This window comes from Schistocerca nitens, chromosome 7, assembly GCF_023898315.1.
Source record: "Schistocerca nitens isolate TAMUIC-IGC-003100 chromosome 7, iqSchNite1.1, whole genome shotgun sequence".
In the NCBI taxonomy this organism is placed as follows: domain Eukaryota; kingdom Metazoa; phylum Arthropoda; class Insecta; order Orthoptera; family Acrididae; genus Schistocerca; species Schistocerca nitens.
The window spans coordinates 465,303,901-465,880,616 of NC_064620.1; the positions used below are offsets into that span (position 1 = coordinate 465,303,901).

Genomic DNA, 576,716 nt, shown 5'->3' on the forward strand with positions numbered 1-576,716 from the left:
AATAAGCAGCACGCCACGTGGCACTTACATATTTTAAACGACACTAAAAGTTCTGAACTTCAGCCGGCCGGTGTGGCTGAGCGGTTCTAGGCGCTTCAGTCTGGAACGGCGGGGCCGCTACGGTCGCAGGTTCCAATCCTGCCTCGGGCATGGATGTGTGTGATGTTCTTAGGTTAGTTAGGTATAAGTAGTTCTAAGTTCTAGGGGACTGATGACCTCAGATGTTAAGTCCCATAGTGCTCAGAGCCATTGTTTTGTTTCTGAACTTCACCCCGTACATTAACTGGAATTCTCTTCCACATTTTACGACACTTAAACATTTTAGCACCGAACCATCGCATTAATAATAATTTTCAACGGAGCAAATATCAACACGTCTGGTCACGATGAGATTCACGATGAGATCCACCCCCGCTCTGCTCCTCTCTCCACATAAAAGAAGTTTCTAGTTCCCGAAACACGCACGAATATGCTAATTTCTTATTGGCAGACAGACATCACACACAATCGAAAAGCAGCATCAAGCCCGCCAAATCCCGCGCATATATACAGGGTGTATCAAAAAGGATGGCGCAAATTTACACGTTCGAAGTACACGAATATAGAAGCACAAATGTTCCAGTAAACACGGGTCCGCAAATGAGCCGCTTGCGAGATAATCACGACTGTATGGTTCCACGCCGTCACTGACGGCATTGTTTGTAACATCGTCCAGTTTCCTCCTTGCGCACTTGAGGCCGTTCTATGTTCGTTTTTACACAACGGAACATTGCCGAGAGGTGGAGTTGGAATCACACCATGCACCCAGAACGTACAGGACGAATACAGTACACAGTCTCAAAGGGTATCAGTCGCGTCTGAGGAGTGCCACGTGTGCTGTGTTGTAGTTACAATGGAACCGTACAGTAACAAAGAGTATGCGGATATGCAATTCATGCACGGTAGGGCTAATGGCAATGCACGGGAGGCTGCACGCTTGTACCAAGGAACATATCCTGATCGAAGACACCCCGACAGTCTTACATTTAGAAGGGTCCATCAGCGCCTGAAAGAACTCGGTGGTTTTGTACATGGCAAAGCAGGAGGTAGGCTGGCTCGCATTGCGCCTGAGGTTGAGGATATGGTGTTGGAAGCAATACAGCGCTCTCCAGGAACCTCGACGAGAAGAATTGCCACACAAGTGACTGTACTATGCCACAGCAGTGTTTGGAGGATTTTACTTTCCAAATTACTGTACCCTTACCACCTCCAACGAGTTCGATGTCTCAATCACGCGGACTTTGTTCCTAGAGTTGTGTTTTGTCAGTGACTGCAACAGCAGGCTGTAGTCGACCCTCGTTTCGCACGTAACATTTTATTTACAGACGCAGGATTCACACGTGATGGTGGTTTAACTATCATAATATACATTTGTGGTGTGAAATAAAGCCACATGCTGTTCATGAGTCACCACATCAGCAACGTTTCTCACTGAATGTGTGGTTAGGGGTACTAGATGATCAACTCATTGGACCACACATTCTTCCACCACAACTTAATGGATGGAGGTACCTTAGCTTTCTGCGCCGTCATCTTCCAGGATTGTTTTACAATGTTCCCCTTCAGCAACGTCAGAGTATGTGGTACATGCATGATGGAGCTCCGGCTCATTTTGCTGGTGGTGTGAGACGCCATCTAACGTGGAGATACGGCCAAATATTCGAGACGAACCTGTATCTTAGCCTCCAACATCACCTGATCGAAAGCCTTTGGATTTTTGTGTCTGGGGTCACCTCTGAATCAAAGTGTACAGCACACCCGTTAACAAGGCTGAAGAACTGGAGCAGAGAGTTGTACATGCTTGCCAAAAAGTCCGGAGTGATCCAGGGGTTGTCGAAAGGATTCGAAATTCGTTGCAGAGACGAACACAGTATTGCACCCAAATGCAAGGAAAACATTTCGAACAACTCCTTTAACAGGCACCCCACACGTGAAGTGTGAACTAATTGCGATGTACAGCCCAATAGTAAAATCTAAATTTCAAATTATTGTGTACTAACTAGGACGATGTTTTCAATGACGTCAGTGGTGGCTTGGAACCAGTCGTGATTATCTCGCAAGCGGCTCTTTGGCGGACCCGTGTTTACCGGGGCATTTGTGCTTCTATTATCGTGTACTTTTAGCCGTGTAAGTTTGCGCCATCCTTTTTGACACACCAAGTATATAGAGAACCGATCAAAATTCGTCACTGAATCAGAGCAGTACATTAACATGTATACATTTTGAAAACCCACAAATATAAAACTAATTCCCCCTTAACGAAACAACTTTACAATCTCATTTCCCCAGTACCATATACCGACGAAATAGTTTATAATAAATTCCCCGGTATGAATGACTAACACACACGTCATTCTCGAACACTCCTCACGTGACCTGTGACCTTCAACGTATAGTATAAAAACTTTACATAAAACAGTATTTCTCATTCACACCTTCTTTCACTCTCACAATCAAACACAATAACAGTATTAATTAATAAACAATTATAAAAATTAAACAAACAAATTCGGAAGTAAAATTAACAGTATTTTGACTGCATCTACAACAGTGTCTGTGAGCTAAATGACCTCTATCATACAGCATAGAAACTACATTCACTCGAGCCGTCTGGCGCCACCCTGCCGGCCGGTGTGGCCCAGCAGTTCTAGGCGCTTCAGTCCGGAACCGCGGGACTGCTACGGTCGCAGGTTCGAATCCTGCCTCGGGCATGGATGTGTGTGATGTCCTTAGGTTAGTTAGGTTTGAGTAGTTCTACGTTCTAGGGGACTGATGACCTCAGATGTTAAGTCCCCTAGTGCTCAGAGCCATTTTATTCTGGCGCCACCTGTCTTGCGCCTGACTCACACTGCACACATGTTCAGAGACCTCGAATTTAAATAAAGACGATGTAGCGGCGCTAAGCGTCACATCCTGTTTAGTTATGAAAAAGTTTGAAATTAATTTTTTTTAGTAATTAAACTCATACGTCTGGCCTATTGTAAAATTAAGGTGTAGTAAATTACTTTTCTATTACTTTAGACTTGTTAGTTCTAAAGCTAACATAGCCTCTGATTTTACAAAATTGTATTACTTTCTGTTACAGCATAAAGTCAAGTGCCAGCACGCCAGTCGGGAACGATAGAGCAGAGAAGACTGTGAAACGACGTCGGCCAAGTGCACACTGACAGACCTCCCTCCAAGACAACGCGAGAGCAGCGGCCTCTATGCGAAGAGAATATAAGCGCCACGCCCAGCTCGTCGCGGCCAAGTTGAATAGCAACATCAAGATCAGACACTTGCATACAAGCGACTCTGGAATTGCATACAAGGTGGTCTATTGATAGTGACCGGACCAAATATATCACGAAATAAACATCAAAAAAGAAAAAACTACAAAGAACGAAACTCGTCTAGCTTGAAGGGGGAAACCAGATGGCGCTATGGTTGGCCCGTTAGATGGCGCTGCCATAGGTCAAACGGATATCAACTGCGTTTGTTTAAATAGGAACACCCATTATTTATTACATATTCGTGTAGTACGTAAAGAAATATGAATGTTTTAGTTGGACCACTTTTTTCGCTTTGTGACAGATGACGATGTAATAGTCACAAACGTATAAGTACGTGGTATCTCGTAACATTCCGCCAGTGCGGACGGTATTTGCTTCGTGATACAGTAGCCGTGTTAAAATGGACCGTTTACCAATTGCGGAAAAGGTCGATATCGTGTTGATGTATGGCAATTGTGATCAAAATGCCCAAGGGGTGTGTGCTATGTATGCTGCTCGGTATCCTGGACGACATCATCCAAGTGTCCGGACCGTTCGCCGGATACTTATGTTATTTAAGGAAACAGGAAGCGTTCGGCCACATGTGAAACGTCAACCACGACCTGCAACAAATGATGATGCCCAAGTAGGCGTTTCAGCTGCTGTCGTGGCAAATCCACGCATCAGTGGCAGACAAATTGCGCGGGAATCGGGAATATGAAAAACGTCGGTGTTGAGAATGCTAAATCAACATCGATTGCACCCGTACCATATTTCTATGCACTAGGAATTGCATGGCGACGACTTTGAACGTCGTGTACAGTTCTGCACTGGGCACAAGAGAAAGTACGGGTCGATGACAGATTTTTTGCACGCGTTCTATTTAGAGACGAAGCGTCATTCACCAACAGCGGTAACGTAAACCGGCATAATATTCACTCTTGGGCAACGGAAAATCCACGATGGCTGCGACAAGTGGAACATCAGCGACATTGGCGGGTTAATGTATGGTGCGGCTTTATGGGAGGAAGGATAATTGGCCCCCATTTTATCGATGGCCATCTAAATGGTGCAATGTATGCTGATTTCCTACGTAATGTTCTACCGATGTTACTACAAGATGTTTCACTGCATGACAGAATGGCGATGTACTTCCAACATGATTGATGTCTGGCACATAGCTCGCGTGAGGTTGAAGCGATATTGAATAACATATTTCATGACAGGTGGATTGGTCGTCGAAGCACCTGGTATGCTGCCCGCACGTTCACCGGATCTTACGTCCCCGGATTTCTTTCTGTGGGGAAAGTTGAAGGATATTTGCTATCGTGATTCACCGACAATGCCTGACAACATGTGTCAGCGCATTGTCAATTCATATGCGAACTTTACGGAAGGCAAACTACTCGCTGTTGAGAGGAATGTCGTTACACGTATTGCCAAACGCATTGAGGTTGACGGACATCATTTTGAGCATTTATTGCATTAATGTAGTATTTACAGGTAATCTCGCTGTAACAGCATTTTTTGTGACAATTGCAGCCGCATCTATCATAAAGCGAAAAATACTACACGAATATGTAATAAAAAAGGGGGTTCCTATTTTTAAATAACGCAGTTGATATCCGTTTCACCTATGGCAGCACCGTCTAACTGACCAACCATAGCGCCATCTGGTTTTCCCCTTCAAGGTAGACAAGTTTCGTTCTTTGTAGTTTTTTCGTTTGACGCTTATTTCGTGAGGTATTTGGCCCGGTCACGATCAATGGACCACCCTGTATACTGAAGAAAATTGTTTATTTCGTAGTTCGCACCTTGTTTGCGACACTGTTTTATCGTTAAAGTTAAGTATTGTCATTGTTCATTTTGTAATAGAAAACCATAAGATTTGCTTGAATTGTTTTCTAGCGATGTGAGAAAGCAGGTTTCCTACGCACACCATCTTTGACGACTACGCAGGATGCAACGTTTGGCGATGAGAAGTTGGATGGATCCCATAGCAACAACCTGTTAACGCTTGAGTGCTACCACAGCGTCTCTGTTTCTTGTCGTGGGTTTTTGTGTTTTGCTGGCGCCTTAATTCTATATTTTCTTTGCTTTTCAGGGGTGTGTTTACTTGCTTTAATATTGTCTCTTATAGTGTTTTTGCTAATCACTGTTTTCAGGTGGGTGTTGCAGAAATTTTCTTTCCTTGTATGCCTCTTTTTATTGCTTGCTTTACCTGTTTATTGAATTTGCCTATTCCAATATGAACAGCCCAACTCTCCCACCACCTGCTCAGGCACCTCAGCTACAAGTGATGGATGCAGCATAGGTAACATAGTTGTTTTGTTTCACACCCAGCAAATTGCGTTTCTGCTAAACACAGTACAGCAGCTCCTGACGAACCACGCCACAAGTACAGAACAACAAGCAACACCAGTTGCTCCGGGTACCTTACCGACTTTTCGCCAGTTTAACAAAAAAAAAAAAAAAAAAAAAAAAAGAAGACGAAGAGTGGCTCGAGTGGTTGCAACAATTTGAAGCCCACATAATTGCTCACAACGTACCAGGTGCTGTGAAACTACATTACTTTTGGTCAACGGTAGGACGTGCAGTTTTTCGCCTCATTCAGAAATTGTTCTCTAACGCGACTTCGAGTGAACTCAGGTTGTAGATTCACTAACTATTGTGGTCAAAATGTGAATGTGGTGGCAGCTAGGTATCAATTCTTTAATTGCAAGCAACTGTCAAAACAAACTTATTGCGAGTGGGTAACAGATTTGCAGGGTACGATGAGGAAATGCAAATTCAAATGTGCCTGTGGTGCTTTATATTTAGATATAATGTTGCATGATGCGATCACATACAACGTAACTGATGTCAAACTTGGAGAACAGTTTTTGAAGCAGTAAGATTCAGGTGCTGTGTCAGCTGATAAATTTAAGTAGCCAACAATTTGTCAGATTGAATCGTCCCCTGCTTATGACTGGCCCAGTCGGCAATGACAACATGCACATGCCACGCCGTGTAAACCGTTCTCCACACCGCGTAAACAGCTCTCTAACCAGGCAGATGGAATTAAGTCATGCTCCCAGTTCTATTTACGACAAAAGTGCCAAGACTAGTCATCCAGACAAGCACAGTGTTACGCTTGTGGCAGGAATGGTCAGGTACAATCTGTATGTTTGCGGCAGATTAAACATAAGAATTCTGCCCACTCACAAAAATCTAGTCAGAAGGCCCATGTAATCAATCCATTGTATTCAAAGTCTGATGCAGGTATTAACAAAACTAGCAAGCAAACAGTTTCTCCAGTGCTACTCCAGCCCAACAATTTTTTTGTTCATTTGCATCTTAGTAGAAAATGTGTGAAGTTTCAGTTGGACATGAGTGCCTCTGTTACATTGCTGAATCGTAACACATATGAACTGTTAGGCTCCCCATGCCTGTCTAAAAGTAGCATGCACCAGTGCGCCCATACAAGCTAGTAAATGGGCAAGTCCATTGGTTTTGCTCCCCAAACCTTCAGGTCGCATTTGCCTCTGTGTTCAGTTTAAGTCTACAGAAAACCCACAAACTGTGATTGATTCTTATCCATTGCCACAGGCAGAGGATCTCATGGACAGATTGGGCGCTGGTCGCTAAGTTTCGAAAATTGATTTGCGCGACGCATATCTTCAAATACCACTAGATGAAGAATCTCAAAAAGTATGTGTTGTGAACACTATCCAGAGGGGTGTCAAAGTGGTTAGCACATTGGACTCGTATTCGGGAGGACGGTTCAAACTTGCGTTCGCCCTTCCTGATTTAGGTTTTCTGTGATTTCCCTAAATAGTTTCAGGCAAATGCCGGGATGGTTCCTTTGAAAGGGCATCCCCGAATTCCTTCTCCATCCTTCCCTAATCCGAGTTTTTGCTCCGTCTCTAATGACCTGGTTGTCGACGAGACGTTAAACACTAATCTCCTCCTTGTGAACACTCATTTGGGCTTGTTTAAATATTTGCGTTTACCTTTTGGCAGTGTTTCCGCACCCGCCATTTCTCAATGGTACTTGGAACAGCTGACTTCTCAAGTACCAAACTGTTCAAACTACATGTGTGAACGATATTGTAGTAGCAGGTTGTACACCTGAAGAACACGTACAAATTTGCTTGCTTTGTTTCGTGTGTTATCTCATGCAGGACTAAAGTGTAGACTGGACAAGTGAAATTTTTTAAAACCTGAATTGCAGTATCTTGGCCATGTCATAAACAGTCAACGTGTACATCCTCTTCAGTCACTTTTGTCAGCCATATGTGATCTTCCAGTTCCTCCCAATGTCACGGAATTAGTCAGTCTTACGGAAAATGAACTATTATATTCGGTTCTTACCGAATGAAGCACAAATCGCTTACTAAAGTTTAGAACTTAGTATGCTGGTCACCCGATATTACTACCTTTGCGTCCATTGCGACAACACGGTTGTGTTGCGCAACGCAAGCACGTGGCTTCTGGAGCACGTCGCCGTAAACAGAGCTACGAAGGCGCCTCTCTCCGGGGACAACAGGTCGTGGCCGCACTGGAGTGCACTTCTCCGCTAGTAACAGTTTTTATGCTTCCTCCGTTACAAAGCACGAAAATTAAAATATTTGCAATTATAGGCCAACACATACACAGGACGAGCGTAAAATTTAGTTCTAAAGAAATTCTCTCACAGGACGTGAAGACGTTAATGGGTGAGGAAGTGGTGACGTCGAAGCGTGAAATTCCACGTTCCGTTACATTGCGTAGCGTGAGAGGCAAAATCTGCTTCGTGAAGGGAAATGTGGCCACCGAGATACAGCGTCGGTTTTACGTTACAAGCTGAACTCAGAAGCTGCCATATTGTATTATTTCGTATGAGCTCTGAATTTGGTGCTTTTTGTACTACAGGGTATATGGCGTGAATATAACCTGTCCCAAAGCACCAGCACAGCGCGAATCTATGTGGTTACGATTTGCTATAATGGAATGACAGGAACCACATACCTGTAGTTACAGTCTTCTCGTATTCGCCGCTTTTTGTATTCTAACTCGCATGCTATGAAAGTATGCCACTTCAGAGTAATGGGGCATTCATGATTTATCAAAATAACGTCGTTCTTGGTACAATTCGTTGTAGTTAATTGTGAAATAACGATATCTGAGGCTACAACCTTCAGACTTTTGTAAAATTTGTATCCACTTAATTGAGCCACTGTTGTTATGTTCAAACGGTATTGTAATCGATAGTGACATGAACTGTGGAGGGAAATGTAACAGGTTCGTGTCTGGCTATTATTTAATTTTTTTCATATAATATTTTATAAAGGATTCCGAGACTTATTAATTTCATAGAAGTATGATCTACAATACTCGATGTTATTTAGTATAAATAATATATTAGCCGCCCTTCTTGTTACATAGATCAATAAGTGGAACGTTTCCCCAATGGCCACCAGAAATTTCAATGTGGCTGGCAGTGAACGTCAGAAAGTAAACATAAGCTACAAACTGGAAGTGTGTATGTTGTCAGTAAATATCATTCTCAATAATGGTGAGTAGCTTCGTCTCCCATTGGAATGAAATTGGGAAACAAATGTCTACTTTGAAACCTATTTACCTAAGTACGTTACTTCAGAGTGATAGTCGTCAATACAAAATCGAGAACATGGAGGTGATGAATGTAGAAACCGATATTAGACAATATAGTTCAACTGCATTCAATTTATAACCGGAAATGTGATGGAGAGTCAATTGTTAACAAATGATCTCATGTCGTTGTGCAGCATGTCTACAGGGTGAGCGAGAAGTCCCCGTATCTCTGCAGCCCACGTTTAGTATCAGATGGTATGCATATTGGTAAGTGACTGCTAATCAGTTGTTGGATTAGATCGCTGGAATTCACGTTTATTTCTTTTCGGAGTCTCAGTCGAGTTTTAATTTGCCGTTTTTGGCAGATGTGAACTGTCATAGATACACTATTGAGAAACGCTTAGTGACAATACGTGTGGGGTGACAACACACTGGGCAAAAAACGAAACAGATTATGGGAGCATTCCAGGAAAGATTTAATAAGCCTCCACCGCGAAAGACAGCATTTCTCGGTTGGGAAACACGTGCTTTTGCTTTTGGCTGTGTTGAAGACAGGTCGCGGAATGGAAGCAAGAAGAGACAAGAAGAACCATGCGCCGAAATCTCTCCTTCCGATGAACAATCCCATATGAAGTCGACGTTTAAACGTGGGTGGGAACTCTACATACCGACGACAACAATGCGAGATCACTTGAAAAAAAACTTTTTCTACTGACGTTCGTAAACGAGTTATCGGATATAGACCGGAGTGAGCATATAGCCCCAGTTGCAGTGAGCAGTGCCTAGGTTATATTTTCAGACGAATGTGCCACTTATCGCAGCTCACGCGCAAGAAATATTGTCTTTTGGGCCAAAGAGAATCTTCATTACATAGTCGAGTTAGACACGAATCCGCCTCACGTAATGATAGACAGTGATGATCACACAACATCTGCTTGGACAGTGCTTTTTGAAACGATTGTGAATGACGCAGATTATTTACACATGGTACAAACGTGGTTAATACATCAGCTTGAAGAAGGGGGCCTCGCGGGACACACGTGGTTGCAGCAAAATGGAGCGCCTCCTTATTACGCTCTTGCAGTTCCCGAGTCCCTAAATAAGACTTTCCTGGTCGGTGGATAGGTCGTGGTTCGTGGTTTATCAGCAACACCATCTCCCTTGAAATGGCCATTAGTAAGTCCTGGCCACCGAGAAGTCCTGGCCTCACCAGATATGACAAACTCGATATGGGGGTCGTTAAGGCGCATGTATCATCAAGGCGTTACGCTACAAATGAAGAACTACGCAATACTGCTGGGGATGCATTTCGTACTGTAACACCGTACCTGCTAGGAAATATGTCAAGAATAACAAGGAGGCATGATGGAGAACACAGTGATTTATGAGAATGCAGGCTTTCTCAGCGAATCTCGATGATAAAATCTTCTAGGGTTGACAGCCGAGTCAATATGTTGTTTTCCAGCGACGTTTCAGCAAGTTTCTTACTTGCCATCTTCAGGCGAAGATGGCAAGTAAGAAACTTGCTGAAACGTTGCTGGAAAACAATACATTGACTTAGCTGTCAACCCGAGAAGAGTTTATCAACGTAGTGATGTATTGGACTCTTAATATGTGAGTACCTGGGCTAAAACAAATGAAATCGCTTGATATTCGATACTAGGGGTACTGGGATTTATCGCCTGTCCCGTTCCCCTACCACCAATTCGCTCCTCACGTCATCGTCGAGCTCAGAATCTTCGCGATTTTCTCCGTCCTTCTTTGACTATCGCTAAACAGTCAACGCAACTATTTCACCCGCCTCCACTTTCGTAAACTGCATGATGTGTGATTAGCACACCAAATGAAGCTAAGTGTCGCTTGTGTGCGCTGCGGTTCCAAATCACGTCGAGGAACACGTTCCGTGAGGAGTGCCACGCAGTTTCAGGGCTTGTAGCAGCCACGAGGGATACCATGTTTGGCATACTTCGCAGTTAGAACCTTGGCTCTTGTGAGACAGCTTAAGCAATTATGCTCGATACAGCTATGAAGTTTGTTGCAAATGCTAGTTTAACTAACGGTGTTTCTACGGATACACTTTTACATGTGCTCTGAGAACATCTATTTAGGAGTGCTGCTACCACAATGGCGTATGCGTAGGAGCAATGTCTTTTGTGGTTTCATGGAACACGGTTGCCTGTTACAGTTCATTCCCAAATGCCTATGTTCGATACCCACCAGATGTGAAGAGCAGCAACGGATGGTATGAAAAGTTTAAAGAGGCTCAAGGCAAGAAACGGCAGAACTGGAGTGAGGACACTATTGATGCCGTGCGTACAGCATTGCAACACAGCACACGGAAATCGACGTGTCGTGTTTCCAGAGAAACCAGCATACCTCAGATGAGAGTGGTGAAGATTTCACGCAAACGGCTGCAGTTTCATGCACACAAAATGCAACTTCTTCAAGCTTTGCAGCCAGACGATACGTCCAGACCTGCCGGGTCTGCTAGGAACGTGACAGAACGAATCGGTGTAGACAGCGGCTACCTTAATAAAGTTTGTTTTGCGATGAACTGATTTCACATATCTCCAGGGATGTAAACAGGCATAATACCCGGATCAAGCAGTCGGAGAACGCACATATCGTGGTACAGCGGATAAAGAGCAGCCTGAAAGTGAATGTATGGTCTAGCTTATTGCAAAACGCAATTATTAGACCGTTCTTTTTCATTGAGCTTACCATTACGGCAGCAGTATTCATGGCTGTGTTGAAACTCCACGCTGTGCCTCAGTTATAAGAATTTCACCCATGTTTAGTGCTTCATCAAGATGGGTCATCTCCGCACTTGGGGTTACTTGTTCCCCAATACACGGATGAAATCTCTTCCGACGTATAGGTCGCAAGACCACCACGTTTATTAGACAAAGACCTTCTTGACCATTTTTGTGGGTTTACTTTGCGTATAATGTGTTCAGTTCACCAGCTCCAGATGTGCAAACTCTTACGGCAAAAATACGAGATGTTGCAGGACTGATGACGGAAGTGATGTTGGTAAAGACGTAGAGAGGAATTGAGCGTCGCCTACAAGTTTTACAGGTAACAAACGGAGCACACGTGGAAATATATCAATAAAAACTTTATGATTTAAGCACCATTTGCAACAAACCGCATAACTCTATGTAGCACAGTTACTTATAAACATTTTTTTTTTTATTCAGGTAAGGGCATTACGTTCATCATGTACTATTAAGGAATTAAAGTACGAATGATACTTAAAAGAGGACTCCAGCGTTTTCTGTAGTCCTTTAAGTGTGTAATTTTCATCGTAATGGTTTATTGCAGCCCTGCTAATAAAACGCTCTATTTAATGTCGTTTCGCAAACTATAAAACGCGGAGTACTGTCGAGAACAACGGAGGACATTGAAACACTGGACCACTCAAAGTCCGGAAACGAGTAAGTGTATGAAGGTGTGCGTGCTAATTCTAGAAACGCAGTCGCAGTACGGAAGCTAGAAATGTCTCTCATGCATAACATCCAAACAGTTCTGCATACAAACCAATGTCGATGCAATGATGTTGTCCATAAGCGAATGACTGTTAAGTACGTTTTTATGGACGGTACAGTCTACTGATCCACCGCCGCATTGCCAACTTATTTCATGCAGTGGTCATGATAGTTGCTTAGCGTCACCGCTTTCCTTGTGGTTTCATTGGCAGAATTAGGGGCCACGTAAATAATGTGTGACCGCTCCTCGTTATCACCGGACGACGGAGATACCTAACTCTATTGTGCTGGACGTGAAATCCAGATCACATTACATATTTAGTAAAGTTAGAATCCCCTATCTCTTTTGATACGCAGTAACTATATGTTGGTTGGAATTTGCCGTGAAAATATGAGATGGGCAAGGGTATTCCAATGCTGCTACGTTGTACAAAGATACGGAGAGCCGAATAAAAATGGAATAAACAGAATACTGGTGTTTTGAATGATTTTAAATATGTTGTTGTTGTGGTCTTCAGTCCTGAGACTGGTTTGATGCAGCTCTCCATGCTACTCTATCCTGTGCAAGCTTCTTCATCTCCCAGTACCTACTGCAACCTACATCCTTCTGAATCTGCTTAGTGTATGCATCTCTTGGTCTCCCCCTACGATTTTTACCCTCCACGCTGCCCTCCAATACTAAATTGGTGATCCCTTGATGCCTCAGAACATGTCCTACCAACCGATCCCTTCTTCTGGTCAAGTTGTGCCACAAACTCCTCTTCTCCCCAATCCTATTCAGTACCTCCTCATTAGTTATGTGATCTACCCACCTAATCTTCAGCATTCTTCTGTAGCACCACATTTCGAAAGCTTCTATTCTCTTCTTGTCCAAACTATTTATCGTCCATGTTTCACTTCCATACATGGCTACACTCCATACAAATACTTTCAGAAAAGACTTCCTGACACTTAAATCTATACTCGATGTTAACAAATTTCTCTTCTTCAGAAACGCTTTCCTTGCCATTGCCAGTCTACATTTTATATCCTCTCTACTTCGACCATCATCAGTTATTTTGCTCCCCAAATAGCAAAACTCCTTTACTACTTTAAGTGTCTCATTTCCTAATCTAATACCCTCAACATCACCCGACTTAATTCGACTACATTCCATTATCCTCGTTTTGCTTTTGTTGATGTTCATCTTATATCCTCCCTTCAAGACACCATCCATTCCATTCAACTGCTCTTCCAAGTCCTTTGCTGTCTCTGACAGAATTACAATGTCATCGGCGAACCTCAAAGTTTTTATTTCTTCTCCATGGATTTTAATACCTACTCCGAATTTTTCTTTTGTTTCCTTTACTGCTTGCTCAATATACAGATTGAATAACATCGGGGAGAGGCTACAACCCTGTCTTACTCCCTTCCCAACCACTGCTTCCCTTTCATGTCCCTTGACTCTTATAACTGCCATCTGGTTTCTGTACAAATTGTAAATAGCCTTTCGCTCCCTGTATTTTACCCCTGCCACCTTTAGAATTTGAAAGAGAGTATTCCAGTCAACATTGTCAAAAGCTTTCTCTAAGTCTACAAATGCTAGAAACGTAGGTTTGCCTTTCCTTAATCTTTCTTCTAAGATAAGTCGTAAGGTCAGTATTGCCTCACGTGTCCCAGTATTTCTACGGAATCCAAACTGATCTTCCCCGAGGTCGGCTTCTACTAGTTTTTCCATTCGTCTGTAAAGAATTCGTGTTAGTATTTTGCAGCTGTGGCTTATTAAACTGATTGTTCGGTAATTTTCACATCTGTCAACACCTGCTTTCTTTGGGATTGGAATTATTATATTCTTCTTGAAGTCTGAGGGTATTTCGCCTGTTTCATACATCTTGCTCACCAGATGGTAGAGTTTTGTCAGGACTGGCTCTCCCAAGGCCGTCAGTAGTTCCAATGGAATGTTGTCTACTCCGGGGGCCTTGTTTCGACTCAGGTCTTTCAGTGCTCTGTCAAACTCTTCACGCAATATCGTATCTCCCATTTCATCTTCATCTACATCCTCTTCCATTTCCATAATATTGTCCTCAAGCACATCGCCCTTGTATAGACCCTCTATATACTCCTTCCACCTTTCTGCTTTCCCTTCTTTGCTTAGAACTGGGTTTCCATCTGAGCTCTTGATGTTCATACAAGTGGTTCTCTTATCTCCAAAGGTCTCTTTAATTTTCCTGTAGGCAGTATCTATCTTACCCCTAGTAAGATAAGCCTCTACATCCTTACATTTGTCCTCTAGCCATCCCTGCTTAGCCATTTTGCACTTCCTGTCGATCTCATTTTTGAGACGTTTGTATTCCTTTTTGCCTGCTTCATTTACTGCATTTTTATATTTTCTCCTTTCATCAATTAAATTCAATATTTCTTCTGTTACCCAAGGATTTCTACTAGCCCTCGTCTTTTTACCTACTTGATACTCTGCTGCCTTCACTACTTCATCCCTCAAAGCTACCCATTCTTCTTCTACTGTATTTCTTTCCCCCATTCCTGTCAATTGTTCCCTTATGCTCTCCCTGAAACTCTGTACAACCTCTGGTTCTTTCAGTTTATCCAGGTCCCATCTCCTTAAATTCCCACCTTTTTGCAGTTTCTTCAGTTTTAATCTACAGGTCATAACCAATAGATTGTGGTCAGAGTCCACATCTGCCCCTGGAAATGTCTTACAATTTAAAACCTGGTTCCTAAATCTCTGTCTTACCATTATATAATCAATCTGATACCTTTTAGTATCTCCAGGGTTCTTCCATGTATACAACCTTCTATCATGATTCTTAAACCAAGTGTTAGCTATGATTAAATTGTGCTCTGTGCAAAATTCTACCAGGCGGCTTCCTCTTTCATTTCTTAGCCCCAATCCATATTCACCTACTATGTTTCCTTCTCTCCCTTTTCCTACACTGGAATTCCAGTCACCCATAACTATTAAATTTTCATCTCCCTTCACAATCTGAATAATTTCTTTTATTTCATCATACATTTCTTCAATTTCTTCGTCATCTGCAGAGGTAGTTGGCATATAAACTTGTACTACTGTAGTAGGTGTGGGCTTCGTATCTATCTTGGCCACAATAATGCGTTCACTAAGCTGTTTGTAGTAGCTTACCCGCGTTCCTATTTTCCTATTCATTATTAAACCTACTCCTGCATTACCCCTATTTGACTTTGTGTTTATAACCCTGTAGTCACCTGACCAGAAGTCTTGTTCCTCCTGCCACCGAACTTCACTAATTCCCACTATATCTAACTTTAACCTATCCATTTCCCTTTTCAAATTTTCTAACCTACCTGCCCGATTAAGGGACCTGACATTCCACGCTCCGATCCGTAGAACGCCAGTTTTCTTTCTCCTGATAACGACATCCTCTTGAGTAGTCCCCGCCCGGAGATCCGAATGGGGGACTATTTTACCTCCGGAATATTTTACCCAAGAGGACGCCATCATCATTTAATCATACAGTAAAGCTGCATGCCCTCGGGAAAAATTACGGCCGTAGTTTCCCCTTGCTTTCAGCCGTTCGCAGTACCAGCACAGCAAGGCCGTTTTGGTTATTGTTACAAGGCCAGATCAGTCAATCATCCAGACTGTTGCCCTTGCAGCTACTGAAAAGGCTGCTGCCCCTCTTCAGGAACCACACGTTTGTCTGGCCTCTCAACAGATACCCCTCCGTTATGGTTGTACCTACGGTACGGCTATCTGTATCGATGAGGCACGCAAGCCTCCCCACCAACGGCAAGGTCCATGGTTCATGGGGGGGATTTTAAATATGTTGAATATAAAAGGTCGCAAACCGTGCGGACACACACTGTTTTGAGACAATTAGATAACAATGAATATTTTTTCCACCTCTAATGTAAGGAACGTAACGTGAACTACGATAAGCAATGCGCAAATAATATTTGTTCAGTGTGGCAATAGTGAAACTGAGAATTCATATCAAAGTTGACCTTTAAAAATAGCTGGATACTAAAAATTTTCATCAACTAACCTGGAAGATAATGTTTACAATCGGAAGAGAAAGTAAAAGAAAATGAGATGGAAGATAAAATACTGGGGAAGGAATTTGACAAATCTCTGAAAGATCTAAGTCAAAACAGGTCCATGGGATTAGACAATATTTCCTCAGAATTACTGAGATCCTTGGGATAGCCAACCACGGCAGAATTATTCCAGTTTTTATGCAGGAATTGTCAGACATACGAAAAATCACAAACTTCGAGAAGTATGTAATAAATAAGACGGTAATAATTCAGGTTCCAAAGAACGTGGATGCTGACAGATGTAAATATTACCGAACTATCAGTTTAACAAGTACTTCTTGCAAAACGCCGACAACAATTATTTACAGAAGAACCGAAAAAATGCCAGAAGTCGATCTCGGGGAAGATCATTTTGGGTCCCAGATAAATGTAGGAACACTAGCCAATAATGAGCCTACGCCTTCTCTTAGAAGACAGGCCAAAGGAAGGTAAACCTACGTTTACTGCATTTGTAGATCCAGAGATAGCTTTTGACACTACGTTCACTTGTATACATACTCTGAAATTCTAAAGGTAACAGGGTTATATACAGGGAGTGAAAAGTTATTTGCAAATTGTACCCAAAATATACTGCAGTTAGAAGAGTCAATGGGCATGAAAGGGTAGCAGTACCTGAGGAAATAGTGAGACAGTGTGTAAGCTGCGCGTCAAATGACACTTTCAGTTTCTCAATAGTTTCGCCTTCAACAGCTCGCAAATTAGGTTTTGCAAACATTTTCTCAAAAACCTTCTGTAACCAATGCAGAATAGGTTCTTTGATTTGTGTCTCTTTGAGACAGTGCGGAGGAAACATGTTGACTCTGGTGACTTGTGCACGCTTCCTGGAGTCGCAGATGGGATAGACTCAGCACTGACCGTTAGGGACAACTCGACCCAAAACAATAATAGCCAATAGCGGGCTTGTGGAATATCGTCTCAGTTATGTGACTGGATTTGCGATTTTCTGTCAGAGAGGTCACAGTTCGTAGTAACTGACGGAAAGTCATCGAGTAAAACAGAAGTGACTTCAGGCGTTCCCCAAGGTAGTGTTATAGGCCCTTTGCTGTTCCTTATCTATATAAACGATTTGGGAGACAATCTGAGCAGCCGTCATAGGTTGTTTGCAGATGACGCTGTCGTTTATCGACTAATAAAGTCATCAGAAGATGAAAACAAACTGCAAAACGATTTAGAAAAAATATCTGAATGGTGCGAAAAGTGTCAGTTGACCCTAAACAACGAAAAGTGTGAGGTCATCCACATGAGTGCTAAAAGGAACTCGTCAAACTTCGATTACACGATAAATCAGTCTAATTCAAAAGCCGTAAATTCAACTAAATACCTAGGTATTACAATTACGAACAACTTAAATTAGAAAGAACACATAGAAAATGTTGTGGGGATGGTTAACCAAAGGCCTGGTTTTATTGGCAGGACACCTAGAAAATGTAACAGACCTACTAACGAGACTGCCTACACTACGCTTGTCCGTCCTCTTTTAGAATACTGCTGCGCGGTGTGGGATCCTTACCAGGTAGGACTGACAGATTACATCGAAAAAATTCAAAGAAAGGCAGCACGTTTTGTATTATTGCGAAATATGGGAGAGAGTGTCACAGAAATGATACAGGATTTGGGCTGGACTTTTCGCTGCCACGGAATCTTCTCACGAAATTCCAATCACCAACTTTCTCCTCCGAATGCGAAAATATTTTATTGACACCGGCCTACATAGGACGGAACGATCACCACTATAAAATGAGGGAAATCAGAGCTCGTACGGAAAAATATAGGTGTTCATTAAACGAGATTGGAATAACAGAGAATTGTGAAGGTGGTTCGATGAACCCTCTGCCAGGCACTTAAATGTGATTTGCGGAGTATCCATGTAGATGTAGATGTAGAATAGTATTTCACAGCATTCGGGTCCGGTCACTTGACGCAACTCGCTTGCTACTTTGGAGACTCCGCACTGGATTTCAGCAGCGGTACAGAGCCTTTAGGAGATCCTAAGACAGCAGATCAGGCAACGTTTGTACGTGCATGACGTGATCCTATGGTTAGCGGACGAGTGGCTACGGCGTTGGAGGAAGCAAGTTCGCGTCCTGCTATATGCATTTTTTTTCCTTTTTCGCGTCTGTAAGAAACTCTTGTCCTTTCGTATTCATAAAACAGAAGTATGCTCTGCAATATACGATGTTATCTGTATATAAGAACGTGGTCTTTCAAGAACGAGTTTCTTAGATTTTGTGACTTCAGTCTGATTAGAAAGCGAAAGATGAAACTCCTGCAAGTCAAACGAAAAGCAATGATATCTGTATTCTAGCTTTTATAGCTCGTTACGAACTTTTCTTTGAGTCATCAATCTTCTGACTGGTTTGTGTGGCCCGCCACGAATTCCTCTCCTGTGCCAACCTCTTCATCTCAGAGTAGCACTTGCAACGTGCATCTTCAATTATTTGCTGGATCTATTCCAATCTCTGTCGTCCACTACAATTTTTTCTCTCTACAGCTCCCTCTAGTACCATGGAACTCGTTCCCTGAAGTCTTAAGAGATGTCCTACCATCCTGTCTCTTCTCCTTGTCGGTGTTTACCACACGTTCCTTTCCTCACCGACTCTGCGCAAAACCTCTTCATTCCTTACCTTATCAGTTCACCTAATTTTCAACATTCGTCTGTAGCGCCGCATCTCAAATACTTCGATTCTCTTCTGTTTCGGTTTTCCCACAGTCCATATTTCACAACCATACAATGCTGTGCTGCAAATGAACATTCTCAGAAATTTTTTCCTCAAATTAAGACCCGTATTTGATACTGGTAGACCTCTCTTGGCCAGAATTGCCCTTTTTCCCAGTGATAGCCTGCTTTAGATGTCGTCCTTACTCCATTCGTCACTAGTTATTTTGCTGCCTAGGTAGTAGAGCTTGTAAGTAGGCTGTTTAGGTTTTTATGTTGGTAACGCCATGTAGCGCTCTATATGAAAATCACTGACTGTGCTGTGTGCAGTCTGTGGCCGGTTTGCATTGTTGGAATTTGCTATTGCAGTGTTGGGCAGTTGGCTGTTAACAGCGCGTAGCGTTGAACAGTTGGGGGTCAACCGCCAGCAGTGGTGGATGTGGGGAGAGAGATGGCGGAGTTTTGAGAGCGGATGATCTGGACGTGTGTCCATCAGAGACAATAAATTTGTAAGACTGGATGTCATGAACTGATATATATATATATATATATATATATATATATATAATGACTTTTGAACACTATTAAGGTAAATACATTTTTTGTTCTCTATCAAAATCTTTCATTTGCTAATTAAGTATGCATATCAGTAGTTAGTGCCTTCAGTAGTTAGAATCTTTTATTTAGCTGGCAGTATTGGCGCTCGCTGTATTGCAGTAGTTGAAGTAACGGAGATTTTTGTGAGGTAAGTGATTCATGAAAGGTATAGGTTAATGTTAGTCAGGGCCATTTTTTTGTAGAGATTATTGAAAGTCAGATTGCGCTAAAAATATTGTGGGTCAATTTAGTGATGATCGGAATAAGTAAAGAGAGAAATGTCTGAGTACGTTCAGTTTTGCTCAGCTGTTTGAAAATCAAATAACGTAAGATGTTTATCAGGACAGTAATTCAATAATTTTTCTAAGGGGACGTTTCAAGCTCAACTTCTTCTACTTCGTGACCATCACTCCAGACCGAGCGAGGTGGCGCAGTGGTTAGCACACTGGACTCGCATTCGGGAGGACGACGGTTTAATCCCGTCTCCGGCCATCCTGATTTAGGTTTTCCGTGATTTCCCTAAATCGCTTCAGGCAAATGTCGGGATGGTTCCTTTGAAAGGGGACGGCCGATTTCCTTCCCCATCCTTCCCTCACCCGAGCTTGCGCTCCGTCTCTAATGACCTCGTTGTCGACGGGACGTTAAACACTAATTTCCTCCTCCTCCTCCATCACTCCAGATGTTAAGTTTCTCGGTGTTCTCATTTCTCCTGCTTCTCATTACTTTCGTCTTTCTTAGATTTACTCCTTTGCTCATTACTTTCGTCTTTCTTAGATTTACTCCTTTGCTCATTAAAGTGTTCATTACATTCAGTAGATCTTGTAATTATTCTTCACTTTCACTCCGGATAGCAGTGTCATCATTGAATCGTATCGTTGGTGGTATACACGTTGAATTTTAATCCCACTCCTGAACCTTTCTTTTGTTTCCATCATTGCTTTTTCAATGTAGAGATTGAACAGTACGGGTGAAATACTACATCCCTGTCTTACACCCTTTTAAGTCTGAGTACTTCGTTCTTGGCCATCCACTATTATTATTATCTCTTGGTTTTTATACATATTGTGTATTACCCGTCTCTCCCTATAGCTTACCCCTGTTTTTCTCAGAATTTCGAACATCTTGCACCATTTTTCATTGTCGGGCGCTTTCTCCATGTCAGCGATGCCCATGAATGTCTCTTGATTTTACTTTTGTCTAGCTTCTATTATCAACCACGTCAGAATTGCTTCTCTGGAGCCTTTGCGTTTCCCAAAGCAAAACTGATCATCGTCTAACACATCCTCGATGTTCTTTTCCAATCTTCTGTTTATTATTCTAGTTAGCAACTCGAATGCTTGAGCTATTAAGCTGACTGTGCGATAATTCTCGCACTTGTCAGCTCTTGCTTGGGTGGATGACATTTTTTCCGAAAGTCTGATGGATTGTCATCAGACTCATACATTCTACATATCAACCTGAATAGTCCTTTTGTTGCCACTTCCCCAATGATTTTAGAAATTTTGATGCAATGTTAACTACCCCTTCTGCCTTATTTGGCATTAAGTCCTCCAAAGCTCTTCTGAATTCTGGTTCTAACACTGTATCCCCTTCTCTTCTAAATCGACTCCTGTTTCTTCTTCTATCACATTAGACAAATATTCCTGCTCATTGATACCTTCAATGTACTCTTTCTACCTATCCGCTCTCTCCTCTGTATTTAACAGAGGAGTTCCCGTTGCGCCCGTAATGTTACTGCTCTTGCTTTTAATTTCCTCGAAGGTTGTTTTGACTTTCCTATATGCTTGTCAATCATTTCTTTTTCTCTTGCTTCACATTTTTCATGCAGCCATTTCATGTTACCTTCTTTCCACTTCCTATTTATTTCATTTCTCAGTGATCCGTATTTTTGTATTCCTAAATTTCCTTGAACATTTCTGTACTTCTTTCATCTATCAGCTGTAGTATTTCTTCTGTTACCCATTATTTCTTTGCAATTACCTTCTTTGTACCTATGTTTTTCTTTCCAACTTTTGTGACTGCCGCTACGATCGCAGGTTCGAATCCTGACTCAGGCATGGATGTGTGTGTTGTCCTTAGGTTAGTTAGGTTTAAGTAGTTCTAAGTTCTAGGGGACTTATGACCTCAGCAGTTGAGTCCCATAGTGCTCAGAGCCATTTGAGTCATGTTTTTGTGACTGCCCTTTTTAGAGATGTTCAATCCCCTTCAACTGTACTGTGTACTGAGCTACTCCTTATTTCTGTGTCTATAGCCTTAAAGAACCTCAAGCTAATCCTGTCATGCCTTAATGCTTTTGTATTCCAGTACTTTGTGTACTGATTCTTTCTGACTAATCTCTTAAACTTCAGCATACTCTTCATCACTACTACATTGTGACCTGACTCTATATCTGTCCCTGGGTATGCCTTGCCATCCAGTATCTGATTTCGGAACCTCTCTTTATCCGTGATGTAATGTGACTAAAAACCTTCCTTATCACTCGACCTTCTAAAGCATATTTCCTCCTCGTGTGATTCTTGAACAGATTATTCGCTATTACTAGCTGAAATTTGTTACAGAACTCAGTTGGCCTTTCTCCTCTCTCATTCCTCGTCCACAGCCCATATTCTTCTGTAACCACTTTTTCTACTCCTTCCCCTACATCTGCTTTCCAGTCCACCATGATTATTAAATTTTAATCTCAATTTACACACTGTATTACCCTTTCAGTATCTTCGTATAAGTAGGGGGACAACGCCATTGTTTAGTGCGGTTTGCTTACATTCAGAGACAAATATGCATTCAGCAGCAAATTTATTCAAAATGGTTCAAATGGCTTTAAGCACTATGGGACTTAACATCTGAGGCGGCCGAGGTGGCCGAGCGGTTCTAGGCGCTACAGTCAGGAACCGCGGGACCGCTACGTTCGCAGGTTCGAATCCTGCCTCGGGCATGGGTGTGTGTGATGTCCTTAGGTTAGTTAGGTTTAAGTAGTTCTAAGTTCTAGGGGACTGATGACCTAAGAAGTTAAGTCCGATAGTGCTCAGAGTCATTTGAACTTAACATCTGATGTCATCAGTCCCCTAGACTTAGAACTACTTAAACCTAACTAACCTAAGGACATCACACACATCCATGCCCGAGGCAGGATTCTAACTTGCGACTGTAGCAGCAGCGCCGTTTCGGACTGAAGCACCTAGAATCTCTCGGCCAGACCGGCCTGTGGTAAATTTATTGTTCTCTTTTTTGGGTGACATGTCCTTAACCTATTGTTCTGCTAAGAGGGTTATGACACCCTGGGGACAATCCATCCTGTTGCTTGGCAGTTCCTTAACCTGCTGTTCCCTCAGCCACCCCCACTCTCTCCTCCTCCTCCTCCTCCTCCTCCCCCTCCCCGTCCTCTCCCCCGACCCTCTGGGAAAGGTCGTCGCTGATAACAGCACACTTTTGATATTGGTTTGATTGACTAATTAATTAAATCGATCAATTAACTACCCCCCCTTTGAAAATTCCCCTGCCGTCCCCCATCCCCCTAGAAAATGGCGGGAAAAGGACTTAGTTAATTCACCATTTGCAATGTGTGTAATATTGTTTAAAAAATCTGGACAATTTGTGGAATACTATTTGAATTAACAATTTATTGGAAGCAAGCCGGCCGAAGTGGCCGTGCGGTTAAAGGCGCTGCAGTCTGGAACCGCAAGACCGCTGCGGTCGCAGGTTCGAATCCTGCCTCGGGCATGGATGTTTGTGATGTCCTTAGGTTAGTTAGGTTTAACTAGTTCTAAGTTCTAGGGGACTAATGACCTCAGCAGTTGAGTCCCATAGTGCTCAGAGCCATTTTTATTGGAAGCAAGACTGTATGAAAATATTTTATTTATTTTATTTAAATAATTTGGTGGGATATCGATTGCAGTGCATGGAATATTGTTTAAACAATTTAGACAATGTGTGGAATATTGTTCCGGAGTTATTAAATCTGGAATGGGGTTTCACATCTTGAAGCTGTCACAAATGTTTCTTCAGAAGACATGCCACAGGGAATGTTAATTAAATCGTTAATACAGTGTTTAAGCAGTTTGCTTCACACAATTTAAAACTACTCAAAAGTAAGAAAAGATAAAATTTGCACAATAGTTTGCATGCATAAACAACAGTGTTATGTTTTTGACAAGAAATTTTATTAAATAATCCAAACCTAGTATTATTTGAGTCACGATTCGAAGAGGTGATGTACGAAATGATAGTTGGAGTTTCAAATTTCGATGTGAATTTATACCATCACAGTTATAGAGTTCCCAACCACTAATGGCCTGCTAAGTGCATTTTCTTCTTTAAACCGCTACAGAATTCCTAAGTTGTACAGTTCTCTCCGCTACACCACGACGAAGAAAGAGGTAGGAAGGGTTCTACACTTGAGGGGATAGTAACAACAGCAACAACAATAACAAATACCTATGCAAGACAGTCCACCGCAAAGTACTGAGAAGCAATAAACACGACACACACTTAAACTGCAATCGAATCCGTAATAATAAGTTGTCATGGTTAGATGTCATAGATCGGTATCAGTCGGGAATTCGATGTCGCGATTGAGGTTTTGAGGCACTATAGAATCCCTAAATTGGTTCTTTCTGTTACATTTGGAAGAAGGAAACCTCTACTGCATGGTAGGGTAGCAATAACAGCAAACACCAATGCAACACACAGAGTCCACTAAGATGTATTGAGAAGCGCTAAACACGACACACTTAAACCATGATCCAGTCTGTAGCAGTAGTTGCCATGGCTAGATGTCTGACATCATTGAAATACTCCCACAACCGTACACTCACAGTACATCTGTCCCCTCGTACTCCGCCAGCACCGACGCTCAGAATTCGGCGAAAACTACAGCCGCGGCTGTATCCAACGTTGTAGACGCTCATGTATGCCAGAGTGCACCACACCCGGCCATGGAGGGCATCCAGGGATGATTGGAGTGGTAGGGCGGATGTTAGGAATTCGTATGTTACCAATACGTACAGTGCAAACATCCATTTTGAATCTTCTCTCACGCAACATACACACATCCGCTTCTGTCTCACTCACCCAGCACACTGGTCACTTCACCAGTCCTCGCTGCCGTGGACAAGACCAGGCAGGTCGGAGCATTCTTTGTACCCAGCCCAGACTGAGATAACGCCGGCCGGAGTGGCCGAGCGGTTAAAGGCCCTACAGTCTGGAACCGCACGACCGCTACGGTCGCAGGTTCGAATCCTGCCTCGGGAATGAATGTGTGTGATGTCCTTAGGTTAGTTAGGTTTAAGTAGTTCTAAGTTCTAGGGGACTGATGACCACAGCAGTTAAGTCCCATAGTGCTCAGAGCCATTTTTTTGACTGAGCTAACCATTTACTGCTGGTTGCCAACTCCTTGTGATCGCCGCTGCAGCTAGCCATGGCGCACTGAGAAACAAGTAGCTGCAGCTTGGACGTATACTGTAGTTCTAAATAGTTCCACCCCGACATAGACCCACCAATTTAAAAAAAAATCTACTTTATCCAACCCGAGGCAGCGATGTTGTTGACCATACACCTCACGCAGAGTACATTCCTCCAGTTTATACAAGCTATTTTCGAAGATAGAGGAAATCAGACAATACACGCGTTTTCACATCGCTAAAATATCGTTACTTGTTGTGAAAATCCTGTACGGGACTATGCCGTAAGCTACATTCCCTCTACGTATTCTTTCAGGTAGAAAAATATCTTTTCTTATGTGTCATGTGCTGTTCACAGGACTAGAACATTAAACTAATTTTGGGCTCATGATGGAGTGCTAAGATCTACCACTGTCACAGGATGCCTCCTTACTTTCGGACTCTCTTAACTTAGGAGCCGGTGACTATGGCTGAGCAGTTCTAGGTGCTTCATTCCGAAACCGCGCTGCTGCTACAGTCTGTGATGTCCTTAGGATAGTTAGGTTTAAGTAGTCTAGGGGACTGATGATCTCAGATATTAAGTTCCATAGTGCGTAGAGCCATTTCCTACGGTAACAGCAATGAGAAGTTGTAAATATAAGGTTCATGTTATTTATCACTTTATAAATTTGTTAATACATCTGATTTTATTACGTAGGTCGTCTCTTCCTATGTAGGTGAGAGATTCAAATATCGCTAAAAGATATCACTGCAACGAAAAAAACGCCAAGTCAAGAATCATATCCGTGGTGACCTAGCCATCGACTCCACCTGCCAGGTGGCATGTCACTATTATAAAATCATAGGCTAATCAATTAAATTGATCATGAGAGTCGTTTTGCATGGTGAGTATTTTTATTTTTTCAGTATATGGATTAAACTCACCAGGTAGCTCAAATGGGAGTCTTTGGTGAGAAGATCCTTTTATTTTCGAGGAACACTATTGAGAACTGACGTTTGAAGCTGCCCACGAAGGACTGTAACTCCGGCAACATACATTCCGCATAAGGTCCGCACTATTAAAAACATGATCACAGTGACTATGTTACTGTCACGCTGCATGAAAAGGGGTCTTGGTTCTACAGGGACACACAAAAGTCGCTGACAGAATTACGCTTTCTTGTAGAAATGCTCTCAGCAATTTGGAATCAAATCTATCCAGTCAAACCTATACTTCCGTTGTATCCTATGGAGAGGTCTTTCAATGAATCATGTTCATGCCACTCTCATTTCTTGAAATAGGTCACCTTTTTCGAACGTATCTTCTACAGCAAAACTCTGTGGCTTCAACAGTCCCTCTTCATCTTCTAACTGTTCCTCAGTCTCTGCTCTGCTCTCTCTGTCTTGTCTTTGTCCATGTGATCATCTCAGTTTAAGTCGGAACTGAACAGGAGTTGGAGAGCGCTATGTCTACCACCTGCTGTACCCTGTGGACAAACAGGTTGAGCTGAGTTAATGTCACCGGACCATCTTTTCTGACCACTCTGTTCAAATGGGGATATTTGTAGTAGCTCTGCCAACAGCGTACGATGTGTAAGGCCAGTACCAAAACGAACCACCATCCTGCTACACAAGGTAGTATAAAATACAGTACAGGAGCTGAAAGATAGATGAGGATTTTCCTACTGCAGTCCTGTGCTTCTCCAAACTACATGTAGATACCACAGTCCAAAGGAGATCTGCATCCCTCAGGGTGCTTTCACATCTGTCACCCAAACATTCTCTGTACCATCCAATAGACGAAAACTACGAATTATAAAAGCTCTGCTAACTTTAGCCAACATAGAACTTGACAGGATTTTACCGCATCTCTATCTTCCAGTACACTGAAAACAAATACTATGTGCTGACTTGAGCATATGTGGTGATCCTGTTAAATACATAGGTATTGATACATTGGAGCAGGTGGCCAGTGATCGAAGGTACTTGGACAGACCAGTGTAAAGTTTCATCCCCTGTACTATAGGAGGGCCATGTCCCACAGACTATCAGTTGCAAGAGAGGGCCCCTGTTTTGTTTTCTGATACATTGTTTTTTTCTGCTGTAACATGTCCAAGCAGTGTATTACTACAGCTTTGTACACCACCATACATTCTGCTTTTTCCACGCCGACTTTGAGGTCTGTGTCAGGTTCTAAACTGATGTTAACATGTTTCGATCCATTGGCTCTCACAGAAAACTATCACTTGATGTAAATCATTTTGCTGCTGCTCCCACAACACACACTGGATGACTGAAATAAGAGAGTCACAACGTAAGGAAACTCAAACCGTTTTGTAGCATCGTGGAGCATTTCCAAACAGCTGTCTGAAGCTGATTGATGACCTCTACCATTAAACTCATCTTTCACAGTGACAGGGTAGCAGATGGCTCAATATTCCATTTCGATTGATTCCTTATATTGCAGTCCTGTACGTAATCACTGTTTCGGTGCTGGCCATTCCCAGAACGTGTTGTTCCCACGAAGACTCTCCATCTCAAACAAGTGGTGTCAGTCAACCATGACTTGGTCTTCAACAGTTAACTAGTGGATACATGTGATGGAAAAGACAATGTCAATGTTCTGTAATAAGTACCACAGTTGATAGTGTGATCAATGTTAGCAATTTTCCGTTTTTCTGTAATTTCAATGCTGACCAATGATACAGCAGTATGATTCCCAATTTCTATATCATCACTAAACCACCCCTCCACTATTTTGTGAGTAGCATCGCGAATGCAGATAGATGACTGTACAGGACATCCATTCAGTGTTAATTCGTAAACTTATAAACCAAAGTATACCAGACAGCAATCTACGTATTTCTACCACTTTAATCATAGGCCACAATTTAAGATTATGATTGCCCATCTTTCCCTACATGTACAGCAGTGAGAGCAATCTCACATTCATAGGAGGATGTTAGAGATTGAGAGATCTCCTCGCACTATCTTTGACCAATACTCCCTGCAATACTGTCACCGATTTAATTTGTAGCTCACCAGCAACAGACCGCTACATTCCACATCTCAAGGAACAGAGTGAACTGAGCCCGAAACGGCTGTTTATTGGACACTGTTCCACTGAAATCTTACTCATGGCACCCATCCAACTGCACAAGGTCTCTCCAGATGAGAAAGTTAGCCCCCTTTATCGGTCTATAGTAGATATGAGAGTGTTGTGGTATACAAAAGATAGTTATGAAGAAGTGGATGCTGCAGATGGACATACTTTGAAGCATTTACCTAAATCAGCTGTGGTATCAATTCAAAAGTATTGTACTAGAGTCTGAGGTCAGTAGCGAAAAGGTATTGGTAAGAGAAGAATGGTCGTGGAACATAAACACGTGTATTCGTAAGATTGCAAGATTGTGCACTGCTAGAGTGCTGCACCTTCCGACCTATGTGGAACGTAATGCTGTATACAGGGTGGTCCATTGATAGTGACCGGGCCAAATATCTCACGAAATAAGCATCAAACGAAAAAACTACACAGAAGGAAACTCGTCTAGCTTCAAAGGGGAAACCAGATGGCGCTATGGTTGGCCCGCTAGATGGCGTTGCCATAGGTCAAACGGATATCAACTGCGTTTTTTTAAAATAGGAACCCACATTTTTTATTACATATTCGTGTAGTACGTAAATAAATATGAATGTTTTAGTTGGACCACTTTTTTCGCTTTCTGATAGATGGCACTGTAATTGTCACAAACGTGGTATCACGTAACATACCGCCTGTGCGGGCGCGGTATTTGCTACGTGATAAATTACCCGTGTTAAAATGGACCGTTTACCAATTGCGGAAAAGGTCGATATCGTATTGATGTATGGCTATTGTGATCAAATTGCCCAACGGGCGTATGCTATGTATGCTGCTCGGCATCATGGACGACATCATCCAAGTGTCCGGACCGTTCGCCGGATAGTTACGTTGTTTAAGGAAACAAGAAGTGTTCAGCCACATGTGAAACGTCAACCACGAACTGCAACAAATGATGATGCCCAAGTAGGTGTTTTAGCTGCTGTCGCGGCTAATCCGCACATCAGTAGCAGACAAATTGCGCGAAAATCGGGAATCTTAAAAACGTCGGTAATGAGAATGCTACATCAACATCGATTGCACCCGTACCATATTTCTATGCACCAGGAATTGCAAGGCGACAACTTTGAACGTCGTGTACAGTTCTGCCACTGGGCACAAGAGAAATTATGGGACGATGACAGATTTTTTGCACGCGTTCTTTTTAGCGACGAAGCGTCATTCACCAACAGCGGTAACGCAAACCGTCATAATATGCACAATTGGGCAACGGAAAATGCACGAAGGCTGCGACAAGTGGAACATCAGCGACCTTTGCGGGTTAATTTATGGTTCGGCATTATGGGAGGAAGGATAATTGGCCCCCATTTTATCTATAGCAATCTAAATGGTGCAATATACGCTGATTCCCTACGTAATGTTCTGCCGATGTTACTACAAGATGTTTCACTGCATGACAGAATGGCGATGTACTTCCAACATGTTTGATGTCCGGCACATAGCTCGCGTGCGGTTGAAGCGGTGTTGAATGGCATTTTTCATGACAGGTGGATTGGTCGTCGAAGCACCATAACATCGCCCGCACATTCACCAGATTTGACGTCCCCGGATTTCTTTCTGTGGGGAGCGTTGAAGTATATTTGCTATCGTGATCCTCCGACAACGCCTGACAGCATGCGTCAGCGCATTGTCAATGCATGTGCGAACATTACGGAAGGCGAACTACTCGCTGTTGAGAGGAATGTCGTTACACGTATTACCAAATGCATTGAGGTTGACAGACATAATTTTGAGCATTTATTGCATTAATGTGGTATTTACAGGTAATCACGCTGTAACAGCGTGCGTTCTCAGAAATGATAAGTTCACAAAAGTACATGTATCACATTGGAACAACCGAAATAAAATGTTCAAACGTACCTACGTTCGGTATTTCAATTTAAAATACCTACCTGTTACCAACAGTTCGTCTAAAATTGTGAGCCACATGTTTGTGACTATTACAGCGCCATCTATCACAAAGCGAAAAAAGTGGTCCAACTAAAACATTCATATTTCTTTACGTACTACACGAATATGTAATAAAAAAATGTGGGTTCCTATTTTTTTTAAAAAAAACGCAGTTGATATCCGTTTGACCTATGGCAGCGTCATCTAGCGGGCCAACCATAGCGCCATCTGGTTTCCCCCTTGAAGCTAGACGACTTTCGTTCTTTGTAGTTTTTTCGTTTGACGCTTATTTCGTGAGATATTTGGCCCGGCCACGATCAATGGACCACCCTATTTTTTTTTTTTTTATTATGAATTTGGCCAGCTATGGACCGCATACAACTTAAGACTTATGGTGTTTCTTTTTCTTCCGTTCTTCCCAGTGCTTCTTCATTTTCTCGCCAACTGCTCGTCTCTCCTCATCTGTCCACACTCTCTTGGGTCGAGGTTTTGGCGCATCTTCTTCATAGTTTGCGTTTTCTATAAGTAGCCTAAAGTTATTCCTGTCACGTATTATTTCTTCTGTAACACCTATTTTGTTGGCGTCTTTCTTTACTGCTTCTATCCATCCTACAGTGTTTTTCAGCTTACTAACGTAATTAAAAATTTTCTTTGTAATCCGTGTTTCTTCCATTCTTTTTAAATGTCCATAAAATTTTAGTCGTCTCTTCCTCATTGTATCTGTGATCTTTCCTCTATTTCTGTATAGGTCTTCATTTCTCCTTTTAATCCACCTGTTTTCCTTGTTTTTCTCAGGACCTAGAATTTTTCTTAATATTTTTCTCTCTCTTTTTTCTAGTTCTCTTAATTCGCCTTTCTTATTCAATGTTAGGCACTCTGATCCATATGTTGCTTATGTCCTAATAACTGAATTATAATGTTTAATCTTTGCTTGTATGGATATTGATTTCTTATTGTAGTAGTTTTGAGTTAATTTATATGCAAATTCCAACTTTTTTATTCTTTCTTTATTTGTTGTGTTATCCAGTCCATTTGCTTGGATCCACTCCCCCAGGTATTTGAATCTATCAACTCTTTTAATTTTTCCATACTTTGTTTTCATAAACTTTTCTGTATTATGTTTGTGTTCTATATACTCGGTTTTTTCGTAGGATATTTTTAGCCCAGTCTTTTCAGCAATCTCGTGTAACATATCAAGCATAACTGTTGCGTCTGTTCGGTTTTCAGTTATCAATGCCGTATCATCCGCAAAGGCTAAACATTTTACTTCAAATTTGTTCTTTCCTTGGCCCATGCTTATACCCTTTGTGCCTCTGTTTTTTAATGTGTTTTCCCATGTTTTTACTACTTTATCTAAAACCATGTTAAAGAGAATTGGGGACAGTCCGTCACCTTGTCGAACTCCTGTTTTGATTTTGAATGGTTCAGAAATTTCGCCTTGAAACTTAATTCTTGATGTTGTATCTGTGAGCGTTTGTTCAACAAGTCTTCTAGTGTTTTCATCTATCCCTGATTCATAAAGTATCTGGAATAATGTTTGTCTGTCAACTGAGTCGTAGGCCTTCTTGAAGTCTACGACAGTAACTACTGTATTTTTATTTTGTATAGCTCTCACTCTCAAAATTGTTTTTAAATTAAGAATCTGTTCTGCACATGATCTACCTTTTCTAAATCCTGCTTGATAATCCCCTATATTAGGTCCTGCTTGTTCCTCTATTCTATTTAAAAGTGCTTTAGAAAGTATTTTGTATGTCACTGGTAACAAGAATATGCCCCTGTAGTTGTTGGTGTCTGTTTTGTCTCCTTTTTTATGGAGAGGGCGGATCAATGCTTGTTTCCAGTCACTGGGTATGACTCCTTTTGTCCAAATGTCTTTAATTACTTTGTGAATTTTCTGACATGCGGATAAGCCCCCTAGTTTTCACATTTCTGCCACTATCCCATCCTCACCTGGTGCTTTGTTATTCTTCAGTGCTTTGATAATATTTTCTATTTCTTCTACTGTAGGTGGTTCCGACGGTGGATTTTCATGTTGTGGTTTTTGAAATTGTAACCTGTCATTAGGCTCCTCACAATTTAATAGATTTTCAAAGTATTCAGCTAAGATTTGGCAGTTCTCTTTATTGCTTAAAACCCTATATATAATATGAACCTTACATTTATGTCTGCACTGGACGTATTGATAACATCCGAATTCCTAACATCCGCCCTACTACTCCAGTCATCCCCAGATGCACTCCACGGCCAGGGGTGGTGAATTCTGGCATACACACGCGGCTATGGCTGCAGCTCCGGCCGCGGTGTTAGTTTTCACCAATCTCTGAACGTCGACACTGACAGTGTACGAGAGGACGGACGCGCTGTATGTGGCCGTTTGGGATGTGAGTTCGCGGGATCTGCGAGTATTTCAGCGGCATCCGACATCTACCTGTGGCAACTACTGCTATAGGCTGGGTCGTGGTTTAAGTATGTCGAGTTTAATGCTTCTCAATACATCGCAGTGGACTCTGTCTTGGTGTCTCCTTCCGAATGTAGCAGAGACAACCAGTTTAGTTCTGTAGTGCCTTAAAAACCTAGTCATGACGCCAAATTCTCTATTGATAGCAATCTCTGTCATCTAGCGATGACAATTTATTACTACAGGCTGGATCGTGGTTTAGTGTGTCGTGTTTACTGTTTCCCAATACATCACAGTGAGCTCTGTCTTGCGTGGCTATTTGTTGTTGTTGTCGCTACTATCCACTTAAGCGGTAGAAATTTCCTGCCTCCTTCTCCGTTCTGGTGTAACAGAGACAACCAGTCAACTTGGGAATTCTATAGCGCTTTAAAAAAATATATTTAGCAGATCTGTAGCGGTTGGGAACTCTGTAGCCATGAAGGTATAAATTCACCTCGAAATGTGAAATCCCAATTATCATTTCATGCATCACTGCTTCCAGTTGTGACGTCAGTTATAATAGATTTGAATTATTTAATGAAATTTCTCATAAAAAACATAATACTGTTGTTTATGCACGAAAACTACTTTTCAGAGTCGATCTTTTTTTGTTTCGAATAGTTTTAAGCTGTGCCAAGCAAATTGTTTAAATGCTATATTACCGATTTTTTAATATTTTCTGTGGGACATCTCCTGAAGCAACATTTGTGACATCTTCAAGACATGATACTCCGTCCCAGATTTAATAAGTCTTGAAGCAGTTCGTGAAATGCAGCACAAGAAAGTGCACCAGGTAGGCTGGGGCAGCTTAGAGCCCTTGGCGAAATGAAATATCCCATGCTAGATACTATGTCATCTGCAAAGTAGACTACAGCCCTCTCTCTTTTTTTAGCACAGCGATCTTTTTCTTAAAGTCAGCCTGCTAGTGGCTTTGTCACATCGTCAATTTGTGAGTGTGAAATAGCCACCACATCCGTCTTATATACCCTACATGACGATCATATGACCGGAAAATAATTATTTATTTCTGGATCGATTCCCAGTCAGTCATTTGCTTTGGAAGGAAGACATCTCTCGCCTACACTGGTATCCGACAGGTTGGTTCATGCACACAAACTACTTGAGATGGCGGTGGACGCCGACAGGAAGTGTGTTTTTGTTCGGGGAGGGCTCAGCTCGTTGCTACTTGTAGCGGCCGGAAGGGCACCGGTGGTTCCAAAGCCCTGGCGCATATGCCGGAGCGCGCCGCTGCGTCTCATGCTCTCGCCGGTATGGAGCGGCCCGGCAGCCGACGCGAGTCCTGGAGTGCGCTGCCGCGGCAGCCTTCACGGGTGGCCTGATGCGAGAAAGCTTTTCAGATATGTTTAAGCGATCTGTAACAGTGTAACTGTTTCCTTATGCGGTCGAAATGAAAACTACGCCGCTGCTATTTCAGACGATTTCCTGACAAATTCTTTAAATAAACAATATTCCATACACTGCCTCATCTTCCATAAATTGTTTAAATAAACAGTATTACACACATTGTCCAAGCTGTTTAAACAATATTTCATGCACTGCAATCGACTTCCCACCAAACCCTTTAAATAATTAAATAAATAAAAAATAAGTAAACTTTTTTCATAGTCTTATATCCCATGAATTGTTTAAATAAACAATATTTCACACATTGTCCAAATTGTTTACACGATATTCCATACACTGCAATCGATTTCGCTCCAAACTGAGTGTTTTTCCCACCAATTTCCTGGTGGGGGAGGGGAGAGGGAGTGCTGGGGGGTTTCCCATGGGGGGGATTAATTAATTGATCGATTTAATTAGTTAGTCAATTAAATTGATGTAATAAATGTGCTTGTATCAGCGAGGGGAATTCCCAAAAGGTTGGGGGAGGGGGAAGGGGATGGGTGGGGGAATAATAGGTTAAGGACCTGTCAATCAAAAGGATGGACTATTTCCAGGGGTCATAACCCTCTTGGCAGAACAATAGGTTAAGGACCTATCAATCAAAAGAGAACAATAAGTTTGCCTGTGAATGCACACTTGCCCCTTGATTGTAGGCAACCTGCACAAACAAACTGTCCTGATGTCCCTTTACTCATATACTTTCTCTCTCTCTTCATCTTCAGCTTGCGTCATCTGCATGTATGCTTAAACTATTGTTGTTGGTGTTGATCTGCTGTCGATTCTGATAAGAACAACCCTATCACTGAACTATTCACAGTAACACACTCTCTACCCTGTCTTCCTATTCATAAACAATCCTATTCCTATTATACTGTGTAAGGCTCTACCCTGTACTCATCTGACCAGAAATACTTGTCTTCTTTCCATTTCAATTCACTAACAGCTGAATTTACGAGTCCTGTATTGCTTATTCCGAGTACGTCATAATTTCTAGGGGTTTGGGTAGGCAGGATCCTAAGGAGACAGCTAAAATTGTTGGGAGTGATACATGCAGCAATCATTTCTAGCCTTGCATGTCAAAAATACTTTGCTGTTCAGCAATGACATTTGTATTGTTGCTTTGCACAGACATTAAACTGCGATCGAATCGTTAACATCACTTCCGTGAATTCGACGGTCAAGACAAAAGTCGCACAACACAGCGAGTGATAATGAACTTTTTACAACATAGTCAATGGACATTGATGTTATGGTGTCTGACTGTGATTTGTATCATAGTTTCCACGCTTCACGTTTTACGTCTCGCTAAATGATCATTTAAAGGCAAAATGTACTCTTAATTGTAGCGAGTAACACTAGTTGCCAAGATCACTGTTCCATATAAATTTGGTGAATCCTTACAAAAAGCTAATGTTGAGAAGCAGAAGCCAGTACTACGAACACACGCATATTAAAAATATGGACCAAGTTTTACTTCCTCCCTTTTATCACAAAAACAACTGCAGTGACAAAATGTACTATTCCATGTATCATTTTCTGACAAATTGTTCCTGTATTGTTTCACGTGTAAATATTCAGCTTTCGTTATGTTTGCCACAGCGCCCACAGAACTCCAAAGATGAAAATGTTAGAGGCAGACCACCCATTACCTTTTCCGAAACGAAGCAATCTTATTGGCACTCGATACCCTGAAATATTATTCACGTTATTCACGTTTCGTGCCGAGCTGTCCCTAATGGGAAGTGTCGCAACTCTCTGCCAGCAGCACCAGTCGGTGGTGTTGGTGAGAACGTTCAATTTATTCGGAATGGTTGCTAATTGGGGAGATGTTGCAGTCAATTTAAGTGCTACTTGTATCGCACTATGATTTTTCGTTAACTCCTTGTAGTGAACTTCTAATGATTTGGGGAAGCGAGCCATTCGTTAGGCGTGAGGTGTTACAAAAGTTCAGAGATTTTATGTGTCCCGTGAGCTTGTAGCCGGTTGTAGGACAGTGCTCTGTTTATTCGTTCGAAGCATTTTGCATTCAGTTTTATCCTTCTATCCTATAAGTTGATCACTCTATGTTTTGTTGCTTGCTATGCATTTAGATTTGAATTTGTATAATTACTGAAATTCTCGAATGATGTTCGTTATGCATGTTGAAAGCTAAGTGGCTCATGTTCTTACTACTAAAGATGAACTCAATATAAATAATTTAATTACCTCTGTTGTTATTCATTTCAACTTTTATAAATCATTTAAACGAATATTTTGGTATATTTACGATGCAGTTTTTCCTGAAGCCATCCAGTAAATACATGCTGCAAGGCTCCACCTTTTTTTAATTAATTTTTGCGAACAGTGAGGATGATGAAGCAATTTCGGATTTATCACGGGGGACAGTAAATAATACCGCGTTCTCGAAACGCAAATTTTCGGGTGTGTTGGTAAATTTTGTAGCCGGTTGCCGAATGCAGAATTGCGATGGCATATTTTCTATGATGGGGTTCCTGTTGCACGAAATAACTCTCACAGTACATTGCACTGACGTGACCTGAATGCCATAATAGTTCTTGTTTATTCACCAAGTTTTTATTCAAATAATTAGAGGAGTGATTACCATCTGGGACCAGGATCCCCATGTCACAGAGTCTCAACTACAAGCTGGCCACTTTCACACTCTGTACGACCTGATGCGTGCTTTTTCATAGTAGATGACGTCAAAAAAAAAAAAAAAAAGGACACACCAGTGTTTCATCCGTTGAGCGATTTTGTAAGTGTGAGCTACTGATTTAATTTCTTACATATTTTTAATGTCAGACTGTGTTAGAAAACCTTTTATTCGGTCATGAAAATGTATATGACAAGACATAGTTTCACTAAAAGAGGGTTTCGAGGTACTACTTGCATTCGTAGATTAATCTGCTGAAACATACAAGACCTGTAGCGTCTCCCGGAAATTATTCAATCTGTACATAGATCAGGAAGAGAAGGAATCGAAGGAGAAATTTGGACAGAGACTTGCTGTTCAGACTGCAGAAATAGAAAGTTTTTGGTTTGCCGATGACGCGACAGAAACGGCAAAGAATTGCAGTTGCAGTCGAACGGAATCAAGAGTGTCTTAAAAAGAAGTTGAACATTAAAGAAGGGTAATGAAATGTATTAGTTTTTATTAAATCAAGTTATGCTGATAAAATTAGATTAGAAAATGAGACACTAACAGTAGCCGATGACATCTGTTATTTGGGCAGCAAAATTACCGTCGAGTCCAAACTAGAGAGGATATAGAACGCAGACAATACCAAGAAAACGTTGCAGAAAAAGAAAATTTGTTAATATCGAATACAAATTTAAGTGTTCGGAAGTCATTTCTGACGGTGTTTGTCTGAATATTAGGTCTATACAGAAGTGCAACATGGAGAATTACCAGTTCAGCAAGAAAAGAATAAAGGTTTCGAAATATGGTGCTATAGAGGAATGTTGAAAAGTAGATGGGTGGATCCAATAACTAAAGAGGAGGTACTGATTCGAACTGAGGAAAAAGTAGACTGTAGCATAACTTGGCTGAAAGAAGGGATCAGTTAATAGCACACATCCAGAGGCATCAAAGAATCGCCAATTTGGTAATCAAAGGATGCACAGGGCTAGAAACTGTAGAGGGAGACAAAAATTTGAATATAATAAGGAGTTTCAAATAAATTCAAGATACAGTAGTTACGCAAATATGAAGAACCTTGCACAGTCTAGTGTGGAGAACTGCATCAAACTAAGCAACAGACTGAAGGCCACAACAGAGACAACAACTGCAGTGAAGACAATTAAATTTTGGAAATATTTGGCTAGACTGGCTACGACTAAGTTACCTCACTGTATCGTGTAGTTTATTATGTATGTCATTTTCGATTATTCAGAACCACACAGACCATCGTTAACTTATCTACAAAGATTTTAGTACTATTTTCTCACAGCAAAGAACTGTGCATACTGAACTTTGAAGTCAAATTTAATAGGTTGAATTACCTTCCCGCCAGATAACAGTTCTGCAGATAGATCTTTTTAATTTTTTTATTTTATCGCTGCTACTTCACAACACTATCGCTTAAACGCTCCCGTATAAAAATAATACATAAATAGTGAGCCTCAGCATAAAAAATACAAGCTTTAGCATATTGTTATTATATTGCTATCAATTTAAGTAAGACATAAAAATAGAACATTAATCCCCAGAAACCATAAAGTATAGATCAGATTGCAGGTAGTTAAGAAATTGTTAATCCTGTGGCTATACTTCATCACAGAAATGAAATAGGTATGATTCATCCACAGGCAGAAAACCTGTCAAGAAGCGATGATTATTATAAGCCATACAATGTACAAAAAAATGGTTCAAATGGCTCTGAGCACTATGGGACTCAACATCTTAGGTCATAAGTCCCCCAGAACTTAGAACTACTTAAACCTAACTAACCTAAGGACATCACACACACCCATGCCCGAGGCAGGATTCGAACCTGCGACCGTAGCAGTCCCGCGGTTCCGGACCGCAGCGCCAGAACCGCTAGACCACCGCGGCCGGCTACAATGTACATAAGATGTATAATCAGAATATGTAGTTCATAGCAGAGCTTATAGACATGTGTTTGAAACAACTACAAAAATAATTAACTGTCTTATAACCAATCGTAACATCCAGAAAGGACAACATGGAAAACGGTTAACTAAAAAAAAGCGTTGTGTTGTGGAAGAAACACCATAGTGATTTGTATATTCAGCTTGTCTAACAAATTCTAGATTACAAAATTATTTATTTCCGATGGCCAGTTTCAGCCAGTATAGACAGCAGTATTACAGCTAGGCTGGTTCTGATACAGTCAACATTGCTGCCAGATTTCCCACTCCCCTAGGACATCATCGATATGTCATGCATGCCAGATTTCTGCCACTAGCCGCCCAACCCTCCTCTGATATAGGCCTCTATATAACATGGCAGGAAATTCAAAAAGCGTCAGTAATTTCAAAATAGTCATGATTTTCCCCCACTCCTATGAAGTCATTGTGCAGTTAGGGCAGTTATCCTAAATGTAAAATGGTGCATGAAACTAATTTTAAGCCTAAACTTCCCTCTCTATCAAGAACAAAATAGTATTTGCTAAGAACTCTCCAAGCCTATCATGAATCTAATTTGTTATTCTGTATTTCACTCATATGGCAACAGCGCCAAACTATATTGAACACATATCAACCTATATGCTGATATCTACTGCCATCTGGGTCTCATAGATGAACAGAGTTAGCTGATCATCTTGGATATTAATACACAATTTCTGCTGTATTTAATCCTTTAATTTTAGACCACTGCTAGTATCGTGGCACCAGGAGAAACATCTTCAGGTAAACATCGGCATAACAATAAACCAAGAAGTAATAACAACCCTAAGAACTCAACTGATATAACTGTTCTAAAATCATTTGAAATTCTTAAAAACTTTTATAAACTTTTACAAAACAATATTAAAATATTTGTACCCTCATAACTGAATCATTAAAGCTAAGAATCTCAGAACTTGGTATCCAGATTCATTGTTGGTCAAAATAAAACTCTGCTAAGAGGTGGTACATCACTCAATAAAACAGTCAGATACATGGATTCAAATCCACTACGATGGGTGAAGTCTAAACAGATTATGCCATAGTGATACGGAAAAAAGTCATCAGGGTAACGAGACTTGTTTTCAATTCGAACCTACCACAAAACGACGAAGTGCAGAATAGGTTTCCTGTGGTTCGTCAAGACTGAAGAAGGTGCGAACGTGGCGCACTTGTTGAACAAGATCCCAAAGAAGGGCTTTTCTGACACTTTCATATCGGTGTACGAACGTTCTGTGCGTTGTACTCAACTTGTTTACAAAACTTGAAGCTCTAAAATCATCATTGAAACTTTCTCTATTTTTTATTAATTCAGTCTCGAAACTTTATGGACTGCCCGACTTACAAGAAAATATGGGTTCTTTCTCATGTTGCCCAAAGAGCTTCCGCAGCTCGGTGCGGATACATCTATGGCACCAACGGTCATAGAGAAACCTCGCACCCGTGCAACTGTGTTTTCTGGGACCAGGCGATGAAAGGTGACAAAATCAAAATGAACTGAAAAATCTCTCAACACACTGACATGGACACTTTCAAATTAATCACTTTCCTTCGGCAATTGGAACAAAATAGTCTGGGTCTAGCTTCCAAAACTGTTTGGGGCGTACGATTTACATCTCAGAAAAATGACTGTTCATCTTTAATTGGCAAACAATCGTGTCTGGGAGTCGTCATTAAGAACTACAAGGTATTCGTGTGAAAGAGTGCGCGGTCTGGAAGAGCAATGACGTGTTGTTCCAGATTCCGTGAAACAGCGAAATTTAAGCACTTCGTCGGAAGCAATTAACGGAAGACATGCGCAAGACAACGGCAAGAGCTTGTTAACTAGTGCAGAATTTTTCATGATGTACCGAAAATTGTGCAGCGGAAGGCAGCTAGTTAGGTGCCGGTTTTGGCGATATGCCTCAACCCCCGCCGGCAGGCGGCTGGTTAACGCGCTCAGCTGTGCCATCAGTTGACGGTAATGAGTTCAATGGCCGCTTTCTGAAACATGCCTGGGGCCGCTATGTCTGAAGACTCTCGAAATGATGTCAGAATAGCGTGATGCAAAGCAGATATGTCGGTATGAATATCCGAGTCTCGAAGACATTTACCTTACTCTGTCAGGTAACGAACTAAACAAATCCTCATATAAACTAAACGCTGATACCTTTTCCTTAAGAATAATCTCCAATGTCCCCGACATTGATACGAGAGAGCTTCTTTACTTTATATACATTTCCTCTATTATGTCGGATGGTTTCATATTTTTGGGCTACTCCGCTCTTTCCCAAAGAAAATGCTTCGACCAGGAAAAGGAGGCTCAGAGCGTTTTGCAGTGTCAGTTCGAGAACTTGAAGGTCCTTGCTTAAGCGCTTTGGAATTATGTAAGCTCTTTTATTGCTGCCTACGTTACAACGATCTTTAAAGTGCACTTCAAAAAAACTGGACTATGTAAAATTTGAGATAAGAGCCACTTTTTCCCAATCTGACTGACAATGAGTATTTATTACCACCTGCTGATCCATGTACCATATTCTGTATCGATGTTGACTGTCAATAACACTAGTTTAGTTTTGTTTTTAGGGAAACAACGAGCATTCTGTTCAGATGTCTTTTCTCTGTAAGTCAGTACAACGAATTTCTTTCTTTGAGTTTCATATTGTTGATCTCTACTATTCGTCCACTTCTTAATTTTCTCCTTTGTTTTAATACATCGTGTCTATGATTGTACCCCTCCAGATTTTATCTGTATATCACAGACCGGAATGCGAGGAATGCACTGACCTCTGGTTAATTAAGTGCTTTTCCTGCCTGCTCGTACTTGTATAATAGAAGCTTGATATAACAGTTGTTTCATACTGACTGTGTAATACAGTATACACTTGTGATCGGTTTGCCACTTACGGATCGCGACTGTAGGCTGGCAGCATCTAACTCGTTTCTACTGAGAGGTGTGCCTAGGTTACATGAGCCTCTAGTTACGTAGTTATTTACTTTCACCTCCACATTGTTGCGGAGCTAAGGCCGGTATTACAATATCCTTGTCCAATATCTTTGTCAAAGATATTTGATAGTGTAATAGGGATCTTTGACAAATGTCGTCCAATATTTGATCAAATCTAGTCCGAGACCGTATATTTGATCAAAGAAATCGCTTGTCTTCTGTTCACTGCAATGCGATATGTTACCACGCGGAGCGCTAGCATCGCTGCAGCGTTCTGTCGTCTGTAGTGTTTTTATAACCATTGCCGGTAAATACAATTGGTGTGTGCCGACACCTACAGAATTAATAGAGATGTCTGAAGCTTATGAGGCGCTTTACAACGTGAGGCACCCTGAATACAAAAATAGATTAAGAAGATTGGAGACCAGACCTAACCTAACCTAACCTAACATAACATAACCCTCCCCTGTAGCAAGGAATCGGAGTGTTATAGTGAGCCTGTCTTCTGAAGATGTAGCAGTTCTTAAGTGAAAATTGTGCTTTGTGATATGAGGATACACTTCATTGAGCACATACAGAAATGTATGCTCATCCATTCTTAAGTAATTGATGTACGACTTGACGTCTTCCACTGTAAGCTCACGTAATAAGTTTTGTTGAATGCTTTTATCGTGTCGTCGTAAAACCCACGGCTTCACCCAGATTAGATTAGTTTTTCGTTCCATAGATCCGTGCTGAGGAGATCCTCGTGGATGTGGAACATGTCGATTTTTTTTAAGCTGAAATAAAAATACTAATAGTATGAATAAATACAATACATCATTTGTTTCTATTAAAAATTTCGCCAATGGAGTAGAAGGAGTTGGCCAGTAGCAAGTCTTTCAGGCTCCTTTTAAACTGATCTTTATTTCTAACTAAATTTTTTATGTTTCCTGGCAAATTATTGAAGATGAGTGTTCCTGAGTAGTGGACCCCTTTTTGAACTAAAGAAAGTGCTTTTAAGTCCTTGTGCAGATCATTTTTGTTCCTGGTATTGTATGTATGAACTGAGTTGTTTGTTGGAAAAAGAGATATATTATTTACGACAAATTTTATTAAGAAGTAAATATACTGAGAGGCAGTAGTTAGTATATCCAGTTCTTTGAAGAGGTTTCTGCAGGAGGTCCGTGAATTTACTCCACAAATAATACGTATTACACGCTTTTGGACCTTGAAAACTTTTGTTTGACTTCAAGATTTACCCCAAAATATTATCCCATATGACATTATGGAATGAAAGTATGCAAGCTTTTTCATTTTTATGTTGCCTATGTCTGCTAACACTCGAATTGCAAATACAGATTTGTTAAGGCGTTTCTGCAGTTCTGTGGTGTGCTCCTCCCAACTGAATTTATTATCAAGTTGTAATCCCAGGACTTTTAAGACTGTCAACCTCGTATGTATGGTTCCATTTCTTTCCCCCCACTTCTTTTCCGCATGTGCACACAATGCAATTGGAGTACGTAGAACTGCTGCGGTTAATAACAAGTTGTTGTCAGCCATCTTGAACTTTGACGAAAAATTTGATGACAGTGTAATACCCCTTGTAGCGCTACGTCAAAGATCTTTGTCAAATATATTGGACGGAATATTGGATCACATCTTTGATCAAACCTTTGACAAAGAAATTTGATAGTGTAATACCGGCCTAACTGTAACCTACAGTTCCAACAATCAGACCAAACATATGTTTGTGTGCACGGCTCCTAGCCTGTTCAGTTTTACTTTGACGAGTTCCCTATGTAACGTATTAGAATGGGTGTCATTGTGAACAGAAGTTATTTCGATTTTGTAATTTAATTTCCTAGTTATTGGATATAAGTACCACCTGTTATGCAAACCAATGTTTTTTGCACATAGATCCAAACGTGTCCTAGCAACGTTGCTTCATAGACAAGTGTATTTTCTATATTCAGTTCCTAATTTTTTAACATCATTGGGTGTGTAGGATCCAATAGTGTTACCCGATTATCAGCTTTGGCTCATATGTTACCACGAAACCCAATAAATTAAAAACCAGCAACACATGTAACGCCTCTAAAGCGGAATAAAGCCGGTGACTAGCCTTCACATACAGTCCACAAGCCACAGCAAGCAATGGTACACTCCCCTGTCTGACGAAAACAGCATTCGGTCACAGAGATTGGTAAGAACGCGGCCCAACAAGCGCACTTCCACTTGAGTAACATCCCAGCTGATCTAAGAAGGACACGTCATCTTGGAAGGTTAGAATATCAAGTCACATATGACTCATTAGAAGTGGTGAATTAATTCAGGTGAATAAGGGTGTCCCGCGTCCGGCCATCCTGATTTAGGTTTTCCGTGATTTCCCTAAATCGCTCCAGGCAAATGCCGGGATGGTTCCTTCGAAAGGGCACGGCCGATTTCTCTCCCCGGCCTTCCCTAATCCAATGAGATCGATGACCTCGCAGTTTGGTCTATTCCCTCAAACAACCCAACCCAACCCATTAAGAGTGCTGGAAAGAATCAGGCGGGGCGTGTTCAGTGAAAGATCCCTTGCGTACGCCTCGAGTGGTTTAGACCACATAAAACTTCATACAACATAGCCAACTAGGATCTGATTTCCAAACAACAGAATGCTAAACCATAGTCTTAAGGTTGTTGACGCATTAGTGACCACTTGTAGACGTGTTGCCTGTTGGCTACTATCTCACGTTCTTCGGCCGACATTTAACTATTTGCCCAATGTTTCGCCGGCACGAATGGCTGGAATTACCAAAAGTTCACCCTCCGTTGCTGGTGGCGGCCTAGAGTCGAGTTCGCGGCCGGAAATTATATGCACCGTTCTCGCCAACGTCCGGGGGCTTTCTCCTTCTCATCACCGCCGTGGTTCGCACCTGATTCGTGTTCTGTAGAGACCGACCGTTGCGCATAGCAAGGGAGAACCACAGTGGTAATGATCGCGGAAACGCCATCAGGTGTTAGCGCCACGGAAACACTTACTCTTATTTGTCTTCGTCCCTTACTCTACCATCTGAACAGAATAGCAGAAATACTCGTTCTCAACAAAGTAAATTTTTCTCGGTACCAGAACATAGTATTGCCATGTTCTTTGTATCAATAGCCCAATTTTGGAGCCATCTTCCTCAAAATATCGGAGAAATCAAACTCCTTCCAAACTTTAAAAGATAGTTAATGGTCCACTATCTACCACAATAGTCATTTTCTCCTACATTGTGTGCAGCTCGTTCTCGTAAGTTCCCCTCCAACAGAACTTTACTCTACCCCTTTTTGGCAGAGTTCTCTTTCTGTTTATATCCTGTTGTTTCCTAACAGTCACTGCCACTGTTACTTCAGTCTTCTCCTTTTTCTTAATCCATTCTGCTTCTGCTAATACTAAATATGGCTTCAAACGTACTAAGCTAATTTGTATCACAAATGGCCCTTCATTGTTATAATTATTTTTATTATTATAATTAGTGTAAGTTATTATTATTATTATTATTATTCTTTCTTTCTTTTCTCAGACGTTATGTCTGGTCAAAAATGGAAAGTGACGCGGACCTTGATCAAGCGTGATTTCCTTTTAACTGTACGGTATATGTTATATTGCATTTAGGAACTTTCGGGTGATTGAACATGTATCAATAATTAGGGATTTCTGTAGTTGTAGCTGTATTGCATTGATGTATGGGTGGATATTGTGTGGTATGACTCCTGTAGTTTATAGTATAATTGGTATAAAGTCAACTTTATCCTGATGCCACATGTCCTTGACTTCCTCAGCCAGTTGGATGTATTTTTCAATTTTTTCTCCTGTTTTCTTTTGTATATTTGTTGTATTGTGTATGGATATTTCGATTAGTTGTGTTAATTTCTTCTTTTTATTGGTGAGTATGATGTCAGGTTTGTTATGTGGTGTTGTTTTATCTGTTATAATGGTTCTGTTCCAATGTAATTTGTATTCATCATTCTCCAGTACATTTTGTGGTGCATACTTGTATGTGGGAACGTGTTGTTTTATAAGTTTATGTTGTAAGGCAAGCTGTTGATGTATTATTTTGGCTACATTGTCATGTCTTCTGGGGTATTCTGTATTTGCTAGTATTGTACATCCGCTTGTGATGTGATCTACTGTTTCTATTTCTTGTTTGCAAAGTCTGCATTCATCTGTTGTGGTATTGGGATCTCTAATAATATGCTTGCTATAATATCTGGTGTTTATTGTTTGATCCTGTATTGCAATCATGAATCTTTCCGTCTCACTGTATATATTGCCTTTTCTTAGCCATGTGTTGGATGCATCTTGATCGATGTGTGGCTGTGTTAGATGATGCAGGTGCTTGCCATGTAGTGTTTTCTTTTTACAATTTACTATCTTCATATCTGTTGATGTTATGTGATCTAGAGGGTTGTAGAAGTGGTTATCAAATTGCAGTGGTGTAGCCAATGTATTTATATGAGTGATTGCTTTGTGTATTTTGTTAGTTTCAGCTCGTTCTATAAAGAATTTTCTTAAATTGTCTACCTGTCCATAATGTATGTTCTTTATGTCGATAAATCCCCTTCCTCCTTCCTTTCAGCTTAATGTGAATCTTTCTGTTGCTGAATGTATGTGATGTATTCTATATTTGTGGCATTGTGATCGTGTAAGTGTATTGAGTGCTTCTAGGACTGTGTTACTCCATTTCACTACTCCAAATGAGTAGGTCAATATTGGTATAGCATAAGTATTTATAGCTTTTGTCTTGTTTCTTGCTGTCAATCCTGTTTTCAGTATTTTTGTTAGTCTTTGTCTATATTTTTCTTTTAGTTATTCTTTAATATTTGTATTATCTATTCCTATTTTTTGTCTGTATCCTAGATATTTATAGGCATCTGTTTTTTTCATCGCTTCTATGCAGTCGCTATGGTTATCCAATATGTAATCTTCTTGTTTAGTGTGTTCTCCATTGACTATGCTATTTTTCTTACATTTGTCTGTTCCAAAAGCCATATTTATATCATTGCTGAATACTTCTGTTATCTTTAGTAATTGGTTGAGTTGTTGAGTTGTACTTCCAGTAGTTTTAGATCATCCATGTATAGCAAATGTGTGATTTTGTGTTGGTATGTTCCAGTAATATTGTATCCATAATTTGTATTATTTAGCATGTTGGATAGTGGGTTCAGAGCAAGGCAGAACCAGAAAGGACTTAATGAGTCTCCTTGGTATATTCCACGCTTAATCTGTATTGGCTGTGATGTGATATTATTTGAATTTGTTTGGATATTAAGTGTGGTTTTCCAATTTTTCATTACTATGTTTAGGAACTGTATCAATTTAGGATCTACTTTGTATATTTCCAATATTTGTAGTAACCATGAGTGGGGTACACTATCAAAAGCTTTTTGGTAATCAATGTATGTGTAGTGTAGCGGCCTTTGTTTAGTTTTAGCCTGATATGTCACCTCTGCATCTATTATCAGTTGCTCTTTACATCCTCGTGCTCCTTTGCAACAGCCTTTTTATTCTTCATTTATAATTTTATTCTGTGTCGTATGTGTCATTAATTTCTGTGTAATGACTGAAGTTAATATTTTGTATATTGTTGGTAGGCATGTTATGGGGCGATATTTAGCTGGGTTTGCTGTGTCTGCTTGATCTTTAGGTTTCAGATAAGTTATTCCATGTGTAAGTGTATCAGGGAATGTGTATGGGTCTGCAATATAACTGTTAAATAATTTAGTTAGATGTGAATGTGTTGAGGTGAATTTCTTTAGCCAGAAATTAGCTATTTTATCTTTTACAGGGGCTTTCCAATTGTGAGTAGAATTAATTGCTTGGGTGACTTCATGTTGCAAAATTATCACTTCAGGCATTTGTGGTATCATCTTGTACGTATCTGTTTCTGCTTGTATCCACCGTGCATGCCTGTTATGTTGTACCGGGTTTGACCATATGTTGCTCCAGAAGTGTTCCATGTCTGTTATGTTTGGTGGATTGTCTATTTTAATGTGTGTGTTATCTGTTGTCTGGTAAAATTTCTTTTGGTTTGTGTTGAATGTTTGGTTTTGTTTCCTTCTATTTTCACTTTTTTTGTATCTTCTAAGTTGTTTGGCCAATGTTTGTTATTTCTGCTTCTTTTCTTCTAATTGCTCTATCACTTCTTGTTGTGAGATTTTACCTAACTTTTTTCGTTTTTTTTCTGACATTTCATTTCTTATAAATTGTGTTAGCTGTCCGAAATCTTTTCTCAGTTTTTCTATTCTGATCTGTAGCCTGTGTTGCCATGCTGCTTTTGTGGGTTTCTTCTGTGTGTTGGTTGGTTCTGATCTCTGCCTAGTGTGTATATTTTGTGTAGTGAGTGCTCCTATATAAACCAGTAGTTGTAACTCTTCCATAGTTGTGTTTTCATTTATTTTGTTGTGTATGATTGTGTTGATAGTTTTTATTGTTGTTTCGACTTGTGGGTTATTTGGCGGTCTATGCAAGAATGGTCTAAAGTCTGTATTTGTGTCTTTGTATTCTATATATGTCAGCTGAAATTTTTCTTCTATATCTAAAATGTGTGTCACTTCGTGTTCTATTTGTGCTTGTTCTGGTGGCTGTCTTAAGATTTCGTTTTCCTCTGACTGTTTAATTGATGCGTATTGTTCTTTGTTTGTTTGCTCTGGGATGTTTGAGTCCATTACTGTATTTTCTTCTTCTTCTGATTGCACATTATTTTGTTCCAGTATTTGTTGAACTTGTTGTTTGATGTTTTCTAATTCTGACTGGGGTATCCTGTTATTTTTGATTACTACACGGATCTGATCAGCTAGTCGTTGTTCTGTTAAAAATTTTAATTCTGGGTATCTGGTGATAAATGTTGTGTATACTTGTGATCTGTATCCAGTTGTGTTGGTTCCTAGATTTGTTGCTTGGTAATAACAGACCATGAGGTGTCGATTAACTTCATCTGACCATCTCATCCTCTGTCTTTGTTTTCCTTCTAGGGTGGTTGCAGGAAGCATATCCTGCAAAACACCTCTATTTGGATTTGAATCATTTTCCAGTTCGCTAGCAGTGTCGTTACCATTGTGGGCGGGCATAGGGTTCAAGCGTCTTCCCCGACCATGACGGCGCTTGTCCGAGGCTTCTTTAGTTCTGTCCTGAACCAACTAATCGCACTAAAAGGGGGGTTAGCCGTATTAGTGGTTTGTTCTTTTCGTCGCCTTTTACGACTGGCAGAACATACCGGAGGCCTATTCTTTTCCCGGGCCTATTATTATTATTATTATTATTATTATTATTATTATTATTATTATTATTATTTCTTTACTTTCTCAGACGTTAAGTCTGGTTGAGAATGGAAAGTGACGCGGACCTTGATCAAGCGTCACTTCCTATTAACTGTACGGTATGTGTTATATTGCATTTAGGAACTTTCAGGTAATTGAACATGTATCAATAATTACGGATTTCTGTAGTTGTATATATGTGTTTGGATGTAGCTGTATTGCATTGATGTACTGGTGGATATTGTGTGGTATGACTCCTGTAGTTGATACTATAATTGGTATGATGTCAACTTTATCCTGATGCCACATGTCTTTGACTTCCTCAGCCAGTTGGATGTATTTTTCAATTTTTTCTCCTGTTTTCTTTTGTATATTTGTTGTATTGGGTATGGATATTTCGATTAGTTGTGTTAATTTCTTCTTTTTATTGGTGAGTATGATGTCAGGTTTGTTATGTGGCGTTGTTTTATCTGTTATAATGGTTCTGTTCCAGTATAATTTGTATTCATCATTCTCCAGTACATTTTGTGGTGCATACTTGTATGTAGGAACTTGTTGTTTTAAAAGTTTATGTTGTAAGGCAAGCTGTTGATGTATTATTTTTGCGACATTGTCATGTCTTCTGGGGTATTCTGTATTTGCTAGTATTGTACATCCGCTTGTGATGTGATCTACTGTTTCTATTTGTTGTTTACAAAGTCTGCATTTATCTGTTGTGGTATTGGGATCTTTAATAATATGCTTGCTGTAATACCTGGTGTTTATTGTTTGATCCTGTATTGCAATCATGAATCCTTCTGTCTCACTGTATATATTGCCTTTTCTTAGCCATGTGTTGGATGCGTCTTGATCGATGTGTGGCTGTGTTAGATGATACGGGTGCTTGCCATGAAGTTATTATTATTATTATTATTATTATTATTATTATTATTATTATTATTATTATCCTTATTGTTATTATTTTATTATTATCAACAACATTATTGGGAAGATTGGTAATATATTTTTTATGTGCTGCTCCTGGTCAAATGTAAGAGAGACGGTAATATGGTAAGGCGCAATAAGCAATAAATAATAAACATAATTTCTGGCCGCGGGCTTGGCTCCAATCCGCTACCAACAATGGAGAGAACCTTTGATAGCACCGGCCGTTCGGCTGACGGAACGTCACGAAAATCGTTAAACAAACGTCGACAGAAGAACTTGAGACAGAAGACGATAGCCAACAGTCATGGTCTTAAAACACTGTTCTAGAAACAAGAACTCCCATGTACATTAAATGTTTACCGAACGTTCTGATAAAGAATTCGAAGTGATTAGCTGCATTGTAGTTAGCAAATTCGTCGTTTCAATCTAAACACCTGTACCGCTTCCATTTATTCAGTGCGTCTGTCTACGCATTTGTTTGTTTCATATTGAAGACCCCTTCTCCTGTATGTCTAAAACATAAAACGCAGTAAATTCAAACTAATGAAAATTCTCTACATAACAGTGTTTTTATTAAAATTGTTAACTTCAGTAACACACTAACGATGATATTAATACGTCTATAAAGCACAATCGTACGACAAGTAAATATAATATTCCATAGTTAATTAGAAAGAATATGAAATGGAAACAAGAGGTAAAAGAAGAAACGAAAATGAAACTAGGGGAGAGCGGGGTAGAAGTTGCCGCGGTAAGTTGTTCCGAATGAAATAACTCCGTGAGGGAAAGAGATATGAATATGAAGTAAACACGTCGTGAGACGAAATGCCACAGCGCACCGACGTCAGCCATCGTAAACAGGCTAGTGGTCCCGGGAACATCGAAACGACAGCACGTGCGTCGCTGGTTCACGTAAGTAAATATTTTCGTATTTGGTACTTTTGATCTATCTCACGAATTTTGACGAGTACTATTTAGTGTTTCAATGTTTTATTGCCGGCCGGAGTGGCCGAGCGGTTAAAGGCGCTACAGTCTGGAACCGCACGACCGCTACGGTCGCAGGTTCGAATCCTGCCTCGGGCATGGATGTGTGTGATGTCCTTAGGTTAGTTAGGTTTAAGTAGTTCTAAGTTCTAGGGGACTTATGACCACAGCAGTTGAGTCCCATAGTGCTCAGAGCCAATGTTTTATTTTAAGAATTTATCTACTGTTTTGGTACACAATGCGTAAATTACCGATGTTTCGTAACGTAAACAATATCTTGCTTTTATTTCAGAATGTGTGATTGGGGCTACATGTTCCGTTTTTCGGGGGCATGTTGTGATCTCGAAACAACTTTCCCCAGTTCATTTGCACCACCAATGGAATATAAATATAGTTATATTTTTCTTTTGTGGTATAGGGACGTATACCGGAAAACAACACGAGGTTCTGTGTCACAGGAGTTGATGCAAAAAGCAGCAGATGCAGTTCTCAGCGATGGCAGGAAAATAAAACCTGTTGCCATAGAATTAGATATTTGTCATATGAGTTCATAAAGATTTGTCAGAAAGCTAAGATCTGGGGTTGAAAATATCGCGATTGGTTATAAAATGTGATATTGGTCTTTACTGAAGAACAGGAAGATAAGTTAGCAGAATATCTGTTGGAATGTGCTTCAATTTTCTTTGGTCTTCTGCAAGAAGAAGTGAAAAGTTAGCGTACGGATGTGCACTGAAATTCGATGCTCTCAATATTCCACCATCGTGGCACGAAAATAAAAAGCTGGTCCAGACTGGCTGACTGGTTTTTGAAAAAGACATCCTCACCTGTCGATAAGAACACCGGGTCAACGAGTGCCAGCAGGGCGACATCACTTAACAAACACAATGTTACGGAATTTTTTACAAAGCTGAACACAGAAATACAAATTTCCACCTTCAAGAATACATAATTTAGATTAAACAGGCGTTACCACAGTGCTAACGCCAAGGAAAATTATTGCCAAGAAGGGAATGAAGCCATAGCATCTGCTGAACGAGGGACATTGGTTACAGTGGAACTGGTAGTAAATGCATTAGGTCATGCAGTTCCTCCCATATTTATTTTCCCAAGGCTTAAATACAAGGATTAGTTCATAAAAGGCTCACCACCGGAATCTATCGGCGCAGGAAACAGTTCTGGATGGTTGACAGCTACCGAGTTGAAGAAATATATGGATCATTTTATCAAACATACTAAACCATCACCTGCAGATCCGATTTTGTTGTTGCTCGATAATCACCAATCTCATACTGATATCAGTGTGGTGGAAAAGCGAAATATTACTCTATTACAATGCTGTCGTTCCCGACTCACTGTACACACCGCCTACAGGAATTGGATGTTGGACTAAATGCACCTTTCAAAAGCTATTGTGCAAAGGTTCAGGAAAATTGGCTACGCAATAATCCTGGCAAGACAATGTCGATATATGAGACCCCAGAAATTTTTAGATACGCTACCTCGTGCAGTGACCTCCATAAACGTAATGAGCGCTTTCAGAAAACCTGGCATTTGGCCTTGTGACCTCAACGCTTTTACAGGAAACGACTATGCTGCAGATGTTAAACAGATCGCCTTTCAGCTTTAGTAAACGCATCAAACGCGGTTTTAGGCATTTCACATGACATCATCACCAATAGGTCGGAAGCAGCATCGGAGACTGTTACTACTAATAGCACAGACGCTAATACATCTGCAATTGTAAACATTAGTACAGATACAAGACAAACCATTAATGCGCCAGGGCCATCAAGGTTGTTAATCTGCCTGCATCTTCTGGTGTCATAGAAGAACAACTCGGAGATCAAGTCCCTTTCTCTTTCGAAGCAGTACGTCTTTTTCCGAAAACACCCCTAAGGATTGGGACAAACAAGAAACTTATTAGAAAATCCGCTGTTTTAACAGATACTCCAGTAAAATAAACCTTGGCAGAAGTGCAAAACAAGAACAGGAAACTGAACATCAACAATGAAAAAGTGAGAAAAAATAAAGGAAATGGGAAAGATAAAACAACACAAGGAAAAGGGAAAGGCAAAGGGAAGGGGAAGTCTCTTAAACGACAAGTTTTACAAACTAGTAGTGAAAGGTCTGAAAGTGACGAGGACAAAAAATGGTTCAAATGGCTCTGAGCACTATGGGACTTAACATCTGAGGTCATCAGTCCCCTAAAACTTAGAACTACTTAAACCTAACTAACCTAACGACAGCACACACATCCATGCCCGAGGCAGGATTCGAACCTGCGACCGTAGCGGTCGCGTGGTTCGAAACTGAAGCGCCTAGAACCGCTCGGCCACACTGGCCGGCTGAAGAGGACAAAAATGTTCAAATGTGTGTGAAATCTTATGGGACTTAACTGCTAAGGTCATCAGTCCCTAAGCTTACACACTACTTAACATAAATTATCCTAAGGACAAACACACACACCCATGCCCGAGGGAGGACTCGAACCTCCGCCGGGACCAGCCGCACAGTCCATGACGGCAGCGCCCTGACCTGAAGAGGACAGTTTAGAGTATTATTGTCTAGTGTGCTGTGACAATTACTCTAATTCACGTTCTGGGGAACAATGGGTTCAATGTCAAGAATGTAAGAACTGGGTCCATTTCAGATGTAGCCTGAATCAAGCCTTATTAACCTACCAATGTCCGAACTGTGATTGCGATATATCTTCTGATGATTCATTAATTATAAGTATATATGACTGAAGACTGAATTATCAAGGCTGAGTAGTTACAAGCTATTTAATAAGCTGTTAATTACTAAAAGGTTGATAATTGTTTAATTACAAATTATAGTTACTTGTTATATGACATACAAATGTTTAGCTGGTGATTCGTACGACATTGTTGATTATTACTTGAATAAACAGACATGGTTTCATCATTTTTGTTTTTTATTTTACAAATAAAAGCTTTAACAAATACGGTAACAACTTACCCCGGCTTCTTAACAATTTGCCCCAAGTCGGGGTAGGTTGTTAATTTGCGACTTTAGACATTGAAACATTATTGCTTAAAAATCTCACAACAAATGACCCAAATAACTGTCTTAATATCAATGTTACATATACAAGTTAATTTTGATTGCATCGCATGAATACAAAAATCGTGTATTCTTAACGAATTTTGAGGTTAACTAAAAATCGGAACTTGTGGCCCCGCTCTCCCCTTCCGCATTGTAGACATTATTCGAGTGCATACAATCAGGCTTCAGGATTATCCATGGACATTTCAGCAATTTATTAAAAAAATTGAAACCCGAAGTGTTTTGTCATAAATTCAAAGGATAAAAATTTCTGGTTGTGAAGATGCAAATGATGAAAATGTGTCGCAGGTATAATGAACAAGGTATGTTCGGTAGAGGAAGAGAGTGAAGACGGACACCGATACACTAAACTGCGTTATCTGTTATTACAGAGAAAATTCCTTTGATTATGGTAATATTATGACTCTCCAGCAAAAGAAATCGTAATCATCAAAAATTGAACGATGCAAAGAAACTGGAGAAACTGGATGATTATCTCCCGAAAGTTAACTGAAAGCGAGTGACAAGTACATCGTCTTTTTCGTGTATTTTTGTTAAGAAGGTGCCAGTAATGAAAACGGTTTTCAGATAAATACCACGTTTAATGAACACAGTAATTATATACCATTTTCTCGTAAAAACGTGGTTTTTTGGGTTATCTTCGTCTATATACGTAGTATCGGATACTCAGGGACCCGAATAATCAGGAGACTGTTGTTTTAAGTTATCACTAACGTGTATTTCTTTCTACGGTTTGTAGCTAGCTCGGGCTTCCGGTCTTGCGTGCACCGAGTGGGAGAAAAACCTACACTCACAATCGTTTATGCATTTTGCTTTGTGTCCAAAAAGCTGTCTGCTACGAACCTCATAAGAGAGAGAATTTCGCACCGGTATCAGCTACTCCCTCTGCTACCTCAGTTGCATACGTACCGACGAAAAAATTACTGGCCTTACGTCCACATATCACTCGCGTTGTCATCGCGATATCTATGCCAGATGTAGCGCTTTTGCACAGTTATCTCAGAATATCGGGTTCCTAAATTTACACAGGGCCGACAGCTAGGATTTTCACCGGCATCGTACCATCTTAGGAATCCGTTTGTGAATTCCTACGACGTTTACTTCCTTTTACTTACGAGGGTCTTTAATGTGGGACCGGAACAATATTCTACTGTAAGTCGCACTGGAGTCACGCTTATAGTTTTCTTAGTGTATACACTACACTATACATTCGCAGACTTTATATCTGCGTCTGCACGATGCGGATCATGGCTCTGAGCACTATGGGACTTAACATCCATGGTCATCAGTCCCCTAGAACTTAGAACTACTTAAACCTAACTAACCTAAGGACATCACACACTTCCATGCCCGAGAAAGGATTCGAACCTGCGACCGTAGCGGTCACGCGGTTCCAGACTGAAGCGCCTAGAACCGCACGGCCACAACGGCCGGCCGCTGCGGATCATTAGGAAGTCCACGGCAGAGGGTAATTTTTACTAAACGGCATTGGGGCTATTAATATTCCATTGACCGATGTTGCATGTATAGAACTGCTGCTTATGCGCCTCTGTGCAAGCTTTTACGTGCTTAATTTTATCCGCACAAAATATTTATCTGGAGGCCTGACGAAGCCTCACAGTTTCTGTCCAGAAAGACGGTTCTTGAATATTTATGAGGATTTTATAGGGAGACGTATATGGTATTCAAGTAGTCAAGTGTGTAATATTACCCTTCCACACGTCACCATTAAAGTTTTCATTGTTTGCACAGATTTTGAAAACTTCGAGAAGAGTAAGATTACGAAATAAGAACTTTTTTAACTTATCTTGATTATCTTGGTGTTGCTGTTGTTGCTGCTGGCTCGAAATCTTGTTATGTCTAGGAGTACATTCTTGCTGCTGAAAATTTTGATTTATCGATGCGGGTTCTTGTTGCACTAAATAACTGATGAAGATTTGCCTATTACTATAAATATATTTTTATTTTATCCCATTCTTCTATGCCACACTGACTTCACAATCTCTATTTTTGTCACACCACAAATTACTTTATTAGTGACACGCTCAAGTAGACGTCTGATTCCATCAGAGACATACCCACTGCTACTTACATTCTGCGTTACTCACAATTTCCAAAACGTTTAAGAAGCAAAAGAGTTTACAAACTTTTCCGATAGGAGAAGAATCTTTACCAAATTATATCATTATTTCATAAATTAACCTAGATACAAGTTTAATAATTATCGTTTGATTGCGCAATTAATAATATGAATTTTAAGTATGCCAGAAGTTTCGTGAGTTCAATTCTTCTTAAAAGAAGAGTAATTTTAACGGTTATCACAGATCGATTGTAACACATTAATTTCTTTTTACATTAATTTCTTTTTTTTATACATTTTAGCCTGTAATATAATACATCGTATACAAAATCATATGAATTCTATTAGTAAAACAGCTGAGGTAATTTTAACCGATGCAAGAACCGATAGTGTATATAGTATCGGTTATTTCTCTATAAAAAAATGTAATGTTATAAGTGTTTTACATGCAGTCTCATTCATAAAAAAATCATACTATCCCAGTATCCGGCCAGTGAACTGCAGCCTGGAACTTTCTTTACGTAAGAAGTGAGCCTATATGGCTCTCCCATTCTCTCTACACATTGCAACTCACAAATAAATTGCCTTACAAAAAGTGAAGCACCCAGAAGAGGGGAAGGAGACGCAAAGAAATCTCAGGGGTTTTGAAGGACTGTGATGTTATTTCGTTGATTACAAAATTAAGTTGTATTTACAAAGAACTTGGCAGTATGAGCTCACATATTAGCATGATGTTACACCCTCTCTGTCCTGGATTCATCCACTAATCCGACTGGCAACGGTGTCCATAGTTCCCGGCCACAGCACCACAACACCTTTGTGTTGTGGAGTTAGCTGCAGCCTACATTTGTGACAGTAACTGGCTGTCTCTGACCAGTGGTGCGGAATGACTGAAAATGCAGCAGGGAGATCGTTATTTGTTCTTGGATAGCAGGTGCAGAATGGGTGAAGGGATTACAACGTGCTTGGTGCACATACGGCGACCCTCCGTTGTGGTGGTAAGACGTGGTCCACTGGAACGTGGGCGAAGAGCATGCCTGCCCTGACGCTCCCATGCAGTCCAGTGTCGGACCCCTGTCACATAACTATGCCCCACAAATATGGCTATTGCACGATTCGACCAGCCGGCCAAATGGAGACCCACAATGGGGCCCTTTCAAACTTTGCCACATGCTGATAAATGCTGTCTCGTAAGGGTACACAGCATCTTCGTGATCACTCAACATCTGATGTTCTTGCACCCCTTATAGACGGTAACAGGCCTGGTAAAGACACTAACACGAATAACACTGACGGACTCTAGCGACCGTTCTACTTATCACAGAGAATTACAACTCTAATCATTTACATGTCCGCTAATGGCGTGTACGTGTATGGAGCTACATTGGCATCCGACTATGTCTTCCAGCTGCTTTACTTCTTTTGTCAGGCAGTGTACTCGTACGACATAACTGACTCAAGTTCTCTAGTTGTGACTCATTACTCCAGTAGACAAAAATAAATTCTTTGTAGAAAAACGGAGATACTGCGCGTTTTTGTGCATTGCGGTTCTATTCATCTCCTGTTTCCTCAGATAACCAGTCAAATGAGTGAAATCTGCATACCGTCTGTATGACTTCGTCCAACCCATGAAGCACTGTATACATTCTACGACAAAAAAGGAAAAACAATAGGAAGAGGCACCACGAAGGAATTAGCCGAAGGTGACGGATATCGGTAGATATGACGTACATGTACAGACAAGGAAATGATTACAAGATGTTTTTTGATCACAATATCAATTTCTTAGACGATGACTGGTTTAAGTCCGTAATGACCATCCTCAGATCTACAATATACAAATATGCCGTGTGTCTTTCAACATAATACAGCAATACGTATCACAATATACTGCCATACAACCAGGGAAATATACAGATAAAATACGGTAAAACTTACCTGTTTTACATATTGTACTACAGTGATAAGGCCATAATGGCATCGTAAAAAGATATAAATACAATCAGCACAGCGTCGTCATGTAGATCTAAAATAAGGTGTAGAATAGGCCACATCGTCCACACAGTCATTATTGCAACTGACTACTGAAGTACAGTAGCTACCAGTAATCTGTTTGCCTATATCCTCCCTCGATTTCGCTACTGTGGGCTTAGATGTAGTCAACATTTAAGTAAAAACATAATCTGATAAAAACACATTAGGTAAAATACATGTAGCAGACTTTTAAATATTGATAACTATCATGGAAACCAATTGTAATACATTAAAAGACGAATGCAGTTACAGATACAAAAATTGTTAAAAGGAAATATACGAAGAGAATAGGTCCGACAGCCAGCCGTTGTGGCCGAGCGGTTCTAGGCGCTTCAGTCTGGAACCGCGCAACGGCTACTGTCGCAGGTTCGAATCTTGCCTCGGGCATGGACGTGTGTGATGTCCTTAGGTTAGTTAGGTTTAAGTAGTTCTAAGTACTAGGGAACTGATGACCTCAGATGTTAAGTCCCATAGTGCTTAGAACCATTTGAATAGGTCCGACCCTTTTATGGTGAATTTACGGTCAACAATTAATATATGTACTACACTGCCTGCAGCAAACTATAAATTGCCTATGAAAGATAAAATGTCTATACGACAGCTGAAAAAAGACAGGTCAATGATCAGCGCCCTCTGTTGGTTCGGCCACCAGGATGTTATGTAGGCGCGCACCGATCGTAAGAACTTAACCACTAGAGGGCTTTACATACATCGTGATATGTCTCCCACAGAAAACGTTTAAACAAAATATTAACAGTCAATAAATAAACTTATATAGTCTGGCCATACATTCCATGAGTAGGTAGGACATAATCATTTACAGGATTAGAGCGACTAATGTATGAAAGTAAGACAAATGCCTACTGTTTTCGACATAAATCATCAAGTAAGGCGAGGTATAAATACGCAAGGCATTCTTTGGTTATCGTAGTACTTTATCAAACAACTATGTTGCAGTTGGTGAATGATTACCAGTTCTGAGAAATTGGATGATTTATTCAGGAGAAAGATCGCACATTGAGCAAGTCAATAACGTGTTGCTCCAACTTTCTCAACTGGGGCGAGATCCGGCGACCTTGCTGGCCAAGGTAAACTTTGGCAAGCATAAAGACAAGCCGTGTGAGGGCGGGCATTATCGAGCTGAAAGGTAAGCCCAGGTTGGCTCACTTTGAAAGACAACAAAACTTCGTGGTACTTCGCTCTTTTCTCTTTTTTATGTCTATTTGAATGTTATTTTATTTATGCCGGACCTTGTGAACTCGGCGGCCGTTTACCAACAACTTCTCTAGCGTTCAGTCAGTTCTATATTTATGTACATCTAAATCTACATCTACATCTACATGGATACTCTGCAAATCACATTCAAGTGCCTGGCAGAGGGTTCATCGAACCACCTTCACAATTCTCTATTATTCCAATCTCATATAGCGCGCGGAAAGAATGACACCTATATTTTTTCGTACGAGTTCTGATTTCCCTTATTGTCCGTTCCTCCCTATGTAGGTCGGTGTCAACAAAATATTTTCGCATTCGGCGGAGAAAGTTGGTGATTGGAATTTCGTGAGAAGATTCCGTCATAACGAAAAACGCCTTTCTTTAAATGATGTCCAGCACAAATCCTGTATCATTTCTGTGACACCCTCTCCCATATTTTGCGATAATACAAAACGTGCTACCTTTCCTTGAACTTTTTCGATGTACTCCGTCAGTCCTATCTGGTAAGGATCCCACACCGCGCAGCAGTATCCTAAAAGAGGACAGTGAAGCGTAGTGTAGGCAGTCTCCTTAGTGAGTCTGTTACGTTTCCTAAGTTTCCTACCAACAAAACGCAGACTTTGGTTAGCCATCCCCACAACATTTTCTATGTGTTCCTTCCAATTTAAGTTATTCGTAATTGTAATACCTAGGTATTTAGTTGAATTTACTGCTTTTAGGTTAGACTTATTTATCGTGTAGCCGAAGTTTAACGAGTTCCTTTTAGCACTCATGTGGATGACCTCACACTTTTCGTTATTTAAGGTCAACTGCCACTTTTCGCATCATTCGGATATTTTTTATAAATCGTTTTGCAGTTTGTTTTCATCTTCTGATGATTATATTAGTCGATAAACGACAGCGTCATCTACAAACAACCGAAGACGGCTGCTCAGATTGTCTCCCAAATCGTTTATATAGATAAGGAACAGTGAAGGCCCTACCTTGAGGAACACCAGAAATCACTTCTGTTTTACTCGATGACTTTCCGTCAATTACTATGAACTGTGACCTATCTGACAGAAAATCACAAATCCAGTCACATAACTGAGACGATATTCCATAAGCACGCAATTTTACTACGAGCCGCTTGTGTGGTACAGTGTCAAAATATGCGCTATTTAGCTGTTGCATAGTGAGGCAAACACTTTTGAATACCGGGAGAAGTTTACGATTCACCTTTGGTAGTTACCACGTATGATCTGCGCTTTGAGTATTAAGTTTGGCTGACGGACATGTTTCTACTAAACATGTTTTCCGTTCCCTAGAGCATTTGGTGTCTCACAGTTCTCTTGGTAGCCGTAATAGCTATGGATGTGTCCCAGATGTATTTCAATGGCATTGTTTCTTATGAGTGACAAAGAGATGGCGACCTCGATAAGAAGTCCAGCACTATGGCACGGTGAGTCATTAACGGCCTTCGCTCTCCTCTCCTACACGATACTGGAATGCGTGGAGAAAGCTGCGGGCACGCTGTTTCATCTTTAGGCGGCGCGTGGCGCACCATTGTCAGGGAACTGAGAAGAGAAGCTGGTGTGCTGACGAGCTCGATAGGAGGAGGATACTAGCAATGAAAATATTCTTTTGTACGGTAGGTACTTTCTGTCTGTCATTGTTCAAGTAGGAAATATATGCTTATAATATATCTCAAACGGAACGAAGCAGCTATTTAAGTGAAGGTGTGCATTTCAAGCAGACGATATCAGTAACAGGGTAGAATGCGCATAATTAAAGGAACTATTGTTAAATGTCTTCGAAAAGATGTAATAAGACATAAAGAAAATTTTGTTAGAGAAACAAATGAAAACAATGAAAGTTTAAACAAAACAGAAACGTCGTAATACGTCTGAACAGGTAATATGAAAGAGAAATAATTTTTGCAATTATTCTGTATGTGATGAAAATTTCAGCCCATTGAAACGTCGATGTGAATCTTCGTCCAAGCATTGGGAGGGGTATCGGATGAAATTATTTAGACATGCTTCTGCAACCAGCAAAAGATCTTGCACGTACGAAGAAAGCAAGAAAGAAAATTACAAATACTACGAGATAGGTATTGAAGAGAATGTAGCAGTATCGAGTAAACGATAACAATAATGTCGTTCTTTGAGTAATAATAGGAATATCACAGAATACGCTACATTCAACAAAATTATTAATGAATGTCTTTGGCAGAATGTGAGGTGACACATGACAATGTCATAAGAGAAACAATCGACAATAACTGTATAAAGAGGACAAAACAAGCCTCTAACTAGTCGATACCTTATTTCTATTCTCAAAACTAAAGACAGTGAGAAAACACACAAACACACAAACACACACACACACACATATATATATATATATATATATATATATATATATATATATATATATATATATATATATAGAAGAAGGGAAGAAAATAAAATGCGAGAGAGGTGATGATCTTTCTATAGGAATGACTGAAGCTGCGGAAAAAGGAAATTTTACAGAACGTCTACAGAGGAATACAACAATCAAAGCTAGAAAAATGCTACAACTTCTCTACTTCCCAAGAAATTAGACAGTCAGTACATCCAACAAATCATACAATTATGAGTATTCTCTCCGTATTTTGCAATAAAGGCAGTAAAATTTTCACAATTCGGTTAGAGAAGCATTAGAATGTAAAACGAGAAAGATAGAAGCTGGCTTTAAAAACGACATAGCAAAATGGAAAGGCGTGAAAGAAACTACAGAACGGAACAATGCGGATGAATTTCCACTTTGATATTTGTAGATTCTGAGAAGGCTTTTGACTTAGTTCCCTCAAAATCAATCTTAACAATCCTAACTGTAAGTTCCATTAGATGTCATCAAGGCAGTAAGAAATTCAAACTAAAATGAGGAGTGAGGAAGTTTAAACGGGACAATGAAAGAGGACACGTGTTAACGTTGCGTATCAGAAACAACTTCGTTTAGATTATGGAATTGTACTGCTTCTCGCTATTGTAGGTAAGCTTTATCAATGAATGGAAGATATTAATAGAGAATTCTTGAAAGTAGACATGAAAATAATTTAAAATCAACATATCAAAAAAGTAGTGTTAATTAACACCGATGTCATAGAACAAGTTGACGAGTTTCTGTATTTAGCGCAGCTGGAAACAACGGTTGGGTGAACAGTAAAGAAACATGTAGAAATGGTCTGGTAAACTGAATTTCTGGTAAGCTGAATAGCGTTTTCAAAGCTAATCTTCCAGTTTGTCTTATAAGGAAAGTGTGTATTGCCGATTTTTTTATTTTTATGTGATCCGTACTTTCAATGGGCAAACCATTCAAAAAAGTTAAGGCAGCTCGTCGTGCAATGGAGACGTATGTTGGAAATCAATGGATGGGACAGAAAAACAACAAGCGTTTCAAACATAAATTGAGCCCCAAATCCAAAGACAATATTCCGTGCATTGTTCAGGGATATTTTCTGATTATTTTGGCATACATGACCAGTGGCGTAGTGGCTCTTTACACTGTAGTATTGTAATTACAATTTAATTGACACACAGTCAACATGGCTTTAAAAAACATCGTTCCTGTGAAACACAACTAGCTCTTTATTCACATGAAGTGTTGAGTGCTACTGACAAGGGATTTCAGAGCGATTCCGTATTTTTGGATTTCCGGAAGGCTTTTAACACTGTACTACACAAATGGCTTTAGTGAAATTGCGTGCTTACGGAATATCCTTTCAGTTATGTGACTGGATTTGTAATTTCCTGTCAGAGAGATCACAGTTCGTAGTAATTGACGGAAAGTCATCGAGTAAAACAGAAGTGATATCTGGCGTTCCACAAGGTAGTGTTATAGGCCCTTCGCTGTTCCTTATCTATTTCTCAAAATTTAGAAAACACAGTTTATTCAATTCTGTACAGTAAATGGCATAACACCATTGATAAATGTAGACCATGAACAGAAGTCAGTTGCTAAAATGGTTCAAATGGCTCTGAGCACTATGGGACTTAACATCTATGATCATCAGTCCCCTAGAACTTAGAACTACTTAAACCTAACTAAACTAAGGATATCACACAACACCCAGTCATCACGAGGCAGAGAAAATCCCTGACCCCACCGGGAATCGAACCCGGGAACCCGGGCGCGGGAAGCGAGAACGCTACCGCACGACCACGAGCTGCGGATTCTGTTGCTAAAGTAGAATACTCAAAATTTCTGGGTAAGGTAATCACAAATTCCTCGAAGTTTGAGTGTCATCGAGTAACTGCAGCAACGTAGGATAAGTAGCAATCCGTTGTTCACGTTCAGCTTTGGTGGAGAGTTGAAAAATTTAGGAATACAATGCTTCGTTCGAAAGCTCAAGAACTACATTGTAAAGAAACGAGGAGAGGCCGTAGTCGTGGGTGTCCTCGCTATGGTGAATCTTAATAGCGATTCTGATGCCTGAGATATATGTGAAAGAAGCTGTAAAAATTTAGTCTGCCAGCCACGCAGAGAATGCGGGTTAACGATTTAGGTCGTTATGATGGGCTTGAAAATTGTCTTCAGTCCTGAGACTGGTTTGATGCAGCTCTCCATGCTACTCTATCCTGTGCAAGCTTCTTCATCTCCCAGTACTTACTGCAACCTAAATCCTTCTGAAACTGCTTAGTGTATTCATCTCTTGGTCTCCCTCTACGATTTTTACCCTCCACGCTGCCCTCCAATGCTAAATTTGTGATCCCTTGATGCCTCAGAACATGTCCGACCAACCGGTCCCTTCTTCTTGTCAAGTTGTGCCACAAACTCCTCTTCTCCCCAATTCTATTCAATACCTCCTCATTTGTTATGTGATCTACCCATCTAATCTTCAGCATTCTTCTGTAGCACCACATTTCGAAAGCTTCTATTCTCTTCTTGTCCAAACCATTTATCGTCCATGTTTCACTTCCATACATGGCTATACTCCATACCAATACTTTCAGAAACGACTTCCTGACACTTAAATCTATACTCGATGTTAACAAATTTCTCTTCTTCAGAAACGCTTTCCTTGCCATTGCCAGTCCACATTTTGCATCCTCTCTACTTCGACCATCATCAGTTATTTTGCTCCCCAAATAGAAAAACTCCTTTACTACTTTAAGTGTCTCATTTCCTAATCTAATTCCCTCAGCGTCACCCGACTTAATTTGACTACATTCCATTATCCTCGTTTTGCTTTTGTTGATGTTCATCTTATATCCTCCTTTCAAGACACTGTCCATTCCGTTCAACTGCTCTTCCAAGTCCTTTGCTGTCTCTGACAGAATTACAATTGAAAAACTATTTGAAAATTCGCCCTGAAAATCCAAATAAGTTTAGGAATTTTCTCGTGATGATTTAGGGCACGATGCGAAATTCTTAGCGATCATTTTACAATGTAAATAAAATAAGCCTCATTTGTTTGCTGACATCTTATGGCCAGATGAAGCTTTTCCTATGTGAGACTTTTGTTAACAAAGATAACTGCGTTATCAGTGTTAACGAAAGTGACGGTTCTGTACTATGTGAGGTAACTTCGTATTACCAGTGTTCAGTGGGACAATACTACAGATCTCATATGTATACAAGATAATCACCACATTTCGCTATTAATTCGCATCTATTTTGACATCAGCTTTCGAGGGCCGTAGCACAATCATTGTGCACAAGAGAATGACCACCAAGAAGCACAGATATTACACCTCTCATGCTCTCGTTGTTCTTGAGGACAGAATCGTCGATTTTTAAACCAGAGTTCAAAAGGATTGACTAGTGTTTGCAGCATCACTGGATTACGTGTATGGAATACAGCGTACTAGTGGTAGATTGTATTTGGATACATAGTAAGATCCTTAGACATTATACACAGCTAAATTAAGGCTGTTTTTCGATTACAGGATTACAGTAAATCAGCTGTAGCAACCCGGCTGCACAAAATAGTACGCAAAATAGAAGATGCAATTAATAGGAGATACATTGACCATTCTTCATACACCTTAAAAGACAAGGAACTAAACATCCTACGACGCTACAAATCTACGGAATACAAAAGCTGCAGCCAAATGTGACTCTGAATGAAAAGGCAATGAGACACTAAGACAGAAAGTAACTTCAGCAAGACTTGCCTCTTCTCTCAAACTATCTCACAAGCACTTGAAACAACTTGATTTTGTTACAGATCCTCATCTTGAAAACAAAACAACAAATACTTTTAAAAACAAATAAAAAATCCAGTTTAATTCATATAATGAATTTCTATTTTTAAAAGTCTGTTATTGATATATCTGTAAAATTCAGCATACTTTCTGATTCACGCATGAATACAGTAAAATGTTTAAACAAAATGTCCGCTGATGTACGCTGCAATTGTGGAATAATCTCTGTATTTCAGAGATGCGTACAACTCCGAACATTACCGCAAGTAATTCCTGTAAATCTTTGGGACAGTTTGTGAACAGCGAGTGTGTTAAGTTCATATGCAAATGTCTCGAAGACTAAAAGCAGCTCTGATGTTCAGGCCTGTTGGCAAGTTACATCGGTTCTGAAAGTGTTTCCGCGCCTCTCTGGGAGCGCCTGTCAGTGTTACTGAATCAGAGTCCCTTGTTCTTACTTAACTAAATCATGATAAACTGTGCTGTTCTTCGTTGTATCTTCTCTCTCTATTAATCATAGCTGGTAAAGCCTTCAGATCCTTTACCGGTCGAGCGGAAGTTTTGGAAGCTTCCCTCTTCATAAGTGGACTACATTTTCACGGGGCACTATCGATGAATCTAAGTCTGATATTTGATTTTGCTACGATTAATTTTATGTGATCGTTCCACTTTAAATCGCTCAGTACAGGTTCTAGCAGGTATTTAAGGGATATGATGGACTTCGGTGACTGTTCAGCAGCATGTAAACACAAAATTACGGGTCTTTCGGCATATATATCCGTAATACGTTACATTTGTTTGTCATGTGGGTCAGCTACCAATCCTTACGCTAACCATCGATTCTCGGCAGGTTCTGGATTTCTCTACAATCTTCTTAGCCCTCTGTATACAACAGCAATGATGGTTGCGGCATATTCTAGTTTGTCATTTGGATACGCTTTAAGACAAAAAAACGAAGAAGTGGGTTGTTTTGGCGGAAAGAGACCAAACAGAGAAGTCATCGGTCTCATCGGATTAGGGAATGATGGGGAAGGAAGTCGGCCGTGCCCTGTCAAAGGAACCATCCCGGCATTTGCCTGAAGCGATTTAGGGAAATCACGGAAAACCTAAATCAGAATGGCCGGACGCGAGATTGAACCGTCGTCCTCCCGAATGCGAGTTCAGTGTCTAGCCACTGCACCACCTCGCTCGGTCACCAGGAAGGAATTGTCCGGAGTGACAGAAATCGATAGATGCGAAGTACAAGTACAGCAGGCAAATTATTGCAATTTCAGAAAAAATGATCGGTTTGTTCAAGAGAAAGAGCTTCACATATTGAGCATTGGCGGACCCCTCGCCCTTATGCAAGCAGTTATGAGGCGATAGCATTTATTGATAGATTTGTTAGATGTCTCCTGAGGTATTTCGTGCCAAAATTTGTCGAATGGGCGTGTTATATCGTCAAAATCACGAGTTGGTTGGAGAACCTGCCCGTAAAACTCTTGACGTTCTGAATTGGGAAGAGACGCGCCGACCTTTCTGGCCTTGGTATGGTGTGCCAAACACGAAGACAAGCGGTAGAAACTTTCGCAGCGTGCTGGAGGGTGTCATATTGCTGAAATGCAAGCCTGGGATGGGTCGTCATGAAGGTCAACAAAACAGCGCGTAAAAATCATCAAGATGCCACAGCTATAAGCGTGCCGCAGATGACTGCGTAAGGCTTTTGACACTGTACCACACAAACGGCTCGTAGTGAAATTGCGTGCTTATGGAATATCGTCTCAGTTATATGATTCGATTTGTGATTTCCTGTCAGAGAAGTCACAGTTCGCAGTAATTGACGGAAAGTCATCGAGTAAAACAGAAGTGATTTCTGGCGTTCCTCAAGGTAGTTTTATAGGCCCTTTGCTGTTCCTTATCTATATAAACCATTTGGGAGACAATCTGAGCAGCCGTCTTCGGTTGTTTGCGGATGACGCTGTCGTTTATAGACTAATAAAGTCAGCAGAAGATCAAAGTACATTGCGAAACGATTTAGGAAAGATATCTGAATGGTGCGAAAAGCGGCAGTTGCCCCTAAATAACGAAAAGTGTGAGGTCATCCACATGAGTCCTAAAAGGAACTCGTTAAAATTCGTTTACACGATAAATCAGTCTAATCTAAAAGCAGTAAATTCAACTAAATACCTAGGTATTACGATTACGAACAACTTAAATTGAAAGGAATACATAGAAAATGTTGTGGGGAAGGCTAACCAAAGACTGCGATTTATTGGCAGGACACTTAGAAAATGTAACAGATCTACTAAGGAGACTGCCTACACTACGCTTGTCGTCCTCTTTTAGAATACTGCTGAGCGTTGTGGGATCCTTACCAGATAGGACTGACGGAGTACATCGAAAAAGTTCAAAGAAAGGTAGCACGTTTTGTATTATCGCGAAATATAGGAGAGAGTGTCACAGAAATGATACAGGATTTGGGCTGGACATCATTAAAATAAAGGCGATTTTCGTTGCGACGGAATCTTCTCACGAAATTCCAATAGCTAACTTTCTCCTCCGAATGCGAAAATATTTTGTTGACACCGACCTACATAGGGAGGAATGAACACCACGATAAAATAAGGGAAATCAGAGCTCGTATGGAAAGATATAGGTGTTCATTCTTTCCACGCGCTATACAAGATTGGAATAATAGAGAATTGTGAAGGTGGTTCGATGAACCCTCTGCCAGGCACTTAAATGTGATTTGCAGAATATCCACGTAGATGTAGATGTAGATGTAGACTATCAAAGTATTCCTTGTATGAAAAGAAATGGCACTTGTAGGTCCGTAATGTGGGCGATAATCAGGTTGATATCGTACCGCTGTCCAGTGCATCTCCAGACACTTCTTCACCGGTCATCTGGGCTCAGTTGGAAGAGAAACTCATCACTGAAGACTACACCAGTCACAGACATTCCAGGCCTAAGACGTGTCCGGGGACGCCCCAGACTACCTCCATACGACAGCCAGGAGTGACGGTCTCGGGTGACATTTCATTTCGTCTCAGGATCACCTCGGTTGTCACCTACGACACCCCTACAGCAGGGCCGCAAGTCGACGATGTTTTACGCCCCTGTTTATTGCCCTTCATGGCAAGTAATCCTGGGCTTATGTTTCAACAAGATAATGGCCGCTCGCACATAGCAAGAATTTCCACATCTTGTGTTCATGGTTCCGAAACCATGCCCCGGCCAGTAAGGTCTCCAGTTCTGTCGCAAATTGAGAGCGTAACGGGCAGGGTCCTCGAAACATATCGGGATTTTGACGATCAAACGCGCCAATTGTATAGAATTTGGCACGATATCCCTCATTGCTATCTCCAGTAAAAGTGAACAAGAATTACAGGATGTGTTGAATGGAATGAGCAATATAATGAGTACAAATATGGATTGAGAGTGAATCGAAGAAAGATGAAAGTAATAGGAAGGTGCAGAAAAGACAACAGCGAGAAACTTAATATGGTAATTGGAAATCAAGAAATAGATGACGTTAAGGAATTACGTTACTTAGGCAGCAAAACAACCCATGACGGAGGGAGCAAGGAGAACATAAAAATCAATCTAGCATTGGCAGAAAGGGCAGGAGGAGTCGACTAGTATCAAACATGGACGTTAATTTGAGGAAGAAATTTCTGAGAATGTACGTTTGGTTCAAATGGTTCAGATGGCTCTGAGCACTATGGGACTTAACATCTGAGGTCATCAGTCCCCTAGAACTTAGAACTACTTAAACCTATCTAACCTAAGGACATTACACACAGCCATGCCCGAGGCAGGATTCGAACCTGCAACCGTAGCGGTCGCGAAGTTCCGGACTGAAGCGCCTAGAACCTCTCGGTCACAGCGGCCGGCCGTACGTTTGAGGCCCAACATTGTATGTCAGTGAAACATAGTCTGTGGGAAATCCGGAACAGAAGATAATGGAAGCATCTGAGATGCAGTACTACAGAAGAATGTTGAAAATTAAGTGGACTGATAACGTAAGGAATAATGAGGTTCTCCATGGAATTGGCGAGAAAAGGAATATATGGAACCACTGGCAAAAAGAAAGGACAGGATGATAGGACATCTGTCAAGACATCAGGGAATAACTTTCACGGTACTATAGGGAGCCGAAGAGGGTAAAAGCTGTAGAGGAAGACAGAGATTGGAGTACATCCTACAAATAACTGAGGACGTAAGTTTCAATCGCTAGTCTAAGACGAAAAGGTTGGCACGGGAGAGAAATTCGTGGTGGGCCACACTAACTTAGAAGTCTCAAAAAAACTTCTCAGGAGAACATTCAATAACCCTGTCAATTAACGGCAAATCAAGTAAGTGCTTGCATAACAGCCACAGGTGGACTAACGCGTTATTGACTTCCTCAATTTGTGGATCTCTGTCTCTTGAACAAATCGTCCATTTTTTCTGAAATTGTAATAATTCGTCTGTATATACATGGACATCACATCTACCGATTTTCGCCCCATTCGGATTATTCATTTGTGCCGCGTCGGTCTTTCTTGTGTGTGTTGTGAACATCCATGCATCTATAACACTCTCTAAGGTAACATCCAAGCTACTTTTACGTCTGAATGTCTCTCTACGTTAAGAATGACAGGTTGTATTGTGTTGTCTTGGAACTCCTCAAACCGATCACATTGTTGGTCTGATATTCCGTACGCTCGTATTTTGATCATTAGCCAACAGTGAAGATCTGTGTCGAACACCTTCCAGAATTCAAGGAATGTACAACCGCTATCTGTTGTCTTCTGGCTCTCCTGTACTAACAGACCGACCTGTGTTTCCCTGGATATTTGCGGAATCCACGCCGAGTCCTATAGAAGAGATTTTCGAACCAAAAAAATGTCATAATATAAGAGCACAAATCTTTTTTTCAAAATTTTGCAATAGATTGAATCCAGTTTATATATGTTTATAGTTGTGTACCTCTGTTCTACGACCTTTTAGGAAACGAAAATAAAATGACTTTCTTCCTCCAACAATCTACAATAGACTACAGTTAGAGGAGCGTACTCTGTAGAATCCTGGAAGTAATGTTTTACAGGTTCACATTGCCCGTCAGTATACCATGAACTACTTGAATAATGAAGTGAAGTAGCTGGAGAAAGTTTGAAACGAGGCAAGGAATTAAAACGAAAGACAAAGGACAATTACTGACAAACGGAAAGAGACAGCACATTAATGGAATACAAAGAGAATGGTTGTGGCCGAAGTGAAGATTAGGAGAAGGCGTTTGTTTTGTCGAAGCCGTACATCGTACTACGTAATTAGCACATCTGAATAAGAACAAAACTGTGGAAATGCTTTATTTATACGATTGCTTTTCTTCTAGGTTACCTATGATGTAAGATGATGATTTAACAATTACAGAATATAATAGAAAACTAAAAAAATCAGAAAAAAACAATAGATTCTAAAACTGCTAAGTTATATTTCATAAACATAACTTTACGGGTTTGCATCCTTTAAGCCGATTTACTTGAGTGATCTATATTTAATTCACTCCACAAAAAAGTTGTTCACTTGCCACTGAGCCCGACGGAGGAGGCAGATGTGAGATGGAACATTGTGTTTACTGATCACCACTACAAACGATCCTTAGACACGAGGATAAGTTTTCATCTGTTGTACTCTTTGAATAAGTTATTTTAAAAACGTATTTATTGTAAGGATCCTTAGCTCTATAATTATCATTATCAACGCCATCACAGCTAACCAAAATATTTGGTAACCAACACTGGACATTGCTTTTATCTATTTTGTCATAGTTTCAGCGCCAGGCAGTAGATGTCACGAATATAGCATGCTCTGTTTTCGGGCAGGGGTGTCAAAAACCTTTCGTTTGACTAACACACTGATACAATCCAACACGTTGACTGAATCTGTCGTTTAAAGGTTTGACTGGAAATCTAACCTTTTCACTGTGAGTTTAAGAAAGTAGTATTTCACTAAACTTTCCCACAGTGATCACATCCGAGGCAATTTGTTAACAGCGGCATTCTTTTCAGGTCGGCCAAGACGTCCCGGGCCAATGTCTGCTGACTGCTTGATCTATACTGCTAGTGGTTTTTGGTTCTGAAGTTTAGATTTTGAACCTCGCTGGGTAAAACTTGCAATTCAAAACTAACGAGGCGGACCCAGTGTCGAATGTGCAGTTTCAGTCGAGTGTTCCATCATTTTGGAGCAGAAGGTAAATATCCGCTGTATTACCTTCTATCGTGAACTCGTGGTGAATTCGTAGTGGTTACGAAGTATGGGTACAGTTGATTCGTTTTTGGTGAACATTACAGTCTCGATAAATTGTAAAAAAGTCATCGTTTCCACCAGGACATTTGCTTAAAATAAGTTCATTGTTTATCTCTAATGGCCATTTTCAAGCTTTAGCTTAATAGAATGGATGTCGAAAACATGTGTTTCTCGGTGGAACTGAATGTTACGTTTTATCGAAAAGATACTGAGGCTGTAAATACGTCTTTTTTCGCGGCCGTGACATCTTATAAAAATAAAAAATGAAATGCTAAAATGTTGAAATAACCAACGTTTCCTTTTTTTAAAATAAGATGTCACGGAAACACCCCCAAAACTATTTGAAACAGATAGTGAGATTACTTACAAACGTATGGAGACACACCCGACTAGCTATTTTTGATAGTTATTATTGTTATTCACGAAGTCTTGACCTCATTTGATGGATTTATTACAGCTGAACTGTTTCGAATGTAGTGAGTCACCAACAGAACTAAAAGATCCAAAACAAACGACAAAAATTTAAAATTACTATTACACACAAACAGTTATAAAAATATTAGAAAGTGCACGATAGCAGCTGTGACAAATATAATCCACTAGAACACAGCATCTCTGATTGTATCCAAACTCTTTGGGAGGTAATAAAGTCGCAAGCAAACAACGTAAATGATGGTTTTGCGTATGGACCAAACAAACTCACAATTATACGACGAGACTTTTCAGGGTGAACAAGGATTGCCATTGTGCAGTACTAAAGTGATATCCGCCCGAAAGAACTCCGCTGATGCAACCATGCGATGTCCAGGTTTGTCGTCAGCTGAAGAATTCGATCAAAATGCTTCGTAACTGCTCTTATCTCGTCGAGAGAGAAAAATAAATCACGTTACGAGAATACTGCCAAAAATACGCTCCATTGTACATCACCAGTTGTCCTCGCCAATATTTGGCGAAATGATGCGTTATGTTACTGAAACACTGCGATGAGAGAGGTCCTTTTATGTATGTCAACATACATAGTACAGAAACTCTCAAACAACTATATACTTTATAAAAAAAATGCAGCGTTTGTATTGCGTGCAAGATGAGAAAATTACTGCTTTCCATGTTTTTTACGATGGATACTACACCAGTATGTGCAAATCATCAACTTCAAAATAATAAAAGTGTCTAGTCTTATGTATGAAGTTCTCGTGTATTTCTTAGAATTCCTTTCTAAAAACTTATTTACAATTCCAAAATATCCTTAGCGTTTTCTTTCATGAAAATATTAATAAATACAATGCATTGAGCAGTATTTTGGTTATTTGTAGTGTAAGTAACGAAAAAATATAAAATAAAATAAAGATTCCAAAAAAAATGTGTGTGAAATCGTATGGGACTTAACTGCCAGGCCATCAGTCCCTAAGCTTACACACTACTTAACCTAAAGTATCCTAAGGAGAAACACACACACACCCATGCCCGAGGGAGGACTCCAACCTCCGCCGGGACCAGCCGCACAGTCCGTGACTGCGGCGCCTAGACCGCTCGGCTAATACCGCGCGGCTACAGATTCAACATACAGACTCGAACCCACGACTTTCGGATTACCATTCTTACTCTTTCCGCTGCAGCAGCCTCTGCCTGGATACCACAATCTTATAAATTACCCATTCTTCCCTTGACTCCCACCAAAAGTGCTATTTTTCCTATAGGCCTGTCCTGTGGAGCACCAACTTTTGTCACTTTCATTTCTGGCCAGCTGCTGCTTATAGCATAAATTAAGACGAAATTGGCGACGCTGGGTCCACTTGTTATCTGGTGCAATTTCGTATTACTTGGTCTCACTATGTACCTGATAAAATTATTCATCTATTTCTTTCTACGAGGAACGTTCAGTAAGTAACACTTTTTTTTATGAAAGCAGGCTAGTTTTGTTTAGGATTCCAATATACTATATTATTCCTCACTCAATTGGCAACAGATCCACTTTTTCAACATAATCTCCGTTCAACCGGACGGTGTGACGCCACTTAACGGGGAGGGCCTGTTTGCCCGCACGGTACCACTCTACTGGTCGGCGTCAGCGTCAACGTCTTGCTGCACCAATAACCTCCCCATCATCGCCGTGCTGCTTGCCGCAAAGTGAATCCTACAATGGGGCAAACAGAAGGAAGGGAGATGGAGCGAGAGTCAGATGGATGAGGAAAAACAATCCAGTTAAGTCTAGTTAGGTCCTCTGGAGAGCGCAGACTTGTGTGAGGCCTTAGTTGTCGTGGAGAAGTTCGTTTGCATCCGTCCATCATCTCGAACGAGTGTGTCCGCAAATTCTAACATTGCACGAGTCACAAATATATGTGGTCGGCCGGCACGCCAGAGATCGGAGAGATTTGCGCGATCTTGTTAAGAAGATTACTGACATCTCGCCCAACGGCTCACCGTGCTGTTGTTCACCGCCAGATCTCCATACATTCTGGAAGCACCTTTGAATATCTGCCATTCTCTGGTTTTCCGCCAAACAACGTCAATGACAGCTCTCTGCTTGGAACGCACCCCCGTTATAGATGTCATTTTGAAGACTACCTCTTGCGTCACCACGTACCAAAATTTCATGAAACTATAGAGTCTGAAACGGGAATATGTCGCACAACAGAATCCGCATTTTTTACACCGAAATTAGCAGATAAAAGAGTGATGCATTACTTATTGAACGTTCGTCGTATTTTGATGTCTTATTATACCAGGTAATCAAAAAGTGAGTATATAGTTGAAAACTGAATAAATCGTGGAATAATGTAGATAGAGAGGTACAAATTGACACACATGCTTGGAATGACATGGGGTTTTATTAGAACCAAAAAAATACAAAAGTTCAAAAAATGTACGACAGATGGTGCTTCATCTGATCAGAACAGCAATAATTAGCATAACAAAGTAAGACAAAGCAAAAATAATATTCTTTACACGAAATACTCAATATGTACACATTCATTCCTCATCAGTAGCTGTAGTCGAGGAATAATGTTGTGAACAGCACTGTGAAGCATGTCCGGAGTTATGGTGAGGCACTGGCGTCGGATGTTGTCTTTCAGCATCCCTACAGATGTCGGTCGATCACGATACACTTGCGACTTCAGGTAACCCCAAAGCCAATAATCGCACGAACTGAGGTCTGGGGACCTGGGAGGCCGAGCATGACGAAAGTGGCGGCTGAGCACACGATCATCACCAAACGACGCGCGCAAGAGATATTTCACGCGTCTAGCAATATGGGGTGGAGCGCCATCCTGCATAAACATCGTACGTTCCACCAGGTGTTTATCAGCCAGGCTGGGGATGATGCTATTCTGTAACATATCGGCGTACCTCTCACCCGTCACGGTAGCAGTTACAAAACCAAAATCACGCATTTCCTCGAAGAAAAAAGGCCCGATAACGGTAGGTGTGGTAAATCCAACCCATACCGTGACTTTCTCGTCGTGAAATTGAGTTTCCACGACAGTTCTAGGATTTTCGGTAGCCAAAATTCTGCGTTGACAGACCCTCGGAGCGTGAAATGAGCTTCTTCGGTCCACAACACGTTACTCAAGCAATCGTCATCTTCGGCCATCTTTTGAAACGGCCACACCTCAAATGCCCTCCGCTTCACTAAATCGCCAGGTAACAGTTCACGATGCCGATGGATTTTGTACGGATAGCATCGGAGGGTACGCCTCAGTGCCAACCAAACAGTCGTGTATGGAATGCCGGTGCGACGTGCGACTACACGAGCGCTTACTTCCCGGTGCATAGACGAACCCGCTACAGTCTCATTTCCTCCTGAACTGTCTCAGCAGCATTACGCATTGTGCTCGGTCGGCCACTACGGGGTCTATCGTCTACACAACCCGTGGCTTCGGCTTCGAAATCATTCTCGCCACAGCTGCATTTGTCAACGGACCTTTACCCGTTCGAATTCCCTTCCTATGGCGATAGGATCGCAACGCTGAACTAGCACATTCCCCATTATGATAATACAGCTTCACTAAAAGCGCCTTTTCAGGTAAGGCCAACATGCTGCGACTACTGGCGCATCTGATTCTCTCTCTCATTACCGCTCCTTTTATGCACGATCGTCATGCGCAGTCACTGACGTTTTGCTGTCCAGCGCCATCTGTCGGACATTTTGTGAACTTTTTTTTTTTTTTTTTTTTTTGTTCTGATAAAATCCCATGTCATTCCAAGCACGTGTGTCAATTTTTACCCCTCTATTTACATTATTCCGTGGTTTATTAACTTTTTAGATTTATACTGACTGTTTGATCACCCGGTATTTGTGGATGCATTTGAAAATCAGTTCAAGCTTGGAGCTCGCCAATAGGGCTAAGCAAACTTCTAAACTAATGAAACAGCCCGGAGGATATGTTCTTTGGATAACGAACGGAAGTAGATGCAGAAAATTTGGCACAGAGGGTAAGTTTGAGCTGAGAAACAAGGATGAGAGGCGAAAGGAACAATTATGGTTCAAGAGGAGTGGGCGCAGGCGAGGAATAGCAGGCGGAGGAGGAAGAGGAGGAGGGCCGCGGACGAGGTGCAGATGCGCGTCAGTAGCGCGGCTTGTTTACGCGGGCGCGGCGCGGGCGGGAGCGGCAAGTGCAGCAGGCCCCTCCGCCGCCACCTGTTCGCGGCCGTGGTGGGGGCCGCGCCTCCACCCCGTGGTGGGGGGCCGGGCGCGCTCAGTGCGAGTAGGACGCTCGCGCGCGCCGGGCGACCCGCAGGCAACAGAGCGCGCGTGGCCGCAGCCGCAGCAGCAGTCGCAGCACGAGCGCCCGCACACCCCGCAAGCTGGCCGGCCTGCAGCACAGCGCCGCCATGGCGCCCTGGGCCGGCGCCGCCCCCGCCGCCTGGGGGTGGCCGGCGCCGCCCCCGCAGCCTCCCGCACCGCCGCCGCCGCCCGTGTCGGCGGCCGACCAGCCGCTCGACTTCTCGCTCGCCAAGTTCCATCACAACAACAACAACGACTCACCTCCCGCCGCCCACGCCGCCCTCCTGGGCCGCCGGCCGCACGCCGTCACGCCCCCTCGCGCGCTACCCGACGCCGCCTCCGACGCTGCCGAAGACGACGCTACCCACCGCGACTCGTCGGACAACTCCTCCGACAACTCGGACGTCGCCCCCGCGTCTCCGCCTCCAGGTGAGAGACGCTGCCCCCGGCATGCCCGTGTGGATTTGGCCAGCGTGGCCCTCCAGTTCTCACCCACCTTTAGTACGTGTGCGAACCGAAGTGTTCGGGAACATCAGTGAAATTTCCCTCCTCCCAATGCTCTTCGTGAATGTTTCGTGTCGACAATAATACGAATTTGGGTGCTTAACATCTCGTTCTTAACCAATGCAGGATGGCAGCCTGCTTGAGTATTTACACTACCTTCATAGTTCTTAAAGTGGTCAACGACTATTAGATTCACTCAAACAGTACTGTGCCTTGCAGTGCATGTTCCTTACAAGACTTTAATTCGGGGCTGCAGTATTTTATTTGAAAGTCGGAAGGCAGAGTTTTGCAGATTTTTGGTAGTGTACGATGCCTTTCTTACAATGTCTGGCACTAGAAAGTTTTATCACTGTTTACGTGATTTTCTGCGCCTCGTAAACAAAGTTATGACGTGTATCGTGTCTCCTCAGTAAGCGAGGGTGCTCGGTAACTATTCGAGACAAAGAGGGTACACACCTTAAAATTCCTTCAATGCGAATGACAGGCGGTCTTCCCTTCTAAGCATCATTTCGAGCAGTGACGTTCATAATGGCGCTGACTGTAATCCAGTCATCGCTTGTGTAATCAAGTCAAAAATTTCACTCACTCATGGTCATTGCACCAAGAATAAAGTTTGAATATTCTCCACAGCCCACCTGTCAGTAGCATCCACTTCACGGCTGCACGTGCTGTTTACGAGTTGTCGCACGAAGCCCGATTTATCTACTACGTTGGTCGTGTAACTCGTAAACTGTACACCTTCTCGCATCATCTCCTCTGATACGGTCGATCCACTTTCGTTAAATATCAGAGAAAAGTGGCGTGATGTGTTCTGCATACAAGAGAATCCTAAATCTGAGTAAGAAAGAGAACACAGCTGCTAGCCTTTCGTACAAGGTCCGTGGTGTAATCTGTTGTGGAAATATAATGCTTATTTATTGGCAAATACCATTTTGCCCAATAAATATATCAATTCTGTTTCGAGTTATTACGTTTTATACTAACGTATGTTTCATCCGGACATCCTGTAGCACCACTCGGCTGACAATAGTAATTCAATACGAACTGAGCTATAGCATGTTGACAGTGTTCCTTGTAGGTCCTTAGCGTACTTTTTGAAGAAACTTGACCAATCAGGAGAGTCAGATTTGGATTCTCTGATGGGCATTGAATTTGTAAGCAGTTTAACATTAAACAAAGCTTGTATGGAATAGCTGCCTCAATCGTAACCGAAAACAATAGTTTCCAGTTATTCACGAAAATGTCAACACGTGCCCGTGATGCTGATGTACACATTAGAGGCGTTCTTGCAACAGCTTCCGACTGTCTTATGACTGATCTTTCGTAGTAAGACTTCTCTTGTGCATGTTATTTTTACCGGATAAGTAGTTTCGGGGTCACAGCACATGTACCATATCATTTCAGTTTGTCATGATTCTTTTGCTTGTGTTCTCCTCTAACGAATCGTTCCGTTCCCACATGGGAAAACTAACAGCAACGCAAAGTTGTCACACTTTACGTGCAAAGAATTTTGATCAAGGAAACATATTCCTATGGGCAGGTAAAGTGTTAATACGAAGCAAACATCTGTCGCAGACTCTCGCAGACTTCCGGGAGTGCAGTGGTCGGTATTGTTTGGCGCAGCTTTTCCGTCAGACCCAAGAAGCTAATCGCTGTTTGCACTGAAGAACCACTCCGTAATTTAACCCTCCCTCCCGCCCAAACACTTCTGCAAAAACAAATGAATGAATTTGAATAAAACGCAGTAAAAGCGGAAACGTAAATACTTTCCCTTCACTGTAACATTTTCAGTATAATCATGTTGTTAAGAGACGTTGTACGAGTTTTCTTCACATTTTATTGTCGACAGGAAGTTTGTAAGTTCATAATCTTCATCATTACACACTTATTCTTCAACCATTTTGTGTAACATTGGTTAAATTTCGTTTGACTTTAACCACTTGTTATTGTTCTCATATGGGACCTGCACTCCCACAGGACCTAAACCAAAAAGCATTTTGAATTTTCTATTAGTCATTGTCTTCACGGTTTAGATAAATTTAAATCGTAAAAAGTTACAAATTAATGGTATTTCGCATGTAGCGTACTGTTCAGCAGGAGAGAGCTGTAAAACATGTACCTCGTATTTTTTCTGACACGCTAATTGATCTATGGCAATAATCAAAATGGAAATAGTAAACTTGGGAAGACGTAGTCATGTGTGTTGTACAATAACCTGTCAGCAACGTGTAATAATATTATAAGCGTAATATTTTCAACAACAGACGTGAATAACGTATTTTGTACGAAATACTTTAGTTTCAACTCAGTCCGCCAACAAGATGTCCACAAGTTCCTTTTCTCTAATAACAATTACCCAGCTGAGATACGCAATACATTATTAGAAAATATTGACGCCATTTATCTGAACTGTTCTTCAGCAAAGCTAGTATGTCCACATTGCATACGTATTTATTTGACACTGCAAATTTGTTTTGTCCGGAGAGCCACTTTCTCATTAGTTAAACGGTACTTTAGGTTGTCGCATATCTATTTTACCCCAATGCAACTGCTGTTTGGTAAAAAATACACGTTTCTTCGGGCTATTGCCATCCCTGAAAGATATTTAATTTCCCATGTCATATATTGTGTATTTACGACAGTCATCAATGTAATAATGTATTAAAAAATGTTTAGACTACGCAAACGTTTAAAGTGTTCATTGGTTCATAATTTTTTCCTTCTTTGAGAGCTATAAAGTTTGCCATTTACACAATAACAATGGAAACCAAGCCCATTCTCTGTGCACCAAACAGTAGTTCTACCACGTATTTACTGCGACGGCTGTTTAGGCGTGGTTAGCATCCCTCCCAATTGTAAGTACATATTCATATACATGACGGAGTGTTTCGTCCTTCTAACTGAGAAAACTAAAGAAAAGAGAGACGGCTATATGTAAACCGAGAATGCATGCGCCTATTTCCCCTAATACTACAGTTGTGAAATTATTTATGCGAATAAGTTGCAATGTGAGAGTCCGACATACCCCAACACACAGAAATGAATCGATTATGGACGGTGAGAACAACGTTTTGTGTCATGTCGTAAAAATTATTCTTAATATAAAAAAGTTAGAAAATAATATTGAATATTCCTTCATCCAGTTCTGCACCAGGTCTACGCGTTACTTATCAATTATCACATCACTGAAAAAAAGGCAATACTAATTCACAGAGTAAAATACTTTTATTTATGCATTACACCATGCAGATGCTTCGTAGCTTAACACCCCTTTTTTTGTAAACAACTAAAATTTTTAGTAAAATCTTAGTGTGCGCAATAAATCCAGTAACTCTGCAAACTGTTGACTAATTTCCATTGCCAAAACGGACGCTGTCCAATGGACAGGCAATAGCTGCTACCGTATAAGCACACATCTCAGAGCGTTGTTGTTAGTGGTAACTACGTCCTCTTTATCGCCTTAACAAACTAAACTTATAAGAATGAGGCGTCAAAAATACAGATATACATAAAGTTAAACGCACTAACCACAGTCCTCAGAGCGGTTTGGTTAGTTGTACGTTTACTACTCTCATCTACAACATTTTGCGGAATCAGCATACCATAGCATGAATTAAATATTAAACAGCGTTTTTGAAAGCGGGTCAGCCGTGACGTGGTTTACATAGAAAAGCGTTTCGTCATTCAGTGATAATCTCTACAGAATACTGGCATGAGTCACAAGCGAATGAGAGCGCCACACATCGAGACGGAATTTGTTGTGAAATGTTACTCGCCATTCGTTATATCTACTTACATTAATCTCTCGGAATCTGTATAAACGTTATATATTTATTCTGAATTTATGCATAAACATTATGGACAATCTAGTAGAAGCGTAACAGATATCAGTCAGTCATAGTGTTACAAGCTGCTTCCCACAGGTGACATGAGGTACTAGACTGTCGTATTTGCAAGCGAGTCACCATTTTATTAATATCAAAAATAAAGCGGATGCAGCCAACGTGTAAATGATTTTTGTTTGACAGTGAGTCCAGAAACTCCCGATAGCCCCGCAATTTATCACAAAGTTAGTCGTGTTACACCGAACAGAAAAGTGTTCATCAGCTCATGAGTTGTCTCGCATAGAAAATTTAATACGAAAAATGATATAAAAACATGTTTTGTCATATGTACATAAAATCGGTGGATACGTCGGAAGAAGTACACGCAGAGCACAATAAATAAAATAGTTAGGCAGCTGCTCCACTGTGCGAAACGAAGATTATGCTTGCCTGTGTTGACGAGTACTTGTCTCGCTAGGGGCAGCCTACAAAGCTCCAAAAATATTTCCTAAAACCTCGTTAGACAGCCATTCTGTCTTACCAAGACCAAATTAATACTAATATTAGAGTATGTATTGTAGAACATAATATTCAACTTTTATACTGAAGGATGCGCTGTATTTCTTCGCAGAAACGATTCTTGCTCGCCGGCCGCGGTGGCCATGCGGTTCTAGGCGCTGCAGTCCGGAACCGCGGGACTGCTACGGTCGCAGATTCGAATCCTGTCTCGGGCATGGATATGTGTGATGTCCTTAGGTTAGTGAGGTTTAAGTAGTTCTAAGTTCTAGGGTACTGATGACCTCAGATGTTAAGTCCCATAGTGCTCAGAGCCATTTGTGATTCTCGCTCGACAAGACAGTTAAGTCTACCGCTAAGTTTGCTGTTGCAAGAAGAGATTTATATTAAAATTTCCTGTTCTGATAATTCGGCTGACGGTAAACATGTGAATAACATTGTCTGAACAACACAGTTCAGTGAAGAGCTCTATTTAATTATTGTTAATAGCGCGATCAGACGCCGATCGTGTTATTGGGACGAAGAGGAGGGAGTTCGGTGTACTTGTAACGTGGCTCCCACGGTGCCTTATCTCGGTCGGAACGGCGACACTTGTGCGTATTACTCGTTTATCAATTTCCGCTCTATCTGGAACGGCTTACGTTTCGCTCGATGGTTAAAATTAGAGGGAACACGACTTCGCGCGCTCGACAGTCCGTTTCGCAATTAGCCGTGGGGAAAGGTGTGCTGTTACGCAAAATGTCGCAGAGCCATATTCCTCTTACAGTTAGCTCTTCTTCTATCGGGAAACAAAACAGCGTCGTCCAGTAAACTTGCGGTGGTGTTTCTCGTTGTTGTTACAATGTGTCACCCGGAATGGCTTTTCGTAGCTATATTCGAATTTAATAACGCGAGAGTCGGTCTGCAAACATCGTCGCGCGTTACTACCACGTTTCAAAGTGGGACCACAGATTCGTGGTACAGATTGTTGTGTAGGAGCTATTACAGAGAACTGTGCACACCCCCCTTCCCGCTTAAGAGAGTCAGTTGATCCAGAGAACTATTAGAGAGAACTTCCGCCTTACGCAAATCACAGTCCTTCCCCCATACGTGTTCCAGCACTGTAACTGTTATTTTCAGTGGCCGATAGTTCGAAATTGCAACGTGTGTTGGTGAAATAAAACTGAACTAACTGTGTTATGTATAAGACAGAAAATTTCCCAAATTTTTCCGTACGAAACACGGAAATTAGCTTAAATATCTAAAAGATGGTAATTACTTCGTTCTTTGTTGAGCTGTATTCGGGACATGCTATAGTCGAGTATGCACAAAATAGAGCTCATAAATTTCAAGAGCTGTTTCCTTGAGTGTTTAGAACAATATGCTGGACACTAGTCATTGTAGTCATTGGCTACAGCTTAATTCGTCTGCTTTGTTGTGGTGAGTTCTGGACTTACAACACACTTGCACCACAGGTTAGGGACTGTATACAAGTTATCTTCTGTTTCCCGTTGACTGGGGTTACTACCAGATTACTGCTACAATGAGTCTAGGCAAGTTAAAATGCCTCTTAACCCTAAGTTACTAAACGCTCGTAAAATTTAAGACTTCTGTTGGCACGAATTCGCTGTTCTCGCCAACCTGGTGTTGCCAATACAAATCGTAAAACCGGTCTTTTTGTACTTATTTTGTATGTGACATACCAATGGAGAACTTGTATTGTAATTAAGTAGCGCATGAACTTTACTTCCTTCGAATTGAATATGTACTAAAATTTACGATGGTCTAGTACCAATGTAACATTTTCCCGCCTTTAACGTTCTAAATAAATAAATCATTCAGGTAAGTTATCTGTGGACTCGCTTAAACGACCACATGTGATCAAGCTATGTTCTTTCTTGTAATGGCATTTATTGACACTTAAGATCAATGTGCATGTCTAACGAGCTCCTCTATTGAGCTTACACAATAGCGACTGAAAGTTAATAAACCAATGTTTTACTAAATCTGTGAACTAAATTGTCGGGTAATTTTCAGGCCATAAGTATCACTCTCAAGACTGTCGTACTCCTTACCCTAGACAAGGATGATAAGGTTGGTTGGTTGGTTTGGGAAAGGAGACCAGACAGCGAGGTCATCGGTCTCATCGGATTAGGGAAGGATGGGGAAGGAAGTCGGCCGTGCCCTTTCAAAGGAACCATCCCGGCATTTGCCTGGAGTGATTTAGGGAAATCACGGAAAACCTAAATCAGGATGGCCGGACGCGGGATTGAACCGTCGTCCTCCCGAATGCGAGTCCAGTGTCTAACCACTGCGCCACCTCGCTCGGTAGGATGATAAGGGAGACTACGTTTTGACAGCTGTAATACCGCTATAATGATTTTCACGGGAAGTAAATATCCCTTCAGTAACCCAAATTAAAAAAAAAAAGTTGTTATAGGCAACATTGTTTAACGTTGTTTTTTTTTCTGTAACATCAAAGTTTTTCTTTCAGTCATCTGAAAACGATAACCGGTGTCGCCACAATTTCTGACGCTGTGGTCAGTCTGACCACAAGTAACTCCGTTCCTCTTCTTGTACTCTCTGCGGTCGAACCTATTTGATTCGGTATAATGCGTCTCTAACGTTCCTCAGAACAATTCTGTAAGTTTGTCAGAAAATCATCTGTGGCTATTTTTACCATTGTAGTAATTATATTGAAGGCACCGTAGCCAGAAATAAGCAATCTATTAATATCATAAGTTTAGCGCTTCGAAGGTTCGAATAATTTTTTTTCATTGATTTACAAATTAATTTTGTAACTTAATATTGATTCATTATACTCTCCTCACCATTCACATCTGCTGAGGGACTGTAATTTGTGTGATTCTTCTTAAGGATTGTAATGAATTTCAAAAGATGTCAGAATTTTACCAGATCGGACCCCCACCCCCTTCCTCCCTCTCTTCTACGTACCTGCGCTATTCAGCCGTTGATAGTGTCATCGATATTGTATTTATTTATTTATGACTTGAATTCAAAGGCTAGTTTTCCAGCGACATGTTGTAAGACCGTCACTCAGTTGTCGCCGTTTAACAGTTTATGGAAACGGGTCACGCTTGAAATCAGTCGTGGATACGTTCTAATCCGTGACAGGTAGGCGTGGACCGGCATGCACCTTGCGGTCGCTCCCGGAGAGACGTTCCATTTGAAGGCGGAAGATAGCGACTCGGGAAGCAGCTTATCAGCCCCACCTCGCGTGTCGAGTCGCTTCTCGGAACGATAAAAAACAAAAAAAAAGACGAAGCTCGGGCAAGGGCGCGCCACGAACGTTCCACACCTCTTGCAGGATATTTTTGGGGAAAATGTACGTAGGCCTACGTGTTCATCCGCACGTGGCGTGTCGTTTTCTAGTTGTCTGCGAGAGATCTTTTCTCAACATAAATCCGTCATTTTAAATTCCACTCGTGGAAACGACAAACCCTAGAGCTGTAGTTTGATCTCTGCTCTTACATACAGACAAGCCGCACAGGTATGAATGACAGCTGTTTTTCCATATTTCCATTGATGCAAGTCACATAGCCTCAGTCATTGGTAAAGCTGTTGGAAAACTTAATTTCATCGGTGAGATACTGGGAAAATCAAGGCAGACCACAAAGGTGACTCCTTACAGAGTCCCCGTGCTTCCAATCTAGAATACTGCCCGAGCGTACGGCACCGGTATGAAATAGAACTAACAGTGAATACTGAACGTATTCAAAGAAGAGCAGTACGCGTGGTTACAGGTTGTTTTGACCAACGGGGTAGCATTATCATACTAAATCCTGCATGTAATTGATAAGGAAACCTGCGCGACAACATCTCTGTCAGTCTGCCACTATGAAGCCATACATGGAGCCACTTGCGTAAATGAAGGTTTTTCTGTCTCTCCCAAAAATTCCAGAGTTTTAAAGGTACCCTTACGTAATAAAATGTGTAATTTCATTATTGTCATAGTTGCCCTATAGTTTTAGTAGATTTAGATTTATCAGTAGTGCACCATCTCTAATCTTGAGCAAAATTGTTTCCATCTATTAAGGGCAGTAGTAAAAACAAATACAACGTATGTAAATAAGAGCTACGATTTTAAGGTTCGTTGAGTTACCGGGCACGTATTTCTTGATTGAGGAAGTGGAATACATATTAAGCCACAGCAGCCCTAGAACGCATATGTTGACCTGGCTCTTTACACGGAGATAGGTGACATTTTCAATGGACTACTGTGTTTGAACGAATCGTAGTTGTGTTGAAAACTTGGAATTTTTATGGTCGTTCCCAGTCACTGGCAACGAAAATGACGGTGAACAGCCGTTATTGTAGTCCTTAATATATTATTCTAGTCCTTAAAATTTTTTAGCTCATTTGCTTTCATGACTTTATTGTTTTATGGTTCACCACCACATATTTTTCTCACAGTAATGCCACACACGAAACATTACCCAAGAGAATGACTATTCATACAGTCCGCCTTATGTGTAGCAATAAAACGTTTGAACACCTCTTGGGCTCAAATGAACCTTTAAAATCATAAGTGCCGAAACTCCGTTAGACACCTGTGAATTAGGTACGTAGTCCCATGTATGCACGCCAGCGTGAAAATACAGATCACTAATATTACGTTCAGTTGTAAAGGTACGAACCACGGCGACGAAGTAACTGCACACCGTTCATTCAGTTTTCTACTTAAGTTACAGTTGACAGTTTCATAATTAGATTTCATTATGAGCAACAGAAAAACAGTGACTCCCATAACAAAGCCAGCAGGGAACATCGGGCTCAACACAGTTTGTTGTGGTGTGAATTTTAGAAATCTGTGAATAGTATAGTGAGAGATCCAACACTCTGAATAACGTGAATAATGGTGAAAGGCAGGTTGTTAATGAACCACCTTCAAGTTAGCGGGATTAGGGAAGTCGCTGCATTATTGGTCTACACCATTTGAAAATTTTACATCCATGTAGAGGACAGTGGTACTACTCAAACTCTTATGAGACCCACAACTCAGTGCTGAAGTGATACCGCTCTAATTGCCTAGCATATAACCGATCTAATTGAAGCCTGTTTTCGCACTCGGACTATACAAGAACGTTTTTATACAAGAAAACTTTGAACATATTACAGATAAAATGACCATAAGTGTGTTACGCCGGTCTTTGTAGTATCAAACTGCGGTCTGAAACAACGCAAAACCTTTGGGAGTAGCCTTGCAGACTTAAAGTTATCGACTAAATAGATCTAAATAAATAAACAACCACCGCATGGAACTCTGTTTGTTTTATTACCGACCACAAGTATCAGTTTTCCAATCCCAGTGTTGACAAATTGCATTCTGCGGCGCCAGATCTGGAGGTAGTCTATAGCGCAGATTCAAAACGGTAGTCATGATAAAAAGTTGTGATGCAGACGATGTTTGTTTATTTGTTATACGAAAGGAAATCACAGCTCCTAGTACAGGGTGCCAGTTATAAATGGAACTTTTTTTTAGGTACATGAGCTGAGCTTAATGCTTTTTTTTAATAATGTGACGCCTTTAAAACAAAAATTATATCCCAGTCATAGCAAAACACTTTATATATTGACTGTTTTGGTTCAGATTTCGGCAGATTAGCGCTTCTGAACTGCTACGAATGTAACTTCAAGAAAATGTGGAAATAATATGAATTTGTTAGCAGTCAAATAATTTAAGTAGGAATAGTTGACACTAATAGCATACCACAACTGTGCTAAAAAAAACTAGCACTTCGAGACTGGCCAAGGAGCAGAGCAGTTGTATGTCGTCTTTTATCGTACTTTATTCGTAGAAAAATGTTGAACTTGTACCTTTTAGGTAATAGCTCAACAGTAGATGTGGCACACAATTCGACCGAGTTAAATATTTATGCTGGGTGAAGAAACGATAATACGAAGTTGAAATGGAGATTATTCTGGTGATTCTGTAGTTTTATGAGCTACGGCATAAAAATGGTTCAAATGGCTCTGAGCACTATGGGACTCAACTGCTGTGGTCATCAGTCCCCTAGAACTTAGAACTACTTAAACCTAACTAACCTAAGGACATCACACACATCCATGCCCGAGGCAGGATTCGAACCTGCGACCGTAGCAGTCGGACTGCGCGCCTAGAACCGCGAGACCACCGCGGCCGGCAGCTACGGCATAAAAATACCAATATCATTTCCCATTCTCTACGCGAGTTTTGCCTCTGCTGAGATGGCGAAATGCTGAGAAATCGCCTGTGCTAATAATTACTAGCTCACAATTACCTTAATGATAATGGCGTAGAAGCTTGAGAATATTGTGATACTGACTTGAGACACCTGCATCTACAGCTACACACACACTGCGCAAGCCACAGTATACTGTTTGGCAGAGGGTACCCTGTACCACTACTCGTCATTTCGTTTCATGTTCCACCAGCAAATAGGACGAGGGGAAAACAACTATCTATATGCTTCCTAACAAGCCGTAATATCTCTACTCGTGTCTTTATGATCCTTACGGAAATGTATGTTGGCGGCAGTAGAATCTTTCTGCAATCAGCCTTAAATGCCGGTTCTCTAAATTATGTCATTAGCGCTTCTCAAAGAAGAAAGTCGCCTTTATTCTAAATATTTATATTTAGAGTACTGTTGTAACTTACCAGTAACAAATCGGGACAAATCTATCAGTCTGCCTCTTAATTAGTTCGATACCTTCCTTCGATCAGACGTAGTGCGGATGCCAACCACTCGAACAGTACTCAACAGTCGGTCGCACTGGACTCCTGTATGTGCTCTCCTTTACAGGTGAACCACACTTTTCTAAAATTCTCCCTATAAACCGAAGTCGACCATTCTCCTTCCCTACTACAGCCCACACTCGCTCATTTTATTTCATAGCGCCTCGCAACGTTACGCCTAGATATTTAATGGACGTGTCTATGTCAGGCAGAACGCTGCTGATACAGTATTCGAACGTTAGGGTTTGTTTTTCCTACTCATTGTCATTAACTTAGGTTTTTCTACATTTAGAGGCAGTTACCATTCATTACACAAACCAGAAATTTTTTCAGTCATTTTGTATCCTCCAGCAGTCACGCACACCCAAAACGCCAGATGGCAGATCGGTACCAAAATGTTGGATGCCGATGCAGTATCAACCAAAACTCCGATTTAGTTCGTACTGTGTGCTGTCGTTCAGCAGAACGGGCGTAAACGTTAATTAAAAGTAACACCAGAGCTAAGGTGCACAAGAAAAGCATTAACTGTGAGTAACTAACACATATAGCTTCCTTGGGGAAGTTGGTAGAGCGTTAGATCGTCGTATCCTGGGACCTGGGATCATACCCCAATGATGATGATTACTTTTTATTGTATAATGCGTGAAAGCGTTATATGGGACTATTTTCCGGAAGTGTGATTCAACTGTTTCTTTATTCTACTGCTCCGAGGGGTTACGTTTATTCTGTGAAACTGCAAATGCACTAGCTGCTTCATCACGAGTGATGCCTTTTCTGTTGCACATGTGCTACAGAACACCACACATATCTATACAAATGTACTCTGTAGATTTGCTACTTTCTATTAACCAAGTGAAACCAGACTGCCAAAAGAACACTGCTAAAAATTCCGAAAAATGTCAGGAAAATGTTCTCCCGTATAACAGTTTCACGTGTAGACAGTTAAAACAAATTGTCATCATTCCGGTTTGAACACGGGACCTTTAGTACGACGACCTCCCGCTCTCCGAAATTACCCACGAGAGGTAAAGAACATCGTCACTTACAGATACGCCTTTCATGTGCTCCGCAGTTCTGGTGTTACTTTTAATTACCGTTTACGCATGTTCTGCTGAACGACAGCACATCTTTTGAGAATGGTACTGAAACGTGTTTTGGTAATAGTTAACCGAGTTCTTTGTCAGTCCATTACTTTTCATTTTAATGTGTAGTAAACCGAGTTCTTTGTCAGTCCATTAGTTTTCATTTTAATGTGTGGCTGGTGTTTTATTCCTCCCTCCCCCCCCCCCCCCGAATTGTTGATTGACTGAGTAGGAAGTGAAATATGTTTTAATAAACTAACGTAACCATTTCGCGTCGCTAAAGGAGTGTTTTGGTGCCGATCCTATTGAAAAGAGGCCTCCCCAATTCCCGGTTGCGCGACGCCCCTCGTTTTGGAGAGGAATCTGGCTTTTGTGGCGCCTTCCCATTTCCAGCGCTTTTCAGTTAATGTCGGGGGAAAGCCGGGGGAGCGTCGGCGTCGCCACGGCAAGGCGGCCAGGGGCGGCCGCATTGGTGGCCAGATTAAAAGAGCGACCAGCGCCGGGGCGATCCAGCGTCCAGCGTGCCCTATCTCTCTGCGCCCCACAGGCACGACCAGTTAAGCAACGAACAGGAGTCGATAGCAAAATCCACTTCCTGGCTGTGCTTAGCAGACAGTAATTAGCCATTTTTCCAAGATGCGAATTAAAAAAAAAAAAAAAAACACTCCGTCCTCAGTCCACGAGTGGCCTACCGGGACCATCCGACCGCCGTGTCATCCTCAGCGGAGGATGCGGATGGGAGGGGCGTGCAGTCAGCGTATCGCTCTCCCGGTCGTTATGATGGTATTCTTGACCGAAGCCGCTACTAGTCGGTCGAGAAGCTCCTCAATTGACATCACGAGGCTGAGTGCACCCCGGAAAATGCAACAGTGCAAGGCGGCCTGGATGGACACCCATCCAAATGCCGACCACGCCCGACAGCGCTTAACCTCGGTGATCTTACGGGAACAGGTGTAACCACTGCAGCAAGGACGTTGCCAAGATGGGAATAAGCTGAAGGATAAATTAGGTTCGTGCATAAGTTCATAGCCTTTTTTATTTTGTATGTTGGTATTACAGCTGCTATGGATTTATTTATCGACTGTTATTTTCTTTTCGTTTCTAGTTCATTGTAGCTGTCTGAGTAAATTTCGTGATTTGGAGACAGTGAGTAGAGCTATGACCTCTCGAAATTGGAGTGCCAAATGGAGAAATCGAGAACGTTTCCGTCATGTTTGCCTATTTGAATTCAATAAAGTGGTGACAGCAGCGGAGACAGCCAGAAACGTTTGCGCTGTGTACGGGGCAAGGTTTTTCTAGTTTTAAGTAGGATTGTTTTGACATTAGTGACTCTCCACTTTCAGGAGGACCGTCGGTGTTTGATGAAGATCGGTTAAACGCATTAACCCACAGTGATACATGTCAGTGTACCCCAGAAGTAGCAAATGTGATGAACTGTGTCCATTCAAGCATCGTGCGATATTTGCATGCAGTGTGGAAGCGCTCAAAAATCGGGTATATGGGTACCACATGCTCTAAGACAAAATCACAAAAATTAGTGGGTCGCCATATGTGCATCTCTGCTTGCTCGTCATCAATTGGCCCCTGTACGACACCTACCATTCATATCCTGTGGAGACGAGAAATGGTGTCTTTATGCTAACATGTTGTTGTTGTTGTTGTTGTTGTTGTTGTCTTCAGTCCTGAGACGGGTTTGATGCAGTTCTCCATGCTACTCTATCCTGTGCAAGCTTCTTCATCTCCCAGTTCCTACTGCAACCTACATCCTTCTGAATCTGCTTAATGTATTCATATCTTGGTCTTCCTCTACGATTTTTACCCTCCATGCTGGCCTCCAATGCTAAATTGGTGATCCCTTGATGCCTCAGAACATATCCTACCAACCGGTCCCTTCTTCTTGTCAAGTTGTGCCACAAACTCCTCTTCTCCCCAATTCTATTCAATACCTCCTCATTAGTTACGTGATCTACCCATCTAATCTTCAGCATTCTTCTGTAACACCACATTTCGAAAGCTTCTATTCTCTTCTTGTCTAAACTATTTATCGTCCACGTTTCACTTCCATACAAGGCTACATTCCATGCAAATACTTTCAGAAACGACTTCCTGACACTTAAATCTATACTCGATGTTAACAAATTTCTCTTCTTCAGAACTGCTTTCCTTGCCTTTGCCAGTGTACATTTTATATCCTCTCTACTTCGACCATCATCAGTTATTTTGCTCCCCAAATAGCGAAACTCATTTACTACTTTAAGCGTGTCATTTCGTAATCTAATTCCCGCAACATCACACGATTTAATTCGATTACATTCCATTATCTTCGTTTTGCTTATGTAGATGCTAACATAAGGAAAAGAAAGGAATGGTTGCACCCAAACAAAGCAGTAACTCTCCGTAGAAAGCCATGCACACACCCACAAAAGATAATGTTATGCATCTGGTGGAACTGCAACGGTGCGATATACTAAGAATTGCTTCCCCGGGGTATAATTATCACTGCCGACATTTATTGTCAACAAGTGAGACATCTTGCAGACTCAATCAAAGAATAACGACCTGGAAGACTGCGTAAAGAGATGCTACTCCACGATAACGTTCGCCCGTATTCTGCTAGACTGACCAAAAGTACTATTCTGCGGTTGGACCGGGAAGTCATTCCCCACCCACCTTATTCGCCTGATTTTGCGCTCTCAGATTTTCATCTTTTTCGCTCTTAATCAATAAGTTACACCAGCGTTGGCAGGCTGTTGTAAATGGTGAAGGAGAATACATTACTTAAGGCTGAAGTCTCTGTAATGTGTACCTGTTCTGTTTATCAAACGCTACAAACCTATGCACTAACGACATCTTCAACTTTTCTTGTCGTGTCTTCCTCAGTTGCGTGTAATATTACGGTCCATAAGTAAAAAATACAATTGAGACTCTATAAGAGAAGAAGAACAACACCAAAAACGCAACAAGAGCGTAATATGGAAGAAATTGTCCACGGAACCTGCCACTGATGATGCCTTGCAGAAAATAAAGGCGAAACGCGTATGGCACTAAAATTGTGTTTTATTCAGTTACTGTCAGACGGTCCATAAGTAAAAATTATCTGTATATCGTAACTATGCACTAACGCATTATAAACTAAACAATGGCAAGAAAAGCTTTCCTGAGAAAGAGAAATATTAATATTTTGGTTGCGACTGACGGTGACCGTTATGAAAACCAACTGAAAATACAAATTGCTGTATTTATTATATTATACATGCCACTACGCGTTGGTGTCCTGTGTACTGAAATTTGCTCACATAAAAGACCGACGGAATGTACTCTAAATCTTCCTGTCTGAAATGCGTAGCTTGCCCGGTAGATAGCGCAGCCAGTGGCTCTTACATGGTCTTTTACTTTTTAAAAACACCTCATGAAGTGGTGTTCGAGCAAGAATAGTAATGCCAGAATTCTTACAATCGGGAACGATGATAATTTTCCTTTTGATTTCCGTGTGGTTTGGCCCGTTGATTTTATAACGTGCTCTTCGTTGCCTGCTGTTCTGGCACTTCGTAGCTCACGCCCTATATTGTCCAGATAACCTAACTCTTAGAAATATATATTCGAAGTCGGATTCTCTTCCTCTGGGTCCGTCTCCTTCGCCTGATTAATGTACGGTACTTCTAAGCGAGTGTCATACGGAGTTTCTCACTAACGCACTTTTGAACCAGGCACTTTTCAACGTTTGGTGTTTCGCATTCCTCGGATATCCGTTGCTTCCTTTTTTGAACAGCGCTAAATCACAGTCCTGTCTGCTTTGATTCTCCTTAAGATATACGAGTAACCTTTACGATGGCTCACTGGGGATGGTCGTTGAACGTTCTGTATTGAACCAAGAGGCATACACATATAAAAAAAATCACGAATTGAGCGATACGAATGTTACAGACTCGTACCTAAGTGGCTATCCACTTCGGTGGACGAGGAAGTCAGCAGTGCAGGTAGATCGTGGATCATGCGGAGCGTTTCTGGTCAACGAGGATTCACAGGATATCGGCAAGACGTGTCTTGGTGAGCAGGTAGCTTCCAGGAATACTGGGCACAAATTTCACAGATTATAGTGCGGGCACAAATTTTACTTTGTGCAGTTTTCAACTAGCCTTACGCATTTCGGAGGACTATACCTCCACCATCGGGAGTGTTTACGTCAGTTAATATCGAATGGATTTATTGTATGTCCGAGTTTTGGGTGGCCTGTGGCAATGACCGGTAGCAAACGGAAAAAAGCAAACTATTTTTGTAAAGACGTAAAGTTACGTAGATGTTTATCTGACATAGATCAACAGTAATATAAATGTGATACGTCTCAGTGGTCACAAGCAAAACGAAAACACGCAGGATCCTACGTGGCTGAAACGTGATCAATCTCTCTCTCTCTCTCTCTCTCTCTCTCTCTCTCTCTCTCTCTCTCTCTTCAGTTTTATAACGTTTCGTGTAATATGGTCGAGGACTGGGGACATTCGGCTGTCGGCTTCCCGACGGATTCACCCTAGTGCATAACCCTTAGTCATTTGAGGTGAACCTGTCTCAACATGTATGTTTCTACTTGCTGGTAGATACCAACCCAAGTGCCGGCCAAAGTGGCCGAGCGGTTCTAGTCGCTTCAGTCTGGAACTGCGCGACCGCTACGGTCTCAGGTTCGAATCCTGCCTCGGGCATGGATGTTTGTAATGTCCTTAGGTTAGTTAGGTTTAAGTAGTTCTAGGTTCTAGGGGACTGATGACCTCAGAAGTTAAGTCCCATAGTCCTCAGAGCCATTTGAACCATTTTTGAACCAGCCCAAGTCTTCTAACAGCCGCTTCTTGTCACGGTTCCAGTGAGATAGTGCGGTGGTTGATATACTTTGTCTAGGAGAATAGCAATTCAGATCCCCGCCTGCTATCCGTGCCTTACTTAAATGGTTTAAGGAAAGTGGCGCAGTGGTTCAGATTTCCTAAGCCAGCAAGAGGCTATGCCCCGTCTCTAACGACCTCGTCACCGGGACAAGACGTTAAACCTTAGTATTCCTGTCTAGATAGTTTCACATTGTTTACTTTCATAGACAATGTGTGCGTTTCCACGAATAGGAATTCATCGGCCATGCGTTTTTTCTCTGGCAACAGAACACAACAAACTGCCACATTTCAAATTCCATAAATTGCTGCGTAGTACAAAAGAACGAGTTAGTTTTTTGTCTGTAATGGCTGCAATGTTTCATCAGGTAGGAGTACGGAAGATAAGATGCAGTGTCCCGTACCCTTTACGACATATCCAGTATTTATATTCTCGTCGGAGAATGTCTAATACAATAGCTTTCTCTGTAGTGGCGGCTCGTAAAAAGCTATTTTCCGTTTCGCAGTTGATAATATGAACTATCTTGAAAATGTCCATTAGCTGCACTGAATTATTTGTACCATTAGAGTCCTCCGTGAAGATGTTAGTGTTGCGAGGTGATCAGCAGTGACGACGGGGACAAAGCGGATAGCTTCTGGAGAGGACCGGTACAGTGCTAACGCGGTCGCACAACTGACAGGAAAAGTATTAACTGTCGCACATATTGACTAGAGGGCTGCGTAATTAGCATTTTTTCCGTGTTTGTATCCCTACAAACTTTCTACGACCGTCTATATATGCACTTGATGGGTTCAATTCTTCAGTTTAGCATCGTGAAATTAGATCTCATTCAGAAAAGATGCTCCTAAAAACTAGTGCTAAAAAGCTGAGCAAATGCGAGTAGCCGAGATAAATCCAAAGTTTAGTCAGTAGTAATTGCTTTAGCAATACATTTCCACTAAGTAGCTGACAGTATTTCAATACCCTCGCTCGTCTAGAGTCTTTAAAGTTCCTACCCACTTAACTCTGTGTAAGATGTACATGTTATTAAATGTGAACTACAAGGTTTCTGATATTATTTTGTTCAGTGCGACTGTATGAAGACACACGAAGTGGAAGAAAAACGAAAAAAAGGAAGCAAGTCGCTGTATATTCGCAGTAATGAAGAACTCAAGATACCCCCATCAAAAGTGTAATTCAGTGCCGTCAGAAGTCCCTAATGAAACTCCGGCAGAAACCAAACGAATAATTTGAATATGTACAGCCCGGCATTCGCCCGAGATGCGTTAGCTTTTCCTTCAGTCCTGCATGGTTTTCGATGGAGTACGTACATTCTCTTAACACGTGCGAGGAAGGAATACAGTAAATTCTGCTTGTATCGCAGCTTCTGACGAAAAGGAGAAACGGGAGATGTAAGCAGCCGTGCGCTCAGATACGTATGAATGACCATTTAATGTTAAATGGTTATATTTTGCCCTTACACTGAAAATAAAGAAGCATGGACGCGGAAATCATTATCAATCGAACTAAGATACGCGAACATTGTTACTTTCAAGTATTTAGGAATAGAGAGGAAATTTGACATATTTTAGGCGTTCTCTGTCCCGCAAGGAACACCAGTATTTTTAAAATAGTACAAGACAGGACGAGAACACAATTACCAGGAGATAAAGAACGTTATATGGAGTCAGTTAGTATTCAAAGATATGTCTTAAACGCTCGAAAACACAGTGTCATCACACGAAGAATTAGATTTATAAATCTAATTGCGTTGCCATTGTTTTTACTCTAATTTGGACTATAAATTTTCTGCTGTTGAGCATAGTGACATTTAAATGTCTAAGAATGTAAGCATAACTTCTTTGTTTACACGAATGAATATGCAGTTTCACTATTGCCTTCATAAACTTGCTTAGTTGCAGTTGCCAGGACTGTTCCATCATCATTTAATTAGGTGTGCATAAATAGCGCTATTAAAGGAGTTGAAATTAAAATTATCTTACACGTGGTAAAGAGTGCTGCATAAGACATCGTAATGGTTTGCAGCAATAACAGCTAATTATTCACAAATTAAATCTGTGCATTTCCGTTTGGCATTCCAGTACACCGAACAACAGATAATTGGTATTTAACATTCAGTGGAAGTGGTTCATTTTTGGAACGCCCCAACATTTTTTTGTTGTCTCTCGTTGTCTCCTAGAGAGTATAAATTTGTTCCGAGCAACAAAAAATTGAACATTACGTTATTGCTGACTTAAAACGCATGCTCCGTACTGATTCATCGTGAGAACGAATAAATATGTCTTTGCATGCAAATAGACTAGCGTTAACGAGATTCTTAGCATTGCTATTAACAGTCCAAATAAAGGTAATGCATTTAAATTAACGTGTCTCCGGATACAAATTTACCCCTTTTGTTCGGTCATACCTCTTCAAATCAGATCCTTTTTCTCGAATCTTTTACACATAATGTAAGAAATAATGCCCTTGAATATTGTAATTTTATCTTGAGTAAACACAAAGAAGTCTTCCGTTTCCTTTTCTATCTTTGGATCGGTTGTAAAGAATGACCGGCTTTGTGACTAGGCACTTCGTCGTAGCTAAGTTACAACAGACTCGGAGGTCGTGGCTTCTTGTCTCGCTTGGAGCGTAGGTGAAGGTTTTGAATGTCGTGGTCCTGTTTGTAAATAGCAACGGATAAGATAAACGAAAATATGTTATTTTTGATTTGTCATTATAGTTTTTAGGTGCTATTGAAATTATACTATTAGATAACAAAATTAAATACTACTGATGAGCATTTCGACTTTTGTGGAATTTGAAACTTAGAATAATTTAGATGTGCCTGAAGCTTTGAATGTTTTGCGATTTTGCTGATACATACATTAAAAGACGCCATGAAATGAATATTTGGATCTCGTATCTTCAAGCGTTGTTGAATCCTCTTGAGTCAAAGGAAACAGTATCACTGTTTTTCTGACAAAGTAGTTAGAGAGTTAAAATGTTATGCACGTGTACAAAATACACAAAATTTTAATTAATTTGAAAAAAAGCTAGCAAGAGAGGTGTGCGAAGTGAATTTTTATGTCTTTATGATCAATGGTCTCACAAGTGACACTGACCGGAATTCGGGACAAAACGCAGGCTATCTTTAGGTGTTTTCCTTATTACGTGTAATGAATGATACAATATTGAATGTAAGAATGTCGCGGTGTATGTTACTGGATTAAAGAAATCACTTCTTTTACTACAATTATTCGTGTTATTCGATATTTACATCTCTAATACCATTCCGTAATGACCATGGAGATTCTAGTTGAGAATTCTGTCCCCTAACGCTGCAGTTATTCAGTCGCAAATAGGACAGGTAGCTCCTAATTGCTGTCTGCCTTTATGACAATTAAATAGCCTTTCTCGTTTGCATAAATGTGGCACATATATCAACGGTAATAGAATACTCAAATTACTATTTTATTATAATACTATATATAAGCCCCTTCACCGTACTCTTCAGACGTTCCTACTGTATCTACTCCAATGGTGTTTGCTGATCTGTTTTCGCTCGTGTCCCTATGTCTTCATTGGGAATAATGTCATTTGGTACAATAGATACCGGTCACATATTGGCCCTCTCCCACTTGTGACAACGCCGCTATTGTGACTCGTTCGGCTCCCACATTTCTCGGTGCTTCATCGCCTTCCGTCGATGGAATAAAAGTCACTTGAAACTCTTTGTGAGTTCCAAGCTCGGTTCAGATTAATTTCGTCGTCTATTATTTTCTTGCTTTAGCGTTTGGATTTTCGTAGAGCGGCTTAGTATTTGGCCACACGCAGATCCGAAAACATAGTTGACCGACTACATATTTATGAAAGCTTCACATAATTTAATTTGGATTTCAACAGCCGGCCTCGGTTATAGGCGCTTCAGTACGGAACTGCGTGACTGCTACGGTCGCAGGTTCGAATCCTGCCTCGGGCGTGGATGTGTGTGATGTCCTTAGGTTAGTTAGGTTTAAGTAGTTCTAAGTCTAGGGGACTTATGACCTCAGATGTTAAGTCCCGTAGTGTTTAGAGCCATTTTGTCACGTTCACAGATTCGTTGGAATCGAAACTGCAACCAAGAAAAGTCTGCCCTTGATGCCTGGCAAAAACAACTAGGAAATTCGTGAAATCTCTTGTAAACAAAAAACGAAAATTCATCTGCAGACCAAAAAACCCTATAAACCATTATATATATATATATATATATATATATATATATATATATATATATATATATATATATATATATATTAGTGGATTAATCTGCATTCGACCTGTCAAAGCCTTTGGTGATCATGTTTTGATGAGTATAGCCGGTGGAATTACGCACAGCAGAATAGCGACGTCAGCGAAACGCCGCCGCAGAGACAGCGCAGATGTGTCGGGTCGCGGCCCATCGTGTGTGTACACCTGGCGTCTTCGATCACACCCCTTCGCTCGCGAGAAAAGCGTTGGGATTGCATAAGATTACACTTAGAAATATTCAGCCGCCGTCAAACATTTAGCATTCCCTTATTTTTCTTTTTCCTTGTTCAGATAGGTGTTAATAATTGTATTTGTTGAAATAGTAATTTGAAAAACAAAAATACTCTTAAGCAGATCTCATTTCAGTTAGCATGATTTATAGTTTCCGTAATTCCTTTGAGTCACTTGCATGTTTGAGCGGGAATGAATTTCAGTCCTACTTCAAAGCAAGCTCAACTCAGTGCCTTTCACAAAACGGTAATGGACCATGTATGTTCCATTCACACGTATCCCCTCTTCTTTTTCCCTGTTTAATAATCTCAAACATTCTCTGAGAGGGTTCAGAGTTCTCTTGTCGGTTTTTATTCTCCTTTCCCCCCTTTTATTTAGAGCCAGAAATTCTCACAATCTTGACGAAGTCTAATGACAGATGAATGATAAAGTCTAGTGAAAACTGAATCGTTAGACTATGTAGTCTGCACCAAAACAGCATAGGCTGGAACACTACCTTGTGTCTCTGTGGCCGTTCATAATAAGTTTGTTGAAACTGAGCCAAATGTTTTCTCTAAAATCTATGAAACGTTGGAAAAGCGTTTTTCCATACTCATTATCCAAATTTGCTAGTTTAAAGATTTATTACAAATGATCCCTTGTGCTGTTTAACTTATAAAGCCAGTTTGTTTCTCAAGTTGATTAAAATGAAATGTTATTTCTGACAATGGCGTACCGAAAATATGTACTTAGTGGTAGTGGTCGTGGGGGCAGCGCGAGAGGCCCTAGTTCATACCTAGTTAGGAATGACGGAGTGTTGTTTGGAAACAAATTTGTTCCACTCACTCACAGTCTGTGGTGTTGACAACCTTAATATCCACTTTGCTCTTCGCCACGAAGTTTCTGTTTAGAACATGTGCATCTACACTCCGCAAGCTACCTTGCGTCGTGTGGTTAAAAAATGGCTCTGAGGACTATGGGACTTAACTGCTGTGGTCATGTGTCCCCTAGAACGTAGAACTACTTAAACATAACTAACCTAAGGACATCACACACACCCATGCCCGAGGCAGGATTCGAACCTGCGACCGTAGCGGTCACGCGGTTCCAGACTGTAGCGCCTAGAACCGCACGGCCACTCCGGCCGGCCGTCGTGTGGTGGAGGGTTCTTTGTGTACCACTCTCGGTTCCCCTTTCCTGTACCAGTCGCAAATGGTTCGCAGGAAGAACGATTGCTGGTAATCCTCGATGTTGTGAAGGTTCGAATCTCCATAATTTTATTGTTATGGTGTTTTCGCAAGATACACGTAGGAGGAAGCAATATATTTGTTGACTCTGCAAGGAACGTACGCTCTTGGAAATTTTACAGAAACCATACCGTGATGCAGAACGTCTCTCTTGCAGCGTCTGCCAGTGGAATTGGTTGATCATCGTGATGATTTCGTGCTTATTAAAGATCTCTGTAACGAAATGGTATCCCGGTTTCCTTGGCGGGGCAGGTTTGGTTTCCCAGAGTACTCGCTGTGTGCTTACAGCGATACACACTCTATGAATACTTCTGCTGATGAAGAATCAGCCAGCAGCCTGATGAGCAGTTCCTAGAGCGATGACTATTACATCACAATACTTTCGCATCGTCTGAAGGTTGCTACGATACTGTAGGTTTTGTGTAGTGCCTTTTGGTGACTGCAAATTATAGATTTTTTTCGGTGCTTCGAGGGTACTTTCATAAAAAGAAAGGCAACTTTAACCAACTGAATACAAGGATCCGCTACGACAAAACGCCTAGAAAATATCTTGAATAACAGCTTAAATTTTGTAGGTGGAGTTCGTGTTAACCTTCCATAATAATGTCGTCGTCGAGGTGATGTTAGTCACACTTCTTTCCGTCCTTTGGATGAGAGCTTTTAAGTCCAATGATCGAGAGGGCTATCGCACGTGCACCGAGCGAGGCAGCGCAGTGGTCAGCACACTGGACTCGCATTCGGGAGGACAACGGTTCAAATCCGCATCTGGTCATCCCGATTTAGGTTTTCCGTAATTTCTCTAAATTGCTTCAGGCAAATGCCGTGATGGTTCCTTTTAAAGAGAACGGCCGACTTCCTCCTCCATTCCGATGGGACCGATGCCATCGCTGGTTGGTCCCCTCAGCCAAAGCAATCAACCACCCAACTATAGAATGTTGGTTTGGGTTGGATTGTTTTGGGGGAAGAGACCAAACAGCGAGGTCATCGGTCTCATCGGGTTAGGTAAGGACGGGGAAGGAAGTCGGCCGTGCCCTTTGAAAGGAACTATCCCGGTATTTGCCTGGAGTGATTTTTAGGGAAATCACGGAAAACCTAAATCAGGATGGCCGGACGCGGGATTGAACCGTCGTCCTCCCGAATGCGAGTCCAGTGTGCTGACCACTGCGCCACCTCGCTCGGTTATAGAATGTACTGACACTAGTTTATATACCGAGCGAGGTGGCGCAGTGGTTAGGCACTGGACTCGCATTCGGGAGGACGACGGTTCAATCCCGCGTCCGGCCATCCTGATTTAGGTTTTCCGTGATTTCCCTAAATCACTCCAGGCAAATGCCGGGATGGTTCCTCTGAAAGGGCACGGCCGACTTCCTTCCCCATCCTTCCCTAATCCGATGAGACCGATGACCACGCTGTCTGGTCTCCTTCCCCAAACCAACCAACCACTAGTTTATAGAATAAAAATCCCCTTCGGTTCCCACTAACTTCCTTAATTTATTCCATAACCGGTTTTGAAAGTTAAAGCTTCATCTTCAGGTGCCACCAATTACAGGAACATAAATGTCTGGTGGTGGAGCCAGGCAGTCATGTGGGATCGCACCCAGGTCAAACAAACGCATTGGAGGGCAGGACCATCAATCACAGCGCCTGCTGTGGCGCTGGGTTTAACAAACTGCCTACGCTCATCAACAATACAAACGCGTCATGGACTCAGCACTGTCACCCATACGACACGGGTTTATTAGGGACAACACTTGACACTTCGTGAAGGGACACAGACAACTTTTCCAACATTGGGCGGGTCAACAGTTCATATATCAGCAGTGTCAGTATTTCTGTGTCTGGTCGTCAACTGAAAACTGAAAGATTGGGCTTAGAAATTGCGAAATGCCAGCAGTGGTTGTAAAAAAAATCAAGAAACTGGTGAAAACGCGAGATGCTTGAGTAGGTGCCATACGATTCGCTTTGCTGTCTCCAGCACCAGCTCGTCACTGGCTGAGAATTTACCTGTGCTGCTTCCCTTGGCGCCGCTACCGTACAGTGCGACCTCGCAGTAAATCAGCCCAGGTATGGCGACTATACCTCACCGGTAGGTGACTGGCCTGGCCTTTCCGTCATTAGAGCGACACGCTCACCGCCTGGAATGCGGCAACGGCGTTCCTGCACGGCGCCCCTTATCTTTCAAAGGGTCGCCAACCGCCGCCTCACACCGTAAACACTCGGCCCGCTGTACGACTGTGTCGTAGTATCTCTTTCCGCCGAACACTGCCATAGGCGAATTCTTGCCTTCTGAGGCTTATCATACATCGGATCAATTGAATCCACCGATACAGTTTTTAACTTTTGAAATAGTGATGTGGCTTCAGACGTCAAACTATTCCAGAGACAGTGTTTACTTTTTTTTAATGTAAGTGGTATTGTCAGTCTGATCTGTACGGTAGGGTGAACTCTAGGTTAAGTTGAAAGGCGACAGCTTGGTTGTGAGTTTGTGAGGCCAAAGAACGTGAATGCGAAGTCTTAGTTTTGGTGACATACAGATCTGTGGAGTGGCCCAAGATCTAAGGGGATTCGACGAATCCGTGCCAGTTAGGGTAGTCATGTAGTTATAGATTTGATTGTGTTTTGGCGAAGCTAGCGAATGTAACTTTCTTTTTTTTTCAGTCCTCAATTATTTGCTTTGTTCCTCTATTGTTTTTACGCTCTACATCTCCCTCTAGTACCGTGGAAGTTTTTTCCCTGATGTTCTGTCCCTTCTTTTTGTCAGTGTGTGCCACATACTCCTTCCCTCCCGATTCTGCGGAGAGGCTCCTCATTCCTTACCTTACCTCAGAATGTATCCCTGTAAATCCATCCTTTCTTGAAGTAAAATTGTGCCATAACTTTCATTTCTCTCCCCATTAGTTGCTCTCCTCATCTAACCCACCATATTATCTAGCACCATATTTCAGAAAATTCTATTCTCTTCTTGTCTGAAGTGCGTGTCGCACAGGTTTCGCTTTCGTAAGGGCTACAGCTTAACGAAGAGCTTCAGAAAGAAATTTCTAATACTTAAATTTATATTACATCTTAAAAGAAATCCCTCTTATTCAGAAGCGCTTTTCTTAATACAGCCATGAAGAAACTACTTTGCCATCTGGTGTGCAAGATGTACAAGACAGGCGAAATACCCTCAGACTTCATGAAGAATTTAAGACTTCAAGAAGCATGTGATAGTACGAATTTCAAAGAAAACAGATATCTACAGGTGTGAATACAACCGAACTATAACTCTGATAAATCATAGTTGCAACATACAGGCAAGGATTCTTTGCTGCGGAAGAATGAGAAGTTGGTAGAAGCCGATGTCGAGGAACACCACTTTAGGAGGTACTTGCGAAACATTACCAAACTTACAATGAAGTAAGAAGACAGGATAAATTCTCTAATCTGTCTAACCGATTAAGGGATCTGACAATCGACATTCCGAAACGGAGAATGCCAATTTTATTTTTCCTGATAACGACATCCTCGTAAGTAGTCCCAGCTCAGAGATCCAAATGGCGACGTTATATCTCCGAGATGTTTTACCCAAGAGTATATATCATTTAATCATACAGCAGAACTGCATGCCTTCGGGAAAAATAACTGCTTTAGTTTCTCCTTGCTTTCAATCGTTCGTAGTACCAGAAAAGTAAAGCCACTTTGCCAACGTTACCACGTCAGTCAGTCGTCCAGACTGTTTTCTCTGGAACTACTGAAAACGTTACTGCCCCTCTTCAGGATTCACTTGTTTCTCTGTCCCCTCCACTGACACCCTACCGGTACGGTTATATATATATATATATATATATATATATATATATATATATATATATATATATATATATATATGAGGCATTTAGTCCATTCCACCGTGGCAAGGTCAGTGGTGTGTCCATTATTTTTAGAGAATGATAAATGTTCTATTGCCATTCTCGAAATAATATCTGTGCAGTGAGTCTAGTTTGCTTTTGTTCTCGGTCATCGCTGCTTAAAACCCTATACAATTCCAATTTCTCTTCATTCCGCGTCTTTTATACCCTTGACTCCCAATGTCACTGTTTTCGTTTTCAATATATTTATTTTCATTCCATTATCTTTTCCAGTAGTTGCCCTTAACATTTCTTGGACACTGCAAACGGTAACAGACACAGGACTACACACCAGAGATGTACCATACGGTTAGGATACACAGTAACTTCCCTCATCACGATGTCCAGAGTCAGCAGTGACAAATACACATCGCTAGCTGTGGGCCTGTTCGCTGATACACAACATTACGCCTTTCATCTCCCCAGTTGAGACTTTCGCTTGACCACTGGACGAAAGTTCACGAAGGAGCGAGGAGATTCCTGCAGAGAAGCTCCATTACTTGTTGCCAAGTCCCCAATGATTCAGTCCAGATTCTTCCAAACGACGTAATAGATATGTAACCCACATTCCATTAGTTTCTCAGCAGCATCTTCCCATGCCTCTAGGAATGTAGCAACAAGCTTGTATGGTCCATCTACCTTCTATTCTATTGTCTCCATGCCCCGCTCACCGCCATTTCATTTTCATTGAGGTGGTTCTAATTACGTTTTCCTCTCCAGTCGTCCCCTTATCAATTTGTTTGCTTTTCTAGGTCTGCTAGTAATTTTTAAGTTATCTCTCCATTGCTCACTGAACAGCTCTGTCCTTTTTTTTAAAAAAATAGTTTTCTGATTTAGAGTTCACATTTTACTGCCACAAGTTAATATAAACTGCCGCAAAAAAAAAAAAAAAAATGCATCGCCTTCAAGGGCTTAGTTATTTTATTGACAAATGAGGTGATAGGTAGTTCTCCATTGTAGGGGTGTGTGTTAAATTCAGACCAATGAAACACACATTTCACAGTAAATGGAGGGTGCCCAAGGAATCGCATCAGTTGTTGTTGTTGTTGTGGTCTTCAGTCTTGAGACTGGTTTGATGCAGCTCTCCATGCTACTCTATCCTGTGCAAGCTTCTTCATCTCCCAGTACCTACTGCAACCTACATCCTTCTGAATCTGCTTAGTGTATTCATCTCTTGGTCTCCCTCTGCGATTTTTACCCTCCACGCTGCCCTCCAATGCTAAATTTGTGATCCCTTGATGTCTCAAAACATGTCCTACCAACCCATCCCTTCTTCTAGTCAAGTTGTTCCACAAACTTCTCTTCTCCCCAATCCTATTCAACACCTCCTCATTAGTTACGTGATCTACCCACCTTATCTTCAGCATTCTTCTGTAGCATCACATTTCGAAAGCTTCTATTCTCTTCTTGTCCAAACTAGTTATTGTCCATGTTTCACTTCCATACATGGCTACACGCCATACAAATACTGTCATAAACGACTTCCTGACACTTAAATCTATACTCGATGTTAACAAATTTCTCTTCTTCAGAAACGATTTCCTTGCCATTGCCAGTCTACATTTTATATCCTCTCTACTTCGACCATCATCAGTTATTTTACTCCCTAAATAGCAAAACTCCTTTACTACTTTAAGTGTCTCATTTCATAATCTAATTCCCTCAGCATCACCCGATTTAATTTGACTACATTCCATTATCCTCGTTTTGCTTTTGTTGATGTTCATCTTATATCCTCCTTTCAAGACACTGTCCATTCCGTTCAACTGCTCTTCCAAGTCCTTTGCTGTCTCTGACAGAATTACAATGTCATCGGCGAACCTCAAAGTTTTTACTTCTTCTCCATGAATTTTAATACCTACTCCGAATTTTCCTTTTGTTTCCTTTACTGCTTGCTCAATATACAGATTGAATGACATCGGGGAGAGGCTACAACCCTGTATCACTCCTTTCCCAACCACTGCTTCCCTTTCATGCCCCTCGACTCTTATAACTGCCATCTGGTTTCTGTACAAATTGTAAATAGCCTTTCGCTCCCTGTATTTTACCCCTGCCACCTTTAGCATCAGTAGACAGCGTAAATCCCTCCCTCCTCCTCTTTTCTGTCTAGCTCTGAAGGCAACACAGTTCGCATGGAAATGATCATAAAGGTGCTGAATGGCATTCTGTGATAAACTGACCCAAGCACCGTGCACCTTGTGTTGCGATACGGAATGGTTCTTGCAGGTTCTGGAGAAAGAGTAAGTTTCCGCCTAATCAAGTGCCATACGTGTTCAGCTGGCGAGAGATCTGGTGATCTTGTTGGCCAGGACAATTGTACATCGTGAATAGCACGTTGCGCCATTGCAGACATATGTGGAGGTCTATTATACTGCTCAAAAAGCGCACCACTTTCCTATCGAAGAAATACCAGTAGCACAGTCTTTCCAATGTAGCGGACACTGGCTAGTTTACTCCGTGGGATACTAGATGTCACCACGAATTGTAACGGATGGCCGACCCTCTCTCCAGTTCCCAGAAGATGAAGCCTGGGGGTGAGATCTGTGTGCCGTGAGCAAATGCATTCTGGAAAATGCATCTCACCAGGTGTACGGTTTACACGTGTGCATCCACCATTCGTACACAGTCAGAACCTGCTCTTATCACTGAAGACAACTCACCAATCAACTCCTTCACGACAGAAAAGTAACCGTGCTTGACTGTGTCGTGGTTTCGATGGTGACCTAGCTAGAGGCACACGTGAATTACGAAGGGAGCTGAGTTTAACGGAAATCTAAGAGATCAGTTCGATGCCAAGAGAACGCTATATTGAACGTATGTAGACAGAACAACGTCCCCTTCCACAGAAGTTCGGCTTTACTCTCCGAGAGAAATATCGTTCGTTAACGATCGCTGAATCTGCAGCTGCTGAAATCGCTACGCCATTTGAGGGGTTAAAGCGTAGTTCAGCATAGCCGCCCGAGATTCGTTGGAATGTCTTTCGTCAAACGGAAGTGTTAGTGTCTTTGGTAAACAAAAGACGGTTGCTGCAGACTGTCAGTAAGCCGTGTAGTCAGCCGCTTTCCCGTAATGTATTTTTGTACTGATTTGTTGAACATTACGTTGTCCAGTATTAAGGAAGAAATTCATGTCATGTTCTCAACTACAGTTAAATTTAAGAGCAAAATTTTACTTTGGAATGAGGTAAGTTCGTACTCTATAACATCTTTACTTGTGAGAGTACTAACGGGCTTAAAAAGTAAGAGCTATACCATTTGAAAATAATTCATTACATTGCAGCAGTTGTGAACGATTTACACTCATCATTTTCGGGTCTAGTGAAGCAGGGGATACAACCCGTCGGCTTTGAACAATGACGTCATTCCTTAGTCATAGATAGTAATGTCTTCACTTCGAGGCATAGATAATAAAGCAGTTCTGTGTTCTAATAAGCGCTATCATTAAAATAATTGAATGTGAATCTAAAAGCGATCGTTTATCTATATTTCACTATTTTACCATATTTCACTTTCTTATTCCACCAATATGCTTCAGTAGCTGATGTTTTTTGGCTTATTAAAAAAAAAAATCTCACGAGATGGAATAAACTGATCCTAAGATACAGATGCTTCAGTAGCTGATAAGTGTTTTTTGGCTTTAAAAAAAAAATCTCACGAGATAGAATAAACTGATCCTACTTCATTAAGCAATCAATTGCTGGTATGTTTTAGTTTAGTTTTTTTATTGATTGCTTAATGAAGTAGGATCAGTTTATTCTATCCCGTGAGATTTTTTTTTTAAAAGCCGAAAAACACTTATCAGCTACTGAAGGGAGCTACAACACTAAGAAGAATCGCTTCTCGGCTTTTGACAAGATCAATGTTTATCTCTCTCGTATTCCTTTGTTTCCCAACATTTCCTCAGCTCTTTCATCTTTGTAATACATGCTCTCTGGCGACTTGTGACGTCATTGTTCAAAGCCGACGGGTTGTATCCCCTGCTACACTAGACCCTCATTTTCTTATGTGGGACGTGTAATTAGTGTATGAATTAACGTTTACCAATATACATGACTACCGAGTTCATTTGTTTCACAATAACTAAGAATTTTTATATTCATCTCAAGAAAGGACTGTATTAAGATTTAATGTTCTTATGTTCATGAGATAGTACTGTATGTAGTCTGTTAAAAGAATTAAATAGCAAAAACTATTTATGTTGATCACATTATATTAGAAATATATTGGTATGCAACAACTTCTCAATACAAGCTACAGTAGACACATTACAATTTTGAAAATTTATAACAGATCGTGTTCTTCAGATATATTCACAGGGAAATTTTAACATATAACATGCTCAGCGAATTCGTTATTAGCATATATAAGAGTGATGAAAAAGACTGAAGCTGATGAACATTACAGATTAAATATTCTTCTTTGTTCAACTTCTTTTTGGGCACTAACGTCGTTATCAGAAATTTTTTCTCTGTGTGTCAACTACAAAATAAGTTATTTACCTTCTACCGGCCAAAACAATTGTTTTTAATAATATTGTATACGCAGACTGCAACGAAATAATCATTAGAACTGTGTGAATCAGTTAGCACGGCTTGTGATATAAATTTTTTCCCAGTTATGTTTACATGAACGCCGGAGGACGGGGGAATTCATATGGTTCAGGTTTCTTTGCTAGCGAACTAATCACATTCTTGTAAAGTTTGTTAAAACGGGAAAAGAAAAGAACCACGCTGTGACAGCTAAAGTGAAGAGCCCTGTCTCCCTAATCGTGAAAGAGATAACGTCCTCACATCCTCTTGTGACGGGACTAGCTTATGGATCGTTCGACTGCGTTAGGTAACCTCTGTTGTGTGTCGAGATCCCTCCTCTGCGATTAGTTGGTGTTCGTTACCCTCGAGAACTGAAGCAACGGGCTGAATGATGCAAAACATTGCGACAAGTGCTTCTGTAATCTTAATAAATTTCTTTATTTTCGGAAGTATCTTTTCGTCAGTACAACGTGAGTTTCTTGATGATTATTTGATGCAGAGAGGGCCGCAGGCAGTAGGAAATTAACTGAATGTCAGGGCGTTAGTCAATCTTGGCACACTTCTTTTGAGCTCGCAGACAAAAGTTAAAATTTGCGGAAGCCTGAGCTGTCGCAACTTTTGTTATCTTTTGTCATCATCACACATCCACAGTGCGGATGAAATTAAGTATGAAAGACAGTCAACAAGATGTTCATGTAAAACACTGTAACGAGCAGCAATGCAGTCGTTTTTAAAAGTAAATCCCTGTGTTAAATAGCTAGCGTTTATATGAGGGTGATAAAATATGTAGTAGTAGTGTGTTGTCCGAAGAGACGTATGTGAATAAGACATATGCGATAGTGTCTGGTTGATGAGTTACATACCTTTGGCTGGAATACTGGTTTCATGAGAAGACTGTGCAGTTGATATCTTTCGATGAACAGTTACTAAGTGCAATCAGTAATTGTACATTCCGAATGGAGGTCAAGAATCAGTTCGACTATGAAAGTTATTAAACAGTTATTACTCGTTCGAGTTCAAATGACAGAGTCTTGCTCATTTTAGCTCACGTGAATTTTAATGACTTCATCACAATAATTCTTTTTATTACTTTCGTATGACGTTCAACCAAACTTCTCCCGACGTGTGGTACTGTTGAAGTGTTCAGTCCGAAGACTGATTCGACGTGCTGTTGTGCATACCACAAATTAGTATAAAATCGGAATAACAATAAGTGAAACTTACTACAATTAATAGCAGGAAATTACTCACCAATAACATGTTAACGTGAATCGTCAGTGCTAATTGAGGTGACATGAAGGTGAGCTGCAAAGCTGCTGTCAAGTGGGTTGTTGTTCATAAACCGACTTGTCTTGTGGCCAACAGTTGACTGAATAATGAAATTCAAAGAAGTTTGAACAACGATGTCATTCATACATTGCTATGAGATGATAACTATGTGATTTTACTTAAACAGTAAAACATGCAAATCGCAAAAACAAACAAGTAAGAGCGAAACAATCGCACAGTGGCGTGATTACACAGTGCTACCGTCTGACGGTCAGCAGCTTTTCTATCCTGATTTATTCATCGCTGCTCAACAACAATAAGTTTTATAACTGCTCATTTCACTTCTTAGTTGTTCCTCAGAGGTATGCTAAGTTGGGTTGTGTTCCACAGATACAGATAAGGTTGACCGAACCATATCATATCCAAGTAATAAAATACATGCCTATCAAGACAGAATACATTTCCGCCCATCTAATATTGTCAACGACCATGTTAAAGATTTAGTATCTAAGATTTTTGTTACACATTTCTGAGTCATGCACTTCAGTTTTGTTACGTAGTTACAAAGTTGTCGAAGACATGTTGATTTTGTAGATAAGACCAACGTGAATTTTTGTGTGTTTTCTTACGTTTTTCAAGTGACTGGAGCTTCTGGAATGTAATGACCTATTTATATAAAACTATTTTTGCGTAATTAATTAAAATAGGACAAGGCTGAGGTAATGAATCCTTCCAGTGCCTAAAGATTTTTGTTCATTTTTACTTAATAAAATGAAATATTCGTATGGCAATGATGGCCGGGAGTGCACACTTGGGGAATTCGGCCGCCGAGTTGCAAGTCTGTCAGTTGACGCCACCAATGGGCGACTTGCCTGTCGATGATGATGAAATGATGATGACAACGCAACACCCGGTCCCCTAGCGGAGAAAATCTCCGACCCGGACGGGAATCAAACCGGGACCGGTGCATGGCAGTGAGACGCTCTGACCACTCAGCCATGGGGGCGGACATTTTTATGTAAAGCAGTGCAAACGTTCCATCATCCGTTTTCAAACTAATAAAAGAAGAAAAAGCAGATTCCGTACAGGACTTCACAGTTCTCGTGTAATCCCCGCGTGCGTATGTGCCATCCGGTGACAAAATAACGTACTAGAAGGATAGGCTCTAATGTAAAGGAGTGAAGCCTGCCGATATGAGTAGTCATAAACTCTACCTCCAAGACCAGTCTGCGTGTCTGGACAAACACCACACAGCTTATTGAGGGTGGCTAACCAAATTTCAGTAGTAACTTTATGTAGTGTATTCTTTCAGTAGTAGTGAAATTAATATAGCAGATGTTTGTGGAAATAATGTAGCTTCTATGGCTGCGTAGCGTTAGACCATATTCGTTGCCATCGCGCTGTCTGTGCTTTGATACGGAAGAGCGAGGTAAGCGTGCCGCACAGCCGATGAGCGGAGTTCCCGATCTATTCAGGGAAAGAGCCCAAGCAATTAGGGACGCTTCGACTGTAGTGTCCGGCCAGCCGAATTCCTTCGGTCGCTCCCTTTCACTCGTCGGCAACCTTTCAGGCTAATGCATTCGCCGCGGACGGCCTGTTCACAGGGATGCCGGTGTCGGTGCGTCTCGCTGCGACACTGGAGACGCCCGACGAAACGCGCCGCTGTCGCATGGGAATATTACAGCGTCAGTCACTCTCCATGTAGCGCTAGAATCAATAGCCGCTTGATTTCTGCATCTTTATTTGAACGAAGTTCCTGGTTAAATAATAATAATTATTTATCAGTTTACATTAGTGGTAGGGGGGCGAACTGTAATAATTACTCGAGAGAAGTTGAACTTCTTAGACAGGGCTAAGAATAGCGGTGCCCTGGCTGCAATGAAGTGAAGTGCACAGTAGTGTATGGCACAAGAGAATTTGGCGAATTAGACTGTTAATGTGGTTATAACACTGACTTGCCGATTCATCGTTCACCTCGTCCCTCACTTATCCCTCACTTACCTGGCAACGTTTTAAAAAGAGTGCTTGTCGAGCTGCTGCAGAAGATATTAATGACCTCTTATCGAGATGTGAAGACGATAATCATGCTTACCGATGCCCGTAATCGACAATAAAAATTGCCTACAACTGATCTTGGCAAGTTAGTTCATCTCCTCTTAAGTAACTAATACCATTATTACTATCGTTATTATTATTATTCGGTTTTCAAAAGTTCTGGTTCACACACTTTATTTTATTACGAATTTGCACTAAGTGTTTCGGTTATTGAGACTGCTTCTTGACGTTTCAAATTTTTAGCTAAAAAATGTGAAGCTAAGACGCACGAGAATGGAGTCTGACTTTGGAAATGGTCTGCGCATTTCTTTGCGACAGAATGTGGCCTTTGAAGCGGGACACAAATTATTTTTAATATTTAGGATAAAACTGCAAACCTCACAAGTTTCATTTCCAGTGGGATAATTAATACAAATTTTAAAGCTTTGTTTGTACATTTTGTCAAATTACTGTGTGAATATACACGGTAAAACAGAGTGATACACGATTATCCTTGGCCGGCCGCTGTGGCCGCGTGGTTCTAGACGCTTCAGTCTGAAACCACGCGACCGCTACGGCCGCAGGTTCGATTCCTGCCTCGGGCATGGATGTGTGTGATGCCCTTTGGTTAGTTAGGTTTAAGTAGTTCTAAGTTCTAGGGGAGTGATGACCTCAGATATTAAGTCCCATAGTGCTCAGAGTCATCTGAACCATTTGATTATTCTTGTCTTCAGCGGCAGCTACCACTGAAAGGCGAGGCAAGAATTGCCCTCCAGACAATGGACACTTAAAACAGAACCTCTGTCCTGAACGGTTCCTTGACCGTATTTCTTTTGCGATAAAAGTTAGCAACAACTGCAGTTCTATATGTCCCGTTCGAGGATTGTAGGTGTTAATTACACGAAACTCAAAGTTACTGTATCAAAAGTAGTAGTAGTAGTAGTAGTAGTAGTAGTAGTAGTAGTAGTAGTAGTCCTGTTTCTGCAATTATCTGTTCAAATGGCTCTGAGCACTATAGGACTTAACTTATGAGGTCATCAGTCCCCTAGAACTTAGAACAACTTAAACCTAACTAACCTAAGGACATCACACACATCCATGCCCGAGGCAGGATTCGAACCTGCGACAGTAGCGGTCGCGTTGTTCCAGACCGTGGCACCTAGAACAGCTCGGCCACCTTGGCCGGTCTAATTACCTGTACTCGTGTAAATACTCTGCATACTAAATGATTGCTAATTGTATGTGACAATATAGACTGAATCGCCAAAGAAACTGGTATAGGCATGCTTATTCAAATACAGACATATGTATAAACAGGCAAAAGACTGCACTGCGGTCGGTAGCGCCTATATAAGGCAACAAGTGCCTGGCGCAATTGTTTGATCGGTTACTGCTGCTAAAATGGCAAACCTATCAAGATTTAAGTGAGCTTGAACGTGGTGCTATAGTCGGCGCATGAACGATGGGACACGGCATGTCCGAGGTAGCGATGAAGTGGGGATTTTCCCGTAAGACCATTTTACGAGTGTACCGTGAATATCAGGAATCCTGTAAAACATCAAATCTCCGAGATCGCTGAGGCCGGAAAAAGATCCTGCAAGAACGGAACCAACGACGACTGAACAGAATCTTTCAACGTGACGGAAGTGCAACACTTCCGCAAATTACTGCAGATTTCAGTGCTGAGCCATCAACAAGTGTCGGCGTTCGAACCATTCAAAGAAGCATAATCGGTATGGGCTTTCGAGGCCGAAGGCCCAATCGTGTGCCCTTGACGACTGCACGATACAAAGCTCTATACCTCGCCTGGGCCCGTCAATACCGACATTGGGCTGTTGATGACTGGAAACATATTGCCTGGTCGGACGAGTCTCGCTCCAAATTGTATCGAGTGGATCGACATGTACGAGTATGGAGACAACCTCATGAATCCATGTACCCTGCATTTCAGCAGGGGACTGTTCAAGCTGGTGGAGGCTCTGTAATGGTGTGGATCCAGTGCAGTTGGGGTGATATGGGACATCTGATACGTCTGAATACGACTCTGACAGGTGACACGTAGGTAAGCATCCTATCTGATCGCCTGCATTCATTCATATCCATTGTGCATTCCGACGGAATTGGTCAATTCCAGCAGTTCCGACGGACTTGGTCAATTCCAGCAGGAGATGCGACACCCCACACATCCAGAATTGTTAGAGAGTGGCTCCAGGAACACACTTATGAGTTTAAACACTTCCAGTGGCCACCAAACTCTCCAGATATTATTGAGCATATCAGAGATGCTTTGCAACGTGTTGTTGAGAAGATATCTCCACCCCCTCGTACTCTTAAAGAATAATTGACAGCCCTGTAGGATTAATGAGTCAATTTCCTCCAGCTCTACATCAGACATTAGGCGAGTCCATGCCACATCGTGTTGCGGCACTTCTGCTTGCTCGCGGGGGCCCTACACGAAATTAGGTGGGTGTACCGTTTCTTTGGCTGTTCAGTGTATGATTACCTCCAGTTGGATCTAGATATGAACCCAAAACTAAGATTTTATATCGATGCTTCTCAATATTTTGACGACAACTAATAAATAACTACTGAATCAGATTGTGTACTGCGCGTATTCCGCAATAACAACTTGAGGAATGAAAACAGAAATTGAGCATCATAAAGATATGCGTCATGATTTGTTAAACTAATGATAATTTACTCTGTGATGACGAACGGTCTACGTGATATTTAGAATACAGTACTGAGTAATTTTCTGAAATAAATAGCATTCTCTAAATGTTGAATATGAAATGTGAGCCAAGTGTTGCAATCTCTTGTAATCGCCCACGTCTTTGCTAGTAGCCAGCTTCCGGCAGTATCTACCGAACCATTCGTACAACAATATGTGAACTGCGTACCGGACCAATACGCCAGTTGGCTCAGAAGTTAAGACGCGGACTACGTTTCACACAGAGTGCGGTTCAGACTTCAGATAAGGCATCTATACTTCGGTTACTCACGGTTTCCCTATGTTACTTAGGTAGCTGTCGGAATGCTGTGTTCATGAAAAGACCTACTGCCAGTTTGCAGTTTTCTGCCTCCCCCCCCCCCCCCCCCCCCCCGTCCTTCTTCGGCCAGGGCATGTGATGCGACTCTAAGCATCTCGTCGCCGACAGGACTTCCTTTCACAATAGCAGGACGCGCCACACCAGACATTTGTTGCTGCTACGGTTGCTGTTCTTACATTTATGTTTGTTTGTATATGTCGTACTCTCATCGGCCCTAGAGGAGTGAAGTTTCTGCAGATGCCCGATGGAGCTCTTTATTAAATGTGAGGGACGAGACTGAGACATCCTGGCCCAGTGTCCATTAAACGAATAAGCACATGCTTATTACTGGCGCTGACGTTATCATGTAATTAACTATAGAAGGTCCCATGTCCCATTATCGAGTTTTAAAAGATGCAGCAGTTACTGTTAATAAAATCTTCTGGACTGAACAGCCACTCGGAGACACCAGAATATTCCTGGAGAAGGTCTCGGCAGAGAAGTTGAAACCTCGACTTTGGAGAAGAATTTCAACAGGAATATCTCACAGTCAAATCACACAATAGTTCTTACCCTCAATGACTACCGTCATTTAAGCCTGCGGGAGTATACAAGCAGTAATCTATTACTATAAAACATTGACCTAAAATTGATCAAGAAATTCCTGAGACTATAAGTTAGGAGCCCTGTTTCGAAACGTCTGCAAGGTAATTGGAGGGAGGTGCGGGGAAAGCGCACTAAAAACTGAAAAAAAAGTTACTAGAGGAATGGCTGGGTTGTTGTTGATGATGATTGGTTTGTGGGGCACTCAACTGCGTGGTCATAAGCTCTCGTACAAAGTCCCAATTTTTATACACTCCAATTTTTTACACAACACAATCTAGCTACTGTCACGAATGATGATGATGATGAAATGATGAGGACAACAAAAACACCCAGTCCCCGGGCGGAGAAAATCCCCAACCCGGGCGGGAATCTAACCCGACACCGGTTGGGTTGATGAGAATATATTATAAGGTATGTTCGCATGTTTAGCAGTGGGAAGATTGTAGAACATTTGGCATACTAATTATGCTGCGATGTGGTAATGGTACAAGATAGTCTGTCGGTCACCTGAACAGCGAGCTCGCCTGTCCCCACCCTCTTTGGTCGGCTGCGCCACAAGGAGCACCTGCAGGTTATTTCCCCTCGGTATGCCGACCTTTCCACCACGCGCCTTTCAAAATCTGAGGCGAGACAAATGATGTTTATGTTCCATTTAATGCGTTAACGCTATACGGAAGACAGAATGGCATTACAAAAGAAATGATACAGAAACGAAACTGATGAAATTTAAAATGAGATTTATGTACATTCACTATCTGATGATGTATCTTGCCACCTATTAGTGGAGTCTAATGTGGAGTAGCATGAACTCTGGTGGGGACACTTTTGAGGTGTCTGAATAATTGTTGAAGAAAGGCAGCACTTTCTCCCTCAAGAGCCGAAACCAGAGAAGGTAATAGTGTTGGACGCTGGGGTCTTCAACGAAGTCAACTTTGTAACTCATACTAAAGGTGTTCCATTGGCTTCAGGTCGGGACTCTGCGCAGGCCATTCCATTTTAGCAATTGTGTCGTCCACAAGCCATTGCCTCCAAGATGCTGCTTTATAAGAGGGTGCACTGTCATGATGATTCAATCATCGTCTCCTAACTGTAGCGTTTTCTCAAGCACTATAAGAGGACCGCACCCTAACCACGAGAAACACTTGCATATATACTCTTTACTTCACTGTATACAAATTCTGAGAAGTTTAAGAAATTGCAATTATTTACAACAGTTACTAATTTTTAAATGGGGCGATTTCTGACAATAAAATCCTAAGAGTACAGTAAACGAGAATGTTGGTGGTGTTTGTTCCTGGAACCTATGCAAGTAGTTTACGAGTTATCGTATTGTGAACTTTATAAACACCGACAGCTGTTTGTTCCATCCTATTGCTCAGATGCCAGGCGACGCAGTCATGTTTGTTTACATTGTGTTTCATGTACACTGCGATTGCATTGCGACGGTCCTGTGAGTTGTGTGATAGTGAACGCCGTAGGACGCGCTTGGAAGATGGTATTTCCCAATGCGGAAAAAGCGGACATACTCATGCACGAATGTAGGAAGAATTCCGTTCGTTCGTGTAACATGACCCAGTGCGACAGACCCCTGCAAACAGTTACATACGATTGGTAGTGTAACGCCTAGAATACATAACAGAAGGAAACGCATGACTGGATAGGTGGGTGAAATTAATATTCTAGCTGCTGTACCAATAGGTCCGCAAAGTAGTTACCGTGAATTCACAGGAGGAAACCGCATGAATCAGGCAGGCGTACTTCGCGTTCTCCATCGTCATAAGTTCCACTACTACACATCTCTCTCCATCAAATGTTGCGTGGAAATGATTTTGCGAATTGTATGAACTTTTGCACTGGGGCGTTAAGGCTTGACGCTAGGGACGTGTCATGTATCGTGTTTACAGATGAGGCAACATTTACCTATCACGGCCAAGTAAATTTCAGACACATGCACTACTGGTCTGCTGACAAGCCCCGTTGGCTTCGTCAGGTGAAACGTCAGCGTCCATGGAGTTTAAATGAATGGCATGGAATTGTGCACCCCTGATTTTCGTAGGGGGAACACTGAATTAGCACAAACATCTCAAACTCCCTAAAGGACTGTCTTCCGCAGATGTCAGAAGACGTTCCCCTTCAGACTACGCCGGCCTGTGTGGCCGAGCGGTTCTAGGCGCTTCAGTCTGGAACCGCGCGACCGCTACGGTCGCAGGTTCGAATCCTGCCTCGGGCATGGATGTGTGTGATGTCCTTAGGTTAGTTAGGTTTAAGTAGTTCTAAGTTCTAGGGGACTGATGATGACCTCCGATGTTAAGTCCCGTAGTGCTCAGAGCCATTAGAACCTTCAGACTACGAGGAACCTGTGGTGTCAACATGATGGCTGCCCGGCCTATAGTGCACGAATTACGACTACGTGTCTTCGGGGATTGCTTCCAAGTCGATGTATTGGACAAAGAGAACCTGTACCTTGCCCGGCCCGTTATCCAGATCTGACACAATTGGATTTGTTTTCTATGGAGGAAACTGAAAGACACTCTCTACAAGGACATATCAACAACACCAGCAGATATGAAACGTATTACTGCTGCCTGCGCTACAGTTTCCTTTGAAATGCTAGGACTTGTGCAGCAATTGTTGCATGGTAGACTGCAAGCTTGTACTGATACTGGTACTGCTCATTTTGAGCAAAATACATTGATTCTTTACATGTCAGACCCCAAAGAGGCACTGTATTCATTCACCTTTGTCTTTCGTTTGTCCTACGCAATGTCACATTTAAAAGCACTGTACCTCCGGAGACGTATTAATATGTGTGTTGGGCTGCACGTACGCATCGTATGTCTGATTTATATTCATTTGTGCTACTACATGGAACAAACAGTTGTCGGTGTTCAATGGTAGAACTACGATATCTCGTAAGCTACTTGCACTGCAACAAACACCACTGAAATTGTAATTTACTCTACTTTGACTGAGGTACTGTCAATAGCCATTGTCAGTTTTAACATTTTTTTGGTAGGGAACCAGTAACGGATGAAGCAATATTTATTAATCATGGCCAAGTAACTCTAAAAAAACTACATAATTACTGAAAAAGTTTACACAATCGTAAGTGAACGCTTTAAGAAACAGGAATTTTTTCATTGAAATATTTGTGGTTCAAATGGCTCTGAGCGCTATGGGACTCAACATCTGGGGTCATAAGTCCCCTAGAACTTAGAACTACTTAAACCTAACTAACCTAAGGACATCACACACATCCATGCCCGAGGCAGGATTCGAACCTGCGACCGTAGCAGTCGCGCGGTTCCTGACTGAGCGCCTAGGACCGCTAGACCAGAAATATTTGTGCCTTTCGTAAATAAATACACGTTCGAAACTAATACCACTCTACGTATGAGCTGAAAAGGCAAGCTCCGGCGTATCATCGTAGTCTGTGAAAATCGCATATGAATGGAGCTTTCCATTCCCGAAGTATTTGCGGCGCAAGTTTTAGATGATACACTCAGTATTTTGTTAAATGTAAAATTCGTTTGTCACTGGAAAATATCACGGGATATATTTCGTTAGGATTTTCAACAGTGTTGGCACAGTCATTGATAACATTTTTAGATTTGTTTGGTCTAATTTGTTAAAGATAAGAGTCGGTTGTCACTTGAAAATGTGACGAGATGCTGCGAAAAGTAAGAATTCTCACATCTGTCGTTTTCACGTGAATTATAGAATCAGTATACGGATTTCCATGCTGTTTCAGCACTGAACAATGTAGCTGTTGTGGAAGGGTTTCAAGCTATGTCTCTTTGAATCGAATGAGTAGTGATCAATATTTAGATACAGTGGCAGAATTTGTACAGAAACATTGTTTCCCAAAGCAGCTTGGATTTCTTTGTCGAAGATCGAAACGACTCCCTTTGTCCATGAGCAGCAAGGCTTTTATATGAGCGAACAACGTCGTACCAGGGGACTTTAAAAAGTTACACATTGTTATTGCAAGCTAAATAAGTTTTATTGAACACCGCACTACAGTTCAAGGTGACACAGATACGTGACACTATTCTTCAACACCGTCACCAAGTATCCGCAAACAATGGTCGAAACGTTGTACCAATCCTTCGATTTCTCGACTACAGGAACCCGTGCCTTGTTCACGCAGCCATTCGAGAGCCACTGTGTGAACTTCTGCACCTTTGGAAAATATCTCCTCTTTCTCCCAGATGTCCCTTCAGCCTGTCGAAAAGATGGAAATCACGTAGGTAAAATCTGGACGTTCCGATCAGCGTTGCCCACGATCGTGCAGCTTTGGTCAGATAGTTGGCACCATTTCACTGCCACTGCACGCGACATTGCATTTGTTTCATATAGCGCCAGAATTTGTCGTCGTACCTTTGTCCAATTTAGACGTTTTGCCTAAAAGAATCGTATATCCTGTGTACCTCAACTTTGGAGTACGTTTCCAGCTGACGACCCACTTCGCTCTCACCCTGTGATGCACATATTGTCCGTACAGCAGCAGAAATGCGTCTGCAGGAAACCTGGAACACGTGCCCTCTTATGACAATGCGCAAGCCGTGTTGCTCTGTAGTCTTAGAGTGGGACAACATGTGGAGCTTTCTGTTCTGAAGTCTTTATGTGCCATTAAAACATTAACATGCTAACTGAGGCTGATACACACGGCACTATGCTCCTGAGCAAGTGCTAGGTGTGCCTGTATGAAAATTGCAGCGATCTTCAGGGAGATGCCGTTGTCCCCACACCGGAGGGTCGTGAGGGCGAGAGGGGGTTGGGGGGGGGGGGCACTTCTCCGTTTATTCAGGACGGTTTTCTCCAAAGTTGTGAAATCCTTGTTCTTCATTAGGCCATCCCTCATTGTCTAGTACCTCTGTGTCGCCTTTGAACTGATAAAATGCAAAATAGACAACACCCGCGCCAGCGTTACCTAGGCTCACGTTTCCCAGCATTCCAAGAGCTGTCTACCACGCAAACTGGCGCAATGGCCACGAGCGGATCGCACAAACAATTACAAGTTATCACCACAAACATCCTCTCCATATAATTAAATTATGCCGTACACACACGCAACATCCGTGTTTTTCCCGCGTACCCGCTTTCGCCGACTCATTAAAATAATTATTACAGATGTATCGCAACGGGGCAACCGTGCATTTCCGCCGCGCAGCCGGCACACACAGAGAGAGAAGGGCAGGGAGTCAGTGACTGCCGGGTCGTGTTATGTGTAGCGAGCGCAGACGGCCGAGACGACGAGCACGACCGCAGGCAGCTGTAGGTGTGAGCGCCGTCACGAACGCCGTGTTCTGTTCCGCGGCAACGGCCCCCTTCCGGCCCCCACCGCAGGTCACTACATGCGGCCGCTGGTCTCGTCCAGGTACACCACGTCCATCTCCCTACCTTACACCGCACATTTCTCCTTACACAGTCTTTACACTTCGTGAAGATTCGCGGGAAACGAAATCTTAATTGTTTCCTCCTGTCATGGCTGAAGCGACTCAATTGTTTTTGGAGATCTGGTTTCAAATACTTGTCCGTCCATCCTGATCTAGATTAGTTATGGTTACCCCAAACAATTTGAGACGTATACTGCGATGATTCCTTAAACAAGTGGACAACCGATTTCCTATCCCATTCTTATCTTGGCCGGCCGAAGTGGCCGTGCGGTTAAAGGCGCTGCAGCCTGGAACCGCAAGACCGCTACGGTCGCAGGTTCGAATCCTGCCTCGGGCATGGATGTTTGTGATGTCCTTAGGTTAGTTAGGTTTAACTAGTTCTAAGTTCTAGGGGACTAATGACCTCAGCAGTTGAGTCCCATAGTGCTCAGAGCCATTTTTTTGAACCATTCTTATCCAACCAGATCTTGTGCAACGACTCCATTGAGTTCAGCCTCTGTGGGACGCTCTTCACTCTTCCTCTTCTGACCCCTGGACTCTCTTCTACTGTAGTCTTTTCTGTGCTCGTCTGTCGTCTCCTCTGTACTCTGTCGTTTCCTCGGTACGCTTCTCTTCTATCCTCCTCCCACTTCTGCCTACTCCTGTCCTCATCACCCCTCTGTCCTCTTCGCCCCTCTGTCCTCTTCGCCCCTCTGTCCTCTTCGCCCCTCTGTCGTCTTCGCCCCTCTGTCGTCTTCGCCCCTCTGTCGTCTTCGCCCCTCTGTCGTCTTCGCCCCTCTGTCGTCTTCGCCCCTCTGTCGTCTTCGCCCCTCTGTCCTCTTCGCCCCTCTGTCGTCTTCGCCCCTCTGTCCTCTTCGCCCCTCTGTCCTCTTCGCCCCTCTGTCCTCTTCGCCCCTCTGTCCTCTTCGCCCCTCTGTCCTCTTCGCCCCTCTGTCCTCTTCGCCCCTCTGTCCTCTTCGCCCCTCTGTCCTCTTCGCTCTTCTGCTCTAGTCATTCATCTGTCCTCTTCTCTCTTGTCACCTTATCTCTCTCTCTCTCTCTCTCTCTCTGTGTGTGTGTGTGTGTGTGTGTGTGTGTGTGTGTGTGTGTGTGTTCTTACCTGTTTCTTCTTCTGTCTAAATGTAGCTCCATCTTGGTCTCAGGAGCGTGGGGCAGCAACTAGTCGCTGAAACGTATTAATAATGTACCAACGGCCGTTATTTTGATATCGTTTTAGTACGCAACCCGTTTCGACATTCCAATCACGTCATTTTCAGGCCTGTCGCCTGAATGACACCACTTTTGACAGTCGCTGTCACATGTGTGAAGTTCATATACCTACGGAACAAGTTATGAATATTGGTGCATTGGCTTATACATACTTGAGTGATACTTGATCTCGTTCGTGCTATAGGCCTGCAGATGATGTGATTGATACATCGTAAATGGTTGCCTAATAAAACAATATCAAAATAACGGCTGTTGGTACAGAATTATTACACACATCTCTCTCTCTCTCTCTCTCTCTCTCTCTCTCTCTCTCTCCCTCTCCCTCTTTCTTTTTCTCTTTCTCTTTCATTTTTCTCTTTCCACTTTCCTTTCTTCTGTCTTCGCTCCAGACTTCTCTTTTCTCCCAAAACATCCTTTTTTATCGTAGGCCACCTGATCACTAGTTCTCGTCACGAGAAAGTCTCTTTACATTTGGTATGCGACTTCACTGCAGAAATGTACTTCGCATCTGATGAACTGTTGCACCATTTATGTATTTAAATGTGTAATAGCAGGTGAAGGGGCTCAGTGTTTATGGGACTGTACGCCTTATCTAGTCTGAGGATCTTCCAACCAGAACAACGGATGACGCCAAATGAAAGGTGCACTACGTTGTGCAACGTATATTTTCCACCAGCCATTTCCATTTCCTGCTGAAGACAGGCTATATGTCACCTTACCCAATTGACCGTACCAACATTGAAAAAAATATACATATTTTGAATAGGTAACCTCTGAGAAACGAACAGGCCCGCTATCCAGAGATGTCGGTTTTACTTCAGAAACGAGCTAGATGACTCAATATGTTTGATAGTGATCTGATACTCCGTTGGATTCGAAAGGAAATCCCCGTACAGCCATACAAATTCATACTCCCTCTCGTTTCGTAAAGGATTTCAAGTGAATGGTGGCATACTTGCTTCATGTCGACATGTCCGACTAATTCCTCTTCTTCCAGAGAGCTAGATTTGTAGCTTTTATGTAACTTGAGGTAGTCCAGCATTGTGTTACTAGATTGAAACAATAGGACACTATTTAGATGGAGCCTGTGGTGAGTGCATGCGAGAGCCTTGATGCTCAGCAAGATTCGCCCTGTCTTTGCTCATTTACTGCTGACCATTTTGTTACATCTAATCATGTTGTCCCAAATGTTTTGAGAAACGCCATGTTTTAAAAGAGAAGATTCGAAATAATTCCTCGGTAAATATTTCGTGATATGTTATACGACATGTCAATACCTCTGGCCCCACCCCCCTCCCTCCCCGGAGCCCCATTCTCTTCCAAAACAAAATAACTTACACAGCGTTAATGATTGTGTCATTTGCCAAGTAAGGTCCACGTATTTATGCGACATTTAAATCCTTTTTCTGATTTATGTTGTATTTCGCAGTTCACGTTTTGGAATATCATTGTAGCATATTTGCGATCTTTCGGTATAAGTAATGTTCCCGAAGGTTGCGGTAAATACAAGATGCTTTCCGGCTTTATCGGCAAAGGCTCATTTGGTGTTTGCAGCCAGTAATGCAACGAACACAGAGCTCCACGCAGAGTGAAGTGGTTGACCCAGGGCGTGGTCGAGCGGCGACCCTGAGCGGACGAGCCAAGCCCGAAAGAGGCGCCAGGCGCCAGCAGACGCGCGCCGCCTGTCGATGAGCCAGCTGCACCCGTGTGTTAAACATCTCCAACCGACCGCTGGTACCTGCGATGCACGTTCTGCTGTCGTCATGTAGCTTGTCCCGATCTCTTTCACTCCTTCCAACTGTAACTGTCTTAATTACATCCACGAAATACCGGGTGGTTATAATAAAAGTGCAACTACTCGCGGGGGTCAAGTGTAGGCTGCAGCGCAACTTGGTAGATATGCTAATGCGTTAATGCCGGAAAAAATAGTTCTAATTTTGGCCACCAGGTGCACGCTCTGGCGCTGAAAACTGTACGAATCCACGATGTCATTTTACAATCCTCGAAGTCAGTGAACAATATGGCTATCGTGCGCTGTCAGTGAAATTGATTTATGTGAACGGCAGCAATTGCAGTGTTGCGTCGAAAGAGTATCGCCGACTGGAAGATCTGAAGAGATACCCAATGACAATTTGTTTAAAGATGATGATGAATTTCGAAAACATTGAGGAACTTTGTTGTGGCACCTGGAAGAGGAAGGCGCCCTGTCCAGGTGGACGTTATTGACGAATTCGCTGAAGCCGTAACTGGCCACGGGTAGTGCTAGTGCTCCCGCAGAAACATTTCTGTTCGTCTTTCTCTCGTTCACAGCGCCGAATTGGCACCTGATCGCCAAAATTGGAACTAATTTTTTTTGCAGCGAAAATCAGTTCCTCGTTAACAAATTAGCTTATCTACCAACTTTCGCTGCCAGACAATACTTATAACCCAAACAGGACCACAGTATGTAGCTGCGCTTCAGTTGTAACCATCAAATTCCTCCAGGCTCAATAGGTTACCATAGTCTCATTCATACACAGAATTTTCTGTAACACAGACTCACTGTACTTAAAGGAAATCAGGGAAACGACTGACATCTGCTGTAATGTGTATTTGCTCATGAAAAACCAGCTGCCGTCAAATGTCTGGCTCCAGCTCACGGACAGATATTACTTCAGGTTTGGGGATGATTCCTTGGCGTAAGTTATGTATTTTTTAGGATACCATTACTTTTCTGTCAGCGGTTATGGTCCCGTTGGACACTGATAAATATTTCATGGAGTGCCAGTACATAAATCAAGTTCCGTCTTGTTTGAAAAAAAATCTTTGGTTTCGTGCCAGTTTTGTGCCACATGAACTATTTTGCCGTTTAGAAGCAATCCAAAAGGTTCTGTCTCAGCTTCATGATGCACTCTCGAGTGTATGATATCCACGTGCTTGCCATTAAGAAGCCCTCCTCCTTCCTCTACCTTCTCTTGCTCCCTCACCCTCCTCTTCCCATTCATCATGTTTCCCCTTCCTCATCTTCTTTCCGCTTAATCCTGTTCCTCCTTGCACTTCCTCCCTCTCATTCCTCGTCCCTTTTCTTCCGCACATCCTTCGTTCTCCTCCTCCTCCTCCTCCTCCTCCTCCACCACCACCACCTTTCATTCTCTTCTCCTTTTTCTTCCTTTTCTTCTTTCTCTTCCTCCTCCTCATACGTTTTCCTTCTCATCTGTCCCATTTTCTATGTTTTCATGCTCTTATCCTCGACCTTCCTCCCTCTTTCCTCCTTGTCCTCTACCTTCTTCTCACCTTTTGCCTTCTTTGCTACTGTCATCATCATCTTCATCTTATGCTGCTGCCGCTACCCACCACCACCACCACCATTATCGACATAGCTTGGTGCTCCTTGAATTTTGTGGCTGCAACATGTATAAAGAGTTGCTTTAGTGGAATTACTGTTTTTACATACGCCATATTTTTTGCCTTATTTACGGACACACTGTCCTTCCCCCTTATGGTTCTCGTAACTGATAGACGCAAGGTTAGTCTTTATGTTGTGTTTAAAGGGAATTGTTTACTTTATCACTGTCGTCCGCAAAAGTATTAACCATTGAATTTTACATTCCTGTTTCTGCTATACTCCCAAAAAAGATGGGTGTAGCTCACAGAGACAGGAAAATGGACAGGTTCGTAGAATCGCGCAGAATTATTAATTATCGTCTCACATGGCAAAAAAGGAGAGCTTTATCACACACCAGAAGACACTGTGGCGAAACCATTTACATTTATGTTTGAAGTGATGACAGATAACGGCTTTTCCTTCTGAGATTTCCTTATACCTGTACTGAGAATTAACAGTTAAGATTATCATTGCAGTAACTCAACTCTAATAGAAATGCACAGGATAACATTTTCAGACTAAGCGGAATATAGTGCCAACCACGGAGAGACAGATCTGGTTTACACTACGTAACAGTTATAGTGTTCCATAGATTCTTATCTTTGTCTTGCATGGTTTATGCTAAAGGACAACTAAACGAAATTTCTGACAAGCAGTAAGATCAGCCCAGTGTCGTACTTTACATTGAGGGAAACAGATAGAGCTACTCATGTACTGCGATAAATCAAAAATAGAATATTGATTGTAACTTTTAAAATCCACGTTTTGCAAACAAATATATGTTGGAAATATTGAGAGACTTGACCCCGAGTACATTTTAAATGACATAGTGTCTGTACCGATATTAATGTCACTTTACCTGGTAAATTACTTTTTAACTACTTTTAACTAACACATTTAATACCCGTTGCAGCAGGCTACAGATATGTAACCGTGGTTATTATAACAAGGAATGCAAGTTAATCTCAGTATAGCGCTAGGCAGTGACAGGGGGACATTCTACATGTGATTCCATCATTGTCAAATCAGGAAGCGAACGACAAGGAGAGAAGCTTTTATATTTTCTACGAGAATGAACCGGCAGCGGCTCTAGTGGGAGAAAGATGGATTGTACAGTTTGAGCTCGTTGTCAGTTTTGCTGACATTAGACTACGACATTTTACATCCGGTTTGGGAACACACATCTAACGCGCAAATCAACACTCTCACAGCTCATAAAAATGTGACGATGAGTAAATTTCCGTCGAAGGCTGGAAGGACACACCCCGCGTTTAGTTGCTCCATATGAAATCCATGTGTAGCATCGTAGACGTATGGGGCTTTTAAAGGGACGAAACCAGTTGGAATAAGGAAAATCGGAAGAGGAATCAAGGACATAAACGCTACTTGTTTTACGATCACAAACCTGCTACGCCAAAGCGGTGGCGTGTAGAAAGCTAGGAGGGAAACACACTGCCCTTCTGCGAATAGCTTTCTTCTTGACGCGCCTGCCAATGATGTTGCAACACGCCGTGAAGCCATGATTGCGTGAGTAACTATTGGGCAGCTATCTAGATTACCAGAAAGTCAGCAGTAAGTGTGATATTTAATCGTGATTTGTGATTTCTGAACAGTTTCTCGGAACTAGATGGTACCTATTCGGCCTCCCATATACCAATACTGAGGACCTGATAAGACAGTAGAAGTTCAGCCCAACTCTTGTTATTAGAGAGGCCATAGCCAGTCGTGGTACCACGTTGGCTTCCTCGCTTCGTGAATTCTAGCCGGCAGTGCTGGGTTTCTCCAATAATTTTTCCTCGTTTTTCTGTCAGGATCATAGAATTCTTCTGAATGTATTTCTCTTCCACTTGTTTCGCTGCTTGTCAGAACACGTGTGTATATTCTTCTTGTAGCATGGTTCATATGTCACCATTCATTTACAATCAATCTTCTATCAAGCTCAGTTATGTTTTTTTTTTTTTTCAACTTGTTCCTATTAACTTCGAAACGTTTGGCCGTATTTTGCTTTACCGGTAAGTGAAGCAAACTTCCTGATTTTCTCCTGCTGGTTTATGTACCTGTTAAAAGAACAACGTACAGTATGGCTGCTTCTGCGCGTAACTGAGCGCTAACTGTGACTTATAACCAAAATGGTACTTAATTTGCAGCACATTTTCTCATAACTTTATTTTCATTATAATTTCTTGCCTAGTTCTCTTTCCATAGATTGTTATTAAGAGTACGTGTTGAAAAGTAATGCCTCTGAATTTTTTGTGAAAACTCTTGTTTTTTTTTTAAATAAAACTAACGTTAATAACATCCTACATCGTTATTATTCATGTCTACATATTTGCTGTCCCCTACCGCTAGAGGGTCCGAATTATACCGTGTAACAAGGTGGTTTTGTAACGTAATTATGTCGGAGCTTGAGAAACATCATGCTGTAATGAAGTTCCGAATTCCAACAGTTCGTTCACACACTGAACATTCTGTCCTTCAGTATGACAATGGCAGACCATACACGAGTGCTGCGACATTAGCAACAATCCGACGCCTTGATTTGACTGTCATCAATCATCCTCCACACCGTCCCGATTTGACCCTGTCAGATTTTCATTTGTTTCCGAAACTTGAAGAAAATCTTTGAGGACTTCTCTTTGATAAGAAGCGGTGCATGCAGAAGTAAGGTTGTGGCACCATCATCAGGGTCAAAAATTCTACAGTGAGGGTGCCAAGAAACTGTTCTCTCATTGGTAGAAGTGTGTTCGTCGCCTGGGTGACTACTCTGAGTAACAAAATGTGTAGAGTTGAAGAAAAAAGATGTAGCGTGTATTAATAACTTTTCCTTAATTTCGAAAACCTTAAGAGCTTTCACACAAAAAATTAGTTTTCAGCACGCACTCGTAGTATTGTATCTTGCGACACAGAGCGAACATATGAGCAAAGCAAACGATAATTAAAAGTTGTACTCAAAATATGTTTGAGCCACCTGCGCCAGTGTCGTCAACTAAGACAGTATGAGAGCAGTGGAAAGTCGCTGTTTGGGTAGCAGATGCCAGAGGAATCTCGTGATACAAAAATAGAAAGCTGTTTTGAACTACATTGATGAGGTATCGCCACGTGGACAAATGATTCATTCTCATTGCCGGATGTTACGATACACATCTGTTGCGCAAATAATTGTGAAAGTACGGCGCCAGTAGTGAGAACCACTAGTGACGATTCGTTAAAATCTTTACTCTCATCGAATTCCTCAGTGCGCCCTTGTGAAATGCCTCGAGATTTAGCCGAGACAGAAATATAAGACACGATGACAGATACTGTGGCGTCGTGGACAAATCAGAGGCAGTGTGTTGCATCACCGAACATAATTTCATTGATTACAGAACACGTCTAAATGTATCTGACAGAAACGTCGGGAGAATGGGGAAGGGTTAGCAGTATTGCTTAATTATAAGGTTGCCGCATTAAGTTCGAAGCGTTTCTGTTTTCCATTTTCGTATTCGGGTTGCTATGGTTTATTTATCGACTGTCATTTTCCATTTGCAGCTCACTGCTGCTATTTGAGTCTACATATTGTCATTCTGTCATTTGGAGCCCGTGGGTGGAGCCGTGGGCGTTAGAAAAAGGAGTGCCAATTGGAGAAATCGGAACATATCCTGTAAATTCTTCTGTTTGATTTCATTAGAGGGGTTACAGCAGCGGATGCCGCCAGAAACATTTTCGCCATGAATGGGGATAATGCCGCTGGACAGAACACGGTAAGAAAATGGTTTTCTTTTTTTTAAGGAGAATCGTTTTGACATTAGTGACTTTCCACGTACAGGAAGACCTTCGTGGGTTGATGAACATCGTTTAAATGCATTAATCAACAATGATCGACGTCAGTGTACTTAAGAACCGGAAAATGTGATGAACTATGATCATCCCATTATCGTGCAACATTTGAATCCAATCGGGAAAGTTCAAAAATGCTCTAAGGCAAAATCACAAAAACGTCTGCTTGCTCGTCATCAATTGGCTCGTGAACCACCCCTATCATTCCTATTCTTTATTGTTAGTAGCCACGATAAATGGTGTCGTTTTGCTGTCATAAGGAAAAGAATAGAATCGTTGAGACCAAACAAAGTAACAGCTCCCTGTACAAAGACCTGCACGCATCCGCAAAAGTTAATGTTATGCACCTGGTGGAACAGCGCAGGTGTGGCGTACTATGAATTGATTCCCCGTGGTGTAACCATCACTACTAACATTTCTGTCAATAACTGAAACGGCCGGCCGCTGTGACCCAGCGATTCTAGGCACTTCAGTCCGAAACCGCGCTGCTGCTACGGTCGCAGGTTCGAATCCTGCCTCGGGTATGGATGTGTGTCATGTCCGTAGGTTAGTTAGGTTTAAGTAGTTCTAAGTCTAGGGGACTGATGACCTCAGATGTTAAGTCCCATAGTGCTTAGAGCCATTTGAACCGTTTTGAATAACTGAAACGCCTTGCACACGCAGTCCAAGAACGACGAATAGGAATACTGAAGTGAAGTGATGCTTCTCATTCCGCCTTCTCCTAGACTGACAAACAACGCTGTACAGGGGTTGGGTTGGGAAGTCATTCGGCGCCCACCTTGTTCACCTGATTTTGCGCCAACAGATTTTTCACCTTTTCCGCTCTTTGTCGAATAACCTTAAATGAACTTCCTTTCCGGATGAAAATGCGCACCGAACAAGGCTCGACTAGTTCTTCCTCTCAAAACAGCGTGATTTCTGCAGTCACGGAATCGAAAAGTTACTCCAGCGCTGTCATACTGTTGTAAATTGTGAAACATAATGTATTATCCATGACTAAAGCCTCTTTTATGTGTAGGCGTATGTAGTGTGTTTAAATTTATGGAAAAAACGCGACGAACTTATCCATCAACCCAATATTTTGAAGAAGATCAGGTAATGCAACACGGAACATTGTTATATAGACTTATATAAAGTTTATTAAACTGCTTTTATTCTTCTTCCTCTCATTTTACCCTAGCTACATTAATCATATTTAGATTAGACCTGTGCTTTAGACGTTCTTCAATGCTTGCCTGCGACATACCGTTCCTGCACAAGCTCACCAGCATCCTCCTGTGTGATGCTGTTCAACCAGCCCAATCTCGTCACCCTTTTGCCGTTCTTAGAGGTAGTGCCGAGCTTGGTGGCGTAATGGTTACAATACTGGATTCGTATTCGGGAGGGCGCCGGTTCTGATCTCCGTGCTACGATTCAGATTACGATTTTTTGTGACTTTCCTAAATTGCTTCAGACGGGCTCGGCCGATTTCTTTCCCTAATTGGAGGTTGTGCTCCGTCTCTAACGGCCTCACAGTCGACGGGGCTATAAATTTCATATCAGCGCACACTCCGCTGTAGAGTGAAAATATCATTCTGCAAACACTCCCTAGGCTGTGGCTAAACCATGTCTCCGCAATACCCATTCCTTCAAGAGTGCTAGTCCTGCAAGTCTCGTAGAAGAGCTTCTGTGAAGTTTGGAGTATGGGAGATGACGTACTGGCGGATGTAAAGCTGCGAGGACAGGTAGTGAGTTGTGTTGGGTAGCTCAGTCGGTAGAGCACTTGCCCGCGAAAGGCAAATGTGTCCCGAGTTCGAGTCTCGGTTCGGCACACAGTTTTAATCTGCCAGCAAGCTTCACAATCTAGAGCTCTTTTTGTTCGCTGTTCCGCTACAGTGGCTACTGAGTTTTTGGAGGGGGTGGGGGGGGGGGGGCAAGGACGGCCAGAAATCTGCTGGCATGGGGCTGTCCCTCAAAGTTGTGACTGACACCACAGCCTTTGCCACATAAAGATAGTTTTGCATCACTTGTTCTGGTGTAGTAATCGAGTGATACGCGCATCCATACGCTGTGAGGCAGCCATGCTGTTTTTAAAATATACTGGTTACATCTATAGAGAACCGTTTCCGCAGTGCCCGCATCTCGTGGTCGTGCGGTAGCGTTCTCGCTTGCCACGCCCGGGTTCCCGGGTTCGATTCCCGGCGGGGTCAGGGATTTTCTCTGCCTCGTGATGGCTGGGTGTTGTGTGCTGTCCTTAGGTTAGTTAGGTTTAATTAGTTCTAAGTTCTAGGGGACTGATGACCATAGATGTTAAGTCCCATAGTGCTCAGAGCCGTTTCCGCAGTGAAAATGCGTCAACAACAGTGCTATATTAAGCAGTGCAATAGTGTGATGCTAAACAAGAGCTCCGCCAGTGTACCAACGATGCAGATGATATTCTGGGACGTCAAAATCATAAGTGAATAACCGATATATAAAAAAGTGTATTACACGACTACCATACCGTAACGAAAGATGTATCCCGCACATGCTGCGGTGTCTGTCACAATAACGAAGCACAGCTCCATACAGCAGAAGACAAAACTGGACATCAATTTCTGGTCACCCGTCCCTCCAACACCACAACAGCGGTTATAAGCAGTTCTATGTTAATATAGTCTAACATATTTTATCTTTAAGTAACATCTGTATGCTTGAACGCCTGGCGATATGTGTTAAATTAAACACAGAACAACAGAAAATTGCAAATAATTTATTAATAAAAACTTTAACTAACCTAACCAACTTTGACCAAACTGACCAACTTGGACTAATCAACCAAGTGTGACCAATCTAAAGAAACATGACCAATGTAAGTAACTTTAAGCAGCCTAATTAAATTTCTCCTAGCATCATACATAACGCAGTAAATTTAACCAGCTCCATCTTACTAATACGCTGTTTTTCTAAAATAAGCATTTGTCATCAGGAAATTTTCCACGACCCATTCTTAGGGAATTCTCCTTTTGATTAAGACTCCCACCTACCAGCCTATCCCGTGTGTTACTTTCCATACCACCATGACGATTCCCACATAACCCTGCCATGGAGCTCCGTCTTTATTGCATTGCTGATTGCATTGATACTAGGAACTGTTAGATGCTAACGGCGAACCCTCATCTCCATCCAGTAGACAAATGCCAGGTAATACCGGCGATGTGTTGCCTGGGGCCGTTTTGGATCGACTCGCACGCCTGGTACTGTAATATATGAAATCAATCGCTGATGTGTTGAAGCGAAGCACCCACTGAAAATGACTCCACTTGAAGCTATTAAGAGCGCTAGCTGCGTCGTACGGCTGTCGCGACCTGCAGTGTAGCAGACGGAACGTGGAGCTGAAACTCAATGTTGCAGCCACTGCACACTACGTGCGTATGGGCGCCTACTCAGTATTCGCTGCGTCCACGGTTCGAGTCGGGCAATCTGCCACCGTGGACGACTATCTTTACGATCGATCTGCATCTGCCACGGGACAGTCCGGTCCCTGCTGAGATAGCGATCCTGGCGTCCGCCTTGAAACCCACTCTCCGCTCTTAATCCCACCAGACGATTTGCTCAGAAAAATCTTTACCGTCTCGATTAGCGACAGGAAACAATCTCGGATGCCAATGGACTTACATGTGCTTCCTCTCTCTCTCTCTCTCTCTCTCTCTCTCTCTCTCTCTCTCTCTCTCTCTCTCTCTCTTATTATTTACCAATCTTTTCATTTCTGTATACCTACTAAACTTACACTTGTCGATAATGTTTAATATGATCTAAACTCATGATCGTCCCAGTAACTTGACCCTTCTAGTGCTTCTTCCAGTGCTAACTTTTCCTCGATGTCGTTGTAGGTATCACACTAAACTGCCCATTTTTATGGTGTGGGTTTTCGGAGACTTGTTTACTTACCTGTTTTTTCTCGTATACCTGGAGTCATACTATCTCGCTTCCATGCACATAAAAGTAGCAGTCATAAAAAGAAATGTAGTAATATCTGCTAGAAAATCGAAGGAGGTTTTCCTGAAGTCAACTGAGGCCTTCTCAGCATCACCACATAAAAACATCTTACAAACGTCGCAAACTAGAGTCCAGCCTCACGAAATATGGATGGTACGTAAAGAGGACTTCCTCACGACCACCTGCTACTGAAGCTGTTTAATACGTGCTAAACCACTGGTGTCGGAAGCAGCAAAATTAACCCCACATAGATGAGGTTTCTGCAGTCGGGGTTTCGTGAATGTGACCCTGAACAGACTTCAGTTTTGTTTGTACAGTCTTGCTTATGGCCAGCCTCGTGTTACATGGAAGACTTACAGAAAGTTGCCACAGTTGCTATTGAGGATGCCAAATTCTGTTTGCAGTTTTCTTAAGAAAATTTTGATATTGCGTTCCGAGTTGACATTTATATTGCTGTGTTTTTAGTCGTCTACTTCTGACACGTTTCTTGAAATATTCATGGGGAAGCACGGGCCTGCGACACTGTCGCTTACTTTCAGTGAGGGCGGACAAGCTCCTCGTGGAGAGACGGCGTGAGATTACGTAGACTGAACGGGGCATGATAGTTGGTGTCTGATTCGTGAGACACGTTGACTCCGAAGTTGTGTGGACCAGTAGTGATCGACGATTCACGTTGTCAAATGCCTCGCAGGCTTTCCAATCCACAGAGCAGTGAAACCTTCCAAGCACAGCTACTTCTTGAGCCTGCCAGCAAACACTAGCGAGAATTCTCCGAGGCAATCTGCAAGTCACACAGCTTAACGTGACAACAGAATGTACTGCTGGAGCCGCAAAACCGCTCCCCGACAGAGCAGAGGTAAGGTCGTTAGCTTCTGTGTAACATAGAGCCAGGCGATCTTCCAGAGCCCCCTGTTAAGGCCTCAGCGCGTAACTATTAACGTAAATTTACTGACGTGCATCCTAAGAGTCCTGAGTTCGTCGCTCGGCGGTGTTTTTGCGTGCATCCTCTACATTCTGCAGTACAGAACGCAAGCGAGTGCCGATCTTGCCTCACCACAAAAACATCCCCTCTTGCAGTGACGTGTACTGTCTGAGCTGTCACCATCTGCAACAGCGAGATAAATAGCCAGTTAAAAAGATTCGTGATCTTGATGCGGCTAATTTACTAGAACCGTAGGTCCCACAGCAGATTCAGTTGCTGCCTCAGAAGAAACATTCTCTTAAGTATCATGCGCAAGAGTTCAGGTATGGTCTTAATCTGATCACGTGTAACTCTTTTCATTCTCTGTAACTCCATTCCGCTTTAAGATACACTTTTCTGAAGTTAATTGCTTTTAATTTTAAGCTGATCTACTGAAAATGCTCTATAAGCTTGACCGTGGTCTTTTCTAGTAATAAATACTGAATAAATTTCTTCCTGTATCACAAGCTACGGAGTTATCGAATACGTATATTGTAGCTCTGACATTCGAATAGTTTGGTGAATTAACAAGCCCTGCATACACTGCTGTAATAGGGATAGTTTCGAACTGTAACATATCAACAGGTTAACCACAGCTCGACACAGTTAAAACTAAAAATAACTTTTTAATTTTTTTACTTCTTGTTTGCGCGTCATCGTACTAGCATGTGCTAGCAACGTGTGGAATCTACGACTGGAGGAGACTACAGAAGAGTGGGCAGAAGGCGACAAAAAAGGAAGAAATGGACAGTCAGTGGCACTGAAATGGCAGGGAAAGGACTCCAATTGCAATTCTGGGAACTTAGATGCTCATATAAAGGTACAATCGGCGAACACCGTCCAGAAACAGCATCTTCATGAAGTAGTACAACTGATCACAATTCTAAAACTGAGGCTTACGTTAGTTACTGAAATTACTCTGTAGCTCATGTTACACACTAGACAAAATTACTAAAATGACAGAGATGGGGAAAAAACTGGGAGACCGTCATGCAATTTTGGGGGAATATTGGAACTTCCCGGCAGATTAAAACTGTGTGCTAGACCGAGACTCGAACTCGGGACCTTTGCCTTTCGCGGGCAAGTGTTCACCATCTGAGCTACCCAAGCACGACTCATGACCCGTCCTTACAGCTTCAATCCTGCCAGTACCTCGTCTCCTACAGGTCCCGAGTTCGAGTCTCGGTTCGGCACACAGTTTTAATCTGCCAGGACGTTTCATATCAGCGCACACTCCGCTGCAGAGTGAAACTCTCATTCTGCGGGAATATTATTTGAGCAAGTGTACTGACGATTTATAGTGTCGTAAGATTGTCTGGGGTACAGAAACCAAGGTGATGACGGTGCTTGTTATTCGTGGTGGAAATCTATCTTGTGCTGTGGGATTAGTCTAAGATTGGAGGACACTCAGATGAAGAACGTAGAACCAATGAGACTTAATAGCCGCGTCAGAATTGACTAAGCCATTGGGAGGCCAGAATTCGAAATAGTTGTTTACTTAAATGCAAATATGACCAGTATTGGTGTGGCTGGAATCTTCAGAGCACCATCAAGAATCTGTTAACAAGGCGTAAATGTGCGAGCTCGTGACATGTCGATCAAAGATTGTTGAAAGGGACTAATGGGATGAGACTGATTTTCAGCTCCTTTGTTTTCAACAACATACTTTACGCACGAAATATGCTTAAAGATGTGATTCTTGAGTTTCTCCCCGCGTATTTGATAATCAAAATATCCACGGGTGTACTGCCGGTCTACAGTGTCCAACGGGCACAATATTACGGCGATCATACATGTCGCCATCATCAGGTGAACTGACGGACTGAGCTCCTGTGTGCCGGTACGGAGATCCGTACGCTATGGCTGCTCAGGGGGAACTGGGTTCGGTCGCGGCAAGAGGATTCTGGTACAGACGTCGAGATACTCGGACAGCGTTGTTAGAGAGGCCATCGAAATTCGCACCAATGACGACCTCATAAACCGTGACTGTGGCTATAATCGTAGCTAGGCTTGGGAACCAGCGATTGGGTTAATCAAGAGTAAATATAGCAAACGTATAGTTGTGACGACCACGGCGGACAGAGCCACCACACCGACGTCATCTCAGACGCCGTCGCAATCTGTTCCACCGCGCGACCGTGGAGCGGGGCGCGGACGGCGGAGTGAGCGCGCCGCGGGCGGAGGGTATTTAAATCGGCCGCCGCCGTGACCGAACCCAGTTCCCCCTGAGCAGCCATAGCGTACGGATCTCCGTACCGGCACACAGGAGCTCAGTCCGTCAGTTCACCTGATGATGGCGACATGTATGATCGCCGAAATATTGTGCCCGTTGGACACTGTAGACCGGCAGTACACCCGTGGATATTTTGATTATGCTTAAAGATATTTATCCGCCAAAATGAGAAGAAGGACTGTAGTGGTGCGAAGAAGGAAGGAAGCAATTTTGGGGTTATAGTGATATTTACGGGTGAGACCAATGTCAATTTTGATAGTTCCCGTACCCAGCAACAGATGGTAACACTTATTTCTAATTTTTTACATTTGAGGGTTAGTTCGTCTTCAGCGCATGTCTTCTATTGCCATGGCCCCAGTCATCCTGAATAGTGGAAACAGTTTGTAGCTACTGATGAGGGTACTCCTGAATTTGCGTGTGCATTTTTTTACCATTGGCAAATCAATGTTTTTGGTATCTTACAGAAGTAAAATCAGTTTAATCGGCATAGCTTTGCAGTGATCTCGAGTAATCAGTGACTTCTCTTAGTTACATTACGAGACGTGACAGGAACTTAGAAGTTCCGTCTGCGTCCGCTGTTTTTGTAGCCTTCAAGCAAGTTCCACGTGTCGAGAAGACTGCGGGGATTTCAATCCGGGCCGCCCGAGGAAGAAAAGACAGGCGAGGCGAGACCAGACGGCCCCTCTCCCCAGGCCGCCGCGCCATCGGTCGCCCAATTTCCGCGGTCGGCCCTTGGGGGCGAGCAGAAGAATTAATCTTGTTTACACCAGGCCGCTCTTCACTGTAGCGCGGGGAGAAGTTTTAGAAGTAATCTAGAGCTCATCTCGGCCCGGCGATTAAATCTATTAGGTAGGAGAGGCGGAGAGGGAAATAATAGCGGGAAGTGCTAGTGAGCGCTATGGTAAGGCGAGAGGCCTCGATTAATGTCGAGGGGCAGGCAGCGGGAGACGCTAAGGCGGCGCAAAAAAGGAAGGAACGGGCCTCGCCGGCTATCCGTGGCCGGCCGAAACAAGTCTCTTGCGACTAGCCATCCCTGATATCCTCACTGCCATGTCGGCCCGCCATGAATAGTTGTGCCTGGGTACGGCCGACTCACTAAGAAACTGGATCAGCTGTAGTACCAACAAAAAAATGGTTCAAATGGCTCTGAACACTATGGGACTCAACATCTTAGGTCATAAGTCCCCTAGAATTTAGAACTACTTAAACCTAACTAACCTAAGGACATCACACACACCCATGCCCGAGGCAGGATTCGAACCTGCGACCATAGCAGTCCCGCGGTTTCGGACTGCAGCGCCAGAACCGCTAGACCACCGCGGCCGGCTAGTACCAACAATCGGGACATAGTGAAGCCTCCTTTCGGGAACTACCTCTGTCAGAATTTCAACTGACAGTATTTGAGACTTTGGCTATATGGATTCTCTTACCCTATTGTGTGATAGTGCCCCGTAGAAAGACCAGAGAAGTTTCGAAAGTGAGTAAAAGTTTAGAAAGAAAAGATAAAAGCTTTAAGGTTTGCTGATCACAAAGTAATTTTGTCAGATAGTACATGAACTACATGAAATAAAATCGTCATACGATCTGAACGGTTTGCGTTAGAACGTTCAAGCAGCACCGTTGGCCACGGGGCATGATGAGAATTAGTACCTTGTGAATACGGTTTGGTTTAGCGACGAAGCCCACTTTCATGTGGATGGGTTCTTCAAGAAGGAAAATGGGGGAATTTGGGGGACTGAGAATTCGCATTTCGCGGTCGAGAAGACTCTTCATCCTCAGCGGGTGACTGTGCGATATACAGTGTCCAGTCACGGAATAGTCGATGCTATATTGCTTCAAAACATGGTTCAAATCGCTCTGAGCACTATGCGACTTAACTTCTGAGGTCATCAGTCGCCTAGAACTTAGAACTAATTAAACCTAACTAACCTAAGGACATCACACACATCAATGCCCGAGGCAGGATTCGAACCTGCGACCGTAGCGGTCGCTCAGTTCCAGACTGTAGCGCCTAGAACCGCACGGCCACCCCGGCCGGCGCTATATTGCTTGATGGCACAGTAACTACCAAACGGTACGTGAAAGTTCTGGAAGATGATTTCATCCCCATTATCGAGCGTGACCGTTATTTCGACAAGATGTGGCTCAAGCAAGACGGAGCTCCACCCCATCGAAGCAGGAGAGTGTTTGATGTCCTGGAGGAGCACTTTGAGGATGGCGTTCTGGCTCTGGGGGTACTCAGAGGCCAGTGGCATGGGCCTCGATTGGCCGCCATATTCTCCAGATCTGAACACATGCCACTCCTTTTTGTGGGGCTATATTAAAGACAAGATGTACAGCAGTAACCCCAAAACCATTGCTGAGCAGAAAACAGCCATTCATAAGGTCATCGACAGCGTCGATATTCCGACACGTCACCGGGTCATGCAGAATTTCGCTATTCGTCTGAGCCATATAATCGCCAATGATGGCGGACATATCGAACATGTCATAACCTAAATCCGAATATTTGTAGTGATGTTTACATGTTGAATAAAGTGTGTGCAAGCCTTATTTTGTAACTAATTTACGTCTTTTTCACATAGTTCAATAATTGTCAATCTGTAAGATTACTTGAATGCAATTGACAGTGAGTTGAAAAGCGATGAACGTCAAAAAAAAGTAAAACAAGAGTAATGGAATGCAGTCGAATTAAACCATGCGATGCTGACGAAATTAGGCTAGAAAATAATACAAGGAGTAGCTGAGTTTCGCTATTTGCGCAGTACAATATCTGATTATGTTAGAAGTAGAAAAGATAAAAAATGAAGACTGGCAACAACGAAAGAGGGAAGCATTTTAACGTATCAGGTAAATCCAAGTGTTAAGAAGTATTTTTGAAAATATTTGTCTCGAGTGTTGCCTTGTATGTCAGTGAAACATTAATGATAAAGAATAGAGACAGATGGTAGACAATCTGGTAGCTACCGCCGACTGTTGTGCGATACAGCTTTCCTGGTGGGCGGCAGGCGGTAGGGATTTTAAAAGCATTTCGATTAGGTTTCCATAAAACTTTGACAAAGTGTTCGGTAAGTAATTGTTATTATATGCTTTAATTACATATAAATCTGCTTTGTAAATTTTATGAAATAAAGTTACTTCCCTACTTTATAAATTACCATTGCTCTGGAACTGATGGGCACTTAGAATACTTCACTACAGAGATACAAAAGTGGGCGGTAGGTTAAAAAGGCTGATTACTCCTGGTATAGACTAAGGGACAGAAGGTTTTGTGAAGAGAAAAGAAATTCTTGGCACAGCCTTACTTAAAGGGGGGAGGGGGGGGGGGGGGATAGGTTGTCAGAATACATCCTTAACGCATCAAAGGATACTCTGTTCAGTTATGGAGGGAAGTATGTGTAGTTATGTTGGTTATGGGTGTGGTTGGGGAGGGGGGGGGAGGAGGGGCGAGGTGGTAAAGGCTATACTACAGTGAATAGGTTCAAGTTGATGTAGTCGTAGTACATACGACTAGATGACTTGTTGTTGTTGTATGCACAAACCTCTCTGGTGAATGAGCCCGTTTATAAGTGAAAACCGATCGCATTCCCTACAGTGCCATAGCACGCAGACAGATAAACGCGACAGTGGACTTCATAATATTTCTATCTAATTTCTCTACAAAATTTTGATCATGAAATAATTGTGTGAACGCCCTGCTGCAATGAGTACAAGAAGTGTCTGCTGCATTTTACGCGACATATAAGGGAAGTCAAAACAAAATGAGACAGATGGAAAGAGAGTGCTTCTTATTTCAAAAGTAATCGCAATAACTACTAATAAATTCATCCCACTGTGGAGCAAGGCGATCAACGCCCTCTTGAAAAATGTTTGTGGTTTCCTACAGAACCACGATTGTAGCCACGCGTGGACCTCTTCACCTGAAGCGAATCGACGGCTACGAAAATCGTTCTTCAGGGCTGCAAAAATATGGAAATCGCATGAGGAGAGATGGTGACTGTATGGAGGATGTTTAAGAGCCTCCGAGCCAACTTCTGCAGCGTAGCTGAAACAACCTTGGCAACATGTGGGCAGCCATTATTCTGCAACAGAGTGATGCCATACGTCTACATTCCAGGACCTTTGGTCTACGCTGGAGAAGTTTTGCTGGGGAGCCGTTACGTGTTCTCCATACAGTCCCGCTCTCTCCCTGCGTGATATCCATATTTCTGGAGCCCTGAAGAAAGATATTCGTGGCCGTCGATTTCCTTCGGACGAAGAGGCGCACACCTGACTACAGTCACGGTTCCGTAGGCTGCCGCAAAGTTCTCCACGAAGGCATTGACCGTCTCGTCACACAGTGGTATAAATTTATTAACATTTATGCCGACTAATATTGAAATAATAAACAGTTTACTTACTTTTTCCATTTGTCTCGTTTCCATTTGACTGCCCGTTATAGAACTGTTCTTGCTGTAAACTTAAGCAAAGGTTTCAGAAAAATTTAATTAAAATTTTAACGTGATATTGAACGTTATCATATTGTAGCGTGACACTTCAGTTTTGAACCTAAAATCACTGACGTGAACGCAATTTTCTTCGTAAAAACATGTCCCTAACGCGAAATGGTTTCTCCACGTAACATGAAGGTACATCCAGCTGAATGCTGTGCCTTAATCTAGAATTCTTAGCGGATGCACAGCGGAAACAGACTGTGTGGGATGCAGCTAAGAAGGAGGTTTGCCTCGCCACGTGAGCGGCACAGAAAACATCAGAAATGTTTCTCTCAGAGGGAGTGCGGGAGAATAAATGGAGTGTTAACGGGCACAGTGTGCTTTTGTGGAGAAGTGAGTGCAGTGTTTTACCCGTTTCTTGCCGCTTGGGAAACAGAGTGTCGCTGCCCTCGCTAACTAATGAAGCGCACGCCGACTGAGAACCCGATAGCTCCGTGGAAAAGCAGCGCACTTCTCATTAAAGGATTCCTCTATTGCAAGTACACGGTAAACGTACTTAGGCACACAGTTTAAGCTCGGCACTGTGCACTTCTTTTGTAGTTTATTTGTCTATTTCACTATGCTTTGCACCGAAGTGGTCAACGGATTGGAATCGTGTTCGGAAGGCAAGGAATTTAAATTGCCGTCCAGCCATCCTCGAATGCTGGAATGTTTCCTTCAACTAGGGCACGGCCACTTCGTTTCTCCGTCTTTACGCATAGGTAGCCCTTCATCTCTAATGTCTTACATGTTGACGAATAATCAAACTCTAAACTTCGTTTCTTCATTTTGTCCTTATTTGTAGTCACTTAAACCTCTTTGCTGCTGCGTTTCTCCTGTGTTTTACTTACACCACATTTATTCAGGCTGGAGAAAAACGCACGTTTGGAGCAGGTTCACTTTCGAAACTGTGCTCTAACAAGGTGTTCCATAATTCCCGTTAGGGAGTTCTATGGGTTGTATAGGAGACTTAGTAGATGAATTTTTGATAAAGGACGCATGTCCGGAATCGTACTGCTAGGATGTAAAATCACTTTCAAACCTCCCGCTTCACGGTACGCACATAGCGTAGACAATGAGCTCCAACCTGTGTGCTGTATAGGAGCCTACGGCATGGGCGGAGTTTGCAGTATTCGTCGTCCGGATTCCTGCTTGGTGACGGAGGACATACTCTTCAAAGTCGAGAGAGCGGCGTGTCCACGGACATCTACAACTACATCTACATTTATACTCCGCAAGCCACCCAACGGTGTGTGGCGGAGGGCACTTTACGTGCCACTGTCATTACCTCCCTTTCCTGTTCCAGTCGCGTATGGTTCGCGGGAAGAACGACTGTCTGAAAGCCTCCGTGCGCGCTCTAATCTCTCTAATTTTACATTCATGATCTCGTGATAAGTAGCGGGAAGCAATATATTCGATACCTCATCCAGAAACGCACCCTCTCGAAACCTGGCGAGCAAGCTACACCGCGATGTAGAGCGCGTCTCTTGCAGAGTCTGCCACTTGAGTTTATTAAACATCTCCGTAACGCTATCACGGTTACCAAATAACCCTGTGACGAAACGCGCCGCTCTTCTTTGGATCTTCTCTATCTCCTCCGTCAACCCGATCTGGTACGGATCCCACACTGATGAGCAATGCTCATGTATAGGTCGAACGAGTGTTTTGTAAGCCACCTCCTTTGTTGATGGACTACATTTTCTAAGGACTCTCCCAATGAATCTCAACCTGGTACCCGCCTTACCAACAATTAATTTTATATGATCATTCCACTTCAAATCGTTCCGTATGCATACTCCCAGATATTTTACAGAATTAACTGCTACCAGTGTTTGTTCCGCTATCATATAATCATACAATAAAGGATCCCCCTAGTCAACCCTTCTAGTTGCGAGAACGCCACTATCTCGCGGCCTGTGTTGTAGACGGGCGAGAATGGTACGCGACGTCGTAATTGCAACACGGATTGACGACGGCGTCCACTCCTCAAAGAGGTGCATACCGTGAAGCGGGACATTTGCAGGTGACCCGATCTTCAAACTTCTCTTTTAGCCTAAAAAATGTTCATAGAAATATGTACCCAGTATTTTATGTAGAAAAATAGCAGAATTAACAGTATTATCCAATGTCGAACGTATTCCACATTTCTTTCTACGACCTGTTTACATAACTTAAGCGTTCAAGTTAGGCGTTAACGAAACAGAAACGTGAGTCAAATCGGGATTGATCCTGTTGGTCACATGAGGGAACACTCATCTGCTACACCGTGAGACACATGCACAACCAAGTGAGCATCTGTTTCGCCGTCTCTGTCTCGGGTACACATCACACAAATACGAGTATAAATAGAATCAATCTTCCGCGATTCTAGACAGCACACAGGAAATTAATTCCTTAGGGTAGCTGATTATTGTGATGATAAGATGGACACCCAGCAGTAGAGTTAAAATAAAAAAATCATCCACTCACATCGACTACAGTTCGTCTTAAGCTCCTGCTTTACATGGCGAATGAGGGAACGTTGCTGTTACAGTATTGCATTCATATTCAGAAGAAGACCTAGTCTCATTAAGATTTCTCTAAGCTTTCCCGACAAGGCTTCAGGCGAAAACCGATTTACTGTACCTGTCAGACTACGAATCCAAAGGCTCGCGATTCAGTCTTAGAATTATTTGTCACTTGTCTCTTCTTTCCCCTATAGAAATACTTAATAACACTACACATTACAAATTAAAGACACCCGCCGCGTTTTTCTGTCTGTATGTGAAGGCTTACCTCAGTAACTATCGCAAGATTTTTATATGGTTTCCTCTAGCAGATAGACTGATTCACGAGGAAGGTTTCTGTACATAATTTGCAGCGGAAAAATGCTTCTCTCAGAGCAAGAAAAGTGCCAATATGTTCCTGGTTATTTAAAAGACTGTCTGAATACTGGGATACCAGCTGTCTCATTCCACCTTACACAACACCTTTAAAAATTTCCTCACAAATTTTAGCGTGCGAACATATTCGCTTTTTTTCTTTTTAGCATGCAACTCACCTCATACTCCCACAAGCTCCCCTAAATGTAATTCACTCACACCTACTAGTCCATCGCTGTAAGTCGCCCATACCCATCAAATCCCCGTTGCCCCTTCTCACTTACTCATTCAACCCAACTCTTTGTCATTATCTGTTTGGGTGTCTCTGTCATTGTGTCCTGTGCCATATCCACTTTGTTTAATCCTATTACTGCAGTTTCCTATCCCTGTCAAAATCTCTCTCTCTCTCTCTCTTTCTCTCTCTCTTACTGCTAACATCTCAGTCCTTCGTTTGTGCTGCTGCTGTGTCTTTTCACTCTCGCTATCTCTCTCTCTCTTCCTTGTTGTTGTGATCTTCAGTCCTGAGACTGGTTTGATGCAGCTCTCCATGCTACTCTATCCTGTGCAAGCTTCTTCATCTCCCAGTACCTACTGCAACCTACATCCTTCTGAATCTGCTTAGTGTATTGATCTCTTAGTCTCCCTCTACGATTTTTACCCTCCACGCGGCCCTCCAATACTAAATTGGTGATCCCTTGATGCCTCAGAATGTGTCCTACCAAGCGATCCCTTTTCCTAGTCAAGTTGTGCCACAAACTTCCGCTTCTCCCCAATCCTATTCAATACCTCCTCATTAATTACGTGATCTACCCACCTTATCTTCAGCATTCTTTTGTAGCACCACATTTCGAAAGCTTCTATTCTCTTCTTGTCCAAACTGGTTATCGTCCATGTTTCACTTCCATACATGGCTACACTCCATACAAATACTTTCAGAAACGACTTCCTGACGCTTAAATCTATACTAGATGTTAACAAATTTCTCTTCTTCAGAAACGATTTCCTTGCCATTGCCAGTCTACATTTTATATCCTCTCTACTTCGACCATCAACAGTTATTTTACTCCCTAAATAGCAAAACTCCTTTACTACTTTAAGTGTCTCATTTCCTAATCTAATCCCCTCAGCATCACCCGATTTAATTTGACTACATTCCATTATCCTCGTTTTGCTTTTGTTGATGTTCATCTTATATCCTTCTTTCAAGACACTGTCCATTCCGTTCAACAGCTCTTCCAAGTCCTTTGCTGTCTCTGACAGAATTACAATGTCATCGGCAAACCTCAAAGTTTTTACTACTTCTCCATGAATTTTAATACCTACTCCGAATTTTTCTTTTGTTTCCTTTACTGCTTGCTCAATATACAGATTGAATAACATCGGGGAGAGGCTACAACCCTGTCTCACTCCTTTCCCAACCACTGCTTCCCTTTCATGCCCCTCGACTCATATAACTGCCATCTGCTTTCTGTACAAATTGTAAATAGCCTTTCGCTCCTTGTATTTTACCCCTCCCACCTTCAGAATTTGAAAGAGAGTATTCCAGTTAACGTTGTCAAAAGCTTTCTCTAAGTCTACAAATGCTAGAAACGTAGATTTGCCTTTTCTTAATCTTTCTTCTAAGATAAGTCGTAAGGTTAGTATTGCATCACGTGTTCCAACATTTCTACGGAATCCAAACTGATCTTCCCCGAGGGCCGCTTCTACCAGTTTTTCCATTCGTCTGTAAAAAATTCGCGTTAGTATTTTGCAGCTGTGACTTATTAAACTGATAGCTCGGTAATTTTCACATCTGTCAACACCTGCTTTCTTTGGGATTGGAATTATTATATTCTTCTTGAAGTCTGTGGGTATTTCGCCTGTCTCATACATCTTGCTCACCAGATGGTAGAGTTTTGTCATGACTGGCTCTCCCAAGGCCATCAGTAGTTCTAATGGAATGTTGTCTACTCCCGGGGCCTTGTTTCAACTCAGGTCTTTCAGTGCTCTGTCAAACTCTTCACGCAGTATCTTATCTCCCATTTCATCTTCGTCTACATCCTCTTCCATTTCCATAATATTGTCCTCAAGTACATCGCCCTTGTATAAACGCTCTATATACTCCTTCCACCTTTCTGCTTTCCCTTCTTTGCTTAGAACTGGGTTGCCATCTGAGCTCTTGATATTCATACAAGTGGTTCTCTTCTCCCCAAAGGTCTCTTTAATTTTCCTGTAGGCAGTATCTATCTTACCCCTAGTGAGACAAGCCTCTACATCCTTACATTTGTCCTCTAGCCATCCCTGCTTAGCCATTTTGCACTTCCTGTCGATCTCATTTTTGAGGCGTTTGTATTCCTTTTTGCCTGCTTCTTTTACTGCATTTTTATATTTTCTCCTTTCATCAGTTAAATTCAATATTTCTTCTGTTACCCAAGGATTTCTATTAGCCCTCGTCTTTTTACTTACTTGATCCTCTGCTGCCTTCACTACTTCATCCCTCAGAGCTACCCATTCTTCTTCTACTGTATTTCTTTCCCCCATTCCTGTCAGTTGTTCCCTTATGCTCTCCCTGAAACTCTCTACAACCTCTGGTTCTTTCTGTTTATCCAAGTCCCATCTCCTTAAATTCCCACCTTTTTGCAGTTTCTTCAGTTTCAATCTGCAGTTCATAACCAATAGATTGTGGTCAGAATCCACATCTGCACCTGGAAATGTCTTACAATTTAAAACCTGGTTCCTAAATCTCTGTCTTACCATTATATAATCTATCTGATACCTTTTAGTATCTCCAGGATTCTTCCAGGTATAAAACCTTCTTTTATGATTCTTGAACCAAGTGTTAGCTATGATTAAGTTATGCTCTGTGCAAAATTCTACAAGGCGGCTTCCTCTTTCATTTCTTCCCCCCAATCCATATTCACCTACTATGTTTCCTTCTCTCCCTTTTCCTACTGACGAATTCCAGTCACCCATGACTATTAAATTTTCGTCTCCCTTCACTACCTGAATAATTTCTTTTATCTCGTCATACATTTCATCAATTTCTTCATCATCTGCAGAGCTAGTTGGCATATAAACTTGTACTACTGTTGTAGGCATGGGCTTTGTGTCTATCTTGGCCACAATAATGCGTTCACTATGCTGTTTGTAGTAGCTAAACCGCACTCCTATTTTTTTATTCATTATTAAACCTACTCCTGCATTACCCCTATTTGATTTTGTATTTATAACCCGGTAATCACTTGACCAAAAGCCTTGTTCCTCCTGCCACCGAACTTCACTAATTCCCACTATATCTAACTTTAACCTATCCATTTCCCTTTTTAAATTTTCTAACCTACCTGTCCGATTAAGGGATCTGACATTCCACGCTCCGATCCGTAGAATGCCAGTTTTCTTTCTCCTGATAACGACGTCCTCTTGAGTAGTCCCCGTCCGGAGATCCGAATGGGGGACTATTTTACCTCCGGAATATTTTACCCAAGAGGACGCCATCATCATTTAATCATACAGTAAAGCTGCATGTCCTCGGGAAAAATTACGGCTGTAGTTTCCCCTTGCTTTCAGCCGTTCGTAGTACCAGCACAGCAAGGCCGTTTTGGTTAATGTTACAAGGCCAGATCAGTCAATCATCCAGCCTGTTGCCCCTGCAACTACCGAAAAGGCTGCTGCCCCTCTTCAGGAACCACATGTTTGTCTGGCCTCTCAACAGATACCCCTCCGTTGTGGTTGCACCTACGGTACGGCCATCTGTATCGCTGAGGCACGCAAGCCTCCCCACCAACGGCAAGGTCCATGGTTGTTATTGTCTCTCAATATTACAGGCTCTCACCCACTACTTCTTTCTCTTTATCCTCCCGCCTGGCACTGTCCCTCCCACTCTTTTCCAAGCACTGTTCTGTCACTGTCAAGTGTGTTCCACTGCCACTGTGTCTTTCTCTTTCTCTCACACTCTATTGTCTCCTTCGCTCTTTCAATACCACAATTATTGTCTACTATCTTCCAGTATTTATTAGTGTTCCATCTCTTTGCCACTACCAATGTCTTCTCTCTCAGCATTAAAAAATGCGAATGTGTCCGCTTGCCAAAACCTTTGGGAAATGTACTGAGGAAGGTAGGATGGGACAGCATGTCACCTTTTTTGAGCTGCGATAGGAGCATTTTTCCGCCGGTTCCCTTCTTTTCCTTGCTACAGCAGGGCATGTCACTCATGAAAAGAACTTTATGGAGCAGTAAAATTTTGATAGATTACTTACGTGAAATTGAAATAACAGACACTAATTTTACACCTCCGACCTGGTTTTATGTGCACAAAAATTTTGCATGTGCTTCGGTACTAGATTCAAATGGTTCAAATGGCTCTGAGCACTACGGGACTTAACATCTATGGTCATCTGTCCCCTAGAACTTAGAACTACTTAAACCTAACTAACCTAAGGACATCACACACATCCATGTCCGAGGCAGGATTCGAACCTGCGACTGTAGCGGTCGCGCGGTTCCGGACTGAGCGCCTAGAACCGCGAGACCACCACGGCCGGCTTTCAGTACTAGAGCACTTGCTATGTGACTTTAGAAACAACATTTTCGCCTCACACCGTATATTAGGGCGTATTTTGTATGTAGGGTAACTTTGATCCTCTGCATCTCAGAAAGGGTAAATATGTCAAGAAAATTTTCAAGGTTGTTCGAAATTAATTCAAATGTATGTGAAATCCTAAGGAACCAAACTCCTGAGGTCATCGGTCCCTAGATTTACACATGACTTAAACTAACTTATGCTATGAACAACACACACACTCACACACCCATGCCCGAGGGAGGACCTGAACCACCGGCGGGAGAGGCCGCGCAATCCGTGACATAGCGCCTCAAACCACGCGGCCACTCCGCTTGGCAAAGTTGTTGGAGATTGGGATCTTAGGAATATATCGTAAAAATTTCAGCCATTTGCTGTGCTTATCCGTCTTGGATTCCCCGACAGCACTTTGGTCACCTGGTGACGGCAAAAGTATAGTAAAAAAACCATTTTTATGGTGTTTTCCGAGGAACTACCCATGAGCTACTGGTGCGTCCATAAGTCGCATCGAGGCCGCAGTAGACCACATCAAATGAGAAAAATAATCAACCTTTTTCTCCATTTTACCCTGTACTGTAGGGTAGTGACACTAAGACGATGCTTCTATTGGGTATAAAAATGGTCCCTAGACTAAGAGCTATCCAGAACACCTGATCCTACATTTTTATCGTCAATAGAACCCGAAGCATGAAGAACAGAAAAGCAAGTATTTAAATACGGCGTTTAGGCCGAAAAAGTCGTCCGGCCGTAGACACGTACTGCTAGTCGTGTGCAGTTGTGGCCGGGTGGGGGGGGGGGGGGGGGGGGAGGGGGTCGCTAGAATTTGATAATTGCAAAACTCTACCATGGTTCGGAGTACACTCTAAACTGCAGGGCCTCAGTCATTGGTAATGTTAGTTCAGAGTAGCATGCCTAATAATGCAATGCTGTCTTCAAATCAACTTCGGATTGAGAACAGCTTTCCCCGAAACTCTTTCAACCTAGCTAGCTAGTTTTGAGACTCTGAGTACCTCGACGTGGATGTGCCGTTGGAGTATACGCTTTCTTCAGTCGAAAGCTCCGCGAACGCCTCAGCTAATGTTTCCGGCGTTAGTAGCGGAAAGCCACCGCTGTGTAACTGTGCCGCATTAGCGCGCAGCGGCGGAGTGCATGAATGAAGCTGGCGGGCGCCGCGTGTTCTCCCACGGCGCGCGGAGGCAGGTCAGTGGCTGCGGTCTGTCCGCATGCACCGCCGCCAATTACGCCAGCCGAGCCCCAGGGGACGGTGCTCTGCAGCCCACAGCCTCAGCAGGCTGGCAACCCACGTGACACGCGCTCGCCGCGGCACGCCCTCGGCTGACCTGACACATGTTCTTGTCGTTAATGTTGGGAACCCTGCACCGCGCGCTGTCGCTTTACAGCAGAGTAACGGACTACATCGGCTGGAGGTAGAAGGGGGTGGGAGAGCCAGCAATAATCGTGGCTGTCGGTAGGAAAATTCCGAAGATAGCATGGGTAAAAGACAGGGAGTGAAAGATTACCTACAACTTGTACAGAAACCAGACTGTAGATATAGGGGGCGAGTCACGTAAAACTGACACCCTTTTATTTCCTGAACGGTTCCAGGCATCGAAACGAAGTTTTCAGCAATTTACAGTATGGTGGAGGGCTAACGCTCTGAACACTGGTATCAACCGAGAACAAGCATTATTAATTTTTTTTTTTTTTACTGAAACTGCGTCCTTTTCATAACTGCATTTAATAGCTCTAGGAAAGACAATTACAGTGATATCGGGCTTGATAGTTCTGACGTTGAAACCTTTCGCAGAAGATGCCAAGAAATGCATTAAAATTGGAACATAATGCCGCTATTGCGTTGTAAACGCCTCCAAGCTGATCTCTCATGCCAGGCTCCGTTGTTACATGCAGCAATACAGCTATTAAAATGAAACCTCATTTCCTAGACGACATAGATGCAGTGTCAACTGTTATTTTTATACATGAAACCATGGAATACGCTAGCTTCGGGAGCATTAGTTGGTGCTTAGTAAAACTATTTCAAATGTGCGTGGAGACAACTAGAATTTCGTCAGGCAGTTTTCCATTGCCGTTGCGATAGTGTTTGTTTGTCATTCGCCGTATAAAAGTAGCGCGTCTACCTTATCCTCATTAGAGTATATGCGTGCGTGTAAGAAATGCGGAATCAGAAATAAACCTGCCGGTAGACAACAAAGTTCCTGCTTGTTCTGCAGTGTCGAGAAGTAAATAGTCGAAAGGCTTGATACAGCGATGTAGCCTGTCATGACTTTGACTCTTTCTGGCAGATTAAAACTGTGTGCCAGACCGAGACTCGATCTCGGGACCTATGCCTTTCGCAGGCAAGTGCTCTACCATCTGAGCTATCCAAGCACGAATCACTCCTCTCCTGCCGGCCTGGGTGGACGAGCGGTTCTAGGCGCTACAGTCTGGAACCGCGCGATCGCTACTGTCGCAGGTTCGAATCCTGCCTCGGGCATAGATGTTTTTGATGTCCTTAGATTAGTTAGGTTTAAGTAGTTCTAAGTTCTAGGGGACTGATGATCTCAGAAGTTAAGTCCCATAGTGCTCAGATCCAAAACTAAAAAAACTCCTCTCCTCACAGATTTACTTCCGCCAGCGTATGAACGGGTCCTGAGTCGTGCTTGGATAGCTCAGATGCTAGAGCGCTTGCCCGCGAAAGGCAACGGTCCCGAGTTCGAATCTCGGTGCGGCACACAGTTTTAATTTGCCAGGAAGATTCATATCATCGCACAATCCGCTGCAGAGTGAAAAACTCATTCTGGCGTGACTGTGTTTACAACTCGAGCCGATTTTGGCCGATTTGCACTTCAACTTTTGAATACTTCTCGGATTCTTTTGCGAAGAATTCCAGTCTCAAAATTAACAAGTATTATATCTTTGTACTCGTCTTTTCAAGCGCTTTCGGATGCCGTTGAAAATAGTATAACATTCTGTTTAAAAAAGAATGATACTTGATCCAGTAACACGATGGAGACAAGAGGTAAGATTCCATATTAGGTGCCCAAGTAAGTGACCCTTAGTGTAGGATCATTTGCCGAAAACTTCATTTCGATATCTGGAACAGTTCCCAGAATTACGTATCACGTGACTTACCATGTAGAAGTCAAAGAAAATGTAAGAGAAGTAGTAGTTGAAAAAGGTGTGACAGAGTTGCGGTCTATACGCCATATTACTCAATTTGTACATTGAGCAAGAGCTAAAGGAAACCAAGGAGAAATTTAGAATGAGAATTAACGATCAAGGAGAGAAAATAAAAGCTCTCCTGTTCGCCGAAGACATTATAATCCTGGCAGAGACAGCAAAGAACCTCGAAGTTCAATTGAATGGAATGGATATTGTCTTAAAATTAGGTGCCACATGAATATAAACTAAAGTAAAACAAGGGTAAAAGAATGTACTGAAATTAACTCAGGCGATACTGAAGGAATTACATTAGGCAATGAAACACTGTTAGCGGTAGATGAGTATTCCTGTTCGGACAGCAAAATCAGTGATAATCACTACAGTAAAAGAGGATAGAATATTCATACTCGTAATAGCAGCAAAATCATTTCTGAAAAAGGTACGTTTGTTAATATCGAATATAAATGTAAATTCTAGGAAGTCATCTCTCAAGGAATTTGAAGTGTAGGCTAGTACGGAACTGAAACGCGGACAATAAACAGATGAGAACAGAACCTTTTGAAATGCGGTGCTACAGAAAATGCTAAAGATCAGATGGGTAGACTGAATAACAAAGGAGGAGAGATACTGAATCTAACTGATAAAAGAAGTTAAAGTACTCGAACTACATTTTGATGGTAGTGGGTACTCAGTACTAGTGGTATGTTGTTGTATATACGAAGACAGTAACTTGTTCTCGAAAGAACAGTTACTGTTGATGACCGTGCAGCTTTTCCCTGGAATAAATTATGACTAACTGACAACCTCAGCTGCCGACAGGTGTTGTTGATATACCTCGATGTGGACAGCTGAAAATTTGTGCCCCGACCGGGACTCGAACCCGGGATCTCCTGCTTACATGGCAGACGCTCTATCCATCTGAGCCACCGAGGACACACATGAATAGCGCGACTGCAGGGACTTATCCCTTGCACGCTTCCCGTGAGACTCACATTCCCAACTGTCCACAATTCTACATATGTATTGTACCTTATAGACATTTTGCCCACCCACCCATTACTCGCGCACGCTTTGGCGATTCCCGTAAGAGTTTGGGCAACCTGTGCGCATTCGCACAGACGAAGGTCAATGGCTAGGTAGCCTTTAACTATATATACGAAGACAGTAACTTGTTCTCGAAAGAACAAGAGTAAGAGTTTGGGCAACCTGTCGGCAGCTGAGGTTGTCAGTTAGTCATCATGTATGTTGTTGTGGTGGTCTTAGTTTGACGCAGTCTTCCTGTGGAAGCCTCTTCATCTCTGTGTAGTTTCTGAAACCCACAGCCATTTTAACCTGCATATTGTTGTCAGTCTTTGGTATTCCTGTAGTACATTTATCTCTTCCGTCCCCCTACTCTCCGACACACACACACACACACACACACACACACACACACACACACACACACACAAAACCTACCTCCGGTCATTACCAAAACGGTTATTTATTTGATGTGTCCTATGAATCGATACTGTCTTTCAGTCAAGTTCAGCCACATATTTCTTTGTTCCTCACTTCGATTCAGTACCTCACCAACGGCTACCGATCAACCCATACAATCTTGAGCATTCTATCGTAGCACTAAATTTGAAAAACATCTATTCTTGTTTTATCTTAACTGTTTGTAGTCCACGTTTCACTGCAATAAACTCCAGGCAAGTACTTCAGGAGAACGTCCCGATATTTAAATTTATATTACATCTTATTCCCAGTACGTGTTTCATATTGTCCCTACTTCTGCCTTCGCCAGTTATTTTGCTGCACAAATAGAAAAACTCAGCTACTATATTAGTGTCTTATAAAATATATTTTTATGCTAACCAAAACTGCAGAATTAAACGAACATCACGAGCTCTCAATTCAACCACCCAAGACTCTGTCTTTAGATCCTCTCATCTTCATTTTACCGAAAACAGTTTAAAGCAGGAAATGTAGCCCTTCTTTCGAAAGAAACTACATGCATGCCGTCCAACAGGTATTTACCACTGTCGTCTAAACAAAGACTCTTCCACAATGGACAGATAAGATCGAGTAAATGAGAGAATGACTTATCAGTGTCCCACTTTCACGTCCAAACAAACTGGAATCTTTCCATACAGCAGCAACCGAAATACTTACACAAAATGTGAAGGCAGTGAGAACAGTTTGAAGACGAGTACATGATCCTTGTCTATGTATAAGTGACGCATTCAGTGATTCGGTCAAGTACGCAGAAAGTATGGATCCATAATTCCTCAAACGTGCCGTGAATCCGGAAAGGATAACAGTTACGTGCAGCGCACTGTCGTAAATTTAAGGTCGTAATTTAATATGTCTAACCAGATGATGTGGTTTCTATGCTACGAAACCTGTATTTAAAGGAATTACAAGAGCAGCCATGCGGTTGTTATTCAAGCTGTGATCACAATTGTTTCAGTGTGATGACTTTCCTTACTGATTCTCCACATTTTGGCTGTCGGGTAACTACATATGCCACACGACATAAGTCTCCTCTTTTTCAACAGTTCAAAGAATCTGTCTAGTCACTCTTCTTTCAAAGATGCCCACTTTCCCTCTTACATTTTTCTGGCTGTCCATCACATAGTGTGCAGCTGAATATTTCACTCTGTTAAAGATATTAAGCCACGTGCGCCAGGCAGAAACGCACTCTTCTGCTTGTAGATTTTCCCATACATCGAATTCTACATCGTCGTTAGCTCTGAACTGAGCTCCCATGTAGTTGAACCTCTTGAGTGATTTGAAGCTTCCACTAATCAGCAGACAATAAGTTTTAATTTTGTTGGCCTGTATATCTTACACGATTACCTTCTGCCATCACTGTCAGCTCAGCCTTTTGTTATCTCAGAAAAAACACTATCTTCAACGATTGCTAAGTTCTGATGCATGTTTCGCTTATCCGTCTCCACTATCTGAACTGTTTACCCTATCGCTGGAGTCCAGTATTCTCGCTTCTGGTTTGCTTGTACAGTCTATGTATATATGTTTTATATTGATAATTCATTTTATCTCCAACAAAGAAAAAAAAATGTAAATCGATCGGCACACATGGCAGCAGGCTAGAGCTGGAACAGAGATTAATATCGTAGACTGAGTAATGTGACGTGTTTGAAATAGGACCCATGCTACATGTCGATAGCAGGCTAGAGAGGGTTCTGCTGTCGTGCTGTCATGGGCATTTACCTTATTCCCCTATAACACCGTGGTTATCTGCATGCCCGGCAAAAGAAGGTACTAAACTGCAATCCCCAAAACTATACGGTACCAGAGATGGTTCAAATGGCTCTAAGCACTATGGGAATTAACTTCTGAGGTCATCAGTCCCCTAGAACTGAGAACTACTTATACCTAACTAAGCCAAGGATATCACACACATCCATTCGAGAGGCAGGATTCGAACCTGCGACCGTAGCGGTACCAGAGATCTTTCCGAATATGATGTTTATATGCAGACTAAAAAGGCGAATGGAAATTTGTACCAAGGCTAGGACTCTAACCCGGCAGATACTGCAGCAGTTAGCGCATCTGCCTAGAGAGCAGGGGATCCAGGTTCGAATCCCGGCCTTGGTACAAATTTTCATTTGTCGCTTCAGTCTGCATGTACGAAAGTCCCCGAAGTTTCGTCGAGTCCAATTGGGATTCAGCCCAGCCGATTGTGGTTCTCTTGAATACTAGCCCACCGGACCACCACAAGTTGTAAGCGACTGTTATTCGATATGTTACTCCATTATGTAACGCTTTGGACTAGTCCTGCCACTATGAATCGCATTGCTTTTCCCCAGACAAAAGCGAAAATGGACTGCTAAAATGTACTAGAAAGGATTGTCTAACGAAAGTGGCCATAATGGGGTAAAGGATGTAACGACGGAAATTCTGAGAATACAAGAAGATCTGCAGCGGATAGGCACTTGGTGCAGGGAGTGGCAACTGACCCTTAACATAGACAAATGTAATGAATTGCGAATACATAGAAAGAAGGATCCGTTATTGTATGATTATATGATAGCGGAACAAACACTGGTAGCAGTTACTTCTGTAAAATATCTGGGACTATGCATACGGAACGATTTGAAGTGGAATGATCATACAAAATTAGTTGTTGGTACGTCGGGTGACAGGTTGAGATTCGTCGGGAGAGTCCTTAGAAAATGTAGTCCATTAACAAAGGAAGTGGCTTACAAAACACTCGTTCGGCCTATACTTGAGTGTTGCTCATCAGTGTGGGATCCGTACCAGGTCGGGTTGACAGAGGAGATAGAGAATATCCAAAGAAGAGCGGCGTGTTTCGTCGCAGGGTTATTTGGTAAGCGCTACGGAGATGTTTAGCAAACTCAAGTGACAGGCTCTTCAAGAGAGGCGCTCTGCATCGCGGTATAGCTTGCTGTCCAGGTTTCGAGAGGGTGCGTTTCTGGATGAGGTATCGAATATATTACTTCCCCCTACTTATACCTCCCGAGGAGATCACGAATGTAAAATTAGAGAGATTCGAGCGCGCACGGAGGCTTTCCGGCAGTCGCTCTTCCCGCGAACCATACGCGAGTGGAACAGTAAAGGGAGGTAATGACAGTGGCACGTAAAGTGCCCTCCGCCACACACCGTTGGGTGGCTTGCGGAGTATAAATGTATATGTAGATGAAGACAAGCCTGGCTCGCGAAGAATGTCACCGCCGTCTTTATAAGTTTTTTGGTACCCTACCTTGTTTACAACTACCACGCGTTTACAGATGAAACGAAGTCCGGCTTTACAAAGAAAAGACTGCTACTCAAAAAATTAGGGCTGTAGGCAGAACAGGCTCTATACAGGAAGCGAGCCGGGAGGTCATCGGCAGGCACTGCCCCACTCCATTTGCCTGTCGGCTTTTGAAATCCCGCGGGGGAGAACGCAAGCGGATAGGGAGAAGGGATGATCTCATAATCATAACATCACATCGCCCTCGCAAAGACGACAGTGTGCTGTGCACGAGGGCGTTTATCAAGGATCAGGAAGCTCTCCCCTCGACATCGCAGGCACCAGGGGTAGCAGCTATTTAAACTCCGCTTCGTCAAGATGAGCTAGTTTATAATCAAGTACTTCATAACTTCCAACAGCTTCTCATTTACCAGTGCTCCGTGTAAATATAGGGAGTTCTGTTCATGAAAATTTGCATAATTCCTGAGTACAGGGTGTTACAAAAAGGTACGGCCAAACTTTCAGAAAACATTCCTCACACACAAAGAAAGAAAATATGTTATGTGGGCATGTGTCCGGAAACGCTTACTTTCCATGTTAGAGCGCATTTTATTACTTCTCTTCAAATCACATTAATCATGGAATGGAAACACACAGCAACAGAACATACCAGCGTGACTTCAAACACTTTGTTACAGGAAATGTTCAAAATGTCCTCCGTTAGCGAGCATACATGCATCCACCCTCCGTCGCATGGAATCCCTGATGCGCTGATGCAGCCCTGGAGAACGGCGTATTTTATCACAGCCGTCCACAATACGAGCACGAAGAGTCTCTACATTTGGTACCGGGGTTACGTAGACAAGAGCTTTCAAATGCCCCCATAAATGAAAGTCAAGAGGGTTGAGATCAGGAGAGCGTGGAGGCCATGGAATTGGTCCGTTTCTACCAATCCATCGGTCACCGAATCTGTTGTTGAGAAGCGTACGAACACTTCAACTGAAATGTGCAGGAGCTCCATCGTGCATGAACCACATGTTGTGCAGTACTTGTAAAGGCACATGTTCTAGCAGCACAGGTAGAGTATCCCGTATGAAATCATGTTAACGTGCTCCATTGAGCGTAGGTGGAAGAACATGGGGCCCAATCAAGACATCACCAACAATGCCTGGCCAAACGTTCACAGAAAATCTGTGTTGATGACGTGATTGCACAATTGCGTGCGGATTCTCGTCAGCCCACACATGTTGATTGTGAAAATTTACAATTTGATCACGTTGGAATGAAGCCTCATCCGTAAAGAGAACATTTGCACTGAAATGAGGATTGACACATTGTTGGATGAACCATTCGCAGAAGTGTACCCGTGGAGGCCAATCAGCTGCTGATAGTGCCTGCACACGCTGTTCATGGTACGGAAACAACTGGTTCTCCCGTAGCATTCTCCATACAGTGACGTGGTCAACGTTACCTTGTACAGCAGCAACTTCTCTGACGCTGACGTTAGGGTTATCGTCAACTGCACGAAGAATTGCCTCGTCCATTGCAGGTGTCCTCGTCGTTCTAGGTCTTCCCAGTCGCGAGTCATAGGCTGGAACGTTCCGTACTCCCTAAGACGCCGATCAATTTCTTCGTACGTCTTCCTGTCGGGACACCTTCGTTCTGTAAATCTGTCTCGATACAAACGTACCGCGCCACGGCTATTGCCCCGTGCTAATCCATACATCAAATGGGCATCTGCCAACTCCGCATTTGTAAACATTGCACTGACTGCAAAACTACGTTCGTGATGAACACTAACCTGTAGATGCTACGTACTGATATGCTTGATGCTAGTACTGTAGAGCAATGAGTCGCATGTCAACACAAGCACCGAAGTCAACATTACCTTCCTTCAATTGGGCCAACTGGCGGTGAATCTAGAAGGTACAGTACATACTGACGAAACTAAAATGAGCTCTAACATGGAAATTAAGCGTTTCCGGACAAATGTCCACATAACATCTTTTCTTTATTTGGTTGTGAGGAATGTTTCCTGAAAGTTTGGCCGTACCTTTTTGTAACACCTTGTATATCTCCGTATAAGTGTTCTCTGTTTTCCTTGTAAGCTCGACGTTGCAAGAATACGTTTCCGTGTACGATTAATTTGGAGCTATATTATCTCCTCAGATAGCACGTGCACTGATATGCCGTCTGTGCACACGTCGTTTTCTCGGATATTACTTTCTCCGAGCTGAGTGATAAGTCGCCTCAGTCTTGCCTCTTAGCAGTGAGTAGCGTCACTAGATCAGTGCTGATTTCGCATTATACATAGATAACGTCATTAGACCTTATTATCTCTTTCCAGTTACGCTAATTTCAAAATTATACTTCCACTGAACGTAGCTAGCTAGATCTGCTAGAAGTGGACTCTGCAAGACTACCCGGCAACGAAATGTGGTCGTCTTATCCTGGAAGATCGTAGTTTGAATTTTAGATCTGCCACTGTGATTCACCTTTCGTATGCTACCCCTACATTATTCACCGCAGGGATTTCCTCCTTTTATCTTTGACTGGATAGATACGTACTGCTATCTACAAGACACGACTTGATCGGTCTGTGAGAAACCATATTATTCTCGTCGGGTCTGCAGCCAGATCATACAAATCATCTAGAAACGATACTTCAGCGACACATCTCGCGCCCATCTTCAGGCGAGAACACTGTTTGCTAATCTCGCCGGAAGTGATTCTTACCGTAAACGATGGCCCTTTTATACTCCGCACGAGCGGCAGAAATTGTCGGTGCTGCCCCCTACGCAAAGTGAAGATACTACGCCCCATTAGTGAAAACTAGCAGAAACGATTAATTACTATCGAGTGTCTGGGTCAATACACTACGTCCACCAAGTCAAAGACAGCTGCTTTTTAATATAAGATAAAACTGGATCCATATTTTATTTATGTATTTGTTTATAGTATTATCTGCCGGTCTAATTTCGACTGATTCCATTAATACTTAGCCATAATAGCGAGACCAGGGGAAACTAAATGTGTCTCATCATACTCCATTCTTTTTCTCTTTCAGAGAGTGCTCTGCCATTGAAGATTTCTTAGGTTGTGGTAATCATGTGTGGCTATATACGGTCAACAGAACTGTTGCGAACTGTGCGCATTGTATAGCTAAAATGCATTTTCTCAGATTGAGATTTTCACTCTGCAGCGAGGTGTGCACTGATTTGAAACTTCCTGGCAGATTAAAACTGTCTGCTGGACCGAGACTCGAACTCGGGACCTTTGCCTTTCGCGGGCAAGTGCACTACCATCTGAGCTACCCAAGCACCACCAACGCCCCGTCCTCACAGCTTCACTTCTACCAGTACCTCGTCTCCTACCTTCCGAACTTTACAGAAGCTCTCCTGCGCAGGAGAAACTTGACAATCTGGTAGAAGACGAACAAGATTAGGAAAGGTAACGCTTCCAGAGAGGACGTTCTGACGTTGCACCTGTTAATGGAAGCAAGGCTTAAGAGAAATCGAAATATGTTCCTAGAATTTGTGGACCTGGAAATGACGTTCGAAAATGTAGAATGGTGGAATATGTTCGAACTTCTCAGGGAACAGGTGCAAGCCTTAGGGAAAGACGGGTAATACACAACATGTTTAAAAATCAAGAGAACAGTAAGAATGAAAGTCAAAGAACGAAGTGATCGGATGTAAGATAGGGATATAGTCTTTCTCCACAGCTGATCAATCTGTTCGTTGAAGAAGCAACGACATAAAAAGGGAGAGGTTCAGGAATGGGATTAAAATTCAGGGTGATAAGATTCGCTAATGACATTGATATCCTCGGTGAAACCGAAGAAGAATTACGGGAGCTGTTGAATGGAATGAACAGTCTAACAAGCACAGTATATAGATTGAGAATAAACTGCAACAAGAGAAAAGTAATGATGAGTACGAAAACTTGAGGTTAGTAACAGAGTTAAAATCAAACTTGGTGATCAACATGCACGCGATAAACTTAACATCAAAATAACTTATTACTAAGAACACGAAATTAAGGTATTCTGCTACCTTGGAAGCAAAATAACCGTTGGCGGACGATGGAAGGACATGAAAAGCAGGTTATCAAGGGCAAAGAGAACATTCCTGGCCGAAAGAAGTCTGCTAGAATCTAATATCGGCTTTAATTTTTGGAATAAATGTGTGAGAATGTATGTTCAGAGCACATGTTGTATGGAAGGGAATCACGGACGGCGGCAAAACTGGAAAAGAAGAGTATCGAAGCATTTGAGATGTGGTGTCGTAGAAGGATGTCGAAAATTAGGACTGATAAGAAATGGGAATGTTCTCCACAGAACAGTGAAGAAAAGAACATATGGAAACCAACGGCGAGAAGACGGGAGAACATGAAAGGACATGCGTTAAGACATCAGGGCATAATTTCCACGTTACTGGAGGGAGCTGCAGAGGGCAGGTAGCGTAGCGGAAGACAAAGATTGGAATATATACAAAAAATAAATAAGGACGTTATGGGCAAATGCTACTCTGGGATGAACAGGGCGGGTCAGGAGAGGAATTCGTGACCTGCTGCTTCAAGTCAGAAGACGGTGACCCCAAAAAAAGTTCATAATGTTATGACTGCATGATGTACGAGTTCGCCGCCGTAGCATTCCGCCATTGGTAGGGATTTTTCCTTGGTAGGAGGATGGGAACTGCATACACTTACCTCGTGGTGCTACTTGAGGAGTTACCTGATTGAGTAGTATTGGCACCAGATATGCTAATCCTACCACACCAGGGAGAGCAGCGTGCTGACCCTATACCTCTCTGCCGCATCTCGATGACGCAATTGGTTGAGGATGACATGGCGGTCACTCGGTCCGACTGGCCCGTCTCTGGCCAGAATGGCGGTGCTACGGTGTACCAGTGTATCTACCCGCTCACTCAGCGAAGTGGCACTGGGACACCAGTCTCGCATTCGCGAGGACGATGGTTCAAATTCTCGTGCAGCCATTCTGATGTAGTTTTTCCGTGATTTCCCTGAATCGAATGGTGGGATGGTTCCTTTGAAAGAGCTCTGTTGAATTCCTACTTTGATTTCCTTCTCCGTGCTCCCCTAATCCGAATTTGTACTCCGTCATCGATGACCACGTCGTCGACGATTCGTTGAATCGTAATCTTCCTTCCAGGAAGTCCGCCTCTGTTAACTCTGTGGTCAGCGTGCGTGGCTGCTACTCGGAAGACCTGGGTTTGATTCCCGATACTGCCAGGACTTTTTCCTTGTTGAGACAACTGGAACGGGGTTTGCTTGCAGCCCCTCGATGCAAGTTCAGGAGCTACTTGAATGGACTGATGACCATAGATGTTAAGTCTCATAGTGCTCAGAGAATGAGAAGTAGCGGGGTGCTCACCCCGCGTCCCTTCATACCGCATCGAATGACTCCATCGGCATAGGATGACACGGCCATCAGTCTGTCCCTCGGAGCTTTGCTTTTCCTTCCAGAAGATATTCTGCAGATAAATACCGATGTGATTCCCCAACCAGTTCCTATAGCAGTAGAAATCGGTATGGAGACAGTATTCCTAAGACAGTAATAGTACAATGTCTGTACGTTGCTGTATCAACTTTATTACCATAGTAGTAGAGACATATAAGACGTAAAGAATCATAACAGAATTACATAGTTTGTTTCACAACACGAGTAACAAAATTACGAGTTTGCATTGCTTGGGTGGAAATTGGTATAAAGACACTATTGTCCTGCTGTGTTATTGCATTAGTAGTACTTTTTCCAACCTACATTATTCCTAATTACCTCAAAAATTCTATTTGGCATTGATTTTTTAGGGTTTGTACTTCTAGCAGTGAAACTGTCGCCCACTGTTCTCGTATCACACTTTTCAGTTCACGTACGGCCTCAAATTTCCTTCAATTGCGACAAACACGCCTTGCAAGTATTCCCCAAATGTCTTGGACGAGGTTCACGTTTGGGCTACGTGGCGGCCATGGGAAGACATCAATATCTTTATCTTCAAACCTCTTGTTAGTTGCAGCAGAAACATGCACAAACACATTATCTTGTTGAAACATTAGAGTTTCTTTCCCTAGGTGCCCCTATATTCTAATCAGTTCTGTCTCTTGAATTTCAGCACACGTGTTAGAGTACATTGTAGTGAAACTTCCTGGCAGATTAAAACTGTGTGCCGGACCGAGACTCGATTTCGAGACCTTTGCCTTTCGCGGGCAAGTGCTCTACCAACTGAGCCACCCGATCACGACTCACGACCCGTCCTCACAGCTTTAATTCCACCCGTACCTCGTCTCCTCATTCTGGATACATTGTAGTGGTCAGTCAAGCAATAAGTGATTCACCTTTAGCGCAGAAGGCTGACCAAGTCATAACACTACCAAAATTTCTGCTCATTCTTACCTGCTGTTTTGTTCTCAGGTCTTGCCAATAATATTGAAATCCATCCGGCCCATCTGAATTAAGATTCTCAACTCTGAAAATCACTTTATGCCATTCTGAAGTCCATGTCATATGTTTTTAGACGAAATCCAATCCTGTTTACGTTTGGGTGTTGGAACAAGTTTCTGCAGTCGTTTCTTGAATGCAAGATGTTTGTCAATTGACAGAATTTGACGTACACTTCTGGTAGTTGCTGATACGTGTAAAAGAGCAATAAGTTGAGAAGAATAACTGTTTCTCGTCCTTGCTTCGCGTAAAAGAAACCGTTTGGATGTCTCAAATACTTTTTCGCTTAGCTCATATTTTACGTTCTGCCCTTATCGTGCGCCCAGTGTAGCGAAATTATCAATCATTGTACGTGAGCAGCTCAACTTATTGGCGATTTGACGATTAGAGAGGCCTATTTCCACGTACGCACCGATTTTTTTTTTAACCAAATGTGTGTGAACTGTCACTAATGGTGTGTTTCATATCTGCAGTATACACACTTACGGACGCATTAATACCACAAAGACCCGACTTCCTTTATGCTAAGTTCCACCCTCTACCACCTGACTCGTTGATGTCTTGTTACGTACTGTACTACTAACAACAGACGCGATACCATTTCACTCTATTTGTCAGTATACAGGATCTCATACTATTTCATTTACAGCAAAAACCATTCGAGCCGATAATGTTAATTTTCCTAATAGTATTCACGTCTTTATACTGATTTCCACTACTGTACACAGAAAAACTTCATTGACATCGACGCAATCTTTGTGTGTGATTTACTCGTCGGTACGTTGTCAGAACAGGCGCTCGCTCTATGGGAGGCGCGGTGGTTCGTTGACAGAGGCTAGGCAGACACGAGCGTCGCTAATGAGGCGACTGTTGGAGACGTTCGCTGCAGCAGGGAGTCGGCCGTGTGACAGTTGGCAGGCTCCGCTCCTCGCCGTGTGAGGTGAGGTGAGGTGAGGTAAGGTCAGCGGCCGTGGCGGGATGCGGGACACGCGGGCCGCGGTCGCAGTCGCTGCCGCAGCTGAGCCCCGGCGCTGGCGGAGGCGGCGGGCGGTCTCCCGCGCGGCCACGCCCACCCCCCACCCTCACCGCCCGCACGTGACAGCCACGCTGTGTCGCCGGTTGCCTGGCGCCGCCGCGCTCCACTCCGCACGGCCTATTGCCACTGCCTTCCCGTGTGTTCCGCATGTCCTGTCGACGTCTACATATATACTCCGCCAACCACCATACGGTGCACGTCGGAGGGTACCCTCAACCACTACTAGCATTCCCTTTCTACTCCATTCGCAAGTCATATGTTAGATGACGATCAGTTAGACTTTACGGAAGGTGAAGGCACCAGAGAGACATTTCTGACGTTATGGAAGCAAGACTGAACAAAACTCAAGCACATTCATAGATTTGACGACCTGAAAAAAGCGTTCGATAATTCTGAGGGAAATAAGGGTAAGCTATAGGAAAAGGCGGGTAATACACAATACGTTCAAAAGCCAAGAGGGAACAATAAGAATGGAAGACCAAGAACGAAGTGCTCGGATTAAAAACGATGTAAAACAGCTATGGCCATTAAAATTGCTACACCACGAAGATGACGTGCTACATACGCGAAAATTAACCGACAGGAAGAAGATGCTGTGATATGCAAATGATTAGCTTTCCAGAGCTTTCACACAAGGTCGGCGCCGGTGGCGGCACCTACAACGTGCTGACATGAGGAAAGTTTCCAACCGATTTCTCATACACAACAGCAGTTGACCGCCATTGCCTGGTGAAACGTTGTTCTGATGCCTCGTGTAGGGAGGAGAAATGCGTACCATCACGTTTCCGACTTTCATAAAGGTCGGATGGTAGTCTATCGCGATTGCGGTTTATCGTATCGAGACATTGCTGCTCGCGTTGGTCGATATCCAATGACTGTTAGCAGAATATGGAATCGGTGAGTTCAGCAGGGTAATACGGAACGCCGTGCTGGATCCCAACGGCCTCGTATCACTAGCAGTCGAGTTGATTGGCATCTTATCCGCATCGCAGTAACGGATCGTGCAGCCACGTCTCGATCCCTGACTCAACAGATGGGGACGTTTGCAAGACAACAACCATCTGCACGATGACGTTTGCAGCAGCATGGACTATCAGCTGGGAGACCATGGCTGCGGTTACCCTTGACGCTGCATCACAGACGGGAGCGCCTGCGATAGTGTACTCAACGACGAACCTAGGTGCACGAATGGCAAAACGTCATTTTTTCGGATGAATCCAGGTTCTGTTTACAGCATCATGATGGTCGCATCCGTGTTTGGTGACATCGCGGTGAACGCACATTGGAAGCGTGTATTCGTCATCGCCATACTGGCGCATCACCCGGCGTGATGATATGGGGTGCCATTGGTTATACGTCTCGGTCACATCTTGTTCGCGTTGACGGCACTTTGAACAGTGGACGTTACATTTCAGGTGTGTTACAACCCGTGGTTCTACCCTTCATTCGATCTCTGCGAAACCCTACATTTCAGCAGGATAATGCACGACCGCATGTTGCAGGTCCTCTATATGCCTTTCTGGACACAGAAAATACTCTACTGCTGCCCTGGCCAGCACATTATCCAGATATCTCACCAATTGAAAACGTCTGGTCAATGGTGGCCGAGCAACTGGCTCGTCACAATATGACAGTCACTACTCTTGATGAACTGTGGTATCGTGTTGAAGCTGCTTGGGCAGCTGTACCTGTACACGCCATCCAAGCTCTGTTTGACTCAATGCCCAGGCGTATCAAGGCCGTTATTACGGCCAGAGGTGGTTGTTCTGGGTACTGCTTTCTCAGGATTTATGCACCCAAATTGCGTGAAAATGTAATCACATGTCAGTTCTAGTATAATATATTAGTCCAATGAATACCCGTTTATCATCTGCATTTCATCTTGTTGTAGCAATTATAATGGCCAGTAGTGTACTGTTTCACTCATACACCGAAGGAGCAATGACAGTAATAAGAGAAAGGTTCAAGAGTGGGACTAAAATTCAAGGTGAAAGGATATCAATGATACGATGCACTGATAGTATTGCTATCCTCAGTGAAGTGAAGAAGAATTACAGGATGTGTTGAATGGAATGAACAGCCTAATGAGTACAGAATATGGACTGACAGTAAGTCGAAGAAAGACGAATGTAACGAGAAGCAGCACAAATGAAAAGAGTGAGAAACTCAACAACAGAATTGGTGATCACGAAGTAGTTGATGTTAAGGAATTCTGCTACGAATGCAGCAAAATAACCCATGACGGACAGAGCAAAGACAAAAAAATCAAACTAGTACTGGCAAAAAGGGCATTCCTGGCCAAGAGAAGCCTACTAGTATCAAACATAGACCTTAATTTGAGGAAGAAATTTCTGAGAATGTACGTTTGGAGCACAGTATTGTACTGCAGTGAAACATGGACTGAATAGAATCGATGCATTTGATATGTGGTGCGGCAGAAATAAATTAGCTCGACTGATGAGGTAAGAAATTAGGTGGTTCTCCGCAGAAACGGCGAGGAAAGGAACGTATGGTAAATAATGACAAGAAGAAGGGACAGGACGATATTACATCTGTTAAGACATCACGGAATAATTTCCATGGTATTAGACGGAGCTGTAGAGGGTAAAAGCTGTAAAGGAAGACAGAGATTGGAATACATCCGCCAAATAATTGAGGTGGTAGGTGTAGGGCAGTCAGCAGATACTCGCAGTCTAGAGCACACCCTGCTGGTCAGGTCTTTTATCTATACAGAGAACAAAGGCAGACCTGTTGCACTTTCCTGCGGCACTCCTGGCCACAGCCTTGTCTCTGATGAACAGGCGCCGTCCATAATAGCGTATACTCCCGTCCATGACATCCGTCTAAGCAAACTCGTTGTTGTCAGGACTGTAATTCATATTATTTGACATCCGAGTCTTAAGCTCAGAACTTGTGACTTTTTCATGAAACAGTACTATCTGCAGGAGGTCGTCATATCGCTTCGCTTCCTAAGGCGATAGGACATCGCTTTAAAGACTCCCACGAAAATCTTGTAAAAGTCTGATATTCGCCTGTGTTGTAAGTTTTCACGGTGTCTCTAAGGACGTCAGAAATGTGTTCTGAATTTAATTAGGGCCCACTTACGTTAATTTTTATTTTTAGCCCGATGAAATTTTCCCGCCTGGTAAATTGTTTTAACATCATTAGTAGACATTAAGTAGTGGGCTGCCTGTGACTGTAACTTCTAGATTAGAGGTATATTTATTAATAAAATTCCGTCTTCACCCACAGTACTTTTAGTTTCTAATTCTTGTCTAAAGCATTTTGGAGCGTTACATCTGCTTCAGTCTTTCATTTAACAGAAACAGAATGACACAGTTCTTAGATTCAGCGAGAAAACTATGACAGATGGGTGTAATGAGAGAAATGCTAGAGAAATTAGATAAATTTAGTATTGTAGTATATTACCCTCGTTTGAACACACAACATTCGTCTTCTGCATTGTTGAAAAAGATCCACATTTGCACATACATTGTAAAAGAACTACTTGACTCAAATAAAGCATACCTATGTAACATTTCCTTTCACATGGATTGACGAAATGAAATAAATAAATTATTTACGTGAAAGACAGTTAACTATCTTCAGTTTACATTCTTAAATACTCAACACGAGATCTGACATGCTTAAGAACATACAGGGTGACTCAAAATACTCGTTGCAATTTACTGCTTCTATTATTGTAATTCATACCTGTTGATGATTGAAACAAAATTTCATATTGGGAAGGGTGGGGGTTGAGAAAGACCGAGATCAGTATAGCTGGGATGAGGTGGAGATGACTGAAACAGGTATCAGGAAATTGTTTTCATTGGTTCTTGTGAGGCTCTTATATTAAAAGGCAGACATTACTGAATACAATTGCAATCTGTTGTATTCTGTTCATTCAGAAGATCATAGGGTTGGATAATGTTTTGTCCGCGTATTTCTAGTGCCTCTGGTATACTGAGCTTCGCGACTGAGAGTTGACTATGGCAGATTGTGAGATCTTTATTGTTGCCGGAAGGCTGTGTTCAATATCATGAAGTTGAGTTGCCATTGGCTGAATACTGAGTACTATTAATAAATACATCCCTAACATAATTTCAGATCTATCATATATCTCCAAAAAGCTTTAACTCACTAAAATATGGTTTTGTTTTCTGGAATTGCTCTCTAATGGGCTTTCCATGGTTTCGTATCGCATTGCCTTTGCTAAGTATAAGCTTCCGGAAAGCCTTTTTCTCATTTGTCAATATTTAACACGTACCTGATATAAAGTTTTAAGGTGCCGTCGCCTACAAAATTCTTAAATTCAAGTATGCTCTTTATATTTATAATTCCTAGAAGTTATGCTCAGCGTTAAATGCCACACTTTGGATCTAACAGCCTCGCGTTGGATCCTCGATCAGCTCTGGGATTTTTATATACCCCTTATCACTTCTTTCGTCTGTGGCACTGTTTGTCAATGAGAAGAATGCAGAGTTAAATCGTATATGGGAGACAAGGTTAAACTGCAGATCCGCAAACAACTGGTTGTTGGAAGATCAGAGGAAGGCAGTGGTGTACCAACTCCAATAACGTCATGCCTTTTAAAGCACTGTGGTGTTCAAACCAACCATCGAGTTGATAAGAGCTTTACCTCTATATCTCTAGAAATTTGAAATATCTGTTCCTGATATTAGTTATTGTGGGAAATGTTTTTTTTTATTAGATAAGCGGAATTTTTTCGCCTGAAAAAGTTTTCCTTCAAGACGAAAGTAGCTTTCTCATGATGTGTTACTGCCTGCCAAGAAATGGTTCAAATGGCCCTGAGCACTATGGGACTTAATATCTGAGGTCATCAGTCCCTTAGAATTTAGAACTACTTAAACGTAACTAACCTATCGCACACATCCATGCCCGAGGCAGGATTCGAACCTGCGACCGTAGCGGTTTCGCGGTTCCAGACTGAAACGCCTAAAACCGCTCGGCCACATCGGCCGGCGCCTGCCAAGAAACATAGCCTGTTTATAGAAAGGCAGTGCTGGAGATACACTCATATGGTGAAAGGTGGGAGTACGTAATGTACCCAGGAAGTTGTCGAACCTGATAGTTTTGGTGAAACAAGTGTTACGGTATGAGGAGCATAATGTCGCATGGGCGTACTGATCTCCAAAATCTTTGAAAACCGTCAACGTTACTGTAGTCCTCCAGCGCGTCTTTTCAGGGGTCCATTCGTCCCTAACCCCATTTTTATGGATGACAATGCGTGATCGCGGACAGCACACGTGGAACAGCTCCTAGAACGCGAAGATATTCGGCGAATAGATTGGCCTGCCCCCCCCCCCCCCCCCCCCCCCCCCACAAATCCCCGACCCGCTCAAAACCTATCGAGCACGTCTGTAATACGTTGGGGAGCCGTGTTGCAGCATGTCAGCATGCACCAGTGACCACCCAACTGTTGTGGGAGAATGGAACGACCTACCATAACAGTTCCTTAGCAGCCTTGTGGCCTGCATGGGAGCACTTTGCAGAACATACATTGCCATCCGTAGTGATAATACACCTTAGAACAATGTCCCGCATTTTGTGATGTCCAGGGGACTATTACGAGTCGCATTGACTGTAGTGTAATTATTGTCTTTGAATAAGACATTTCTGTTCTATTCACTGCGTACTTCTGTCAATTACCTTCCGTACTATACTGTAGCAGTTCTTTCTATGTATTGGTCCAAGTTTCAGGTGTCTGTCACTTGGCAGAGACACAGCATACGAAATATACTTTCGTGCTCATTGGTTTGCAAACCAAGTGCTTGAAAACTGGCCTCTCAATGCTTTGGCCACCGGAAACGGCAACGCAGAGTGTGCCTACAATGCCAGTACATGTCCAGCCCGCTCACTGTGAAACTACATCTAATTCAAACAGGACATACGGGCGCATGAATTAGCAGAGGAAAACGATTGTAAGTGTAAACACGTGTAACAAGCAGAAAACCGATCAAAATCATGCTTACATAATATGTCTGCGATTTATTCGAACACTACACTGCTACTACATTGTAATAATAGTATGATCAGTTGAGAGTGGTATGCGCTTGTCTCTTTTTTTTGTATCCTGCCCATTCATCTATACAGGGTGTTAAAAAAGGTACGGCCAGACTTTCAGGAAACATTCCTCACACACAAAGAAAGAAAATATGTTATGTGGACATGTGTCCGGAAACGCTTACTTTCCATGTTAGAGCTCATTTTATTACTTCTCTTCAAATCACATTAATCATGGAATGGAAACACACAGCAACAGAACGTACCGGCGTGATTTCAAAAACTTTGTTACAGGAAATGTTCAAAATGTCCTCCGTTAGCGAGGATACAAGCATCCACCCTCCGTCGCATGGAATCCCTGATGCGCTGATGCAGCCCTGGAGAATGGCGTATTGTATCACAGCCGTCCACAATACGAGCACGAAGAGTCTCTATATTTGGTACCGGGGTTGCGTAGACAAGAGCTTTCAAATGCCGCCATAAATGAAAGTCAAGAGGGTTGAGGTCAAGAGAGCGTGGCGGCCATGGAATTGGTCCGCCTCTGCCAATCCATCGGTCACCGAATCTGTTGTTGAGAAGCGTACGAACACTTCGACTGAAATGTGCAGGAGCTCCATCGTGCATGAACCACATGTTGTGTTGTACTTGTAAAGGCACATGTTCTAGCAGCACAGGTAGAGTATCCCGTATGAAATCATGATAACGTGCTCCATTGATCGTAGGTGGAAGAACATGGGGCCCAATCAAGACATCACCAACAATGCCTGCCCAAACGTTCACAGAAAATCTGTGTTGATGACGTGATTGCACAATTGCGTGCGGATTCTCGTCAGCCCACACATGTTGATTGTGAAAATTTAGAATTTGATCACGTTGGAACGAAGCCATACTGACGAAACTAAAATGAGCTCTAACATGGAAATTAAGCGTTTCCGGACACATATCCACAACATCTTTTCTTTAATTGGTTGTGAGGAATGTTTCCTGAAAGTTTGGCCGTACCTTTTTGTAACACCCTGTATAGGGTGCCTAGGAAGCTGTTTTCTCAGATCTCTAGACAACAATTCAAGCAAATAGTATTAATGGAGTTTATTACAATAACTTAAATTGACAATACTTCGCGTATTCAGGAAAGTGTGTCGCAATCAAATGGCGACATGCCATTAATCAATGTTCTTCGGTATATACTATTTCAGTGCAAGCAAAAACATACAGTTGAGTTCAAAAATCACTGCTGCGGCGTTTGTATGACGGCTCTTCTTCCACTCCGGCCGCTGCCAGGCGGCGGGGCGCTAGTATTCTCTTCGTGCCGAGGCCGCTCCTGTCTTGGTGTCGTGCTAGTCACTGTACGTCGTCTCTCAGCCCTCTCTGCTCTTCAGTTCTTCGCAGTCCTGCGGGCGCTTGTCGTTGCGCCGGAACAGTCTCCATCAGCGTATGACACGGCTTAACTATATTTTAAGCAAATACATACGGAACTATCTGAAACCAAAGTGCTAGGAATAATTGAAGTACTAAACAGAAGTTCGTAATTTTATTTGTCTATCTATTTATTTATTTTTTATCAGATCCTGTCTCCCACACGACGCCCCCCCCCCCCCCCCCCATTCAAATCTGCTACGTGAGTAGGCCGCATGATACTTCCACATCCTTTTACAAGATACGTGCAGGAGGACGTAAAACATTGGTAGACTCTTCTTGAAACGTAGGCTCTCTGAATTTTAACAAAGAAGCTCACAGTGATCCAGAACGTCTCTGTTGTAGCGTCTGCCACCTCCCCGACAATTTTCTCTCTTCCTAACCGGTCTAAACGAAACACAGCGGTCTTATTGCAATCTTCCCTTCATCCTCAATCTGTCCTAAACGGTAAGTGTACCAGACATAGAAACAATACTGAAGTATCACGCACTTCGGCGTGTCTAAAATCTGCGTTTCGTACCCCTTGATGGCGTCGTCAGTTGAACTAGGGTCCCAGCTGAACTGCCGAAATGTCGTGTTTGGAGAAGTTGAGGGAGAATCGAATGCGGCCTAGTCACCCAGAGGATGTCACCTACAATAACAAGAGCAACGACAGTCGGCACACTAATACAAATATCGACGATGCTGTTTCGTTCATTGACCTTACAGTTCGTTTTATGTTGTCTCCATTCCTGTCGCTTGGCAGCTATCCTCTACATTTCAACTAAATTACTATATTCTACAACATTGTTATGTTCACACCTGCCACTCAGACTCTTTCTTTGTACTACGCCTTCACATACAGTTTCACTGCCTGACAAAAAGAAAAAAAAGGAAATAAAATAAGAAGCATCTAGAAGACATGGTCGGTAGTCACTGTAACTTCGCCCACATTCAACCCATCGGCGGATATGTAAATGATCAGAACTTTAATACTCTCTGACAGGCACAAAGGCCACGTGAGAGCATCATCAGTGTTCGTATGTAATGTTGTTGCAAGGCTTCGTAATATATAAAAGGGTCGTGAACAGTGGCAGATGTGTGGTAACGTCTCTGAAGGATACGAGTGCGGTAGCGTTATCAACCGGACTGAGCTTGAAAGGGGTCTCATTATGGGTCTCCATTCGGCCTTCTGGTCGAGTCGTGCAATATCCAGTTTTGTTGGGCATTCGGGTATGGCAGTGACCCGATGGTGGACTGCATCGGAACGAGTGGGCAGGCTTACTCGATGTCGAGATTGCTGTCTACCACGTCTGACCGCCAAAATGGACGATCGCCTAATATTGCGGAGCAAGCACGTTCCAACCCCTTCACAACTGCTCCTGCCAGCCGACAACAGGTAATGACTCCGTTCAATATCCTATGATGTCCCGCACCGCACTAGGTGGTGACAGTCCTAGATGTAGGCTGCCGTTAGCAACACAACACAAACTGCTGCGTTTGGAGTGGGAAGCACAGAATACTGATCAGTGGCGTCGCATTATGTTCAGCAATGAATCGCGCTTCTGCACTGACCCGCATGACCATCGTCGAGCAGTACGGTGGTGTCTTGGAGAGAAGTTCAATTCTTCCCATGTTTTCCACAGGCACAGTGTGTTACTTCTGGAGCCTTGGCGTGGGGAGGCATCGGGTATGAATTCAGGTCACAGCTGTTATTATTGATTGGGGAACTCTGACGGCACATCGGGGCATCACGGACAGCTTGCGTCCCCATGTGTTACCTCTCATGTGACAATACACTTTCCAATTTTACAAAACGACAATGCTCGTACCTTCATGGCACGTTTCTCTATGAAATGTCTGCATGAAGTTAAGGTACTCCCACGTCCAGCAAGGTCTCCGCACCTCTCCCCGATAGAACATGTTTGGAATCAGCTCGATCATCATCTTAGCGGCAGTATCCAGTATATCAAGGAACATTTATGGCAGTTGTGGTCCAGCTTGCCACTGGAGAGGATACAACGCCTTTACGACGCCATTCCCTACCGAATCAGCGCGCGCATTCAGACCAGAGGGGGTGCAACGACGTACTGATAACTGGGCATATATTGTCAAATTATTTGTAAATTTGTCTCAGTTTTGTAATTACCGAAATAACATCACATATTCCCTCAGCCCGTAAAGTTTCATTTCATTTCTTCCCTCTTCCCCACCACCACCACCACCACCACCACCTTCTGCGCGCATCGCTTTTTTGTGAGTCAGTGGAGACACACAACTCTGCTGAAAGGCAGTTGCAGTCTATCGTCAAGTTGTATCTGATGATTTTGATAGTATGGCCACTTTTAGTTTGGTACTTATGTATGGTATGGTGTATTTTTAATTCCTAATGTTTCGTCCTCTGCTAAGGAAGATATCGCTAGAGGCAAGAAATTTTGGCTGTTGCTTCTACCTGTATCAATAAGATACTGAAACACCTTGTGTCCAGTAGTCCGTGATCACACCGGCGTCGGGGGATCCAAGCTAGTCAGTTGGGTGGTAACATCACCGTACAGTTCTAACCGCGCAGGGTAGCGGCGTGGTCTTAGGCGCCTTGCCACGGTTCGCGCGCCTACCCCCTCCCCCCTCTCGCCTCCCCCGCCCCCCACCACCCAGCCCCGACATCCGAGTCCTCCCTCGGGCATGGATCTGTGTGATGTCCTTAGCGTAATTTAGTTTAAGTTAGATTAAGTGGTGTGTAATCCTAGGGACTGATGACCTCAGCAGTTTGTTGCCATAGTAACTTACCACTGTGCAGTTCTACGGGACTGCAAGTTAGACTTAAGTCAGGCAGCATAACAGCTTACTCTGAGGCTGTGAACTTACATATCTATCCACTCTGCAGACCTATGTAATTATGAAGTGCAAAAAGTATAAAAAAATGGTATGGAGGCTAACATCCAACCGGTGAAAATGGGTAATGTTGTTGATATACAGACATGAACGTCTAGAACATATGTCTAACAACATTTGGTTTCCTGTTCTGTCTTCTATTAAGATGCTGTCCAGGAACTGTATACCCATGTACTGAACAGCTAAGAGATAACTCAATTTGTACTAATGCATGTCATTTACAATGCTGCTTTTGGGAAGCCACAGACTTTGGCTGATGGTAACCACTATTTTAAATATGCTAAAAATGAGTACATCCAAGGTAACTGACTGTTTTCTGAACCCTAATGTACCCAACTGTGGCTTTAAACTAACTGCCTGCTTTCGCTATGTTTCACTGTCATATCGTTCTCACTGCATCTGTTTCTCAGAAAGCAGGTCACAGTTGCACCTCGCAGACAGTAAGACCGCTCTGGTTATCGAGGGTAATTTTGATGTACCTTTTGACTCAATCTTACTTTCCTGATGCCATCTGCAGGTACTGCAACGCGCGACAGATATCGGAGTAGAGCAATACGTTGAACGAACTTGTGACCCACTTCTGTGGGCTTTATCACAAACAATGAGTAATGCTATTCTGAGTAGTCGGCTTAATCTGTAGCGCTTAAGAGTCTTGTCGACACCGAAAAATCAATAATATCGCCATGGAAATGTGATAAGATAATTACGAGCTTGTTATTAATTTCAGCGTTTTACATATTGTTACAACATATTCTACATGCGCACTATTGCACGATACTCACACATGAACAACAAATTAAGTCAATACTGATTTGTTTCTCAGTTCCGCGCTCACTGCGCAGTTGGTGGTGATAAATTATAGAGTTGTTTATCAGAGCGTCTGGCGCGCCTGAACGAAGACCACGAACAAACACTACGTTAATCTATTCTCTGAGAAATTATGTACGATTTGTCGTTCCTGCAGCACTCAGTTTCGCCCACCATTCTAGTGCCTGAATACGTATCGGACTGTCTTATTTAAGACCAGTCGCAGAAATTCGCTGATGTTCAGTTGTGATTTGACATGGCATATGTTCCTCAAACCACTCTTAAACAGAGTTATAATTGTGAAACAGGTCATTAGTCTTAGGAAACATATACAGGGTGTCCCAGCTATCTTGTCCACCCAAAATATCTCTGGAGCAATAACAGCTATTGGAAAACGACTTTCACCGGTATCAATGTAGGGCTGGGGCCCATGAATGTACATATTTGGAAACATTCTAAAACGAAAGCATATGTGTTTTTTAACACACACTTATGTTTTTTTTTAAATGGACCTCCTGTATTTTTTCTTCAGCAATTCATAGCATGACAAAGCACATACACAATGGCGTTGATTGCATCGCAATATTCCCATTACATCCCGAGATATTGAGACGCGAAGTTGACGCTTGAAACACCCGACATGCGCTGCTAGCGCACGTCCTGAGGCTCAGGCGTGAACCCCATGCCGCCCGTAATCGCGATGTGATTGACATGCGTAATCACACTTCCATACTTATCAAGAGGTCCGAAACGAATAATACGGTCTGCTGCCATCCTGCTGCGATTAGGGCAGCATGGGGTTCACGCCTGAGCCTCAGGACGTGCGCTAGCAGCATATGTCGGGTGTTTCAAGCGTCAACTTCGCGTCTCAATATCTCGGGATGTAATGGGAATGTTGCGATGCAATCAACGCCATTGTATATGTGCTTTGTCATGCTATGGATTGCTGAAGAAAAAATATAGGAGTTCCATTTAAAAAAACATAAGTTTGTGTTAAAAAACACATATGCTTTCGTTTTAGAATGTTTCCAAATATGTACATTCATGGGCCCCAGCCCTACATCGATACCGGTGAAAGTCGTTTTCCAATAGCTGTTATTGTTCCAGAGATATTTTGGGTGGACAAGATAGCTGGGACACCCTGTATACCACATGATGTAAAGGTAATCAGTTAATTAAAAGTAAAGCGTCGTCTTTCTTTGTAACTGTGTCATTGTACATACGCTTCTGTGTTAAGTCAACCGCGCCATAAACGAAACGTTTAAATTTGTATGTGAAGGTGCTGTTCTCCAAGAATTCTTTTTCTGGAAGCACTAACAAAGTCACTTTCGTGCTAGACTGAAAATTTTATGTTTTGCAAAGGAAACATACAGTCCTTTATTTATGGCGCTAGATGAACTGCTTCCTAATATCGCTGCAATACCGTAGCAATTCGGATCCATGAAGAGGCCAGGAGGGGTTCAAATATTACGGAATAAGACATGGATTTTTTGGGCATTGTTCCATCGCCTTGACTCTATTCTACCCTATCTTAACAGACCTGGTAAGAGCATGAGGGCCAAGTGGGGACTTACATGTTAATGTGCAGTGCAAACGATGGTGCGATTTCTAATTTTTTACATGTGTACGTAACCACGCTAAACCATATTTGTTTCAAAGAACTTTGTCTTTCTCTTTCCAGGTACGTGTTTTAGCTCCCAGTATGCGCAGAGTGTTTCCATTACGGTCATCATACGGTCACTCCGTCCACAGTTCCTGGAAGGAAACAGGACGTGACCAGCGGCATGGCAGAGTCGACACACAGTAAGAAGCCTATTACGTCCGTCCGTTCTAATTTACAACTAGCGTCCTGCTTTCCCTCATAACTATTTTATGAATAGTATCATACAAAAGAGGAAGGTGTAAATTCTTGTGGCAAAATACTCTATTCCGTGCCACTCGAAAAATCCAGCGATTATTTGCATGCCCCCATTTCAGGTAGTAATATTTGTGTAGCATTTTCTTTATGAAGACGGGCCGTTCTTTCGATTTAGTGGATGTTAGATTTGAATGTTCACGCAGCCTATACTGTTTTAATGACTGCAATACCCCATACGACAATATTTCTTTGTTATTTTACCCATGTTGAATCTTGTGAAATCCGTGCTGGTAATGATAGTTGGTGAATAACGCAACCACACTCAAGTGCTTTATTTTAATGCCATAACCGGTTTGGCGCTACCGTGCACATCTGCAGATAGTTAAAATTTCCAGTTACATTGATGTTTTGATTAGCACCATGTCGTCTGTTTCTGTACTGCACAAGAATATTTGAATAGCGGCTCTCAATATTCAAACATTCTTGCTGTGGCTGGTTACGTTTTCTTTCTTTCACCAGCAATCCTATAAGTTCGTAGTTATAGTAGCCTTCCGCCTTACAGAGCTCAGTCGCGTCCGACATAGTTCCAGAATTGTGTTGTCAGGAATAATTAAACGTCAACTTGTATTCAGCCTACAGCTTATAAGATACCACGAAATACAGCAATTCTGTGGATTTATCGAAACAAAAAAAAAAAAGGAGGGGGGCGTTACTATGAGCGGGACCAATAAGATTTTTCTCCTCGAGTCACCAAGAATACCTACGAAAATCAATATTACGGGACTTTTCTTGCGCTTGGCCCGAAGGTCATATAGTCAGTTTTTGGTGTACTAGAAATTTTTCGTTCCATAGCTCGTGGTCTAGTGGCTAGCATTGCTACCGCTGAATCATGGAGTCCCGGGTTTGATTCCCGACCGGGTTGGGGTTTGCTCTGCCCGGGGACTGGGTGTTTGTGTTGTCATCATTCGTGAACGTGGCTAGGTTGGACTGTGTTCAGATTGGGAATCTGTGCGGGCGCTGATGTCCGCGCAGTTGACCGTCCCACAAAGTAAACATCATCTTCTAGAAATGTTACATTTATTTAAAAATATTATTTTTTTTTAAATTGTGTGTCTTACTGATGAACAATTATCATGTTATGGGGACGTATGGATAACTGGTATAACAAACATGTTTTATGCTGTGCACGAAGCGTGCATATGAATAGAACGTCACATGTATCTGCTATTGCTATATCACGCCCGCAGTAAGGACTGGTTGGTGTTACGAGACTTTGACTTGAATGTTCACATAATTATGGGGTGTACTACCAAATTATCTACAAGTTCTGCAAAACAAACATGATATGAGTACACTTCCACTACTCCAGTTGTGGACGAAAAAAATGGATAATACTAACAAGTTTAAGTATCTCATGTCAACAATTCTCCTGAATTCGTATTTTAGAGATTTACGTGGTGTTTACCCTATATACGTTCATGTATGTTCGTATGTATTTATGTATGCACGAACAGAGAAAGCTGTCTCAGATTTGACCCTTGAAACACTTCCACTCACACTTAATTGTATTTTGTCGCCCTCATTCCTTTGGGTGTCTCGTACAGATTGCTTTGCAGTTTCTATGTAACACTCGAACTAATAGGACTGCCCTGTCGTAAAGTGTGTCAAATAAGGTCACTCTTTAGTTTCAAACGGGAACTGATATAGAGATGATACAACAGTAGTAACAAAATTTTAATAGGACAGTACTGTTTATCAACAGAAGTATCGCTTATAAGTGAGAGAAACGGAAGAACTCACTTGTGGAATATAAATTTTCCATAGTGCCTCCAACAAACCAAGGAGATCTAAGTTCAGCCGGCCGCGGTGGTCTAGCGGTTCAGGCGCTCAGTCCGGAACCACGCGACTACTACGGTCGCAGGTTCGAATCCTGCCTCGGGCATGGATGTGTGTGATGTCCTTAGGTTAGTTAGGTTTAAGTAGTTCTAAGTTCTAGGGGACTGATGACCACAGATGTTAAGTCCCATAGTGCTCAGAGCCATTTGATTTAGATCTAAGTTAAACATACGCACTCAGTTCCCAGAAATGAGCAGTATGCCAGCCTTGCAAGGAATGACACTTGAAATGAACTGCTATTAGTTATTTCGCCTTGATGCTCTTCCTCTTTACTTGACTAGTGGCGTCAACTATCGTCTGTGATGATAACGTGACTGACTATTATTTTGGCGATTACTTTCCGTATCACTTTTTCCATTATAGTATCCAAATACAATGCGAAATGTACTTTCTCTCCAGTTCAGTCATTCCGAGAAGTAAATAATGGGTGGAAATCAAAAGCTACAATGTCCGAAAGATGACTGTAAATCAACGCCTTTGTGAGAAGTTTCTTGGTCCGCCGACTACACCCACTTATTGCTGAGGCGGAGATAAGGGGAATAACTCTTTGTCGATAGGGAGCCGCCTTCCCGGAATGCTTGTTTAAATATTGCGACAGGTGCGGCACGACTTTCCCGTTTTATTACCGGAACGAAACGGCCTGGTGCGCAACACAACGTTATCGGCTACGCAAATAATAGATTAAGGCTCACCTTTGCGTCCCATGCGGAAAAATACTCGCGACTTAAGTACGCTCATCGGACAACCTAGAAATGGGAATCAAGAGCGGAGAGTATTTTCTTGCTGTCTGGCAAGTGTTTTTCAAGTCGGAGCCACAAAATTTCCACGTAATAACAGCGTGATGACGTTCGTTATGTAACCGACTCTATTCAGATCGCTATAGCTCTCGTAAGCACACGATTCTATCCCGACGAATTACATTATGAGGTGACTAGTGTGGGTCTCCTATCTGTGGTCAACCTGGCAGGGCAGTAGGACGGATATGAAAAACGCAATTTCGAAAAGGTCGAGGAAGAGTCCATTACACCCACAAACCGATTTCCGTGTCTTATCTTACTTGTAGGAGAGTGCTTACTTGGGCTGACGGATTCTCTGCACTTTGGAGAACGTCAAATGAGTGCGTCTTTCGATTCACATTTTAACTCCTTGTTTGTATCAGTTCACACTATTACAGATTTGCGAGTAAATTGAGAAGAGTGCTTACAGAGTCTTACATGCGGCTAAGTAGTTTCGGTTCATGTTCCGTAGCGAACGCTGACAGGAATACCACAGCAGGACGAGCAGTCATCCAGGACAGAGTCGTGTAGTGGTGAAATGCACAGATTACACTTATTGAGGTATGTTTCGTACCAAATTTAAAAGTTATCTATGGCTAAAAATATTTTCTGGATAAAAGTATTTGTAATAGAAACTTGTCATTGTATTCTTTGTTTTCTTTAAATACTATTTCGTCATCTTTCTATCAGTTGAGGTATTTAGCGTACTGGTAATAATTATTTTTTAATTTCTATAATAAAAATTTAATAGTACTTTTAAGCTTGACTTTGCTACACTCCTAGAATATGGCTTACTGGCCTTTTAGCGGGGAGTGACCAAGAGAAAATAACAGGTCTGCTGTTATTTGTGGAGCTCGTATACTGGTGGTGACAGATGTCTGGGGCAAGCTGCGGAGACTGAGTGCTGAGCAGATAAAACTTGAGGAGTTCGTGAGAGCCACGGCAGTAGTGGTGAGGGGGAAGGGGCGACAAGTTTTCCAATTTGGTATTTAGCCTGGCTTTTAGTCGCTTGGCCAGGACGGTGGTCAAACCTGTTAAACACTAATTTGTACTCATGAGAAGGTAATAGGAACACCAAAGCGAAGTTCTTCTTACAAAAAGGTTCAAATGGCTCTGAGCACTATGGGACTTAACATCTGAGGCCATCAGTTCCCTAGAACTTAGAACTACCTAAACCTAAGTAACCTAAGGACATCACACACATCCATGCCCGAAGCAGGATTCGAACCTGCGACCGAAGCAGTAGCGGGGTCCCGGACTGAAGCGCCTAGAACCGCTCGGCCACCACGGCCGGCTCTTCTTCTTACATATTCCTGATGTGAGTCTAGGGGCGATCTTGTAGAACTGGCTAAATGATAACAGTCCTGTCATTCTTTTGTTTCCTTTTTTTAGTTAGTGAAACGTTGGATTTATCGTCATTATCAAGTGATTCATTACTATAACATAGTAATTTGTCTCATTACACGTCGCAGACTACATCACATCTTGCATATGAAGAAAACTGAGAATCTGTTAGGTGGCGATCAGTTTGGCTTCAAACATTTTAACATAGACTAATTGCTAATTACTGTACTATTGTAGTGAATCACAAGATGATGGCGATAAATCTGAATTTGTCACTGCTGATAGCCTACAAAAGGAAATACAAGGGATAAAACGGATTTCGACTTAGGGTATGTAATTAATAGGCATGCTAACATGTTTTTTAAATCACAATTTCGGATTTTTGTTTCTTTGCCGGCGAAAGTAATTGAAGCATCCACAATGAATTTTGACTCCGTAGCGGGGTTTGGGCTGACCTGAAACATCTTGGCAAATTAAAAAAGTGTGTCAGACCGGAACTCGAACCCGACGTCATTGCTTTTCGCAGGGAAGTGCTGTACCGACCGAGTTAGCCAAGTACAACTAACGACCCGCCTTCACACCCTTACTTCCGCCAGTAACTCATTTCCCACTTCCAAATTTCACAGAAGTATACGTTGCGAGAACTCCAAGGAAAAAAAATATAGTGGTGACATGGTTTAGCCACAGCCTAGGGAGTTGTTTTCTGAATGAATTTTCACTCTGCAGCCTGGATGGCTTAGTTTTAGTCGGTAGAGCACTACCCCGCGAAAGGCAAAGGTCAGAGTTAGGACTCTCGCTCCGGCACACAGTTTCAATCTACGAGCAAGTTTCAGTTCAGCAAACATTCCGCTGCAGAGCGAAAATTCATCCTGTAAACAATCCCCCGGGGTGTGGCTAAGCCATGTCTCCGCAATATGAAATCTCCCAGAAGTGCTGCCCCTGCAAGGAGGTCTTCAGTGAAGTTCGTTAGGGAGGAGATGAGGCAGTGGCGGAAGTTTTGAGGCCGGGTTGAGAGTTGGCGGACGGCAGAAGGGGGCCGGGGGAGATAGAGAGAGAGAGAGAGAGATTGGACGTACAGTTAAATATAAGTATAAATAATCATAGCTCTATCTATCCATAAAACAGAAGCATTCACGAACTACCCTGTTCCTGCTGTCCCGTCTCTCCGCGTTCTGCTCAGAATTCCTCCTCTTTCGCTTAACAAAAAAAAAAAAAAGAAAGCATTTTTGTTATCATCATAGCTTTTCCCTGAAGTTATATGGCCTGACTGCGAAATTAGAAATGAAATAAGGATAGGTCTTGAGGAAAATTCTAACCCTGATCAAATAAAATTGTGACTTCCATAGAGAAAACAACCATGAACGCTATACACACGTAGAAAAGACCGAAAACCCTATTCGTAGTAGATTTGTTCTTCCGTTACTTTCTCAACAAACGTGCGGTTCATCGAGGTAGAAAAATATGTGCAGGAAATAGGGATAACATTGGAGGATATCCGTGAACGCACTCCGCTAGTGAATAAACTCGAATAATACCCACACATTGACGAATAGCCAAAACGAAGAACTGTCAGAACATGGCAAATGCGTGAAGAAGAACACTTTGCCAGTTTTCTCGTTTTTCGTTTCTCTCACGTCGTCTCCATCTCCCATCTTCTCTCAAGCCTATTGCCGCCAGTGCCCCCAATTTAAAACTAATTTTGTTATTCTCCTTTTCACGAAATGGACTCGCATTCGGAAGGCCGACTATCCAGGTCCCCGTCTGACCACCAAGATTGGGGTTTCGCGTGATTTCCCTAACTCGCTCCACGCAGATGCTTGGATGGTCCCTTTGAAAAAGGCAGGGCCTATTTCTTACCCATCCGTTCCTAAGCCGAGTATGTGCTCAATCTCTGATCACCTCGTCGTCGACGGAACGTTAAACTCTAACCTTCCTTTCTACCTTCATTGACGAACATTCTTTACTATCGCGACTATTGCCTTCCGCCATTTACTCGTACATTGCATCTATTTATAAGTGTTGCGTCCCACATCAGATGTAAGTCTTGTATAACATCTGCGCATAATGTCAAATATGCAGAATGCCTGATTAGATTAAGAGACGGCCGAGTGGAGTTAATCTAGCCGGGATAAATACTTACGTAAAAATAAGTTAAATGGTCATCATGTCGCCACAATTTTCTCCGAGAAACCGCATCGCATTTGTGAAGTGACATGTTCCACATTATACTGAGATCTCGGAAATGCCGTCCCTGGAACATGCACGTCACTACCCTCACTCCAGAGGTGGCAGAAGAAAAGTGCCCTGAAACTGAGAGGACAGAAACTGAAACTGGCTTAAATTGTGAACCAATCAATCAGTTGCTTTAATAGTAGGGACCCACTGTGTAATATCCGCCGTGTGCTCGCACCACTAAGCGAGTCTGCTCCTCTGCTCGCGTGAGAAGAAGAGTGTTGGTCCCCCCTCCCCCTCCCCCACACTCTCTGCTTCCCTATCCTAATTGCTTCCGCCCCCGGAATGCGAGGTTAGCCAGCCAACCTCGTGTCATCCTCTCGTGACCCACGACGCCGTCTCCAAGGGGAATCTCAGGCCCCCTTTAAAGCTGTTCCCCACTCCGGAACTGACACCATCGAGGAACGTGGACACGAAAGTCAGCTGGTAACAATGTAAGTCTTGTCATTTTTCGTGGGGTTTACAGACTTGACTTTCTTCAAAAGGGATTCGCTCCAGTGTACTGCAGAAGCCACATACTGATTTCCTTGTGTATTGGGCGCCTTTAACTTTTCTTTAAGGTGTGGTGCGGCGATCTTTTGGTTTGTCGTCAATAGCGCTTATTCATGCACAGTGCGTTACATTTATTTACGTCCAGAGTTAACTGCCAGCTCCTGCAGCGCATGTCTTATTGCATTTCGCTACGGTCCTCCGGCGTTGCAACCATCCCACAGACACCGGCGATATATGCGGACAAGCTTACGAGCTTTTGTCTGTCTCTAATGACCTCTTCGTCGACGGGTCGTTAACCACTTATCTCCCTCCTTACTGAACAGATTACTCCTTACAATAATGTAAAACAGCAACAAGCAACTGTTAATAATAGTATTTAGCTAATTCTGAAGAACCAATAATGTCGTTATCAATTCGAATCGACAGGTTCACAGTGAGACGGTTCTTGTCGTTTCAAATTAATTTAGCTTGTACTGTAATTTTAAATGTGAACACTTACCGAGAGCGTATCTCTTGCCTTTCGGCTCGGATCGGCTAGAGGTTTAGTTTAAAAGACCCGCTGGCTCGTTCTGTCGCGCGCAGGATAAGCAGCCAATGCCCTCTTACTTAGGGAAGTGGACGTGTGGAGCATGGAGGCGGAAGGTTGTGGGTATGGTTCGGTGGGCTGTGCTGTGCACGACGTCGACTTAGTTGTATTGGCTTTTCAGTTCCTGAATGGGAACTCTTTGACAGTTGTCTTGAGTGGCTTTGGACTTGTGTTCAAATGTTAAAGCGGCTTTAGGTGTTGCAAGGGTCATCTGGGCACTTGTTGGATTCGTTTGGGTGGTTGCAGTTGTCATTAAATTGTCGTGTAGTATTACGTGCTGCCAGATATGCTGGGCAGCCTTTGTGTTCGTTAGCCCTATAGCAATTTGTTGTTTAAATTTACCAGCTGGGCAGCTGTTGAGTTCATTTGAGTTGTTATAGTTGCTGATTGAAATAACTTTTGGTTTAAGTGCTACATAGATACCCATGCAGCTGTTGGCATGGATGATGTTGAGATTTTGCTTGTTATGCATTAATGTGGATTTAATTGCTGCGCAGCTCAGACTAGCAGCTTTTGAGTTGATTAGCGAGGCTGCAAGCTGACGCTGGTGGTTCTCACGGCAATTCTGAATCGAAGGGAGCTATTTACCACTTCTGTTAAGTCCGCAGCAGCAGGCGTTGGACTCCCCGGAGATTATACTTCAGCGATTACGAAATTGTCCGTCATTAGCGGATTGAAATTCGTTTGCGTAGGAAGGTGTGGATGATAACAGTTTTATAAAGCTGTGAAACAATTATATCCTTCTGCTTTGCATATCTGCAATTAGTGCGTGCGCTATTGGACCAAGTGGGTTGCGGTTCTGTCCACGCATTTGATTATTGAAATAAGTGGTTGTTAAGGCAGTGTAATTGGGGTAATTCCCCAGCCCTCCACTCAAGAATTGTTCGGGGGATCGCGCTAATAAACATGATTATTAACAGTTGCCACTTTGTCGTAACAATTAACGTGTTTTTTCACACGTGCACTGCCTCGGCGCTTTAGTTTTCGATAAAATAGCAGTGTTATCATATATCTTCCCTTTTCCTTAGAGGTGTACTTCCCGCTCCTTCCTGCATACCTTCTCCACACTTCTCTCTCTCTCTCTCTCTCTCTCTCTCTCTCTCTCTCTCTCTCTCTTAGTGCTTCGCCTTATACATTCGCTATTTTAACTCTCTGTTGTTCGCATACTCATCATCTATACGGTGACAGTAGTATCAATGTGCTAACTATTAACAAATATACTCCGTGAATTGTGGGTTAGGCAGACTGGGGAATATGACTTAGTCATTTCATCAAGAAATTTCTTCGGATCATAACAAGGTGGTGGTGGTAAGTTCCTATGGGACCAAACTGTCAAGGTTATCGATCCTAGGCTTACACACTACTTAATCTAACTTACGCTAAGGACAACACGCACACCCATGCCCGAGGGAGGACTCGAACCTCCGACGGGGAAGTCGCGCGAACCGTGGCAAGGCGCCCAAGACCGCACGGCTACCCCACACGACTGGATCAAGACACGGAGGCTTAGCGACAATCTTTCTTCTTGCGAACCATGCGTAACTGAAACCGGAAAACGCGGAAGTGACAGTGGTAGAAAAGTTACGCTCCGCTACACACCTTGTGGTGGCTAGGGGAGTATAGATGCAGGTGTATCTGTAGATACCCTTTTATTCTTTAAAAAATGGTTTATTTAATAACCAAAAATTTTAGTACTGCTGCTACGGCTAACTGCTATTTCGGGTTTTTTACGCGGCTATTAGTAAAAAATAAAAGAACGCCTAATACAAACGTGACAAAAGAAATACAGAAAATGCCGGTTATTCAGAAGTAAGATGCTGGTATCGGCCTTAAGTGACCGGTTTCTCCCATCCCTACTTTGCCCGCCCGGCATCAGATGCCAGTGAACTTTCACCTTCCGTTGTCCCCGCAGGGGGCCGATTGAATGGGATTCCACTTGTCACCCCTATCGAGACTCTGCCGGCGGGTCGACACGAGCGCAACCCTTTCCCGCAGGTAGGCGCGTGGCCGGGGGGAGCCACCTGTTAGGACTCACTCACACGCGCACGCACGTGCGTATCTTGTTAAGTCGCGGCGTGCGGCGGGGTGCTAGGGGGCCCGGGCGGCGTGGCGCAATTAAAAAGTCGCGACTGAGGCGCTCTTAATTGAGCGGCGCTGGCCGCGAAATTAGCCGCGGCGCGTCGGCGTCGCTGAGCGCCGTCGTGGGAGGCCGGCGCGTTCCTAACGAGCGGCGTGCATTGCGGCGGCGGCGGCGGCGGCGGCGGCGGCGGCAGCGGCGGCCACCCGCCGCGGTCTTCCAGCCCGGCGCCCGCCGCTCGGCGCCTAATGGCTTCCTCTTCCGCCCACTCGCGCTTCCAGCGTAAACACTCGCCGCAGCAGGCGTTTGCGCCCTTCCGGCTGCACTGCAGCGCCACAGCGACTGCTTCGCTACTGGAGATCTATTCAATCAAGACGTCAGTGGAATTGAACAGCAAACGCTGTCACAGTAGGGATGGGAAAAACTGAACCTGTTACATCTACATCCATACTCCGCAAGCCACCTGACGGTGTGTGGCGGAGGGTATCCTGAGTACCTCTATCGGTTCTCCCTTCTATTCCAGTCTCGTATTCTTCGTGGAAAGAAGGATTGTCGGTATGCCTCTGTGTGGGCTCTAATCTCTCTGATTTTATCCTCATGGTCTCTTCGCGAGATATACGTAGGAGGGAGCAATATACTGCTTAACTCCTCGGTGAAGGTATTTTCTCGAAACTTCAACAAAAGCCCGTACCTAGCTACTGAGCGTCTCTCCTGCAGAGTCTTCCACTGGAGTTTATCTATCATCTCCGTAACGCTTTCGCGATTACTAAATGATCCTGTAACGAAGCGCGCTGCTCTCTTGGATCTTCTCTATCTCTTCTATCAACCCTATCTGGTACGGATCCCACACTGCTGAGCAGTATTAAAGCAGTGGGCGAACAAGCGTACTGTAACCTACTTCCTTTGTTTTCGGATTGCATTTCCTTAGGATTCTTCCAATGAATCTCAGTCTGGCATCTGCTTTACCGACGATCAACTTTATATGATCATTCCATTTTAAATCACTCCTAATGCGTACTCCCAGATAATTGATGGAATTAACTGATTCCAGTTGCTGACCTGCTATATTGTAGCTAAATGATATGGGATCTTTCTTTCTATGTATTCGCAGCACATTACACTTGTCTACGTTGAGATTCAATTGCCATTCCCTGCACCATGCGTCAATTCGCTGCAGATCCTCCTGCATTTCAGTACAATTTTCCATTGTTACAACCTCTCGATGTACCACAGCATCATCCGCAAAAAGCCTCAGTGAACTTCCGATGTCATCCACAAGGTCGTTTATATATATTGTGAATAGCAACGGTCCTACGACACTCCCCTGCTGCACACCTGAAATCACTCTTACTTCGGAAGATTCTCTCCATTGAGAATGACTTGCTGCGTTATGTAATCTAGGAACTCTTCAATCCAATCACACAATTGGTCTGATAGTCCATATGTTCTTACTTTGTTCATAAAACGACTGTGGGGAACTGTATCAAACGCCTTGCGAAAGTAAAGAAACACGGCATCTACCTGGGAACCCGTGTCTATGGCCCTCTGAGTCTCGTGGACGAATAGCGCCGGCTGGGTTTCACACGATCGTCTTTTTCGAATCCCATGCTGATTCCTACAGAATAAATTTCTAGTTTCCAGAAAAGTCATTACAACCGATACCAGTACTTTAGTTCTGAATAACCGGTACTTTTCGGTATCTTTTTGGTCTCAGTTACACTGAAGCACCAAAGAAACTGGTATAGCACTTTTTAGCACTCCGTCGTCAGGCCACGAGTGGCCTACCGGAACATCCGACCGCCGTGTCATCCTCAGTTGAGGATGCGGATAGAGGGGGCTTGGGGTCAGCAGACCGCTCTCCCGTTCGTTATGATGGTATTCTTGAACGAAGCCGCTACTGTTCGGTCGAGTAGCTCCTCAGTTGGCATCACGAGGCTGACTGCACCCCGAAAAATGGCAACAGCGCATGGCGGCCTTGATGGTCACCCATCCAAGTGCGCACAACGCCCGACAGCGCTTAACTTCGGTGATCTCACGGGAACCGGTGTATCCACTGCGGCAAGGACGTTGCCAGAGAAACTGGTATAGGCATGCGTATTCAAATACAGTGATATGTATACAGGCATAATGCGGCACTGCGGTCGCAACATCTATGTAAGACAACAAGTGTCTAACGCTGTTGTCAGTCGGTTACTGCTGCGACTATGGCAGGTTATCAAGATTTAAGTGAGTTTGAACGTGGAGTTATAGACTGCGCACGAGCGATGGGACGCAGCATCTCCGAGGTAGCGATGAAGTGGTGATTTTCCCTTACGACCATTTCACGAGTGTACCGTGAATATTAGGAATCCGTTAAAATGTCAAATCTCCGACATCGCTGCGGCCGGAAAAAGATCCCGCTGTAGATTTCAATGCTGGGCCATCAACAAGTGTCAGCGTGCGAACCGTTCAACGCAACATCATCAATATGGGCTTTGGGAGCCGTAGGCCCACTCGTGTACCCTTGATGACGGCCCGACGCAAAGCTTTACGCCTCGCCTGGCCCGTCAACACCGACACTGGACTATTAATGACTGGAAACATGTTGCTTGGTCGAACGAGTCTCGTTCCAAATTTTACCACTGGATGGACTTGTACGGTTATGGAAGCAACCTCATGAATGCATGGACCCTGCATGTCACTAGGGGAGTATTTAAGTTGGTGAAGTCTGTGTAATAGTGTAACCCGCCAGGTTAGCCGAGCGCGCTAACACGCTGCTTCCTGGACTCGGGTAGGCGCGCCGGCCCCGGATCGAATCCACCCGGCTGATTAACGACGAGGGCCGGTGTGCCGACCATCCTGGATGTGGTTTTTAGGCGGTTTTAGACATACCCCTAGGTGAGCACTAGGCTGGTCCCTATGTCCCGCCTCAGTTACACGGCAGACATCTGAACAGTTTCGCACTATTCCATGGATTACACTAGTCGCAGATAGGTGGGGTGCACTAATTCCTTCCCGGGGGGTACGGGGTAGCGGCAGGAAGGGCATCCAACCACCCCTTCAACTAACATTGCCACATCCGATTAACCATGCCGACCCTGCGTATCCGCGGGAAAAACGGCTCAAGCAAAAGAAGAAAAAAAGGAAGTCTCTGTAATAGTGTGGAGCGTTTACCGTTGCATTGATGTGGGACCTGAAACGTGTAGATACGACTCCGACCGGTGACACATACGTAAGCATCTTGTTTAATCACCTGCATCCATTCATAATCATTGTGCATTCCGACGGAGTTGGGCAATTCCAACAGGATAATGCGACATCCCACACGTTCATAATTGCTACAGAGTGCCTCCAGGAACACTCTTCTGATTTTAAACACTTCCGCTGGCCACCTAACTTCCCAGACGTCAACATCGTTGAGCATATCTGGGATGCCTTGCAACGTGCTGTTGAAGAGATCTCCACCTCCTCGTACTGTTGCGGATTTATGGACAGCCCTGCAGGAATCGGGGTGTCACTTCCCTCCAGCACTATTTCAGACATTAGTCGAGTCCATGCCACGTCGTGTTGCGGCACTCCTGCACGTTATTAGGCAGGTGTACCAGTTTCTCTGGCTTTTGAGTGCATAACAGGTTTCTTTATTTTTCACTAATAACCGAGTTAAAAGAAACAGACTGTCAATTATCCACAGCAGCAGTGCTAATTTTTTTCGTTTTTAAATTCACATTTTTAAAAGATGGAATAATTTTTTTTCATAAAATTTGCGTTGTTTTTGAATATTGCGTTATTATAGAAAATGCGAAAAGTGATCAGTACTATTTCATTAACAATGCCGACAGAAACGAGCTACAAACACATGGCATGAGACTTGGTACACCACTCCTGAGACAATAACGTTCCTGTTGCCGTGTATGTGCTGTGTGCAAGACTGGCCTCCACCAAGTCTGTGTCGTCGGACATTAGTTCTATTGCACTAACCGTAGTCTTGGAAATATCTCTACGAAGTCACGTAGCAATGAAGTACAATGCTTCATTTGCTTTATAAGATTAAAGATCTGTCTGCCACTCTTGTGGTATAGTAAAAGGGGAAGGAAATTATGGTAACAGTAATAAATTAAAAGCTTAACAATAATTCATTTATAGTATACAATAAAATTAGAAACTAGCTGATCTGCTGGCTGTATCTACATAATACACTTTTATCTGCTTTTAGCACCTGAAAACGAACAAATTAACACGAAAAACAGAGTTCTTGTACCTTAGTTTTCATCCTTTAGCACTCGCTACTCGCAATGCCCAAATAGAGATATGATCCCCGATTACAACATGATTTTCGAACAGAGTTTCATAAAATTAGAACCAATACGAGAATACCTCTTTTTTGTTAGTATTCAACCACTTGATACTTTTCAAGAAATGCAGCTACTGGGGAACAGATTAAGTTTCCTTTTATTTGTTTATTTACTTTAATATTTTGATTTTATATATCTCGAAACTGAGAGACTCTACGGTTTCCTAACTTCAGTACAGGAAACAACAATTTTCGACTTGTTTCATTCTCGACATACACGTAAGAACGACCGTTATGAAGTTCGCTGTGGCTGATAATAAAGTTTATCACTACCGGTGCCTTAAGACCAGAGATAATATTGCTATTTTTTTCATGGATATCTCATAACCTCATTTTCACCGATCAATACGGCGCTAAGGGAGGTAGTGTTGTGTTGACGTTCCGCCTAGAGTGACGTCATCCACCGTTTTATTCTAGTGAGGCGTAGAGTGAACGGACTTGACACTGCACTGCAGTGGCACAGTGGAGCCGGAAGGTCGCAAACGCGAAGGGGTAGAAGAGGTAGGGATGGCTGTTACCGCTTAAACAATATATATATATATGGAGCAGGTGTTGGCGCTACGGCATGGGGGTGTTTTTCTTGCGTAGGGTGTGGTCCGCATATTGCTTGCTAGCAAACACTAAATACAGAAGGACATGAAAATATTTTACAGCAATGTGTAGTGCGTACTGTTGAAGGACAGTTCGGAGACGATGACTGACTCTTATCAGCTTGACAGAGCACCCTGTATTATAGCAACATTTGTGGTTTATGGACAATAACATTCCTGAACCTAGGTGTTAATAATCGCTTCAGCTGTATTTTGGTCCTTTATTACTGTACCACTACCGGTTTCGTGGCGTTAAAGCCACATCGTCAGGTGACATTCCTGAAACGGACTGGCCTAGACAATGTGCCAAACTGAACCCAATGGAACACCTTTGGTTTGAGCCAGAATGGCGACTTCTCTCCAGACCCCATCGCGCAACATGTTTACCTTCTTCAGCTTTTGCTGTCGACAGACATTCACACACCTTACCGAAAATGTCGTGAGTAAAGTTCATGTCGGCACAACGGCGAAAGGTGGACACATCTCATATTAACGTCCGCTAATAGGTGTCCGGACACCTTTGGTCAAGCAGCGTACAACCAACACATCACACAGTAGATTCATAGATGTCAAAAACTGAGGCTGTGTACCTTCCCAATTGTTTACTTTCTAAGTACCAAATAAAGTCATAGAACAATTGTATTCCTCGTCTTCAACAGAACTGTTAAAAAAAGTTATGTAATGTAAGTTGCCTCATCAATTTATGTTCTTATTAATATGCGTGTAGGTTTGTTTCTCTGTTCAGGTATTGTAATCCTGAACCATTTTCAGTTCGAAGTATTTGTCCTTTCTCAACGGAAAAACGATATGTTATGGAACTTTTGCAGCGTGTCAAGAAATAATAATAAAATAAAGGCCACGCGGGTAGCCGCGCGGTCTAACTCGTCTTGCTACCCCCTTCGGAGGTTCGATTTCTCCCTCAGGCATAGGTTTGTGTGTGTGTGTGTGTGTGTGTGTGTGTGTGTGTTGTTCTTAGTGTAACTTAGTTTAAGTAATTTTTAAGTCTAGGGGCCGATGACCTTAGAAGTTTGGTCGCATAGAAACTTATCACAAATTTCGAAAAATAAAATAAAGAACCAAAAGCATGAAATCTACTACTGTGACATTCGTGGCCGTTGCTAAGACATGTTAATTTCCCACATCACCACACGCTTGCCCTCCACCCTCCCACGTGCGAAACCCCTGCCCACCCACTCCCCTCGCTCACCGCGTGAACGTTGCAACTTTCTTACCTCTGTCAACGTCACAACTTCCTTCCCGAGATATCTTACGTTGGCGTATCCCATTCCGTTGACGGGCTATGTGAATTCCACTATTTAAAATTCATTTTAGAATGTTGAGTCGATCTTAAGGAAATATAGAGCTGTAGCATACATTGTTACATGATAAAAGCAAGAGAATGAACGTTATACCAGGTGAATTAAAACCGCTATTTTGAAATGGCCTCAGCTACTTAACATTAAAGGAGGTTAGTATACATCGTGTGTAAAAAACGCTCGATCTTTAGTATCGATGCACACGATTGTCCCGACATATTGTTACAACTTTGATATATTCGATGTACCAATAGTTTTTATTGGAATTTTCTTTCTTATTTGTTTTGCTGCGACCATCCCAAACTAACCAGCTCCGTGTAGTGGCGCTATTGCGTCATTCAGAACCGACCGACCGCCGTGTCATCCTTTGCTAATGGCGTCATTCAGATGCGGGTAGAGAGGCAAGGGCTCAGCACGCGGCTCAGCCAGCCGTCGTCAGCTTTCCACGCCTTGGAGCCGAGACTTCTCACTCGTCTAGCAACTAGCACCTCAGTTGGAATTGCGAGGCTGAGTGCATCTCGTCCCAGTCCTTTTACCAAGGAAACATCCCTAGAAGTATAAGGAAGTGAACCCGAGTCCTCCGCATAGTAGTCCGTCAAGCCTATCCCTTACTTACAGAGGTTACAGAAACGTAACTTTCCCCCCGTCGTAGGTTCGAATCCTCCCTCGGCGGGCATGTGTGTGTGTGTGTGTGTGTGTGTGTGTGTGTGTGTGTGTGTGTGTGTGTGTGTATATGTCGTCCCCAGCGTAAGTTAGTTTAAGTTAGATTAAGTAGTTTATAAGCTTAGGGACCGATTGCTTCAGCAGTTTGGTTCCATAAGACCTTACCACAAATTTCCAAACATAAATTACGACGTCTAAATTGGAAGAGTAATAAATCTGAATGAAGTTTCTCTGGTGAATTTTCAAACTCCTGCAGGAAGAATAAACGAAAATCTCTTGGAAGTTTGGAACGGTAATAAAATACAATTCCAAAAATCGTACAAAATCGCTTTTAAGTATTTGACAATGGTCGGACGTCTGTTCCATCTTAGAGACTATTTTCGGAGATTTTCACAGACGATGCAAGTTTTGAATCAACAATGAAATCGATTGAAGGGCAAACGACTGGGTAAATTTTTGTTTTGCAAACCATAGAAAAGAAATATTGGAGTCTTTAATAAACAGTAAATTTTTTATAATTTTCTTCCCAGTTTCTAGCAATGGGTTTTGGACATCACGAATGTATCTATTTTGTTTTTATTCCGGACATATCAAATCAATGCTCGTATTCAGTTGTAAAAAATTAGTAGATGTTTTGGAAATATCTACGTATTTTTTGATGTATCGTCATAACACCGAAAAAACATCAACGTATTTTTTTAAATGTCTTTCAAGGAAGATGATGACAAAATGTTACACAACAGTATCCTATGAACACAATTCCTATGTCAGAATTGCAATCAGTCAACGTATATAAATACCTTGGTGTGTACGAATCAATGGATTATGAAATGGAACGATCACATAAGGTACATCGTGCTTAAAACTGGTGACAAATTTTGGTTCATTTGTAGCACTCGAGGAAAATCAGTCTTTTGAACAATGAAAAAATACGCTTGAAGTTTTCTGGGGCTATACATACTACGATAATGAATAGCTCAGTGGGTTTTGGTGAGGAATGGACATATCTCCTATTGAATGGAACGAACAGTCTAATGGGTACGCAATGTGGATCGAGAGTAAACTGAAGAAAGACGAAAGTAACGAGAAGAACCGGAATTGAGAACAGCGGGAAACTTAACATTAGGATTGGTGATCACGTAGTAGACGAAGGTTAGGGATTCTGCTAGCTAGGCAGCAAAATAATCCCTAACTAACGGAGCAAGGAGTATATAAAAAGCAAATTAGCAGTGGCAAAAAGGGAATTCCTGGCCAAGAGAAATCTGATAGTATCAAACAGAGGCCTTAATTTGAGGAACAAATTTCTGGTAATGTACGTTTGTAGCATAGCGTTGTATGATAGTGAAACACGGACTGCGGGAAAACCTGAACGGAAGAGAATCGAAGCATTTGAAATGTGGTGCTGCAGAAGAATTTTGAAGTTTAGGTGAACTAATAAGGTAAGGAATCAGGAGGTTATCCGCAGAATCGGACTAACGAGAGGGAGGGAGAGGATGTTAGGACACCAGAGGTTTATGGGACTCATACGAAGAAGATCAGTGCGAAAAAGCCCAAGTTTGTTTGATGGAAATAGTGAAAAGGTGAAATAGAAAATACATTTAAGCTTTCTTGCGAAAGCCTACTCCAAAGATTCAAGAACTAGTATTAAGATAGGAATTTTGGAATATACTATAACTCCGGATGTATCACTCCAAGAGGGACCACGAAGACAATATTATTTTCAGCATGCGCTCGGGGATTTAAACTCCTTCTCCCCGCGCACTATGCGCCATTGCGAAGGGAAGAGACTCAGATATGTGGCACAATGGGATGTCAGCAGTTTGCGATTTGTTTCGGGATAGATCGTCAAACAATCAGGATTAATATTCAATTGCAAACTCACCCTTCAGCATCAGATCATAGTTGCAAATTTCTTGTTGGTTCAACGATTAGGACCCACAGTCAGACACCATTTTACAAAGAGCCTCCCACTTTACAGAGCAAGAAGCTACGCGTCATACATGGTACCGAGAAGCACTCCCTTAATAATGACATAAAAGGTAATAGTAATTTGAACACTTTTCACCAGAAATCAAAAATTAGGCCCAACAAACTTAAGCAGAGTTAACCTTGAAGCTTCATAGGAGGACACCGAACCTGTAGTTCACAGAATACTTACACCGTTATGTCACATTCTTGCCCGCAAATTTGATCCAAGCAATCTCCACAATTGGTTTTTAAAGTAGATGAATTCTGATACATTCACTTGGGACTATTGGTATGTCACATGTCTCGGAGATTTTGCACTGTTATCATCGAGACAAATTGTTTCCCGTCTTATCTTCACAGTCAAGGGAGGCTACACACGGGAAAGTATTAATGAATTTTGATGTATGTCTCTTGTGTGAAACGATGGACTGGAATCGTACGAGGACGTCCAATTTCCGTTGACATTTCTCTAGTTGGCAATTCTGCAAGTACCTAATTGCTACGAAGGTTGGCAGCAAAGACTCTGAGAGAAGCAACTTAATTTTTGAAAGTTACTCTTACAATGTATTAGAACGTTCATTGTCTTGTAATGACTGTACAACTTAAGGGTAGTGTGTGTTTAATCAAATGAAACATACGGTTTGTATAAATTACTAAGTGATATTTGGATTTTACAATTATTGATAGTTAGCACAAATGACAGTCGAAATTCATTTAAAAATTTACACTTCAGACGTTACAGACCTAGTTCTCTTAATGGTAGTGCTTGGGGGGCGGAAGGGGGGGGGGGAGATGTTGATTAGTATTCTGAGAAATATGCAGCAAACATTCCATTCCACAATGGGTACCTGATCCCATCGTACGATAAACAAGTGACGTCATCTTGAAGGCATTCGTGACACCGCCCTTTGCCCGGTGAGCTGTCTGAAAAGAAAAGGGCACTGGGAATGCCACAGACTGATGGAGTGACGTAAATGGAAGCCCCGCTGGACTCTGCATCCTACACTGCAAACCGCGTGTCTCACACAACGACTTTCAAACAATGGATTTTGATGCTGTCTGCGAGAAATGACGAGCAAGAAATTGAATGGAATTCAATGTCTAATGTTTGAGTCGCATTATCATCTGCTAAATGATTTACGTGTTTGCTGAAAAAGTGTTCACACCGTCAATAGTAATCTCAAAACTAGCATTTGACAGGAGCGTGTGGAGAGAATCCTTAAGATACGTGATGATGATCTGAAAATCGAACCCAGTTTTTGAATAAATGAGTATTTATTAGCTTCACTTATCGATTAAACTACGATGTTTTTTTTAAAATACTTGCGAGCTGGGAGCGCAAGTTTTAAGCGGTGATTAGACCTAGTGTAAGTGTTGATCATTACTTCCGAACAACACGTATAGAAACGTGGTATTTAAAAGAGAAATGAATGTGCGGTGTGGTAGTTAGGTCTTCACTACTTCTGAGAGTGTTTTTTAGACATTGACATACACTTACTGAAAGGACACAATATCGTTTGTTCTTATATGAAGACCCAACATTTACCTGGAACATCGGCTACAAGCAGGACAATGAATGCGTGTTATATTAAGAAATAAATCAAATCACCCAAGGAATGGCAATGCTTTCCACGGTGATGAAATCCAAGTTAGTAAAGCGTTAAGTTCTACTTTCATTCATCCATTTTCTGTGCAGTAGAAGAAATACTTTTTGTACCACATTAGCGCGTCCTTCCCGATTTACGAACAAATCTTGAGAAGAATGACGTATAAAGTCTCCCTATGAGTAGTAACTAGACTGATATTATTATTTGGGGGATAACCTCAACTGTATTTTAGGTTGTTTTCGAAGTTCGTTTTGATAACTGCTGGGCTGTACCCAAACTTCGCCTTCATAAAATACAATGAACATAAGATCAAAACACGTTAACATAGGAGAGAAAGTTCGCACGATTCTAGGATAGAGGCCGCACCCAACTTCCCTCCTTTAGGGCAACTGACGATCGTATCGATGGGAAGGGCGTCCAACCGTGAAAGTTAAAATAAAATAAATTTCCCAACTTATGAAAACAGCGGATTCCGTACGAAGGCATAAACCCTGGGAAAGAGAGAGAATGTCATCTCGTATTCATGTGTTACATAGTGTGGTGCCTCGTAAGTACACGCTTCAGGTGTTCAAATTTTACACACTCAGATAAATATGACAGTGTGAAAATAATAGCATCTGCTGTATAACAGTTATGGTTATCAACATATTTATACAACTTAAGCTGCTGCCAGTAGGAATAATAATAATCATAATAATAATAATAATTCCCGTGGAGGCCCGGGAAAAGAATAGGCCTCCGGTATGTTCTGCCAGTCGTAAAAGGCGACGAAAAGAACAAACCACTAATACGGCTAACCCCCCTTTTAGTGTGATTAGTTGGTTCAGGACAGAACTAAAGAAGCCTCGGACAAGCGCCGTCATGGTCGGGGACGACGCTTGAACCCTATGCCAGCCCACAATGGTAACGACACTGCTAGCCAACTGGAAAATGATTCAAATCCTAATAGAGGTGTTTTGCAGGATATGCTTCCTGCAACCACCCTAGAAGGAAAACAAAGACAGAGGATGAGATGGTCAGATGAAGTTAATCGACACCTCATGTTCTGTTATTACCAAGCAACAAACCTAGGAACCAACACAACTGGATACAGATCACAAGTATACACAACATTTATTACCAGATACCCAGAAGTAAAATTTTTAACAGAACAACGACTAGCTGATCAGATCCGTGTAATAATCAAAAATAACAGGATACCCCAGTCAGAATTAGAAAACATCAAACAACAAGTACAACAAATACTGGAACAACATAATGTGCAATCAGAAGAAGAAGAAAATACAGTAATGGACTCAAACATCCCAGAGCAAACAAACAAAGAACAACACACATCAATTAAACAATCAGAGGAAAACGAAATCTTAAGACAGCCACCAGAAAAGCACAAATAGAACACGAAGTGACACACATGTTAGATATAGAAGAAAAATTTCAGCTGACATATATAGAATACAAAGACACAAATACAGATATTAGACCATTCTTGCATAGACCGCCAAATAACCCACAAGTCGAAACAACAATAAAAACTATCAACACAATCATACACAACAAAATAAATGAAAACACAACTATGCAAGAGTTACAACTACTGGTTTATGTAGGAGCACTCACTACACTAAATATACACACTAGGCAGAGATCAGAACCAACCAACACACAGAAAAAACCCACAAAACCAGCATGGCAACACAGGCTACAGATCAGAATAGAAAAACTGAGAAAAGACATCGGACAGCTAACACAATTTATAAGAAATGAAATGTCAGAAAAGAAACGAAAAAGGTTAGGTAAAATCTCACAACAAGAAGTGATAGAGCAATTAGATGAAAAGAAGCAGAAATTACAAGCATTGGCCAAACGACTTAGAAGATACAAAAAAAAGTGAAAATAGAAGGAAACAAAATCAAACATTCAACACAAACCAAAAGAAATTTTACCAGACAATAGATAACACACACATTAAAATAGACAATCCACCAAACATAACAGACATGGAACACTTCTGGAGCAACATATGGTCAAACCCGGTACAACATAACGGACATGCACGGTGGATACAAGCAGAAACAGATACATACAAGATGATACCACAAATGCCTGAAGTGATAATTTTGCAACATGAAGTCACCCAAGCAATTAATTCTACTCACAACTGGAAAGCCCCTGGAAAAGATAAAATAGCAAATTTCTGGCTAAAGAAATTCACCTCAACACATTCACATCTAACTAAATTATTTAACAGTTACATTGCAGACCCATACACATTCCCTGATACACTTACACATGGAATAACTTATCTGAAACCTAAAGATCAAGCAGACACAGCAAACCCAGCTAAATATCGCCCCATAACATGCCTACCAACAATATACAAAATATTAACTTCAGTCATTACACAGAAATTAATGACACATACAACACAGAAGAAAATTATACATGAAGAACAAATAGGCTGTTGCAAAGGAGCACGAGGATGTAAAGAGCAACTGATAATAGATGCAGAGGTGACATATCAAGCTAAAACTAAACAAAGGTCACTACATTACGCATACATTGATTACCAAAAAGCTTTTGATAGTGTACCCCACTCATGGTTACTACAAATATTGGAAATATACAAAGTAGATCCTAAATTGATACAGTTCCTAAACATAGTAATGAAAAATTGGAAAACCACACTTAATATCCAAACATATTCAAATAATATCACATCACAGCCAATACAGATTAAGCGTGGAATATACGAAGGAGACTCATTAAGTCCTTTCTGGTTCTGCCTTGCTCTGAACCCACTATCCAACATGCTAAATAATACAAATTATGGATACAATATTACTGGAACATACCCACACAAAGTCACACATCTGCTATACATGGATGATCTAAAACTACTGGCAGCAACAAATCAACAACTCAACCAATTACTAAAGATAACAGAAGTATTCAGCAATGATATAAATATGGCTTTTGGAACAGACAAATGTAAGAAAAATAGCATAGTCAAGGGAAAACACACTAAACAAGAAGATTACATATTGGATAACCACAGCGAGTGCATAGAAGCGATGGAAAAAACAGATGCCTATAAATATCTAGGATACAGACAAAAAATAGGAATAGATAATACAAATATTAAAGAAGAACTAAAAGAAAAATATAGACAAAGACTAACAAAAATACTGAAAACAGAATTGACAGCAAGAAACAAGACAAAAGCTATAAATACTTATGCTATACCAATATTGACCTACTCATTTGGAGTAGTGAAATGGAGTAACACAGACCTAGAAGCACTCAATACACTTACACGATCACAATACCACAAATATAGAATACATCACATACATTCAGAAACAGAAAGATTCACATTAAGCAGAAAGGAAGGGGATTTATCGGCATAAACAACCTACATTATGGACAGGTAGACAATTTAAGAAAATTCTTTCTAGAACGAGCAGAAACTAGCAAAATACACAAAGCAATCACTCATATAAATACATCGGCTACACCACTGCAATTTCATAACCACTTCTACAACCTTTTAGATCACATAACATCAACAGATACGAAGAAAGTAAATTGGAAAAAGAAAACACTACATGGCAAGCACCCGTATCATCAAACACAGCCACACATCGATCAAGACGCATCCAACACATGGCTAAGAAAAGGCAATATATACAGTGAGACGGAAGGATTCATGATTGCAGTACAGGATCAAACAATAAACACCAGATAGTACAGCAAGCATATTATTAAAGATCCCGATACCACAACAGATAAATGCAGACTTTGCAAACAACAAATAGAAACAGTAGATCACATCACAAGTGGATGTACAATATTAGCAAATACAGAATACCACAGAAGACATGACAATGTAGCAAAAATAATACATCAACAGCTTGCCTTACAACATAAATTTATAAAACAACACATTCCCACATACAAGTATGCACCACAAAATGTACTGGAGAACGATGAATATAAATTATACTGGAACAGAACCATTATAACAGATAAAACAACACCACGTAACAAACCTGACATCATACTCACCAATAAAAAGAAGAAATTAACACAACTAATCGAAATATCCATACCCAATACAACAAATACACAAAAGAAAACAGGAGAAAAAATTGAAAAATACATCCAACTGGCTGAGGAAGTCAAGGACATGTGGCATCAGGATAAAGTTGACATTATACCAATTATACTATCAACTACAGGAGTCGTACCACACAATATCCACCAGTACATGAATGCAATACAGCTACATCCAAACTTATATATACAACTACAGAAATCTGTAATTATTTATACATGTTCAATTACCCGAAAGTTCCTAAATGCAATATAACATATACCGTGCAGTTAAAAGGAAGTCACGCTTGATCAAGATCCGCGTCACTTTCCATTTTTGACCAGACATAGCGTCTGAGAAAAGAAAGAAATAATAATAATAATAGCCTTCATAGCTAGTCAATAAGAAGAAAGACTGTTTTGTGGAATTTTGTTATTTTGTACTTAATTAAGGACAGTTTATGGCAGAACGAAATGTCCAGATATGTGTGAATTTCTAAGGGACCAAACTGCTTAGCTCATCGGTCCCTAGACTTACAAACTATTTAATCTAACTTAAACTAACTTATGCTAAGAACAACACACACACCCATGCCTGAGGGAGGACTCGAACCTCCGGCGGGAGGGGCCGCGCAGTCCGTGACATGAGTAGAACGAAATAATGTTTAACCTTTAACTGCTCTCCATTTCGCATTTTTGTGTAAGTGGGAGTTTTCGTGCTTCCTTATTTTGTCAGGCAAATGCACCTGATCCTTAATACATATATTAGTTAACAAATAAACTTTCGGGCTGAAAATCAGACATTATTTCGTCTAGTACCGTGCACGTTGTTTATCAGATCAGCATGTATTTGATCTGTAAGGCAATTGCGTCACACCAGTTGCGCATGCGCAAAAGCTCCTTAAAAATGCACAAGTGAAGGTGTTCAAATAGCTCAAATGGCTCTGAGCACTATGGGACATAACATCTGAGGTCACCAGTCCCCTAGAACATAGAGCTACTTATACCTAACTAACCTAAGGACATCACACACAGCTATGCCCGAGGCAGGATTCGAACCTGCGACCGTAGCATTCTAGATTGAAGCGCCTAGAACCGCTCGGCCACAACGGCCGGCAACTGAAGGTGTGCTCGCGACCCTGCTGCCATGTTTCAGCGAGTAGCACATTGCGGTAGATTTAGTGCCGTGTATTTCAGATTACCCTGTCTACATTACGTTTAACAGCATTCAAAGAAAAATAAACAACAAATCCGCAGGGTGTCAAAAGTTAGGTTGTGCACGTGCTCTTGTGCTCTTACACAACAGCCGCCACAGTTTATATGTTTACCACAACCTAGAAATATTACTAAACAAAGTACTTTGCTCTCCTATGGGGTAACCCGCAGAATGTTCGTATGTTCCTCTCTTGGAGCGGTATTTTTAAATGTACTAAGTCGAATTTAGGCAGATAAATATCGCGTTGGCAGTTAAAATTTTTAAGTATTTGTGTGGATCAAATCTGTGAGCAGATTGTCTGCAAACATCTAAATTTGTCACATCGAACAAATACGTGACTCGGCACGAGACCTACTCTCGATCATTGTTGTAGAGAGATGGAGCGTATTTTGTGACTGAATAAATATAAGAGAGAAAGGATTAGTAGAATAAGTTAGGTAAAGCAAAACCATTTTCTTGGCACACCGTTAACTGCTTCTCGAAAGATGGGATGAATTTCGAAAACAGACGAAAAAGATCGATTAATAAAAGAAGGGAACAAGTAATCCCATTTGATGAAACCTGAAATCTCTCTAGATGCTAAGAAATGTAAAGAATATAACGCATCGCGGGAATGAAGCGCCGGACAGCGGCGGACCAGCTACCATAAAAGGGAATTCCCCGGCGATCAGGGGTTCTTACTGCGCCACCAATGCAATTGGCGGCACTGCCTGCCGGAGTGGAGAAGTGCTTTTAATTGCGACGCATCGCTTTTGCGGTCTAGTTGAACTTAAATTTATTGGATTAATTAAAGCGTCTTGAAGCAGTCACGGGCTGTCCGTTCCCATCCCGCAAGAACAATTACATATTTTATACGTTCGTTACCACCGGCTCCTAACAGCTCCTGTGTACGGCTCTTACGACGCAATAAATTAAATTAATTAAGTTGCCCTAACTGCTTGCAGTGGGAGTGGGGGAGAGCGGAACTGGGGTGAGGTCTTATCTCCGCTCCCCGCTGCCATTCGGCCATCCCGCTCTATTTTAATTATCGGAAGCTTTAGCAGGAGGGGGCTCCACGTTGTCCTTTTGTCCATTTGCGACTATTTCTTGTCTGCCCGTTTCATTAGACTCTTAAGCAGTGGGAATTGATCGTCTGTATCGCGACCGGTCTGGACAACCTTACGTCACGTACAATAACAATAGTGCAGGCCTTACCGAAAACTCTATTACTCCAAGAAGGAGGGCGCTATCCATTAACAAACGGATGAATGTGAGCACAACCACAAGTGTACCCAACTGGCTGCCCTTACACGTTTCGCCCCAGCATCAATAAGATGTGGGATTGACGTCGCAGATAAATCGCGTAATGTCGGAAGCTCATCATGGGAACCGTCACAAGAAATAGCGAGAAACAAGTGTTCGGAAAAAAAAAATCTGTTTCGACAGCAAGGGTTGCCGCTTTTACTCTCCCATTAGTGCTCCAGCAACCACATTAATGTGGTCATAAACAGAACCTGGCTCCATCATCCGCATTTCCAGCAGTGGTTTTTATTCGTAGCTGCTAACTCTTTGATGTCAATAAACTCGTTAATAACGGAACTGCCAAGAACTTTTATTATCTACTGCCATCGCTTAGTTGTCATCATCCTCACTCCTTTCGTACGTTAGTATTTGAGTGACTCTCTCTCTCTCTCTCTCTCTCTCTCTCTCTCTCTCTCTCTCTCTTCCCCTTTTTTTCTCTATTCCTATCTTCTTACCTCTCCCAATCCGTCCGAAGATGTATCACTCACATAAGTAAAATAACGGCACTGATCAACTGATTAGGTTCTCAAGTACCGCAGATTTTACAGCGACAGTAACTACGATTTTGTTTTCTCCCGTTACGCTCGAATACCATCTTCCCATCTATTGTGTATTTTCCAAAACTCTTCTTCGACCCGTACCCTTGTTTTGGAGTTAGTCTGGGAGGTCTCGAACGGAGATGTAGTTTCTTCTTCCTTCTGGCGCGGTGGTGAGACTGGACTAGCACTCCATCCGGCCATCCAGATTTAGAACTCCAACCGGCCATCCACATCTAGATTTTCCGTGGTGTTGGTAGATCTCATCCTAAGAAATATGTAGAATACAATGCATCGCGGGAGTGAAGCGCTTGAAAAGCACACGACCGATTTCCTTCCGCCGAGTTCCTTCCCCAATCTTCTCCATCCAAACCGGCGCTCCGCCTCCAATATCTTTGTCGTCCACGACACTAAACACTAAACTTCCTCCTCTTCTTTCCTTGCACGCCTCTGAAAACTGATTATCTCTGCTAATCAACGCTTCCCTTCTTTCCAACTTCCACTGACGGTCTCCCGCCTTTCTACCCATACGTGGGAGAAATGAAACAGCAGTGAACAGCGTAGCACCACTCTGTGGAATGTTTCCAGAAAGAATCATTTACTTTGCTATAGTTTCATCACTGTCGTCCACACCGCTTTCATCTTATAAGCTTTACAACATATCTTTTGTTCGTAAGTGAATTTCGATTGTACGTCCAGTTCGTTTCGTAACTGGCGACTCTCGCTCTCTCTCTCTCTCTCTCTCTCTCTCTCTCTCTCTCTCTCGTGCAATACATTACATTTTAGAGCCCATTCATTACCTGCGTGTTACTCGGTTGAAACCATGGGCTGAGAATTATTATCGACCTTCAGCTGCCAGGAAAATGGCAGGCAAACATATAGATACGAAATCGGCCAGGGATTTGTTACAGCAGTAGTAAAATTTCAGACATGAATATTAATGTCGTGTGACTAGGGCCTCCCGCCGGGTAGACCGTTCGCCACTTCGGCGACTTGCGCGTCGGTGGGGATGAAATGATGATGATTAGGACACTTTTTTTTCACTAGCTGCTTATATTTTATGACGCACCGTCTAATTTCTTGTGGTGGGTCGTTTGTTGACACTTAGCCGCTGTGACTGGGTCCAGGGTCCGGAGTGACTGAAAGTAACACCACACCGGCTCCCGTCCCCACTCACACCGTTGCCCGTGTCCCGCCACGTGGAGGCGGGCTCTATTTGTTTGCATCCATTTTATATCTTCTTGTTTTGTTCAGCATCAGAAAAACTTATAACTAATGCAAAATCAAGTGAGATAGTAATAAACAGAACGAAATTAAATATTTAGAAAGAAGGAAGGAAGGAGTTGATTAGGGCAACACAACACCCAGTTTCTGAGTGGAGCAAATCTCCAACCCAGCCGGGAATCGAACCCGGGCCCTTAGGATTGACATTCTGTCGCCCTGACCACTCAGCTACCGGCGGCGGACGACATGAAGTTTAATAAACATTGGTACTCATTTTGAGAATGTGACGTGGGGATGAGACGTCGAGATTGGAATTCGAAAATTTGAAACACAGGACTCGTCGAGAACGGTACGTAATTTCTCTCGGTGAGGTTCGTAATTCTACTCATTTATACTTCGAGCAGCGGTAAGGCAACGATTTTCCCGGTGCGATCTACAAATTATTGCGCGCTGGCGTCCGGTATGCTTCCTTACCTCGCGAGCTGATGTTCCCCGCTAGATATTTAAGGCGCTTTATAGCCACAGTGCACGCACCGCTGCGAAAATATGTGGCGGCTAGTGCACGGCGCGGCAACGAACTCATAACGCCGGCCAGCTGGCTCGGCCGCGCTCGCACTATCTGATTTGCCTCCGCGGCCGCCCGCTGCCCGGAGCATTGCTGCCGGCTGCCGGCGGTGCGGGCCGCGCCGAGGTGAGGCGAAGCGCAATTATAACCCCGCGGCAGGCCGAGGTCCCGCCCACTGCAGCCGCCAGCTGCGCGCTCCGGGCTACACCGGTGGCTCCTCCACGGATCACCACACCGGCCGCCGGGTCACACTTTCCTCTCGCGTACGCTTCCGTCCTACTCTATGTACGGGGCATAGCGTCTACAGTGAGGTGACGAAAGTCACTGGATACCTCCTAATATAGTGTTGCACCTCCTCTTGCCCTGCATAGTGCAGAAACTCGACGTGACATGGGCCCAACAAGTCGCCGAAAGCCCCTGAAGAAATACGAGGTTTGTCCGGAAAATACGTATAAAAGTTGAAGGTGGGAGTGTACGGCAGATTGTTGACAGTTACCCTTTTTCACCTGCCGTCGGCATGAAGCTCTCTCTGATTGAGGAACAGCGCGTCAACATCAAGTTTCTTGGAAAGCTAGACAAGAATGGCCGTGAGATTTTTGAGTGTTTGAAACAGGTTTACGGAGACAATTCTCTGAAGGAACCAACCGTGAACGAGTGGTTAAAAAGGTTCCTGGATGGCCGAGAAGAGGTGAACGAAGACCCTCGCCCAGGACGCCCGTCGACATCGAGTTCCGATGCAAATGTTGAACGAATTCGGGCTTGTGTTATTAAAGACCGTAGATTGACAGTCAGAATGATTGTTGACGAGCTGTCAATCCCCAAAACAATCGTTCACCAAATCCTGCGCATTCGGGAGGACGACGGTTCAATCCCGCGTCCGGCCATCCTGATTTAGGTTTTCCGTGATTTCCCTAAATCGCTCCAGGCAAATGCCGGGATGGTTCCTTTGAAAGGGCACGGCCGACATCCTTCCCCGTCCTTCCCTAATCCTATGAGACCAATGACCTCGCCGTCTGGTCTCCTCCCCCAAACAACCCAACCCAACCACATCCTGACACAAAAACTTGAAATGAAGAAATTGTGAGCGAAAATCGTACCGAAGCTCTTGACGGCAGAACAGAAAGCAAAGAGGGTTGAGTGCTGTGAGGATTGGTTGGAAGCAGAGGAACGAGGGGACTTTCTCAACCGAGTCATCACTGGAGACGAGTCCTGGTTTTACGAATTCGATGTGGAGCTCAAATCTCAAAGCAAGGAATGGAAACTAGCAGGAGAACCGAGAGCAAAAAAGTCGCGAAAATCAAGGTCCAATGTGAAGACAATGTTGATTGTTTTCTTTGATTCTAGGGGCATTGTTCACAAGGAATTTGTCCCTCCCGGCCAGAGAGTGAACGGAAATTTTTACGTTGAAGTTCTGACACGTCTCAGAGCTCTTGTGGCCCGAGTTCGACCGGAGTTGGCAAAAGGGGGCAGGTGGATCCTTCATCACGACAATGCGCCCGCTCACACGTCGCTCGTTGTGCGCCAGTTTTTGGCCCGAAGCTCAATCACCGTGACAGACCACCTGCCTTATTCAACCGATTTAGTCCCCTGTGACTTCTTCATGTTCCCGAAATGCAAAATGGTGCTTTGGGGGCGGCACTTGGGAGATGTGGAAGCCATCAAGGCAGAAACGACACGGCAACTGAACAACATCACAACTGAAGACTTTCAGCAATGTTATCAACAGTGGAAACGGCGTTGTCAGAAGTGTATCGCGTCTCAGGGCAAGTACTTTGAAGGAGACCATATTACAATACCTGGATAATTGTAAAATAAAGTTATTATTCAACTTTCATGCGTATTTTCCGGACAATACTCTTATTGAGCCATTCTGCCTATACAGCCGTCGATAATCGCGAAAGTGTGCCAGTGTAGGATTTTGTACACTAACTGACGTTACAGACGAATGGAAAAACTGGTAGAAGCCGACTTCGGGGAAGATCAGTTTGGATTCCTTAGAAATGTTGGAACATGTGATGCAATACTGACCCTACGACTTATCTTAGGAAGTAGATTAAGGAAAGGAAAACCTACGTTTCTAGCATTTGTAGACTTAGAGAAAGCTTTTGACAATGTTGACTGGAATACTCTATTTGAAATTCTGAAGGTGGCAGTACTAAAATACAGGGAGCGAAAGGCTATTTACAATTTGTATAGAAACCAGATGACAGTTATAAGAGTCGAGGGGCGCGAAAGAGAAGCAGTGTTTGGGAAGGGAGTGAGACAGGGTTGTAGCCTATCCCTGGTGTTATTTGATCTGTATATTGAGCAAGCAGTCAAGGAAACAAAACAAAAATTCGGAGAAGGAATTAAAATTCATGGAGAAGAAATAAAAACTTTGATGTTCGCCGATGACACTGTAATTCTGTTAGAGACAGCAAATCATCTGGAAGAGCAGTTGAACGGAATGGACAGTGTCTTGAAAAGAGGATATTAGATGAGCGTCAACAAAAGCAAAACGAGGATAATGGAATGTAGTCGATTTAAATCAGCTGATGCTAAGGGAATTATATTAGGAAATGAGACACTTAAAGCAGTAAAGGAGGTTTGCTATTTGGGGATCAGCCGGCCGGAATGGCCGTGCGGTTCTAGGCGCTACAGCCTTGAGCCGAGCGACCGCTACAGCCGCAGGTTCGAATCCTACCTCGGGCATGGATTTGTGTGATGTCCTTAGGTTAGTTAGGTTTAATTAGTTATAAGGTCTAGGCGACTGATGATCTCAGAAGTTAAGTCGCATAGTGCTCCGAGCCAGCCATTTGGGGATCAAAATAACTGATGATGGTCGAAGTAGAGAGGATATAAAATGTAGACTGGCAATGTCAAGGAAAGTGTTTCTGAAGAAGAGGAATTTGTTAACATCGAGTATAGATTTAAGTGTTAGGAAGTCGTTTCTGAAAGTATTTGTATGGAGTGTGGCCATGTATGGCAGTGAAACATGGGCGATAAATAGTTTGGACAAGAAGAGAATAGAAGCTTTCGAAATGTGGTGCTACAGAAGAATGCTGAAGATTAGATGGGTAGATCACATAACTAATGAGGAGCTATTGAACAGAATTAGGGAGAAGAGAAATTTGTGACACACCTTGACTAGAAGAAGGGATCGGTTGGTAGGACATGTTCTGAGGCATCAAGGGATCACCAATTTAGTATTGGATGACAGCGTGGAGGGTAAAAATCGTAGAGGGAGACCAAGAGATGAATACACTAAGCAGATTCAGAAGGATGTAGGTTGCAGTAGGTACTGGGAGATGAAGCAGCTTGCACAGGATAGAGAAGCATGGGGAGCTGCATCAACCCAGTCTCTGGACTGAAGACAACAACAACAACAACAACAACAACAACTGACCTCTCGTTTATGTCCCATAGCTTTTCGATGGGATTCATGTCAGAGAGTCTGGATGGCCAGATCATTCGCTCAAACTCTTTAGAATGTTTTTCATACAAATTGCGAACAATTTTGGCCGGGTGACATCGAGTTGGGGAGATGAACTCCTTGAATGGATGCAAATGGTCTCCAAGTAGCCGAACGTAACCATTTCCAGTCAATGATTTGTTCGGTTCCACCACGCGACCCAGTCTCTTCCGTGTAAACACAACCCACACCGTTATGGAGCCACCACCATCTTGCACAGTGCGTTGTTGACAATTTGGATCCATGGCTTCGTGGGTCTGCTCTTAACACCTGAGCCGGCCGAAGTGGCCGTGCGGTTAAAGGCGCTGCAGTCTGGAACCGCAAGACCGCTGCGGTCGCAGGTTCGAATCCTGCCTCGGGCATGGATGTTTGTGATGTCCTTAGGTTAGTTAGGTTTCACTAGTTCTAAGTTCTAGGGGACTAATGACCTCAGCAGTTGAGTCCCATAGTGCTCAGAGCCATTTGAACCATTTTTTTCTTAACACCTGAAATCCGGACCCGCCTGACCAGGCCAAGACATCCCAGTCGTCTAGGACCCAACCGAGTGGACACGAGCCCAGGAGAGACGCTGCAGGCGATGTCTTGCTGTTAGCAAATGCACTCGCTTCGATCGTCTGTTACTCTAGCCCATTAACGCCAAATTTCACCGTATTGTCCTAACGGATACGTTCGTCGAACGTCCGACGTTGATTTCTACCGTTTTTCACGCAGTGTTGCTTACCTGTTAGCACTGAAACTCTAAGTAAATGCCGCTGCTCTCGGTAGTTAAGTGAAGACGCCGGCCACTGCGTTGTCCGTGCTGAGAGGTACTGCCTTAAATTTGGTATTCTCGGCACATTCTTACTACTTGGATCTGGGAATACCGAATTTCCTAACTATTTCGAAAATGAGCTCAGAAAACCAAACTTAAATTGAACATATGGATTGAAGGCACGTGCGGAAGAACGGGTGAACCCTCAAATGTAAAAAGTTTAGAGATAAGTGTTACCATCTATTGCTGGGTACGAGAACTATCAAAATTGACAATGGTCTCACTCCTGTGGGGTAACCATGGAAACGCCGAGGAAGCGAACAAAAGTGTTGTTGGTGCAGAAAGTGATTGGTTTCTGCCTTCTTTCATGTTTTCTTATTCTCGTTTCAGTTGGAAACTCAACGACCAGCGAATCAGAAAATTGCAGTTACCAGACAGTTTTTGGGATTTACTGGACCATCGTGTTCAATACGTGATGAAGAGAACTAATTCATAAGTCTGTGCGGAATGCTATCATATACCGGGCGAGACATACTAAACCGAATCCTCTATCAATATCACCCAAAAAAAAGCTTCGTAAACTGTTCGATGCGCTTATATGATAACACACGTTTTAATTGCTTTGGGGTACACCTGAATGTAACTCTACTTTAAAAAATTTGATATTAACACATTGCTTACATCACTGCGTTAATTTCTCGACATGTGGTCTCGATGCCATAGTTAAAGCTCCACCGTCTTAAACTAATTGTGGCGTTTAACAGTCTAGCTGCAACATTTGTCTACCTGACATATATTGGGGCAGGATCAGTCTTCTTTTTAAGAGTATAGGTTAGTAATGAAATTAGACGGAAAAATCTGTTCAACTAATTTTTGTAGCGCTATAAGACCTCTCTGCTTCTTTCCTAGCGGTGGATAACGGCTCAGTTTAGCGTTACAAGATACAGAGGGCTGTCTACAATTCAAAAGTTTGCGCTTGTGAAGTGTTAATTTCTTGCTGATCATTTACGCCTGCGAACATTGTAATACGGCTGTGGGAATACCTATGTCATTACAGAAATGTCACCTACATCTGCATCTACACGGATACTCTGCAAATCATATTTTAGTGCCTGGCAGAGGGTTCATCGAATCACCTTCACAATAATTCTCTATTATTCCAATCTCGTACAGCGCGGGGAAGAAACGAACACCTATATCTTTCTGTTAGAGCTCTGATTTCCCTTATTTTATTACGATGATCGTTTCTAAGTAGATCGGCGTCAATAAAATATTTTCGCATCCGCAGAATGAAGTTTGTGATTTACATTTCGTGAGAGGGTTCCGCCTCAACGAAAGACGCCTTTGTTGTAATGATTTCCACCCCAAACCCTGTATCATTTCAGTGGCACTCTCTCCCCTATTTCGCGATAACACAAAACATGCTGCCCTTGTTTGAACTTTCTGGATGTACTCCGTCAGTCCTATCTGGTAAGAATTCCACACCGCACAGCAGTATTCTAAAAAGAGGACGGACAATCGTAGTGTAGGCAGTCTCTTTAGTAGATCTGTTATATTTTCTAAGTGTCCTGCTAAGAAAATGCAGTCTTTGGTTAGCGCTCACCACATCATTTTCTGTGTGTTCCTTTCCAGTTTAGTTTGTTCGTAATTGTAATTCTTAGGTATTTAATTGAATTTTCGGTGTTTAGATTTGACTGATTTATCGTGTAATCGAAGTTCCACGGATTTCTTTTAGCACTCATGTGGATGACCTCACACTTTTCTTTATTTAGGCTCAATTGCCAATTTTTGCACCACACCGATATATTTTCTAAATCGTTTTGCGATTAGTTTCGGTCTTCTGATGACTTGATTTGTCGATAAACGACAAAATCATATGCAAACAACTTAAGATGGCTGCTCAGATTGTCTCCTAAATCATTTGTACAGATAAGGAACAGCTAAGGGCCTATAACACTACCTTGGAGAACGGCAGAAATCACTTCTGTTTTACTCGACGACTTTCCGTCAGTTACTACGAACTGTGACCACTCTGACAAGAAATCCGCGTCCAGTCACGTAACTGAGACGATATTCCATAAGCACGCAATTTCACTACAGGCCGCTTGTTCGACACGGTGCCAAAAGTCTTCTGGAAATCTAGAAATAAGAAATCAGTTTGAAATCCCTTGTTAACAGCACTCAACGCTTCTTGTGAGTAAAGAGCTAGTTGTGTTTCACAAGAACGATGTTTTCTAAATCCGTGTTGACTGTGTGTCAATAAATCGTTGTCTTTGAGATAATGCATACTGTTCGAATACAATATATGTTCCAAAATCCTGCTGCTTACCGACGTTAATGATATGGGTCTGTAATTTAGTGGATTACTCCTACTACCTTTCTTGAATATTGGTGTGACCTCTGCAACTTTCCAGTCTTTGGGTATGGATCTTTCGTCGAGCGAACGGTTGTATATGATGGTAAGTATGGAGCTATTGTATCAGCGTGCTCTGAAAGGAACCTAATTTGTATACAGTCTGAATCGGAAGACTTGGTTTTGTTAAGCTATTTAAGTGGCTTCACTACTCCGAGGATATCTAATTCTACGTTACTCATGTTTGCAGCTGTTCTTGATCCGAATTGTGGAGATTTACTTCGTCTTCTTTGGTGAACGAATTTCGGGAAGCTGTGTTTCGCAGCACTGTCCTCGGTAGTATTTCCATTGCAATCGCACAGAGAAGGCATTGATTGTGTCTTGCCGCTAGCGTACTTCACATACCTGATGTGTAAGATGCCATCTTATATACATGTTACTTTTGATGGACCTTAAAAGCTTTAATGTTGCTGCCTATATTCATTCCTGGAGTGATCATAATTGTTTCCAAAATTTCTTAATTATATTGAAAAAATTCGTTTTTTTAACTTTCTCATTCATAGTCTTTATCTACCATCCATTAGCATCACACACACATGATAGTATATTGGTACTCCATACAACTCTTGCGTTCGTAACTTTTTCCTCGAAACTTTCGCGCTATGAAGAGTTCACCACCTTTACCCTATTCAAATTACGTGTGTTCTTCTTACGAATTACACATTTTCTGATTGCATTTGACGTTGTATGCTTTGCTTATATATTTCGCCTGAAGAACATATACCGTTACGCCAGCTCAGCCACTTCTCCTGAGCTGACCTAGAAGAGAATCCGAGACAGATGTGTTTGTTCATCTCACAAAAGCAGCCGCTTTCATCAGGTTCTATGTTGGTCCCTAATGACCATCGCTTCCTCCAAGAGAAAGGACTACATACAGCTGACTCAGACATACAGTGGTCCGAACAAAGCAGCTTTCTCCTCTCAGCCGATTGTGCAAACAAACTGAACTTTGCGCGGAAAAATCATGTACAGACAGGTATTAGGTGTAAATAATTCCCGCAATATAGATACGAATATCACTAAATTAAAGCAACCTTTACCCTTCCTCGGTTACTCGTATTTCTCTCTGTAGAAGCGCATTCTACGATTGAGTATCGTTTCTTTGAAGTTCTAATAAGAAATAAACAAATGAGAGAACCTGTGCAATCAGACGAAACACCTGCCGTATTATCTGTGTTGCAAGGGGACGTGAAAGTAAATGGACGATAGCGGAACTAATCAAAATCGAGGATAGGAAGATTGTTTATTCAAGCAACATAAATATAATAGTCAAAAAGTTTCAAATTACTCGTCAAAGAGTAGTATGAGGTGCTATAAAAAAATTATTTTTGTAAGAGAATGGTTCTGATAACACCTCTACGATATTTTGTTCCCCTGGTTTGGTAATAACAGCTTATACCCGACACAAGCGTACTAGTGAAAAAATCATGCAGAAACTGGTGAACATGGTTATTAACATGCGAGGTCGTGACATCGCACAAGACGTGATGGATATGATTTTGCGACATCATGAACGACCATAACATACATTTTTAACAGTTTTGGGACTAGATTGCGTTACATGTCATCAAACTTGTTGGGAAGAATTGCGAGCACCGGACATAAAGCGGAAGCACTAGCGCTTGGAAGTAAGCGAGGAATTTCAACAACTATTTGAGCAGAATCGACTTTCTTTGAAAACGTCACTACGAAGAAAATTAGATTTGCGGTTACGATCTTTAACATAAATAACGATCGTCCCAGTGTCAGAGTGCTTGCGAAGCAGATTACCCTGTTTCATTGATAGGATAGGTATTTTAATATGTGACTTCTCCTGCCCACTAAGATAATAGATATTGATGTAGAGAACATTTGATCGCCAACTGTCATTTTCTAAGGAGTTCGAGAATAGGTTTTAGCAGTAAACATCAGATAATTGGCACTTGAGTGCAATAGATTAGAATATTCAATTGCGTACTGTGTAAATCATGAAAAACATTTTGACCAAAGACCAAATAAATTCTGTTTGTCACACGCCGTATTTTCCAGACATGTTTCGTGACATTCATTATCTCTTCCCAAAGATGGAAATTAAATTGACTGAAGCAGCTGAGAAAATTAAAGGGAAACGCTGGTAGTGCTCAACGCTGCAACGAGGGAATGCTTTCAGTGTCATTTAAAAAGTAAAGGCGTTAATTTTAAGGTGACAATGGAGAGTAGGATCAGTTCGCAGCGGCAAGGCAATACAGGGATACTTTGGCATAAACGAGGCAATTGACAACAAGACGCCGATATTCTCACAGTGGCTTCGTAATCTAGGTCTTCTTCCTGCATTCATTGCTTGTTCGCTGATACTATGCATAGACAGAGAGAGACACAAGAAAACAACGTTGTTATAACTGCTATGAACAGAAGACGTTTTTTAGAGAACTTAATCCATGTACATAACTTTCAGAGAAAAATCCTTCGATGGCTCTTTCTTAAACGCTTCCGGAATTTCTTCTTACTGGTAGAAACGCAGGAATGAAGGAGGCACGAACGGGATTCTGCTACCAAACTTGGGAAATAACTCCAGTTAGTATTCAACATGTGGTGGACGGAGGAAAGACCTCCATGAGAACTGCAAACTGGAGGGTCCTTTCTCCTTAGAAAGTAATCATTTCGTTAGGAAAGAATGACGGAGGGTTAGTATATAACGTTCCGTCGATGACAAGGTGATCAGAGACGGAGAAAAGCTTAGACTGGGCAAGGATAGGAAGTTACATCGTTTCTGTGGAATGAAGACCAATGTAGATATTTTATAGCGCTTTTGTTTATTGCTTACTAACGGTCATATGTTTTTTTTTTTTTTCATTTATACTGGGTGCCCATACCTCCCTGACTTACAAATGCAATTAAAAAGAAAAACTACGAGACATAGAAACTTGCGGTTTGCGGCATCATGTAATGTAGCTCAAACAGTTTTCTTCAAAAAAATTGTACATTTCCTCATGTGCTCCTTTCGGAACCAGTAAAATGTCTAAACACTGTCTCATCGCCAGTGCTAACACGGATTTCTGAGGTGACAGAGGCTATTGCAGCCACAGTTCTGCCACAGAGGTCTCCTAGATCACCTACAGACGAGGAAAACGTAACGTCTTTCACATAACCAGAGAGGAGGAAATGCAGAGGGGTTATGTCCGAAGATCATGGTGGCCACTTGGCTGGTCCACCATGTTCTCTCCAGTGCTGTGGAATTGTTCGATTCAGGAATTTAAGAGCATGAAAATTCCAGTACAGTGCTGCACCACCCCTCTGAAAGACCACACCTGCCTGAAGGGGGAAGAACCTGCGGGATAGAAAATTACTCCACATGTTCACATAAACAGTTCTTATCATTGTTTGTTCGATGAAGAGAAAAGGTCCAACTACGCTGTCTTTCATCAGCACACACATCACTTACGTCTTTTCGCTGTCTCTGACACGGTTTCGCCAACAATGCCGGTTTCCCGAACTCCAGATGTGAATTTGTGCCGATTGACATTTCCACATATGTTGAGGGTTGCTTCATCAGAGAAAAAGACGTTTCCTAGATAGTTGGGGTTTTGCCCGTTCTGGTCTAGCATCTGAATAGCAAATTCGTGGCGAAGCTATAAGTGGTTTCACATTAGTGCTTGTACAATTGGAACTTTGTAAGCGAACAACCGAAGTCTTTTGTGCAGCACATTGTAAACTGTTGAGCGTGGGATATGTCGATTTCTGCTGTGATATAAGAGTGCCGCGGATGACAACCAAAGGAATCCTACTATGAAAAGAAATGGGACACCACAGCATCACCGCTGGCTGTCGGGCCGTGTGGCGCGTGACAGTGAAAGTGAAGTTGAAATCCCACCACTGTCCAGTGCGAGTCCGGATACGTCTTCAAAAAAAAGTTCAAATGTGTGTGAAATCTTATGGACTTAACTGCTAAGATTATCAGTCCCTAAGCTTACACACTACTTGGCCTATATTATCCTAAGGACAAACACACACACCCATGCCCGAGGGAGGACTCGAACCTCCGCCGGGACCAGCCGCACAGTCCATGACTGCAGCGGCCAGACCGCTCGGCTAATCCCGCGCGGCCAGATACGTCTTCACTGGTCATTGGGGCTCAGTTCGAAGCGGAATTCATCACTGAAGACAATTCTGCTCCATTTAGTAAAGTTCCAGGCTGAAGACGCCCTGGACAGCGATGGGATTCCAACCTGACTGTCGTCCGGCATACGACAACCTGCAGTGATGGTCTATGGTGCCATTTCTTTTCTTAGCAGGACCTCTTTGGTTGTTATTTGTGGCATCCTTACAGCACTGCAGCACGTCGACGACATTCTACGCCCTTTTCATGGCAAGCCATCCTGAGCTTACATTTCAGCAAGATAATGCCCGGCCGCACAAGGCGAGAGTTTCTAGTGCTTGCCAGGCACTACCTTGGCCAACAAGGAGCCGGATCTGTCCCCAGTTAAGAACGTTTGGAACATTATGGACAGGACCCTCCAACCATCTCGGGGTTTTGACGACCTAACTCGCCAATTGGACAGAATGTGGGACGATATCTCTCAGGAGGACATCCCACAACTCTGTCGGTCTATATTAAGCTGAGTAACTGCTTGAACAGGGGCCAGAGATGGACCACTGCATTACCGACTTGCTCAGTTTGTGAAGCTCGTTTCTTCGAACAAATTCTCCAATTTTTCTGAAATTATAATCATTTGTTTGTCTGTGCATGTACATCATATCCACCGATTTCCGTCCAGTTCGGATAATTCCCTCGTCGTACGTCCTCTTTCTTCTTATTTTTTTGTCCTAGTGTGTATGCCTCATTGTTTCGTTTTTTAACTGCATTTGTAAATCAGAGAGGTTTTATGTGGGCACCCTGTATAACAATCATCACTCAGGTGCGACTACTTCACCAGATTATGAGAAAAGCTTTCTCGAATCAAATCTTGGAAGTCCTGACTGATGACGGAGCTTTCGCTCCAAACTTTGTATGTGAACCAATGAACCAAAACCCTAAAATACCGAAATATAGTCAATGGACTATACAGAGGGGTCCAAAAAAATGTATCCACTGTTTAAAAGTCCATAACTGGAAAACTAATTGACGGAGTTGTCTCATTTTTGGTGAAAGTGTAGCTTAAGGTCCAACTTAAAGATATCACTGTAGGTATTCGAAATGGTCACCATTAACATCCACAAACAAACGATGCCGCCGAACTGCAGCTCACACCACTGACTGCAACGTGCTCATTTGGATATTTGCACATGAATGTACGACGGATTCTCGAAGTTCAACTTATGTGCTTGGCTTTTGTCGATAAACGACATCCTTTAGTGTTCCCCACAGGTAAAAGTCGAGAGGAGTTAGGTCTGGGGAACGTGGTGGATACTCCACAGCACCTCTACGGCCTATCCTTCTTCCACCGGTACAGTTACCGGTGAGTTGTACCTTCAGAAGCTTCAGACATCCATTTTACCTGCCATCCGAGACTTGTATGGAGACGGAAGAGTTTACTTTCAACAAGATGGTGGCCCAGACCACTACCAAAATCGTGTTAGGACGTATCTCGACGAAAATCTACCAGGAAGATGGATAGGCCGTAGAGGTGCTGTGGAGTATCCACCACATTCCCCAGACCTAACTCCTCTGGACTTTTACCTGTTGGGAATACTAAAGGACGTCGTTAATCGACAAAAGCCACGCACATTGGATGAACTTCGAGAATCCATCGTACATCCATGTGCAAATATCCAACTGATGACGTTGCAGTCAGTAGTTCGCGCTGCAGTTCGGCGGCATCGTTTGTGTGTGGATGTTAATGGTGACCATTTCGAACACTTACAGTGATATCTTTAAGTTGGATATTAAGCTACACTTTCACCAAAAATGGGACAACTCCATCAATTAGTTTGCAAGTTATGGACTTTTAAACAGTGGATACATTTTTTTGGACCCCTCTGTATATAATGTAAGGAAAGCAATGAAAATCTAATTCGATGTAGCCGTACAGGGTTATGAACTACCGTCCTACTACTAAGGTGTCCAGTGTTTTACCAGTGCGCCGTCTCGTTCGATGCCGGACGTGGAGGAACTGGAATGAATGAGGCGTACACGCGGCAGCTTTAGCCGTACGGATTCCCCAGGCCGAGGAGCTCCGCGCGTTATCCACCGGACGCTGCGGCCACGTCCTGCGCGATACGGATCAGCACACGCGGTCTGCACGTGGCTCGGGAAGGTGTGGCTGCGGCTGTGGCGCCGCGATCCCCGCCAGGTGTCCTTGGCGGTTTCCTTGGTACCGCAGCCCGCGATGCTATCGGGGACCGCTTCAAAGGATGCCGCTCTTCCCCGCTATTCCCTCCTGCCTTGCATATGAACTGTGCGACTCACCGACGGAAAAGACTGTTTTCACGTAGTTTGTAACTCCGAGAAAATGCACGCCCTTACGTGGAATTGGGTCGAGTGTGAGCCGCTCAGTCTGAAATCGTAGCGTAATGTAGTTCAGCCTTGTCGTTCATAAAAGCTTTACTTAAAAGCAGTATGGGTTGAGTTGGAAAACTCTTCCAGGAAACTGTGGTCGGTAATACGCAACAGTAATAAAACTGATATTAGGCATTTTAAAAGGAAAATAAACACTTTTTGTCCTGCTTTTTATTCCTTTCGTAAGATGTATGGGCTTTTGTTGATGCAGGAAGTGGAGAACAGCCAATCCTTCACACCGTTGGTCTTAAATCACTAACAAAGCATTCCGTGATGCACAACACTTACAGCGTTTGCCACCGTCGCTTGTTAAATTTCTCCTTACTACTTTCGGGCTTACTAAACCATCTTGTGGATAGTCATTTCGTTGGAAATTCTTTCAGATGTTCAGATGTGTGTGAAATCTTTTGGGACTTAACTGCTAAGGTCATCAGTCCCTAAGCTTACCCATTACTTAACCTAAATTAACCTAAGGACAAACACACACACTCATGCCCGAGGGAGGACTCGAACCTCCTTGGGATCAGCCGCACAGTCCATGACTGCAGCGCCCTAAACCGCTCGGCTAATCCCGCGCGGCTGGAAATTGTTTGTCTGCTCTACAGGGTGTCCCACATAAAATAGGTACGCCTCACGTGCCGATTAATCATCTGTAGTTGAATTGCTTCTGAAGTGGCACACTGTATCGAAAGTTGGCTACTCTGCATTTTATCGGAAAGTTCAGTGCATCTGTGTGTTCGTGTGTGTCATTTGTTTTGAGAAGCTCGTAATGTTGATTTGTTACACAAATTGGGCACTTTGCATTACAACAGCGAATTTATATTGTGGTGTGTTACATAAAGACAGGCTCCATCAAGAAATGTAAGGCAGTGTTTCAAGTGAAGTAACCTGGTAGAAAACTCCCCACGACCACCACCATTAAATATCTGTACAAGAAATGCGGGGTTGTAGGATCCGTTCAGGAAGCGCAGAGGAAGATGCAAAAGATAGCGAGCACCTCTGACACTATAGACAGAATTCTCATTTGTATGAATATTACGATAAGTCCAAGCAACTCCCAGAGTTTCAGATGCTAGACGCAGGGAACCCACATATTCTGCATGAAGAACCTCTTCACCCAGGTGCTTGGTATGCGTTGTTCGGCATGTGCATTATTGGCCCCATATTTTTCAATTGAACGTGAACAGAGCCAGATAGATAGAGATTTTTTTACTCTTTTTATGCACAGTTAACAGATGCAGAGAAGTATGCAGTATTCCAAAAAGAGGGAGCACAGGCTCACACATCCAACCATAGTATGGCTACACCACCAAATTGTTCCCTAAAGACAGACTTGCCACTAGACGCCTCTGGCTTACTAAAAAACAGAGTGTATGCTGACAGTCCTCGCCAAATTGACGATCTTAATCGTAACTTTACCATAGAAATTAACAACTTCACGCCAGCTGAAGTAAGCATGTCGCTGATAACGTCATCATACGAAGTCAGCGAGGCCTGGATGCCCGTTTCCACCAGTTCCAGTGTCTCTCATAAACAGGCAACTACATTTTTTTTAACGTTACTATTATCTATTCTTTTTTAGATAGTTGCTTTTAGATAGTTGGTTGAATCTCTGGGGTGAGGCGTACCGGTTTTATGTGGGGCACCCTGTATTAATCCAACTTACTAAGCAGTACTGACAAGCCGTACTTCAGAATCGGTTGAGCAGTTGTCATGTAAGCCACTTGTTTCGCATATAGATTATACTTCCCTAAGATTCTTTCAATGAATATCAGCCTGGCACCTGCTTTCTATGGTAGTTTTTTTTAAGTGGCCATTCCACTTTAGGCAGCTCTGGATGGTTACTACGCCGGCCAGAGTGGCCGAGCGGTTCTAGGCGCTACAGTCTGGAACCGCGCGGCCGCCACGGTCGGAGGTTCGGATCCTGCCTCGAGAATGTATGTGTGTGATGTCCTTAGGTTAGTTAGGTTTAAATAATTCTAAGTCTAGGGGACTGATGACCTCAGATGTTAAGTCCCATAGGGCTAAGAGCCATTTTTTGAACCTTAAGAACGGAAGTCTCTAAGCGGGGAAAGTCATTTTAGAAGCGAATCAAGAACTTAAATTTCGCTGAGCCTATCTTTCATAAGGAGCAAATAAGTGGATTAGAAGTGTTTGACACTGTGCCCCACTGCAGAGTCTTGACGAAGGTCCGAGCATACGGATTATGTTCCCCGCTATATGAGTGACTTGGAGACGTTTTAAATAATAGACCCTAGCACGTCGTCGCCGACGGCGTGTGATCATCAGAGCCAAGGGTATCGACAGGAGTACCTGATCTGCTGGACAGGGCGAACAGCAATTTAAGACTTTTTACTGGCGATACTGTGGTGTACGGGAAGGTATCGTCGTTGAGTGACTGTAGGAGGATACAAGAATACTTAGACAAAATTTCACAGCAGCTTACTCTAAATGTAGAAAAATGTAAGTTAATAGGGATAAGTAGGAAAAACAATGCTGTAACGTTGGAATACAGCGTTAGTAGTATGCTGTTTGACGTAGTCACGTGGAGGGAATATCTAGGTGTAACGATGCAAAGCGGTATGAAATGGAACGAGCACGTCAGGCTGATAGTGGTGAAGGCAAATGCTCATTTTATGGAGAGAATTTTGGAAAAGTGTAGCTCATCTATAAAGCAGACGGCGTATAGAACCCCGTTCTTAAGTACTGTTAGACTGTTTGGGATCCCCACCAGGTCGAATTAAAGGAAGACATCGAGGTAATTCAGAGGCGTGCTGCTAGGTTTGTTACCGTTAGATTGGATCGGCATGCAAATATTACGGAGGGAAGACCGCGCACTTTTCGCCAGACACTATTGCGCAGATTTAGAGAACCGACATTTGAGGCAGGCTACAGATCGATTCTACGGCTGCCAACATAAATTTCGCGTAAGGACCACGAAGGCAGAAGATGGGAGCAATTAGGTTCGTAGGAGGCTTACAGAAATCTCTTGCGAGTAGAACAGAAAAGAAAATGACTGGTAATGATACGTCGTACCCTCCGGAATACACCGTACCGTGGGCTGCGGAATATGTATGACGATGTAGATGGCTAACACACAAGGAATAGGCACGGTCGGGAGTGCCTACGCCTCTCAGGGCCATAATCAATACAAAACGATGAAACTTCCTGGCACATCAAAACCGTGTGCCGGACCGAGACTCGAACTCGAAACCTTTGCCTTTCGCCGGCAAGTGCTCTACCAACTGAGCTACCTAAGCACGACTCATGCCCCGTCCTCACTGCTTTAATTCCTCCAGTACCTCGTCTCCTACCTTCCAAACTTCGCAGAATCTCTCGTGTGAACCTTGCAGAACTAGAACTCCTCGAAGAAAGGATATTGCGGAGACATGGCTTAGCCACAGCCTGGGGGATGTTTCCAGAATGAGATATTTCCACTCTGCAGCGGAGTGTGCGCTGATATGAAACTTCCTGGCAGATTCAATCTGGAATACAAAAAGGATGCCTGAGTTTGCGGGAAATCGTCAGATAGCATTTTGTTTCTCACAGATGTTGTTCTTCATGACACGTTCCATCCCCGCTACAGGTCTAACGCGAAGACCGCCGTGTATACTGTAACAGCTCTACCACATTCTCTTTGGGTAATCGTGGAATTAGCTGTAGATAGGTTTATTTTGTTCTGTTAAAAGCGATGTGTTGAGTCCTATCTGCGAAGTAGGTCTGCAACCGGTCACAAATCTTGCCCGATGCTCAGTAAACTCGTAAACTTGGTTGGTCATAGAACGAAATTTTCACTCTGCAGCGGAGTGTGCGCTGATATGAAACTTACTGGCAGATTAAAAGTGTGCCGGACCGAGACTCGAACTCGGGACCTTTGCCTTTCGCGGGCAAGTGCTCTACCAACTGAGCTACCCAAGCACGACTCACGCCCCGTCCTCACAACTTTACTTCTGCCAGTACCTTGTCTCCTACCTTCCAAGTTTTGAGGACGGGGCGTGAGTCGTGCTTGGGTAGCTCAGTTGGTAGAGCACTTGCCCGCGAAAGGCAAAGGTCCCGAGTTCGAGTCTCGGTCCGGCACACACTTTCGTTGGTCATATTGTTCGTATACCAGAAAGCCTAAAAATGTCTGCACCACACCTGTAAGAAGATACGGCAGATGAACTATGTCTGGAAAGATCCACAGCAAATGCGTGCTGGGTGGATGGCAGCAAAGAGCAATGAGTAGACAAAGGAAATGCGTGATCTATTGTGCCCCATCGCGGCAACTTATGAAGTAGCTCTTTATTCCTTTGCCAACTTTGCTGCAGTTATTGTTTTTTAATTTGAACACTATCGACCTCAAAGTAACACGGCTCCACACTTAGGCGCAAGAATGCGGAAACCGGTGTACTTGAGTTTGCAGATACTTCTAATCCGTCCCTGTAGTCTAAAATTACTCTTGCGCCTCAAATTCTATCCTTTCTTCCACTGAGGATATGCTGTGTGGTTTCCCCGGTGTTGATCGGGCAGCATGAGCTCCTTGTGGAAGCCACTGTTAGATGAGGTATGATTCGGTGCGTGCGCCTCGACCGGGAATATCAGATTCCTCGGCGTGTGCTTCCGACGCCGGACCGGTTCCCAGTGAGTGATCGCCGGGCCAGCTGGCCGCTTGTTTTTGCCACCGGCAGAGGCGTGATCGCCCGGACCGCAACGCCCCGTGTGGACTCATGTCTGCGCGTGACCCCGGCCAGCACCTCGCGCTGCACCGAGACTTCCAGAGGGCCGGCCATACCGCGATGGCTGTCCCTTCCTGCCACGGTTACCACTGCGCCGTCATCTCCGTTTCCGTTCCGCTGCCCTGCAGAGACGAGTGTCTGGCACCAGAAATGAAGCAGTCGCGAAAAGACGTACCCGAATTTCATCGACAAAATTTCGGAGGTTGATCAGGGATAATTTATAAGTACACTGCTGGCCACCGTAAATGCAACACCAAGAAAGACAAGAGTTAGCACAACAAAATTTATTTTGTAGATAACATGTTGACCAAGTATCAAATGATTACGTTTACAGACGTCTGTGACATGTGGTTCCTGCTAGAATCAGTAGCCAGAGTAGCCGCCATTGTTGGAGATCACCGCTGCCACACGTCTCGGCATTGAGTCAAAGAGACGTTGGATGTGTTCCTGGGGTACAGCAGCCCAAGCAGCTTCCACACGTTGCCAAAGATCATCTGGTGTGGCAGCTGGGGATGTAATCTGGGTCACTCGTTGAGCAACCATGGACCACATGTTTTCTATCGGTGAAAGATCCGGAGAGCGAGCCGGCCAGGGAAGCAATTCAATCTGGTTATTGACGAAGAACCTTTGGACAATGCGTGCCACGTGTGGTCGCGCATTATCCTGTTGAAATATGGCTGTGGCCGAGCCCTGAAGGTAAGGAAGGACAACTGGCTCCAGCACCTCGGATATGTAGCGCCTGCTATTTAAAGTACCGGCAATGCGTACTAGAGTCGTGCGAGAGTAATATCCAATACCGCCCCATACCATAATACCCGGTGCAAGACCAGTGTGGCGGTGCATAATGCAGCTGTCCAGCATCCTCTCTCCACGGTGTCTCCACACTCGAATCCGACCATCGTGGTGCTGCAGACAGAAGCGTGCCTCGTCAGTAAAGACAACGTCATTCCATTCTGCTGTCCACATCCGTCTGTCATCACACCATTGGCGACGGAGACGTCTGTGGTTCTGCGTCAATGGTAGACGAAGCAATGGACGTCTTGCGGACAGACCACTCTGCTGTAAACGGCGTCGAATGGTACGCGCAGACACTGGATGATGCGTTACAGACGCAATGTGCTGTGCTATGGTTCGGGATGTCACTGAGCGATCCGTCACTGCCATGCGCACAATTTGCCTATCAGCACATGCAGTGGTGCACCGAGGTGAATGCGATCGTCCACGTCGGTCCGCCGTACCCTCCTGCATCCAACGGTCACATATCCGCATTACAGTTGTTCGGTTTCGTCCAACACGACTAGCGATTTCTCTGTATGATAATCCACAATCTCGGTAAGCCACTATCCTTCCTCTGTCGAACTTGGATACTTGATCAAAAGATGTTCGCTGTTGTCTACTAGGCATAACTGATCGTCTTGTGAAACAACCACAAGGTAAACACACGTGCCGAACGTACACTCGTCGAAATCGCCAAGCCTTAAATGGCGCTATGAGGTGGCGCCACAGGCGCGCGTGATGTGCGTCTGCGCTGAAATTCTAATCAGTTGCATATCTCATCGCTGCAAACTCATGGTGTAAATTTCACTTGATTCGGATGCTTCCTTCAGGGTGTTGCATTTACGGTGGCCAGCAGTGTATATACCAGAGGAAAAATGCTCCTATCGGAGTACAGAAAATGCGAATATGTTCCTGTTTATTTAACAGCAATACTGGAAAGTGGGGTACCAACAGCCTTACTGTCCCTTCCTCAGCACCCTTAACAATTTTGCAAAAATATTTGCATGCGAACATATTCGCGCTTGCAGCTAACCTCTCACTGCCACTAACTGCCGTAACTGTAACTCGCTCACATCCACTAGGCCATCACTGCAAGTCGCTCATGGCTATCCACTCCCAAATGCCCACTCTCATTCACTCATTCGACCCAACTCATAGTCATCATCTCTTTGTGCCTCTCCAATTAATTCTGTCTCCTGTCTCACAGTCACTGTCGCCTTCTTTATGTTCTGGTACTACTGTCTCCTCTCACTTTCACTGTCTCCCTCTCAGTCGTTGTCATTGTCACAGACTCTCTCACAATCACTGGCTCACAACTATTTCCAATTTCTCCTTCTCCTTTTTCATTTCCCCGTCCCATCCTCTGGCGTTATCTTCTTCACTGTTTTCTGAGCACTGTTCTGTCACCGTCAACTGTGTTCACTGCCATTGTTTTCTTCGCTCGTCCTACATCACAAGAAATGTCTACTTTCTTCCAGTATTTATTACTTTTCCATCTCTTCCCCACTGCCAATATCTCCTTCTCTCTCAGCACAAAAAGTTTGACTATGTTATCATACCAGAATTTTTGGGAAAACTTTTAATGGTACTGAGGAAGGTAGAATGAGGCAGTTGGTACTCTACTTTTCAGTCGAAGCCATTTAATAAACAGGACCGTATTAACCTTTCCTGTGCTTCGATAGGAGCATTTTTACGCTAATTCCCCTGTTCTCTCTGCTAGCAGCAGGGCATGTCATTCATATAAAACTAACTTTAGGGTCTAGTAAAATTTTAATAGTTTATTTATGTGGCTCTAACCACTACTGGACTTAACATCTGAGGTCATCAGTCCCCTCGACTTAGAACTACTTAAACCTAACTAACTTAAGGACATCACACACATCCATGCCCGAGTCAGGATTCGAACCTGCGACCGAAGCAGCAGCACGGTTCCGGACTGAAGCGCCTAGAAGCGCTCCGCCACAGCGGTCGGCGTATTTATGTGAAATTGAAATATCGCAAAACAGTTTTACACTTCAGACAGGATTTTACGTGCACAAAAATTTTGCATGTGATTCAGTATTACAAGATGGGGTTCCCCGGTGATAAGAGAGACACTTTACAGCAAAACTTCTCCGTGCGACGTCACTCTATAAACTACTCGTACGTTTTCCCCTAACACCGCATTTTACATGCCTATTTGACTTGTACCTCGGAAACGGTAAAAATAGCTAGAAACTTTTCAAGGTTGTTAGAGACCGTAACTCAGGAATATATAGTAAAAATTACGGCAATTTGCTCTGCATAGCCGTCTCGGAATGCGCAACTGGGGTTTGGTCGCTGCTGGCGAAGAAAAAGACGGTGAAAAAGGCATTTTTTGTTGGGGTCTTCAGGAACTGCCCATGATTTCACGCAATTGCATAATTAATTAATTGATTCATTATTCACGGGTATATAGCGTCACCAAACCGTAATCAATCAGTTCATTTAATAATTTTAAGCGTATTTTAATTATTCAAGCAGTGAAACTGTAAACTCTGTATCCTGGAAACAGATAAAGATATAAAGAAAATTTTCAAGATAGTTAACGATCGGGATCTACGAATATGTCGTAAAAATTTCGGTCATTTGCTGTTCATTGGCGTCTTAGTATCCTGTACTGGGTTTTGGTCCGCTGGTGGCAGCGAAAATATAGTTTAAAAAAATTGTTTGGGAGGGGGACTACTAATAGTGCTACTGCCAAGTTGTGCTGCATATTACCGACCCCAGTAAATTGATACAGTGGTTTTCAATAAGAAAATCCTAACAATGATTGTGTCTAACAGGAGAAAGATATTTTAGAAGGTGATCAGAAACTTTAATTTTGCTGGGCTTTACCCCCTTTGATACGGATCAGATGGCTGCGTTATAGGTAACACACAAGGCAGAGGCAAGTCGCTCATTGCCTATACCTGCTGCACCCCGGGAGCATAACCAGTGCAAAAGGGTGCCTACTGTCGCTTAGAAGCGATAGCGAACATTTTACCTCTAACAAAAGTTGTTTTCCATGACGTGATCTGTCAGACGTTTGACGCAAATAGTCTGGAATACCGTGCAGATTCTGCTCAAGCTTCGTTGCTCTCTGGAGATTTGTCGGCTGTTTATTGCTTTTCTCACCAGATACCACCTCATCGGTAGAGGACTGGCTTGTAGCTCCCATCATGGCCCCAAGATGTCACTCTATATGCCAGTTAAATACGGAATAGATTACAATACGTACATATATCTCACACTGATCGTTACTATAACTAAAAGTTAAATACACAAAGCTTTCGCGTGAATCAGTATATCTATTATCGAAAATGGTGTCAGAAGCTCTGCAGCAGCTCCTTAGATTAGTTTTCACAAGCAGACAGAAAAACGCCGTGAGGGACTTCAAGTGCCATGTTGCGACATGCATTGTCTCCATGCATCCACCATGGTGTTTCGCTCTCCGCGGCGATAGGAAATCGCTTTAAAGGCTCTATCTACTACACAAACAACATTAAAAAAACATGAAATTTCCTTTTGGTGTTGATCTCCAGAGCGTCTCTAAGCATGTCAAAAACCTGTTCTTAAATTTATTTAGGTTCAAAGTTAATGCCTTTTTGAAGCGGATCACATTTTCCCTTCCGGTAAAGAGCCTCAAATTTAAATTGTAATATCCTGAAAACCAATGAACTCTCTATAATACTTCTTCTGTTACTGATTACGAAAAAATGGTGGACTGTGCGAAAACCGGAACAGAAGAGAACAGAAAGCGTGTGAGATGTAGTGCCACACAGGAATGTTGAAAATTAGGTGGACTAATAAGATAATAATGAGGTTTTACGCAGATTAGATTAGATTAGATTTACTTTCATTCCAATTTATCCGTAGTGAGGAGGTCCTCCAGGATGTAGAACATGTCAGAAAAAACAACAGTACATGACAAATATTTACAACTAAAACAAATGAGCTAATAACCATTCCACAGGTCGCAAGTGGAATGAAAGAGTCATTTTACAAATACTAATGCACTGAATTTAAAATAAAAAAGTTTCTTTATTTATTTATAAAGTAATAAACGTGTAATACAACTACTACAATGCTTATTTACAATGAATACATTACTGCACGCGCGCGCGCGCACATTTACAATGAACACATTACTGCACTGAAATTGTGCAGAAGCTATATTGTACTATTACATACACAAATCACTTGGTTTTACTGAGAAATTCATAAATGGAATAGAAGGAGTTGGCCACCAATAAATCCTTTAGGCTTCTCTTAAACTGAATTTCATCGGTTGTTAATCGGCGAGAAATGGAATATATGGAAAACACTGACAAGAACTGACAGCATGATAGGACACTTGTTACGATACCAGAGAATGACTTCCACGGTACTAGAGGGAGATGTAGAGGGTAAAATCTATAGATGAAGACAGAGATTAGGACGTTGTTGTTGTTGTGGTCTTCAGTCCTGAGACAGGTTTGATGCAGTTCTGCATGCTACTCTATCCTGTGCAAGCTTCTTCATCTCCCAGTACCTACTGCAACCTACACCCTTCTGAATCTGCTTGGTGTATTCATCTCTTGGTCTCTCTCTACGATTTTTACCCTCTACGCTGCCCTCCAATACTAAATTGGTGATCCCTTGATGCCTCAGAATTTGCCCTACCAACCGACCCCTTCTTCTAGTCAAGTTGTGCCACAAACTCCTCTTCTCTCCAATTCTATTCAATACCTCCTCATTAGTTATGTGATCTACCCATGTAATCTTCAGCATTCTTCTGTAGCACCACATTTCGAAAGCTTCTATTCTCTTCTTGTCCAAACTATTTATCGTCCATGTTTCACTTCCATACATGGCTACACTCCATACAAATACTTTCAGAAACGACTTCCTGACACTTAAATGTATACTCGATGTTAACAAATTTCTCTTCAGAAACGCTTTCTTTGCCATTGCCAGTCTACATTTTATATCTTCTCTACTTCGACCATCATCAGTTATTTTGTTCCCCAAATAGCAAAATTCCTTTACTACTTTAAGTGTCTCATTTCCTAATCTAATTCCCACAGCATCACCCGACTTAATTCGACTACATTCAATCATCCTCGTTTCGCTTTTGTTGATGTTCATCTTATACCCTCCTTTCAAGACTCTGTCCATTCCGTTCAACTGCTCTTGCAAGTCCTTTGCTGTCTCTGACAGAATTACAATGTCATCGGCGAACCTCAAAGTTTTTATTTCTCCTCCATGGATTTTAATACCTACTCCGAATTTTTCATTTGTTTCCTTCACTGCTTGCTCAATATAGAGGTTGAATAACATCGGAGAGAGGCTACAACCCTATCTCACTCCCTTCCCAACCACTGCTTCCCTTTGATGTCCCTCAACTCTTATAACTGCCATCTGGTTTCTGTACAAATTGTAAATAGCCTTTCGCTCCCTGTGTTTTACCCCTGCCACCTTCAGAATTTGAAAGAGAGTATTCTAGTCAACATTGTCAAAAGCTTTCTCTAAGCCTACAAATGCTAGAAACGTAGGTTTGCCTTTCCTCAATCTAGTTTCTAAGATAATTCGTAGGGTCAGTATTGCCTCACGTGTTCCAACATTTCCACGGACTCCAATCTGATCTTCCCCGAGGTCGGCTGCTACTAGTTTTTCCATTCGTCTGTAAAGAATTCGCGTTAGTATTTTGCAGCTGTGACTTATCAAACTGATAGTTCGGCAATTTTCACATCTGTCAGGGGATGATAAAGACTGAAAAAAAAAATGTATCTGCTCACTGAGAACAGGGAGGCATAATGCTTCGCGGAGCGGAAGTGGCCGCTCAGTTGGATCTGACAATACCAATACATCTCCCGTGGTGCACTGGCGGCAGTAGCAGTCAGAGACAACTAGTTTCAGTCGGACTACTGACTGGGCCCACCGCATCAGCAGTTGACTGGCGAGCACGAGCGCTCGCCAATCGCCGAGAGCGCCGGTCTCGGCTCGAGTGCTGCACAGAGTACGCCACCGGCAGCGCCGCGGCTCGGTACAGTTGCCAGAGGCCACCAACAAACCAGCAGCAACCTTGGCCGCCGCCGCTGCCGCCCGCCCGCTGGAGGGTAAACGCCCGTGGCGAAGGCCGGTACAGGCCTGCCAACCTCTGCATTCCAGGCGCGGCACGCCCTCGCAGGTGCATCGCTCGGCCGCGGCCGCGTCGCTCGGGGCAGGCCTGCGGGCAGCGGGCCCGCGCTCGGTACCCGCCACCCGCGGGTCTGCGCCTGCCTGCCTGCACAGTTGCCCTCCCACCGCGCCGCCGCGACGCAGCGCCCACACCCACCCTGGGGGCCTACAGCGCACGCCGGCCTAGGTGTACTCGCCGCTATCTGTGACGGCTGATATTACAGCAACCCTCTTCACCGTCGCCGGCCGTGGTGGCCGAGTGGTTCTAGGCGCCACAGTCTGGAACCACGAGACCGCTACGGTCGCAGGTTCGAATCCATGCCTCGGGAATGGATGTGTGTGATGTCCTTAGGTTAGTTAGGGTCAAGTAGTCCTAAGTTCTAGGGGACTGATGACCTCAGAAGTTAAGTCTCATAGTGCTCAGAACCATTTGAACAATTTTAATCTTCACTCTCGCACAGTGAACAGTATGGGTCCATACTGAAAAGACTTCATTCACAATTTTGGGAAAAAATGATATATTGAATAAATGCTTCATGTAGTTCTTGCCGCGTCAGGCTTCTATTCAGTCTCAAGCTTTCGACGACTTCGTTCTTCGTCATGGTCAAGAGATTCCAATAGGCTGTTGGTTACATTAGATGACACTGGCGTTACATCAGAAATCTGCCATTTACCAACCTCATTGCAACAGTTGTAATACTCTATGCTTTGGGCAAACCAATAGAACATTTGAAGTAAGGTATAAATAACATATATAGAGCATGGAAATATGGCACCAGCCATTCAGTATTTGCTCAACATCCTGATAACAAAACCACCACCCCATCACAGTAGAAGCATTTGCATGAAATACGGGGAAAGAAAGGGAAGAGATTGGTGCGAATTCGTGACTTCCAGCATTGTGGTAATGCTACGGCGAAAATGATAATTTTGTGCCGGGGCCCGCATCTCGTGGTCGTGCGGTAGCGTTCTCGCTTCCCACGCCCGGGTTCCCGGGTTCGATTCCCGGCGGGGTCAGGGATTTTCTCTGCCTCGTGATGGCTGGGTGTTGTGTGTTGTCCTTAGGTTAGTTAGGTTTAAGTAGTTCTAAGTTCTAGGGGACTGATGACCATAGATGTTAAGTCCCATAGTGCTCAGAGCCATTTGAACCATTTTTTGTGCCGGGCCGAGACTCGAACTCGGATGCACCGCTTCTCATGAGCGGTTGCCTTAATCGCCCTGGCGATCTGAACACGGTCCCTGACCGACTGCGACACACATTTTCAGCTTTTGCCATTTGATTGCCGTAATGCCGTGTACTGCTGGAAGTCACGAAATCTCGCCCCTTCCTTCCCATTCTTAAATCATTCTCTACTTCACACAAATTTTTGCACCAGCCGCGTCATCACAAGCGGTGTCAGTTCCGTCGGACATTTCTGACAGAATAGACACCACTCAAAGTATATATAATGGAAGGCCCGCCCGGTTGGCCGTATGGTCTAACGCACGGCTTTCCGGAGCGGGAAGGAGCGCCTGGTCCCCGGCACGAATCCGCCCGGCGGATTTGTGTCGAGGTCCGGTGAACCGGCCAGTCTGTGGGTGGTTTTTAAGCGGTTTTCCATCTGCCTCGGCGAATGCGGGCTGGTTCCCCTTATTCCGCCTCAGTTACACTATGTCGGCGAGTGCTGCGCAAACAAGTTCTTCCACGTACGCGTACACCACCATTACTCTACCACGCGAACATATGGGGTTACACTCGTCTGGTGTGAGACGTTCCCTGCGGGTTCCACCGGGTCCGAACCGCACAACAACCCTGGGTTCGGTGTGGGGTGGCGGAGGGGTGAAGTGAACTGCGGTAGTCGTCGTGGGGTTGTGGACCACTGCGGCTGCGGCGGGGACGTAGCCTCTCCGACGTTTCTAGGTCGCCGGTTAACATACAATACAATACATACAATATATAATAGAAACAGGATAAATAACAACAAACACCTCCTATAGAAAAGAAACACATAGTAAAAGAGCAAACAAAAATTATTAACGAAACGTTATTTAAACTAATAAAACGTACAGTATATAAATGACAACCCCTGACCACAAAAATACCATCACATAAACTAGGGAATGTACTCATCCAAGATCATCCACCACTGTACCATAATGAAGTAATAATTTACACACAGGACATATTAGCTCCCCTTACACTCTCTCTCTCTCTCTCTCACACACATACACACACACACACACACACACACACACACACACACACACACACACACGAAAAACGATCTTATCCCACATTATAAAAAAAAAATTACACAAGATGCCGAGATGGCAGTGACATAAAATATGTAGGGCCTAAATCCCGAGCGAGGTGTCGCAGCAGTTAACACACAGGACTCGCACTCGGGAGGACGACGGTTCAAACCCGCGTCCGGCCATCCTGATTTAGGTTTTCCGTGATTTTGCTGAATCACTTCAGGCAAATATGGGGATGGTTCATTTGTAAGGGCACAGCCGCGGATCATCCCTTTTCTTCCCTTATCTGACATGACCGATGACCTTGCTGTTTGGTCTCCTCCCCCAAACCAACCAACGAACCAGCCTAAATATTTGGTGTCGGAATCCTAGAAAAAAAAAATGGTTCAAATGGCTCTGAGCACTATGGGACTAAACATCGGAGGTCATCAGTCCCCTAGAACTTAGAACTACTTAAACCTAACTAACCTAAGGACATCACCACACATCCATGCCCGAGGCAGGATTCGAACCTGCGACCGGTGCGGTCGCGCGGCTCCAGACTGAAGCGCCTAGAACCGCTCGGCCACACTGGCCGGCAGGAATCCTAGAAGATAGATGAATGGGATAATATTCCCATCTCATCATAAGCAGTAATCATCTGTTTGTTCGTGAGGCTGTTTTGAGCACCAGCAGGTTTATCGAAATCGCGGTATTTGATGTTGCGTAGGTGCTGTGTCCAACTCGGTTCAATATAGCTACCGCCACATTTCACAAGATATTTTATATATTCTACGAAAGCCAAGACCATGTTTTCCGTTACTGGGCACGTATGGAAGTTCCGTGGTTTCGTGACGTCTCCATGGCATAATTCGGCCAGCTAAATAAACCACCGGCCGGCCGGAGTGGCCGTGCGGTTCTAGGCGCTACGGTCTGGAATTGAGCGACCGCTACGGTCGCAGGTTTGAATCCTGCATCGGGCATTGATGTGTGTGATGTCCTTAGGTTGATTAGGTTTAATTAGTTCTAAGTTCTAGGCGACTGATGACCTCAGAAGTTAAGTCGCGTAGCGCTCAGAGCCATTTGAACCATTTGAACAAATAAACCACCCAACGTCTTGCTCAAATCTTTTCACAGTGACAAGAGAGGAAGTTGTTGAAAGCTTGGAACTGAATTCAAATCTGCCGCGGCAGGCATTTATCCGAGAATGTCACCGCCAAATACTGTTGTTGTTGTTGTTGTTGTTGTTGTTGTCTTCAGTCCTGAGACTGGTTTGATGCAGCCCTCCATGCTACTCTATCCTGTGCAAGCTTCTTCATCTCCCAGTACATCTACATCTACATTTATACTCCACAAGCCACCCAACGATGTGTGGCGGAGGGCACTTTACGTGCCACTGTCATTACCTCCCTTTTCTGTTCCAGTCGCGTATGGTTCGCGGGAAGAACGACTGTCTGAAAGCCTCCGTGCGCGCTCGAATCTCTCTAATTTTACATTCGTGATCTCCTCGGGAGGTGTAAGTAGGGGGAAGCAATATATTTGATACCTCATCCAGAAACGCACCCTCTCGAAACCTGGCGAGCAAGCTACACCGCGATGCAGAGCGCCTCTCTTGCAGAGTCTGCCACTTGAGTTTGCTAAACATCTCCGTAGCGCTATCACGGTTACCAAATAACCCTGTGACGAAACGCGCCGCTCTTCTTTGGATCTTCTCTATCTCTTCCGTCAACCCGATCTGGTACGGATCCCACACTGATGAGTAATACTCAAGTATAGGTCGAACGAGTGTTTTGTAAGCCACCTCCTTTGTTGATGGACTACATTTTCTAAGGACTCTCCCAGTGGATCTCAACCTGGTACGCGCCTTACCAACAATTAATTTTATATGATCATTCCACTTCAAATCGTTCCGCACGCATACTCCCAGATATGTTACAGAAGTAACTGCTACCAGTGTTTGTTCTGCTATCATATAATCGTACAATAAAGGATCCTTCTTTCTATGTATTCGCAATACAGTTGCCACTCCCTGCACCAAGTGCCTATCCGCTGCAGATCTTCCTGCATTTCGCTACAATTTTCTAGTGCTGCAACTTCTCTGTATACTACAGCATCATCCGCGAAAAGCCGCATGGAACTTCCGACACTATCTACTATGTCATTTATATATATTGTGAAAAGTAATGGTCCCATAACACTCCCCTGTGGCACGCCAGAGGTTACTTTAAGTCTGTAGACGTCTCTCCATTGATAACAACATGCTGTGTTCTGTTTGAAAAAATTCTTCAATCCAGCCACACAGCTGGTCTGATATTCCGTAGGCTCTTACTTTGTTTATCAGGCGACAGTGCGGAACTGTATCGAACGCCTTCCGGAAGTCAAGGAAAATAGCATCTACCTGGAAGCCTGTATCTAATATTTTCTGGGTCTCATGAACAAATAAAGCGAGTTGGGTCTCACACGATCGCTGTTTCCGGAATCCATGTTGATTCCCACATAGTAGATTCCGGGTTTCCAAACACGACATGATACTCGAGCAAAAAACATGTTCTAAAATTCTACAACAGATCGACGTCAGAGATACAGGTCTATAGTTTGGCGCATCTGCTGGACGACCCTTCTTGAAGACTGGGACTACCTGTGCTCTTTTCCAATCATTTGGAACCTTCCGTTCCTCTAGAGACTTGCGGTACACGCCTGTTAGAAAGGGGGCAAGTTCTTTCGCGTACTCTGTGTAGAATCGAATTGGTATCCCGTCAGGTCCAGTGGACTTTCCTCTGTTGAGTGATTCCAGTTGCTTTTCTATTCCTTGGACACTTACTTCGACGTCAGCCATTTTTTCGTTTGTGCGAGGAGTTAGAGAAGGAACTGCAGTGCGGTCTTCCTCTGTGAAACAGCTTTGGAAAAAGGTGTTTAGTATTTCAGCTTTACGCGTGTCATCCTCCGTTTCAATGCCATCATCATCCCGGAGTGTCAGGATATGCTGTTTCGAGCCACTTTCTGATTTAACGTAAGACCAGAACATCCTAGGATTTTCTGTCAAGTCGGTACATAGAATTTTACTTTCGAATTCACTGAACGCTTCACGCGTAGCCCTGCTTACGCTAACTTTGACATCGTTTAGCTTCTGTTTGTCTGAGAGGTTTTGGCTGCGTTTAAACCTTCAGTGAAGCTCTCTTTGCTTTCGGAGTAGTTTCCTAACTTTGTTGTTGAACCACGGTGGGTTTTTCCCGTCCCTCACAGTTTTACTCGACACGTATCTGTCTAAAACGCATTTTACGATTGAATTTTTTCCATAAACACTGAACCTTGTCAGCGTCGGAACAGAAATTTTCGTTTTGATCTGTTAGGTAGTCTGAAATCTGCCTTCTATTACTCTTGCTAAACAGATAAACCTTCCTCCCTTTTTTTATATTCCTATTAACTTCCATATTCAGAGATGCTGCAACGGCCTTATGATCACTGATTCCCTGTTCTGCACTTACAGAGTCGAAAAGTTCGGGTCTGTTTGTTATCAGTAGGTCCAAGATGTTATCTCCACGAGTCGGTTCTCTGTTTAATTGCTCGAAGTAATTTTCGGATAGTGTACTCAGTATAATGTCACTCGATGCTCTGTCCCTACCACCCGTCCTAAACATCTGAGTGTCCCAGTCTATATCTGGTAAATTGAAATCTCCACCTAAGACTATAACATGCTGAGAAAATTTATGTGAAATGTATTCCAAATTTTTTCTCAGTTGTTCTGCCACTAATGCTGCTGAGTACCTACTGCAACCTACATCCTTCTGAATCTGCTTGGTGTATTCATCTCTTGGTCTCCCTCTATGATTTTTACCCTCCACGCTGCCCTCCAATACTAAATTGGTGATCCCTTGGTGCCTCAGAACATGTCCTACCAACCGATCCCTTCTTCTATGTTGTCAAAATGACTTATCGGCGGAATAATGCTCCTAGAGACTAACATAACGCACAATGACGGAAGGACTGCGGTCTCGTGATCACAGAGCGGACAAATCGATACACACGTTTCGTAATCCCACGAAGAAAGGCGGGTGAGGCCCGTCGTGCGCATTCCAAAGAGAGTTCGTCGTATATTTACTACCTATCTCTCCGCTTTAGCATCTTGTAGGCTACGAGTGAGCGGATTATTGCAGTTTGCCGTGCGCTTTTGTGAAGTGACGAAGTGGCTTAGCAAGAGAGGATAGTGACGTACAGTCAAAAAAGAAATTAAGAAATTTATCTCGAAGCAGACAAATGAGGTCAAAAGTGTAAGAATGAAGGGCGATTCGTATACCAGTTACAAGGGTACTGTAATCGAGCGTCTTTCCTTCTTTCCTTGCGACAGGGCTTCAGTCTAGTGGAATAGTAGCTAAGAAAGCATGACCGAATCTACAGTATGCATCACATATCAGAGATCATTCTAAACAGCAGTAAAAGCTAACAAGTTTCTCGTCAAGGAAGTGTAAACAATCCGATGAATTTCATTTTAAAACGCTCTGGCAGATCTCCTATAAAAAGATTTGTTTTCGACATGAAAACGGTAAGAGGAGCGTTCCTCGAGACCAGGAAAATACAATTTAACATCAACAGCTTTAAGCATTTCCTCTTACATTGCCTAGTTGCATTTTTTTTCTCTGAGACGTCATTGGCGCTATGATTAAACATACTTTGCGAGCGGTTCAATGAAGACGACCTGAGCGCAACCTAGCATACTCAGTAGGTTGTGGCTCAAAAAAATCTTACAAATTAATTTATGTGAGACAACTGGTTCTTTATATGCTTAAATTTTTATGCTGGACTTTGTACATGGCAAGTGAATGAAAATGATACCACTAATGTCTTTCCCCAAAAATGTAAAATGATTACAATTCATAGGTTTGGCAACAATTAACTATAAAAATTAAATAAATATGGGAAGGTGTTATTCGTAACGTTATATGCGAACCCGCATTACGCTAAAGTATGAGTATCAAATGGTGTTAACGAAATGCCGGCCTCCGTGACCGAGCGGTTCTAGGCGCTTCAGTCCGGAACCGCGCTGCTACTACTGTCACAGGTTCGAATCCTGCCTCGGGCACGGATGTGTCTGTTGTCCTTAGGTTAGTTTGATTTTTTTTTAACTTGTGAGACATACTAAGAGAATTAAAGTTTTTTATTTTATTCGAAAGTCACTCAGCTAGACTGAGGCCCTTTCAGTATGGACCGATTCTTGGCTGCGGAAAACTGGTGCCACATCGGTCTTGAATCCGAATTTCCCGCTTTGCGTCTTAAGCAGTAGGCTGCCTGAGCTCTCCTTCAAACCTCACATTAAGTTTCATTGCCCCTGATGTTTCCGTTCATAATATCCACTCATTCGAACACGGAACTTTGCCTTTCCCGGGCAACGCGATTCAATTGTCAGGAAATCCGCAGAAGCAGCTTCAGTCCTCTTTCCTACTTTCCAAATTTCACTGAAGCTCTCCTTGCATACCTTGCTGGACTAGTAATCCTGCCCTAGTCCGCAAATCTGATTTTGGAAGGAACCCCTAAACCTGTGGATAAACCAATTCTCTGTAGCACCTTCCTTCCGCGAGGGCTGGTCCTGTGCTCTATGCAGCAGAGCTTCTGTGAAATTTAGAAAGCTGGAGAGGCTACTGGCAGAACTGAAAGCTATGAGGGCGGGTCATGAGTCATGCCTAGTCAGGTCACCAGGGAAAGCCGAAGCTCCTAGTTTCAGTCCCGATCAGGCACATACGAACTTCCAAACAGTGCACACTCTGCTACAGAATGGAAACAACCTCTAGCTTGTACGCAGAACCTTTTCTATCAAGTTTGGAAAGTAAGAGAGGTGCAAAAATTGCAGGTACGGCGGCAGGACGTGAATCTTGTCCAGATAGCTTACTCGGTAGGAAAATTTCCCACGAGAGGCAACGATCTTGGTTCGAGCCCTAGTCCGGCAAACACTTTCAATCTGTCAGTGAATTTCTAAAACGTCGTAATTTCAGTTCACATTCGGAAAAGTGAATTGGTGGTGCAATGCTTGGTCTGAAAGTCTGAAAATGCCAAAAAGTTCTTTGTCTCTTAGCATTAACACTGAGAAACAATGCTTGAGGTAGATTGGATTAATTTAATAGTAGGAAGAAACATCAACAATTCTGGAAGTGCCTGCCATAAAATGGCTTCTTCATTCCTGGAAAGAGGAGGAAGTTACTGGGTGTCCTGTTAGGAGAATACGTTGGGGAGGGGGTAGGGGAGGGGGCGTGAAGGCAAAACGCTCATTACGTATGACTGCGTCCCGTACAAAATATGAAACAGTGGTGGCAAGGAAAAACACCACCTTGAACAGCTTCCAGCGACCTCGTTAGGAGATTTCGCCAATACGCTGTTGTGAAAGTTTGGCCACTACTGACATAATCTTTTATCGCCACACTATGGTAGTGTCCCCCCCCCCCCTTTTTTTTCCATGTGCCAGTCACGTTGTTCTGTTGTGCTTCAATGCCCATAAACATGTAATGAGACAAAAAGGAAAGATACATACCAGAGTCATTCTGGACGGCAGCTAAAACGAAAAAAAGTGGTCCAAATGGCTCTGAGCACTATGGGACTTAACACCTGAGGTCATCAGTCCCCTAGACTTAGAATCACTTGAACCTAACTAACCTAAGGACATCACACACATCCATCCGACGCAGGAGTCGAACCTGCGACCGTTGTGGTCGCGCGGTTCCAGACTGTAGCGCCTAGAACCGCTGGGCCATACAGGCCGGCAGCTAAATCGAAACAGCTCACTCCTGACAGAGAACGCACTTATATTTACACAATTACAGAAAGTATTTCTATTGATTTCGCAAGAAAGTCCCACAACGTTTTGGAAAACGTGAATGTGAAGGAGAAAAGAATGAGGTACAATAGGACTCCAACCCTGTACCGATGTAGTCTCTGCTAGGATGTAGCATCGTTATGAGACACTCTTGATTTTATCTTACAGTCTCCTATAGGCCTTAATCACCGGTTTGTTATTAATTTACATTTAATTATAACAAACGCTAACAAGAATGACACGTTTTACTTGACTCTTAATGTGCCGTTGCCTTAAATCAGCTTAGTCTGATAACACGCTATTTATAACGCGATAATAACTAAATACGAAAATTCTTTAACCACCAGTATGACGTTGCTCTTAGTTTTATTACAACACATCATACCAATAATAATTCTCTCTCGAGCCATTCCAGTGTGCTGGTCCTTAGAAACAGCATATATTAATGGGATGTAACGTATAACACAAATTTCACCGAATGCAGGCCTCTGCTAAACAAGACAAGTACAATATAGCGCCTTGCTTTCTGCTGGGCTCCAGCTTTCTACTTAGGAGGACGGAGCGTTCTTGCTTCCTATCGGTTTTATTTTACGTGTCACGTCACCGAAATATCGCGGAACTACTTTTGCGTTTCACGTGACGGAATGGCTCATCAACTTGAAATAGCAGGAAGTGACGTCACAAGGAACAGTGCCACCGTCCTGAGTTACAGGTGGAGCAGCTACAACCTGCCTTTGTCACTGTCTAGGCGGTGCAGATGGACTCGGCCAGCAGTGTATGGCCTCTGGCTGGAGAACGCCCCCACTCCTGGGAGGCCGGCGAGGCGTAATGGTCAGGGGGCTACTTGGGGAGGCGTGCGACACCTGACAAACGACTTTACATAGAAAGGCGGCGGCGGCGGCCGTGGCGGGCGCATACGTCTCGCCCCCATATTGATTCCGGCGCCGCCCGACGCCGACGCTGCAAACACGCCGTTTTGTCCGCTGCAGGCCGCATAAAAATCGCATTCCTCAGCGGCCGCGCGGCTTTGTGCGCGCTGCATGCTGATGGTCGCCTCTTTCTGACCCGCCCTGTGGGGGTGCCGGCTGCGACACCTATTCTGCCTCACGGCCATTCTGTGCCAGCAAATCTGGGCCCGCTTGCTTTTCATACCTATGTATGCGGGCCACATAACCACTCTTTTCCGAGGCGCAGTACAATGGCGGGTCGTAAGAAATGCTTACAGTACACCCTCCACGAAATTCCTTTCGTGGAATTCGAACTCCTAACGACAGCTGCAGCCTTTAAGCTAGCTCGCTTTGGCGAAGACTACGACATCAGGCTCTGAACAGTACCGCTTTAGAATATCTCCACGGAGAATTTGCCTTTGTTGTTATTATAAATATGAAATTACATATATGTTGATGTAGACCGAAGACTGGTTTGATGCACTCTCCATTCTATTCTGTCCTCTGCAAGCTTCTGCATCTCTGTGTAACTACAGCAACTTATAACGATTTCAACTCTTGGTCTCACTCTACAATTTTTACATGCCTCCATCCCCCCACTCTCCTCCATAACAAATGACGATTTCTCCATGCCTCATGGTGTGTCCTATAAACTGACTCCTTCGTTTAGTCGCATAGTAAACTCCTTCGTTTAGTCGCACCATAAATGAGTACAGAATATGGATTGAGAGTAAATCGAAGAAAGATGAAAGTAATAAGAACTAGCCGAAATGGGAACAACGAGAAACTTAACATCATAATTCATGATCACGAAGTAGATGAAGTTAAGGAATTCTGCTACCAAGGCAGCAAACTAACCCAATACGAGCGGAGCAAGGAGGACATAAAGAAGTAGACTATCACTGATAAAAAGAGCTTTCCTGGCCAAGAGGAGTCTACTAGTATCACAGGCCTTGAGGAATAAATGTCTGAGAATGCACGTTTGGAACACAGCATTGTATGGTATGCAAACATGGACTGTGGGGAATACAGAGGAGAATAGAACCAATCGAGATGTGGTGCTACAGAATAATATTGAAAATTAGGTGAATGATAAAGAATGAGGAGTTTCTGCACAGAAACGTAATGGAAAACTGCTGGCGAACACAGAGATTGGAATAATAGAAGCAAATAATTAAGGACATAGGTTGCAAGTGCTAAGCTGAGATGAAAATATTGGGACCGAAGAGAAATTCGTGGTGGACCACAGCAAACCAGTTACATGACTTATGACCTAATATATATTTCCATTTAGATTCATTAGTTATTAGATATACCCACCTGATCGTTAGCATTTTCTGTAGCACAGCATTTCTTATCTGGACAGTTTACCGTTGATGCTTCACATTCTTACAAGGCTAAACTCCAGACAAATACCTTCAGAAAGAACTGCCTTAGACATAAATTTATATTAGATGTTAACACGTCTCTCTTTTTCGGGAAAGCTTCCGTTGCTATAGCCACTCTGCATTTTAAACTGTCTCTGCTTCGGCTATCATCAATTATTTTGTTGCAGTCTCTCAGACTTTCCCGGCGATTCGTTGTCATCTTTTTGATATCGGATGTTTTATCGGTGGTCCGTGTCTTCCCAACTCTCAGGGAATACGTGATGAAGACGTAGAGTTACGGCGTCGAAATATCGTTCTGCGAAGAAGCGTACCACCGCCAGAACACACACTTTCATTGAGATGACTTATTTTGGTTCCAGAATAACAAAACTCGTCTACTATTTTTGTTGTCTCATTTACTAATCTAGTTTCTTCAGGGACACATTTTATAATTCGGTTACATTCCACTAGTTTTTCTTTCTTCTCCCTGATCTTTTCCACATTCCTCCCTGATTTCTTTTACTGCTCGCTCAAAGTACAGACTGAAAAGCACTGGGGATAGGCTCCAACATTCACACACACACACACACACACACACACACACACACACACACACACACACACACACACTCACAGTTTTGATCTTGCAGTCAGACAGTTCATTTCAGTGCCAGCTGTAGTGGACTGATAAGGCAGCCAGTCCACAGTGACGGGTAACCGAAAGGCACGCGTACACACACGCCGACTGAGATATGGTTAATGCCCTTGCTAGGTCGTAGCCATGGACTTAGCTGAAGACTATTCTAACTGTCTCTCGGCAATTGAGAGAAAGGCTTCGTACGTGTAGTCGCTAGCAATGTCGTCCATACAAATAGGGGGAGTCTAGTAAGTCTCTCGAGACCTGCCGTGTGGTGGCGCTCGATCTGCGATCCTGACAGTGGCGACACGCGGGTCCGACATGTACTAATGGGCCGCGGCCGATTTAAGCTACCACCTAGCAAGTGTGGTGTCTGGCGGTGACACCACACCAGCACACAGCTCAGTTCAGATCCTGCAATTAAGCTACGGACCACACTGCTATGAGTTCCACTGGGAAGAAAAAATTTTGACTGTTTATGAAGAAGTAGAGACATGAACGATTGTCTGCGTAATTACTGTCAGGCATAGTGAGAATTTCATAGACTGCCAATAGACAGCGAAATTGTTTTGATATCATTCTATTAGGTACAGGATATCAAGTGCTACATATAAACTGAAACAAAGTTAACTATCGTACCGTATAATACAGGGTGTTTCAAAATGAACATACCGGTTTTAAGGCGTTGTAGAATTTATTACATTCAACTTACATTTGTAGTAATACACCAAATGAAAGCTTTGTTTGTATACCTGTGCGCAGTGGGAAGAGTGTGGAATGATAAAGTGTGATTCAAAAACGTGTTGAACGAGTGCGAGTCTTTCACGCTTAGCCCCAAGAAATAACCCCGCGGAAAGTTTATGGGCCTTTCTTTTTCGGTGAATCAACAGTAACTGATGTTTCTTATCTTTATGTGCTACAGCTCTGGCCCGTGCCTCAATGGAAGAAGCTGAATAACCCATCTGTATTTGGGAGCAAGATGGCGCGCCGCCTCACTGGCATAATTCAGTACGCGACTGGTTAAAAGACGTTGTATCCGACCGGTGGATTGGGCGCAAGAGGCCGGTTGACACAGCATTTTATGCACGACCTCCACGTTCACACACGATCTGATGCGATCACGTGTATGTGCCTCCGATACACGCTGATCTATCCGACTTTAGAAACAGCGTAATTGCAACAGTTACTCCTGACACATTGATTAAGGTTTCGGAACAAGTCGCCTATCGAGTCGATGTGTGATCGGTGTTCACACTGAATAATTGTAAGAAAAACTGTTTGTGTTTCTCTTTCATTTGGTGCATTATTTATAATTTTAAGGTGAATTTAATATGTGGTACAAAGCCTTAAAACCCGTATATTCATTTTGAAACACCCTCCACATACAATAAATGTTATTGGTTATATCTGATTGTATTGCTACACTTTTATTGTAGTTCCGCCCTGTCAAACAAGTGTATCAGTAGGCTATTCAAGCACGCAGTTACCTCTCAGTTTATTGAACAATACGAGTAAACGTCTTTTCTGCTACTGTGGATGTTTGGGGCGAATTAATAGTAGTGTTTCTCAACCTCTGCTTTCCTTTCATATCCATCAACTTACTACTAGGATGTGATTTGGTAGGTCAGAAGGTGCGTTTTGCACTTAGCATTGTCAGATGTCTCGAGTTTCGTGGTAATTTTAAGGGTGTTATGACCCACCTCACCCATGCTATACACGGAACACCAAATATCTCGACCGTTGGGCACTGCTCATAATTCAAAATATAATTTGTACTCACTTCAAGGATGGTAGAGTACACAAAACTTCCGAAACGTGTTTTGAATATGTCGACTGCTGTAACCAAGGAATTTAGAATACGGGGTTCGCCACGAGGTCATCAGGGGCGCCTTAGCGCATGCGTGAACTAAACTGAGCTGTGTGCTCGTACTGAACTGTCTGACTGCAAGACGAGCGCGCGCGCGCCCGTGTGTGTGTGTGTGTGTGTGTGTGTGTGTGTGTGTGTGTGTGTGTGTGAAGGATTTCCATCTCCGCCATTACAAGGCGGAAGCAAAGTAATCCATGGCTGATAGCGCTCCCTTTGGAGATTGGCAACACTATCGGCGGAGTATTACCCGTCGTGTGGCTTCCATTGTCGTATTATTACCACTACGCCACTATTTTCTGAACGGTATTATAACTTTTGCCCCCTGTCGTTCATTGACTTCTCTTGGAGCGCCAGTTAGTACTGTACTTCCATTCCATGATGGTGACCGTTCCTCGTCTTCGCCCACTTGTTCGTTCCGTGCTGTCGTACGTAGTGAGAAATACAGCGCGGGTTTCAGGGGTCTTAGGTGCGTGCACAACACCCGTCAATGTTCTCAGTTCATTTAGTCATCATAAATACGACTGGTAACTAGTTTATTGACTTTGTATATGTTTCGAAAGATAGTAAATGCACACAATTTGACTAAAACTACTTCCTCACTAGGTAAATGAAGTAATTACACTTACAAACATCGGCTAGTTTAACGTTTTACATTAGCGTTCTTAAGAACACCGAATAATAAAAAAATGGTTCAAATGGTTCTGAGTACTATGGGGCTTAACATCTGAGGTCATCAGTCCCATAGACTTAGAACTACTTAAACCTAACTAACCTAAGGAAAATACTGTTTCATTTTTTTGCACAATAGGGCAACCTTTGTTAATACCACACGTGTACAAAGATGCACACATCCTTTCTATGTTATGAATTAGGACAGGCATTTCGTTTATTAAATATTTTAAATCCCAGCTTTTAGTTTCTTGTCACACCGACTTTTTAAACCACCAATCTCTTAGTTCCGAATTCGTGCAAATCAAATCTGGCTTCACCAGCCACACTGCTTATCAATAATTAGAACATTAGTTCCATGCAACTTTTAGGTTTAAATAGGTTTTTACTTTATTAATAGAGGAAACCGGCTTGATGCCCAGTTTCTGGACTTTCAAAAAGTAGTTAAACGGTACCACATGGAGATGTTCTAAAGAAAACACGCCGTCATTTGATTTATAGCCAGAATTGGAATTGTATGGAATTTTTCCAAACGGGCAGTACTCATCAAGTTATCGTGGACGGAGCGTCTCCTAGAGACGCAGAAGCAGTTTGTTATGTGCCCAGGGGAACGTAGAAGGAACGTCACTGTTATTGTTATACTTCAGTGACTTAGCGGATAGGATTAGTTCCAACCTCAGATACTTCACAATGGATGTAATCCTCGAGGAATTTAATTTCGGCAAAACCTGCAGTAATGTGTAGTCTCTATCACAGCACCGTCTTACCATTGAACCTCTTTCATTAATACTAGCTTTTCAGATCTATCCTAGAGAAAGAATCGAGCAGTGCGTCCCGTGTGAGATGTATTCATTACGTTTAATTTTTTGAATTAATACTAGCTTTTCAGATCTATCCTAGAGAAAGAATCGAGCAGTGCGTCCCGTGTGAGATGTATTCATTACGTTTAATTTTTTGAACCGGCCGCCGTGTCATCATCTGCCTTGTGGCGCCATGTGGGTATGGGACGGGGGTGCACGTTGTCAGCACACCGCTCTCCTGCCCGTTTTGCAGGCTTTTCGGACCGTGGAGTCGCTAGTGCTCGGTCAAGTAGCTCCTCGATCGGCATCACAAGGCTGAGTCCTCCCATCAAGCAAAAATCCTTGCCATTACTGGGAATCGAACCCCGGTATTCTACATGGCAGCCATCTACACTGGGCACTTAGCAATGGAGGTGGACAATAATAACAGTCATACTGTAGTTTAACAGTTGCAGCCTTCTGTAGGAATTTCACAGTTGGATAATCAACATTTGTTACATCATTTAATTGTGATTTTTATAGTAATCAACACACATATCGAATTCTACCCGACGGATGCACGTAAACGAGATAAGTTCTTTTACTGTATTCTCTTCCGAAACCTTCTCTTTTTTGCATATGCCTTCTCTGGGCTAAATACGGGAACTAAACAAGGAGATTGAATGAATTGGAAGTAAGTGTGGAATAACAGGAATACTTCGAAACTGATCAAAATCTGATTTATTCCGGTTTCGAGTCCAGGAAAAGAAATGATCTGTGAGACATTAGGAGCGATTCAATAGTGGGAAGAACAATGCAATTCAGAGATCGAAAGCGGACCAACCTTCTCAACCACCCGGGTATCAGGAGCTAACCAGGAACTGGCTGAACGTCTTCACATCATGTGCGATGAGACGCTTTTGATGTTTACCAAATTCTAAAGTACTCACCTTAGTAACGCAAATCAGGATAACGGAGCTGTGGTTCAAAATGGTTCAAATGGCTCTGAGCACTATGGGACTTAACTGCTAAGGTCATCAGTCCCCTAGAACTTAGAACTGCTTAAACCTAACTAACCTAAGGACATCACACACATCCATGCCCGAGGCAGGATTCGAACCTGCGACCGTAGCGGGCGCGCGGCTCCAGACTGTAGCGCCTAGAACCGCTCGGCCACTCCAACCGGCAACGGAGCTGTGTTCTCAGACATAATTGTTATCCCACCAACCGGCGATGATTAACCTTGTCTGGAGGTGTGGTGAGCTACAATAAAAGTCAATAGCTACACATACCTATTCCTAGAGGCCCAGGCACGAAGTTTTCAGCAATACGCATTATCTCTATCTCTTCTGTAGTGGCTCACAGGTGTGAGTAAGCTGCATCGCATTACCATCAGAAAGCAACATTCTTCTATTTCGCTCTTAGGCGACGCCCCTCCTGCAATGTACGTTACTTCAAACTCGTGTACGTTTTCGGAACACGGTCATGAGTTACAGCGGCGCTCGTAAAGCGGAGACCGATCAGGCGTGAATACGACCGGGCGCCATCCTCTTGCATTCGCAAACACTACGCCAGTAGCCAGTGCCTGTAGCCAGCCAGCAAAACACTGTGCAACTTGTTTCTACTGAGGCTGGAATGGTCCGGCTAGTTTGGAGGGAGGGGAGGGGAGGGGGGGCGGTATATGAATGGTAGACCATACTCATACACATCTCTCGGAGGAATACATTGCCACATTTTCCGTTTCGCGGCTCTGTAATAATGAGTGGTGACATAAACACTGGTACGCAACGTCTGAGGATGCGATATCAACGCCGTTCAAGACAGTGGAATGTGTGGTGTCACCGCCAGACACCTCACTTGCTAGGTGGTAGCTTAAATCGGCCGCGGTCCATTAGTACATGTCGGACCCGCGTGTCGCCACTGAGCGATCGCAGACCGAGCGCCACCACAAGGCAGGTCTCGAGAGACGTACTAGCACTCGCCCCAGTTGTACGACGACGTTGCTAGCGACTACACTGACGAAGCCTTTCTCTCATTTGCCGAGAGACAGTTAGAATAGCCTTCAGCTAAGTTAATGGCTACGACCTAGCAAGGCGCCATTTGTACCATTGCATGTATCTCAAGATAGTCTCACTTCTATCATCAAGAATGTTGTATACCAAAGGACGATATAAAACTTAAGTGTTCTAGTAGCTACGTTCTTTTCTTTATCACATTCATCACGTATCCTGTTCCAGACTTCGCGCCAGTCGGCGTGTGTGTACGTGTGCCCTTTCGGCTACCCGTCTCTGTGGACTGGCTGCCTTGTCAGTCCACTACAGAATGAATGAGTAAAACAAATGAAAATGAGGAATACTTCTTGCATTTTATAACCAGACTGTCAGTGTCCGGATCGCACTCAGTTTTGAAATGAGACAGATGATCTGGCACCGTTTTTTGCACTAGCTTTGTAAAGGGACGCAGATATGTATAGTATTTATTTTTGCGTTACAAAAATGGTTCAAATGGCCTTGAGCACTATGTGACCTAACATCTGAGATCATCAGTCCCCTAGACTTAGAACTACTTAAACCTAACTAACCTAAGGACATCACACACACCCATGCGCGAGGCAGGATTCGAACCTGCGACCGTAGCAGGAGCGCAGTTCCAGACTGAAGCGCTTAGAACCGATCGGCCACAACGGCCGGCTTTTGCGTTACAGCGACACTTCGTGGCCGCCTTGTTGTAGTTCCGCATGAAACGAAGTATAAAAATGTTTGGCTGTAACTCGACTGCAGTTCGCATCCAGTTTAGGTAGAGATCACTGGGGCTTGAGCAGTCTATATTTATCTGTGGTTCAAGTTATTTACACTGTCACCGCTCTAGAACCCAGTTACAACTTTTGGCAGCAGTACACACGCAAGACGTCTTTCATTCACTAGAAACTCGTGTATGTCCGTAAGTTGCTCCTTACCTTTTCCGCCACTTTCATCTCACAGGAAAAGAAACCTGTTTATGATGAATGTTGAAATATTTTCAAAATGTTACCAAGTTGATTCGAACACTAACATCTAATTACTTCTAAAAAATCTTCGTTGTGTGTCTACATCATTTACGCTAATATTGCTTAAAATATTCATTGAAGTTATAATTGAAATATCGTATGGTATGAACAACACAGCTCACTTGGACGTCCGACAAAAATTGTGCAATCACATACTTAGGGAAAACAAGTGCCATAAGGAGCTTTGTAGAATACATACATTTGAAGGAAAATGAAGCCTACATAAATAAAATGCATGTAACAGATAGTCAAAACTGCGAAGCATTCCAGAAGATTATAAATGCTGTATATACTAACCTAACAGAATTTGCCAAACAATTTTAATATGCAACAAGATTAACAGAAGATACATCCCTAATAGCGACTCTAGGCTCACAACTAGTTTCCGGCCTGTCACGTTTATTATGATAACAGTGTTGTACAAGTAATCGAATCACTAGGTATACGGGGTGATTCCGTGATGGTGTAATAAACTTTCAGGGCTGTTGGAGAAGGCGAAATATATAAATACGAGGTAAGAAAGCTGGTGCGGAAACGACTGAGCTGTAAGTTATAAGCGAAGTGGATCTCTTCTAGTGCAAGCTCTGTTCTTTTCATATTTTGTGAAGAGGTAGTATGGACCAAAATAGTAAAGAATTTCCGATAAACATAGGTTCTAAAGTGTGTGCGTGATAAGCTATGAGCACTTGTTCAGTAGAAGAAATAAGTTTCGCAGTAGCGAAGATAAATAAATCCTCATAGCTCTCCAAGCACACACTTTAGAATCCATGTTTATCGGAATTTTTTTTACTATTTTGGTCCATGCTACGTTTTCCCAAAGTATAGAAAGGAAGGAGCTTACAGCAGAAGAGGTCCACTGTTAGAGATATAAGAACGAGTTTCACTTGGAACTTTCGACTCGGTTGTTTTGGGAAGAGGGTCCCTTACCTCAGATTGATACATTACCCTTCTCTATCATCCCTGAAAATTGGTAACATCATCACAGAATCACTCTGTGCATCTGTGTGACAGTAAATTTATTTCGACAGTCTTTTTTGTTGACGAAGAAATGTAACACCAGTTAATAGAGCGCCAGTGACGTATAACACGAATATTTCGGCTTTCAAGTAAAACTGAATTACTACGGATGGAAAATATTTCGCTCAAAATAATGATCAATGAAGAAACAATGGAGGAGACAAATTCTTTTAAATATTCTAATTGGCTGTGCATATAAGTAGTGTTATCATCGAATTAGAAATGAACACAAAACTTGAGTGGATGCATTTACATCTGCTTTGGGGATCATTCGTAGAGTGATCTTAATGCATAACATATGCTGGTCTGTAGTGACTAGAGCTAGAAATCAAGACAAAAGTCTTAAAGGAATAGAAACATCGGGTGCGTGATTTTTACGACACGCTGTGGACATGTTTCTCAGAAATGATACTAAAAACAGTAATAATCCTCGGCAACTCCGCCTCTAAGAAAAGTTAGAAGGAACAATTGCCGCCCGGAGTGCTTCTACGCGCGGTTCTAGGCGCTACTGTCTGGAACCACGCGACCGCTACGGTCGGAGGTTCGAATCCTGCCTCGGGCACGGATGTGAGTGATGTCCTTAGGTTGGTTAGGTTTAAGTAGTTCTAAGTTCTAGGGGACTGATGACCACAGCAGTTGAGTCCCATAGTGCTCAGAGCCATTTGAACCAGCCATGGAACAATTTGTCCGCTTAGTTTTTAACATTCTTCTGTAACTCTGCTTTGAAAATGCTTTCAGAATCTTCCTCTCCAGTTTTGTCATGACCCTTCTATACAACGCAGTGCTTTGTCGTACGTTTTCTACTTCTTCCAGAGCTGTCTATCAATAAATCTTGTTTATCGAATAAGCTTTCTTCACCCCCGAGAATCCGCATGTGATGCCCTGTTCGCCTCCGCCATTTACGTGAGATTAGCTGCCCACTTCATTCACCACTTTTTAAAAGGGTAAGTATGTGAATATTGAGCATTCTAGGAACACTATTCTCTCTGTTACATCATCATTACTCTCTCCCTAGCCGGCCGGAGTGGCAGAGCGGTTCTAGGGGCTTCAGTTTGGAACCGCGCGACCGCTACGGTCGCAGGTTCGAATCCTGCCTCGGGAATGGATGTGTGTGATGTCCTTAGATAAGTTAGGTTTAAGTAGTTCTAAGTTCCAGGGGACTGAAGACCTCAGAAGTAAAGTCCCATAGTGCTCAGAGCCATTTGAACCTCTCTCCCTACCTCCTCCTACGAGCAGTTCCATTCATTCACCTCGGGACTCTGGGTCAGTCATGCCTTTCTTCGGACGCCACCGCCGTGTATTGTGATTGACTCAGCTGGCAGTGTTTCGCAGAAGGGTCGACTGTTCCAGGAGCGGTGGGAAGCACGTTCGCCTCTTCCGAGAAAAGGCGCGCTCTCACCGAGCCTAATTCATTCAAATGTTTGGATCAGTATGTCGCGTGGCCGCGTGCGCTCTTTAGCCGGCGTCGTTTGCGGCATTTAGGCCCGCCTCACGGCTCGCGCGCCGTCGCCGCCGTCGCATATGAACGCCGGGCCGGCACCTGCATCGGAAATATCACGCATGGCGCGGCGCTGCGCCGCTCGCATCAGAATGGCAGGCTTAGCTCCGCCCGGCGCACGCTACTCCCGCACAGCCTCGCAGGGAAACGCCAGCACGGCCTGGGGTTCCCGCCATTCACTCAACAAGTGTCAGCCACGCTGCATTCCCAAGTGGCCACCGTCCCATCCGCTGCTGCTCAAACATCTCTGCGACAGCAATCTGTTGTAAGCTGCGCTTGCCTCCCCAAAACAATTACTACAGTATATTCTCGATCATTTACATCGACACTCACGATCATAAAAATTGCATCGTACCCAAGGCGTCTTGCAACAAACGACAAATTTGCATCAAGTGTACTCATCACATGCTTTGGTACACAAATGATTAATATTTCAGAGCAAACGTGCAATGTGTTTAGTACTAAAGGCATGTACGACGGCGTGCTGAAAAATAATGGCTCCGAGTTTTTTATATGAAAACTCTTGAAACGTACCCTTAGAAAAATTAATGAATTACTGTGTTGATAAACCTCTTACATTATTTGATTTTCAAACAGCTGAGCAGAACTGAACGTACTCAGACATTTCGGTCTTTACCTATTCTGATCAACACTAAACTGAGACACAATATTTTTAGCACAACGCAATCTGACTTTCAATAATCCCTTCAAAAGAATGGCCCTGACTAACATTAACCCATACCTTTCACAAATTACTTACCTCAAAAAAATCTTCATTACTCGAACTACTGCAATACAGCGAGAGCCACTACCGCCAGCCAAATAAAAGATTCAAACTACTGAAGGCACTAACTACTGATAGGCATAGTTATCAAATGAAAGATTTTGACAGAGAACAAACATTGTATTTACCTTAATAGTGTTCATAAGTCAAAATATATATAGCAGTTCATGACATCTAGTCTTACAAATTTACTGTCTCTGATGGACACACGTCCAGATCATCCGCTCTCAAAACTCCGCCATCTGTCTCCCCACGTCCACCACTGCTGGCCGCTCACCTCCAACTGCGCAACGCTACGCGCTGTTCACATCCAATTGCCCAACACTACAATAGCATATACTCCAACAATGCAAACCAACCACAGCCTTCACACAGCACAGTCAGTGATTTTCATATAGAGCGCTACGTGGCGTTACCAACTTAAAAACTTAAACAGCCTACTTACACTCTTAAAGCTTTTTAAATAAAACAAGCCTCATCACTATTCTACATCTTTATTTTCATATCTACATATTTATTTCTAAGCGTAGTCACTCTGGTGACGAACAGATGTCTCCCAACAAGAGATCAGTTTGTTGATACCGTCACCGTAGAATGTTTGACATTGTTGACGGAGCAACAGCCTCACCTCTGCTTGCACAACTTCATCACTATCAGAGTGAAGTCCTTGAAGGAGTTCCTTTAAATTCTGCAAACAAATGAAAATCGGACGAGGCCAAGTAGAGGCTGTACGGAGGATGATCAATGAGAGTGAACTAATTGTTGCAGATGTCGCAGCGCTCATATGTGGTCCGGTATTGTCATCCTGAAAGAGAGCGTGTTCCGTGTGTGGACGAACTCTTCGAATTCGAAACTCGATTATAGCACGCTGTTGCTCGAACACCGACGTAGCTACGTTACGCACCGCCATGTTACACGCTACAATTCGGAGTGCTCTAGGCAGAGAATTGCAAATATGTAGACATGAAGAATGAAGGTGTTGAAAGTAAATAACGTTTGTTGTACTTAAAAAGCTTTAAGATTTTCACATAACAAATTCAGAGACATTATTTTTCTGTAAGCCCATGTTCACTGTATTTGAGTACAGATAACGCGGAGGATTCGTCATTCAGAAATCTCACATTAATGTTACTTATTTGTGAGAAGATCCTGTTACCCCTCATACGAGGGTGAGTCAAATGAAAACCTTAAATTTGTAATAACAAATCGAAATTTCGCGCCTTTATCCCGTAAGTTGTTAAGCGTGTTACAAACAGCGTGCAGAATGGCCTGTAGGTGGCAGCATAGGGCAGATGCACACATACGTAGCAGTATCAGGGCAGATGCACACATACGTAGCAGTATCAGTATAAAGATGGCCGCCCCACTTGCGACTTGCACCAGGGAAGAACAGCGTTCTGTTATTCGGTTTTTGCGTAATTGGAATTCATCGACGAGTGAAGGTTCAGTACGGTGATGCATGTTTGTCGCAGCAGCAAGTCTACGAATGGAGTAGGAATTTCGCAAATGGTGTGACTTCAGTGGAAGATGCTCCTCGTCCAGGTCAGGCACAACGAGTTGTGACTCCACAGAACATTGCAGCAGTTGAAGCCATAGTAAAGGAAAACCGCCGAGTGACTCTGAATGCCATTGCAGCATGTTTACAGATTAGTCATGGGTCAGCACACCACTCTGTGCATGATGTGCTCCAGTTTCACAAAGTGTTTACAAGATGGGTGCCACAGCAGCTGACTCCTGAAATGAGAGAACGACGTGTTGATGCTTGTGAAGAACTACTTCGGCGCTTTGAATGAGATGGTGATGGCTTCCTTGCAAGAATCGTTACTGGGGACAAAACATGGGTTCACTTCCACCAACCGAAAACGAAGAGAGCTAGCAAGGAATGGCGCCATTCGTCATCACCAAAACCAAAGAAGTTTCGAACAGAACCATCAGCAGGGAAGGTTATGCTGACACACGTCTGTGATGAAAAGGCGTCATTTTGGAGCATTACATGCCTAGAGGGACCACTGTCACCAGTGCATCACACACAGATCTCCTAAAACATCATCTGCGGCCTCTATCAAATCAAAGCGACGTGGATTGCTGTCAGCATGTTTCCTTATGCAACATGACAATGTAAGGCCCCACACTGCCCGTGCAACAGTTGCAACAGTCACAGACCTGCATTTTGAGTGTCTTCCTCATCCACCATACTCACCTTGCCCAAGTGATTTCCATTTGTTTGGGCCACTCAAAGACGCAATGGGAGGAAAGAAGTTCCGTTATGATGAAGAGGTACGCCACGCGGTGCATGAGTGGTTGCGAGGACTACCAAAAGAATTTTTTTCTAAAGGAATTTATGCACTATGTAAGCGCTGGAGGACTTGCATTGAGCGTGGGGAAGATTATGTTGAAAAGTGATACAGCTTTGTACTACTTCTGCACAATAAATAATATTTAAAAAATATTTAAGGTTTTCATTTGACTCACCCTCGTACAAGAAGGAGAAACAGCACATGTTGGAAAGCATTAACGGCAAGATCGGTCCATCTCGGGACTGCCATATATCATTCATCGATATCAGTACTCTCTTTAGTCGCGTTCTCAATCGACCTACGCCACAAGCGCTCGAGAGGAAGCGCGTATTGTTCGCTTGCCCGCGCAGGGTCTTACAGGCACGTCACGACATCGAATCAGGAAACAGGCTCGATATCGGGGCGACCATAGTTGCGGCTTTCCTTGATGCGGCAGTAGAGAGAGACGCGCCGACAGTGGTGCATCCAGGACATGTCTGAAAACATGGGTGGCGACGCGTCGTCTGCGGATCAGCGTTTAGCGTCGCGATGGATGTAACGGTATGTGGAGGCTCTGAGGGGAACAATCGTTGCAAGTGACGGATGAAAACACCTCTGACAGCTGGCTCTAATTGATCATGCTACAGATTGTACGACATGCAACCACATCTTCAGGTGCACCAAAAAATTATTACTAGAATCCTTCATAGGTGAACCCAACATTCTTAGTTACTGCTATTCTGAGAATATCAGTATTTTAAAAATTAGAGGAACGAAGGATAATTGAGAAGAATAATTGAGAACAACTTGAAAGAATGTCATGTGACGTCCACCCTGACCAAATGCCGAGAACAATGACGAACAAAATGAAAGAAGAAAAAAAGAAAAGCGGTAAAGCACTCTTCTGGAAACCAGGAAGTTGCTGGATCCAGTCTCGGCGGGACCACGGATTTTTCAGTCTTCGTTTTACCCTAGCTTTCATCTCCCAGAAATGTGACCATTCACCAGAAACATGTGGTTCGGATTCCACGTTAAACTGCATGTCCCCTTTCCTGAGTTGAATAACTGGCGTAGGTAATGGACACGCAAGTCGCCGAACTGACGTCAAGTAGGAAGACTTACACCAGGCCATTGAGGCACACTACATTATTATACTATTATTATTATTATTATTATTATTACTATGGAAGCACCAACTTCAATTCATACAAATCACCTTAAAGAGTGCTCTTGAAGATGTGTCAAAATAGTACAGAATAAATCAGCTTAAACCAAACCCATCAAAGGCACAAGTGTGTGCTTTCCATTTGAGAAATAAGAAAACCACCCGCGTGTTACAGATAGAATGGTCAGGGGGTAAACTGGAACACCGTGACACTCAAAAATACCAAGGAATAACACTTGACAGATCTCTAACGTTCAAAAAACACGGCACGAATTTCAAATTAAAAGTCTCCACCAGAAACAACCTTCTGAGAAAACTGGCCGGATCACAGTGGAACAGTCAAGTGAAACCATCCGAACTTCTGCAGTGACATTATGCTACTTCACTGTAGAGTATGCCTGTCCTGTCTGGCAGGCATAGGTCAATACATGCCAAGCAGGTGAATATTGCCCTAAAGGATACATTCAGAATTATAACAGGCTTCTTGAAGTCAACGTCAGTCGAATGTCTGTACCACCCTGCAGGAATTGCACCACCTCCTCTTCAAAGAGAAATAGCATCAAACAGGGAGAGAACGAAACTGGAGCAGGAAAAACCGCAGCCCATGCACGGAAAACAACCCCACCCACAACGACTAAGGCCAAGGAAAAGGGTCCTTAGAACATTGGAGAAACTAACAACCACTGATGAAGAATCCAGGCTGCAACTATGGAGGGCTGAGACATCCCACACTCCTGGTTGGAAAAGATTTTCAGAATCTTTATTAACCCCTGGTCATGATGAGATTCGGCTAATCTGGAAGTCCTCGAAAAGGCTGAGGTCAGGAGAAGGCAGATCACGGGTTAACTTACAAACATGGGGATATATCGAAGAGAAGAAAACCCAATGCGACTGCGGGGAAAAACAGACTGTTCAACATATGCTTTAGTGTCAACTGTGTCCAGGCAGCTGCACAAAAGATGGCTTTCACCAGGCAACGGAAAATGCACTGCAAATGGACAAATTTTGGTCAAAGATTTTTAAAGTTTGTTGGTCTATCAACAACTGTATAAATTGTGTTTTATGTATCTTTCTGACACCAGAATAATAATAATAATTATTATTATTATTATTATTGTTAACGTGTATATTCATAATTAAGATTGTACAAAATACTCAGATGGCGAGTCCACTCACATTTGTCGGTTTTTTCGGACAGAAAGCCGTTATGTACAAATAGAGACAGATTTTATTTCATTCTCCCGAGAAATGTCAGATTTGACACTTGGGACGTGTTCCATTTCCACTCTTCACGTGATTTCCAACACGGTCTTGTACCGAGGGACCCACGTCAAAACGTCTTTGTTACCGAAGCTGGCCATTAGTGGTGTATGTAAACAGTACTCTCAGCAAATATACAGTCCTGGCGGAAATAATGCCGTCCTTGAAACAAAAGTTTTAAGCCTTCCTTACATTCGGCTTGGGTGGTGACTTTCGTGTGCGAACCATAGCGCTGCCATCATTTCGCGGCGTATTCCCCTACGCAGTGCCATTATATCACGTCAGCGGAGGGCAGTGTGGGGTCCCAGGCGGGCGTTATTGCCGGTAGACAATAGCGCGGCCTTTTGAATTGGTCGTCCGCGAGTTCCGGGGCGGCGCGCGGGTTCCTGTCACGCAGGCTAATTTGCGCGATAATTTGTGTTGCGCGAGTAATTAAGAAGCAGCGGCGCCGGCTATCCGCGGCCCGCTAACTGCGGCCTGCGCGACGCGTCGCCGCTTAATGACAAGCTGCGAGGCCCGCAGAAGCTAATTACCCTGGCTGCGGGCGCGCTGCCCGGCTACCGGTGGCGGGCAGTGGCCAAGTGTTAACTGCCCACCAGCTACTCCGCCGCTCTCTTCCAGTGCCGTCTTTTATTTTGTTTTTCGTTCGATTACGTCTGATTTGTCACTGACGGTATATCTATATAAACACTGCCCTAGAAAAAAAAGTGATGCACCCAGAAAACATGATTGGCAGCTGATATAACTTCACATGCGTACATACCATCGGTGGGTATGTAAATTATTCTCTGTATATAAGGGGCGTGAAGAGGTTCAGAGGTATATACCGGGTGATCAAAAAGTCAGTATAAATTTGAAAACTTAATAAACCACGGAATAATGTAGATAGAGAGGTAAAAATTGACACACATGCTTGGAATGACATGGGATTTTATTAGAAGAAAAAAAAACACCCCATATTGCTAGACGCGTGAAACATCTTTTGCGCGCGTCGTTTGGTGATGATCGTGTGCTCAGCCGCCACTTTCATCATGCTAGGCCTCCCAGGTCCCCAGACCTCAGTCCGTGTGATTATTGGCTTTGGAGTTACCTGAAGTCGCAAGAATATTGTGATCGACAGACATCTCTTGGGGGTGCTGAAGGACAACATCCGACGCCAATGCCTCACCATAATTCCGGACATGCTTTATAGTGCTGTTCACAACATTATTCCTTGACTACAGCTATTGTTGAGGAATGATGGTGGACATATTGATCATTTCCTGTAAAGAACATAATCTTTGCTTTGTCTTACTTTGTTATGCTATTTATTGCTATTCTGATCAGATGAAGCGCCATCTGTCGGACATTTTTTGAACGTTTGTATTTTTCGGTTCTAATAAAACCCCATGTCATTCCAAGCATGTGTGTCAATTTGTACCTCTCTATCTACATTATTCCTTCATTTGTTCAGTTTTCAAATTTATACTGACTTTTTGATCACCCGGTATATGTTATGTTAACTGGGGACCTAGAAACGACGGAGAGGCTCCGTCCCCGCCGCAGCCGCAATGGTCCGCAACCCCACGACGACTACCGCGGTTCACTTCACCCCTCCGCCACCCCACACCGAACCCAGGGTTATTGTGCGGTTCGGCACCCCGTGGACCCCCCAGAGAACGTCTCACACCAGACAAGTGTAACTCCTACGTTTGCGTGGTCGAGTAATGCTTGCGCAGCAATCGCCGACATAGTGTAGCTGAGGCGGAATAAGGGGAACCAGACCGCATTTGCCGAGGCAGATGGAAAACCGCCTAAAAACCATCCACAGACTGGCCGGCTCACCGGACCTCGACACAAATGCGCCGGGCGGATTCGTGCCGGAGACCGGCGCTCCTTCCCGCCCGGAAAGCCGGGCGTTAGACCGCACGGCCAACCGGGCGGGCATATATAGGGTTACTCACTAACTATTGCTATCTAGAATAACTCCGAAAGCATGGTAGCAGCTGAAAAGTTTGTAGGACAAATGATGCATTGGATAATGGGGGCCATAATATGACGTTGGTTTTTTGTTGCTAGGTGGGGTCGCGTCAACTGTAGTATTTTTTAATGGGCTGCTATAGTTTGTACCTTTTTTCTGATAACGGCTATCGAGACGAATCCAGTGATGTGTAACAGTGAGATCTATGAAGGTCAACGAAGGTCACAAAGCTGGCAGTGAACGTCCATTTACAGAAAGCCCCAACTCAATGCCCACACACTACATTCGTAGTGCCCCTGCCCATTGCACTCATTACGCAGCAGACAATCTTACCGAGTCCCGTGAGAGTTCGGGCAATGCTTGTGCATCCAGCATCATTTCGTTCTAAGAGAGCTGCTTGGTCACCGATGGTATCTGTTCTTTCGGACATGGCCGAAAGAACAGATACCATTTTCATATAGTTAAGGCTAGCTGGCCATTGACCTCCTTCTGTGCTGAATGGTCCGCAGCTCGTGGTCGTGCGGTAGGGTTCTCGCTTCCTGCGCCCGGGTTACCGGGTTCGATTCCCGGCGGGGTCAGGGATTTTCTCTGCCTCGTGATGACTGGGTGTTGTATGATGTCCTTAGGTTAGTTAGATTTAAGTAGTTCTAGGTTGTAGGGGACTGATGACCATAGATGTTAAGTCCCATAGTGCTCAGAGTCATTTGAACCATTTGTGCTGAATGCACACGCATTGCGCGAATTCTTACGGGACTCGGCAAGATTGTCTGCCGCGAGTAATGGGCAGTGGCACTACGAATGTATTGTGTGGCCATTAAGTTGGGAATGTGGGTCTCACGAGGACCGAGCAAGGGATAAATCCCTGCAGTCGCACTATCCTCCGTGACCTCGGTGGCTCAGATGGATAGGGCGTCTGCCATGTAAGCAGGACATCCCGGGTTCGAGTCCCGATCGGCGCACACATTTACAACTGCCGGCGTTGATGTATATCAACGCCTGTCGACAGCTTAGGGTCTTGATTTAACTATCATTTCATTCTAAGAGAGCTGCATGGTCACCTATGGTATCTGTTCTTTTGGACAATTCCGAAAGAACAGATACCATCTTCATAACGTTGTATATCGTATCCGTGACGACACCTTAAGCCGTCGGCACACGGACCGTGCTGTCGAACGTTAACGTTGAGCGTGCCAGGTTCAACGTGCTGCTGAGCGCTTAGGAATGATGCGACTTCTGCATACGGTACGTGGGCCCCAACGTGGTATACGCGATCGCAACGCACACCAGCGGCAGTTGAGGGATGTTTCTAGTTCGTAAATCACACTGTTTACTCAACGGGCGGGCGTAAAATTCCCACGTTAGCTCTATTAAAACGCACATTTCCTCCATCGTCCACGAAAAGGAAAGTACCATGTCCAATCAATGACAGAGACATATAAAAATTCCTTTACAAACAGTGCGGTACAAATTTGGAATACTTCTCCACATAAGATAACCATTATTTCATCATTCCCACATTTTATTAAAACCCCAAGGTCAGTCTTACTTAATCACTGTTCCTACCCAATAGTAGAATCTTTGCAACATGTGAATTACGAAGCGTAAAAGAAAAAAAGGAGCAAAATATCTTTATAAAAATGGTTCAAATGCCTCTGAGCACTATGGGACGTAACGTCTCAGGTCATCAGTCCCCTAGAACTTAGAACTACTTAAATATAACTAACCTAGGGACATCACACACATCCATGCCCGAAGCAGGATTCGAACCTGCGACGTAGCGGTCGCGCGGTTCCAGACTGAAGCGCCTAGAACCGCCTCGGCCAAAAATATCTTTATACAAGTAGCGCAAGCTGTCCTGTAGATTAAGCCAATCGAACAGTCACCCCTCAAAAAAAGGTGAACTTATATTTACATAACATCAAATATCATAGTATATACTTATATTAAACTAATAATAAAGTATCAGAACCTAATAAAAACGCTAATTTTAGGAACTAAAACTTAGGAGTGACAAGACGCGAACCTCCGCCCAACTATCAAATAAATACGAGACAGTGACGCCACTTATTGCGCTAATCCAACAACACATAGACCTATGTCGCAAGTAAGCAAAGTATGTTACCCGTTGCAGAAAACCTTACTGTAGATACGTTACTAATTGAAATTTAACTATAACAAATTGTACCAAGAACAATGCTTTTTTGGATGGATCCTCCGTGTGTCACTGCCTTCAAATAGGCTACTCTCATAAGACGCAAGTTACAATAATTCTTTTGCCATGAATATGATGTTTCTCGTTATTTTATTGGAACGAATCACACAGTTAACAACGGGTTTTCCAATGATACTGAATTTGCTGGTGCTCAGAAACGGCTTGAAATGAATGCCAATATGGCGCCTCCCAACTCTGTACTGAAGGGAGACGGCGTGCGTGTGACGTAGGTGGCGCTCTGCCATCTCATTGTTCAACGCTCAGACGAATGCTCAGAATATCTGACATGCCCGATATTGCTCTGCACGTTCGGAAAGACTCCCGAAGGTGCTATTCCACGCTATGACGTCAGAAACTCGGCACGCTCAACGCTCAACGTTCGTATGCACGGTCCGTGTGCCGACGGCTTTACCCCTGTCCGTTCCGAGAACTCGTGTGTAGTTGTAGCGCGTTACCTGTTGCCGCCAATTGCCACTGGAGCGCGCTGCTTTCGCATACGATTACGTCGCGGTACACGGGCCGTGTGAACACTCCGGGCTGTTTCTGATCGTGCGGCAGCACGGTGGGGACCAGGTCAGCGCGTTGCACGCTGATTGCCGCGCCCCACGGCTGCACGCTGGCGGTGGAGCGGGCCCTGCCGGCCGCAGTTGTGCGCCTGCCTGCCGTGGCCAGCTGTCGGAGCGGCCCTGCCCTCCCTGCCGAGATTTGCACGCTCTGCGCGGCGGGCGAGTGACGGCCGGCTGGCCAATGGCGGTCTCCGCGGCGACGCCGCTCTTTACAGCCGTCACGGGCCGCGGCTCCTGAATACCGCATGCAGATCGCCGCTATATGGGGTCACGGCCGCTCCCTGCTCCAGCGGCGACGCGGTCGGCACCAGCCGCACCTCATTCCACCTGTGAGATTTCCAGGGAGCGTTCTACCTTCAGGTGCACAGTAACTGGACTGCAGTCCTAACACTCGAGAGACGTGGAAAAGGACGGAGTAACACAGAGTTGTAGCTTATGCACCATGTTATTAAACCTTACTATTTTTTCCGCTGGACGATGTAAATTTTGAGCGGTTCAACAGCAGTTCCAAAAGAACTATGGGCAGATTCTTAGAAGTATTCAAGTATGGGAAAATCTATAGTAGTAGTGAAACTGTAAAGTCGTCGTGTCCCTCTATTGTCTGAACACGCTAACCCCAAAACTGAAAACTAAAACTGAACTCCACCCGAACAGGCCATGAAGGCCAATCGGTACGACCGGTCGCCGTGTCGGCCATAGGCGTGATTGAGGGAGGATTTCGAGGGTCATGCCCTCAGCACACCGCCCTCTAGGCCGTACGTCGGTGTACGAGATCGGAGCCGCTACTTCCCAGTCAAGTAGCCCCTCAGTTTGCCTCACAAGGGCTGAGTACACCCCGCTTGCCAACGGCGCTCGGCAGACCGGATGGTCACCCATTCTAGTGTTAGCCCAGCCCGACAGTGTTTAACTTCGGTGATCTGGCGGGAACCGGTGGTACCACTGCGGCAAGGCCGTAATCTCCAAAACTACTAGACGAATTTTCACGGTGTTTTGCAAGGTAAGTTGAGCGTAGTTTGGGCAACATATAAGCTATATTTCGTCAAAATCGGTTACAGAAAACAGATATCGTAGTTTAAAGTTTCATCTAAAATCGGCTGCTCATCTCAGTAGTTGGGGTGTATTATCATCACGGCGTAGTACACTTTTTTTTTTTTTGCGTCAATGACAGAGCTGTTTTCGGAAGTTTAGCTCGGCGATGGAATTAAGCGCTGCAGTCTTATCTTTACAAATAGAAACTAACATTGAATTTATTTGGCAACGGCATTTCCTGATTTCACTTTGTGTATTGAAAACTTAACGAAATTGCTTAGCTTCTTTTCATAGATTTCATTTGTATTTCACTTCTTGGCTACTGCGAAAAATGAATTTACTGACAAAGTGATCCTCTAATGGTTCCGTTTTTACCGATTGAGGTAGGGAGCCCTTGCGAAGCACGGGCGTATAGTTATTCCCAGCGTCTTTTCAGTAGTATTTTTATTGTACCGCCGTACGTTTGGAAGTAATAGCTTCATCCTCACAGCTTCAGTTATTATGTAAGATTCTTCATTATGATCTCAACAAGCAAGAAACGCTTACCTGTGGCAGTTACACTACATTCTAAATTGTTATTCGCAAAATTGTGGTGGCATATATACATAATTACAGAAGACTATTAAAAATTTTCTTTAAAACTTATTATATACTTGCGAATTTTGTTAGTTTCTTTCGTTGTCGCAATGAAGTGTCTTCTACATGTTGTCTACACTGTTATATGAATTTAGATAGTTTCCAAAGTTGGCACAATACAGACATTCACTTTCTCACATACGACAAAACAAGCTTCAAACAAAACGACAAATTGCATAGATATTACTCTACGGTAGTACAAAGATAATAAATATCTAAATTACATGGCATACAAAATTACTTAATTTTTAAACAAATTTTTTACTTACATGTTATACAGAAATAATATTATTTATCCTTCCGAGTGGACGGAATTGAACGCGAACATTAATATTACAGGCTGCAAAAGATATATAAGTTATTTAATAATCATGTGGCATTAATACGTGAATATTAAGTAGTGCATTGCGCCGGGCTACAATATGCAAAAACCGTTTATTAATCTGACAAAGTAACAGAACATATTAACAGAGAATTCCTAAGCCACATTGCGTCATGTGAGGGACAGTAACTGGAACAATTCATTGCTAGTAGGAATAACTAAAGTTGTGAAGAGAAATAGTGATTTGCCTAACTTGAAAACGCTAACGATGCTTTTGTGAATACAAAACGAAACACGTGCGCCTACCTGAACGTCTCAGATTTAATTTGCGTAACGCACAATAGCATAAACACAAAAAAATTCGTTATATGTATGTATATTTAGAACAAGCTTTTGACAGTGCTAACCGCAATACATTCCTTGTATGAATAATTATAAAATTGTGAGAAAACACAGGGATCTTTGACGAGACCAGAGTGTAGTTCGAAACGAGTCGAAGGACATCAAAAGGCTGCAGTAATTGAGAATGGAATAAGATAGGACTGTAGGCAACAACAGAAAGAGCTGCTGCTGCTACTATGAAAGATGGTCAGTGAAATGTAACTGTAAAATAGTCTTCTCTGCCACGCACTTTTATTTCCTTTTAGTCCGCAGAACACACTTAAAATATGGTAATATTCAAGTTCACTTATACTCTGTGTATTCAGCAGCTTTTCAGCACAGAAAATCCGCTACATATGGCTTTGTAAATTGTTGTTGTTGTTGTTGTTGTGGTCTTCAGTCCAGAGACTGTTGTGATGCAGCTCTCCATGCTTCTCTATCCTGTGCAAGCTTCTTCATCTCCCAGTACCTACTGGAACCTACATCCTCCTAAATCTGTTTAGTGTATTCATCTCTTGGTCTCCCTCTACGATTTTTACCCTCCACGCTGCCCTCCTATACTAAATTGGTGATCCCTTGATGCCTGAGAATATGCACTACTAACCGAACCCTTCTTCTAGTCAAGTTTGCCGCGCGGAATTAGTCGAGCGGTCTCAGGTGCTGCAGTCATGGACTGTGCGGCTGGTCCCGGCGGAGGTTCGAGTCCTACCTCGGGTTTCGGTGTGTGTGTTTGTCCTTAGGATAATTTAGGTTAAGTAGTGTGTAAGCTTAGGGACTGATGACCTTATCAGTTAAGTCCCATAAGATTTCACACACATTTGAACACTAGTCAAGTTATTCCACAAATTTCTCTTCTCTCCAATTCTATTCAAAACCTCGTCATTAGCTATGTGATCTACCCATCTAATCTTCAGCATTCTTCTGTAGCACCACATTTCGAATGCTTCTATTCTCTTCTTGTCTGTTTATCGTCCATGTTTCACTTCCATACATGGCTACACTCCATACAAATACTTTCATAAACGACTTCCTGACACTTAAGTCTATACTCGATGTTAACAAATTTCTCTTACGCAAACGTAATTCCAGAGCAGGGGTAAGAAATATGGGTTCACCAGTAGATGAATGACAGTGATGAAGACTACTACAGCGTCAGAGCGCAGCGCGCTACCAACAGGGAGACCGGCACGTTTCACTTTTCGTCGGACACAGAATAGACCCCTGAGGAAGACCGGGCGGTAGCAGGCAGCGCCACAAAGGACTGTGTGCGCAGAGTTCCTGGAAGCGTGTGCTAATGGCGCTGGCCTTGGACCGGGGGTGGCACCGCCGCCACCGCCCTGCCAAATTCCTGCCCAGGGGCCAGGGTTGCACAACCAGGGCTGTCCACTGCGGGCGCGATCTCACACGTTGCAGCTGCTTCCAAAGCACAGTGGCACTGCAGTTACGATACGGATATAGTTATGATTTCACTGGAATCAATCGTGTTTGGTACCATCCGTTATATCTCCACTACGCTTAGCTTGGTTCCGAGGAAAATCTCTACTGATTTTGAAATTTGCTTTACATGAATTTCAGTCACTGTAGAAATCATAGATACAAACTACAACTACTTGTGTTCTGTTACTGAAACATTTTCAGTGAACAGAATTCTACCCCTGCCACAAAGTTCTATTAATAATGCTAACAGTTTCGGAGGACTGATTAATACTCAATCTTCATGCATTTCTTAATTGTCCACTCTAAAACATAAACAAATACGTAAGAATGCTGGGGTGCATCAGTAGACAAATGTGATGTGTATGAATATGAAAGCAGGTGGTAGCAACATACAGAATATAAGTTAGTGAACCTAATTATAAATTAGACGAAGTATACCACTCGGGAAACGAGTAAATGAAGTAAATGCACAATGTAGCTGCAGCACTCGGGAAACGAATAAATGAAGTAAATGCACAATGCAGCTGCAGCATTCTCAAAATGCGGTCGACATAAACTTAAGAATGATAAAGCTACAAGTGTGGTCAACCAGTAGGAGATACGTGGAAACACGAATCGCGCCATGGCATAAATGAAGTTTTATGACTGCCATGCATACAGCATGGCAGTCATACTTTCCTAGTTTCAGGCCATTCTAGTCTCAAATTATGTGCACTGGAATTAGTTTTACTCAAATAAAAGCGAAAATGTATTTCTTTTAGTACCTTGAATAAGAATTATTCTGTAAATTAATCCGAGCACTGCCACTGAATGAATTCTTTCAGTACCACACAAAAGTGAAACGTACTACAAAGTCCTTCGCCTAAAAAACGTCTTTCCCAAAGTACACAATAACCAATATTCGCTGATAAGTTTGGTAGTCGTCGTCATTCACCAAGCCAATGAATTAATGTGAAATTGACTCTTAGTTACTATAGGGTGGTGCAATACGTAAATGCCTTAAGCAATTTTGGGCTGCGCAGTTGACTGGGGTTCTGTAATGTAAACAATATGTTTTCCTTTCTTTCTTCGCGACAAATTAGATACTCTTTTTGCGGAGGGTGAATGTTGTCGATGTGGGCAATTATTTTTGATAAATATGTGTCGAGGGGGAGGTGAGAGCATTTGAAATGTAGCAAAGGATACAGGCTGGCGTTCCGGCGTGGTGGTTAGGATCTTCGCACCACTACCCTCCTCCCATCGCCGTCTGTATCAAGTTGCTCAAAATTCCCCAAGAAACCTTCCAGCACCTGATTTGAACGTATGCCTGCGAGAGTGGAAGCTGTCATCAAGGCATCGGTAATTCCAGCATTACCGTTGGAGAGTGCCACGAACTTTTAAGTCATATTCAGCCAGGTGTCCGGATACTTTTGATCACATAGTGTACGTGCGTAGGGAACATCCGACCATCTGTGCGATTGGATTGAAGGCTTACAGCAAACAAATCAGTGCATGCCATTCTGAACGGAGAGAAGCCTACAGAAGTAAAAGTAACTTCCTGTGTGTCCCAAGGGAGTTTCATAGGGCCATTAGTTTTCACAGTACACATAAATGATCTAGTCGGATGTCCATGAGGCTTTTCGCAGATGACTCTGTTGTATACAGAGAGGTCGCAACCTAGAAAATTCTAGCGAAATGCGGAAAGAGCTGCTCAGGATCGACGCCTGGTGCAGTGAGTAGCAAGTGACGCTCACCGTTAACAAATGTAAGGTCTCGCGAATACATAGAGAGAAAGACCGTTTATTGTAAGATTACACGATTGCAGAACAATCACTGGAATGTCAATAAAATGTTCAAATGTGTGTGAAATCTTATGGGACTTAACTACTAAGGTCATCAGTCCCTAAGCTTACACACTACTTAACCTATATTATGCTAAGGACAAACACACACACCCACGCCCGAGGGAGGACTCGAACCTCCGCCGGGACCAGCCACACAGCCCATGACTGCAGCACCCAAGACCGCTAGGATAACCCTGCGCGGCGTCAATAAAATATCTAGTAGTATGCTTACGGAGCAATTTAAAGTGGGATGACCATATAAAAAAATCATCACAGGAAAGGCAAGTGCCTGACAGATTTATTGGAAGAATAATCAAGAAATGTTGTCCATCAACAATGGCGGTGGTTTACACAACTCTCGTTCGACGAATACTTGAGTAATGCTCGTCATTCTGAGATCCGTATCAGACAGGATAGATAGAGGGGATAGAGAAGATCCAAAGAAGAGCAGCGCGTTTCGTTACAAGTTCGTTTAGTAAGAACGAAGGCCTCACGGATATGCTCAGCCGACTCCAGTAGTAGATGCTGAATGAGAGACATTCTGTGTCACAGTATAGTCTACTGTTGAATTTCTGTGAGTGTACATTCCTGGAAGCGTCAGTCAATATATTGCTTCCTCCTACGCACAGGTCGCGGAAATACAATGGAAAACATCAGAGATCGGAGCCCACAAGGAGATTTACCAAGCAGTCGTCTTCTCGTGAACCACACGTGACTGGAATAGGGTCGGAAGTAGTGTTGTTTGAGGGAAGAAATCAAACAGCGAGGTCATCTAAAAAAAATGGCTCTGAGCACTATGGGACTTAACATCTATGGTCATCAGTCGCCTAGAACTTAGAACTACTTAAACCTAACTAACCGAAGGACATCACACAATACCCAGTCATCACGAGGCAGAGAAAATCCCTGACCCCGCCGGGAATCGAACCCGGGAACCCGTGCGTGGGAAGCGAGAACGCTACCACACGACCACGAGCTGCGGACGAGGTCATCTCTCTCATCGGATTGGGGAAGGAAGTCGGCTGTATTCTTTCAAAGGAACGAGGATTTGCCTGGAGCGATCTAGGGAAATCACGGAAAACCTAAATCAGGATGGCCGGACGCGGGGTTGAACTGTCGTCCTCCAGAATGCGAGTCCAGTGTGCTAACTGGAATAGGAACACAAACTACCCTCCGCCATACACCGTAAGGTGGCTTGAGAAATGTAGGTGTAGATGTAGATCCTCGAATGATTTTTTTTTTTTTAAGATTTTCAATAATCTTTCCAAACAGCTTCACACCTATGTTTCTTTTACGATGTACTGGATCTTTAAAAATGGATGATGATTAAGTCCCAAACTCCTTGACAGAGCGTAGGGGAACGATGCGGGAGACCCGCACCGCCGTACTAGGCAAGGTCCTAGTCCAGGTGGTTTGCCATTACCTTCCTCCGATAGTAATGAGGATGAATGATGATGATGATGATGATGAAAACTGACCCCACTGGGAATCGAACCCGGGACCCCGAGCTCCGGAAGCGAGAACGCTACCGCGAGACCACGAGCTGCGGACTTTAATAATAGTGTGCCAAATTGGAACTTAATAATATGGTGAATTATTCGTCTCTGAGTTAGGATAGTTACTTCGTCGACATTTAACTTTCAAGAAAAATGCCCTTTACGGTCTAAATTATTAATATCACATTTTCACATATCTGGGCTACGACACGAATTTTGATTATGAAAATAATGTGGATTAGAAAGATTGCACAAATTTCAAATAATATGTGAAACAATATACAACACATTCAGCCACAAACCTGATATGGTTCAAAGATTAAATTCTGTTAAAGTAAGGCGATATGAGTGTAATTGTGTGGAAGTGTGAGTTGTATAATTAAAAATAAATGTGGCAGTAAAATATAGTAGCAAAGGTGAAATTCTTGAGAAGATGAAGGTGTGCAGAAGAAGAGATTTCATAAAAATGAAAACGTTCGAAATAAGTTAACTGTCATGCTGTTAACGAGGAAGTAACTAAATACAGAGAGAGGTGTAAACGTGTGAACATAATGAATGATGAAGAGACCACACAAGAAAATGCTGTACTACAGCGCGAAAGCAAGGGTAAGCACGGTTCAACTACGAAATTTATGAACATTGCGAAGAAGAATCAGGTGGAGGCATAATCCTTGCACGTAAGGCGACGACGACTATAACGGCAGAATAATTTGCCACTGATTTCAGTCTCGCCTTGAAGTGATTGCATCGACACGGGTACTATCGGCAGAGCAGCGAAGGCCAGTAAAATCCACCACTCGTCAGAAATGAGTGACGCAGTGCAGCATCTACTTGCAGCACACACGCGGCTCCGCCATTGGCGGCGACGGAACTGCATTGTGATTTTCCAGTTACCCTCTCTGCATGCGAGCTCTCGTGTGTGGGCGTAGCTATGCATAATGAAATGCCGGCAGGGAGGCTGACTAAGAATCACAATGATATTGCAGCAATCAGGCGACGGTAGTAATACGGCGACAATGGCCCATTAAAGAACGCTAAGGGATACGCCGTGAATGGTCTGCAGGCGTAACGGATCGGCACGAATTGAAATTACAGCGTCGATCGTAAATTCTGCAGTACTAAAAATCTATTTTGCGGAATCTTTACAAGATGTAATGTGAATTTTATCCTCGGAGATCACAAACGTATCTAATTATTATTTTTTATGTCCATTCTCGTGACTGATGATCTGCGGGACTTCGGCCGTTCACTGACATAAAATGAAGGACCTGCAGCCGTCGGTTTGATGTTATTTTATTATTCTGCAACCAGTTTCGGTGACTCATTACACCATCTTCAGGCGTTAAGTGACGTCGAGAGGGTGAAGTCCAGTCGTATACACGATACCATCAGCGGCCACATCTGTGAACTGGCTTCCATAGAATACTGAAAGAGACTGGGTGTTGTGTGATGTCCTTAGGTTAGTTAGGTTTAAGTAGTTCTAAGTTCTAGGGGACTGATGACCATAGATGTTAAGTCCCATAGAGCTCAGAGCCAGAATACCGAAAGAGCATTGTTGTGTCTGATTGCAGACGCAACATTGCTTTTATAACATTCAGCCAATTCATAGATGTTGTGGATACGATCAGTGTTCACCCTCTCAGAGCCAGTTAAGACCTGAAGATGGTATAATGAGTCATCGAATCTGGTTACGATATAATAAAATGGCATCAGAACGGCGGCTGCAGGTGTTTCGTTTTATTACGTACCTAATTATTGTTCTTCCCTCAGCTAATGTGGCTACTTACGTCACACACGAGGTGTTTCAGCTTCGAGGGAATGTTGAGGATGTCTTGAGGAAAAAGTGTCCGGAAATGTCATCCAGCAACGGTACAAAGCGTCGAAACTATAAGCGTCGACACCTGTATGTGTATGCGCATGCAGGATGATCCGAGATGATATTACAAACTTTCAGAGTTGATAGTGAAGGGTAAATGTATCAATTTGAGGTGAGGGATCTTGGTCAGCAAACGAACGAGTCGGAATTTCTGATACCTCTGACAGTGGAATACGTACATGTACCAGTACTGTTGTTGCTAGTATTGTAGGGTAGGTAACTTTGAGAGGTGACAGTACGGACCAAAACAAGAAATAATTATCTAGTAAACATGGCCTTCAAAACTGCGTACCTTAAGGGCTATGAATAGTTGTTCAATAGAGGAGATGTGTTTCACAAGTGCTCATAGTTCTTAAGGTACGCATTTTAAGGCCCACATTTATCAGACTTTTTTTGTTATTATGGTCCGTGCTATCACCTCTGAAAGTTACCCGACAATTTTAGCAACAACAGTACCCGTACATGTATTCGACAGCCGAAACTGTCGGAACGATTTCTCTTACAACTTCCGACTCCATTCTTTCCGGACAAGGGCTCTCACCTCAAATTGATACATTTATCCTTCTCCATCATCGCTGAAAGTTTGTAACATTATGACGGAACCACCTTGTATATATAGGGTGAATTTTTCCACCGTGTACAAACTCTGGGGGTTGATCGATGACAGGATACGGAATAAAGATGGTCTAATGAACGTATGCCCGGAAATGCACGGTTTCCATGCTAGAGACCATTTATTAAATCATACTTCTTACAGAGACAGCGGTCCAATACGCGCTGTAGCATGCAGCCACAGCTACAGTACACATGGTTTACTCCTAGAGGGGGAATGTTGTCTCCGATTCACTTCTCTTGCTGACTCACCTGGTAGTGGATGTGGTACAGCGAATTAGTACAATAGTCTTCCACATGAGATGAGAATTATTTCTTAGTTCTCTTTTTTAAGAAAAACGCTAATGTTTATAAATAAATTGTGTACCCTAAAATCTAGAAAATTATTTACTGAATAAAGATATACTGAATTGCAATCGAGTCAGGCAGTGACACAGAAAGCAACCTTGCACTTCATTGATCCATGTTTCCTGGTATGTTTACAAAATGGCACAAACTCAGTCCTGAGACAGAACGCTGTTGTATTTATGTAGCGTTGAATATGACAGAACATGCTTGTGTCAATTTAATAAGAAAGGCCCAGAACGTATTGCAGTATGCAAAGATGAACACAACGCAGGACACAACCAGCTACACTTGACTTCTCAACTGCACAGCTCTATCCAGTATTCTACACAGGGCTTCCGTAACAGGCCACAAAGTGTTTTAGGTTAAGATCTCTCTTGAAGGCGTTAATCACCGATACCCCATGAACTGTCTTTTAACTTGGTATTGCCTAGAGACTTTCACAGGACCCAAATTATAATACAAAACTACAGAAATATGGCACAATTTCAGAGACTTTGCAGGTCTCACACGGATGTGATTTTATGTATTCAGACTGAAGCGACAAGTAAAACTTTTTTTTTGTGCAACAGCCGGGAATCTAACGCAGGTCTTCTGCTTAGTAGGCAGGTGTGTTATCCACTAAGGCACCTTGGCACAGCAGTTAACACAAGTGCATGGATTTCCCTGGCACTCCTCCCTCCTCAGTCCAAATTCTCACTGCCGCCCCAGTCTACTTTAAATCCCCCCCCCCCCCCATACAGTCTGGAACCGCGCGACCGCTACGGTCGCAGGTTCAAATCCTGCCTCGGGCATGGATGTGTGTGATGTCCTTAGGTTAGTTAGGTTTAAGTAGTTCTAAGTTCTAGGGGACTGATGACCTCAGCTGTTAAGTCCCATAGTCCTCAGAGCCATTTGAACCATTTGAAATTCCCCCCTTACACACGAACAGAATTGCCGAGGCTCTTGGTGTTTTGGAATAGCACCTCAGCATTGAACGTTAATGGGACATTCACACTGAAACCCAGGTACAGGTACTTCACAAATAAAATGACACCATTTCAGGAACTTTATTGGTCACATAAAGATGGGATTTTATGTATATAGACTGAAAAGGCGGAGTGGGACGGCAGTGAGAAATTCGATAGAGGAGGAAGACATGCCAGGGTAATCCGTGCAGTGGACGGAATCGTTGTGCCAAGGTGCCTTAGTGGCTAACGCACCTGCCTCCCAAGCACGAGACCTGAGTTCAATCCCCGGCCTTGGTACAAATTTTCATTACCCTCTTCAGTCTATATGCATAAAACACAGTTCTTTAACAAGCAATATCACGTTCTCCGTAATTTTATTACAGGAAGTCGTACCAATAATGATGCGTTTTCGCAGTGTGCTGGCACATTGGAACAGTGTATATGCACAGGACGCAAGTTATAACATAGAATCCTCTAAATCTACATCTACATTTATACTCCGGAAGCCACCCAACTCGGGAGGTATAAGTAGGGGGAAGCAATATATTCCATACCTCATCCAGAAACGCACCCTCTCGAAACCTGGACAGCAAGCTACACCGCGATGCAGAGCGCCTCTCTTGCAGAGTCTGCCACTTGAGTTTGCTAAACATCTCCGTAACGCTATCACGCTTACCAAATAACCCTGTGACGAAACGCGCCGCTCTTCTTTGGATATTCTCTATCTCCTCTGTCAACCCGACCTGGTACGGATCCCACACTGATGAGCAACACTCAAGTATAGACCGAACGAGTGTTTTGTAACCCACCTCCTTTGTAATGGACTGCATTGAGATTCATGGACTGCATTCTCCCAATGATTCTCAACCTGGCACCCACCTTACCAACAATTAATTTTATATGATCATTCCACTTCAGATCGTTCCGTACGCATACTCCCAGATATTTTGCAGAAGTAACTGCTACCAGTGTTTGTTCTGCTATCATATAATCGTAAAATAAAGGATCCTTCTTTCTATGTATTCGCAATACATTACATTTGTCTATGTTAAGGGTCAGTTGCCATTCCCCGCACCAATTGCCTATCCGCTGCAGATCTTCCTGCATTTCGCTGCAATTTTCTAATGCTGCAACTGCTCTGTATACTTTTTTTTTTACTAGCTGCTTATTTTTTATGACCCACCGGCTAATTTCTTATGGTGGATCGTATGTTGCCACTTAGGCGCTGTGACTGGGTCCGGGGTCCGGTGTGACTGAAAGTACGACACCGGCTCCCGTCCCAACTCACACCGTTGCCCGTGTCCCGCCACGTGGAGGCGGGCTCTATTTGTTTACATCTATTTTATATCTTTTATTTGTGCAGCATTAGAAAAACTTATAACTAATACAAAATCAAGTGAGATTTTAATAAACAAAACGAAATTAAATATTTAGAGAGAAGGAAGGAAGAGAATTGAACAGACAAGAGATAGGTATAATATTGCCCGTCACCTGGTTGTGGGCGGCGGCCCGGGTCTTGGAATGACCATCAAGACGCTGGCCATCGGTCATCATGCCTTTAACATCTACCATCCTAAAAACTAACTTAACTTGAAGAGAGTAGGGTACGTTAAAGCTAGGAACTAAGACTAAGACCTCCATGTCCAGCCTGCTAAACTATTTACGATATACAATAGAGAGGTAACTGATTTTGTGCTTGGCTCAAAGTTGCTAATGAAAGGGTGCTTGTGGTAAAAGTAATAAAGGTAATGACGCTAACGGTTTGTGTTGAGCCTACAAGACTCCTAGTAGAGTACATCAGGCGCAAGCACCTCCCGGCCCCGCCAGCAACACCGCCTGAATGGTGGTTTTCCCCGATCTACCATAGGTATCCGTCGGGTTGGGCTCAAACGAGAGGGACCACAATTGAGATCCTTCCATCCAGACTGTGCGCTGTCTCTTAACGGAAGGTGTAGGTCCCTTGAAGAGGTACCTAGCTTTAACCTCTTATTAGACATAGAGATACTGTTAACTATTTACATATAAGGTGCAATCTGTTTTTAGGATTGTGTGTGACTTGTGCACCTCTTGTCGGTTGAACTGTTCTTTGAAGTGGATTTGGTTGACACTATGGATCATCCGCGCCGGACGCTTCAATATCTGTGTTGGTGCCCTGGTCTGTATCTGTTTCTTCTTCATCACTCGTGGTGCTAATCATGTCTGTGTCCCCCTGGGCATCAAGATGTCTGTATGGACCGACTTGCCTTCGGTAGGGTCTGTTGCGCAAATAATCTATTTGTTGGATCTTCGAGATTTTGTCAGATAGTTTGTTGAGTTCAGTCCACCTTTCCGGGTCAAGTATTATGGCATGTAGTTCGTTCTGTGTGTTCAGTATACTACAGCATACTGTATACTACAGCATCATCCGCGAAAAGCCGCATGGAACTTTCGACATTATCTATGGGCTTAAAGTGAAAACGACGAAATCCAATGTTGCGTTGCCAACGTCCTGCTTGTGACGTAAAACCGGTATTTCATCTGACTGGGCACGCTCCTCTTCGCGAAGCAAATCTGTATTACACATTCGCGCTGCGGAATGCCGTGGAACGTGAAATTCCGTGCAGAGGAAACTCGACCGATCCCTCGTCTTCGAACGCTTTCTCGTCCCGTGTGGGGACAGCTTTAGTCGACCGCGCTCCGCCTCGTAGGTCCTGCGCGTGTGAGCGAGACGGGAGGAAGGACGGCGGCCCCAGCGGAGGTGTCCGGGGCCGCTGCTCATTACGCAAACAGAGCGGCGCGCGTGCGGCTGGACGCTTCCGCCGCGCCAAATACGCCGGCGCCGCTATTAACAGGGGCCGGCGGTGATTAACGCGCGCGACACCGCCGCTGTCGCTTCCGGCACGCCGCTTTTGCATACGGCGCGGCTGCGGCAGCGGGGGCGACAACGACCGTCATTTGTTGCGCGGGTCTGCCGGCTGTCTCAGTCCGTGAAGCCGTCGGCACGCAGACCGAGCTTTCGAACTACACTACTGGCCATTAAAATTGCTACACCACGAAGATGACGTGCTACAGACGCGAAATTTAACCGACAGGAAGAAGATGCTGTGATATGCGAACGATTAGCTTTTCAGAGCATTCACACAAGGTTGGCGCCGGTGGCGACACCTACAACGTGCTGACATGACGAAAGTTTCCAACCGATTTCTAATACACAAACAGCAGTTGACCGGCGTTGCCTGGTGAATCGTTGTTGTGACGTACGTTGTTATTCGGTCAAGAGACACACGTGTGAGGAAGGGCATAATTCTCTGGAACAAGTGCCAGAATCATCTGGTACATTACCAGTATGCACCTCTACTCATTACGCCTCACCGACCTTAGATAGTCCTCAAAGCTTTAATTGTTTTGAAGTGATATTTCACTATAGCAACCTGTACCAAGAAAGTACGTTTCTCTTGGATCCTCAATACTCCATTGCCTTGAAAGTGTATACTCACATAATACACAGGTGCAATATCTCTTTAATCACCAATAGCAAGTATTCAGTCATTTTAGTACAAGTCGTACGAATAACGACGGCTTTTCGGGAGATCCGCAATCTGCTGGTGCTTAGAAACAGCATACATAATAGGGCTCCTCTGAAAGCCAATATGGCGTCTCGCGACTCTGTGCTGAAGAGAGACTGCGTCATCTGATATAGTTGGTGTTTTTCCATATGATTGGCTACGTTCAAACGCACATTCAGTATATCTGACATGCTAGATACTGCCCTGCACGTTCAAAAAGACTGCACATCGTGCTTTTTCCTCACTATGACGAAGAAACTCGGCATGCTCAACGCTGAGCGTTCGAATGCGCGGTCCGTCTGTCGACAGTTAGAAACTCGTACTTGCTTACACGAACACTTGTGCTAGCGCGCCGCGGACGCCCCAGGATACAGCCGAAAGAATTAAGCTCCTCACTGTCACCGCAGTGCAGTACGTGCTCATCAGCACACTTATCTCACTGCATAAGAAAACGGCAGAAAAAAAAGCAAAGTGTGCAACACGACATCTACATATATAGTCTTCTAGCCAATTTACCGTAACTGTCGGATGGTAATTCCCCTCCTGCCCTGCCCACCCCCTCCACCCTCCTTGTTTTATTCGCAATGGTCCATGAGAGAAACGACTGTCTATGAACTGGAGAATAAGCTCACAATTGCTGTCCATTGTCATTTTATGAGACGTGCCCAACTCTTCCTGGAAAATACGCGCGCGAAATTTCAGTTGTAAATCTCAACGTCATATCCGATACTTCTACAATGAGCTCACAAAAGTCATGGCATAGAGATACATAAAAAAAACACACACACACACACACCAGTTGACCAGCGTTGCCTGATGAAACGTTGTTGTGATGTCTCGTGTAAGGAGGAGAAATGCGTACCATCACGTTTCCGACTTTGATAAAGGACGGATTATAGCCTACCGTGATTGCGGTTCATCGTATCGCGACACTGCTGCTCGCGTTAGTCGACGTCCAATGACTGTTAGCAGAATATGGAATCGGTGGGTCCACGAGAGTAATACAGAACACTGCGCTGGATCCCAACGGCCTCGTATCACTAGCAGTCGAGATGACAAGCATCTTATCCGCATGGTTGTAACGGATCGTGCAGCCACGTCTCGATCCCTGAGTCAACAGATGGGGACGTTTGCAAGACAACAACCATCTGCACGAACAGTTCAACGACGTGTGCAGCAACATGGACTATCAGTCAACAGATGGGGACGTTTGCAAGACAACAACCATCTGCACGAACAGTTCAACGACGTGTGCAGCAACATGGACTATCAGCTCGGAGACCATGGCTGCGGTTACCCTTGACGCTGCATCACAGACAGGAGCGCCTGCGATGCTGTACTCAACGACGAATTTGGGTGCACTAATTGTAAAACGTCATATTTTCGGATGAATCCAGGTTCTGTTTACAGCATCATAATGGTCGCATCCGTGTTTGGGGACATCGCGGTGAACGCACATTGGAAGCGTGCATTCGTCATCGCCATACTGGCGTATCAGCGGCGTGATGGTATGGGGTGCCATTGGTTACACGTCTCGGTCACCTCTTGTTCGCATTGACGGCACTTTGAACAGTGGACGTTACATGTCAGGTGTGTTACAACTCGTGGCTCTACCCTTCATTCAAGCCCTGCGAAACCCTACATTTCAGCAGGATAATGCACGACCGCATGTTGTAGGTTCTGTACGGGCCTTTCTGGATACAGAAAATGTTCGACTGCTGCCCTGGCCAGCACATTCTCCAGATCCCTCACGAACTGAAAATTTGTGGTCAATGGTGGCCGAGTAACTGGCTCGTCACAATATGCCAGTTACTACTCTTGATGAACTGTGGTATCGTGTTGAAGCTGCATAGACAGCTGTACCTGTACACGCCATCCAAGCTCTGTTAGTTGTGGGTACTGATTTCTCAGGATCTATGCACCCACTTGCGTGAAAATGTAATCACATGTCATTGCTAGTAAAATATATATGTTCAATGAATACCCGTTATCATCTGCTTTTCTTCTTGGTGTAGCAATTTTAATGGCCAGTAGTGTATCAATATTTTGTGCCCTCCTATTACCAAAGTTCCCTCTGAAATCTTGATCAGGTGTTCATTCAAAAGCCTCAGGTGGGGAGACGCGCTGTTTTACACTTAGTGACAGTTGCCACTGTGTTTAGGACGGGTGATTTATATGCTAAACACGTCGACGTGCGGTTCAGAGCGTTCGAGGTCAGGCGCTTCCCCTGTAAGGCCCCCTGGAATTAGTGTCTTCCTTTGCAAAGTGTCAGTACCTAGTGATACGGGAACGCCTGCAGGCACGGGCCTGGGACGGCTAGGTGGCCGTGTTTGTGGCTGCCACGCGACGCTTACCGAGGCATTGTGCCTGCAGCGGCACGCGACCTCTCGTCTCGCAGGGAGGGTGCGGGAAGGGTTGTCGGCCAGGCACCTTTTATCTGCCGCCAGGTAGGCGATAAAAACTTATTTGGCCGCCCCGTGCCGGCTCCACTGACTGATCTCGTGCAACTGCCACTGTTCTCAGCGCCCCTCATCTTACCGCGGGCGCCACTTGCACCTCAACACACCTTACACTTTCCTGACTTCTTCCGCTCAAGAGTACCGTTAGCAGACACTCCTGCATTCCACGCGGGAAAGTTGAATCGGTGTTCCCAAACCTGTGACGTCATCTACGTCTGAAAGACACCTGGAAAAGCAATTATTTTAAAACGCCAAACTAGATGGAACACTGTTTCAGACAGTCGCATGGTACGAGGGTGGTGGGAGGATCAGACTCTCGTTCGACTGTCTTGAAGTATGCTTTTCGTGCGTTTTGGTCTTTCCTGACCCAAACATCTTGAGCGCATGTGCAAAATAATCACTGTAGTAACGTTAGGGCGGCTACCCCCGTCGGACGTTCCAGTCCTCCCTCGGGCATGTACTTAGCCTCAGTTAGTTTAAGTTAGATTGAGTAGTGTGTATGAGAAATCGGTTGGAAACTTTCCTCATGTCAGCACATTGTAAGTGTCGCCACCGGCGCCAACCTTGTGTGAATGCTCTGAAAAGCTAATCATTTGCATATCACAGAATCTTCTCCCTGTCGGTTAAATTTCGCGTCTGTAGCACGTCATCTTCGTGGTGCAGCAATTTTAATGGCCAGTAGTGTATAATAGAACCAAAAACAAACATACGAAATCGTTAACTAAGGTACGATCGGTCGTGAAATGGAAACCACAGTGAAAATCAAAACTGTTTGATTTGCAGCATTTTGATACATCTTCCAACCACTTCTCTACATAGTCGCCACTCCGACTTAGACATCTGCCGTAACGTAGTACCAGCTTTCCAATACCCTCGTCACAGAAGGCAGCCTCCTGTGCTTTCCAGCAATTTTCTACGCTCGACTGTAGCTCGTTGTCAGTGCCAAGATATTGTCTTCGTAGCCAGCTGTTCATTTGAGCAAAGATGAAAAGAAGGATATACGTGAGAGCTGTGTTATGTGGGCTGCATGACACCAGGCAAAATCTCGCGGCAGGTACCCATACTTTACGACAGACAACATGGGGATATTTTACAAGCTTCTTTACGTGCACACTGTGCGCTCAGGAGACACTGCCCGACCATCTGTCCAAAGCTTCATTGGCTTTTCAGTGTGGTTTCTACTTCGCGACCGATAGTTCCTTACTCTCCGAGCAGCCCTCGTATTTTATTGTCGTGACTCACTGCTGTATCTCAAAAAATGTTCAAATGTGTGTGAAATTTTATGGGACTTAACTGCTAAGGTCATCAGTCCCTAAACTTACACACACACCCATGCCCGCGCGAGGACTCGAACCTCCGCCGGGACCAGCCGCAGAGTCCATGACTGCAGCGCCTGAGACCGCTCGGCTAATCCCGCGCGGCCAGCTGTATCTCCATCTGCGTAAAATAATTAACGCTATCTGAACTACAAACTTTTCTCTACTGATATGATAGTGTTACACACCTATTCAGCCTTCTAATTGCAGATCTTGGTTTTCAGTGAATTGGTCAAAACAAAGTGCAACAGAACAAAATACACATTCTACATTCAAGCAGTGCAATACTAACCGCCACACTAACCACAGTCTCTAACCATAACAGTGGCATGTCAAAGTTATAACCAGCCCTTTACCAAGTATGCCGTCACATACGTTTGCACGTCGGTGCGGAACGTTTACTGCTCAGCACAGACGGAAGTCGGATATTAGTCTTACAAAATCAACACCTAAGGAAATACACATCAAGAGAATGGCGATATTTTGTTCTCCAGTGTGCTTCTCGTCGTTTTACAGCGATACTTTGTTTCTAGGCGTTGCAGGATTTTATCGAAAAGTCTCTCGTTTTACATGCAAATGACTGTTTCCAAGGCGCGTTCGAGATCGCGCACTTGATTGAGGAAGTGTAACATATTCTTTTGAAACTCATTACATTTATTGCAATTTCAATCTCCAACAAACATTTTTTCGACAAAATAATACTAGAACCCCCACCAACATTTCCTTTATTACAAAGTTTCGAATCGCAAAAATCTCCAGTAAATGTTAAGGTATGTTTACACCTGTGCGACTTTCTGTGTGCACTAGGCGTTACACAAAGAGGCAAGGAGGCGCACACCCCGGTGCATAGTCGCGCATTACTCTGAACTGTGCGCTCGGGAGTGCAGAAGTCTCTCCATATCAGACGGGAAGAAACGTGCCTCTGGTTACGTGTGGAGCAAACACAGTCACGCGGAAACTAGCCGCAAGGCACACAGGTGTAAACACACGTTTACTTGCGGATGAGCTGACATACAATTATAATAAAACGATACAAATGCCTTCCCATCGAGTTATAATAAAACAGACAGCAAATGACTTCCAACATTAGTGTCTTAATTCCAATCAACTTTCGGGTGTAATTTAATCACTTGGTCATGAAGCTAGAATAACATAAGCAATCTTACAGTATACGCCTCTTTCAAGCAGAAAATATTTTCACTGAATGGTATATTACACTATACTTAAACAACGATCAGCATGATCTTCTGTATGTCGTTCAACTAGTTCAAATAGCTATACAAATCATTACTTGTGTGTATAATATAATTCAGTATCGTCCTTATTCTCCAAAATGGGTCACTCCTGATAAACTTCAGGTAACTACAACCCAGTCAATATGGCTTACACAAAGATACCATCACTCCCCCTATACACGTGCAGTAACCCGCCACAGCACCCACACGAAACTGTCAGCCAACGCATGCAACGGCTCCCGGCAAACTGTAAGTCCAGCGTGCAAGCTTCCTGCAGCATCGCCCCCAACCAGTACACAAAATAAAATTAATGTTTGATTGTAACCGCACTGCCACCGGCAGAGACAAATTACCAAGGTTCCACCGTTGTGCCTCTTTAACTTCATGAAGTTCGGATAGGTGGCGGTACTATACGTAGCCTTCAAAATTGCGTTAGTAACAAAGTGCATTCCAAGCAAAGAACTGTCATTGAGTTTCTTTTGGCGGAAAACCAGAGCATCGCAGATATTCATAGGCGCTTGCAGAATATCTACGGAGACCTGATAGTAAACAAGCGCACGGTGAGAAGTTCGGAAAATCGTTTGTCATCATCGCAACGAAGTCGCGCAAAACTGTACTACCTCCCGCGAGCCGACCGTCAGGACACAGTTGTGACTCCTGCAGTGTTGGAACGTGCGGACACTCTCATTCGAAATGATCGACAAATCATAGTCAAACACCTCGCTGTTCAACTGGACGTCTCTGTTGGTAGCGCTGACACCCCCGTCCCCCAGCTGTGTGTGTGTGTGTGTGTGTGTGTACAACGAAGATGATAGCATTTTTCTACCCAGTTTCATTGGTCAGCGATTTCCTGCGCGCCGAGAGATAGGCTCGTCGTCGGTAGTTATTACGTAGCCAGAATCCTTCATATTTGTCCACCTGTTTTCGCGAGGGGCGGTCAGCAAGTACAAATGCACCAAAGTGAACGATGTGCTCCTGACACCCAGTCTACATTTCACGATCGTGATATCCTGGAAATCGCTTTACTGTAAAGAATTCAACTCTGGAATACGAAAACCAGCATCGCAGACTTAATAATTATCAGACATAACGGCGTCAGTTTCTAATAGACACTAGCAGGCAATCTGGGACACGCTATCCCAGCATTAGCAGAAACGGTGGAGCTCCCGTAATGACTGGTGTTTAGTGACCGCAGAAATTCGCATTACTCGAAGACCGCAGAAAACTCTGACACGGTTCGTTAGGGCTTCCCAGGAATTTGCGGGAACCGACTGCCTCGGCTGTCAGTCGAAGGTGCAAACCGCCCGACTATTCATATTTAGTGTTGATTGGTACACTAATTGACGATTTTCATTATCTCTATTATAGAACGATTCTAACATTGCGTCCCATCTGAAACTTTTCTGAGAAAGCAGCACATATAAAAGTGCAGCAATCTTCTTGTTCAATGATGTCTCACGTACAAACAAGTTTGCGATTTTTGACATTAATTAAACTTTTACGTGTACAGTAAGCAATGTACCAAATGGAAGTTACTCTTAAAAAATCATGACTTTGTTTATATCACATAGAAAGATTCTCTTCGAGAGAGAAGGTAACTATGGCAAACGTGCAGGAAATGATTCTTGGTAGCCTCCGTGGTGATCAAACGCCTTACTATTCGTAGCTCCTCAATTCAAGTGAAGTGTAATACGTCACCACAGTTCGTTCCTTAAAGGTCGAGTGTTGACGGGAAAGCAACTGGTACTGATGACATTTTCGCAGAGCTAATGAAGAATGCTGTTGGCAACATAAAATGGTGGCATTGAAACTGGCCAGATCCTTTTACAAGACAGACTTCAACAGACTTCGAAAAACGGGTTACCTATCCAAAGGAAGTGCTATCTAAAAAGAAAAAAAAACAGCACTAAACCTTGTATGTAATAACACATGTATCAAAGATTATGTCGAGTTGAAAAGCAGATGTTGAGTGAAGGTAAGTAAATCAGGAAGGGATTAGGAACAAGAGAGATTATTGCACTGATGCATTTTTTGCTGTCAGTCTTCTCAGTGATCTGATGCGGCTCGCCACGACATCCGTTTCTGTGCTAGCCTCTTCATCTCAAAGCTAGGTCCTCAATTATTTGTTGGATGTATACCAATCTCTGTCTTCTCGAACAGCTTTTACCTGTACATTTCCGTCCAATACCGTGAATGTTATTCCTTGATGTCTTAGAACATGTGCTATCATTCTGTTTCTTCTTGTCCGTGTTCTCCGTATGTTTCTTTTCTCACCGATGCTCCGCGATTAAAACACACCGAAAATAAGCTGGTTTTCATTGGAAAATGATTTTGAATTTAGCACCCGAAATTGGAGAACATTATTCAGGAATCTAAAACTTGATTTCGTCGTCTTTGTGTTTCTCTTGACATAATTCTGTTGGAGTGGACATATGTCCCTTTAACTCGAGAGCAGTCTAGCATAGAGACTTCATTGGAGCACCTACTGTTTAACGTGGCGTATGCATGTGTAGTTTCATGGACATGAATAGGACCACCTGGAGACTATATTATACAGTCGTACAGTCTTTGCTCCCAGATCTGTACTCTATCAAGCATATAATCCATGAAGATGGTTCACAGTTGTTGGTTTCAGACTTACTTTCTGTCGCTCCCTCACCTTCGCAAATATATATATATATATATATATATATATATATATATATATATATATATATATATATATGTGTGTGTGTGTGTGTGTGTGTGTGTGTGTGCGCACAGTCATGTGCAGCCTGTTTTGTTTCTGGTAGATTCCCTTCCATAAACAGTGCCTAACCAATCCGTTTATTGCGTGTATCCCAGATGTGCAACCCTAGCGTTGCTTGTTGCTGGTTAATTCATTCCCGCGGTGCCTCAAGCAGTTGGCGGTCTGTTTCTTGGAAGTTCTTTTACGATGACGACCAGCAATAGCCGGAACTGGGGAATGATTCCACGAAGCGCGGTGAATTAGCGCAAGAAAGTTGGTGCGTGACGCACGAGCGGCAACGAGCTGAATAATGCGAATGAGGGGGCACCGGGCAGCGATGACCTGCTACTGGATGAATCTCGAGACGACTTCGTAGCACCAGGCCACGTCCTGTTACAGCGCGATACCACGGAGAGGCCTGTCATCGCGGCTGAGGCCCCGGTTCGCAGCCCACGGTGGATAGGACGAATTCTTGACTACCAACACAAACCATCTGAGCCTATGCTGCTGCAAATCATTGTTAAAATTGATTTAAGCAGTGGGTATTATCACTGGTTCAAAAATGGTTCAAATGGCTCTGAGCACTATGGGACATAACTTCAGAGGTCATGAGTCCCCTAGAACTTAGAACTACTTAAACCTAACCTAAGGACATCACACATACCCATGCCCGAGGCAGGATTGGAACCTGCGACCGTAGCGGTCGCGCGGTTCCAGACTGTAGCGCCTCTCTTTTTCTTTCTTAAGACAAACTAAGTAGTATATGTCTTTTGTATGGTACGTCTGACAAGAAGTTACGTAGAAAAAATACATTGAATGCAAGGATTTCTATGCTGTTGCTGCGGCCGCTGGAGTAGTGCTTCACCCGAAAATCTGTTACACACTCCGCGGAAACTTGCGACTCGAAGTAGTTGACGCTCGTAACAAACCAGATCTAAGTAGACACTGTAATCAATTTGTTTAAAGAGCAAGACCACCTGATGAAGTGTTTGAACGACGCACGCATACGTCGTGAGTGACATAAAAATCGTACATCGCCCGCCTCCGCGGCGGTGTCAGTGGTATGGCATGGGGTGAGTCGTCTGACTAAATGAAACCGCCAGAAGTGAACCTCTTACTGAAATCTGTGACGTTGCAAAATGAGTGTGACAGATGGACAGAAAAATGAACTAACGTGGTGCTATGGCTCTCCAAGGCTAGGAATGACGTACCTTTTCTGACGACACGCAAGCGTCAGTCTTTCGCCTTGGAGGCTGGGGAGCAGGAAGAAGGTAGTGGAGGAGCACCCCACCGCATGGTCACACGCGGGGAACCGTAGTATGTTCTAGCAAGTCAAAAGCGATTTGGGGTAGTTGAGCGCCTCACTCCCTATAGTACTGTTTTAATTACGAGCGAAGATTGCGATTCACTAGCAGTCGAATATTGGGGCGTTATTAAAGAACCACAAATGATCAGAGTGAGAAAACTTTAAAGCGTGGGTTCCGCTTTCGACGGAAAGGGACGCAATATCATTGTCGAATGACAATGTTATTCAGATGGCAGCATTCACACAGGCGGTCAACGAATGGAGGTCAACGTCAAGATTTGGCGAAATGATAGAGCTGACGTTGATATTGGAAGGGACAAAGTTAACTTCTTCTCGCCACGCTCACTCGTTTTCGTCCTTTTGTGTCTTCTTGATATGTCCCTTATTATTTGTTTTGTTTTCCTGACACGTTGCATATCTTTCACGATGACTTTAATATTTTTCCAATGATTATTCTTCCGCGAGAGTGCCTAAAGAAACACATGATTATGGTAATAAAGGCTAATGTCTATTGTTGTTTGATGTAGATGTGTATACATATGCATGTAGTCCAGCAAATAAATGGTGATGTTTTTTCAGAAGTTTGAATGACATTTTCCATACTGTTTCACTTCACAGCGGGTTATCATGTATACTTTGTCATGAAATATTTATAATAATTATAATTTCGTGCGGCTCCATAACATGGTGCATCTGTCTCAGTCGGACACCACTTTGGGGTCTATCCCCGTAGCTGAGTGGTCAGCGCGGCTGACTGCGATGCACGGTGCGAGGGTTAGATTCGCGGCTGGGTCGGAGTTTTTATCCGCTAGGGAGGACTGGGTGCTTTGTTGACCACAATGTTTCATCATCGACGCGCTGTCCCCGAAGAAATTGCACTAGGAGGCGAACAGCACCAGTTCGTATTTCCTGGCCAAAAATACATAAGATGACATCATTTCTTACCGCTTTGGTGCCTAGCCTGTCCCTAAACTACCACACAAATCCTACAAGGGTAAGGGGACCTACAGTTTAACATAGAATGCGAACCACATGTCATTTCTGGCGGATCTTCACATCCCTGAGTTAGGCAGAGCGAAAAGTTCCGTCGTTCGATCGGCATTCCAGGTTTGGGGGTTTACCACTAAACCAGTCGGCCCCACTTCGTCAAGAAAGCCTGCGATACATGATGCTTTGGCCATAATGAACTCTAACGCTGCTGTTTCCTTAATTGTGATACTACACTACTGGCCATTAAAACTGCTACACCAAGACGAAATGCAGACGATAAACGGGTATTCATTGGACAAATATATTATACTACAACTGACATGTGATTTCATTTTCACGCAATTTGGGTGCATACATCCTGAGAAATCATTACCCAGAACAACCACCTCTGGCCGTAATAACGGCCTTGATACTCCTGGGCATTGAGTCAAACAGAGCTTGGATGGCGTGTACAGGTACAGCTGCCCATGAAGCTTCAACACGATACCACAGTTCATCAAGAGTAGTGACTGGCGTATTGTGACGAGCCAGTTGCTCGGCCAACACTGACCAGACGTTTTCAATTGATGAGGGATCTGGAGAATGTGCTGGCCAGGGCATCAGTCGAACATTTTCTGTATCCAGAAAGTCCCGTACAGGACCTGCAACATGCGGTCGTGCATTATCTTACTGAAATGTAGGGTTTCGCAGGGATCGAATGAAGGGTAGAGTCACGGGTCGTAACACATCTGAAATCTAACGTCCACTGTTCAAAGTGTTGTCAATGCGAACAAGAGGTGACCAGGACGTGTAACCAATGGCACCCCATACCATCACGCCGGGTGATACGCCAGTATGGCAATGACGAATACACGCTTCCATTGTGCGTTCACCGCGATGTAGCCAAACACGGATGCGACCATCATGATGCTGTAAACAGAACCTGGATTCACCCAAAAAAATGACGTTTTACGATTAGTGCACCCAGGTTCGTCGTTGAGTACACCATCGCAGGCGCTCCAGTCTGTGATGCAGCGTCAGGGGTAACCGCAGCCATGGTCTCCGAGTTGATAGTCCATGCTGCTGCAAACGTCGTCGAACTTTTCGTGCAGATGGTTGTTGTCTTGCAAACGTCCCCATTTGTTGACTTAGGGATCGAGACGTGGCTGCACGATCCGTTACAGTCATGCGGATAAGATGCCTGTCATCTCGACTGCTAGTGATACGAGGCCGTTGGGATCGATCGCGGCGTTCCGTATTACCCCGATTCCATATTCTGCTAACAGTCATTGGATCTCGACCAACGCGAGCAGCAATGTCGCCATACGATAAACCGCAATCTCGATAGGCTACAGTCCGACCTTTATCGAAGTCGGAAACGTGATGGTACGCATTTCTCCTCCTTACACGAGGCATCATAACATCGTTTCACCAGGCAACGCCGGTCAACTGCTGTTTGTGTATGAGAAATCGGTTGGAAACGTTCCTCATGTCAGCACGTTGTAGGTGTCGCCACCGGTGCCAACCTTGTGTGAATGCTCTGAAAAGCTAATCATTTGCATATCACAGTATCTTCTTCCTGTTGGTTAAATTTCGCGTATGTAGCACGTCCTCTTCGTGGTTTAGCAGCTTTAATAGTCAGTAGTGTATATTCCAACTGATTACGGATGGTATCTCATAACGTCTGTCCCAACTTTCGGGTGTCGGCTAAGCCGAGGCACACGAGAAAGACAGACTGTACGCGTGCGTCACAGTACTCGACACTGCAGGTCTTACGAGTGCCAGCAGCCGTCTCCATTAGGGGAGCGAGAAACTGTTTCAGATGAGTTTAACAGTTCTTGAGTACGCGTTTAAATTCATGCAAAGTTGAGGCCTGTAGTGGGTACCTTTTGAGTTACTCGTTGATTTCCCGTGGTTACAGCACAGAGTCGAAGCGTGGGGGACAAGCCGGTTAATGTGACGTCTCAAGTTCGTTGTGGGGCCCGTACCTCTGGCGGGCCCCGGGGCAAAGCGAAGTCACGTCGTGTTTGACGTTCGTCTATGGTGGACACACGGGTCACGTAGTCTTCCATTCCGTCGTCTTCAAACTTGATTCGACCTTAACGCGTCACTGCTAGACGAACCAGGTGGTAGCGGTGAGTCGTGCAGCAAGTGTCGGCGGTTCGCAGAAGCAGTAGTGATTACCGAAGTGAGGCAGTGGCGCTGCAGCCGATCAGCTGAGTGGCAGCCTCTAATTGGCAGGCAGACCGGCCCGGCGGCCACGCACGCCTTCAGCGGCAGAGCCCGGAGGCCGAGAGGCACTGTTTGCCCATCCCTGCGGGCGCGGCCTTGACTCTGGCTGATTGCGGGCAGCTCCGGCGCTCTACCTGCGCTGCGCTTACCGGCCGCTGCCCGCTGCCCGCTCCCACCTCCGCCCCCGCCTGCTCCTGCATTCTGACCGACAATTACCCCACCACAGGCCAGAGAGCGATGGCAGTGCCGGCTGTGGGTGATTAGCCCCCCCCCCCCCGCACTGCGATAATTGTAATCGAGCCAGTGCTACTTAAGGATGATCTTCACACCGCATCTATTGTTGATCCAGTATGCACTCTTTTGTTACCTCGAGACTTCTCTCCACCTTTGCGTAAGCCGCAGTATTAATGCTAACAGATCTGGACAGCAGTACATAATGACTGAGCTAGCACTGTTGATATTTTTAAAAATATCGGGAATCCGACATATCAATATTCAAAAATATCGTTTTCGGCCCTCGATATATCGGGAAATATAAAGATATATCGATCGAAAAAATAGTGATGTACCGACCTATAGTAATATCGACTGCACATTGTAAATACAGGGTGAAAAGGATTTAAACCGACAAACTCTGGGAGGTTGTAGGGGATATCAAAACAAATATTTTTCCTTAATGTCATTTTTTCCTAGGAGGAGTATTTAAACTGGTGGAGCCATATTACGCTCTTCACTTGTTAGAGGCCGTATTACGCTCTTCAGTTGTAGACAACTGCTGTCCACCAGTGTAGTAATGCGTTGTCTCTGTTTACTAATGGAGCGATACACCTGTAGTGAGTACACTGACATCCTTGGTGCGTACTAGGTAGCGCACCACAACGGACGAGTTGCGCAGCGGGTTTATCAACAACAATATCCTAATCGCCGTATCCCGCATCATGCGACCTTTGCTGCTGTGTACCAACGTGTGAGTGAGACCGGGTCATTTAGCAAATTACCTGAACAGGGACGCCGTCGCATGGTAAGAACGCTGCAATTTGAGGAAGCTGTCTTGCGGCATGTGGAGCGGGATCCTTCAATCAGCACTCGTGCAAAGAACAGTCCTTCGAGAGTAAGTTTTATGTCCATTTCACTTACAGCGTGTCCACAACCTGGAACCAGTTGGTTATCCACCCGGAGCACAGTTTTCGCAGTGGTACCTGGGACACTGTGAAATGCATCCTACATTTCCATCCTCTCTGTTGTTTACCGATGAAGCAACGTTCGGGCGTAATGGAGTCTCCAACATGCACAATTCGCATGTTTGGAGTCAGGATAACCCACATGCCACAGTTACTAGCGCTCATCAGATGCGGTTCTTCGTTAATGTGTGGGTCGGTGGTGTTGGGGACTGTTTAATCAAGCCGTATCTACTATCTAGGCCATAAAATGGCAGGCACTATTAATATTTTCTCGCCAGAGCATTGCCGGAATTGCTGGAAAACGCCCCCCATCCCTTCAAGACAACACATGTGGTTCCGACATGACGGGGCGCCGGCAAATTTCAGTCGTCGTGTGCGTCGATTCCTGGACCGACGGTTCCCAGAAACGTGGATTGTCAGAGGTGTTCCTGTACCATGGTCTGCTCGACCCCCAGATATGTCCCCTCTGGAGGTTTTTGTTGGTTTAATTAATTTGTCGCCAGAGAAATCTTCCTCTACTGGTTTAAATACTCCTCATAGGAAAACATGACATTAGGGAAAATATTTGTTTTGAAGTCCCCTACTACCTTCCAGAGTTTGTCGGTTTAAATAATTTTCGCCCTGTATAATGCCTGTTTTAGAGTTGTATATTTAAGTATTGATTTATTATTAGATATTCTGTACATAACAAGCTAGCAGCCTGCTTTTCCCCCTTACTAAGAACTGAAAGGAAAACGTTCACGCTTGGCGATAACAACTTCCCTAACAATGGTAACAGCATGTAAATGGCGCAATAAAAGGCGTCAGATGGGTCCGTCGTTCAGTTTCGCCGCTTATAGGTCTTTTTTTTTTTTTTTTTTTCATTTCTGCATTCGCCAGCTACCTAGCAGTTGTGTCAAAACTGCTTGGTGAAGGTAAACGTTGCAGTTTCTGTTGGTAGTGCCGATGCCGATTGCGCCAGCATTTCCCCTCACACGCCTTCGCCCACAGCAAGGGCCAATCTTGTCATTTAGATTTTTGTTCATAATTTTCAGCAACTGTTTTTGAAGAACGCCGATGTGAAGAAATAGCGTCAAAAACTGTTTTTAACGCAACTGCAGTCGGACTCCTTCCTTTGTGCCACATGTACTTGTTTCAGACAGTCAAGGGTAAAGACTCGACATGATGAAAGCTTAAAAAGTAGCAACACTCTTTCATACAGTGAAAGTAAAATTGTTTTATTACAATTTGAAATTAACAAGTTGAGATATTTATCGAATTTCGAAAAAGATACAATATAAAATAAAAATATAGGCACTCGGTATTGCCATTTTGATATTGATAAGTCGCGGTGAGAAATTTCGCCTACATATGTAGATACTTCTGGAGAAAATATCGACATTTTATCAACAGCCTTAATCTGAACCTTGCCCAGTTCACCTGGCCTAAGTGCAGCTGCGGCTACTGTGTCTACCTGCCACACGGAAGAGACTAATTCGATGTGTGGTACTGTTAAAACTTTTCCTTAGTGGACGGACTCTCGACGTGGTGATAACTGATTACTTTAAGACACGAAGGATTTGCAGCCAATATATGTAATTGATTGAAATCAATGAGGAAAGTTAAAAATTTGTGCCGGCCCGGGATTCGAACGTGGATGTCCTACTCATTAGGCAAATGAGCTCACCACCAATCCATCAGGACACAGTAGTGGTCATCGCAAATGCATAGACCACGCTAGCACGAGTCCCATCACACCTAGATTCTCAGCTTATCCACACACTACTAATGTAGTGCCTCTTCCGCATTATCCCGTTATCGTGGCATTTCGTCGACTCCCATAAGATTTCGAACCTGGTGTGAACATTGTCACTTTATATTGGCAAACGAAGGGTTCCTTGTTTTAAAATTTGCTTGCATCTAAAGTAGAAGACATATTTTATGGTGAGAGGTTTTTTAAAACCAGACTGACAATTGCAAAATAGTCTGTACTGACAGGATTAGTTGGAGCACAATGTATATTACTATGTGGAATCGTATAAGGTGGCACTTTCTTATTGGTATGACGGCAGGACAGCCCAGTGTTGGGAAGGATAGAAGCACCCCGCACAGATGACTTAGACGGGTGGAAGGGAGGCATTCTTGCAAACGGTGTGACGTCATGTACTCATGACATGAGCGTTGGGTCGGTCCCATTACAAGCTAGAATAATACTGAATTGTATTACATACTAACACTTAATAGTACAAACAATCTAAGTTAATCTTAATTCTATTGTGCTTTAATTCTAATTGATTAATCAGCGTTCGTTTTTTTCCTTGCGACTAAAAATTTCAACTTCCTCTGATACATTAAAAATATTTTTCTTATCATGTATTTTTAAATTTTCTGAAGAGCTTGTGATGCTCCGCTCAGCAGCACGTAATAGCATATACCTAGATCCGAAGAAGTAAAGTACGCTGGAATGGTGTTTTTAGGTCTTATACACCTGCCTATTTTTTCGCATACTGCACCCAGATATAATATTCTACTAAAAATAGAGCGTTCCTTTGTCTGATCTCTGGTTATAAGTAACGATATTTACTGAACAATATAACCGAGCGAGGTGGCGCAGTGGTTAGCACACTGGACTCGCATTCGGGAGGACGACGGTTCAATCCCGTCTCCGGCCATCCTGATTTACGTTTTCCGTGATTTCCCTAAATCGTTTCAGGCAAATGCCGGGATGGTTCCTTTGAAAAGGCACGGCCGATTTCCTTCCCAATCCTTCCCTAACCCGAGCTTGCGCTCCGTCTCTAATGACCTCGTTGTCGACGGGACGTTAAACACTAACCACAACCACCACCACCATCTTGATCTACTTTTTGGCAGTAAGCCTGGGCTCGCATCATCTTTCCTAACAGACGGTGAGATTTCAGCTTCGTGGACTTCTTTTATGCTCGTGGTTTGATACCTGAAGCTGAGCGACTGCTCTCTGTATAGGGTACAGGTTTCACCCGCAAGTTCCTTTATCGAACATGGATCGCTAACGTGTCGGCGAGAGATTCACGAGCACGTAATCACTGATTTTATCCTACTGGTGGTCCCACCAAGTGCAGCCAAAAGGGGAGATTCACAAAAGGGTTAACTTATTTTATAATGCCATTACAACCTCCGTGCAGCGTTTAAGTGGAAAAGCAGTTGATAGGCAGTGCACTATTCCGTATGATTTACCCTGGGCAGCTATCGGTTTTATTAAAAGCACGTGACCGCGGAATTATCGGACTGGCTGGGAAGAGGCGAGTAATTAATATGGAAAGCAATTTAGGAGCTAAGTGATGTTATTACGGGACGCATCGGAGCAGTGCCGGCTGGGCCTGTAACGCGATTAAGGACGGCCTAACCTGCTCGGTGATTTGAGGCGAAGAGTCGTTAACAGCGGGCGGGTCTCCTTGTGTCCGCTGACAGGCAAAGCACACTAGGTTTCCCATGCACGGTGCGTTTTAACGAAGCGCCATGTCCAGGTTCGCTGTTTGGAACGCCGTTCCTAAAACTTTTTCCCCGTGCAAGAACGCAATGGTACGGAACTTACAGAATCTTTCGATTTCTTTATGTCAGCCCTGCCGCTCATCCGAGATTACGTCACACGCTAGAATGTTTACACGGTAACGATAGTTTTTGCAGGGTGAACATAGATATATAGTGAGTTCTTATTCTTCTCCACTGCTTTCTTTCTTTGTTAGTAACTGTTGAACTAGGAAGATTACAAAAAAGCTCGATACGGCCGCCCTTGCTGGGAGTACATATGAAAGAGCATTTGGACAGGCAGCATAGACAACGCTTAAGTACAAACGAAGGAAAGAAAATAACGTTTAAAATTTAAAATGTAGATTAAGTCACTCACAATGTAAAAGCAAATAATGAAGGAACCTACCTACGTAAAAGTTAGTGAAATACAGTAACGCAAAAATCTGCACTGCCTGGAGAGTGTTGCCAAGAGTTCATCGATGGGAGAATGATAGTGACGTCATTGTATAGAGGTGAAAGGTTTTTGCAACCATTTCCCAGGCAACGTGGATCTTCATTCTGGAGATAGGAGGCACCTACCTACGGAAGGCGTAAAAACTTGTGCTTTCACATTCCGAGTCGTTGAGCCTACATTTTTATACAGCCACGGTCTCACGTCGAGCATTGATAAAATCAAAGGTGTAATAAAGTTTAGAGCCCCGTCGGCGATGAAGTCATTAGTGGCAAGCTCGAATCTTAATGGGATATCAATTGCGTCCTTTTAAAAATAACCACCTTGGCAATTTCTTTTAGCTATTTAGGGAAATCACTTAAAACCTAAATCTGGGTTATTGGACAGGGGATCTAAAATCAGTCCTTCAAAATTCAGGTCCAATGTCTACAGGAAAGCTTCATCACTCAGTAACAGCTGAGAAAGTCCTCATGGCGTGAGGAAGTATTTGCTTTTTCATTGAATGACGGCTTGCCTCATAAGTGAATAAATGGAAGACCGTAAGATTATAGGAGAAATCAGCCTGCATCTCTCGAATACATTGTGATCGATATACTTCTGGACAAAGTCACGATTGAATATCGAGGAGTGACATTGTGAACACACAATGTTAGTAGTATGTAGTGAAAATATCCCACTTAAATTTATTGCAAGATTTCTATGGAAAATGTAGTTCAGGCCAAAAGGAGACGACCTATGAGGCTAGGAGGATGTTTCCTCAGTACTTATTGACTGTCTGCGGTTCACAACACGTGGGAGTCAGAAAGCAGTCGATGGAATCTCGAAGAATTCTGCCATGTTTGCAAGCAGTAGGTTGAATCACTAAGAGAGTTACGGAGATTGTCAGGAATCTTACAAAGCAATCTTTAGGAGAATGGCGGATCTGTTTTTGCAAAAGTTGGGAAAATTAAAAAAAAAGATTGTGGCTCTTTGCTGAAGGATACTGCTGCTTCCATCACGCACCTCCCGTAAGGACGATGAGGAGAACGTAAGAATGGATCCGACAGGTACTGACGTCCAAGATCTGTTTTCCCAGCACTCCATTCGTGAGTGCAACAAGAAACGAAGAATCAAATTACAGAACTAATTACCCTCCGCCATGGACAGCACAGAAGCTTTCAGAGTATGTACAGAGATGTAGGCAAAAAGTTCTTTCCATCGTATTAAATAATTTCTTGTTCTTTAATTTGTAATTTATTTTCCGGCTGTAAAATATTCTTTTAATGCATTCGTTTCTCTTTATCAACTGTGAAACACTTTCGCCCCACAGAAATCAGTTTTGTGCCTTTACTTGGAGTACTTTTTGGCTGTACCGCAGTCATAAAATTGTCTAGTGTTTAAACTGATACGCGAAATATTAGAAGGAGTAAAACTGAATGTGGTGCACAGAATTAATAAGATATCAAACTATTGAAGGATAAAATTTGGCTCTGAATCTTTGCCTTTTTTAGAAACTTCTCAAATATTTTTAAAATTATATAGCCAACAAAAAGAGGTTCGAACACGCAATTAGAATGAACAACGTCCACAATGTTTGAATCAAGCGATTTGCTTAATTCTCCGGGTTTGATAAACAACAGAATTCTTCTTGTAAACACAAATAAGGTAATGGTTCAAATGGTTCAAATGGCTCTGAGCACTATGGGACTCAACTGCTGAGGTCACCAGTCCCCTAGAACTTAGAACTAGTTAAACCTAACTAACCTAAGGACATCACAAACATCCATGCCCGAGGCAGGATTCGAACCTGTGACCGTAGCGGTCTTGCGGTTCCAGACTGCAGCGCCTTTAACCGCACGAAGGTAATGGTAATATGTGTGAAATCTTATGAGAGTTAACTACTAAGGTCATCAGTCCCTAAGCATACACACTACTTAACCTAAATTATCCTAAGGACAAACACACACACACACCCATGTCCGAGGGAGGACTCGAACCTCCGCCGGGACCAGCCTCACAGTACATGACTGCAGCGCTTGAAACCGCTCGGCTAATCCCGCGCGCCCACAAATAAGGAAGAAACCGTGTTTTCTGTGCAATTTTCTCAATTTTTGAACTATTTTCGTGAATAACGATTCATTACAAACGCCAGGACGTTTCTGGCATCTGTAAACACGACGCTTTTCTTGTCCTTTCAGTAACGAGAAACTCTCAAGACATGCAGCATTCTAAGGTTACATTGGAGGTTGCCACCATTAAGTAATAAGACACAGCTCTGTGTGAGGCATCTGCAAATACGTTAGTGTAAGAGAAATGTGGGCAGCGGAGACGCGTCCGACGGTGTTAGGCGTCCGTGGTGTTTGTCTGGTCTGGGGGCTGGAGAAGAGGAGCTGGCGTAAGCCGTTTACTGCCGGGGCGAGGAGAGGCGGCTCAGCCGCCATCCGGCTGCCGATCCCGGTTTAATTGAACACAGCCCGCCCGCCATTCCTCACGCGAGATCACGCCCGGGGCAGATACGCCAGCCAGTCGACGCACAGACCTGCGTAAGCTGCGTGAACTTTAGTTTCAGCGAAATGCGCATAGTATATTGTATGATACACTAAGATGAACAAAATTGTGCAATTACACACTTTCTCGGCTAGTACTATATGATAGATCCGACAGTTTAGACCATTATTGAAAGCGAAAAAGCAAAAAAATTGTTCAAATGGCTCTGAGCACTATGGGACTTAACGTCTGTGGTCATCAGTCCCCTAGACTTAGAACTACTTAAACCTAACTAACCTAAGGACATCACACACATACATGACCGAGGCAGGATTCGAACCTGCGACCGTAGCAGCCGCGCGGTTCCGGACTGAGCGCCTAGAACCGCGAGACCACCACGGCCGGCTGAAAAAGCAATACCGCTGGGCTTCCTATAGTAAAGCTGTATAAGGACTCCACGTAGTGGTCGTTTATTAACAAGACGCTTCGAACTAACTGTCACGATCACAAAATGTCGTGCCTAATGTAAACAGTTTTTATATGTAGGTTATTATTAACCTGTGAAACTTATCCATTAACATTAGTGACACTGTGCTTCGCTATGCAATACATTTACGGTAAGTTGTATCACTTCTCATCCACTTCTGGATTAGAAATTTGAGAGTATAAGACAACTTTTTTTTATGGTATGGAATTAAACCAAGCCGTATACGTATTCAAGATTCGTGTGGAACACGTAGTGAAGACTCTTTGCTGTTGTGGCACTATGCGCTACCTCGAGACTGCTTTAATGAAAACTGTAGCCGGCCGCAGTGGCCGAACGGCTCTAAGCGCTACAGTCTGGAACAGCGAGACCGCTACGGTCGCAGGTTCGAATCCTGCCTCGGGCATGGATGTGTGTGATGTCCTTAGGTTAGTTAGGTTGAAGTAGTTCTAAGTTCTAGGGGACTGATGACCTCAGAAGTTAAGTCCCATAGTGCTCAGAGCCATTTGAACGATTTTTTGTTTTTTTGAAAACTGTAAACAAATCCGATAAACTTTAGACATAATCATGATTCCATGGAATGACATGTTAAATTTGCATCCGCAGGTGAGAAGATAAGATTTCGAAATCTGGTGAGTCGCTGATGATTAACTGCAAAATACTATAGGAATGTGTATATATGTAGCTGTGAAATGTCAGAATCCATACTCACAGCATTACTCTTTTACGATGTCGAAGGGGTTCAATTAATCGTCGCTCTTCCACCATCATGTTTTCTGATGGTGGTTTGAATGTCAGCAACTTGAAGTCATTCTGTCCAACTACTGTCCAAGAGTATCTGAGAAAATAAACAATGTCAAATGACGACTATTATTATTATGTACTCGTGAGTGACACACTTTAATTTCACGACATCATTGTGGACCGGGTATTGTGCGCTTCAAGTCACTGACGTGTTGGCTTGAGCTTTCTAAAGTGAATCACGCCACGTTGGTGAGATGCCTATCTACGGGGGTAAGGCATATTCCGGTCAGTCAGCTGTGCGTGTCCTATCTGCCATCTTCTATTGCGTGACGCTACTGTGTAAGCCTCTACATAGGGGACGTAATCATTATGAGCAGCACTGTAATAGTATAATTACAGTGCATAAAGTGACTGCGTTTATGATGATAGGATCAAAGTAAGGGTGTGCGAGTGAAGTGTTTGTAAATGACGATGACAAATTTTGCATAATTGCTACCCACCTGTGATACGCCATTGTGTGGAAGAGAGTCCTACCACAGTTGCGAATGCATTGTGTCCAGTACGTAACTGTTTCAAATACTCTGCTTTTCATTTACATTTTTTGCACCGTAAGACCACCGAAGGTGGTGACGAAACGAGTCGATGCATAGATGAGCCATCTCAGATGTCACGGAATAAACTGCATGACAGTATAACACCAAGCTCTTTTGATCGGTATCAAATTCGATCAGTACGTGTCGTGGAGTACTTGGATCGTGATTACCTTGTGAATTTGCAAATATCATAATGTGATGTTTAGATAGAAATTTCTCGAAACACTAGCTAAGCTGAAGAAGTCATTCGCCGCGAGCGATTTAGGAATCCACTTGACACGTAAAACACATGATGAGACGCTAATACAAGCCTAACTGCTCCCGAATATGATTGCTGTGGCTTACCTAATCATCACGTCATTTCTCTTGGTGCTTGGGAAACTGCATGCAAGGCTCTCGTCCGCCCCTTAGATTCCCATTTGGCTGGACTGAAGAAAAAGGCGATAGGAACTGAGACATATTCTGTTAGGTCTGTAACGAATCGATTAAAGCTGCGAGAAGTGCTGCGGAATTAGAGAACATTAATAGGAATCGTGGAAACACTCCACTGCTTTTCATCGCGTGATTATCGCATAGACACCAGAAAAGCAAATAAAGATGGTTTACAACATATATTGTGATATTCAGTCATCATTTTTCGTTGCTCCTTACACTCGTAACACACTAGCAAGAAACTACTAACCACTGCATGAAGTACCTTCCATCTTGCACCGAACAACCGCTTGTCGAGTATGTGTGTAGATTGATTACAGTTGTACTCACCTTACGGTATTATCTCCAGCGTAATAAATCAACTGATATGCAAGCAGCTGAAACGTTATGTAACGCTCATAAACACGTTAATAAGTTTGTCTTCATCTTTTTCAGGTACGTATCCAGACAGATCTGCGTTGTGCAGGCGCGCTTTTCTGTTTTCTAAGAAACTGTTCCGGTTCCACGGTCACCTATCGTCTTGCAGTCATCTCGTTTGGTGAGTGAAAAATTGAGTAACTCAGACCCAGTTGAGAAAGAGATTTCATTATCCTAGTTATACACAACACCAAGTTAATCTCTACAGAAACATCTCCCAGCCAGAGACCTATGAGCTAATTTACTGGATGTGTCCTTACCGCTGGGACAGCGGTTACGTGCTTCCATGGCGGCTAAAATTCTGCTAGACTCACTCAATTGTGAAACACGCAAATGAAACTACTCATATTACTGTTTGGCGGACTGTTTCGTCAAACAGATTTAGAGAGCCACTCTTGCTGGAAATTGAGGATTGACGCGAGATACTTTGTTGCAAAGGCGAATGAGATGTGCTGCCAAACATATTACAAATATTTTGAGCACAGTGGAATCAAATTTAGAAAGTTAAGCAGTGATAATCTTAACAGTTTAGTATGGTGCAAGTCAGGGACTTTCATACTTTCTGGCTACAATTGGGTACATTAACTTTTACTATGTCCTAGATGCAACAGAAGTATGTTTTCGCAGTGGAAACGCGAGGTACACATTTGTGAATGTTCAACCTTTTTGTCATGCGCAAGTGTTGCCAACTGTTACGCATCACTATGAAAATATCAGGAAGTCAACTCAGCAGTGAGCAGCAGTTCGTGACCGCCAAAACACACAAGTGTGGTTTGTCCGCTTTATTCCACTCTATAACTGACTATTGTTATTGTCATTTTGCATGGTAATTATTGAATTATCATTTTACTATTTATTTCCATAGAGAATATTTCGTAATTAGTTATTTTAGCCCATAAAATGAACCAAGTGTGCCAAGTATGTTTTGAAAACGGGTACATATTAGCCGGCCGCTGTGGACGAGCGGTTCTAGACGCTTCAGTCCGGAACCACGCTGCTGCTACGGTCGCAGGTTCGAATCCTGCCTCGGGCATGGATGTGTGTGATGTCCTTAGGTTAGTTAGGTTTAAGTAGTTCTAATTCTAGGGGACTGAAGACCTCAGACGTTACGTCCCATAGTGCTTAGAGCCATTTGAACCATTTTTGGTACATATTTCTGTACAAATCTTGCATCTCAAATCATTAAAAAATTACCTAGGGGTATTACCACGATAAAGGAAAATTTTCCTTCCTCCAGAAAAAAATTCGGGTCTGAAACAGTTAAAAGATGCGAAAGGACCTTCCCACCAGTACGACATTATTTCGGGAAATATGCTACAGAAGCAGTACCAAGGAGGAAAGCTTCACGTTAACTAGTTATCCAAGAAGAACATCTTTATGTTCGATGCAGAGGCCGTGTTTTGTAATTCCTCTGGGGAGGGAGTGGCAACAAACTATCTTCATGGGCGTTACAACGGTTTTCCATTGGGCCCCGACTCCGCCCTGACTTTAATAGCACGTACTGTTACAGTAAATATTTCAATATTAATTATAGATCTAAACAAAAAAGGCATCCACTTATCGCTTAGGCACGAGGCTCGTAGCGCCCTGTAGAGTATCATACACTACAAACAAAAAGTTCGACCAGTACTCCTCTGTCACCTGGGCTAAAGATACAAATCCCACTCTTTGCGAAGGAGAGGCACCAATTTAGATGTCTTAGCGTATGCAGGTCTCCAGGTCAGAAATGTCACATCATAATTTGTGCTAGAGTTTCAATTTGTGACCGTTAACAGCATGGCCATACATCATAAGGCCTGATCAGTTCATTAGAAACAATGGTTAAGGGTAAATAATGTATGTTTATACTGAGAAGAAACTGAATTGAAAATCACGTGATACACATCTTTTACTCCTAAGATTTGCAATTTCTGCATTATGTGAATGTCACGTCTTGGAAATAAAAATGTCAAACAATTGACTAACTTCCCTATTTTCATTTGCTAATGTCTTACACCATCATCTGCGGTAACTCCTGACTGATGGGAAAGTGTACAAGCGTGTATGACAAGGATACGATGTGGTGCCCATTCTAGAACCTCTTGTTGACAGGTCTTTAAACACATGGGTATACTATTGTCAAGTATTAATCACAGACAACAGTAGCATTCATAAATGTAATACCAGAGGAACGAATGTATTCAACTACAGTTCACCAAAGCTTAGTGTGGATGAGAAAGAAGTAACCACTTACCCACAGATATAAAGAATACAACAGATAATAAAGATTAACGTCAAACACAGAGTGAAATATCGTTTCGACAGTTTATAGTACTCCTTAAAAGGAAAAGAAGAGAGTTGACGACTTTAAGATGTGCATCTATCGAAGGATGTTGAGGACTACTAAGAAATGAGGAAGCTCTCCGCAGAATTGGCAAGGAAAAAAGTACGTAGAAAACACAGACAAGAAGGAGGGACAGGATGATATGTGTTAAGGTTTCGGGAAGTAGCTACATGGTAGCACTGGGAGTTCTAGTGCATAAAAACTGTAAGGAAATGTGTAAACAAACAACCGAGGACGCTGGGTGGAAGTGACTAGTACAGGAGGTTGTCGCGGATCGCATCACATCACTCAGGCTGATGACACTCCTGTTACCCCCACTTCAAATAAACTAAAGGCATGTGCATTTCAGCTGCAGTACTGTTTTATATAATTGTTTTTAACAAATTATAGTTGTTTCTCGCCTCCTACATTCCAAAATTTTGCTCTCTTTTCAATCTTTCGTCTGCAACTTCTTCTTTTACATAGCCTTCCCGATTCCGGCTTCCCATGTTGATTTAGGGCGTTCTTTCACCTTCTTTTTCTTCTTCTTCTTCTTCTATTAGTTGGTTTCTGTTACATCTGCGGCATACATGATCATGCTATCTCCGACCTTTCCTTGTACTGTATCCATTACAGTAGTGCCCTGGTTCATTCTCTCTTACACGTGTCTTCATTTTTAATGTTATCACGAAGTGTCAGCCCACAACAACTCCAAAATCTCGTCTCCAGTGACATTAAATTCGTCTTAATTCTTTCGGTCATTTCCCACGTTTCTGTTCCATATATTGTTATAATTTCTACAACAGTTGTCAGTATCGTAATAATCATATTTGATCTTATGTATGAAAATCCATTCGATTTTTTTGTTTCTTGTCTACCTTGACCAATGCGATTCTTAACAGCGCTACTACTGGATCGTGAATCCATCTTTGTTAATAATAACCCCCAAACATTTATAAGAGTCCACACACTTTACTGCTCTAATATGTAACGTGAGGTATTGACTCACTCCTCCACAAGTTTTTCTTTCTCTCTGAATTAATGGTTAAACCCTATTTCTAACATTCTCTGTCCTACTTTGTAACCACGTAATCCATATCACGTCATCCTCAGCAAAGATGACTTGGTTATCAACAGAATGCTGAGCGAAGAGTTTGTCAGCATTTAAACAGACATCCATACTGCGACATGAACGTTTTCATAACCTTAAGGCAGAATTCAAGTACCGGGTGATCAAAAAGTCAGTATAAATTTGAAAACTTAATAAACCACGGAATAATGTAGATAGAGAGGTAAAAACTGACACACACGCTTGGAATGACATGGGGTTTTATTAGAACAAAAAAAAAAAACAAAGTTCACAAAATGTCCGACTGATGACGCTGGACAGCAAAACTGCTACCGTGACGGGTGAGAGGTACGCCGATATGTTACAGAATCGCATCATCCCCAGCATGGCTGATAAACACCTGCTGGAACGTACGATGTTCATGCAGGATGGCGCTCCACCCCATATTGCCAGACGCGTGAAAGATCTCTTGCGCGCGTCGTTTGGTGGTGATCGTGTGCTCAGCCGCCACTTTCGTCATGCTTGGCCTCCCAGAACCCCAGACCTCAGTCTGGGCTTATTGGCTTATTAGCTTTGGGGTTACCTGAAATCGCAAGTCTATCGTGATCGACCGACATCTCTAGGGATGCTGAAAGACAACATCCGACGCCAATGCCTCGCCATAACTCCGGACATGCTATACAGTGGTTCACAACATTATTCCTTGACTACAGCTATTGTTGAGGAATGAATGTGTACATATTGAGCATTTCCTGTAAAGAACGTCATCTTTGCTTTGTCTTACTTTGTTATGCTAATTATTGCTATTCTGATCAGATGAAGCGCTATCTGTCGGACATTTTTTGAACATTTGTATTTTTTTCGTTTCTAATAAAACCCCATGTCATTCCAAGCATGTGAGTCAATTTGTACCTCTCAATCTACATTATTCCGTGATTTATTCAGTTTTCAAATTTATACTGACTTTTCGATCACCCGGTACATTTTAAATAACGTAGGCGCTATCGCGCATCCTTTGGACGCTGTAATCTGTGGTGTCAATTATTACAATTTTTAATTTGTTTACACTTTTTGCAGTAACTTTCTTTAGAAATGCCGCTTAACCTTAGCTTCCTCCCCACTTAAGGCTTTACCTTACAACCACTTATTCTCAACTTTTTTTTTCCTTGTTACGTCGCAACGATCAGATTTGGAAGTCCATCACTGGCAGAAAGCACTTGATGTACTGGTTGAGACGCGCCTGTAAGCATACCAGGTCCGGTGGCACACACGGGGAACGCCCGGCAGCACGGGCGAGTTAATTGTGGGTGTAGCGGTGGGCGTGTACGCCGAGGTGCGAGGGCGCGGCCAGCGGTCACCGCACGCCGGCTTCCGCCGCGTCTGCGTCCGCGTGCACGCACAGGCACGCAAAGCCGCCGTCCGCCCACGCCGCAGCGTGTCTGTGCGTGCGACACGGCGATGCGTCGCTTCCTTTTGTCCATTCATACGGCCCGTCGCCATGACGCGCCCTGCCCGCCACGTGACACGCTGGCCTCCTTCCGAGCCGAGGTGTTGTCACCAAGTTGTAACTCTCACCCGCCAAAAATTAAAACTATGTAATTAATTTTTTGAAAAAATATAATCTGGTCGGAGAAGTTTTATTTAGCCCAGAAAGTTGATATACCGGGTGATCAAAAAATCAGTATAAATTTGAAAACTTAATAAACCACGGAATAATGTAGATAGAGAGGTAAAATTTGACACACATGCTTGGAATGACATGGGGTTTTAGTAGAACCAAAAAAAAAATTCACAAAATGTCCGACAGATGGCGCTGGACAGCAAAACATCAGTGACTGCGCATGACAATCGAGCAAAACGTCAGTCACTGCGCATGACAATCGTGTGTATAAGGGGCTCTGCTGAAAAAGAGAATCAGATGCGCCAGCATTCGCAGCGTGTTGACGTTACCTGAAAAGTCGCTTTTAGTGAAACTGTATTATCAGAATGGGGAATGTGCTCGTTCAGCGTTACGCTCCTATCGACGTAGGAAGGGGATTCGAACGGGTAAAGGTTCGTTGACAAATGCAGCTGTGGAGAGAATGATGTCGAAGTTCGAAGCCACGGGTTGTTGAGACGATAGATCCCGTAGTGGCCGACCGAGCACAAGGCGTAATGCTGCTGAGACAGTTTAGGAAGAAATGGAGACTGTAGCGTGTTCGTCTATGCACGGGGAAGTCAGTGCTCGTGCAGTTGCACGTCGCAGTGGCATTCCATACACTACTGTTTGGTTGGCACTTGGGCGTACCCTCCGATGCTATCCGTACAAAATCCATCGGCATCATGAACTGTTACCTGGCGATTTAGTGAAGCGGGGAGCATTTGCGGTGTGGGCGTTTCAAAAGATGGCGGAAGATGACGATTGGTTGAGTAACGTGTTGTGGACTGACGAAGCTCATTTCACGCTCTGAGTGTCTGTCAATGCCCACAACTGCAGAATCTGGCCTACCGAAAATCGTAGAACTGTCGTGGGAACTCCATTGCTCGACGAGAAAGTCACGGTATGGGTTGCATTTACCACATCTACCGTTATCGGGCCTTTTTTCTTCGAGGAAATGCGTGATTCTGGTTTTGTAACTGCTACCGTGACGGCTGAGAGGTTCGCCGATATGTTACAGAATCGCGTCATCCCCAGCCTGGCTGATAAACACATGCTCGAACGTACGATGTTTATGCAGGATGGCGATCCACCCCATATTGCTAGACGCGTGAAAGAACTCTTTCGCGCGTCGTTTGGTGATGATCGTGTGCTCAGCCGCCACTTTCGTCATGCCTGGCCTCCAAGGCCCCCAGTCCGTGCGATTATTGGCTTTGGGGTTACCTGAAGTCGCAAGTGCATCGTGATCGACCGACATCTCTAGAGATGCTGAAAGACAGCATCCGACGCCAGTGCCTCACCATTACTCCGGACATTCTTTACAGTGCTGTTCACAACATTATTCCTCGACTACAGCTTTGTTGAGGAATGATGGTGGACATATTGAGCATTTCCTGTAAAGAACGTCATCTTTGCTTTGTCTTACTTTGTTATGCTAATTATTGCTATTCTGATCAGATGAAGCGCCATCTGTCGGACATTTTTTGAACTTTTGTATTTATTTGGTCCTAATAAAACCCCATGTCTTTCCAAGCATGTGTGTCACTTTGTACCTCTCTATCTACATTATTCCGTGGTTTATTCAGTTTTCAAATATATACTGACTTTTTGATCACCGGGTATATATGTGGACGACTGGTTTCGGCAAATTGTAATTGCAATCTTCAAATCGTTAGCAGTCACCAATTTAGTGCCACTGCATGTGGTGCACTGTCATCTAGTCCTGAATACATAGGAAGTAGCAGACGCATTAGCGTCGCGTTATACATCAAACTGAAATGTACCACATGTACGGTTTTATCATTTGATCTTTGGAGCTACGCTAATGCCTCTGCTCCAGCGAGTTACGTTCCTGTGCATTCAGGACTAGCTGACAGTGCATCACATACAGTGGCACTAAATTGATGAGTGTTAAGGATTTAAAAATGACAATTAAAGTTTGCCGAAAGTTGTCGTCCACCTGTGTATTTCATGCAGTCTGGACTAAATAACATTTCTCCAAGCAGAAGATTACGTATTTCATTACAAGAGATCACTCTCCGCCGACGATGTCAGGTAATTATAACTTTTTTTTTGTTCATTTGTAGCTATTCTTCTCTCCAGGTACACACTGAGCCGGCTGGTGTGGCCGAGCGGTTCTAGGCGCTTCAGTCTGGAACCGCGCGACCGCTACGGTCGCAGGTTCGAATCCTGCCTCGGACATGGATGTGTGTGGTGTCCTTAGGTTGGTTAGGTTTAAGTAGTTCTAAGTGCTAGGGGACTGATTACCTCAGATGTTAAGTCCCATAGTGCTCAGAGCCATTTTGAACCAGGTACACACTGAAATCCGCGAGTCACAATACCATAACACGCAGCTGGAATGCCAACCCCTTGATAAAGTGGAATTGGCTTCTCCATTCCCTTTCCGCTGCTGTATCGGCATGCTACGGTACTACAGCTCGGCGACATCAAAATTGCAGACGTGTTCTTGGAAACAAATCAAATTACGAAATTTTATTTTTTCCGGCTGATAATTAAAGCGTTCATGCAAGACTCTAGCGGTCAGTGATTTGGCGGTGCATACAGTGAACCTTTCTGCTTATTACGCTCGTGAGGCACCTACACCTCTCAACTATACTGACGAGTGCATACCCACGTAATGCAATAAATCTGTTTTTGGAGTGCAGGGCTTTTGAGGATTAGCGGGGAATGATGTTTCGTAAATGCATAAATAATCTGTTGAGTCGCTGGGCGATCGCACTACTATCGAAACGGAAAACCACAGAAGAGAGGAATATTGAATTCGGTCTTCCAAAACTGTTTAACCCGGGGTTATAATATACTGTCCTTTCTTTCAACCACCGCACGAACAACAAAATATCAGCTCTCGTTACCCACTGTGAAGCCAGGCCACATTTTGCAGATGTTGGTCGTAGTTTTGATGAACTAAAGCCTATAATGGTGCTTATTAAACTGATAACTAGGAAACTGGATAGAACATGCATATTGCACGCGCAACACAGCGAAATTTATAAAGGTACAATATGAATATTTCACGAATGCATCGTTCTGAATCATACTCCACAACATCGGACAATTAACGATCGAGAAGTGAGGATTCAACATCAAATCTTCTAAGAGCCATCTGACAAAGGATTTTAAAAAATCCAAACTTGTAGCGGTTATATGTATACAAAATATTTATACCATAATGTACTCTTGGACATTCGCTCAAGTTGTACTTGACGAATCCTTTACTTGGATAAAATTGTTCACATGACCCTGGTTTCAGGATATAAATCACATGTTCAAGTGCTTAAAGCAACAAGGAAAGCTAAGAGGGATTCTTCATAAAACAATTAACATGAAAAGGGCCCATACAAATGTGAACATCGGGTTATACCTTGATTGCCTACGAGAAATTCTCACCAGTCATGTAAAAACTGCAGCGAATTCATGGAGTAGCATGCGAAGTCCCGTGCGGGTGAGGTATGAAAAGTTTCTCTGAATCAACCAGTACCACAACGGGTAAATGAAGCCTACCAAAAAAAAAAAAAAAAAAAAAAAACATGAATGTAACGGCACAGAAGCACACATTATCAGCCTTACTTAACATACGAACCAACTGCGAACGACTAGACATGTGGTATGGGTTAAGAAATTAAATCGACCGGCCTTGCTGGGCTTCCACAATATGCAGCAGGCTGGACACTTATTGGTAAGCTACTTCTGAAGTTCACAAATTTAACATTAGGCTGGTAATATGTGGTTATTTGCTGTTATTTCGTGTAGGCCCCGTTTATCCGGTGTGGTACCGGTTGTCTCAGAGAACATTTTCATGCCTCACCGCACGAGATCTTGGATGCTGCTTGATGTATTTCCTGCAATTTTTATATGACTGATACGACTTTCTCACTGCTAATCAAAGCACAACCTGATGTTCATATCTATATGGGCCCTTTTAATGTTAATTCATTTTATGAAGAATCCCTCTTATTTTTCGTTATTTTTTGTAGCACCTGAAGACGGGATTTACATCCTGAAATCCAACTCGTGTGTACGATTTTATCCAAATAAAGGATTTGTTAAGCACAACTGGAGCGGATTTATTCATTATGAAAAGTTTTTATATCATACTCGTGCTCCGTTGGTCTTCACGTTTTGATCCTTGCTGAAAAGAGCTTGTGGTCTGAAGTAATCTATCAGCTGTCGATCTAATATTTTTTTATCATTCTTTGAGTATAATAGGTTGTGGATTAACGATAATTAAACCAAATCTTCCATAATATACAGGAATTCGCGAACAAAATTTACGATAACCTGCAAATCCCCTGCATCTAGTACACATATTTTATGTTTGAAAAAGAACTGTTTTTGGTTATTGTTCAGTTACCATGTACTAGACCGTAACGTATATTCTGAGTTATGGAATATGCAACTGACGAACAGTGTTAGCTACATCGCCACAAGGCTGTAAGACGAACAGACTGCGAAGGGACGCAGACCTGATGGTCAGTTCATGGCTAGTCGCACAATCCCCGGCGGCTGTTATTCCTCAAGTAAACGCGGGCGTGGAAAATTCCAGACGAATGCAGCAGATGAGCGCAGATATTCACGAGGCGGAACCGCGAGAGCAGGAAGCAACGGGACCCGCAGTTATTAAGAGATTCGCGCAGGTTCCGGCTCGCGCCGCACAGAAACCGCTCGGCGCTGCTCTAATGAAGGGCTGGCGCCAGCTTTCCAGGGTTCGCACCTCATCTCGCCCCCGGCGGCGTGAAGTCAGAGTTGCCAGGGTCAGAATCACCTCGTGATAAACTGCATTTCGTTATTTTGGCAGCTGTGAAAAGTTAGGTAACTTTCTGCGGTAACACGTAGTTGTCAAGCAAATAATGACTTGGTATTGAACAACGCTGTACAATGTTTTAAACATATGTAATGTGTCTGACCTTTATTCTGGCGTACATAGAGGAAAAATTTCTGAGAATATCAGTCAAGAGCACACCGTTGATGGAACTGAATCACGAACTGTGATGGAACTAGAGAAGAACAGAACCGAAGGGTTCGAGATGTGGTGCTCCAGAAAAATAGTGGAAATTAGAGGGACTGATAAGAAATGTGTCTTTCAGCAGAATCGGCGAGGAGAAGAACATGTGGGAAATATTGACAAGAAGAAGGGGCAGGATGACAGTATAAGTGGTAAAACATCAGAGAATAACTTACATTGAATTAAAGGGAACTATGAACGGTAAAAACTGTGGGAGAAGACAGGGAAGGTTTTTGGAATACGTGCACCGGGAAACGACGTTCTCATGGTTTTGCCTCTGAAGACTGACATGCAACTTAACATTTTAACAACACAAGTTTAGACTTTGTTACTTGTTTCACTGTTCACAGCTGTCACTTCCGTTGCTATCTATGTCGTGGCATGGCATCGAATAGTTATGCTTGATAGTGACGTAACATCGAAACTCCAATATCAGCATGAAATCTTTTACTGCCAAAGCGGAAAAACAGGGTGAACGCATCTTAATTGTTAACATTAGACCATGCTTAACGTGCTGAAAAAAAAATGGTTCAAATGGCTCTGAGCACTATGGGGCTTAACTTCTGAGGTCATCAGTCCCCTAGAACTTAGAACTACTTAAACCTAATTAACCTAAGCATATCACACACATCCATGCCCGAAGCAGAATTCGAATCTGCGACCGTAGCGGTCGCGCGGTTCCAGACTGTAGCGCCTAGAACCGCTCGGCCACCCCGGCCGGCTTACCGTGTTGCAAATATTGGCTTCTGTTTCTAGCTCAAAGTTTTGAAATTTATTCTCTTTTTTGAAAACCTCCGGTAATTTTGCTACAGTTGCACACACGTTTGGCCTCTATAACTGACATCAGTCCATTGTCCAGTTTTACTGTAAGTTTTACGCTTGTATGTTAAGACCTTCCTACAGATCCAACATCTCCTCTGTTGGAATCAGCATGGATTCTGCAAACAGAGCTCGCTCTGTTCTTCCACGAGACGCAGAGGGCAGTATACATCGGCCTCCAGGGTGATGCAGTGTTAGTTGACTTTCGATACAGTTTCGCACTGTCGGCTGGACACTGTGTTGGACAGTTGGACAGAAGTGTTTCTAGAAAGAAACAGAACCCTTTCAAATATTTAACGTATTGGATGTTTTCAGACGCTCCGTGAGGCTCTTTGCGATGGTGCTGCTGCACAAAAGGAAAAATGCTAAAAGTGGACCCCATGTATATACCTTTACTTCGCCTTATAGGAAGGAGTTTGGGTAGCTCAGCTCTAACGTGATTTAAATTATTTATTCAGCCCGGAGTGCCAAATCATCTTAAGTTCAACGAATTTTCAATTTATTGCTAACCCTAATTTCGGTCCTAGAGAGAGACCTGCACATAGGATATTAATTGTTAATCTTCAGAACGAGCGATCAGGGATCACAATTTGGTAACACATTTAGCAATTTTCTCCCACAGAGTAGAGAACCATTCGCGACTGGAACGGGAGAGAAGGGAAGTTGTGCTGCCTTATACCTCTCCCGGCCACTACGAGCTGGTCACAATTGTGCAGAGTGACCCATGTGTGGAGAGGGAATGTGTTGACATTTCTGCGTAACCCAAAACGCTTGAGGCAGCTTTTTCCTTTCACATTTATTGGATCCGCCACCTCACAACCCAGCTGTCACAGTCCTACCTAACCTAGATGGCTCTGAGCACTATGGGACTCAACTGCTGAGGTTATTAGTCCCCTAGAACTTAGAACCAGTTAAACCTAACTAACCTAAGGACATCACAAACATCCATGCCCGAGGCAGGATTCGAACCTGCGACCGTAGCGGTCTTGCGGTTCCAGACTGCAGCGCCTTTAACCGCACGGCCACTTCGGCCGGCCACCTAACCTAGATCTCGGGCCAAGTGATAGATAAGTCTGATACCAGAAACACCTGCAAAAAGCCGCTTATTCCGGCAAGAGCCCTAGGCTCCGCAGAAGTGTCACACCGCACAGATTTTCCAACCCCCTACCACTACTCGCGCTGACAAGCGGAACAAACCGTACTACTGTATGGCTTGGAAGCAACTGACTCGATCCTATTTGTAGATGTGAACCAAGGAGTCACTTTGGACGCTAATAAATTGAAGCTAATGAAGAGGACGTAGGTCAACAGAAAGGGTAGTTCTACAATCACAACACTGGGAAGAGTCGAAATACGACTCCTTAATTGTGATATATTCTGCACTAAAAATTTACAAAGCAACAGAAAGCGAAAATCAAGCACTCAAATCGGGATGAAATAGTGTTCTAGTATTCGGTGTCAAGTTCACGTTTCGAGCATGAGTTAAATTAAAAGTTACAAAAAACGTAGCCAGTGAAGCTGCTGTAAGACAGAGACGAGCGGAAGATAGAAATGCCAGGAGTGAACAGCAGCGGTGGAGCATGGTGGCGCTGTATCATCTCGCCGTGTTGTTTTGACAGCGGCTGCCGGTTTTACACCAGTTTCAAATGGTTTAAATGGCTCTGAACACTATGGGACTTAACATCGCAGTTCATCAGTCCCCTAGAACTTAGAACTACTTAAACCTAACTAACCTAAGCACATCACACACATCCATGCCCAAGGCAGGATTCGAACCTGCGACAGTAGCGGTCGCGCGGTTTCGGACTGAAGCGCCTCGAACCGCTCGGCCACACGGCTGGCCCACCAGGTTCTCCGTGATCGACATGGATCTACGTGTCGACTGCCTCACTTCTTTTATTGTGTCCCTAGACGACCTTTCCTGTAGAATGAATTTGTCACTCTCCAGTCGAGTTGTGCTGGTATGAAACTTTCTGACAGATTAAAACTGAGAGCCAGACCGGGACCCGGACCTGTGACCTTAGGGACGGTGAGGATAAGATTAAGAGTACTTGCAGCACTCACAGAGGCACTTAAGGCCGGCCGTGGTGGCCGAGCGGTTCTAGGCGCTCAGTCCGGAAACGCGCGATTGCTACGGTCGCAGGTTCGAATCCTGCCTCGGGCATCGATGTGTGTGATGTCCTTAAATTAGTTAGGTTTAAGTAGTTCTAAGTTGTAGGGGACTGATGACCTCAGATGTTAAGTCCCATAGTGCTCAGAGCCATTTAAAAGAGGCACTTAAGCAATTATTTTTCCCGCGTTCAATTCTTGACTGGAACGGGAAAAAGCCCAAATAAGCTTTACAATGGGACCTAATCTCTGCCATGCACTTCACAGTGATTTACAGAGTATAGAAGTAGGAGTAGATGCAGATTTTCGCCAGAAAAAAATGGCTCTGAGCAATATGGGACTCAACATCTATGGTCATAAGTCCCCTAGAACTTAGAACTACTTAAACCTAACTAACCTAAGGACATCACACAACACCCAGTCATCACGAGGCAGAGAAAATCCCTGACCGCGAGATTTTCGCCTTTTGCGGGAAAGTGCTCTACCAACTGAAGTACCCAAGGACGTCTCACTACCCCGCCTCACACCTTCTTGGACCGCAAGAGATGAGGTACTGGTGGAAGTAAAGGTGTGAGGCCGCGTCGTGAGTCGTTCTTGGGTAACTCAGTCGGTAGAGTATTTGCCCGCGAAAGGCAAAGGTCACAGATTCGAGACCCAGTCTGGCACAGAGTTCTAATCTGCTAGAAACTCGCCTGATCTGTTTCGTGACCATTTATTGGGTGGCTCTAACCGCCAACCATCTCCCACTGATGTGTACCTGCGCTCCTTGCGTTCAAATCGTTCAGATGGCTCTGAGCACTATGGGAGTTAACTTCTGAGGTCATCAGTTCCATAGAACTTAGAACTACTTAAAGCTAACTAACCTAAGGACATCACACACATCCATGCCGAAGCAGGATTCGAACCTGCGACCGTAGCGGTCTGGCGGTTCCAGACTGTAGCGCCTAGAACCGCTGGGCCACCCAGGACGGCGCTCCTGGAGTCCCTCTTCAGACAAAAGAGATTCTGCAATGGTCGCCGTCATCTTGATGACCACCGATAGAGGTCTAAATACAGTGTGAAAGGTGTTCCTTTAAACCAATATGGTCCAAATTAACTTCTGTACGGATAGAATAACTTTAAATTCCAGCCGGCCGCGGTGGTCTCGTGGTTCTAGGCGCGCAGTCCGGAACCGCGCGACTGCTACGGTCGCAGGTTCGAATCCTGCCTCGGGCATGGGTGTGTGTGATGTCCTTAGGTTAGTTAGGTTTAAGTAGTTCTAAGTTCTAGGGGACTTATGACCTAAGATGTTGAGTCCCATAGTGCTCAGAGCCATTTGATTTTTTTTTTTAATTCCATTTCCCTTTCGTATCGGCAACTCATAGAAAGTCGAGAGGCTAATTTTTCTACATTTTTATGTCTAGTGTAATTCCCCAGTAAGATAAATGTATTATCACAAACTGACAGTGGTGTGCAAAGCACCCTCAGCCACAAATTTTAAGATGACTTTCAAAGAATAGATGCAGAGATAGGTGTATACTGACCAAAATCGTGACGACCGGAACGCTTGTTGCGACCACTGTGGCTGGGCATACACGGCGCGGTGGACTACGGCACACGTAAACACGCTATCGCGGCCGGGACTTCCGAGTGGACGCGACCCTGTGCGCGATGCGCCCGCCGTAATAAAAAAAAAAAGAAGGAGCGACGTCCCCCCGCCGGACACGTAATGATATAATTTGGGAGCGGGCGGGCCGTGCATAATGACACGCGTGTGGCCGGTACGTGTCCGCCGGCCGGTTTCTTATTTGCTCCGCGCTCTGCGCTGCGCCCTCGGCTTCAGCCCTCAGCCCTGATGAGCGGCCCACCGCGCCACGCACTGTGTAATTACGGCCTGCCCGCCACAAACAAATGAATTACGAGCCGAGTCGCGATGCAGCCTGGCGTTCGGATCCCGGACTGCTGGGGTGGTCGGGTGGCTGGGCTGCCTCTCCGTAGAGGGCGCGCGTCGAGCTAGCACGGAGGCACAGCACTGTTCCTGGAACACACTATTTAAGAGGCATCTTTACGTGCTCACTGGGCGCTCAGAACTGAAAAGAGCGACCTTACGCGATCGGCGGGCATACTAGAGATAATGTCTAACACATCTATGCAAAGCTTTATAGGATTTTCACTGTGGTTTCCATTTCGCGGTCGATCGGACCCTCTTTGCTTATAGCCCTCGTGAAGTCCATAAATTCTAAGAAACACATGTTCTTGCTCTGTTTTTCTATATGCCGAGTCTCTGCTGCCGTGATAAGAGATTCTGCAAGAATCCTCCTTGATGGTCTGGACTTGAGCATTGGTATCATCAAAATTCTTCGTTGACTACAGAGATATATTCGTATGGTGTGAATGCATCCGAAACCTAGAGCGTAATGGTTGTGTTGTGACACGACCACTTTGATCTTCTGAGCACACATTATGGCGGATTGGGAAGTGGGCAGTTGATGAAGATCATGGCTACGTGCTCCCTCAAAAGTATCTGTGTGGACAGGGAACAGAAGGAATGGTCAATTGATGAGAACGTCCGTGTGGAGATGAGATGCGTCGCTTCATTTCTGTTCTGAAGACGTCCGCCTTCAGACGAAATGAGACTCCCAAGACTCGACCCTTGAAGCAGGTGTGATTTTAAACCCCAGATCAGAGTGGGTTTAAGTACCCCACAAGAAGGTACGAACTGGGGAGTTGTTTAATTGTGGTAGCTTCTTGACAATATAAGGCTGAAATGTGAAAAAAAATGTGTGTGAAATCTTATGGGACTGAACTGCTAAGGTCATCCGTCCCTAAGCATACACACTACTTAACCTAAATTATCCTAACGACAACACACACACCCATGCCCGAGGAAGGACTCGAATCTCCGCCGGGACCAGCCGCAAAGTCCATGAGCTGAAATGTGAAGCTAAGTGTGGGGTGATGAGCTCGCACGGCCTTTAAGATTTTGCAACATGTTTTCCGTTGATAGTACTAAATCACTATAGCACAATAGTTCAGCACATTGTGTGTAGAATAACAAAGGGGTGTGAGAAACATACATTACTTTATCGCTCTACAAATCTGCAATAGCGTTTGAGCAACGAATATTTTGGAATTTTGTGGTAAGTGACTGTGGGACCAAACCGCTAAGGTCATCGGTCCCTAGGCGTACACACTACTTAATGTAACTTAAACTAACTTAGGCTAAGGACATCACACACACCCATGCCCGAGGGAGGACTCGAACCTCCGACGAGGGTAGCCGCGAGAGCCCTGGCAAGGCGCCTTAGACCACACGGCTACCCAGAGCGGCAGCAACGAATAAAGAATATGATACCTCTTGTAGTAGTATTGTCTCTATATCGATCCATATCGCTATAGTTCTTTTCTTCTGTGTAGTTTTTTAATTTGAATCTATGGTACATAGGCCATATATTTGAAACTCATGTCTTTCACTCATAATCTTGCAAAGCAGTGACTAGTTCATTTCAAATTGTAAAAAAAACTCAGTTGTAACTGAGCTACAGCGAAGTCTCAGAACAAAAATGAGCAAGGGTTGCAACAGTCTGGCTGTTTCGTTTGTTCCGCAGGATGCAGCATATTCGCCACCCCTAAGACCTCTGAGTACGCCGCATTTTCGTTCGTCGCGTCGCGAGGCGCAGATCTCCACACTGGCTTCATTTTGTCTGACCACAGCTGCGTTTACTGCCGTGACCTCACCGCAAACACTTGCGGCACTGACCTCATGGGCTTCTCGCGCGTACATTGTCACACTCTTCGGCATATGTAAAACACTGCTCGTTGACACAGCAAGAAAGTGCCGGAAAATCTTGCAGCAGTAGTAGAAACACGATTTGGGTCAAATGGTTCAAATGGCTCTGAGCACTATGGGACTTAACTTCTGAGGTCATCAGTCCCCTAGAACTTAGAACTACTTAAACCTAACTAACCTAAGGACATCATACACATCCATGCCCGAGGCAGGATTCGAACCTGCGACCGTAGCGGTCGCGCGGTTCCAGACTGTAGCGCCTAGAACCGCTCGGCCACTCCGGCCGGCAAACACGATTTGCTCTAACAAACCTAACAAAACTAAATTCGTGCTTGAAACTCGGGCGAAAATATTCAAATGTGCAATAGGCACATGCGTCCGCACTGAGAAAGCCGCTATGAGATAAAATTGCCCTGACTGTCAGATGCCAGCTCCTCGCAATCGAAATTTGGCTTGTCGAACGGAGGATGGTAATCCTGTTGGAGGCGCAGCGGTAAGAATGAGAGGGTTTCGCTACGGTAGCGGGTCTGACCGGGCCGTTTCCTCAAGTTCCGTAAGACGCCAGCACGGCGCGGCGGACGTGGTCGCTCGTAACGACCTGTGTCACGCGATGCTTACCCAGGCCACCTGAGGAATGCCAGCCCAAATAGCTCGCACCTGGCCGCGGACGCCACCCCCACCAAGGAAGCAGCAGACGCTAGAGCACCAAATCGGAAAAGCCGATGGAAAGTGTTCTGATCGCCCACAGCTGACACTGAAGTAACACGAACTTCTTTCCGTGTCCTTTTTTTTGTTTTTTTAATTCTGCAAATTTCCGTTTTTATCTCTCGCTTAAGTCCACATAAGTAATACACTGACGATCCAAAGAAACCAGTACACCTGCCCAACATCGTGTAGGGCCCCTACGAGCACGCATACGCGCCGCAACACGACATGGCATGGACTCGATTAATGTGAGAAATAGTGATGGAGGGAATTGACACCATGAATCCTGCAATGCTGTCCATAAATCCGTAAGAGTACGAGGAGATAGAGATCTCTTCTGAACAGCACGCTGTGATATATGCCAGATATGCCCAATAATGCTCATGTCTCGGGAGTTTTGTGGCCAGCGGAAGTGTTTAAACTCAGAGGAGTGTTCCTGGAGCCATTCTGTAGCAATTATGGACGTGTGGAATGTCACAGTGTCCTGCTTGAATTGCCCAAGTCCGTCGGAATGCACAATGGATATGAATGGACGCAGGTAATCAGACAGGATGTTCACGTACGTGTCACCTGTCAGAGTTGTATCTAGACGTATCAGGGGTCCCGTATCTCTCCAATTGCACACGCCCCACATTATTACAGAGCCGCCGGCCGCGGTGGCCAAGCGGTTCTAGGCGCTTCAGTCCGGCAATGCGCGACTGCTACAGTCGCAGGTTCGAATCCTGCCTCGGGCATGGATGCGTGTGATGTCCTTAGGTTAGTTAGGTTTAAGTAGTTCTGAGTTCTAGGGGACTGATGACCTCAGATGTTAAGTCCCATAGTGCTCAGAGCCATTTGAACATTACAGGGCCTCCACCAGCTTGAACAGTCTCCTGCTGGCATGCATGGCCATGGATTCATGAGGTAGTCTCCATACCTGTACACGTCCATCCACTCGATACAATTTGAAACGAGACTCGTCCGACCAGCCAACATATTTCCAGTCCAATGTCGGTGTCGACGGGCCCAGGCTAGGCGTAAAGCTTTATGTCGTGCAGTCATCTGGGGTACACAGTAGGTCTTCGGCTCCGAAAGCTCATATCGATGATGATGTTTCGCTTAATGGTTCGCACGCTGACACTTGTTGATGGCCCACCATCGAAATCTGCAGCAATTTGCGGAAGGATTGCACTTCTGTCACGTTGAATGATTCTCTTCAGTCGTCGTTGGTCGCTGTCTTGCAGGATATTTTTCCGGCCGCAGCGATGTCGGAGATTTGATGTTTTACCGGATTCCTGATATTCACGGTACACTCGTGAAATGGTCGTATGGGAAAATCCCGATTTCATCGCTACCTGGGAGATGCTGTCTCCCATCACTCGAGCACCGACTATAACACCACGTTCAAACTCACTTTAATCTTGATAACCTGCCATTGTAGTAGCAGTAACCGATTAACAACTGCGCTAGACACTTTTAGTCTTATATTGGTGTTGCCGACCGCAGCGCCGTATTCTGCCCCTTCACATATCTCTGCATTTGAATAAGCATGCCTGTACCAGTGTCTTTGGCGCTTCAGTGTATAATTCACAACTTATTTATAAAATGTTAAGATATATTTACGGCGAAACACTATTGACATACTTGAGAGGAGTGCCGTTTACGACAGACGGCAGGACTGTTCTAGTGTCAGCAACCTATTAGTCGCGCAAGGACCGCTAAGACAAGATAAGTGACATCAGGTTTCGTCCGGAAGCATATACAGAGTCGTTTTTTCCTTCATTTGCGAGTAGAATAGAAAATGGAATTGCAAGCGGTACTCTCCATCCTGCATCGTTTGATGGCAAACGGAGTATGTACGAGATGCGTTCAATAAGTATTGCTACACTTTTTTTCGGAGAGCAGTTTGGTTTTATTTGGGATTACAATGCTCCACATTATTCCCAAATCTTTTGGCAAAGAAACACTACTTTTCAATACAATCTTCGTACAATGCGAGGGCCTTACACCAATTTTTGGGGAGGGTCTGTATGCCCTCATAATACCACTCTATTGGTCGACTTCGGAGCCACCGTCTTCTGCTTCCCACCGAGTACTTCCTTCATTGGTCCAAACAGATGGAAGTCGGAAAGTGCAAGATCCGTGCTGTAGGGTGGATGTGGAAGAACAGTCCAGTGAAGTTTTGTGAGCTCCTCTCGGCTGTTGCACAAACTGGTATGAGGCCTTGCGTTCTCATGGAGATGGAGAAGTTCGTTTACATTTTCTTGGTGACAAACACGCTGAAGTCGTTTCTTCAGTTTCCTGCTGGTACTAACACACACTTCAGGGTTGATCGTTGCACCATGACGGAGGACATCAAACACAATAACTCCTTCAGAGACCCAGAAGACCGTCACCTTGACTTTACAGGCTGAGTGTGCATCTTCCAACTTTTTCTGGGAAGGTGAGATGGCGTGGCGCCACTTCAAGCATTGCCATTTTGTTTCCGGTTCGAATTAATGAAACAATGTTTCATCGCCTGTGACGATGTTCGAAAAACATTGTCAGGTTTTCCCTCGTAACGCGCAAGCAGTTCCGCACAGATGGCCCTGCGTTGCCCTTCATGGTCTTGTGTTGAGCCGCGAGGAACCACCGGGCACACACCTCTGAGTACCCCAACTGGTGTCGACGGTCCGCAGCTCATAGTCTCGTGGTCGCGTTCTCGTTTCCCGATCACGGGGTTCCGGGTTCGATTCCCGGCGGGGTCAGGGATTTTCACCTGCCTCGAGATGACTGGGTGTTTGTGTTGTCCTCATCTTTTCATCATCATCATGAAAGTGGCGAGACTGGGCTGAGCAAAGGTTCGAAATTTGTACGGGCGCTGATAACTGCGGAGTTGCACGCCCCACAAACCAAACATCATCATCTGGTGACGAGGGCATCAGCACAACCAACAGAGGAGTCCAGTTAAGCAGCAAGGCGTTTGATTGTGTTCAGTGGCTCACTCGAATGAGAGTGTCCGCAAGTCCTACGCTGCAGGTATTACAACTGTGTGAGGCCGGCCAGCAAGCGGGAGATCCGCCAGGTTTGCGCGATCTTGTTGCGATGCTGACACACGCCTCGCCCAACGACTGAGTGCTTTTGTTAGCTGCTATACGTCCGCAGATCTTCTACAAGCGTCTGTGAATAACTGCGAATCTTTGGCTTTTCGCTACTGGGAACCTACCTCCGTAACAAACGCCATTTTGAAGGCTAATTATACTGCCGCCGCCACCCGTCGGAACTTCGTGAAACTATAGGGGCTGATGCGGGAGAATTCTACGATGTTCCGCAGCTAATTCCGCTTTTTTGTAAATTGAAATTGGCCGAGAAAAAAAGGGTTACGTGAGTTATTGAACCCCCTCCCCCCTCGTACGCAGATTTAATGGAAACCTTATTTAGGCTGGAAACCTCCTGGACCACTTCTGGAGTGATGGTAGCTGGTGTCCCCCAATAAACGTCATAATGTTTAAGCTCTGGGACGCCCGTGACAGCGGGACGTCAGCAGTGTCGGTTAACCGGAGGTGGTAGTGATACCAGCAGGTGGCTCAAGCGCTTCATAAACAATGCTGGCAGCGGTCGGCCACGTATTTTGTCGCGGCCTTGTGCGGTGCCGTGCGCGCGCTGTCCGCAGTAATGACAGGGGCCGCGCCTGCCAGGGCCGGCCTAATAAAAACCCGTGCCGTGCCACGTAATGACACTCCGGGCGACGCGCCTCCCACCTGCTGCTAGCGGCTCCTCTGCTCAGCACGCAGCCGGGCTGGCCGCCCCGCCGCCGGCACACAGCGGTACACTTCCTTTGTCTTCGCCTCTCCACCCGCGCTCGCTTAATTGTTTCCCCGGTTTCCTCCTCCCGCCTGAGCCACTTCTCGTTTTACAACCACCATTTCCCGACAAGAGTGCTGACTTCAATTTGCGTACTGTTGGTTTTTACTTCCTCTCGTAATTTCGGCTGCATTTTCACTCACTTGTAGCCGTTTACCACCACGGCATAACTTGAGTTTTGCTCTTCAGCCTGGTACACAGAAGATCCAAAGAAGAGCAGCGCCATTCGTAAGAGCAAACGCTTCACGGAGATGCTGTAATGCACCTCTTTTACAAGCAATACAAGCATGCTCCACCCCCTCTCCTCCCGCCACCCCCACTCCCCTCCCCCCTCCCCCCAAAAAAGATTGCAATTATTGGAAGAATCGCTGTCGCATGTATAAAATGCTCAGTTTTAAGAAAAGCTATTTTTTGACGCATCTTATATTTATGACGTCATATCTCCTAAACTATCAGTCGCAAAAGATATAATCTTTCAGGTATAATTAGAGGTGTCACGTACGACTTCGTGTTGTTGTTGTGGTCTTCAGTCCGAAGACTGATTTGATGCAGTTCTTTAAGCCACTCTATCTTGTGCAAGCCTTTTCATGTCCGACAAACTACTGCAACCTTCATCCTTCTGAATCTCCTTACTATGTAAATCTGTCGGTCTCCCTCTACGATTTTTACCCCGACTCTTCCCACCAGTACTAAATTGCTGATCTCTTGATTTTCAGAATATGTCCTACCAACCGATCCCTTCTCCCAGTCAGGCAACATCACCTGATTTCACTCGACTACATTCCATTATCCTCGTTTTGGTTTTGTCGGTGTTTATCTTATATCCTTCTTTTAGAACTTCTTCATTCCGTTCAACTGCTCCTCCAAGTCCTGTACTGTCTCTGACGAAACTTCATTCCTGCTCTAAATTTTTGTTTTGTTTCCTTTACTGCATGCTCAACGTACAGATTGAATAACATAGGGCGTAGGCTGTCTCATTCCCTTCTCAACCACTGCTTCCCTTTCATGCCCCTCGGCTCCTTTAACTGTTGTCTGGTTACTGTACAAATTGTAAATAGACTTTTACTCCCTGTATTTCACATCTGCAACCCTCAAAATTTCAAAGAGAGTATTCCAGACATCATTCTTAAAAGCTTTCTCTAAGTATACAAACGCTATAAATGTATGTTTGCGTTTCCTTAACCTATCTTCTAAGATGAATCGTAGGGTCAGTTCTGTCTCGAGTGTTCCTATATTTCTCTGGAATCCAAATCGATCTTCGCCGAAGTCAGCTTCTACCACCTTCTCCATTGAAATTCTTCCAATCCATCTGTGGCATACAGCAAACCAGTTCTTAGCAGTATTGGTTAAAAAGTCTTGGTTGAAATTTTAGTTTTTTAGTTTTCAGCTACGCGTTTCGCCTTATTTAGGCATCTTCAGGTTGATCTTAATTTGGTATTTCTTACCGATCCTTTAGACAGTGTAGCCAAAGGGCATTGTCGAATACATCAGGCCAACATCGCCTTCGTTAAATTCTGTAAAAACTTTTCTAGATGGACCTGAGTGACTCCAAGACCTGCATAACACGTTCCCGTTCACAGGAGCGAGTAACAGAGTAAGATGGGGCTCAAGTAGTAAGCATAATGCTGTTTAACGAAGACGATGTTGGGCTGATGTATTGGACAATGCCCTTTGGCTACACTGTCTAAAGGATCGGTCTAAGAAATACCAAATTAAAATCAACCTGAAGATGCCTAAGTAAGTAGTTGAAAAATAAAAAAATAAAATTGCAACCAAGACTGTTTTTTAACCAATACCTTTTCCATTGATCTATAAAGAATTCGTGTTAGTATATTGCAACCGTGACTTGTGAAACCAATATTCGATAATATTCTCACCTGTCAGCGCCTGTCTTCTTTGGAATTAGGATTATTATATGCTTTTTGAAGTTTGAGGGTATTTCGCTTGTTTCATACCCCATGCTCACTAGATGGAAGAGTTCTGTCTTTCCTGGCTCTCCCAAGGCTATCAGTAGTTCTAACGTAATGTCTACTTCCAGGGCCTTGTTTCGATTTAGGTCTTTCAGTGCTCTGTCAAATTCCTCTCACAGTACCATATCTCCCATCTCATATTCCTCTACACCCTCTTTCATTTCTACAATACTGCAATCAAGTACATCTCCCTTGTACTGATGACTTCGTATACAGCGCTATGGGTAGTGGAGTACAGAATGGTGCAGAAACCGCCGTCATTGAAATGCTGGATAGGAGCAGAAATGATTAGCGAACAAGTTAATCAAAACCAACAGAAGATTTAGTTAACTTATATTTCTCCATGCAAACGAAGACTCAATGGAAATAATGCAGCAAGGAATGATGGTCCAGCTATCTGAATGTGAAAAAGGGTGAAGCAGAGACGAAGGAGTCGTAGCATAGTAGCTCCAGGCACAAGTTGGCTCACCAGCTGCAGCCGGGCGTCCCATATTGCGGTGGTATAGGGCGCTTGTAGTACAGGGCTGCTGGAGGTGTGGCTCAGCGGACGCCTACCATTGCGCCTGCCAGATCCCGCGCGCCTGCTGTCGGCGTCAGGCAGAAACTTGCCATTCTCTTACCAACCTTGATATGCCGTCAGGTCGATATGTGAAACTAAAAGTAGTGTATGTGGGTTGTTGTGGTCTTCAGTCCTGAGACTGGTTTGATGCAGCTCTCCATGCTACTCTATCCTGTGCAAGCTTCTTCATCTCCCAGTACCTACTGCAACCTACATCCCTCTGAATCTGTTTAGAGTATTCATCTCTTGGTTTCCCTCTACGATTTTTACCCTCCACGCTGCCCTCCAATACTAAATTGGTGATCCCTTGATGCCTCAGAATTTGCCCTACCAACCGACCCATTCTTCTAGTCAAGTTGTGCCACAAACTCCTCTTCTCCCCAATTCTGTTCAGTACCTCCTCATTAGTTATGTGATCTACCCATCTAATCTTCAGCATTCTCCTGTAGCACCACATTTCGAAAACTTCTATTCTATTCTTGTCTAATCTATTTATCGTCCACGTTTCACTTCCATACATGGCTACACTCCATACCAATACTTTCAGAAACGACTTCCTGACACTTAAATCTATACTCGATGGTAACAAATTTCTCTTCTTCAGAAACGCTATCCTTGCCACTGCCAGTCTACATTTTATATCCTCTCTACTTCGACCATCATCCGTTATTTTGCTCCCCAAAAAGCAAAACTCATGTACTATTTTAAGCCTCTCATTTCCTAATCTAATTCCCGCAGCATCACACGATTTAATTCGACTGCATTCCATTATCCTAGTTTTGCTTTTGTTGATGTTCATCTTATATTCTCCTTTCAAGACACTGTCCATTCCGTTTGTAAGTAGGCTGTTTATGTTTTCTTATTGGCAACGTTACGTAGCGCTCTGTATGAAAATCACTGGCTGTGCTGTGTGCAGTCTGTGGCTGGTTTGCATTGTTGTCTGCCATTGTAGTGTTGGGCAGCGGCAGCTGGATGTGAACAGCGCGTAGCGTTGCGCAGTTGGAGGTGAGCCGCCAGCAGCGGTGGATGTGGGGAGAGAGATGGCGGAGTTTTGAAATGTGTAAGACTGGATGTCATGACCTGCTATGTATATTATGAGTTTTCAACACTATTAAGGTAAATACATTATTTGTTCTCTATTAAAATCTTTCAGTTGCTAACTATGCCTGTCAGTAGTTAGTGCCTTCCGTAGCTTGAATCTTTTATTTAGCTGGCAGTAGTGGCGCTCGCTGTATTGCAGTAGTTCGAGTTACGAAGATTTTTGTGAGGTAAGTGATTTGTGAAAGGTATAGGTTAATGTTAGTCAGGGCCATTCTTTTGTAGGGATTATTGAGAGTCAGATTGCGTTGCGCTAAAAGTATTGTGTGTCAGTTTAAGCACAGTCATGTATAATTGTTCAAAAGGGGACGTTTCACGTTCAGCTGCTCTTCCAGGTCCTGTCATTGGCGTATGTGCGTACTGTTTGCAAAATATGTTGCGAGTACAGGAAGTATTGAATAACTAATAAATTAAGGCGTCATGCTGGATGCTGAATATTTACTGCACGATCAGTGAAAGTGTAGTAAGCCATAAAGTTTTTTCGTTTTCTTATTTTGTAGGGGTTGTCACCGAGGAAAAGTTCTGAAACTGTTTGAAATGATTTGAGATGTTTGTCGAAATACTGAAATGATATGAGAAGTGTGTTGCAATACTGGATGAATATCATCTGGATAATTTGCGCGTCGTGACTTACTCTGCGTCAAAACGTAAACACAGTTTCTAACTTTAACACGTGTCTTGTTTTGTTAAACCTTTAGTCTAATGATAATACCTATTAACGAGTAGTTTATGACAGTATTTCAAATTCATATTTTGGCAGTAATTATGTAAAATATTAAAAATAAAAGTTTTATGGCTCTGGAAGCTATTAAATAGGCAACTGGGATTGGGTTAGCGTTTACTGTTAGTTACACAGGTATCTTAATATTGAACATATTAATATAGAACATTTTACAGTTTAAGAAAAAAAATCAGTACACATGTATACAGACGCTAACATACATGCATGTCTAGTCTGTGAATAATGGAGCAGGCGGTAGTCAGTGGTCTTATAGTAAGAAACATCCCGACATTTGCCAGAAGCAATTTACGGAAACTACGGAAATCTTAAATCAGGATGGCCATGTGGACATGGAAGCCTCTTTCCTCCAGAATAAAAGGCCAGTTCGATGAAAACAGTGGAAACTCGTTGGATTTCTTCCTAGTATATTATACTGCTGTTTATACATGGTGTAACCGGTATGTGTGGTACCTTAAGATGCACGCACATCAGTGTGTCGGTTGTTTCTTCTCTGCATCAGTCTGTAATATATTGATTATTCCTTGCTACTGTAGTGCTATCTTGAAGCTGTGAAAGAGGAGGACAGCCGCTCCAAGGCGTGGAAGCAGAGACGGTGCTGAGGGCAGACGAAACTAGGAGAGATATTGTTACATGAAGTAAACCGTAAGGGGAGAGACTTGCGAAAATGCAGACGCTCCCAGATGCGGTCCCAGGGCGTTAGTTACTCTTCAAGGAATTAACATGTAACTTCATTTGTCGTCTAGACGCTGTGGTAGGTTGCCACTGTAGAACTTTGTAACCAACAGGCACGTACTAGCGTATAAAGCCAGCTTGATACCAGCCCTGAGAACAGCAACGTGAGTAGGCTCACAAGGGTTAGGAAGAGAACGAAAACGCCAAAAAATTGTTAACCTAGCAGTCCCTACTCCGAGCAGCCCGAGGGGCGGGGCTAAATGACTTATAACAATAATGTTGCAAGCCTTATTTGGCAGAGCAGTTACGTTTAGCTTTCAGCTGAACAATGTTGATACCAAACACGGACTTCGTGCAACTGCATTAACATCCCCGCCTTAGGAGCAGTAGAGGGGACCTAACTAAACTGTGATTGGCAGGTGCCTGCAAGATATCTGCGGGATTGGCTGGGTGGCTTTAAGTGGGAAAAACAGTGCCCCCACGCGACTCTTTAAAACCCCTAGATTCCGCATTTTAGCGGAGTTCTCAGTCAGACGATCTGGGCGCCGAATCCGCGTCCGTCGACGCCAGCCTCGGTGCAGCTCCGCCGAAGTCTGCTCTCTCACTTGGAGTGCCTCAGTGAACTGTGTCACATTCAGTATGTTTTGTTTTGGAACTGAGTTGTTGCCTTAAGATGCTGCTAGTGTTTGCTAATATGGTTAGCATCCGCTCCTGGCACTTCTGCACTGGCTTCTGTTGTAACAGTGTTATTCGTGCTTTTTTAACTACAGAACTAGCTAGCCTCCAGTGTATTAGTTCGTCCTGTCTGGAATAAACAACTATTTCAAAACCCTGTTTGTCCAAGAGTCTCCACAACGAGTTCCCTACCGAGTCTCACCACCTGAATTTCTAGTAAATGCCTGTACCAGTGTTGGCTCAGATAGAAGAAAACAAATGCCTTCACTGTGAATTGCCCTTCTGCTTTATGCTCTTACCGATGGGGAGCGCAGACTGACCAGTAACCCCGTTTTTCCCTCTCCCACCTATGTCAGGACACGACAAGTCTTTCCACAAATAGGTCAAAAACCTGCATAGTCGTAAGGGCACCACTTAGTGGTCTACGCCCGTCGGTATAAACTCACCGTTTCTCGTTCACGTCTGGCTTTTCAGCGCATGACCTGCTGCCCTGCAAAAATTACCATTAATGGCTTGCTCTTGGAACATGTACTTGGACGTGCGACCCAACCTAAAGCCATACTACTCATAATAGCTATAATTGTTAGTGCAGCGCGGGATTAGCCGAGCGGTCTAGGGCGCTGTAGTCATGGACTGTGCGGCTGGTCCCGGCGGAGGTTCGAGTCCTCCCTCGGGCATGGGTGTGTGTGTTTGTCCTTAGGATAATTTAGGTTAAGTAGGGTGTAAGCTTAGGGACTGATGACCTTAGGAATTAAGTTTCATAAGATTTCATACATATTTGAGAATTTTTTTTATAATTGTTAGTCTGAAAATGAAGTCAATATTGATGTAATGTTGTCCAGTACACAGTCCTCAGTCACCAACTGAAATATCTGCGCTTAAACCTTTTACATCCTGTATATACTTGGAAAAAAATTTCATAATGTATAAATGATCGTTCATTTCTGTCGACATCAGTCACTTTTTACACTACACGCAGCCTCAGCTGAATACAGGAGCACGGTAACGGTATTTTGCTTCTGATTTGTGTACAGCAACTTCCAATTTGCTCGTCTGTAATAGTGAGTCAGCATCCATTCATAACGAGTGAGATGTTCTGCTCAGAAACAGAAAACGATGGCAGTGTTATCCATCACAGTGCTTTCATGTAAGGTATTCCAGAGGAAAGAATACTACCGTGACAGAGTGTGTTGTGAAAAATCAGCAGCGATCCCGTAGTCAACATATTGGTAGTTTATCTATTACCCCGAAATTATTACCGTTCAGTCCGTTTCTGTTTCCTTCTGTGTGTGTGTGTTTTAGTTAAAGGCTGAGTCTGGTGATGGCCCCTGTCCCTTGTACGTACGGCGGCGTTGCGTGTAGTCTGAGGTGAGATGAGGCGCGTCATTTAGTCCCGGTTTCCCCAGCGGGGGCCGGGCGAGTATTTCCGGCCTACCACGACCGGCGCGGCCTCCACAAGGCCGTCCCCCGAGCCACTCAATGGTCGCTGCCCCAAGCAGGCGGTAGCAGCGGCGCTCACACGATAGAGTACGCGTTATCTCGTGGCTGTGCTACACCCACCAGCACCAGCCACCGTACACTGTCGTCTTGCAGTTTGATCAGGTCATCCCAATGAGAGCTACTCGTTGTTACAGTATTATTATTATTGTTATTACTATTACTGCGACCAACTGGAATACTTTGCATCTTCAATTCCTTCTTTGTGCTTAGAACTACTTAAACCTAACCAACCAAAGGACATCACAGACATCATGCCCGAGGCAGGATTCGAACCTGCGACATTAGCGGTCGCGCGGTTCCAGACTGTAGCGCCTAAAACCGCCGGCCACTCCGGCCGGCGCAGTTATTAGGTCTGTTGTTATTAGCAGAAGTTGTTACTTTTGTACACCGATGAATCATTCGTTAAGAGATCATTCAAACAGTTTCCTATTTCCACAAACCATCTCGAAGATGCAGTTCGTAAATTTCTTGTGGTAACCATAAAGGATCGTTATTGATTCACTCCTTCGCCGAGATGTATGGTTTATTTGTTCCACTTACGGTGTCAGTTGCGTTCTGAAAATTTCCCTGATTAAAAATATCTATCCACTGAACAATGAATAGCCATTGGTTCTTGTGTCAAATGACAAGCTCAGTTATAAGGCGACCAACTTTTTTTATTTAAGTTCGTTGAGTGGCACAGCAGAACATTCGTCAATAAACTTACATAAGCAGCGTCTCATTCTCGCTTAGCGCGTTAATCCTCCATTTGGGACGTAGAGAAATGGAAGAGCCGTGTGATATTATTGCAAAGACATGATTAATTCTATTAGAACAGCCGCCTTTTACTTGCACTAGACACCAAAGACTGCTGTGTTATTCTGCCTTTCAGTGGTCAGTGAGGTTATCAATAATTCGATTAACAATATCAAATGGTTCAAATGGCTCTGAGCAGTATGGGACTTAACATCTGAGGTCATCAGTCTACTAGACTTAGAAGCACTTGAACCTAACTAACCTAAAGACATCACACACAACCATGCCCGAGGCAGGATTCGAACCTGCGACCGTAGCGGTCATGCAGTTCCAGACTGAAGCGCCTAGAACCGCACGGCCACACCGGCCGGCTAACAATATCACAATCAAGCTTATACAACAAACCAAGCAAAGATCTGAACGATCACATCCGGGTGATATAAATGATGGTTAAATTCATCAGAAAATACGCTTTCTGGTATTAAATCTCGCTGCCATCATGTCATGGACTGTGCGGCTGGTCCTGGTGGAGGTTCGATTCCTCCCTTGGGCATGGGTGTATGTGTTTGTCCTTAGGGTAATTTAGGTTAAGTAGTGTGTAAGCTTAGGTACTGATGACCTTAGCAGTTAATTCCCATAAGATTTCACACACATTTGAACTGCCATCAGATCAATAGAGAACATAGCTGCTGAAAAATCTCTACGGGCAGAGGATTGGACACAAACTATCCCACCAAGGCGTACATAAAAAGTTTCGACAACCGGTATTATGTGAGGAATCTAGCGCCCCATTACGTGTCGCTCCCGTAGTGACAGCAAAGACAAGATTAGACTAACTGCAGCATACACAGAGGCGTGTAAAATTTAATTCTTCCGACTGGAGCGAGAATGAACGCTAATATATGGTACAACAAGAAGTACCTTTTGTCAGACACTTCGCAGGGTTTTGCACAGCCCGTTCTTCTTGTGACCGTCCATTGTCGTGACCATCACTGCCAGCAATCACGTACAGTGGCTACATTCCTGCCAAGTATTTCTGCAATATCACAGAAGGAACATCCAGCTTCTCGTAGTCCTATTACACAGTCAGTTCTCGATAGTGGCACCTTAAAGGTATTCAAGATTAACGTGTGCTCATCATGTCCGATCTCAGAGGTAAATGACGCTCACGACAGTTAATGCCTGTATTGTAAGCAAAAGTGATTTACATCCTCATAGATGCGCTACTAGCGCCACTCTTATGCGACTGGGGCGAAATTGGAACTGACGTCATCTTTAAGACGTAGAAACACGCCTACCAACTTTCGTTTACATCGCTCAACCCCTACTTGGCGATGCGATTTTGTTTTTTTTCGTCAGTCGACGTGCTTTGGTACGAAATGTACCCTGATGAGCGTGCAGATGTGGCGGTGAGGGCGCAGAGCAGCCAGTGGTCCGCCGTCCTCCTTCGAGATGATTCAGTGGGAGCAACGCGCAGAAGGCTGCCGCAAGGCCGCGCGCTCTCCCTGGGCGGCGCAGGGGCGGGGGCAGGGGCAGGCCAGCGGAATGGAGTGGGACGGAATGGTTTGGTGGTCTTCCCTCCCCTCCTCCCTGGACCCTGCGCGGCCGGGCCAGCCCGGAATGCGGCCACAAGAAACAGCGCGGCTCATCAGCATACCGCGACACCCGCTTGCGGTACCGCCGCACTCTTCCTACCTGCCGGCCGACCGCTCGCCTTTTTTACTGCAGGCACCGTTGCGCGCCGCCCAGCAAATGAAGGCCGCCGACCGCCGACACTCTCAACTCGGCCATCGCCACCACCGACCTCGCGCAGACTCCGCCGCCACCTGTCCTGTAGGGTACCCCCTCTGTAATGAAACCACGCTCCCACCGAAATTATCAATATTTTGTGCTTTCCCTTGTCCATCAGTGGAAATGAGCGTTTGGCGTCATTGGCCGGGAGGTCCCTTACGGGTCAGGTCCGGCCGCCTTGGTGCAGGTCTTACTACATTGGACGCCACATTGGGTGACCTGCGCCCCGGCTGGGGATGAAATGTTGATGAAGACATCACAATACCCAGTCCCTGAGTGGAGAAAATCTCCGATCCAGTCTGGACTCGAACCCGGGCCCCTTAGGACGGCAGTCCGTTACGCTGACCTTTCAGCCATCGGAACGGACTGCCCATCAATTGAAGTGCTCGTGCCTGGAGCTTGCTATGGCCAGCACCTCATTAGGTGCCATCCACTGCAGCACATTCGGATTATACGAGCACACCAGAATTATTTGAGTAGCCACAAAATACCGGTTGATCAAAAAGTCAGTATAAATTTGAAAACTTAATAAACCATGGAATAATGTAGATAGAGAGGCAGAAATTGACTCACATGGTTGGAATGACATGGGGTTTTATTAGAACAAAAAAAAAAACACCCCATAGTGCTGGACGCGTGAAAGATCCCTTGCTCGCCGTCGTTTACTGATGATCGTGTGCTCAGCCGCCACTTTCGTCATGCTTGGCCTCCCAGGTCCCCAGACCTCAGTCCGTGCGATTATTGGCTTTGGGGTTACCTGAAGTCGCAAGTGTATCGTGATCGACCGACATCTCTAGGGATGCTGAAAGACAACATCCGACGCCAATGGCTCACCATAATTCCGGACATGCTTTGCAGTGCTGTTCACAACATTATTCCTCGACTACAGCTATTTTTTAGGAATGATGGTGGACTTATTGTGCATTTCCTGTAAAGAACATCATCTTTGCTTTGTCTTACTTTGATATGCAAATTATTGCTATTCTGATCAGATGAAGCGCCAACTGTCGGACATTTTTTGATCGTTTGTATTTTTTGGGTTCTAATAAAACCCCATGTCATTCCAAGCATGTGTGTCAATTTGTGCCTCTCTATCTACATTATTCCGTGATTTATTCATTTTTCAAATTTATACTGACTTTTTGATCACCTGGTACTTCGTTGTAGAGGACAACCCCACGATCTCCCGTACTTGGTAGGAGCACCGTCAAGGCTTCGTCTTTTTTTATTTTTATTTTTATTTATTTATTTATTTATTTTTTTTGTGTCGTTCCCAAACCAGATCGTGTGAGAAAAGGGAAAATTAAGTTTTCATGCCTCGTCGACAACGTGGCCGTTAGAGGAGGAACGAAAAAAACCACATCTGGCCTAGATATAGAAGGAAAGCAGCCACATCTTTATCAAATGAACTGTTCCGTCATTCGCCTCGAGAGATTGAGGGATATCACGGGAAACCTAAATTGCTATGATCGGACGGCGTTTCGATTGCTTCTCTCGTCCTGGCCCGTCGTAGTTGTTGCTTCATCCCTAACGTCACTGGTGATGTCGAGACGTTAAATTCTTAACATTTATTTCATCCTTTGGACTGAAACGTATTCCACTTGACGGTTGGTTTTAACAAGGGAGTATTTTGTTAAACATTGTGCTATTGTATATGATATGTTTAAGAATGATTTACGATGCTAGTTATAGGAGGACCTACAACTTAACACGGCGTAGAACCGCGGTGCAACTTTTTCCTGTTTAGAACTTGCTGCTACAAATAAAAGAAGGGCCAACTACGGAAAATGCCGGCCGGAGTGGCCGTGCGGTTCTAGCCGCTACAGTATGGAGCCGAGCGACCGCTACGGTCGCAGGTTTGAATCCTGCCTCGGGCATGGATGTGTGTGATGTCTTTAGGTTAGTTAGGTTTAATTAGTTCTAAGTTCTAGGCGACTAATGACCTCAGAAGTTAAGTCGCATAGTGCTCAGAGCCATTTGAACCATTTGAACTACGGAAAACGTTCCGAGATCGATTGAGGACTGGATTTGTTATCTTACACCCAATAAGCCGCAGAGGCACACTACGCTGAAGTAATTGCCTTATTCCGTACCTCATAATTTTATTACGCACTTTGTGACAATAGTTTAACAACTAATACGCCCATGTAGAAAATGTCAAGTTGCTCCAGATCTTGATGTGTTACTGTAACACAAAAGGAATGCATTATACATTGTCCTAAATTTCAAAATGGCTCCGAGCTCTATGGGACTTAACATCTGAGGTCATCAGTCCCCTAGAACTTAGAACTACTTAAACCTAACTAACCTAAGGACATCACACACATCAATGCCCGAGGCAGGATTCGAACCTGCGACCGTAGCGGTCGCGCGGTTCCAGACTAAAGCGCCTTTAACCGCGTGGCCACACTGGCCGGCCATTGTCCTAAATCCTACAGCCGTGTGTGTGTGTGTGTGTGTGTGTGTGTGTGTGTGTGTGTGTGTGTGGTAGGGCGGGGGGATGCGTGGGTGGTTTGGTATTGATGTGGATGGATGGGTGGTTGGTGCTGCTGTAGTTCTGCCATTTCGTAGCTGGACTTCTTGGAGGTTTGTTAGATAGGAAATTACTTGGGACTATAGTGGTCCTTGAGCGCTTCTGTGGCGTTGGTTTTATCTTCCTAGGTTGGGGGTTACTGAGTAATCGCCCGAGGCATCTTGACTCGGTGCCAGCCCTCCTAAGCTATTCGTCGTTGACGTTAATGCTTCAACGTTTTCTAGGCGTGTTCTCGTAAGGTTGATGACGAGTTCCCGGATTGTCAGCATATCTAGTTCCTGGTGTAAATCGCTGACCCTAGCCCTCGGACGAGCCTGACGCACCTGCACTGCAACATTTGTAGGATCTTAACACTGGATCCACGAGTTGCCTCTTAAGTGAAACACGCCGCCCGTTGTGGCCGTGCGGTTCTAGGCGCTTCAGTCTGGAACCACGTGACCGCTATGGTCGCAGGTTCGAATCCTGCCTCGGCCATGGATGTGTGTGATGTCCTTAGGTTAGTTAGGATTAAGTAGTTCTAAGTTTTTTTTTTTTTTTTTTTTTTTTGTAGGGGACTAATGACCATAGATGTTAAGTCCCATAGTGCTCAGAGCCATTTGAACCTTTTCTTAAGTGAAACATCCCTATAACGAGATCGGGAGGACCGTTGCTTCGTACAGGTAGAGTTTCTTGTGTGTGCTGGCCAACAGAGGAAAAAACTGAAGAATCAGTCCTAGGATCTCTTGGAGCACGTGTGTTTTAAAGAGGAGTTTTCTGCCAAACTACGCTCCAAGGTCGCTGACTTGGTCGGTTCTGGCGACCAGTTTGTTACTGATGTTCTGTCTGCGCCGAGCAAACATGACAGCTCTAGTCTTTTTGCGTTGAGATGTAACAGGTTATCGGATGCCCAGTTTTCCACAAGAGTCAACGACGGCGTTTACACTTCTACTGTACGTAAGAGTGGCCGTATCAACCGCAAATTGTGCGAGCACGACTGCCGGGAGTATTGGCATGTCGTCCACGCAGATGATGGATGAACTGTGTAGTGGACCGTGTACCTCCCCGTAAGGCCTGGTCTTCACACTTGAACGGAACCCTTCGATTTTAACGAGGAAGTGGCGGTTTTGCAGAAAGCTGCAGATGAGTTTCCTACAATAATCAAGGTAAATTCGGAAGCTGAACAGTTTGAAGATGTACTTCTCTTCCCAGAACCTTTCCAACTACCATTAACATTGCTGCAGTATATGCTGTACTATCTGGGGCTAGAAGCTATGGGACTTTCACAAAGAGTGGCCCTTCATCATACCGCTGGTCCGCCGCTAAAGGCCATACTTGAAAGCAGTACTGAAAGGGCCACTGATCAACGCGCCACGCCCCACTGGATGCTATCGGCGTTCCAGGCTGGAACCGGTTTTTTCTTTTTCAGAGATCTCGTCTGCTGTCGGTAATGTGTTGTACATATTTTGACTAAGTACACTCGCATTCGGGAGGACGACGGTTCAATCCCGCGTCCGGCCATCCTGATTTAGGTTTTCCGTGATTTCCCTAAATCACTCCAGGCAAATGCCGGGATGGTTCCTCTGAAAGGGCACGGCCGACTTCCTTCCCCATCCTTCCCTAATCCGATGAGACCGATGACTACGCTGTCTGGTCTCCTTCCCCAAAACCAACCAACCAACCAACTAAGTACACCATTACAATTGTGCCTGTCTGCCACAACTTCGTGTGCCATGTAAACTGTTTCAAGCCAAGTCAGCATATGTTCTGCCAACCCTTTTCCTTGGAATAGACATACTTCTTTTCTCCCTGAATCTTTTTGATACCACACCATTCTATGCTTTAGTTGTACCCTATACTGCTTGACGCACATCCTAACAACACATTGTCAGTATTTCATACCAGCAAAACTATTTCTCAAGGAAGCTTGCTTGACAGTATATTCAGTCTATATGTTTCCCAGATGGCAGACTTTTTTCAAAATTCAAAATGGCTCTGAGCACTATGGGACTTAACTTCTGAGGTCATCAGTCCCCCTAGAACTTAGAACTACTTAAACCTAACTAACCTAAGGACATCACACACATCCATGCCCGAGGCAGGATTCGAACCTGCGACCGTAGCGGTTACGCGGTTCCAGACTGAAGCGCCTAGAACCGCTCGTCCACTGCGGCCGGCGACTTTTTTCACTGCTTCTAGCATGCCTTCTGGAATTTTGATACACAGCAGTAAATGGCATTTATTTTCTTCTAAAGTATGTTGGACATAATGATGAGTTCAGGATTACCTGTCACGTCGACCACTGTGAATTCTAATGTGGACAATCGGCATTGCTGTCTTTGCGGTACTGCTGAGTAATATACTGTACGACGCGCAAGAGCGATTACTGCATTTCGACATAGGCCTAGCTACCGGAATACTGTCACGTTCTTTAAAACGACAGACGCACTGCGTAAATGCGGGAAGTTGAGACGAGTAAATTGTAGTCGTTTTTCTGTAACAATAACGGTGCAGCGTGTGAGAAAGGAGGCTGGCTGTGACAGGTGGCTGTTCCCACGGCCGGCGACGCGGCGGACTGCAGTGCTTTCGCAAGGCGCGCAGTGAAACGCACAATCGCGAACTCAGCTCACGCACTCATTTGCGCGGCCTTATTTGTGCGTGCGAAGTGCGTGGTGCGAATTGTGCAGCGCGGCTCGGCGCAGGTGTCGGTCGGAGCTGGCATCGCGCCCGCACAGGGCACACGCGGCCCGTGGGAACCGCTGCGAGCTGTCGTCAACCCTTATCCATATACACACGACGCTCTTAAGTACTGCAGCTCTCCTCGTGGTGTAATGCCCCTGTACTGCGTGGTCATACCTTCTAGCAGTCTCGTCCCGGTCCGGTACTGTAGCCTATGAGCTCCTGTAGCAATGGTTGGTGCATTACACTGCACTACATTTACTTTCAACTGAAAATACAAATTATTATAATCAGTCACATTTTTTATTCTTTCCGCTAGTCGGTTCGGACTGTTATACAGCCGATCGCTGTGACCGAGCGGTTTTAATCGCTTCAGTCCGGAACCGCGCTGCTGCTACGGTCGCAGGTTCGAATCCTGCCTCGGACATGGATGTGTGTGATTCCTTAGGTTAGTTAGGTTTAAGTAGTTCTGAGTTCTAGGGGACTGATGACCTCTGATGTTAAGTCCCGTAGTGCTTAGAGCCATTTGAACCATACACTTTGATTTTGATCGGCTTTGAATATGTTCTGGTGTAGAGCAAAATAAGAGGTACACATATTTCTATACGCGCCCATACGGCAGTTAAGGGGGATCCCTTCTAAAAGTATTGAGTTAATATTTGTGAACGAATACCGTTGAAACGGTGACATATATGAAAACGAAACTTCAGATAAAACTTGTATGATTTTTTAATGTACGTTACAATGGTGCACCCAAAATACCCGAAAAAGTTTTTTTTTTCGAAATCGCTTATCCCCCATTATTTTGTTTTTCATTTCAATGTTTAACTAATAACGCTGTACGTGAACACCAAATTCAGTCATATATAATGAAGTGGTAATCCAACGACGCATTTGTCAGAAATAAGCTAGAAATTCTCTATATAAAACTGCGTTTATTAATTTTTGTTACCCGAATGATTATGCATTTCTCTCATAATTGTACATATTTACTATAATGTACAAAAAATTTTAAATACAGCATAATTAAATCTGATGCTATACATTTTGCTTTTAGTCAAATGTCGAAATGAAAAACGAATTGGTGGGTGGGCAGGAATTACTTTTTCTACAAATGTTGGTGCACCGTTGTTCCGGACATTAAAAATGATAGATTTTATACTTTTTTATATTTGTTACCGTTTCTGGGGTATGCTTTAAGAAATATTAAATTCAGTTTTTTTTCAGTGGGGTGTTTTCACTCACTTAGTGGCGCATTGGCAGGTATAAAAAACGTGTGTCTCTTATTTTGCTGTACACTTCAACATATTCAGTGCCGAGGTGTATCCTTAGGGTAGGTTCACTTGTTAGAACTAGGTATGAGCCCATTCTCTCTATCCTGTAGAAAACCTCGTTCTCGTGGATACAGGCCTTAGCATAACTAATAGCCACAGGACGATTCCGCGGGAAGGTTATAAGTTACATAGCATACGCTTTTCTCTGCTCTTAGAATATACACGACGCTCTACGTACCTCCTCATGGTATAAAGTACGTATATTACGTACCCCTCCTGGCTTCGAGAGTCTCTTCGGAACTATCAGTGGCGCACGTTAACAGCTAGAGGGCGGTTGGTGCAAAATACAATGACATTTTTATTTCTTAAAAAAATAATAAGAATGTTTGATTTTGTTGTGATTAGGTTACGAGGCATTCAGACTTGTCTCCATCCACAATTCTGTGGTCTCCTAATAACCTGATAGACCAAGAACACTACAACACATCTCGAAAGAGATGTATAATATTCTTCCTCAAATCCTAATCACATTCTGTAACATCTCTTTCCCTTCAAAAAAGTAAAATAAAATTTCAGGCATGAGCAGAAATAACAAGCAAGCTATTTCGATATCTAATGTCATTTTAATATCATGCCTTACTAAACGAGAGCTGTATCATACGTGTAATATAAAAGACAGAGCCCAGTAACAGATTATTATTACACACAAACAGTAAAGTCCTAAGGAATATCAGAAGTCAGGCCAAAACAATGCATTACACCAAGACAATAGGAAGAACAAAAAAGTATATGATCTACTGCGAAAGATGTTCAGGGCATGTTGTGAGTGCTCGACGTATTACACAATTCTCGTGTCAGACTGAAATTTTCTGTTAAGCACCAGAGTTGTGCAAAATATTAAATAACCAGTTATTATGAATAGTCCGCAAGTTAAATCGCGATTTTATTGGAAGGAATAAATATATAGAACCCTTCCGTGAAAACTATTTTACACGCACCCACAGGAAACAAGCAAAGACGAAATTAAATCAGTTATTATTACATCAGTAAGGAGTAAAAACTGCAATTGGTATGATGAAATTTCAAGTGTGAGTATGAAGATCTGTACACCATACATTAATTTTGTACTCCGTAATCTGTGCAGTGTGTCTTTCGGTTCAAAAATGGTTCAAATGGCTCTGAGCACTATGGGACTCAACTGCTGAGGTCATTAGTCCCCTAGAACTTAGAACTAGTTAAACCTAACTAACCTAAGGACATCACACACATCCATGCCCGAGGCAGGATTCGAACCTGCGACCGTAGCGGTCTCACGGTTCCAGACTGCAGCGCCAGAACCGCGCGGCCACTTCAGCCGGCCGTGTCTTTCGGATGTGGTTAGTTTCCCTACAGACGGAAATACTCGTAAGTGCAACATTTATAAAAAGGATGAAAGAGTTAACGTAGACAATTACCGGTCAATTTGGTTGTTAGCAGTATTTTCGTAAGTTCCTAAGAAATCGTTGTATGGGACAGTACTGGCGCTTCTCATTACACATTATTTGCAAGTTAGACTCTCAGATTGGCTTCAGGAAGGGATAATCCTCACAAAATTTATTCTTTTGTGTGAGGCGCTAGCAGGGCTGAACGACAGCCTGATGACAGTAAACAAACAGTTAACAAAAGCGTTTGATTGTGTGGAACATGCAACACTTTAGCTTAAGTTGGAGCGCTATGGGATTAGGAAAAAAAGTTCGGAAATGATTCGCTTCATGTCTGGAGATTAGGAAGCAGAAGGTTATCTTCCACTGTCAACAAAGTGAAGAGGTTTGAACCTGACTGGTGTCTTCAAACGTGGTGATCCCACGGGTTTCTGTTCTGAGTCCGTTGCTTTTCTTTATGTATATGAATGAGTTGGCACTGAACATGACAGACGACACAAAAATTGTTCTCTTTGAGGACGACACGTGTTATCGTGAAAGACGTGATTCCTTGATTCTTTATTTACAAATTTCGTAATCAGCATGCTGTACACTCTGTAGTGAATTGTTGGCCATGTTAAATAAATAAATAAATAAAAGACTTGTGGCTTTCCAACCGTGGGACTTAACCAATGGGGTACTTTGTTTTGGAAAGCGCGATTCCCACGGTGATTATTGCACACTGATGTGCAAAACTTAAGGGCGAAAGTAACTTTCGCGTGAAGTGTCGCTAACAAGTAACATATCTCGATAAAACATGGACCATACAGAGAAAGACCTGCTTCAGTACAGTACAGAAGGTAACTGAAATAAATACGCAGTGAGACGAACAGAAATCACACTTTTATTCGAAGACGATAATTATACTGAAGTCACCGCGACTCGTGAGGTCCCGTGGAGATAACAATCACCAAGCGAGGTGGCGCAGTGGTTAGCACATTGGACTCGCGTTCGGGAGGACGACGGTTCAATCCCGCGTCCGGCCATCCTGATTTAGGTTTTCCGTGTTGTTGTGGTCTTCAGTCCTGAGACTGGTTTGATGCAGCTCTCCATGCTACTCTATCCTGTGCAAGCTTCTTCATCTCCCAGTACCTACTGCAACCTACATCCTTCTGAATCTGCTTAGTGTATTCATCTCTTGGTCTCCCCCCTACGATTTTTACCCTCCACGCTGCCCTCCAATACTAAATTGGTGATCCCTTGATGCCTCAGAACATGTCCTACCAACCGATCCCTTCTTCTGGTCAAGTTGTGCCACAAACTCCTCTTCTCCCCAATCCTATTCAGAACCTCCTCATTAGTTATGTGATCTACCCATCTAATCTTCAGCATTCTTCTGTGGCACCACATTTCGAAAGCTTCTATTCTCTTCTTGTCCAAACTATTTATCGTCCATGTTTCACTTCCATACATGGCTACACTCCATACAAATACTTTCAGAAACGACTTCCTGACACTTAAATCTATACTCGATGTTAACAAATTTCTCTTCTTCAAAAACGCTTTCCTTGCCATTGCCAGTCTACATTTTATATCCTCTCTACTTCGACCATCATCAGTTATTTTGCTCCCCAAATAGCAAAACTCCTTTACTACTTTAAGTCTCTCATTTCCTAATCTAATACCCTCAACATCACCCGACTTAATTCGACTACATTCCATTATCCTCGTTTTGCTTTTGTTGATGTTCATCTTATATCCTCCCTTCAAGACACCATCCATTCCGTTCAACTGCTCTTCCAAGTCCTTTGCTGTCTCTGACAGAATTACAATGTCATCGGCGAACCTCAAAGTTTTTATTTCTTCTCCATGGATTTTAATACCTACTCCGAATCTTTCTTTTATTTCCTTTACTGCTTGCTCAATATACACATTGAATAACATCGGGGAGAGGCTAAAACCCTGTCTTACTCCCTTCCCAACCACTGCTTCCCTTTCATGTCCCTCGACTCTTATAACTGCCATCTGGTTTCTGTACAAATTGTAAATAGCCTTTCGCTCCCTGTGTTTTACCCCTGCCACCTTTAGAATTTGAAAGAGAGTATTCCAGTTAACATTGTCAAAAGCTTTCTCTAAGTCTACAAATGCTATAAACGTAGGTTTGCCTTTCCTTAATCTTTCTTCTAAGATAAGTCGTAAGGTCAGTATTGCCTCACGTGTTCCAGTATTTCTACGGAATCCAAACTGATCTTCCCCGAGGTCGGCTTCTACTAGTTTTTCCATTCGTCTGTAAAGAATTCGCGTTAGTATTTTGCAGCCGTGGCTTATTAAACTGATAGTTCGGTAATTTTCACATATGTCAACACCTGCTTTCTTCGGGATTGGAATTATTATATTCTTCTTTAAGTCTGAGGGTATTTCGCGTGTCTCATACATCTTGCTCACCAGATGGTAGAGTTTTGTCAGGACTGGCTCTCCCAAGGTCGCCAGTAGTTCCAATGGAATGTTGTCTACTCCGGGGGCCTTGTTTCGATTCAGGTCTTTCAGTGCTCTGTCAAACTCTTCACGCAGTATCGTATCTCCCATTTCATCTTCATCTACATCCTCTTCCATTTCCATAATATTGTCCTCAAGTACATCGCCCTTGTATAGACCCTCTATATAGTCCTTCCACCTTTCTGCTTTCCCTTCTTTGCTTATAACTGGGTTTCCATCTGAGCTCTTGATATTCATACAAGTGGTTCTCTTATCTCCAAAGGTCTCTTTAATTTTCCTGTAGGCAGTATCTATCTTACCCCTAGTAAGATAAGCCTCTACATCCTTACATTTGTCCTCTAGCCATCCCTCCTTAGCCATTTTGCACTTCCTGTCGATCTCATTTTTGAGACGTTTGTATTCCTTTTTGCCTGCTTCATTTACTGCATTTTTATATTTTCTCCTTTCATCAATTAAATTCAATATTTCTTCTGTTACCCAAGGATTTCTACTAGCCCTCGTCTTTTTACCTATTTGATCCTCTGCTGGCTTCACTACTTCATCCCTCAAAGCTACCCATTCTTCTACTACTGTATTTATTTCCCCCATTCCTGTCAATTGTACCCTTATGCTCTCCCTAAAACTCTGTACAACCTCTGGTTCTTTCAGTTTATCCAGGTCCCATCTCCTTAAATTCCCACCTTTTTGCAGTTTCTTCAGTTTTAATCTACAGGTCATAACCAATAGATTGTGGTCAGAGTCCACATCTGCCCCTGGAAATGTCTTACAATTTAAAACCTGGTTCCTAAATCTCTGTCTTACCATTATATAATCTATCTGATACCTTTTAGTATCTCCAGGGTTCTTCCATGTATACAGCCTTCTTTCATGATTCTTAAACCAAGTGTTAGCTATGATTAAGTTGTGCTCTGTGCAAAATTCTACCAGGCGGCTTCCTCTTTCATTTCTTAGCCCCAATCCATATTCACCTACTACGTTTCCTTCTCTCCCTTTTCCTACACTCGAATTCCAGTCACCCATGACTATTAAATTTTTGTCTCCCTTCACTATCTGAATAATTTCTTTTATTTCATCATACATTTCTTCAATTTCTTCGTCATCTGCAGAGCTAGTTGGCATATAAACTTGTACTACTGTAGTAGGTGTGGGCTTCGTATCTATCTTGGCCACAATAATGCGTTCACTAAGCTGTTTGTAGTAGCTTACCCGCGTTCCTATTTTCCTATTCATTATTAAACCTACTCCTGCATTACCCCTATTTGACTTTGTGTTTATAACCCTGTAGCCACCTGACCAGAAGTCTTGTTCCTCCTGCCACCGAACTTCACTAATTCCCACTATATCTAACTTTAACCTATCCATTTCCCTTTTCAAATTTTCTAACCTACCTGCCCGATTAAGGGACCTGACATTCCACGCTCCGATCCGTAGAATGCCAGTTTTCTTTCTCCTGATAACTGATTTCCCTAAATCGCTCCAGGCAAATGTCGAGATGGTTCCTTTGACAGGGCACGGCCGACTTTCTTCCCCGACCTTCCCTAACCCAATGAGACCGATGACCTAGCTGTTTGGTCTCTTTCCCCAAACAACACAACCCAACATAACAAACAGCAGGATATGGTTCCCAATATGGTAAGTGATGACGGCAAACGGCAGTGGTTTCTCTGAACGTTGCACCCATGTTGGTTGGTGAGGAATTCTTGTGGTAAGGCTTTCCATTCCTCCAGCAGCGCGGTTGACAACTGCTGCATGCGGCGATACGTCTCTCCAGAATGGGATTTACGTCGGGGGCCAGGCAGGCCAATCCCTTCGTCAAATATCCTCTCATTCCCAGAGCTTCTGCACCTGCGCTTCTAGATGCAGTCTCACCTTGTCATCTATAAAAAATGAAGTCAGACCGATCGCAGCCCTGAAAAGATGCAATTGACGAAGGCGTACAATACCAAATAACGTTGATCGATAATTGTGCCGTGTCCAAAGATTTGGAGGCTGTTTGGCTTACTGCCCATGCAACATTATGCCTCCCCACACCGTGACACCTGAGCGAACAAAACGATCATGTTCGACAATTTTCCTGAGCGCGTGTTCCACCTCTCGCCATATGAGTGTACGTTTAGCAATGTCGAACAGTATCGTTTTGTTAGTGCAGGTTATATGGTGTGGGGAAGCGTAATGTTGCATGGGCTTACTGACGTGAGAATGCTAAGAACGAAATAGCTACTGTAGCACACTGAAGGTGTAGTAAGTGGTTCGGACGGTGATGTCAAAGCAGCAGTGGTTGCTGGCAGATACGGCAAGACACAGGTTGCTCCTGGCAGCCGGTGATGTGGTCGATCCGGAGACAGGATGAGAGGAAGCTGCCGAGCGGAAGGAGCGTGTCGTGTCGCAAAGCCGGCAACCGGCCGGCGGAAGCATGCGGTCTGGCCGGCAAGAGGCTGCGCACTGAGCTAGCGTGGTCCTAGCGGTAGCAGCTGCTAACCTCACGCTTGTTCTTGTTGTTCGTACCTTGAAAATGCATGCTTGGCCGATCGCTAAATTTTGTTGTGCATGAGACTGACTACTTGTGGTTGTCCGTGCCACGAAGCCATCAAGGCAAATATCGGTTGGTTATAATAAAAGTGTAGCTGCTCATAGATACCCAGTGTGACTGCAAATATCGTACGGCAGCGAAACTTGGTAGATATGCTAATGCGTTAATGCGGAACAGATTTACGAGACAAAAAAATTAGTTCCAATTCTGGCCACCAGGTGCAAATCTGGCGATGTATAGCATCTTGCCTACGTCCGATACTGAACCAACTGTATAATCGGTGGCCTGTAATAAAATCAACATTATGCCTTTCTCATTTGTTTGACTTTTTCTACACGGTCCTAATACCTTACATGCTGTAACATTTCTATACGTCTTCCTTGTATTCACAGCGCCACAACTGCAGCTGGTGGTTAAAATTTGAACTAATTTTTTTCAGCGTAAATCAGTTCCGCATTAGCGCATTAAAAATATCTACCACGTTTCGCTGTCATACGATGATTACAGCCCACACTGTATCTCTTGTGAGTAGCTGGTCTTTAATTACTCGTATAACCATCCGATGTAGCGCCGCTGGCATTTAATTTCTTCCTTACAAGTGGAATGGGACAGTGGCAAGAAGCTGCAATCTCTCTCTATCTCTCTCTCTCTCTCTCTCTCTCTCTCTCTCTCTCTCTCCTATCATCAGTCTTCTGACTTAGCTGATGCAGTCCGCGACGATTACTCTCCTGTACTGATCATCTCAGAGTAGCGTCGACACCCAATGACATCTCGGTTGATTTCTGAATGTAGCGTTCCCCTTCAATTTTTGCCCTCCGTGACTCCGTCTAGTATCATAGAAGATATTCCCTGATGTCTTATTCAATTTCCTATCATACTATTGCTTCTCCTTTACTAGCCGCCTATTCTGTGGAGAACCAGGACCGTTGCGGGGGGGAGGGGAGGGAGGCTATGGGGTATATAACCCCCCTCCCCCCATCCCAATGGAGTATCGTATTACACTGGATAAAATGACGTCAGAAATCAGCGAATATATTACTCCAACAGATTAAATCATTTTTTATAATTATGTAGCAATATAGGTTGCAATATATTTCAAACACATTTTAACAAAAGAATAAGAGCGGCAAATAGCCTAGTATCTAAACCAATAAATATCATTTAACTTAAAATGGGCGTCGTGTTATTTATTAATATACATTTTTCACCCTGAACTCCAAACCAGTCACCAAAAACTACTTTAAGCAAAACCAAATTTTACCAATTTGTCGGTGGAGGACCCCAACTCTCCTTTTGTTAAGCCATATTCCATTCCCCTCTGTGAGCGTTTATCACTGGCTGACACCTAAGTGGCATGCTCCGTGTAAGTCTAGAGTGATCACTCCTCTATGGTATCGGTTTCCAGTCTTCAGTGAGAGTTATTGGAAAATCCGTAGTGGAACAGGACGACCCAAAACACGCCTAACAAGCAAGTCCCACATACGCTCGATGGAGTTTAGGTCGGGATTTGCCGCCGTTCATTCTATTACTTCAGTGTCCAGGCTTCGCAAGACATCCCTGCTGACGCTCTCCACATGGGCCCTGGCATTAGAAGATATTCAGGGCCACCACTGTATGTAGCAGCCACCACATGGTCCAACGGGATCTGTTCGACATACTGCCTGGCGGTAAGGCGACCGTGGACAACGACAAGATCCGTATAGCTGTCAACACTGAAGCCTCCCCACAACATCGCAGAACCTTGAAAATCTGTCGATTTTCTGGACAACTTTTGGCAAGTGCCGTTGACCACGGCCTTCGCACACGAACACGGCCCTTATCTTGCGTCAGAGGATATCTGGACCCGTTTGTGAGTAACAGTTTTCGCCAGTGACTAAGTTGCCAGTTGACGCGGAAATGGCAGAACTAAAGAAGAGCAGCAAGATGCTGTCGTGTCAAGCGGTGTACTCGAACAGGACCTCTGTGTCATAAGGTCCTTTCTCGTAAACTGTTTATTACAGTCTGATTGGACACAGCGGCTCCACTGGCCCCTCCGAGATCGTTTTGCAGTGCTCTGGAAGTATTCGCACAACGTAGCAATGCAGAAATGGCCAGATATCGGTCTTCACGTGAGGTTGTAATGCGTCGGCGACCGTCTCCAACTCGCCTTGATCTGTCTCCCTATAGCGTGTCCACAACATATCGTTACACATGGAGAGGCACTTGCATGTGCAGCTAGACGACCCAAATCCCATCCCTTTTCGATCAAACAGGTCGCCCTTGTAACGTGCACTGCATTAGGATGTCGCATTTGATTTGCTTGGTTGAACACAGCATCCACTAATGGCAACTGTCATCCATGTGTCTCACTAGAAAACACTGGGACACCGGTACTCTTTCCCTTCTGAGGGATCACCTGACGTGTACTGCATACCACAGCCAATAAATGGCTAACGGTTTTAATTATTGCCTACATTGAAAGGAAGAATCTCAGCCCGCATCTCGTGGTCGTGCGGTAGCGTTCTCGCTTCCCACGCCCGGTTTCCCGGGTTCGATTCCCGGCGGGCTCAGGGATTTTCTCTGCCTCGTGATGGCTGGGTGTTGTGTGCTGTCCTTAGGTTAGTTAGGTTTAAGTAGTTCTAAGTTCTAGGGGATTTATGACCACAGCAGTTGAGTCCCATAGTGCTCAGAGTCATTTGAACCATTTGAAGAATCTCAAGCCATGGAGTAAGGCCACAGGGTATCGCCTGTATCAAAACAGATTTAACGCACCAGACGTTGATACACTTGTCATCCTAATTCTTTCGAACAGCTTAGAAGCTATTTATGTTAAACAAGAAGTCATCAGTATACACTCCTGGAAATGGAAAAAAGAACACATTGACACCGGTGTGTCAGACCCACCATACTTGCTCCGGACACTGCGAGAGGGCTGTACAAGCAATGATCACACGCACGGCACAGCGGACACACCAGGAACCGCGGTGTTGGCCGTCGAATGGCGCTAGCTGCGCAGCATTTGTGCACCGCCGCCGTCAGTGTCAGCCAGTTTGCCGTGGCATACGGAGCTCCATCGCAGTCTTTAACACTGGTAGCATGCCGCGACAGCGTGGACGTGAACCGTATGTGCAGTTGACGGACTTTGAGCGAGGGCGTATAGTGGGCATGCGGGAGGCCGGGTGGACGTACCGCCGAATTGCTCAACACGTGGGGCGTGAGGTCTCCACAGTACATCGATGTTGTCGCCAGTGGTCGGCGGAAGGTGCACGTGCCCGTCGACCTGGGACCGGACCGCAGCGACGCACGGATGCACGCCAAGACCGTAGGATCCTACGCAGTGCCGTAGGGGACCGCACCGCCACTTCCCAGCAAATTAGGGACACTGTTGCTCCTGCGGTATCGGCGAGGACCATTCGCAACCGTCTCCATGAAGCTGGGCTACGGTCCCGCACACCGTTGGGCCGTCTTCCGCTCACGCCCCAACATCGTGCAGCCCGCCTCCAGTGGTGTCGCGACAGGCGTGAATGGAGGGACGAATGGAGACGTGTCGTCTTCAGCGATGAGAGTCGCTTCTGCCTTGGTGCCAATGATGGTCGTATGCGTGTTTGGCGCCGTGCAGGTGAGCGCCACAATCAGGACTGCATACGACCGAGGCACACAGGGCCAACACCCGGCATCATGGTGTGGGGAGCGATCTCCTACACTGGCCGTACACCACTGGTGATCGTCGAGGGGACACTGAATAGTGCACGGTACATCCAAACCGTCATCGAACCCATCGTTCTACCATTCCTAGACCGGCAAGGGAACTTGCTGTTCCAACACGACAATGCACGTCCGCATGTATCCCGTGCCACCCAACGTGCTCTAGAAGGTGTAAGTCAACTACCCTGGCCAGCAAGATCTCCGGATCTGTCCCCCATTGAGCATGTTTGGAACTGGATGAAGCGTCGTCTCACGCGGTCTGCACGTCCAGCACGAACGCTGGTCCAACTGAGGCGCCAGGTGGAAATGGCATGGCAAGCCGTTCCACAGGACTACATCCAGCATCTCTACGATCGTCTCCATGGGAGAATAGCAGCCTGCATTGCTGCGAAAGGTGGATATACACTGTACTAGTGCCGACATTGTGCATGCTCTGTTGCCTGTGTCTATGTGCCTGTGGTTCTGTCAGTGTGATCATGTGATGTATCTGACCCCAGGAATGTGTCAATAAAGTTTCCCCTTCCTGGGACAATGAATTCACGGTGTTCTTATTTCAATTTCCAGGAGTGTATGTCCTCTGATCCAGATCTCGTCGTCCTCTTTGCTTACCGTGTCACCATTGCAAGGTAGTATGGCGTCACCAAGTTATACGTATTTCCTTTCTAGCAGTCCACAGTCCATTCCTTGTAAAACAAGAACTGAATCAGCGAGAAGGCGCAGTACGTGTAAAAAATTATACATTTACGAGGTATGTTGATGGAATCTTCATTGTACTTTGGCGCCTGCATAATTTCTAGGAAGAACGCCACAAGTCTAGCTGCTGTGCAACAAGCATCCTAACCGAACGGATCTTACGTGTCGTGCGGCACTCCCACTGGCTTTACTAGAAGTCGTGGCCCATCTTGTTTGCAGCACCACCACGTTCCCCGTCGCCCTGCATGAGGCGGCTTCCAAATGCTGCTCTCGCTGAACACGTGGTCGCACAAAGGATTTACCTGCCACCTGCACCAAAGGACGGGTTGCGAATGCAGCGACTTTCCCTTGTCATGCGTCCATGGTACACACAACGTGACCGTACTGCGCGGATTATTTAGCCATCCCCACGATCCATTCGGGAGACGGTCAAATATCCTCAATTGCTGCTCAAACCAACTGCACTGTTCATATGATGTGTCATGCGGACTTACGTCCCAACAAGTGGGATCTTTGACAATAGAACACTGCCTCTTTGACCCAAGGACCATGAAAATGAATCTATCATGGCAGTGTTAATCCAATAACATGTTCTGTCGACATCGGTATCGTTAAAGACCAGTCTCTACGTCGATTAGGCAGAATGGGAAAAGAAATGGCTGTTGCAGTGGTGAAGATAACAGGTTTTTGTCATGCATGTTTTAGGGGAACGACGGAAAAATCTGTAGCTGAAAGCTATAGAAATTTTTAAACCAAGTGATACTGTAAAAACAAGTCCATCTTCGTGCATGAGAGCTTATTGAGAACTCCCACGAGATCGATAGTTAGTTCGCCCAGAATTATTTATACTTGAGGTTCACATATTTTATCACTAATTCTCTCTCTTTCTCTCTCTGCGCACCCACGCTCGTGTGTGTGTGTGTGTGTGTGTGTGTGTGTGTGTGTGTGTGTGTGTGTGTGTGTGTGCGAGCGCGCGCGCGAACGCCAAATAATGCAATCGCGAAAAAAGTAAATGAAACGTGTTCTATGCATACTTCCATATCTTTCTGACCACTGTTACCTCTTCCCATTAAACTGAAGCGATCCACATGTGCGCCGGCCGGAGTGGCTGAGCGGTTCTAGGCGCTTCAGTCTGGAACCGGGCGGCAGCTACGGTCGCAGGTTCGAATCCTGCCTCGGGCATGGATGTGTGTGATGTCCTTAAGTTAGTTACGTTTAAGTAGTTCTAAGTTCTAGGGGACTGATGACCTTAGATGTTAAGTCCCATAGTGATCAGAGCCATTTTTGATCCACATCTGCCAAATTACATTTGCTCGGTTGCAGATCGACGTAACGAAGCTGGAAGCTGAGGTTCTCAGGTCAACAACAATAAAAAGCGAAAATAATCTTTGTATAACTAGCTGTTCCCAGCCACGTGTTGCTGACGCAGATAGATTTTAAGAAAGAAAAGAGAAAACAGGTTTCTAATATGAATGGGAATCGGATCTACATCCTATTCTGCTTTCCTGTCTTCCTGTCCATCTCCTCCTTCACCCGTTCTGTGTTCATTTCCTCCCACGCCTCTGTCCATCTCCTATTCTCTCCTGTCTCTTACAGCAATAACAGCAAATTTCTAATTCTGTAGTAGTGCTACTCAGAGGCTAACTTTCCTGTTAACTAAAAACGTTTAGCCTATGTCCGACCGAATGTTCATCAGAGTATTGTGTAAAAATTTGAAGTAAATCGGTCAAGAACTTTTCAATAATTTTGGTAATAACCTTTCCCTTTTATATAGGTGTATTACATATTTATTTATATATTTACATATATTAAAACATAGGTATGTAAAACCCGCACATATTCGAATGCAACACTGTCTCAAAATTTCAAAGCCATCAGTGAAGAACTTTAAAAAATATACGATTTTGAACAAATGAACATTTACATTCTTATTTATATAGATATCAGAATCTTGGTACGCTAGTGTGAGAATGCGTGGACGAACGTAAGATTAGCTACATTCATTTAATGCATCTCACGGCCCCTTTAAACAGTATTCATGACGCAAGCCGAGATACTACAGTCACATCACTAGATGTCCGCTGTCATATGGGGTGGGACAGAAAAGACAAAAGAGACCAGCACACTTGCGGAACAGGAGTAGCGGAGTCCTAGTGACTGACATCGGCTGTATCACTGTTAAGAGGGCTAGTGTTGGTAGTTCAAGCTGTAGTGTCGACTCAAGCAGCTTCGCCTACCGGAGACTAATACTGGCACGTGGGTAGTACAATAGTCATTAGCACACACGTCATCCTGGCTTAAGCAACCGACCGCGGCGTTTCCTTCGCAGGAATCAGCGGCAGCAGTTGGACGAGTGTGGAGCGGCTCGCAGAATCCAGAATCCCGCAGGATGTTCCTCTGGCGAGGCACGCGGCGGCCTCTGCCACTCCCCGCCGCTACCTGCGGCGTCATTAACAGAGCGCGGATTATGTTAAACAAAAAGAGACCGGTCCGGCTCAGGCTGCCGCTGCGCCTCCGCTCTTAATTAGAACCGCGGGGCACCGGCTCTGCCTGACCCCATTCACCTGCTGTTCCCGGTTCCCACGCGCTACTCGATTATACAGGGTGGGGAAGTTAAAAGTAGCCCGCCTCCCCTTTGCATGCGAATGCAATATTTGGACTTCTGAAATAAACAGCTCAACAATGGACAGTTTTATGCAGCAATGGGTTGCTAGCATTCTTCTGTCAACATTTCAGTTTATTTCATAAGTGAAATTAGACCTTTGCGGTCTCAAAATGACTTTCTCGATAGAAGAAAAAATTGAAATTGTGGAAGCATGCGTGAAAACACGTTCTATTAATTAAACTCGCAAAGTTTTCGGGGTCAGGTATCCGGTTGGAGGACTACCCGCAAGAATAGCAATAGAGAGTCTGTATAAAAATTGGCCCACCTACGGATCTGTGAAACATGTGAAACGATAAAAAATTCCTTAACTTCGCACGCCAGAAGTTATTGTAGATATTCGCCGAAGAATTATTCAGAGCCCAGAGAAGCCTACATGTAAATTGGTCCAACAGGCCCATTTAAGTAGAAGGCTCAAATGATTCAAATGGCTCTAAGGACTATGGGACTTAACATCTGAGGTCATCAGTCACCCAGAACTTAGAACACGTAGTGCGTCGATTATCCGAAGGTCGGTCAGCCGAACGACCGCTTAACCGAACTGTGTACTCGCTCGCACCTGTCACTCTCCCACCCTACCGTCCATCATCCCCCTCACTCCCAAACCAAGCAATAGATTGCCACGAATGTGATGAAGAAGACGTTCATGAATGGATGAATATCGATGGTGCGGATGCAGGACACCAAGTCATGCAGGACAGCGAGATTGTAAACGTCGTCACTGATAAAGATGACGCCGCCAGCATCTCATCAATCAGTGCTCCAGAAAGTGAAGATGAAAGTATACCAACAGCTTCTGAGGCGTTCACTTGTTTAGATACTGCCTTGCGATGGTTTGAAGCCCAAGATGAAAGTGGCCAGTTTCGGATATCTGTAATGAAAAAAGTACGTGACTTAGCTGCTCGTAAGCGTCTAGGCTTGCTTAGTCAGACCAAAATAAAGGATTTTTTTAAACGTTAATTTTGTATACTGTGTGTATCGTTCATGCAAAATGCGTATGTAATATGTATATATTTTTGTTTAATAAACTATGCCACATACTATACAGGGTTATTACAAATGATTGAAGCGATTTCACAGCTCTACAATAACTTTATTATTTGAGATATTTCCACAATGCTTTGCACACACATACAAAAACTCAAAAAGTTTTTTTAGGCATTCACAAATGTTCGATATGTGCCCCTTTAGTGATTCGGCAGACATCAAGCCGATAATCAAGTTCCTCCCACACTCGGCGCAGCATTTCCCCATCAATGAATTCGAAAGCATCGTTGATGCGAGCTCGCAGTTCTGGCACGTTTCTTGGTAGAGGAGGTTTAAACACTGAATCTTTCACATAACCCCACAGAAAGAAATCGCATGGGGTTAAGTCGGGAGAGCGTGGAGGCCATGACATGAATTGCTGATCGTGATCTCCACCACGACCGATCCATCGGTTTTCCAATCTCCTGTTTAAGAAATGCCGAACATCATGATGGAAGTGCGGTGGAGCACCATCCTGTTGAAAGATGAAGTCGGCGCTGTCGGTCTCCAGTTCTGGCATGAGCCAATTTTCCGCGGGCTACGCGTGAAACTTGCCCGCACGCGTTCAACCGTTCCTTCGCTCACTGCAGGCCGACCCGTTGATTTCCCCTTACAGAGGCATCCAGAAGCTTTAAACTGCCCATACCATCGCCGAATGGAGTTAGCAGTTGGTGGATCTTTGTTGAACTTCGTCCTGAAGTGTCATTGCACTGTTATGACTGACTGATGTGAGTGCATTTCAAGCACGACATACGCTTTCTCGGCTCCTGTCGCCATTTTGTCTCACTGCGCTCTCGAGCGGTCTGACGTCAGAAACCTGAAGTGCGGCTTCAGCCGAACAAAACTTTATGAGTTTTTCTACGTATCTGTAGTGTGTCGTGACTATATGTCAATGAATGGAGCTACAGTGAATTTATGAAATCGCTTCAATCATTTGTAATAGCCCTGTATATTCCTAATGAAGTTACCTTTGTGTGTTACTTTGTAATACTAAAAGAGATGTCTGTTTTTATGAATAACTTTACTGCACAGTACTTCTTTTTGGCAAATAAACATGTACAGTTCGATTATCCGAACAAACCAGTTTTCCGAACACCCATGTCCCCCAATTACTTCGGATAATCGACGCTCTACTGTACTTAAACCTAACTAACCTAAGGGCATCACACACATCCATGCCCGTTCCAGACTGAAGCGCCTTGAACCGCTCGGCCACAACGGCCGGCTCAAGTAGGAGGAGTTGCCAGTGGTTATTGAAAAGTGTTAATCTGAAGTCATATCGTGTGAAGGTTATGCAGTGGTTACGGGAGGATGTCAGTCAGAAAAGTGGAGATTACTGCACGAGACTTTTGAATAACATCAACAAAGGTTTGTTAGACAGTTTCCATTATATCAGGAGTAATGAACGGTAGTTCCATGTTTCATCTTTCCAGTCATGTGAATTCACAGAACACGAGGTGCTGGGCTACGGAGAATCCTAACATTGTGTGACAACAACCACTCCATGATGCAAAAAATAAATAAATAAATAAATAATGGCGTTTGATGAAGTGTAGCAGGAACGCGCATCACTGGACCGATATTTTTTGACACTACCCTCAACACGGTTGCATATATGGAATTTTTGATGCATTTTGTGCTGAACTCAGTGAATATGAAAGATATTAATGCTTCTTCCAGCAAGATGGGACAGCATGCCACACATTTAAGGTACCCTGGGAAGAGTCCATGTGTTCACTGAGGAGCGAATCACTCATTGTGGCCTCAGCAGCCAGAGACTGCGGTCAGGGGTGTGTGAGAGTTGCAGTTGTTTCAATGAGAGTGTGTGTGTGTGTGTGTGTGTGTGTGTGTGTTCTATCTCCGACGAAGGCCTTGTTGGCGGAAGTCTTTTTGTTGCGCCTGTCTACGACTCAGCATCTCCGCTAAATACCGAGCGTCAACTATCCTTTTTATAATAGTGTTACATTCTATTTACGTTGTTAAAAGGCTTTTGTTAACAAAAACTAACAACAATTAGCGAAATTTTTGTTTTTTTTATTTTTGTGCTGGGAACATAGTACTCCTAGCATCCCCTTTCGAAGTAGTCGTTATGGGAAAAGCGTTGGTATTGCTAGGACTAAGCTGGCGATGATCAGTCTAGCGCAGCCGGCGTGTGTCGAGCAGTGGCGACAGAGACCAGAGCCGGAGCGGCAGTCGGCGAGCGGCTGGTACGGGCCGTGACCAGATGCTATCTGCCGTCACGGAGGCCTCGCCGTGGCCCAGCCGCCATCACCCGGACCGCCCTAATTCGTGTAATCAGCGGGCTCGCTGCGCGCCGTGTCGTTGACACAGACGGGGTGCAGAGCCGCCATCTGGGAAGAAGCTGCCGTCCTCTTACACGCGCAGTCCACAGGCTGTGCCACCCTTGAGAGACATTAGTGTCCTTGCTTCATGCAATTTGTCCACAGCTGGTAAGCGCCCATGTATTGGATTGTTTGTTATTTCTAATTTTTATTGATATTTACACTGACGAAAAACCTCATGGGATAGCGATATGCACATATACAGATGGTGGCAGTGTCGAGTACACGAAGTATATATGGGAACTGCATTGGTGGAACTGTCATGTGAGTAGTAGAACAAGGGCGGCACCAGCGCATTTTGTTAGTGCAGGTTGCCTATAATCAGTGGCAGGTATGCACTCAGGGGCAAACCTATTGCTCTCCTTTGATTGACAGGTGCTTAACCTTTTGTTCTCCTTTGATTTACGAGTTCTTAACCTACTGTTCTGCTAAAAGGCGCTTCAGTCCGGAACCGCGCGACTGCTACGGTCGCAGGTTCGAATCCTGGCTCGGGCATGGATGTGTGTGATGTCCTTAGGTTAGTTAGGTTTGTCCACAGCTCGTGGTCGTGCGGTAGCGTTCTCGCTTCCCGCGCCCGGGTTCCCGGGTTCGATTCCCGGCGGGTTCAGGGATTTTCTCTGCCTCGTGATGACTGGGTGTTGTGTGATGTCCTTAGGTTAGTTAGGTTTAAGTAGTTCTAAGTTCTAGGGGGCTGATGACCTCAGATGTTAAGTCCCATAGTGCTCAGAGCCATTTTTTCGCTAAAAGGATCCTTCCTTTTGATCCCTCAGGAAACCTCACCCCTCGCTGCTTAAGGTACACTTTCAGGGCTGAGTAATTGGATAGCCCCTCTCTCTTTTCAATTTGATTGACTACTTAATTAAATTGATCAATTAATTAACCTCTCCCCTTTGGTAAACACTGTCCCCTCCCATCCTCTCTCTCGGAAATTTGTGGGAAAAAGACTCAGTTGATCAGTCATTTGGAGGAAATTCAATTGTAGCATATATTCCCTCCAAATGACCAACCAATTTATTTAAGTAATCAGTAAAATTGATAAGAGTGAGAGGGGTTCTTCTAATAACTCAGACCTGAATTGTACCTGTAGAGCACGGGGGGGGGGGGGGGGCGAGGTTTCCTGATGGGTTGTGGGGGGAGCAATATGTTAAGTGCCTCTCAATCAGAGGCTAGTATCCTTTTAGCAGAACAATAGGTTAAGTACCTGTCAATCAAAGGAGAACAATAGGTTTGCCCCTGAGTGCATACCTGCCCATGATGTAGGCAACCTGCACTAAAAAAATGTGCTGGTGCCACCCTTGTTCTACTACTCATCCGTACTCAGGTGATTCTTGTGAAAAGGTTTTCATCGCAATTATGGCCGCACAATGGCAATTCCAATGTGAACGGTAGCTGGAGCTAGATGAATGGCACATTCCATTTCGATAATCGTTGGGTATTTCAGTATCCCGAGATCCACAGTGTCAAGAATGTACTGAAAATACCAAATGTCAGGTCTCACTTCTCGCCACGGACAAAGCAGAGGCCGATGGCCTTAACGTATCGACCGAGAGCAGCATAGAGTTATCAGTCCAACAGACAAGCAACAATGTGTGAAATAACATTGAGCGTGAAATAATACTGAGCTACCCAAGCAGTGCTTGGGTAACTCAGTTGGTAGAGCAGTTCTCCGCGAAAGGCATAGGTCCTGACTTTGAGTCTCGGTCTGGCACACAGTTTTAATCTGCAAGGAAGATTTATGAAATGCATGTTTGACCATCAGCTGCTTTTGTTTTAAACCCAAATGTCGACCGACTGCAGTCACAAACCATCTTCACGGATTAGGATTAAAACAGTTTAAGCCACAATATCAGATCTGTCATTATTAAATTAATACCCACGTCTTATACTGTGTTTGCTTCGAAACGTCTTACTCCATGAAGATGGATCGTGACTGAAACTGGTAGATATTTGGGTTTAAAATAAAGCATCTGATGTCAATCATGCTTTTCATACATATAAAACAGTGAGGCAAATCCACAAAATGTATATTAGGTAATTGTCAACGCTTCTACGAGTATTTTAATGCGTGTTATACACATATATCGTACTTGTGCTCCTTGAGGGGGCCCATATGAGAAATGAGTGATCGTGGGCCAATTAAACTTTGTGGGAACGTTTTTAAGGACATGCAGAAGAATAACAAACGAACCATTGAAGAAAATGCACTTTAATTTCCGCATGGGAGAGTAGCATGTGGTAATTGTGTAACATGTTTACGTTTCAAGTTACAAGTAGTGCTGAGTTCCACGACCGTCTGTATCCACGACAGTCTGGAACGGCACTAGAGACACCATGTCACAGTTGTTCGCATGTGAACCACGGAATGTTCAACTGTCGCTACACATCTCGTGCACTGTTTGAAGATAGCACATTGCGTCCAGCATTCTCAGCCATGGCAACGGTAACCATCAGCAATATGTGGCGAGGTTGGCTGTCACCTCTTCCAGGAGCAACAGCCTAATCGCAGTTAATTCGATCTTCCGAATCATCTTCTTCAATCCCGTTGCAGAAGGTGGATCTCTCCGCATTCTTTTAATGCGTCGATACTAGCGAAGAACAATAGAAAAGTATTTGCCGGCCGAAGTGGCCGAGCAGTTCTAGGCGCTGCAGTCTGGAACCGCGAGACCGCTACGGTCGCAGGTTCGAATCCTGCCTCGGGCATGGATGTGTGTGACGTCCTTAGGTTAGTTAGGTTTAACTTGTTCTAAGTTCTAGGGGATTAATGACATCAGAAGTTGAGTTCCATAGTGCTCAGAGCCATTTGAACAAACAGAAGCACTTTCCCTGTTGTTTCGATAAAGCAGCTTTATGAGTAAAGCCCTGTTCATCTTGTCCAGACCCATATTAGCTGTCCGCAACTGTAACGCACACAGATGCTTGTGTTTCAACCGCACTTTGCCGTACTAGTATCGGCGCCTAACGGCAACTCATGACACTAACGAGTCGAACAACAGACTGTGCGAAGATCATTCCTGTAAAGGAATGCCCCTTACTGGGCAGGTCTCATTACATTCGACGCCACACTGGTCGACCTGTGCGCCGGATGGGGATGAAATGACGATGAAGACAACACAACACCCAGTCCCTGAGTGGAGAAAATCCCCGACCCAGCCGGGAATAGAACCCGGGCCCCTTAGTACGGCAGTCCGTCACGCTGACCATTTTTATTTATTTATTTTTTTTTTTTTACAATGCAAATTTGTGCCGGACCGGGATTCGAACACGGAATTCCCGCTTATCGCGAGCGGTCGCCTTACCACTTTTTTTTTATAGGTGGACTTCTTTTTTTTACATAATGGTGTAACAATAACAAACATAAACTGCTTCTAGCATTTTTTTAAATATATAAGACGATGACTTTTATAAAATAAAATATTTCTGGGAAACGTAAATAAGTGGATTTTCTTTTTACATAACAGTGAAAAAATATCTGCTTCTGTCAGTACAAAACAATAACGGACCACGTTCCTCTTTTGGGCGCATACCTCGCTAATCCCGTTATACCTCGCGTTGGTCTCGGGTACGTCTTCATGTGTGGTGGTGGATCCTCTCCACTGTCCTGGTCCTTTCCTGTTCTGATACTTAGAGGCAATAATTACATTCTCCTACCCGGGACACCCCAACTGGGTGGGGGATCAAGCAATGCACTCCCTAAAAAATTGGAGTAATATGTTCGATATCTCGGATGTCGCATAAGCTGTGAGTGACGTTCTTGTAGTAAGGCCCAAAAATCGAGCACATTCTTACTGCTGTCTCGCAAAAGATAACGCACAGTCAAACCTCGAATCCAAGTCACTGCCTTTGTCTTTGTTCGGGGAGAATATGTCCTATCTGGGAGAAGTAGTATCCGTGGTTCTATTGCGTGCAGCCCCACCCGAAGGAGGAAGGCGATCACTTTTTTGACCAAATACCATACGTCCGCCGAAGGCTCGCATATCAGGCGATGCTCCTCTGTGTCTATAACATTGCACTTCGGACACAGTGGCTCCTCAGCCATATGAATTTAAAGTAGGATTAAGCTATGGAGAGAGACGGGTCGTATACGAGGGCAGTTCAATAAGTAATGCAATACATTTTTTTTCTGAAACAGGGGTTGTTTTATTCAGCATTGAAATACACCAGGTTATTCCCCAATCTTTTAGCTACACAACACTATTTTCAACGTAATCTCCATTCAATGCTACGGCCTTACGCCACCTTGAAATGAGGGCCTGTATGCCTGCACGGTACCATTCCACTGGTCGATGTCGGAGCCAACGTCGTACTGCATCAATAACTTCTTCATCATCCGCGTAGTGCGTCCCACGGATTGCGTCCTTCATTGGGCCAAACATATGGAAATCCGACGGTGCGAGATCGGGACTGTAGGGTGCATGAGGAAGAACAGTCCACTGAAGTTTTGTGAGCTCCTCTCGGGTGCGAAGACTTGTGTGAGGTCTTGCGTTGTCATGAAGAAGGAGAAGTTCGTTCTGATTTTTGTGCCTACGAACACGCTGAAGTCGTTTCTTCAATTTCTGAAGAGTAGCACAATACACTTCAGAGTTGATCGTTTGACCATGGGGAAGGACATCGCACAGAATAACCCCTTCAGCGTCCCAGAAGACTGTAACCATGACTTTACCGGCTGAGGGTATGGCTTTAAACTTTTTCTTGGTAGGGGAGTGGGTGTGGCGCCACTCCATTGATTGCCGTTTTGTTTCAGGTTCGAAGTGATGAACCCATGTTTCATCGCCTGTAACAATCTTTGACAAGAAATTGTCACCCTCAGCCACATGACGAGCAAGCAATTCCGCACAGATGGTTCTCCTTTGCTCTTTATGGTGTTCGGTTAGACAACGAGGGACCCAGCGGGAACAAACCTTTGAATATCCCAACTGGTGAACAATTGTGACAGCACTACCAACAGAGATGTCAAGTTGAGCACTGAGTTGTTTGATGGTGATCCGTCGATCATCTCGAACGAGTGTGTTCGCACGCTCCGCCATTGCAGGAGTCACAGCTGTGCACGGCCGGCCCGCACGCGGGAGATCAAACAGTCTTGCTTGACCTTGCGGCGATGATGACACACGCTTTGCCCAACGACTCACCGTGCTTTTGTCCACTGCCAGATCACCGTAGACATTCTGCAAGCGCCTATGAATATCTGAGATGCCCTGGTTTTCCGCCAAAAGAAATTCGATCACTGCCCGTTGTTTGCAACGCACATCCGTTACAGACGCCATTTTAACAGCTCCGTACAGCGCTGCCACCTGTCGGAAGTCAGTGAAACTATACGAGACGAAGCGGGAATGTTTGAAAATATTCCACAAGAAATTTCCGGTTTTTTTAACCAAAATCGGCCGAGAAAAAAATGTGTTGCATTACTTATTGAACTGCCCTTGTACAATATGTACAACAAATGGCTCAAATGGCTCTGAGCACTGTGAGGTCATGTAAATATGGCTGTCCTACAGTAGACAGTTTCCCGTGTACACCTGCTCAAGTAGAGAAAGTTTAATTATAACCTCCCTATACTTGCCAGGCCCTTTAGTTGCTACTTGCGACTAACTACACCGTAACATCTACGGGTGATAAATTGCAGAAGTCGCAGAAATCGCATATTGAAATTGGCATAGTGCGGAGGGATTCAAGTTGCAAATTGGTGAACTGTGTGATTTGAAACTTTGACAACTAAGAATCGCGTTTACTGAAAAGTAGCATTCACAGAGATCGCTGATATCGATGAGTCCCAGTTTATCCCATGACTACTGCGATCGTGGTGACGGGACCGCCGCTGTGCTGTGCCTGCGGCGCTGTGCTGTGGTGGGGATTGAGCAGGTAGCGGAGTGGCGTGGCGCCACATTAATTGGCTCGGGCTGGGATGGGCCGAGCTGCTAATGACCGGCTGTCGGCCCTCGCGGCTCAGCCGCAGACACAGACGTCCTCCCCGCGATTTATCGGGGGCAGCTGCGCAACCACCCTCCACCGCATCGCAGGAATTCTGCGCTCGCTTTTTGCCGTCTCTCCGGACGACCGCCAGGTGCCTCCACGCCCAAACCGCCGTCTGCGCGAAAATTGCCAGGGAGGAAAACCCTCGCTGGTTCCCCGTATCCTACACGAGAAAACTCATTATGTGGTGATCCGAGCCAGTTTCCGCATTAGTTATGTTACTAGGCTGTTATTCTGAATGGGCGGTGTTGAGATTCCTGTCTGCCCCTCCAGATCTCACAATGATTTTACTTCAGGTGACTGGCAGAATGGTTCCTTTAAAAAGGGCACGCTCGATTTTGTATCCAACTCTTGTTTAGATTTCTAGCACGTGTCCGACGATATCGTCGTCGAAATAATGTTAAACCGTAATCCTCTTCCATCATAGGTCGGTTTCAGATCCAGTGGATTACTTACAAATAGACCAAATACATACACGATGGTTGTTCGGTACACCACAATACTTTACTACAAATACTCCCATAAGTCGAAGGGCATGAAAGGGAGGCGGTGGTTGAGAAGCGAGTGCAGGGTTGTAGCCTAGCCCCGATGTTTTTCAGCACACAGTAAAGGTAATCAAAGAAAAATTCGGAGAAGGAAGTAAAGTTCATGAAGACGAAATAAAAACTTGCAGGTTTGCCGATGACATTTTAGTTCTGTGAGTGACAGCAAAGGGCTTGTAAGAGCACTTCCACGGAATGGACAGTGTCTTGAAAGGAGTATATAAGAGGAACATCAACAAAAGCAAAACAAGGATAATGAATTGTAGTAGAATTAAAGCAGGCGACGCTCAGAGAATTAGATTGGAGACCGAGACACTAAAAATAGCAGATGAATTTTGCTATTCGTGGAGGAAAATAACGTATGATGGCCGAAATAGGAAGGATGTAAAATGTAGACTGGCAATGACAAGAAAAGCATTTTGAAGATGAAGACTTTGTTAATATCGAATAAAGATTTAAATGTTAGACAGTCTTTCCTGAAGCTATTTGTCTGAAGTGTAGCATTGTGTGGAAGTGAAACATGGACGATAAACAGTTGGGACAAGAAGGGAATAGAAGATTTTCAATAGTGGTGCTACAGAAGAATGCTGAAGATTGGATGGGAAGATTGCATTAACAAATGAGGAAATACTGGATAGAAATGACGAGAAATAATTTTGTGGCACAACTCGATTATAAGAAGGGATCGGTTGGTGGGGAACAATTAGACATCAATGAATAACCTGTTTCGTATTGGAGGAAAGTGTGGGGGGTGAAAATCGAAGAGGGAGATCATGAGATGAATACAATAGCAGATTCAGAAGGATGTAGATTGCGGAAGTTATTCAGAGATGAAGAGGCTTGCACGGGATAGAGTACAATGGGGGCTACAACAAGCGAGTCTTCGGATTAAAGACGACAACAGCAAAAGTCCTATTCAATGGAACATGCAATTAATTTCCTCCAACCTAGAGACAGTCCACTATGACAACCAGAAATTCAATCTGGAGCGCTAAGCTTCATGAAACACATGCAACGTATCACCAACAGGGGTATAAAGCAAGCAAGCACGCGACGCGCACGCACACACGCACACACACACACACACACACACACACTAAAACTAAACTCCGCCCGAACAGGCCATGAAGGCCCAGTGGTACCGACAGGCCGCCGTGTCATCCTCAGATAACGGGTGTCACCGAGTGCGGATGTGGAGGGGCATGTGATCAGCACACCGCTCTCCCGGCCGTATGTCAGTTTTCGAAACCGGAGCCGCTACTTCTCAGTCAAGTAGCTCCTCAGTTTGCCTCACAAAGGCTCAGTGCACCCTGCTTGCCAACAGCGCTCGGCAGACCAGATAGTCACCCATCTAAGTGCTATCCCAGCCCGACAAAGCTTAACTTCAGTGATCTGACGGGAGCCGGTGTTAACAATTTAGAGACGAGGGTGGCGGTAAGTACATGCACTCGTATTTTGTCGGAGTGTTTGCAGTAATTCGGTTGTCTGTCAGGAGCTTGTTGGAGACCTAAAAATATATGTTGCTATGGTCCCGAAATAGGATTTAGAGTATAAAATTGTACGAACAAATACACAAGGATCCTTGGTTTCATAACTAACCAATGTCGCAACCCGGCAACGTTACATAAGAAGTTTCGCTGGGCAACTTTCGGTGCATTTCACGGTAGGTATGTAGTCTGTTTCGTTGATTATGAATGTGGCTATCTTAATCTTCATGATCTGGTGCCGTCCCGAGTGACGACAGACGTATATTGTTAAATACGCCTCTGCTGCAGGCTGCGTGGTAGATAGCATTTGTGGGTGCCCGAGAGCCTGCTGTGGTAATTGTTTGCGTCTCGGAAAAATTTACGGTCTTTGTGGAACACGCGACAGTATTTCCGGGCAGAGCCACTTTGCAATACATCAAGGCAGTCACCCGCCATTACGAGAGGGTGGCGGCGCCTAATGGCTGTTCATCACGGCGGATGGCGGACTCGGGACGCAGTTTTGGCAGATAGGTGGCGGACATCTGCTGCCGACTTCACCACACGACCGCCCAGATCCGGGACTGCCCTACCCCGTGGCCAGATGTCCGAGATCCTACGCCGCTCTGCCTCAACGACGCCCAGTAGTAAATTCACCCAGAGAGCGCTTCACGGCGGACGCTACACCACTGTTAATCCCAATGAGTCCTATACTCGGTTGCACGAAATATTTCACCCGTTTTCGAGCTGTCTTCGAGATCGTTTGCCGTTTCAACTGGAAGCGCACCTTTGCATGTGCATATGTAACTGACTGATCAGCAATGAAACCAATTAAGTCACGATTACGTGGCGAACTGAGTGTGGAAAATCTTTGAAACCTATTGCTTCTATCCGTATGGCGACAGTTTATACCAGATCAAAATTATATGTCTCTCCAGCTCCCCAAAAATGATTGAATAATACTGAAAATTTATTTCGTTCCTGATTCATATTGTTAGAAATATGAAATATGAAACCAAGTCGTATGCAGTGCGACTGCATACTTTGAGGTGACAAAAGTCATACTGTACGCCGACCGGAGTGGCCGAGCGGTTCTAGGTGCTACAGTCTGGACCCGCGCGACCGCTACGATCGCAGTCCCATAGGGCTCAGCGCCATTTGAAGTCATACGGTACCTCCAAATACCGTGTCGGACCTCCTTTTGCCCGCCATAGTGCAGAAGATCGACGTAGCATGGATTCGACAACTCGTAGGAAGTCCCTCGCAGAAATATTGAGTCACGATGCCTCTGCAGCCGTCCAAAGTTGCGAAAGTGTTGCGGGTGCAAATTTTGTGCACCAACTGACGTCTCGATTATGTCCCATAAATATTCAATGGGATTCATGTTGGGCTATCTGCGTGGCCAAATCATTCCCTCGAATTGTCTACAATTGTCTTACAACCAATCACGAACGGCTATGCCCTGGTGAGAGGGTGCATTGTCATCCACAAAAATTCCTTCGTTGTTTGGGAACATGAAGTCCGGAAATGGCTGAAAATAGCCAATGATTTGATCAACTGGGCCAGAAAACGCAATTCTTTCCAAGTACACAAAGCCCGCATCATTATGGAGCCTCACATGCTGGCCACACTCAACCCTACCGTCAGTTCTCACCACCTTAAATCGAGACCAGTCGAACCAGGCCACGATTTTCCAGTCGTCTTGGGTCCAACTGATGTGGTCACGAGCCCAGAAGAGGCGCTGCAGGCGATGTCGTGCTGTTAACAAAGCACTCGCGTCGGTCGTCTGCTGCCAAAGCCCATTTATGTCAAAGTTCGGCGCTTTGTTCTAACGAGTACGTTTGTCGTACGTCCGAAATTGAAGCCGGCGGTCATTTCACGCAGAGCTGCGTGACTGTTAGTATTGACAACGCTACGCAAACGCCGCTGCCCTCGGTCGTTAAGTGAAGACCGTCTGCTACTGCGTTATGCGTGGTGAGAGGTAATGCCTAAATATTGGTATTCTCAGCACACTCTTGACACCATGGATCTCGGAATATTGAATTTCCTAACAATTTCCGAAATGGAATTTTTCATGCGTCTAGCTCCAACTGCTATTCCGCGTTCAAAGTCTGTTACCTGCTGTCGTGCGGCCACAGTCACATCGGAAATCCTTTCACACGAATGACTTGAGCACAAATGACAGTTCCGCCAATTCACTGCCCTTTTATATCTCGTGTACGCGATACGACAGTCACGTGTATAAGTGCATATCGCTATGTCAACCCAGTGTGAATATGGCGCGTTCGCAATTTTTCCCTTTTCTCCCTCCTCTCTCAGGCAGTGTGGCGTGATGGCAGGGGAAGTGTACAGACACGCTAAACGCTATGGCACGTGAACCAGGGCACAGTTCACAAGCCGAATTCTTGTCCGCCCCCACTGTGGATAGATGGTTCAAATGGTTCTAACAAGGGAACCTCCCCATCGCACCCCCCTCAGATTTAGTTATAACTTGGCACAGTGGATAGGCCTTGATAAACTGAACACAGATCAATTGAGAAAACAGAAGAAGTTGTGTGGAACTGTGAAAAAATAAGCAAAATATACAAACTGAGTAGTCCATGGGGCACATAGGCAACATCAAGGAGAAGGTGAGCTGAGGAGCGCCGTGGTCCTGTGGTAGCGTGAGCAGTTGCAGAAGAAGAGGTCCTTGGTTCAAGTCTCCCCACGAGTGAAAATTTTACTTTCTTTCTTTTTGCATAGTTATTATCTGTCCGTTCGTTCATTGACGTCTCTGTTCACTGTAATAAGTTTAGTGTCTGTGTTTTGCGACCGTATCGCAAAACCGTGCGATTAGTAGACGAAAGGACGTGCCTCTCCAATCGGAACCGAAAACATTTGATCGCAAGGTCATAGGTCAACCGATTCCTCCACAGGAAAACACATCAGATATATTCTATACGACACTGGTGACGGCATGTGCGTCACATGACAGGAATATGTTGTCGACCCACCTAACTTGCACACTTGGCGAATGGGTAAAAAGATTCTTCTACCTTGTCCGATGTAGGTTTTCTTGTGGATGTGATAATCACTCCCAAAAAGTGATGAAAACATAAGAGTTTGTCACATAAACTGAAAACAAAAATTAAAGTTTTCACTCGATGGAAGATTTGAACCAAGGACCTTTCGTTCCGCAGCTGCTCACGTTACCACGAGACGAGCTCCTGCGGTCCCAGTGTCCTTGATGTTGCCTATCTTCCCATGAACTACTCAGTTTGTATATTTTGCTTATTTTTTCACAGTTCCACACAACTTCTTCCTGTTTTCTCAATTGATCTGTGTTCAGTTTTTCAAGGCCTATCCACTGTGCCAACTTATAACTAAATCTGAGAGGGGTGCGATGGGGAAGTTCCCTTGTAAGCACTATGCACTAAGCACTATGAGGTCATCAGTCCCCTAGACTTAGAACTACTTAAACCTATCTACCTTAAGGACAACACATACATCCATGCCCGAGGCCGGATTTGATTCTGCGAATCTACATACATTTTGCCTAAAGCATTTTCTTCGTTTTTCCGCAAATGGCGCTACAATCGGAGCAACAGAAATGGGTACACAGTCGTTTGCATTTGTTGACGTGCCCATTCACAAAATACTACTCGCTTACGGAAGTCCTCGCTATGAAGTTCTTGATGCAATGACACGTGGTATAGATGACACTTATGACGAAGCAGTATTGTGAAAATACTGCCAACGGATATAACGGAACCGCAGTGTAATTACGGGGCGCTTATCTATGGGTTGTGGTGCGCTGCCGCTAGTACAGCTATTTCATTAGCTTCTCCTCTAAAACGTTTGCTTCATTTCCTTTTGCCGGTCTCTACGCTGCCAGCAGACATAAAGGCATTCACAACCTTGTAAAAGAACGAACGAGTGCGAGCTTTCTCTGAAAAAACGCTCGACGTAAAAGGCAACAGCAGTCTCAACATTTCTCCAACATTCTCCGTAAATCAGGATCATTTCAGTTTTTTCTTCTATGGCTGCAACATTCATCACCCACTGTTCTCCAAATGACAGGTAGGTGTGCAGGCAATCAACACTGTGCAAGCATTACGGTATCTTGATAATTTTTACTTATGGACCGTCTGTGCAAGCATTGTAATATTTAGAGCCGCTATCTGTTCTGTGTGTGCACCATACGTGAGCTCCGGTCGCAGTGTACCGTCTGTTACACTATGTGATCAAAAGTATCCAGACGACTCGCTGAAAATGACCTACAAGTTAGTGGCGCCCTCCATCGGTAATGCTGGAATTCAGTATGCTGTTGGCCCACCCTTAGCCATCATGAAATCTTCCACTCTCGCAGGCATACGTTCAATCGGGTGCTGGAAGGTTTTCTGTGGAATTGCAGCCAATTCTTCACGGAGTGATGCACTGAGAAGAGTTATCGATGTCAGTCGGTGAGGTCTGCCACAAAGTCGGCATTACAAAACATACCTAAGGTGTTCTGTAGGATTCTGGTCACGACTATGTGCAGGCCAGTCCACTACAGTGATGATGTTATTGTCGTGTAACCACTCCGCCAAAGGCCGTGCATTATGAACAAGTGCTCGATCGTGTTGAAAGATGCAGTCGCCAACCCCGAATTGCAAGAAGGTGCTTGAAACATCACTGTAGGCTTGTGCTGTGATGGTGCCACGCAAAACAACAAGGGATGCAAGCCACCTCCGTGAAAAACACGACCACACTATAACACCACCGCCTCCGGATTTAACTGTTGGCACTACACACGGTGGTAGATGGCGTTCACCGGGCATTTGCCATATCCACACCCTGCCGTTCGATCGCCTCATTGTGTACCGTGATTCGTCACTGCACACAACGTTTTCCAACTTCTGAATCGTCCAATGTTTAAACTCCTTACACCAAGCGAGGTGTTTGGCATTTACCGGCGTGGTATGTGGCTTATGAGCAGCCGCTCGATCATGAAATCCAAGTTTTCTCACCTCCCACCTAACTATCATAGTACTTGCAGTGGATCCTGATGCTGTTTGGAATTCCTGTGTGATGTCCAGGGTAGATGCCTGCCATTTACACATTACGACCGTCTTCAACTGTCTGTGCTCTCTGTCGGTCAGCAGACGAGGTCGGCCTGTACACTTTTGTGCTGTACATGTCTCTTCACGTTTCCTCTTCACTATCACATAGGAAACAATGGACCGAGAGCTTTTTAGGAGTGTGAAAATCTCGCGCACAGACGTATGACACAAGTGACACCCAATCACCGGACCACGTTCGAAGTCCGTGAGTTCCGCGGATCGCCCCATTCTGCTCTCTCACGACGTCTAATAACTACTGAGTTCGCTGTAATGGAGTACCTGGCAGTAGGTGGCAGCACAATGCACCTAATATGACAAACGTATGTTGTTGGTGGTGTCCGGTTACTTTTGATCACATAGTGTATGATATGTCTTAGTTCGCTATACGACCGCGGTGGCTCGTTGAGAAATGCCCTGTGCGATATGTGGGAAGAATACAACGTTGCAAATGTACAAGTTATAAAATACTGGCCTGTCGTACACTCGCAGCATTGGACAGTCAAGGGCCATTGAGTAACATCTCGTAGTTTACGATTTCGTACCGATTTCTCTTCCCCCGCGATCTGTGGCGAAACCAAGAAAATGCTTTAGACAAAACGTGTGTAGATTTTGCCATAGAATCATAATCAATGATAAACACTGGGAGTTCCCATCGGAAATTTAAAGGCTGCCCTGGCCTCACACACAGGGTTCGGTGGGGGGGGGGGGGGGGGGCGAGTGTGTTATCATTGGATATCCCCCCTCCAAAACAAACAAATTGGAACTAGAACTTTTTCTGATCCGATGTTTAGTTTTCCAGGCATTTCGGTGTCTTCAGTTAAAATGAACACCCTGTTGTTGTGGTCTTCAGTCCTGAACTGGTTTGATGCAGCTCTCCATGCTACTCTATCCTGTGCAAGCTCCTTCATCTCCCAGTACCTACTGCAACCTACATCCTTCTGAATCTGCTTAGTGTATTCATCTCTTGGTCTCCCTCTACGATTTTTACCCTCCACGCTGCCCTCCAATGCTAAATTTGTGATCCCTTGATGCCTCAAAACATGTCCTACCAACCGATCCCTTCTTCTAGTCAAGTTGTGCCACAAACTTATCTTCTCTCCAGTCCTATTCAGCACTTCCTCATTAGTTATGTGATCTACCCATCTAATCTTCAGCATTCTTCTGTAGCACCACATTTCGAAAGCTTCTATTCTCTTCTTGTCCAAACTATTTATCTTCCATGTTTCACTTGCATACATGGCTACACTCCATACAAATACTTTCAGAAACGACTTCCTGACACTTAAATCTATACTCGATGTTAACAAATTTCTCTTCCTCAGAAATGCTTTCCTTGCCATTGACAGTCTACATTTTATATCCTCTCTACTTCGACCATCATCAGTTATTTTGCTCCCCAAATAGCAAAACTCCTTTACTACTTTAAGTGTCTCATTTCCTAATCTAATTCCCTCAGCATCACCCGACTTAATTCGACTACATTCCATTATCCTCGTTTTGCTTTTGTTGATGTTCATCTTATATCCTCCTTTCAATACACTGTCCATTCCGTTCAACTGCTCTTCCAAGTCGTTTGCTGTCTCTGACAGAGTGACAATGTCATCGGCGAACCTCAAAGTTTTTATTTCTTCTCCATGGATTTTAATACCTACTCCGAATTTTTCTTTTGTTTCCTTTAGTGCTTGCTCAATATACAGATTGAATAACGTCGGGGAGAGGCTACAACCCTGTCTCACTCCCTTCCCAACCACTGCTTCCCTTTGATGTCCCTCAACTCTTATAACTGCCATCTGGTTTCTGTACAAATTGTAAATAGCTTTTCGCTTCCTGTATTTTACCCCTGCCACCTGTATATGATATATGCGTATATCAGCGAAACCACGGGCAAAACCTAATTTAATGCACAAAAGATAAGTGACTTTCATTTATTTTGTAGATTTAAATCTTTCTGCTTTATAGATGTGTACCTTCTTAGAAAAAAAGGGGGCTACAACGCATGCCATGCACAGCTAGTGTACCTACAGAAATTATTACACGCTAATCTACAGTTGGCCAGGTTCGTTTGTACGAGAAGAGCCGTCTGGTTACGTCGAGTAACTGGAATGCAGAGTGACGTTAATGAGAGTAGTGAACTCGGTGCGGCAGGCAGCCAGGTAGGCAGAGTAAGTAGCTGGGATGAGCTGCGCCTGCGCAGTGAGTCAGCTGCGGTGTGTGGGGCGGGGGCGTGATGCTCGCTCGCCACCTGAGCAGCTGCAGCTGCAGCCCACCAAATGGCGCCAGTAAATCTGCCGTAATGGCCCCGTGTCTTAATTTAGCGCCGTCCGCGCTGGTGTCGCCGCCGCTGCCGCTGCTCTGCGCAAAATCCATTTCAGCCCTGCCCTCCCCCTTCCTCACACGGGAGCTCTGCCTTCTGTCCCACGGTACGCCAGACAGTGCTCCGACATTCATTTAGCGAGAGTCTCTTACGACCAACATTAACGTCTCGGCCGCTCTTACCCCGGAGAAAATAAGACCTCTCTTCAACACTACCTATTCGAGCTTTGAATGTCGATTATGCGTTTCCAAATGAATATTCGGATTGGTAACAAAGTTAACACCATTCGAACACATTAGGGCTGGCAGTGAAACGTCACAATTAGAGCAGTAAAACTACCATAAGCTACTGTGGGCTATCACAAGTAAGTGTAGACTACGGCACGCTATCGTAGACACTCTCAAGTAAGTGAAGACTGCTGTAGGCTATCGTAGACACTCACAAGTAAGCTTAGACGGCAGTAGTTTTCCTCCTGACTATGGTCAAGTAAAATCGTAAACTGTACGTTAGGTGTGTTACATACTTATTAGGCTTAACTAATTTCGATCGCTTCATATGTGTCTGCGATCGATGTCTTACTATATTCCTCCAGAACCTGGAAGCAGTGACACTTCTAGAAACCAAGTGGAGACATGCTTGCTCCAAAAAAACACTGACAAGCTTTATGGAGAGATTCCTTACACCAAAACAAGAAGAAAAACGTGTAGTAAACGTCAGATCTAGAATGCATACCTTAAGAGCTATCAGCACTTGTTTGCCTTCGATACTATGAAACTGATCACTTTTACTGCAAGAAATTTGCTTTCCATATTTTGGGAGAAGATAGTATGGAGCAAAACAAGAAAAAATCTCCAGTAAACATACAGTATAAAATTTATACTTTAATAGAGCACATGAAGCAGGGGCCAGCAATACTAGTATTACTAGATATCTGCTAGTTAGTAGATATCTACTAATACCAGTATTGCTGGCCTCTGCTTCGATCAGAAGCGTGGTAGATCATTCCTACACGTCGGTCAGGGGCCTGAAGATTGCGCAATGAAGCGCCGAAACTGGTTGCCTAATAAAACAAGGCTGAAAATTGACGACTGAAAGACGTTTAATTTGACATCCTCAATCGAACGGCCGAGTCCCGCAAGCATCGCTAAAAAGATGGACATACGGAGACTTCACTGCTGATCTGTCGAAGACTACAGATTTGTAACACAAGAACTGGGACGATTTTTGTTGTAAGAACTATTCCGTCATACTCACACGTCGTCACCCCGATCATTCTTATGACTCTAATTATGTCTACACCTTCCTGTCTATACCTTTATACGTAGCTTCTTAGTGTAATGTAAACTTAAGCTATTTTCCCAGTTCAAAAGTGATGTTCGCAATTATATTCGAAAGTGTACAACGAGCCGAGAGATAATACAGAATTTTCAATTACTAGTGACTACAAGCGATAATTATATTTATGCTTTGATAGGTATTTAACCCTCTGACAACCATCGGGACGTACGTATGCCACGATTGGTTATCAGGGAACAAATTCCAATTTGTTGCTTGTTATTGTATGCACTCGTATCTGTGTCCCACTGGTAAAGGGAACCTCCAAATGGTTAGCAATATTCGTATAGTTACAGATTGCACCCGCAGGTTGTGTTGCCTTCAAGTACCATTGTTAACCCTCGTCACCATTTTGTGACATCGAATTAGTTCGCACCTGATGATAGGCAATCCAGTTACCATATTTGAAAAGCGGGCTGCCTTCGCGCATTACCGGACATATTGCGTCGACGACTTTCAGTCACGAATTGACGCTTGCCACATCACAAACGAAACGCGTATTGCATACAGAACATATATAATGTGAATTACAAAATTGGAGAGATGCTCTGTCCACTTATGTATGTCTGTTTCCAGTATGTCCTGTAGTTTTTGCGTCGTCGTCTTCTGAAAGCCTGGAGGTACTTACAAATAATCCTACATGTCTACCCCCCCGCCTCCAACCCCAATTCCCCTGGAAAACGAATCGGCGCGAAATATTGTACTTCTTAGTAAGACACTAATTAAAATAACGAAGTATAATGTTTTTGAAATAAAATTGATAGTCAATTGGTTAAAAGTTCTTACAATGCTTGGCAGCTAATATGCGATGTTAATATGTCGTGTTATAGTTTTTCTTACATACTTGCTAAAACGCGAGATCTGTATACGAATATCTGAAGTGTATGAAGATGACTAACTTCATATGGTTGAATTAACTTTTTTTTTTTTTGTATCTTCTGAACAAACCCATTTTTAGGACGGAAAAGTTAACTCCGAATCGTTGAACCCAAGCTCTCAAGGAATCATAGAGTTTGTGTTACAAGTATTGTTTACTTTTTTATTTAGGTTTAGAAAAATCATTTGATAAATTGGACCGCAATTCACTCTTTTGAATTGTGAGTTATTGCAGATAAATACAGAGAGCGAAAACTTATCTACCACATGTACGGAAACATGACTGCAGTATTGGTTCAAATGGCTCTGAGCACCATGGGACTCAACTGCTGAGGTCATTAGTCCCCTAGAACTTAGAACTAGTTAAACCTAACTAACCTAAGGACATCACACACTTCCATGCCCGAGGCAGGATTCGAACCTGCGACCGTAGCGGTCTCGCGGTTCCGGACTGCAGCGCCAGAACCGCGCGGCCACTTCGGCCGGCGACTGCAGTATTAAAGACTCGTTGCACATGAAGGGCAGTAACTGAGAAAAGAGCGGCAGGTTTGTATCTCGTCCGCCAGGCTACTGGGCAAGTAGTAAAGCGATCGAAGGAGAAATTTGGAAAGGGAAATAAAAAGAAATAACAACTATAAGGTTCGTCGATGACATTGTAATTCTGTATGGGACAACAAAGACTTGCAGCATCGGTTGAACGGTGTTCCTACTGCCTGAAAAGAGGCTACGACGGAGAGTAGAGCTGTGTATAATCAAATAGACTAAAGGCGACGAAAGAAAAAGACACTATAGTTATCTAATTTTTAAGAAGGGTGTGCCGCGCGGAGTAGCCGCGCGGTCTTTGGTGCCTTGTCACGGTTCGCGCGGCTTCCCTCGTCGGAGGTTCGAGTCCTCCTTGAGGCATGGGTGTGTATGTGTCCTTAGCGTAAGTTTTAGTTTAAGTTAGAATAAGTAGCGAGTAAGCCTAGGGACTCATGATCTCAGCAGTTTGGTCCCATAAGACCTTACCACAAATTTCCATTTAACAAGGGTGTTACCGCAAGTATCTTCAATTAATCATGAAATCTACATCTACATTTTATTCTCCGCAAGCCACCCAACGGTGTGTGGCGGAGGGCACTCCACGTGCACTGTCATTACCTCCCTTTCCTGTTCCAGTCGCGTATGGTTCGCGGGAAGAACGACTGTCTGAAGGCCTCCGTGCGCGCTCTAATTTCTCTAATTTTACATTCGTGATCTCCTCGGGAGGTATAAGTAGGGGGAAGCAATATATTCGATACCTCATCCAGAAACGCACCCTCTCGAAACCTGGCGAGCAAGCTACACCGCGATGCAGAGCGCCTCTCTTGCAGAGTCTGACACTTGAGTTTATTAAACATCTCCGTAACACTATCACGGTTACCAAATAACCCTGTGATGAAACGCGCCGCTCTCCTTTGGATCTTCTCTATCTCCTCCGTCAACCTAATCTGGTACGGATCCCACACTGATGACCAATACTCAAATATAGGTCGAACGAGTGTTTTGTAAGCCACCTCCTTTGTTGATGGACTACATTTTCTAAGCACTCTCCCAATGAATCTCAACCTGGTACCCGCCTTACCAACAGTTAATTTTATATGATCATTCCACTTCAAATCGTTCCACACGCATACTCCCAGATATTTTACAGAAGTAACTGCTACCAGTGTTTGTTCCGCTATCATATAATCATACAATAAAGGATCCTTCTTTCTATGTATTCGCAATACACTACATTTGTCTATGTTAAGGGTCAGTTGCCACTCCCCGCACCAAGTGCCTATCCGCTGCAGATCTTCCTGCATTTCACTACAATTTTCTAATGCTGCAACTTCTCTGTATACTACAGCATCATCCGCGAAAAGCCGCATGGAACTTCCGACACTATCTACTAGGTCATTTATATATATTGTGAAAAGCAATGGTCCCATAACACTTCCCTGTGGCACGCCAGAGGTTACTTTAACGTCTGTAGACGTCTCTCCATTGATAACAACATGCTGTGTTCTGTTTGCTAAAAACTCTTCAACCCAGCCACACAGCTGGTCTGATATTCCGTAGGCTCTTACCTTGTTTATCAGGCGACAGTGCGGAACTGTATCGAACGCCTTCCGGAAGTCAAGAAAAATAGCATCTACGTGGGAGCCTGTATCGAATATTTTCTGGGTCTCATGAACAAATAAAGCGAGTTGGGTCTCACACGATCGCTGTTTCCGGAATCCATGTTGATTCCTACATAGCAGATTCTAGGTTTCCAAAAACGACATGATACTCGAGCAAAAAATATGTTCTAAAATTCTACAACAGATCGACGTCAGAGATATAGGTCTATAGTTTTGCGCATCTGCTCGACGACCCTTCTTGAAGACTGGGACTACCTGTGCCCTTTTCCAATCATTTGGAACCTTCCGTTCCTCTAGAGACTTGCGGTACACGGCTCTTAGAAGGGGGGCAAGTTCTTTCGCGTACTCTGTGTAGAGTCGAATTGGTATCCCGTCAGGTCCAGTGGACTTTCCTCTGTTGAGTGATTCCAGTTGCTTTTCTATTCCTTGGACACTTATTTCTATGTCAGCCATTTTTTCGTTTGTGCGAGGATTTAGAGAAGGAACTGCAGTGCGGTCTTCCTCTGTGAAACAGCTTTGGAAAAAGGTGTTTAGTATTTCAGCTTTACGCGTGTCATCCTCTGTTTCAATGCCATCATCATCCCGGAGTGTCTGGATATGCTGTTTCGAGCCACTTACTGATTTGACGTAAGACCAGAACTTCCTAGGATTTTCTGTCAAGTCGGTACATATAATTTTACTTTCGAATTCACTGAACGCTTCACGCATAGCCCTCCTTACGCTAACTTTGACATCGTTTAGCTTCTGTTTGTCTCAGAGGTTTTGGCTGCGTTTAAACTTGGAGTGAAGCTCTCTTTGCTTTCGCAGTAGTTTCCTAACTTTGTTGTTGTACCACGGTGGGTTTTTCCCGTCCCTCACAGTTTTACTCGGCACGTACCTGTCTAAAACGCGTTTTACGATTGCCTTGAACTTTTTCCATAAACACTCAACATTGTCAGTGTCGGAACAGAAATTTTCGTTTTCATCTGTTAGGTAGTCTGAAATCTGCCTTCTATTACTCTTGCTAAACAGATAAACCTTCCTCCCTTTTCTTATATTCCTATTAACTTCCATATTCAAGGATGCTGCAACGGCCTTATGATCACTGATTCCCTGTTCTGCACATACAGAGTCGAAAAGTTCGGGTCTGTTTGTTATCAGTATGTCCAAGATGGTATCTCCACGAGTCGGTTCTCTGTTTAATTGCTCGAGGTAATTTTCGGATTGTGCACTCAGTATAATGTCACTCGATGCTCTGTCCCTACCACCCGTCCTAAACATCTGAGTGTCCCAGTCTATATCTGGTAAATTGAAATCTCCACCTAAGACTATAACATGCTGAGAAAATTTATGTGAAATGTATTCCAAATTTTCTCTCAGTTGTTCTGCCACTAATGCTGCTGAGTCGGGAGGTCGGTAAAAGGAGCCAATTATTAACCTAGCTCGGTTGTTGAGTGTAACCTCCACCGATAATAATTCACAGGAACTATCCACTTCTACTTCACTACAGGATAAACTACTACTAACAGCGACGAACACTCCACCACCGGTTGCATGCAATCTATCCTTTCTAAACACCGTCTGTACCTTTGTAAAAATTTCGGCAGAATTTATCTCTGGCTTCAGCCAGCTTTCTGTACCTATAACGATATCTCTGTATGAATCAACATGGGTTGTGAAAACAAGGATCGTGTGGAATCGAGCTCGCTCTCTTAGCCCACAACACTCCTAAAGCACTAGATACCGGCAAGCAGATTGATGCTATGTTCCTTGACTTCCGGAAGGCGTTCGGTACAGTTTCGCACTGCCGCCTAGTGAATAAAATACGGACGACCGAAATATCAGATCAGCTGTGTGGCTGTACTGAAGAGTTTCTAGCGAACAGAATACAGCATGTCCTTTTAAATGGTGAGGGGTCTTCATACGTAAAAGTAACTTCGGGAGTGCCAAAAAATGGCTCTGAGCACTATGGGACTCAACTGCTGAGGTCATTAGTCCCCTAGAACTTAGAACTAGTTAAACCTAACTAACCTAAGGACATCACAAACATCCATGCCCGAGGCAGGATTCGAACCTGCGACCGTAGCGGTCTTGCGGTTCCAGACTGCAGCGCCTTTAACCGCACGGGAGTGCCACAAAGGAGTGTTATAGCACTATTCCTTTCCACAATATAAATAAATAGCGGATTAGGTAACGTCGGACGTACCATGTGGCTCTTCGCTGTTCTGGCTGTTCTGAACATAGAAGTTGCAACGGTAGAAAATTGTAGCGAAGTGCAGAGACGCTTTGTGAAGGGAGTGGGAATTGACTCCCGACGTAAAGAAATGTAATCGTATAGCGAATAAACAAACAGAAATACTCTTTTTTATGTTTACACTATTGCAGGGCGATCACTGGAAGCAGTTACGCCCTTAAAATATCTAGGAGTATGCGTAGGAACGGTGTGAAGGGGAACGTCCACATAAAATTAATCGCGAGTAAGGCAGGTGTCAGAGTGAGATTCACTGGAAGCCGGTTATAAAACACTCGTTCAACCAATGTTTGAGTATTGCTCATCAGTCTGCGATGTGTACCAGGCGCGATTGATAGAGGAAGCACAGACTCAAGGAAGAGCAGCATGTTTCGTTAGAGGTTCATTTAGTGAGCGCGGAAGCGTCGCAGGAATGCTCAGTCAAAGCCAGTGGCAGACGAATCGAGACAGACATTCTGTATTACGGTGCGGTCTAGTGGTAATGTTCCAAGAGCGTACTTTTCTAGAAGAGAGAGCCAATATATTATTTCCCTCTACGTATATGTCGCGGAAAGGCTATGAAGATAAAATCAGCGAGATTCGATCCCCCACTGAAGACTACCAGCAATAGTTCTTAAGGCGATCCTTACGCGACTGGAACAGGAAAATGGGGAACTGCCAGTGGTACATAAAGTACCCTCCGCTATACACCGTAAGATCGTTTGCGGAGTAAAGATGTAAATGTAACTATTGAGGTAGGGATAGTAAGCCTGGTGGGGCTAGCTTGCAACGCCACTCTTGAGCCGACCTTTTTGACCGAGCGGTTCTAGGCGCTTCAATCCGGAACCGCGCTGCTGCTACGGTCGCAGGTTCGAATCCTGCCTCGAGCATGGATGTGTGTGATGTCCTTAGGTTAGTTAGGTTTAAGTACTTCTAATGACCTCAGATGTTAAGTCCCATAGTGTTTGGAGCCATATGAGCCTTTCTTGAGAGGCAGACGAGCATGGTTTCTAGCCGCTGGAATGATCTTTTGGCTAGTTGATCTGGAAAAAAGATGTGTTTTACATTAAGAACGAAAGCGTAATGTTTGGGCTTTAGGATAGTCATTTCGGCAGTCAAAGCAGATGTTCTTATAGTTAAGACGAAGGGGTTAGAACGAAAAGAGGAATTCGTGGCTGGCCGTGTCAAACCAGTCAGAAGACTGCGCCGAAGGCACAAAAAAAAAAGAACTGTTTCCACACGACATTCTTATTGTACGACGTATCCCAGTGGCTACATTTCAGAGATCTAGTATGAATATTTGAGCTGTTCTCACCATCGCACCTCGACTATTCCAGAATATTCCAGAATTTGAAACACGAACAGCTGCTAGCATGAGTTTCTTAGAAGTAGATACCTTAGAGGTTGCGAAGCAACTCAAATCGCTTGATACGGGCAAGTCTTCAGGTCCAGATTGTGTACCGATTGGGTTCCTTTCAGATTACGCTGATAAAATAGCTCCCTGCTTAGCAATCATATACAACCGCTCGCTCACCGGTAGATCTGTACCTACAGATTGGAAAATTGCGCAGGTCGCACCAGTGTTTAAGGAGGGTAGTAGGAGTAATCCATCGAACTACAGACCTGTATCATTGACGTCGGTTTGCAGTAGGGTTTTGGAGCATATACTGTATTCAAACATTATGAAACACCTCGAAGGGAACGATCTATTGATACGTAATCAGCATGGTCTCATAAAACATCGTTCTTGTGCAACGCAGCTAGCTCTTTATTCGCACGAAGTAATGGCCGCTATCGACAGGGGATCTCAAGTTGATTCCGTATCTCTAGATTTCCGGAAAGCTTTTGACACAGTTCCTCACAAGCGACTTATAATCAAGCTGCGGGCCTATGTGGTATCGTCTCAGTTGTGCGACTGGATTAGTGATTTCCTGTCAGGAAGGTCGCAGTTCGTAGTAATAGACGGCAAATCATCGAGTAAAACTGAAGTGATATCAGGTGTTCCCCAGGGATGCGTCCTGGGACCTCTGCTGTTCCTGATCTATATAAATGACCTGGGTGACAATCTGAGCAGTTCTCTTAGGTTGTTCGCAGATGATGCTGTAATTTACCGTCTAGTAAGGTCATCCGAAGATCAGTATCAGTTGCAAAGCGATTTAGAATAGATTGCTGTACGGTGTGACAGGTGGCAGTTGACGCTAAATAACGAAAAGTGTGAGGTGATCCACATGAGTTCCAAAAGAAATCCGTTGGAATTCGATTACTCGATAAATAGTACAATTCTCAAAGCTGTCAATTCAACTAAGTACCTGGGTGTTAAAATTACGAACAACTTCAGTTGGAAAGACCACATAGATAATATTGTGGGGAAGGCGAGCCAAAGGTTGCGTTTCATTGGCAGGACACTTAGAAGATGCAACAAGTCCACTAAAGAGACAGCTTACACTACACTCGTTCGTCCTCTGTTAGAATATTGCTGCGCGGTGTGGGATCCTTACCAGGTGGGATAGACGGAGGACATCGAAAGGGTGCAAAAAAGGGCAGTTCGTTTTGTATTATCACGTAATAGGGGAGAGAGTGTGGCAGATATGATACGCGAGTTGGGATGGAAGTCATTAAAGCAAAGACGTTTTTCGTCGCGGCGAGATCTATTTACGAAATTTCAGTCACCTACTTTCTCTTCCGAATGCGAAAATATTTTGTTGAGCCCAACCTACATAGGTAGGAATGATCATCAAAATAAAATAAGAGAAATCAGAGCTCGAACAGATAGGTTTAGGTGTTCGTTTTTCCCGCGCGCTGTTCGGGAGTGGAATGGTAGAGAGATAGTACGATTGTGGTTCGATGAACCCTCTGCCAAGCACTTAAATGTGAATTGCAGAGTAATCATTTAGATGTAGATGTAGAAATACGATTTCATTATACCCTCTCCAATCGCACGGCAGTGGGCGAGCCGACGACATTGGACAAGTGTTGCTTCAGACAGAGGGTGGATCGAAATGAAGGAAGGTGATGTGGGGAACCGTGGTGAGGCAGGCAATAGGGAGCTGCTGGCTGCTAGCTCCTGCTTCTGCGGCGGCGACCTTCCCGTTAGCTGCAGCGCTCAGACGCACGCGAGCAGCCCATTAGTCTCGCCGGCCTGCAGCAGGTGTCGGCTCCCTGTTTGCTTCGTCCGCACGGAGTCCTCCCCGTGGCCAGACAGGGGACAGCGTAATCGCGGTACTAGCTGTCATACGGCTTCACGCCTCTGACTTGTGGACACTTTACAAACACGAGAGAGCTTCCCAAGGAATTGTTATTTCAACGTGAGAAGCTGTTTCCGCCGAAAACAAACTTTGGCGCTACAATCGAGGTTGGGATCGTACACGCTACAGCCACTTTTACACGAGGACCTCTCTTGATCAATCGACTATTCGTGGCAAGTAAGTATACTGAGTCGCCACACATGAGATGGTACTCTAATGAATCTCGTCCGTCACGTGTGACAGAGAGAGGTGGCGCAGCGGTTCCACACTGGGCTCGCATTCGGGAGGGCTTCGGTTCAAACTCTCGTCCGGCAATCTAGATTTAGTTTTTTTTATGTCACTAAAAAATCAAAAAGATAAACACTTTCTGTTGTTTGGGATCTGTTGTGTACATAGTTCCGCGAAGTCAGCGCGCACACAACTTTCCCAATAGAGCGCGCCCCGCTAAGCATAACAGCGCAGGCGCAGTGCTCGTCTGTCTCCGCACTACGAGATGGCGATGCCTTAGAGACGGACCAAATTCTGCTTCCGCCGATCCCCGTATTAATATGTAACGCAACCAATGAGATTGCTGCTAACGTAGAACCTTTTCTCCTCGCGGATCATACTCGCGCAGTGATACCTGAACGCGCGAGGTATTATAACGAGTGTACAGACCTCGGATTAGTCAGTCTGTACGAGTCTACATTTGTCTGTACCAGTCTATAGTCAAGTTTCAGTCTGCGCCTAACAAGATTATCATATTCCTGTACATAGCCATGAAGAGAAATGTATAGACACTTTGTGAAGTATCAGAGATATACGTGAGAATAATATTAACGTACCAATACCAAAGGAACTTCAGATTGTCAATTGTAAATAACATCCAGAACCAAGTTAAGTAATTTTTATGCTTTTTATTATTTTAATAAATGTATGTGAAAATTAATCAAGTTCTGTTTAAAGTTGGTCACCGTCAATCTGCTACTCTAAGCATGCAAGTGGCATTTTTATCGTCTGACCTAACGGCAGAAGATAAACACGGCACGATAAGACCACGAGACATATTGCTGACACTCGCCTACTTCGTTAGAGCGACAAGTCAAATAATCTGATGGTGTGTGTACCGAGGGTCTTACAGTATGCACACCACAGGATTCATTTTAGAAATCGAGGGAAAATCAGAGTCAGAAATCAATAAAAGAATTACTAGCGGACGGAAGGTCATTGGGATGCTTAACTCAGTCTTATGGAACAGGAATATAATGAGCAGAACTAAAAAATTAATGTTCAGATCCATATTAGAGAGTATGGAACGGAGACCTGGACAAATAACCTGATGCACATTAAAAAATTACAAGCTCTAGAGATGGACTTCTGGAGAAGATCGGAAAGAATCTCCAGGAAAGAAAAGATAAGGGACACCGAAATAATAAGTAGAGTGGAAATAAAAGAAAGAATATATGACGTAATGGATAGGAAGAAATTACAGTGGTCCGGCATGTACGACGAATGGAGAAAGCTAGAATACCAAAATTGATACTGGAGTGGGAACCGGAGGGGAGGAGAAGAAGAAGACGACCTATGACACCTGGCTCCAAAATGTACAGCACACAATGAGGAGAATTGCCGCAGAGGAAGACACACAAGATCGAAACACCTGGAGGAATATTTTGAAAATATAGTTGAAGAACGTTTATTCTTTGTATTGTAATTTCCGAGTAAATTATAAGCCTCTGTGATGAGGAAAAGCTCAAAATAAAAAATTAAAAATAAAATTGCTCCATGCAAATGACGCGATGAATCCTTCGAAAAGGTAACGGCCGATTTCCTTCCCCATCTTCTCTGAATTTGTTTTCCTTCTCTAATGTCCGCTTTTGACGAAATATGTAACTCTACTCATCCTTCCTTCACCATGTGTGGGGGTCTTCATTTACACACCAACAAAAAACTGCGTGCTTATTGAGTGGTGTTTTCTGTCCTCTTTGGAGCCTGGATGGTGAAAGTGGGGGTATTGGCGATCGTCCTCCATACAAAAAGTATGTAGTATCGTCTCAGTTGTGCGACTGGATTCGTGATTCCCTGTCTGAAAAGTCACAGCTCGTAGTAACTGATGGAAGGTCGCCGAGTGAAACAAAAGTAGCATCTGGCGTTCCCCAAGGAGGTGGTATAGGCTCTCTGCTGTTCCTGAATTACATAAACGATTTAAGAGACAATCTGAATAGCCCTCTTAGATTGTTTGCAAAAGATGCTGTCATTTACCGTCTTGTAAATTCCCCAGATGATCAAAAGAATTGCAAAATGATTAGACGAGACATCTGTATGCTGCGAAAAGAGGTAATTGACTCTAAATAATGAAAAGTGTGAAGTCATCCACAAAGGTAGTAAAAGGAATCCGCTAAATTTCGGTTACGCGAAATAACACAAGTCTAAAGGCTGTAAATTCAACTAATTACTTAGGGATTACAATTACGAATAAATTAAATTGGAACGAAAACATAGATAATGTTGTGGAGAAAGAAAAACCACAGGCTGCGATTTGTTGTAGAACGCGAAGAAAATTCAAAAGGCCTACTAAAGAGACTGCTTACACTGCACTTGTGCGCCGTTTTCTGGAGTGCTGGTGTGCGATGTGGGATCCGCACTAGACAGGACTGAGAGAGGACATCGAAGAAGATCAAAGAAGGGCAACTCAGTTTGTACGATCGCGAAATAGAGGAGAGTGTGCCACGAGTATGATACGCGAATCGGGGTGGGAGTCATTAAAACAAAGGCGTTTTTCGTTGCAGCAGGATGTTCTTATGAAATATCAATCAGCAACTTTCTCCTCAGAATATAGAAATATTTTGCTAACGCAGTTGTACGTTGTTTGACAGAATGGCAGTATCATCCGCAAAAGGTAGTCTAACACGATTCCCTCGGATATACTTCAGTTATTATTGCATGTTTTGTTTTTACTGTTATTAAAATCCTAAGCGTCTGTCCCGCGTAAAATGTGGGTGTGATACTACTTTATATTAAGGAGAGGAGAGGGACAGTATAAGATTTTAATCTGCTCCCCCCGCCCCCTCTCCTTTTTCCGAGAAACGAACGCGGATAGGCGCCGGCTATAAAGCTGAATTTTTCATTACAATTTTTTCATCTATTTACGTTCATATATCCGCACAGCTTAACCTTTCCTTTGTCAAGGTATTGTAAGACCGAAGTAACTCTTTCTTTCAGATATCTGGTATTTCCGCTAGGAGAACACTCCTACGGAAAAGTCGTCAAGCAGTTTTAGCAATGGGCCACGAAAACAAATTAGAACTTCCGCACTGAGGGTTCCGTGCACACTTAATTATGCATGTAGGTAGTTCATCCAGCACATAACTCGAGAATCTCGATGATTTTTGCCTGTCGAAGTCTACACTGGCAAGATATCAAAATATGTTACATAAGTGATTGTATCTATTGATTGCATTGACTTAGAATCTTAAAGTTTCTTACGCCGCCAAGAGACCATAGATGTCAGTATGTGACATAAGTTTCAATTTGAAACTTCTACCCGTTCCTGAGAAATAGGTTTCTTAACAGTCGGACAGACAGACGGGTTCCATTTTTACGAATAGAGCTACGGGAATTTAAAAAGTACAAATTTCATTAGGTTCTGGAACATGAATGAACGCGGTGAGGCCGGCCGGAGTGGCCGAGCGGTTCTAGGCGCTACAGTCTGGAACCGCGCGACCGCTACGGTCGCAGGTTCGAATCCTGCCTCGCGCATGGATGTGCGTGATGTCCTTAGGTTATTTAGGTTTAAGTAGTTCTAAGTTCTGGGGGACTGATGACCTCAGATGTTAACTCCCATAGTGTTCACAGCCGTTTTTGAACGCGGTGAGAATAGGTTAAATTCTGATGTTAGCAGACGACGCCACGGTCTCCTCATTCTGCGCTTGCGCATTCTACAGAAAACTCGGCTTTTAGAACTCGGCGCTCGACACAGTTAATTGATCGCTGACGTCACTGACCCACTCATGACGTGTTTAGCGGATGATTTACACACCGACACGTGACCTACCCGCTCCACGTGTAGCCATTCTGACTTCCTTCGGGAAATACAGGCTTAACTCTCTGTATAGCAATAAAATGTGAAAAACTGTGTGTTCTGCCTTACGGCAGGTCTTGTCATGGGGGAAGCCTCGTCGGAGAGGTCCACCGCATGAGCGTCTAGGGAACTGATTCCAATGGTGGTCTCCCGTTGACTTCCAGTGATGATGATGAAATGATAATGAGGACAATATAACACCCAGTCCCTGAGCGGAGAAAATCCCCGACACAGCCGGGAATCGAACCCAGGCCCCTTAGCGTGACAGACCGCCGCGCTGACCATTCAGCTATCGGGGCGGACAATCAAATTTGAAGAGGTGCTAAATACAATAGATAAAAGAAGTCAGTCGAAAACCCTTTTTAGAAGTGGTTAGCTAATGAGGCATCTGTTACGCGTTCAGCAGTAGCTAAATTTGCCACTGAAAAAGAGCTCTAGCCTGGAAAATTTGTTACGGAAGGCGAAGACTATGCGAGGGATATCAGCAACAAAGATTATAACGGCGATAATCCTAGAATTTCGTCAGTTATAGAGAAATTAATAGTGTGCAGTAATTCTGATACATGGGATTGGCAACTGTGCAGAGTTTCAGCCACCCGCCACCTACAGCGCTAGTTGTAGGTAAACACAAATGGTGACTCTTTCGGAAAACTGGTCTGGCGAAAAAATACGCTCCGTTATTCCATTTCTGTGTTCGAAACATGTAACCGTGGCAAAATTCGCTGACAGCGGATAGAGTTTTAGGGAGAGACTGTAATGTCTTTTCAGCATGTCGCAGAATGGTGTCGGTAAGTTTGCGGCCGGTACCGAAAACGTCACCGACGAGGATCGCAACGACCGATCTAGCACGCCATCAATAGATTATAACTAGGATAATCGTGGGTAGGATTTAGGAAAACGGGTAGATCACGTTGGAGCATACGACTGTAGAATTGGGACTGTCATTCGGTAGCATTCGTTACATTTGAAGTCATTTTGATTATTTCTCGACCGTGACTGCCTCAATAAATATGTAAAAGTTTTTTAAATTATCGCTACCAGCCACAAACTTTGTTAACTATAGTATTATTTATTTATTTTGCTACATGTTGCGAGGGAATACCTCATCTTCAGGCTAAATGGCATTACAGAATCAATTTCACGATAACATTATACTGATGTTACATAGTCTTTTCATAAATGCTGTGGTTATCCTGTGGAAGAAGAGGAAACTTAGTAAGAGGCGATGTCACTTTGGAAACTGGACTGATGTTTGCATGAAAATGTTTTGTAACAGTCACTCACTTTGTTCTTCTGGCGTGGCAGCCTCGTTGTGATGAGCTGAGGTGTTTCCATTTCCGTGGCTCTCTTAGCTTTCTTAATCGCTGTTCACAAATTTTCACTAACGTAACAGTAACTTGGAAACACGATCGCAAGAACAAACCTGTAGTGCAGTGGACAAGATGGCCATCTTGTCAAGAAGCTAGCTGACACGAACGTTGCTGCCATTGGCCTCTAGTTGGGTGCATGGTGGTGGAACTGTGTGTTAGCCCTAGAACTGTATCTAGATATCTTTAAATGCCTCCTTCCCTTTAACATGCAATTACATTAGTCATACGTGACACATTTAGTGATTATGTGCCTGTCTCCAATTTTACGTTGATTCACATTACATCATCTTGAGCTCCGTTAGATACGACTCGTGGCATTGCCAGTGTTCCAGTTTTTTTTCTTTTTTTTTTAAAAAAAAAATAGTGTATGCATTGCCAACTTATAGATTCTGTCACACGTTCACAGTTTTACATTTGACAGACATATTAGTTACTTATGGTTTGATTACTGGCATGTTGTTTGGCCTCTTCACTGATCAATTAATAATGTGAATGACTTTTACACGATTTGTATGACTGGTATTTTTTGGTTTTAATGTCTTTGAAAGACCTAGGTGTGTAGTTGTTACAGTACATTTATTCATAACTACATATTATTTTAGATCTCATTTATTTCTTCGTGATCACTTATGTTTAACGCATATAAGTACTTTTTGAGCGATGTGCTAGTCAGAAAGCTTTTCTGATTTTTCATGTAAATACTGTTGAGTCATTCTTTATGATGCACTGCATCCTTGCGGGCTACTTAGTGCCCCTTTTGTGTGATTGTTTCATGGCAGTACATGATACATATATCCATTCGCACATGAAAGTTTTTCATCATGAACAGATTCTTGAGGACGTTTTACATACGTTTTGCATATGTTATCTGAGATGGGTCTTATACTCGGTCTTAGAACACGTATTGGACGTTCATTATATATATATATATATATATATATATATATATATATATATATATATATATATAATATGAGATAATGTACGCCCCTCACTATACTTTGACGCGACACACAGGTCATGTTCCTTCTCGTCATTTGTTTATAAGGTATTGTCTCTTTTATACTCGTACATTTACCACCTTTTACAGTTATTTTACCTTTCAGTAGGTTATTTCAGGTTTGTGCAGGTAATATACGACCGACTGGCCAATCAAATCATGAAATGATATTTAAATAAGTTTTTAACAAATAATATAACTGTACAATGTGTTGAATGAAAATTCGTTATGGTATATTGTAGATATGTCAGAATGGACGTATCTGTACGCTCTATCAAATGTTTGCTGTAAATTCACTTGTAAAGGCTTATCCGTGTTTCTCATTCTGTTTTTAATCTGTTTCTGTGTAGCTTGATTGATAAGTTGACAATACTATCGTTAATGTGTTTTACATACAGGCCTGAAGATGGCACATTGAAGCACCGAAACTGGTTGCAATAAAATAAATAAAATCACAAGGACGGCTGTAGGCGTTTTATTTTCTCACAATAGTAAACGGCCGTCGTCCCAAAGACCTCGTGCCAAAAGGATGGACATACAAAAACCCTCCCTAAATTCCGGACCTTGCTTCAAGCGATTTTCGCCTTTTTCCTCACTTGAAAGAATACCTAGGAGGCAGACGTTTCGCTTCAGACGAGGGGATGAAACATTTTGCGTCATCGTGGATGAACAGGCAAGGATAGGAGTTTTGCCAGGAGGATATATTCAAACTCAACTCACGAAGCAACAAGTGCCTAAACCGATATGGGGCCCGCATCTCGTGGTCGTGCGGTAGCGTTCTCGCTTCCCACGCCCGGGTTCCCGGGTTCGATTCCCAGCGGGGTCAGGGATTTTCTCTGCCTCGTGATGGCTGGGTGTTGTGTGCTGTCCTTAGGTTAGTTAGGTTTAAGTAGTTCTAAGTTCTAGAGGACTGATGACCATAGATGTTAAGTCCCATAGTGCTCAGAGCCATTTTGAAACCGATATGGGGACTGTGTCATAATAATCTAATGTATGCACTTACAGTTGGCTGTATTGGTTGTATGAAATAAAATGTAGACGTATCACTGCAGGCTTTGTAACCTAGTTCCTGACCACCCCTCGTATTCAAAATACATTACAGAAGTTGTAGAGCGTAGCAGTTCGGTGGATATCAAAAGATTAGCAGAAAACAGGAAAATTTGGAGGACGGGATTAAACCAACTTAAAAAAGCTAATGACAAAAAATGGGAAGAGCGTAACACAGTTTTTTACAAATAGCTAGAGGAAACAACAAAGGGTTTGACGTCTTTACGTCCCTTCTTTGCAGCTGCATTTCAAATGCTAAGTGACAAAACAAAGAATCGGACAATCCCCACATTACCACTCAAGATTAGTTTTCTGTCAGCGATAAACAATCAGCGACATGTTACGAGTGACGCCAGCTTGTGTTAATAAACGCCAGAGGAGACCGTTATTGCTGACAGAGCACGGGTCCTCGTTTAATTATCAGTTACGACTGCCCTCTGGTTAGCGCTAGAGAAGGCCGCGAGTTATTAAGCAGAATACGATGTCATTTGCAAACCAAGGACGGCTGCTTGGGGGAATTAGGCTTGGACTCACACAAGAGCGGCCAACTAATTGCGAACGGGCGCCCAAAAATGAACCCAGCGTTTATAATTAAAACAGAAAGTTGTGAGTGCCCCCTCGCTTATCATTATCTCGGTCCGGCGGACAACATGCATAGCAAAATTACCGGGGGATTCTAGAACTCCGTCGGGGGAATTATAAGCCAAGTCACTAATTTTGTGGAAGGAAATAGCCTTTCCGAGAAGTCTGCAGCGTGGGAAGATGGGTTTTGTATACTGAAGAGTGAGAGAGAGATGCGCGACCAGGGGTCGGCCTGATTTTTCTGTTGTTTCAGGCATCGTCGTTAAGGCATTTTCAGGCTGGATGCGCAACAATTTGCACTTACATCTATGATTGCTTGTTCATAAGCTTCTTGGGTCATCTCGAGACTAATTTATAATAGCTTATAATAGTGCTCATTAGTACTGGTACTATGCGACGAACGTCTAAGTTACTGATGACTGACGCTGTATACTGCTACACTGAAACGTGACTTTATAAGAGGACAGTCAAATAAAACGAGACGTGAGAAGAAATCGGGACTCTTTGGAGGATGCATAAGGCCTTCCCAGCGTAGACGAAACAACCGAGCCCACATGTTGCCAAGGCTGTTTCGACTACATTGCCATAGCTTCGCTGGACATTTCTATTTGACTGTCCCTTGTGGCTTAGTGAAAGAATGTTACTTCACTATTATACGTACAGGGTGTTTCAGGAGGAATAGTAAATATTTTAGGATATAGTAGCATACGCTTAATTTCAATAAAACATTCCATATAATATGTGCCCAGTATTCATTGGTGACAGAGGTACAGTAGGTTACAGTGATAAATTTTCATTTCGGGTATTGGTCCTCTACTCCCTATTGGTTTATTTATCGGTTGCCATTTTTGCTTTGAAGTTCAGTTGTGAAGTTGTACAATACTTTACGTAATTGACTTTTTCAGCTGTAATCATGGGTATGGTTTGTTCGTCAGTTCCACCGTATCGTTTGAGCATGGCGCATCGTCTTACAGGTCCCCAGCGCTATTGCAAGAGGTTCTTCTGAGGTCGCTTCATCAATTCTAGGTGTTCTACTTACGTTTTTCCGAACATTTTCTGTTGCCAATCTTGTAATCTACTGATCGTATATTAATATTAGTGTTAACATTATCGCGTTACAGTACTGGGTGATTAACTCACTCTTTGTATGTTTCATTGCGTTCGTTTTCGATGTCCGCCTCTCTGTTTCAGTAGATAAAACTGCCAACCATCATTTACAATTTCTGCCGCAGCTCAGTGCGATGTTGCCAAGCGTATAATCTCAGCCACCACTCTGTATAACACCACCAGAGCGAATTCAATATTTCCAGCAGATTGTTGCTCATATCTTAAAAATTTAATTAATTTCATAAAATTCAATGCATTATTATTAGTTATCCAAAGAAAAATTATTCTTGAAATGGAAATATTTTAGTGCTGTAGTTGCTGTTTGTCGTCTAAGTTACATATTCTATTATGTCTTAAGAGATGTGTTAGTCTTGTGTTTACTTACTTTGGGCTGACTTTACCGGATATGACGTGTCAGTGGTCTAAGAACATTGTCTTGTAAAGTCATCAGATGACGAAAACGAATTGCAAAATGATTTAGATATCTGTATGGTACGAAAAGTGGCAATTGATACCGAGAGCAGAATAGTGTGAAGTTATTCATATGAGTACTAAAATAAATTCGCTAAATTTCCATGACGCGACAAGTCACACAAATCTTAAGGCTGTAAATTCAACAAAATACTTACGGATTATAATTACAAATAATCTAAATTGGGACAATCACATAGATAATGTTGTGGGTAGAGCAAACCAAAGACTGAGATTCACTGGCAGGACACTTAGAGGTGCAACAGGTCTACTAAAGAGACTGCTTACACCACGCTTGTCCGCCCTATTGTGGAGTATTGCTGTGCGATGTGGGATCCGCATCAGGTGGGACTGACGGATGACATCGAAAAAGTACAAAGAAGGGCAGCTCGTTTTGTATTATCGCGAAATAGGGGAGACAGTCCCATAGACAATATACGTGAATTGGAGTGGCAAACATTAAAACAAAGGCGTTTTTCGTTGGAACGGGATTTTCTGATGATATTCTATCGCCAGATTTCTCCGCCGATTGTGAAAACATTCTGTTAGCACCCCCCACCCCCCCAACCCCTACATAGGGAGAAATGATCATCACGATAAAATAAAAGAAATCAGGGCTCGCACAGAAAAATTTACGTGCTCGTTTCTCCCGCGCGCCATTCGAGAATGGAACGGTAGAGAGACAGCTTGAAGGTGGTTAATTGAACCCTCTGCCAGGCACTTTATTGTGAATAGCACAGTAACAACGTACATCTACACCTACATGGTTACTCTGCAATTCACACTTAAGTTCCTGGTAGAGGGTTCATCGAACCATTTTCATACTACTTCTCTACCATTCCACTCTCGAATGGCGCGTGGGAAAAAGGAACACCTAAATCTTCCCATGCGCGCTCTGATTTCTCTTACTTTATTATGATGATCATTTCTCCCTACGTAGGTGGGTGTCAACAAAATATTTTCGCATTAGGAAGAGAAAGTTGGTGACTGAAACTTCGTAAATAGATCTCGCCGCAAAGAAAACCGCCTTTGTTTCAGTGACTGCCACCCCAACTCGCGCATCATATCAGTGACATTCTCAACCCTATTGCGCGATAACACGAAACGGGCTGCCCTCCTTTGCGCCTTTTTCGATGTCCTCCGTCAATCCTGCCTGGTGAGGATCCCACACCGCGCAGCAATATCCCAGCAAAAAAATGGTTCAAATGGCTCTGAGCACTATGGGACTCAACTGCTGTGGTCATAAGTCCCCTAGAACTTAGAACTACTTAAACCTAACTAACCTAAGGACAGCACACAACACCCAGCCATCACGAGGCAGAGAAAATCCCTGACCCCGCCGGGAATCGAACCCGGGAACCCGGGCGTGGGAAGCGAGAACGCTACCGCACGACCACGAGATGCGGGCAATATCCCAGCAGAGGACGGACAAGTGTAATGTAGGCTGTCTCTTTAGTGGGTTTGTCGTATCTTCTAAGTGTTCTGCCAACAAAGCGCAGTCTTTGTTTCGCCTTCCCCACAATATTATCTATGTGGTCTTTCCAATTTAAATTGCTCGTAACTGTAATTCCTTGGTATTTAGTCGAATTGACAGCCCCTAAATTGGTGCGGTTTTTCGTATACCCAAAAATGTATCGAATTTCTTTTAGTACCCATGTGAATGACCGCACTTTTCTTTGTTTAGTGCCAATTGCCACTTTTCGCACCATACAGAAATTCTCTCTAGGTAATTTTGTAATTGGAATTGACCGTCTGATGACTTTACTAGACAGTAAATTACAGCATCATCTGCAAACAATCTAAGGGGGCTGCTCAGATTATCACCTAGATCATTTATGTAAATCAGGAACAGCAGAGGGCCTATGACAGGCCGGCCGGCACGTGGTTACTGTGCTATTCACAATAAAGGGCTTGGCAGAGGGTTCAATTAACCACCTTCGCCGGCCAGTGTGGCCGTGAGGTTCTAGGCGCTACAGTCTGGAGCCGAGCGACCGCTCCGGTCGCAGGTTCGAATCCTGCCTCGGGCAGGGATGTGTGTGATGTCCTTAGGTTAGTTAGGTTTAATTAGATCTACGTTCTAGGCGACTGATTACCTCAGAAGTTAAGCCGCATAGTGCTCAGAGCCATTTGAGCCTATGATACTACCTAGCAGAACGCCAGGTATCATATACAGGGTGTTACAAAAAGGTACGGCCAAACTTTCAGGAAATATTCCTCACGCACAAAGAAAGAAAATATGTTATGTGGACATGTGTCCGGAAACGCTTACTTTCCATGTTAGAGCTCATTTTATTACTTCTCTTCAAATCACATTAATCATGGAATGGAAACACACAGCAACAGAACATACCAGCGTGACTTCAAACACTTTGCTACAGGAAATGTTCAAAATGTCCTCCGTTAGCGAAGATACATGCATCCACCCTCCGTTGCATGGAATCCCTGATGCACTGATGCAGCCCTGGAGAATGGCGTATTGTATCACAGCCGTCCACAATACGAGCACGAAGAGTCTGTACATTTGGTACCGGGGTTTCGTAGACAAGAGCTTTCGAATGCCCCCATAAATGAAAGTCAAGAGGGTTGAGGTCAGGAGAGCGTGGAGGCCATGGAATTGGTCCGCCTCTACCAATCCATCGGTCACCGGATCTGTTGTTGAGAAGCGTACGAACACTTCGACTGAAATGTGCAGGAGCTCCATCGTACATGAACCACATGTTGTGTCGTAAAAGCACATGCTCTAGCAGCACAGGTAGAGTATCCCGTATGAAACCATGATAACGTGCTCCATTGAGCGTAGGTGGAAGAACATGGGGCCCAATCAAGACATCACCAACAATGCCTGCCCAAACGTTCACAGAAAATCTGTGTTGTTGACGTGATTGCACAATTGCGTGCGGATTCTCGTCAGCCCACACATGTTGATTGTGAAAATTTACAATTTGATCACGTTGGAGTACATACTGACGAAACTAAAATGAGCTCTAACATGGAAATTAAGCGTTTCCGGACACATGTCCATATAACATCTTTCTTTATTTGTGTGTGAGGAAGGTTTCCTGAAAGTTTGGCCGTACCTTTTTGTAACACCGTGTAGATGTAGATGTAGAAGATAATGGCGTAAAGGTCAAAATCTATCTTGTACAGAAGAAAAATACAGTAATACACAGTCAAGTGGCGGTGTATTCTTTAAAAAAATACGGTTGACAGTGGCTCAGCACAATCGAAAACTTTTTTCAAGGTATAGGAGGTCGTGCAGCTTAACAGGACTCCGAACCATGGTGCGGCAAACATTGCCAGAGATTCATTCAGTTATTCTGTACTACACAGAACGTAGCTAATTGATGCTTTGTGTATATTGCGCCACATTTTCTTAAATTCCTAGGCAACTGCGGCTAACGGAACCAGCCACCCACTGGATCTTTGAATGCCGAGGGTGTTCCGGTACCACGACTGACACGCCTCGTAGCCAGTGAAACCGCTGTTATTCCGAGCCACCGTCTCTCCTTTTTCGGCAGACAGTGCTCGCGAATGCGTGCAGATGTCAGGCGGGCAACTGCGTCCATCAGTACGTGACGGCGGCATTGTGCGGGCCGGAGTAACTGCATCGGTCCCGCGGCGCGGAGCGCTCCGTTGGTTTTGCTGACAGAGGCGTCAGAGTGCTGGCGCAGAGTACAAAGCGGCGCGGCTAACGAGGCCGCCGGCGTCTGCTGTCCAGTGTGTGGAGTCCGGCGGCCGTAGCGCCATCTGGCGCCGGTGACTCACTTCTGCCCGGAATGCTAACAGCGCCCGCCTCCCAGGGTCGACGCCACGGACGAGCGTGGGCGCACGCACAGACTGCTAACCTCTTCCGGTGGGCCACGAAGGGAAGGCGCCGTGGCCGAGCTTCCAGCGGATTAAGCTCCGTAGCGGTAGCCAGCACCAGCTGATGAAATGGGCAGCTTCCTGATGTATCACAAACATCCTGAATGGGATTTTAACTCTGCAGCGGAGTGTGCGCTGATCTGAAACTTTCTGGCAGATTAAAACTGTGTGCCGGACCGAGACTCGAACTTGGGACCTTTGCCTTTCGCGGGCAAGTGCTCTACCATCTGAGCTACCCAAGCACGACTCACGCCCCGTCCTCACAACCTTACTTCTGCCAGTCCCTCCCTCCCTCCCTACCTCCCTCCCTCCCTCTTCCTCTCCCGCTCTATCCTTCTCCCTCCCTCCCTCTCCCTTCCTCCCTCTCCTTCTCTCTCTCTCTCTTAAATCCTCCATAAGCTGTTTGTTCAAGTGCAGCTCGCTGTGCAGTGAACGTTTCATTCTGATCTCCAGAAATAATCATTATGGTGTGACTTTTCAGTTTCTCTCAACATATTAATCTATCCAACAGCGCTCAGGTGTACTGCCTGTTCATAGTATCCCATTGGGCACTGAACTAGCAATACTCTTGTGCACTTTCCAGTCAATCGTAATGGCGATAGTATAATCTGAGTTATTAGGTAGCGTCATATTCCTCTTCTAGATTATAAAATGCTCGACGTTTCGTTCGCTCTGCAAAACAGTGTTCTGTCACAATGGGGACCAGAATTTTCAAGAAGATCCCAGTAGTGGGATCGAAGCGCAGAGTATTTTATAACATCGAAGAGGAAACTGACACGGTCTACCAACTCAGAAGCTTTTACTGTCAGTGGCTCCAGCCACGAAAGACCGCTGACATATAAAATGTTCTGTTTGTGCTCTTTATTTTAGCACTTTAGTGGTAACAGTAGATGCAAGAAATAACTTTAGGAAACTATTCTCTAGACGGAATAACCTACATGAGGCAGAGACTGCAGGATGGTGGAAGAGAAGATTCTGGCGTGCGGCTGTGCCCGCCATTAGCATACTACGAGGCCGCTGGTGGCTGGCAGTAATTAATAACGGATTAGGGCAGTGCGCCGGCGGGCACCCGCCTGGCTAATGAGCGATGCCTATCTGCTGACGCTAATTAGCCTCCCTCCGCCACCCCCGCGCTCGCTTCCTGCGGGATCCAGATCCGGCATGTTTACATTGTCAGCGCCACCACCTGCTGCTGCGTTCAGGACAGCAGTAGCCGGCGGAGATGCTGGCTGGCTGGCTGGCGTAGAGGCATGACTCGGTGGGATCTCAGGCCCGGGGGCAGCAGCGTTTATATGCCGGAGGGCGAACGTCGAAGAGCGGTGTGGCGGCTCCTTTTCTTATGAGGACTGGATGTATTTAAATATTATTTAAGATTGTTTCAAATTCCGATCGTGAAAGTTCAGTAAAAATTTAATTTATTTCTTATAATTTGGCTCGGGGAAAACACCGCAGTGTAGGGTCTGAATTAAAATCCCGTAGAAAAATTAAGTTACCACTATAGAAGTCATATCAGGGACAACAGATGTAGCCCCTGGCTCTGCTAACAAAACTGAACATATGATGTTAATCCAAGAAATAAATATTTGTAGTTCAACGCGCCGCTCAGAAACTGCGTTCTGCTCAAAATTATTGGAAAAGAAATCGAGTACACTTTGACACTGGCTGATTTGACAAATAAACTATCGATCACAGTGTGTACTTACGGTAACATTACGGGCACTGCGCCTCACGGATCTAACCTAACAGCTTGAATAATAGACAATGATAAATTAAATCGTGCTGTCCTGGCGCAGTCATGTACAAGTCGTACCATAACGGATGCAGTACGACGACTGACTGTATTAAGTCACATTTGTCCTGATTCCTGAGAAAACAGTGTCTGATTGTGGATGCTGTGCCTCTTGTTGTTAGACTACTGTTCAGTGGCTCCATTGCATTCACTCTAAGCTGAACGGTGTGACGGCCGTTCTCTGCGGTATTATGCAACCATAGATGTTATAGAAATCTATGTATCTTCCACATGTCCTCCTAAATTACTGGATAGATTTCAGCTAAAAGTAGTAACCATATCATTTACTGTCTAGATAGTTTAGGAGTGAGGTTTAGAACATCACCACCATTAAAGAGTGGTGGCGGTGGCGGTGGTGCAAAAATGTGTAGCCCCCCCCCCCCCAGACTTTATTCACCTAGTATTTTAGAATGAGAGGGCTTAGTGACATGCAGCTAACTTTCCACCTAATTTGAAAACTTAACGATATCGTTTCTCGCTGACAATCCCCAGAAAATGCTGAAAGCAGAAAAGTTTATCACTTACTATATTTTCGGTCTATATTTAGTAAAAATGCCGCATCAGGCATGACGTTTTAATTTATCGGTTATTTACTACTAACTCTATTAGTAACGTATTTTGGGGACAGCATTCACTTATAGCATTGAATGAACCTGCATAGCCGGCCGGAGTGGCCGTGCGGTTCTAGGCGCTACAGTCTGGCGCCGAGCGACCGCTCCGGTCGCAGGTTCGAATCCTGCCTCGGGCATGGATATGTGTGATGTCCTTAGGTTAGTTTGGTTTAATTAGTTCTAAGTTCTAGGCGACTGATGACCTCAGAAGTTTAGTCGCATAGTGCTCAGAGCCGTTTTGAACCTGCATAATTATATCATTGTACGACACGTAGTTCTGGAGATCTGACGTGATAAACATTGAACTGTGTGAAAATGAAACTGCAAGGTAAAATAAGTTGGAGATACAGATGAAAAAGTGCACAAATATGTTAAATGTATGTGAAATACATGCGAAATGTGCGTACGCGGTGAAAGCCACAGGTAAAAATGCTCCTCCTAACCCGCTGGATCGATGTCAACCGGATTTGGTAGGCAATTACTTACTACCCCGGAAGAAATACTGGTGAGGGTAGGAGCGGGGTAGAACCAGCAACCTCCTATGGGAGTGGAGGAGATAACGTGGACACGGAAGGAGGGAATAGACGAAGAGAACGGAAAGCAGGAGATGGACAGAGGGGAGGGAAAAGGACAGAGGGGAGGGAAAAGGACAGAGGGAGGAGGAGCAGGTGGTCAGAGATAAGGACAGGGGACGGTCAGAGAGAGTCGTTTGGAGGAGATGGTCAGAGAGGAGGATTTGGAGGATATGCACAGAGAGAGTGGGTGGAAGAGGTAGACGAAGAGAGTGCTGAAGGAGATGTACAGAGAGATGGGAAAGGAACGGAGAAAGAAAAAAGGAGGAGATGGGATAATTGAAGATTGGAATAAATGCACACATCAAAAAAAGTTTTGCATCACCTCGGTTCCGAGAACCTGTGAAGAAAATTGGAATAAAGATCGTGCTTGCAAAAATGGACCTCGCCTTGGACGTCGGGAGTGAAGTTGCACATCATGCAGCCTATTGCGCGCAGTTTGAGTCGTAACACGACGTCCTGTGGCTGCATTAAAAGAATTGTTCAACATGGTGGCGTTGCTGGCAGGGTTTCTCCGAGCCATAATACGTAGATAACGTCATCCACTGCAGTAGTAGCCCTTGGAAGGCCTGAGCGAGGCAGGTCATCGACAGTCCCTGTCTCTGTATTCCCTCGATATCCGAACAACATCGCTTTGGTTCACTCCGAGACGCCTGGACACTTCCCTTGTTGAGAGCCCTTCCTGGCACAAAGTAACAATGCTGACGCGATCGAACCGCAGCATTGACTGGTTGAATTACAGACAACACGAGCCGTGTACCTCCTCCCTGGTGGAAAGTCTGGAACTTACCGGCTGTCAGACCCCCTCAGTCTAATAGGAGCTGCTCATGCATGGTTGTTTACATCTTTGGGCGTGCTTAGTGACATCTTTGAACAGTCGAAGGAACTGTGTGTGTGATGCAATATCCACAGTCAACGTCTATGTTGAGGAGTTCTGGAAACCGAAGTGATGCGAAAGTTTTTTTGATGTGTGTACGTAACCGGGCAGCAGCGGGTATCGGCTATTTAACGATAAATTGATTTCTACGATGTGTCGCCCTTCTCCCATCACTCACCAACAGTTTCAGATACGTGTTCTTCTATTTCAAATTTTAAATTCATATTTAAGCGAGAATTAAGAATCGTATTTAACTGGACCGTTACATCGGGACAGATTTTCGGTACCGTGTTCATACGTTACGCGTGAATTAATTTTTGCTAGCCCTTCTGGTAGCAGTTTTCCCTGCATTGCTTGTTTTACGCGGATGGTTTCTGGAAATTTACTGCTTCGATTTAGACAACACTACATCTTCAGTTCTTACAAGTGATATTTTTAGTACTTTCGTGTTGTTTCACTAGAGAGAGAGAGAGAGAGAGAGAGAGAGAGAGGTACGGTGAGTCGTCTAGCCCTCCTCCAGTCAGAGGCTGCGGCAGCTTGGCGGTCCAGAGCCGGCGCGGCGAGCGGGCTGCCGACCGCGCGCAGAGCTGCAAATGAGAACAGGTATCCCCGCGGCACCGCCTTTCGGCATCGCGTGCCTGCCGGCCGTAAAGCCACGAGTGAGAAATCCCGCACCGTGCCGGGTCACGGTGGCTCTTTAGTTAACAAAGAACACCGCGCAATTAAGAGAACGCGCCAGTGTAAATACGGTTCGTCGGCCCAGAGGCTCCTGCCGTCTGCCTGCCAGCTACTGTCGTGCCACGAAAATTCCGTCTGCGTGCCACTGCCTTCTCCTTATACCGATATTCTTCTTCCCACGTTGTATTACTGCTTCCTTTCTACTGAGACTTCTGAGCAATTAGTTTGTTCTCTTTGTTCTCACCAGTAGCCTTTACGTAATCGGATCTTCAGGTGGGTAGTCAGTGTATGTTGAGGAGCACTTTAGCTGCAACATACGCAATCGTAAATTGTGGCACAGTTATCTCTTGTCCTTAACATCTGCTTCTGTTCCTTAATGCCTGCCTCATCTGTACTTTCTGTAGTGTCAAACTGCTTTCCTGGTCGGACATCACGATTTAGGATAGGTCAAGTTTCTATAGCCAACGCCCTTTTAGCAGTGGTAACGCTTGTTCCCTTCAGTTCTCCGAAGTTAAGCGCTGTCGGGCCTGGCTAGCACTTGCATGGGTGACCGTCCGAGTCTGCCGAGCGCTGTTGGCAAGCGGGGTGTTCTCAGTCCTTGTGAGGTCAATAGAGGAGATACTTGATTGAGAAGTAGCTGCTCCGGTCATTAAAACTGGCAACGGCCAGGAGAGTTGTGGGCAGACCACATGTCCCTCCATATCCGCATCCAGTGAAGTCTATCGGCTGAGGATGACATGGTTGTCAGTCGGTACCGTTGGGCCAGTTTGGAGAGAGAGAGAGAGAGATTTCTCTAAATCCATTCTGGCGTGTACTGTCTTGGCTATACCTTAACAGTCCATCTACCATCTACCACTCTTCACTTATTTATCTTCCTTTCGGCCGACGTATTCCTTCTTATGGAAAGAAAAAAATGTGTTTAACATTTTTGTGTTTGCTCAGATGTACCTCAACATGTTCCTAGTATCATGCAGGCAATTGCTGCTTCTGCCTCACGCTGTGGTAGGCCAATATTCATTAAATTTTTCATAGTTATATATTTTTGTGCACTTATCTGTAACCGAAAGGAGTGATGGAAAAAAGTGAGAAGGTACACATTACTCAGAAGCCATACCGAGGAAATTATAACAAAACAGTCGCACGCGAATAAGTGTGCCAAACATTAAATTTCCATCTTCGCGAGGATGTGCTTTTTCTTGACAGAAAGGACAAAGCCAGTTACAAACTACAGGGAGGGCAAATTAAAATAACACCGAAAATACTTAAAATAAGGCTGAACATCACAGAAGATGATGGAAGCATTGACATCGATGCAGTGCTGTGTTGCATTCATCAAACTGTGGGACACGCGTAGCAGCTGTGTCTCAGGATAGTAGCAATAACTTTTCAGTGTTATTCCGTATCTTTTCCAATGTGAGAAAGATTATTTCAGCAGACCTGACCTTTCAATTTGCCCCACATGTAAAAATTACGGGGAGAAAAGTCAGGCAACCGAGACGGCTAGGAGATTGCACTGCCTCTGCTCTTCGTCCTCTCCCCACCTAACATCTCGTGCGCTCGTGTCAAGGTTGTCAAAGCGGTGTTCCCACGCCCGGGTTCCCGGGTTCGATTCCCGGCGGGGTCAGGGATTTTCTCTGCCTCGTGATGGCTGGGTGTTGTGTGTGATGTCCTTAGGTTAGTTAGGTTTAAGTAGTTCTAAGTTCTAGGGGACTTATGACCTCAGCAGTTGAGTCCCATAGTACTCAGAGCCATTTTGTCAAAGCGGTGTGTCTGCTGTTGCTCTGGCTGACCTAAAATACCTATACAGTCGTTCACCACCTGTAAGTTGATCCAAATATGGATTTAACAGTTCCTGGTCATACCGGATGGCATTTAGAGCTTGCTGAAAGACTCGGTTTATGATGCCGACTCCAAACACTGGGCACCAACTTGTGACTATGCAACTGCACTTCAAAGTACTGGTGGGGATTTTCTGACGCATAGTGGCTCATGTTCTTTGAGTTCATATACCCAAACAGGCTGAACCCCAGGCATCACAAGAAGAAATGAGAAACTGAGGATCAGAAGTCCTGATTCAAATGGCTCTGAACACTATGCGACTTAACTTCTGAGGTCATCAGTCGCCTAGAACTTAAAACTAATTAAACCTAACTAACCTAAGGACATCACACAATCCATGCCCGAGGCAGGATTCGAACCTGAGACCGTAACGGTCGCTCGGTTCCAGACTGCAGCGCCTAGAACCGCACGGCCACTCCGGCCGGCAGTCCCGATTTCATTTCACTCAGAAACCAGCGACAGAACTCAATCCGCAAAAGATCGTCTGAACGCTGTAACCCACGAACAGCAGTGAATTTGCAAGGTTAAAGATGCAGGCCCCTCTTGATAATGCTTCAGCACAACGATTTTTGTACTTTCTCTGAATCAGAAGAAGTTTTAAAGTCACGCCGACGTCAATATGTAAGGGATGGAGTAGGAATTTGCACACAACCTATTTAAGGAACAATCTTGGCTATAACTCGAAGTGACGTTTAGAAGTTATGTAACTAAATCCATTGGAGACGTACTTAGTGAGGGCCTGCCTCTGTCTACAGAGGTCAAAAACACACGAAAAATTATGTAATATAATTGTAACCTTATTTTAAACGCATTTGTCTATAACGGATTATGAAATATAATGAACACACTACTTTCTGCTAGAATACAGTTAACGTGTAACATTTTCGAGAAATATTAATTTAGGCACCAAACCGTAAAATACGTAACAGTATCCATTCGGAGCCAATTAAACGGGAACCATGACATACTGCAGGGGAAGCAGATGCCAGGCTGAGATGAGCGATTAATAGAGAAGACGGAGAGGATAAAACGCGCTATATGTTTCGTCACGGGATAGCTTGATAAGCGCGAGAGCGTTATGGAAATTATCGTCGGACTCCAGTGCCATGCGTACAAGGGAGGCGTTGATTGTCACGGAGATGTTTATGTCTAAAATTCCGAGAGTATACATTCCAAAATAAGTAAAGCAACCTATCAGTTGCTCCTACAGGCGTCTAGCGAAATGAGCATGACGTAAAAAATTTGGTTTCATATGAAGACTTTAATGTCAGTTGTTCTTCCAACATAATATACGAGAATCGAGTGGGTGGGGGGACGGAGGGGGGGGGGGGGGGGGAGAGCGGTACACGAAGCTCACTCTGTCACACACACCCACACCGTAAGATGATTTGCGGAGTATAGACACAGATGTTAAGATCTCTTTCAACCTGATGTTGGATTCTCTTTGGTTATTTACAACTGATATCTGGTTATATTATAGGAAGTTTTTAAAAATCTTGAGACATGCTTCCAGATCCGTAAAAGTGCATTTAGATTCGTAGAGGTTTCACTTGTAATGTGCATCAGAAGGCACCAAAATTGTCACGCATAGAACAGTTACCACTCTGCTGGTGCATGTAATTAAAAGACATTTTGTGATCTACTGTCCTGTCGTAATAATACACTTCCTGATAAGGAAACGGAACTACCCAGAAGACATAGCTGGATGTCAATGTTAGTTCGTACACGTACACACCACTGGTAGTTATGTAAATGATTAGAGCTGAAATTCTCTGTGACAGATAGAATGTCCACCGGAGTGCACTTGATTGCCTCGTGTGTAATGGTGTTACCAGGCGTGGTAAGATATATAAGGGATGTGAAAAGCGGCAGATGTCGGGTGGTCAGTGTGAAGGACACGGAGATGCTGCGTACTCGTTTGAGATTCCGTCATCAGCACCCGAGACAGGTTGATAGGGGCCTCATTCGGAGTCTTCATTTAGCGGGCTGATCGAATCGCACTATATGCAGATTTGTGGGGGCATTCAGATCTGAGAGGAGCTCGATGTTAAGAATGTCTGGGAACGTGTGGGCTGGGTCACCGTATTGTCCATCAAGCACACTGTAGCCCCTTCACATCTGCACCTGCCTTCAGAGAACAAACAATGGACACCCAGCAACATTTTGTGTCATCCCGCACTATTGGCCGGAGACCAGTTAGCACCCGGGCTACGTAAGTACTGTCCCATATGTAGGCTGCAGTTAATGTCACGGCACAAATGCCTGCGTTTCATCCGGTTGCGTGACTGGGAAGTGACCGGCAAGAGGTCCCTGTTCCTAAGTCTTGGAAAGGCACAGCTGTGTTACTTCTGCAGTCATGGCATGTGGAGCTCTCGGGTATATCTTCAGGTCACGTTTGGTAGTGATTAAGGAAACTCTGACGGCACAACGATGCCTCACGGACATCCTCCATCCTCACGTGTAACCTTACGGGTGACAGAGTCGCGGCGCTATTTTTCAACAGGACAGTACTCGTCCAGACATGGCACGTGTCTCCATTAACTATCTGGATGGTGCTGAGGTATTCCTGTGGCCAGCGAGATCCCCAGATCTGCCCCCGATAGGTGTTTTGGATTAGTTGGGACGTCAGCTCAGTCCCATTGCCAGTCCAATATATCAAGAACCAGTAACATCAGTTGAGGGCCAACTTGGTTCAGGAAAGGTTACAAAGACCTTTGATACCCATCCCAATCGAAACAGTCAGTCCATCCATAGCAGTGAGAGTGCGTGTTCATACAGGTAAGTGGGTTCATAGTGCCAAATTCTACGATTTTATAACCACTGAAATAACACACATACCCTCTCAACCTGTGAAGTTTAATTAAGTTTCCTCCTCCCCTTATGGGCGCTTTACTTTCGTCGTCAGGTAGTGTACATTTCACTGCCGATTAGAGACTGGGACGACTATGGATTTACTGCAGGTGATACGGTTTCCGAAAACTCTGGGACAACTAGTTAGACAACCCAAACTCAATGGACACTGTAGCCGCAAACAGGCCTGAAGGCAGCGACAGTTTACAGACAAGGGTTAGTGATCATAATGTCACCGCAGCGACGATGGTTACTCACGTTAATAAATCTGTCGAGTAGGACGTAAGAGCATTTATGCAAGAAAAAGCAGATTAGCAGTTGTTAACATCCATCGCGAGATGAATACACATCATTTAACTCCAATGTGAAGGACATATGGGAATTACGAACAAAGTTTAAACTGATTGTAAATTGCGCTCTGGAGGCGTATGAGTTAACTAAGTGGATTGAGGATGAAAACGACCCTCCATTGTTTACAATCAAATTCTGAAGATACTGAGAAAAAAATACAGTGATACGTTCTCGTTTCAAAACACCCCAAATTTTTATAGTGCAAAAACTAGTAGAAATTTGTGCGTCCGTCAAGGGATCAATGGGCGAACCGTACGACTACGTCTGCCGTCATTCCTCAGTGAAATATCTTATCGAGAACCCGAGAAAATTGTGGTCACACGTGAAGCTTCTATCTAGTCACTAATCGACCATTCTGAGATGGTGGTAGAAGATAGCAAAAGGAAAGTTGAAGTTTTAAATTTCACGTTAACGTAATATTGACAAGGAGGTCCGTACAAACATACCGCTGTTTGACTGTTGTACACATTAACTCATGAAGGACACAGAAATAAGCATCTGTGACATAGAGAAGCAACTGGAAGAGTTGAAAACAAGTAAGTCTCCATGTCCGGATGGAATCCCAGTTCAGTTTTACAACGAATAGTCTATGACACAGGTCCCTTAATTAGCTTGCATTTGTCCCAAGCGATAGGAAAAAAGTGCAAGTGTCTCCTGTATATGAGAAAGGTGAAAGAACGGACACGCATTATGATAGACCAATATTCTTGGTTTTGCTGAAAAATTCTTGAGCACTAATAATGTAATAAATTTCCTTGAGACAGAAAAGCTTCTGTCCGCAAATCAACATGGTTTTAGAAAGCATCGCTTGTGCGAAAGTCAGCTTGTCCTGATGATCACATGATATCTTGCAGACCACGGATGGAGGGCAACAAGCAGATTCCACCTTCCTAGGTTTCCGGAAAGCGTTTGACTCAGTGTCCTACTGCAGCCTGTCGACGGTGGTCCGAGCACACGGTTTATGTTCCCAGGTATGAGAGTGGCGGAAGACTTTTAAAGTAATAGAACCCAGTACGTTGCCCTCAATGGCAAGTGTTCGTCAGAGAAAAGGGTATCCGCATGAGTGCCCCAGGGAAGTGTGATAGGTACGCCTTTATTCTTTGTATAGATAAGTGATGTGACGGACAGTATATGCAGCAATCTACGGGTGTTTGCTGATGACTCTGGTATATGAGAAGGTGTCGCCGTTGAGTAATTGTAGGAAGATACAAGATGACATAGACGGAATTTCTAGTTGGTGTGATGTATGACGGCTTTCTCTGAATGTAGAGAAATATACGTTAACGCGGATGAGTGGGAAAAACAATGGTGTAACGTTCCATTACAGCGTTAATAAGTTGCTGCTTGACTCAGGTGAAACGTTGCAAAACGATATGAAATTGAATGAGCGTGTCAGGTTGATAATATAAAACGCAAATGCTCGACTTCGTTTTATTGAGAGAATTTTGGGAAAGTGTAGCTCATGCATAAAGGAGACGGTGTATATAAAGCCAGTGTGACGAAGTTATTGAGTAGTGTTAGAGTGTTTGGGATACCCACAGGGTCGGATTAGTGGAAAATATGGAAGCAATTCAAAGGCGTGCTGCTAGATTTGTTACCGGTAGGTTCGATCAGCAAGCAAGTATTACTCAGACCCATTACGAATGAGAATCCCTGAAGGGACGACGCTCTTTTTGGGTGGCACTATTGCCGACGTTTAGAGAACCGACATTTGAGGCCGAGTCTACTGCTGCCAAGGCACCTGTCGCGTAAGGACGGCGAAGAAACAAGCGAGAAATTAGGGCTCGTTCAGAGGTGTTAAAACAGTCTTTTGTTCCTCGCTCCGTTTACGATTGGAACAGGAAAGGAAATGACTAGAAATGGTACGCGGTACCCTCCGCTATGCAGCGTACGGTAGCTTGCGGAGTATGTATGTGGATGTATACCAATAACGATAACACGTCAGATAATAGCGGCTATGTGGATGATTATATTTATCATGCTACCTTCATGTTAGGCACAGCAGATACTGTGAATGGCAGTACGCCAAATAGGGACTTGAAAGGGAAAGATGTAGGCGTCAAAAGTGCCTTTGAGTTACATAACACTAAAACTTGAACTTTTCGCTTTGGCGGTGTGTGTTACCGCAAAGGTGCTGCGGTGCTCCGTGAGAGCACCACACGTGTCCGGTGCGCCGTGAAATTAGCGGGTGGAACAGTGAACACAATCAAGATTTTCACGCACAATCCACAGATTAAGGCTGCCAGCTGGTAGTTCCGTTGATCTCCACCGGTATCATTAAACTGTTCTCACACTTCCTCCCTGGCCAGAGGTTGCGGCAATTAGGGAGGCGACTCATTTTTTGGTCTCCCGCCCTTTTAATTTTTCGGCCGCAGCGACCGCCGAAACCGGTGGTTCGGACAATCAGCTTCCACAATCGGCGTCATTTACAACTTCCGGCGCCTTTCCACCCCGCTGCTAATTGTCCTCGACATATATGCGGAAAGGAATAATGAATGGTGAGGTTACAGAGCTCTGAAGTAAGTGGAGTGGCTGACTGTTGTAAAGCGACATATCTACATCGAGCAAACATATTAGCCTTACGCTGCCGTGCCCCGCCGTACGTTGAGTTACGTCTTGCGTCGCGGGCAGTCTATACGGCAGGCGTTATTTCTCGCAGAACCATGTGTAAAGGTCTGCGCAAAGGCGGATACCCGTAACAATATTCACTTCATAGATATATAAGCGATATTTATGGATGTATATGCGGATACCCACGGTAATAATTATTTTATGTTTAAAAGTCAAATAACAGAGTCAATATCGCGATTTTCCTCTAGTTGCATTATGTGCGATCAATACAACTGATTAATAATTCGGTACTGTGTGCCAATATATTGCTTTGAATGTGCAGTGTCCTGGAGATGGTAGATAACCTTGTTGGCATCTTTTTGGATTTTCTTTGACTCCACCCATTGCAAAACACTATTTATTTCTTTTTCTTCACCCAGACAGGTTTTGACTCCTCTGTGTTATTTTCTGGGGGTCAGATATATTTATGTAAACCATAATACAGAGGTTTTTCTTATTTATCTGCTGTACACCTAAACATTATAACATGTGTATTATGTCTGATTTATTTCTGTTCCTCACCTGATAATTACATTTGCAAGTAAAAATGCATTTTAAAATATCGGTCGCTGTGCTTTTTTCGTCGTTTTTAGAGCATGTCATATGCAAAGTAGTCATGAAGAAAATTTGACTGGCAGATGACACACATGTGCTGAAACATGTCTTGGTGAAAGAAACGTAATAGTGTTTTGCGAAGTTAAATAAAATCAAATTGCAAACGTGGAAGAACGTCAAGAGCAGCTTCCAACCAGAGCGAGACAATTCTCTCATAGCCATTGTCGCCATCTGTAAGGAATAAAGCAGTTAAATAGTTTGAGAGGGAGCACAGCTTTGGTGAAAGTAGCTGTTTTTCTTCCTTGTGAGCATGAATGTACTTGAAGCAATGGCCGTAAGTAACACTGTGAGTAAATTACCACTAGGCATAACTAGTTACAACATTACTGACGTAGTCTGCAGTGACTGATTCCGCTTATTGATGTATAACTGGACTCGTTCCACACCCCTAAAGACACTCCTTCATAATGTAATTTACAGAACAAGACGGCTGAATGAATGAATGAACAAGTAGTTCAGAGTTAGATAGCCACGGATTCCCTGAATCACAAGAGTTGTATCTTTCAGTAGTCTATGAACGAGCCGACCTCTGTGACCGAACGGTTCTAGGCGCTTCAGTCCGGAACTGCGCTGCTGCCACGGCCGCAGGTTCGAATCCTGCCTCGGGAATGAATATGTGTGATGTCCTTAGGTTAGTTAGGTTTAAGTAGTTCTAAGTCTAGGGGACTGATGACCTCAGATGTTAAGTCCCATAGTGCTTAGAGCCATCTATGAACGATTTTATTCCTCATCCGAGTCCATCTCAAATGGATCTCGGTCTATAATGTACTCAAAGTTGACGCCGCGTTAATCCCTTACCTGCCTTCCCTGCTTTATTTTCCTGGAGATAAGTTTGTGTCCTTGTTAAATAGATGCAAAAAAGCTAGACCCACTATGACTGTTAAGTGTATTCTCCGACGTGATCTAAGCTATAAGTAATACATAACTCACAACTTTGCTTATTGTTAATGGTATTATTATTTTTTTTTTCTCTTCTGATAACGTCGTGAGCATTCATACTGACTATGCAGGCATTTGTGTATAAGACAAGATCTGTAGACTTGTACTAGTGTTTGAAATTTATTCTGTGCTTTGATCTTGATTCTCAGCTAAAAGGCAGAAAGATAGGATTGATAATTTTCACACTGTTTGGCATAGTATTCGTAATGTAACCATAGTACATGCCCCAGCCTTTGAAAGTGCTAGAAAGCTCCCGGACTGCTGATCAAAGTAGGAGCACATTTCAGTTTAGCTGTATTAGACAATAACGCTTCTTTTTTTATCATTAAGTGAATGCATAAATGTGAAAATGCGTTTCAGAATCAGTATTTCTAAACCCCTGATAAAAAAGGAAAGGTACATCAGTTTAAATGTGTATTCATCCACGTGTACCCAAAAACGTGAAAAAAAAATTAAAAATCTTATAATGGATTTTTCTGAAACAAAATAGTCCTGACAAAGTTTTCCTCCGGATGTGTTATTTTTAACCGATTTAATATTAGAATGTAATTAATAAACGAAACTGTGGAATTTGATGATCAAGAGACATGTCCGTTGATGTGAAAAGTAATTTAATCAGGTGTGGTTTAGGTGGCAACCAACGAACTTTGGGACAGACGAGTAACAATAATCACCAGTCATCTACAATGTGAATTATAAAACAAACGAAAGTGTAGAGTCTTACATTGAATTACGCATGTTGCATGTTGTATCTTATAAACCACATTCGCCGTTTGTTCCTGAATGCCTTACATTTCTTTTACAAGTTCCAAAGTGCTCTGAGAAGGTTAAATATTGCACACACAACACGTAAAGTAGAGAACGTGGAAACAACGGCCTGCAAAGTGCTCATCGACCCAAGCCAGATGCCGTAGTAATGACTTCCTTATTCATAAAATATTGTATGCTAATTAGCTTGATGACTGCACTAAGGCATAAATGCTCGTGACGGTGCGTCATTAGCCCCACTGTCTGTTAATTGGGTTGCAAATGCAGGTAAATTAGTTAAAAGCGTAAAAGATAAAACCTGTCTCGCTGTATCTGTCTGACATCTGTAATTTGGTCTCCTCGTGAAGTAAAGGAACAAGAAAGCGTGCGACCACCAATTCCTTTGTGTACCAATCTTCTCGCTTTTTGTTTGTCATACGTAATCACTGTGTTTGTTAATTTAAACTAAAACAAACCAGTGGTATTCTAAAAAGTCAATGCCCAGTAGATGCACAGTGGATACAAATACGAAATGACGTCACTGTTGCGATTAAAATAGAGCTGAAGTTTATTACAGTAATGTAAGAAGAGCATGGGTTTATTTAGTACCGTCGCTCCCACCACTTGCCGCATAACAACAAAATAACAAGCGTAAACAAAATAACTTCCTCGAGTATCTTTTCTGTGAAATTTCTTCGTAGACTCCTTTTCCACGATATTCGTGCAGGATTCTCCAGTACTCGTGTGTTCATTTCAAATCTTATCATAATAAAATCGAAGCAATGACAACCTGAAAGTTCTCTCGAAAGTTTCGTTGTTTGCTAGGCATACTTCTATAGAAGCCCTTGCCTCCATCCGACGTGCAAACTCTTGACACCTCATCGGGTTTAGGGGGTCTTGCAGTTCACTATGTACTCTGAATACGTGTGCTATTATTATTATGATTAACTACATACTGAAAGCACTGTCACTATTTAAAAAATAGCGGCACAAGCAAACATGTGACTAATAAGTGAACGAACGTCGGACCTCTGGATATGTAGGTTTCAACGTTCATTTATGCAGACAACACGCCTCGCTACATAACACCATCCTGATTTTGGTGGTACCGTACCGTAGCTCTATTTCCTTCTTTTCACTTTCTATTTCGACGAAACTGAAGAACCTATACTAGCAGTTACTGTGTATTTGTTCTTATTAACTCGATCAAAAACTTTGGTTACACTGTTACCAGTGTAAGTACAGAAGGTTTATATTTCTGCATATGGTCTATGGCAACTAGTTCTACAGATCCTACGCTTAGAATTCCTTGAGGAGTAGCAATCGTGCTGAATATTTTGGTCATGGCATACTTCACTCCTTCACATTTGGTATGTTCTTGAGCATGTTCGTCTCTTACACTCCTGCACTCATATTTTTAAGCTCGAAATTAGCGACAATGACCGAAAATTTTCGGCGTCCACGCCATGATTTCTTCATAAATTTTGATCGTAAGGTCTCTATGCCACTTTGTCGATTTCATTTTTCCCGTCTTCGACCATGTATTGCCATCAGTTCGTTCTAAATTGCCATACCGTCGTAACGGTAACCTGTTCCTTCCAATAGCTTAGATTATGTTCCCCTCCACTCCCAGCGGTTCTCTATTCTTCATTTCTGAAGTGGTCTAGTCTTGACACTCATGAATGTCACCTTCAGTAATCCATTCTGATGAATAGTAGTTGACCTTTTCTCTTACCCATTTCCAAATTTCTGACCCACATATATTCATATGCTTTCTGACGTTGCTTTGAATATAGTCTCTTCAGTTTTCTTTGTGGTATTATTACTCCAAACCATGGGGTTTCAGTCGAATAATACGTTCCGTTGTCCAGTCTTATTTTTGAAATCTTCTACATTCTTTTGCTTCGCAGGTTTTGTTTCACCTAGGCATTTAAAAGGAGAACAACAGTAAAATTCCCAAAATCTAAATCATGCCTCCAAGGTAAAAAATCAGAATGCAGTCATTAAGGTGGTGGCAGTCAGTGCGAATAAGAATACTTTGTAAATCACCTTCCCCCTTGCCACCTCTGACGGTGAATTCTGGCGCGTTGAGGGCTTTCGCAAATGCGATGCTGATGAATGATCCAGAGGTGTCCTCGTAACAGAACGCTATGTGGGAAGCACTCTCTCATCTGCAATGACCGGGCGTTACGAAGCGTTCTTTACCGCAGAGCTAGCTAAGCAGGAAGAAGCGCGGTGTACAAGAGGTGGTCGCCTTTGACGTGGGAAAAAGGCGAGAGGCTAGCTAGAGATCTGGCGCCTGCAATCTTCCAATCAGCCGCCGCTGCTGCTGCAGCGCCACCGTGTGGGAACACTGGCGGTCCCGTCAAACTAGAGGAATTAGCCAAACCGCTCTTGGACGCTTGCCGACCACAAGAATTTAAAGGATCAAGGGAAAGGTAATTCGGCCCCGAGGAGAGAACCGGAGCATTCAGTCCCTTACCAGTCTCAAGCCCCCGCCTTGTTGTTCTGATTCAAGTGTGTCTAAGTAGGCCGAAGAATGCGCTGATATAAACTGAGATGACAGCGGTAGTATCGTGTACACAACGTACAAAAGGCCAGTGCATTGGCGAATCTCTCATTTGTACTAATGTGGTTCACGTGAAAAGGTTTCCGACGTGATTATGGCCATTCGACGAGAATTTAGACTTCAGACTCGAAATGATTGTTTGAACTAGACGCGTCGAACATTCTATTTTAGAAATCGTTATGAATTTCATATTCCGAAATTCACGGTGTCAATAGCGTGCCGAGAATACCAAGTTTCAGGGATTACCTCTCACCACGGACAACGCAGTAACCGCTGCCTTCACTTAACGACCATGAGCAGTGGCGTTTGCGTACTGTTATCACCTCTAACAGACAACTAACATTGTGTGAAACAGCCATTGAAATCAATGTGGGACGTATGACGAACGTACCCGTTTGGACAGTGCGGCAAAATTTTGTGATCATGGACTATGGCAGCAGACGACCGACACGAGTGTCTTTGCTAACAGCACGCGACACGCCCTGCAGTGTCTCTCCCGAGTTGGTGACCATAGCGGTTGGACATAGACGACTGCAACACGGTTAAATCAGTCCCGATTTCAGTTGGTAAGAGCTGATAGTAGGGTTCGAGTGTGGCCTAGACTCCACGAAGCCATTCACCCAAGATGCCAACACGGCACTGTGCATGTGTGTGGTGGCTCCACAATGGTGTGGGCTATGTTTACATGGCGTGCCCTGGATCCTCTAGTCCATTTGAAGTGATCATTGACTGGAAATTGTTATGTTGGACTACTGGAAGTCCATCTGCAGCCATTCAGGTACTTCACGTTCTCCAACAACGATAGAATTTTTATGGACGGCAATCAGCCATGTCAACGAAACTCAGTTGTTTGCTATTGGTTTGAAGAACATCTGAACAACTGGAGCGAATGGTTTGGTCACACAGGTTACCGACCATGAATCCCATCGAACATTGAACATTTATGTGACGTAATCGAGAGGCCAGTGTTCGTGTTAAAACTTCTGCACTGGCAACACTGTTTCGCAATTATGGATGGCTATGGAAACAGCATGGCTCAAATTTACTGCAGGGGACTTCAAACGACTTCATGAGCCTTTGTCGGGTTGCTGCACTAGGCCAGGAAAAAGGGGGACCAACACGATATAAGGAGGCAGCCAGTGACTTTAGTCACTTCTGCATGGGTGTAAATGGCAATGCACTCTGAAAAAAATATTGCTCGCTCATGCACACAGAGAGATGAGTCGATTAGCGTCAGAAAGCGCGAACGCACACAGCTGAAACAGATTTGTCCACTGCGACAAATACACATTAAGCATGTGTGCCATTCTCTTGTTACGATTTGAACCTAATATTATGTTTTGTAACTAACTTAGATAAAAGGCGACAAAGTACGGAATGGAATCCGAGAGCAGAAACGTATGTTAGCGAGTAGCCCATTCGCTCCAGAGATTGATTTCCCGCATTGATATGGTTCGTTAACAACATCAACGGTGCAAATCATCGTCCAAGAGTTAAACATGGGCCGCGCGGGATTAGCCGAGCGGTCTCAGGCGCTGCAGTCATGGACTGTGGAGCTGGTCCCGGCGGAGGTTCGAGTCCTACCTCGGGCATGGGTGTGTGTGTGTTTGTCTTTAGGATAATTTAGGTTAAGTAGTGTGTAAGCTCAGGAACTGATGACCTTAGCAGTTAAGTCCCATAAGATTTCACACACATTTGAGCATTTGAAGTTAAACATGCCGTCACAATATCCGAGACTATCTCAGACGGAGAGGGTCCATTTTGATGCAGAAGTTCACTCACAATCAGAAGACAATGTTGTTACTACTACTGAAGATTTCGTTGACGCATGTGACTTCTATTTTGTGTATGATCTTTGGTGTAGTGGACATGTGTTTGATGCTGAATGTTATACGAGAAAATAGTATGTTCCGTTGGCTTAGTCGCTGCTCTCCAGTTGAGGCGTTAATGTCCCTAAAGACACCAAAATGTTCGCTTCACAACACTATTTAATCCCGACAGATACAATTAAAGGAAAAGTAGAAACAGTTACTTACTTTTGAATACATTGTGGCAGTGACAGTGATCAATGTGTTGCAAATATTTACAATCAAAAACAGTCTTGATCGCTACTAGTGATTCTCCAGCAGAAGAAGGTTCTTACTCATTGGTCTGAAGATGACCACAGCAGTGGTCGAAACCGGTCACCGTAATAAATAAATTGTGATCAAAACTGTTTTTGATAGTAAATATTAGAAACAGTGACATGTAATCTGTCACTAATCATATTCACAACTCAGAAAGTGTGTGTGTTTTCCAGACTCGTTCAGGCAAATGTGAGGCTGATGACAATTTCCGATTCAGAAAATACGATTACATACAGTTAAAATACGATAACAGGGAACCAAGTTTACCCCATTCACAGACAGATTTAACGACTTGTTTGGAAAACACTGTTATTCTCTACATTGTTGTCTAACGTGATTAATTATAACGCTTGCGTCGCCCTCAAAAGGCACTAACTCTGATTAATTTGTGGAAATCGAACGTCATTCACACCATATGTGTGAACTAAAATTGAACCTTGTGGCACTCGCTTCGTAGTTTCTCCCCAATCACGAATTCTCTCTTCTTCGAACTTTATTATAAGTCATTCTGCGCAACTTTTGGTAGTTATATGAAATGAATAACAAATTTTATCACTTTGAAGAGGAGTATAATGCCATAAAACTCTAACAGTGTGAAACTGAGTCCTGTCGCGGAACTTTTTTAGGGGTGGGTTGCTATTACAAGCAGGCAAGCCTTTCGAGGGACAAGCCGTAAACTATGACGTAGTAAGCAGTCGCTCTCGCCTCGAAATAAATTTCCGCTCGGCTTAAACGGGAAGACGGCGAGCAAGTTAAGGAGGAGAGGCGGTCCGCCACACACGAAGAGGCGTGTTGAGCTAACGGGGCGATGCGAGGCGATGCTATCTGCGGAAGAGTGTCCTCCCGCACGCGGCCGCTTGTTAGGGGCGTGTGTGCCGCCGGAAGACGCCGTTTAGATTACCATCTCTGCACATGCGCGTGAAGCAGCCGCGCCGGACTCCGCATTCACTCATTACCGCCCCGCCAACTACACTGTTTCACGGTTTATTTCTGCTTCCCCTTCTTAACGACCGCGTTTACAGGAGCGTGGTACCACAAGACATATCGACACTCGGTGCTTTAGACTACGTAGCTAAATTCGGTCAAACTTCTCTTACAGACGTTTGGTTACGTATAGTTACTACAGCGTTGAATCTCTGCTACACTGGTCCTCCGCGATGTGCCATTTCACGGAATCTCACGCGTGTCCGCTGCCGGAATAGATGCGCTTCTAAATAGGTGTGGGACACTAGACAAATTATGTGACATACTGGACCGCTAATTAGCAATAAAATCCAGAAACTCTCATCAACGTGCAGTTCATTTCTGATGGCCCAAAATTCCTCCTACACGCAGCAGGGCTGACGACGGACTCCCAGATTTTGTGTGTTCGTAGCTATTCGCACAGTAATGCAAACAGTGAAGCCTGCCAGCCAAACAGCCTTGACGCGAAGAAATAAGACCGGTTACGGTAAGGTAATTAAGAGTGGACCCTAAACTCAACCTTGTGGAACTCTCCCGTCACTAACATTTTCTCTTCCTCCAGTGTTGGTTCGTTATTCAGGACAATTTTTTGCATTTTCTGTAGGACATATTATCGTCAGTAACGAAGAACACCTAATTTCTCCACTGACAGGAATAATGCCGAACACGAATCATTCCAGCAGAAATTAAAAGCTATCAATGTAGGGCTATATTTCTTTAGTGTGCTGTTATTTTACCCGTATCTGCAGCCGACTTCGCTAACGCACGCTTGCGCAATGGCGCTCGACCCAGAGGTACACCGATTTTAATCGTGGTTCAAAAATGGTTCAAATGGCTCTAAGCACTATGGGATTTAACAGCTGAGGTCATCAGTCCCATAGACTTAGAACTACTTAAACCTAACTAACCTAAGGACATCACACACATTCATGCCGGAGGCATGATTCGACCTGCGACCGTAGCAGCAGTGCGGTTCCGGACTGAAGCGCCTATAACCGCTCGGCCACAGTGGCCGGCTTGGGATTTAACCCAGGACATAAGCGCACAGGCTAGAGATGAGATATTCTACACCGCCACCACGCCTCCAACAGCAGACAAAGAACGGCTCATGGAAATTTCTTCTACCAGCAGTATTATAACATAAACTTCCAGTTACAGCACCTGGAGATGGCCTTCGTCCAGTACCCGATGCCAACCGACTGCTGTTGCTGCTGCCGCTGGTACTGATGATGACGAAAACCCATGTGAAGTCGATAAAAATTTTTTGCACACGGCTTGCAGTTTCAGCTAAGGAAGTGCGATGTTGTCAAATCATCGATTTCATGATCGACGGCCGATTATAATCGCCTCCAAAAATCGATGATCCTAAATGACGAATTTGTAGAATTGTGTCAGGAGCAACATAAAAGAACGGCTAATATCGTTTCTATTACTCAATGAATACAATATTAATTAAAATGACATATGCCACAACTTCTGGTATACTGATTGTAATGCTTCTTTATTTCCTGTTGATACTTCCAGTGACGATTCAGGTACAAAGTGATTATTAAAAATCACTCCACATTTCACGCAAGATGGAATTTTCCTCCATCAATCCTTTCCTTACAATGCAATTGGTAAAAATAAAATATCAACAACTATCTGACATCGCCCGTCGGTAAAAACAGTATTCCTACACTGTCATATTATTAGTCTTTAATGTTACCATGGTCGGGTGAAAATGAAAGAGTGACGAAAGTCGTCATTACACGTAACAACTAGTTTTCGAAGTAACAAATAATTTTTTCGATATCTTGAAGGACACAAAACATCTGAGAAACCTTAATTACGTATTTCTTGGTTTTCTTTATGTGACTTCTTACATTTTACGTGGATCAAATGTGATCGTATGTATCATAAATTGAAAATGTGCTTACATAATTCTGAGTATCATTTTAGCAATTTAGAAAGAAATCGAAAGATTACGATGACTTACCACTTGACAAGAAGAATGCATGAAAGTGAAGGAATGAGAGGCATCTGATTACGCTAAGCTAAAACAGTAGCAGTGTCCCTGGCTCCTCCCCTCCATTTCTCCACCCAATCAACCCCCCCCCTTTCCCACCATTCGCCCTACACCTGTACTATATGCACCTTGGACTAGTGTTGCACTGGTATCGTTATGTGAGATCTTAGAAAAAGATTCTCTTAAATGACGAATTGATTACTAACTGTGGTAACAAGTAGCTTGGCTTTTCTGCCGCCATCAGTTGATATATTATCTTTAAGATCGATGTTACGATGTATCGGCGTCTTCAGTATCGATAGTTTCAAGTCTATGTTTGAACTCCCAACGTCGATATTTTGTAAATACTGACGATCGCTGACCACCCCTAGTTGCATGATACGATATTGATAAGCTGCCTGCAGTGATGGCTCCCGGCTTGTAAGCTGGGGAGACAATGAGGGGAAGAGGTAGGCGCCACGCAGGTATCGCGACCCCCATCTGGGCTCACATTACGCCGCTTCCTGGAAGGCGGGCGAGCGCTGCGGGCAGAAATTAATAGCACTGTTTCTCAGCGCGATGTGTGTCCGCCACAGCTTCATTACGGCTATCGGGACACCGATCGGCTGACACGCTGCGTAGTTCCGCGGTAGCTTCTGGTATCTTCTTGTTCCTTCCTGTGATTTTCCGTGCCCACAGTCCGGGGAACGATACCGCGGGCGGATCTCGCCAACGTACAGGTCGGCCTGGCACCGTGCTGAACGTCCTAGAGGCGGAGCTCGTATTTTTGAAAAGCAGGATTCACACTGTAGTAGTATCCCCTTTATCGGTCTCAACCTGAGGTTAATTAATAGCCAGTGGGTCATTCATTACTTTGACCGACTGTGCCGATTTGTTTAGTTAAGATAAAAGAATGAAAGACGGTCTCTTGTTAGTGTTTTTCGAGATTCCCACGAAAAAATAACCACTTATGATAATCGAAATAGCATTCAAATAAATAATCTTGATCAAAAATAATCAGTTCGAACTAACTTGCAAGATTAGGCAACAAAATTTATTTTAATTTTATTTTACGCGTCTAGTACCATAGGACCAAATTGAGGAGCTAATGTCCATGGATAGTCACGAATGAGTCATTACATGAAATTAACATCAGAAAAGTTAGTAATAGATTAAATAAATTTACAGGAATCTATGCAGCCGATAAGCTTCTCAATATATACTAGTATAATCAGCAAAGCAACACAGGAAGTCGCTAATTTTTTTTATGAATCCCCCGACGTGATAAAAGGAGTGAGGCACGAGTAAATTATTCAGTTTCTACTTGAAACTACATGGATTAATTATATTTTTTAATTCTTGTCGTAAATTATTGAATATGGTTGCAGCAGAATACTGCATCCTTTTCGGCACAAGAGTTAAGCAGGTGAGATCCAAATGCAGATCGAATATCTGCCTACTATTGAGTTAGTGAAAGCAGCTAAAAAGTACATATTTAGAGCAAAGAATTCCCACACTCCTGAAATGCGGTCGACATAAGGGTCGCCAACTTACACCGTATATTGCTTGAAAGGCCCGTTTTTAGTCAAAAATACCATTCCTGAATGGGAAGAGTTACTGTAGAATATAGACCTGCATCTGCAAGTGTAGCCATTGCACGTCAAGAACATACTACCTGCGGAACATGTCTGTCATGCAGGGCAGCATATAGTCAGGAGTTTATACCCTTTTGTTCGTACCTCCGCTCCTATGGTAATTATGATGTATAACCCTCACAGTGCTGATTCTCATACAGAAATCAGTATGTGTAGCACATTTGGTTGAAATTGATCGAGTTGTTTTGGAGGAGATGTTGGAGATACATACATCGATACCTGTCTGAAAATGACTTACAAGTTCGTGGCGCCCTCCATCGGTAATGCTGGAATTCAGTGTGGTGTTGGCCCGCCCTTAGCCTTGATGACAGCTTCAACTCTCACAGGTATACGTTCGATCAGGTGCTGGAAGGTTTCTGGGGGAACGGCAGCCCATTCTTCGCGGAGTGCTGCACTGAGGAGAGATATCGATGTCGGTCGGTGAGGCCTGGCACGAAGTCGGCGTTCCAAAACATCCCAAAGGTATTCTATAGAATTCAGGTCAGGACTCTGTGCAGGGCAGTCCATTCCAGGGATGTTATTGTCGTGTAACCACTCCGCCACAGGTCGTGCATAATGAATAGGTGCGTGCGCGGTAATGTTGAAAGATGCAATCGCTATCCCCGAATTGCTCTTTAACAGTGGGAAGCAAGAAGGTGTTCAAAACATCAATGTAGGCCTGTACTGTGATAATTCCACGCAAAACAAAGGGTGCGAGCCCCCTCCATGAAAAACACGACCACACCATAACACCACCGCCTCCGAATTTTACTGTTGGCCCTACACATGCTGGTAGATGATGTTCACCGGGCATTCGCCATACCCCGACCCAGTCATCGGATCACCACATTTTGTACTGTGATTCGTCACTCCACACAACGTTTTTCCACTGTTTAATCGTCTAATGTTTACGCTCCTTACACCAAGCGAGGCGTCGTGACGTATGGCTTATAAGCAGCCGCTCGACCATGGACTACAACTTTTCTCACCTCCCGCCTGACTGTCATTGTTCTTGTAGTGGATCCTGGTGCAGTTTGGAATTCCTGTGTGATGGTCTATACAGATATCTGCCCTTTACACATTACGGCCCTCTTCAAATGTCGGCGGTCTCTGTGAGTCAACAGACGAGGTTGGCCTGAACGCTTTTGTGCTGCACGTGTCCCTTCACGTTTCCACTTCACTAACACACCGGAAACATTGGACCTAGGGATGTTTAGGTGTGTGGAAATCTCGCGTACAGACGTATGACACAAGTGACACCGAATCAAATGGTTCAAATGGCTCTGAGCACTATCGGACTCAACATCTGAGGTCATCAGTCCCCTAGAACTTAGAACTACTCAAACCTAACTAACCTAAGGACATCACAAGCATCCATTCCCGAGGCAGGATTCGAACCTGCGACCGTAGACACCCAATCACCTGACGGCGTTCGAAGTCCGTCAGTTCTGCGGAGCACCCCATTCCACTCTCTGACGATGTCTAATGACTACTGAGGTCGAGAAATATGGAGTACCTGTCAGTAGGTGGCTGCACAATGCACATAATATAAAATACGTATGTTTTTGGTGTTGTGCGGATACTTTTGATCACAAACCGTTCATATATTTACCCGTCATTCTCTAAATATCGTACGCCTATTTTTCTAAGGATTTCGAGCATCTTGCACCATATTGCTTGCCGAACGCGTTTTCTAGGTTAAAAGACTATATAAGAAATGCAATAAAATCCTAGTAATGGTTTATGATAATTATGAATACTTAGGAATAATTTAATCTACACAGCGTAATGTACACTACTGGCCATTAAAATTGCTACACCACGAAGATGACGTGCTACAGACGCGAAATTTGACCGACAGAAGAAGATGCTGTGATATGCAAATGATCAGCTTTTCAGAGCATTCACACAAGTTTGGCGCCGGTGGCGACACCTACAACGTGCTGATATGAGGAAAGTTTCCAACCGATTTCTCATACACAATCAGCAGTTGACCGGCGTTGCCTGGTAAAACGTTGTTGTGACGCCTGGTGTAAGGAGGAGAAAAGCGTGCCATCACGTTTCCGACTTTGATAAAGGTAGGATTGCAGCCTATGGCGATTTCGGTTTATCGTATTGCGACATTGGTGCTCGCGTTGGTCGAGCTCCAATGGCTGTTAGCAGAATATGGAATCGGTGCATTCAGGAGGGTAATACGGAACGCCGTGCTGGATCCAAACGGTCTCGTATCACTAGCAGTCGAGATGACAGGCATCTTATCCGCATGGCTGTAACGGATCGTGCAGCCACGTCTCGATCCCTGAGTCAACAGATGGGGACGTTTACAAGACAACAACCATCTGCTCGAACAGTTCGACGACGTTTGCAGCAGCATGGACTATCGGCTCAGAGACCATGGCTGCGCTTACCCTTGACGCTGCATCACAGACAGGAGCGACTGCGATGGTGTACTCAACGACAAACCTGGGTGTACGAATGGCAAAACGTCATTTTTTCGGTTGAATTCAGGTTCTGTTCACGGCATCATGATGGTCGCATACGTGCTATTGGTTACACGTCTCGGAACCTCTTGTTCGCATTGACGGCACTTTGAACAGTGGACGATACATTTAAGATGTGTTATGACCCGTGGCTGTACCCTTCATTCGATCCCTGCGAAACCCTACATTTCAGCAGGATAATGCATGACCGCATGTTGCAGGTCCTGTACGGGCCTTTGTGGATACAGAAAGTGTTCGACTGCTGTCCTGGACAGCACATTCTCCAGGTCTCTCACCAATTGAAAACGTCTGGTCAATGGTGGCCGAGCAACTGGCTCGTCACAATATGCCAGTCACTACTCTTGATGAACTGTGGCATTGTGTTGAAGCTGCATGGGCAGCTGTACCTGTACACGTCATCCAAGCTCTGTTTGACTTAATGCCCAAGCGTATCAAGGCCGTTGTTACTGCCGGAGGTGGTTGTTCTGGGTACTGATTTCTCAGGATCTATGCACCCAAATTGCGTGAAAATATAATGACATATGAGTTGTAGTATAATATACTTGTCCTAAGAATACCCGTTTATCATCTACATTTCTTCTTGGTGTAGCAATTTTAATGGCCAGTAGTGTATTTGCTTTGTTAGGAGGTTGCTGGTACTGGATAGCGTTTACCCCGTCGTTTGTGTGTGTATGTGAGGTAGACAAGAAGGACGGGTAGACGCGAGCTCCGCAGCGCCAAATACGGAGACGTCGTCGCTGTCGTTGTTGTCGCCTGCCTGAGGCGCTGTCAGCCTCCTGCCGCCGCCGCCGCGGCCGGGGCGGCGTCGGTGTCAATTGGCGGCCGGCCGCACAATTAGCGGGTGTCGGCCGCTGTGAAGCCGGCTCCAGTGTCGCCGCAATTAGCGCGTGCCCCGCCGCTGCCAGCTTCTTAGAACGCTCTGGCGCCGCCACTGGCGACTTTTAACGCCGTCGTAAAAGGCCGCCACGTCGCGCGTCGCCGCTGCTTGCCGTTACCTGACGCAGCTACACCTCCGGGGTTTCGTGGCGTGGCGCGTGAATACAATGGCGTCAAAAACTTAAGGATGAAACTAAGTTTCGCACGATGTGGCACTGCCAAGTAATTCCATGACATTTAGACCATGCTTAGAAGTGCTACAACATAGTACAGGAGGTAACGGCATGAAAAGTGAAGTGAGAGAAGTAGAAATGACACTTTACTCAGAAACAACAATTACACAACTGGCCATTAAAATTGCAACAACAAGAAGAAATGCTGATGATAAACGGGTATTCATTGGACCAATATATTATACTACAACTGACATGTGATTACATTTTCACGCAATTTGGGTGCATAGTTCCTGAGTAATCAGTACCCAGAACAACCACCTCTGGCCCTAATAACGGCCTTGATACGCCTGGGCATTGAGTCAAACAAAACTTGGAGTGCGTGTGCAGGTACAGCTGCCCATACGACTTCAACACGATACCACAGTTCACCAAGACTAGTGACTGGCGTATTGTGACGAGCCAGTTGCTCGGCCACCATTGACCAGACGTCTTCAGTTGGTGACAGATCTGGAGAATGTGCTGGCCAGGGCAGCAGTCGAACATTTTCTGTATCCACAAAGGCCCGCACAGGTCCTGTAACATGCGGTTGTGCATTATCCTGCTTAAACGTAGGGTTTCGCAGGGATCGAATGAAGGGTAGGGCAACGGGTCGTAATAGATCTGGAATGTAACGTCCACTGTTCAAAGTGCCGTCAATGCGAACAAGAGGTGACCGAGACGTGTAACCAATGGCACCCCATACCATCACGCCGGATGATACGCCAGTATGGCGATGACGAATACAAGCTTCCAATGCGTTCTCCGAGATGTCGCCAAGCACGGATGCGACCATCATGATGCTGTAAACAGAACCTGGATTCATCCGGAAAAATTCCGTTTTGCCATTCGTGCACCCATGTTCGTCCTTGAGTATACCATCGCAGGCGCTCCTGTCTGTGATGCAGCATCAAGGGTAAGCGCAGCCATGGTCTCCGAGCCGATAGTCCATGCTGCTGCAAACGTCGTCGAACTGTTCGTGAAGATGGTTGTTGTCTTGCAATCGTCCCCATCTGTTGACTCAGGGATCGAGACGTGGCTGCACGATCCGTTACAGCCATGCGGATAAGATGCGTGCTATCTCGACTGCTAGTGATACGAGACCGTTGGGATCCAGCACGGCGTTCCGTATTACCCTACTGAACCCACCGATTCCATATTCTGCTAACAGTCATTGGATCTCGACTAACACGAGCAGCAATATCGCGATACGATAAACCGCAAGCGCGATAGGTTACAATCCGACCTTTATCAAAGTCGGAAACGTGATGGTACGCTTTTCTCCTCCTTACATGAGGCATCACACAACGTTTCACCAGGCTACACCGGTCAATTGCTGTTTGTGTATGAGAAATCGGTTGGACACTTTACTCATGTCAGCACTTTTTAGGTGTCGCCACCGGCGCCAACCTTGTGTGAACGCTCTGAAAAGCTAATCATTTGCATATCACAGCATCTTCTTCCTGTCGGTTAAATTTCGCGTCTGTAGCACGTCATCTTCGTGGTGTAGCAATTTTAATGGCCAGTAGTGTAACTATACAAAGAACAAACAGCCATAGTACAAATAAAAAATACATAAAAATAAGGTAGAATTCTTAAAGATGTTGGCAAAGTGTGCAACCACTCCGATCACTAAGCAACATCTACATGGAATTTCTAAGTATTGAGTACTATACATGTGTCAAAATTATTGGAAAAGGAATACATGTACTTAGGACTGCGAATGACGTAGATGTGATAGCTCCAGATGAAAGAAACTTCCAAGAAATGTTAGAAATTATGGATACGTTGCTATGGGATGAGCACAAAACACAAATTAACCCACAAATACAGACACACTCTTTGTTCGAAGGAACCAGAAGAAATAAACATCAAAGGAAAAATATAGAACAAAAACATACCAATACTTAGGAAGAGAGTCAACTGAAGACTGAAGAGGCAAAGAAGCAGAGATTCAGCACTGTTCATGAATAAATGAGAAATGCTTAGTTCAGAGAACATAAAAAGTCGAAATGAGCAAAGAAGTAGTTAAGAGCTACATTTGAGGCACAGCATTCACTCTAAGACTGTGAAATATGGACTGTCAGCAAATACGAAATGAAATTTCTAGAAGTATTTGAGATATGGCCCTGGACTGGAGACATCTCTTAAAGTGGACAGAGAGACCACCAATCAGGGCCGGGTGCTGTGGCCGAGCGGTTCTAGGCGCTTCAGTCAGGAACCGCGTTGGTGCTACAGTCGCTGGTTCGAATCCTCTCTCGGACATGGATGTGTGTTATGTCCTTAGGTTAGTTAGGTTTAACTAGTTCTAAGTTTAGGGGACCTCAGCAGTTAAGTCCCATAGTGCTTAGAGCCATTTGAACCATTTTTGAACCAACCAAGAAGTCCCCCAAGAAATTGGAGAAGAAAGGTCATTTAGGACGGCCTTAACGACCGAGAGCAGCGACTTTTGCGTAGAGTTGCCAGTGCTAACAGACAAGTAACAGTGCAGGAATCAATGTGGAACGTACAAAGAACGTATCCATTAGGACAATGCGGCGAAATCTGTCGGCAGTTGCTAACCGTACATATCTTTCCTGCACTACCTTTTGAGGGCTCGTGTCCGTATAGGTTGAACCCTGGACGACTGGAAAACCTTGGCCTGGTCAGATGAGTCCAGATTTCAGTTGGTGAGATCTGATGGTAGGGGGGGGGGGGGGGGACTTTCAGCGACGTTCTGAGTACACACCGCGTGGAGTTGCTACAATACGCCTGGCTAAAGGTGGTCTGATACGATGTTAGGAAGTATTCCATGACTTTTCTTCACTTCAGCGTAATTTCTTTTATTAGTATGTGAGAAGGCCTTGGGAGAGCCAGTCCTGAGAAAACTCTACCATCTGGTGAGCAAGATGTATGAGACACGCGAAATACTTCAAGAAGAATATAATAATTCCAATCCCGAAGAAAGCAGGTGTTGACAGATGTGAAAATTACCGAACTATTAGTTTAATAAGTCACAGCTGCAAAATACTAACACGAATTCTTTACAGACGAATGGAAAAACTGGTAGAAGCCGACCTCGGCGAAGATCAGTTTGGGTTCCGTAGAATTGTTGGAACACGTGAAACAAAACGGACCCTACGACTTATCTTAGAAGAAAGATTAAGGAAAGGCAAATCTACGTTTTTGGCATTTGCGGACTTGGAGAAGGCTTTTGACAATGTTGACTGGAATACGCTCTTTCAAATTCTAAAGGTGGCAGGGGTAAAATACAGGGAGCGAAAGGCTATTTACAATTTGTACAGAAGCCAGATGGCAGTTATAAGAGTCGAGGGGTATGAAAGGGAAGCAGTGGTTGGGAAGGGAGTGAGACAGGGTTGTAGCCTCTCCCCAATGTTATTCAATCTGTATATTGAGCAAGCCGTAAAGGAAACAAAAGAAAAATTTGTAGTAGGTATTAAAATTCATGGAGAAGAAATAAAAACTTTGAGGTTCGCCGTTGACATTGTAATTCTGTCAGAGACAGCAAAGGACTTCGAAGAGCAGTTGAATGGAATGGACAGTGTCTTGAAAGGAGGATATAAGATGAACATCAACAAAAGCAAAACGAGGATAATGGAATGTAGTCGAATTAAGTAGGGTAATGCTGAGGGAATTAGATTAGGAAATGAGACACTTCAAGTAGTAAAGGAGTTTTGCTATTTGGGGAGTAAAATAACTGATGATGGTCGAAGTAGAGAGGATGTAAAATGTAGACTGTCAATGCCAAGGAAAGCGTTACTGAAGAAGAGAAATTTGTTAACATCGAGTATAGATTTAAGTGTCAGGAAGTCGTTTCTGAAAGTATTTGTATGGAATATAGCCATGTATGGAAGTGAAACATGGACGATAAATAGTTTGGACAAGAAGAGAATGGAAGCTTTCGAAATGTGGTGCTACAAAAGAATGCTGAAGATTAGATGGGTAGATCACATAACTAATGAGGAAGTACTGAATAGGATTGGGGAGAAGAGAAGTTTGTGGCACAACTTGACTAGAAGAAGGGATCGGTTGGTAGGACATATTCTGAGGCATCAAGGGATCACCAATTTATTATTGGAGGGCAGCGTGGAGGGTAAAAATCGTAGAGGGAGACCAAGAGATGAATACACCAAGCAGATTCAGAAGGATGTAGGTTGCAGTAGGTACTGGGAGATGAAGAAGCTTGCACAGGATAGAGTAGCATGGAGAGCTGCATCAAACCAGTCTCAGGACTGAAGACCACAACAACAACAATGCGAGAAGTCAGTTTGTTGTAGAGTCCGGGAAGTCTGTGAGATCCAGTGGAAATCAAGATCTAATGGAGATCATTGTCATTGACTATCACAGAAAATTTCGAAAACAAATGGCAGTCGGCGACGGTGGATGTGAATCCAGGCACTTCGCCGAAACCCTCGTTGACACAACAGGTGAGGCGGCGGAAACGTCTCGGTGCAGACGACAGTAGTGAGCCGGACTGGAGGCTACGACAGGCCGCAGTAGGAGTAATTAAAACTGAGGAGAAGCGGCCAGTTAAGCAAGTTGTCAGACGGAGGCGGCTCCGCGGCGGTGTGGGCGTGCGCGGCGCGTTTGATGCGGCGTTCCCACGGCCGTGGCGCCGCCTGATGAGCGTGGGCTCCCCTGCTCCCCGCTCTGCCCCGCTCCACTCATCTGCTCGAGGCGCTTCCCGGACGACGCTACGCGGCGCTCCAGACGGCGGGCTTCTGTCACCACCAGCTGTCACCGCAGTGCCAGCTGACAGACAAATCATTCAGTCACTGACGTTGGCAGCGGCTCATGCGCGCAGTTGGTCTCTCGCTTGTTGCTTATACACCTGATTCCCTAGGGGCAGCCGGCTGGAGTGGCCGAGCGGTTCTAGGCGCTACAGTCTGGAACCGCGCAACCGCAACGGTCGCAGGTTCGAATCGTGTCTCGGGCATGGATGTGTGTGATGTCCTTAGGTTAGTTAGGTTTAGGTAGTTCTAACAAGGGAACCTCCCCATCGCACCACCCTCAGATTTAGTTATAAGTTGGCACAGTGGATAGGCCTTGAAAAACTGAACACATATCAATCGAGAAAACAAGAAGTTGTGTGGAACTACGAAAAAAATAAGCAAAATATACAATCTGAGTAGTCCATGCGAAGATAGGCAACATCAAGGATGATCTGAGCTCAGGAGCGCTGTGGACCCGTGGTTAGCGTGAGCAACTGCGGAACGAGAGGTCTTTGGTTCAAGTCTTCTTCGAGCGTAAAATTTTATTTTTTATTTTCAGACAATTATCAAAGTTCAGGCACTCACACATAATCAACTTCGCTCTCCAAAATTCCAGGACATGTTCAGATTTGCTTGGACATATGAAGGATTTGACGGTATACACACGGAAAAAATTGAAAACGTTTACATATGTTTTGACAGAGCACAGGGAAAAGTGTGCGACTGTGAAACTGTTGGATTCATTTGTTGCAGTTTATGTGAAAATTCTTATGTTTTCATCACTTTTTGGGAGTAATTCTCACATCCACAAGAAAACCTAAATCGGGCAATGTAGAAGAATCTTTTTACCCATTCGCCAAGTGTACAAGTTAGGTGGGTCGACAACATATTCCTGTCATGTGACGCACATGCCCTCACCAGTGTCGTATAGAATATATCAGACGTGTTTTTCTGTGGAGGAATCGGTTGACCTATGACGTTGCGATCAAATTTTTTCGGTTCCCATTGGAGAGGCACGTCCTTTCGTCTACTAATAGCACGGTTTTGCGGTGCGGTCGCAAAACACAGACACTAAACTTATTACAGTGAACAGAGACGTCAATGAACGAATGGACAGAACTTTGCGAAAATAAAGAAAAACGTTTCACTTGAGGGGAGACTTGAACCAAGGACCTCTCGTTCCGCACCTGCTCACGCTAACCACGGGACCACGGCGCTCCTGAGTTCAATTCATCCTTGATGTTGCCTATCTTCGCATGGACTAATCAGTTTGTATATTTTGCTTATTTTTTCATAGTTCCACACAACTGCTTCCTGTTTTCTCAATTGATCTGTGTTCATTTTGTCAAGGCCTACCCACTGTGCCAACTTATAACTAAATCTGATGGGGTGCGATGGGGAGGTTCCCTTGTAAGTTCTAGGGGACTGATGACCACAGATGTTAAGTCCCATAGTGCTCAGAGCCATTTGAATTATTTGAACCCTACTGGCATCCTATTTCATTTCCTTTCTTTGAAGCAGCGGTAAATTAATTCCAAATTTTAGTTATTGTCAGTACTTGGTATGGAAAAGAGGTTGCCGTATTTGAAACTTATACTTCTTAAAACGTTATTTTAACGCTTTTCTGGGCATTTTAGACACGTGACTACAGCATTTGTCTTACGTCGCTTCAACCGCAACAAAAGTTCTATCATACCACATCTCAAAATCTGCGGTACCGATTTTTTTTTTTTTTTCACAAGGAGAAGTAACAAAAACTTTCAGGTTCGCCGATGACATTGAAATTCTGTCAGAGACAGCAAAGGACCTGGAAGAGCTTTTGAACGGAATGGACAGTGTCTTGAAAGGAGGATATAAGATGAACATCAACAGAAGCAAAACGAGGATAATGGAAGGTAGTCGAATTTAATAGGGTGATGCTGCGGGAATTAGATAAGGAAATGAGAGGCTTAAAGTAGTAAAGGAGTTTTGCTATTTGGGGACCAAAATAACTGTTGATGGTCGAAGTAGAGAGGATATAAAATGTAGAGTGTCAATGGCAAGGAAAGCGTTTCTGAAGAAGAGAAGTTTGTTAACATCGAGTATAGATTTAAGTGCCAGGAAATCGTTTCTGAAAGTATTCGTATGGATGGTAGCCATGTATGGAAGTGAAACGTGGACGATAAATCGTTTAGAAAAGAAGAGAATAGAAGGCTTCGAAATGTGGTGCTACAGAAGAATGCTGAAGATTAGATGGGTAGATCGCATAACTAATGAGGAGGTATTGAATAGAATTGGAGAGAAGAGAAATTTGTGGCACAACTTGACTAGGAGAAGGGATCGGTTGGTGGGGCATAATCTGAGGCATCAAGAGATCACCAATTTAGTGGTGGTGGTGGTTAGTGTTTAACGTCCCGTCGACAACGAGGTCATTAGAGACGGAGCGCAAGCTCGGGTGAGGGAAGGATTGGGAAGGAAATCGGCCGTGCCCTTTCAAAGGAACCATCCCGGCATTTGCCTGACACGATTTAGGGAAATCACGGAAAACCTAAATCAGGATGGCCGGAGACGGGATTGAACCGTCGTCCTCCCGAATGCGAGTCCATCACCAATTTAGTATTGGAGGGCAGTGTGGAGGGTAAAAATCGTAGAGGGAGACGAAGAGATGAAAACACTAAACAGATTCAGAAGGACGTAGGTTGCAGTAGGTACTGGGAGATGAAGAAGCTTGCACAAGATAGAGTAGCATGGAGAGCTGCATCATACCAGTTTCAGGACTGAAGACCACAACAACAACAACAAGACTTACCAGTACGACATACCGGAGCGAACCGACTCAATTCCAAGCACTGGTTTTTATTATCTAAATGATGATGCTATCGCCGTTTGACTGTTATTTAACATTTCACCACACGTGCAATTTATTTTCACTGTATGTTGTGACTATTTTTCATTGACACCATTTATATTACTTAACGGATAAAGCTTAACATCCAGTTCGAGTTCTAGGTTTGCTCTCTAACGGCTTCTAGGGCCAACAAAAATTTCGTTTCTGTATTTCGTATATTTACTGATCGAATTTGAATGTTTAAAATGCTCTCATAATTTGCTCATTAACGTGTATAATCTTACATTAAAGATTTAACGCAATACGTCGAGTACTAAATTCAGAAACTATGTGCATGTCTTGTGGCAGCATAGCTCACGCCGCGCAAATTACCCAAATTCTTATATGAAGGCGTAGTGTCTTTTCTTCCTCAGTTGTCCGACAGTAGCGACATCATACACTCATATAATCGATTTACCTTGATGAGCAATGAATCCCCAACCTTCATTATGGATGCACTATTGATCGGCTTCGAGCAGGAACCTAAAATTAGCGAGCATGGAGGATGTAGATAGGGACTGTGGATAGATGACACTTGGTGTGAGTGTGAGTCGACGGGGGAGCGTGGCGAGATATTCTACGCATTTATGATAAATACGCAGCGGCTTACCTAACTATCTCGGAAACAGGAGTCCTGCGTTCGAGTCCCGGTCCGGCACACATTTCCACTCGTCATCCCTGATTCCGCATCAAGTCACGATGCAACCGACAGACACAAAATAATGAAAGGAAAAAGAAGTTTATCACTTATTCCCTTTCGCTTCTCCTGCAGTAAAATGTACCATCAGGCACGAGGTTTTAACTTATTACTTCCTTGCTATGTACTCTATTTGTAACATAATTTTCAGACAGTGTCCACTTATACCACTGAATGTACCTGCAAAATTATGTCATTGTACGACACATAACTCAGGAGATATAACGTTATAAACATCGATATGCATCAAAAATTACCTTAAAACGGAGCGCAAATTACCCAGAATACTCTCATCTAGTATTTGATAGTGAGAGCACTTAGTGACTTCCAACAAATGACTTCCAACAAACTTATAAATAACAGTTTCAAATCATTTCTAATTTTTTTTTCTCATTCATAGCTAGTTATAGTTTTGACATATTCAGTAGCTTATTGGTGTATAATCCGAAACTAATAAAACGAACATTATTACCGTTTTGTGTCTTCAACCATAAGGATTTTTCTTGCTGAACGTCAAATGTTTAACACATTAGCTCATTTGTAAAGTAATCAGACGGTGATGCCGTTTTATACATGGAAGGACAATTCCATATTGAATTGGGATGGAGTGTGTTAGTTGTTTTAAATCTGAATAATGGTGTGTTCCGCCAGACGCTAAATAAAGAAATAACAAACAAAATATACTCAAATAGCGAAAGTATTATGGTTTATACAATGAAATAACAAATCTATTTCTGCAGAGATTAAAATATTCTTTGAAAATAGGAACTGCTGTTAAGAGACATATTTATTAATCTTGCCTTATTAAGGCTTAAACTTTCATTATCAGATGGAGTTAAGTCAGTTAATAAGGCATGGATTATCTGTATGTAGCACTTTTTGTAGGAACTTGCAGCACTCTCTTTGAATGGTCACAGGCTGATTTTCCCCTCGTTGTCGCATGTTATACACTTTCAATAAATTGGGATGCTTACTTCAGTTTATAGAACGTCATGACTGGAAATGCATGCATCTGACCTCTGGAAAACATCCCACCAGTTGGCATTCTGATAATCGAGGCGTAATCATCCGAAACGCGTAGTGGGAAGAATAATAAATGTGACTGATTACTGTAGTTCGTATTTTCAATCGTTGTTCATAGCCGTCACGGTGAAGTTTAACCTAAAATGTTCACGTTTAAAGTAAAACATCCGTTACTTTCGTATGTTATTATTCACACCAATATCAGCGCCGCTGAGGATACTTTGGAGAACAAGAAAAAAATTCAATTTTAAAATTACACAGTCGGTTGCACGAGTAACAGGTGACATTGTTACGGACCTATATAGACAAAAAACTATCATGTATTTGATAGTTTTCGGACAATGGGTGTATATGTACATGTTGACATTCTCTATACTGCATTTTCTTGTGTAAGCGGTCGGCAACAGTGCGTTTATAGAGTCCACGGAATGTGCAGTGGTGCGCATCTATTATTTGTCTTTCGTTACTGGCATTATGACACATTCTAATGCGTCAAATGTTGGCCAAAAGAAGGATAAAAGCTTTAAAACGTACCCAAATTCGCTTGGTTTGAACGCAAGAGATTTAATTTTCTTTCCCAGAGTCAAATCTCTCCTCAAAGTGGAACATTTTGAGGATGCTGAATGGATTCAGCCGATTGTGAAATGTTTATGAGCAGCATTCCAGTCGAAGCTTTTCTCATGTGTTCCAAAGCCGCTAAATTCAATGCCGCGAGTGTGTGGCAAGGGAATGAATCTATGATAACACCCACAGCGATAGTAAAGTTTCCAACATCATTCAGTATTTTATGGCAATGTAGTTCTGGAATGTATTGAAACCACAAGCTCTTACCGATGTTGCTAGAAGGCGACCTTCATTAACGTCACCAATGGATGTTTAGAATGAAGGAAAGCGAATGCGACGCCGGCGTTGATTTCATTACAACTGCGTTGGTGGAGGGAAGGTGGGAGCATTGATGGCCTGTTTAAGGAGCCATCCCGCCATTTATAAAGCTCACTGAGGACATAAATCTGTAAAACTTGAAGGGGACTTGGACCCCACTTCCTCAGAATGAGACCTCACATACTTCACATTTTCTCTTTTTGTAGATTACCGAAGCTATCGAAGGTCCAGACCTGATGGATGCAGAGCAAGAGTCTTAACATCCCAGCCAACGAGCCTCCTTACTAACTCTCAACCCACATATAGAGGTAAGCTTGGGGTTTCCAGCAGAAGTAGCCCACATTTGCGATTCCACTTGAGTGTGAACGAATCTGTTAGGGAGCTCCCTATAAGCTTTCTCGGTATTACCAAAGCAATCGGAATAGCATGTTCAGCTGCCCGGTTTTTACGGGCAGCGACAGCTGACAAGAGCAGATACTCAAGCCTATGGCGACATGCCGAAGTCACAGAGACCGCGGCGTATGTCTCTGCATGCCCCGTTTGGTAAGCCAGCCGCACAATGGCTCATTGTCCTTCGCATCGCTGGGCTCTTGAGCCACCTGTTATCTGTCGCTCCGCGTTTACTGGCATTGTAATGAGCCTCCCTCCCTCCCTCTCACCCTCCCTCTCTCTCGTAAGCATTCCACATCTTCATTCTGTTTTCCACAACCTTTTATCAAATGACAATTTTTCTTTCGTTGAAAATATTTGTATAAAGCGTCCTGCTAAACTCGTCTTCTTCCTCTTCTTCTTTTTCTTTTTTTTTTTTTTTACTTCATGGACGAGAGCTATTCGGAAAGTAAGGTACGATCGATCGCGAAATGGAAACCACAGTGAAAATCAAAAAAAATTTATTTGCAATAGTTAGCTACAACTTCCGCCTACTACTCTACATAGTTGCCGCTCCGACTCAGACAGTTCTCATAGTATTGTACCAACTTGCCAATATACCTGTCATATGCCTATGCTTTCTGCCAATTCTCTACACTGATCTGCAGCTTGTTTTCTTTGTCAAAATGTTGTCTTCATAGCTAGCGGTTCATGTGAGCTGAGATGAAAATCAGCGGGATCCAAGTCCGGGCTCTATGGTGGATGATCAAACACTTCCCGCCGAAAAAGGTACAAGACGATCCTCAGTGCCGCTGCAATGTGCGACCGATAACTGACACGAAGCCGGCCGAAGTGGCCGAGCGATTGTAGGTCCTACTTTCCGGAACCGCGCGACCGCTACGGTCGCAAGTTCGAATCTTGCCTCGGGCATGGATATGTGTGATGTCCCTAGGTTAGCTAGGTTTAAGTAGTTCTAAGTTCTAGGGGACTGATAACATCAGAAGTTAAGTCCCATAGTGCTCAGAGCCATTTGAACCATTTGAACTGACACGAAGAAGCAAATGCATTACAGTTACGTTGTGTGGGCTGCATGACATCAGGCGAAATTTCTCTCAGGCATTCATTCTTGGCGGGAGACACTATTTCTAAGCATCTTACGCGCTCAGTGTGCGCTCATAACTGAAAAGAGGGTCGTGATGTGATTAACGGCCATTCTGATAACACTGTCCGACACATCTATGCAAAGCTTCACTGTAGTTTCTGTTTAGCGACCGGTCGGACCTTACTTTCTGAATAGACCTCGTGTTCCGCAAACTGAAGGTTACAGTACCAGTACTCCATCTCTTGTATAGCCTTTCTAGAGTTCTTCTTCCATTACATTTATAACTGAGAGCCTCTACCGCCAGTCTTTCTGCACCTGTATGGTACATATGTTTCTTTAAATTTCTCCTATTCTCGATTTTTAATTTTTTATTTAGGTTATATGCTTATAATATTTCGTTATATCCTCATTTTTTACGATCTTCTCTTGTACAGCTTTTCACCTTTCCAAGAAACCTCATTTCTTGAGCCTGTATTCTACTTTATTGCTGTCTTGTTGTCACCCTAAACTACACGTGTGTTTCTTTCCTGGCTTTAGACTGTTTTTTTTTTTCTTATTCAGTAGTTCAGCAGATGGAAGTAAATTATTTGCCCTTTGGTCCACGACATATTTGTATCCATATGTGATGTCACATTCCAAATATTTAAAATTTTTTAACTTCCAACAAGATTTTATTGTTCAAGGCTACTTTATATCTTACTGGTCATATGCCTGTAATGAAATCACTTTCGTTTTATCTACTAAGGATTTTATGTTTATTCTGAGGCTGTCAGCTGCAACTCCCATCTGAAAGTCTTTCTCTGCAGCTGGTGTTGTGTCATCTGCTCATAAGATTACATTTAGAGTAATCACGATCTGAAAATATTTCTTTTTATTCACCATCTTCCATTTACTGATCACTTCGTCTTTGTTGAAGAGGTTAGGGGGAAAAACAGAGTCTTTGCCTCAACCTTTGTTTGAGTTCATTAGCTTTGCGATTATGTTTGCCATATTTGTTTTTTTTTTTTTATGCTCAATTTTTCATACGGTGATGACATCGGTGATCGTTAATTTTAAACGTTATGTCTATTGTGGTACAATGAGGAAGGCGGACAGAGGTGAGAACTAGAAATAAACACAAATAAAAATCCTGTAAGGAGATGGTAGTCCCCATGCTAACATACGGAAGCGAGAATTAGACAGTGAGCAGATCAGATAAACGGAATTTAGAAGATATCGATAGGAAATTTTGAACATCTGTGGCAATCTGTGCGTTCATGGATGAAGAAAACTGAAGTAATAGCAGACGGATGAGGAAATTTTCCAAATGAATTGTAGAATATAGGACAGTAAACTAAAACGGAAAGTAAATATTTCACAAAAAGCAAATAACTGATTTTCAGTGGTTTTGCAGGATTATAAGCCAATGGGGCAACGGAATGTAAGAAGACCCTTCGCAGGAATGTTGCTCTTGAAGAAGGAACAAATCTTAAAGACGACGATGTCGCATACTGGAGCAGCAGCAATTGTCCACAATGTATAAATTTATTAGAAACATTCCACATCCCAATACTTTAATATTTGTGAGAAATTTCATTTATTGGCGCTATTTTCAAAGTTGGTTAGGCTGACGAATCACGTTTATCTGAAGCGAGTAAATTTATATACATCGCTTCAGAAAAACATGTTATGCCACAAATCTCATTTTTCTGTTTATATATAGCTCACATGGGTGTGTAATATGGAGCATATGCTTTTCGAATGTAAAAATCTATTCATGTGTTATAAGTCTGCGCTATATACAGACTGCAGTGATGTCCTTGCAAGTAGAAAGTGCTAGAGTAGTCTGTGAATAGAAAAATGAGATTTGTGTCAAGGTAACTACGCAGCTCTCAGACCAAAACTTCAATAGTTGGGAATTCGATCTCCGGGCAGTCTTTAAAATTTTACTGGCAGTTGAGATGATGATCACCTCTGAAAACGCATTGCGCATATGGAAAAATAATCATATTGCACAATGGTTTGTGTTGCGCGTTAAACTGAAGGCCCGCAACTAGTAGCCGTTTCTCGCTTCGGGAGAAGAGGTTCTGTCTAACGAAGTTCCCTTGACATTTCAACCAACCTTCGGGTTAGTGATAATTTTACTCAAATAGAAGATAATTTAGTGATATTTGCTTCAAAACTGTGTAGGTTTGCTAGCGTTAGTTTACACCGAATATTAGGGCTGAACTCACTGACACGTAATAACTTCTAGGAATAGTGTTTACAAGGGGACATCTTTATAGAGTTCCGATTTAAATGAGTTAGCGAGGTTGCAATTCTGGGACTTCCTGGATGAAGTATGTTGACGCGTAACTGATCAGGCACTGAAGACCAAGTGATACTGATCGGTTCCCTTGCCATCTTCTGCAAACAGTGGCCTGTAGTTAACACACCGCTCTCCTTGCCATTACCGACATTTGAAACAGCATTGTTCTTTTTTTCCCCTCATTCACCTACCGCTTCAGTTGGCAATCTCGGCTGAGACAGCCCACCTCCGGCCCTCCCACAAAGGAAAAATCCTTGACAGTGCCCAGAACTGAAAGCAGATCATCCGGTCATCCGGAGCGACCTTAAGGAATAACCACATAAAACACATATTTGGAAAAGCAGATGCTACATTGAGATTAGTAGGAGGAATCTTAACTAAATGTAACTCATCCACGAAAGAAACACTTGTTCGACCCGTTCTTGAGTACTGCTCATCGCTCTGGCGCCCTAGAGGTAGGACTAATAGGGGGGAGAGAGAGAGAGAGAGAGAGAGAGAGAGAGAGAGAGAGAGAGAGAGAGAAGATCCAACGATCCAACGAAGAGCAGTGTCTTTCGTCACATGATTGTTTAGTCGGCGCGAGAGCGTATCAGAGATGCTGAACAGACTTGAGTGGCAGACGCTGCAAGAGAGATATTGCGCATTATGAAATGGTTTAATATTTAAATTGCAAATTCGGAGAGAGTACATTCCAGGATGAGTTGGACAACATAATACTTCATCCCACATACGTATCGCGAAATGTTCACAATGAGAAAATTCGAGAAATTGGAGCTAATAGAAAAGTTTACTGGCAATCAATCTTCCCACGCGCTGTACGTGAATGGAACAGGGCAGGGGAAATCAGATAGTGCTACCGGAAATACCCTTTACTCAACACCAACACTTGCAGATGTTTGATTTAGATGTCGATCACCGGCCTCTGTAGCCGAGCGGTTCAAGGCGCTTCAGTCCGCAACCGCACCGCTGCTACGCTTGCAGGTTCGAATCCTGCCTCGGGCATGGCTGTGTTAGATGTTAAGTCCTATAGTGCTTAGAGACATTAGAATCATTTAGATGTCGATTTACATGCAACAGGGAAAGTCGCTGGGAGTACAGCGATTCGAATGCGAGTCTTCAGCATGGCAATCACACACACTGGTCCCTCGGTTGCAGAATTGGATCTCCTACTTTACAACATTTCTGAGCTCGTTCCTAAATATTACCGAGGTCAACAGAAGCGAAATTAGAAATTGCTTTGCACGTAAGGGGTCTACAATTGCAGTCAGCTACTGCAGTGGGTTACATGGACGTGGTCGTTGCTTAATGAAAATGGCCATTTTGTGAAGTTATTTACGAGCTGTCGTACTAATCGATCCGGCTGAGCCTCGCCCCTGATAAAGACCAGCGCCACTTGCCGCGAGCTGATGGAGATTAATGACGCGCCGTCGACGGGATCGTGGAACCCCGCGCCAAATTCTATTGGCACTGTGTTTGCGACTCTCTCCTGGTGCACAGTTCCACTGGTCACCCGTGGGCGAAAGAAACCCGTTACGAAGTGCATTTGCCGTAGAACTGATAGGAACTCCCACGTCTTAAACCGTAAAAAGTATTTTCAGTCCGACAGCCTTTTACTCGACTAAATGAAGTAACGTTACATTTCTCGTTTGTGTTTTAATTCCCCGTGCGGCGTTACTGTGGAGCGAACACAGAAATATTGATAGAATGCTAATAGCGAGTTATTAAACGTTCCTGGACATCCAGGTTACTGCGATACAAAATTTAGGGAAACACACATCCGATTTTACCGCGTCTAATCCCCGGGTCTTACGGTTTGTTGCTGAAGTGATTTTTCTTTGTTTGACGAGCCAAAATTACAATAGAATCTATCGTGCAGACAAGACTGCTGCCTCTACAGTCTAATATTACGGTTTGCTTAAAGGTTCTATCCAAGACGACCAAAGTCTCGAGTAGATTTGTCAGCTTAAAGTGCGTTACCAGAAGGTAGTCTCGACAAGATTCGGCACGACTTTTTACAGTGGTGGGAAATACGGAGAGTCTTACTACATCTACATTGCTCTACGTCTAAAACGATCACTGGATCAGTCAGCATCATTGCAAGTTGATTATCTAAGAGTTTCCAGAAGTAACAAAAAGATTATTTTCAGTATTTCGGTTCAGATTTCCGACCTGTCATCCTGATTTATGTTTTCCGTGGTCTCCCCAAATAATTTAAGGCAAATTCTGAAATGATCAGTTTGACCACATTCGTGGAAAGGCTCTGTTTCCATGGATCTCGACGTGGACTGAGCTTTGAGCCGTAATCTCCTTTGTTTACTTATGTAACCAAAACTAGAATTTCTGTAGGAAACAACGTTGAAGAATTGTGTCAGTTTGCGAGGCTTTCCCAGTTAGCACAACTAGTAGCGCACTTGCAATGCAAGGCACGTATCAGAGTTGTAGCTCTGGTACTATATTCAGTTTCAAAAGGCAAAATTATTGCTCAGCTTCACACTTTTCACCAAATCTAAGTACACAGACGGAAAAAGAAATCGCAACACCAAAAAATAATTAAGTTAGAGTAATGGAATTTCGGGAATACATTTGTCTAGGTAACATACTCGTATGTAATTGATTAACATTGCAAGATCACAGTTTAATGTAAACGCGAAATAAGCCGCTGCAAATGTGAAATGCTGGTGCATTAACAACCGGTGTAACAGCTAGAACGCTGAATGCAAGCATGCAGAAGTACATGCATTGTATTGTACAGGTGTTGGATGCCAGCTTGTGGAAAGGAGCGCTAAGCGAAAGACGGAGATTGGAAGACGTGCAACAACTAGCTAAGGACGTAGGGTTCAAGTGCTGGTTTGAGATCAAGAGGTGGGTTCTGGAGAGGAATTTGTGTCGGGCTGCTTCGAACCAGCCAGAACACTGATGGCTCGGAAAAGAAAAAAAGATAGAGATGATATACCGACCTGTTACAGACATAGTACAGCTCTGAATTCATTCATTGTCTCTTAAAAGACGGAAGCAAGCTTAGAGTTTAACGTCCCGTTGACAGCAAGGTCATTAGAAACGGATGCGCTCTTTTATGTCAAACATAACTGATGACTCCGTACACTGGAGTTAGCCTAGCCGTTTGCACTAGCTTCTCCTGTGCTACTTCCTTCAGAGAGGCACTGCATTCTCCCAGAAACCAATAGATCCAAATCTTCCATTCGCCTTCGTTACTATTGACTTCACTTTTAAGTTCTGTACCGTATTGCTGCTTACTATTACCCGTACGTACGTAAAAGATTTGACACGCCCACAAAATTTGCCGCTAATCAAATATCCGATATTGTCACGAGTTTCAATCGAACAATGAATGTAGTTAAGGACGCTGTATGCAATTATTGGTAATGTTACTTTCGGAAATCTCTGTACGTCAGTGATCATCGCGTCTGGCTGCTATGTGGAGGGTCCAAGTTCGACTGCCGGTACTGTTAGGGGTTCTTCCTTGAAGGGAAGATAGGAACTGCGTGCACTAAACCTCTTGATGCCAATTAAGGAGCTACTTAAGTGAAAAGCAGTGCTGCTCCACGTTTAATAAAGCCGACAGTGGCCGAGAGAGCTGTGTGTCCCTCCACACCGCATCCAGATGACGCCACAGGCATTGGATGACATGGCGGTCGGTCGGTCCAGACTGACCCGTCTCGGTCAGAACGCAGAGTTTTGCTTTACCTTCGAAAGTGTGGGACTGAAAAAGATTATACACATATTTTTGAAAAGGAGCAACCTTCCTCCTCGTGCTTTTTTTCCTCGCCACAACGTGACTGACTGCTGTTTTGGAACGCCTCTCAGCTCATAGCAACGGAAACGTGGTTCAGTTCACGGACTGGACTCTTGAGATGAGCCGGTGCGCCACGTGTGGGATTCCGCGTTATCAGTGGACGGGGCCGGCACGTCCGCTTTGTTATTCGGATTTCGACATGTTTACGGAACAGCTCGCCCGCCTAACCGGGGCAGGGACGGCGGCCTGACTGACAATAGCCACCTGTTTACCTTTCCGCTCCGATGTGTGTTTTAGTCTCCGCATTTAGGTCTCGCACCACGCAAGCGGTCCAGATAAGGCCATGTTTACGGAACCGGTACATCGTCGGTAAGTACCTGTGCATAACCTTCACCAGAAAATTATCAGTCACTGCAGCCTGCTCATCTAACAGCGCTTACAATTTTTAGGGCTTGCGCTAACATCGAAAACGGCATGGAAACTATTTCTTCCTACTCCTGTGATCACTTTGTTTCTCGTAAGCCCGCTTCCATCGTGCCCAGCGACAGGGTTACCCCCTACTCTTTGCCAGCAGACGTTCTATCTTGTTACCCACGGTCATAAATGTACAGTAGTGTTCCGTGCTGTATTATGGCTGACTATGAGTCTATAAATCCGAATGTGTGTGCTTTTTAACGCTCTGTTTCCACGTAATTTTTTTCTGTCTTTATCGCTACTTTCATTTCTGGTAACGATATTTTTCAGTCTGAAAACTGCCAAGTATTAATGGCTTTTTTTTTTTCAAGTCAGAAAATAATATTATTTATTCCCTTTTTGCTCCTATATCCAAACGGCCGTTTTTATCGCTTTTCAACGTAATTGCAGTTGATTTCGAAGCCACAAGGCTGTATCTTAAGGCACAAATTGCGGCAATCTGAACATGAGCAAACTGCGCATCCATCCAAGAACAAGTATGAAAAATCTGAGGTGTGTTTGATAACTTCATCTATGCTACGCTTCCAGCTGATGAGAGGATGTAAAAAACGAAATTTGTTCTGCTACAAGTACCGAGCGTCATAACGTCCATGATAGGGGAATACGACCCATTGGCTGAAAAGCTGTCGAATTATTTTTGCGTTAGCGCCTTCTTCACTAAGTCTAAACAATAAAGGATTATCTTACCGTCATCTTCGGTCTTTTTCGTGGCTTTCAGCTATTCTTTTTTGTCAGGCTTATTACATCAAATACACACGAAAAGGATATGGAAAAAACTTGAAATATTCAGTATCGTAGTTGTACAAGAACTCACTGGAGAAACTACAGTTACATCAAGGAAGAATGGTCAAGAAAGTTTATAGATTACAACTGTTATTGCTTGCAATGTCTTTAGGATTTTTCTTTGAGAGACAAGGTTCGTTGGTTAAAACACTGGACTCATTCGGGAAAAGCTGTGTCAAATAATCGTCCTCATGTATTTAGGGAAGAATTGCATTTCAGTCATGATGAAGGAATGACTGGTAGGATTCTTTTTAAAGTGGTATATTATCCGGCACATAAATTTCAACCGGAAATTATCTGTCATCTTCAGATCAGAGGAAGAACGACAGGAAATACCATTTTCCTTTTGAAGTGTTGTGTCACTTTGCCGAACACTAAACCATTTTAAAAACCACATATATTTATTAAGAACAGCCATGGTTTTGTAAATCACTTCAAATGAATGGCGTGATGGCTTGCTAAAGAGCCCGGTGGCATTCCCTTCTCCCATGATCGTTCAACTGATGAAGCGGTCTGTCAGTGAGAAGATAAACGCTAACAGTCCTCCCTTCTAAAGGTTCTCGATTTGAAACATAGTGTACGGCACGCAGCTATGTCAGCAGTTGGAAATGAAGGTTTTATGCAGTATAATTCACAAATATGTATATTACTCCACTACGAAGAAGGAAGAAAGATCAGGATTTAACGTCCCGTATATAATCGGTTATTGTAGAAGCAGAGAAGGTCGAATTTGAATAGGATAGTGAAGGAAATTGTCAATGTACTAATCAAAGGAACCATTCCGGCATTTTTCTCGAGTGATATAAATCTGGGTTGTCGAACGGGAATTCGAACATACGTTGGCTGCCACAGGTAATCGAATCTGGATGGTTCATGCACATGCACCACCGAGTCCTTTTCTTAGCGTTTATTTCATCGTACGATGTCGACTAGATTTACGCTCTACCAAAACTACGTTTCGATAGTTTTGGTACTCTACATAAATGACGTAATAAATGGTAGGAGTACCGGAGGTATTGGTAACATTGGTAGGGAAGAGAAAAGCTGGGAGCCGACGATTTCCCCATCATTCAATGTTGGTCCATTATGTATTTTACATCCTTACAGAATATAATCTGCATTTTATAAGCAATAACAATTAGTTGATAGTGTAATTTCTGCGCTTTTATGTAACCAAAGCAGTTTGAGGCAAGTATAATTTACATGCACAAACATAAAAATATATATAATTATTGTTTTATTTTTTACTCCAGAGAACATTCATTAACTTCATCAAACGCAAGAGTTTCCTATTATTACTGATAAATGCGACATTTGTTTATGAATAATAGAAGCATGGTTTATATAAGTTCGACGAAGTATGGAAGTTACGATTGATGTATTTTTGTTTTGTGTTCTTTGTATCTTTGTATCTTTTTGTAGCGTTGTATGATATATCTCTCTTGTTTGCTTTATTTTTACCGCAACATCCCTGGCATTTTACGTTACAAATCGACAATTTTCGGATAAAACTTGAATTAAGTATTGACAAGTTCAATTTTGCTATGAATACTGTTTATTTTTAAGTAACAGGCAGGACACCTATGTAGAACAAAAACGTTTGCCGCGCGGAGAGGCCGAGCGGTTTGAGGCGCCATTTCATGGATTACCCGGCCCCTCCTGCCGGAGGTCCGAGTCCTCCCACGAGCGTGGGTGTGTGTGTGTTGTTCTTAGCATAAGTTAAAGTAGTGTATAAGTCTAGGTGAAACATCCTCTTAGGGTAATTTATGAATTACTGTGCTGGAAAACCTCTTACGTTATTTGGTTTTCAAACAGCTGAGCAGAACTGAAGGTAATCAAACATTTCTCTCTTTACTTATTCTGATCAACACTAAACTGACACACAATATTTTTAGCCCAACGCAATCTGACTTTCAATAATCCCTACAAAAGAATAGCCCCGACTAACAATAACCTACACCTTTCATGAGTCACTTACCTCACAAAAATCTTCGTTACTCGAACTACTGCAATACAGCGAGCGCCAATACTGCCGGCTAAATTAAAGATTCTAACTACTGAAGGCACTAACTACTGATAGGCATAGTTAGCAAATGAAACATTTTGATAGAGAACAAACAATGTATTTACCTTAGTTCATGATATCCAGTATTACAAATTTACTCTTTGTGATGGACACACGTCCAGATCGTCCGCTCTCAAAATTCTGCCACCTCTCTCCCCACATCCAGCACTGTTGGCGGCTCACCTCCAACTGCGCAACGATACGTGCTGTTCACATCCAATTGCTCAACACTAACAATAGCGAATATTCCAACAATGCCAACCAGCCACAGACTGCACACAGCGCAGCCAGTGATTTTCATACAAAGCGCTACGTGACGTTACCAACATAAAAACCTAAATAGCCTACTTACATAGGGACCGATGACCTTAGCAGTTTGGTCCGTTAGGAATTCACACACACACACACACACACACACACACATGTTTGTGTAGATTATGCAGCCGTTCATATATCCTCACTCAGTTTCTTAGACAGTTTACCCTTTGTAGTTTTGGGCGAATTCAGTAACTTTGTGACTAGATGCCCTCTGTGTCGCCAAGTCGTGTGCACCATCTGGCTGTGAAGCCGATAAACTAGACTGCAGGCATTATCATATATCCAGAGTTTGTGTATACTGTTATCTGGGATGGAGACCAGCCCAGCGTTTTCCGAAAGTGTGGCAGATCATATAAAAACGATACTATGGCTGACCGGTGAACCCGATCAGCGGTGATTAATCCGTGCGCAATTATTCCTGGTCTGGCCCACCGTGTTTTATGCGCTTTGCTGTAAGCTGTACAACCGAATTGCTGGCGCCAACTTCTCTTGGCGACTTCGTACAGCTACGAGTTAGCAACAGCAGCAGCGGCAGTTCTAGGTCATCCGGCGGCGTTTTTCAAGTTGCGGTAGGTCCTAGGAACACCAGTAAGCATTATTTGTTTCTGTACCATTATGCGAGATGATGACGTCTGTGGCGAGACGGAAAGGCCGTGCGGCGGCGCTCGCATAGCAGGGCAGTAGCAGTAGAAGGAGCTGCGGCATCAGCAGACAGAGGAACGGAGTGGAGCGGGTTTTGGCGCGGCATACCTGCGGCGGGGACAGGCATCCGTCAGGCGGCCGCTGCCCGCCGGCCGCGTCCATCCATTACCCGCCGGCACTTCCAAGGGGCCGCCGACGCCGCCGCCACGCATATCATCAGGCCGCCGACGAAACCGCCGTCCTAGTCCAAACTGCTGCGCTCACACCGCGCCCCGCTGCTCACATCGCTCTCCTGGTTGGCTGACCATCTCTTAAGAATCCAGACGCTACACGACATCCCGGACGGACAATAAGGGCACACACAAACTTACGTTCCATAGGGCACTATTTTAGGACTACCGCTATTCAGCCTGCATACGAACCACTCTTGATTGTACGCTTACACCGCTCGGCTGTCCATCTCTTCAAGACGCAGGACGCTACACGTTATCTTGGAAGCGCTGACAAACTTAGAATGTTCCTAGAGATGCCAAAGCCGTTCATCCTTGGAAACTAGTTCACTGGTGATCGCTCTTTTTTTGGGAACCGTTCATTTTTACTCGTTCACCGTTCATTGTGCTTGGTACATGGTTCTTATGAAAAATTGAAAATTAGTAGCATTGGTGACTGAGGATGGAAGGAGCCAAGAGGGGGACTTGCCTCCCCGCTAGAGTAGACAGTTTTTATTCATAACAGAGTTCTCACACACTTGTAGTTTTCGTGATTCTGCAAAACGTCTCGTTTAGCCAACTTCTGCGTTATGTGGCTGATCGCAGTGAAACAATATAAGGAGTTTAGACTGCTCGCCAATTACGCACGATTTGTTGACCGCTACGAGCAGAATAGATAAACATGGTGGTGTTCGATATGGCAAAGATTATTTGATTCTGCTAGAAATTTACAGTACAGCATTTTACGTTTTTCTTATGTCCCAGAACTAAAGTAAACTAACCTGCATCTAGTGAGAATACGTATGCCAATTCCGTAGAACTCTAAACAAAATTAAAAACTTCGCTTACACTTGATAGTTCCAACGCCACTTGTAGAAAGAAATCCCTGTATGCTCTTGCCCTTCTCCGACCTCTTAATTGTCCTTCTCCGACCTTAACCAGCCAATTGTAGGGGGACATAACTGTTTCATCTTGGCATAATTATCACTTAACACAGTACTCTGAAGCTAAGATTACGCAATTAGCTGACTTACACACCCAAACGTTCTGTCAGTTGTATTTTCTGAGAAAGTAAATGAATGCTCATGGGAATTCCACAAAAGTGGGTAACCAGAAATATACAACCGTGTTTTGTTTTAGGCGGACGCTGGTGTTAAGCTGAGTACTAAGTCAGTATTTCGTAACCGTACTGCTATGTCTTTTTGCCGCCTTATGCATGGTGAAGAGAAACAGTATGAAATGTTTGTAACGATGTTGCAGGGTAGACTGTATTGATACAAAATTTTGAAGAAAAGAATTCGATACGCTGCATCTTCTCCCCTTTATTTAGCATTGAAATTAGCCAATCAGGCCGTTGTGGGCGCAAACTCAAGCGGCCCGCCTCAGATGGTGTCGCCAAACGTGTTTCTTCGTTTAGTTTCCTAAGACCAAACAAGAGGGCAATACTAAATTTAGACATGTAAATGTTACACCCGAGCAGTCTCGGGCGTTGTCGTCTACGCTATGTGAACAACTGACAATAATCATTATATCTGTGTTAGAGGACAGAGAAGGGTTCCTTGATGCGTGTGTGCGCAGCACTCCTCAAAATGGTTCAAATGGCTCTGAGCACTATGGGACTTAACATCTATGGTCATCAGTCCCCTAGAACTTAGAACTACTTAAACCTATCCAACCCAAGGACATCACACAACACCCAGTCATCACGAGGCAGAGAAAATCCTTGACCCCGCCGGGAATCGAACCCGGGCGCGGGAAGCGAGAAAGCACTCCTCATTCAGCTCAATATAGCGAGTGCGTTTGACTTCGAGAAACCAATCACTAAGGGAACTCTGTTTAAATTTCAGAAGTATTTTGTTTTGTGTAGTGTTGGCAGAAGAGCCAACTCCGTGTTGCTAGAGGAGGCCGAAATGCACGCGTTTAATTACACGCAGACTGGCGTGAGGTCTGGAACACGACAATGTCTTGAGAATTGCAAATAAAGTACGTAGATGATGTAATACTTAACTTTAATCCATAATTGGTGTACATCGCTCTTGACTGTACATGCTTCAGTATAAATATCAATTGAATACGGCGCCTTGCTAGGTCGTAGCAAATGACGTAGCTGAAGGCTATGCTAACTATCGTCTCGGCAAATGAGAGCGTATTTGTCAGTGACAGTGAACCACTGCTATGAACGTCGGCTGTACAACTGGGCCGAGTGCTAGTAAGTCTCTCTAGACCTGCCGTGTGGCGGCGCTCGGTCTGCAATCACTGACAGTGGCGACACGCGAGTCCGACGTATACTAATGGAACTAATGGACCGCGGCCGATTTAAAGGCTACCACCTAGCAAGTGTGGTGTCTGGCGGTGACACCACATTTTGAAATACGAAACAAGGGGTTCTGTACTAGGATAAAGGTCCATATACATCATTCCCACTTTGGAAAAAGAAATACAGTAACGGTACGCTGAAAAATCTGAGAGTATCAACAGTGGCGTTTAATTCTGTGAAGCTATAAAAAGAAGGGATTTATTGAAAAACGTGGTTGATGAAAGTAGTTCGTAGTTACACAATATACTTGAAGATAGTCACCAGTACCGGAAGTAACTTAGAAAAAAGACATCCATGATGGACAGGTAGAAGAAGAAGGAGAAGGAAGAGGAGGAGAAGAAGAAGAAGGGAAACAAAAGGTCCTTCAGTAACTAGAAACTATACCAGAGAAACTGTCCATCATGACTTTTGGACCACAGGAGAAAACAGCGGTATTTTATTTGTGTTGTTATATTTTATCAATTTACTTTCTATTATGTTGTTTTTGTGCCTTCCTGTAGGTTTACTGATCGTAGGTATTATTAAGAATAACAGTATTGTTATGTTTTCTTGTGTTCTGGGCGTTTAGACTAATATTTGATGAAAGAAATGTCTGCTCATTATAACCTTCTGACAATGATTTATGGGAAAAGGGGCTATAAATATTTAACAGAAATGTTATTTTCCAAACTAAAAACGTGGGTTAAAATATTTAGTATTATGGAAAGATTTACTTAATAGTATTACGCATCCTGTTAAAGCAAACTTGTATATTAGAATCGATTTATTACTCAGATATATTAAATGTAAGTGTGTAAACTGTCCAATCGCAGATAACCATTTTGTCCTATGAGCCTTTCTCCCGAAAAATACCTGTTTTATATGGCGGGTATCTGATTGGCAACGGCCTGATTGGCTAACTTCAGTGCTAAATAACAGGGAGACGGCGCAACGTATAGAACTTTTTTCTTAACAATTTTTTCTCAGCTCAACCTATTCTGCAACATTCACACTAGTTGCTCAGACTGTTTCTCGTCACCATGTATATTACGAAACGGCTGGAAATGTCATGCAAAACCCGTTCGCAGTAGCAAGCTGCCTATATAACGGCTTCCAGGGGCAACAGAAACTTAAATTTCAGTATTGACCGAGTTTAAATTGCTATCATAACGTACGTGTTACGAGGGATAATCTAACGTTAAAGGTTTAACACAGTAAGTGAGGTATAGAAGTCAGAAACTGTGCATGTGTCTTGAGGCAGCATGAAATGCAAAGCACACATTACACGGATTACATTTGACCAGTATTTGAGAACGAAAGCACATAGCGATTTCAAACAAACTTAACATAAAATTGCAAATCATAAAAACTTTTACTCTTTAACAGCCCCTAGAAAAATAGTGAAAGGGAAAAGGATTATTGCTTACTATATTTTATCTGTTCATACAGAAAAACTTCAGCAGCAGGCATATGTCACAGATTGCGCGGCCCCTCCCGCCGGATGTTGGAGACCTCCCCCGGGCGTGTGTGTGTGTGTGTGTGTGTGTGTGTGTGTATGTGTGTTGTTCTTAGCATAAGTTAGTTTAAAATGTGTAAGTCTAGCGACCGATGACCTCAGCAGTTTGTTCCTGCAGGAATTCACACACATTTGAACATCTGAACCAACAGACATGCGTTTCAATTTATTGCTTCTTTATTACTGACTCTATTCGTAACACATTTGGCAGACAATATCCGGATATAACACTAAATGTACCTACACAACTACATCATTATACGACACACAAACATTGAGACGCATGAAACGGATGTTTTGCACACGGGTGTTCGATTCTTTAAAGTGTGTGAAATCTTATGGGACTTAACTGCTAAGGTCATCGGTCCCTAAGCTTACACACTGCTTAACCTAAATTATTCTACGGACAAACGCACACACCCATGCCCGAGGGAGGACTCGAACCTCCGCCGGGACCAGCCGCACAGTCCATGAATGCAGCGCCGTAGACCGCTCGGCTAATCCCGCGCGGCGATTCTTTAAAGAATCACGGTTAGTGGTCTGTTATGTTTTTCAAAACATAACGAACAACCCTTGTATTGACAGTGCACGCAGGACAATGCTAAAGGGAAGAGATAGCTACGTAAATAAATTACGGAAGAAGATGGATATATTGTGTAAAGAAATAAAATACATATATCTGAGAGCGGAGCTGCCGTTTTACGCAGCGTTTTGGAAGAGTGCTCCCACGGAGCTAGTGGATGTGACTGTGCGAAGCAGGTCAAGAGCAGCACAGCGGAGGGAGAAATCCAGCGGCGGTTTCGGCAGTTTTTGCGTAAAAAACGGCCGCCGACGTGGCTGATGGAGTGGGGTGGGATGTGGTGAGGGGGGCACCAGGAACGATGAATGAAGCGAGCGAGCGGGCACCACCACAGCGCCTGCAGGCCTTCCTGGAATCCGCCTTCTCAGCTGGGCGTAGACGCCCTGTTATACTCAGTTGCTGGAAACAGTTAGGGCAGACCTCAAGGCTGGTCGCAGCGCCAACGTATTTTACCAGGTCCGCTGCTGCTGAGGGTTGCGTAAAGTATAGAGGGAGGCGACGCAGTGCTTCATGTACTGGACTGAGTTTCAGGCGGAGTAGGGCCGGCTATTGTGTTCTATGTATTTCCTGTGGTTACCATAGGTCGCAGCCGCAGAACACAGGATTTATTTTTTTATTTACTTTTTTAGGCGGTCGAGGCTGATTTCTTTATTCGTTCTTCCGCGCCTCAACTGGTTTTCCGGCTCCAGCAACTTCTACCAGAACTTCTTTTCCCAATATTTAAGATTACTGTAAGACAGATAGTAATTTGAGATGCTATTCATTACTTTTCAAAGAAAAAAAATCAATAGACAAAGAAATGACGTTAAATGCTATGAAAACACAGTAGAGCAACCAGTAATGGAACACATAGCAATTAGATTATTATACTCAACCGTCTTATCTCACGCCATCGTCCGTTTATGGATTAAACTTTTGAGATCGTGTGGATAAGTTATGTGAGATTTTTTTTCAGTGAAGATGCTGCCAGTCAGTGTTTCGCACTTAAAACGACTCACATAATAAACAACACACAGACAAGATGCTGGAATGATTAATACAATACATTGGAATTAAACCGCGCACTTCGCTATGCTGATGTATTTCATTGTTTATCCGAATCGTTCACGCTATTGTCGAAACAGATTCTTCAATAACGCCACGACTGATTTCCCGTTTCCCAATCCCCTCTCTCTTGTGACGTTTTCTATGCTCTGGGCCAACAAAAACAAATCCTGAGTCCCCATTCGGTATTGCCGCAAATCCAACTTCTGGCTTGCATCAATGTCGTGTGATGAACTTCAGTGGCTACAGTCAAATTCCAGGTTTCTGTACCCAGATTTCACCTTTTTCTATCAGATTTGTCTGTTTAAATACTGACAGGTCAAAACATGTCTTCATAGCCTAATATTTATTTACTAAAGCGGCTGCTAGAGAATTTTAACAGTAACAACTGACATCGGATATTTGTCTGCACTGTTGCCAACCTACTAAATTTGTTTGCATTCACGGAAATTAAAAGAACTGCACATCTACACGACTTACCACAACATCAGTTCACTCTGCACTGCCTTACGGCGCCTTCCTAAAAATCTGTTTATATACATCCCTCTCCCCAGCAGTTGAAGGGACTTGAGGTTACAAAAACGAAGTGTAAACATCGATTTAGTAACAGAATTAAGCTGCATGAAGATTAGCTCTCTTTTAATTTACATTAGTATTAACTTAAGAGATTTTCCTTTACATATTTTGTTTGAATGTACACTAATATAGTATTAACCTCACTGGATTCCACAACCCTGTCTGCCGTATTAGCAAAATACAAGAAATGCAACTTCTACAGAATTTAAAAAAGACTTAAAATTGATGCCAAAATGTCTCATATTAAAGATATTTTCGTGCTGATCAAATGACTACGTCTTACATTATGCAAATCTGTAATGTTTTCTAAGTTATGGACAGTGTAATATTATGATTTATCTTTTAGTAATATTAATTCAGCTCAACCGTTTATTTTATAAGTGCATGTGTAAAACGTGATCTTCGTCATCCACCATCTGCTGAATAAGTGTTACTTTTCAAAACAGATGTTTAATTGAATTTTAATTCTGCCCAACAACTTCGTTTGTTAGTATATGGTACATTTCTGGAATTAGAAAAAAGAGAATGTCTCCCATAAAACCAATTATCATATTCTGGTCTTTGTTATAGATTGTCGGTTCATAGTACCAAAAAGAGAGGTGATGAATTAAACTGGTTTCAACATTTAAAATATGGATTTCTTACAGAATTACTGGAATAGAATTTCAGAAGGATTATATGGCATCTGCGGAACCAGAAAGCAATCAGCAATGATGTTTTGTTATTATAATATTTCTAATGTATAAGAAAAAAATGGAATTCACTAGATATAAATTTAGTTTGGGTTCAAAGAATTTGTCGCCAGGTGTCACGATTCTTCGATAATCAATTATGTAATTATATCACACTGTACAAGCTTCTGGAACAGTAACAAGAAAAACTAACAAACAAAGATGCACCACTTTAAAATTCTGATTTTTGGATAGGTCGAGGATCAGGTCTTCTTTCCTTCGATTCCGTCGCCCTTTATCATACCACGACGACAAAATGTGAAGGGGGACTGTCAGAATCATTCTGCGCACGATGCGGCGCCAAAATGACAAATAGCAACCAACTTATCAGCAGCTCTCCGTCGATAGAAGCAGTGGGTAGTGAGTGATTCGTGGCCGCAGTGCGTTCCACACGGACACCCAGACGCTGTTGGCTTCCTGGCGAACATATGACTCACGCTGGACAGGTCACTCCACTTTTCTTTATTTGCCTGCTTTATCACTGACATAGTGTTTCCCGTACTCATTGTGAGTCGTTAGTGTGCACAAGCGGCCGTGGAATTTTCTCGGCAACCACGACGTATGAAACTATTTTGGAACCCTGATCTCTCCTCTCAGATGATATCCTAGCTACATGCAGCACATACTAAATTAATAATTACTGCTTTAAATGCGTCGCTTGATCGTGCGGCTCGGGACAGTCAAAAAAAATCCGGAACCTTCATGAGGCGTTTCAACCTTCCAAAATTTTCCTGCTTTTTACAACGTAACAGTTTCTTTACTCGAAGTATTTCGAGACTTCTTTCTATTTGCTTTCGAAGAAATTGTGAGTTTAATTGTACTGTTAATGTTTTGCGTATGTCCTGCAAACGTGCAATGCGGAAATTATTTGTTTCGTCGAATTTTGGTGGTGTGTTCAGAGCCGTTTAGTGTTGCTGGATATGGCAGCATTTCTTCACCGTTGTTACGATATCTTGCGCAAGAGCCGTTCAACTTACTATCTTTTTTATAGTTGCGTTTTTCTCCTCCTCTTTGAACTATTTGGTTTCTAACCGTTTTTCTCACATTTATGAATTTTATGTTAACCGCGTGTTTAGTATCGGATTTTTTTTTTTAATTCGAGAATAATAACATACCGAAACTCCCTGGGCTCGCGAGCTTCGTTTCCTCAGAATCAGATGGGGAGTGACTCGGATGAACAGGAAACGTTAACCAGTTTGATGAAGAAAACAGCCAAAGTTTCAAAATTCAGTTTTTTTATTTATTTAATTGAAGGTTAGTTTCAGGTTACCTGAACCCATTTTCAAATAATTCAGACAGACAAAATGGTGTATTCCATAATAGCATGCATAACATGTTAAGATTATACATTTGTAAATACATTGATATCGACGTCCAGTTTTTCAGTGAACATTGGTAGGACAAATGTACAATCCAGCGTGCACGAAATCCAGAAAACGTTTACTCCACAATACGGATTTTTGTGGTCGGTATTTGCGTGTTTGTTTGGTAATAGGCTATTTACTTTCTTAGCCTAACATTACATCTTCCACTGCTGAATCCATCATCAAAGTCATTAGAGCTGTTGTATGAGTAGAATCTCACTATATCTCCAGCATTGGAAGGCAGTACGTTAGGCAGAGAAATATCTTGCACTATGGCCATAAAACAGATATCACCAATAACAGAAAAAATTTTAGCAAATGACATGAAAAGAGCTTTTTTTTTTGGGGGCAATCTGTTCGTATCTATATCTTTTCACCGTCCGCTGCTCGTGGTCTCGCGGTAGCGTTCTTGCTGCCCGAGCACGGGGTCCCGGGTTCGATTCCCGGCTGGGTTAGGCTTTTTCACCTGCCTCGAGATGACTGGGTGTTGTTGTGTCGCCTTCATCAACATCATCATCATCATCATCATCATCATCATCATCATCCGTCCCCATTATGGTCGTAGGAAGGCAATGGCAAACCACCCCCACTGGGACCTTGCTAGTAGGGCGGTGCGGGTCTCCCGCATCGTCCCCTACTCTTTGTTACGGAGTATGGGACTTCATCATCATCATCTTTTCACCAATGTGTCATGCAAACATATGAGTACAGTTCATAAATATCTGCTTCCTTATGTAGTACCGAATGTATGTCTCCGTAGCTGAGTGCATAGTATCACTGACTGCTATGCGGAGGACCCGGGTTCGGTTCCGGTACTACCAGGGATTTTTCCTTGAAGGAAAGACCGGAGGGGGGCGCAGTCAGTCTCGTGAGGCCAACTGAGTAACCACTCAACCGATTAGTAGCGGTTCCAAGACCAAGAATTACGATGACTGCGGGAGAGCAGTTTGGTGGCCACATGCTCCTGCATACCGCATCCGACGACGCCATTGGCTGAGGACAAAACTGCAGTCGCTCGCGCCAGATTCGCCCGTCCAGGGGCAGAAAGCGGAACTTTACTCCTACCCTTACGCAGTCTCAAAGTACAGTCTGTTTGCCTTTACTATTTGTACTATTGCATCCTAAGAGATTTAGTTGGGTTGCATTTCAGATTTCAAAAATGGCTCTGAGCACTATGGGACTGAACATCTATGGTCATCAGTCCCCTAGAACTTAGAACTACTTAAACCTAGCTAACCTAAGGACAGCACACAACACCCAGTCATCACGAGGCAGAGAAAATCCCTGACCCCGCCGGGAATCGAACCCGGGAACCCGGGCGTGGGAAGCGAGAACGCTACCGCACGACCACGAGCTGCGGACTCTTCAGATTTCTCTATAATTTTTAGAACTACAATAACGAACATGCATATCTCTATTCTGTGACTTTCTGCGCTTACTGTAGACGCTCCTAATAGTGACCCTTTACATTATAAATGTTGAAAAGTTCCTTACGGAATAGCTGCTGACGTGTTGCGCCTAAAGACATTCAGTTTGAAATCTTACGTCATGTGATTCATTCGATGCCCTTTGTGCTACCTGCCGACAGTGCCCTGTGTGGCAAACGCAACAGGAGCCCTATTTTGGGTGGAATCACGTGGGAATGTGTCACCCTTGCTTTCCGCAGTTTTATACCAAAAACTCGGCACAGGGGTCGTGATTCAGGGAGGGAAGAGGGAGGAAGGGGAGTGTACGGGAGGAGTGGGGTGAAGGCAGCTCCCCATTTTACTCGTTTTCCCAGAAGTCGTTGTATGGGGAATAACGAACCGCCGTTTTTGTAGAGAAATGGGTTTTCGCCTTCCGAATTCCCCGAATTCACTGTAGCGGAAGTTGGTTGCTGGAATTTTCCCACGGTATACACTTTAACTGCAGGAATGACAAGTTTTTTTCGTAACCCGTACGATATTGATCTGTCTACCAAATTGACACCCTCACACAGCACATTGCTAGCACTGGTATCGCGTCTCAGTGAAGGAACTCTGCAGCTGAACGTCTCTACGGGTTCCTACTGTGGCGGAAAACACCATTGATGTTTGAATGCCAGACTCTAGAAGAGACACCCTAAATGTTTTCATAACTGAAGACAGATTTTGGCCATACAGTTATCGCTATAAAAGAACTCGGAAGCTTAAATCTTCAAGTCCCATCCATCGTATCTGCGTTGAGGTCACTGCAAACGGAGAATTACTTTTGGAATGGCATGGGGTGGGGAAGAAAATCAACTGCAGAAATCATCACTGAATGCATCTCATATGATTTGGACAAAATACAGATAAGTTAAATTAGAAATATCGAACAGGCATGTCGACCCGTCTTTCCGTCGGACTCCGTGGTCTCCACCTCATTTTTTTCTGCGCGGAGGGTAGCAGACAACGTTATGGCTAGTTTGACACCGTCCGCCACCACTTCCCACCTTGCAGCCAGCATCTCAGTAGCATTTAAATTCTACACCCTCGATTATATTTTGTATATATTCTAAGCTCTTGTCTTCCGCTGGAGCTTTTTCCCTTCCTTTAGTACGATGCGACTTGTTCCCTAACGTCTTAGCAAACGTCCCGTCATTATTTCTTCTTCTAGTCAGTATTTTCTCCGTATTACATTCCTCTGCGATACTGTTGTTCAGTTGCACCACGTCTCAAACTCTTCAATTCTCTTCTTTTACAGTTTTCCCACAGGCCATGTTTCCATACAATTATGTGCTCCTGATTTACATTCTCATGCACTTTTTTCACAGATTAGGGCGTGTGATTGATACGAATAGCCTTCTCTTGGCGAGTAACGCGCTCTTTGTCTGTGCTATCCGGGCTACTCTGCTTATATCGTCCTTGCTTTGGGATCATAAACCAGCTCAACAGTAAAGATCTGTGGGGCGATAACAGTGGGCAGATCTTGGACAAAATGGAGAAACCGAACAGGATTACCTAATTTAGTAAACGGCTAAAATGGTCACTCATTCCGCGATGCACGTTGTTGATCCAGCAGCTTCCAAGGGCAACAGTATAAAATGTCGTCTTAATCTACTCATTAAGCTGTGTAATCTTACATTAACAGTTTAACACAGAAAGTCAAGTGTTATTGTTAGATACTCTGTATAATTTGAAATTTGTGGTAAGGTCTTATGGGACCAAACTGCTGAGGTCCATCGGTCCCTAAGCTTACGCACTATTTAATCTAACTTACGCTAAGGACGACACACACACACACACACACACACACACACACACACACACACACACACACACACACACACACACATGCCCGAGGGAGGACTCGAACCTCCGACGGGGGGAGCCGCGCGAACCGTGACAAGGTGCCTCGGACCGGGCATATTCTGTATAAAAAAGTATCCCAGGAGCAATGGTAAGTATTCAGGAATATGATAGGAACGCTCTTATGGGCGTATATCCCATTCCGAATGGTTTCCAAGGTGGAACACTTTTAACTTGCTAGCCTCTTTGATGTTTCATTAGAGCCCAACCTACCTCGTTGCTTTCAACCTCTTTGCTCGAAATACTGTGAGTGAAATAGAGTGAGGTATTGCATCAGAAGAAATATAGGTTAACTGTGTTTGTACACGCGCTGACTAAAATGCCACACATCTACACTAATGAAGAATATGCACGTATGGTATACGTTTACGGCTTCTGCGGTGATAGTGCTCCTGCTGCTGTCGAAGAATACCATCGGCGCTTTCCTGATCGTTAGAGTGTTAACCAGAGTTTTCTTTTGAACCTGTAGTTGAACGACCTGTGCAGGAGCATCGTAGTCCCACTACCAGCACAAGGTGATTTTCTGCACGTAATGCTTAGAGGTGAATGTCTTAAAAATACGTAGTTTTCAATAGATACTTCGTAAAACGCTTGTTGTAACCTTTACTAATTGTTTTACTCATGCCCATGTGTCAACCTGCAATGTATTGAAAAAAAAAAACAAATAACAGTGTACGTTAAATGTGTTCTAACATGGAATTCGTTTGAAATAGAGCATATGTCCATATGAAGATTTTTGCTTCAAATGATCGTTCCTGTTCTATCCCCGAATGTTAATAGCTCCTCCCATAACACCCTGTATGTCTTGAGACAGGGTACCACGTGACGCACAAATTACCCAGACTATATTTATCCAGTGTTTGAGAATGAGAGCAATTAACGACTTCCAGCAAACTTCACACATACTTTTTCTGGCAGATGCCCCCCCCCCCCCCCAAACACACACACACAAAATAATGAATGGAAAAATTTTACAGCTGACTTCATTTTTGGTGTTAAGGTACAACATTTGAATTTATCATTTCTTTACTACTACTTCTATTCGACACACACATATTAAACAGGTTTCATATGCGTTTTACGATAGTCTTTGGGTGAATAATTCGAATGTAACAAACCCAACATAATTAGAGTTCTGTGTCTTCAACTATTATAGTTGCTGTGTTGGCAGAAGAGCCAACACCGTATTGCTAGAGGAGGCCGAAATGCACGCGTTTAATTACACGCAGACTGCCGTGAGGTCTGGAACAGGTCAGAGAAATGAGAACTTAGAAAAACGGACGCAGTTGCTGTAATACTTAACATTAATCCATAATTGGAGTACATCGCTCTTGACGGTACATGCTTCACATAATAAATATCAACTGAATACGGCGCCTTGCTAGGTCGTAGCAAATGACGTAGCTGAGGGCTATGCTAACTATCGTCTCGGCAAATGAGAGCGTAGTTGTCAGTGTAGCATTGCTAGCAAAGTCGGCTGTACAACTGGGGCGAGTGCCAGGACGTCTCTCTAGACCTGCCGTGTGGTGGCACTCGGTCTGCAATCACTGATAGTGGCGACACGCGGGTCCGACGTATACTAGCGGACCGCGGCCGATTTAAAGGCTACCACCTAGCAAGTGTGGTGTCTGGTGGTGACACCACAATAGTTTTACAAGTTTAATGGCAAACATTGAACACAGTTTATTTGTAAAATAATTTGACGTTTGAAGTTATTTTATGCAGGTGAGTTCGACCCTTTAAAGAATCGCCGGATGTGGGTCTACTGTTGTTAGCCCAAATCTCCAAAACCCGAACCAGTAGCAGAGGTTAAAGATAGTAGTTTATATTTGTGCTGCCCGGCCCAGCACCTACAAAATGTTGAGCCCAGACGGGGTGTTCCGGGATTAGCAGTGCCCGGCTGACACTGCCCTTGTCTTTCCGTTTCCTGGGGCGGCGCGCGCGGGCCAGCATTTCCGTGAGCAAACACGGGGCGAGCTCCGCTGCTGACTGTTCCTTCCCCGCCCGTCGCCAAGTCGATAGCGGGACTGTAAACATCGCGCTTTCCGCGTTTCTGAGGGCACAGAGGAAAAAGCCAAAGTACGACCTCCCCACACAATGGAGGGCAGTTCCTCAGTTCCGTTTCCACATTATATGGCAAAATAGCACACGGTGGCCAGCTCCCTGGAAGAGCGTGAAACGTGAAACAGACAGGGGCAGCTGATAGTGAAACAGTTCGGATACCTTCCAGACAAGCAGCAGGATGTTACTATCAAGAAACATTCTGTATAAGTTGTCCCTATTTCACAACTGCTTTTAAAAACACAGTTTTCGTTCCATATTCCTTGTCCATTCGGCTCGAGGATTCTGTTACATCCACAGATAATTGACACAATGGTATATGTCATGTTAACACAAAGAACAAGTCCGTAGCTCGTGGTCTAGTGACTAGCGTGGTTGCCTCTGGATCACTGTGTCCCCGCTTCGATTCCCGGCCGGATTGCGGATTTTCTCTGACCGGGGACCGATGTGTGTGTGTGTGTGTGTGTGTGTGTGTGTGTGTGTGTGTGTGTGTGTGTGTGTGTGTGTGTGTGTGTGTGTTGTCCTCACCATATCATCATCATTCGTGAGAGTGGCTTCATTGGATGTGTAAAAACTTGGACTGTGTAAAAACTTGGACTTTTTACCGGCGCTGATAACTGCACAGTTGAGCGCCCAACAAACGAAACGTCGTCATCATCATCAACAAAGAGGAAAACAATTGAAAGGCAATTATATAGTAACAGACAGGTTTAGCTGACAAAGGTGTTACATCTTGAGTACAATGCCTCTTTCGTATATGCATGTTTGTAAACCAGTTAAATTGGTATCAGGTCCATGGCGATGCTTCTGCCATTGTATTATGTTCTTCATTTGCCCCATGTCCCATGTCTGGATGATATCTTTATCACCTAATATACGCAGTGAAAAATTTTTACAAAAATACATGCATTGTAATAAACACAGGTAGGAATTGATTAGAAGAAATAAGTATTGACCAAGTTGTTAGACAAGTATGTGCATTACGATCTACCGTTCTTAATATTTTTTATTGACTTCATTCTTCATAAATGGAAATGTAAAGTCAAAAAAGGAATTAAAATAACGAATGAGGCATACCTGAAAGTATTTTTTCTTTGCATATGGTAAGTTATTACTGGATTTGATTGTTCGAGGGAAGAGACCAAACAGCGAGGTCATCGGTCTCATCGGATTAGGGAGGACGGGGAAGGAAGTCGGCCGTGCCCTTTCAAAGGAACCATCCCAGCATTTGCCTGAAGCGATTCAGGAAAATCACGGAAAACCTAAATCAGGATGGCCGGAGGCGGGATTGAACCATCGTCCTCCCGAATGCGAGTCCAGTGTGCTAACCACTGCGCCACCTCGCTCTGTGGTTATTATTCAAAAGAATAAAGATGACTTGCAAAGATCGCTATACCCGCTGAAAGAAATTTGCGAGAAATACAACTTTAAAATTTCTAGTATAAAACGAGAATAGTGGAATCCAGAGGAAAACATCCAGTCAGATCAAAACTTGTTTGGGCTAATTCAGTTTTAGAACAAGTCTCTCAAACCCCTTATTTAGTCTGTGCTGTATGTTTTGATTTTGATTGTGATATTGAATATAAAAAACACAAATTCCAAGCTGTCTGTGGTACAATTAGCAGAACATTGGGCGATAAAGTTCAAAATAAGACCATCGTGAAATTCCATAACGAGAGAGATGGCGGTTCCTGTGTTTTCTATGGAAGCGAAAGCTGGATTAAAATTTTTAAAAAAAAGGTCAAACTGCAGAGATGAGGTTCCCAAGGAAGACGAAGAGCAAGAGATGTTTAGAAATGAAGCTATTAGAGCAGAATTATATATTTTCAACATGAATGAAAAAGTCTCAAAATATCATGGAGACTGCAGACCTTAATTCGCAATTCGTGAAATGCCAGGTCACAGAATTCACCAGAAGATCCTGAACTATAAGGCGAATGGGAAAATAGATATAGAACAACCTCGAAAAAGATGGAAATGATTTGTTTGTCGGTTTGGAACAGATGACAGCCTAATCCTTCAAAGGATGGTGGTGGTGATGAAGTTTGCCCATTTGAGCGACTGAAAAACAAAGTCAGCTTCCGTCCTCATGTGTTTGAAACGCTGCGATCAGGAAAATGGGAGGAGATTAATAAATTATTCGTCATAAATCTCAGGCATAAGATTTTGCGATAAAGTACATCGGGTTTTGCTGCATACTGTAGAATGACTGGTGTGTTTATGAGTAATTTTTGTTTAGTTTTTTACAGATCTCTACTCTGTATTATCTAAATAATTCCTCACGGTACAAAATGTGTTGTTTAAAACGTGTATTTTAACAGACCTTTTAAGTAGACGAGTTTAAGTTTTCGCTGTAGTCTCCCTGGTAAAATTATGTACAGGCTTTTTTCCTGGTGGGAAGTGGTGTTCTTTGTGTTGTTTTCCTCGGTAAATGTAAGTTAATTTAGGTCTGGCTCTTGTCCCATGATTAAAATTGCTGCTTTCGGTACCCCTGCTAATGATACGTACACTTGTGGATACTTTGTAACATTTTACATCATTTTATGGTGTTGTTGGGACTTGTGTCACCATCGCCTGTTTAAAATTGCTTTCAAAAATACGTCTATCATTCTACATTCCTTGTATGTTTGGCTTGGGGACTCTATTAAGTTCTTCTGGTCAGTCTGTGCAGTATTGCATCAAATAATAAACGTCAAAGATATGAGGCTGAAGTGAAAATAAACAACTGAGTCTTGCATAAGGCATAGCTTAAATACCAACGTTACTGACGAGTCCATAAGGCAGTAGGGTGCCTACGTCGAATGTATGGCAAAGCGAAGAGTCAGGACACAGCAAAACGTTGCTGTGGGCTATCGGCCGATCGAGTCCTTTTGAAGCTAGTCTGCAGATCTATTTCTAGAGTCATATATTTAATTATTCTAAAAAAAAGGCTGTAGATATCATGGAACAAGGTAGTAGGGAAAAATACTTTCCGCTGGGGTAAACAGCTTCATACTGATGCGGGTTTCCGTTGGGGTAGTTTTGATGGAAGACTGAGATAGGGGGAGTTGGAAATGCGGGCAATGCGTCATTGATTTCCTGTATGGGACGTGACCAGCTACAAACCAGTGAGCGGCTGCGCCGAAATAAGAACTCCCACATCTGTCGCGTTACCTGATACATCAGTAACGGAACAATGAAACGACTAAATTGATCTTTTATCTGGATAGCACATATCCTTCATCATTGCTGGAAAGATCACAGTTTGATCTTCAGGAACTATTACTAGCATTACGTACCCATCTGTTCCTTTCCGAAGTACTTTCATATCGCTGACAATTCACTCTCTTTGATTTCCAGCCATTTCAGTTTAAAACAAATAAAAATCACGCGTCATACTGCAGTTAATATGTCGTATTTAGTTTCGTCTTCATGCAGAAGACGATCTAAATATGTTGTGAACGATGTACTCCCAGCACCTAATGCGTGGTTGTTCTCCACATCCCACATATCAGAGCGCCAAACATCTTCCTTCACGCATGGAGGTGGAGGAAATATCAAAGGACTGTCTGCACTCCGAAACTTACAAGAATTTTGGCTTCATATTCATTTTTCTCTTTCGGACACTACAGGACTTCACTTTTGTAGATTTGAATTAAAATACCAATCTATCCATTACCCTTTTCGATTCACGCAATTACGGAGCCTGCTCATTTACCTTTTACTAACAGGAATGTCCTTTTCGACGACTTTCTCTAGTTCAACAGAAAAATGGAAATAAATTTTAATTTGAATAGGGTCGCATGGCACTTGAAATTCATCACTTAAAGCAATAAAACGTTAATGTGATTATATATTTATGACTGCAAACAGTCGTGTAAGATTGTCAAATTGTGTGTTTTTTATTGGTCGTATGGGCATTGGGCAACATGTTTCGGGATATCCCAAACATCTGGTGCCTTATTATGGCTGAGTTTAATGAACACAAAACTGAAGATCGTTTTTTCCCCACTCAGCAGCTGTGCGTGTGTGAAAACATGAGATTTACTGACACTCAAACTGTGTGCCAGAATGGAACTCTAACGCGGAACCTTCGCTTTTTGCAGGCCAAAGTTCTACCAAGCTAAGCCCGCCTCACACTTCGGAATGCAGAAGAGAACCACCGGTGGAGGAAAAGCTGCGAGGGTTATGTAAGCCACAGTTTTTTTCTTGTTATTGTGCATTATATTTTGCAGCATCCGCGTAACTTCAATTAATGTAGCAAGTTCCGTGTAATGTCACTGTAATATTATGCACCCCTCTTCCAAATGGTTCAAATGGCTGTGAGCACTATGGGACTTAACTTCGGAGGTCATCAGTCCCCTAGAACTTAGAACTACTTAGACCTAACTAACCTAAGGACATCACACACACCCATGCGCGAGGCAAGATTCGAACCTGCGACCGTAGCGGTCGCGCGGTTATGTACCCCTCTGCCACAAACCTTATTGTGGCTTGCGAAGTACAGATATAGACGAAGATGTGAATAGCTGTGGCCATGAAGACAAGGCTTCATTTCCGTGACAATCCTGAACAATAAGAGACGATATAATTCAGTGTTTTTGAAAATACTGTTTTTTTTATTGAGGGCTGTTTTTCATATATTCATAAAACTGAAATTCCTGAAACTTCTCAAGTGTACACTTTCCAGTTATGTACAAAATTAAAATTGGTTTTAATTATTGTAGTGATAATTATCACTTTAGGTCCGTCACATTTTCGCGTCATTTGCATTTCCTTTTATTATTTGGAACGCATCTTCAGAGACCTGAAATATATTCATAATTGTCTTTTTATTGTTGTCTTCATCTAGGGCAGTGTACATTGAGGTTATAAAGAGTTCTGGCACTTCCTGATTTTTACGACATTTTAACAGTTTGATATTGTACTTACAAATTTCGTAGATGTTGCTAAATATGTTCGTGTTCCAGTTTTAAAATTTGTTTGCCCAGCGCTAGGAAATGAACACTCAGTTACGTCATGTTATGTTTTTGATGTTGCCATCTGTTGAGCTTTACTGTCAAGTATCGAAGGTGTACGAGGTTTGTCCGGAAAATACGTATAGAAGTTAAATAATAACTTTATTTTACAATTATTCAGGTATTACAATATGGTCCCCTTCAAAGTACTCGCCCTGAGACGCGATACACTTCTGCCAACGCCTTTTCCACTGTTGATAACATTGCTGACAGTCTTCAGTTGAGATGTTGTTCATTTGCCGTGTCGTTTCCGCCTTGACGGCTTCCGCATCTCCCACGTGCCGCCCGCGAAGCATGATTTTGCATTTCGGGAACATGAAGAAGTCACACGGGGCTAAATCGAGTGAATAAAGCGGGTGGTCTGTCACGGTGATTGAGCTTCGCACCAAAAACTCGCCCACAACGAGCGACGTGCGAGCGGGCGCATTGTCGTGATGAAGGATCCACCTGCACCCTTTTGCAAATTCCGGTCGAACTCGGGCCACACGAACTCTGAGACGTGTCAGAACTTTAACGTAAAAATTTCCGTTCACTCTCTGGCCGGGTGGGACAAATTCCTTGTGAACAATGCCCCTAGAATCAAAGAAAACAATCAACATTGTCTTCACATTGGACCTTGATTTTCGCGACACTTTTGTTCTCGGTTCCCCTGCTAGTTTCCATTCCTTGCTTTGAGATTTGAGCTCCACAAAAACCAGGGGATATGGTTCAAATGGCTCTGAGCACTATGGGACTTAACATCTTAGGTCATCAGTCCCCTAGAACTTAGAACTAGTTAAACCTAACTAACCTAAGGACAACACACACATCCATGCCCGAGGCAGGATTCGAACCTGCAACCGTAGCAGTCGCACGGCTCCGGACTGCGCGCCTAGAACCGCGAGACAACCGCGGCCGGCTGAGCTCCACATCGAATTGGTAAAACCAGGACTCGTCTCCAGTGATGACTCGGTTGAGAAAGTCCCCTCGTTCCTCTGCTTCCAACCAATCCTCACAGCACTCAACCCTCTTTGCTTTCTGTTCTGGCGTCAAGAGCTTCGGTACGATTTTCGCACACAATTTTTTCATTTCAAGTTTTTGTGTCAGGATTTCGTGAACGATTGTTTTGAGGATTGACAGCTCGTCAGCAATCATTCTGACTGTCAATCTACGGTCTTTAAGAAGCCCGAATTCGTTCAACATTTGCATCGGAACTCGATGTCGACGGGCGTCCTGGGCGAGGGTCATCGTTCACTTCTTCTCGGCCATCCCGGAACCTTTTTAACCACTTGTTCACGGTTGGTTTCTTCAGAGAATTGTCTCCGTAAACCTGTTTCAAACACTCAAAAATCTCACGGCCATTCTTGCCTAGCTTTGCAAGAAACTTTATGTTGACGCGCTGTTCCTCAATCAGAGAGAGCTCCATGTCGACGGCAGGTGAAAAAGGGCAACTGTCAACAAGCTGCCGCACACTCCCACCTTCACGCAGAGTGCTCTGACTCGAACTGAGCGTTGATGGGATTGATTACAGCAGTAGTCCCACCTGGCGGTGACTGCAACTTGTAACATAAAGACATTATTCAAGTTTTATGCGTATTTTCCGGAAAAACCTCGTATTGGGATCTCTCTCTCTCTCTCTCGTTTTTGATTGAATATCATTACTATTTTTCTAACGTGAAATAAACTGCATGCGTTGAAATTGTACTGAGCTCACTTTTCACGTGGTTTTTCTACACGACTGGGTAGCGTAACAGAGGAAGATAGTGGCAACGGCATTAGTGTTGTTGGACAGTGACATGCAGAACAGGGAAACAGCAGGTACTGCCGGGCCCGGCGGGCGTGGCGTACCGGTGCGTGACGTTTTCCAGGTACCGTGGCCGTCTTTGTGTGGTCATTAGCGCTGGACCGGCGCACAAAAACCGCGCTATGTAAATGGCCGCTTTGTAGCGGCCGCCGCGGGGGGGCGCCTCCTTTGTCGTGGGCTAGCCTCACCGTGCCGCCTGCCATAATTTGGCGAGCCAAAGGCGGAGGCGGGCGCGGACGAGGACCAGCCGATCCCAGCTCTGCCGCACAAAGGCGTCACACCGGAGCGCCTGCTCTTCCTAGGCGGCAAATGTTCGAGGCGACAGGCGCATTTGTCGCGGGATGGTTTCATTGTGGTGGGAAGGCAACACCAGAAGTGAAACTGGCCTCGTGCATGCCGTAGGGGTAAGTGTTCGAACCGTACCGTTAAGATCGATTGATATTGGGCGTCAACGGAACTAACGGAACGCAACTTCACTGTCCGAGGTGCGTTGACAATAGGTGAAACGTCAACACAACTGTCACTTTACTTCACCCAATGACAAACAGTGAAAGTGAGGTTCTGAGCTACCTTCGTAATGCGAGCAGTCGGAATGTGCGCTGTCTGATCAAAACTATCCGGATACTTATTAGGGGCATTAATACGAAGTCTGTCAATCCTTTATGGCAGCTTGAACTATGCTGGAGACAGTTTCATTGAGGTGTCTGCTGAATGTTTATGGAAAACTGGTAGCCCGTCATCTGCAAGAACCGAAACAAGAGAAGGTAATAATGTGAGACGGTGGGATCTTCCGCGTTGTCGACGTTCTGACTCTTACGAAAGTGTTCTATTGGGATCAGGTCGGATGGCTGGGCAGGCCAATCCTAAGAATGACATTGCAGACAGACCATTACCTCACAGATGCTGCTTTATGATTAGACGGTGGGACCTTCAGCGTCGTCGACCTTCTGACTCTTCCCAAAGTGTTCCATCGGGATTAGGTCGGATGTCTGAGCAAGCCAATCCCAAGAATGATAATGCAGACAGACCATGACCTCACAGATGCTGCTTTATGACGTGGTGCATAATCATGCTGATTCATGGTCTCCGAACTGTTCCTCTGTACACAGTACACAATGATGTGAAATGTGCTCATATCCCTCAGAATTAAGCGTTTCCTTAAGCGCAACAAGGGATTCACCCCTAACCACGAAAAGCACCCCCACTCCGTAACAGCACCTTCTTCTTAAGTCACTGTTGGCACTACACATGATGGCAGGTAACGTTCTCCGAACACCCGCCAAACCCAAACCCTTCCATCGAACTGTCACGGGTTATAGCATGATTCATCACTCCAAATACTCGTTTCCAGTCATACAATGTCCAGTGGTGTCTCTCCCTACACCATCTCAAGGGCCGTTAACACTTACAATAGAAATATGTTGCTTATGAGCAGCTGCTCGGCCATTGTACCCCATCCATTTTAACTTCCTGCGCACAATCATTGTGCTAAGTGGTCTGCTAGACCACAGATGATCCGTTCCGCTGATTTCATGCCATATTTTCGCCCACCCCTCGGTAATTCTCGACTGTTACTGTGCGCCAGTGCAGGAACTCTAGTCTTGGTTTAGGTTTGGTTGTTCCTTTCCACTTCTTCTTCGCATCACGGCACGAACAGTAGACTTAGGAAGCTTTGGAAGCGTTGAAATGAACTTGGTTGGTTTGTTACTCAGGTGGCATCCAATGACTAGTCCACGTTCGAAGTGACTGAACCCTCCTGACTGAACCATTCTGCTGTTTCTACTTATCTACCGACAACACAATACCCCACGAATCTTTTTACTGGCGGGTCCGGAACCGTGCGACTGCTGCGGTCGCCGGTTCGAATCCTGCCTCGGTATGATTTGAACCTACGACCGTAGCGGTCGCGCGGCTCCAGACTGAAGCGCCTAGAACCGCTCGGCCACTGCGGCCGGCTTTTCCTTTAAGACACTGAAGCAATATACAGGGGCATGCTGCTATATTTATTACTGGTCAACAAGCCAGTATTACGGAGACTCTTCGTGCACTTCAATGGGAATCTTTGGAGGAAAGGCGGCATTCGACTTTCCTTTCGCGGAATGTTATTGACAAAATTCAGAGAACCAGCATTTGTGGCTGACTGCAGAAGGATTCCACTATCGCTCCATTTTCGAGTGGAGTAGCGAAGGAAGTGACTGGAAATGGTACAAGGTACGCTATGCCATGCACCGTATGGTGCCTTACGGAGTATGCATGCAGATATGGGTGAGATGTAGATTTATACAGACGGAAAATAAATCTCTTTTCTGCAAATAATAATCACGATGAAATCTGTTTGACACTAATGCCCAGTGTTGATTGATTTGGATTGCTGTAGGAGGGCTTGAACCGCAGTCGTCCCGAATATTGCAAGTCGACTGTATTACGACTGTATTTCCTCACTGGTGCCTGGCAGAAAAAATTTGATAACAGTGTGATGAACCTATCCCACGACGTAGGTACCGCTATTAAAAAAGGCACACGCGAAATAAGAAATATATCGGTGCGCCTAGCTTAAGGAGCTCTGTGTTCTTATCACGTCGCTGTCTTATTTGGGACGACCCATCACAATACATATAGTTTTCAGAAATAATTTCTGATGAACACTGCAGTTCTGACATCCATCTTCTTCATGACCTCGATGTCGCCAGACACCGATCTTTTTTCTCGTTGACATGTGCTGACAATAATCAAACAGGGAAAAGGTCTAAGCTATGTATTCCTACAAAAAAATAATTTACAACGTACGCTTTCATGCGGCGAGAGACTCATTTAACCTCTATACTACTTGAATAAATTGCAGACGTGGAACGCAAATGGAAAGACGAAAGCTGGCGTATGAAACTGCTCGTTACGCATTGGGTTATTTACTAGGCCTGGCTTATCTTTCTCAGCACTTGTCACTGGTTACTGCAAGCCCGCCGCCCCTTCTATCTGCGCGCATCTCTCCGACGCACATTTAACCCTGTTTCCGCGAGGTATTCATTACGCTGATTTTCCACGCAGATGCGGAGGCAGCGCTCTTATTTCCGGGTCTGTGAGCAATAATCTCGTTCCAGGGCACAGGTTCCCCTGCGACGAAATGATAGACCAGGCTGCGGTGAGCTCCTCGCGGTCGCTTCCCCGTCTTAGCTCTTCCAGTTTTACATCAACTTAAGCACGCCACTTCTGGAAACTTCTGTTGATCCCCTCCTCCACACATTTTCATCTCACTACATGTGTAGTTTGTAACTGAGAATTACAGCCTACCTAATATTCTTATCAGACGGAGCAAGGTAAATTTATCTGGATCGGTCAGAAAATTTTAATAAAACCACACGTTCCGCTGCATTAGACCCTCGTGTGCGTATTATAATTTTATCAGTGCTCATGACTCAGACTTCAATATGATATTTTCAATAGCATCTATGTCAGAACAATTATTTTATACCAAAATCAATGTGGATTACTACTTGCATTCGGCAGAAATATGCGTCACCAGCGGAATGGTAAACAATGTTTTTCCACCTGAAGTCCGCAGCTCGTCGTCGTGCGGTAGCGTTCTCGCTTCCCACGCCCGGGTTCCTGGGTTCGATTCCAGGCGGGGTCAGGGATTTTCTCTGCCTCGTGATGACTGGGTGTTGTGTGCTGTCCTTAGGTTAGTTCGGTTTAAGTAGTTCTAAGTTCTAGGGGACTGATGACCATAGATGTTAAGTCCCATAGTGCTCAGAGCCATTTGAACCATTTTTGAATCCACCTGAAGATGAAGACATCGTAGCTATCATTAAAAATGTGTGGCTGTTAGAGATAATTGTTTTGTTTAATTTTGTAGAACGAAATCTCACAGCCTCTCGAATACAGGCCGACATATGCAGAACAAGACTGTTGTTTTATATCTTCCGACAGCATGGTCACATCCATAGTCACATTATACGAGATGTGTTTCAAAAGCCTGGTGAGTGGTCTCAGAAAATAAAGGAAGCAAGAGTTACAAAAAAAATATTTTATTGGCATTCAGAATAATAACCGTCAGCTACGACACACAAATGACGTCAGTTGTACAGCTATTGAAAACAGTCGCCAATCGCTTCTTACGGAACCGCTGGAAACGTCATGATCACGTGTTGTTAGATATCCGCATCATTACCGCAGATGAGACCTGGTGCTACGAACACGATATGGTGACCAAGGGACAATCAACGGTATATTCTTCATAGTCTTCCCTACTTGCCTCGGATAGAAATTCGTGAGGTATCAAGCACTCACTGTTGTAAATGGCGATCAACATCCTGTTACTCTCTAGATTTGTCACTGGACTAGTGTTTGGAGGCGAGGAAGACGATGGACACCATGCCACTGACTGTCCCTTGGTCTCCGCATCGTATTGGTACCACCAGGCCTCGTCTCCTGTAACGATGGACGTATGCAACAGCGCGTGACCACCGTCCTTCAAGCCATTCCACAAGAAGCGTTTGCTGACAGTTTCCAATAGCTTTTCGGTCTATGCGTCAGAAGTGTGTTCTAACTATGGTGTTTACGTTTAAGGTTCGTGAAGACAGTTTTGTTTGCAACTCTTGTTTGCTTTATTTCTGGAACCATTTACTGATTTTTTTTCAAATCCACCCTGTATTTCGTTACTTCGCCCTCTTGGGTAGGTCCAATTTGTACAACACGACAACAGTGTGGAATTTATCAACATGTAACAGAGTGCCATAATGTAATAAATTTTAGAGGCAGAGGGGGCCAATGGAACAATTATCTGACTTGAATATTAAATGCGCAGTAATGTTATATATATTTTAGTCTGGCCTCACAAACATTTCACAATTTTTTTACATGCCGCACATCGCTAAAATCCTTATTACACTGTAAAATAACATCGTGGCAAATCTTTTATAAAAGACCCCTTATAAAATATTTGAGAGTATAGTGATTGTATAACCTACAGACCAATTACACTGACGAGCCAAAGATATTGGTACACCTGCCTAATATCGTGTAAGGTTCCCGCGAGCAAACAGAATTGCCGCAATACGACGTGGCATGGACTCGACTTAAAGCCTGAAGTAGTGCTGGAGGGAATTGACTCCATGAATCCTGCAGGGTTGTCCATAAATCGGTAAGAGTACGAGGAGGTGGAGATCTCTTCGATACAGCACGTTTCGAGGCATCCCAGATATGCTCAATAATGTTCATGTCTGGAGAATTTGGTGGCGAGCGGAAGTGTTTAAACTCAGAAGAGTGTTCCTAGAGCCACTCTGCAGCAATTCTGGAGGTGTGGGGTGTCGCATTGCTCTGATGGAATAGCCAAAGTCCTCCGGTATGCACAATGGACATGAGTGGATGCAGATGATCAGACATCATGCTGTAGTACGTGCCACCTGTCAGAGTCATATCTAGACATACCAGGGCTCCCAAATCACTCCACCTGCACACGCCTCACGCCATTACAGAGCCTCCACCATCTTGAACAGTCCCCTGCTCACATGCAGGATCCATTGATTCACGAGGTTGTCTCCATACCCGTACACGTCCACCCGCTCTATACAATTTTAAACGAGATTCGTCCGACCAGACAACATGTTTCGAGTCTTCAACAGTCCAATATCGGCGTTGATGAGCCCAGGCGAGGCGTAAAGCTTTGTGCCGTGCAGTCATCAAAGGTACACGAGTGGGTATTGGCTACGAAACCCCGTATCAATGATGCTTCACTGAATGGTTCTCACGTTCACGATGATGGCCCAGTATTGCAATCTGCAGCAATTTGCGGAAGGGTTGCGCTTCTGTCACGTTGAACGATTCTCTTCAGACTTCTTTAATCCCGTTCTTGCAGGATCTTTCTCCGGCCGCAGCGATGTCTGAGATTTGATGTTTTACCGGATTCCAGATATTCACGGTACACTCGAGCAATGGTCGTACGGGAAAGTCCCCACTTTATCGCTATATCGGAGATACTATTTCCCATCGCTCGTGAGCCGATTATAACGCCACGTTCAAACTCATTTAAAATATGATAACCTGCCACTGTAGCAGCAGTAAGCGATCTAACAGCTGCGCCAGAAACTTGTTGTCTTATATAGGTGTTGCCGACCGCAGCGCCATATTCTGCCTGTTCACAAATCTCCGTATTTGAATACGCATGTGTGTACCAGATCCTTTGGCGCTTCAATGTGTGTACGAAGGAGGGAAATTCAGCTCTATCTGGAGCGGCACGACAGGGGGAAATTTGTTGTCAGGGCAGGCTGAGCGGTGTGCAGATTTGCGCCGGGGGCGAGCCGTCGAGACGGCCAGGTGATGCGCGCGAGGCAGCAGCAGCAGGCACCACAATGGCGGCGGACACAATAGCGGGGGAGGCAGCCAAGGTCAGGCAAAGAAAACCAAAACACCCCTTCTGCACACAGCCCGCGGCCATTCCCATTTCATCACAGATTTTCAGCATCCGGTTTCATAAAAGGAGGAAAAGAATTTTTGCCCGTCGCGGCCTTGAGGAAGGAGGGCGTGTATGCGCGAGTTGGTGGGACAGGGCAGGGGAGGGGGTGGTGGAGCTGAATAAGGGTGGTTAGGGGGGGGGGGAGGAAGAGAAGTGGAGGAGGCCGCGAATCGAGCGTTCTGCAGCGGCGAGTTCCTGCCCCTCATATGGCGGGGCTTTATGACGGGCCATTGTCGCGTATAAAGAGGCTTGTCCGTTCTCAATGAGGCTTCCTCGCGAATGCAGAGGACCCGTACGATCGGCACCGCTCCTACGGACTGCACAAAGAAACTCAACTATTCCGCACTTGGCATGACAAGAAAATTTTTGCATTGTGAAAGCCGTTAGCGGCTTAATATACATTGACTGTCCTTGTTTGTGGAAACTGCTTCTACATGTGACCTCAGGTACCTCAGTAGGGGAGCTTGTGAAATGATATTCAGGGGAAATAGTTATTTATATAAATATGTGGTATCTGTTCTGTGGGAGATGTTGTGCTAATGGAAGGGACGATACTTGCACGCGACGGGTTGAGAATTTGGGTTGGACGGGAGGCGTGTCCGATGACCAAAATGGTTCGAATGGCTCTGAGCACTATGGGACTTAGCATCTGAGGTCATCAGTCCCCTAGAACTTAGAACTACTTAAACCTAACTAACCTATGGACATCACACACATCCATACCCGAGGCAGGATTCGAACTTGCGACCGTAACGGTCGCGCGGTTGCAGACTGAAGCGCCTAGAACCGCTCGGTCACAACGACCGTTACATTTATTTCCTTACTATGAAGTTTTTCGCTTGTGTAGTGACTTTCAAATTAACGCAGATACATTTCGATTGTCGTGAGGGAGCGCTGTACAAACTGAGTTGCCAACACTGCCAATAGCAATCTTTGACTTCGAAAGACATAACCAAGGTGATCAACTGCAGCGATTCCTTTGTCATCTGTTTCACAATACCGATACAATTTCCAGTAAGATAGCAGACTGTAGGAATGATTTCTGTTTCCAACTTATGACTCACGTTTCTTCATTTATACAAAAGTTTCATTCGGCCTTTTGGAACCATATTAAATTGTAAGATTTTGCTGCCCATCAGAAACCTACTGCCCAGGGTGGTGGCAGATTTACCTCCTCCCCCACCGCCTCACCGCCGCCGATCCGGTCCTCACTTCAGACATATTAAGAAGCTACATAGACGAGATGCTGTTAATTGTGACCTTAGAGCGCAAATAAATAAAAGGTGAATGACTTTGTGTCCGAGTCTGTTATATCTATAAACAAAGCATGTATTCATTATTCCTTTTACATGCCATCATTTCATGGAGACTAAAATATTAGGTAAAATGAAATAGGATCAAGTAAGAGAGAGAGAGAGAGAGAGAGAGAGAGAGAGAGGAATACTGGAGTTCCATAAAGGTTGTTATTCAAAATTTTTCCTGCTGATTAGCGAGACCGGTTCTGAGAGCATTGTGTTGGCATAAACTGTCAAAACCTCTTCTTGGTCCGTTAGACGACAATACTAAAGTTAAAAAAAAAAGGAGCACGCTCGTTTTCGTTTCGTACGGTCCTCGGAGAAAGCACGATCGCAGCAAAAAGTGACGGCATCTGGATCTGGCCGTGGCACCCGACTGGCGGGCCGGAATCTGCCTCGTTACGGCACCGACAGAGGGCGGCCATCTGCAGTGGGTATAAAAGAATTTCAAATTTTAATTTGCGGGCCGGGAGTCGCGACTACCGAGACTGGAGATCATGAGCGCATGTACACTCTGTGTGTGTGTGTGTGTGTGTGTGTGTGTGTGTGTGTATGTGAGGTGGGGGGGAGAAACGGTCGGCGGTTCGAGTCCCGTCACGTGAGCCTGACAAATGAGCGCGCGACAGCCATCTTGAATATATGAGGGGGCTTTTTGCGGCGGTGCGCGCTTGTCCGCCGGTCGTCGCCTCGCGGCCATCTTGAATTCGTTGCGACAACAAAAGACGCCGACGCGGCGTGGCCCGTCGGCAGCAGGAGCAGTGCGCTGTTCTGGCGTCCGCGGGGCGGCCAGTTTTTTCGCGCGCGAATATTCAATTCCAACTCGGCTGCGTCGCCGCCACGTCTTTCTGCTCTCTTCCACATCTACTCTGCCTCGTATCTCTCTCTCTCTCTCTCTCTCTCTCTCTCTCTCTCTCGCCCTCTCTATCTCCCACCTCCTCTCTCTTTCCCCGTCTCTACCTATCTCTCGTTTCCCATACTCTGCAGGCCACGGGAAAAAAGCGGGCCTGGCTTAAGATATTCTTTTATGTGGCGCTTTTCCCCGGCTTTTTATAAATTTAACGAACGATCGGCGTGTTTTCTCCCCGCCAGCGGATCCATTCCCCCCTCGACGACGTTAGCGCTGGCCGTATAAAGAGCGCGTTTTGGGCGAAAAGGCCCGCTTTTCTATACACCGCAGGGGTTTCTCCGTTGAGAAGGACCACAGTGTGACGGGGGGGGGGGGGGGGGAGAGGACTGAACACTACCTGTCGAATCCGAGCCGGCGCGCTTCCGCAGATTCCCGTAATAAAATAGTAAAATGCTGCGCGTCGGTTTTTTAGGGTAGAAAAGAAAGAAAAAGTTGTCGAGGAGGAGGGGTAGTAAAAAAAGGGGATGCTCTAGGATGCGAGGCTCCAGGACAGCGGCGGCGTAGTGCGTGGAGTCGCGCGCGCAGCAGAGTCCGGCGCGAGGGATTCTGCGGGAATCCGGGACGTGGGAACGGGCACAGGCCGGCGCTGACTCACCCCCGCCACCCCCGCAAAGTGCACTTCCGGCCAGAGGCGATGCTGCTGTCCAGGCCCCACGGCGCAGCGGTGAGAGGGGCGTGTTGCCCTGCTGGCCGAGGCGGCGTGCTGTGCTGCGAGGCGGCGACAGGTACCGTGTCATGCCCTGCGCTCTACTCGAAGCCGACCAGGCGGCGTGTCTTGCCGATATGTGCTTACAAGCGAAGTGAGTGACTCCGAACGATTAGAACCGCACAAAAATGCGCTTAGAATATGTTGCGTTGATGCGTAAACGTTCGCAGCGATTTCACGTAAGTTTAAAAAACACAACAGGTACGCGTCAATAATAAATCCTCCTTCGCAGTTTACAACCGTCTGCCAACACTGGAGTATCTTTTCGATTCCGCGACCGTATAAATCACGTAGTTTTGAGGCAAAGAACTCGTTAATTCCTTGAAGGATATTTGATAGCAAGCGGAAAAAGTGAAAATCTGAGGGCGCAACGTCAGATGAATAAGATGGATGCGGAATGACTTCCCAGCCCAGCTCCTGTATAGTGTCTTTCGTCCGTCTAGCAGAATGAGGGCGGGTGTTATCGTGGAATAGCGTCACTTAACGCAGTCTTCCTGGTCGTTGTTCTTGGACTGCGTCTTCGAGACGTCTCAGTTGCTGACAACACATGTCAGCAGTAACGATTACACCCCGGGAAGCAGTTCGTACTACACCACACCGTCGCTGTTCTGCCAGGTTCATAACATTATCGGCCGCGGTGGTCTAGCGGTTCTGGCGCTGCAGTCCGGAACCGCGGGACTGCTACGGTCGCAGGTTCGAATCCTGCCTCGGGCATGGGTGTGTGTGATGTCCTTAGGTTAGTTAGGTTTAAGTAGTTCTAAGTTCTAGGGGACTTATGACCTAAGATGTTGAGTCCCATAGTGCTCAGAGCCATTTGAACCATTTGAACCATAACATTATCTTTTGTGCATGCGCGCAGGCCTTTGTATGGAGAGTTGCAGTTTTGTTTCGGCTCAACCATTCGCATCTTTTTCTTGCGTTAGCACAAAGACAACATTTCTCGTCACCAGTAACGATACAGGGTAGGAATAGTCGGTGTTGTTCACGAGGCAATTGATGCTGAGCAGGCAGACCTGTCCTTATGATGACTCGCAGGTTTTTGTGACTTTCGCATAGAGCCTGCGGTACCCATACATACGATTTCTGAACCTTCCTCATTGCATGCAAATGTCGCACGATGATGGAATGATCACAGTTCATCACATTCGCAAGTTCTGGAGTACAATGTTCTAAACGATCTCCATCAAACCACGAAGGTCTTCCTGGAGAGTAACTACTGCCAAAACGATCCTCCTTATAACCAAAAAATACCGTTTCCTGCCCTGCTCTGCCCCGTGCCATTATCCCCATACACGTCGCAAGTGTTTCTGACTGCCTCGCCTGCTGTCACCCCTCTACTAAAATATGTCGAAAAAGTTCCGATTTCTCCATTTGGCACTCCATTTCCTGGCGTCGACGGCTCCCATCACCGACTGCCCACAAATTATAAAATGACAATATGTTAACTCAGGTAGCAATAGTGAAGTACAAATAAAAAATGACAATTGATAAATAAAACCAAGGAAACCGACATGCAAAACAAAAACGCTGCGAACATATGCACCAACATAACACGTATCGCTCATCGCTAATACAGTGGTACCAGCCATTCACATTTAAAACTGGGAGTCTTACCGCGAGAAACATTTTAAGGATCACCTACACACGGTCTGAGAGAGGAAGTTTCGTAACGCGAAGAAACAAGATCATCGATATAATGGCGGCAAAAACACACTCACGTCATGACTTATTGCTATATTCTATATGTTTAAAATAATTAGCCTTATCTGAAACACAAACTGTTTCTACTGACCTGATAGTGTTGCAGTGCTTTTCAGTCTTCAGAGTGTCTGTGTAGGATCTCTGTGAAGTGGACAAAGCAAACTCGTACAGAACATCTAACTAAAGCCACTCTTTCGTATTCAACATCACATCAGCATTTGAGCAGTCAAATATCACACGTCGCATAAATTACGTTTTCAAACGATGACACTTGTATGTAAAAGTCATAATCTAAGTTTTTGCAAGCATATTTAACACAGGGTTGTGCTTCGGTGAGCTCCGACGACGAAATGAGGATCGTGTGACTTTACTTGTCGTTTCCCACATGGCACTCTTATAAAAATTAGTGCTTATATTGCCAAGAGAAGCACACATCAAGAGGTTTGCAATATAGCAATAAGTCCTGTCATCGAGATATCTGTGTTTTTGATTGCATTATGTTTACATTTTGTTTCTTTGTGTTACCAGAGTTCCTCTCTTAGACCGTGAATAACTGACCATTTAAACGTCTCTCGCAGCAAGACCCGCAGTTCTGCGTGAGAATGGCTCGTACCACTATGCTTGAGACGAGCGATTTGTATTCTGAGAACACTGACGTGCAGTTCTGAACGTTCGAAGTCACGCACTTCCATTGTTCGAAACCCGCAAATGGGTTGCTCGCTCACTCGGCCAAAATGAGAAATAAAACGCCAATTCATAACCTGTTCGAGTATTTAGTACTGTCTGATGATTTAAATAATATATATCACTGCACCAGACGTGTTTTCTTCATATCTACCAAGACACGTTTTAGGAATTTATTCTGGTTTTCAAGAACTGTCGTGGTCTGCCCTTACAACTTAACGTGTGTGTTGTTATGCCACTTTCCCCGCAATCACCTATCTATGTTTTCAAGGTACTGCGCCTCATTCATCACACACACACACACACACACACACACACACACACACCATTCACTGTTTTTCCAACTGTGGCTTAGGTGTTTCATGCGTGTGAATTTCTGTGAAGAGAGAAACAGAATACCTTGAGAACATAAAAAGACGGTTGCATGAAAAGAGATGCTTAACACATACAGGCATCAAGCCCGATGTCTCCCACAGCGCTTAAAACTGGTAATAAACTCTTGAAACCTGTGCTGTTACGCATGTAAATACGTAACTTGCGCAGTACTTTATGTAAGCCATTATCGACGCAGTAGCAGACTTTTAAAAATATTTTTATTACTATCTATTCAATGGCAATAATACAAGTCAGTAAAGAATTAAGCTCCTCTTTTATACCAACGGTTACAGGGCGCGCACCCACAACGCAAAAAATCCTCGCCTGTCGTCGTTTGCATCAAAGGATCCATTATGCACTGTGCTTTCTAGCTGTAGGATTAGCACCGAGGAACACGTGTTAGCTATATTCGTGTGCTCGTTCACTATTTGAATTTAAAACTGGATAAAGCATGTAAACAGCTAACGAGATATGTTTCCGGAACCGCTGAGGACATCGATGCAAAGTTTTGAACATGTGATAAATTCGTAAAGACTTTACTACCATTCTCTATAGTCGCTGCCCGTAGATTGTCTTTTTTCTTTTTTTTATCTTTTTATCTGCCGAGATTTTGGAGTAACTTACTTCATTTACACGAAATTTTGGTTTCATCTGTGGAACTTCGTTTGTTATCGAAGGAGTATCATTTCAATATCAGCATATACGTATGAACCAGATTGCAGTGCATTTTTAACTGGGATCACAAGATTATGCTAGAACATGTGCAGAAGTGCCGGTACCATAGCATGTATGCAGATTTTACCACGTACGGTCTGCTCGTATGTTTCAATGTGTTTTATACGACAAAGCTCATTGCGATTGTACGCCTCCTTAGTTGAGTTATAAACATGATGAATCACACGATGGAGGCGGTTTCGACGGCCTGGAGTTGGGTGATTACCTTATAGATCCACTCCACACAAATGTTTCATCTAAACATACTTTTAGACCTTTTCTTTCGTAAGCATTTCCGCCTTTCAGTTTATCCTCCCAATAAAAACCCGTATAACGCTTGTTGGTGGTTGTGCTTTTCCCCATTTCCCGTAGCTATCCGGAACGTTCTTTAGCCTCTTGATAAGTAACTACCTGCAGTAGTTACTATTTTAACTTTGCTCTCGTATTAATTGCTGCGTTTCTTTTTACTTTCAGAAAACTCGCAGTGTCACAATTGCATCTGCACGTGCACATAGTGATCCGCGCAGCTACGTGTTTCTCATTACAGTACGTTCGCATCCTTTTCGTTATATTTCGCAACATTTGAATATTTTGGATTCATCATAAATTTAGCTAAATTTGTAATCAACTTACTAATTCCACAATTATTACAAGAAAACAGGACTTGAAAGCAGTAATGTATGCTGCTAGATGGCATCTGTTGTCCGTTGTGACCAACAACCTGCATGTCGTTCACAGTCAACGTTGTAGACGCACATGTGATTGAAAGACAAAAGAGGATGTCGCCATTCACGATCTGCGGTCATCGTTCATATGTTTGGAAGCAAGATGATGCCATTTTGCTAGAACTGTGTGGAACAGTGTTATGAATGACTTAGTGAGGTAATGACGTGTGAGTTAACGCTAAGGGTTCCCATGTACGATGTGCTCTTTACCATATGTGATACGATGTCTTGAAGAATATACGGCCAGTCTAACTTTCGGAATGATGAAATAACTGAGCGCCTGAATGTGACAGAAAGTCATCGTATTGACAATGTCCAATTTTCTCTGTAATTTACGGAAGTTTCAAATGACTGTCTTGATATTTGGGCATCATAATTACATTGATCGAAGTAGAGAGAATGTAAAATGTCGATTGGAAATAACAAGGAAAGCTTTCAGAAAATGAAAATGTGTGAATATGGAATACAAGTGCGAAGATGTCTTTTCTGAAGGTATTTGTCTGGAGTGTTGCCAGATTTGGAAGTGAATCGTGGACGATAAACAGTGCACGTAAGCAGAGACTACAAGCTTTAGAAATGCAGTGCTGCAGAATAATTTTGAATTTTAACGAATCCATAACAGTTTGACGTGGCACGCAGAAGCAGTGAAAGTTGTGTGCGTTATGACCGTCGTCCGTCTGTACTTCGGTTCTTAGGTGTTTCCTATGCGTATTTCGGAGAGAAACGTTCGACATACAGATTTTCTACATTCACATAAAGCCATTTGGCTGTAAATTCTTTATTTCTTCAACTGTCTAATGCAGTTTCGGCCGTGTGGTCATTATCATGTGGAAATAATGGTGCTGTAGCGCTTGTCACGAAAGTCATCTGACACACCAATGCATGTCATAGTCATATGTGTAAGTTGGGTCTTTAACTCTAATAAAGCGTCTACATTGAAGGAAAACGAGGCGATGAGAAGCTTATATGTCAGATGATTTTCTTACGTTTTGCTATGTGGTGAAGCACAATTATTTCAGCTTGATAATGAACGCACTGCCAAAACTGCAATAATGTGCAAAGGCGGCCATTATGCCATTACAGAATTTTATATGACTGTGAACACCAGATTCGGGAAGTCAGTCATTCACATGAGACTTAACAACATTCATCAGCTGAGGACATAAAGTCTAAGATTAATGTTGAAAACCTTGATCATGGAGCTTCCGCTCCGAAACACGTAACTGAAATACTCGTAAAAATCTAGAAACCTAAACAGTCAACCGACGATTTTTTATTCATAAAATATGTAAGTCCTGAAGTTTAGATAATTAGAACGAACCACAAATGTAGAGGAAGTGAATAAAATGGGGAAGAAAATAAATGTTTGGTACAAATTGACTAAAAGAAGGTTCAAATGGCTCTGAGCACTATGGGACTCAACTGCTGTGGTTATCAGTCCCCTAGAACTTAGAACTACTTAAACCTAACTAACCTAAGGACATCACACACATCCATGCCCGAGGCAGGATTCGAACCTGCGACCGTAGCAGTCGCACGGTTCCGGACTGCGCGCCTAGAACCGCGAGACCACCGCGGCCGGCTGACTAAAAGAAGGGAACGGGTGATAGCATAGATCTTGAGGCATCAAGAAAATATCTGCGTGGTAATGGAAGGTAGTGTAAAACTTGTAGAGCAAGACAAAGACTCGAGCGCAGTAAACAGGTTGAAACGGATGTAGGCTGTAGTACACTGAGGCGACAAAAGTCATTGGATAACGATATGCACATATACAAATGGCGGTAGTATCGCGTACACAACGTATAAAAGGCAGTGCATCGGCGCAGCTGTCATTTGTACTCAGGTGATTCATGTGAAATGGTTTCCGTCGTGATTATGGCCGCACGGCTGGAGTTAACAGACTTTGAACGCGGAATGGCAGTTGGAGCTAGACGCATGAGAGACTCCATCTTGGAAATCGTTAGAGAATCCGGTATACCGAGATACAGAGTGTCAAGAGTGTACCGAGAATAACATATTTCAGGTATTATCTCTCACAAAGGACAACACAGTGGTGGACGGCCTTCAGGTAAAGATTCAGAGCAACGGCGTTTGCGAAAAGTTGCCAGTGTTATCAGACGGGCAATAGTCGGTGAAATAACCGCAGAAGTCAATGTGGGATGGGGTTGGGTTGGGTTGTTTGGGGGAAGAGACCAAACTACGAGGTCCACGGTCTCGTCGGATTAGGGAACGACAGGGAAGGAATTCGGCCGTGCCCTTTCAAAGAAACCGTCCCGGCATTTGCCTGGAGCGATTTAGGGAAATCGCAGAAAACCTAAATCAGGATGGTGGGAGCCAGGATTGCACCGTCGTCCTTCCGAATGCGAGTCCAGTGTGCTAACCACTGCGCCACCTCGCTCGGTGCAGTGTGGGACGTACGGCGAACGTATGCGTTAGGGCAGTGCGGCGAAATTTGACGTTAATGGACTATGGCAGCAGACGACCAATGTGAGTGCCTTTGCTAAGAACAAGATATCGCCTGCAGCGCGTCACCTTGGCTCGTGACCTTATCACTTGGACCTCAGACGACTGGAAAACCGTGGCCTGTCCAGGAGAGTCCCGATTTCAGTTGGTAAGAGCTGATGGTAGGGTTCGAGTGTGACCCAGACCCCACGAAGCCACGGACCTAAGTTGTCTGTGCAGCCTGTTGATGGCTCCATAACGGTATGGGCTGCCTTTACATGGAATGGAGTGGGTTCTGTGGTCCATCTGAACCGATTATTGACTGGAAATGTTTATGTTCGGGTACTCTGAGACCATCTGCACCCATTCTTGGACTTTATGTTCCCCAAAAAACTATGTAATTTTCATGGATGGCAGTGCGTAATGTCACTGGGCCATAATGATTGTTCTCGATTGGTTTAAAGAATATTCTGGACAATTGGATTTGGCAACCGAGATTGCCCGACATGAGTCTCATAGAACGTTAATTGGACATGATCAGCAGGTAAGTTCGTGCAGAAAATCCTGCACAAGCAACACTTTTGCAATTGTGGACGGCTGTAGAGGCAACATGACTCAGTATTCTTGCAGATGACTTCCAACGAGTTGTTGTGTCCATGCCACGTCGATCTGCTGCTCTGCGCCGGACAAAAGGAGGCCCGACACGATATTAGAAGGTTTGTTGTTGTTGTGGTCTTCAGTCCTGAGACTGGTTTGATGCAGCTCTCCATGCAACTCTATCCTGCGCAAGCTTCTTCATCTCCCAATACTTACTGCAACCTACATCCTTCTTAATCTGCTTAGTATATTCATCTCTTGGTCTCCCTCTACGATTTTTACCCTCCACGCTGCCCTCCAATGCTAAATTTGTGATCCCTTGATGCCTCAAAACATGTCCTACCAACTGGTCCCTTCTTCTAGTCAAGTTGTGCCACAAACTCCTCTTCTCTCCAATTCTATTCAATACCTCCTCATTAGTTATGTGATCTACCCATCTAATCTTCAGCATTCTTCTGTACCACCACATTTCGAAAGCTTCTATTCTCTTCTTGTCTAAACTATTTATCGTCCACGTTTCACTTCCATACACGGCTACCTCCATACAAATACTTTCAGAAACGACTTCCTGACACTTAAATCTATACTCGATGTTAAGAAATTTCTCTTCTTCAGAAACGCTTTGCTTGCCATTGCCAGTTTACATTTTATATCCTCTGTACTTCGACCATCTTCAGTTATTTTACCCCCCAAATAGCAAAACTTCTTTAGTACGTTAAGTGTCTCATTTCCTAATCTAATTCCCTCAGCATCACCCGACTTAATTCGACTACATTCCATTATCCTCGTTTGCTTTTGTTGATGTTCATCTTATATCCTCCTTTCAAGAGACTTTCCATTCCGTTCAACTGGTCTTCCAAGTCCTTTGCTGTGTCTCACAGAATTACAATGTCATCGGCGAACCTCAAAGTTTTTATTTCTTCTCCATGGATTTTAATAACTACTTCGAATTTTTCTTTCGTTTCCTTTACTGCTTGCTCAATATACAGATTGAATAACATCGGGGAGAGGCTCCCTGTATTTTACCCCTGCCACCTTCAGAATTTGAAAGAGAGTATTACAGTTAACATTGTCAAAAGCTTTCTCTAAGTCTCTAAGGTAGCCCATGACTTTTATCACCTCAGTTTAGTTGTAGAGAGCTGGAGAGACTTCCTCGGAGAGCTGCACCGAACCGGTCTTCCAACCAAAGATCACAACAACGACACTATGACAAGGGAGACAGTTTCCCACGATCACAGTCGTGCAATCGCGAATAGGAGCGCATGCAGTTGTTATCTCTTCCTAAATCCGATACAGTATTCTGGGAGTGATGGGGCGGTGGTCGCTTGCCAGAGACCACGTGCCGATCACCCGGGTATCCACGCGGACCGTGCTGTGGGGGCGGCAGCTGCCACAATGCGGGCTGTTTTTGGGTAGGGGGTGGGGGTGCATTACTCACGCTGTGTCCTCTGGAGGCGACCGAATAAAAAGCGCGACCGGGCGCGCACACAGAGAGATACTGGCGCCGCGCCCGCATGCGGTCACAATGACGGGCCTAATGAAGCCAATTCCATTTATACGGGTTTCTCCAATTTGTATAAAAAGCCCGACCACGGCCGCAGCTGCGTGGCCGGCCGACCGTGGAGCCCAGCGCTCCGCTAATCACACCCGGCCAGGGGGCCGAAACAAAGGAGCGCTTCCCGGAAGGTCCGGCGCGTGATTCCAGCAACAGACACCACCGTTTAATGCATATCTGTCCGCAAGGAGAAGGAGAGAAGAATACCCAGACCACCGTCATCACCAGGGGACCTTGCGGTGCAGATCAACAGCTGTTGGCAAAGGTGTCATCGAAGAGCAACGTAGGAGGAACACGTGGTCAGCACACATCTTCCCTGCCGATAATGAAGGCTGTCGCAAGTGAAGCCGCGCCCCATGGTTCCTCGCGAGTGTGAACTATGAAGGTCGTTCGGAAAGTAGACCACATTTTTTTTCTTCATAAATTTTTATTTCATATATTTAAAAGAAACTGAATTTTACACGGCCGGCCGGTGTGGCCGTGCGGTTCTAGGCGCTTCAGTCTGGAACCGCGTGACCGCTACGGTCGCAGGTTCGAATCCTGCGTCGGGCATGGACGTGTGTGATGTTCTTAGGTTAGTTAGGTTTAAGTAGTTCTAAGTTCTAGGGGACTGATAACCACAGATGTTAAGTCCCATAGTGCTCAGAGCCATTTGAACCATTGTACACGGAATTTGATACCAAATCTATTTTTCTATGTAGACACCTTTCAAATTTACGAAATTTTCGTACCGTTTTACCAGATTTTCTTTGTCTTGTACACACTCAGTTTCCGACAAGTTGTTGGACAGCTGATTAACGGCTTCTTTAATTTCATCATCAATTCCGTAGCACTGTCCAGTAAAAAAAAAATCATTCAGTTTGGGGAATAAATTACGATCACTTCGGGCTAAGTTCCGACTGCATGGCAAATGTTGAAATATTTTCCACTGAAACCGCTGAAGGAATTCCTGTGATACATCCGCTGCAGGCGGAAGTGCATTATCGCAACGGAGGATGACTGCACTGGTTAGCATTCCGCGCCGCTTATTTTTAACGGCGTGCCAAGCCGTTGAAGCGTCTGACATTAGGCCGTTGCAGTCCACTACTTGTGAAGCTCTACCTTCTCTCATTTTTGTTTCGATAAGAATATACAGCCTACAGTTGCAGGTTAACTTTATCGTTTACCTAGGTTTCAATGTTAGTAATAAAGTTATCTGACGCGTGCGTAATAAGAGTTTGATTCTATACGTCTCGCGCATGCGCGCTGCCCTCAGGCTGACCGCGAAGCCCTCGCGGTCCGCAGTCTCTAGTCACACGACGAGGCCCATACAACGGGCTTAAAGTTGATTTGCTACAGCTTGTTTAATAGAAGTGACAAAACCTTATGGTTATGCATCAAGTTTTATAAAGTTGACTTGGGACATGGCTTGTTTTAGGCAAACAATTAAATAATATTTTATGTAAGTACTACACGTTGCATCCTGTAGGATGACCGTATCTAATATAATTTACTAGCACATTATAATATTAACTTTTTGCAGGTTCTGAAGAAGACGTTATTACTAACGTTGAAACCTAGTTAAACGATAAAGTTAATCTGCATGTGTAGGCTGTATATTCGTATATAAACAATATCAGTTGCTGTCGCTGCATAAAAATGTTAAAATTTTTTGTTTCGGACCTTGCTTTGAGTCTGTCAGTCACCACTGAGGGCCGGTCTGAGCGATCTTTGTCGTGAACATTCATCTAAATTTCGATCGGTTGGACATGTTGTGCGTTGAAAACCCGGATTACATTGCGCGCCTCACACTTGACGGGATCCTCAATTTCGTCACACATTTTAAAGCCGCACAGCCAATCAGTAATCAACTGTATTGGATCGTGGCTGCTGCAGAACTGAGGCGGATAAGTACCAAGGTCAGTGGTCGGTCGGCAGTGGTGGTGAGGATACGCGGTCACGTGTCAAAATAAATCTTCTTTACTCTCCGAATGTCCCTCGTACCCCCAGCAGGACCAAATTCTCGGCAGTACCGGTGATCAAACCTAGGTCTTCAGTGCGGCAGGAATGATAGTCGTTACCTAACTGCTAGCAGGCCCCAATACACTTTGTCGGTGATGTCAGGGTATGTTTAGACAGTATTTTCGGCAACTGGAGTGGGAGGGTGTGAGAGTATCGTGACCACCACGTTCTCCTGACGTTACTGCTGTTGGGCTGTAAAATTGTGAGAGAGCGAGGAAAGAAGACGAGGTGAAGTGTTTGGTGTCCAACACATCCGGTAGATTCTCCAGAAGAGCTGCAACCACTCTTCGAGGAACACTTTTTTTGTCTTAGACAAAAATTAGCACGTAGGTGTCCAATTGTATTTTAACGTAAACGGATGACAGTTTGAGGAACATCTCTAAAACAATATTCATTACACGGCAGTTTGAACGCACAGTCTCGTAAATTCGTAAGCTACTTGAGACAAATGCCGGAATTCTTTTGTTGAAAGGATACCTGAAGGAGGCAAGTAGGGAAATTGCCGAAACTTCATATAAAGAAAACAACTTTTTTTGTTTTTAGACTTCTGAGTGGTTTGATGCGCCCCACCACGAATTCTTCTCCTGTGCTAACCTCTTCATCTCGGAGTACGGTTGCATCGCACGCCCTCAATTATTTGTTGTATGTATTTCAGACTTTGTCTTCCCTACGGTTTTTCCCCTCTACACCTCACTCTAGTACCATGGACGTTACTCCCTGATGTCGTAACACGTGTCCTATCATCCTCTCCCTCCTTATTTTCAGTGTAAGAAAATGGTGCTTGGCTGCAAACGCGAAAATCTTGTAAACCATCTATCTCGCCAAAGAAGCCTGTAGGACTACATCGTTTTGTTTGCAGTTTAAGATATCACATTTGATTCCTCAACAGGAAAAGAGAAGGTGTTAAGTAGTTACCAGGATCTAACGTGTGCTAGGCTCTCAGACATCAATGTACAGCGAGCGTCTTATGACTTTCATCAGCTCTCGAAATCTAATTGTTACATTAAACTGTACGAACATCTACCGGCTGAATAAATGTTTCACTTACTTAATACTGCTGCTCCGAATCAAACAGTTTTATAAAATCTTGTACATTTTTGATCGATGAGTCGTCCAAGAGTTTTGGATGCTATTCGCCCACGAAACATACAAATATTACGGCAGAGTGCCTTGTCACCAACTAAAGATTAATCTAGCAAGAGAACACAGCCGTTCTCCCATAACCTGTAACAATTCCGTACCACATTCACAGAATTCCGAAATACCGGCCACAACTTTTGTTTACCGTTGTAAGTATTCTCGTGGTTCCAGTTGCTTAGTTTTCTTTTTACAGTTTCTCTTTTTACAGTGAGATTTGCTTCTAATCATTAGCTTATACAGCGTAGTTCAGCCACCCCTAGTTATAGGTTTTGTGTAACCCACAATGCCTTCATATACCACGAGAAAGATTTTAATATTCTCTCCCTTCCTCTGTGGAAACCATTAGTTCTACAGAGAATTCAGCAGGATGTTTTTACAGAAAATTTAATGTAGTTAAATTTTGTAGTGGGATACGTTTTGCTAGAGGCTGTAGTTTTCGAATTATTCAAGAAAAAGATGCAAAAATTACCTCCAAATACGTTTTTCTTGAATAACGCCAATACCATGGCCTCCAGCGAAACGTATTCCAGTACAAAATTCAACTACATTTAAAAAAATGGTTCAAATGGCTCTGAGCACTATGGGACTCAACATCTCAGGTCGTAAGTCCCCTAGAACTTAGAACTACTTAAATCTAACTAACCTAAGGACATCACACACACCCATGCCCGAGGCAGGATTCGAACCTGCGAACGTAGCAGTCCCCAACTACATTAAGTTTCTTACAAAAAGGACCTTCTCATTTTTTTCTGTAAGACTGTTAGTTTGCGTGTAGCGAGCGAGAGAATATGAAAATCTTGTACATGGTTTTTGAAGGTGTTGCAGGTTGCATAAAACTCATAGGTAGGGGCAGATGGATCATCCTATATAGAACAAATGTAATGTAGTGTTGGTTCTGAGCAGTAAAAAGGATACAAAGTTATTAATGGAGTGCTGACACCACTACTATTACTACTGCTAATAATAATAATAATAATAGTGATAAATATCAAAGAGGACCTGTAGTGACCTTAAGAAGCATATCACGTGTGAAAATAGCAGCAAATAAATAAACCAATATGTAGGAAATAGATGACCGTTCAGAAAGCAAAATGAAGATTAAGAGTTTAATATCCCGGTGGAAATGAGGTCATTATAGACACAGTAAAAAGTCGTATTGGGAAAGGGAATCGGCCGTGTCGTTTTCGAAGGGGAATCCTGGCACTTGTCTTATCGATGCACAAAAATTACGAAAAAATTTAAATGTAAATGGTCGAACTGGGAATTGCATTGGTATCCTTCCGAATACGAGTGCAACGTCACTTCGGCCGGTGAACTCCATTCAGGGATCTGTAGTTGAATGCCAGTCAATCACTCGCGAGCCCCTTTTCTGTCGATGCCAGTAGCAGTTAGCGACTTCCGTTCGTTATGCTCCTACGGTTTCCCCTTTTCTGGCTGTTTTTTTTTTCTTTTTTTTTTTTTTTACTGGTAATCGAACGACGGTTATCGGTGACGGTTACGAAGTGTCGAAGGCGCCTCGGCGGAGAATTGTCGTACGAAAAGGAAAGCGAAGGGAACACGCAGGTGGGCACCGGAGTGCGCGGGTGACAGTTGAGCGCAGGGTGAGATCGCCGAAGAGGGGGGTGGGGGAACGGCAAGAGAAACGGAAAGGACAGGCCGACAAACACGGCTCGTAGCACGTGGTGCCTTGACATGGCGGGCGCCGTATTTCATCTGGCTGCCGCCTTTTGTCGAGGGTTGGCCCGAAGGGATTGCGGCCGGGTTGGGGGGGGGGGGGGAGGGGGATGGTAGGAGAAGGGGTGAGACGTCACCCTCCCGGCAAAGGGTTCGGCACGCGCGCAAAAAAGGCGAAGAGAAAACACGCCGCCAGCTACGATTGGTCGCGGCACGCGCTACACGCTCCTGAGGACGCAAGGGGTTGTGCGCGCACGCGACGGCTCACAAGCCCAGCCCAGCCCAGCACCGCGCGGCACATCGAAGCACGCGTTGTACTCACCGTACCCCACCCTCGTCACTGCACCCCCACCCTACCCGCCCCTGTTATTCTGCAATTGTCGAGATTAGCGGCGTTTTAAGCCTCTCCCATAACACCAGCCACCATCCGCATTAAGGTATACACAGTAACCGCAACACTAAAGTGGTTTTCTCTTCGATTATTTTCCTTTCCATCATCACTCGTAAGACCGGTTTGATGGGGGTCTTCCGTCTCTTCACTGCTCGTGATAATATTGGTCTCTACATAACTAGGAGAAAGTGGGGAAAGATAGCCAACTTAAGCTTTGAATACTTTTCCCCTCTCCAATATTTGCTCAGAAATATTTTTGTTATTAATGCGTCTTCTTGAGTAACAATATTTCATTTTCTTGTTTTAATCCAACGCATTTCTAAGCTATAACTCCATTTTCAAGGACTATATTTATGTTTTTTGGGCGTTACATCTATTCAGTTTGTCACCATTTGCTCACGAATTATCATTTTCTGTATCGGCGAAAAATTATCAATCTATATAAATAAAAATGGAAATGTTCGTTTGTTCAAAATCATTAATCTCCGAAAGTTCTTGACCGGATGCATTGAAATGACGTAACGTTGCATTCTAATACAGGAGTGTTTTCAGGTACCTATTTATTTTATATATATCTATTCCCCTTTTATCAAATACATGACAGATGACGTCCCAGTAAGTATATAATAACAGTGAGCGTTCTAACTCATTGTCGTTTCAAAATTTCAAAGCAATCCGTGAAGAACTTTCGGAGGTATGAGGTTTTGAAGAAACGAACATCTAAGTTTACGCTTATATGTATAGTAACTGTAAAGGTTCGTAATCACAAATATATATACATATACGCATGAGTCTTCCAGTGCAACGTTATGTCAAAATTTCAAAGCATTCGGGCAAAAACATTCAGCTAATTGTGATTACGAACATTTACAGTTAGTGTATAAGCGCAATCGTAGATGTTCCTTTCTTCAAAACGCCAGATCTCCGAAAGTTCTTGACGGATTGCTTTGAAGTTTTGAAACGGCAATGCATTCAAAAGCTCACTGTTATTATATACCATCTGACAAGTATGTCATAAAAGGGGAACGTTATAAAAATGTGACTGTTGGTTTGTTCAGAATCGTTAATCCCCAAAAGTTCTTGACCGATTGCTTTGAAATTGTGACACAAACCTTGAATTCTAAAACGGGCATGTTTTAGGTACCTAATTCTTCAATATATGTACATTTTAACAAGTATAATACATAAATGTATATAATATATAAAATGAAATATTTGTTATTAAAAACCTCAAAATTTACCTTCCCGAATTACTTCAGATATTTACACGTTGCTCAAAGCCTGAAACGTTGTTAGCGAACAGTAAAGTTGTATTTTTGGCTTACTGGTTTATGATTAGTACTACGGGACTTGAATTTCCAATAACAATAATCAGAGGTTCAAGGTCAGAGAAATGGGGCAAGCTGAGGCTTGAGGGGAGATGGACATAGAAAATGGGAAGTAGGAGATGGAGAGAGCGCAAAGAGACGGTGATAACCAGAGAAAGGGAGGAGGAGGAGATGGACTGAGAAAAGGGGGCAGAGTGGAGGCAGTAGGAATTGGAGAGAGAGAGGTTGGGGGGAGACGATGGACAGAGAATGAATGGGGGTAGAGGTGATGGACAGAGAGAGGGGAAGGAGGATGAGATGGGCAACGAAAGGGGGAGAGGGAGAGGGACAGAGACAGGTGAGAGAAGAAGATGAGGACGTATTCCACTTCCATACATAATAGAAACGTATGGTTCCTCTTTCCTTTCGTGACCGGGTACAGCTAGCAATTAATAAACTTAATAATTGTTGCTAGGGCCGGATAATTGTCTACTTCAGAATAAAATTAAATTAATTAGTTTTTTATGTTTTGGACTCAAACTGCACTTCTCAGATAAAAGTTGTTTACGCCGTCTTACTCTAAAGTGCGTGTAATTTTACGGACTGACAACTGTATGATAACGAGCTACGAAAAGAATGTACATTCTCAATAAACAACACAAAATTTTCTTCTCTCTAAATTTTGCCATCACAGGAAACGAATTACTAAAAAGCGGCCTACTGTCTTAGAAGGTATGCAAGCTTTGTAATACATCAAACTTATTGCACCGCAAAGAACAGTTTGTTTATTCTAACCGTATTGGACTCAAACTGAAGGCATGTCAACAGGAAAGGATCACTGGGACTCAAGCGCATTTTAATTAAAAACATGTCTACTCTCTCTCCTCCAGTTCATTTACACTACCATTCTTCACGTATCTCCTCAGAGTTAGGTTTCAGGTACTCGATTTCTGTAATTAGAAAAGTCGTTTAAATTAGCGCGACAATACCTTTTATATGCGCATCGGTTGCGTACTTCACAATGCTTTGGACGCTTGACAAAGGAAGGCCACACAAGAATACGTCACGTTGTTTGACATGTGATTACGAGAGGTGACGCTGCAGGTTACGTCATACGCCATCCGCATCGCGGAGCAGAGGGCACCCCTTTATCATTTTCAATCTCGCTGCCACAATGACGACGTAAGTGTTCCCTGATGTCTGAAGACATGTGCTATCACTATGTCCATTCTTAGTGTAAGTGTTTTCCATGTATTCCCTTCCTCGCCAAGTCTGTGGAGATCCTCCCTACTGTTTCCTTCCTCCATCTATCATGGGTTATTTTGCTCCCAAGTAAGTAGACGTCCATAACTTCGTCTTCTTCGTGGCAGCCGTTTACTATATTGAGTTTCTCGGTATTCACATTTCCGCTACATCTCATTACTTTCTTCGATTTACTGTCAATCCCAATTCAATACTAGACGGTTCATTCCATTCAACAAATCCTATAATTCTTCTGCACACTCACTGTCATCAGCAAATGTTATTATTGATATTCCTTCACCTTGACTTTAAATCCCATTCTTGAACCGTCCTGTTATTTCCGTCATTGCTTCTTCGATTTATAGATTGAACAGAAGGGTCGGCAGACTACATGCCGGTCTTACCCATTTAAATTCAGCCCTATAGGAGTAAAAGTGGGAGTGTCGCCAGCTTCACGACAGTCATAATTGGCCTCTGACGACTGTGATGGAAGCTAACGTAAAAAACATTACAGATAGTTAACACAGAATTTTTTATCCAGGTACTACACTCTGACATCACACATACGTAGTGTGTGTGAAGCAATCATGATTATTGATTGTAATGTTGTGACCGGATCATGCAATTAACAAGAGGCTTTTAATTTCTGTCGTCTTAAATTCTTTTTCCTCACATCTGATATTGATATCTCTCATTTTTATGCAGTTTTTACATAATAGGACAGCTAATTCTTGTGCCGCTTGGTACGGCACGGAAGGGCTGAGTGAACCGGCCTCACCGCAACGAATCGACAGCTATGGGATCCATGCGCCGTGCTGCTACGGAGCATTGATTGATGGCGGCAGTTCATTCTCCTTGCGTGACGGAGTTTCCTCTTTGTTGTTAGTCAGCTGTCGCCTCAGCACAGCCCTTCTTTGTACTTCCGACAGATACGACATGGTAATGTCGTAACTTTCATGTGTAGATGCACAGTGCAATAACGAACCGCATTCTGTCGTATATTTTCTGCCCGCTCTTATTTTTATGGGCTCTGGCTAATTTCTTCAGTTACGCACTGCCATTAGCGATATTGCTCGAGGCGAAAGAGCATGTCGTGTAAATGCGTCTTAGCGATTTCTGACACTTAACAGGAACATTTGATTTGGAACTCTTCACGACAAAACGAGAATAGGTTAGTTACAGGCTGCCTCTTCCAAAAGAACTGATCTGTTAGATACTTAGTGTTTGTTCCACAATTGCATGTGCCTTTCATTTACAATACCCATGAGAATGTGTTTACTGGTAATTTGGAAGGAAAGTTTTATACAATTAGACATAATCTCGTCGACACTGAAGTCATTGAAAAAGAAACACTGTGCAATTAGGCAAGCAAAGAGAAGGAACGTACAAGGATGGTAGATTAGAACTAATCTTGTCGACATCTATATCGTCAAACCCAGAGTGCTAGCGGAGTTGGACAAGAAGGATGGCAAACCATGGAATATAAACTGCCTGACAAAAAAGGTGAAGCACCCAGAAGGCACTGTCGAATGTCAACGTAACTTCGTACATACACATACCATTGGTGGGTATGTAAATGATTAGAAGTGTAGTTCTCTGTCACAGGTAGAGCAACCAAGAGAGTGCTTAACTGTTGTTCGCGTTTAATGTTATTTCCAGGCATGGTAGAGTACAGAAGGGAAGTGAACAGCCTCAGATGTTAAGTGATCGTTGTGAAAGGCACACAGACGCAGCGCAGTCGTGTTAGCATTATCAGCACCTGGCAGAGTTTGAAAAAGACCACATTGTTGGTCTCGATTTCGCCAGCTAGGCGAAACGTGCAGTATCCAGATTTGTGGGGCATTCGGATGGAACACTAGTCCGAACGAGAGGGCAGGAATACTTATCAAGGTTTCGGTCGACCATGTCATACCACCACAACTGAGGATCCGTGATAATCCAGCAAGGAAAGTGGGACTGCAGGCGGACTCGTAGTACTTGAGTAATGATAACAAGACATGCGGCTGTATTTGAATCTAACGTCGTTTATTCTTTTTAACACACGCTACTAGTTTCGACACCACATGCCGTCACCTTAAAGACCCGAACGTGATCTGTCATCCGCAACCGTTTTCATGTGCAATCTTATGCAATGGGCCAAAATTTAACTACATTCCGTACCTGGCGTGGCAAGAACAAGCCCAGCATGTTGGTGCCACGTAAGGCACGAAATCTAGTTAATTTTGGCCCGATGCATACGGTTCTGTTCGGTTGTGAATGACAGGTCACGTTCGGGGCCTCAAGATGATGATATGTGGTGTCGAAACTGGTAGTGTGTGGTGAAAAGGATAAACGGCGTTAGATTCAAACACAGCCGCTTGTTTTGAAGTCGTTACTCTAAAGTATCACATGTCCGCCTGCAGTCCCACTTTCCCTGCCTGATTACCATAGATCAAAAATATGGTTCAAATGGCGCTGAGCACTATGGGACTTAAACATCTTAGGTCATCAGTCCCCTAGAACTTAGATCTACTTAAACTTAACTAACCTAAGGACATCACACACATCCATGACCGAGGCAGGATTCGAACCTGCGACCGTAGCAGTCCCGCGGTTCCGGACTGCAGCGCCTAGAACAGCACGGCCACCGCGGCCGGCAATTACCATAGATCATCAGTTGTGGTGGTCAGACGTGTGGACCGAAACCTTGACGACAAGTATTCCTACCTTCACGTTCTGGAGTGGTGTCTTCACTGGGAAACATGGACTGCTGATGAATGGCGTGGTATTGTTCAGCGATGAATCGTGGTTCTCACTACCCCGGATATCTATTGACGGCGAACCTAGCGCCGAGCCGTGAAGAAGTCCCATTCTTCCAATTTTTTGGCGAGGTACAGTGGTGTTAGTTCCGCCGTCATTATGTGAAGCCCCGTCGTGTACGACTTCAGGTCACAGTTGGCAGTGGTTGAGGGGACTCTAACGACACAACGATACGTCACGGGCGTCGTGTTCCCTTACGTGGTACCTAATGTTTTATGGAACTATATGTTTTCCTCTTTGGCGTCGGAAGGACCTTCAGAGATGATCCAAACTACATAACATATGTGGAACTACATCGAATACGAACAACACAACTGCGCAACACACCTCCGTCCCGCTGTGTTCGCTTACATTTGCCCTGTTGGGCAGACATTTTTGGAACTTCCCCTCACGACTGCAGCTATTAGTTGGCAGAGTATTTATCTTGTTAATTTTTCATCGAGTTTTATGCATTATGTGTCGTCCAAGTCGCCTTAGAAAGCATTCTGCAGCACCACAGGCAATAAATACAATCGTTCCATGTAAATGGAAGCAAGACAAATTTTCATTCTATTAATCATTCTTCTCCATCGCAGATGTCCTACAAACCAAATTTTATGCATTGACAATTACTTGCATCCGTCAGTAAAGTGTCTGCTGTGTCGCAAGGAAAACCACTCCGCTATGCATTTACTGGTTCAGTTTAAACGGGGATTGGGGGGCGGGGGGCGAAGGAGGGGCGACCTGTCTTAGCTATCTCACCCTTTCTGAAAACTTATTTACTTAATCAGTTCTGAAGCTCCGATAGAACTTGGCCAGCCACCTGCTTCTTCGGCTCAGTTTTAAATGACGTTAGTAGTCGAACCCGGCTTCTTAGTTAGAAGGATATAGTTCGCTTACGAGACAATGAACGACATACCATTTTATCGTCTCTCCCTGAAGACAGCGCAGTTCGAAAGGTTCATCTTATTGTGATTTTTATAAATGCAGTTTCCATTGTGGCTGTCTTTTGAATTTCACTGGCGCTTCATCTGATACTGACGTTTCATCAGAACTCATTAATCTGTACCACAGTTATTAAGGTCTGTCAGGAATATAATTGCTTGCAATACAGAGAAGCCACCAATAGCGCAGCCTCATTTGCATGTGCTCATCTGTCGACAGCAGTGGCTAGTGCCAGATGTGGGAAATGAAAAGAGCCTACTAAGCACCTAATATAGTGTCCTGGAACTGTTGCCTATTCAGTGTTTCGTAGGGGTACCTTCCTTGCTTAATAACTTGCTGGCGCACTGGACCGCCTCGGGCTGCTCCTGATGTTTCGGCAACACGCTTTTCAGGCGGGCAGAGTTGATCGCTCATTACCGTGCGGTGAGCTATAGTTAAAGATCCAACTATTGGCAGTCAAGATTCAGGACGTTCTTTCAATGACTAGCGCTACAATTAATAATAATAATAATAATAATAATAATAATAATAATGTACAGAAAGCAAAAATAATGCATCGCAACACGGTAGTGAACCAGAATGACATTACGCAAGTGGCTGTCTGCAATATAAATCGGGCAAACTCGAAGTATTTGGGACAAGAATCATGAAAACATTTTAGATACAATGATGCAATTTATCAAAATAAAAAATAAAACAGATACAATAAGGAAAAGAAGACTTATTTTTCGGATGTTTATACATGATTAATGACATTAGACTGACAAAAGTGATCGAAATTAACACCAAGCTCGATCTGAGACGATAAAAAGGGATTTAGAAATTCACAGCATGAAAGTAGAAAGGCAGATTTTCAGGCGGAGAGGGATTTTAAAAAGAGGAAGTGCTTCATTTTGAAGGATTTCTAGGCACAAGCAGTAAGAGAATGGGAATGAACTGGTCTGAAGAAAGAAAAATGACACATGGTAAAACGATGAAGGAATATTTGAGGATGGGAAAAGAGCATATGTAATTGAAACTGATGATAAAATCTAAGTCGCTTGTCCGCGTCGTATTCCTCTTCAAACTTAAAAAAAAATGGCTCTGAGCACTATGCGACTCAACTTCTGAGGTATCAGTCGCCTAGAACTTAGAACTAATTAAACCTAACTAACCTAAGGACATCACACACATCCATGCCCGAGGCAGGATTCGAACCTGCGACCGTAGCGTTCACGCGGTTCCAGACTGAAGCGCCTAGAACCGCACGGCCACACCGGCCGGCTTTCAGGATTCCACTTGCGTTTCTGGATGGCTGAAAACTGTCGCGTCCACCTTATAAAAGGCTACTGAATCGAAATTGTCATATGATGCCTAGCTGGCCGACAGGGTAGTGTAAAGGATGACACAAATAATGATAATAATAATAAAATGTAAGATATGGAGATCGCTTTTTGCTCCCACTTGTGTATTAGAGAAAATGGGGTGAGAATGGAGGAAGGTCATAAATACGAAGGGCATACAACCAGGAAGAAGGCCAAATTATAACACTGTAGGATGTCTAGCATTTGCAGATGACATGGCGCTTAATACAGACTAACTTGAAAGTCTAGAAGAACGAATCTCAGAACAACATGGTTTGAAAAATCACAGTTCTTGACGAATATCAGTAATGCATACTCAAAAGCTTAAAATAAATATCACAACACCTGGTTTAGTCTGCTTTAAATATTTAGGAGAATGGATATCGAATAATATGAAGGAAAAGACAGCAACAGAGACTAGAATGCATGAATTAGAGAGGGCTTTCAAATAACAAGAGACTATAAACTAAAAAATCTTTATCCTCGAACACAAAGGTAGAACACTATTTAACAGTAGGCAGAATACTCTATGCTGTGAAAACCCTTAAACTGACTGCGAAGGGAGAACTCGAAATATTGTAAAAAAGAACAACATGAGGAGAAATACTAAGACTCAAGAGCAGCAGTGAATCAGAATACATTTGAAGATCTAATACAGTTGAAAAGTTCAGAGATGTAACGAGAAAAAGGAGATTAAAATTCTATGGACATATACGCAGGATGAATAATGACAGAATAGCTAAACAAGTTCTTGACTAACATTGCAGATCAAAAATAACGTGCCCGAGAGAAGTAGGAAGAGGCATCGTAAATGTGAGAGTCGACAAGACCACAAGAAGAGAACACATTTTAAAGGAGTAATATAAGAAGCAGGCATTCAGTGCAAGAGAAAATCAAGAGCTGGAAGAAAATGGGACACAAGAAGAGAAGAAACAGTGTTTTCGAAGAATGAAAGACATGTGAGCCCAAAGAAAATTGAAGTTGAATAACGGAAACAATAGGCCTCTACTTATACCACAACTCTCTAAAAGAGTTATTGGAATTAATAATAATATTAATAATAATAAGTTATCTTTTGTGCCACTACTTATGGATTTGCTTTGGTTATCTACAGACTGATTTTATCCAGAAAGGAGCTAATGTTCCTCTGATGCAAGAATTATTACCTGCTATGGTTATAGCCACGAACACATACAATACCTCGGATGGATGAGCTTTCTCCTATGTTGTACGTCCTTCTTGCTGACGTTTCAAAAGCAGCATAGAACACGCCCACTGCCACCTTCGCATTGTTTGGACGCCTGTTTTTGCCTCGCTTCTTTTCTGTGGCACGTGCCACAATAGGAATTTATGAAGCTCACCAGACGTCACTGAGGCACACAGGCAGTCAGTCTTGCCTGTCACACGTGCTGCTGCCTTACGCTTAAAAGAAGTCATTCTAGAATTTTCTGTCTTTACATTCTCATCCTAAACTATTCTGTGAAGATTACTGCAAGATAACTTTCCTTCCGTCGTCTGCAGGCAAAAAGGAAACTCCTATACAGAGAAGTAATTCTTCTATGGTCGTGTGTTACGTCGTCCAGACACAGTACTCGTGCAAGGGTGTATAAGAATATTTTGTATTATTTAATGTATTTATTTATGATATCTTTTTATTTAGTCTTTTCTGCCAGTGTGTTACAAAAGACTGTAGGCTCTTGTACCTGACGTCCTGTCAGCATCAGTGAGAAAATTATGGCCTTCTCTGTTGCTGCACAATGCATTTTATTAGTGGCAGATGATCGTGGAGCAATTTGTAGCATTTACGGCGTTAATTAGCAAAAGCTCCTACGAGGCTGAGAACATCCGTCAAGTTCTTGGCGCTCTCCTTGCCGCTAATTAACTACTTCCGACATAGGATCTGGCGTAATAGTTTCTTTCTGGTAGAGAACAGCAGAAAGACAGCCCTTGTTAGTCACTGGCGCAGCCACGAATGTATCGCTTTACGTTTGTTCGTCGATATGTCTACATTAAACTCTAATTTCTTACGATAATATATTATAAAAAAATATTTCTTGTCCGTCAACGAAGTTGCACTGGTAACTTAATTCTAAAATATTAAAATTGAGGGCTGAATCTCAAAACAAACCGAGCAAACTGCTTCTCATTTGCAGAGCTCTGTCGAAAACGTTACGGATTGCATGTACCTCGGATGATTGTTCAAACAAAATCGGAACCGGTTTCTTCCGGTAACTTCGACCAAACTGAGTAAGTTCTTGTCTGAAATGCCCCCCTTATCGATAGTATCGGTGTTCACCATCAACAGATAAAGGCACCTCTGAGTTATGACAACCTAATCGTAATGATCTGGAAAACGTAGGACACATGAATCGTATGAAGCACTTGCAAGGTGTCGGTTTGACAGTACCTTATAAACAACATCGACGAACGTCTCTGATATTGGAAAATGACAGTAGGGACTTACACCTTCATGTTCACCATCATCTTTCTCTTTTTCAGGAAAGCCATCACCTTTCAACCTTCCGAACATAAATGGGTCGTCAGTTGCTCATAATTATTACCGGAGAACTTGTACAGACACGAGTAAGAAATGTGTCGAAAACAACAATACAGTGCATTACAGTGTAGAAGAAATGCCGTAGTTGTCCAGTAGAGGTAATTTACAATTATGTCTGTTGGTTCAATCTTCAGATACTGTAAGAAAAGCAGAAGCTTTCATGTCTCCTCTATGATTCAGTTTTCTAGTGCTGCTCTTCCTCCTCCTCCTCCTCCTCTTCTCACTCTATTCCCCGCCCCTTATTTTTCCCTGTAGTCCAGAGATCATCCATTTATCAGTGTCGGGAACCGGAAATTCAACACTATAAAGAAGCAGCTCTCTTGGTTTAGTGGCAAGCGCCATCCGTTTGAAAGCATTCGTGTTTCAAAGCCACCAGTTCTAATGGTTCTCTCTTGTTTCTAACCTTTTACTCATTTTAATTGTCACGTTGCTATTTTGGTAAATGGTCGATAGAAGAATCAAGCTATAGGCCGGTGGCTAAAAGCAAGGAGAAAATTCAAATGGCTCCAAGCACGATGGGGCTTAACATCTGAAGTCATCAGTCCCCTAGACTTGAAACTACTTAAACCTAGCTAACCTAAGGACATCACACACATCCATGCCCGAGGCAGGATTCGAACCTGCGACCGTAGAAGCAGTGCGGTTCCGGGCTGAAGCGCCTAGAACCGCTCGGCTACAGCGGCCGGCAAGCAAGGAGAGGTACGATTTCAATAACACAGGCTGCCTCACCTAAGTCTGACATATACAAGAACTTTGTTAATACTGATGTAGCACGAAAATGGTTAAGAAAAATGTTGCTTGGCTGCAAAATCCCTACCTGCTTACACTACCGAAAATAATCTGGACATTACTCTTAACTTAGAACGCTTACTATGATTTTTAAATGAGACCACGATATTTCTTAGAACACAATTGTAGATGTGTGTTAAAGAAATTCAGTGTTATAACTCATTTGCAGATCAGCCTGAGTAAAAATATATCGAATTTTTGTTGTTTTTATGGCCGTTTGAACAGCGCACTAGTTCGAAGTTAACCACTCTCCGTCGAGAGTGGCATAAACACCGTGTATTGCTTTCTTCGGCTTCACTAGTTTCCGTAGAGGATAACGTAACCTTCCAGGCGACTACACGAGGTGTCACAATAATAGCAAAAAATTCCCTCTGAACATGCTTTTGCTACATAATGCCGTGTCAGACCTACAAGAGTTACACCACTAATTTTATTTTATACAGATATGTTATTCTGGGATTCTGGGGCAGAGAGAGAGAGAGAGAGAGAGAGAGAGAGAGAGAGAGAGAGAGAGAGTGTTTGGGGGCGGAGCAACAAAGTCGTTTTTTGTGTGCTAGCGGCCGTTGTACACTTTTATGATTTCTCACTAAAGTCATTTTAGCTGGCGTAAGCACATAGGGCTTTTGAAGCCAAACAACCTTCGCGAGCACCATTCTCATGTCACAGTAAAACCATCATAGTCATTGCACATGCCAGAGTTGAGCGTTTACACCTAGTAAGGCCATAATACTGTTCCTCCTTCCAATCACTGCACGAAGGTTGAAATGGCAGATAATGAGAAGTGGGTACCAAAACACTTATTCGCCCAATTCATGAGTACTGTTTATCATTGTGGGACTCTTACCAAGTACAGTTCATGGAAGACAGACAGAAAATCCTACTATGGGCGTCGCCTTTCGTCACGTGATCGTTTGCCCGGCAAGTGAACGTTACGGAGATGCTCAACAACAGAGACTTAGTGAATCACTGAGAGGTTTACTGTTGAAATTTCATGTAATTTGAAAGTAGCACTGGATGTGACGAAAGGCTGACCCTCCAGTGTCAAGAAGTGTGCTGGCAGTAGTGAAGCAGTAGCAGGAGCATAAGCAGAATAGGTCGATCAGAAGAGGTCGTATTCGGGTATGGACTAGTCACTGAATATCACCAGAAGAACAGGTCCGTTTGCGACGTTTCAACCGTTATAAACCTACTCAGATCGACTGTTGGTGATGTGATTGTGAAGTGGAAAATCGAAGTAAGAACGAGTTCTGACGGACCGTCGGTCATTGCGGGGTGGTTGTGAAAAATCGCAAGAAATCAGCGGAAGGAGGCACTCGTGAGTTCCAACCTGCGGAGTTCAAAAAATATGAGGTACAATGCTCGAGTATGTCCTCATAAGACACTCGTTGTAATCGTTGCTAAGCGACGCTTGAGGTGGTACAAAAATGGACGCCAGTGGACATTGGACAAGTGGGTGATTTGAAGTGATGAATCACGTTATACCCTATGGCAATCCGATGTAAGTGTTTGGGTTTGACGAATAGCTGGAGAACGTTACCTGCCATCGTGTTTAATGTCAACAGTGTCGTACGGTGGGGGCGGCGTTAGGGTATGGAATGGTTTTTCGTGGTCCCCTTATATGCCTTAAGAAAACGTTACACGCGAAAGTATACGAATAGCACCTTGTCACAAAGCAGCACCTGTGAGGTAATGGTTTGTGCACACGGACATTCCTGAAATTGGCTGGCCTTCCCAGACATCTGACTTGAACCCAGTGGAGCAAGTTGGGAAGAATTATAATCTCGACTTCGCTGAAGACCCCACCGTCCAACGTCAGTCTACTCTTGAGAAAGAAGCCGGCCGGTATGACCGAGCGGTTCTAGGCGCTTGTCTGGAACCGCGCGACCGCTACGGTCGCAGGTTCGAATCCTGCCGCGGGCATGGATGTGTGTGATGTCCTTAGGTTAGTTAGGCTTAAGTAGTTCTAAGTTCTAGGGGACTGATGACCTCAGATGTTAAGTCCCATAGTGCTCAGAGCCATTTTGTTTTTCTTGAGAAAGAATGAGCTGCCATTCCTGCACAGATTCAGACACCTCACTCAAAGCGTCCCCAACAGAGTTCAAGTCATAGTGAAGACGAAGGGCGGACACATTTCACGTTAATGTCCACTAGTACGGATCTGGATGCTTTAGACCAGGTAATGTACTACTTCTTCCAACATATGCCTCGGGAAATGTCGAACGGAGCTTCAGCGACAATCATTTTACCCACGCGCCATTTGCTAGCGGAGCAGACAAGGGCGAAACCATAGTGGTACCAGAATTAACGTCCACCCCACTCCGTAAGGTGGCTTGTGAAATGTGAATGTAGATAGGAGAACGTTCTTAGTTTATAAACGACGGGGAAAAAAAAGATTTCAGTTGCTGGACTGTGATGAGAGACGGTTGCCTGCCGCACTGCTTTCGCGAGTGCGCCGTTATACCGGAGGGTGTTGAGGCAGATTAGCGATTTAAAACGCGGTGGCAGGCAGGAGTACGGAAAGCGCGACACTGGCTAAAAAAGCTGCGGGCAGGGGTTGCGGCAGGGGCGCTCATTCCGGGCGTTTCCCCCTTTTTTAACGGTCTCCCCCCTCCCGGCGCGGCAGGAATTATTCATATATGCGAAATCCGCGCCCCGTCGCTTTGTACCGGGCGCGCTTTCAAGTCGCTCCCAGCCATTCATATTTGTTAGTGCGCGTCGTTCTTTTCCAGTCATTTATTCCGATAGCAGGGTCCACCTGACAGCTGGGGTCCTATCCACCCCTCCCCGCCGCAGTCTCTGCTCTTAAATCCCTTGCCGTCTCTTTCTGCAGCCGCGCCACAAAGACCTCAGCATTCGTGTAATTGATATTCCAGGCGACTGTCGCATAGCAGCTGACCGTTTCGTGAGAGGACGCCTTTTGGTTCTACGAAGCTTCCTCTACTTTTGAATAGTTCATTCTAACATCTTTTCGTTGTTCAGTCTCTAATAATTCGCACACTTCTTTCCTATAGCTGGCTCGTCGACTGAGAACGGTAGCCGAAGTGGCCGCGCGGTTCTGGCGCTGCAGTCTGGAACCGCGAGACCGCTACGGTCGCAGGTTCGAATCCTGCCTCGGGCATGGATGTGTGTGATGTCCTTAGGTTAGTTAGGTTTAACTAGTTCTAAGTTCTAGGGGACTAATGACCTCAGCAGTTGAGTCCCATAGTGCTCAGAGCCATTTGAACCATTTTTTTGAGAACGGTAAAGACGCTGTCTAGCCTCTAACCAAAGATCATTTGTCAAAAGACTTCCCGCTGCTGCTGACACGGACTCTCGTTGGCTAACACGACTTGTGAAAGAATTTTGCCAAGGCAGTCGGAATACTCATCCAGTCCCGGATTGTAATTTCGAATTTTATAATGGCGTGTCCTTGATGGAAGTAAAGTCTGAATTAAACCCTCATCTACATCTCAATCACTGATTTTTAATATTACGAAAAGTAGCACGGATTCGACAGGGAACTGGGAAGGAATAATTATTGACCTTCTTAACAAAGCATTCCGACCTCATCTGGGAAACATGCCTTTTCCGATCATGAACATCAATCTCTTGTCTACAATTACGGGAATGTAGTCGTGCCCAACAGGTTTCCTTCCCTTATATTCCGCCTATGACCGTCCAGGTATCTTCTGATGAATTATTATTTATCTTATGGATATACATGTACAATTCATAATGAAATACGAAAAGAGTATGCAAGAGCTCTGGACTCAGTTGGCATTACAGAACGATGTCAAGAGAGTATATCCAATCCAGTATTGTTGGAGAGGCATTGGTGATATCCTTCCAGTCTTCACCGGAGCGTCCCTTGGGACATTTCTCTACAATAGTCTCTCTACGATGGTCTTCTCTGAAACCTCACAAACATTCAATGGGAGTCTGAGAATTCCCATTCGTACATGAAGACTTAGCAAGGATGGAAGAAGTAAAACACCTAAAGAAATACCGTAAGTCGTTGCACATTAACTTTATGAACAAAACGCTGTTTTAACCTACATCAATCAAATATGTACAAACGTCTGTATCCAATTTGCAGAACAACCACGGAAGATGCTATTCAAATAACAGAAAAACGCGTCTGGTGTAATTCTCTTCCATGAAATTGCAGTCAGCTCAAGACAGAAGACCTATAGTAGCTGGTTTTAACAGCTGCTGCGGAAGACGGCCATGCAAACAAACGTATTGTTGACTCCGCTTCACTTCAGCTGGAAGCGACGTTCCATTCGGTCCATGTCCTCAGTTTAGACATTTTGCGCACAATAATCGTACTGTCTTATGTGCTCCAACTGGAGAGTACGTTTCCATTTGTCAACGCCACCTCATTCGCACACTGTGATGCTCCTGTTATCCGTACCGTAGTAGAGCTGTGTCTAGAGGAAACTCGGAACATGTATTCTCCTCTGGTAACGCACCACTCTTGGTGCGCAGTCATCTTACCGTGGGACGACATGTCTAACTTACTTTTTGAAGCCACCTCGTAGATAATTGATTTGTTTTGTTTCGCTCATCAGAGGAAAGTATCTTCTGATATCACCGTCCAGATGTTGGCTTCGTCCGGTCCGAACAACAAGCAAGTGTTACGGAGTTGCTTCTGGAATTCAGTTGGGTATTTCTGGAGAGATGACGAAGTTCTTTTCGAAGAAAAATAATGAGACAATTCAGAGAACTAGCATCTGCAACTGACGGCAGAATTGCTTTACTGCCGTCATCACACACTTCGCGTAAGGACCACGAAGATGAGATGCGAGAAATTAGGGCTCATACGCAGCCATATTTCTCTCCCCGTCCGAAGAGGACTCGGAAGACCCTATAGTACCTGCCGGCCGGTGTGGCAGATCGCTTCTAGGCGCTTCAGTCTGGAACCGCGCGACCGTAACGATCGCAGTTTCGTATTCTGCCTCGGGCATGGACGTGTATGATGCCCTTAGGTTAGTTACGATTAAGTAGTTCAAAGTTCTAGGGGAGTGATGACCTCACAAGTTAAGTCCCATAGTGCTCAGAGCCATTTGAGCCAGCCCAATAGTACCCACCGACCGCCGTGTCATCCTTAAGCGTCACATGATGCGCATGTGGAGGGGCATGTGATCAGCCTCCCGCTCTCCTGGCCGTTGTCAGTTTTCGTTCCCGGATCCGCTACCTCTCAATCAAGTAGCTTCTCAACTGGCTTCACAAGGGCTGAGTGAACCCATACAGAGACACACATATGGTCGCTTTTTCCTCTCTCTATTTGCGAGTGGAACAGGAAAGGAAATGACACGGACCGTACGGTAGCTTGCCGAATATGTATGGCATGAGATGAAAGTTTATTTATTTTAGTTTACAAACGGACAAATCTGTAAACCACTTTAGCGAGAACTGACCCGCCACGATCCTTAGCTTTGCGGATCAGTCGTCGAGGCGAAAAATGAGTCTGACCCTCTTTCCTCCTACAGGAACACCACGGCTGCTTGCTGCCTCCAGTTTCGTCCAGCTTGCGTTTTGACTGACTGCGCTGTGGTGAGGTTGTCGACCCCAACAGAAGGGCGGGTGAAGATTCTGCGGTATCGCAGAAACACGCGGGTCGTTGCGACGCAGCGACATGCATATTCGTCGCCGTCGTCGTCCATGACTCGGGCGACGCCATTTTCCAGTCGGCTGCGCCCCGACGTGCGTCTCCCCTCGAAGGGGTGCGTTCTGCGCATATCGGAGGCCGCCGATTCGTCGGTTAATACGCAAATGGGGGCGCCGGTAGCTGCTACCCCTTCCAGTGGGCAAACACACCGCATCTGCCCGCGGCGCACGCCAGATGGCACGGGTCGAGTTACGCCGAGTGCAAATACAAAGACGGCAGCCACGGCACGCGGACCCTCCCCCCCAGAACCACCCCTACTTTATTGATCGAGTAGAGTTTTAACAGTTTGAAAAGAAGGGGGGGGGGGGGGGAACGGAGTTGGTTCGTGCCGCGGCGCGACGTTCGGGGGTTGCGAATGGGGTTTAGGCCCGCTCGCGCTGCTGCGGATTTCTTCTCCTTTTTTTTCTGGTCCTCTCACTCTCGCTCTTTACTTTTTTAGTCGCGGAGAGAAGTGGAGGGGGGAGGAAAGGAAGGAAAGGTTCTGCGAGCGCGCCACGCTATTGGCTGACGGCATTAAAAAACCAAATCGCAGCGAGCGCCACGGTAGGTACGGCGTGGCGCGGCACGGGGTGGAATATGCAGGCTTTTGTGCTTCTGCGGCTGCGTCTGTGCGCGCTCTGCTGGCGCGGCTGCCGGCTTTTGTGGTGGAGCAGCGCCGAGCGCGAACGGGTACAGCTGCCGGCTCAATCGCGACGTCACGCTGGAGTTCTGCCGCCTAGCCATGCCGCTGATACGTGAGTACGCCGGCGTGTTTACCGCGCACTGCTGCCTGTTGCGATACCTGCAAATGGCCAACAGCTAGATTTGGAGTACGACGAGCGATTGCGTTGCCATTCTGATGTTCTCTTATACACGGTGTTAGGAAATTCCTGTTACAAACTTCTAGGACTTGTAGTGAGGAGTGAGTACACAATGAATAGCAAGAGACCGCTTATAAAACACTAATACGACGTTTTCTTGAGTACTGCTCGAGCGTTTGGGATCCCTATCAGGTCGGATTGAGGGAGGACTTAGAAGCAATTAAGAGGCGGGCTGCTAGATTTGTTACTGGTAGGTTTGATCGTCACGCGAGTGTTACGGAAATGCTTCAGGAACTCGGGTGGGAGTCTCTGGAGGAAAGGAGGCGTTCTTTTCGTGAATCGCTACTGAGGAAATTTAGGGAACCAGCATTTGAGGCTGACTGCAGTACAGTTTTACTGCCGTCAACTTATATTTCGCGGAAAGACCACAAAGATAAGAGAGATTAGGGCTCGTACAGAGGCTTATAGGCAGTCATTTTGCCGTCGTTCTGTTTGGGAGTGGAACGGGGAGAGAAGATGCTAGTTGTGGTACGAGGTACCCTCCGTCACGCACCGTATGGTGGATTACGGAGTATGTATGTAGACGTAGAATAGGAGCCCATGTCCAGAAAGGTACCGTTTCCTTCTGCGACGGTCTCAATTCAGATGTTTAACCCATCCACTCCTGCTTGAGGAACTGAATTCAAATGGTTCAAATGGCTCTGAGCACTATGGGACTTAGCATCTGAGGTCATCAGATCCCTAGAACTTAGAACTACTTAAACGTAACTAACGTAAGGACATTACACACATCCATCCCCGAAGCAGGAATCGAACCTGCGACCGCAGCGGTCGCGCGGTTCCAGACAGTAGCGCCTAGAACCGCTCGGCCACACTGGCCTGCAGCTGAATTAGGCGTGGCGCAGTACAACTATCAGGCAACAATTCGAAAGGAGACATAACGAAACATTCATTTACCACTTGGGCACATTTGTTTGTATTAACACTTAAACATTACGTTCTTAGTACAGTAAGCAGGGATCTTTTTTGTTTTGAAATACTCTAAAGACGTGCGTCTGTGACAAATGGATGTTTCGCTGTGTTTCCTTTCAAATTGTTATCTGAAAATTGTACTACGTCACGCCTAATTCAATTCCTCGAGCAGAAACGGATGTGTTTAGCATCTGAACTGAGCCACCGTTTCCGGACATTTGATTCTATCCAAAGTATTATGTACTCTCTCCCTTCTACATATCCTAGAAGTTTTTAACGGAATTTCCGAACACCCTGCATATTTCTACTCCAGTCGCCATATTCGTCGCGAGAGATTGCGCAGCTGTGTTGATATTGCTGGGTAACCGCCTCGCTGGGGATAAATGTTGTCAACAGAGAATAATTCGAAGTAAACGCCTTCGCGAAATATTAATTTTATGGATGTTAGTTGAAAATAATGTTCTTGAAATTTGGTGGATGCAACTCAGTTTCTTCAAAACCAGAACTTGTACCGAGCGAGGTGGCGCAGTGGTTAGCACACTGGACTCGCATTCGGGAGGACGACGGTTCAATCCCGTCTCCGGCCATCCTGATTTAGGTTTTCCGTGATTTCCCTAAATCGCTTCAGGTAAATGCCGGGATGGTTCCTTTGAAAGGGCACGGCCGATTTCCTTCCCCATCCTTCCCTCACCCGAGCTTGCGCTCCGTCTCTAATGACCTCGTTGTCGACGGGACGTTAAACACTAATCTCCTCCTCCTCCTCCTCCAGAACTTGTCTATATCACGTTGCTTCGCTGCAGTTGATGTCTCATGTAGCTTTCTTAAATGAATACTGGCCAGAGAACAACATGGGTTTCAAATGACGGAAAAAGTCAGTTACTGTTTCAGGTGTACAATTTATTACATCACAGAGTGCTGCTGAAGATCTTGCATCATACTGTGCCTCCCACACGATTTCTAGCCGGTCTTATATATTCTTGCTAGCAATTGATATATTGTTGCGTATAGTATATTCGCTAATTATAATTACAGAAGTTGTTGGTAGTTACAGAAAATGTTGGTTTCTCAGATCAGTCGACCTCAGCCTTACGAATTTGTCTGTTTGGTGACATCTCAAAACTTCAGTGTACTGCACTCCCGTTGATACGGCAGAAGAACTGGAGCAGCGTATTGTACAGCCTTCTCAAGATTTACTACATGGTCAGGGATTATTTGGAAGAATTCGTAATTTACTGCAAAGACGAGTGTAATATTGCACCTAGACGCGAGGAAGGACTCATGGAACACATCCTTTAACAGGATGTACGGTTTGCTGTAAAGAGTAACATGAAGTAGTATTGTATTTCTGTTACTGTAGGCAGTGGGTGACTTAACCGAAAATTTTACATTCCAAACATTCGTATACTAACTAGGATGATTAATACTGAAGTCAGTGACAGGTTGTAACCTCGTCGCAGTTATAAACGATCCGTTAACGCCCTGTTTACTCGTATCTTTTTGCTTCTGTTATAGTATAATTCCTCCTAAGTTTTCGCTATTACTTTCGCTGTACCGTCTAGGTTCATCGAGAGTCGCGTATACGTCACGTATCGGTTGCCCCGACGGAGCTAGTTTCCATGGACAGCGGCGTGAAATTAAAGGACGCGCACCATCGGAGCTGCCACGACAGCAGGAAAATCCCTGCATAAGTGTATTTTTGCTCCGTAGTTTCCTGTGAGACCTGCGGAAGAGTTATATCACTGAATGTGTGTCCTACAGTTCCCCTATTCTGATACAAAAAGACCTACTACGGTTCCTTTAAACAAACAAAATTAATGCCTGTATCTCAGTGTACAATAAATTTGCGAAAACTTGTTGGCCTTTGTTCCATGAGCCCCTGATAACAATTCGTCTAGGCGAAAAGAGAACAAAAGAGATCATTAAACAGTTGAATGCCATTTGATGTGATAAATGCCTCCCCTACAACATCGCCATATTTATTGAACGACATATTGACTGCCAAGGCAGCTGTGCCGAGTACTGTTTTGCGACCAGTTTCAGTCAAATAACATAATCAGAGGCAAATAATTTCACCATTTGTGCATAACGACCGTGAAGCGAAACTCTGTGCAATTATTCCTGTTTTGCCAAATACAGGGTAGTCAAGAAGGACTTGACAACATTCGAATGATACAGAAATTTTATTTTGTAACCAGCAACCTCAAGTTTGATTCACATAGTGCATCAGTACCTATACCGGCACCATTAGCGCTGTTCCAAAGTTGTCAAGTCCTTTTTGATTCTCCCTGTATAATTTAATTTGTTCAGAATGACCAAGACGTTTCACTGCATTTGGGAAAACTCGAATACCTGAATGTACTTGAAGTATGGTTGTAACGAGTAAAATGGTGAAAAGTTGAAATCGTTTGAACGTAATGACAGTTTTAAGTATCTGAGACCGTTCGCAAAAAAATTTTTTGACATTGCATTGCGGGAGATAATCTGACGTTCAATAACAAATATTGCTGTGCTTAGTGCAGTTTCTAAAACTACTGCAGCGTTAGTACACAACTTTTGTTACCGAGAGGGGTGGTGCATTGATGATGAGCTCGTGGAATCGGATTAGAGAGAATCGGACTGATGTCTCTAATCCCCAGTCCTGATCTACGATCTTGAAACTATAGACAGTGCGAACGGTGAATTTTTCTGAAAGAAGCTTCCGTAGACTTTTCCTTCATCTTTTTTTAATCTGAGATTGTTCCCAGCCTCTGACTATCTCAACGTCGACGAGACAGAACTTTTTATTTTCATAAGATCAGTCCATACATCAACGACAGGCAACGACAGGGTTAAAACACGGAGTCACATTTCACGCAAGTCATTCATGACCTTCGCTGACAGATGTTCGTTAGGCCGATGAATTTATCACACCCATTTAGTACAAACTTCCTCAGTCTGTTAGACGGATCAGTCTCACCGACATTGTGAACGTACCATTCCGGTGCATAAACTTCTAACTGTGGGAAAATTCTAGTGTTGATCCCTAATGTACTGATTCTGGAGAGTTCTGAAGGTGAAACCCCGTTTTTCGACAAAAGACGGTGGTTCGTTATCCCCTCCAAGCAACTTTTGGGGAAACGGGTAACATGGGGAGCCTGTCGCGTTCTCCACGCCCCTCGTCCTACACATTCCCGTTCTTCCACCCGTCCCTCGCGACCCCTACGTTGATTTTTTGGTATAAAACCGGAAAGAAAGGGCGAAGCATTCCCACGTGATTGATCCCAAAATCCTGTCGACTTCCCTGGTGAAGGAAGAATAGGGTGGCCAAGGGACCACATTGATGCCGGATTTCGGATTTGTGTGTCGATTATCAGAACACTATGGCAGTTGTTCTGGAAGTTTTCAAACTGCCTTGCATACTGATTTCCAATATAACACACACACACGTATAAAGCCCGACAATACCAAAAGTCATTTTGCAACTTTGTTTCTGACGTGTATCAGATCATGGATAATTTTAACGTTCAGTCACACTACCGTGCTGATTAGAACTCTTCACAGAAACTAATAACAAGAACACAGTGGCAAAACAGAAGGTCGTTTTGCATAGCTCTGTCCTCACAGTCATTATGATTTAGAGTTTATGTGGTTTGTCTAAATAATTTCAAATTGATTACGGAATGTTCTTTCCAACCTGACAAAATGACCAATTTCTTTTTCATCCAGCTATAGACCTACAGCCGCAAGCTCACGCGAGATTATAGCTGCTTGTCAGTCTCGCATCTTTGCCTCGTAGATTCTATACTCGCAGTCCTGTAAATATTCACGACGTTTCAACAGCTGTCCCTATTACCTCGTAAAGAAAAGATTATTGTTTGCCTTTATTAGTTCAGAGGCTTCACGCACCGAGTGCAGATTTATCCAGAAGTCGTGAGAAGTGGACCGAAAACACGGGTCGCCTTTTCTTACGCAAGTGCATCTGCCGCGCAATTCCAAACAAACGTGGCTCAGAGTGACGACGGACGTGAAACCTGTCGAACTTCAACCATAGTAACACAGTAATTGCGATTTTAAACACTAAAAAATATATGAGGCTTTCTGAAGTCTGTTACAAAATACAACGGCTTGTAGTATGTAATCGAAAAGCACAACGTTTTTAATCGGAACGTAAGGTCGGAAGAACTGATCTCTTGTTGCAAGTTGATCAGAGTGGAGCAACTGTTTAGATCTGAGTGAAATCCTCTATCGAAAATTACCATTATAATATATCTCACAGGACAAAACTGGATTAAATCAAGCGATCGCAGATGAAGAGTAATTGTACCTTAAGCCATTATTATACCGTACGATGAAATTCCTATATGGCTGTTCAAGATAAAGTGGCTGTGTATTTCTATAGTGCTGTATAATTCTGAGGTACTACAATTCTTAGATTTGTTTTAATTCTAACAAGTAATTAAACATCTAGCTGAATGCACGATCTCAGTCAACCCCTGATTCATTTCTGCGTAAGGTGTCATTGCACACTGGCACTGGACGGGCAAGCAGCTAGTAAGACATTCTAATGGCCGTTCATGTCGGCTTTCGACGTGGGACGAGCTACACCTCCTTCACATAGCTCACCAGTTTTCGTGTTGTGATTGATTATAATGCCGGAACTAAAAATCACCTCCAAAATATTTTCAATTGGGTCCTTATTGGAATATCTGGCTGTAAGACTACAACAGCTTGCTCAACTCAGAGGAGCAGAAAATGAAAAATATGCAAAATAAATAAATCCACGCTGATCGATTAGCTAAGGAGGCACACTCGTCTAAGAACAAAAACTTTATCGACTTTGTACGCAGTATGAGCGCGAGAATTTGTAACTGTAACTTGATTCTGCCGGAATAATCATTGCACATTAGTCAGGACTTTAAATCTTATTAGAACGAAAAGGAAACTTAGCTAGCTTTAGCTGCCTACAGCAGTACAAAATGTGCTAGAAAACGGTAGGGAATGCCATGTGTCGCTCCACTTGAAGCTAGAAGGGGTCGCTGGCGGAATCGCCGAGAATACGGGCAGTGTCCACCTCGGTGGCAGGCGCAGTCGATCTCGCCGCTGCGTCGACCGTGCAGTAGGAGTATCGACAACGGTCGGAGGGGACGCCCCGACAATTAATTTGGGTGAGCGCTGGCGCGAGCGCACGCCGGCCGCTCTTCCCACACGGACAAGCATTAGCTCCTTTCTTTTAAATTAAGCCCAAGATCTAATAAAGATATCAACAGCCGCTTTTCGGGGCGTTCTATTCACTTTGCCGGAAAAACAAAAGGAAGAAAGTGTAGCGGCCTGCGAGGGCTGTCCACTGGGCTTCACCTCCCCTCTCGTCGCTTTCCCCTCCGCCCCCCCCCCCAATTCTTTGCCCCTCCACTCCCCCTCCGCTTGCTCAACTCACGTTACCTCTCTTAATTAGACACACGTGTGGCGGATACGAGACTTATCGGGGTCCCATCTAGCTGGACTAGTGTGGCCAGAGGTGTACGCCCTAATCGGTCATCTGTTGCCTGCCGAAAACATTGTCTTCGAAATGTACCTGGGGCAGATACGAATCGTGTGCCTCGGAATCCGGAAAAATGGAAGCGCATTAGTTAAATGGACTCGAGTGGCTAAAGTGCCCCACGGTCATTAAACTTCGCTGCTTTCTCAGTTCCATTATTTTTAGGAAGCAGTTGGTTAACCGACCACGAAGCTCATTGTATAAGACAAACAGCAAACCTGCAATTTTATGGGGACACTAAACGAAACGCCCTGTTCCTTTTCCTTTTCCTTTCGTCTCCCTAGCATCTACCTGAGGCGTATTTCATGGGATCAAAGATCAGAGCTATGTTTCAAGAAATTATTGAGAGTGATTTCACTTCTTTAATATTCCGCTGTAACCTGTTCCACTTTGACAATTACTCTCTGCCACAAAGCATGGAGCTTTCATTTGATATCTCTTATTTTTCCGTCACTTGTGATTATCTCGCTTCCTACTCTACTCATTGATATTACTGGTGCGTGACGGTCATCTGTAAGGTATCTTTGTTTTTTTTTCAGCTGTTGTCCTGAGAAATCCTTTTACACTTTCACGTGAGCTATACCGATCTATTACGATTATAGAAGCACATCAGCGAAATCTTTCGACCATTTGCGTCTGGCTCATGTGAGAGGTCCCCAAAACTTCAGCGTAGGTGTGCTTCCAAGGAACCTCTATTTTCCGTCCATAAAATTCTCTTTTCATTGCAATTAATATCACTTTGCAGTGCTACCCCCAGGTACTAATGATGTAATCTCGTAGCTTTCTTTTTCTTTCTTATTTTCTTGTTGACGCCTGTTAACATGCAAAAGAAATGTAGCACAGTTCCAATCAAATAATCGGCCTGGTCCTAGAAAAATACGCATTTATTATAATAGTTTAAGAAACTGGATATTCCTCTTGGTATACAATTAACATTAGGTAACTACTTACGAAAAGAGCAGCTAATCCACAATCGAAGCTTAAATCCGTAGGTACAGTGCGGGGTGGCTCAATTGTCGACATTTCTGTTTTTCACTCTGGAGAAACATGGTTCATATCTTTCTCTGGTCATCCTGATTTGGGCTTAATGTGGTTATCATAACTACTTAAGGCAAATGACGGAATGCCTCCTTTGAGAAGGACACGGCCCATTACCTTTCACACCGTTGCCCGACTCGAGCTTTTGCTCAGTCTCTAATGCCTTTATAGTCAACGGGACCAAAACCATAATCATCCTTTATTTCATATCCGCATATAGCCAGACATTAATCAAAACACGCTTGGGTACCAAATGAATGGCATGGGAAGACTTCTACCGCTTTGTGTTGATTCGCAGTACGCAGATTTAGAAGTGTGTAGGTTTAGAAGTGTGGAAATACTATTCTGCCTTCCGTCGGTTGTAAATAAGTGTCTCCCGTAAACCTACTTTCTATCAGAAGCTACGCCACTTATAAATGTGTATTGTGAATAGTCACGGAATCATTAAGAAATGAAAAGCAAAGAAGATTAGCGTGTAACATACCGTCGACAACAAGGCCATTAGAGACGGAGCATAAACACGGATTAAGAAAGGATGGGGAAGGAAATCGGATGTGCTCTTATCGATGGGAGCTCCCGGCATTTGCCTTAAGAGAGTTAGGGAAATGACGGAGAAACTAAATCTGGATGACCGGACGGGGATTTGAACCGTCGTCCTTTCGAATGCGAGTCTACTGTGCTGACTACTGCATCACTTCGTTCGGTATTAAGAAATGAGTCGATGGAATAAGTTAAGTAATTTTTTCAGAAAGAATTTATCTGGAGTGTACAAGTCAAATGGTTCAAATAGCTCTGAGCACTATGGGACTCAACATCTGAGGTCATCAGTCCCCTAGAAGTTAGAACTACTTAAACCTAACTAACCTAAGGACATCACACACATCCACACCCGAGGCAGGATTCGAACCTGCGACCGTAGCGGTCGCGCGGTTCCAGACTGAAGCACCTAGAACCGCTCGGCCACGCCAGCGGGCCGGACGGAGGGAAAGAGATTGGACAACAAAGAGATCCTATGAAGATTCCATTTTTACCGGTTGAGATATGCAACCCAGAAAGTGTGGAAAAATCAGTTTTTTTCCTTAGACTGCCGCGGAGGCTGCTCTCGGAAATCGGGGCAAACTCAGAATAATCATAAAGGAGGATTACTGGAATGATTAAACGAGTTTCCAGGAGTCCCACATTTTTATCTAAAGCAGGAAAGGCCAAGAAAAGAATATGAGCATTTGAAATGTGGTGATGCAAGGGAATGTTGGAGATTAGATTGAGTAACCAATGAAGATGTACTGACTCGAACGAGAAATGATATGTACGGCACAACTTGACTAAAAAGAGGGATCGATTGATAGGAGACTTTCTGAGACATGGAGAACTAGATCGTTTGGAACCGGGGGAAAGTATGGGAGGGCTACAGAAGGACACAAAGGCTCAACTTCTGTACGAAAGTTCAAACTAATGTGGGTTTCTTTAGTTTTACAAAAATCGTGAACCTACACAGGAGAAGTGCATAAAACCAACATAAATGGTTCAAATGGCTCTAAGCATTATGAGACTTAATATCTGAGGTCATCAGTCCCCTAGACTTAGAACTACTTAAACCTAACTAACCTAAGGACATCACACCACACATCCATACCAGAGGCAGGATACGAACCTGTGACCGTAGCGATTGCGCGGTTCCAGACTGTAGCGCCTAGAACCACTCGACCACAGCGGCCGGCCAACATAAATGGTGACGGTTTCGCCACTATTCTATGAAGAATACGTGACTTTACCCTGGGTTTCGATCGATACTCGTGTTACTCCTGTTAACTAGCTGATTTTTGCTGTATTGATTAAGCGATGGGCAGTGCCCAGTAGCCGCAGATGGGAGGAGAGCGTTGTCGACGGAGCGGTACACAGCACGCAGGGTGCGCCGGTGGAGGCCGGTATTGACGTGATTCGGCGTCTGTGATCCGAGTAGCCTCGCCGGCAATTCTGTAATATCGCCGGCAAACAGGGCGGCTTGTTTGTGTGGCCCATCCGACGCCGGGCGGCCTCCGGTAGCTGCAGAAGAGCGGGAGCTGCCCCGCGCCCTCACCTCTCTCGTCTGCCCTCGCTCCTCTTCTCACTGCCCCGCAGACATGTTTCTGTGTGATGGAGAGGATGGAACTCAGTCCAGACGTGACTGAGAGCACGCTGTATTCAGTAGACAAGAGAGAACTTGAAACATCCCCTTAGAAAAATCTGTGAATTACTGTGCTGACAAACCTCTTACGTTATTTGATTTTCAAACAGCTGAGTAAAACTGAACGTACTCGGACAGTTCTCTATTTACTTATTCTGATCATCACTAAACTGACACACAATATTTTTAGCGCAACCCCATCTGACTTTCAATAATCCCTACAAAAGAATGGCCCTTACTAACAATAACCTATACCTTTCATGAATCACTTACCTCACAAAAATCTTCATTACTCGAACTACTGCAATACAGCTAGCGCCAATACTGCCAGCTAAATAAAAGATTCTAACTACTGAAGTCACTAACTACTGATAGTCATAGTTAGCAAATGAAAGATTTTGATAAAGAACAAACAATGTATTTACCTTAATAGTGTTCAAAAGTCATAATATATATATCAGTTCATGACATGCAGTCTTACAAATTTACTGTCTCTGATGGACACACGTCCAGATCATCCGCTCTCAAAACTCCGCCATCTCTCTCCCCACATCCACCACTGCTGGCGGCTCACTCCAACTGCGCAACGCTACGCGCTGTTCATATCCAACTGCCCACTGCAATAGCGAATTTCCAACAATGCCAACCAGCCACAGACTGCACACAGCTTAGTCAGTGATTTTCATACAGAGCGCCACGTGATGTTACCAACATAAAAACCTAAACAGCCTACTTACAAACCAACGAGGAGAACACGGCAAGTGTCATAATGCGATTACCCATATACTTCGTTCAGTGGAAGAGAAGTCAAAATAAGGGAACACGTGTTGCGGTATATACGTAGATACTCGATCGTTTCTGAGAAAACGACAGTCAAAGTATTGGACGCAACTTCAAGTTTTGCGCCCCGAGCACGAAAGTAGATTTTTGGTTTGTTTTATTTTTTCATTTATATACCTACGTCAGTAGAATGGGACTACACGATCCTTTCATATCAAGTTAGGGTATACAAGGGCGGTATATTAATTGTAAAATTACAACTGTATCTCAAAATGTCGTACTCTTATTTTATAATACATGTGTGTTCGGTACTTTCAGGGTTCACAGTCTTTTAAATTTTCGTATTCTTGTATTTTATTCTTCTATCAGTTCTTACATTTTACTCTAATCTTAATTCGTCAGGAAGATTCGGTCATACCCTCTCGGTTGATACCGATCGTAGAAACATTCGACACACAGAGATTCTGAACACCATGGCCATTGCGCGAAGGTAGTTTGCTTCGTGTGCATCTCATTCGGGGAAAAACGTCATTAACACTGCTAAAGATCTCTCGCGTTGGCAGTGATTTCGCGACAAACCACGCATGACGGATCACTTTTCCGAAAACTGGCACTTGCAGTTGATAATGAATCAAGATACACTACAGGAATTTTGCCTAAAACAAGTTCAAATCATTTTTTTTAAATTCATTCACCAGACATGCCGTTACTACACGAATAAGGACAACGTTATTTCAGTACAGAATGGAAAACATTCTTGAAGTAATCTCCTACGGATTTGGGTACGTAGATGATGAACAAAAACAGGAATAATAATCAGGTTTCGAACAAGGAGCGCAGAAGTCTGAAACCGCGACGTTAGCTACTGTGCCACTACTTCGGATGAACTACTTACTCGCTGAAAGGCACATAAAACACCTCGAAACGAAACGGTCGAGTATCTATGTATACGCCGAGACACTTGTTCGCTCATATTGACCCCTGTTCCACTGAGAGAAGTTTGTTGGAAACAGGGTCGTGGCGCTTGCTGCGTTCTCCTCGTAAGTAAAAGAAAGAATAGCAATGATATCTGACATTGTAAAACTGGAGTACACGACCTACTTTGAAAAATATTTTTTATTCACAGTTGCCGTGATCGTATTTGTGTACTTCGGGTTTAGACTCATCCGAGTCATGACCAGAACCAGCACGTTGCTACGACAGTAACACCTCAAATGAACATCTAAGGCCTGTCGTGGTCACTTCAAATGAACTACATTGATTTCAAGTGACCACGATGGGCACTAAACAACTACTTGACGTGGTACATTCACCTCAAGATACTAGTTCTGATGATGGCTCAGAAGCAGTCAAAAGCAGCAACTTATCAAGTACGCAAATGTGATTAAGACAAATACGAATAAAAAGATTGCTTGTGTAGACATTTTTCGTAGTTACTGTATAAATATTCATTAGTAAACTCAACGCCTTTTCTTCATGCAATATTAGTACTTAATATTCAACCCCGTTTCGCCTTTCACAAGTAAGACATGTTTAGATTTTTTAGTTGTTTTTTCTCTATCCTGAAACATTGTCTTTCTTCGCCGGTGTTTGTAAGTAGAAAAGTGTCCACTTCGTTCTCAAAAATTCGACTTCAGCACACATTTGTGTCAAAGTTCCTTTGTAAACGAGCAGTTCTACCAGAAAATTTCATTCCAGTTCTCGTGTTATCAATCAAAATTGGCTGCCACGTCACCAGCGAAGTGTTTCGCATCGTGTAGGATACAAAGTGTAGTGAAAATGTCAAAATTCTGGAAAAAGAAATAGAGGAGGGAAGATTATTATTTAACGTCTCGTCGATGATGAAGTCATTAGAAACAGAGCACAAGCTCGGATTGTGGAAGGAAGAAATCGGCCGAATCCTATTCAAACGAATCGCCCCGAGACACGAATATATGTCGACCTGGGATGTTTCCGTTCAAAAAGGCCATAGCTAGTTCCCTCTGTTGTCCAGTCCGATCATAACCTGGGTTGTAATGGCGTCTTAAACGTTTTTTCTTTTTTTACTGACATTTTTTGGTATATCGCTAATCTACGCTAATCAATGTATAAATGCCGGCCGCGGTGGTCTAGCGGTTCTGGCGCTGCAGTCCGGAACCGCGGGACTGCTACGGTCGCAGGTTCGAATCCTGCCTCGGGCATGGGTGTGTGTGATGTCCTTAGGTTAGTTAGGTTTAAGTAGTTCTAAGTTCTAGGGGACTTATGACCTAAGATGTTGAGTCCCATAGTGCTCAGAGCCTTAACCTTAACCAGTGTATAAATGGCAGTACTCCTATTTGAAACTAGAACCACTACCGCTTATCTCTCTTGGTATACAGTCAGCAGAAAACCTTTTATAATGTTCTGAAAGTTAGAGTTTGACCACGCGCATGCAGAAGCAATGTTTCTATTCTTTAAAAATAGTTTTCATCCGCTACATAACAAGAAGGCAACTGGTTCTTTTCTTTAAAAATAGTTTGGATCCGCTACATCACAAGAAGGCAACTGGTTTTTTGTGCTAGAAAGTTACAGATATTCTCTAAGGTAAAACAGTTTTATCGTACTATTAAGTAATTCAATACAGGCACTATGAATTTCTTGTTGACTTCGAACACAAGCGTATGATAGCTCCATTAACCTATGAATGCGGTAGTCCAGGTAAGGTGCTTTTTTGTATCGCTTTAACAGGGTTTCCTGTCGGCAAAATACGACAAGTAGGCGCCGATTTCCGTGAGCGGTGAAGCGTTTCACGTTAGATCACTCGTTGTTTCCTCTGTAATTGGTCGCTGGGACGGTGATCTCGTTAACTAAGAACAGCAGGTCTGTTCCTTACCCAGGCATGTGGCGCATCATGACTGAATGCAGTGAAAAGTGTAGTCTACTCTGTTGCAAAAGAGGGCGCAGCTACTGCATTGCTCTGGCACTTACAAGAGCTCCCTCGGTTCTCCTCTCGTAAACATATTTCCCATGCAGCGCAGGGATGCAAAATTGACCATTATTTGATGCGAAGCTTTGTGTCGTCATGGCACAGGAGGCGGAATTTTTTGCGTAGAGTCTAAATCGAATTCAGTAGGGACAGAGCACTCTTTTCTTTGAAAAATAACCGAAAAATAACCGTGCATTCAACTCAAGCGCTTTGAGGGAATCATGGAACTGATAAATCAGATTGGCCAGCAGCTTTATTGATCCACAAAGAGGACACCGCCCATCACCCATTTCCGTAACGGCGTGCCTTAAACTAGGACTGGTCAATCAGTGTTCACAATCGAATGGGCTAGAGCACTGCTCGAACAATAATGTGACATTTGACTCACGTGCCGAGAAACTGAAAGCCCTAGCTCGGCTTAAATTTTAACGATTTCTTCATACCACGAAGAAATAGCATTAAATCGTAACATTATATAAACTTCTGTTCTGTTTGAACAAATTCGCAGTTACGGCTGTTTTGGAGCCAAGTTGAAAATCAAAGGTGAAAATGTTCTTCAGAAATATGAGTTGACCCAGAATCAAGTGCTAAAATGGTTACCAAGTGGGTTGCAAATGAGCATTTAAAAACCTGTTCACATATTAGAATAACGAATAAAAAGATACCAGCTTTCGATCAGCTTTAAAACAAAATATTAACGTTCAAATGAAACAAGGCAGAAAATTAATCAAGAACGTGCTAACTGTAATTGCAATCCCGATAAAAAATTGCAACATTCGTTGAGGAGAGAGTACCAATAGAAGACGCTAGATGTCAGAGCGATAGAAAGCTGGAGTAGAACGGACATTTCTCGAGCCGTGACTTGAACTGCCAGAGCCGTTCGAGTCGTGCTCAAGCACAGCACTATTTTAAACATCCATGAGTTTTAATATCTGTGGCTACAGTCACGTCTGTCTGCACACATGTACACACACCGATAGTCTTTGACTCATTCAGAAGATAGTTGTAAAACACACCGTAACGCCGGCTTGTGTGACCGAGCGGTTCTAGGCGCTACAGTCTGGAACCGAGCGAACGCTACGGTCGCAGGTTCGAATCCTGCCTCGGGCATGGATGTGTGTGATGTCCTTAGGTTAGTTAGGTTTAAGTAGTTCTAAGTTCTAGGGGACTGGTGACCTCAGAAGTTAAGTCCCATAGTGCTCAATGCCAACCACCACACCGTAACAATATAAGTGCAACAGGTAAGTGACGTATTATTCTCAGTTCCACCTCGGAAATATCGTCTAATACCATCCGTCTTCGTTCGTAAATATCTCTGATTATACGTCCCTTGTTCAACGACCTCGCAGATGTAGAAACCAACACTATTAAGAATGTCTGACACTGTACTGTAATGCACATCGCGTTTCTTTGAGCTAGCGCATCGGTTAGAAACGTAAACGAACTAACCGAAACCGGTCTTCGACCGTGCTGTTATGAATACTTCCACTTATTTTCTTGGTATCTGGACGGGAGCAAATGAGAGGTGTGATAATCAACTGCGGACGGCTCGTCCGCTTGTAGCTGTGGAGGAAGCAATTTTTCTTCGGCGCTGTTGTCGATGAAACACCTGCAGAGAGTGAGAGAGAGAGAGAGAGAGAGAGAGAGAGAGAGAGAGAGAGTGAGTGAGTGAAAGAGAGGGGGAGTGGGGGGGGGGGGGGGAAGAGTGAAAGAGAGAAGGAATGAATAGCAAAAGCGACTGCCTGAAACCTGTGTAGACGGAATCCTGTTTCACACCACGAAAATTAATACTGCTGCCGTGCCGATAGAATCTGAGGAATTTAATTTGCCTTGCTAGTTGAATAAATTGTGTGTGTGTGTGTGTGTGTGTGTGTGAATAGCTGCTTGTTACAGAAAATGAAAGCTGATGGAGGTATGGATAATCCTCGCTTGTTGTCCATCATACAAAGCTAGGTATGGTGGTGTTAATGGCGCAGTTGTTTTATTTAAGATGTCGATAGTTCGACGCCGACATATTTAGCTCTGTGTTTAACGAAGACTGTAGTCAGTAGACGCTCCTGATTTCTGTTTCAGGTGCTTTTGCATTGAGAACGGTTTTGATAAAGAAAAATAGTGTTTTAAGGCTTATACATAATGGATCGTTAATTTATATCGAAACGTGGAGAAACACCAGTTGCGTGACGCAGCTTTTGATTAGAGACACCATTCACGTGCTTTGATCCATGGCGTCAAAGTGGAGGGTGAAAACCACTCGCCGTGGTCCAGTAAACACAGAGTACGCTCCATAACAAGAAGTACAGTTATTCTCATGACATTGCATTCTTCGGCTTCGCTAATTGATAACCCAACTGTCATTTCATCTCTAGACCTGTGGTGCGTTACCGATGCGTCCATCACGATAATCCACATTGTAACATATTATAGAAAAGCAAATAAATTTCATGTACATCTACATGATTATTCAGAAATCCACAATTAAGTGCCTAACAGAGGGTTCATCGAACCACATTCAAAAAGTTACTTCTGTAGCGTTCCACTCTCGAACAGTGCGTGGGGAAAACGGACACTTAAATTTTCCCGTGCGAGCTCTGATTTCTCTTATTTTATTGTGGTGGTCATTTCTCCCTAGCCGGCCGGAGTGGCCTTGCGGTTCTAGGCGCTACAGTCTGGAACCGCGAGACCGCTACGGTCGCAGGTTCGAATCCTGCCTCGGGCATGGATGTGTGTGATGTCCTTAGGTTAGTTAGGTTTAAGTAGTTCTAAGTTCTAGGGGATTGATGACCTCAGAAGTTGAGTCCCATAGTGCTCAGAGCCATTTGAACCATTTTGAACCATTTCTCCCTATGTACGAGGGCAGTTCAATAAGTAATGCAACACATTTTTTTTCTCGGCCAATTTTGGTTGAAAAAACCGGAAATTTCTTGTGGAATATTTTCAAACATTCCCGCTTCGTCTCGTATAGTTTCCGACAGGTGGCAGCCCTGTACGGAGCTGTTAAAATGGCGTCTGTAACGGATGTGCGTTGCAAACAACGGGCAGTGATCGAGTTTCTTTTGGCGGAAAACCAGGGCATCTCAGATATTCATAGGCGCTTGCAGATCTGGCAGTGGACAAAAGCACGGTGAGTCGTTGGGCAAAGTGTGTGTCATCATCGCCGCAAGGTCAAGCAAGACTGTCTGATCTCCCGCGTGCGGGCCGGCCGTGCACAGCTGTGACTCCTGCAATGGCGGAGCGTGCGAACACACTCGTTCGAGATGATCGACGGATCACCATCAAACAACTCAGTGCTCAACTTGACATCTCTGTTGGTAGTGCTGTCACAATTGTTCACCAGTTGGGATATTCAAAGGTTTGTTCCCGCTGGGTCCCTCGTTGTCTAACCGAACACCATAAAGAGCAAAGGAGAACCATCTGTGCGGAATTGCTTGCTCGTCATGTGGCTGAGGGTGACAATTTCTTGTCAAAGATTGTTACAGGCGATGAAACATGGGTTCATCACTTCGAACCTGAAACAAAACGGCAATCAATGGAGTGGCGCCACACCCACTCCCCTACCAAGAAAAAGTTTAAAGCCATACCCTCAGCCGGTAAAGTCATGGTTACAGTCTTCTGGGACGCTGAAGGGGTTATTCTGTTCGATGTCCTTCCCCATGGTCAAACGATCAACTCTGAAGTGTATTGTGCTACTCTTCAGAAATTGAAGAAACGACTTCAGCGTGTTCGGAAGGCACAAAAATCTGAACGAACTTCTCCTTCTTCATGACAACGCAAGACCTCACACAAGTCTTCGCACCCGAGAGGAGCTCACAAAACTTCAGTGGACTGTTCTTCCTCATGCACCCTACAGCCCCGATCTCGCACCGTCGGATTTCCATATGTTTGGGCCAATGAAGGACGCAATCCGTGGGAGGCACTACGCGGATGATGAAGAAGTTATTGATGCAGTACGACGTTGGCACCGACATCGACCAGTGGAATGGTACCGTGCAGGCATACAGGCCCTCATTTCAAGGTGGCGTAAGGCCGTAGCATTGAATGGAGATTACGTTGAAAAATAGTGTTGTGTAGCTAAAAGATTGGGGAATAAACTGGTGTATTTCAATGCTGAATAAAACAACCCCTGTTTCAGAAAAAAAATGTGTTGCATTACTTATTGAACTGCCCTCGTAGATAGGCGCAAACAAAATATTTTCACATTGTGAGGAGAAAATTGGAATTAAAATTTCGCGAGAAGTTCCTGCCGCAGTGAGAAACGCCTTTGTTTTGATGACTGTCAGTCTAATTCGTGTACCATATCCGATGTCCTCCGTCGATCCTATCTGATGTACCGCACAACAGTATTCCAGAAGACGGCGGACAAGCGTAGTGTAAGCAGTCTCTTTAATAGACTTGTTACATTTTCTAAGTGTTCTGCCAATAAATCGCAGTCTTTGATTTCCTTTCCCCACAACATTATCTGTATGATCGTTCCAATTTAAGATATTCGTAACTGTAGTCCCTAAGCATTTAGCCGAATTTACGCGTTTTAGAATTTTGTGATTTATCGTGTAACTGAAATTTAGCGGATTCTTTTTAGCGTTCATATGGATGACTTCACACTTTCATGATTTAGAGTCATCTGCAACTTTTTTCACTATATAGATAACTTGTCTAAATCATTTTATAGTTCGCGATGACCATCTGATGACTACAGTAGCTCTGTTTGTACACGCCACAATATCATTGTCATGGGTCAAGCTCAAAATCAGGATAGGTTCAGGACACGTTAGATGTGAGTCAATCAGACGTCCATTGACTGGAGAGTTAGTAAATAGCTGTATTGGGGTCTATATCCTTCTCTGGAAGAGATTTCTGCCATTAAACAGATGGAAGAAATGGAGTCCGTGATGGACTGTAATACTTCCCAGACGTTAGGGGTCAGTTAATGAGATGCAGGCAGAATTTATCGAAGGATTGCATACAGATCCGAAGCACAGTAAACGTGTTGGTATACAGTAAAGTTGCGTGCATTACAGTGTGTTTCAAACAGGACTTTACAACTTCGAAACTTCGTACAAATTAATTCATTGTACGTACACAGGTGATTGTAGCGTCAATTTGTAGGGAAATACATAAAGTTTCGCCTCGCGTAGTTCGCTAGTGCCGAATCATATTGAAAGGAGCGCTGGTGGCAGTTGCGTTAAAGATGGCTGCCTTCACTGGACCCGAGCGTGTTAGCTGTGTTGTGTGTTTTGGTTTGAAGAATCGATGTCTGCGACTAAAGTTCAGCGTAATTTCCGTACCATATACACTAAAGATCCGCCTAGTAGGCCAACAATTTATGAGTGGCATAAATGTTTCGTAGAAACAGGTTGGGAAATCATCAGGTCGTCCAAGCACAACTGACGACGACGTTGAGCGGGTGAGACAACGTTTTGTCAGCACGCCTACGAAATCGACCGGGCGTGCATCCCGCGAACTTCAAATTCCACATACGGCTGTTTGGCATGTGTTGAGAAACTGTTCGCATTTGAAACCGTACATATTGACGATCGTACAAGCAATAGAAGACACTGATGAAATTGCTCACAACAACTTCTGTGCGGATATGTTAAATCGATTACATGAGGATGAACATTTCTTGGGCAAAATCATACACTCCTGGAAATTGAAATAAGAACACCGTGAATTCATTGTCCCAGGAAGGGGAAACTTTATTGGCACATTCCTGGGGTCAGATACATCACATGATCACACTGACAGAACCACAGGCACATAGACACAGGCAACAGAGCATGCACAATGTCGGCACTAGTACAGTGTATATCCACCTTTCGCAGCAATGCAGGCTGCTATTCTCCCATGGAGACGATCGTAGAGATGCTGGATGTAGTCCTGTGGAACGGCTTGCCATGCCATTTCCACCTGGCGCCTCAGTTGGACCAGCGTTCGTGCTGGACGTGCAGACCGCGTGAGACGACGCTTCATCCAGTCCCAAACATGCTCAATGGGGGACAGATCCGGAGATCTTGCTGGCCAGGGTAGTTGACGTACACCTTCTAGAGCACGTTGGGTGGCACGGGATACATGCGGACGTGCATTGTCCTGTTGGAACAGCAAGTTCCCTTGCCGGTCTAGGAATGGTAGAACGAAGGGTTCGATGACGGTTTGGATGTACCGTGCACTATTCAGTGTCCCCTCGACGATCACCAGTGGTGTACGGCCTCTATAGGAGATCGCTCCCCACACCATGATGCCGGGTGTTGGCCCTGTGTGCCTCGGTCGTATGCAGTCCTGATTGTGGCGCTCACCTGCACGGCGCCAAACACGCATACGACCATCATTGGCACCAAGGCAGAAGCGACTCTCATCGCTGAAGACGACACGTCTCCATTCGTCCCTCCATTCACGCCTGTCGCGACACCACTGGAGGCGGGCTGCACGATGTTGGGGCGTGAGCGGAAGACGGCCTAACGGTGTGCGGGACCGTAGCCCAGCTTCGTGGAGACGGTTGCGAATGGTCCTCGCCGATACCCCAGGAGCAACAGTGTCCCTAATTTGCTGGGAAGTGGCGGTGCGGTCAACTACGGCACTGCGTAGGATCCTACGGTCTTGGCGTGCATCCGTGCGTCGCTGCGGTCCGGTCCCAGGTCGACGGGCACGTGCACCTTCCGCCGACCACTGGCGACAACATCGATGTACTGTGGAGACCTCACGCCCCACGTGTTGAGCAATTCGGCGGTACGTCCACCCGGCCTCCCGCATGCCCACTATACGCCCTCGCTCAAAGTCCGTCAACTGCACATACGGTTCACGTCCACGCTGTCGCGGCATGCTACCAGTGTTAAAGACTGCGATGGAGCTCCGTATGCCACGGCAAACTGGCTGACACTGACGGCGGCGGTGCTCAAATGCTGCGCAGCTAGCGCCATTCGACGGCCAACACCGCGGGTCCTGGTGTGTCCGCTGTGCCGTGCGTGTGATCATTGCTTGTACAGCCCTCTCGCAGTGTCCGGAGCAAGTATGGTGGGTCTGACACACCGGTGTCAATGTGTTCTTTTTTCCATTTCCAGGAGTGTATTTTCTGACGAGTCGACTTTTCAAGTTTAATATACATAACTGTAGGATTTGGAGCATTGAAAATCTACATCAAACATTGCATCATGTTCGTGATACCCCTAGACTGAACGTTTTTTGAGCAATGAGTAAGAACAAAGTGAGAGAACCATCAACGGGATAGTATGTCTGGATATGTAACAACAATTTTTGATACCACAGATCGATGTGGATGGCCGAACGGCTCTAGGCGCTACAGTCTGGAACCGAGCGACCGCTACGGTCGCAGGTTCGAATCCTGCCTCAGGCATGGATGTGGGTGATGTCCCTAGGTTAGTTAGGTTTAAGTAGTTCTAAGTTCTAGGGGACTGATGACCTCAGAAGTTAAGTCCCATAGTGCTCAGAGCCATCGATGAGGAAGACCAAGAACGAAATGTTTGCTTCATGGAAGATGGTGCACCACCCCACTACCTGGCTTACGTACGGGATTTTCTCTGTGACCGCTTTCCATGTCAATGGATTAGCCGTGTTGCACCAAGTGTATGGCCCCACGTTCCCCAGTCCTTTTTAAGGAGGATTCATCAAGGATATCGTGTTTGTACACTCTGTGCCGGCTTCTCTACAAGAACTTAGGGCAAGAATTTACGCCACCACTTAGCAAGTTACACCTGCAATGCTACAGCGAGTTTGGGAAGAAACTGATGTTCGATGGGATTCGTGCAGATTAACCAACGGAAGCCTCATACAACATCTTTATTTTAAGTTAAAAAAACTACTTGATGTATTTCCCTTCAAAACAACACTAAACCCAGTTCTATATCTTCCTTCAATAAATTTATAGGAATTTTTAAAGTTGTAAAGTCCTTTTGCGACACCCTGTATTTACGAAATCCGCCATCGTGGTGTGGAGCCGTCGTATAACAACGTGGCAGCACGCTACTGCACATGGGTAAATGCAGATGAGCCGAGCCATGCGTCCAGGAGCGCACAGGAACGCAGAGACGGGTGGTGACGCGCGGCGCGCCTCGGCGGGCTGAGACCTCACGCCCCGCGAATTAAACGCCGGAAGCGGCCGTGCGGCACGGCAGGCCAGCTAATGCGTACACGCGCCCTGCACGCATCGGTGCGCCGCCTTCCGCAGCACTCCGAGCTCTGCTCCCACCTGTCGACAGCAGCAGCGGGTTCACCGCCCGCTGCCAGCAGACTCAATCGCCCACGCACACGGGGAACACACTGTAACATAGTAGGACGAGCAGACGGGTGTTTCCTGTCTTAACGACGAATTAAATTGTTTAAAACAATTCTTATACTAGTCGGGCGTGGACGATTTTTCAGTCGGCCACCCACAAAATCGTTACGTTATTACATTGGTTTGGACAGAACTACGTCCATGGGCGATCAATAATCGATGGATGTAATAAATCTCAAGCAAGACACAAAATTACCGGCAGTCGTCATCGTGCATTCTTCTGCATATCTATCCACGCGTATGTTGGTTTTAGTCCGCCGACTGATTTACGCTCTCTAGTACCAGTGAATTCACTCTGTCTTCAGGCCACGAGTGGCCTACCGGGACCATCCGACCGCCGTATCATCCTTAGTGGAGGATGCGGATAGGAGGGGCGTGGGGTCAGCAGACGGCTCTCCCGGTCGTTATGATGGTATTCTTGACCGAAGTCGCTACTATTCGGTCGAGTAGCTCCTCAATTGGCATCACGAGGCTGAGTGCACCCCGAAGAATGGCAATAGTGCATGGCGGCCTGGATGGTCACCCATCCAAGTGCCGACCACGCCCGACAGCGCTTAACTTCGGTGATCTCACGGGAACCGGTGTATCCTCTGTGGCAAGGCCGTCTAATGCCAGTGCAAAAATGAAAAATATAGAATTAGCTAAAGAAAATTAAAAAAACGAACACGTATGACTCTTTTCTGTGGAACTAATGGAACGCTTAGCCGAAAGAGGGGAAATAAGAATACAAGATAACATAGGACAGTGGGAAGTGCAGGGCGTCCATTTGATATCTTTCGTAAAATAGGCATATCAAAGAAGAAGACCTAATATTTTATCAGTTATTTCGTCTGTCTCCATGTTGTAAGTAGAGTGCAAACATTTTTTACCTCCATTTCAGCTTAACTGCAGTTTTCAATAACTACCCGTCTCGTAATAAGTGTCGAACCATTGGATCGCTTCGAATCGTTAAGTTCTCTATTAGATAAATGGAGGATCGTTGACATATTGCAAGACTTCTTCGTTCCTTACTTGATGAATCAATCAGATCGTTACGTCTCATGTAACACCACATTTCAAAAGGTTTGTAATCGTTTTATGTGTCTCTTCCGCACTGTCCAATCCACAGATCACAGTTCTCGCTCCATTTACAAAAAATTCTTTGCCGGATAATTTCCAGTACTTTATTGCAGTGCCTGTGATTTTATTGAGTACTCTGTATTGTCCTTCAGAGATGCATGCATGTGTGGAGAACATTCCATTGTCCGTCATAAAAACGCAGGCACTTCAACATAATATTTCGTGACAAGGCAAGGCCGCGACAATAATGATAAGTCTCTCCCTCTACGAAGTGAGCGACTACAGGACGTAGACACACGATGACATGTGGAAGTTGGCGCCAGTGCTGGAGTTGTGCACGGATGGCCGAGGAGTCAACCTAACAGGCACCGTGATCGACGAAGTGGAGCCACAATCACTGCACTCTCCAATCCCAGTGGATCCTATTTCGCCGTCATTCAGTCACATTAGGACGTTCCTCGCGGGCTGTAGTTATTTGCTGGACGACCTGCGTTCTACACAATAGCCACAGGAGGAGGACTATTACCACCAATTACAAAGACACCAAAACGCCAACGTGGTTCAACGACGCTATCCTGCCGTACGACGGAGGAGAGTATGGCGTGTGATTCATCTATCTTTTCTCCCATGGAAGTGCGGGTTTCGTGGTGCGTGATAGTGAATGACAAATTGGCTGATCGCCAATGATTACACTGGTCGACGCGCCTTTGAGTCCACTTGGCGCAGTAACTGATTCTGACGCACATCAGCTGACATGTGGTATGGAGGCTGCATGTTGGGTACTCACACAACAAATTTAGCCCTACTCTTGCGACGGCCACCTACGCCAGTTGATTCGAAGATCTATTCCATCCAGATGGTGTCTACTTCCCAGGACAAATGCAGTCAACTGGATTAAAGGAATGGTGCCCTACTATTTCTTCCACGACGATGATAAAGACGTCATAGATTATGGTCCTTCCTGCTGGACAAACACACGGACTTACAGTGCCGGGAGAAATACCGGTCCTGTTTCGCCAACTATTTGGGTTCATTGTTCATGGACCTCCCGTTTAGGTAGGGTGGACCAGGTGCGATAAGAGAGAGATGACAATGATCCACATTTCAAGATCGATTTCAACCTGGGAACACAGGGACAGTTCTCTGTGCTCATCTGTTGTAAAGTTTTCTTCGCCTATTTAGTATGGTCTTTATTTTGTAATTAAAAGAAAAACAAATAAATAAATAACAAAAAGTAAGAAGAGCCCTAGCCGTTCCAGACTAGTGAGCAGGTCGACTCAGTGTCCAGGCCTCGGGTGGCCCTCTCTGTTGCCAAGTTCCATGGCCCCTCCCAAAAAAATGGGGATGGCGGCTAAGGCGACCTCTCACGTAAAGCTTCAATCCCATCTCCAACCATACTGATTTAGGTTTTCCGTGACTTCCCTAAATCGTTTCAGGCAAATGCCGGGATGGTTCCTTTGAAAGGGCAAGGCCGATATCCTTCCCAATCCATCCCTAACCCGAGCTTGCGCTCCGTCTCTAATGACCTCGTTGTCGACGGGACGTTAAACACTAACCACCACCACCATCTCACGTAAAGCGAGAAATACTGGTTCGAGTCCTGGTCTGGCACAAATTTTCATCGTCTCCAATACATTGAGTAGCTGAAGTCTGATAATATTCACAATTGCGAACACATTTCCATTACCAGAAGTGTGAAGTGGACAGTGCGAAAAATTGGCCATGCGTGCACATCCGCAGTTAAAGTCGATTGCGAAATGTGGAGGGAACAGCCTACCAATAGAAACCGTCGCATTTTGAAATTAATTTAGGGAGAAGACAATTTCCAGATACTTTTGTGACTATTTATCCGCGCTGTGTCTTCGCTTTACTCTCGAAGCTACTGTGTTAGCATGTCAGCTTCACCGGAATCCTTTCACGAAGTCTGAACCTCTAGAGATAAGTAACGCTAAGATAGAGATCTAATGTTTGGCAGACTCTACTACACTATAGTTTGCCATCCACATCTTGAGTCCTTCAGCAAAGATGGGCTTTTTCTGGTATAGCGGTGTGGTCAGGCTTTATTTCGGCACGGTGCAGCAGCTCTTGAAAGGGGAACACAGAGAGGCATTTTACAGGCACGCGGGGGTGAGCATGGAGTGCCTGCGGAATGTACACACACCCGCCGCTGCTCGTCTTGCGACCCTCGTGGTCGACCCCCCACGCTACCCTGGTCAGCCTCTGAACCTCCCTCTGGAATTTAAAAAAAAAAGGAAGTGGGTAAATACAAAGGATAGGAGGAGGGGAGGTGAATAAACCATTAGGAGGTAGCGGGACATGTCAAACAAGGCGCTACAGCCATTTACTGCAGCAACAGCCATTTTAATTTGGGGGAGCGGCGCGGTGCAGCGGCACATGAAATACGCACTTGCCCCTCGGCTGACCCTCCCTCGCGGAGGGCGAGATGGCAGGCGCCGCCTGCCGCCGCTGATAATGCCGGCCACCCCCTCCTTCCCCCACACCCCAACCCTAAAAAATGATCGCAGCCTCGGGCGCCCGGCTGCCTGTGAACTACAGGCCAGGGGACCCGTTCTGCTCCGCCACGGGCCTCCAGCATATCACGTGAGCGGCACAATGTGGATCTCAGGCTGCTCGGATGTTCTATACTTAAAGCTACGTCTGGGGAATTCTCCTTGCGTAAGTGTGAAGCACACGGGTTGGGGCCGGCCGTGGTGGCCGAGCGGTTCTAGGCGCGTCAGTCCGGAACCGCGCGACTGCTACGGTCGCAGGTTCGAATCCTGCCTCGGGCATGGATGTGTGTGATGTCCTTAGGTTAGTTAGGTTTAAGTGGTTCTGAGTTCTAGGGGGCTGATGACCTCAGCAGTTAAGTCCCATAGTGCTCAGAGCCATTTGAACCATTTTTGACACGGGTTGGACAGAAGTATGGGAAGACATAAAGAAATGCAAGTTTGAACATAAATGCAAATGCTAGCCAAGCCCGTTGTATTTGATCAAGAAGGGCAGCTGCGCAGTGTTCTCAGTACGTTGCAAGTGTCAGCCGTGGTCAGAATAGTGTTCTGTGTAACTGTGAGCGCATTATATGGAAGCTGCGTGATTTCCAAGTGGGCAAATTGTTGGTATTGTTACGGTGGGTGCTTCTATATGCAATGGAGCCGAAGTGTACCTTGTTCCAAGAGGTGCCGTATCGATGATTTATATCACATATAGGGAAAACGGAGAAACGTCATTCGCTATGTCGCAACGCGGACATGAGTGTGTGCTGAGTGATCGTGACGGACGGTTATTGAAGACGATTTTGACATCTGCAGCGACACTGCAGAACTGAATTTAGCACTTGCGAAGCCTGTCAGTGGCAAAAAGCACGAAGGGATCACAACATCGCCACTCCCCTCTTCTCACCTCATACCCCCTCCCATCCCCATCCAGATATTAGCGGGAAAAGTACTAGTCTGAGCTGAGCTGCCGTTTTGTACACAGTGTGCTATATTGTTTGTTTAAACAATCTGAGTTCTCATTGATTGAGCACTAGACAGTAGCTCCATCCAGTTTCGTCAATAATTGCTAGATGTGAAATAGACATTTTCGCTGTTAGGCCAGCTCCAGCCAATCTAAACAATAGCCTCATAGTGAAAGGATGGGTAATAACGCACTTTCGAACGCTGTCAGCAGCAAGAAGCACGAAGAGAGCTCCATAAGCAGGGAATTGTCAGGCGAACTGGGATTACAAATCCATTCATCAGTGATGAAAATGACCGTAACAGGAAAACGTGGTGCTGAAACCATAAAATCTGAATTACGGAGCAATGGGAGAAAGTCGCTGGGTCGGATGAGTGTCGCCTCGTGAGTCGTTGGGCGAGGCAGCCGCGTCATCACGACATGGTCGCGCAAACATGCCCGATCTCCCGCATCCCGGCCGACCGCACACAGTTCTAACTCATGCTGTGTTGGACTTCAGTATGTTTGTCGCCACAAAAATGCAAACGAATTTCTCCGTGATATCGCAAGGCTTCCCACAACACTGTGCACCCGAGTGGAGCTCAAAACACTTCATTGGACTGTACTTCCTCCTCCATCATACAGACCACATCTCATAGGATGCGCTCTGCGGGAAGCGGTACGATTATGGTGGGGAGATCATTGATGCAGCAAGACGTCGACCAATAGGGTGGTCCCAAGCGGACGTACAAGCCTCCTGGTAAGGCGTCGTGTTGTGTACATGTGGCGCAGTGGTTAGACACTGGACTCGCATTCGGGAGGACGACGGTTCAATCCCGCGTCCGGCCATCCTGATTTAGGTTTTCCGTGATTTCCCTAAATCGCTTGAGGCAAATGCCGGGATGGTTCCTTTGAAAGGGCACGGCCGACTTCTTTCCCCGTCCTTTCCTAATCCGATGAGACCGATGACCTCGCTGTCTGGTCTTCTTCCCCAAAACAACGCAACCAACATAGTTCCGCGTAGTCAGAGTGTACACAACTTTCCCACTAGAGCGCGCCCCGCTAAGCACAACAGCGCAGGCGCAGCGCTCGTCCGTCTCCGCACTACGAGATGGTGCTGCCTTAGAGACGGACCAAATTCTGCTTCCGCCGATCCGCGTATTAGTATGTAACGCAGCCATTGAGATTGCTGCTAACGTAGAATCTTTTCGCCTCGTGGATCACACTCGCGCAGTGATACCTGAACGCGCGAGGTATTATAACGAGTGTACGGACCTCGGATTAGTCAGTCTGTACGAGTCTACATTTGTCTGTGCCAGTCTATAGTCAAGTTTCAGTCTGCGCTTAACAAGATTATCATATTCCTGTACATAGCCATGAAGAGAAATGTATAGACACTTTGTCAAGTATCGGAGATATGTGAGAATAAGATTAACGTACCAAGACCAAAGGAACTTCAGATTGTCAATTGTAAACAGCATCCAGAATCAAGTTACGTAATGTCTATGCTTTTTATTATTTTAATAAATGTGTGTGAAAATTAATCAAGTTCTGAAACTTCCTGGCAGATTAAAACTGTGTGCCCAACCGAGACTCGAACTCGGGACCTTTGCCTTTCGCGGACAAGTGCTCTACCAACTGAGCTACCGAAGCACGACTCACGCCCGGTACCCACAGCTTTACTTCTGCCAGTACCTCGTCTCCTACCTTCCAAACTTAACAGAAGCTCTCAGCGCACACTCCGCTGCAGAAGTGAAAATCTCATTCTGTAATCAAGTTCTGTTTGAAGTTGGTCACCGTCAATCTGCTACTCTAAGCGTGCAAGTGGCATTTCTATCGTCTGACCTAACGGTAGAAGATAAACACGCCACGATAAGACCACGAGACATATTGCTGACACTCGCCTACTTCGTTTGAGTGACAATCAAATAATCTGATGGTGTGTGTACCGAAGGTCTTACAGTACGCACACCACACGTCGTAAGGCCGTCGCATATAGGGTTTTGTAGCCCTAAGAGAGGGGACTAACATGGTATAATGGCATCCTGAATAAAACTCTTGAAAAAATTGGTACATTACTTGATGAACGCCCCTTGTAGTAAAGCAAGGAACTGGTCCCAGAGAGGATGCGCGTCTGCCTATCATAGTTCAGCGACGCTGGAAAATGGGTCCGACCTCGGCCGTTCCCGTCTCTGCTGACGTCAATGTTGCCGTAGGTTAAACATCCAGACGACCGCCGCATCGCTTCTAATTGCTATTATTGCCGGGGAGCGCTGTATAAACTGAACGTTCACTAATCGAGTAGACGCGTCAGAAAGGATGAGCCGTTCGTTACCATTTAGGCGGAGTGATAGGAGGTGACGGTATTCCAGGAAGGCGTCGCCGGGGCAGATAAATCATGCGGCTCGGGATGCCCGGTCTCACGCTTCGTTAAGCGCAGTTAGCTGGCGGCGGAATTACGGCGGCCGTCCGGATAGCAATTAGCCTGTCCGCGCCCGCTACTGGGCGGAGCGGCCCGCTCTGACGTCAATGCACTCGGCGCTGCTACACTGTGATGTACGGCGCCGCGCCTCGCGCTGGGAACTGCGGCTTGGCGGCGTATGTCTGCGTCTTGCAAAAAGGGCCGTTATGTGTAAAGCAGATTACGGTTAAACGTCCATAAGCGAGGAGGTCACTACGCTCGGTCTGGGACAGGATGGGCGGTGTGCTTATCCCGACGTTTATGTTAACCCAGTTCTAAGCAAAGAAGGGAAAGCAGAAAGGTGGAAGGAGTATGTAGAGGGTCTATACAAGGGCGATGTTCTTGAGGACAATATTATGGAAATAGAAGAGGATGTAGATGAAGATGAAATGGGAGATATGATACTGCGTGAAGAGTTTGACAGAGCACTGAAAGACCTGAGTCGCAACAAAGCTCCGGGAGTGGACAACATTCCATTAGAACTGACAGCCTTGGGAGAGACAGTGCTGACGAAACTCTACCATCTGGTGAGCAAGATGTATGAGACGGGTGAAATACCCTCAGACTACAAGAAGAATATAATAATTCCAATCCCAAAGAAAGCAGGTGTTGACAAATGTGAAAATTACAGAACTGTCAGTTTAATAAGTCACGGCTGCAAAATACTAACACGAATTCTTTACAGACGAATGGAAAAACTAGTAGAAGCCGACCTCGGGGAAGATCAGTTTGGATTCCGTAGAAATGTTGGAACACGTGAGGCAATACTGACCCTACGACTTATCTTAGAAGCTAGATTAAGGAAAGGAAAACCTACGTTTCTAGCATTTGTAGACTTAGAGAAAGCTTTTGACAATGTTGACTGGAATACTCTCTTTCAAATTCTGAAGGTGGCAGGGGTAAAATACAGGGAGCGAAAAGCTATTTACAATTTGTACAGAAACCAGATGGCAGTTATAAGAGTTGAGGGACATCAAAGGGAAGCAGTGGTTGGGAAGGGAGTTAGACAGGGTTGTAGCCTCTCCCCGATGTTGTTCAATCTGTATATTGAGCAAGCAGTAAAGGAAACAAAAGAAATATTCGGAGTAGGTATTAAAATCCATGGAGAAGAAATAAAAACTTTAAGGTTCGCCGATGACATTGTAATTCTGTCGGAGACAGCAAAGGACTTGGAAGAGCAGTTGAACGGAATGGATAGTGTCTTGAAAGGAGCATATAAGATGAACATCAACAAAAGCAAAACGAGGATAATGGAATGTAGTCGAATTAAGTAGGGTGATGCTGAGGGAATTAGATTAGGAAATGAGACACTTAAAGTAGTAAAGGAGTTTTGCTATTTGGGGAGCAAAATAACTGTTGATGGTCGAAGTAGAGAGGATATAAAATGTAGATTGGCAATGGCAAGGAAAGCATTTCTGAAGAAGAGAAATTTGTTAACATCCAGTATTGATTTAAGTGTCAGGAAGTCGTTTCTGAAAGTATTTGTATGGAGTGTAGCCATGTATGGAAGTGAAACGTGGACGATAAATAGTTTGGACAAGAAGAGAATAGAAGCTTTCGAAATGTGGTGCTACAGAAGAATGCTGAAGATTAGATGGGTAGATCACATAACTAAAGAGGAAGTATTGAATAGGATTGGGGAGAAGAGAAGTTTGTGGCACAACTTGACTAGAAGAAGGGATCGGTTGGAAGGACATGTTCTGAGGCATCAAGGGATCACCAGTTTAGTATTGGAGGGTAGCGTGGAGGGTAAAAATCGTAGAGGGAGACCAAGAGATGAATACACCAAACAGATTCAGAAGGATGTAGGTTGCAGTAGGTACTGGGAGATGAAGAAGCTTGCACAGGATAAGTAGCATGGAGAGCTGCATCAAACCAGTCTCAGGATTGAAGACCACAACAACAACATGTTAACCCTAGGAAGCCCAAGCCTTTTTTTCTAACTTGGACGCCTAAGGGGGGGTTCGGCGAGCCCACAGGTATTAAATAAGTTTACTGACGAAAAATTACAACTTTCAAAATGGTTTATGTATTTTAACTAAGGCATCGGTTTATAAATGTTGTTAATCTTATAAATATTGGACTGAGTGAATAAAAAATTAACATATTACAAAAAAAATACAGATGTGTTCATATACAATAGACTACTCTGAGTCCTCAACTTCAAGGCAAGAGAGACACTTCACAATTTTTTTCTGAATGTGTGTTACCCACGTCTTTGGAACAACTGTCCACAATACTGTTTTGGTTTACTTAGATTGCTGTAATTCTGCTTCTTTGTTTAGCTTTTCTTACACAAACATGGCGCCGACCTTTCCCTGCAGGAGGCTGACGTGCTTCTGTTGTCACTTCTTTGATTTTCTTTTGCAGAATAGTCTCCATTGATTGAACAATTTGGTTAGATAACTCTCTTGCATTGGCACTTCTTTCTTCTAGCTGCAATTTCACTAGTTCCATCCCAGCTTGCAGAAGATAAAGTTCCCATTTGTTGTGTTTCGCCGGCCGAAGTGGCCGTGCGGTTAAAGGCGCTGCAGTCTGGAACGGCAAGACCGCTACGGTCGCAGGTTCGAATCCTGCCTCGGGGATGGATGTTTGTGATGTCCTTAGGTTAGTTAGGTTTAACTAGTTCTAAGTTCTAGGGGACTAATGACCTCAGCAGTTGAGTCCCATAGTGCTCAGAGCCATTTGAACCTTTTTGTTGTGTTTCTCTTCATTCCATCTTGGATGTTACTGGATGAATATGGTGGTTGCATTGATAGCACAAATGTCGTTGAGAGAGTAAAATACAGATAGGGGCCATTCCTTGTTCCCCTCTTGTAGGTGTACATACGAGCCATTTGATCAATGGTATCGATTCCACCTTTAGTGGAATTATAATATGCATTTATCTCAGTTTTATTCTTCTCTCCTCCAACAGTGCCTTTATCTTGGAGCATTGTTGACAATATCAGTAAGTTCTTACTTGGTTTCATTTTTGCTGTGTAGGACACCAAAGTTACTAGGGCCCTCCGTGTTGGGAACTGCACTAACTCACTGCAAGTTTACAAGATAAATAACAGCTGACAGACATCAACAATCACTTCCTCTGAAAGTAACCGATTGTTGTGAATATCAAGAATACCAACCAACAAGAAACTAACTTGCATTGTTGTGGAGATGAGAAATACGAAATCCTACTAAGGGAAATTTTCTATAGCATGGAAGCCTAAGGGGGGGGGGGTGTTGTTGGACCCATAATAAGTTTGTTTATTTTTTCTTTCAAAGCAGGAATTTTCTATAAAATATATTGACACTAACGTTTCATAAAATAGCCAACAAACAATAACTCAAAGGGAATATGTAGTATGAAAGTTATTTGGGCAAACGCAGGGGACATAAAAAAATTGTGGGTTCAACGAACCCTCTACCCCCCCCCCCCCCTTAGGCGTCCTAGGGTTAATACACCGGCCACTGTGACCGACCGGTTCTGGGCTCATCAGTCCGGAACCGCGCGACCGCTACGGTCGCAGGTTCGAATCCTGCCTCGGGCATGGATATGTGTGATGTCCTTAGGTTAGTTAGGTTTAAGTAGTTCTAAGTTCTGCTGCCCTCAGATATTAAGTCCCATAGTGCTCAGAGCCATTTGATTTTGGAGGTGAGAAAATTTGGATTTCATGCTCGAGCGGCTGCTCATTAGCCACAATCACACCGGTAAATGCCAAACGACGCCTCGCTTGGTGTAAGGAGCGTAAACATTGGATAATTGAACAGTGGAGTGACGAATCACGGTACACAATGTGGCGATCCAATGGCAGGGTGTGGGTATGGCGAGTGCCCGTTGAACGTCAACTGCCAGCGTGTGTAGTGCCAACAGTAAAATTCGGAGGCGGTGGTGTTATAGTGTGGTCGTGCTTTTCATGCACCCCCTGTTGTTTTGCGTGGCACCATCACAGCACGAGCCTACACTGATGTTCGAAGCACTTTTTGCTTCCCCCAGTTGAAGAGCAATTCGGGGATGGCGATTTTATCTTTCAACGCAGTCGAGCACCTGTTCATAATGCACGGCCTGTGGCGAAGTGGTTATACGACAGCAACATCCCTGTAATGGACTGGCCTGCACAGAGTCCTCACCTGAATCCTATAGAACACCTTTGGGATGTTTTGGAACGCCGACTTCGTGCCAGGCCTCACCAACCGACATCGATACCTCTTCCCAGTGCAGCAATCCGTGAAGGACGGGCTGCCATTCCCCAAGAAACCTTCCAGCACCTGATTGAACGTATACCTGCGAGAGTGGAAGCTGTCATGAAGGATAAGGGTGGGCCAACACCATATTGAATTCCATCATTATTGATGGAGGGCGCCACGAACTTTCAAGTCATTTTCAGCCAGGTGTCAGGATAGTTTTAACTACACGGTCTAGGTTTTTGCATAGAAGTATGTCATTTAGTTTTCTTGTATTTTACCATTCCGTTTTTCTTTATGTTCAGATACGTCGTCTGAAGATGATAATAAATAGAAACTGGTAGTTATACCATTTTTGTAACTTGAGGTGAAATGTGTAATTAAGAAACACACGAGATGGTTATTGTGTTTCCCTGAGGCAGTATGCCTAGATTGTATGAATTTCAAAGTCTTTCACTACACGTTCTACCAATTCTGGCGCGATAGCGAAAATGTTATCCGGTTGATCACCGTCGATTAAATACAATGCTTCAAAAGTAACAATCAGTAAATGAGGATTGAAAAGTAGAAATTTAAACAAAAACACGCCCCGCTTCATCTCCTGCCCCGCCCCCTTCCCCCCACCCCCATCGTCCCCGGCCCCCCTCCCCCCGTTCTTTCTACCTTTCCCTGTGTTCTATAGCATGGAATGAAGTTGCAATCAAGTACTTCATGTTGGTACGACTGTGCATTCGTAGCATACCTCACCGACTGCATTTCTACCAGTGGATGCAACACCATACGACCCTTACTTGACTAAACAAGATTCTCGTTATGCATGAGGCTGTGTTAATCTAAATTAATATTTTTAATTAGCACTGCTTTCATGTCTGAATCGACGTCAATCCGCATTCAGTGAACAGGACTGCAGGAGACAGTGTTATTGGATACTCAAGAATATGAGTTTCTGACTCCAATTAAAATCGCTTTCCCTTCCTGTGAGGTATCACCTTATTTAGTGAATATCCGTTCTATCGTCAAGGGATTCAGTGTGATAACCTTTTAAAGACTGTGTGCATGTAACAAGTTTCCTGAACACATCTATTGAAAGGTAATTAACTTGTTAATGTAAAGACTGTTATGAAAATAAACACTAGACGCGTTGCAGAATTCTGAATTATTAGCGTTAATATTTAGCCTATCTTTCGGTGTTGGCGGTATGGGAAAAATTAAGTTTGCTTTATTCTCGAGGTTAGACAACACGGGAGTTTTATTATTTTATTGAGCATTTTCTCCGTATAGATCACAGGATAAACGCTAGACTATTAACAGTCTCAATAACGTATAGCTCCAGTTGCATAAATACATTTTTCGTTGCATCCAGTTCCGGCAACACTCGGTAAGCGTTTAACAAAACAGGCTACTTATTGCTATTCCATCAGTGTGCCCTAGGCAGTGATGCTTTCACAACGAGACTCGTTTAGTGGCCGAAACAAGATGTGATGAAAAAGACGTATTTGTGAAATTGGAATTGTGATGCATTCAAATACAAAAGTTACACTCCAGTAGCGCCCTCCTTGCTTTCTCTCATACCTCTTCTCCCTTTCACCCTCCTCCTCCTCTTGTTCCTCATCCTCCTTGTGTCCTTGATACTCCTCTTTTCCTCATCCTCTTCCCCTTGTTCCTCATCGTACTCCATCTCCTCTTCCTCCATTTCCTCCTCCTCTGTCTGCGCCTCCATCTCCTCACCCTTCTCCTCTGGTTCCTTATACTCCTTGTGATTGTGATACTCCATTTGTTTTTCATCCTCCTTCTCGTATTCCTTTTCTTCCTGTGGTTCCTCGTCCTCCTCTCGTGGCTCATTTTGCTCCTCCTCCCGCTGTTGTTCCTCCTTCTCGTCTTACTCACCCAGCTAATAACCCAACCTTCTGTACTGTCCGCCTCACTCCGTGCTCTCCCAGAATACCTCACCATTATTGGTCTAATTTTATTGTTATTATCGTTTACGACTGATCATGGGCAGCGTCTCGTAAGGACGGTAGTTTGTTATAAAAGTTGCCATCTAGTTCAGGTATCCAACATATACTTCAGAGTCTTAAAACAACATTTCTCGATCACCTAAGTAACTACCTATTTTGGTGTTGGAGTATATTTAAATCGAAATACCAAGAAATAATAGAGAGCAGTGATAAGCAGAAAAAAATGCTGGGGGCAACTAAACGCACGCAACACCTGCGATGCGTTACCCGTCCTACCCTCCGAATACAACAGCGCGTCTTTCGCTCATTTGACTTTACTCCATCTGCAGGTTTTATGGAGACCCACACACTGCAGTGGTATTCAGCACTATACCAGCGCGTCCTCCGCACGGTCCCTTCTCGCCTGGGGCGGGTGCGAATGTACGGATGGCCGCAGGAGGCTGTATTTTAACTCGAGAGCCCTTATTGATCCCTCCTACCGCGCGGGCATGGGGTCCGCATGCGGCAGTATTACAGCGAGGTCCGGCGTGTCGTAAACTGGAAATGGTCGGCGTCCGGGCGACAAGTAATAATGCCGGCGCCTGGCCGCCGCCTGATAAATGACATCAACACGGCGGCAACAGATGACGGCCGGTAACTGCCGCCTGCCGGGCCCTCAGCCGGGGACATCGGCGCCGCCAGGGGGCGAGGTACAGGCCGGTTACTGCCAACCCGGCTGCACCGTGACGCCACTGCTTCCGTCTTACTGTTGTAGTGAGATGCCACAGCGGCTACACAAACTTGGTGCTCTTAAACCGTGCTTTCGCTCACGTTGCTAGCACATTTAGTTCGAATAACATGTATCACTAGGAGTAAGATAGATACTGCCTACAGGAAAATTAAAGAGACCTTTGGAGAAAAAAGAACCACTTGTATGAATATCAAGAGCTCAGATGGAAAGCCAGTTCTAAGCAAAGAAGGGAAAGCACAAAGGTGGAAGGAGTATATAGAGGGTCTATACAAGGGCGATGTTCTTGAGGACAATATTATGGAAATGGAAGAGGAGGTAGAAGAAGATGAAATGGGAGATACGATACTGCGTGAAGAGTTTGACAGAGCACTGAAAGACCTGAGTCGAAACAAGGTCCCGGGAGTAGACAACATTCCATTAGAACTACTGATAGCCTTGGGAGAGCCAGCCCTGACAAAACTCTACTATCTGGTGAGCAAGATGTATGAGACAGGCGAAATACCCTTCAGACTTCAAGAAGAATATAATAATTCCAATCCCAAAGAAAGCAGGTGCTGACAGATGTGAAAATTACTAAAAAGGCTGCAAAATACTAATACGAACTAATGAGGAGGTATTGAACAGAATTGGGGAGAAGAGAAATTAGTGACACAACTTGTCTAGAAGAAGGGATCGGTTGGTACGACATTTTCTGAGGCATCAAGGGATCACCAATTTAGTATTGGAGGGCAGCGTGGAGGGCAAGAATCGTAGAGGGAGACCAAGAGATGAATACACTAAGCAGATTCAGAAGGATGTAGGCTGCAGTAGATGCTGGTAGATGAAGAGGCTTATACATGATAGAGTAGCATGGAGAGCTGCATCAAACCAGTCGCTGGACTGAAGACCACAACAACAAAAACAACATGTTGCATTTTTTGACAACTATATGCGACACCCTGTTGTCGGCGTACCTCACTATAACATTTTCTTGTGTTGTTGGAGCTAAAGCATCCTGGGGAACCGCTTTTGTGGAGCATGGCAGGGAGGGCGCTCCTTGTGCAGAACCTCTGGAGCCATGGCCCGGGTGCGCACCATTGGGTCCGCCAGATGCCACACGACTGCTGCTGGCGTCAAAATGGAAACTTTCAATTCCGCTGCTATGGCGCCCTCGAGGTGGTACCGATACGAGATACCACATTGGGCATACGCTTACTTTGGATAAAAAGGAGATAAGGTATTCTCCATAATGAAACTTTTTACCACCTCACTAAAAGGAGCATTACGGATTGACAGTTACAGTCAACACCCATCCCTTTTACGGATTTCAACACGACCGTTATGAAAGCTGCTTACCACGACTGGAACTGTGAATGTCGCGTAATAGCGGCCACCTGGCGACCGAACGTCTCTTCTCGGCCAAGCTTACTGGACGTCATGTGACCTCTCTCATCCACATGAGACTGGGAAGGGTGTTAACACGCCCAGCTATACCGGTTGAAATGTAGGCGCCTCTGGACATTACAATCGGAACACAACGGTGGAAGCGGATCTGAACCGCGTCATATTGGAGTGTACCAACTACTCAGCCACGCAGGCAATCTTGTATAAAAGACTGGTTGAGAGCGGGTACCAACTCCGTACAACTGTAGCTGCTTTACGTCACCACTTCGATACACAAAACTATTTAAAAGACGGCGGTATTCAGCTTTGACCTACAAGCTATGTGGCTCTCGTTTTACCATGGAACGAACCCGGTTCAAAAACTGGAACGTCCGTGTTTTTACTTTGCATTAAGATGTTTCTAAACGACACCATTATTCATCTTTCAATGATAAGTTGCCGCGGACGTCATTCTCCTCTGGAATCAGGCCGATTCCAAAACTAGGTCCTAATTTTGTGTCTCCTTTTCTTAATTTATATAGTGACTTATCTTCGTACTTCACAATCTTATCGTTGTTTTATAGTGAAAATTGCACTGATAGTAACTTGGCACTGTTTTAACTACTGTTGGCAGCCTGGAGTTCGTCTTTTAGTGTTGTTATATTACATTAAGAACTGATGTTTCTACAGCGCTCTCTTTTTATTGTTCTACTGTGTAAATTGGAATTATATCAATAGCGCACTTTTGTACCTCCTGTTGGGGAAAAAAATAAAAATAATCAGAAAATATTGTAGAATAAGCTCCACATTTTCATCGGTGGAGTTCACCCTATATTTATTCATCTCACCAACTAGAAATTTTGTCTGAGTCGAGTTGTAGCATTCTGTAGTCGCTCAACGACCGTATCTTTCCGTACACCGCAGCGTCATCAGACTGTTGCTCACCCTGTCCGTCAAATCGTTTATTTATATGGAGTGCAAGAGCGCACCTATCACGTTTTCCTGGGCCACTCCTGAGGATGCGCTTGTCTCTGATGAGCACTGGCCATCGAGAACAACGTACTGGGCTTTGTTACTTAGTAAGCATTCGAGCCACTTACATAATGCAGTACATGTACTGATGCACATCGCAGCTTCTACGGCGTCTCCTATTACAGAGCCCCAATAAGGTGATGCGTGGGCTCTTACACCGCATAGTAATGATATCTTCCACTGCCGCGCATTTGTTAAGTTGATATGAATTTCATGTTGAGTGTGTTTGGTGAGCGCCGCGAGTGCAGTTTGGGTGCTTTCTTGTTGCAGACGGAGTGGTCCCACGGTCGCTGTGGCCTCCGGAAGCGGCGCTGTCGTGGTCCCCGGAAGAGGCCCGCTGCACCGCCGCCACGCTGCACGCGCGCCTCAGGGGCATCCACGCTGGTGAGTATGCCTACTTTCACTATAATTAATCATATGTGTGCAGCTTGCATCATAACAAACATACCAAGTATCTGTGGATGAGTCATGACCGCACTATTACGTACGAGGGGCGTTCAGTAAAATGCCAAACACATTTTCTGGTTAATTTCGGTTGCCAAAATTTCCGCATCTTGCAGTCCCAATACCTGTCGGCGCCACACGTAGCTACGTAGCCTTCAAAATTGCGTCTCTAACGGAGGTGTGTTCCAAGCAGAGTGTTGTCATTGAGTTTCTTTTCGCGGAAACAGAGTATCGAAAACATTCGTGGGCATTTGCAGAATATCTACGGGGACATGGCTGTGAACGAAAGCACGGTGAGCCGTTGGTTGAGGCGTCTGTCGTAATCACAACAAGGTTTCGCAAACCTGTTAGAGCTCCCGCGTGCCGATTGGCCGCATACAGCTCTGGCTCCCGCAGTGTTGTTGGAACGTGCGGAAACTGTCATTCGAGGTGACCGGCGGATCACAATCAAACACCTCGCTGCTCAACTGGATGTCTCTGCTGACACACTTGTCCACCATTTGTACTCAAAGCCATGTACCTGTTGGGGTTCTCGTAGAGATGGGCAAACTCGTTCATCCTTCGGAACTAGTTCAGTGCTGATCGTTTTTTTTTTTTTTTTTTTTTTTTTTTTTTTTTTTTTTTTTTTTTTTTGGAACCGTTCAGTTTTATTCGTTCACCGTTCATTTGTGCTTGGTATATGGTTCTTATGAAAAACTGAAAACTGGTAGTGTAGGTGACTGAAGGATGGAGGGCACCAAGAGGGGGCACTTGCGTCCCCCCTGGAGTATAGATTTTTTATTCATTACAGAATTCTTACACACTTTTAGAAGTAATTTCTGTGATTCTGCAGAACCTCTCCTTTAGCCATCCGTAGCCTTCTGTGGCTGATTGCAGGGAAATAATATAGGGTGGCGCACGGAAAACCGGCCCCGAGGACAGACTGCTCGCCAATTACGGGTGATGTTTTGCCCGTTATGAGCAGATACAACAAACAGACAAACATGTAATAATTAGGCAGTGAAGAAATAACAAGCTAATGCAAGCAACAACTGCGAAACAATCGATGACGATGTGTAGAGAGCTGGAGAAGAGAACATGAAAATCTCACGCGACGCGCATGAGCTATAGCTCATGTAGTCTTGTAAACTTGTTGGTGGCTGTTTCCCAACTTAATAGACCACAAGTGTCTTGTATAAAATTATTCATCTCTACTTCCAATACATAACTATGCTACGTTGTAAACAATAATCGTTTACACCCTATATATACTTCACGTTGTCTCTGAGTTCGTAGGCGAGGTAGAGACTTTATGGAAGCATAAAATAAAATGTGGTTCTCTCATACTTGCGTCACACGCTTAGTAAAAATTAAGTTTTTATGTTGCATTATTAAAGTTAATGCAGCAATAATAATAATAATTAAGTTCGCAGTAATAAAGTTTTTGGTTTGAAATCTCCTTATGAACAAATGTTTTTGAGATAATAAGTAAATACGATTTTGTGGCAATCTATGTCTTTTCAAATGGAGAGGCACCGCTTTTGCTACTGAGCCAAAATGACCCACAACCCACTTTTTTTTTCAAAGAAACCAAACTAGCAGGTAATGCAAATTGGAAACAACCAAACTCAAAAATAATTAGAGCCTTCCTAAATGTAATGTTTTGTATATGAAAGATACACGAAAATCGTTTTATATGAGTTTTCTTACACTAAAAATTTAGCAAATTATTGAAAGTTAGCTGCTAAATCAAGTAGATGAAGCCAAAAAATATATGAATAACAAAAAAAAAACTTGCCTTGTTATAAGTATGTCTTCTGCTGTTCATCGATATAGTGAAGTGAGCTGATATGCCCTTTTGTTACCTGAAAAGACGTACCTATTACATACAACGTAATTTTTATGTAATTTACGTAACTATAAAATACTTTTTGATTACCGGTCGTGGACAACTGAATAGCCAGAACCAAGTCCAAGAACAGTTTGGAACACATGTAAAATAGGCGAGCGCAGTGAACGAAACGAGCAACTGGATACTGAACTAACTAGGAGCAGTCGGCAGTGGGACTGAGACGGGTGGTCATGCGAAGAACGACGAGTGCGGCCGAGGGAGAACGAGACAGAGACGAGCACGCGACCGAGGCTGGTACGAGAACTGCCGAAGTGACCGCCGCGACCGAAGTGAACTAGTGATGAACCGATCGTTCCTCGTTCCCGGGAACTATAAGTAGACCGCCGCGACCGAAGTGAACTATGAACCGATAGTTCCTTGGAATTCGTTCCTCGGTCCTTTCGTTCATCTTCGTGAACCGTCCCTTTGCACCCGTTCGTTCGCGAACTACCCCTCTCTAGTTTCTTGTCGCCTAACACAAGACCATAAAGAGCAACGAAGGATCACTTGCGCGGAAGTGCTTCCGCCTTACGAGGCCGGTCGTGGAGGTTATTGATGCAGCAACACACTGGCTCCTACGTCAACCATTAGAGTGGTAGCATGCGGGCATACAGGTCTCCCAGTAAGGTGGGGAGAGGTTGTTGCATTGAACGGAGATTATGTTGAAAAATAGGGTGGGGAACAATGTGGTGTATTGGAATTCTGAACAAAACTAACCTGATTTCACAAAAAAGTGTTGCATTATTATTGATGCCCCTCGTACGTAAAACATACTGAGAACTCTGCAGAAAATATATAAACTCGAAATAAGTTAATCCAGACATTTTGTGCAACTGCTTTGGGAGCAACTGCTGAACCTCTTCTAGCCGGCCGGGGTGACCAAGCGGTTAAAGGCGCTACAGTCTGGAACCGCGAGACCGCTACGGTCGCAGGTTCGAATCCTGCCTCGGGCATGTATGTGTGTGATGTCCTTAGGTTAGTTAGGTTTAAGTAGTTCTAAGTTCTAGGGGACTGATGACCTTAGAAGTTAAGTCCCATAGTGCTCAGAGCCATTTGAACCATTTGAACCTCTTCTCACCTCTTCGCTTGCTCTAGTATACCCTCTAACCGAACATTGTGCCCCAGTATGGATCAGTAGTTGTCATTCCACGGTTGTTGGTGGACAACTGAACAACACTGCGGGAATGATCTCTAGTACCATCAAATCCATACTTACATATTGGCTTCGGTGTTCTGTATCCCCGGAGATATGTAGAGAAGACGATCTGCTACGAGAATTAAAAACAAAAAGCGTTGAAAATCCAGGCCTCACCATTCGATGAAGATCTCTCACAACTAAACCGCAGGCGTCTAAAATCTCGACAACTGTCACTATGTCTGGCTGAACTTCAAAACGACGGTTACAAGTCGAGAGACCAACGGACGCGTTACTGGAATAAAGAAACAAACTAACCCATACAACAATGGTTCCAGAGCTACAACCTGAACAATCCTGGAACAGAATCAAACCAAAGACCGTGGAAGGCGCTAAATCGGGTACGCAGAGGGCATGGCAGATAATCAGATTCGCTTCGCATATAGTGGAAAATGACATTTCCGGACTGTGATAGTGCCACATGGAGACAGCCTATCCAGCATCTGATATAATTACCAACACCCCCCCCCCCCCCACACCCACCTTATTACTATTACATGCGATCGGAAATCCTTACAGAGGTCGGCCATTACTTTAGCACTTAAACATAGAATTTGTCTAGATCAGTATTTTAATTGTTCCTAACGATGCGGTTCGACGGTAGCCATCATCGGATGAAAGTAAAAATAAGAACACTGTCTCGTCAACTACAGTGCTGGCACAATACAGTCGTCGTTGACACACATCGTATCTTGACTCCATTTTTATTTTGACCTTATGAAGGATACTGCGGGATCGGTTAAAAAAAAAAAAAAAAAAAAACCTAGCTTAGAGCCCGCTGCTTCGTTCGCAATACTGTGGTGCACTAATTTCTTTTGTAATCGAATTTGTATGTTGTTACGGCAATTGCTAACTTGTAAATCTACACATTATAAAGGAGTTACAGTTCCTCTACATGCCTATCAGTCTTTGCATCATTAAAGAGCCCTAATGGTTTAATTTAATTTCATCTAGCGAGTTCAAAAGAGAAGCAGACAAATCGGATAAGTGGTTCCATAGTTGTTAGCGCCAGTCTTACATCCGGTACTGTATTCTCTCATCTCAACCGCGTATTTCTGTACATGAAATCACACTCAAAGATGGTATCTTTTCCGTTACCAATAATTATTAGTTTGCGTAGTAATTAAACAAAGATAATTTAATAAACATGTATTAGGTCTAGTGAAAAATTAATTGTATTGAAGCTCCATGTCCTTTTGTACTCAGTTCTGATAAAGCTGATTTGTGACTGTTAAACAGCTTTCTTCGATTTAGTTCACAAATTGCAACACCTTCTGCGCTTTTCGCACTAATTGCCCGAGCGGTCTAGGGCGCTGCAGTCATGGACTGTGTGGTTGGTCCCGGCGGAGGTTCGAGTCCTCCCTCGAGCATGGGTGTGTGTGTTAGTAGTGTGTACGCTTAGAGACTGATGACCTTAGCAGTTAAGTCCCATAAGATTTCACACACACGCACTAATTGAGGCCGTAGAAGCATCGCCTTTTGCGAATGTGCTTCTAACGAAAAACGACTCCATCTCCTATTTCACCCCCTTAGGAGTTGAATTTCCAAAAACACTGAAACACGTATTTATTTATTTCTACCCTTGAAGTCAATACAAATTTTCATAGATGTAGTTTTAAGAATGCTTTAGTAGTTCTTTAATAACGATTTATTTTCAAGAAAAAACTTTCACCCACTATTTCACCCCCTTAGCGGTTGAATTTCTAAAAATGCTGAAACTTTTTTCCTCCAACTGAGAAGTGGAATACCTATTTTCGTCGATGTAACTTTAAAATGTTTTAGTATTACTTTACTAATGATTTGTTGTCAAAAAAACTTTCATCCACTTTTTTACCTACCTTAATGGTGAAACACGTGTTTGTTTACTTCTGACCGAGTAACCAAATACCAATTTTCGTAGGTCTAGCTTAAAAATTGCATTAATAGTGACATATTTTCAAAAAACCTTTCATCCCCTGTTTCATCCCCCCTTAAGGGTGAAATTTTGAAAAATCCCTTATTAAACGACGCCTTCTGTTTATGATGAAGACCCTCTCCAGATTTCAAGTTGCTGTCCTTAGCGGTTTGGTGTGATCGATGATGAGTCAGCCAGTCAGTATGTTCTTTTCACGTATATAGAAAGGCTAATCAACACATCGCGATCCGGAAAAAATCTTTGTGTGACTCATTGTGGTATGTAGGGGTCCTGACAAGATTTTGTGTAGATGCTGGGACAGTAGTTAGCGAGCGGGATATTGCAATGAAGAAATCGGCAAGCAATTCAGCTCGTAAAACGTACTGTCAGATTACCACCACGGTGTGAGATATATTTCGGCTAGGGCGGCGGCTGTCGTTAGGAGAGTCGTAAGCGGGGGCGGCGCGGCGTGAGGCTGTCGGCCGGTCACGTCGCGGGGCGACAAGAGCGGCGACTCCGCAACAAGGCGCCGTGGGAGGGGAAGACACGGCAGCACGCGGGGTCGCTGCGCGACGATATTGCCTTTTGATAAGTGTGTCCGGCCCGGCAGCAGCTGGCGGATCGCAGCCAATAACCGACGCTGAATACGGCGCCAGCCCAGGCCGCACCAGGCCGCCCCCGCGTCGCCGCCTTTGAAGTGGACACGAAACCTCCCCTACTCTGCCCTCCTCTCCCCTTCCGCCCCCGCCCCAGGGGTCCCGAGTGGTCAGTCTCTCACCCCCCCACCCCCGTCCCAGCCTCACATTCCTCCCTTTCCTTCCCTGCCCTTGCCTTCCCTACTGCGATCGAATTAAAATAATTGATTTCGCTTAAAGTGCGCCGCCCTTGAAGCTCTTCCCCCAGCAGCCGGCAGCTGCACCTGGCAGCTTCTACAGGGGAACCCAGCAGACAGAGGGGGCGCTTCCCGTCTTCCGAGAGATATAGTGTATTTAAATGCCAGTCTCAGCTACTCATAGCTGTTCTGTGTGATTACTAAACTTTCATTCGCGTTACAACTGTGCCGTCAGCCCAGATCCTTGCCTTACGCGGGAGGCAGTGCGTCACGGTGACTCACAAAGAAAACACGGCAAGTTCCATATCCCGATTTCCCAAAAACATCCCTTCCGGGAAGAGAAGTGGGGTCAAAATGAGCGAACATGCGCCTCGGCTTATCTGTGCATACGCGACCGTTTACGAGAAAACGGTGGTTCAAAGTTTTCGAGGTAATTTATATGCCTTTTAGCGAGAAAAAAGTTCAGCTGAAGCACTGCATCACTCGTTTACGCCCCTTGCTCGAAGCTCGATTATTATTTTTATTTTCGTTTTTAATTTATCTACTCATTTCCGCAGAATATTACTCCACAAATGTTTTCCGATTTATATTGAAATAACGTTGTCCTTATTCGTCTGCTGGTTGCATGTCTGCTGAATGAATTTAAAGAAAATACAATAAATAAATGAGAAAACTATTTAAAATTGTTTTCGGTGAAATTCCTGTACTCTACCTTGATTCATAATAAACTGCAAGCGCGAGTTTTCGGTACGCTTGGTCTGCCGCGATATTTATGGTAACGCGTGAAATCTTTGACAGTGTTAACATTTCTTTTCAGAGTAAGATTCATACGAAGAAATATCACTGTGGCAAACCTTTCTTCGCACGCTGCTTGTGGTGTTCGGAATTTCTGTCTTTCGAATGTTTATGCAGTCGATATCATCCAAGGGAATGCACCAGTTCTTCTTGTAGAATAAAATATAAGTATTAATATAAGAACTGATATAAGAATGAAATGTAAGAATACGAGAATTTAAAAAAGATTGTAACCCCTGAAAATATATAACGCGCAACCAACGGAACATTTTTGTTCTACATAGTTATCCTCCTGTCTGTTATTTACAAGTAAACAGTATTAATAGCAAAACTGAAATTTCCAATGTTTATTTCAAGTGTTATTCGAAAATTGTTGACATGTAAACGGAAACAGGAAGCTGCTGTAGAAAGATTTTTAAAAAATGCCGATTTATCGCAAAGTGCTAGAAAATAAAATTTTCTCACGAGCTTACATAAAACAGTTGTCTCCTGAAGATGGCCTGATAAGCCGAAAACTAGTTCGTAACAACAAAAATCAGCAGAACAATAACAATGTACTTGTTATTCCACCTTAAAAATTGTATAAAACATGTTTCTGATATTCATAAACTACTGTCGCACTTCCAGTAATAACAGGGAACTCTTACCTTTGATTACGATGAAGAACGTTCTATTGAGCACATAATAACAGCAATAATTGTATAGATTTTTTATGTTTGGGCAAGTAAATTGCATTTCGTCTAAAGTAATTTTGCTTTGGTTACATACAAGCGCTGAAGTTGCAGAATCAAATAATTTTTATTACTTATGAAATGCAGTTTATATTTTGTAAGGATGTAAAATATGCAATGGGTTAACACTGGACGATGCGTAGTTTTAATTATGTGCAAAATAAACAAAAGACAAAGAGAAGTCGTCGGCTTTCAGATACTCTCACACACATTTATCTACGTTTCTTTTACCACTGGTAGTCCTACCAATTACTGCGTCATTTACATGCTGTACCAAAGCTAGCGAACCGTAGTTTCGGTAGAGCGCAACTCTAGTAATGTATATCTCTAGGGGTGGATGATATTCCCTTTCCTGTTAGGGACACTGTCCTCTTACGGGGATTTGAATGTATTTTCCACCACTGTGTGTTATCTTTCAGAGAGTGTGTTCTCCGGCCGGACAGGCCGTGCGGTTCTAGCCGCTTCATTCTGGAACCGAGCGACCGCTACGGTCGCAGGTTCGAATCCTGCCTCGGGCATGGATGTGTGTGATGTCCTTAGGTTAGTTAGGTTTAATTAGTTCTAAGTTCTAGGCGACTGATGACCTCAGAAGTTAAGTCCCATAGTGCTCAGAACCATTTGAACGATTTTAGAGTGTGTGTGCCTGCTGTTATGTTGTGATTTCATTCCTCTGTTTTAGTATACAGCAAGTTTCACTTTTCTCAGGAACCTCATTTTAGACGTTTTACGTATTCCAGTTGTGACGTGCTCTTGTGGCACGGAGTTGCCTAACAGTAGCGACACCATTAGAGAATGACTGCGACTGAGGCAGCGGGCAGCATTGTCACACTCTCTAGGAAGTCAGGTATTCTAGAGAGCGAGAGAGCGACAAAGGCGTCCCCTTGCCCGTTCTGCGTGGGCGGGCTGTCCCGAGGCCCGCTCCATAAAAACGGCAGGCGACCCTCGCACGGGTCTCCCCGGCGCTCTTTTGTCTCTGCTGGGGCCTGGAGGAGCGGCCGGCAACTCAATTTGAATAGACGAGCGTCCGGCGCGGCCCGGGGACAAAGTGTTTAGGGCTTCTCGCCTTGCCTCTCCCCGCCGCCACTCGGCCGCCTAAATCCAGTTTAAGGCCTGCGAGTAGCGCCCAGACGATGTGTGGGTGTGCTGCATCAATCACGGGCACGCGCCGGGACCCGGGGAGCGCCCACTTCTCCGCCGCGGCCCTCCTTCCCTTCCTCTCTCCTCTCTCTTTGTTTTCTTTGTAAGGTACAGTTTCACAGCCAATAGTAGAAGTTAATCACCACTACCATCACCACAATTATCATGACCCTCATCATCTTGATCATCATCATCATCATCATCATCATCATGGCTATCCTCTTGATCATGATCATCACCACCACACCACCACCACGCCCATGATCTTCTTCTTCTTCTTCTTCTTCTTCTTCTTCTTCTTGATCATCGTTATCCACTTATACCCTGCTGAGCATAGCCTCTTCCAGACTCCAATATACCTTATAGCCTTCAACTTTTCGCATCCAAGTTCGTACTGGTTATTTGTTTTGTCACCAATCCTTCATCCACTAGCTCGTTGTTAAGGTCTTTCTTTGTCATGAGGAATCCAACACGGAATCCCCTTAGACCACCTCCCACCATTTCCTATCTCTATATGGCCAGCCCATCTCCATTTCAGTTTCGTAACAGTAATTATCACATCTTGAACTCCTATATTTTCGTTTCTTGATTTCAAATTCCTTTTCTTTCTGCAATATGTATATTTACGTTGCAGAAGCATTTCGCCTTTTTCTTTGAGATGTATGTTCAGTGGATTTTTTCGTTACTCGTCTGTCTTTCCAAAATCTGCGTTTCCTCTCATCTGGCCATTGGTTAGATGGCGCATCTTCACTGCAGTTATGAAAGCAGGGGTTGAAAATACAGCTTTAGTTGTAAGGCTCTTTCTATTTGTCAATACTTAAACCGCGACTGGTTTTGGCCTCTTACATGCTCATCACCAGGTGTGATAAATCTGTACTGTAACTCCTAGCGCCGCGATGGACGAGCAGAGGACGCCGTGTATCATCAGAAAGTACTGGGCACTCTGTAAGAGCCAGGAACCGATCGTGGTTTAAGTACTGAAAATTAAAAAGAACGTTACAACTTAAGCGGTATTTTCAACCTCTGCCATAATGCTCAGTTGCTGATGTTCCTCCAGCAGGTCTATTTCTTACAATTATCAAATTTAGCACACATTTCTTCGTTTTGTAGTTTTCATACTGTTGTATTTAACAACTGCTCTTGGCACCAAACATAAATATGTGACATGAAGGAAGCTCTCTACAACCGATTGTAATTGCTGTTATGAGTTGGGTCGCCTCCATACAGAAACTATACAGCCTCTTGATAGGGCGATGTGTGTATAGGCAACGCTATGGTACTGTGGCTGTATAGGTACGAACAGCCCATAGTGGCTCGCCTTCACGCATTACTTTTTATACATTTTGTGACTAAAGCCCTTCTGGCCTGTTAATTATTTTATATGTGACATGTAAGTACTGCTATTGTCTTTTATTGTTAGTCAGTACTTACACTTTTTATATAAAAATGTCTTTTCCTATAAATTTGTAATTATGTTATAGACCATTTTAATTGTTTTAATTCTGATGAAGACGCTCCTAGAAGTGTTGAAACCTGGTTAATAAGACTAAAAATAATAGTGACCGAGGGCTCATTTGTTTCAATTTTAATTTAAAAACTGTCACTGAACCAAGCAGCCATGTTTAAAACTTTGATATCTTCGAAGGTTAAATTTCTGTTAGCCATACTCTGTTTTATTTTTTGGGTCCATCTAAGTAGCAGAATTTTTCTGCACCCTCTGTTTGCCGGTTTATATTCAAATATGTTTTTGGGCGTTCTTTCTGTCCCATTCTCATTAAGTTTCCAAACCAAAAAAGTTGATCGTGTTCTATTACATCCATTAAATCTTCGATCTTCTTGCGGTTCTTCTCAGTAATCGTCCAGCAGTCAGAACAAAAGATGGTATTTGGCTAAGTAATGCCTTTATGTATGTTAAATTTTCACTTATTCCGATTTTTGTGGACCTCAAAACGGAGGTCAGTTTTGATATTGCTCTCTTTCCTGTGCAAGTCGTCTTCACATGTTGCATCTTTATAAAGTATACTTCTTAGAAATATTCCGTAGGTACTAAGCGAATAAAATTTTTTAAATGCTTTGATAATCGCTCATATGAAGTATAATCTTACATTAGAGGTTTAACACAGTAACTCAAGTAATAAACATATGTGTTTTCTATGTGGGCAACCGCAGCTTAATCTATTCATAGATCTTATGAAAAATTTTTTGGTAAAATATTCTGAATATTGTAGAGTCTGTTTGTAGCGGCTAATCCTCATTTACTGTGGGATCAAGGTACAATCGGTTCCACATCTTCAGGATAATTTGGGTGGATTACATTAAGCGAATAAGATCTCCCAACGTTCTATAACGCACGTATCGTGCGATTATCAAATGCAGTTGATGTTGCCAGATCCATTGATTATTATAGACTGTTGATTGATCTTTCAACGTCCATTGCATTTGATGTTGCCAGGATTGTGCTCTGTAGAACGTTGGGAGATCATACTGCCTTAATGGCTTAATGTAATCCAGCAAAATTAGGCGATTTATCATCGCAAAACTGGTTGCACTTTGATATCATAATATATGAGGATTAGTAGCTATAAGTGGACTCTACAGCTTTATTAGATTTTGCTACATTTTTTTTTAGAAGATGTTAAGGTTAGGCTCAGATCTAACTTTGATACTTGACTTATTGTGTTAAGCCTCTGCTGTAAGATTATTCTTTTTAAAGAGTGGATTTTCACAGCATTTTTTTATTTGTAAATTCGGTTTGTAATTATATGAAGCCCGCCCGGTTAGCCGATCGGTCTAACGCACGGCTTTCCGGAGCGGGAAGAAGCGCCTGGTCCCCGGCACGAATCCGCCCGGCGGACTTGGGTCGAGGTCCGGTGAGCCGGCCAGTCTGTGGATAGTTTTTAGGCGGTTTTCCATCTGTCTCGGTGAATGCGGGCTGGTTCCCCTTATTCCGCCTCAGCTACAGTATGTCGACGATTGCTGCGCAAACAAGTTATCCACGTACGCGTACACCATCATTACTCTACCACACTAACATAGGGGTTACACTCATCTGGTGTGAGACGTTTCCTGGGGGGGTCCACCGGGGGCCGAACCGCACAATAACCCTGTGTTCAGTGTGGGGCAGCGGAGGGGTGTAGTGGACTGCGGTAGTCGTCGTGGGGTTGTGGACCACTGCGGCTGCGGCGGGGACGGAGCCTCTCCGTCGTTTCTAGGTCCCCGGTTGACATATAACAATATACAAATAAATGAAATTTTGAAAATAAATTTTTTGTTTTCCTTGGAAGTAGTCAGGCAAACCGTAACTAGGATGGGGTGACCATTATAGCCGTTTAGTAATACAGACTTGGGTTGTCTGCGGTTTTCAGTTGTTCCTAACAGCTCTTTTAAGCCCAACCACCGCGATGACTGTGAATGGCTTATTGCCTCAGTAAGACCTCGGCAGTGACGCTCCCTCCCTCCATCGACGTTCGCTTGCGGTCCCCCACCGTACGGCAGTTTGAGATTTGATTTGAAATTCCACCTGCTCGGCAGTCAGCGCAACCCTCGGCGATAAAGAAGTGGGCACGGTTAGCGACCAACCCTTGCAGCCGGAGGACACGCGACGGCGTCATTCATCCGGGGAGTGAGGAGGCGCACTCAATAGAGAGACAGCCGGCGAGCGGCGAACCCCTTCCCGCGCCTGCCCGCCACGTGGCCTACCCACAGGCGTCCGGAGCCGTTTTCACTCTGTGCTGCCGCCTCGCGACCCGCTATTGTCGCGTCCCGAGCGATGTGTGGTCGCGATAGAGCTGCCGCCGCCTTTCAAACAGTGCTACATAGTCTTCCGAGACGGCCGTATAAAAGGGTTCGACGGCTTCCCTCTAGAGCTCGAATGGGCAGAGATTTATCGTTACAATAGCAATTTCCGTTTCTGACACAATAGGCGCTTTTTATGTGTTTTGTGTGTCTGTATAAACAGTTATCTTTTTAAATCCTCTGATGATGCTTGATTTTACTAGGCAAAGCGTCTATTGGGTAATTGAAGCGATCAGATCTTCAGTTTAAAATATTCTCACAAGGCACAGAAATGCAATAAATGGTTGATCGTGTACAGCAGCTAGTTACAGATCAGTTTTACATTACTTCATTCAAAAAGTACCCATACTGGTTTCGAATTTATACAATTCATCATCAGACGGCTTCATGCTTTTGTCAGACACATTTTCTACATCTACATCTACGTGATCACAATAAAGTTCAGTGAACCACCTTCAAGCTGTGTCTCTACCGTTCAACTCTCGAAGGGCGCATGTGAAAAACGAGCATTTAAATTTTTCTGTGCGAGCCCCGATTTCACTTATTTAAACAAACCACATAGTTGCTAATATAGTAATTCGTATATTCATACTGTTAAACTCACAATCTCCTTTCGTTGGTGCGTCATGAAACCTGCTGTCACGTAAAATCAGTCACCTCCACTCATTCCCAAAATTCTCAAAATGACGAAACTTTTTCCTCTTCGCCCCCTTCTTCCAGACGATCCGTTTAGTTGTATGCATTTTTACATATCACACCACAGAACAGCTCTTGCATACATATCTGCTCCTGTTTCATGTGATTCGACGAAGTAACATTGTTATTTACATCCAGTGTTTGCCTGTAGTACTTGTTCCAGTTTTTCGTCGCTTCATCTTCGTTCGACTGAAATACTTTCCTTTTGTTAATGTAATAATTCTACTTCCACGAAACATAAGCTGTTAGAAAGTGCAATGATGAACAGGCAGCCTTTCATAAGGAAAGGAATTTCTCCTACGATGGCTCCAATAAAAACGTTAAAGAGGTAATTAGAGGAATAAAATAGCTTTCTATATAATTAACGAAGTTAAAAGTTCTGCAGTTGTTAGCACGTTCATTAATCCCAAGACCTCAGTAATACTACCGCTTTAAAGTTACCATCTGTGCGATAGTCTGAACCTCTGTCGTTTCCCTTTAGTACCCTTCCGCTCTTATTTTGACAAATTATTTATTTGTTCCTCCTTCGCTGTTGGTTTTGAATCAATAATGAGTATAACCGACATTTACCGAAATATTCGGCCAGCTTCACAGCAAATTAATAGGGGCTGATATTCGACTGAAATGCTTGACGTTACTATTTTGGATACTGATAGGTCTGCACGTGATTTCTGATTGACTCTACACACCACAGCAGAGTTTTCTCGTACGTTTTCAAATTGTCCCATCTTTTCTACACTATACACAAACCAGTAACAATGAATATAGTCGCGGCAGTCTTCATTTTGATCACCGGTTCTGATGGCACATGACTTGATCTTCAAAGAGATCGGTTATGTATTCTACCCGTTCAAGTTTTGTTTCAGTCACTGCACGTCAGTCGAGGCGCAGTTCATTTAACAAATGCAGGGCGGATTCGTTTCCCCGTCCATAGGCCTATACAAAGTAGATGAATTCCATGTTTATAATGACAAAATGCAAAATGATGTTTACATATAGGCACAACGCGATTAACATGTTTGATCACGCGGAGCAGTGGCAGAGGGTCATTAGGAATGAGAATAATAAGCATAACAATCAGAGAACTGTGCAGTAACATTCACCTGATTGCAGCAGTATTCCATTCAGGTTGTCTGGTATGCTGAATGCCTCGAAAACATATTAATAGCCAAACAAAGCTTGAGAAATCTGTCCAGTGAAAGTCAGCTTAGTTTAAAAGTCTTCTACAAAAGGGAAAGGAATAAAAGAACGGTAACTAATGCCGTACATTCCTCCCTCACATTCATTTTTCGGTATGGAACTGAAATGGGACCACGGATAAATACTAAATCATGGATGAGTGTAGAGCGATATCGCAAAAAAAAAAAAAAAAAAAAAAAAAAAGCTGTAGAAGTAGTAATTCAGCGCTTCTGAAGAATGTTGACTACACAGTCGGCAGACTGAGAGGTACAAGCAAGAATTGGTGAGATCAGAAATTACGGAAAACACCAGAACAAGTATAGCTCTCTGGAATATTTAACTTAGCGTTGGAAACAGCACTAAAGAAGAAAAACTGAAATCGCAGACATGTTATATATATTACCGTGGATGTGGTAGATATAAAGAGCTCTGAGTATTAACACAAAACAGGAAGAAAGAGAACTAGGTCACAACGGTAGAAAACTACTTTGTGTCAAAACGTCTACGAAGATAGACGCAGAAAACTGAAAATATTTTTATATCAGGGAATATTTGTTACATAAAGAATAAAAGGAATAAACTACTCATTCGTCATACTTGACGACTCAGTTAAATGCTTCTAGAGTAACTTTCTCAATAGTTCCAGAGGCATCGCATCGTAAATGTAAACTTGTTCAGTTTTTCAAAGCCCGCTTTATTCGCTCGAGCCATTTCCATCGGATCAGGCGCGTCGTGGTCTTCTCTTTGGGATCAATTGTCTGAATTACGGCTATTTGAAGTTTTTTATGTTTTGTTTATCACAAATATTGAACAAAATACTTGTATAGTTTTACTCACGCAACTTCATTAAGTAAGTTGTACAGGCATCTATTAACGATCTTATGTACTGAGCTGGGCCAATAATTTCCCGGAGCGCGGGTCGACATTCGATTTACTCGTTCCCTGGCCACGTAGCTTACAACACGTAAGATATTCCCAAATTAAAGGCGACACAGATTTTTCACATTCCTAACTTCGTCGGGCCCTGCTAGAGGATGATTTTAAATACATTTTCACGTTATAAAGTTTAGACAGAGAGAACTTCAGTGAAGAAACTAATAACAAAGGTACGCTTTCTGAATAGTTAGACAGATATGCCACTGTGTCGTCGAAACGATTTGTTAGAGAGGATCAGCAGCCATATAAGATTTTTCAGAGAAGGTGCTGTTTTCGACAGAAAAGCGTCATGGTTCGATGATCGTAATGAATTGCAGAAATATGTGTGACGAAATTTCCCCCTAGTGTAATGTATGGCTGCTCCAATTAAATGTGCAAAAATGCAAGATACTGTCTGTAAGAAAGAGAAAGAACCCGGAGGTAACTTATTACAAGATTAGTAGTGAACATCTTCAGCACGTCACATCACTTAAGAACTTACGGGTAATGCTAAGAAGCGATATGAAGTGGGATGATCACACATGATGATTGTTACGGTACGTGAATGAAATACGATTTGTTGAAAGAGTTCTGGAAAAAGAATGGTTCATCTGTAAGGACCCACAATTCTCCAATTGGTGAACGAAGGTGTCACGTTGTTAAAATGTAAGTCTACTTAGCTAGCCCCTATTTCGATTGCACATCAGGTTGGATACTTCCTGCATGTCCTGAATGTGGTGTAGTGAAACGCCGAAAGTGGTCGCATAAATGAAATAAGATTTGAAATGTAAATGTTTGAAGGTGTTTTCGATTTGACATTTTATAAGATACGTAGAGTCGACGGGAAGTGTAAGTTGTTCCCTATGACGTGATCTATCACCCCCAGACGTTTCGTGCATATGCTCTGAAATACCCTGTATATGTTGCGTGGGAATTGAGATAAGAAAGATTAAAAGCATATAGAAATCCAGTTTTACTTCACTAAGTAAGCGAAGGAAACGAGACGGAACACCACTTACATTGCTTCAAAGTTCCCTCCGACTCGCGCTTTACAGTGGTTTGTGGAGTTAACAGTGTGCGCTGAATACACTAAGGCGACAAAAGTCAAGGGATAGCGCTTTGCACATATACACATGGAGATAGTACGACGTACACAAGGTAAAAAAGGAGAGCATATTGGCAGAGATGTCACTTGCAGTCAAGCGATATATGTGGAAAGGTTTCCCAAATTATTACGAACGCACGACGTAAATTAACAGACTTTGAACGCGGAATTATAGCTGAATCTAAACGCGTTACAGAATTCCATATTCAGAGATCCACAGTGTCGAGAGTGTGCCGAGAATGCCAAATTACAGCCATTACCTCCCACTACGGACAACAAACTGGTCGGCGGCCTTCCCGTAACGACCAAGAGCAGCAGTGTTGTCAGTGCTAACAGGCAAGCAACATTGCATGAAATAACTGCAGAAATCAGTGTGGGATGTACGACGAACTTATCCGCTAGGACAGTGCTGCGAATTTTGGCGTTAATGGGTTATGGCAGCAGACGATCGACGCGAGTGCCTTTGCTAACGGGACGACATCGTCTGCAGTGCGTCTCCTGGGCTCGTGACCATATCTGTTGGATCCTAGACGACTGGGAAACCGTGGCCTGGTCAAATGGTTCAAATGGCTGTGAGCACTATGGGACTTAACATCTGAGGTCATCAGTCCCCTAGAACTTAGAACTACTTAAACCTAACTAACCTAAGGACATCACACACATCCATGCCGAGGCAGGATTCGAACCTGCGACCGTAGCAGTCGCGCGGTTCCAGACTGAAGCGCCTAGAACCGCTCGGCCACACTGGCCGGCGTGGCCTGGTTAGATGGGTCCCGATTTCAGTTAGTAAGAGCTGATGACAGGGTTCGAGTATGGCGTAGACCCCATGAACCCGTGGACCCAAGTTGTCAACAAGGCACTGTGCAAGCTGGGCTCCACAATCGTGTGTGCTGTGTTTACTTGGAAAGGACTGTGTCCTTTCGTCTGGTGAAACAGAGCTGATCATTGACTGGAAATGGTTACGTTCGGCTACTCGGAGACCACTTGCAATCCAAACAACGATCTCATTCTTACTGGGCAATAGTTGTGCGATTGGAGCGAATGGTTTGGCTACCCTCATCGCCCGATATGAATCCCACCAGAGAATTTATGGGACTTAATCGAGAAGTCAGTTCCTGCACAAAATCCTACACCGGCAACACTTTCGCAGTTCCGGGCGGCTATAAAGGCTGCATGGGTCAATATTTCTGCAGGGGACTTCCAACGACTTGTTGAGTCTATGCCACGTCGAGTTGCTGCACTACGCCTGGAAAAAGGAAGTCCCAGACGAGATTAGGAGATGTCCCATGACTTCACCTCGGAATGTATCGCCGCTGCATGTATTCAGACCCCTCACTGCTCGCAGTACGCATCACCAGTTTTCACGAGCCTGCCCGACTGCGGTGACACTACTGTCACGTAGTTTCCTGGGAGGGATTGTCCGCCGCAGCAAGCACGCGGTGGCGGGGGCGGCGACTGCCCGCGCCTGCGTCTGGGGCAGCAGACGCCTCGGCTGGCTCGCCTCAAATTGGCGGCCTTTTTCCGCGCTGGGTGCGGTCCGGTCCGGGCCGCTGCGCTTTCCATGTCAAAGGCGCTGCCGGCCGCCTGTCATGTTTAATGCATCGCCCGCCGCCAATAAGTATTCATGCTGCCCGCGGCCGGGACCGCGCCGGTAGCCACAGCCACAGGCAGGTGGAGGCGGAGGCTGCCGCACGCCAATTCGCGCTGCGTCCCCGTCCCGGTTCACGTTCACGTCCACGTTCACGATCCTGTTGCCGGGCGGCAGCAGACGCAGACCCTCTCTGTCAGCCGCTCGGCGACCGGTCGACACACAGTGTCCGGTCTGGCGCGCGCGTGCTCGCGGTGAAAGACTACCTGCTGTCCGGTGCTCGTCGGGCTAAAACCCTTACGAGGTAGGATTTATACATAAGACAGAGGACACCTAGCCAACAGCGGAGCGTTTCGCCACGGTTCGCTTGATGAGCCTCATTCATCACCACCACCACCACCACCACCACAACCACCACCACCACCACCACCACCACCACCATTTAAGACTAAGTATGACTTTCAGCGTTCAGTCTGGAGCATAGTCCTCCTTATAAAATTCCTCCATGATCCCCTAATCAGTGCTAACATTGGTGCCTCTTCTGATGTTAAGCCAATTACTTCAAAATCGTTCTTTACCGAATCCAGGTACCTTCTCCTTGGTCTACCCCGACTCCTCCTACCCTCTAATGCTGAACCCATGAATCTCTTGGGTAACCTTGCTTCTCCCATTCGTGTAACATGCCCCTACCTGACTGCTACATCTATAGAGTTCATTCCCAGTTTTTCTTTGATTTCCTCATTGTGGACACCCTCCTGCCATTGTTCCCATCTACTAGTACCTGTAATCATCCTAGCTACTTTCAGATCCGTGACCTCAACCTTATTGATAAGGTAACCTGAATCCACCCATCTTTCGCTCCCATACGACAAAGTTGGTCGAAAGATTGAACGGTGCACAGATAACTTAGTCTTGGTACTGACTTCCTTCTTGCCGAAGAGAGTAGATCGTAGCAGAGCGCTCACTGCATTAGCTTTGCTACACCTCGCTTCCAGTTCTTTCACTATGTTGCCATCCTGTGAGAATATGCATCCTAAGTACTTGAAACCGTCCGACTGTTCTAACTTTGTTCCTCCTATTTGGCACTCGATCCGTTTATATCTCTTTCCCACTGACATTACTTTCGTTTTGGAGATGCTAATCTTCATATCACAGTCCTTACATCTCTGATCTAGCTCTGAAATATTACTTTGCAAACTTTCAATCGAATCTTCCATCACAACTAAGTCATCGCATATGCGAGACTGCTTATTTTGTGTTCACATATCTTAATCTCACCCAGCAAGTCCACTGTTTTCAACATATGATCCATAAATAATGTGAACAACAGTGGAGACAGGTTGCAGCCTTGTCTTACCCCAGAAACTACTCAGAACCATGAACTCAATTTACCGTCAACTCTAACTGCTGCCTGATATCTATGTAAAGACCTTTAATTGCTTCCAGAAGTTTGCCTCCTATTCCGCATCTCGTAGAACAGACAATAACTTCCTCCTAGGAACCCGGTCACATGCCTTTTCTAGATCTATAAAGCATAGATACAATTCCTTGTTCCACTCGTAACACTTCTCCATTATTTGCCGTAAGCTAAAGCTCTGGTCCTGACAACCTCTAAAAGGCCTAAACCCACACTGATTTTCATCCAGTTTATCCTCAACTAATACTCGCACTTTCCTTTCAACAATACCTGAGAAGATTTTCCCCACAACGCTGATTAAAGAGATACCGCTGTAGTTGTTACAATCTTTTCTGTTTCCATGCTTGAAGTTTGGTGTGATTACTGCTTTCGTCCAGTCTGATGGAACCTGTCCCGACTCCCACGCCATTTCAGTAATCCTGTGTAGCCATTTACTGGTCTCACTTGGAACGTTTTTTTCATCGTGAACCACTTTGAGTGTGACTAGTGTACGGTCAGATTCGTTCAAATGGCTCTGAGCACTATGGGACTTAACATCTATGGTCATCAGTCCCCTAGAACTTAGAACTACTTAAACCTAACTAACCTAAGGACAGCACACAACACCCAGCCATCACGAGGCAGAGAAAATCCCTGACCCCGCCGTGAATCGAACCCGGGAACCCGGGCGTGGGAAGCGAGAACGCTACCGCACGACCACGAGATGCGGGCGGTACGGTCAGAAATGAGCTGATAATCACACGGAGCGTGCTCCGCAACATGATTTGCGATCGCTGCCCTCTCCAGCGGCAGTTGTCGGCTATATCTGGTGCGCAAACTCAAAAGTTGTTTACTAAATTGGACGCGCGAATAATAAGCTACGTCGCTAGCTGTGTTAGTGATCGTAGAAGAAGAGATCAAAATATTGTGAAGAATTTATACTGTTGTGTACATCATACGCAACAGTAAGGAGAGGTGGTCTACAGAGTGGTATAGTAACTGTCATCATAGAAAATCTGGACAGGAGCAGAAATGATTAGCGAGCACGTTAACAAAGCAAACAGAAGATTTATTTAACTTGTATTTTTCCAAGAGAACGAAGACTCATTTCAAATAATGCAGCAAGAATACGAGTCCAGCTGATACCACAGCAAATAGAATGAAATGATAGTTAAATAAAGACCCTAATCTGTCGACAGGCGTTGATATACATCAATGGGGACAGTTGAAAATGTGTGCCCCGACCGGGACTCGAACCCGGGATCTCCTGCTTACAAGGCAGACGCTCTATCCATCTGAGCCCCCGAGGGCACAGAGGACAGTGCGACTGCAGGTATTAATGCCTTGCACGCTCCCCGTGAGACCCACATTCCCAACTTAATGTCCACACACTACATTCGTAGTGCCCCTGCCCATTATACTCATTACTCGCGGCAGACAATCTTCCCGAGTCCTGTAAGCGTTCGGGCAATGCGTGTGCATCCAGCACGGAAGAAGGAGGTCAATGGCTGGTTAGACTTAACGATATGAAGATGGTCTCTGTTCTTTCGGACATGTCCGAAAGAACATATACCATCTTCATATATACAAATAGAATGAGACTTACTGCAGTAAGCACGAGCAATGGTGTCGTAGCCATGAGACTCGATGTGCAAGTGGGTTGAGAAGCTACCGCTGTCCGTACTGTATCTGCTGCAGGCGTGGCTCAGTGGGCGTGCACTATTGGGTCAGACGGAAACTTGCAATTCCGTTGCCAACTATGATACGCTGGTAGGGTGTTATCGATACATGTTACCACATATACCACCTACATAAATGATTTAGGAGACAATCTGAGAAGTCGTATTAGACTTTTTGCAGATGATACCGTCGGCTACTTTCTCGTAAAGTCCTCAGAAGATCAAAATTAATTGAGAAATGATTTAGACAAGATATCTTTACTGTAACTAAAGTGGCTATTGACTCTGAATAATAATAAGTGTGAACTTCTTCACTTGAATAACAAATAAATCGGTTAAATTTCGGTTATACCGGAAGTCACATAAAGTGAAGGTTGTCGATCCAACGTTGTAAATACCTAGATATTACAATACAGAACAGTTTAAATTAAAACCGTCGCATAGAAAATGTAATGCGACAGGCGAACCGAATACTGCATTTTATTGCCAGAAAACTTAGAAGACGCAACAAATCTACTTAAAAGAGACTGTCTGCTCTACCCTTGTCCGATGTCCTCTGGAGTACAGCTGCACAGTAAAGAAGGGCAGTTAGTTTTGTTTTATCACAAAACGGGATAGCAGTTATTAAAACAAAGGCGTTTTTCGTTAGGGTATGTATTTCCATGAAATTTCAATCATCAATGTCTCCTCCCAATGTGAAAATACTTTGTTGACTCTCGTCGATATAGAAAGAAATGACCGTCGTAATAAAATAGGGATCAAAGCTCGTGCAGTTCATTTTCTCCATTTACTATTAGAGAGTGGAGCGGTAGAGAAATAGTGTGAAGCGCAGAGTAATCGTGTAGATATAGAAACATAATTTTCAGCCTGGTTAGGGTACGTCAGAAACGAGCTTTTACACCACACGGAACGAGCTGTTCAACGTAATTTACAACTATAGTGCGTTCCAGCAGCAGTTTTCGGCTATATCTGGTACGCACGCGGGAAGCTTTGTTTACGAAATTCGATGCGCGTAAAATAGTCTACGATTGCTCTGTTAGCGATCGCGGAAGATTACCGGCGAAAATCACGAAGAAGGCTGTGAACACATAGATGGATTGAACAACGAATTGTTACCTAAATTTAAAAATTATTTTGGCGTTCCTTTGACGTCATTAACTCCAGTCTAACGAATTTTATCAACAACACAGAAAAACACCAGTCTTCGGCGAAGTTTATTGCGGTAATTGCTACTTTTAATATTGTACAAACATGGCTTCTTTTTCCCTGCGTGTATTAAAACGCACATTTGCTCCTTTGTCCTAATGCTAACCATGTTGTCAACAGTATACACTGTACTGAATTTCGAGGGATCAGCCAATGGCATAGACAGCGGTCTTGCATTTGAGACCATGTCCCCTGGCACGTTCACTAGCTCGAAGAAATTCATTCGTGAACGGTGAACGCCCTTTATATATAACATCGAATATTCCAAAACTTTTATTAAACTAGTAAGAAAATCGTAGAATCTTAGAGAAAACGACAAGGGTATTAAAATATATTTGCAGAGAGTATGATGCGAACTGGCATCCTTTCATTTCATAATCCGCTCCTCTATGCACTACAGTAGTTGCCGGTCTTACTATGTCCTGAAGACTTTAACCGACGATATTAAACTTACCCTTATGTATAGCAAATCAAACAAAAAAGAAAATTTTTTTTAGAGTTCTCAATGTCCCAATGCTGTGAAATAGCGTACGTTCATAGCACGTAAGTTCTAATATAAAAGCCACCAAATATGGGCGCCAACTGCAAACGATGTAGTCCAGTTTGGCCTCTCCTAAGTTGGGTTTGTGAAGTAGAAAGCGATCTTTCATCTCATTACCCACATTCCTCACCACGCTACAAAAATCTAACGCGTCTAATGTTGCCTTTACGCTCACGGAAAGTTTATTGTTAAAAATTCAAAGAGCACACTTTCCAAAAATAGTATGACACATATTACTTCCACCCCCACACTCCTCTCGAATTGACAGTGACAAGAAAACCAGAAGAATTTCTTCCCATACGTGTACCACGAATGGCAATTCAGGTGATGAAATGTCAATGTTACCAGAAGTATTCCTATCGATACACCATTCGGTAACGGCAGAGTATAAATGTAGATCTACAGAATTTCTGTGTGAGGCGAAAACTGCCACAGATCCATACACATAAATCAACGTTTGGTGTGAATATTGGGAAGTGTGCAACATTCCAAATTTCGTGAGATTGCTAGTGAAAAAAATCTGTGTCATTACTTTATTTTTTTAATGAAATTTCCTCCATTTGACTGTCAATTGTTCATTTATTTTGCGAATCATGATTTCGGCTTATAGCCATTCTCAGTTGAATGTTGAAATGTTAAAATATATCTGACCTGTCTGTGACATGTCATCGTCGAAAAAACATATTTCTGATCTTACAGACCAATTTGTCGTATTGCAGGATACGAGAACATATCGATCCTGCAATCCTTTAATACGACATCTGGTCGATAAGATCAGAAATATGTTATTTCGACGATGACATGTCATAGGCAAGTCAGACGTATTTTAACATTTCAACGTGGCTATAAAGCCGAAATCATCATTGTATAAAGTAAATGAACAATTAACTGTCAGCTGGAAGTTTCTTTCAAAAAATTCTGTATGACTGTGGTCCCCCAGGTAGGAAAGATGATTTGTCCCCATTTGTTACACTTCTTTAACTTGGAGGATTCGCTACGTTAAGCGCCAACACATACCTGGAATATATTGTCGAACTTATGACCTAATAACATAGTGCGGAGTTTGGTAAATAAAAATATATAAATAGGTAAAATGGAGTTTTGTAGCTAGCGATAAAAACTATGGTGAAAGTATCTGTGAAAAAATTGTTCATCTTCCAGGGGATCCATATTTGCATTCCATAAGCTTCATTTAATATTCCGAACTCCTAAAGTGCTGCTTAGATGTAACTGTTATACTGTCAGAAATACAGAAAGAAAAATTATTTCCTTGTGTGAGATAAATGCGTTTTCTTACTTTCTATCGCGGATTTTTTTTTTTCACTCCCAAGAATTGGACACTGCTTTCATTGTTCACAGAAATCCTAATATTTAGTTCTGCTGAAGGAACTGGTGCCACGTATTCAGTGAAAAAACACGGGTTATGGAACTAAAGGTATCAAGTGCAATTGTCAGCGTTTGTACGAGGTTCATGCGTTTATAAATTTTTTGCTGGTACTGGTTTACTCTGCATCGAAACGCCTTAGCAACAATTTTCCGTTCTTGTTCCAAGTTCACGCTACTGACGTAAGCGTTGCAGCTGTCGATCAAATTTTCTTAGCTTATTCTTAGTTCCAGCTTCTTGTATGGCAAGTCCAAGTTTGAAGGTTACGTACTGCGGTCTCTATCAAAGTTAATATCAGAGTAATGAATAGTTTACGTCTGTGTGTGTGTGTGTGTGTGTGTGTGTGTTGCAGCAGAGAGAAGGAGGCGCTGAGTGAGTCAGTGACGTGTCACTCTGAGGCGTCAAGGCGAGGAGCCCCAGTGAGTGATTAGCTCCATTTGCCGCTTCTGGGCGTCCCTGCAGTCCAAGATCAGCCGCCTCAGCAAATGCTCCACGTGTTTTCCCCTCACATTCTGACAGCTCTTTCACCATCTGCTGAGCTGGCACGAGAACAAGAAAGCACGAGGCGCCCTTAACCAAGTGTGGAAGGGAGCTTCTTGTCACCTAGATTTTCATCATATCAAGTACACTGCAAATTTCTTTTTATTGTTCGGTTGCTTCCACAACATGATCCACATATAGCCATCCATTAGTACTGACTTTACACTCTTTTATGTCGTCACCGACACCAAGTTATTAAGCACTGTGCAAAAGTTTCTAATGTCTCTATTATAACTCCCTGCAAAGATCATTCGCTTGTGTAATATTTTATTCCCTGTTTACTTGAGTCGATAGTCCTGCAATATTTTATAAATGACGACGTTTTCGTATGTACTGTTTTTAGATGTGTTTATTCAAAATCGCGATTTCGGCATATTCTGCCAATATCAGATGCCCAGCTCTCTACGTCTTGTCCAATATTATATAATGTAGATGCATAGTGAAAAAAGTTAAAGAAAACGGTCCAATGTTTTAGGGAATTCTTTGTCTATAAGCAAGAAATAAAATAGATTAGAGTAAGATTTGACGTGTGGTGAAATTATGCTTGAAGTCATGCGCGGCATATGAGGAGCATCAAATATTTTTTCTGATCTCTTTATTTCTTAGTTTTAGACGAATCATTTCACAAAAAAAATTAGACTTTTTTCAATTTTTTTCATTTTTAAGTTTGTCTCAGAGAACTAAAAATATAGTACATTTAAATATCAGTCGGTATTCTATTATTATTAATGCATATATAGACCAAGAGAAAGAGAAAGAGAAAAAAATGTGGTTTCAGTTGATGCTCTAATTTTATACTCCTTGCCACACGAAAGCAAGATTCCACAATTTGTACATCAATGTAACTTCTTTAGCGAAAAATAGATAGAGCTTGAAGAGAGGAACTTTTTGACACTTCATTTCTATAGCAAGTAACAGCTGTCCGTGAAGTATTTCCCTCAAATTACTATTTTTTCTTAATTACTCAGATTATTTTCAAGCAATCAAGCTTTCTTATTTGCAGAACTAGACCTCACGGTGGTCAGTTCAGTACCCCAGTTGTCCATTCCATACTCTTCGTTTGGCTATGAAAATTCTGATCAATACTCTAGTGTGTAATTTCTAGGGAGTCTTGATTTCGTTCCGCGCAAATATGCGAGAAGAAATCAAGAGTGCAGATGGGGTGAACTCGTTAAGAAAATAGACCTATTACATAAAGTGCCACATCCTTCTTTTTTTTTTTATAGGTGATGAAGACTCCCGTCTTATTATGCATATGAAACATATAAACATGATTGACATGAGGACAGTGCCCTCTTGAAAGCAACGACTGAGCACTGATTTAGTACATAATACTCTCAAACAGCTGTTGTGAATAAATGCATTTAATAACAGACCTGGTAGAAAACGTCTTTTGCAAAAATGCTTTGTAGTTATTCTGATAACGTGTATAACGGTCCCAACAAATAGTGTTTTTGTCATGAAAGGGCCACAGTCACTACTACAAAGAGGCCAATGATTTCCCTTATTAATATACGTGTATAACTGTACCCATTATAATCAATTTCAGTAACATACTACGTTATCATTTAATGAAGAGAGATACATTGATTTCTTATTACGTGACTTTAAGCATTTTTCACAGTGGTATCCTTTCGGGTGTTAAGTAAGCTGTTTTGGCAGTGAGTAAATCTCTCAGTATTTTTATTAGGGATTGTCCGACCAGCTTACAGACCAAAACTTCTCTTGCAGCACTTTTTCTTGATCTGGGTTTCTGAAGAGGGTCGACTGACTGATAAATTACAACTTCAGAAATGTCTAAAAACGCTCTGTCAAATAAAGAACACTTATTTAAAGGTCAGTCAGTATTACCAGTTCAGATATCTTCGAAGATAAGACAATAACGGTATACATCGTTGTCATTTCAAGTACTTGCTGTCCTGTTTGATTGTCTAAAGTTTTCGTTGAATTTTTTTGTTTTGCATTTTCACTGATAGCAAGCGTTATTTTCGTTAGCCGTACGACAGGACGTTTGACCGTTATATTATGCAAGACTAGAAGAAAGAAACCGTTTCATGAGTTTTTATCGCATCCGTCACATACCGAGTGTGTATATAGCTATAGAGATTCACATAATTTTTAATTCTTTATTTACGTGTGTTTTCATGGTTTAAAAATGATCTTAAGACGAAATCGCAACAATGTGTATTGTAATAAACAGTACAGTCGGTGGTGAATATGAAGTCATTTAAAAAAAGAAATGAACGTTCACGGTGCCGACTGTTAGGTAAGGTTCTCCGCCACATCTAGCTTTCTTATTATCTGTTTCAGCAGACGCTATTTTTGATATTAGTGTTTTTAGAAACATAGATACGTGGAAAGACTCCCTTGCGTGCTGAATCGGACCCAAAGCCGTACCATTGACATGAATTCTCGGCAAGCCATTATACGGCGTCTCTAGACTCTCGAAGACAGAGGCAGATTTCTTTGACCTGAAGTTTTCCATACAGTGGTTTTGTGCCTTCATTTGACTGCGTGTCGCTTCAGAAGACAACTGTCAGGTAATTAACAGACGCGACTGTCTCTGAGGGACGTGGTAAATAGATCACAATTTCAAGTAGCACGCTTGGTAAATGGATCACAATTCTGGGACACATTTATCACACCTACTACGAGAAATGTAAACTTAAGTGTTTACATTATTATTCATCAACTTCCTAACGTGTGTATTTATGGGACAGCAGATAAATTCACACCACCACATGCAACTGCAACTACTCTTTTCTGAAAATAGGTTCTTTAGACGGAGGACATGACCGCTGATATCAGACTTCCCGGGACACATCGAAATTACCTTATCTCCTAACAATCATACAGTGTATGCTACCATTAATCAAGAACGCCTCATTTCGGAGTATACATCATATGGTCGTATCTTCTGCAAACTCAAGTAAAACTGAACAGACAGTCCATCCAGTCTTGACATGTTATATCTTTGTAGCAGCTTCAATTTTTTAGCGACAGTGACACCTGTTTCATTGCTTTCCGTTTGCCGGGATTAAACGATTGCGGTGCAAATATGATCTTCCAGCATATGTTAGCTTTTAAAGAGGGATTTGACGCTTCTCTTGTGATAATGCACCTTGTAGATCGACGAGTGCAGAAGACCTGTATCCGCTGGACGAATTAACGTACAACCGTAGTTTCATGGTGTTGTCCGAATGCGAATGAGTCTCCAATGTCCCGCTCTCCCCGCCTCTGAGTTATGGCCGTAGGTATCACATGGTTACGCATGTTATGGACTACATTGACAACATTACATTTTTTTGTACAATATGACCCACCACCACAACAGTTTCTCTAGAAAATTCTACTTTATTAAATTGCATATTAGCAAAAGACAGTGGATGACATCCGTCAGGATGTCTTTTTTTCTATTTTACAAGGCTTTTTACCACTAACGGCACAGACACAATCTGATTTTTGTAATTTGTTATATTTATGGTATGCGAAGCTCAGATATCAATTTATCAATCACAAATGGCGTTTGCAACTTAAAGATTCACGGGGAAGTCGACTTTGAAGTTTTCCAAAAGTGTTTAGTATCCTAAAGTAAGGTCGAATTTTCCTGAGGCGGAGTGGCAATGTTAATGCTTCCTGCCACGTGGTGTGCATGGCTTAGATTCCCGGCCAACGCAACTTTTTAAACAAAGGTGAATGTTATGTGAGTATTTCTGTGATACGTAAAGTACATGAAGATGTAAAAAATCAATAGCTCTCGAGACGGGTAATGATTGGGCAGAGTTTGTTTTGGTCATTATTTTTTTACGTTTCATCCGTTCTGCTCGAGTAGCTACGTCATTTAATAATTTTAAACGTGCCTGTATGACAGCAACCGTACAATATTATGGTAGCTATAAAAACTGCCAACCGACTGCAACAAAATATTACTTTTAGGAGGTTTCGATACTGATTATGAGTGTCGTTCATCACAAGATCCATGATTACATGTAGTAGTAGACGAACAAATTTAAGAGCAATAATGTTCTAGTCAAATAAAATTTTTCGTTGAGGCGTTACTATTAAAAGTACATAAAATTAAAGACATTGAAACTGACACAAAGCTGGTAACTGCCAGTAATGGCTCTCGTAGCCCAGCACATGACGCTGAGGCATCTGATGCTACCACCAGAGACTCTTACCTTTTGGAGGCGTTAGCAGCGTGTGCCGTGCTACGGGTCTCATGTAGCTACTGTTTTACTGACAGTTACCGTATTTGCATCAGTTTCAGTGTCCTTGATTTTATAAGGTTTTAATATTAACGCCTTAATGAATTGAACTGGTAGAAGCGCACCTCGGGGAAGATCAGTTTGGATTCCGTAGAAATGTTGGAACACGTGAGGCAATACTAACCTTACGACTTATCTTAGAAGAAAGATTAAGGAAAGGCAAACCTACGTTTCTAGCATTTGTAGACTTAGACAAAGCTTTTGACAATGTTGACTGGAATACTCTCTTTCAAATTCTAAAGGTGGCAGGGGTAAAATACAGGGAGCGAAAGGCTATTTACAATTTGTACAGAAACCAGATGGCAGTTATAAGAGTCGAGGGGCATGAAAGTGAAGCAGTGGTTGGGAAGGGAGTGAGACAGGGTTGTAGCCTCTCCCCGATGTTATTCAATCTGTATATTGAGCAAGCAGTAAAGGAAACAAAAGAAAAATTCGGAGTAGGTATTAAAATTCATGGAGAAGAAGTAAAAACTTTTAGGTTCGCCGATGACATTGTAATTGTCAGAGACAGCAAAGGACTTGGAAGAGCAGTTGAACGGAATGGACAGTGTCTTGAAAGGAGGATATAAGATGAACATCAACAAAAGCAAAACGAGGATAATGGAATGTAGTCAAATTAAATCAGGTGATGCTAAGGGGATTAGATTAGGAAATGAGACACTTAAAGTATTAAAGGAGTTTTGCTATTTAGGGAGTAAAATAACTGATGATGGTCGAAGTAGAGAGGATATAAAATGTAGACTGGCAATGGCAAGGAAATCGTTACTGAAGAAGAGAAATTTGTTAACATCGAGTATAGATTTAAGTGTCAGCAAGTCGTTTCTGAAAGTATTTGTATGGAGTGTAGCCATGTGTGGAAGTGAAACATGGACGATAACTAGTTTGGACAAGAAGAGAATAGAAGCTTTCGAAATGTGGTGCTACAGAAGAATGCTGAAGATAAGGTGGGTAGATCACGTAACTAATGAGGAGGTATTGAATAGGATTGGGGAGAAGAGAAGTTTGTGGCACAACTTGACTAGAAGAAGGGATCGGTTGGTAGGACATGTTTTGAGGCATCAAGGGATCACAAATTTAGCATTGGAGGGCAGCGTGGAGGGTAAAAATCGTAGAGGGAGACCAAGAGATGAATACACTAAGCAGATTCAGAAGGATGTAGGTTGCAGTAGGTACTGGGAGATGAAGAAGCTTGCACAGGACAGAGTAGCATGGCGAGCTGCAACAAACCAGTCTCAGGACTGAAGACCACAACAACAACAATGAATTGTTTTATGTGACGAGAGCGCTATTGCTCTTAAATATGTTCGTCAGTTACTACATGTAATTGCCGATTTTCTGATGAAGACAGTCATAGTCGGTGTCGAAACCTGGTAAAAGTGAAATTTTGTTGCAACCGGTTGGCTGTTTTTATATCTGTAATACATCATTTAAATATAAAATATATGTGTTTCTTGAAGTTGTCCCGGCGTACTGAATATAATTTCTTCTGAGAGAAAACATTTCATTGAGCGCGCATTCCGACAAAGGGCTACATGTAGTTTCACCTATACGCATGCGCCTGCGCGCCACAGACGGAACTGTATTTGCAGAGGGGTCGCATTTCGATAGAGGTCTCTCCTGTAACGGCCGCGAGTGCGCATGCGTTTCCGCGCCAATTTTTGCTATAAAGCCGACACGTGAACTAACAGTCTCCAATGGCGGACACTCACCTGAAGATGGCTGGACGGTTGCCAGCCGAGTTATTGTGGCAAGAAATGAACGCGATCCGGCTGCAGTACCGAAACTTCATAGAACATCAAATATTTGCAATTAAAAATACCTAAGTCATTTTTATGTAAAATCCATGTCTTCTTATTTCTAATTATATATTGCACATAAAAATCCAGTTGTCACTGCAAATATAAGTTCTTAATTACTGACTTTTTGTAAAAGGTAGTTAATCAAGTTTCTTTACATTAAAAATAACATTACAAATTACGTTTTTTGTCTTTGTAGAATTTATTCTCCATGGAAATGTCTGTGTAACATGCACCCTTGTTTAAAAACTGCGGCCAGAAAACAAACCTGGACCACACACGACTGGCAAGGGCTGTACCACAGCTGCCCGTCGAAAAAACGACTTTACATAAGGGTATTAAAGATACTAGGAAAACTTCAAAATCGGTTTTCTCGAGGGTTTTTGAGAGCTGTATTGAACTGCTTTGGGAAGTTTTTACAGGGAGAATATTAATGAAACCGACAATGCTACGGTCGCAGGTTCGAATCCTGCCTCGGGCATGGATGTGTGTCATGTCCTTAGGTTTAAGTAGTTCTAAGTCTAGGGGACTGATGACCTCAGATGTAAGTCCCATAGTGCTCAGAGCTATTTGAACCATTTGAAAACCGACAAACTGCAGGAACGGAGAACATACTGCAAATGGAGGAAAAAAGGTGCTATGATCATTTGTCTGGAAATGCGTAGTTGCAACAGCAGACTTGCTGACGAATGAAAATTCCTCTAACCACGTGCTTTGTGTTCCTTGAGTGTTGCCTGCTGTGTATTGATGCAGCCTACTGTAATCAGCAAAATGGTCCTGTATTCAAGTCGGGAACAAGCCGAGATGATGTTTGTGTACGGTCAAGCAGATGGAAATGGTTCGAGAGGCAGCACGGTTGTACCAAAATAAGTATCCTCTCACACACAAACCACATCACACAACAATTTAATACCTTTCTGGCCGTTTGTGTTATCAAGAGTCCTTTCAGAGAGACAAACGTGCAGGGAGACGGTGGACTGTGCGTGCACCAGATCTGGAGGGCCAGATTCTACAGGATATTGCCGGCCGCGGTGGTCTAGCGGTTCTAGGCGCTCAGTCCGGAGCCGCGCGACTGCTACGGTCGCAGGTTCGAATCCTGCCTCGGGCATGGATGTGTGTGATGTCCTTAGGTTGGTTAGGTTTAAGTAGTTCTAAGTTCTAGGGGACTGATGACCATAGATATTTAGTCCCATAGTGCTCAGAGCCATTTGAACCTTTTCTACAGGATATTGAGACGAACCTTAGTACAAGCTCCAGACAAGTGGCCCACCAATATCGTGCAAGTCAGATTACGATTATGTTTATTCTGCTTGACAACCGCTGTTATCCCTATCACCTGCAACGAGTACAAGGATTATCAGCAGCGGACTCCCCTTTACGTGAAGGATTTTGTCGATGGTTTTTGCGCCATACAATCACAATTATGATATTTCTGTCATCAGTCCTCTTCACCGACGAAGCAACTTTTACCAGAACTGACATCAATCTGTATAATCGTCATCTGTGGGCGACATAAAATCTTCGTGTAATGGTTGAGGCGTCTCATCAGCATCGGTTCAGCATCAATGCGTGGGCGGGGATTCTTGGCAACCACATACTTCCACCGGTTACTATTCCGCAACGCTCAGTGGAGGAACGTACCTGGACTTTCTGTAGAATAGTCTGCTGGGCTGCTTCAGAGTGCGCCTTTGACAATACGACAGGTTATGTGGTTCCGCATGACGGAGCACCACACCACTTCCGCATTACAGTTCGCCGACATCTCAACATCTTCCCCAGACGTTACATAGAACGCGGAGGCCCTGTAGCATGGCCTGCAAGATTATCGGAGTTACACCCCGTGGATTTTTACCTCTGAAGAGTGTTGAACCAGTTTTTGACGTGGAGACCTTTCAACAGCGTGTTCGCGACCCCTGTGACGCTATTCTGAGAGCAGTCGGAACGTGCAAAAGAGTGTAATAATCCATGGTGCGACGTGAACATGTGCATTGCATCCCATTGTTACGTGGACGTGATGCAGCTCCGTATCGTGTTCCAGCACGATTTGTTGTCGTTACATGCACACCGTCCATTTCCGGACACATGTCTACATGACCCTTCTGTCTCCATTGCCAGTTAGCAGTCCGTCCCTGCAGTTTGTCCGTTTTATTAATGAGCACTTCTGAACTTGAAGCACCACAAAAAAAAAGGTCAGATTGCCGCGTGGTTTCCTTGTTAGCCTCCCAAGGCTAATCGTGTGGAGCTGTCATCTAACAAGGGGTGGTGCGCCCCTACTCACTAACCACATTGCCACTAAATTCTATCTAAATCTTTCCACTTCCGTGTTAATGTACAATTCTTTGTACTACAAGTTCGTTATGGGCATCTCCGCTATTTACAATAGCGCTCTTTACGCATGTTCGTTCGCTATTTGCGATAGCGCTCTTCACGCGTGTTCGTTGAAACAAAAGAAAAATGACATAACCAAATTTGACGTGTGAGGGGCAGTGGGGAACAGTACGCTACTGCGTCAAGTATAGAGAGACTGCCTTGTGAAGCTTTCGGACTCCGAAGTGTGAATGGAAGGCTGCTGTTGGCGTCGCAAAGAGGTCACATAGCTGCCGGCGGACGAGCGCGGAATACCGGCCGCCCCGCGCCTGCCTGGATTCAGCGCCATCCTCCCTCGCTCGCGATGACATCGCCAGCACGTCACTGCCGACAAAGCGCCGCGGGGCTTATGGAACCCTGCGACGCTCCGCCATTTGGCACACAGCATTAGGCGACTAGCACTGATTTGCGTGACGTGCGTGGAATGGACGGGGGGGGGGGGGAGGGGGGGGGGCCGCACTTCATTCTCCCCCACACCACGCCCACACGTCAGCTCAGTCGTCAGCGCGTCGGACGGGCCTCGTTTAGTAAACTCCTCGATCGTAATGCTCGGTGGAATTCGCGCTGTAGCCCAGCCAACTGAGGCCTCCTTCCCCCAATCCCCTCCCCGTTCCTTTAAAGGATCGAACTCGCTTGTTCGTGACGTCATCTGTAATACTACGCAACTATCCCGAAACTCGAAACCAGGGATCAGGCTGCCTATCTAACTGCTCACATGGGGAACAAAAATTTGATTTTGAGTATTTCGCGTAAATATTTTCCGAATTAAAAAATTTAAAATGCTCTCATAATTTACTCATTAAGAAGTATAATCTTATATTAAAAGTTTAACACAATAAGTATTACAATTAGATACTGTTTATCTGTGAAGGCATCGTAACTCGTGGCGTGCTAATACCCGGAGTTTATTCATCCAGTTTTTGAGACTGAGAGCACTTACCGACTTCCGACAAACCTTACATATAACCCTAACGAAACCTTTTCTCCCTGACATCTCCCACAAAGTGGAGCAAGAAAAAAAGTTTGTCGCTTATTAGATTTTCGCAGTAGATGCAGTAAAACATCAGCATCAGACTTGATAGCCGGGAGGAGGTCATTTTAAATAGGCTGATTATTGGGCACTGCCTTTAAAAAAAATGGTTCAAATGGCTCTGAACACTATGGGACTTGACTTCTGAGGTCATCAGTCCCCTAGAACTTAGAACTACTTAAACCTAACTAACCTAAGGACATCACACACATCCATGCCCGAGGCAGGATTCGAACCTGCGACCGTAGCGGTCGCGCGGTTCCAGACTGTAGCGCCTAAAACCGCTCGGCCACTCCGTCCGGCACTGCCTTTTCAGCCATCGACATTTGATAAGTGGCACTACCCCACCACTTTGCACACATTGCGTCCAAGTTTTAACTGTCCGCCACTTCCTGACGGAATGCCTTTTTTTTTTTTCCGCTTGGGTTTGCCATCTGAGTTATCGGCTGTTTTAGTAAATGACGAGCGGGCTGTTGACCGCGTTTTACTTTTCATCCGCCAAAGCAATATTTCGAAGGCCATTTAATTTTTAGTTTTGGACCTCCGTTTCTGTATGGTGTCTTTTTCTTTAGCCCTTTTTCCACGTGCTTGTATTTTGCTGTCTTCTATGATGTCCATTGGTACTGATGCACAGTCCTTTTTTAACTCTTCTCTGTCTTCGAGTTCTCTAGTTTTTGACTTGGGCGCGTATGACCCCAGTTGTTTTTTGCGCCCTAAAGCAAAACAAAACCAGAACCAATCAGACTTGACGTTAAATTATTATTTATTTTCTAATAACTCTGTTCGCATCAGATTTTGTGGGCATTATCCACATGTTCCACTGAGTGTACCTGCAAAATTATGCCATTGTACGATACACCATTCAGTAGAAATGGTTTCGCAAATACTGAGGTAGATGCAAAACTTGCTTTTTCTTAAAAATGAGAGCAAATTACCCAGACTATATTCATCCAGTGTTACATAATGAGAGCACTTAGCGACTTCTAACCTACTTTAAACATAATTTCAGTCCTTTTGTAGAATTTTTCCCGCTTGCATGATCACCGTCAAATATTTATCGCATTGACTCATTTGTAAAGTAATAATTTTTTACATGGAAGCACGATTTTTAAAGAACAGGTGGTTTACTGATATCTCCTAAACTACTTGCCGAACAATGATGTAATTTTTCAAGTACATTCAGTGGTTTATGAGGATACTGTCTGGAAAATTTGTTGCGAACAGAGTTATTAGTAAATAGGTAACAAATTAAATCGTCGTGCGTGCTACTAAAGTTCTACCTCATGATCAGTGAAAATGTGGTAAGTACTGAACATTTTTCTGTGCGGGGTATCAGCGAGAAACAACTCTCGAAAAGCTTTGAAATCGTGTATAAAGTTTGTTGGAAGTCGCTAAGTCCTCTCATCATCAGATAATGGATGAATGTAATCTGGGTAATTTGCACGTCGTGCATTGCCTCACAACATAAAGCGTACAGTTTATACATTTAATATTTAACTAACTCTGTTAACACTTTAACCTACTATTATACCTCTCAATGAATAGATGATGACAGCATTTTACATTTTTAAATTCGGTCAATAATTATGTGAAATTATGAAGATGTAATACACTCTACTGTAATTTTTCGCACATCGTTTCCCTACACCAGTTCCCAAACGCATCCATTATGTAGCAAATGACCACGACTGTTGTAATTAAATAATTGTATGTATAAACTCCGCCGTTAGTCACAAAATAGTTTTATTTGACAACGTCAGTGTAGGAGACAGGTAATGGAGAACTGAAGTTGTGAATCGGGCTAGGAGATTTCGTGCAGCAAGAGAATTGTCAGCGAGAAGCAAGGTTCTCGGTATGTGTGCTAATGCGGTTTACAGTTTTCTCCGCCAGGAGGTTCAACTTTATTTACAATATCGCGCATATGTAGACATCAGTAAATTGACTTTGCGGGTAAAAACCTGCACCAGATCGGATATCCCCGTGAGTGGAAAGGAGGAAAAACGAAGTAGGTTTTTCTCCATCTCAGACACAGGATGGCGCCCAGCGGAAAAAAACACGTGAATATAAACGCTAAAGATAATATAGAGAAAGAACTAATATTCTTTACAACGCAGAATCTTATTTTGACGTCGATCTGACAAGCGATACCAAAGCAGCCCTTCTAGCTTCTTCAGGGTGTATACGTGGACAGAGAAGGAAAAATTCCCCGATTTCTCCCGGATTTCCCGGTTAAAAATACATTTTCTCCCAGGTGAAAACATACTTTTTTCCTGTTAACTGACAGTACATTTTCTCTCGGAACTGTATAACTTATCCATCCTTTGAATGGTTATCGTTTTATACACAGGCGTAGAATTTCCTGGTGCTTTAGAAAACGAAACACAGGGGAAAAAAAACGTTTTGGAAAGATCTTTGATGTGCAGTAACATGTACGCTGCATATTTTCGTATTACGAAAGTATAAATTCGAATTCCACCAAACACCGCATGTTACTTTCCGAAGCATTGAAATCGAGATTGCGATGTGCTTTTGTAAGCCAGTCATAGCTCATGTCACGTGATTTTCACCAGCCGATGATACCAGGTATTCAGCGCTTATGACACGTGATGAAGTCAGCCAATAGCAACATCACAAACAGAAGAAGTTAATGGTTTAAATTAATATACATAATGTTGCTACAAGAAAAGTAAAGCTTTCACTTATAATATTGGTCTATAAGATTAATACACTGGAAGAGAAGCTAAGCTTTCATATACACTCCTGGAAATTGAAATAAGAATACCGTGAATTCATTGTCCCAGGAAGGGGAAACTTTATTGACACAATTCCTGGGGTCAGATACATCACATGATCACACTGACAGAACCACAGGCACATAGACACAGGCAACAGAGCATGCACAATGTCGGCACTAGTACAGTGTATATCCACCTTTCGCAGCAATGCAGGCTGCTATTCTCCCATGGAGACGATCGTAGAGATGCTGGATGTAGTCCTGTGGAACGGCTTGCCATGCCATTTCCACCTGGCGCCTCAGTTGGACCAGCGTTCGTGCTGGACGTGCAGACCGCGTGAGACGACGCTTCATCCAGTCCCAAACATGCTCAATGGGGGACAGATCCGGAGATCTTGCTGGCCAGGGTAGTTGACTTACACCTTCTAGAGCACGTTGGGTGGCACGGGATACATGCGGACGTGCATTGTCCTGTTGGAACAGCAAGTTCCCTTGCCGGTCTAGGAATGGTAGAACGATGGGTTCGATGACGGTTTGGATGTACCGTGCACTATTCAGTGTCCCCTCGACGATCACCAGTGGTGTACGGCCAGTGTAGGAGATCGCTCCCCACACCATGATGCCGGGTGTTGGCCCTGTGTGC

At 43.7% G+C, this 576,716-nt stretch overlaps 1 protein-coding gene and 1 non-coding gene across 2 annotated transcripts; one reads left to right on the plus strand and one right to left on the minus strand.

The window, feature by feature from the left end:
* Positions 1-76,067: 76,067 nt before the first annotated feature.
* LOC126195694 (uncharacterized) lies at positions 76,068-428,341 on the plus strand. Its single transcript, XM_049934321.1, has 2 exons — positions 76,068-76,664; positions 428,240-428,341. Exons 1-2 carry the CDS (start codon positions 76,068-76,070, stop codon positions 428,291-428,293), a joined length of 651 nt encoding a protein of 216 aa, XP_049790278.1. The 3' UTR covers positions 428,294-428,341.
* A 131,423-nt stretch (positions 428,342-559,764) lies between these two features.
* Positions 559,765-559,839, minus strand: Trnat-ugu (transfer RNA threonine (anticodon UGU)). Its single transcript has one exon. It is a non-coding gene; the product is annotated as a tRNA-Thr (tRNA).
* Positions 559,840-576,716: the final 16,877 nt, after the last annotated feature.

Coding starts and splice junctions, on each gene's coding strand:
- LOC126195694 (XM_049934321.1), top strand. CDS start 76,068: ATGCGCGTCAGTAGCGCGGCTTGTTTACGCGGGCGCGGCGCGGGCGGG. Junction 76,665..428,239: donor CCCCGCGTCTCCGCCTCCAG/GTGAGAGACGCT, acceptor CTCTTTTTGTAG/ATTACCGAAGCTATCGAAGG.